Source organism: Hirundo rustica, chromosome 14, assembly GCF_015227805.2.
Source record: "Hirundo rustica isolate bHirRus1 chromosome 14, bHirRus1.pri.v3, whole genome shotgun sequence".
Lineage (NCBI taxonomy): Eukaryota > Metazoa > Chordata > Aves > Passeriformes > Hirundinidae > Hirundo > Hirundo rustica.
Genome location: NC_053463.1, coordinates 1,890,300 through 2,454,390, shown reverse-complemented (window position 1 = coordinate 2,454,390; position 564,091 = coordinate 1,890,300). Strand labels below are relative to the sequence as shown.

Sequence of the window (564,091 nt, the reverse complement as noted above, 5' to 3'; positions counted from 1 at the left end):
GCTTTAATAAATAAATCTTCCCTTTGCCTCGCAATGAAAGCTGTCTTGGGTCATGGGACCGGGCTCTGCGCAATGGAAAAGCTCATCCAGCTAATTAATTACTGCTCCTGCCTCCCTCAGCATCAGAGCACGGAGCCTTTGGCTCCAGCTACACGGACTAACAGGACGGCATTTTTAATTACAGCCGGGCACCGCATCCTCCCTTCGCAATCCCCGCGTCCACGGAGGGGAATTTTCCCTCTCGGAGCTCGTGGGAAATCCATGGGAGCCACAAGCGTGGGCCAGGCTGTGGGAAAGCTGGATCCCACCTGGGCTCCGCATCTTGCCCAGGGTGCTGAACGCACGGCCCTGCTGCCAGCCGAGCCTGCCTAAGCCCGGCTCGGATCCTGCCTGCTGCTGCGGGTTTTTTTGGTTTTTTTTTTAATTTTTATTTGCTTGGGAATAGAGAAGGGGGGAAAGGGGTGAGGGAGGTGCTGAGGGTGGCAGCAGGATTACCACATCTGCTCGTTAGAATCATTAAGCCCGGCGCACGAAATGAATCATTAGGCATCCCAGCAGATCCGCACACGCTCTGCCTCTCGAAGCTCCCCGGCTCCAGCCCCTGCTCTCTGTACAAATGCCCGGCGATTGTTTCAAGCAGCCCGTTCCCAATGTTACTGCTGAGGCTCCTTCCAAAAAAATAATTTAAAAAAAAAAAAAAAAAAAAAAAAATTGCTAAACAGATGAAGCTCTGCTGAAGGAACAGATCTGTTTATGGAACATACTTTTCTTTCACCAGACCAAATATATTCAGCCCTCTCAAGTAAATATGTACATTAAAAAAAAAAAAAAAAAACAACAAAAAACTCCCTAACCGGCTAAATGAAAAGAAAGAAATAGCAAATGGGAAATTATGTAACAAGGAGCGACTGCAATGAGAAGGTGCATTTTAAAATGATTTGTGGCATGTTCTTTTGAGGCTAAATCTGAGAGCAAATTTTTAAAAATTCAAATATCGAAGGCTGAATAAATGGTTCCACAAGAAGCTGAACAAATATGCGAAGGAAAGGGATTATTATATTTTAAAAAAAATAAATAACCCCTCAGCCTGTATTATTGCAACCTAAATGTTGTCTTAGCCTGGAATATAAGAATCTGAAAACAGATCCAACTAGGCAAATAAAGCAATACTGACTTGTTTGTTTTTATTACCCAAGCCTTTTTTTTTTTTTTTAATAATAATATAAATCATATATTTTTTTCCGAATTCTATTGTTCTTATTACTCAAGCAGCTATTTCCACAGTCATATGCTTGCAAGAGTACCTGGCAGCAGTTTCAATAAGTTATCTGAGTATTTCAAAACAGCTTTACAACAGCAGACAAAACCGCTCCATTGAAGGCTCCTGCACTGATCCCCTCTTGGCTCCCCTTCCACCCCAGCCCTCCCCATATCACAAGGCTGCTGAGATCACGCCAGCCGAATCAAAACCCCAGGAAATCACAATGGGATTAAAAAATCCTGAGGACACAAGCCAGCCAGCAGGTTTTTTTTGGGTTTTTTTGGTTTTTTTTTTTAATAAAAGCAGGAGAAGCACGCCGCTAAAATCTCCCAACGTTTCCTCAGGTGTGCAGGGCTGGGCTGCGGCTTCGCTTGTGTTTGCACACACTCGGCAGGCTGAGAGCAGCAAGGAATTCTGCAAGTCACAGTTGGCTGCTTTGATTCAGCTCTGTTGCAGGAGCAGGCTCAGGATTATTTATCTTATTTTTCCAACCCCTTGGGTTTATTCTGATTTAAAGGAGTGAAGGTGGGCAACATCCATCAGCAGAGCCCTGAGCGCACAGGTGAGCCAAAAATAATCCCCACAGCTCTGTCAGTGAAGATAATATCGAACCTATCAGCTGCCTGCAGTTCATGGGAGCTGCTTATCTCAAGGAGCTGTTAGATCTGATTTGAGTTCAGCCCGTTGTTTGGTCTTGTTTTCTTCTGCCTCCAATGGCAGCTCCGCAAATTGTGCTTTTCATTCCGCACAGAAATGCATCAGGGCCTTGAATTTTATCCCTGATGCAATATGGTCTCAGCAACAATGAGAACAGTGAGCAAGTCATAAAAATAATAAACCATGCTAGGTCTGGAGGCTATGAAATCAGTTCAAACCTACTGCAGGGAGCTGTGCTGCCTGCACAGAGCCACATGGCTTTCCATGGGCACCAGCCCATTTATGAGTCATGAAACATAATAGAGTATTGTTGAAAGCTTTGGGACCATGAGAAATTATCTACTGCCCGGCATGGGGAATGGTATAAACTGGCAAGGAGCTGGAGTTACATTCTTTTACAGAAATGAAATCAGACAGCCTTGGCCTGCTTGCCAGTATACAAAACCACAAATCATGAGGACAACTCCTTAATTAGGACTAATTTTTTTTTTTTTTCACCTCTATTTTTTTTTTTTTTTTTTTTTTTTTTTTTTTTTTAAGAGTTGCCACTGCACTAAGCAGCCAGGGAAGCCAACATTTGCTCTGTCCCTCGCTGAGTTATAATAAGGCAGAAAAGGTGGGTGAGACAAAAAGGAGGGGTGGGTGAGACAAAGTCTCAGCACGAGCTCCCAGGTGACATCCCCTGGTGCCAAGGACTGGGGACACGTGTCCAAGGGGAACAAAAGCCATTCGGTAAATATTCTGGTGTGATAACACCAGGGTGCCATAGGTGTGCTTTTCTCCGTGTAGAGGAGAGGGGGAAGCAGCATCCTGCAGGGGAGAGCACAGGGCTGGAGATCATCTCTAATCCAAATGCCATATTCCTCCTGGTTCCTGTGCCCAGAGGGGAAATGCTAAACGGCCCTCTGACTGAGGGAGCAAAAATCCTATTTTTAAATGAACAGCGAAGGCTTCAGGAAATTGCATAACTGCAGGAATACAGCTTAGTGGAGAAATACCTGACAGGGAGAGAAAAGAAGACAAAGTCAGGATCTTCCCAGTGTTATCCAGGGAATGCACAAGGGGCAATGGACACAGTGAAATACAGGAAACTTCATTTAAACACAAGAAAAAAACATGCTTTATTCCGAGGGAGGTTTGAAAAAGAGAACAAGTGGAGTCTCAGTCCTCAGATGGAAGATCCCTGTTAACTTTGAGAATGCTACACACTCATCCAGTCAAGGAAAAAACAACAACATTATGTGTATTCTTTAACAAGTTTCAGTTGATTTATATTATTTGGATATTGAGTTTTTATTATGCATTAGTGAGCCCAGAAAGGTCAGTAAAATCCCAAAGATCAACCTCCCTTAGCAAACCAGTTGCTACCCTGGAATTAAAATATGCTGAAGGAAGTTATGGCCTCTGTACCAGTGATGAATGAGCAGGAAAGGCCAAATCTGAATGGAAATTCAGCTCGGAACCATTCAGTCTACAAATGCAACCACATTTTCTATTGTGCAGCAGTTGCATCATGTTACACCCAGCCAATAACAATAAATCAGGAGCTCACTTCCCTCCTTCTGCCATGGATTATCTGAGATGGGACCACTTTCTTCCCTTCCCCAAGGAAAACTCAAATTGATCGAAGCACGAACGCTGCTGGAAGCACGTGATTGCGTTTGACAGCGATGAGATATTTATCCAAGCTCAAGAATGGATTGATAGATAGACACAGTTATTCTGAGGCCACGATTTGGCTTCAAATTTACTTCAAAATAGAGGGGACCAGGCAGGTGCAACCCTGGAAGCTGAGGACAGGCATCACTCCCAAAGGTGACCCTCCTTAATAAGACCAGAAACAAATGGATGCGTCTCACCAGGGTTCCAGCTACAGCTTCAGCAGAATGTTGGTGTTCTGGGAGCTCCTCTAGAAGAGAGAAGCAGCAGCAGGCTGCGAATTTCAGTGGGATTCAAGGAGCAGGGACTCGATTCCCAGCTGAACCCCCAGCTGCCTGCGAGTCTCTGGGAAGCTGTTCCAGCCAGCAAAGCAGAGGCTGCAGGCTCCGGGCCAAAAAATACCAGGACCATACGCCTGAAATAGAGAGAGAGGCACTCAGAGGTCACAGTCCCAGGCAAGCAGGGCAGGAGGGGAGAGGTGATCACGTGCAGCACCTGAAATCCGTCTGAGGAAAGACGGATGAGGAGCTCTCACAAGAGTCTTCAGCCTGATGCTGATCTGAATCAAGAAAAAAACTCCTTTCCCTGAGGACAGGTACAGCCCTTAGGGAAGGGAGAACACGTTCTCCATGCAAATATTGCAAATATATTTGGCCACCAAACAGCTGCCAGTGCTGTCACAGCTCTGCTGCTACAGGGACACAACCACACCTTCAGCTGGACGTACCCTGGGGACAGAATAAATGCTGAAGACCTGGGAATCAGGCAGCTCTGGGGAACAAAGGAGGAGAGTGTGAGTTTGGGGAGGCCTCAGGCAAAGGCTTTGGATGGGTGGATGTCTGAGTTTCACGCCAAGAGTGAGATATCTTTCGTTATATTGGAAACCATCACTTCATAAAATTTTATACTCTCCCCACACACGTAGAACTGAGAGCTCTTGCATGTTACTGTTGTTCCTGGACAACCAAAATGTCACCTTCGTAGCTCCTTGTGGGCTCCTTGTTCCACCTCAGACTCTCTGAAAGGGTAGCTGGTTCATTTAAAAAAAAAAAAAAAAAAAAAAAAAATATATATATATATATATATATATAAAATGAAACCCTCAATGTTTGTGACAATCACATCGCCTTTAATGTCTTCCAGGTTCTTGGCTGGGATGACACATCTCAATAAAACAGCAAAAGAAAATGTCCTCTTTCATACAAACTAGACTTTTGTTTTCCACAAAGCTTTTCCAAGTCCTGGACACACGGTCATAGCAAATTCAACCTTCCTGACTTTACCTCTCTGCTCCAGCAATAACTGGGAGAGGAGATTGAACCAGAGCTTAAAACCACGTCACCACCAAGCATCTTTGGAGAAAGACAGAGAGAGGATCCAGAAGGGATTTGATCTCTAACCTACCAAGTAGGGTTACGGAAATAAAATCTGAAGTCCTAGAACTTTGTGAATTTGAATAAGTGGTGAGTCCTGGCCAAGGAAAGCAACGAAGGTGAAAGCTGGACTTCAAAACAAATATTTTCCTGCATTCCTAAAAGGCCTTTAGTTTAAAAAAAGCATTTGTAATAAAACCTAAAACAAGTTTTAAAAACTTCAGAAGCCAAGGGCACAAACAAGTCCCAAGGCAGTGAGAAGAGCTGTATCATTGCATAAACTGTGGGGAGAAAAAAGCCATTACCTTGAGGACATTGGTCATAAAGTAAAGCATGAAATCAGAGTGGGGTTTGTTTGTTTATTTGCTTTTAAAAGGGCCCACACCTTCTAAAAAGGGTTTTGGTTGGGGGCCTCTCTTTTTAATGTCTGCCTTTTCCTCCAGCTACTTTGTGCCACTGATTATTCTGGAAGAAATTCTCACCTCCCTGAACTACAGCACTCTTCTAAAGTTATGCAACATAGGAAGCAAAAGCTCGGTAATTGTGAATATTAAAGGGTGTCCCTTGCATCAGCCAGTCCATCTGTGAAGTTTTGTTCATTATGTAGATTACACCACTGACATATGGGAGAGATATTTCTGTGGAAGCCTAAATGAAAGAAGTTAGAAATGTTTTATTCCTCAATTAAAAATATCATATGGAGAACTTCACGATTTTACAGGGGCTCCTAATGTGTTTTGCCTTTATCCTTTTGTGTACCCTTCTTTTATTTTATTTTTTTTTTTTCCCCTCAATATGTAGACTAATTACAGTGATAAAACAACTCATATAAGATGTGACTCACACAGCCCTTAAGAGAACAATACAGCACTACCCTCAGACAGGGAAACAGCCCAGCTCTCAGCAGGCAATAACTCCAGGCCTGGGGATCATTCCCACGGATGCTTAGATATCGAGCTTAATTGAAGGTTAGGTAAGTCTAATTTTAGACTCATTTCGTGCCCACACATCCAGGTCCAAACCCTTGTTCTGGGAAACTGCAGATTAAAATGGATTGCTTTGTGTTTTCAATTTGCATGCAGAGCATTGCGGGGGGGGAAAACCAACCCCTGGTGTTTTCGAGCAAATTCTGGCCCTGGGTGTGGCTGCCCAATGCCTTCTGCGTGGAATTTGCCCAGAGATATCAGGCAGGATGCAGCTCATTCGGCTCTTAGGAGAGCACCACGAACCACAAGTGCATGGCATGGACTGAGACTGATGCATTAAGTTTCAGCTTTCACGTTTTCCAGATTCTGTGCTGCCTAGGTGCGTAGTTCTGAGCCTCATATTCAGTGTTAGTGACCTCTCTGCACACAGCAGAGACACAAAACAAATCCTGTTCCTGCTGCACACCAAGGACAACTTTCAGCCCCAAAAGCACAAACAAGGGTGGCTGGAGGGAGGAACAAGGATGGGACCTCACAGCCTGGAGCTGGAATTGGGCAATTAAACCCCAATGTGCAAATGGACCGAAACTTGTAAAAGTGTGAGACAACATGACTGTTTGTCCATTTTGTGACCATTTTGGGTCCACCTTGGGTGTAGCCCTGCCCAGGCTCTTGTCCTGCCCAAGGTGTGTCCTAGAGGCCTTTTAATAAATACCTACTTTATTCTCCAGCTCTGTCCAGTCTCTGTTCCAGCTCTGCCTTCCCAGGGCACAGCATCAAGACACAGCAGCTTGGCCGTGTTGAAATGAGGATCAAAACAGGCACTTAATAAGGAATAAAACCCAACTCAAAGCTCTCACAGCAGTGCTAAGAAGGTTTCCAGTCTTATCCAAGCCAAGTCCCTGTCCTGTCACAGCTGTTCCAGTGCACTGGGCCATCTCCCACCTCAGGAGCAGCTGGATCACCCAGTCCCAAGGGCTTGTGATCATTCCCGTGGTGGCAGAGGGAGGGAGAGCCCAGGCACCTCAGACCCTGAGGGTCTCCTTGGGTGTGGAACCAGCCACAGCTTCTGGCTGCTCCTCCAGCACTGCCACTGCAGCCCACTCACTTGAGTGAGGTGCCAGTGCACCTGCTGGTTGCTTTTGCTCCTGAGAAATCCTTAGGGAAGTCTCTTGGTGCGCGATTGTGGAAGGACGAGCGTAAAATTGGACTGGGGAGTAGAAGATGAAGAAAAGCAAGAGATGGAGTTGAGAAAGCTGGGGCTGGTTCACCCTGGAGAAGGTTGTGTTGAGGCCTCACAGCCCCTTCCAGTGCCTGAAGGGGCTACAAGGAAGCGGGAGTGGGAACTTCATCAGGAACTGGCATGACAGGACAAGGGGAATGGGTTCACACCGACAGAGGGGAACAACAGGTTAAATATTAGTAAAAAACTGTTCCCTGTGAGGGTGAACACGTTGCCTGAAAATGTTCAAGGCCAGGCTGGACAGGGCTTGGAGCACCCTGCTCTAGTGGAAGGTGTCCCTGCCCATGGGAGGGGGTGGAACTGGGTGAAATTCAAGGTCCCTTCCAACACAAACCACCCTATAGCTCTGTGCTATTAATACAGCAAAAAGGCAACCAGAATTACGGACAGTATTCCAAAGCCTGTCCCGTGCCCTTTGCTACAGCCATGGGATGCCAGCTCCCTGCCATTCCCCTGGATTCCCATCCCAGCTGTTGGACCCCCCACTTGCTGTCCTTATCTTCTGTGGCACGCAGAGCACATGCCAAAGGCCCCACATCACAAAAGCCTTCAACCTACGCCTGGCCTGCTCAGCTGTCACAGCCGCAGCTCATTGTGAGGCAAACTCTGGATTTCTTTCCAGAAATGTTGTGTTTCACACAGTCTCCACAAGGCCATTCATCACCCTCGCAGGAAGAAGCAACTGTGTTGAGACGACAAACCCAACTTCTCTGCACATGTGTTTACCCAGCTAATGAGAAATGAGGAATGTCTGGCTGTATGCAAAGTCAAATTCCTCCAGAGATCAAGCATGCTTAGATCTGGCCACGAGAGCAACTAATAATATGCAAGTGTTAGGAACTACTTACAGGCTTAACCCCACTGCAGTGAAGTCAATGGTTTAACTCTCCCTGCCTTCAAAGGGAGAGGGATCTGGCCTTGGCACATGCTTGGGGCACAGCTCCCTGCCAGGCTGGCTCTTCTCCCTGCCACCACTTCAGGAGCTGTAGCCCGAACAGGAGAAATCCCCAAATTACACCTTTTGATTCCCCCTCTCTAAATGCCGGGGTTTCAAACAGAGGTGCTAAATTCTGTAACCAGACACACGTGTGCACCTCAGGAGGAGCAGAAGCACTGAAAACAGCGAATCCTTCCTGGACCAACAGGTGGAGGTTGTGTCTCTATCCCTTTTTTGACCAGGCAGAGGTCAGGCTGCGGCATCCCGCGAGCTCCTGCTCTCCAGACCCCGCTGCAAAGAGCAGCACGGAACACCCCTGCAGCTCTGCTCCCTGAGAAGATGCAATTAAGATGCCTTTCCACCTCTACAACAGGCTCACCAGCACGAGCTCTTTCTGCACAAGAGCGGATTTAATTTGGCAGTGGGAGCACAGGAATGGCATCCAGAGCTGCTGAGCCTTGCCAGCCATTTGTCCCATTTGTTCAACCATCTTGCACAAGCCGCTTAATCCAATTTTACTTCTTTTTTTTTTTTCCTTCTTCTTCTTTTTTTTTTTCAAGCTGGTTACCTGAAATAGGGCCTGATCCAATCCCCAGAAAGGCAAATGGGAAGTTTCCAGTCCACTTCAATGGTACCCATGGGCTCCTAGGCCTCCATGGCTATATTTAGGCACTTAAATATAGTAGTCTGGGCTTCAGACATTATTGAGTGCCCACAGCTGCCACTGATCTCAGAGGGAAAAAGAGGAACAAATCTCTGGTTCAAAAAGTTCCTCAGCTGCAGACTGGGAAGGCACGGTCAAGGGAAATATCCCTGTATTCTTGCTGTGACATGGATTTCTCCTCACACGGGTGCTGCGACCCAGATCAGACCCGAGCTGCAGGAATTCTGCTGGGATGACACAGCACAGCTCTGTCTGTGTTCCTTTCCTTCCCACGGACTCGAGCACTAAAGATTGCAGTTCCCTGCAAAAACTCAGCTTGAATTCTCCAAGCCGTGGTCGCTGTGAGGGTTTAGGAAACTTCACGCAGGCAAACCGAGCAAACTGTTGGAGAAACCGAGGAAACTCCTTTCTCCAGAAACCACCGTGACCAGTTCTGCCCAGTTCCACTGGTGGTGCGGACAATGTCCTCGTTTTGAGAAAGCTGTCGGAACCCATTAAACTGATATTCCCCAGCAGCCAAATCCTCAGCACCAGGATCTTAAATAGGCAGAGTTAGCAGGAAAAGTGATGGGCACGTGGCTGGAATTGCTCCATCGCCACGAGGACCAGCACAGCAGAAAAGCAGGCAGAGGTAAGGAAAGAGACAGGGCTCAAACTAATTTAATTTGTCCAGATGTTTAAAGCAGGAGTAATGTGCATCCTTTGTCCATGTTTTCACTCATCCTTCCATTTCTGACATTGGGAAATACACAGTAAATGGTTTTAATTATGGAAATCTAAGTTTAATTATGGAAACCTTAGCTTCCATATGAACTGCTTTTGCTACATTTTGGGGACTTGTCAGAAGCATAATTCACCCAATATTTGTGCCTTGAGTAGGCCCTAAACATTAAAAAAATAAATCTGAGAAAAACTTTTGTTGCTTATTATCTTCCTGTGAAGTTTCCATTTGGGTTCAGGGGTGAAAAGGTGCTGGAATGAGTCTACAAAACCAGGATCCAAATTATTCCTGTGCTTATCCTTCACCTGCAAGCCTCAAGTTCAAAGGACACCCCAATTTATGACACCAACATAGAAAACAAATCAGCTGAATTCCGTCTCAGATGGGAATAAACTGCATTTTGCAAGTGATACATGGAGTACAAATATAGTGTGGTGGTAATAATTTTGTCAGTTTTGAAGCTGTCTGTGCAGTGCAATTCTACAGATAACTGTGTCTATTACCTGGTTATGTCACTCCTCAAGAGGATTCTGGACACAACAGATTCTCTTTCCAACTGTGAAATATAAAATGTTCCAATCCTGGCATTTAAGGTAAAAGGGGAAGACGACAAAAATCTGTTCAGGAATAAATAGTAACACATTCCCTCCTGAAATGACATTTGGAAGTTGATGGACATTAGGCCAAAGTGAGAGCCTGATTTTTCATTTACAAATAATAACTAATTTTAATATATATCAAGATCATTTAGCACTTTTTCTGTGCATCTCTCTCCCCTAAAAACCAGGCCAGGGAGAGACACACATAAACGAAATCCTGAGAAAGAACCCCAGCAGCTCTCAAGGGCAGAGTGAAAGTCTGGACTTGTAAAAATGCTTGGGCACGAGTCCAAGCAAAAGGCCCAGTCTTTAGAACAGCTAAACAAAGGAGAGCAGGATCTCATCCCACACCAGCCTTTAGGGGACAGGGAGAATCTGCAGAACCTGGTCCCAAGGTGTTTCACATCAGCAGGTGTGAAGATCAGCCTCCTCTGAGGAATGTGGGAATGCTGCCCAGGAGCCCACTGCCAGCTCAGTGGAGGTGGAAAGACAAAGGTAACCCAGACACAGAGCAGTGAAAGTCAAATTATTTTTAAACCTGCTCTGCAATAACCGGGAGCTGAGGAGCAGCAGGCGGGACTGGGTGGCACTGGGGCTGGTGTCACTTGGCTGTGCTTTGCTTCATCCCCTCACACCAGATAAAAGACTATTTATGACTTCTATTTTTTTTTTTACTATTTTACAGCTTTGAAACAAACGGATCAGCTGTTTGCCATTTCTAAAGGAAGAAGCCAAAACTGCATTTAACAGTAAGGTCAGAACTTTGCTGCACTGCTCAGGAGAAATGAGGGGTGAGCTGTGCTGGCAGGAGCCAGCTGAAATGCTGAAAAAAATGCTGAAATCAAGGCAGGAACCATCAGCACAGCCCACCAAACCCAGCTTCACTCGGGGGAGGGACAAAGGCACGTTGTTCCACCCCACAACCCCACCTGGCCATGAGTGATAGGTGTTCTACACCCTGAGCTGCACAGCAGAGCAAAGGGCCACACACAGCCAGGCCCGGGAGATGCTCATTTGCTGGTAACCCCTGTGCTCAAAATACCCAGCCACTCACTTCCTTGGGAGTTTATTTTTTCCCTCAGGAGAACTATCTGATTTCTGTGAATCCTCTTCATTTTCCATTCGGGTTCCCAGATTGTGCAACTTCCCTGCTGCACCTCCTTTTATAAACCAGAGAGGACCAAAATTACCAGCAGTGGTGCAGACCCTGCTTTCCTCAGCTGCCCCTTGGAAGCCATGGCTGATGCCCTCACGAGGGATGGGATCGATGCTCTTGGCTGGGTGTTTGGTACAACACATCTGGACACATCTGTCCGATGTCCCTAGGCGGGGCAGGAGCGCCAGAGCCGCGGGAGCGGGAGAGGACACGAGGCGATGTCTGTGCTCAGCCACCGCCTCGAGTCCTCCCTCCCTTGTCCACCTCCCCTCGCAGCCCTCTGGCAGCGCCAGGGGCTCCGTGCCCGCTCCAGAGGGCACATCCAGCTCAGCCCCAAAAGCAGCTGGCGCTCTGGGAGCACGGGCAGCGCTCATTTCCTCTGCACCACCGTCCTGGCCGCTCTCCAGGTTTTTCCCCACGCTCCAGCCCCAGGAAAGGATGCTCAGGAATCTTCCCTGTCCGAGCCTGTACCCCTCAAAAGGTACGGAGAGCGGAGCTTCCTTTGCAGTGAGCCTAACACCAGTTGGAGAGTCCTGGGAATGTCATTTCCCCACACTCTGAGCTCCACCCAAGCCACTGGCATCACCTGTCCCAACAAAAGCAAAAGAAACAATAAAAAAACCCCCATTTTTCCAAGGAACAGGTTTTGGGTTTGGTTGTTTTGTTGGTTTTTTTTGTGAGCAGAGGGTCTCCATGAGGCGAGTGGAAAGTTACTGGGAGTTTTTCTGTCCCAGTGTTACGCCACAGAGCAGGACTGCAATGTCCCAAGAAGATTTAGATCTACACTGGTGCCACTGATGTCAGAACTGGGCTGGCATGTACAAATAAATATGAAGTATTTCGGTGCTGTGTCACAATGGCAGCAGTCTCTTTCCCGTATTTATGCCTGCAAAACGTTGCCCTGCAGTATCAGAGAGGACTTCTGTGAAATCCAGGAACTGGTGACAGGACTCCTTTAATTGCACTCAGAAATATATTTTTAGGAATAAAACCGAGAAGCCAAGGCAGCTTCTTTCTTGTTAAAAACTAAAAATGTCTGATGGGCTGGGAGCGAAGAAAAATGAAAGTATTGATCAGCTCAACAGCTGGAAAAGTGATTACTAGTACAAATAAAAACTTTAAAACCCTGTTAGTATTTTAAAAATTGTGTGTCTGGGAAAGAAAAAAAAAAAAGGTCAGGTTTTTGTTTGTTTGTTTGTTACTGTTAGGAACTTACAGCTACTGGAGAATCAGGCTTCCATTAAAAACCTATCTACTGTTTAATGCCACTAAAAGCCTGGAAAATCAACTTTTTAGATATTTAATGTTTTACTCACTAGAAACCTGACAAACCTGTAAAGGAGATGTGACAGCTACAGTGGGGATTTCATTAATTTCAGCTTCAAGGGGGATATGGGGAACATTTTAAAGAGAAATCCACTCTTGTCCTTGACCCCAGAGAACCTTTTGTTCCTCCCACCCACCAACAGGGAAGAGCAGGCTCCAAGAAAAAAAAATGAGACCTGGGAATTTGGGTTATTTCAGCTCTGAGGGCCCCCATAACACGAGCAAGTGTGTCAGGCAGGTGCTGAAATGTTTCTTCTCATCCTGAATGTCCAACCTAAGGGACAAAGCAGGTCTGGTTTCCACAGATAATCACATTTCTTATCCAGCTAAAGCCAAGGAAAGCTGCAGATGCTCCCAAGCTCAGCTCAAGGACTTGAGATCAAGCGTTTCAAAGGGCAGCTTCACAAAAATCAGAGGCTGCTTCTGAAAAGGGCTTCTATTTCTCTGCAGCTCACACGGCAGCACATGAAATTTCCAGAGCATTTGTTTTTAGACTTTTAAGTCACCTTAAGCGAAGCTAAATGTCAGTTTTAATAGATGACAAAGCCTCCCCTCAATTCCAGCGCCAGCAGTCAGAAAAACTGTGAAGCAGAACTGCTCCTGCCAGCACAGCTCACCCCTCATTTCTCCTGAGCAGTGCAGCAAAGTTCTAACTTCACTGTTAAATTCAGTGTTGGCTTCTTCCTTCAGAAATGGCAAACAGCTGATGCATTAGTTTTGAAGTTGGTAATAGTAAAAGAAAAAAAATTAAAAGCCGTAAACGCAGCCTAGTTATGTTGAATTCCCACTTTCTTCATTTCTTAAAGGAATCAGAGAGAATTCCTACAGAAAAATCACACTTTCTCCAAGACCTTGACCTGCAGTTAAGTGCTAACTGCTACTTTTTTTTCCAGCTAAAATTCCAGTCCAGTCATAAAATCCAAGCAGAAGAGTCATCAGAAAACAAGAGACGCTTTACTCCACATCATCTATGATTTATATTGATGATGATCATGCTAAAGCAAGGAAACAAAACAGATTCATTTTCATAAATGCCAGTGTTGCAACCATTGCCTGAAAGTCGCTTTTCCTCACTTTTGGACAGGGCAATTTTACTCTTTTAATGGGGTCCATATCACAAAAAAATGAATGAAAAAAAGATGTAAGACTGATGCCAACCTCCCGTGGATCATTTCCAGATTCCAGCCTCCGTTTCACATTCTTCTCTCTTTGATCCTCACACGAGTCCAAAAGTATTTGTCTACATCAAGGTCATTCCAGCTGACTCAATAATTTAGCAAGACAAAATGTTTGAGAGAAAACAAGTGGCTGAAGAAATTACTGAGGGCTTTGTTATCTGTTTGTGTCATGCCATAAAGCGGAAAATTAAATAAACCTTAGATATTGAGGGAAAAGACACGCATGAGAGATAAAGCCCAGGCAGCCACCAGCACTGGGGTTCTGGATAACAATTTACAGCAGCAAATAATCTTGTGCTGTTTAACTTCTGCATGGTTTCAGAGCAGGAGAAAGTCTACCTCTGCAGCAGGCAGGCTTTAACCCTAAAAAGACCTGTGCAAAACCATGAGGCTCTTTCATCCTCCTTCGCTTGATTAATTTTTGTTCCTTTAGCTCTTTCTAATTTTTGTTCCTTTAGCTCTTTCCTGTGTGAATGATGAAAAGTTTGTGGGTTGCTTTTCCCACTCCCCTTCCCATGAACTTGCAGGCTCTCTCACGGGCAGAGACCTTCCAGTTCAGCTGGAAAATGAGCTAACAGGTAAAAATGACAAATGTCCTGCAGCAGCTTCCTTTGCACTGGGTTATCCCCCTGCATAAACCAGAACAGACACAAGCAACTTGTGCCCTGCTCCCGCTGAGGTTTTTGACTTGGAGGCAGCATTAATCCTATCAAGGAACAGCGACTTTCCAATCTGTATTTAGGAGCAGTGCTTCTCAGCATCCCCTGCACGACAGCAAGGACGGGAGAGCAAGAGCAGGAGTCATTCAGTGCACGCTGTGATCTGCATTTATCCGGAATTCAAGGAATTTCACGGCTCTGGGGGCTAAAGGGATGAGCTCCCTCCTGTAGCACTGATCACCTGGTGGGACCTGACTCTGATTTCAGGGAAGTGCAGCTCTGTGTTTGCTGGTCTTGTGCCAGGGTGGCACCTGTGTGCACCCATGCGCTTCCCCATTGTGGTGAGAGGAAAAAAGAAAAAAGAAAAAAAAAAATACAAACCCCCTCTGTTCTAAATCTGATCAGATTTCCCGAGGCTAGGGGAAGGGAAAATAGAGTGCAGCTTTGAGAGCTGAAAAACAATTCAGGGATTCATCAGAAATGACAGAAGTGCCACAAGAAAGGAGTTTTTTTGTTGGAATGACTGTTTTGCCAAAACTCTGGCTATGTACACAAAAACCCTCCAGTGTCAGGTTTAACCCAGGATTATCAATCCTCTGTGCAGACTAAACTCTTATCCTCCAAGCCATATTCCTTCCACAATCCCCATCTCTTCACTGGTTTAACATTTCCCTAAAGCCAGGTTTACCCCCATGCCCCATTCCTGAACCCAGTCCCAAAAGTCTCCCCAGTGCAGTGGATGACTGGGAATGCTCTGAACTGAACCTTGTTCCTCCCACAGCCCCTGCCCAGCCCAGCTTTAACCCCTAGGGATCACCGTGCAGGTGTCCTCCCTTTTTCACCACACCACTGAAAGAATCCCTCCTGCCTTCAGAGCTTTCTAGAACTGATCAAAAAAACCTCATTAACTGCATCAAGCTCCTAATAATAAATTGCCATTTTGTGTAGTGCTTGAATAAATGGGGAACCAGCACCTACAACTACCAAAACTTTTTTTTGCATCAACTCTTAAAATCTGCTGAGAAAATGAACATCATATCCTAATCCAGTAGGAAACCTCCTTTAGGTCACACTAAATCACGTTTGACCACCTGCTTTACCCTCAGTCCCCCATGCTGATATCCTTCCCTCTGTTTGAGGGACAGGCTCCATCAATAGAAGTTGTGAATTTTATTAAGCCCATTGCCCAGCACACTCCTCTGGACAGGAATTCAGCTCCTCAAGTGCCTTTGCAGGTCAGACTCTGGCGGCCACAGGAAAGCTCAGGTGGAGAGCAGCGAGTGCTGGAACGTGTGAGATGTGGCAGGAGAGCAGCCTGCAAAGAGTGTGGCCACCCTGGCAGCACCTACAGAAACTCCTGTGAGGTGGGGATTTAAACTCAGCCAGGTCTTGTGTCATCATCCATCCGTCTTCTTGGCTTTCCCTCTCCAGGAGCAAATGATGAATGTGACCTTCTTTGTTTGAGTTCTTGCAATGAGGCACTGTTTGCATAAGGCTCTTTTTTATTTATTTTTTTCCTGCGGCTTGTTGACTTTTATAAGACATTCATAAATTTGTTCTGAGTGCCAGTGAGATGCTTAATGGTGCTAAAGGGAAGGTATTAAGGATAGTCGACTCATGTCAGAACAAGCCACTTGAAAGTAGCTATAAATATTTGTCTGGATTTCATTTTGCTAACAAACAGCTTCTTTTCTTCTCCTCCTCCCATCGCCCCCCTTAAAGGGTTGATCTCATAAACAACAGAAGAATTTTCTCATTAATAAAAAAGCACATGTCTGGATTTGGGTTTTTTAATAGAAACTTTCCTACTGGGGACATTTGAGTCCTTGTGCTCTGTCTGCATGGAGTCGGCTCCCTTTTCAGGAAAACCTTGGCAGCTTAAGACCTCCAGGGTGAGCTCATGTTCTTTTGCACTCCCTCAAACTCATCCCTGCTCTTTCATTGCTCTGGCAATGACTTTAGGCTAGACTTAGGGACTGCAGTGTCCTAGTAGCAAGCCAGTAGCTACACATTCCTCCTCATTTTGCTCATGAGCACACTGGAGGGTTTTGGATCCACGGTTTGGGGACTCCACCCTGCAGTCCCATTGCTCCGAGGTCACATTGAGACGGACACACAGAACATCCTGCTCTTATTGTCCTCGGGACCAGAGCCCCTCTCGCTGGGGACTGGGACTGGCAACTGGGGCTGCCACAAGTGCAGCCCCCTCCAGATCCCTGCCAGCCCCAGGGCAGCAGAGACAGCTTTTCACACAAGAACAGTCCAGAGCTGCTTCTTGGAATCAGCAGGGATGGATGCTGAGGGCTTGTCCCAGCCTCTGCCTTTGGGCAGGCAGAGCCCTTTCCTTCCCAGAATAGTCTCTGCTTGTGCTTTCAGCACTGGAAGACCAAAGTTGGGTTGGGATGCAACCACCGCTGGAGGTCTGAGAAGCTCGGAACAGCTCCTGCTGGTTCAGATGAGCAGATAGCTCAGCACTCAGCCAGCAGGAGAGCCAAGGAAAAGGGGGTGCCCGGAGGAGTCAGATGGCAAGGAGAGGAAGCTTCCCTCTTTGCAAAGCAATTAGGAGACCAACAAGAGTGGGAAAACAAAGTTTGGGAGGGTCTTTTTATTTGGTTGGTTTAACTCCATGGGAAGAATGAGTTGTCAATGCAACTTTTTATTCGTTTTCTTGGTGTTCTCACAGACCAGAGCTCATTACAGCAGTCTAGAAAGTACCAGCCAGGAAATCTTCAACACTGTCACCTGAGACATGTCCCAAAAGAGCCAGGGTGGGTTTTACCTCGGGAGGAAGGACTCTGTCAGCTTCGGTATGAGCCAGCAAACCAACTTTGATTTGCAGCTTGAAAAAATACTTCTAAAAACACTCAAATCCCCCAGAGAACTACCCCAGACAGCAAGGAAAGCATAAGAGAAAATAAACTTTCTAATGCAGAGCTCTAAACTGTCTCCAGTGTTTTTTCTGGACCCTTTCAGATTTTCTGGATATGCGCACGGCGCTCTCCGTTATAAGGCATCATCATGGAACAAACAAACCCTGCCTCCAGCACAGGGATGGAAAAGACCTGGCAGATGGTCCAGATCAGCAGAGATAAGAGCAAACTACCACACAGGTGAGGCACCTGCCCGGGGGAAGGCCGCAGTTCCCTGCCAACATTCAGCTCCCTGCTTCTCTTGTTCTCCCCCCCCCTTTTTTTCTTTTTTTTTTTTTAAATTTTTTTTTTTTTTTTTTTTTTTTTTAACTCGTGTATATCACTCAAGCAGCTTTCCCAGTGCCTGCAAATGCTAATTGCCATGGTTTGTAACATTCTGTACCCCACTAGAGTTAGATGGCAGCCCGGCAGCCCTGATGATATCGTGGTGAATGATTTATCCGCCGCGCACCGCATTCCTGCGCTGTGCTGAAGCGATAATCCTGGGGAGAGCTCGGGGTGATTAGTTTGCCTCTGGTGTGGGCTACAATCAAAGGTTAATGGCCTTAAGCACCCAAGAAGTTCAATTAATGCCTTGAAATGGCCTGGCTGGAAGGCCTTTATTAAATGGACCATTAACACAAGGAACACTATTTCATGCCTTTGTAAACATGAGTAAAATGCTCCTCACATCCAAGGCGCTCTGGCCATGTGCTAAATTAGCCAGCACCTGAAGAACTCTTTGTTCAGAGACGGGCCCCAACTGCATTATGGACACACGTTCCCACCATCACCACACGTCCGAGCTCTCTAGAAGGTCGAAAGTCTTGGAAAAAACCTGTGGTTTCTGGCGCTATCAGGAAGCAGCAGCTTGATACCAGCTCGTCTCCCTCCTTTGGGAGTACCGAAATTCCCAAAAGCCTGAAATGGGCACAGTGGAGAGGAGTGTCCTTCAGAGCCCTCTGGGGAAGGAAAAGGAGTGCTGAAAGTCACTGAAGGAGTTTTGCTAACGGCTGTGGGGACAGACCCATTCCACACACCATAAAAACCTTGTCTGTCTGCTCTGCTCATCCTTGCCACTGAGTGTGAGGGGGAAAATGTGGACGGCAGTAGCCAAGAGCTGCTTCAGCAGCTGGTTTATCAAAACGTAGAAAGGCTTTTCTATCAATCCACCCAAGCAGTCCATCAGCACTTCCAGCTGATGCCACCAACAGCCACATACCTCCACCCCTCCGAGGAGGGCAGGGAGAAGCAGCCAGACCGTTCAGGGACCTCAGGGTAACTCTTAGAGATGGTTCTAGCAAGAGTGGAGCCGGGAAGAAACCTCCAAGGCCAGCGACTTGCACAGGAATCAGTCACTCCCTCAGTGCCCTTGAAGTCACACGTTGCACTGATTTTAGTTGCCCAGTCCCAGCTTCTTCCTCTGCTGGAGACTGATGCAGGGTCCTTCCTCCACAGGCCATCCATGGGTTTTTAGTTCCTAAACCTTTACCCACAGCACCTTCTTGGCCAGGACCAAGCCAGCTGTGACACAAGAAGGCAGAGAATGTCACCGTGCCGCCAGCACAGGTTCCCAGTCTGAGGCTGCCCATCCTATGAAAGTCCCAGCCAAGGAGAATTGGATTAAGCTCAGATCAGATTATGTGGGAGCTGGGCTGTGGGGACTTTTCACTCTGGCTTTTCTTCAGCAAAAAGAGCTCCAGAGGCTCAGCGTGACAACAAGAGAGGGAAAAAGGGAGAGAGCCTGAAGCCATGAAGAGAGAGCTGCGCTCCCGGGGAGAGGAGAACAAAGGGAGATAAGATGCAAGGTAAATAAAAAGGCACAAGAGCTCAGTTGTGCCTTCAGAGGGAGAAAGTGTGGGGCAAGAGGTCAAACTTTACACTAATTAACCTTGTATCAGCAAACCCTGAAAGCCTGAACCGCCCCAGGGGCTGCAGCGCTGGAGTCAACCTGGGCCATCTTCATCTTCGAGACCAAGGATGAAACGGGTGACAAGAAAGGGACAGCTCCACCTTGAGACCCCAGGCAGTTTGCAACGCTACAGGTGCCACCTGAAAATGGGAATTTGCTCTGGAATCTCCCCGCAACATTGTTTAAATTAAAAAAAAAAAAAAAAAAAACAACCCAAAAATGAAAGAGCATTGTGAAATTGTGCACCTGATCCACCAAAGCAGGGATCTGTGAGCTCACTTTTAAACACAGGACACTGCTAACCCAGACAGTCTGAAATCATTAAATATTTGCTTAAATACTCTTCTGGATCAATCAAAGCATTTCCATGAGTGTCCTCAGTTAATTGGAGCAACACCTGGTTCTGTCAAAGCTATGGACACAACAGTAAAAATCAGCCAGCAACTCACACAGAGACAGAAATTATGAAGACTAATGAATAAAATACATTGAAAATCCATGTCTTGGACAGGATATATATAGGATCTAGAAAAAGGGTAATTATATCTCTCTTCTCAGTGGCTAATAGGAAAATAGTAAGCCTGGTTTGGGTGTTCTGGCTAGAGGAAAGAGCATAATTGCCATTTAATGCCTTTACTTGTTGGCTTGGAAAGAGAGTTCGAATTCTTGGTGTATTAACACTGAAAAAGCATCAGAGGAAAAGGTGCTTTATTCAAACACTCAATGCCCAGCTTTATTCTGATAAAGAAAGCCAACCTCCATAGCATCTTCCTGGTTTCCCTCCATTGGCGCAGGGGATCCCCAAAACCGCCGGGGGATCCACTCAGAGCTTCTGCCACAAAATGGAGAATTTTTTATAATCCTTATGCGTGGAGTCCTGAACTACAATCACAATCACCTGGAGCTGCTGCAGGACAGATTAACCCTGCTAGAGGGTCACCAGGAGGATCAACCCCACAAACACCACTGAGGGGATTTCTCTTTATCAAGCTTCTGTCTGGAAACTCTGCACACCTCTGTCCCCCTGGCACAGAATAAAAATGTCAATTTTTCAGGGCTTGGGGAATGTGGTGCCAGCTCTGCCTGGCCCCCAGCACACACCAAACTAACTAATGATCCCAGCAGAGGGAAGAACAAAGCTGCACTCCCGTTCTCTCGGTGCGAGGGACCAGTGACTGAGAGCTCCTGAAACGCCCCTTCTGCTTCCCAATCCAGTTTGTATTTGTTGGAGGCCAAGGCAGACAAACACGAGAGGAGCCCCCTGGAATCCACAACCACCCCGATGCTTCTGGGTAGCAAACCATCTCCACTGCCATCTGTTTTCAGTCACTTCCAAACGAGTTCTGAAGAGTCAATTGTTTTCTTCTAGGAAAAATAAACATGCAAGCTGCTATTCACCCGATTTCCAGCAATATTCTGCTGTGGGTAGATGTAGCTTCAGATTTTAGGACGAAGTCTCATTCTCATCCAAAGAATTTTGCAATATAATTACCTCATTTTTACTGACTTGGATAACTGTTGCCCTTTGAAAAAAAAAAGAAAAAAAAAAGTGGGGGGGGGAGTATAAAGTCTACAAGACCAATTCCTCCTCCTGCCCCTTTGTTATAAAATCTTGGAACAATTGGCAGTGATTAATCTCACTTGATATTTCTTTGGTTCTCTATTTGTTGATTCAAAGGCATTTTATGACGGATTGTTTTCAGTTGCCTGGACAGCTGTCAGATCTGCACTGTGGTTTGATTTGGCTTTCGGGGAGAAAAATTATTATTTTTCTTATTTTTACAGCTCCAAAACATAGTGGCTGACGGAGGTGGCCCGTCAGAAACAATCCATGTGAAACCAAAACTACCTCCAGATTGAGAGAAGAAGGCTCAGACATTCTGCAGGCAGATTACACAAGCAAGACGTGGAAGGCAGTATTATTATTATTATTATTCATTTTATTACTTGTTTTTAAAATGTCCAGCTTGCACAGAGTCTCAAATACAGTGGCAAAATCCATCCCTAAGTGTAACATCAGTAGTTTTGTAGGAATAACTTTGGCCCTTGGAGCAGCACTGGTGGAGCTGGTGTGGAGCTGCATTTTCTGCTTGTTTCAGGCTTGGAGTGCTGCAATCCAAGTAATTCCCATCCCTGCTTGCCTGAGAAAGGCTGTTCTCAGTGAAAAGAGTGTGAAAAAGGGTCTGAGAGTCTGAACCATGAAAAAAATAACATAAAAGGGTGAGGAGAGCTCGAGAGAGGGAGGTGTTAACACCAAACAGCTCAGTATCCATCGCCTTCAACCTCCTGCCTCTAACAGTGACTATAACCTTTGACTTTAAACCTTACCCTCAATTTTAGCCTCTTTTCATCTCTGCATCTCCCTTTTGCCTCCATCTCACCCCTGTGCCCGCCTCTCTGCCCTCGTGGCTCTTCACTTCTCTCATGGTGCATCTTCAGACCAGTCTAACACCGCTTGAGCATCATCCCTGGCTCATCCTCCTGTCCCTTTTTCGGGTTCCAAGCTAAAACCTCACCAGCTTGTATCTCAGACAAGGCTGGGCGAGGCTTGGAGCAAAGTGGAGTAGTGGAAGGTTCCCCTGCCCATGGCAGGGAAGTGGAACTGAGTTTTCTTAAATGCCCCTTCCAGCCCAAACCACTCTGGGATTCTCTGATTCAAAATTTACATGTGAGCTCAAGCCTGTGGGGAGAGCAGCTGCTATTGACTCCAGTTTGCTAAAATTTAAGCACAAAAGAATCAGTGCTCTTGCAGCCTGGTGTTTTCCTGGATAGATGATGGGATCTGCTCCCACATCTTCGTGATTATCCCTGTCCAGCTAGACAAGATTAGGAGAGGACAGCTCCAAGGCAAGCACTTGATGGTGGCACCTCAGGGGCAGTCACACTCTGAATTCCTCACTCCTTTTGAAATCTGTGGCTCCCACCACGCAACGTTTGCAGCACACAGAACAGCCAGAACAAGTGCATGAACACAGTGAAATGAGGGGTTATTATTGTTTTGCAGACCTTCACTGCTTGCAAAGGAAGTTCTCTCCATCACCTGAGCCACTCTCCCCTTTCACTGCCCACATCACTTCCCAGGCTGACCCCTCTGGTATTCCTAGTTGGAATTAGGATTACTACCAGCTCTCTTAAAAATAAAAATAACCTGCACAGTTGTTTTTTGGGTTGTTTTTTTTAATTACCAGATTATTATTCCCTCTTTCTGCCCATCCTGAAGCATCTTACATTATTCAGATGCACTACCCCTGCTTTTCCCATTGAGGGCCCGTGGCCCTGCTACTCTTTTCAAACTTCACACTTATATTTTCATGGAGTTTTACTTTTCCTCTTTCCTCCTCCACAACACATTGCAGGCAGTGGAAGCGAGCCCCACGTTATGCCCTGAGAGCCTGTGTGTAACAATAGACTTGAGCTTGGTCGTACTAAATCACTCATGCCAACATCTTCTCTCCCTTGCTTTCTAAACCATGGCCATAAATCGTTGGGGAAACAGCAGATATATGCAAAATATCTTTGCATCCACACCCTCATCCGCTCTTCTAACACCCTGCAAATATGGGCCACCACATCCACCAGGCCACATTTCATCGTACACAACACACCGGTGAAGCTTCCCCCACCCTCGCTCACATACAGAACTTCCAACCCGGCTGGAACATCTGGGAATTCTTTTCCCAGCTCCACAAATCCCACAGTGTTCCTTTCCCTTCCATTCCTGAGCGTCTTCTCAGGGCAGCACCTTCTCAGGATGCACATCCCTCCTTCCCAGCCACCTGGACACAGGACAGATTGGGACCATCCTGGAACAAATGAATCCCAGTGGTTTTCCCATCTCCTCTGCTTTCCACCACTCTGGTCTCATTTCTGTCATCTGATTCCTCTTTATCCACATCGCCTGTTCTCAGACCCATTCACGTCACACATTTAAGAAGGTGGCAAAGAATGTCAAATGTCTTTATAATCCCACTAAGCCACATTTGCCGCTTCAACCACCAGCTTGGTTCACTGTGCTCCTTCTAAACAAACACAAACAACCCCAGAAGATGTAACAACAACAGAAACAGGCGGGCAGCAGAGCAGGACATGCTGAAACTCAGCGTGGTCCCCCATTAGGGGGAAAAATCCGAGTGTTTTAATCATGACAACAGCACCACAATGAATCAGTGGCTCTGACGGGTCAGCCTCTCGGCTGGTGCAGCGCCAGCAGCTTCCACAGGGGTTCATCAGGCAGGAATTGGCCCCATATGTGAAAACCCTCCGCAATTTGTCCAGTTTCTCCCATCCCTGCGGAGCGGAGCCTCCATCTGTGGGATCCCACAGAGCTGTCAGCCAACGTCACATTTCAATAATAACAGCAAAAAAAAAAAAGAAAAAAAAACAAACCGGCAGAACAAATCCCATTGCTCATCGGCTGGCAAGTGACCCCGGCTGGCAGCGCTTCTGCCCATCACAGCCCTTGCTGTGGAACAGAACGCGGGAGCCATCGCGCCGGAGCAGCGATCCATCCTCCCCCTGCCCGCCGTCCCCAGCAGAGGCCAACGCTGACGTTGGAACGGGGGACTGGGGATGGATCCGCGACGCCTGCGAGGCACCTGGGCTGCTTGTGCAGCACTTCGCCCTCCACAAAGCAGGGCAAAGCTCTCCCGTTCCATGCAAGAGTGCAATATCTCATCCCGGAGAGGAAGGGCTCTCTGGGCCGTCATAAAGGAGCATATGTGCAACTCAGGCGCATGTCCGTTCTTCTTCTGCCTTTATTTTAGCTTGGTTGGTGTAACCGAATATCCTCTCCTTAAGATCAAGTCTTTGACTTCACAATTTAATTGAGTTTTGTGTCAAAAATATTGTTCTTACCTAAATTAATGTCTTTTCTCACAGAAGTAGATGCATAGGATTTTTTTTTTTTTCACCTTATCCTTTTTGTCAGGGTTTTTATCCCTTTCCTTGCCTATTCAACACCAAATTAATGTTGGTCCTTTCTGCTTCTTTGTAGATAAATTCTCTTCCTCCAGACTTTATAAATTTTTCTTCTTTTCCACCTTTATTCCATCTTGTCTTGGACATGATTTATATAGTTCAGCTACAACATTATTTGGCTCAGTCCTGAACAGAGATTGCATTCTCAGTTCCCTCAAGGCAAATAAATAGCTCAGGTGAAAAAATTAAAAAACCTGAAGTAATATCTTGTACTTGAAGTAGGGTTCAGGGAAGTTGATGAGATGATGCTGATGGCTATACAATGAATCATTCTCTTTCTAAACTGAAATTTGTTATATAGTTTTCAATTCAAAGGTGGAGGTGGTGATCAGATGACTGTTTCATTTGTACATCTTTTCGTCACAAAACTGCTGATTTTGCAAATACTAAACCCAAAGAAAATATGATCTGAACTATTTCTTTTTTTTTTTTTTTTCCATCTCTGAAAGAAGTGCTTTTGACATGCTGTGCCTGGTAGAACATGCTACCATGAAAAACTCTCAAATTAATTCAGAGACGAAGTATAGACATTTTTGGTTTAAGCTACGAAAAAAAAAAAAGTTGGCTCTCTCAATTGATATATTATTAATACTCAGAGCATCTCCTGATTCCGGAGACCGAAGCAGAGAGGGGAAACTCCTGCAACCATCCCCAAGCCAAACATTTTGTGAGGTACCAACTGCCAGTCCTGGCAGCCCCGCCGCCCTCGTTAGGTGATAAATTAATGCTTCGCTCCCGCTGTGCCCTTGCCAAGCGGGCAGAGCTCCAGCCCGAGCCTGCCTTGTCCAACCGGCACCCACCCTCTAGTGGGATGAGGGAAAAGTGCTGCTCCAGCTGCTCCCGGGCGGGATCCATCCATCCATCCATCCATCCATCCATCCATCCATCCATCCATCCATCCATCCATCCATCCATCCCTCCATCCATCCATCCATCCGTCCATCCATCCATCCATCCATCCATCCATCCATCCATCCTGCGGCACGGGGAGGATGCTCCTTCAGGATGGGCACGGAGAGATCTTCCCTCCTCTGCTCCTCTCTGCCCTCCACGCCTCTGCTGGACCAGGAGGTGTTTTAGCTCTGAGATGATTTCAGGACGAGCTCCAGCAGGGAATCCCTGGGATAATCTTTTCTGTCAGGCTCTGCTTTGTGCACGGCAGAGTCAAGGCCATTTTCGCTGCATTTTTGTAGGTGGCCAAGAAGTGATAACCCGGGGAATGAGTGGCTGTAAGAATCATTCTGTGCCGAAAATAGCGTGGCAGCAGGAGCAGGGCAGTGACTGTCCCCTGTGCTGGCACTGCTGAGGCTCCTCAAGGGCTGGAACGGTTCTGGGACCTCCAGTTCAGGAAGGACATGGAGGGGCTGGAGTGTGTCCAGGGCAGGGAATGGAGCCCCAGGAGAGGCTGAGGGAGCTGGGAAAGGGCTGAGCCTGGAGAAAAGGAGGCTCAGGAGGAACCCTGTGGCTCTGCACAAGTCCCTGACAGGAGGGGACAGCCGGGGGGGGGTCAGGCTGTGCTCCCAGGGAACAGGGACAGGAGGAGAGGGAACGGCCTCAGCCTGGGCCAGGGGAGGCTCAGCTCGGACAGCAGCAGGAATTTCCCCATGGAAAGGGAGCTCAGGCACTGGAAGTGCCCAGGGAGGTTTGGATCCCCATCCCTGGAGTGTCCCAGGAAGGGCTGGAGGTGGCACTCAGAGCTCTGGGCTGGGGACAAGGTGGGGATGGAGGCTGGACGCAATATCAGAGTTCTTTTCCAATCTTAATGATTCCATGTTTGTCCCTTTCTGTTGTGATAAGGAAAAGACCAAACACACAATCAAACAAAGTTGCTTAGGGAAGTAAAAATCCAGCCCATTTTCCTCTCCACATTAGATAGACAAATATTATTGGAAAGTGATTAGAAAGTGGAACATTTTTGTTGAACAATGAACACTGCAGTCGCGGCACAACATGTGGAAGAGCAGCAGAGCTGGAAACAGGTCTCAAACATTAGTACAAAACACAAGAAGATGAGCAGTCTTTAGGGAAAACACTCTTGGAAGGGTTTGCAGCAACTGAGGGCCAGACCCTGCCTCTCTCAAGCCCTGAAATGTGCTTTGCAAGGGACAGACGAGCAGCCCCAAGGATGAGAGCAGGGCAGCATCACCAGCTGGAGAGACACAGCCCCGGTGCCTGGGCAGGGGGTCAGCAGGTCCAGTGGCCACAGCTGTGGTCAGCCACACTCCAGAGACCCAGAGAAACCCAAATCAAGCCCAAAGGTGCAAAGCTTTGCACAACAGCCCCACATCCCCAAGGGTTGGGCTTAAGTGCGGCTCAGGACCTGCCAGCGCAGGTGGGTGCCCAGATGGAGCCACCCAGGGAAGTCAGAGCCTGCTGAGGTCTGGCAAACCTCTATTTAAACCCAGAGTAACGGTCCCCAGCGGATTCAGATGAATCAAATTAGGTCCTGAAGTTATAAATGAAGATTTACAATGACAGTGCGAAATGAAAAACCGCTAAGAAATATATTCTGTTCTCAAGCATGACACAGTGAAGGGCAGAAATAAAGCAGCCAAGGCCATTAAAAGCAAGATGGGACCTGGAACAATTGAACAGGGCTGAGGAGAGCATGATCCTTTCCTCGACATGATGCAATCAGCAGCCTCCAGCAGGTCTAGAATGGAAACAGCGTGAAGTGAGGGGGGGGAGGAATGAAAATAAAGCCATCTTTCATGGATCACATGGTCCCATCAGGAAATATGGAAACCTCTGACTTGTCTGGCTCTCTGTCTCTCCCTCCCTACGGGTCTTGTGCAGAAAGCACAGCCTGTGTGCCCGGGAGGTGATGAAATCCCTAATGCTGTATGGCACATGGGGAATTCGGGGGATTGCAAAACAGGATGTTTCTTGGAGGAAATACAGTCTCAGCAAGCAAAAGGTTCAAGTACGGTACATCTCACAATGATGTAAGAGCTCGATTATGCATCTCCCTTAAAGCCCAGCTTAGGGTTTCAGTTCTAGTAGAACTAATGGGCAACACCTGCTGCGATGAAAACAATTTCCGTCCCTGAACTCGAGCAGAAGTGTTTATCTTTTGAGTCAGAAAATGTTCCTCTAATGTCTGAACAAGGCTCCAGGGACGGGAACATATGCCCAGAACTGACGTTTCCGCGCATTAGATCGCCTATAAAAATGGGAATTAGAAAAACCTGGTATCATCAGATGTCTCGTCCAATAAAGTCATTAAATGGAAAGTACAGGAAGGTTCCTCTAACGTTCCCTCTCCCTGCCACTGTAGTCCCAGTTGCTCTTTGGAGAGCAGAAACTGAGGCTACTGAAAAATGTTGCTGGGGTAAATTGTGAGTTCAAAATTCAGGGCTTTTCCAGACTTGTCCCTGGCAAAAATACCATTGGCTTCAGTGGAAACTTTACCCAAATATGGGCCTCAGGACTTGGGCCTCTTGGTTTTAGTTACTAATTTTATTATTAAAGGTTAAACAGAGCTGTTGACAGTACAAACTATTTTCTTACGTAAGCAGTGAAAGGGAGAGTGTCAGATATACAAGATAAAACAATACTGCCAAGTCAAGGCAATATAGGTTATGGGTGAATGTCCTTTCACAGAACATCCTGCTCCGAATCCCAAGGATCACCCTTTTCCTCAAGCAAAACTCCCACCTAAATCCACTGGAGCTCGGTGTGATGAGGAGGCAGGGTCAAGAAAAGACGTGGGGTTCAGCCATGGTTGCTACAAGGGTTTTTAGGGAGTGTAGCTGTTGAAAACACAGAGATTCTACTTTTATCTAATATTCATTAAATATTACAATGCAAATTAAATGTTTAAGCCACCCTGTTACACACACACAACCCTTAACAACAAAGCCCTGGATGACAGGAGTGTCAGAGAGGATATGCTGGGCTTTCCTCCCTTAGTTCCTGCTGCAATGTTCTTTATCTAAAGCTTGGACCCAAACCAGGGACTTGTTTTTAATTCCTGACCGAAAATAATAACAGCAAATTATGTGGCACTTAAAAATAATAACCATCCAGTCAAAGGCAAGATGTTCTCCATTCAGTCAAACAACCCTGCACTGGTTCGGTGATTAAGTGACAATCCAAAATTTAACTCCCTGGAAAATCTTCTGTTGTTATAATGCAATTGTACCGTCAGGGCCACAGATAGTTCTGTCTTTAATAACAATGCAACAGACACCGAGAGAAATTCCTGTGGCCGTCTGTCCTCCTCAGATACAGTTATCATCCCATAGATCATCAGCTGCACAATAGGCAAGGGTGTCACAGAGTTTTTGACACAGTTAACACATTAACACATCAGACAAATGCAGGACTTCAGCCAGTTCTCACCAAAGCCAGTGGAAAACTCCAGCAGAGCCGTGCTGGGCACAGGGATGGTGTCACAGGGATTGTCAATCACATAGCAAACAAGACAATCCCAGCAGCTTTCTGACATCAGCGTCTGCCTCCACTTGAGGCTTTGGCAGAGCCTCAGGAAGGACTGGCTCCCCGTCTCCTGCTCTTTTAAACAGCCTGAGAATCGCAGGGGTTTGTTGTTCTGGCGCAGGGTGCTCAAAAGGACACTGTCGAGCTGCACAGAACCAAAATCTGAATAACTTTTGTCTGTTCTTCCTAAGTTTCACATATTTTTAAGCTCGGTTTTATTTTTACCTCTGTGCTTTACCCAATTTTTTTTTTAAAAAACCAAGCAGCAAGAAGCCTTTGCTCTACATCAACCCCACAACCCTAAATCCCAGGTCAGCTCTGAGTGTGCTGTTGAAGTGTGGTCATGTCAGCCAGTGTATCTAACCACAGAATGTATTTTCTGAGCAAATGTTTAGTAAAACTCCCATAATTTTGCTGAGCAAGAGTTCACTGGGATTGATCTGCTCAGGGAGGGAACATCACGAATGAAAACATGCTGTTCCTTTACAGTCACAATACCAACACAGCAATAAACATTATCTCTCCTGGAAAACGAAGCCTAAAACAACAAAATCCTTGTGCAAATGGTGCACAGGAACACCAGAACTCCCAGCTTAAAATAAAAAGCAAAAAAAAAGAAACAAGAGAGAGGGAAATATTTTATATTAATCCTTAGAGCACCGATTGTTGCTGGGTTGAAGATCAAATTAATGAGTGGCCAAGAGAATCTGATTCTGGAAATAAGCTCAAAGAAACAAAAGCAGGAGTCTGAATCCAAGGTAATTCTCCATTTTTGTTCGATCAGGGCCAGAAGAGCAGAAGCAAACCCTCACATTTTCCTATTCATATGGAAAAATATCACCCCAAGGCTGGAGAGGCAGAGACAGAACACAAAATAGGTGTCACAGAGAACTGAATGGAGCCGTTCTCTCTCTTCCTCTTTCTTCCTCCCTGTAGGAGACAGAAAGACAGAGACTTCCACAGATACTGAAGGGTTTGATCTGCAGCCTTGGGAGACGCTTAGATTGAGGTGATGATAAAAGTACACAGACATGGGGCAGAAAAATCATAAGTTTATGTTCCTGCGGCTGTAAGAGTGAGTTTTAAATGAGTGGGAAGCTGTGTTGGGTAAAAGAGTGAAGGGTTTTAGGGTGCAGTGGTGTGATTTTATGGAGTAAGTTAGAGGTCTAGATGTTATAACAGAAGCATATGTGTGTACATGAGACAGAAAACTGTGGGGTAAAAGTAGAGCAAAGGTGATAAGTTAGAAAAACCAAATAAATTCTGTGGCAACTTTCCTTTGGATCAGAATGTTATATATTGCTTTGTAAGAAAGAAACGAGGTTCACCGCTTCTCGCCGTGGCTGACTTCTCACTCCTCCGAAAATTCGCCGCCTCTGAAGCCGATGTTTATCTGAGTAATAATTCCTCTAATAACTCCGGCGGTTACCTCCCTCGGTTTCAAGGCGTCGGGAACACCTCCCCATCCCTAACGCCCCCCAAACCTGCCGTTCGCCGTGATTTCACGGCTTAGCACACCCGCAGGAGCCGCAGGGCCGGGGCTGCCGCCGCCGCTCTCCATCGCGCCCGGCAGCGCCGGGAGCCGCGCCGCTGGAGCCGCGGCTGGGCAGCTCCCTTCGCCCTTCCCGGCGCTCTGCTGCTCCCTCGGATGTGCTCCAGAGCCCGCCCGGCACCCGGGGAGGCTGTGGCACGTCCTGCCCTGCTCTGGCGGGGTTGGAGGGACGCGCTCTGCTCGGCAGATGGTGGCTGCGCCGCAGCTGTTCCTGCCCGAGCTCCGCATCTGGGAGTGATGCCGCTCCCGGCGGCACTTGGGCAGTCTGCTGTGAGGAAAGGATGGCAGGGTTGGGGAGGTGCAGCCGGAAAAAGAAAGGCTTTGGGGTCGTCTGAAGGTGAAGGAAAGATGGAGGGACTCTTCACAAGGGATGGAGGGGCAGGACAAGAGGGTTGTCCTGACCAAACTGACCAAAAGTAGGGTTGGATGGGGTATTAGGAAGAAATTCTTCCCTGTGAGGGTGGGGAGGCCCTGGCACAGATACCCAGAGAAGCTGTGGCTGCCCCTGGATCCCTGGAATGTCCAAGGTCAGGCTGGAGGAGCCTGGGGCAGTGGGAGGTGTCATGCCCATGGCAGGGTGGCACTGGATGGGGTTTAAGGTTCCTCCCAACCCAACCCATTCTGTGATTCGGAGTTGCCCTGGGATTACAAGCACAGCCTGTGCAAGCACTACCCAAAGGAGGCTGCCAGCGTCCTGCCTCAGAGCCTTCAAAGGAAAATGTTTGAAAAACATGATAAGCAGGTCAATGGCTACCCTGGGGTGATGATCCGTCAAAATCGGGGGAATGACACCAGCATTCATTACCAAACTTTGCCTGACATCGTACACTCAACCCCAAATTTTAATCCACTACAAAAGTACTCTCTTTAAATAAAGTAGAAATATGTTGTAAGCAACTTCTTTTTATTTCACTACAAAGAATACAATCTTTTTTTTTTTTTTTTTTTTTTTTAGTTGCAATCCATAGAAGACCACCTGGTTTACATGGGAAACTGGGGAATGAGCATTCCCTGCAATGAGTCTGCGGAGGGAAAGAAATGACTTCTCAGAAAGGGCCAAGTTCAGGATTTCAGCCTGCACTTTAAGCAGGGGCTAAGAGTAAAGTCCTGCCTGCTGGAATTGTGAAATCTCTGTAAGCAAGTTTATAAGCAAGTATTAGCACAGCTGGCAAAGGCTTTCAGCTAGGAAAAAGTTATTCCACTGGTGAAGACGTGCAGGAGGGAGCAGATGAACTGAGGTCTGAAAAAGCACAGCAGATGGGGGCTGTGTGGACTGGTGGCCTGTGGAGAAGCCACTGCAATATTCATAAATGTCTTTAGGCCTTTAGACCAAAATGTCCCAGCAATAGCTATTAGTAAAATATTTTTTTCCTGTATTTTCTTTTTCCTGTTGCCTGCACAGACTGGAGTTTTGCAGACAGCTACAATGAAAACTGCTGGAAATGCCAGACAGAGGGAGGAGATGGACCTGGCACAAGACGTGCAGTGAGGAGACACCTTTGGGATGTCCTGGTGGAGCACTTCAGCCCAGCAATGGATTTGGGAAACAGCTTGCACTGAGCAGAATGCAAAACTCATAATAGGAAAAGGTGCCTGTTCATACCAGAGCTCCACCAAAACAGCTTCTGTGAAAAGTCAGGTCACAAAAAACTAATGAAAGGAACTCCAAAATCTACATGGGGGAAGAAGAGGAAGGTAGGGAAGGAACGTAAGCTGGCCAGGGGAGCAGAAAGAGAGGTCTTGTTAAAGCACCAGCTGTCAGCTCCCATCTGTGTGCAATTTCCACTCCTACCCTCTCCGTGGGATAAAACCCTTCCAAAAAGGATTGTGAGCGAGCTGACTGAAAGCTGGAGGAGGCCCAAGTGCAAGCCTGTGGTGGGTGTCCCACAGCTCGGAGAGGACCTTGTGTTTCCCGCAGGGGTTTGGGGCCGGATCCCATCTCCAGGCAGTGCGAAGGTCACCAGCGACAGGATTGCCCAAGTGTAGGGAAACCACACGGGGAAACCAGAAGCTGCTGAAGCAGCAGAGTCCCCATCCCCAACTGTCCCCAAGGCCCTGGTGAAACCCCGGCCACCCAGCTGCCATCAGAGGTAGGACGGTGACAGCCTGGCACCACGCTGCGGGTCAGAAATAACTCTGCCCCGCGGAAAACGTGCACGGCTCGGGTACGTGGAACTGCAAGAGCTGAATAAACTATAATTATCAGCCTCAGCAGGAGAAATCCGGCTCTTAGTCGAGTTCATGGCTGTATAATAATAAATTATAGATATGTCAGTAAAATGATCACTGTCTGCAGGGCCGTGGGGCTCTCAGTGCCCTGTGGTTCAGCTACCTGCTGTGTTGCCATGGTGGGCTGCAGTTAAATTAACTGAGAAAGGTGCTGCTTTGGAGGGGTTCATCTCTCTGTTCACTGGGCTGAGCTTTCCCCTGGACATTTCCAGTGGGTGGGAATAAGAACAATTGCTGACTCTGGGGGCAACTCATGGTTCCCTCACCCTCCCTCCAGGGTGACAGAGATGAATTTCTCCTCACGTGGACTTGGGGTAAAACTGTGGTGAAACCTGTTCACAAAACCCATTCATGATCCCCCCAGGTGTTTGTGCCATTTATACAGACTGCTGGGAATCAGCTGCTCCTGCTGGACCACTCCATGCTGGTCCAAAGCCCATATTCTGCAGAAAAATGACATAATCAGGTAGTGTCTGGTGGAAAGTCACGTCACAGGGACAGAGGTCAGCGTACCCGGTGTCACAAGAGAAGAGGCTGGCGCTGAAACAGCTCAGTGAGGCTGGCAGATGCAGCAGCAGAAAGGAGAGAAAGGTGCAATGTGGCTCTCAGGAAAGGCCAGTCCCTTCTCCAGAACTGAAGAATTTGGGAGCCAGCCCTCATCCAAGATGAGGCTGCACTAAAACCAGAGCGAGCCCTCCAGAAGCTCTGTCATCATCGCACTGGAGAGATGGCAAGGAGAGAGAAAATCTGACCCTGGAGCACAGCCAGAGGCAACTCTGAACTCCTGAACTGCCCTCAGCAGACCCAGCTGCAGCAGAACAAGATGCCAAGAGATGTTTGGGCACAAGGATTGTCTGCTGAAGCCTTCATTCACAAATCAATCCACTTTTACCCCGGAGCAGATGTCCAGGATAGGACACCGAGGGAAATAAGTTCATAGTTTAGATATGGTGCCATCAGGCCAAAACAGCACCCAAATATCGAAGTAAAACAATGATAACCTGCTCTACTGAAGGTCATTCAAAGCCATAAATGCTCAAGAGATACGTCAGAGAATGACACACAGTCTGACCCGAGATTTGAGAAACGAAAACATCCTCACTTGGGTTATGCTGTTTCTGTCCTTAAAACACAGACTGAACTTTTGGTAGGAGAATAATAGACTCCAAATCATTTTAATGAGACAAGAGATGAAATTTGCGGGGACTAGACATCAATTTGAGAGAAATCATATCCTCCTGGCAGGAGATTTAATCATCTGATTATTTCAGGAGACACATTTTGGCATAGGAGCTATTTGTAGGCGCCAAAAAACTGTACAGGTTTGTTCAAAACTTCACAGAAGAGGCACAGAAATATTATGTCAGCCAATTAATAGAGACTTTTGACTGGAAAAGAGAACATTCAATCAAACATGCCTAAACCAATGTTTTCTCATGTATCTGAATGCGAAGTGCTTCAAAACCGAGCTGATCTCAAGTCACCAGCCCATATCCTGCTCTCTTCTTTTGGGTATCTATGGCTGCTCTGGGGTGATGAACCATCAAGGCCAGCTGAATAACACCAGCACCTATTATCAAACTTCACCCAACATAATGCACTTAATCCCAAAACGCAAATCACCACAAAAAATACTCTCCTTAAATAGGGGGGAAATGAGTTGTGAGAAACTTTTTTTTTTTTTTTTTTAACTGCAAAAACACAATCAACTATATTTCTTTTTTAGCTGCGATTCATAGAAGACTGCAGAACATTACCCTGACTTGTTCTTGTGACTCACTGTCACAAGGCCACTTTGAACCTCTGCTCAGTGCTCTTTAGCCAGCTGAGGACATCTGTGCCGAGCTCTGCTTTCCAGGCACACGGGGAGGAATGTGTACACAGAGGTGCATCCGCACATCTCCGAGGGTTCCCTGCGTCAGGAGGGCTCTGGAAGGGGCGTCCCAAGGTTTCCATCACCCGACAAATCCTACCCAGCAATGAGAAATTGAACAGCTTTATAGAAAATACAAACCCAAAGATTTGCTCAGTGCCTCGAGCCCACCAGAGACGTTCTCTGAAAGAGAGGCAAACGCCGAGGGAACTCCATAACCCTCCTAGACAGATTAAAAAAAAAAAAAAGAAAAGAAAAGAAATTGGAAATACCCCAGCGTGTTCCAGCAGCCTATAATGGGAGACTGGCTGTGGAAGAAGAATTGCTGGTATGATCTCAGGACTCAAGCCACTGTAGTCAGCCAGTCTGCCCACAACGATGGGCCAGCCAAGACAATACCAGCTCTATGCTCACTGATAATCCAGGCCCAAGCACAAACTGCATCCCCCATGACTGACCGTGCCACAGAAGCGGGCAGGAGGACGTGGAAACCCTCAGGAAGATAGCAGGCTACCTGCTCTCCTAGGTTCAACAGCAGGGAAATTTCTTTTGCTGCTTGCAAAAACTCCTAATGGGGTCAGCTGAAATGATGGATGTAAACAGCTCCTCCAGCCACAGGCAGTGCCGGATATTCCTACAAGTACTAAGCTCCTGTGGGTATTACACAACTGCCTCTATTCAGGAGGCTAAAAAGGAGTTCAGTCCTGCTTGTATATGCTGGAATCATTACATACAGTGTTCCCATAAATCATATAAATGAGTATTACTGTGCCACTGGTTCGGACAGCTGCTGTTATTATTGAAAACCCTCCTGGCAACGCGAGCCCGGTGCCATTCAAGCTGAGGTTGGCCTCGGTACAGTGTGTGCTGGGCTCAAGTCTGTGCCCTGCAAAGTTTCCCCCAAAGATTTCGGCGGAGTTGAGGCTGCCGTGCCCGCTCTCCATCACCCAAGGGTGGCACGCGTTGACACGGAGCCCTGTCACCAGCCACTCCTCACAGGGAGCTCTGTCCCCCTCCAGGCTGCTCTGACCCCTTGGAGCAGGGGCTGCCCCACTCCCGAGCCTGTTTGGCACTTGGGGTGGATCCCCTCGTGTGACACGGGCCACAGGGCAGAGCCACCCCAGCCCTGCTGCTGGGACATCACCGACACACGTGAACCTCAGCAGAGGCTCTCAGGGCAAAGCTGCCGGCGACAGAAGACACAGAAGCACAGGCAGCTGTTAACTGCAGCCAAAGAGCCACCAGTTATCAGGAGAGACACTTGACTAAACACAGGGACTGGAAAAGGCAGAGAGGAGTCCCAGGAGGCAGCAGAAGGCCACGGACACCCCGCCCGTGGTCTCGCTGTGCACATTCCACCCTCGAGTCAGCTCTGTCTGAACCTCTCACCCACACACTAATTTATTCCTGTGGGTTTTCAAGAAATAGGAATTCTGAAACAAGATGTACAGAAAGTTTAGTACATGGTGTTAAAGCTAGCAACCATCATACCAGCTCTCCCTCTCCAATGAATTCATTCTGCTTGTTATTATCATCTGTCTATATTCATAAACAATACCCTTATGATTTTTTCCATGCCTATTTATTTCCTCAGTCACCGACTTGGTTTCCCAAGGCTATCAGAAAATTACATATAAATATTTATATAAACAGATCCCTGGTTTGAAACGGTCCCCAGCTACTTCTGAATGCAGCATGACATCAACCCAAAATCAAGGCATGCTTGGCACATGGAACCCACTACTGACTGGGAAAATGGGTGCAGCTGAAATAGCCCCAGGAAAGGGCCCACCAAACTCATATCCAGAACACATTTCAGTAAATGTGGGGCCCAGGGTTGGTGCATGGATGTGCAAAACTCTTGGGGAGGCGGGAGAACAATTTCATGAGGGGCCACTCGTGCACCAGCCAGATGCAGTGTTAGAGATGTACTGAAGCACCACAGCTGATGAAGGGGGTGAAAGGATTGAGTTGCACTCCTGGACACAGTTCCAGATTAAAACCTGATTACACCAGGACAGAGAAGACAACAAGTATTATCTCTGAGGGTTTTTCGTCCAGAAAACAGCATCCAGCAGTTCTTCCATTTGGGGTTATAAAGTAATTTGGAGTGAGGAGAGAAAAAAAAAACCCTTCTGAAATAATCCCTTTGCAGACATGAGAAGCTGCCATGGACGGTGCCATGCTGATGAGCCCAGCTATAATCCAGTCTTTGCTTTCTGCTGACTGGCTGAGCTCCGGTGGTTTATGATGTCAGAGGAACCCCTCAAAAGAATTATAGCCTTTTAGTCAGCTCTGAACCACGTATTATTATGAATACTAAACTGGTTCAAGTGCTCTTTTGGTCTTGCTCTAGCATTAGACAAAGTCTCAGGCAATTACCTATCTCGTCAAGGAATGTGTTTTCCTTGGCGTGGGATCCTGCTGGAAGCAGGAGGGAACATTTGTGGATACAACTTCCCCAGAGCCAGCACACGGCAAGGTACAAACACAGGACAGGGCTCCCGTCAAACACCACAGCCCCACAAAATAAAAGGCTTCCACCACAACCAAATCTTAACTATTGACTGTAGAAACACGTTAAATAAACACAGAGAGGGGCGATGCAGGCAAGAGGCACACCGTGGTGGCAAAGTTACGGCAAGTTACACTGTGGTGGAGAAAAAGTACATTAATTTGAGAACAGATGCCAGCATTAGCCCTGCACAAAGAGGGGTTCAGGCAGGTTCCTGCGCCCAAGTGGCCCCAGGAAGTTCCATGACAGCAGCAGGACCTTCATTTGTATTTTAAAAGTTGACTGTTCCAGTATTGGCGGCTGGAGCAGGACCACAGCGCAGTGACTCTGCTCGCTACACTGATCCCCGGTTTTTCGAAGCCTGGCTCGTAACTGCTGAGATTTGGGGAATCTTTTTAGCCTCAACTGACTATCAGCTACTTACTTAAAAGCATGTGTTTTTTGTTTTTTTTTTTTTTTTTTAATGTGAATTTCAGCTCACAGTACTCATTATTCCACAGGAAGAACAAAAACCTGTAAATTGCGTCGTGTGGGTCACGGATGCAATACCTCTAAGCCAACATTGTCAACAGGCTGTGTGCTGTGTGCCAGAGCATCTGCCCAGATCCCCCAGGAGTGAAAAGAGAGGTCCTGCCAGCCCCTAGGAGCACTTGCACCCATGTGTTAATTATTGTCTGATCCAACTGAGAAGTCCCAAAGCAGTGGGAAGATCATCTCCACGTAAAAAGTGAAATGTGGCTATGGAAGGCCAGGGAGAGCCCAAGATCAGAGATGATTTTCCCTCTCACTGCTCTTACCAGCCCTGCAGGACTGAGCTGAATTTCTTGGGCTCAACACGAAAACAGAAACCAAGCCTTAATTTCATCACCAGCTGTTGGCTCCTGCGCGACCGTTCCCCGGAGCAGCAGATGCTCTGCGGATCCCAGGTCAGCCCAGCTGAGAGCAGCCAGGGCAGCTCCAGAGCATTGTATTGTTTGGACTCTGATTGTGGAATCGCTGCTCTGTGCAGTCTGTGGGCGGTGGCTCGGGTGCTATAATTACCACTCTAATTACATTGGCACGTTTCCTTCTTGGCGAGCCCCATGGAATTACAGTCCCGTTACCTGACCTGGGTTTCTGATAGTCCTGCCACAACGGGCTGGAGCGTTTGGCTTTTGGTCTGGCCACAAGCTGGTAGGATTAGTGTGAATTGGATGGCCAGGCATGCCAAGGTAGGCTTGGGTTTTTTGGTGGGTTTTTTTTTTTTCCAGAGCAAAAAAATATTGTTGTCAACATCTGCTTTGACTGCAAGTATTACTTGTGGCTCCTTCACGAGGTGAGGAGGAGGAGGAGGAATGGAGGAACCAGAACACTGGAAGGGTCTGGCACTTCAAAGGAGAAGGGACTAGCAAATCTTGCCCATCTTTAACTTCTGCCTCACGTAACTGCATCATAAACACACAAAAAACCTGGGTGTGTCTGATAAATATGCCAGCTGGGACACTCGATTAAATTATTTGGATTGGGCTTTGGCATTAATGCCATGATGATTATTCTCATCCCTCCTGTAGATACTGCTTCAGGATTTGGTGGGTTCAAAAACTCAAAGCCAGCCTGTGTTGCAGGTGGAAACCAGCTCACCCCTGCATCTGATGCTGCCCATAAGCGAGCCCGTGTTAACCTTGAATCACACAAAACAAAGAGGATGCTTTATGCACCATGTGGTCTTCAGCTGGCGGACACAGAAAGCTCTTTTTTGCTCTCTTCTTTCCCGAAATCAAAGAGGGTTTCTGCAGAAGAGCTGCGAGGAGTTTCCGTGCTCCTCCAAGCTGGATCCCACACTGCAGCCCTGGGCTGGAGCCGGAGCTGTGTCCCAGCAGGCCGTGGTCTGGATGAAACCAGAGACTCCACCACAAATCTTTTGCAGATCCTTCTTTCCTTTATAGCACTCAGGGGGATTCGGTTTTGGTGACTTTGCTGAACAATTCTCTGAATCAAAGCTGCTTCTTGAAACACTCCAGTCTTTGGGAGTTTTTTTCTGATGGCTTTTTCTCCCTGCTGATTCGGAGCCCACCTGGGAATAGGGGTGTTGCAGGATGTTCAGCACTTCTCTGTGTCAGGCTGCAGCTGCCTGAGGTAGCCACTTCACTCGAGGCAATTATTTGAGGTTTTCTGAGAGCCTCTTGACAGCAGGTAAAGATTGTTTCAGCTCGTGGGAGTGCCAGCTAGGAGCCTCCATAACCTGAATGACAGGCAGTGCCATAGAAACTCCTGCTAAAACTCACTCTGTCCCTGCCGGGTGCTGATCCTGACCTCAGGGTCAGTCATTTCAACCAGCACTGGGCAGCCCTTCTGGATAAGAAATGGCAAGCTGGAGATGGCCTCCAAGTATCTCCTAGCAGGAGACCCTTCCATGGATTATTTCAGCTAAGAATGCAACTCTCCACATCTTGCAGATCTCTTCCTTGTTCTCTCGGGGGGAGAAGGGGGAAAAAATGTACTACTGTGAGAAAAAGAGAGAAATGGCTGATTTTTGGCCAAAGCTCTCCTGTGGTGACTAAGCAGACTGCAGTCTGATATGTCTCAATCTGAACAGCCCCGTTTTGATGACCCTGTCACACGTAATTACCAACAGAACTTCCAGTTTTCCTTTAGCTCGTGCAGTAGTCCCAGAAACCCTGACTGTTGGGCATTATCTGCCTTATATGAGTTGTAATCGCATCACATTTTTGTTTATACCCACCAGTAATAGAAAACATGCATATCCTCAGTTTGACTTTAAGAATAAAGTAAGTACGTACTTCTGGCAAATTGTGTGGAATTATAGTTTAACAGCATCTGGTTCAGATATTCTGTAGTAAATTGTTGGCACAGGCATTGCCACATTTCTTTATTATTATTATTATTATTTGAACCAAAATGTTCTCAGAAACATGTGTTTTTCGTCCAACTTCCATGTAATCCATTTTATGACGGCCACAAAGCTGACAAAGTTTGAAACCTAAACTACCTGGGCAGAAGGGATTGTTTCTGGACACTCATTACACAGCTGATTAACAGAGGAATAAGCAATTCTGGCATGTAACCCGGCGTGTCAGTTGTTTTGGCTTTTTGTCTCAAGGAGTCGTCTTTCTTGAAATACCTCCCCAGGTACAATGTGTACATTCCACCCTGTTTTGCTCACAAATTACATACCTGTCTTTTATGTCAAGTCCAATAGAGCAGCACCAGGTTTCCTTATTCCACATTAAAAGTAACCAATTACTTGAGTAAATACCTGTTTTAAAAATATCTCAGAGTGGTTTCCTGCTGCTCTAAATACTGAAATATTTGGCAGCATTTCTGACTCTTATAAATCTTTCCAATGGCTCATATTTTATCAAAGAAGCCACATCAGCTTTAAACCTGGTGCATAACTCGTTGAGAACCTTTCTCAAATGCAGGGTTTTTACACAAGCAATCAGGAAGAGAATGTATGTCTGTATCATTTTTAATGTAATTAGCTTTGGCTTTCCATGCATTTCATTTTCTGTGACTTTCTTGTCAATTTCTGCTCGTTCCTCGTAAAAACCGGTTACCAGAAATTCAAAATCGATGATGAGAGGGGAAAAGTGGCTTAAAATACAACCCTTTGAAGCCTCCCAACAGACCTACATTTACTGAGCCTAGCAGGTTCTCCAGTGTCGAATCCCATTTCAGTCACTGTCAGCAGCTTTATTCGCACCATCCGAGAACCAACTTGTGGGAATTAAATCAACATGTTCCCAGAGCAGGTCCCACACCAGGAGGAACCCAGTCCAAGAGGCAGCTTCCCCCGATCTCCTGACCACTTTCCCAGCAGGGCTTTGCAGCTCTGGGCTGGCCTGGTAATGATGTGTCATTTGCAAGTCAGCACCTTGCACTAAGCCCCGAGGTGGGAAAATTACCCAGGAGAGGAGGCAACACTGAATTCCCCTGCCTGGCTTATTTTCTCAAGTCTGATGAAATCCCACTGCGCTGCCGGGGCTGCGCAGCGCAGCTCGCTCTAACTCTGCTGTGAAATGTGTTTAGTCACAGATAGAAAGCCCAGAATGCAGAGCTTGGCACACCTTCCCCACAGCATCCTCTTCCCTTTTGAAGTCATCGGCCTCTCCGTCCTTCAGAACTGGGTGTGCTCGCTCTCTCCCCGTGCGCTGGAGCCTCCTGCACAGCATTCCTCAGCCTTCACCTGCCTGCAACGGCCTTGCAGGGACACAGCCCTCTTAATAGTCATGAGGGCAGCTCACCTCCCGAAAGACGCCAAACAATTAAACGCTTCCCATTTCAAGGCAGTTGCAAAACGCCCGTGCCACTGCTTGATCATACGAAGCCTTAATCGAATTATGAAACACTCCTAAAGAGAAAAGCCTGTCTATGTTAACCAAAGGGAGCTCAGAGCGTATTCCTGAAAGCCAACAGGTTTTCAGAACTTCTGGAAGGGGGTGTGATCCTCTCCGAAGTGTCGCTGCTCAAAGGTGTCCTCAAACACCTCGCAGCAGGACACCATCCCGCGGTCAGGCTCCTGTGTCCACCAAGCTCCCAGCGCTGGAGCAAAGCTGCAGGCTCGGTGCCGTTGGGATTCAGGCATCCTAAGCCTCCTGGAAACCAGCCCCTAAATCAGTGGAACTTGGTAACTATTCCATAAAATCACCTGGCAGTCCATCGTGCTGCCAGGGAGCGAGTTACACCACGCTTCGGGAGACGCCAGATTTGCTGGAGCGTGACCTGCGGATCACGCGCGCTTCTCTCTCGCAGCACTCACCTCCAAAGCGCAGCCACAGCTCCCCGACTCCCTGAGGAAGGGCTGGATGGCACCAGGTCCTCTAACCCCAGGAGCACCCTGAGCAGTGACCGAGAGAGAAAGGGAGAGAAAAGCAGGGGAAAATGCCGCAGCTCCGAGTGCCACCCGCTGCCCAGCTCTGCGCGCTGAGCGGGAGGAGATGGGAAACGCTCAACGTGCTGACAGCCGGCAGATTTCTTCCCCAAAGTGACACTTTGAGGAGGGGCTATTTTAGGCACGGTTTTGGTAAGGAAAAGATGTTAAAATAACCTTGGTCGAAGCGATTAATACAATATGGGCTGAAAGGGAGGAGAGGCGCGCTACGGCAGCCGGGGCTGCGGGGTTCGGAGGACACGCTCCGAGAACTCAGGAGACCTGACTAGGGAAATCAAGCAGAGGGAGGAACATGGGGTCTGGAGGATGGAGAATGCACAGAATTCAAAAGTCAGAAGGGTAAAACACGTCCAAAAAATTGCAACTTTACAAAGAGGCGGAAAGATCGATGAGGAATGGCTGCAGGAGGATATCAGGCTGAAAGCAGCAGGGAAAGAGCGTTACGAGAAAGCATCATTTGCGAGGCACCAGGAAAAAAAATGTGCTTTATATAGATATAATACAAACTTGCTGGTTAGGAGGCTGTTACCTCCTGCAACAGAGAAAAACTGCCATCCCTTAAATTCTCCTGCCCGAGTTCAACTCGTTCAGCCCCTGGTCTTGGAACACTCGAGCTAAGTTAGACCCAGCAAAGGCAATTAAATAGCAAAACTCTTCAGCAGTATAAATAGTAAGGGAACAAGGACAAAAGAAGGGCCAGGCACTCCGGGTGAGGTACAAATGAAGAAGAAAAGCCTATTCCTTTAATAGTCCTGCTGTCAGAAAGGGCAGAGCCCATCGCAGGGGCACGGGGGCTTTGCAGACATCTGCGCTGGCACAGCCAGCTCCTCCTCAGAGGAAAGCTGCAAGTTGCAGTTCCGAAGGCAGCAGCATGTTGATAAAAGGGAATTTCCACACGAGCTTGGCACCACCGTTAAGAATTTCAACCTTAAAAAAAAAAAAAAAAAGAAAAAGAAAGAAAGAAAAAAAAAGAAAAGAAAAAGACGTTGCGATGTCAAACCCTCCGGAAGGATTAAAAAAAAAAAATTAAAATAAAACTTCGCAGGGCTCAGCCCCAGCACACAAAACCCCGTGGGCCTGAGACAAGCCCAGGGAAGGCTGGGGCTTCCAGGGGGGGTCAGGACGTGCCTGCTGGTGCGTAGCCGTGGAGCCATGGTCCTGCGGCGCGGTGTCACGTCCCGCCGAGGAGACCCTTGCTCGGGGAGGTGTGAGTGGATTTCCTCAAGTGCATTTTGACAGCTGTGAGGAAGCGGGCGGCAGCAGCAGCTGGAGACATTCCTGGCTGCGATCCCCCCCCCCCCCCCCCCCCTCCCTCGGCGGGACCCCCGCCCCCGGCACGGCACAGCGCTCCCGGGCACTGCCGGGGGGCTGCAGGGGATGGGGAGGGGGGGACAGCACGGCATGGGGCCGGCGGGGTCTGATGAAACATCTGATGTGCATTACGGCAGGGCAAGGGGAGACACGCTCGCCCCTCCCCAGCCAGCGCGGCACTTCTCATCACCTGCTACGGATTTTCCTACGTGGTCCTGTGGTGTCTGTGTGTCCCCCCCGCACCCCGCTCCGGCTACCGGACAAAAGGCAGCAGCCAGAGCTGCCTGGGGAGGGTCGTAAGGGTGATGCTCTCCCCACCGCGCTGCTGGCCGTCTAAGGGAGGTTTTCCCCCCGAGGAAAGCAGCGCCCGTCCCTGTTCGCCCATCCGGGTCTGCACCCAGGGTACCACTTCCCCCCACTCAAGTGATGTGTTGGGCCCAAATCCCCTCGGAGCAAGCAGGGTACAAAATCCCAGGCTAGGGGGCAAAGAAAAACGGAGGGAGTGGAGGGTTTCCAAGAAAGTCATTGCAATAGCTGCTTCGGAAAGGGAATTTTTTTTTTTTTTTTTTTTTTTTTTTCTTTGAAATCAAGTCTTGCCATGAGGCGGCAGTGCCGCAGGACGGCCGGCGCTGGCAGCCTGCTCCGGGCACGGGCACCCCGCTGCTCCTCCCGCATGGCCAGCGGCGGCTGGAGCGCCCCGAAGTTGCCCGCGGAGGGGAGGTGGGAGGGGGGGAAATCACTGCCTGCCGCCTCCCTCGGAAGCGTGTCAAAATCCCGCTTTTTCACCTTTTCTTTCCTTAACATATATATTAATTTTTATCTATATATATAATTTTTTTTTCTTTCTCTCCCTCCCCCCTCACCCCCATCCCCCGGCGCGGCGCGGGTGGGGCGGGGGGCGGGCGGCTGCAACCTGCCGGCCGGGGCAGGGCCGGCCCCCGGCGGGCGGGCGGAGCGGGGCGGCGGCTGCCATTGGCCGCGGCGCGGAGCGACACCTGCTCGGCTCCCTCATGCGAGTGACACCGGGGCTCGGCGGGGATATTTGAGGCTCCCTCCGGCGCCGCCGCCGCCACTCCGCGCTCGCCGCCGCGCCGGGCACATGCGGTTCGCGGGGCCGCGGCGAGCAGCGCGCTGGGCCCGGGTGCGGCACCCCGCGGGGGAGGACGCGGCGGCGGGGGGAAGGCGCGACCATGTGCGCGGAGCTCGGCGGAAAGCTGCCGGCCCCGGCGCTGCTGCTGCTGCTGCTGCTGGCCCTGGCCGCGCTGCTGGCCGGAGCCCGGGCTGCCGCGGGCGCTGAGGCCACGCACCCGCCGGAGGGGCCGCAGGACAGGACCCCGCAGCAGAAGGGTCGGCTGTCCCTGCAGAACACAGGTACGGCCGGGGGGGGACCACCGCGCCGGCCTCCGCCGCCTCCCCCCCATCCCCTCGCCGCTGCGAGCCGCGTCGAGTTGTGACAGGCGTTTTTATTTCGGCGTCCGGCCGTCAGGCGTAAATCATCGCGGGAAATCGGAGCTCGCTCCTAATTACCTTCGGAGCCCGGCTCTGCCAAGCACGTGTTGCCCGTGCGCGGCCGCGGCCGGAGCCCCGCCGAGATGCTGCGAGCCCGGGGAGGAGAAAGTTTTCTCGGCGCGGCGTTCGGAAGCGGGCGGAGGGCCGGGGGGCAGCCGGGAGGGCCGGGGGATGACCGGGGCTCTGCCTCCTCCGGAGGGAGCCGGGCAATGATGCAACGGGCAGGGGGTTTCTCTCCTCCTCTCCCGCCCCCCGCGCTCCCTCCCCCGGGCATTATCTGCCTAGGAGGAGAGAGCTGGGGCGTGCACTTGGCTGGATCGCTTCCCAGCCGTGCAAAGAGAGAGCGCGGGATCCAGACGCTTCCCTTCCCTCCCCCTCCTTCATCCCTCCCCCCCTCTTTTCTCCCTTTTCCCCCCTTTTTTTTTTTCTTTTTTTTTTTCCTTTTTTTTTTTTTAACACTCTCCGTGCTGCGAGACGTGTTTAAACACACACGAGCAGGAATGCACGAATGCCCATTAGGGACTGCCACATGTGAATCACGGCACTGTGCAGTTCTCAGCACGCTGGAGCCAGGACATGTGATCCCGGCGAAGGGTTTGCATCCGGATGCCAACACAAGCACCACAAGCCGCTCTCCCGGCCCCGAGAGCGCCCGGCTCCGCGCTGCGCAGCGCTCCACAAAGGGCTCCAGTGCCCCTTCCCCCCGCCCCGGTGCGGCTGTGTTTGCGCAGCTTTTCCCTCCGTGCCTCGCACAATCCTTCGGATCCCACCCCGGGGCTCCCCCGTGCCACCCCCCAGATGAGCTTCAGGGCAGGTAGAAAGGGGAAAAAAAAAAAAAAAAGTAATAATAAAAAGGTGGGAAGACAAAATAAAATGTGCGGCTGCAGCGATTTGGGTTTGAGCTGGTGGAGGGTGGGGGGAGGTCGTGAGAACTCCGGCGAGGCTCCGCATTTCCATCCGCGGCTCCTCTCTCTGCCTCTGCCTTGCAGCGGGTGGAAATTAGACCGAAAGTTGCTGTAAAGACTTGCAAATGGACCGCATGGCTGAGGGGGAGGCTGGGGATGGCTGAAACACGCTGCGGTTCCAGGGGGATTAGGCTGGCTCCCAAGGGCGAACTTTAATTAAAGGTACCACAGGGCACGGAGTACAGGAATTCTTAGCATCCTCAGTTCTGGTCTAAAAGCTGCCCCTGTTTAACTTTATCCCCAGGCTTTTTCAGCAACCGCTTTCCCTCTGGCAGTACTACTACATCCATTTTTTTTAAAGGACCAGATGCCGTCGTGTTAAGAATTAGATTTTTTGGGGGTTGCTGGCGTTGGGTTTTTTGTGTTTTTGGTTTGGGGTTTTTTTTGGTTTTTTGGGGTTTTTTTGAAAGTGAGTATTAGACAGCATTTTTTGCAGTATTACATAACATCTGAAAGGACAGAATACACACATATGTAACTGCTAGCTCCACTACATCTATTTTATGTACTACGTATATAAATATAAATCTTTCCTATTGTTTTCTGCACAGCTGAGCACACAGTTGCATCTTTATGCAACTCTTGATGCAAAGGACTTTACATATGGGTGGGACTTTTGCCATTAACTCGACAGACATCCTGACAGGCAAAACCCAGTGGTCTGTAAAAAAAACGTTGTGCTAAATGGCCAGAAACTTGCTCGAAGTACCAAAACTGAAAAAAAATTTGGCTGGGTGGGTTCTGGGCTTCTCCCTTTGGCACTTAAGTTTGCTGGGGAGAGGGCTTTGCACCAGCCAGAGAGCAAAAAATCATGCCTGTCCTTTGCTCCTGAGGAATTCAGGAGCATGAGACAGTTCTCAAGTGAAATAGCTTGACGTAAGCACAGTGGATTTGGCATTTACTTCTTGGATATCACTTTCATAACGTAATACACCCAAGTTTTGGCCTAATTCCTGCGAGAAACGGGCACGCTGCGGGTCCGATTAACCCCTGTCACGCATTGTTCTCTCAAACTGATGTTGGTAGCAAAACAACTCCGTCTCCCCTACCCACCAGCAGTTCCTGTGAGGAGTTCTTCCAATTAACTCTAACCAATGCTCATTTTAGCTGAAATCCAGCACTGCCTGGTCAATGCTGGCGATGTGGGATGCGGAGTGTTCGAATGCTTTGAGAACAATTCTTGCGAGATCCGCGGCTTACACGAGATCTGCATGACGTTCCTGCACAACGCTGGAAAGTTCGATGCCCAGGTAACGAGGGGAGGTGTCCCACCTGCCTGCTCGCTTCTAACACACGCTCGCCACGTACTGCAGCTCCTTAACACAGCTTTGCACCAAAAAATTCCCAGGGCCAGCCTGCTTTTGCCGTGATCTGCTAACTCGCCGGGAGTTTTTCTGTTGACAGCTGCAGAATCAGGACCTCAGGACAGTAATAAAGCAGCGGTGTGCAGCCTGTCCTAGGAGACAGGCTGGCTGTAGCTGCAGCTCCCTGTGGATCCCTTCCACCTATACTGTGCCCGGGGTAACTCCAGCAGATCCCTTCGTGGAACCAAGCATGGTTTCAAGAAACACTGCATGGCTTAAGCCTCTACACCGTGTTTGTTCAAAGCCATCTCCGAGAAGCAGCTTGGGCTCCCAGTTCATGTAGAATTATCTCAGTGTTTCCCAAGGGGCTGTTGCCAAAGTTGGCCCTCAAGACTCGCACACAACCGGCCCAGGCAACCTCCTAAAGCTGCTGTACCCAAGCAAGCCTTGGGTTCGAGCGCAGACATTAAAATACGTTACTTCCATGGTATGTGGTATTAAGCTTGTCTCCTTCATTTTCTCCCCAGACCATTTATGCATCATTGAGACATCCTGTTATTATGTCTTGTAAACCTCCTCTCCCGTTTCAGTGTGGAGGGAAGGGAACATTCCGACGGGCCAGCGGCATTTGGCCTCGCCAGGCAGTTTACAGAACAGCTTGACTAAAAGCACCCAGCTGCAGTGGTGCTGCTATAAAAGCGTGGCACAGAGCTGTCCTCAGGATCCTTGTCCCGTGAGGGGTGGTGGGAACACCCAGCAGGGAGCACTTCCTTGAGGTGCTGGAGCTTTAGGTTCAAATGCTCAAGGATGTACGAAGGGCCTGGCTGCTCCTTAAAACGGGAATTGCTGCTTTTGTGGCTATCTGAAAACCTTCAGCTTGGTTTCCAAGTGGCTTCCAGAAAACGCTCGTTTCTTTTTGCCCAATGTTTCTGTCAGTGAACGGAGCTGACCAAAGGAGTGGGGAAGGAAAGTTGGGAAGGCAGGGAATGGTGCCTGTGGAGGCTGAGAGTAGCCACTGGTGCCAGATCCCCAGATACTGCTCATCAGACACAGCCTGTTTCACATCCAGGCTGTCTCCAGTGCAGAGCAGGAGATTTAAACCCCTGGAGCTTTATTTAACATGAAGGTGACTTTAGCCTCTGCTGTGACATGGCTTTTCACAGCTCCTCTCTGTATCATCCCCAGTTATTTCAAGCTGCATTTAATGACAGGACCAACACTGGCCATTTTCTGCTCTCTGCTCTGAAACCTGAGAATTGATGTCAGTTTGGGTTTATATAAGAATTCTCTTTTTCATCCCTATTTGCCTACTGTGCTGTTCCTGAGGGGAAGGGCAATGCCTTTGGTGTGGGAAGCACAAAGGGATGGAGCAGCTCTTTGATGGGCGAGAAACATTTCTGGCTTGAAACAATTTGGGGACAACATCTGCTTGCAGGTCTGGGGGAATCTTATTTAGCTTCAGTGGAGCTGGGCCAGTGCACTCTTGGGATAAAGGGGAGCAAGGATTTGGTCTTCATGGAGCACCTGCAGGAAAGGATCTGAGGGTGGTGAAGAGGTGGAGGCAGTTCAGGAGGCTTCCCTGGGACTGTGGCTCAGCAAAGAGCAGAGCAGAGCTGCAGGGGCCAATAAAAGAGGAGAGGAAGGGACAGGTTTAGCGCCCACCAAGCAACTGAGTGAAGGAATCAGAGTGGTTAAAGAGGTGCTGCTAAAGCAGCTTTCCTCCACCTTGTTTTTTAGCTTCTTGGTGTGATTTTATTAATCTCACTTAGAATTTCTTGCAATAGAGATGAAGACACTGCAGGATTATGATGATGGTGATGATAATTAGTGCTGATTTGAGTAGCTCTCTGAGGAAGAGAGTACTGATAGCTGGGGAACAGGGCAGGTGCATATAGATCGTGCATACATGTCTCTGGGTTTGTAAACTAATTTTAAAATGGAAAAACGAAACCCTGCAGTTACTGGATGAGTATCTGCTTGTGGTCCTGAGGAGCTCAACCATGCCCTCTCCTTTGTGTGAGCCTGTTCTTCTGCCTCCCTGGAAGTTAAGCCAGGAACTCCAGCACTGGATTACTTCAAGGTGCTTTTGCTCTTTCCCTCGTCAGGGCAGAGGAAACCTCAGAGCAGCAGAGAGGAAGCCCTGGGTGTTTCAGGTCCGCTGGGATAGCAAAGCTGGGCAACTTGGCAGGGTCTTTAAAGGCAGAGAAACAGAGAAGAAGAAGGGGAAAGCCATTAAGGGATATCCTTAGCACTGTAATAACCCTTGACATTGTCCTGCAGAGAAGCAGCTGGCTGGGCATAAATCAGCTGCTGTGCTTAATGGACAAAAATACAGACCTACTCCATTTCTTTCCTTCTCAGGGAAAATCCTTCATTAAAGACGCTCTGAAGTGTAAGGCTCATGCCTTGAGGCATAAATTCAGCTGCATCAGCCGTAAGTGCCCTGCCATTAAAGAGATGGTGTTCCAGTTACAGCGGGAGTGCTACCTGAAGCATGACCTCTGCTCTGCTGCCAAGGAGAACGTCCAGGTCATTGTGGAGATGATTCACTTCAAAGACCTGCTGCAGCATGAGTAAGTGCCTCCGTGCTGGTGCAGTCAGAGCGTGGGAGCTCCTTCCAGGAGTGCCACTGGGCTGTGCATCTGCCCAAGAGCTGTTTCACCTCCTCCTGGCCTTAAGCACCTCTTGTTTTCCCATGCAGAGCGCCGGGGTAAAGCTCTCTTTGCGGGGCCCCTTGAAAGTTTGTGCACCAGGGGTGAGGTGAGTGGGAGCTGGATCTGCCAGTCCCCTTGGTGCTCTGGCAAATGCACCGTCAGTGTCTGCCATTTCCACAGGCATCTCACAGTGGGGTGTTTTTTTCTGTTGTTTTCTGAGCTCAAAGGCATCAGTTTGACCCCTGTATCCTGTTAGAGGTGACAGCTAGGGAAGGGGGAAGAAGGTTTATGCAAAGTTGTCAGCAAGATGATGATTTCTTCTTTAAATACGCACTTTGAAATGTCTTGTAGTTAATTGTCCCTGAAAGAGGTGCAGTCCCCCAGGTAATCTCCCATTCATCTTATTCTTTATTAATCTCAGATGCTTTTTAATAAAACATGGGGTTGTACAAAATGAAGGCACAAGTCAGATTTTTGAGGACTTCATTCCTCTGACTGGGAGCACAGCTGTCCTCCAAGGAATGGCAGGCACAAATCCTACTTGGAACTGATCAAAGCTGCTACATGACAGCAACAAACCAAGCACAAGCTGTTTGCACTGGCTCTTTGTGCACAGATGCAGAAATCAGAGCCTGTTTTTCTTGCAGGTGAACGTCTCACTCCTGAAACAAGAAGGCTGAGCCACAGCCTGGCATCAGGCTTAACCTTAGAGCATCTTCCTCCCACACCTCTGTGCCTTGATATTAGCACAGAAACTCCAAATCCCAGCAGTCAAATGACAGACAGTTTTTTGGGTTTTTTTCACTGAATCACTTCTTTGGGAATTTCAGCCTTGCCTTTTTATTTTCCTCACTACCCAGAGGAGCAGTGCTCCGATTCCCTCAGTGCTGAAAACCACCCCCCAACTAATATTTCAGCTGCAGTTGCAGGGAGACGCTTCGAGGCCAATTTACTCACATAAATCCTGTGCTGTGGTTTGTTCCAGCTGGACATGGTGGCCTGAAAGCAAGGCCCTTTTCCCTGGACATTCCTGAGGCTGGGATCAAAGGCGTGGCTGGGGGCAGAGCTGCTGTGCCCAGGGCCACGGGCAGAGGGAGAAGGGCAGCAGGGCTCCATCCTGCCCAGCAGCACCTCTCTGGGCACTGCCTGGGCTGTGTCAGCAGCTATAAATCGGGTACTTGGCACCAATTAATCCCCCCCCCCATCATTTGGGGATGAAAAGAGCTGTGCGAGCCAAAAGCCTGTCTGAGGAGGAGTGAGTTATCCTTCTTTTATGAACAGGCTCAAAGCAGGAATGCTCAGAGGCAGCTGCTTATTTCTGGGGAGCCGAACTGGGGGGTTGTTGGTTGCAGAAGAGAGGGTCATTCAGCTGAACACCTATAATTTGCATGATCTCATTTAGCGCTTCCTACGCTCCAGCATCTCCCGGAGCGGGAGCTCGGCTCTCCCAAGCGGGACTCCCCAAATAGAACCAGCCAGCCTCCTCCCCTCCCCTAAATTTAGAGGCCATCTCTGAAGCTCTTGAACTAAGGAACTTGTTCGAGATCAATAGGCAAGTGTGGCAGGGCTGGAAATAAAATCACGTCTGCTGACTTGCAGCCTTGTGCTCAGTTCAGGTACTCTGGTCAGGCCGGCTGAAATGCAGAAAGTAAAACAGGCAAGGAGAAATGGGCCAGTATTAATCCGCAGGGCTCTGGCAGGCTCTGAATACCTGAAATATTTGGCAGCTGAGCCGCTTTTTAGTCATACCAGCGACCTTTTTTCTTACGAAGATTTCTGCAAAGGTTATGCCCAATTTCGAGAACCCATTTCTCGGCCGGCAGGGAGGTTTATATCCTTTTGCTGGGTCACTTTGTATGCAACGTGCTCAGCTCCCTCTTATCTCCCACTTTACATTTAAAACAAAAAAAACACCCTAAGAGCAGAGGAGCAAGTGGCAGCTCTCAGGCTCGATCTCTGTTTTGTTCTGACCGTTCTCTCCCGATGAGTGTTGGGAACACAGCGAAGCCTCCTCCTGAGTCAGCTGTGGGGGTCAGGCTGATTTGCTATGGTGGAAGTGGTGACAGGCCTTGGCACGTTGGTCCCTGCTGCATTCCAAGTAACTTTCTTTTTTTGTTGGTTTTTTTTTTTTTTTTTTTGGAGCAGCAGGAACAATCCAACCATGGGAAATATTTTGAGATAGGGGAATAGGTGGCTCTCTGAGATTAGCGACTCCGAGTGAGTTTAAGCGGTTGGTGTGAGTTAGACGCTGATCATAATCCGTTGGTTTTCCTCATCTCTTCTGCCTTAAGTTAATGAGAAGAGGTTTAGGCTTGTTCACAGCCACCAGGGCTGGTGGATGGGGGTGCCCTCGAGCTGCACCCCCACCCCACACAGCCACGACTTCTGACCCCGGGCGGCTTTCCACTTGTGCTGTGGATGGTTCCTGCCGTGGAAGATTTTTAAGCACGTCCTTCTGGGCCTGCGAGCAGCTGAGCAGTTGTGTCAATAGACAACATCAATATTGACCCACAAAACTTGTGACCACAACTATTTTAAAATCGCTGCACTCGGTGACCTGTGGCTGAGGAGCCCGAGTGCCTGTGCTCGAGCTGCTGCTGCCTTGGGGACGCTCAGGGGTGGGTGGGAGGCACAGAGGGGATGGAGCCAGGACACGTCTCGAGGCCTCGTTTGGCTGGGAAAAGGTGGATACTGAATGCTCTGTAGGGAAATGAAGAAATAAAACTTGGTGTGGGAAGGAAAAGTGCCATCAAAGTGGATTCCGTTTGTCTGAGCTCTGTTCAGGCAGATCCCGGGTCCGGATGGGATCTGTGATGGAGATCAGCACCCAGAGATGATGAGGAAAGCCCGAGGATCTGTAGCTGAGTATTTGTTGCTTTCAGAGAGGTGAGAAAAGGCCTCCCTCTTGCAGACTGGTGAATGCTCTGTACCTGCCATTCACCCAGAGCCTGCTCCGTGAAGCTGGTGGCTCTGGACAAGGAGCAAGTGTCCTTTGCCTCGTGTCCTGAGGAATAAAGATGGGAGGCTACGGAAAGAGATGGAGGCAGAAAGTGTGAGGCAGTTCTTCCCCTTGCCAAGCAGGACCACATCTGTTCCTCTGGTGAACATTCCAGTTCCCCCAGAGTATCTCCAGGGGGAGAGCAAGCAGGATCAATCCAGAGAGGCTTTGAGAGGTCGCCGCCGTGCATTTCCCGCAGCAACACGGCTGATTAGAATACGGGATTTTCCATAATTAACGTGGGCAGAAGCGCTGCTGAGTCGGGGGCTCACACCGCTGCCTTTGCCGTGCCCGGGGAGGGCGAGGCAGGTTCTTCCCCGATCCCCTGGGATGCCTTTTGACTTCTCCTCTCCCCGCTCCCTTCGCCTCCAGGCCTTACGTTGACCTGGTGAACATCTTGCTGACCTGCGGCGAGGAGGTGAAGAAGGCAATAACGAGGAGCGTCCAGGCCCAGTGCGAACAGAACTGGGGAAGCCTCTGCTCCATCCTGAGCTTCTGCACCTCGGCCGCGCACGGAGACGCCGTCCCGGGAGCCGAGAGGAAGGTGGGGGAAGGCAGCAGGGCCGGTGCTGGCCGCGGGGACATGGTGGCCCACGCCGACCCCGAGCACAGGGAGAGCTCGCGGGCAGCCAAGGGGGAGAGAGGTGCCAAGGGCCACTCCAACGCCCGGGCCAAAGCCGGGGGCCACGGGCCCAAGGGGGCCCACGGGATCCTGGAGCGGGCGGAGGAACTGTCCGACTTCTCCGACATCCGGAGGTGAAAGGAGGCGCCGGCTCCCCCTTCCCCCCCCGCAAACCTCCTCCGTTGAGTTCCATCCTCCCCCGTCTATGGACATTCCAAAGCATTTCCCATTCAGAGGTCGAGCACAGGGCATTGCGAGATATCTCTCTGGACCTCTCGGCATCAGTGTGTGTGTATATAGTAGCAAAGGGAGAGCAGTGGCAGTGGGTTATCGATCCGGCAAACTCGGCGCTCGGGTGGCAAAAATGCCTCCGGCTAAATTCTTTTCCCCCGGTTTTATTTTATTTTGGTTTGGTTTTTTTTTATGCAACGGACATCATCTGAAATTTCAGGATCTTGTTTGGGGGTTGTTGGGTTGGGGTTTGGGGTTTGGTTTTAGGGTTGGGTTTTGGTTTTTTTTTTTTATTTTGGGTTGGGTTTTGTTGGGTTTTTTTTCCCTTTGGTCTCCTTGGCAGGGGAGAAGGTTCCAAGCGGGCTCTGCCAGGCTGCATGCGGCTGCTTGTGGCTTAGCACCTCCGAAGGTTTAGGGCACAGCCTTACAGCAGATGGCTGAATTCCAGGGGGATTTGGTTTCTGCCTGTGGCTGGGAACGCCAGAGCTCAGGGCTCTCAACGTGAAGCTCTCTAATGAAGGAGCTGTCCCGTCTCTGGCACAGGAACCGTGTGGTCTGGAGCTCCACCGCTTTCCCTGAAGTAACTTCTGAGCCATTGTTCCCACCTGGATGACGCTGCCTGGTTTTAAGTGCCCCCCGTTAGTTTTTACAAACAAGTGCATAACTTGACGCTTGCTGATCACAGAACCATACCCAGTCACTTCCAAGGCAGGTAATCAGCTTCCAGACAAGGCAATGTGACTGTTACAGACTTGCACAGGGTGGAGGATCCCCCAAAAGCATTCTCATGGACCTCTGACAGCCCTGTGCATATTCTCTGCTTCCATCTGCCCTCTCAGTGATGCAGGTCTTCCACCCTCCCAGCCCAAGCCTCAAGGGGCAGGTGTGGGCTCAGACCCTATAAATCCCCATGTATTTCGTTCCTATTAGGGCTGCACTGCAGGCCCATCAGGAGCCTGCCTCTCCTTTGCAGTGTGGTGTGGTTTGCTGGGATGTGGAGCCCCACTCTAACCTGCCTACAGCTTGGTTTTATCCAAATGCCAAAGACAAGGAGAGGGGATTGACTTGGGTTTGTTGTTTGTTTTTTTTTTTTTTAAATTCTTGTGCAGGTAAACGATGACCAATCTCCACAGAATGGGTTAATAAAGGTGAAGAGTGTCAAGAGCTTATTGTCTTTAAGCAGTTTCAGGTGTGAATGAGGTGTTTGGCCATATCTCTCCTACCCCCTATGCAATTGTTACTCTCAGGTTGCAGCTCTGCAATCCTATATTCCCAGATATCGTACTGGAGGTGGAGGCTGCAGCACCCACAGGGACAGGAGGGTGAGCTCTCAGCTTCCTCTAGAGAAAAATGGGAGGTTTTTCTTAGAAAGTGGGAATCACACCGGGGATTGGAGCCCTCTCATTTAGAAAGTTGGGGAGGAAAGCTGTGGGGGCAGGAAGGCAGTTCAGCAGAGACAGAACGTACCCAGTGAGCCAAGGTACGTCTTGCTGCATGGTGGGAAGGAGCTGCATAAACAGGAGAGGAGGGTGTTGGAATTTGGCTACAATTTCCAACTCAGATTTCAGTTCCTGCTAAGTGAGCACAGCTCCTAATAGCTACATTCAGGGTTTAATGCAGGGATCCACCCGCAGAACTTGGAGGCACTGCTTTAAATAGCAGCCACGTAGGAGGCAGGAGGGGACAGTTGAGTTGAAAAGGTGTCTCTGTGATCGCCAGGTCTTCGCTTGAGGACGTGGCCTTGATCCCACCCGATTTTAGCAAAGTTCTGTGGTGGAATTTTCGTTTGGTTTCAGTGGGAAGAGCTGGGATCAGGCCAGCAAAGACCGTGGTGACGGTGCAGTGAGTGTGGCATCTGCCCCGCTGGTGGGGCTGGTGACAGCTCAGCCACCCCTGGGGCACCCAGGCTGCCCCACAGAGCAGCTTGGCTTGGGCATCACTCTCCTGGGCACCTCCTCTGCTCCAAAAACCTGCTGCTGGTACCCTAAGAAGGTTTCTCTGTGCCTCCGTGGGTTCCCTGCAAGTGTCCTCTCCCTTTTGGTGGCACAAAACCACCACAAAGAACAAGCTCAAACCAAAAAGACAATCCAAGCATTTTAGCACAAAATATATATATATATATATATATATATACAATTAAAAAAAAAAAAAAAAAAGCTAACACAAACCAGAAACAACAGCTTGCTACCAATGTTCTTGCATTGAACTAAAATAAGATCCCTCTGTCGTCAGAGGTCTCGATTCATCAATGGGAACCAAACAGAGATCTACATCTTTGAATGTCTCAGTCAACATATCACCTCAGCATGCATACAGTTTTATTTGTATTCGTTGGTTCTGTGGGGAAAATTGTGCATTCCCCTTGTTTAGTCAATGAAAATCGGGGATGGGGAGGGTGGGAGGGATTTTTGTATAAGGCATCTTTTTTTTTTTTTTTTTTTTTTTTTAAATTCCTCTGCGTGTGAAGATTTTATGTGTTCATCTACTGATTCCACATATGCTATTATTGTAAATATTTAACATTTCTATTTATTATAGTGTCCCCATTTAAAAAAAGAACACTGCTGGCTATGATAATTTAAACGTATGTCATGACCTGTGTTGTATATATTCATGCCACTAGTATGGTTTCTTTTTTTTTTCTTTTTTATGTTTAAAGCTGCGTAAATATAGTTTTATACAGTTCCATAATGTTATTGACAGCATAAATCATTTATTTATTGTTAAACCTTTCTTTCATATCTAACAGATAGGGTGCGTTTTACCTGAGATTATTTTATTGTGACATCTACATAGCCTTAATTCTTTAGGGAAAAAAAAAAAAAAAAAAGGAGGAAAAAAAAGAAGTCCATTTAGATACTGTATGATGCTTTAATTAATATTCCTTATGAACTTGCTGTTCGTGAAGGAGGTTTAGCTTAAAAGCCAAGGTATGAATGTTTCCTTTATGCTTTGCATCTGGAATGAGCCTTGTTCTGGAATGAAAATACTGCGAGAGAAGCAAAACGCCTACAGGAGAAAAGATAGCAGTAAACCCTGGAAAATGCTGTCCTAACTTACAGTGCTGAACTAAAAGGAGAGGAAAAAAAAAAAAAGAAATAAAATAAAATAAATAAACAAAGACGAACTGTCCTTAATTCCAAATCTCTGGGAGAAAAAAAAAAAATCAAAAAACAACATACTAGTTTTATCTCGTGTAGAGTTTGCAGCCAAATAAGCTTGTAAATAAAGAAAATGCATATGGCTTTAGACAAAGCTCTGTACCTTTCACACACTATTATTTTCCTTAAACACTAATAAATGTTTTGAATAAGTCTGTGGCTGGGGTTTTGTTGAGCTGGAATTTCGGCTGCTGCGAGATAAGGGGGCAGGAGAAGCCCCCTGGAGCTGCAGCCAAGGGGGCAGAGGTGGTTTGGCTGCTTTGTCCCCACAGGCTGGCAGGGACAGAGGGACACGGGCACAGAGCCACCCCTCCAGAGCAGGGCACGGACCTCGTCCCTCCTGTGTCACTCCCCAGGAGATGCAGACCTGGCTGCCCTTGCTGCGGCACCTGGAAGCTTGGGTCGAGGCAGGAAGGGAGATGCGGGATCAGCTCAAGGGGTGAGGTTCCTGCACTTCTCAAGCTCAGGCAAAGCCCCTCCAGGAGGTTTGCCCATGGGCTGGGGTCGCTGCAGCTTGTCAGAGCCACCTCACGGCTTCGAATCAGCGGGTGCAGGTGGGGAAGGAGCAGGGGCTGCAGCTGCTGGGGGTTTCTCCTCTCTGCCCCGATGATCCCGGATTCCCGAAGCCCCTCGGGGGCTGGCTCGGCCGGGCTGGCTTTAGGCACAGCCCAGCCTCCAGCAGTGCATCCCGGGGGAGCCAGGGAGCGGAGCTGTGGCTGACCGCAGCACCTGCCTGTGGCCGAGGTGTTGGCAGCCCCCAAAGCCCCAGGAGCTGGATTCCAGCCAGAGCCATTAACAAATACAGCAGCAACCCTTTCTGCAAGCTGCAGGAGCTGATAAGATTCGTCCTGCGCGCATGGGAGACTCGGTTCTTGTCACACAGCAAGTTACCCCTTCAAGGTTTTGCCCTAAAACCAGAGGACATCCATTTTCGCTGCCCACTGGCAGCTGATAATAACCTCTCAGTAAGCACCAGGCAGTGGCTCTGTGCAGGGATGTCACAGGAGCTGGAATTCTCTCTTAAATCAGATATCGAAATCTTAGATGCTTACTGGAGTTTCAGCAAAAGAGAAGAGTGAAACCCTGAGGTTTACAAAAAGCAAGCTGCAGAAACAGTCCTTTGTGTTGTCTCCAAAGTCATTTTAATCAGTGTCGGGGTGTAGCCAGCAAAGGGATGGGGAAATTATGAGAAAGCACCTCAGAACATAAAGCACTGTGGGTTGTTTTTTTTTTTTTTTTTTAAAGCTGCTTGCATGAAAAAGCACATTTTTAACACTCCTTCTGTGGGGTTTAAAAATAACTAATCCAGCCTTTGGATGAGATGGGCTTCACAAGCCTAAATGTGATTTGCAGCAATGTAGGACCTGTAGCGTTTCTCTGCCTGTAGGTGCAGCAGCTCTTTATAATCCTGTCACGGGCTGTCAAACACCAACGGGAGAGTGCATCCTGCCAGCAGAGCTGTCACAGAGTTTGGTGGGATGTCAGCTCAGACCAGCCTGCACTCAGGCCACAGCCAAGGAATAACTTGTGCTGGACCCTCCGCTGGCATTCGCCATCCCAGAGGAATTTTTTTAAACCTTTTTTTTTTTTTTTTTTTTTTTTTGCAGGAGCTGCTCCTCACCACCACGGCTGCGATGCAGCTGAGGTGGCTGCATTCTGCCTCTACCACCCTCCCCACAATTTCAACCAAAAAAAAGTTATTTTTCATCTCCTAACGTGCAAAACGGCGAGCCTGCACCCTGCTCCCAAAAGTGGCAAAGGTTAGCGATGGAGAAACGACCCCCAGCTGCCCTTAGGGCATCGCGTCTCACAAAATAGCACAGTCAGTCACAGAGCGCTGACATTAAAAAGTGCAGAAGCACAGGGAGAAAAGGAAACACTAAAACAGACTGCAGAGCAAGGATTCTGCATTGCACAACCCACTAAAATATGTTTAATACCAGCTACAAGTCTGCTTCGAGGCTGGAGTGATCTCCCTTCAATTTGCTCCGAGCCGCTTTACAAGCGAGGTGAGGAAAACCAAACCCAGAAAATTCAAACTGCGAATGCACATCCACACACAGGTCTCAGCCAGCTGAGCAAACCCCACCAGGAGTCACGCTTGCGATCCATTTGGTCTTATCCCTCTTTACGGGCTCCCTGTCTTGCCTCCCAAAAGAACAAAAATTAATTCCAGATATTGGCTCGCTCCGGCATACCAAAACATTTACAAATGTATATGGCAATTTACATATGTCAGCCCACACGGTGAGCTGAGTCAGAGCCGCTGCCAGCGCTGCTGCCTGCTCTTCCCAGGTTCCCAGGTCCTGCCCTTCCCTCTCCTCCTTTGCCTGGAGATGCCAGGAGAGCCCAGGCAGCTCCAGAGCAGCTCCGTGCTGCGTCACGCCCGAGGAATTCATCGCAGCGATCTTCCCAGGTGAGGGAACGGTTAAAAAGCTTGCTGGGAAGCCTCTCAGCAGAGCATTTTCTAAAGCTATTTCCTGACATCTCACCAGAAACACAGATCCCACTCAGTTTTCACTGCTAGTTCTGTTCGTGTTTCCACGCTCCCCTCGGAGACTCTCGCAGGAAAGGCTTCTCTCGCACCTGCTCCAGGCACAGATTTGGCTGCCTGCTCCCCCAGGGATGAGTTCAGCACGTCTCCAGCCTGGAGCAAAGCCTGAGCCCTCCCTGTGGCCAGCCAGGAGTGAATTGTGGAGAGGGGATGCCAGGGGGTGCAGCTGGACCCCCGCAGGAGCTGGAGTTCCACTGGTGCCTCCCAAAACCTTTCCCAGGTCTTTCCTGCAGCACCGGCACCAACAGGTCCTGGCACGGGGCTGGGGCTGAGCATAACCTCGTAATTAATGAAATCCTCACCGTTTTTGTTCCTGGACGTTTTCTACAGGAACCTCCCAGCCGGTGGAGCATTGGGTTTTGAAATGAAAACCTGGTGTCTTCCTTCACATTCCTGGGAATGTGAAATGGGGACTCGAGGGTTAGAAACATGTCAAATTACGGGCAGCTGCAGGGCCTGAGAATTCCTGTCTCCGAGAATACTGCCTGTGACAGCCTTAACCTTTCCTGCAAATACCATCCTTCCCTATAAAAACGTGGCTCGGAGTTTATTTAGAAATTCTTTTCAAGTAAGGAGCCGTTCTTTGGAGAGCCTGCCGTGAGGTTCTCCGCGTGGATGGGGGCTTTTTTTAAGGAATTCTGCTGGAAGGAGGCGCCCCAGGGGCGGTGCTGGGTACGCTGGCACGCACCTCGGTGACTCTGGTGACACCACGGGCACCGGCCCTGGCGTGGTTCTGCAAGGGGAACCTCAGCGGGGTTTGGAACCAGGGCAGGAACAGAGTGCCCCCGTGGCGCAGGCAGCACCCTTGGGAACAGCAGCTCACGGGAAAGCTAAACCCAGGCTGCTTTTTAACCCAGCGCAGGATCAGCCCTCTGCTGTCGGAGCCACGATGGCACCAAATCCCTGCTAGAAGCCCCGCTTCCATTTCTCCTATCTTCTGGAGTTTGTAGCTGCTTTTCTGTATCCCACAGTCACACCGGGCTACATTTGTCACCCATGAATAATCCCACTTACATTGCAGAGTCTCTTCCTACCCTGGAGAAAAATGCAGTGGGAGGTGTGGGGAAGCTCAGTGAAAGCTGACAGCCAGGAGAGACTGGGAAAGGCCTACAGAGCTCCTTATTTAGATGTCCTATTTTAAGATAAAATGAAGAGGAACTGTGCACATTCAGCATTTTGCTAAACTGACATGAAACCAAGTCACTACAAAATCGGTTTGCAGAGGGATGCAGTGCACATGCTTGGAGCCTTCTGTAAAAATATTATTATTATTTATGATTGCAGTAGCTCCTGGCTGTCAGCAAGCCCCAGCCTTGGGGCTGCTGATCCGTGTATCACCGGAGAGAACCCCGGCCAAAAAAAGATTCCATTGGTAGAAGGAAACATTGCCCTTTGCCTCGCCATGCAGAAAATGAAGTAGTGCCTGCCTGGGCATTCAGCATTAACAGGAATTACGTGGTTTTCTCCCACCTACACTTGCTGACCCAAACGCTGCCACTAACTGATGATGAGTCTGCAGAAGCTCGTTAAAAGCGTTTCAGCCTGTACAGAGCGAGGGATTTAAAGCGGCCAGGATGGTTTGGAGGGGGCAGAGGACGCCCAGGGAGGCTGGAAGTGCTCTGCAGCAGGACAGGGCTCCCCAGGGTCCCGGCAGCCCACGGCAGCGGCAGCTGACTCTGCAGACTCCTGGGAAAGGAGCTGCGGCTCTGTGTGGGCCATGGGCTGGGGAAAGCTGGCCACAGCCACCAGCCCAGGGCTGGGGAATGAGTCCGGGACAATAATTAAAGGCCCAAACTTGGGTTCGTCAAAAGCTCTGCTAAAACAACCCCATTGATGATAATAGCAGGACATTAGGGTTAGGCTTTTGCCTAATCACCGAAGCTTTCCTGACTCTGTAGGCTTATCAGGGATATTCTTGTCTAAACCAGAATAGAGATGAGGCTGAAAATAATCTGTCCTCAAACTTCCCACGTTCAGAAATGCCTGATCTGAGGCACGGGGCTTTCATGCAGCGCTCCCTAAGCACAGAGCGTTTGCAAACCATGGAAAAGCAGGAAATCCATAGTGCCTTTCCACAGGATCCAGAATCGTACCACGCTTCAAGTATGACAAAGATAAGGCTTTCAAAAATCTGCAATAAAGTTCACCAAGGTTTATGGCATTATAAAGCTATTGCTTGAATTCTGGTCATCCTTCTGCTGGTCACTTATCACAGCTTTAGCCCAGCCTGGAAAAAAGATCAGGCCCTCTCTCCAAAGGAGAAAAGACAGCTGTACCTCCCCAAGGAAAATGGTAGCGGGATGATACCACTTCGAGGGCGGAAATATAGTAATTATTCTGAGCAATAGCACAGAAATCAAAAACCTGAAAGGGTGGAGTGAGAAAGGAGCAGAGGCAGTAGTGAGAACATGTGATGGTGCCAGTTCAGCGCATAAACTCGTTTAGGAGCGTGCTTGGAACAAGCTGTTCTTAGGGCAGTGCCAGACTGACCAGAGACGAGAGCAGATTTCAGTCCAGTTGACCAACAAGCCGGTCAAACCCTCTCTCGTGCCACTGCCAGCCAGCCCTGTAAACACTGGAGGTCAGATAAACATCCAAATGTTGCAATTTATTGGATTCACATTCCTCTGGCGATTCACCTATGTTTTCTTCTGTCGGGACAAAGGGTTGTGGGCAGCTCACGGGAGGATCATGTTCTCCACCAGCACGAGGCACGGGCAGGACACGGAGGGCAGAGGCTGAAATGAGAGGCCCCGACTTTACAGGAAAAACAAATCCCCAGTGCAGCACCCATCCTTATCTTCGAATGAAAAACGCCAGCGTTCTCCTCTCTGAGCAATTCTCTACAGGACGAGAAGATGAACCAACACAAAACCTTTCAGGGCTCACAAAAGCAGGTGCTGCCTCCAAAGGTTGGCTTTGGAGGCACATCAGCAGGGAAAAGAGGGCTTTTCCAGGGCTTTTCCAGGGCTTCTCCAGGGCTTCTCCAGGGCTTTTCCAGGGCTTCTCCAGGGCTTTTCCAGGGCTTCTCCAGGGCTTCTCCAGGGCTTTTCCAGGGCTTCTCCAGGGTTTCTCCAGGGCTTCTCCAGGGCTTCTCCAGGGCTTCTCCAGGGCTTCTCCAGGGCTTTTCCAGGGCTTTTCCGGGGCTTCTCCAGGGCTTTTCCAGGGCTTCTCCAGGGCTTCTCCAGGGCTTCTCCAGGGCTTTTCCAGGGCTTTTCCAGGGCTTCTCCAGGGCTTCTCCAGGGTTTCTCCAGGGCTTCTCCAGGGCTTCTCCAGGGCTTCTCCAGGGCTCCTCCAGGGCTTCTCCAGGGCTTCTCCAAGGTTTCTCTAGGGCTTTTCCAGGGCTTCTCCAGGGCTTTTCTAGGGCTTTTCCAGGGCTTTTCCAGGGTTTTTCCACAGTTTTTCCATGGCTTTTCCAAGGCTTTTCAGGGCTTTTCCAAGGCTTTCCAGGGCTTTTCTAGAGTTTTTCCAGGGCTTTTCCAGGGCTTCTCCAGGGCAGTGGCTCTCTGCAGCAGGCACGGCGTGTGCTGAAGCAGCGGCAGCAGCGCAGTGATGCTCTGGGGGCTGCAGGGACGGCGCAGGAAAGGCAGGGTCAGCTCAGTGCAGGAGATGCCCCAGCCCTGCACGGGGCCCTGGCTGCCACGGCGGTGCCGCAGGTGCAGCCGCAGCCGTAGTAAATCTTGCACAACCCCTGCTCTCGTCCGCTCGAGGTCACACACCCCCAACACCCTCCGTTCACTCCTCAGGCAGAAAAACAGCGGGGCCAGAGCCAGGGAGCCTCCTGTGGCGCTCGCTGATGGCACAAAGCTGCCTCCAGTGTGTCGTTGGGACGAACCAAAAATTATTCTGATTGGCGTCTTACAAAGCAACGGCACGAAAGCGAGGAGTTGGCGCTGGTTTCTCTTTATCAGACAGGTGAAACCGGCGCCAAAATGCAGGCCAGGAAGGACAGCCCCGCTGTCTACAGGCTTTAGAAACAGATGCTAAAGCCCAGCCAGGGTGGGGGAAAAATCTGTGGGAGTATTTGGCAATATCTCCGTATCCCTAGTGAGGAACCGCAGAATCAGGCAGGAGCAGGGTGGGATTGGATCAGCCCCACAGGAACAACCCCAGCTGCCTCTGCCTCGTGCCCTTCAACAGTTCCCAAAGACAGGCCAACCATTCGCCAGGAAGAGGCCCCGGAGCGCTGATGTGTTGTTTTATTTCTGGCTTTGAACTCCGGGACCTTACCGGGTTGCTGGATGTGGTGTCGCTCACACCAGGTGGATTTTCCCGGGGTCTCTGTTGCGGCCCTGGGAAGCTCTGCTTTCCATCTGACAGCAGCACAGCTGAACCAGAGGGATGCAGAACTAATCGTGGGGAGGAGAAGGGAGCCAGAAAGGGATTCCAGCAGCACGGAAAACCGGAGGGGAATGCCGGAGCCGCGCTATCTGCGATCGGTATCTGTGAGCCTTCATTTTCCAAGAAGTAGCGATGATAAGGCAGCTCTGCCCAGGTGAAAGATAGCAGCAGGGCTAATTGTAGCTGAGCAGGCTGATTCTCATGGCAGTGCTGTTATCTCCCCGGATTCCAGCTCCCAGCGGCTGCTGTCACTGCTCAGAATATCCAGCAGCACAGAGAGAGAGGAAGGGAAGGGGGTAGAAAGGAGAGGGGAACGGATGAGGAAGAAAGGAAGAGAGAGGCAAGGAACAAGCGGAAAGGAAAGTGTGAGAACAGACAAGACAGGCAGGGGGGGAACGGAGAAGGTAGGGAAGGATGAGAAGGCGAATGGGGACTCTGGGCTGCTCCACAATTCCCTCTAACAGGGGTTCCAAGCGGGTGGAGGAGAAATCGCTCGCTGTGGGTGTATTTCAAGATCCAAACTCAGCTCGACCCTTCCCTGAGGACACCCATCCTCTGCACGCAGGGGCTGGGCTTGTCTGGAAGGCGCAGGGAGTGCAGAAATTACTCCGGAGACATCACCTCTCATCACTGACTGCTAATGAGCTGCTAATGAGGCTCAGCACAGCGCGGAGGGGAGCCTGCTCCGCTCCCCAAAAACTGCCCCGGGAGCCAAGGGATGGATGCGCCTGTCCGGAGGGAAGGGAAAGCCAGGACACAGAACTTCGTACGCGCTGCCACCACATCCCGCCATCCCCGCATCCATCCACCAATTCTCCGCTCCCCTCCTCCTGCCCGGTTCCCAAATTTTGGGCATCCCCAGCTGCGGGCGCCGGCCAGGAGGGAACGCGCTGTGCCCGTGCTGGGCCAGCTGGACCTGTCAGACCTGCTGCAGGTGGCCCTGGTGGTTATTACCCTGCTGACAGCCAGGTGAATAAATACACGGTGCCAGAGTGTCACCCGGGAGGTGACGCTGCCGCAGCCAAGGATGAAAGGAGCGCCGGGAAGGGACCTGCCCAAAACCACGTAGCACAACAGCAGCGCCTAGCAGAGGACAGAAGGGGTTTGTTGCCCACAAACACAGGTGGTCAGGAGCCAGCTGATACGGGTTCTGTTTTCCAAGAAGTCCACCTGGCGCTGCAGGTATGGCCCGGGACCTCCTGCACGCTGCTGGTGGCTTCCTGCAGAACAAGAACCACTCCTGGAATTGCAAAATGAACCCGGAGCCGTGCTGGGTGCCCCAGGTCTCCTCACGCCAGGCTGCGGCTCTGGGAAAACATCTCCGTCAGGGTTTGGAATCAAAATCCTTTAGGTTCAGATGGAAAAAGTCCAAACCCCTGGCAACAACTCCTAGAGCTGTGTGCTTCAGGAATAAACCTAGGGGAGGGTGAGGGTAGAAAATAAGAAATCCTCCCCGGTCAAGATCAACGCCAGCCTGAAAACACCTGCTGGGTTATCCACAGGCAGCCCCTGGGGGCTCTTGGTGGAGATCAAATTATTAATTTTTTAAAAAAATTTTTATTTCTCCTACTTGCATTTAAAATGACGTCAGAAATAGAATCAAAATTACGCCATCATCTCTTGAAGTCCTCTGCACTGCAGAGAAGAACTGCACAAATTATGCACGATGACAAGGTTTTAAAGGAAAGCCAGACTGCTGAAATGGTGGAAGCTGCACACCGTGACCTGGACATGGCAAAAAAAACCTCAGCAAATTTGGAGGGAAATAACTTTTACTGCAAATACAGAAAAAATGATCAGAATTGTTCATTCCGATTTATTCAATCAGTTTGAGTGGGGTGCTTTATCATTCAGGTGTTAATTAATGAATTGGAAAGCAAGAAAGTTTATTTTCCATTTCCAGCCATGAAGAAGTCCAAAATATATTCCATTACTAAAACTGCGAAGACCTTGACCACCAAAAATACTTCATTTCACTCCCTACCTAAAAATTCCCTCAACAAATCAGCTTTATACAGGGAACCGGCCTTCATACTCTTTATTTTTCATCTGTAGTTGACACATTAGATAGTTAATATAGATAATAATTCCTCCTCATGACTTCTTTTCTGAATTCCTGTTTCCATCCCGATAAATTTCATAAATCATGAAAGAAAACCGAGTCTTGCCAAAAAAAAAAAACAAACCAACCAACCACATAATTTTCTTATGGAATAAATCGCCCTCCTAAAAATCTGAATAAATAAATAAACACTTGATAAATGGAACAAAGCAAATGCATGCAGGTATGGCAAATTCAGAACAAAGGTGGTGCAGTTATTTAGGGCTCTGACTGACATCCCCTGGCCAACCACAGCAGCCCAGTTTAGGATCCCCACTCCTGGAGCAAACCCTGCCCCACGGCACCCTCGCCTCCATCTCGGGAGGGGTTTGCTACATCAGCTGGAGCCATTGGCAAAGGTCACGCTGTCCCCCACAATAAAAACCAAAATCAAACAAGTTTTGAGACTGGAGGGCTGCAAATGCAGCTCGTCCTGTCCCCGGGGGGGGAAGTGGGGCAGTAACATCCTGAATTGCTGCCGTGAGATTCCCCAGAGCGCATCAGCCGGGAAATCCGACTGCAAAGAAAAACAAAAAGTTATTTCCTGCAAGGAAATAACCGCATCCCACATCAGCCTGGGATTCGAAAATCTTGATTTAAAGCACGACCATGTCAGTGAATCCCTTGGCTCCGGAGCAGCCCCATGCTCAAACTTTCCGTCCTGGGAAGGAAGGAAGGAAGGAAGGAAGGAAGGAAGGAAGGAAGGAAGGAAGGAAGGAAGGAAGGAAGGAAGGAAGGAAGGAAGGAAGGAAGGAAGGAAGGAAGGAAGGAAGGAAGGAAGGAAGGAAGGAAGGAAGGAAGGAAGGAAGGAAGGAAGGAAGGAAGGAAGGAAGGAAGGAAGGAAGGAAGGAAGGAAGGAGGAAGGAAGGAAGGAAGGAAGGAAGGAAGGAAGGAAGGAAGGAAGGAAGGAAGGAAGGAGGGAAGGAGGGAAGGAGGGAAGGAGGGAAGGAGGGAAGGAGGGAAGGAAGGAAGGATCCCCCAGAGGCACAGGGACAGGTTTGGCAGAGCAGGTCCTGTCCCCCAGAGCAATGCCCACCCACACTCGCTCCCAGAGCCACAATTCCCTATTCTGCAGCACCATCTTCAGCAAGAGGGAGGAAAGCACCTTCCACAGGCGGCAGCAGGCAGGGGTGCACCCGAAGGACCTGTAACCAAACCCAAATCTGAACCAAAACAACGGCAAATGGGAGGTTTGGATCAGGGATGAGGAATGACAGCATCCACAATCCCAGAAAAAAACTCAGCACAGCCCAAACTCAGGAATAATTTGTGGGATTCGGTATTTTGTTGTTGGATCTCCTCTGCCCTCGCTGCCCTTTTTCTGCCTACAGGAAAGCAGCACTGGGCTGTTTTGCACCCAGCTAAAACCAAGTTATCTGCCAAATTCTCTTCCTGAGTTTGCTCCCAGCAGAGCCCTGCAGCAGCCGCCAGCCTGCCCTGCACAGCCACGTCCACGCCAGGAAGGGAATGTGAAACAAATGGGGTTTGCCCGGAGCCTAAAAACTCAAATATGGCCCCACAACCTCTAACGTGCTGTTCCCCAGCCCCAGAACTCCCACACCCACTCCCATGTGGATTTAGAGCCTCAGGAAGGACAAAAAGCCCTCTGCACTCTTCCACCTCCCAGCTGCTCAAGCCACGAGCATGGGGAGAGGGCACAGAGCAGCTGGAGGTGTTTGCTGCGGGTTTTCCATCTGTTTGATGAAATTCCCAGTCAAATCTCCTCATTTCTGGAGAGGAGCTCAGCTCTCTCCTGTCAGCATCCAGATTTCTCATGTAACTCTGAGGGTAACAGCAGAGGAGGTGGAAGCGCTTAAAATAGGAATAATATTAATTTAGAACCTCCAAAAAGATGGGCAATGGGTTCTGAAGCAGCGGAAACTTGATATTAACTATAAATAAACTTTGAGATATTACTTCAAGAGTTATTTTAGTAAAAGAAAATAAAATTTAAGAAGGCTGTTTTCAGGAAAGTTACACTCAGACCACGTGTGTCATTAGTTCTGAAGTTATTGCGGGTTTTTTTTAGGAGAAAAATAATTCAAACGGACCAAAATTACCGGTCACTAAGACATGAGATTTTTTTAATCTCCATTGAAAGAAAAGCAGAACAGTGAGCTGCTGGGAGGGAGAGCAAAGCTCCTCCTTTTGCACGCTCAGGGAGGATCTGTCCCTCTGTGTCAGGCAGAGTGGGTGGGAAAAACAAAACAAAACAAACTTATTTCTACTGAAGAAAAACCAGAGGAGGGTGAGAACAGCCCCCGTGTCGAAGCGTTGACTCTCGAAGCCGAAGCTTTGACTCCCTTTGGCAGCACCAACTTTTCCCACACAGCCACAGCTCAACCTTTGTGCAGCAGTGGGAAAGGAGCAGAAATCCTCTGAATTCAGAGAGCCGTGCAAGCCACAGATTCTGGGTCGGGACGACCAAAATCTCGGGCGTTCTGTCAAATTTCCGGGGTGGGAGTTTCTTCCCGTGCATTTTCTTATTCATAAATCCTCTTTTCCTCTGAGCTCCAGAGCTGCAGCTGGGAGCGCGGCTCCCGCAGCCCTCATCCCTCATCCCTCATCCCTCCCTCCCTGCAGTTCCTTCCTGCTTTCACTTGAAGGCAACCTTGCTCTGCTCACGGGCGGGGAGAGGAGCCGGGGGAGCGGCGGGGCTGCCGCAGCCGCGGGGATCCCAAAATCCCGGGATGGCTCCGGCTGGTGGGGGCACAGAGGGTCCCTGGTGCCACCTCCCTGCTCCAGCAGAGCACAGGGCACAGCAGCGTGTGCACACACCTCTGGAGCATCCCCAGGGAGGAGGCTCCATCCCTGGGACGTGCTCAGGGCTCGTTCAGTGCGCAGGAAAAGGTTTTCCTGGGATCGGTTCCTGCCCGTTCCTCTTGTCCCGTTGCTGGGTCCCGCGGAGCTGAGCTGCTCGGAGCCCTCCCTGACAGGTGTGACAGGGCTCAGACACAGAAAAACAGCTTCATTCGCTTTATAAAATCCCATAAATCGATCTTTGAACGTGGCTGGGTTTCCACGTAACTCCTGTGAAGGGGATTTAACCCCTCTCTGCCCACAGCCTGCGAGGAGCAGGGAAGAGGATCAGGAGAGCAGGGAAGAGGATCAGGAGAGCAGGGAGGAGGATCAGGAGGAGCAGGGAGGAGGATCAGGAGAGCAGGGAGGAGGATCAGGAGGAGCAGGGAAGAGGATCAGGAGAGCAGGGAAGAGGATCAGGAGGAGCAGGGAAGAGGATCAGGAGGAGCAGGGAAGAGGATCAGGAGAGCAGGGAAGAGGATCAGGAGGAGCAGGGAAGAGGATCAGGAGGAGCAGGGAAGAGGATCAGGAGAGCAGGGAAGAGGATCAGGAGAGCAGGGAGGAGGATCAGGAGGAGCAGGGAAGAGGATCAGGAGAGCAGGGAGGTGGATCAGGAGAGCAGGAAAGAGGATCAGGAGGAGCAGGGAAGAGGATCAGGAGGAGCAGGGAAGAGGATCAGGAGAGCAGGGAGGAGGATCAGGAGAGCAGGGAAGAGGATCAGGAGGAGCAGGGAAGAGGATCAGGAGAGCAGGGAGGAGGATCAGGAGGAGCAGGGAGGAGGATCAGGAGGAGCAGGGAAGAGGATCAGGAGAGCAGGGAGGAGGATCAGGAGGAGCAGGGAAGAGGATCAGGAGAGCAGGGAAGAGGATCAGGAGAGCAGGGAAGAGGATCAGGAGAGCAGGGAGGAGGATCAGAAGGAGCAGGGAAGAGGATCAGGAGAGCAGGGAGGAGGATCAGGAGAGCAGGGAAGAGGATCAGGAGAGCAGGGAGGAGGATCAGGAGGAGCAGGGAGGAGGATCAGGAGGAGCAGGGAGGAGGATCAGGAGAGCAGGGAGGAGGATCAGGAGAGCAGGGAAGAGGATCAGGAGAGCAGGGAGGAGGATCAGAAGGAGCAGGGAAGAGGATCAGGAGAGCAGGGAGGAGGATCAGGAGAGCAGGGAAGAGGATCAGGAGAGCAGGGAGGAGGATCAGGAGGAGCAGGGAAGAGGATCAGGAGGAGCAGGGAGGAGGATCAGGAGAGCAGGGAAGAGGATCAGGAGGAGCAGGGAGGAGGATCAGGAGAGCAGGGAGGAGGATCAGGAGAGCAGGGAGGAGGATCAGCAGCTGCAGGGGAACAAACGCAGGGGAACAAAACCCCCCCTGCCTTGGCTCCTCTCCTCACCTAAAGCATCGACAGCCGCCACGACAGCAGGGACAGCTCAGTTCTGAGTGGGGCCAGAACCAGCTGGAAAGTGGGACATTTCCTAATCAGCTGTCCCCGAGGAATTTTATCCTCGGATCCTCACGGAGCTGGTTATCTCGGCCATTAGTGAACTTGTGAGGGACAGGTGAGATACAGCAGGCAGGCAGAGGGCAGAGGCACTGGCTGTCCTCAAAAGCAGGGGATGAGAGCAAGCAGGCAATTACAGACTTGTCTGTGATGCCAGGGAAAAGCACCGGGAGAAATAAATACCTGGAGGGAAAAAAAAAAAACAACCTAAAATGAACAGCAGGGCCTGAGAAATGGTCAGCGGTGAGTGGTGCGTGGTAATGGGGTTTGTGCAGAGGAAAAGGATAAAAGGAGGTGAAATATAGAAGGATTTAAGGATCCAAGGTTTTAAATTCATCTTTTCCATGAATTTCAGGGGACAGACACATTGATAAATTACACATATCCACTTCTCGACACTGCTTTGGAAGGAGCAGCCAGCAGTTACTACATTACTGCGCATGAAGCTGCATTTCTGAAGCCACTCTCCAAAGCAGAGCAGTATTTAACATTTTCTTCTTTTCCTTCTGCTCAAAAGGACCATCTGGCAACAGATTTCTGGAAGGAAGCCTTTTCTCTGGTTTCTGTTTGGGGCCAAACCTGTGCCAGCTTCCAGCAGTTCATGTGATTCAGGGATGCAGAATATAGTTCTCTTCTGAAACGTGCGTGGGCTTGGAGTCAAATTCAGGCAGTGAAAAGATCTGGTGTGAAGCAAGCTGTGGGCTGCAGCAGAGTTTTCTCTCTGTGCATGCTATGTGCCAAACTAGAGAGGTTTGCATCCCTTCCCCTGCAGTCTCAGGCCAAATGCTGAATTCTGGATATTATTTATCCCCAGTTATTTTACCCGCCCTAAGCACATCAAACCTGCCTGAAGTCTCGTTTAAAACTCCAAGGAACTTTCATTTGGAACTGTGAGATGCAAGATCCTCCTCAGATTCAGCAGGGGCAATTACAGTCAATTAAATTTTCTTTAAAAATAGAATAAAATCTCTCTGCAAGAAGCCAAGAGGTCTCAGGGGCAAAACTTCCCATTTCAGGAGGGTGTGGGAGTGTAGAAAGCCTGTCCTAAAGGAGAAACAATTCTCTCTGTGCTCATTTCCGTGGAGACATCTGCAACTTTTAAGAATTAAACCGTAGTGCCTGAGCCATTGGTGCACACAGAGAGCCCTGGAGACACAGGCAGGGGGGAAAAAAGGCTCCAGTAATGATCTGTACTGCCCCTGATACCACCCAGCCCCAGTTCCATCCAGTCTGGGGGCAAAAAAAAAAAAGAAAAAACAAAATAAAAAAGAGGAAATGAAACCTAATTCCCCGCTTGGAAACTTCAGGGCAGATTTCTGATCTTTTTTCCAAACGTGTCGCACGTGACAGAGCTCTGAAACCTGGCCGTGTCCGTCTGGGATGGGCAAGGAGCTGCACAGGCAGGGCCCGGGAGAGCATCAGCAGGGGGGGGAGCTGGGCTCTCCAGGCTCAGGGTCACCGGAGCATCAGGCTGAGGGCAGCCACATGGATCCCTAGGGAATGCCACCAGACTCGCCCTGCTCCTCAGAAAAGTCTCCAGGAAACCCTCACTGAATGAAACTTTTTCTTTTTTTTTTTTTTTTTTCTCAAAGGTTTTGTCTTTCTGTGTCTAAACTTCGGGTGGCTGGTCTTGGAGTGTGTTATCGATGGATTAAAAATGACTTGGATTTTGTTGCTCGGAGATGAAATGGTATTTCCAAGGAAAAGAGGGTTGTGTCTGAGTAGGGGTAAAGGAGGAGGGAGCCTCTCTGCCTCTGTGAACACAATGAAATGCAAAAATAAACATCAAAACCTGGGGAAAAAAATGAATTACTTGATTAAAAAATCCTTTCAGCTGTAACAGTGCCCAGTTTTGCTGTCATTTATGGCATCTACATCCCCCAGCTGCGCAGCCTAGGGATGTTATTTGCCAGGAAACCTCGAGACACAGCTTTCACTGCTCCCAAGGGAGCCACGGCTCCAGCCCAGCAGTGGCTGCTGTGTTTGGAGGAGCACAGCATTGCAGGGAGCTCCTGTGGATAACACTCACAGCTGGTTTTAACACCCACAAAATTCAAACAGTCGAGGTAAGCGACTCCATCAAGGCATTCCTAGCGAACAGGCAGGGGAAACGCAGTGAATGCATTCCTCCAGCCGACAAGAAAGGAGCCAAGGAGTTCTCCCTTGGTGGGAGAAGCTGGCCTGGCTGTATTTCACCTGACTGGAACAGAGGAAGCCTCAGCTGCCCGTCTGTGGGCACAGATAACAGGGAGCATTACCTGCTGAAGGCAGACAGGAGCAGGAGATGCCGCCGTGCCCTGACAGAAGCCTGAGTTTGCTCCCCACACAGCTGTCAGCTCCTGGGACGCACCAGCTGTGCCTTGGCTGCCCCCACACCACAATCTGCTGCCCGTGTCAAATGTCCCCTTCCCCCAAGTGTGCAGGGCTCAGAAAACACAGCATCCAGACAGGGCTTTATCTCGGCGACAACTTTTGCTGAAATCAGCCGGGGGAAAAAACGCGTCCAGCTATTGCCAAAAAAGATCTCCCACAGCCATTGGCACCGTCAGCCCTCGGGTACGTGGCTTCCCAAGTGGCACAAGGGATGACAGATTCACATTAATTCCAGTCAGCAAATGGATTATAAATACTCCCCCAGCCAGTTGCCACCTGATAGGACTGTCCTTGAGTCCTCCAATTGTGGAAGGGACTTGTCAACTCTAAATTTACCCACCGGCACGTATTGTATAAAACATAATACTCTGTGATGCTCGGTAGACACTTGTGCTGCAGCCCCAGCAGGGATTAGACCAGAAACCGCTGGTTCCCAGCAGCCAGACAGACATCTCACTGCTGCTTATCTCCAGCCCTGGATGGCACGAGGGAGAAAGGGGTGGGTTGGACAGGATGAGCTGCTGCTCCCGTCGTGGAGCTGCCGCAGCAGCGCTCACATGGGGTCTGAGTTTGAGTGATCAAAAGCCAGGCCCACCTCACACCTTCCTGAGGAGGTAACAGCTTCTGTTCCTAAGGCAGGCCTTTCCCAGCAGAAAAATGTCCCACCACCACTGATAAAAGCGCAGCCACTCGAGGATGGGGCGTCCCAAAGCAGACAGAGCTGACACCCAGCAGGCTGAGACAGCATCTCCTGTAAAAAGCAGGATGCTGCAGGTTTGTACAAATGTTCACTTGGAGAGCCGCAAGTAGATGGATTTAAACTTACGGAATGGAAAGCAAACAAAAAGCAATTCCACTTTTTTCCTAGCTTTAGAGCGGTCCAAGCGCCTGCAGGTGGAGCAGATGCAGGTGTTGGTGGCACCTGTCTGCAGCAGATTTTCTCATCCCAAAAAATGGGGCTGCCTGAATGGGAACATGATTTTTAAATTATCAGTTCAGGCCATTTACCCAAGGCAAGCTCTTTTTTTTTTATTATTATTATTTTCCCTGTTCCTTGTTCATGCACAAAAGCTTTCCGTGCTGGCCAGGTGGAGAAGCCTCTCATCCCTGGCTCTCCACCTAATGGAAACTCGACTGATATCTCCATTGGTTTCACTTGCTGAACACCTTTTAGCAGCTGAGCCAAGAGGTACCTGCCTCTTTTTGGAACCTGTACCTACCTGCTTGATTTGGAAAACCTCAGGGCGGAGCAAGGCTGGAAAACAACGCATCAGAAAAATCCCGAGGATTTTTGCTTTGAGTGACTGTAACACATCTGAGCATTTAGGAAAATATTTCCACTTTGCACCGGGACCAGGAATTTTTGTTATCTACATGAGAATCACCTCAACATAACCAAGTCGCCCCCCATTAAATAGCAATTTCTCCAGGCTTTCTCCATGCCTGGAATGCTGTAGCACCATCTAACATCCAAAATTATTTTCAGTCACGCTGCTACAATCTTGCATGGAGTACCCCAAATCCATGGACGCTTTTAACCTCAAACTCTGCACCTAAAATCCAGGACTAAAACTCCTGGGTTATTTCCTCTCCACACATGGGATAGGCAAAGGCAGAACCTCTCGTACCTTCAGAGCACTTGGACACCCCTGAAATGAAAGAGGAAAGGAAAAACTCTGAGGTTTAGGATCTTGCTAAAAGGAACAAAGCTGGGAGCTCAACAACAAGGATAAAACTAAATACTGAATTATCACTTTGCTACACAAACCCGGCGCTTTGGGAGACACAGGATTTAGGGGTGGAAAAGGCAGAGCTGAAATAAACCCCGAAGCCTGACAGGAACGTGCACAGCCGAGTCACATCCTGGGTGCTGAGGGCCTGGCTCTGCAGTGTCCCTCTCCCCTCACTTTTGTTCATGTGTGATCCATTTAAAAAGGAGCTCAGAGTGCCTCCAGTCACACAAGGGGCTTTTTCAAAATGAAGATTTTTCTCCGGGGCCAGTGGAGCTTACAATAAAAATGTACACAGAGACAACAGCGTTTACTGCCCTCAAAGCACGGAGCAGAAATCCCTGTTGCAGGGCGTTTTATCCTACTGGGACTTTAATCCAGCTAATGCTAACAAGTCGTTCAGAATAAATGTGGTGGGAATGGGAACAGGAATCTCTTTCCATTAGATCTCCACCATGCAGTTACCCCACTCCACTGCCTCCTCCACCAACCCAAATCCTCTGCACAGCCGAGGCTCAGCCCAGCAGAGTTTTCACATTCCTGATGAAATTCAAGTCCCAAGGACAGGAGATGCGTTGGGATTTTCCGCTCTGTTTCGCAGCGGTTTCCATCACCTTAAGTGCAGAGCGTTGCCTGAATGTGAACTACTGGATCAGGTTCATATTTTGTAAATATTATTGTTCTTCCATGAACTTTGGCATCAATGAGAGAGAAGCTGGAGAGGCTGGAATACGACACAAGGCTTTGGAGCTTGGCGCTGTTATTTGTCCATTATTTAAAAAGTGGGGAGGGACAAGGAAAAGGATAGTTTAGAATTGTGGTTAAACACGTGGGGGTTTTTTTCTCTCTCTCGAGACATTGAGGATTTTGGCTTTGCTTTGTTTATTCTTCCTTGGGACTAAGTAAAGTCATATTTTTAAACATAGGGCATCGCCCCCTTTCCTTTTATATGCTGAAATCCTGAGAGTTGCTCTAGACAGGGCTCAGGCTGCTCTGCCTACTTGGAGCCAAATGCATCTTTCAGAGTGCTTTCTTGTGGCCTAAGAAGGTATTTATTTTTTCAGGCATTCCACGTGGGTGTACCTTTGTTCACTTTCCAGGGGCGGTTCAGTTTCGTGACTTTCTTTCTTTTAAATCACAATACGTCAATAAAGTTTCTAATTTTTCACCTCAGTTCCGTTATGAAGGTTCAAGCGCACGAGAGATCCTTGCAGCTCAGACTTTTAAAATGTGATCAGCACTTCAGGATCTTATTGAATCGGAGCTTCAATATTTCCTTATTTCTCTTTGGGGAGTTCATTATCTCTTTTTTTTTTTTTTTTTTTAATAGTGGATGCCTGATCTAACTCTGACACACAAAATTAAGGGCACACTGTCACCAAAGCGTATTTTGACAGTGAAGATCGGTGCCCTGGCTGAAAGCACGGATTTATCCCCTCATTCCAGGATGGAAGCCATGGAGCAGCTAATCCTGAATTACACGTACAGACCCAGTGGTGGAAACAACTTCTGTTGGACACAGTGAAGGGAAAAAACCTCATAAAATAACTCAGGGTCGAGATTTCCACCTCCCTGGGCTGGTTGTGCCTAAAATCCAAACGCAGGGAATGAAGATCCTGGAGGAGTCAGTCCCTCTGTGTGGACAGTGTCGAGTATCCCCGAGCTGGAGGTCGGGAATTCCTCGGGCACGGAGGGGCTGGAGTGGGGAAAGCATCTGGGAAGAGGCAGAGCAGAGCCTGACAGCTCGGAGAGGGCCAGATGTTTTCATCATTATGGAAAAAATCTGGTGGTGCCTCTTTGCCCGGAGAAACACTGGAGGAGGAAATGTCCTCTTGAGCTCTGATCAAGGCTCAACATTAAAACTGCGCCGGGCCGGGGTCAGGAAAACAACAGAAACGAGAGGAAAGGGATCTTTTCTGACTCGGGCTCTGACCTTAGATGCGAAGGTGCCCCAAAAAGCTGCAGTGCCTCCGCAGGGACTTATTCCCAAAGCAGAGAGCCGTGGGGACAGGGCCCGGAGATGGGGCCCGAGGGGTGTTTCTGCAGCTCCATGGTGCCCGTGCTCTGCCCTCCCTCCGCTGGCAGCAGGTGCTGCCCCGGGGATGTGCGCTCCTGCGGACACGCAGCCCCGGCAGCTGCAGAGCTCCGGGGATGCTCAGCCGGGCTTTGCCAGGACGCTGAGAGCAGCGGTAAGGCAGCCAGGGGCTGGAGATCCCTGTCCTGGCTTTCGAAATCAGCTCTGGAGGAGCCCCGCTGTCCCCCTGCGTGACAAAGCCCCGCATCCCAAATCCGCCCCAAAGCCCTTCTCCCGGGCAGCAGCTCGGGATTGATTCCTTCCCTCAGATTCCTCCTGCCCCAAAAGCAGCGCGGCCCCCGCCGGCCCCTCTCGCTAATTTTAGCTTCCAGGCACGGCAGATAGGCTGTAATTAAAAACCAAAAGTAACTGCAAAGGACCGCCCGGGAGAAAGAGCGGACAAAAGTGTAAGAAAGTGGCAGCAGCCAACCCCAAATCCCTTCGATTCTAGAACAAATGAACCCTGCCCGCGAAATTAAAGCGCGATTTTGTGCGTTTCACTTGGAATTTATTATTTTTTATTAATAATATATTTTTTTTAATTTAATTGACAAATGTGGTGGCGGCTGGGCGTGATCCGGGCAGGGATCGCGCAGAGCTGGGAGGGAGGAAAGCACCGAGGCACCCGGGCACTTCTCCCTCTTTTCCTCCAGTTTTTTTGGTGTGTTTTTTTTTTGTTTTTTTCCTTTTTTTTCTTTTTTTATTTGGTTGATTTTGTTTGTTTTGTTGGTTTGTTTTGTTTGGGTTGGTTGGTTGGTTGGTTGGGGTTTTTTGTTGGATTTCTGGGGCTCCAAGGGAAAAAAAAAAAAAAAATAAAGGCTGCCGTATAAAAGGTGCTTCCTTCTCTACCGCTGAAAATTGGGCTGATAAATTAAAGCAAAATTTAGATCTGGTTTTATTTATGCGACATTCATTTGAAGAAAATAATAATAGTAACAAGAGTAGTAATAGTAATAGTAATAGTAATAGTAATAGTAATAGTAATAAAAATAATAATAACAACAACTCACGAAGTTATCCGAAACTTGAAAATTTTACTCAGAATAGGGAAAAAAAAAAAAAGGTGAAAATTTAGAAGAACTTTTACAAGATTTTCGTTTCTTTCCACCCTTTTCTTCTTGCCATGCAGTTGAAATATCTGTGTTTTATGTACGGTAACTCATACATTCATCATGCTGACTAAAACTCTTGTGCGTGTATTTACCGCTTTCTCTTTCTTATATATTTTAATTTTGCAGGGATTTTTTTTTTCCCCAAAACATTTGCTTTCTATAAAAGAAGCCTCGGGTGCACCCGGAGTTTTTGCTCTCCGGAGAGGATGAGAAAATGGAACAATTCGGAGAAACTGATCCATTCCCCATCAGACCATTACGAAACCCAACAATGGATTATTTCCCCACTTCCCCCCCAAAAAAAACCGGCTCAAAGTCCTGATCCAGCTCCAGCAGGGTTGAGCTTTTCCCGGTGCCTCCGTTTGTGGGATTCAGGAGTGGGAAAAGAGGAACCGGCTCTGCCAAACGCATCTCAGGGCTAAAACAACCGCGGGTCCGAGAGCTCCGCGGGAGCGGGGGTATTCCTTTCTTCCTTTTTATTATTATTATTATTATTATTATTTTATTTTGGTAGTAGTTGGTTTGTTGAATTTGGAGGGGATGTTGGGTTTTGAGGAGAGGTTGTCGTGGGGTTTTTTTTGAAATTCTTTATTATTTACCTGAAAGAGGCGCGGCTCTCCCAGCAGCAGCGTCGCTCTGGGGAGCGGAGGAGGATTTCCCAGGACCGCGGGGAGGATCCCTCGGGGCAGCCCAGCGCCGAGTGCGGCAAAAGAAACGGGGCCGAAGCGAGAATTGGCTTTTCTGGAGCGAGGGGACAAAGCAGCAAAGGCAGAGCGGCCAATCCCAGCAGGGCCCTCGGGAGCGGCGGGGACAGGGACAGGGACAGGGACAGGGACAGGGACAGGGGATGAGGATGGGGACGAGGACAGGGACAGGGACTGGGGATGGTGATGGGGATGGGGACAGGGGACAGGGGACAGGGGACAGGGACTGGGGATGAGGATGGGGACAGGGACAGGGACAGGGAACTGGGACTGGGACTGGGACAGGGACAAGGATAGGGACAGGGACAGGGACGAGGACATGGACAGGGACGGGGATGGGGACAGGGACAGGGACAGGGACGAAGACAAGGACAGGGATGGGGACAGGGACAGGGACAGAGACAGGGACAGGGACAGGGACAGGGACAGGGACAGGGACACAGGGATAGGGACAGGGATGGGGACAGGGACAGAGACAGGGACAGGGACAGGGACAGGGACAGGGACAGGGATGGGGACAGGGACAGGGACAGGGACAGGGACAGGGACAGGGACGGGGACAGGGACAGGGACCCCTCCCGCCCGCGGTTTGCTCCAGAACAGCCGATTTCGAGTCTCTCCGGTCGTGGGTCACAGGCTGGGAGCAAAGGGGACGCGGCCGGGAGACGCCGGAGAGGAGCCGAGGGTCAGGGCTCTGTAATTCAAGTCGCCCGGGTTCATCCTCCCGTCCGTCTCGGCGGAGCTGATCCCTCAAGAAGGGATTTTTCCAGAGGGTAGATGATGGATCCTGCTGCGGGAGGAACGCGCGGTACCCGGGCAGGGCGATGCCGGGGTCGCGGCCGGTCCCTCAGCTCTGCGGGTGTGTGTGGGCGAGGACAGGACACTTTTAAGACCAATAAAAGCCCAAACACCCTCTCGTGTTAAACGTGACCCCCTGAGCTGGCCCGGCCCGGCCCGGCCCCCCCCCCGGCTCCCCAGGAGCGCCAAGCGCGCACGGTGACATCGCAAGACGGATCGGATTTTACACGGCCAGCAGGAAGTACCCGAGAAGTCAGACCTTTATCTCCTCCGGAAAACATCGTGCGGACAGACAAGCCGCAAACAGCCTGAAATCTTGCGGCAGGGCAGTTTCGGGCTTCCCGGCCGAGCGCCGCTCCCGTTCCCACCGGAGCCGGAGGGAGCTCTGTGCCCGAGGGAGGGGAATGGCGACAAAACCCCGCCGTCTTTAGAGCTTTGTCCTCCCGAGCAGCCCAGACCGGAAGGTATTTCGGGTTTGAAAGTGTTTTCCTGCCCATCACCGGACACCGCTGCGCCCCGGCCGCGGGACGCGTGTGACAAAGCGCTGTCACATCAAAGTCTCTTCGCTCGTTTTAATTCCCCGTCCCTAAAAATCACCGCATGGCTCTTGCCCTGAGTGCGTTCCCCATGGAAGCGTTACGAGAAAGCGCTTTGGGGATTACCTGGACGCGTAAAAAAGAAAAAAACCAAACTTTTTCTGGAGCGCAGAAAACCGGCGGGTCCGGAAGGAGCGCAAACAACGCGGCCGCTGCCCGGGGACGGGGAGAGGGCGATGGGAAGGACGGAGAACTCCCTCATCGCTCTCTCTTCACCAGCCAGCTCGGCACAGTTACAAGCAGGAAAAAAAAGCATGTTTCAGGCAGGGTAAAATTAAAGCTTTTCATTTATCTGCCCAGCTCCCAGCTTTCGCTTCATCCCGGGGCGAAAAACACTTCCAGCACCCGAGGTGCAAGAAGCAGCTGAATTGTCAGATTCCAGGCACGGAGCCCAGGGCAGGAGGGGAAACTCCAGGGAGGCATTTGCTCTCCATAATCCTCCTGCCCGAGCCACCCCACCCGAGTCACCGGCGGAGGCGGAAAGAGGCGACCCGGAGCGGGGCTGGGCTGCCCCAAGCGAGCCGGGGCAGTTCACCCGGGGCTCGGCACCGACGCTCCTGTAAGGAAGGGAGAGCTCTGTGCTGCTGTGCCCCGACACCCGGCTGCACCCGCGCCCTCCCTGCGAATATTCCCTGAGTACCGGGCGGGGTGAGCTGCGGGCCGGCAGCGCTGGGGAGGGTGGAGGCAGGGACGGTGGCAGGATGGTGACAGGGAAGGCAGCAGGGATGGTGACGGGGATGGTGGCAGGATGGTGGCAGGGATGGTGGCAGGGATAGTGCCAGGGATGGTGGCAGGATGGTGGCAGGATGGTGACGGGGATGATGGCAGGATGGTGGCAGGGATGATGGCAGGGGTGGTGGCAGGGATGGTGGCAGGGTGGTGGCAGGGGCAGTGCCAGGGATGGTGGCAGGATGCTGGCAGCGGCGGCCCGGTTCCGGCCCTGCCGCCCGGTGCCGGGGATGTCCCGGAGGAAGCCCCGGGCTCGCAGCGCAGCGGTCCCGAGCGCCCGCCAGAGCAGAGGCCCCTCTCCAAGGCCGGGGCTTCACGTCAAGGTCAAAACTCTTTTTTTGACGGCCGGAAACAGCGAGCTTCGTTGGAGCTGGAAAGGACCGTGGGGAAAGAAGAGAATAAAAAACCATTTAAAAAAAAAAAAAAATTGAGGAAATGAAGGGTGAGGGGGGGAAGGAGGAAGAAAAGGAGGTTTTCGCTACGGCGAAGTGACATGCCTGGACAGCTCCAAAGCTTTTTCCCTGTGCAGAATTCCAGAGGACTGAAAAAAAAAACCTTCCCCGGCGCCCCAGCCGCCCCCGCGAACCCCCAAACGCCCTCTTGGACCCTCGGAGGTCGGGATTTATTCCTCCAGGGCTCTCAGCAGCCCTTCCCAACGGCTTGAAAAGAATTACTGCCCGAAAGGCTCTGGGGAGCCGCAGGGATGGCGGGGTCCCGGCGCCTCGGTGGGAAGCGGGAGATTGGCACCGCTTCTCGCAAGGAAACCCTAATAGGCTATTTCTGGACTACTGGCTCTTAACAAATCTATAGCACCTGAAGTGTTAGCACTCAATTAGTGACAAGGTTTCAAACCCCAGCGTTTACCGGCGAGGTATAAACAGAGTCCTCGGGAGATAGCCGGGAATTAGGACGGGAGGGGGCCCTGGACATCTTAACCGGCTGGGATTAAGAGGAAAACTTTTTTAAAAGGTACCATCTCTCTCTCTCTAAACAGTCCGAGGTGTCGAAAGCTCGGAGGGAGAGAGGATGTGCCCTCTGGAGCTAATTGCGGGGTTGGGAATTTTTTTCTTTTTGTTTGGTTGGTTTCAGCGAGAAAAGTTTTTGGTCTCTCTGTCTCTCTCTCTCTCTTTTTTTTTTTTTTTTTTTTTTTTTTTTTTTTTTTTTTTTTTTAATACAAAGCACAAAAAAAAAAAAATTACAAAACCACACTAAAGCCAACACTAATCACATTTAACAATTCCGGAGAGAAGCAACGAGAGGGGGTGGACGACTGCGAGAGGCCAGGGCAGGCTCAGTCCCGAGGGGACAGCGAGAGCAACCTGCAGACAGCGTGAAGGCAGCGGGGGACAGAACACGACACCCCCACTTTCCCCCGACAGCCAGACAAAAATAGCAGCGGGTTTTTCGCCCCATCTTCCCCACTTACATCTCTGGGGCCTGACTCTGCAGAGAATGTTTCAGGGCGCTCCTCGGGGTCCTGCCTCTCCTTACTCCTTTTTTAAAATTTATTTATTTTCATGTCATTTAAACGCGTTCAAAACCGAGTCCGAAAAAGTTGAAAGTGATGTGAGAGAGCTGGAGGGAAGCTGTCGCCTTTGTCCCTTGCTCTGGACAGCCGGATCCCGGCTTCAGCGGGCTGCTGGGGAGCCCCGGGAAAGGCGGAGAGGGGGTGGGAGAGGGGGAAGGAATGGGTGCTGAGCCCCGACCCGGAAAGTCCGTGAGCTGCTGTGTGTCAGTAACTTATTCATCAATCAGCCGGACACAGAGCAGACCTGGCCTCTCTTTGCGGAGTGTTTGCTTTTTCACCAATTATTGCGGCCCTGCAGCTCTTTTTGTTGATACAGTAGTTCTAAAAAGTGCTAATGTTCATTTATCAGGGGGCCGAGCCCGGGACTCCCACTAGTTGTGATTCTTCCGAAAATATAAACACGAAGAGAAGGGCTAAGGCTAAAGCCCCCATTTGTTTCTAAACTGCGGTATTAAAAGTGATGCATTGTTGAAGATAAAGCGGAGATAACGCTGTCTGTCTCCAATGAATGTCTCCCCGACGCATTAATGACATTCCAAATGATAGCTCCGGCTTATCGTTCAATTAATCACTTCCACCCTCTGCAGCCGGGCCCACATCGATGGGCAGCAGCGTGTGACCGGGGGGCTGGAGGGAGGGAGCCCGGCAATCCTCGGTGGATCCCGGATTCTCGGCCGGGATGCGCTCCGGGCCCAGCTGGGAGCCCGGGCACGGGGAAACCTCCGGGGCAGGAATTGCCGTGCGAGCTCCAGGCCTGACCCGGGAAGGGCTTTTTGGGCAGGGATAAAAGGAAGGGAGCGCTGGGAGCCGTTTCTGCCATCCCTTAGGGTGGGGTTGTGGCCCAAAGCAAGCCCGCGGCTCTGGGTTTGGGGAGGATCGGGATCACTGCGTTGTTTTAGCCTGTATCTAAGCTATCCCTATAAGATTGTAATAAAAGAGAGGCAACGAGGTTAAGAAAGCCCGGGGAGGGTCAGGGGTGCCGCAAACACTCTGCGAAGCCCCCCCTCAGGCCCCTCTTCCCAGGCTGCCTCCGCATTCCCCGGGCACCTCACCCTTTCCCCTGCAGCAGAGGAGCATCCATCGCCCGCAGTCAATTCCCAGGGAAGTCTGCAGGAAACGCAGCCGCGAAGATGGAGCTGGCGGCTTGGCCCGGCCCTCCCCTCGTTAAACGGCAGTATTTCAGTCCTCCCCGTTCGCAGGCATCGCTCCGACTGTCATCGCCGGCTCCGGGGCTGGATCTCCCAAAAAACCGCTCCAGCGCGGCCGCGGGCGGCCGCGGGCACGGGCTGGGGATGCTGCGGCTCCGGGCAGCATCGCCCGCAAAAACATCCGCAATTCAACTCCCCGCAAGAGAGCCCAGGGCGACGGGACACAAAAGCTCGGGTCGGTCCTGCTGGGCGTGGGCAGGTGCTCGCCTTTCCACCCGCCCCGTGGGTCCCTTCCTGCGGGAGGAGAAGGGATTGGCACGCTGTGACCCCGCCGCTTCCGAGAGCGGGGCTCAGCCCGGGGCCCCCAAACTCACCGCATCCCTTGGGGCTTTCTCTGCTCTGCTCCCACCGAGCCTCTCTCAGCCGGGCGCTGGAGGGCTGAAGAAAATTCCTTATTTATTTCTATTTTTTTTTTTTTTCTCGTCCCGCTAACCCCCAGAGCCCCGAACCGCCCCTCCACAACCTGCGACTTTGCAGCTAAGGTTTATTTTAGCGGCTCCATGCGAGTTAAAGGAACGAGCCCCACCTCTGCCGCACGAACCCCGGGCCATGTCCCCACCCGAGCCCCGCGGCCCCTCGCTTTTCTGTCTCCTCTCTTACCCCTGTATGTCCTGCAACACCTTCACCCGCGTTTGTACCGGTTGATTTTTATTTTTTTTTCTCCCCAGACAGTGCTGGTTTTTTTGTTTGAAAGCTTTACAAACAAACGAGAAGAAAACCCAATGGGCATTTCCCTCTCCAAAGCCGGGCAGGGGCTGCTCAGGGTCTCTCTCCTATCGTCCGGACTTTGCAATCCCCGTGCTGCTTCAGAACCTCTGTATAAACCCTGAGCGCGGATTTCCCCTTGAGCGCGCTTCACACAGCAGTGAACTCCCGTTTTTTTAGTTCCTGCCATCGGATATTGCAGAACACTAAAAACGAAACCTCCGTTCTCTCGCTTAAAAAAAAAAAAAAAAAAAAAAAAATTAAATCAGCACATATTTGGTTGATGGTTTCCTCCCGGCCTGTTTATTTAATCTGACCGTATGATAGATAGCGGCAGACAGTGACTTTGTAAGCATTAGGCCATTCTTTTTTGATTTTATTTTATTTTTGTTGTTTGTTTCAAACGGATGGGCAAACCCGCCGCTGCAGAGCTGGATAAATGCAGTGCCGCCCCTTTAAAAGAGCGGAGCTGTTTTTGAGATGTATTACTATATTAGGTGACATGGAACTTTGCATCCCTCATACCATCACCGCAATGTTGGCCAATAGAAAGCTAAAGTCACCCAAAAACTGCCTAGTCCCTCCTTCCCTCGCCTTATGGTCCGCTCCTACCTGCCCGCCGTGCACAAGTCAGGGCTACTCTCGGGAATGCTATGTGCCCCCTCCGGGAGCCCACGCTCCACCACCGCGCCACCTCGCCTGCTCCCCACCTCCTTTTCCATGACCCTGGGCTGCGGCCGCTGCCCCGCTGCCCTCCGCAATGTTTCCTAGCCCTGTGACAACGACGCCCTTCTCGGTGAAGGATATTCTGAACCTGGAGCAGCAGCAGCAGCAGCAGCAGCAGCAGCAGGGCGGCCTGGGCTCCATGGAGCTGGCCTCGCTGGCCTCCCCGTCCTGCATGCTGGCCACCTTCAAGCAGGAGGCGTTCAGCGCCGAGCCCCCGGCCCTGCCCGACCTGCGGGAGGAGCTGCCCGAGCCTCCCCCCGGGAAAACCACGGCCGCTTTCCCCGGCTCCTACTACGTGAAAAGCTACGTGGAGATGGACTCGGCCAAGGAGGCCAAGGCGGACAAGAAAGGTAAAGCCAAGCGGGGCTCGGGGAGAAAGCGAGTGCACGGCCATGGTGATGCCCTGGCGGGGTTGGGGGCTCGGCCGGGGGTCCCCGGGGCTGCGGGGAGCAGGGGACAGCGCGGGGCTCTGCTCGGGCTCGGGGGTCGCCGAGCGGCAGCATCTTCATCCCCTCCCGGGCCCTGCGCGGCAGGAGCGGGGCTGAGCCCACCGCGGGCAGGGTCCCGCTGCCCCCGGCACCGAGACCCCCGGGCGGGGCCGGAGCCGTGCCCCTGCCCCACGGGACGGGCAGGGCTGCAGGGTGAGTTTGGACAGAAACAAGGCGAAAAATCCGATTGCTGACTCGCTCCGGGGTCGGGGTGGGTTTCGGCACAAAGCTGGGCGGAGACCGACATCAGCGCGAGGGGCACGGTTGTTTTCAAACAAAAAAGACGGAAAATTTGCTGAAAAGGTACCAAAAGAGCGGGGCAGGGCCGGTCCCGTGCCTGCAGGAGCCAGAGCGGCCTGCGAGGCCGAGGAAGAGCCAGGGCTCGCTCACGTTGTACCCTCTTTATTAAACACCAATTTATAATATTTTTGCACCTTTTTTTCCACCTCCCCCCCCTCCTTTTTTTTTTCCCTTCCCCCGTTTATTTTGCTGCAGAGCTGTGTTCCCTACACAAGAGCCTGGAGCAGGAGAAAAGGGACCTGGAAGATCCCGAGCGCCCCAGACAGAGGAAAAGGAGGAAACCTCGCGTCCTCTTTTCTCAAGCCCAAGTGTACGAACTGGAGAGAAGGTTCAAGCAGCAGAAATACCTCTCTGCCCCCGAGAGGGACCACCTAGCCAACGTCCTAAAGCTCACCTCCACCCAGGTGAAAATCTGGTTCCAGAACCGAAGGTACAAATGCAAAAGGCAGAGACAGGACCAGACGCTGGAGATGGTGGGGATCCCTCCCCCGCGGCGGATCGCCGTGCCGGTGCTGGTGCGCGACGGGAAGCCCTGCCTGGGGGAATCTTCCCCCTACAGCTCGCCCTACAATGTCAGCATTAACCCCTACAGCTACAACGCCTACCCCGCGTACACCAACTACAACAGCCCCGCCTGCAACGCCAACTACAGCTGCAGCTACCCCTCCGTGCAGCCCATGCAGCCCTCGGCGCCCGCCAACAACTTCATGAACTTCGGCGTGGGGGACTTGAATTCGGTGCAAACGCCCATCCCGCAGGGCAACGCGGGCATCTCCACCTTGCACGGGATCCGAGCCTGGTAGAGCCGCCCCGAGGCAGCCGCTGCCCCCGCGGGGATGGACGGGCTGCGCCTCGGCGCGTTTTCCAGGCTGCGGGGGTTCAGGACGGTTCAGCGGAGCATCCCGGAGGATCTCACGGGTGTGGTGGCCGCGGACCGGGCGGGTTTTCGGGTGTTTCGTGCTGGGCCAGGCGGGCACAGGGGATGGCCGAATTTCCCGGCCCATCTCGCTCCCTATCAGGGTCTTCACCCTGATAATTCCCCTCCTTCCTTCCTACAAACCAGCCGGTAATTCGGCGTGACTCGTTCCCGACAACACCCAGCCAAGTCCTGCAACTCTCTATTTTTTTTTTTTTTTTAACTTTTACTCTATACTAATTATTATTGACGTCCACATTTAATTTTTGCACTTCCCGTACGGTCCCCGCTGCTCGGTCAGTTCAGCATCTCGTCACCCTCAGGCTTCTCTTGCGAGGCTGCCACTGCCGGCCCGGGCAGGGATGAGGACAGACAGACTGCCACCCTGGCCCGGGCAGGGATGAGGACAGACAGACTGCCACTGCCGGCCCGGGCAGGGATGAGGACAGACAGACTGCCACCCTGGCCCGGGCAGGGATGAGGACAGACAGACTGCCACTGCCGGCCCGGGCAGGGATGAGGACAGACAGACAGCCACTGCCGGCCCGGGCAGGGATGAGGACAGACAGACTGCCAGCCCGGCCCGGGCAGGGATGAGGACAGACAGACTGCCACTGCCGGCCCGGGCAGGGATGAGGACAGACAGACTGCCACCCCAGCCCGGCCCGGGCAGGGATGAGGACAGACAGACTGCCACCCTGGCCCGGGCAGGGATGAGGACAGACAAACTGCCACCCTGGCCCGGGCAGGGATGAGGACAGACAGACTGCCACCCTGGCCCGGGCAGGGATGAGGACAGACAGACTGCCAGCCCGGCCCGGGCAGGGATGAGGACAGACAGACTGCCAGCCCGGCCCGGGCAGGGATGAGGACAGACAGACTGCCACCCCAGCCCGGCCCGGGCAGGGATAAGGACAGACAGACTGCCAGCCCGGCCCGGCCGAGGGACACAGACACTCCGGCCCGCCAGGTCCCGTAGGGTTCTGCACTAAAACGTGAGTTAGTATGGAAATGCACTGCCCGCCCCCTCGTACGAGTCGCCCTTTGCTGTACAAGCTGACGGAGATCAGCGAGTTGTCATTAAAGAGAGTGGCTGAACCTCGGCGTCCCTGGCGTTCTTGCACATCCCGGGATGGGGCGGTGGGTGCGGACCCGCCCGTGCCGGGGCTCTCCCGGAGCTTTTCCCTGCCCGTCCCCCCAGCGTTTGTATGGCCCTCCCTTACAGCATTCCTGGGGGGTTTTTTTGGCCGCCTGCAAACGGTGTTCGTGTTTTAAGGAGTTTTTAACAATAATTTTAAAGCCTCTTTTCGAGCTCCCAGCCTGGCAGAACCGTGTCCCCGGGCTGGGATCGGGATCGGGACCGACCCCGTCATTCCCAGTCTCCGGGAGTGTGGGGCTGATTTATTCCCTGCACAGAAATGACTGCGAGGTGCGGGACCGACACCCCAAGTCATAACCCAAAGCCCCCGAAGTGCCCCCAGCCCCTCCACATGCGTGTCCCCGAAGTGCCCAGGGACAGCGAGCGGGGCTCCCCAGCGCCCGGCTCCTGCCTCTCCTCCGCCTCGGCCCCAGCCCCTCGGCCGCTTTTACGGTAGTCGCTATCAAATGTCAATTATTGGGAGTGAGAAACAACAAACATTGTAATTCAGCGCAGTCACAACATCCTCTGGGAGTGTCTGAGGCTGTCCTGCCGGTGACAGGGCGATTAAGGGGACCTGCAACCCCTCCTGCCTCGGCCCTATCGGCCCCATCAGTAAACAGGGATGGAGACAGGGTGGCTGTGGCGCTGGGACCGGGGATGAAAGGCTGCCGGGGAATGGAAGGTGCCTGCAGCCTCTCCGCCTCCCTCCCAAGCCCGCACACCGCCCGGGGAAGGATGGCACAGATAAGGAGCTCCCACCTCCTCCCAATCGCTGCGAACGCGAGAGGAGCGCTGGGCGCTGCTCACAGAGCCCCTGCAGGAGCGCGGACCCCGGGCTGGGGCTCAGGGCTGGGCAAAGAGGGACCCTCGGCCTCATCCCAAGGGGAGTCTGCCTCGGGGAAGCCACCCCGGGGAGCCCCGGGACACGGGCTCGGTGACAAAGGGGGACAGGGCACCTGGGCAGGACAGAGAGCGGCCAGGGCCACTTCCCCTCATGTGAAACCATCCCCAAGGCTCCATGAGGACACAGGATCCAGCGGAGAGAAGCAGCAGAAGAACCAGAAAATTCCCTGCCCGAAGAGAGCCAAGGGCGTCCCAAGAACTCCAGGAAAGGAGAATGGAGTGGGGCAGGAGAAAAGCTGGGTTTAAACTGCCGGGTGGTGAGGGGCAGTCACGGCTTGGGGCCAGAGCTGGCTGAGCCCGCAGCTGGTGGCAGCGGTGGCGTGCCGCCCCTGCTGTCACCGCTGCAGAGGGTCACAGCGCACAGGGAGCCCTCGGGAGGACAAGCCCTGAGTTAACACCAGGCATTAAGATCGAGCTAAAACTTGAACTTTGAGAAACTGGCCCTGAGCTGGGCCCTTCATTCAGGGGGCAAACAAGGTAGACAGCAGGGAAACTTCAGGAGAAGCCACAGGAAAACTCCCCACATCAACACAGAACCCTTCTCACATACTCCCAACATCCTTCCCTTTCCTCAGACCCCGTTATATTCTTCAAACGCGTTTATTTTCCTCCCACAACGGCTCAGAGCCGCAGCTATCAAGGAATCTGACAGTCCGGTGGGATTTTCCCTGCAGCGGCTGCTCTGGGCACCAGCTTTGGGTCCGATTTCCAGGACCGTGCTCGTTCTCAGCAGTGATGGATGTCCCACAGCTCCTGCTCACACGCTCCCCTCCTCCCCAGGCTTCCCTGCTCCTGCGGGAATTGCAGATGCAGGGCGGGATAAGAGAATCGCCAACAAATCCAAGCTGGGGCTTGGAGCAGCAGCCGGAGCCTTGGAGCGGGTTCAGATTTGGGCAGAGGACAGGAGCAGAGCTGGCTGAGGCCAGGCGGGCAGCGCTGGCAGGGGCACCAGCAGCAGCTACAGACCTTCCATGAGCTGGATTAGTGGGAGGTGCAAGCAGACACAGGAGGGATGAGCCCCCAGCACGCTGGTACCGGCCGAGGGGGGCTCCCTGTGCTCGCAGACCCCACTGCTCCCATTCCCGCTCTCCAGCTCAGCCTCAACTCCAGCTGCAGCTCCACAGCAGCTCAGCCCACAGGGTCAGCCTGGGGCGAAAGGTCCCTCCAGGACTTCCAAAAGCACCGGGGCTGTGCTTCTCCGAGCCCAGCCCTCCGAAAGGCTCAGAAAATCCGCACCTTTCAAACCAGACCTGGTCCTGGCTGAGCCTGAGGTGTTTCCCATCTCTGGAGAAGCACGAAAAGCCCGTGCTCAGGAAAGGATGTTCCAGAGGGAAGCGCAGGGTCCTGGAGTTTCCCCAGGGAACCTGAAATCACGGATCCTCCCAGCGCCCCGGGGCATGCCAAGGGGTGTAGGGGAAAAAAAAATTTGCAATAAGATTCGCACTTGGATTTGATCTCTTTTTTTCCCTCAGTTTTTTTTCTGAGGGGGGGGATTACTCAGCCTGGCACTGGCATTCACAGCTCTGTTCAAACCCAGCTTTTTTTGGAGAATTCAGTGCCCCAGCTCCACCCGAAGGTGACAGGGGGAGAGAAGCTCGGCGTCCTCGAGACCAACTGCACGTGGCAAGTTTATCCAAACCCTTTGGAATTCACACAATTTGTACAGGAACAAGTTGTCAGCTGTAGGGGACTGATACCAAATCCCTCGCCTTTAGCAGCTCTGTAGGAACTGAAGTAATTGTTTTTCCCAAAAAAAAAAACCCACACAGCCGTGCAGTTCCTAAAGTGCCAGAATTTTATTCCTTAAGTTCAAGGAGTTTTCACGTCCTAAATTTTTCTCTGGAGCCCGAAAACAAGATAGGGTCCTGGCAGGAATTAAGTGTTTCAATGTTCCTGAGCAGCTCGGCAGGAAAACAACAGATCAACAACCCTCTCCTCGCAGCCCCTAATTCATCTCCCTGACATCAGTTTAGATCAGTATCAGCAGTAAGTGATTTCTTGTTAATGGGGATTATTAAGAAGAATCAACACCTTTAAAAAGCCACAGAGCCAAAAAGGGACGGGCTTTCAGGCTGGAGCCCGATTTTTGGTTCCCGGCTGGGTTGTTATTGCCTAAACCACGAAATTAACGCTGAGTTTTGGCGCAGAGAAGGGAAGCGGAGATTTCCCCGGGAGATCTGATAACGCATTCGTGAAAGTTCATCAATCACGGTTTAGCGAAGTGACACAGAGTACATTAATTGAAGACCTCTACCTGTCTCCCGCAGTCATTTTAAACCCTGCCACTCCAGCCTTCCAGGCAGCAAGAAAATCCCATTTAGGGACAAGATTACGCCGAGCAGCCCATCAGCCGCATTTCCTATTGTTGTCCTGCGCTGACTGGCCCCAGAGCGGTGCCGGAGCTGCTGGGGTGAGGGAAAACAGGTGAGTTCCTCTGCCTTTGCATGAAGGAGCGGCTGGAACTTCAAATGAAATATAAATTATTTCCACGGAGCCTGGATGGACATGCTGAGACAGAAAATAAACTCTTTCCCAGAAACTGAGTGCCCAGGGAGAGAAATTCACATTCAATAAAGCATTTTAAAACCTGCTCGGTGTGTGAGCAGCTGGAGCACTGATCCCACCGAGGCTGTAGCACATTTCTTAAGTCATCCCCGCTCAAAATAAAACTTTTTTTTGTTTGTTTCAACAAAGAACGGAGGTCAAATGGCTAAGCCACAGGTCTGAGCTTGGCATTTTCCCAGCCCCGGTAGAGAGGAGCATCGTGTTTGCAGCAGGTTCGGCTCAGTCCTGCCCACTGCGAGCAGTCCAGGCGTTCTCCCACAAAACTTGCAGAGTTCCCCCACAACCCGCTCCGTTTGGAGGGCTGGAAAAATAAATTACCCATTAAAAACCAACAAACACCCTTGTAAATGGGAATAAATCTCTTAGCGGTCAAAATAATTATTTCTTAGGGCTGGTTAAGATGGGTTGGTCTCGGGGAGACATCCTGGAGCTAAATTATTGCTCGTGGAGATGGGTAAGCTGAAGGCAAGGATGATTGCTGAGGAGTGGGCAAGGTCTGGAGTTAACGGCCTCAAATGGGGTGGGGAAAAAAAGCAGATTTGTTGAGGATTTCAAATCCTGTGAACTGCTCCTGAAACCAGTTAGCGAGAAACAAACGGAATTTAGAAAGGCGTCTTAGAGTTTTAGCCCTAGAACCAACAAATCCGGTTGTTGAACAAGTTTTTGTCTCCCACAGTTCAAAGCACCTGCTCCCAAACATTTCCCAGGCGTTCTGTGCATTTGGAGCAGGGTTTGGTGCTCTCTGCTGCCACGAGAACACAGCAGAGTTTATTTTGGCACAGCAGACATTTCCTAAAAGGATTGCATTGTCCTCCAGCATAAGCTTGGAATAAATCACAGTATTGACTCCTAGAAGTTGTCCCCAGATCCCGCCTTGCTGGCCCAGGAGGTTTTTCGTACTTTTTATTATCTGTGCAGAAGAAACGCTGCAGTGAGAGCAGCGGAGGAGCAGCACACAGACAGGGGCAGCGCTGGCTGCCAGAACCAGAGGAGCCGTTCAAAAACAGGCCAACAACAACAACAACAAAATCATACTCATTTCAGTCAAATGAACAAGTTTCTCACACTTTTAAGCACCAAAAATTTAGGATGAAATGCCTCGACTCCAGCAAACCTGAAGGTATTAAGGAGATGCTTTATGCTGTTTCACAGGAGGAAAATTTAAATCAAAATTTAAATTTAAAAAAAAAATAAATTAGAAAAAAAAATTTTTAAATTAAAAAAAAAAAAAAAAAAAATTGACTCCAGGCAGGTCCCGTGTGCTGCTTTCAGCGTTGTGCGGCATCAGCTGCTGCTCCCCCCTCAGAGGCAGGTGCGGGTCCCCCCTGCAGCTCCACACTTCACGTTACGGACGAGCCGAATCCCACGGGAGATTCCGCAGGGACAGGGCTCGGGGGAAGCGGCGGCGCCGCTGACACCCTGCCCGCTTCTGGCACCCTCCCATTTATTGCTGGTCCGGAGGGTTACAGGCGTTTTCCTGCTCGTTCTGGGTTTTATTTGGGTTTAGTTTGGGTTACGCCAGCCAATTCCATGGCCAGGAAATGATCCATAGCCATGGGGATTGCAGCAGTCCCCACCCTGGAGCCACAGCCCTGCTCAGAATGAGGGCTCCTCGCTGCTGCCTTTAGGAGCAGCCCCTTCCAAGCAATGCCAAAAAAAAAAAAAAAAAAAAAAGAATTGCTTTATTTACCTGTAATTCTGAAGAAATGAAAGCATAATTGAAGCCTAATTGCTGCCATGAAAAGAGATGCTCAACCCTATCCACCATCCAACACTCGCAGTCATCCAGCGTGTCCATCTGGGGTCAAAAATTCCGCTTTAGATGCACATCAATTAAATTAATTTTAAAAATAATCAAGTAATTAAAACCATAAATAATACATTAAATAATAAGTAATAAATAATAAGTAATAAATATAATAATAAATAATACACAATAATAAACATAACAATAAAAATTAAAATAAATAATAAATAAATGTATTAAAAAAAAAAAAATCCCAAACAGTGAGAGCTGCTGATGATTAGCTTCTCTGAGAGCCAGGCCAGAGGTGACCATTTGCCTGGTTATACACCAATTTAGAGCCCACCAATATTTCACCTTGAGAACAGAAACTTAAATAGCTTCTCGTACAAGGAGGTATTCAAAAATCAACTGGAAATCAACTTTTCCACCCCAGCCCTCAGCAGCAGCATTTCATTTTGGTACACACGAAGTTTATTTCCCGTGTAACAAGCTGAACATAAATACTCTGCGTTTTTTCCCTACCAAAAACCCCAAAAGAGCACACGAGAGAATCCCCCCGCGCAGCACATGGAACGGGGGCGGTTGTAGGTTAATTTCTAAACATCCCCTTCCATTTTCTCCCTTTCCTGACCGCGTTTCCAGCCCTGTCGGCCTCGATATTCCGGCCGTGAAAAGGCTGTGCCCCTTTGATCCGCTTCCGCGGAGCCCTTTCATGTCCCGCTCTCATTAGCTGCCGCTCTAATTGCCGGCCCCGCCGGGGCTGGCCGGCGCTGCGAGGTCACCGCGACGATGGAGGGCTCCGGGCAGTGCCCGCGCCCGGGACAGGCACCGCAACCCCGCCCGTGGGCTGGGGATCGGCGGGGCTCCGGCAGCGCCCGCAGCTGCAGCGGCCCCGCACCTGCCCCGGCCTCTCTCAGCGGTTATTTCCTAAGCGCGCTTCCTCCGGGCTGGGGTTTCTGAGCCACACACACACACAGAGTTATTTATCTGAGCATCACCATCCCTGCGAGCTCCTGGCATCTCACACCCCAGGGAAATGGAACACCCAGAGACAGGAGCTGAACTCGCGTGAAAGGCAGGAGTGAGGCTCAGGCTGCCTGGGAACGCAGAGGACCTTTAGGGAATTCATTCCCATTTACACCGTCTTGTTATTAAGATCACAAATTTTGCAGATTTTGGTGTGCGCCTTCATAATTCCCTAGCCCGATGCTTCCAAAATGTCTTCTTCGAGATCATTCCTGTTTTATCAACCAAGAGAACAACATCCTATTCACTTCTGTGGGGAAGGAAAGTAGAGGAGGTTCAAAATCAGTTGAGAGAGACAGTGTGGGCTTCAGGTCTCCATTCTGTATTTTTAATTTTTTCCTTAAATACAGAATCGATGACTGGATTTTATTTTTCTTTTCTTTGAGTCACTGACATTTTGTGGAAAACTTCTTGGGGGAAAAGACCTTAAATAGAAATCAGTCTAGGAAAATCCAGCTCTGCAGAGTGCTTGTCATTGCTGCAGCACCCACTGCTTCTTGCTTTACTTTTTTGGGGGGTAAACTCAAGAGTTTTGAGGTCTGGAAATTGACAAGCCAATTTTAATCGTAGCTCTGGCTTTTGTGGAACATTTAGATGATTGTTTCACCTCGTGCATGGCGTTAGAGAGGCAGAGTTCGAGCGAGGAACAAGGATCCTCCAGCACCTGCAGGCTGCACTGACAGACAGAAATCCCTGCTCTGGAGTGCTTGGATGGAAAACATGGATGTGGTGAGGAAGGGAAAGCCTTTACACGGAGAGGAACCGACTTTTCAAAAGAGAGAAGGCTTTTGCTGCCCTGAGCTAAAGATAGGATGAGCACAAGCAGCAGCTTTTTAAAGCAGCAGGTCGCTCCTTATCGCAGCGCCCGAGGAGGGAGCAGCACTTCCACAGAACGTGGAGTTCCACAGAGCTTCTCCTCCACTCCAGCATCACCCACAGGCTGAATTCCCCAGCGGGGACCCGGCAGAACCTTCACTGAGCTTCCCCCTGGTCATTCCCCTGATTTCCTGCCTGGGTACCAGGGGCTTGGCCTCCCTTTATCGCTTTGACTTCTGACCTGGGTTCGGAGGCGCTCTGCTGTGCCACCAGCGCCGCTTCCTCCCCAAACCCCTCCCAGCCCGGGGATGCCCCCCGGGAAGGGCACAGTGCTGACGGATCTGGCAAGACCAAGGGTCAAGTTTATGTTGATCTACAGGTGTCAGGAGCGTCCTGATCCTCTGAGGAGAGGTCACCATAAATCCTCGGGGGGATGAAAACCCCACATAATTGGCTTGCAGATGTTGCAGAAGGAGCCAGATAAAGGAAAGCAACCGCCCAGCAAGTGTTAACAGACACCCTCAGAGCAGCAGGTGAGGCCACAGTGTTATTTTGCTCTAAGCCAGGGTGGCCAAACCTATAAAAAAAAGGTGAAAACATCAAGCAACTCAGGCCTCTGTCAGGGCAAAAGAAGCTCTTTTGTTTTAGCTTGAGCTGGGGTGGTTTGGGCTGGAGACAGCCTGGTACAGACACTTTGCCCTCTTTGGTCAGCACTCTCCAGTGATTTCCCTGACAGTGGGGAACTGCACCCACCTCCAAAAGTGCTTTTCTGCACAATCACAGAGTGGTTTGGGTTGGAAGGGACCTGAAAGATTATCTCATTGAATCCCCTGCCATGGCCAGGGACAACTTCCACTGTCCCAGGCTGCTCCAAACCCCATCCAGCCTGGCCTTGGACACTGCCAGGGATCCAGGGGCAGCCACAGCTGCTCTGGCACCCTGTGCCAGGGCCTGCCCACCCTCACAGGGAAGGATTCCTTCCCTATACCTGACCTACATTTCTCCTCTTTCAACTGAACCCATTCCTCCTTGTCCTGACACTCCAGGTGTCCTGCAGCTCCCTCTCCCTCTTCCCCTCAGACTCTGGGACGTGCTGTGGGGTCTCCACACGCCCTTCTCCTCTCCAGGCTGAACATTCCCAGCTCTCCCAGCCTGTCCCCAAAGGGAAGGTGCTCCAGTCCCCTTATCAACCTCGTGCCCTCCTCTGGACTCGCTCCAACAATTCCACGTCCTTCTAGAATAATTTTAGCACGGGCTAACTCTGTTGGAAGGGACCTACAAAGACCATCTCGTCCAATTCCTTGATTTTGCAGATAGAAAACCCCTTGGAGCAGGCACAGCTGTGGCAGACACATAAGAAGAACCCCCTCCTCTGAATTTCCAGCTCCTCAGGCAGCACTGAAGCTCCCCAAAGCATTTGACGGTGACCAACAGAGCCCCTGTGACCCCTGGAGCCGGGGAGCAGGCAGATCTTTCCAGCAGCAGCAGCTCAGGCTTCCTGTAACTGGATGATTTAAGCCCAGCAGCTCTGGCAGAGCGTGATGCTCAATCCCTTTATCATGTCTCCTCTCCCTCCAGCAGCCAAAGCCAGGGCTAATTTTAAAAAGCAGCGATATGGGGCTGCTGCAGGGACACACGTTGCAGTTGGCTGCTGGGAATTGAAACAGAAATGGGCACAGAGTGCTCTGCAGCTTGGATGTTGTGCACTGACTCTGTGGGGATGAGTTGAAATGCAGAAGGATGACCTGGCAAGAGCTTGCAGAAGCCCAAAAGTTACAAAATAAACCTGACAAGTTACCTTATTTGAGTAATTTTGGGGGATTAATAAACCAAAAACCAAGCAAAGTTGTTCCGATGAAAACAAGTTCATGATCAAAAGCCAAATTTTTACCTGACTCTATTATTTTGGAAAAATAACCTTTTAGCTGATTAAATCAAGATCAGTGCCTTGCATTTCCTCTCTGGTGAGCAGTGCCAGGACCCAAGGGAATGTCTGGAGCTGTGTCAGGGGAGGGTTAGGCTGGATTTTAGGAAAAGGTTCTTCCCCAGAGGGTGATCAGACCCTGAGAGTAAAGACCCTTCTCCTGAAATGCAGTCTGAACCTCCCCTGCCAGCTTCATTTCCCCCGCACCTGACTGTGAACCCAAGACTGGAGAAAGTTTTAAGCCGAGTTTTATTCCATGTTGAGCCCAGCCACGCTGGAGTTGGCAGGTCTTTGTTCGGGGAAGCAGAACACGGCGCTGAACTTTATTTCACAGTGCTACCTAGTGGTTTCTGCAATAAATGATCAGCTCCTCGGAACGCTTCTCCAGACAGAACCTCCGTGTGCAGTAAGTACAGATGACAACAAAATCTAAACACCCACCGCCGCCTGAAATGAGTTAAATTGCAGGGGGGGAAAAGATAAAAAAGGAAAACACGCTTGTAAACTAAACCCAAGGGTTTCTGTCTGCACATCAGCAACTCCATCCCAACCTCCCACAGCTCCAGCAGAAGCCAGGAAAGGCATCACATTTATGCAACGACCAGGATTTTTCCTCTCTCACCACTGGCAGGGATTGGCACCGGAACGTGGAGCAAGTGGCACTCACGGCTCTTCAGAGCCTGTCCCTGCCCCTCTCCTCCTCTCCCACAGCTAATCCAGCTCCGTGCTCAGATTTTCTGCCAGCATGGGCACACTCAGAGTGACAAACCCTCCTCCCCTCCGAAAACCCTTCCACGCTCCTCTCAGACCTCCCTTTGCCCCGTAACCGGGGCTGCTGCACCGATTCCTGCTCTGCCCAGCATCTCCTCCTCCCTGCTGCCACTTCAGATCCATTCCCACTTCGGTCCAGAACATTTTCCACACCGCAGGGGCCTTGGCAAAGGAGCGGCTCTGCTGCCCTGTGGTTGCCCACACCAGACAAGGCACGAGAGCACACATTAATGAAGCCCTGTTAAAATCGGACAGGGTCCAGTGGAAGATGTTAAAGCCGAGCCTGAGGCACTTGACAGTTTCCCGGTGTTTAGAAGGGGGAGAGCAGCCCTTGCTTCCCTGGGATCACCAGATGAAAGGAATCATGTAAGTACTAAGTAGTATTAATAGTCCCGGGCACAATATATATATATATGAGAATAATATGGCCAAACAATACTTAACAGTTATTTCCAATAGCGGCATTTGTATAATGCCATCGACACTCAACTGCTGATAAGCTGGACACACTTAAGGAATTTTAATAAGCCTTTGAAAAGCTTTAACTGATGTGAATTAAGCCCTGAGATAATTCAGACGCAGGGCTATCATTCTTCAGTTAAAAATAATTGATCTTGGATGTAAACGTCACGTCTTGCGCCCCGGAGTACAAAGGCACAGAAAATGTCATTTGTCACCAGCGGTGCCTGGGGCTGATGGACACGTTCCGAGGGACCCGGGGCTCTGCTGACCCACTGGAACTTCTCCCGTGGGGTCAGGGAGCAGGAACCTCGCAGGAATGAGGCTGAGATACGCGAATTAACAACACACGGGTGCTCATTGCTGCAAAGTCTCTGGACAGTGCCCCGGGCCAGGGCAGAAAGAGCTGCTGCTACCTTCTGGCTTTGATCCACCGAAATAGCTCTGCTGCCATTCCCCTCTCGCAGGGGCAGAAGCGAAGTTTTCCTCTGCGGTTTAGTACTGAACATAAAAGGTTTTTCTCCTCCCGTATTTACTGTTTGTTGTTGCAGGAGTGAGGCTTTCTCCGCTGGCATTTCCTCGCTATCTTTTCTGGGATCCTCTGACAGACACATTTTTTTCTGACAAGGTGATAAGAGCAGGAAGCTCTTGTTGAGATCTGCAAAACCTAAATATAAACCCACATCTTCACAAAAATTAAATAACTTTCAGAAATGAGAGTGTAAATTCCCATTTGCTGTCTCTCAGCGCGAACATTACCTTATTCATGGCCTGCTGAGTTATTTACCATCAAGTCTGTGAAAGATCAGGAACAAAGTTTGGGTCAAAGGCTGTGATTACCAAAGACAGAACTATTTTAAACAAATCTGCAGATAAAGAGAAGGTTTGTTTTGGTTTTCTTTTTCTTATTTTTTTTTTTAAATTTGATTTCTTATTGGTTGGTTTTGGATAAGCAGGTTACTGGCACAGGCCAGTAAGTGAAAGCCAGGAGCCACCGGCATTAAACTGTTTTCATTTTTGCTGTAGCTGCTTTCAAACATCACCTCTGACATTTAAACAAACCGGAATAATATGATGAAGAAATCGCAAATGCTGCTAGGAATACCCAAAGGAGAAGCAGCAAAAGCAGCATCTTTTAAGAACAAGGCTGAGAAAGGAATCCTTCATTGTTTAATCCAAAATAAATATATTTTATACTTAAGCAGTATATATATACAAAATATACTGCATATATATATAATGTGTTATATGTATATCAACATTCAGAACAGGGGAAGCCTTGCTTATATTTGAAACAGCGAGTTATCATTTTTTTTTAAATAAATACATTCACTATATTTCTATGAATACACTGGGCGAGGGGAGACTTGTTTGCCTTGGAAACATCAAGTTATCATCAGACACGGGACAGGAGGCCGACCGGATCAATAGACTTACTCAATATAGAAAAATCTTATCTCCCTTTCGGGCTGGCTGGCCGTAATGTCAGCACCCAGATGCCTCTGACGGAGTTATCTCCCATCAGCAGCGGCAAAAACAGCCCAGTGCTTGGGCGACACCTACGAAAAGCCAATAACCCGAACGGGAAAGTTTTGTCCCGCTGTCCATTTTGAAGATAAAGGGACACCGAGGCCGCTCTTTGAGGCTTTATCGGGGCGACAGAAGATCTCTTCGCAGCGCGGGTGGGTTCGGGGTTCACATCTCCATCCCCTCGGGCCGACGCGAGCTGAAGAACTCGCGGGGACAGCGAGCCCAGACCCCGGCGGGGTCAGGTCCCAAAGCGCCCCTGGATGTGACACTCAGCCGTGCCGCTGTTGAAAAGGAGAAAGCGAGAGGCTTTCATGTGCTTCTATATATACGCGGTTCTATCTATAGGGCCGGGTGTGCGCTGATGCCCGCCGAGCCGCTCTCCCCGCCTGCCCTCGGCGCGCTTATCGCGGGCCCCGGGGGACACACGCGGCCTTATCGCCGGGCCGGGCTGGCAGCAGCCGAGTGGCATTTTCCTTTCATGCCGCCCCCGACACCCGCCGAGCCTCCCCAGCGCCCCGGCACAGCCCCCGGCCCCGCCCGATAACGGGGGACGTCGCGGCTGGGGACAGAGGTCGGGAGAGATCGCATCAGATCAGCCCCGTGGAGAGGGTGAAAACGAAAGGAAGGCCAAGTGGAAGCGGTGGAAGGCACGGCGAGGTGTCACGGCAGCCTGGGCACTGATGGGAGCAGGGGTCACTGTCCCCCAGGGTCACCGTCCCCCAGGGTCACCGTCCCCCAGGGTCACCGCAGCAGCCACAGCCAGGGCAGAGCCCGAGCAGGGCTGGACAGATCTTGGGCCAGTGCCGGGATGTCCCTCACCAGATCTGCCTCTCAGCTGGGAGTCACAGAGTGTTCCACGAGGACCAGCAAGTCCAACTCCTGAGGAAATGCCCGGTCATCAGCACCAGGCTCTGAGCAGCTGAGCCAACCAACTCCAGCCCAGTTATTTTTAACGGCTCTGCAAAGCTGCAGGAGCCTCACGATCCACTCCACATTTCAGTGCCCAAGGCAACACCTGGAGGTGCTAACCCGAGTGGGGATCTCAGGGAACACACGAAGGGCCAAGGTCTAAACCCAATTAAGTTAATAAAGGTCCCAGTCCCTTCCTCAGGCTGCAGCTCTCTTTATGTGGGAGAGGATCAAAATGCCAAGGCACAGGCACAGTGAGCCAGCACCTCTCAATCCATCACCCAAAGAAACTGGCACAGACTCCTCATCACGGGTTCCTGTGAGAAAATCACACCTCAGCTCAGCAGAAATGTCATTGCCTTTGTGGCGCAGAGTTTGTACCATTTTATATTAGCTAGCAGATAACAAGAAAGTTGTGTTTATTAAACAGCCTCAGCCTGAACAAGTCCACAATCGGCTTTCGATAGCAGCAGGATGATTTAAGAGCCTGGATGTGGCATTTGGTGGTGGTACAAAGCACCTGCAGCCTGCTTGGAGAACAATTCTCTCCTTTGTGGGAAGGAAACAACAAGCACTCCCCCAGCGACAGAGAGGGCTTTGCAGCAACGTACAATCACCAAGACACCGCACCTGGGGAAAAAAATTGCTTCAGATTCTCTTCTGTGAGAATCTCACCGTTACAAAATGGCAAAGCAATATTCGAGCTGATTTCCATCCCTTTCCAAAGTAGAGCCCCACGTATTTGCAGACAAGTATGCACATGTCCCCTGGATATTCTCAGCCCCCAAAGATTCCAGCCTGACTTGCCTGGCTTGCTCTGGGCCACTTGGCATGTGATAGCAGCCACGCACATTTGGCAGAGACATTTTTAGAAACCTCCAGGCTATGAATTCACCTTTCCATTTTTAAAGTCAGTTATGTGGAAAGCGTTTCAAAAGCACAACTTCAAATAAAAACTTCCTATCTCCCTCGATTTTTGGAGGGAAGGAGGGAATAAATATTTTCCTCTTCATTTGCGTTCCCAGAGTTATCCTGCAATGTTGCTCTATTTGATAACACCACAATCAATAGTAAAATAATTATGAGTCAAATCAAGTCAGTCTCTCTCAGGACATTGACAGTGGATGTCAGATTTCCAGTTCTCCTCAGGTCCACGTTTATTGCAACCACTAAAAAGCAACTTTCCAAGGGAACACAGACCTAACTGAAGGCTCTGGCAGTGACCCTCACGCTGCAGATTCCAGGGATGTAATGGACAGTGGTGCTTCACTGACCGTGTCCTGCCGGCTCTGAAGGGACTGTGGGTGTTTGGCCGTGCAGCTGGAGCCACTCAGGGATGAGGATGGAGCAGCTCTGATGCCTCAACACCTCTGGAGGTTTAGAACTTGGAGGTTTGTGGTGAAAGTAAGGTCCTGCTGTGGAGTCCAACCGACTGAGAGCGATTTGCTTTGAGCACCTGTGGAAAAAGGGAAAAATGCCTGGAAGTTGGAGTGTCAGGAGCTGGGCAGTGCTGTTGGATATTCATGGGTGCAACCCTGGGCTCCATCCCCACGTGGCCATGGTGGGAAGCCCGTGGGCAGGAGCAGGAAATAATTCAAGTACCAAGTGCTGCAGAGCAACCTGCTGCATCCTGGAATTTCTACTCCTCTCCTCTCTCAAAAAACTCAGCAGTGCCTGCTATTTTTTCCCCGTTTCCTTTGTCTCTAATTATCTCCCTGTAAACCGAGAGTTTATGCAGGTAGGTTTATTCACAAAGATTAGATTTTTGAAGCTGAGTAATTTCTCTTATTCAAACCCTGGAAGTGCACATCGTCAATTTATTTAGTTCTTGATGCAATCCTGTATCTCAGGAAAGGCTGTGAGGAAGAACTGCCCTGAAACACAAGGAATGAACAACATGGAAAAACCACATCCCCTCTGTCCAGTCTGTTTCAGGGCCACAAAACAGGAGTAAAACCCTCCAGCTTCCAAGTGCACATCTTGGCAGCAATTTTGCAAAGATAGAGCATGAAGGGAAATTATATCAAGGAGGGGAAAGGCTTTTAATTTTAACAGATTGCCAGCCTAATTCTCTTATCTATTGTGTGAATTCACAGTAACAAACGGAGTTCCCATTTTTGCTTTGCTCAGAGCCCTCCCAAGGTGAGAGGGACAGAGCCAGGCTGTGTTATGCTCCCAGAAAAACAATCCACAAGCAACTACTGCTGCTAAAGAGAAAGCAGAATTTTTACACTGGAAGGCTCTTTCAAGCCATCAGACTTAGTTTTTAAATAAAACTCTGTTGACATGAATGCAATAAATATTTTATTAATGGAATGTGTGAGTTTTTCTCTTCCAGCCCTATTCTTGCTCCCAGCACCTTACACACAGACATCAGAGCAGCTTCCAGTCCCAGCCAAGGACAAAACTTAATTTCGAAGCGAAAATCAGTGAGAGGTTGAAAGTTCAGACTGGCACCTTTGAGTGCCCAGTCCTTAGAGTGTTTGATTCCCCAAACCCACAGGCAAATTGGCAATTCTCCTTTCCACAGCACGATCCATTAATCTCTTCTGAGGCAGCTCACAGCCTCCGTGGGGACAGCAGCAATTCCTGCCCACTCGAACGCTCCTCCAGCTACTGCAAAATCCCTTTATTATGTCATTTAAAAGCCCCACCGTTACCAACCACTTCCTTCCGATCATTATTTTTTAATAGTTCAGCGATTGCTGGGATTTTACAAAAATGGGAAGAGTCTCTTTTTGAGGATGTAGAGCACTGTGGCCAGGAAGAGGGCGAGGGCCAGGAAGATGAGCAGCTTGTCCGTCAGCTCCCGGCGGTTGTACTTGGTGATCAGCTTCCTCCCCAGCTGGATGGTCCCAGACATGGACTTGAATTCCTCGTTTGCTTCCAGGATGGTTCGGGAAGAATTGGCTAAAATTAAAGGGGAAGAGAAGAAAAAAAAAATTAAATCAGCAGTTTGTGCTTCAAAAACACACAGTGAAGTGTGTGAGGATGAGATATTTGGGAACACAGACAGTGCCTGAGGGATCCTTCTGGGTCAGGCTGAGACAGACACAGAGTTCTCACAGCTCAGGGGTGCTGATGTGCTGAGGGAAAGTGCAAAGCAAAACAGGATCACTGAAAAGCACTGAGGTTCCTGAATTTTGAATTTTGGGGTTAGCAGGTCGAATCTAGTTCAGGTTTTTCAGTCAGCACTGCTGGAAGCAAACTGAAATAGGAATGGTACTGAAGAGAGAAATCACCAGCAGCAGCAGGACAGGGCAATATTTGAATATATTAACTGCACCACTGAAAGTGCTCTCCCAAGCCCCAGCAGTAAATCAGTGTGATTCAAACGGGCTTGCAGAATTATTTCAGCTCAAACTGTTTTTAATAGTCATTTTTGACACAGCTTTTTTTTTTTTTTTTTTTTTTTTTTTGCCTAATGAAAATGAGAAGGGTCAACTAGAAGTGTGTGAGAAAACAAACACATGCCCCAAACTTCTCATCTTTGCTCCTTTCAAATTGCTAAATGAAAGCAAAAGCCCTGGAATCCCCCTTACTCTGCCTTACAGAAGGCACAGCCTGTAGGACAGTGCATCACCCTACACTGCCCTGGGTGCTCACAGAAAGGTCAAATCCAGCATTGTCTGGTTCACAAGAACAGAGCAGAAAGAGGTCTGCAATATTTTGCAGGACACTTTACCCCATCGCATTTCAAGAGGCATTTTGATCCAAGTGGAAACAGAAAACTTCTTTCCCAAAGTTAATGACAAAGCAGAGCTTCCCTACTCCACAGCCTCAAAACGCTCACTGCATCCTAGGGAACGCTCAGGACACAGGAATTCCCACCACGAACTCCGAATTTGCAGCTGGGTTTTGTAAACGACCTATGGTAGTTTTTCCCTTGATGAATTCCAAGTGCTGCTCATTCAGGAACAGGGTGAAAAAGTGCCTGCCAAACTGTCCTTTTAATGGGAGAAGGAACATGCTACTCCTGCAGCAGCAAACTGCCCAGCTGCCACCCTCAGATGGGGCAGAAAGCAAGGAGAGCAAACTTGTGCTATTTATCCTCATCGTTTAAAGTTGCCTCCTGCCCAAAAGCACAGCTAGGAAGAGGCCCAGGCAGCAACTTGTAAATGCTCCATGAATCACCAGTTCTGACAGGTCCCTTGATTTATTGTTTTAGGGGCCGAAGCCAAGGAACTGGGTGAAATCTTGGTTTCACAGTCCCTGATGCACTGCTGACAGAGCAAGTGACCTCGGGTTCAAGGCACTTGATCTCAGTGTCTCAGCCATCCCAGCTGGAGCCTGGCTGGAAGCAGCTTTCCAGACACTCCTGCACTCTGTGCAGGGACTTGCACCCAAGCTTTTGTTCCCTCTGCTGTTCCAAATCCAGGACAGTGGCACAGAGCAACACCAAACACGCTCCGGGCACTGTGTGAGCTCACCTTGCTTTTACAAGAAAAAAAACTTTGTCCCGACCCTTTTTCCTTCTCGTGATCGTCAAACAGAAACCCCAACAAACAGAAACCCCACACAGAGTACACTGAGATTTCCTGTTTATGTCCAGCTGTCAGAGCAGTTCTGCTGGCCACTCCTTTAATCACCACTGTAGCACATTCTCCTGCTCTGCTCCTGTCCCCAGGCTGACAGAGATGCCCAAGGGTGCTTCCATCACCCCATCCATGCCCAAATTCCAGCTGTACCTAAGGTCTGCACGGTCTCCTCGCTCTGCTGCACCTGCTGGGACATCATCCTGCTGATGCCCATCAGACTCTCTGTGATGTTGCTTGCACTCTCTGCCAGACTTTCCTTTGTGGTCTTCCTGAAAAGGGATAAAAAGCAAAGCAGGAAGGGGTAAAATTATTTTTTTTGGATACTCTGGGAAAAAATGCTGCTGATAGGGAGATTAGAACAGTACTTGGCATTCACAGTGTATAAGACACAACTGGTTTTCACTGCATGAGAAATTCAGATTATTTTCACTAAATAATAAAAAAAAATACTCATAAAATATGAAAGTCATGAACCCAAACAACAGCTCAGAATCTCACAGGGGCCTGTATTTCACCACTTGTTCACCCAGGACTGTGTAATTCCATGAGCTGCTATGGGAGCACCAACACAAACTCATTTTACTATCCTGAGCATCCCAGCTGTTGCTTTCAATACACAGCCTGCACACACTCACATCCAGTTCTGTATGTGAAAACAGCTTGGATAATGATCCAGTTCTTGTTTAGAACCTATTTGCAATTAATGTAAAAGACAATCTGCAAAGCTATGAAGGTTAATTTCTCCCCTTTTCTGCTTAGACACGCCAATGCCAGGAAAACCTGAATTCATCACAATCCTTAAACAGCCCAAATCTCCACAAAAGGGAAATAAACTCATAAAAGAAAAACTACACTTGATATAACTAAATAACTTAAAAATATGATGCCAGTTCCATTTAAAATGAGTGAATACAGGAGACACTGCTTAAATCCCACAGTACAGTGGGACAGTCCAATACCTTTGTCTTAAGACGTCTCTTCCCTGCAGCAGCTGATCTTTCTCAGAGTTGTCAATAGCAATTTTGCAGGCCAGATTTGCTTTTCTCCAGGCTGCCTGGTTGCTGAAATCACAAGAGCAGAGTGTTGTCAAGTGACGGTAACACCTTGCAGGCACAGAAAATTCTCACAAAGCAACCACCACTGTAACTGGGCACCCCTGATCCATGCAAGGACCCTCAGAATCCAAGAAATATTTGGGCTGGAAAATACTTCCAAGATCATCGAGTCCAAGCTGTGCCCCATCCCCACCCTGTCCCCAGCCCAGAGCACTGAGTGCCACCTCCAGCCCTTCCTGGGACACTCCAGGGATGGGGATCCAAACCTCCCTGGGCACTTCCAGTGCCTGAGCTCCCTTTCCATGGGGAAATTCCTGCTGCTGTCCGAGCTGAGCCTCCCCTGGCCCAGGCTGAGGCCGTTCCCTCTCCTCCTGTCCCTGTTCCCTGGGAGCACAGCCCGACCCCCCCGGCTGTCCCCTCCTGTCAGGAGTTGTGCAGAGCCACAAGGTTCCCCCTGAGCCTCCTTTTCTCCAGGCTCAGCCCCTTCCCAGCTCCCTTAGCCCCTCACTTTCTCTGTATTCCTACACACAACGTTCTATGCTGACATTCCCGCTCCTCAGTGTTTATGAAGCAAGGGGAAGAAGAAAACTGCCAGCTGTCAAACAACAGACTCCTGAGCCACCTTCTTTGAGCTCAAGTGCTCGAAGGGACAGACCAGAGTTAGGAAGTCAGGACAGGAGAAGGGGTTGTACCATTTCTGTCCCTGACCTCTTGGGCTGGGGCAAAACACGTGTCAGTGTCTGCACTTCCAAACCGGTCAGCCAATCTCGGGTTACAGCGGATCTGGGAACAGCACCAGCTGCCAGACCCACCTGAGCATTTGCTTCTTGTGGTTCTCCACCTCTCGCAGCAAGGCTTGTTTCTCCGATTCCTTGTCCTGCTCTTTCGCCATCTGCTCCAGGTCCTTCGGCGGAGAGCACAAACAGCAGAACCTCACCAACCACCCGCAACTCGCACAGCCCAGCGCCGGCCGGGGAGCGGATTCGGAGCGGATTTATCTGATAAACCCCCGATCCAGGGCTGCGACTCACCGAATCACAGCCGGGACCCCCCAAACCCACGGCCGGGATCCCCTAAAACACGCGCAGAACACCCCAAACCCCGGCAGGAACCCACGGCCGGGATCCTCCAGCCCCGGGCCGGCAAAGCACAGCCGGGAGCCCTAAAGCGCTGCCGGCGGGCCCGGAGCACAGCTCGGCGCCCTCAGCCGGGCCCCTCACCTGGATGCGGCCGCGGAGGTGCCGGAACTTCTCCTTCACGGCGGCATTGAGCTCCGTGAGGGCGCTGAGCGGCCCCGGGCAGTCCCGGATGTCCTGGAACACAACGGCGCGGTCAGCGCAGGCCCGGCCCGGCTCGCTGCGAGGCCGTGCCGGGGTGTCCCGGGGCTGGCGGCGGTACCTGCACGGCCGCCTTGATCTCCAGGTCGAACTTGACGATCTCCTGGTGGCAGACGCGCAGCGGAACCGCCGCGGCCGCCGCCGCCGCCATCTTGGCCGGGCCGGGCCGGGCCGGGCCGGGGCCCGCGGGCGCCCCCTGCGGGGCCGGGAGGGGCCGGGCGGGCCTGAGGGGACGTGGCGGGGCCGGGGCCGATCCGCGGGGAATGCGCTATTCCAGAGGGACCGAGCGACAGAATTCCCGGATCACCGAGGATAAAAAAACACCTCCGAAACCCACCGAGTCCAAGCTGTGCCCCATCCCCACCTTGTCCCCAGCCCAGAGCACCGAGTGCCACCTCCAGCCCTTCCTGGGACACTCCAGGGATGGGGATCCAAACCTCCCTGGGCACTTCCAGTGCCTGAGCTCCCTTTCCATGGGGAAATTCCTGCTGCTGTCCGAGCTGAGCCTCCCCTGGGCCAGGTTGAGGCCGTTCCCTCTCCTCCTGTCCCTGTTCCCTGGAAGCAGAGCCCCATTCCGGCTGTCCCCTCCTGTCAGGAGTTGTGCAGAGCCACAGGGTTCCCCTGGAGAAGTTCCAGGTTTACATCCAAGGAGCCTCCTCAGAATTCTGGACAGGCCAGGCTGACACTGGTCGTGGGCAGGGCGGAGGAACACAAGGTCGCTCCTGTACCCCCCAAATGAGAAGCAGGGCGATGTGCTTTGCTTTCCGCACAGACTCTCCCCGGTGCTGTGTCCCTTCCCTGCTGCCCTGGGACCCTTTGGACAAAGGAGCTGGAGACCATTCCCACAGGACCGCGGGCAGCCAGTTTCTCCAGGCACTAATCCAGGTTCTCCAGATGGTCCCACACCGACCCAGCAGTGCGAGGCCGCTCCGAGAATGAGGAAGGGAAAAGACCCAGATATTTCCTTCCCTAGCTGTCATCCCTTCCAAAGGAAAGTTCCTGGAAATACCAGGAGACCGGGGACTCAGTTCAAGGCAGCAGATGCCGTTCGCTATCATTCCACACACACGCAGTGATTCAAGACAATATTTCCTCCACAATTTTTATTTTAAATTACAAAGGATGTTGCATACATTGATGAATTTGTATCTGAATAGAAGTGCTAGGGATCAAGGGTGACAGAGTAAACAAAGTCAATAGTTTCATTGTGCCTCTTTTCAAAAAAATAAAGCTGCACAACTATTAACCAACATTTAACATTGCAACTCGTAACAGATCATGCTTTGAACAAGGTAAATTTATTTTCTAACAGAGACAAGACTTTCAGTAAGTTTTTCTGAGCTCCAGTTGGAAGTTGATTATAGAATATCAAGGACAGCATTACAATCATGACCCCAAGCATAGGCGGAACAGGATGCCATGTTTTGTTTAAAATGCCTTTTTGTTGTTGTTGCTTGCATCTGCATGTGCCATCAGCCTTAAGAGTTCACCCAACCACAAATACTGAGCAGTAAGTTTTCCATGGATACACAATATTCCGGGAAGATAGATGATTCCAATCAGAGTGTATGAATAGCCATCATTATAAGAGAGATTAAAATTAAGTTTTCTTACTAGGTTCTGTTTCCTAATCAGAAGATTTTGATAGGGTGGGATGTGCTTTTTCCAATACCAAATCCAATCCAGAAGTTTTCCTTACAGGAGCTAGTTAAGTCACTCAAATTTGACTTTAAAAGATACCCAACTACAAAACAGTTTAAACTCCAGAAAAACTCTGAACAAAGACAGTATCTGACAAGTTTGGAGTTTTAATTATTTTTATGGGGGAAACAAAAAAATGCACCCGTGGCTTAAAAGAGCTCTGGTTCCACTTTTAGCTCCACAGCTCACCAGAAAGACAATAAATGCAGAGTCAGTATTTGCTCCCGTGGAAGTTCATGGATGTCTAAGAGGCTGAGGATTATATTCAGAGTGCAAAGACACCTTTTAGAAGCACTGGAGGGAAAAACATGGCATATTGTGAAATGCAAGTTGTAGAAAGACAGATTTTTGTTTGCTGCAAAGAAGATACAGCCCGAAAGTGCCATCTTTGATTAATGACACCAAAGAATCCCAATTTACATTGGGAGATATTCAAGAGTGGTGTTTTCTCAACAGACTAATGCCCTTAATACAGTTACAAGAAGGATCAGTCACTGAGGCAGCAACTGTTTGAAATGTACTTCACACGATCCCTGGGGTAAACAAAATAAACCTCAGCTGTGTGCAAGGCTGTGTCAACAAGCCAAGACCACATCTAGCAGCACACTCCACTAGGTGATTCTGACCGAAGCCTCCAAGTTCAGAAGAAAATCAAATCATGCTTAGATGCACTCTTGAAACTCGGGTCTCAAGGCCAAATACAGATCCTGACATTCACGGTCCAGAACTGGGTTGTGCCTCAGCAGAATTTCAGGAAGACGAGCAAGCACGTTTGAGGAACAGAACTGCATTTGCTATTTCTGCTGGAGGCAGCTTGGATATAACCCTTGGAAATTCTCCTGATAAAACCTTTTAGAGCTTTAAATAACAATAACAATAATAATAATAATAATAATAAAAGCTATGTTTAAATGATTTATGGAAAAGCACATCCAGTCATTATAGTTGTGAATAAGCTGTTTCATTAATGAAGGCAAATATTAGATAAATATTGGGGGGTGGGGGGGTGGGGGTGTCTTTTAAAAATAAATTTTACACTGACACCTCTATATTTCCAAAGTGTCTGTTTGCCTTTAGGTTAGTCAAAAGACCCATCATCCACTTTAGGTTGGTTTTTTGTTTGTTTGTTTGTTTTTAAAAACCCCAAACTTTTCCCTGGCCCTCTTAGTATGGAAAAAAAGTCAATCCATGAATTAGGAACTGAACACAGCTGAGCCTGACTCTCACATCAGCTTTTCAGCAATGCAACTTTATTAAATCACAATCATTTCAACTGGTACGATAAGAAAAATCCAGCCCATCCACACGTAAACATAGCTTTAGTAGTAAGTCTCTCTCATCCCAAAAAAACAAAAAGTACTCAACCAAGTATCAGTAAATGTGTTCAACAAACCACAAAGGGACGCGTTAGCAAAAGGGGTTTTGGGTATAAAAACACCCTTCAGGAGCACCCCCACGTTTTGCAAGGCCATTCAAAAACTGGTCTTCCACAGAGACACAAAAGGACTGCTGAGAGACTGAAATCAGCCCTATCCACACTCGCTCCAGCACGCTTCCATCAGCTCTACTCCACCTCAGAAGCTTCGAGGAGTTCAGAGGGAATGACACACATTTAGTTCTAGATGTACAAGTAAGGCACAATATAAAGCCACATCATCATCTGTCATGAAGGCAGGGGGAAGGACGAGGGTCATACATGGTACAGCAGAACAAGCAGCCCATCGATTCCAAGTGTGGCACCTACGGTCAGACTGACGAGATCTCGACAAGAGCAGTTATGACAGCATGCTTTTAATATGGAAACAAATCCTAGAGAATCCAGTGTATCAGAAAAAGGAAGAGCTTCTGGTTGTATTAAATCAAAAAAATAGATCATTGTTTTTGGATATAGGATTAAAAGTGAATATTCACAATGCCTACACTCAAAAACAAACCAAAAAAAAACCCCCCAGGACTTTAAGATCCACATACTATGTATGAACACAGAAAATCTTTAGAAAATGGTCTTCTCTAAAGATCACCCCAAAACGCATGCCACAATTGCCAAAAAACAGAACATGTACATTTGTTGGTTTTTATACCCTTATAAGATTTTTGTTTGTGATAAGTATACACTAAATGTATATATTTTAATGACACTAGAGGAAGCAGATTGTTACTGGCATTAAAGTACAACCATTTCTAGACGGTTTAAATGCCACAGAGTCCCCTGGTTAAAATGTAAAGCTGCACAGCTTGCCTATGTCACCTTTATGATAAAGTTAAACCAGCAAAAGGTCTTATCTTTACTCTACATTTTACTGCCAGGTTTTATTTATCTCAAGTATCGCTGCAGCATTCTGACCAGCCCAGAGTTAGCAGCAAGTGGCAGGAATCATATAAAACGCAGTTTCTTTTTTTTTTTTTTTTTTCATCTTTTTTTTTTTTTTTAAACAAAGTGCTTTTCTAAGATATACATACATATAAATAGTTACAAAATAAAGTGTCAACATTAAAAAGCTCAACTATTTCAAAGCTTTAACTTAAAATAATACATAGGAAACACTGAAATGCGAGGGTATGGAACTCACTAAAGATTCAAAGTCTACTTTGAAATGCGAGACCAAAATCATAGTCTGGTTTTCAGACAAAAATAAAAAGCTGTAAAGTTGTGTGCTGCCCAGGATTCCCAGGCAGTTAAAAAAAAAAAAAAAAAAAAAAAGGGGAGGGGGGCTTTTTAAATACCTTGTCAGTTGAATTTGTCCCAGAAGTTTTTACCTGATTTCCAACTGCTCTCTCTCAATGTTCAGGGTTCGGTTGGAGCACAGGGACGAGCTCTGTGTGCCAGCCCTGCTCAGGCACAGCCTGCACCTCACAGGACACACTCTCTCTCGGGGTTTTGGGGGTCCTGGGCAGTTCCATAAGAACAAAAAGAATACACCAGAGCCACGGTGGAAAGCAGCAGCCAACTCTCACCTCACCCGAACAAGGACAACACCAAGCCTCAAAGGAAAACGCCCACATTCCACTCCGATTTTGCAAGCCGTAAGTGGATTTACAAAGTTTTGCCTAAATTGCCCTGGGTATTTGTTCAGTCTCTTGTAGCAAAGACTTTCTGTACAGCTCAGTAGTGGTATTTTGGCCTCCTCCTCCCTTTTTTTGAGTCTTCCAAAATAGTTAGGTACAAAGGAAGCTGTGAGTGCAGCAGGGCCACCACTTTGACCGGCCACTGTTACCGATTCAGGCTTTTTTCTCTTAGAGTACAAGCTCGGATATAAAAATAATCTACTTATAAACAAAAAGGAATCACAGTACAAACAAACTTAGACAAACTAGAAACGAAGTGGAGAAATTCCCCAAAGGGAGTGGGGAGAAAGCCTTCATGGACTTTTGCATTTTTTTTTTTTTTTTTTCAGCAGCTACATTTGAAAATATTTGGTATTTCTATTTTCAGTAAACAGTGTTTTGTCATCTTTAAATAGGGAGAGAAAGAACAGGGAGGAAAAGGAGGGAGGGAGGTCCATGAAACCAGAGAATGATCTTGCCTTGAGATAAAGGACTTTCTCATCAAAGGCTAAAGCTTTTAATCTGTACGTTAACACTGACTACAAAGCCAACTCTTATTAGCAGAAGAGCAAATAAGAACTTTGTGTTAATATTCCTCAATCATAGAAACTACTGAATTAACAAGAATAAGTCACATATAAGTCTGAAGAAGCTAGTTTCGAAATACCTGTACAAAAATATAAAAGTCTATAAATTTTTGTTTTGTTTTGTTTGAAGCCTGTGTTGATCCTTGGAAACATCACATGCATAATAATACATCAACTGGAAAAGTGGCAACTAAGGAATTAGATATTTGTAGCTCTTTTTTTTTTTCCTCTTTACATATATACACGTTACAATAAAAATAATTTTATTTTGGTTGTTTGGTGGAAGTATACTACAACAAGCTAAATACTTTTTTTGTTTTAAATTCTCAAAGTCGAAAACTATTTTACCAATAGCTTACTAAAATCCAAATATATTAAAATCTCCTACAGTAAGTGCAGAGAAAAAAGATGTAAAGACTCCAAGACGGCCACCAACTTATCTACCATGGAAGCGAACTACAAGAACAGCAAAATAATATTGTTATGTATGAATGCTCCTTCTGTAGATAATTGGACCCAAACAAAAAAATTCACAGTTCAGTAAGATCCCTAACCCTGACCTTTAATTTTTTTTCTTTTTTTTCTTTTGTTTTTACATTCAGTACAGTATCATATAAGCTGTGCAAAACTTTACTTAGACTGGCAGTTCGCCATATCAGTTGCATTTGTCTTTGGTACAAAAATAAACAATCGCATTAATGTGCAAGTATTTGTTTTCTTCCGGCCAAAGTACCGAAATTGAGTTTTCTAGAGCCATCTTTTATACAATACATAGACTCTGTGGCATATATCTACATTTTCAACATATTCCTATATACATTCAAAAATTTTTAAGAGCTGGAACAAATACATTAAAACCTAAAATCTCACCACCTATACAGCTCCGTTTTGCCCCTCAGGGTCTTCTTCATACAAAACTTTACCAGCTTATACTGATAGCTCTCCCCACAAAATACAAGGCACAAAGAATATACTTTTTTTTTCTCTTGCTTGCACAGACATTTAAATACTCTATTAAGCTCAGAAAATTAAAGTCTTATATGGCACACTAGCTCTAATGCTGCGTGTGCTATGTACAAGTTAATGGTCGCAAAGAAAGCTTACTGGGTTTTTTTTTAAGAACAAGAAAAGAAAGTACAATTATTTTAAAATAAAAGAAAAGAACAAAAGAACTGCCTACATTGACAGCTTCACCAAAAAAATGCTTCCTCTTACTTCACTTGGACCATAAACCTGTCACAATGTCTTGCAAACACTAAAAATTTTCACTAGCAAACCCACGTTTTTTGCTTCTAAAACAGAAGTGATACATTCTGGTCCTAGATCATTTGAAAGAGAACTCTCATTTCTGCCCTTGAGCTTAAAGCAGCTTCGAAACTATCTGGTTTATGGTCCAAAAATGCTCGGCAGCATTTTCTACCACGCCGTGATTTGTTTTCCTACCCTGTTACTTGAAAGCGGTGGAACCTAGAGGTGAGTGTTTGCAGAGCGCCAAGCTGACATGCAGAGCACAGCGCCATTTACAGCCAGGAGCTCGACCTGGCGGAACCCCAGCCCTGCCCTAAACCTTGGCCAGCGGGATCCGCAGCCCCACCAGGCCGCCCGTGGGGTCTCCCTCTGCTGTCTTCTCCAGGACCTGGTTCACAAACTCCGACGTCTGTCCAGCTACGGGAAGTCCTGAAAGGGAGGGAAGAGAAGCCGCTCTCAGGTCACGGCTTGTGGCACGTTCCTACGGGTGACACAGAGCCTGGGGACACCTCGGTTGGGACGGCTGCTATCAGGAAAGGGTTCATTGCTCCCTCTGCTCCAGAAATGGTTTGGAATCGAGTGTGGTGAGATCAGAGGGATGGAGCAGCTCTGCTGGGAGAGCTGGGATTGTTCATCTGGAGAGGAGAAGCTTTGGGGTGACCTCATTGTGCCCTTCCAAAGCCTGAAGGAGCCAACAAGATGGAGAGAGACTTTTTACAAGGGACGGAGGGACAGGACACAGGGAATGGCTTCACACTGCCAGAGAGCAGGGCTGGAAGGGATATTGGGAAGGAATTGTTCCCTGTGAGGGTGGGCAGGCCCTGGCACAGGGTGTCCCGAGAAGCTGTGGCTGCCCCTGGATCCCTGGCAGTGTCCAAGGCCAGGCTGGACAGGGCTTGGAGCCACCTGGGATAGTGGAAGGTGTTTCTGGTGGAATGGGATGAGCTTTGGGGTTCTTTCCAACTCAGAGAATTTATGATTCAATTTCTTCATATCCAGGTAAAAACACAAAGTTCACTGCTTACCGAGAGTGTCTTTAATAAGTATGTTCAGCTTTTGTTCCATGTTGATTCCTCTGTCATCTTTAGGTACCTGCACCCGATTAACTATTTCTTGTTTAATGGAGTTGATGACAAAGAGCAAATTATCTGCAAAGAAAAAAAAAGGATTAGCTTTACATCACATTGCCCTTGAAGGGATTCACAGTTATCCACACACAGCTTTCTGAGTCAAAAGGTGTCACATCACACTTACTGTAAAACTAAAGGTAATAGTTTACATCAAATATTACCAATATTTTCAATAATGTTTACAGCACATGCATACATTTACATAATTTACATCTGCAAAGTAGCTCAACATTGCAGGCAACACAATTTACATTCACTTTATTCAATGGGCTGGGTTTGTACCAATGCTTTTCTCTGTGAGAAAAATTTACATCACGGTGCAAAACACAGACTTGCCCAAACAAAAGAAAAATTAAGATGTGAAGAGTTGTATTTACCATATTCCGTGTTGAGACCCCAGAGTTTTACTTTATTGGCTTCATACTGGGCTTTCTTTTTTAGTCTACAAGCCCTATGGCAAGAAGAGGAGAAGAATTAGAACACTACCAGAAATTCCAGAGTATAAAGAGCCACGTGAACTCATCAACCAACCCTCCCAGAGCTGTGATGCACAAACTCATCCATCCTCACCCTCACTGAAAACACTCTGCTACCTGCACTTGCTCTTATTTGACACTTGTGGAATTTGCCACTGTCTCATCTGTCTGCCCCACAGCTAAGGGAGCCAATTCCAGTGGAAACACATCCTTATCTAGGAAACAGGCAAACCACAGCTCCCAAGGTACCAACTGTCCTGCTTTTTGATAAATTGGCAATTCCCATTTGATAAACTGGTAATTCCCATTAGATAAACTGCAGCTCCCATTGTGGGAGCTACCACATGAAGCAAAATTTCTTCAGGCAAAAAAAATGATTTCGATCTTTATGATTCACTTGTAGCAATCCAGATTTTCTCACCCCTGCGGCTTTACCCAGCACATACCTGGAAGCCAACTTGTTCTTTTCTTTCCTTGACCTGGGTCTGGCAGTTAAGGGAAGTTCACTGACCGGTGTCAGGTCACTGATCACCTTATTCAGCTTCCTCAGCTCGTTACCAATCTGCAGGAGTTTTCTGGGGTTGGGAGTCAGGTCTTCTACATCAGTCCTCCGTGACTTCTTTGCTGCGTATTTTCCTGTTTAAAATATGCAGAAAAATGGGTAAGGAAGTGACACAATACGTACACAATCCTGTGAGAAAATACTCTAAGATAGGCGTTTTTTGGGTGCAGTTTAAGTTCCTTTGTTCATTGCAGGAGAATGGGCCAGAATCAGGTGATCCCTGTGGCCTCTCACAATAGAAAGAGCATTTTCAGACAAAGAGCTTTGTACAATTCATATTCTATCCAGATCAGATAAGAGCAAATACTGCTGGCCAGGCCACTGGATGTGACAGAGAGCATACACACAACTCTGCTGAAAAATGTATGTCACAAGTTCAAACCCTGTTGTTTTGCTCCAGCTGTAAACTTGTTAACTCCTATGCAGCCAAAATATCCTCCTGCACGCTCCAGTGGATTAAATCCCTAAATAATCTTATTGCTAAAGTTCCATACTAAGAAAGAGTGCTGAGGCCTGGTGCTGAAACAATCTTGAGATGAAATGATCCACATAAAGGCCAGTTAACCCCTTTTATTATATGTATTTGAATCTCTTTAAGGCCTGGTTTTGCACTTGACTTAAAGGTCAAGTGTCCAAGTGCCTGGTGGGTTTGAGTCCTCAGAGCGTGTTTGGTTATTTGGTGTTGGATGACAAATATAAAATAATGTAATCACAGAATGGTTTGGGTTGGAAGGGAACTTAAACCCATCTTTTTCTCCCCCTTGCCATGGGCAGGGACAGCTTCCACTAGATCAGGTTGCTCAGAGGTCCATCATGAGAAAAAGCAGTGATTGTGACTTTAGGTACTGCTGTTTCCCTACAGGATAAAGCTTTTAAAAACTAAGGAGATTTCAAGAAAAAAATGCTTTCTTCCCTGAATAAATATACAGGTAAGAACAACAAGAAAACATCTTTAGATTTAAGAGAAGGCCAATTGCCTTTTTAAAAGCAGTAATTTTCAACTCTAAGGGAACATTAACCTTACAACCAGGGAAGCTGGTTTAATTCGCTCCTTCAAAGCCAAAATCAAACGGAGCAGCCTAAAAGAGGTGCTGTGACAAGAAAACAAAAATACCCCTAAGAGCGGTTTGTTTTGGGGGGTGTTAATCATGTTTGTGGGGCAGTAATTGCTCACTGGGAATAAATCACAGTTATTAGAGCAACTGGTTTAAGTTTCTAAGAGGGCATCTTAAGGAAATAGTTTATTCCCAGAGGAGTAACTGCTTCACTGTGCTGCATTCACGGGGGGAAAACAAGGAGGGAGGAGCAGAGAGAGTTGTGCCTCAGTGCTTGTCCTCAGTTCATACCACAGTGCCCCTGAACCTGGCAGCCCAGAGCCCTCCCAGCCTCCTGCTAACACAGGCAGCACTGACAGCAACAGCCACGAGCCACCCATCCAGTATTTACAGCATTGCACTGAGAAAGCTTTGAACTCTCGGGGTTTGGGAGCCCTTGGAAGTCACAATTCTCAATTCATCCACACTCCTCTGGAAGAAAGCAGGCTGAAAGTCCCCACTGTGTGTTCACCGTGCCTCCCCCGGGCACTGCAGAGCCCAGGGAACTGAGTAACAGGTTTACAGTGCTTGACTTTTCATGGCCAAAACACAACTTCTCAGCAGCGGCAAGGAGGGGAATTTGCCTGCTGAAGGTGTCACAAGGAGAAGACGGACATTTGTGACCGGGATGAGGACTTCTTACCATGATGGAGCCCGTTCTTCTGGTACATGTTGCTGGGCAGGGTGTCCCGGTTCCACTCGGATGGCCTCAGCATCCTCTCCTGCTGGGACGGCGTCAGCTGCTCGCTGTACTCCCAGAAGTATCTCCGCTTGCCTCTTTTCCGAGAGGATATTGCAGTCATTTCTTTTAAATCCTCCACACAATCGTTTTCATACCCTAAAAGGATGCAGGGGGCTGTTTATATGCTGGTGACAGAATTGTTTGTAGCCCTTTAGCAGCGGACTGAGGATTCAAGTTAAGAGCAAAACCACAGACAGATCTGTTTTGCATTTTCTAACACATTTGGTTTCCAGCATCAGCTGCTCCTGGGGTACTTGCCTTACATCCAGGGACAGACACTGAGCCACTGATGGGGCCTCATTAGTTGAAAAAAACAAAATTATTTATGCATTTAAAGTCCCTTTGTGTTCTCTGACCCCCTAAGCTGTAGCCTCCCACAATCCCAGCAGTGCCAAGTACAGACAGCAGATGTTGGACCACGTTCTCCCATCCTGACAATTTTCTCCATGAACTGGCAGGAACACAATCCTAACTCACCTCCACATTTGACAAAAGGCATGGAAAGAGAAGCAGATAACAAAGATGGATTAGCAAAATACAGCAAAGAAAAGATTATTCAATTATAGAACATTCTGAGTTGGAAGAGGCCCACAGGATCGAGTCCAACTCCTGCTGCTCCTTGAGCCCAAAGACCTGCAGGAATCAATCCAAGCACTGATCCCTCCTCGGCTGGAGAAAGGGGCTCTGCTAGCAGGACAGTGACCAAAGGACCATCTAAGCTGAAGGGGTCTGGACCCACTGTTCAGCCTCTTCCTCCTCTTTAGTGGGATGAGAAGAAATGATCCTCAGTAAAGCCGTACAATATTTTAGAGGTGAATTATGATGCACTTGATATCATGAACTGCTCATGAAGGACATGGAAATTGTAATGCCACTGTCCACATCACAGGAATATTTTACCATAACTATGTAAACACAAACCACAGGTTTTCAAACCCCAGATATGCTCTAGAAAATGAAGATAAGCTATACTAAGGTTAAAAAACAAATCTCAAACCACTGCATGGCCTTTTGTGCTAAAATGCTAAATAATAGTTTACATTTACTTAAAATTAGGAGCATTTCTAAACATCACATACTCTGATGGAGCTAAAGGAAAAGCCACCATGGACTGCAGGCTTAGCAAGCCTTGACCCCATATGCTTCAGCTCTGCTTCATCTTCCAGCAGCACAAAGAACACTTTCTTCTTTTTAAAACAGTCCATTCAACTGGTCTGTTTGCACTTGAACAACCAGTTGAAAGAGGAAAAACAAACTTTCTTGCTTTGGTCTGACTCTCACGTCATAACCCAGAGCACGAATAGAAGTCAGGTATGCAGAAGGATGAATTCCATCCTGAAGTTCTGTTTCTCATCATTTCATCAATTTACTCATCTACTTGGGATTCTCTGGTTTATTGGAAAGGCAGCATTTTAAAGGCAAACCAAACAACGAAACATGCTTTATAAAACATTTTTGTTGTATAGCCAAAATTATTGACAATTTACATTAAATACAGTTTCAAATACCATAAATATTTGTAACTGTAGCTCCATTTTACTCAAATGCTGTTTGACAAATGTATCAAAATATACTCAAAAAGCCCACTGACTTTGCACCTAAAAAAAAAAGCTGTGTAACTCATTATACCGCAATATATATCAATATATAAATTGAGCCCATCTTCATGATAACACAGAATTAATCCAACCAACGAAAACAAATCTCTGTAAGAGCTGAAGTGTACAAATGTACAACAAGGTTAAAATCAGGACTTCCTGCTTGCTTATTCAAACTGTAATTAAGTTAGCAACTTCAATTACATTGACTTAATACATCCTGCCTTGCAAGCCCAACTCTGACCTGGCACCACTATAAAGTTACATAAAAGAATCCAGTGCAGTGTCCTAACCTAAAATACAGCCTTGTTCAGCTGCTCTGCGCTGTACTCATTCCTCCTCTTAGCAAAGCTCACACAGCAGGGCAGGCTTCGAAGAAATCTGAAAGGGTTCTTGGATTTAACCCCGGAGGCCTTCACAAACCCCTCCTCAAAGCCTTTCTTCACATCCCTCCCTGTGGTTTCAGGTTTAAACTCACCAGGGTTAAATGAAGCAGAACAGAGAACAGTGTGCACGTGACTTCTGCATCTCACCAGGTGAAACCCAAAAATAGCCCCACTGAAACAAACCCAGAGAACTCCTCCTCCTCACCACTCCACCACACAGCTTCTGGAAAATCATGTCCAGCGGTTTTCCCTCAGCTGATGGTCCAGGAGCTCAGACTGATCTAATGCAGCTTCTTCAAACAATCTCTGTGTCTCTGCCAGCACTTTTTCACTCATTTCTTCTCCAGTGCTACCGACAACTGAATAAATTGCTGTATTTCCCATTTCTGGGATCTCCTGACTACTTGATGGCAGGAACAGTAACTTAAAAGACTTTTTACTAAATGAGATAGGAAAAATATGCTCAGTAATAACAAAACCACTACGTTTAAATGCTAGAAAAGGCCTGGGCTGGTAATTTCCATAATGAACTACCTTTGCAGAGGACCAAAATTGCTAAATCTGTGTCATGGTGATAATAAAAACACTGCTGTCCAAACTTGCCTGAGAGCCAGTCACATTTTTAGCTATTTCTCCTTCACTATATCTAAATATTTCCTCAGATAACACTTGAAGAAAGCATTTCATTCACTCTAAAAGCATATGTGAAGAATAACCAAAAGCAAATTATGTGTAAAAAAAACATTAGAGGGCCAGCAACAACTAGTAGATTTTTGTCCCATCAGTAAATTACATCCTCACTCAAAATACCACTGATTTTGCTTTCAGAGCTGTGGAAGGTTTAATTTCCCTGTGCTGTGCTTATTTTTAGATACTTTACCCATAGTATTTACCTTTAGAGGTAAAAAAGCAACACAAAGTACAAGAGTGACGTGATTAGAATACCTGGAGATGTTATTTTCTAAAACAGACAAAACATATGATAACATTTTTAATATCACATTTGAGGTGAATGGTTTTAGGCTTCATTCGTGGAAGGGTTTGGCGAGCTTGGATAAGCCCAGATCCTCAGCTACCGTTGCAGAATGCGGATTGTTGGTCAGTAAAAAGTTAATTAAGCTAATTAATTCCACCCACAGCATTTAACACAGCCTCTCTTTTTCATGGATCCCAGGCTCCCAGTGCAACACATCTCCCATGGGCTGCAGAGCTGGAACGGCTGCTCAGGGCCCCAGAAAGAAGAGGGAGTTCACTCCAGAAGGGAGGAAGAGGCTTCAAAATGTTAATAGAAATGTGTTGTGTGCATGTGAAAGTAGCATAAAGGGCAGAATGCTTAACGAGCTTAATGCCAACGCAGGAAATCTAATTAGAAAATAATTTCATCTGAGAGTTCATTATGACAAACACTGACAAGCTTTAGGGAAGCTGCTGTTCTCAACAAGGAAAAATTTCAGCTGCTTTATCCCCTCAAAGTTACATATTGCCAAATGTTTGAATACTTTAATTCTCATACTCTACTACAGAGCATTTATAAGATGTGAATATTGTAATACATTTTGAAATGAAATTAATACTTGGTTACAATCCTGTCGCTTTTCCTGCACATTTTATTTGTATACAGTGTTACTGTTTTGTTACCTTGTAGGTGAAGGTTAGTTCTTATTCCTGCTGTTAGAACTCCATTTCTACAGGCAGGAGAGAGGAATTCAGTATCCTCTGAAGCCCCACTAATTGTAACTGCTGAAAACAGTTACTGCTGAAACCCAGAAATGATTCTATTAATTTCAGTCATTCTTTGGATTCTGTGGAAAAACTGTACCTGGAAGTAGGACTTCAGTAATTACGAAATCATTTCATTCAGGATGTGATTTCATCCAGACAGATCAAACTCTGGATAAATTCACAGCTACAAGAAGTGCTAGAAAGCTCTGCACTACCAGAGAGCTACAAAAAAAAGGCCACACTTGAAGGCAGCTGCTCTAACCTCAGGCTACAGCTGGGCTTCCTGTATTCTCTATTATTATTTCTGTTGCACAACCACAGTTCGTGCAGTTTTTCACCAAACAGGGCAACAGAGACCTTGTCTACTTTGAATTAATTGCATTTTGCAAAGCACTCAGAAAATGTGGGAGGAGAGTTCACAGTTTAACATCAGTGCTGCTCATCTGTCACTACCAGGAGTTCAAAAGCTTTCCTTCCCACTCAGAGGACAAATCCATCAACCTCCACGCTAGCAAAGCCCAACAATGCTGGTACCTGGCTCTGAGAAGGTATCGCTGATGTCATCGTCCTTATCGTCCTCGTAATCTTCCTCCTCATCATCGTTCTCGGACAGCTCGTGCTCACTGCCAAACCCTTCGTCGTGGTCCTCATCCTCGATATCATCCTCATCCTCCTCCTCTTCCTCGGGGTCTGCTTTGGCTGACTGTTCACCCAAAGCGTCTGTTACAAAAAGAGAATAATTGTGCTCTTCTTTCTTCTGCGAGGAGTCCGACACGGACGTGCCGGCGGAAAGGCTGCTCTCCCCCACGGCCAGCGCTGGGCTCTCCTGGGGAGGGCTGAGCAGCAGCTCTTGAGTCTCTTTAAAAGGCAAACCAGGAGTTGTACTGTGACCATGGGGGGACTCCAGTCCTTTCCTCTCCTGTCTCTTCGCTACAGCCCCGCAGTAGCAGGTGTTCTCCTTGGCCGCGTCGGCGTGCGCCTGGCTCAGCACGGGCCTGCTCTGCGGCAAGGGGTTGATCTTTACTTTCGCCTTTTTCACGTAGTCTTTACATTCGACGTGAGCGTTCACCTTTTCGCTGCTGTACACGTGGGTTTTGGCCATGATCTGTGTGCTGGAAGCAGGCTGGCTGCCAGGCTTGCTGGCCTTCTGGGCACAGTCCGACAGCGCGGCCTCGGCCTGCACGTTCTTGGAGGAGCAGACCGGCGCCGCTGCTCTGCTCGCCATTTTTTTGCCGGGTAACAAAGGATTTAAAGGGTTTTGTTTTACACTGAAGAGCAAATCAGGGTAATAGAGTGAATCTGAGACAGGCTGGGAGTCCTCGCTGTTCAGCTGAGCCAGTGTGGGTGTTTTGCTTATCACCTCTTCGTCCTGGTACGGGCTTGAAAAGTCATCCAGGCCCAGGTAATCCACCTCTTTCGTTCCCCAGATGTCACAGCTGGTTAATTTAGTGTATTTAGTTAGGTCTTCACAGTAGGTATCCCACTGCTCCCACTTGGAGGTGAAAGCAGCTTCTTTGTCCAGGATGTCCGTAAAAGACTCCAAGTTCTCAAGGTCTTTGCAGTCCTCCATCAAAAGCAAGTTGTCCCTGGAGCTTTGCTGATAGTCCATTTCTCTGTCCTGCGCACAATAAGGTAAGTTAAAAGTTAACACCGAAAAAGGATCCATCATCTCTTTCCTGTACTTAATCTGGTAAGGAGAGCTACTCAATCCCAGTGAAGTATGAGAGAGTGGTGACATAGGAAGGGACCTCAGCCTTCAACTAAAAGCTTCTGTCCAAGGTCAGAATGAAGTTCAGCTCCTGTACTTCGGCAACAGATCTTTCTGAGGACACTGCTCTTCCTATAAGGCTGTATTTTCCTGCTATTGCAAATCCATCTGCTCATCAGGAACAAAACCAGTACCAATATCCGTGTATTTAAAATATGAAAGACATTACGGGCATCTCTACAACCTAGGTCAATCTCTGCTGTCTGCTTAACAGAATAGGCTTGAGTTTACCAGCTCCTGGAAAACCTCATTCTAACATGATCAATTAATGACCACGAAGTGACCTTTCTCCTTTGATGCAGGGAGAAAATGAAAAAGGAAATGCTCATATAAATAACTTGTGAGTCAACTTTTATTTTCCTTCCTCTGCATTCACAGCTTGGGTGAAGTACAACATAGCAGGGGAAATCCTTATCTCTGAGGGTGGGGAGGCCCTGGCACAGGGTGCCCAGAGAAGCTGTGACTGCCCCCTGGATCCCTGGAAGTGTCCAAGGTCAGGCTGGACAGGGCTTGGAGCCACCTGGGACAGTGGAAGGTGGATTTGAGCCTGTCCCAATGGCCAGTTTGAAGCAGTGCCTGCTGAGGAAGCATCACAGTCTCTGGACAAGCAGTCCAGCTCCTCCCTGACCAGCAGCCAGCAATAATGAATAATTTCCCAGCATTCTTGAGCCAACACCCCTTTATTCCTACAGGAACTGGTGTCAGTCAAGGAGATGGAATTCTGGGCACACACAGGTGACCTACCAGTTCATACATGAAGTCTGGATCCGAGCTGCTCGCCAGGAGATCCGTGCTCATCAGAGTCTGCTCTGAAAACAGGTGGCTCCGAAAGGCATCCCCAAAAGGAGGGTCCATTCCACTCACACTGGGCTACAACACAACGGACAGACATTTCAAACACGATATAAAAAGGCACACTTACATCTTCAACAAACAGAAAGAGGATCACCATTTCCTCCTAGTCTCCAAAGGTTTTTGTCATCACAGATAAGCACATCATTCCCCAGACACAGAGAATGCTTCAAGAGCAGCTGACAACAAGCAGGAGCAATCAAAGGACACATTTCTATCCACCACAGAGCTGCAAGAGCATTCACTGCTCCTTCATTCTCCCCTGTTGGTTTGAAAACCTTACGTTTGCCAAGTTTTGGGATATGTTGGCATTTGTAGAGGATGAGGGCCAGTCCTGGCAAGATTTGGGAGGCCCTCTAGTACAAATCATTTTGTACTAAAGCAGTGTTGATTGTGCTTAGAGCCATTAGAACTCATAAAACTTCCACATGAAACTGTAAAGAAAACAAAATTCATGACGACTCAATCAAGGCTGTTACCTCTCTCTCAAGAACTAAGTGAAATTTGGCAAAAAAAGCATTATGCAGGATGACTGGGCATGCAGGGAATGGGCAGCAAGGCCTTCTGCTGCATTTAATTCCAGACCTCTTCTAGACACTCTCACCCTGAGGGCTGGGAAGGGAGAAACACTGTGCTGCTGAAAGTCATTCAGTGTGCTGAGTGTGAATCACTGCAGTAATAAAAGGCTGTTCTGCTCTCCAGGCATCCTCCCTCACCAAGAGACAACGAGGCTGAAGCTTGAACAAACACAGGACCAAGAGCAGCACCACAGCCTCTACCACAGACACTACAAGGACCTGATAAAATATACATCCTTTAATCTCTCACACATCTTCCTCCGCAGTGCTGGTCAAATTTGTCCTTAAACAGAGGCAGAATTATTTACAGAAGCAAATAAAATCCTAGCAGACTTACCTGAGGCATTTCCAAGCCCAGATTCCCCAAATCCAATTCCAAACTTGTTGTTTTATTCACTCGTAGATTCCTTTCCAGCTTTACTTCAGTCTCAGGGAGTTTACACTATCCATGCAATGATTTTTTTTTTCCTTAGGATAACTTCAGTTCACCCTGATGGAGCTTTTTTATTTGTCGACTTCTGTACAGAATAAACACAGCAAACCCCCAAGGAGGTGAGTAATCCTTCACCAACAAGGTGAAAGCTTAAAAAACAGCCAAAGGCAAGAACTTCCCCTGAAAACCGATCTTTCCCTCATGCTGGAACATACAGAAATTTTCTTCCCCTGCCATCTTTCATTGAATGAAAAGCTATACATGCTACAGAACCGAGCTGCTGCAAAAACATTTTTTGGCCAAGTTACATTTTGTTGCCTTTTCTCCTCTCTGCTGAGACCAGCAGCTCTACAGACACACCTGAAGAGAAAACCCTGCCAAATTGGGAACAATAATCAGCACACTGCTGGGTATCCAAGAGAGAGAAAACCTTTATGACTAATGTAACAGAGCCAATAAACTCTAAAAATGTCTCAGGCAAAAGTCTCAAAATACAAATTTCAGAATAGGCAGAAATGCTGTTTCGGTGGTATCTCCTCCTTTTCTTCAGGGATGAATCCATCCAGCATCAGATAAGATCACATCAATCACTCACATAGCAACATCTAGTGGTAGAGGATCACAGAAACCATCCAGCAGCAGAGTGGAAGAGACAGATTTCCCCAAGAGAACAAATTAAAACCTGCCAAAATCACAGTTGTCTAATAAATTATCTTCTCTATTAATTCAAGTTAGGCATACTGTTGAAATTGGACCAATTTATCTACCGGTAGTTTTACCAGTTCAGGAGTTTTTACAGACCTGGTCTACTTCAGATGTTAGTCTATTGACTCTTCTGAGCACTTTGAACAGCGTAAGGAAAACCCTCACTCAGCACTGCTCCTAAATCAGACTTTGGTGCAGTCTGCTCAGGCTGTGCTAATTTACCTCTCTTGAAAAACAAATAGTAAACTCTAAGTGTTCTCCCACAGCTCGGAACCCTCCCCCAGCAGCACATGACAGCCTCCCCGTGATTATTCCTACTTTCAGATGGTATCTCAGCTAGTTTGTCCTCTTTAGCATATGGACCATCAGACTGTGGTAAAAACAGACACTATGCAAAGAAGTCTTTACTTATCAAAGCAGCCTGCTTTGCAAAGAGCAGCTGGAATATAAAGAACAGTTACAGGTCCAGTCACCCAGGAGTTCTCAGCTGAACCTTGCTACCCCTGCCAGAGTGGCCATTCCTCACAGGGCCCTGTGCTGAACGAGCCAGCTCCTTGGGAGAAAAGCTCCTTTCTGCTCCAAAACCTCCAGGGAACCCTTCACTTACTTAAAAGCGACCCTTCACTTATTTAAAGTGAAGTGCCTCAACAAGCCCTATGTCCCTTCACCCAGCAAAGGCCACAGCACAGCAGGACTGGTCCTTCCCCGGCGGGGACGTGGCAGGAATGACTGAGTCACTTCTCAGCCTCACCTGGGCTGGGAGAAAGGGCCTGCTCCTTCCAACAAACACAGGATGTTCTCAGACAAAAAGGCAAGGTTATCATCCTAAATACCTGAACACTTTCTTTCTATGCAGATTGGTGCCTTCTCCACCAGCACATCAGATTAATACTTTGACATCACCACCAGACTGCACTCACAAGAAGAATGACAGAATTCTCCATGATGCAAAGGGGAAAGAAAGGAAACATTTGCTGCTTTTCACTGGTTATTCTTTGTTGTGTTTTTTGTTAGAACACGGGCCTCAAGCTGTTCCACACACAGCCAGCAAAGGGGAGTGAAATTTCTACTGACACTGATTTCAGTAACAACCAACCAACGCTTCCAGGTGTCAGCTTTTGGATCACTTCCAAATCCTCAAAACAAACATTAAAGGCTCCAAATACTTTCATCATCTCCAAGACTGGAGTGATAAACTTCTTGCACTATTTAAGAATGCCAGTGCATTTAAGAATGCCACGTCCTCTCAGGTCAAAGCAGTGTATCAGCTAACCCGATTATTCCCGTAATTCTCTTTATATTTAATTCTTGACATTTTATAATATTAATATTTAAATGTGACTTGAGTCTCAGTAGGATCTGTTGAACTATTCCACAACGCAGGATTTTTCTTAGTAGCTCTGTGGAGGGGGAAAACACAGTGAGGCCATGAAAAGAAAAACATTGCCTCAGGGAGCTGCACAATCCAGATACCCTTCATGCTCCCAACAAAGCAGCCCTACTTCCAACTGCTTTCCAAATTTCCCAGAAAGATCAAGGTCATCATTAAAAGCCTCCTGCTGTTTATACTTAACTACCAGTGTTTCTTCATGAACCGGTAAATAAAGATGTATGGCACAAGTCAATGGCGCATGTGGAAGCACAGGTGTAAAATCAGAACTCGCTGTGATGGAAAGTAATTTGTAGACTGCAGTTAAAGTCCCATTTTTACAGAATTTATCATTACTGGCACTTTCAGCCCAAGACTGAGTTAGAAAAGAATAGTCCAGCTGTTGTGTTATCTATAATGAATGCAGCTCTGAATGGAATAAAAGAGCTGTGGCAGAGCTCAAGTGCAGCAGCACTAAGAATTACAGAAGATAAATATAGCAGGAATTTCTACTTCAGGACAATTTCCATTAATGCCCTCCCAAATGCAGAGACACAGGTGGAATACAGAGCCCGGAGCAGCGGGCAGGGTGCCGGCTCCTCTGGCAACAGCCTGCAGGGAAATCAGATTAAGGTGATTAAGGAGCCAGGCCCGGAGCTGGTTCTGTGTTTGCAGGTCTGGAGTCACATCAGTGCCCAGCTCTGCTCCTGCGAGGAGCCTCCTTCTTTCTCTGGGCTTGAGGAAGGGCAGGACAGCTGAGAGGAGCTACAACACACATGGAGAGGGACTCTTTACAAGTGTTGGAGTGACAGGACACCAGGAATGGCTTCAAACTGACAGAGTTGGGTTAGATGGGATATTGGGAAGGAATTCCTCCCTGTGAGGGTGGGGAGGCCTGGGCACAGGGTGCCCAGAGAAGCTGTGGCTGCCCTATCCCTGAAAGTATTCCAGGCTGGCTTGGAGCAACCTGGAATAGTGGAAGGTGTCCCTGCCCATGGCAGGGGATTAAAATGAAATAAACTTTAAGGCCCTGTCCAGTCCAAACCATTCCATGATTCTGTGATCTCAGGAACAGCTATGTCCATCCAACATTTAAGAATTTGGGCTACTGATGGAGGCATGCACATGTGCATTGGTTAAAATCCCCTCAGTCATCAACAAGGAACTAAAGCCTGCTCTGTGCAGTTAACACCTAATCAATCTAATGACAACTCCAAATTAAAAATTATTCTGTGCATTTAATATCTACTTTCTGAAGAGGAACAGTTGTTCCAAGATGCCCAGGAAGACTGAATTTCACACAGGGGAGCAGCAGGTGCATTACCTGGGATTATTAGGCTAACCCAGCCCACAGCAGGAGCTAAACTCCAAATATGCAGCATTTAGGACACACAGTGCAGCTCCTGTGCACGTGCTGCTTCTTGGGCCACTAAAACACCCTCCTACCCCAACACAGCACCTGCAAAGAAACCCCTAGAAGAGAAAACCCAAAAATTCAGCTTTTAGCTTAGCACCTCTGGAAGCCTTTCTCGGTCACCTGCGTGAATCATCTGTACCGTGGCTGTAATGAAAGTTGCTATTTCTGGCCCAGTTCAGCTGTGTATTTTGTATCACTGGAGAGGCACATGCAGCGTGGCTGTGCTGTTTTGTTGGCTGCACAGTGCTTATTATCCCAGCAGCTAAATGCCTGCTCTAAGTGCACTGCAGGAACAATTACACTTTCATGATGGTGACTGCATCACACAGCACAGCTTGTCAAAGTCACAATTTTGATGCAGGTATAAAAAAATAGCTCAGGAGAGCCTGCCAGTACTAAACCTAAAAGCTCAGGCTTTTAGGCCAGCTCTGAATTTCAGAGGAAGCACAAAAACTACACCATGTGCTTGGAAAGAACCACTATGTACCATGCATGGTCTGCTGTATCCGGACATTTTATGAAATACCGGAGTTAGAGATGCAAGAAGTTCTCCTGCACGTCTCTTAAATTTCCTTCCATGGTTTGTGCCAACTTGTTTTCTGTTACAGAACACCCTCTGCTCAGGGCAGTCTTCAAGCTGGGAACGTGCAGACTGCCCGGGCTGGAGCCAATCCCTGGAGGTGTCCAGGGAGCATCTGGAACATCTGGACACGGCACTCCAGGCTCTGGTCTGGTTGAGAAGGTGGGAATCACTCACAGGCTGGACTCAACGGCTTTGGAGGACTCTTCCCACTTCAATGAATGTGCATGTTTCTTACTTTTGTTCCTGAATAACGTTCCTTTTTTTTTTTCCTTTCTACATGATTCTTCAGTGATTATCCAGACTTTAAAAAAATCTTTTTAACTTTTCTCCCCCACCACAAAGACACTAAGTTTATGAGTAGCATTATTATTATTTCATTGCAATGAGCAAAGACACTCTTTTAAAACGTCTTCCTGTATTTCCACCCACCACAGTCTCATTCCTGGACTCACAAAAGCAGCCAAGTCCCTCTTGTTGACGAAGGATTGTTGGTGAAGGATTTCTATTAAAATGCCAGCATAAGCATCTAAGGCATCATGCTCTTTGCTTTTTCTGTCCTGGAGAGAAAACAGCACCTGCTTAAAACACCCAGACCCTGAGCGTGATGGAGCATTGAAAGAACTAAAGATACGCAGACTGTTTCACTTCTTCTAAGCCTCTTTCCTTCAGGAGAGGGAAACTACTACTTCACTCTCTGTTCCCGTTCCTCCACTGACCATCCCTTCCCCCTGCAGTGTTATTTTTCCAATCCTACTTGCCCACAGCAGACAGACTTCAAGACCTGGAAGTGATACCTCTAAAGAGAAGCTCTGGTCTGCAATCACAGACACACCACCTCAGGCAGCAGAGACCGTGAGCCCCCAGAAGAACACAGAACTCATGGAACCCCCATTCCAAGGGTAATTCCCAGCTCTGGGGGGGCTCCAGCTGGGTCAGCGAACAAGCAGAACCCAGAAACCGATGGAATCACAGTCACACAATGGTTTGGGCTGGAAGGGAGCTTAAAGATCATCTGGTTCCACTCGCCTGCCATGAGCAGGGACACCTTCCACTGTCCCAGGGTGATCCAAACCCCGTCCAACCTGGCCTGGAACACTTCCAGGGATCCAGGGGCAGCCACAGCTCCTCTGGGCACCTGTGCCAGGGCTGCCCACCCTCACAGAGAATTTCCTCTTAATATCCCATCTAACCCTGCTCTGTCAGTGTGAACCCATTCCCCCTTGTCCTGTCACTTGGAAATTGCCTCTCTCCATCTGTCCTGTAGATTCCCTTCAGACACAATTGTGTCACCCCAAAGGTTCTGCTCTGCAGGTGAACAATCCCAGCTCTCCCAGCAGAGCTGCTCCATCCTCTGCTCATCCCAGAGCCTCCTCCGGGCTCTGTGCACAGCTCCAGCTCCTGGCTGTGCTGGGCCCCAGCAGCTCTGCAGCTGGGCTCTCACCTGAGCACAGGGGCACAATCCCAACCCCGTTCCTGCTGCCCACTGGGGATCAGCCCAGGGCATGGGGGGCTCCTGGGGGCCAAGGCAGGTCCAGCTCTTGGCCACCAGCAGCCCCAGATCCTTCTCCCAGGGCTGCTCCATCTGTGCATCCCCAGCCTGCATTGATACTGACCATGATGCAAGAGGCAGAAGCAAAAAAAAAAAAAAAAAAGAAAGTGATTACTTTAAAAACTAACAAACATTCTGCATCGACACATTTTGTAACAACTATGCCCAGATTAATACATTCCTACTAGAAGCATTTTTTTCTGTATGTTCTGGAACAAAGATTGAGATTTTATTCTTATTTTAGTGCTAAGAGTGGGATGTGCAGCATGTTAAACTTATTAGAACTATATGAACAGACTTAAATTTAATTTTAAAAAACGGTTGAATTTAAAATATTCATAGCATAAACCTTTATTAAAATAACACTGCGGAGTCAGGAGAGCTGTTTGCACATGAGAATTAGTAGTAAAACTACCATTTAAAATTTTTTTGAGCTGTAGATTTCCCCTGAAGCAGAGTGGAGTGAAAGCAAAAGCAAAAAACAAAAGCAAAACTAAACAACAATTCAGCTTCCAATCTCCAGCAATATTCTACATCCTGACAGGATGGCTGTTCCTCTATTTTTTTCGGAGAGAGTCTTTCGGAGTAAGAGAAAAATAAAATCAGCAGTTTCCAGGAAAAAAACAAAAAGTAACACAAGTCTTAAGGAGAAGGGAACAGTACAGCCTGGTCTACTCTTCATACTGTGAAATTACAATTGTTATACTCTTGTTAGAAATGGGACGTCTGTACCAAAAACTTCAAAGCCAGCAGCAAATTTGAAAAATGCATCAGTTAAAATAGTCCAAAAAGTAAAAAGAATCCCCATAGTTTAAGACTTTTAAACCAGAAGGATTAAAAAAAAAAAAAAAAAAATCAGGGAAAATATGATCGCAAGGTTTAAACCTTAAATTTACAATTTTCACAAAACTCTTGGTTTAACTTTCACGCAGGTGCCGACTCTCCAGCACTTCTTCTGCGGTGCCAAATCTCCTTATCAAGGTTTGATGTCAAAACATTCAGTCAAACTTCCCAAATCACAAGAGCGTGGACATGCAGGCCATGGCAATCTAAACCTGTGGCTTCCCTTATTTATCCCACACTATCAGTCCATTAGCGGGACAAAAGCTTTTGCTTGTTCCCAGTTAATTCCTGCTAATGCTGACTTCAATCTCTGTCCTTCACTGGCTGTTTGCTTCTCTCACTATTTAAAAACCACCTGGGGAGGATGCTTGGGGGCCTGATGCCTCTGCTGCAGATTGCTCTTATCAGGGAATACTTCCATCAAACACAATAATTCCTTCTTGGCTCAGGTGAGCTACTGGCTATGGACATGTTTGAGGTCTCTGAGCAACTGCTTTTTATGCATTTAAAAAGGAATCTCTCCGAGATTATTTTAGCAGGAAAGGTTTCTTGCAGAACTATCACAACCAGAGAAGCTGTGGCTTCCCCTGGAACCCTGGAATTGTCGAAAGCCAGGTTGGACGGGTCTTGGAGCAACCTGGGATAGTGGAGAGCATCCCCTGCCCATGGCAGGGGATTGAAATTAAATAATCTTTCAGTCCCTTCCAACATAAACCATTCTGAGATTCTACGATTTATTTTCTATAGAAACTCTGACTTCTCGTTTAAGCAACCAACAATAAAAATCGACCACATTTCTACAGCACCTGCATCTGCCCCTCTGTAGTTTTTACTAAGAAAACACATTTAATAATAATCATAATCAACCTCCCCCACAAGGATGCTCGGAAGCGACCTTAGAGGCCTCTTAAACATCATCTTTGAAACATTTAGAAGCGTTTAAAAGACAGCACGAGAATCTGATTCTGTTCTGCCTGTTACGTGGAGCATGATTTCCGCAAGTTACCCCTCGAGTGGCAGCAACAGAAAGATCGGGATCACTTTAAGCGAGAATCGCACATTTCGGCTGGCAGCGCTGAGTGCTCCAAGCCGTTCAGCCTGTTGCATGGGGAAGGCTGAACAAACACCGTGCGTCTTATACCGAGTGTGACAGCGGAATTATCGCGGACACCGGATCCCTTCCAGCAGCCGATGCCCGGAGAAATGCCGTGGGCTGGCAGTGACGAGGGGAGGGCACGGCAGCGATGCCGCGGGTGGGGAATAACGCCCAGGGTGGGGATAAAATAATAAAGATCGGGTTTGAGTCCTCGGTGACACACGAGAGGCTTTAATCAAGGTGTCCCCGGCTAGAAACCTGCGTAAGCTTAGACCAGACACGGAGAGGGGTTTGACACCCGTGTGGGGACACGCTGAGAGCCGCGGGCAGCTCCTGAGGCGGCCCGGGGAGCACACGGATGTCTCATAACCCAAATCTGCGGGGACGGGCTGGGAACAGCAGACGGGACCGCGGCCCGTCCTCCCCTCAAGCACGGGGAACGGGACCCCCCGTGCGCGGGCACCGCCCCGGGCCGGTCCCGACGCCGAGGCGGGACAGCCGCCCTGAGGCAAAGCGCTGCGGAGGGACGGGCAGGGCGGGCGGCCCCCTCAGCCACGGCCCCGCGCGGTGCCCGCGTCCCCCCGGCGCCCCCCGGCCCGGCCCTGACCCACTAACACACCTCCGGCCAACATGGCCGCCCCGCCGCCCAGCGCAGCCTACCCCGGCCGCCGCCGCCCCGCCCTCCGCGCCCGCTCATTGGCTGGCTGCTCCGCCGCGAGCGCTCCTATTGGCCAAAGCGCCCGCCGCTCACCCGCCCAGCGGCCCTTTCAAGCTAGGGTGAGGCGACATGTAAACAAACCCCCTCCCGCCGCCCCGGCCGCGGCCCCGCGACCCCCGCGCCGCGCCCGCCGCTCCGGGCACCCGCCCGGCCGCCCCCGGCCCCGCCGCGCCGGCCGCACCGCCCGGCGACCCGTGCCCAGCGAGGGGCGGCCCCCGCCCGGAGACCCCCGCCCGAGCTGCGGGCAGCCCGAGCGCACCCGCGCTGCCCGAGAGAAGCCTCGTCCCGGGGCCGCGGCTCGCAGCGAACAGCCGTCCACCCGCTCTGTCATTATGTAAACGCCGCGCCGGAGCGGGGACGGCCCCGTCCTGCCCTGCCCCGCACTCGCAGAGCGGTGATCCCTCTCCGCAACCTCTGCTCCGCAGCCTTCGGAGCGGAGCCGCCCGTGTGACACCGACACGCCCGAGCACAGAGACTCCGCACGCCCACGGGTCACCCCCGGCCATCCCGGGCATTCAAACAGGTCGCAAACGGAGGAGGCGACTACGAGCCCGAAAGGCAGAGGAGTGCAGGACCTGCCGAACCCTTCCCTCCCTTCCCGGGCAGCCCCCTCCGCCCGCACACCCAGAGCGGCCAGGCTCCCCCGGCAGGACGGAGCTTTCCCCTGCCCAGAGCTCGCTGCGAGACTCCCTTTCCTTGTAAAGGCACGGGCCACTCCTGCCGGGCGGAGGCTGGAGGGAACAACGCCGACAACTCTCCGCTCAGCCCGCACTCCGTCCCTGCAGCCCCTTCTCATCGCCCCCACCGCGGCCCCGGGCCCCAGAGCCCCGCTCCGGGACCGGACACCCCCCGCGCTCCGCTGCTCTCCCGCGGCCCCGGCAGCCACACCCCCCCGGCGGGCGAGCGGAGCGGAGCGGAGGGGCGGCGGGCACCATCCCCGCCCCGCTGCCCTCGGCAGCCGGGCAGACACCTCTGTCCGGCTCTCCCTCCCTCCCTGCAGCCCCCTGCCCGGGGACACCGCCTCCTCCCGCCGGACCGCCCCGGCCCCCCGACCCCCGGCCCCCTGGGTGCCCCGCCGCCCCCCGGAGCCCCGCCGCCCCCCCGAGCCCCTCACTCACGGCGCTCAGCGGGGGCCGCAGCCCCGCGCGGCCCGGCCCGGCCCCTCCATGCGGCCCCGGGTTTGTTTGTTTATGTCCCTTCCTGACGGGTTCCCGGAAATCGCGTGACTCGACCCTCACGTGGCCCGAGGGGGCGGGCGCGCGCGGCGGGCGGAGGGAAGGGGGATGCGCCAGCCTATGGCGGAGGGGCGCCGCTGTCACGTGACGGCGGAGCGGCGCGCGGGGGGTATTTAAGGCGGGGAGGCGGGTGCCCGCGGGCAGAGCGCGCTGAGGCGGCAGCGCGGCCGTGGTTCCTGTGGCCGTCATGGGCCGGCGTCCCGATACCTCGGTCCTGCTGCTCTGTGCCCCCGCTCACGCACTTACCCTCTTCATCCGTCCATCTTCTACCTGCAGCTCTGTATTTTTCCTACTGTCTTCGGCTACCACCTTTCACAGTGACAGGTGGCTGACCTGGACTACTTCGGACACAACTGGAGAAATTTTTACTAATAAGCAAAATAAAAAATAGACCCAGTCTTTCTTATCTTGCTATTTGTAAACATTGCCCTCTGTTCTTTAAAGAACTTTCTGCATTTCACCCCATTTCTTCTGTTTTTGCTCCAGAGAGTCCATGACATTTAATTCTGGAAACAAGGGAGTAGCCACCCTCCTCTGATAACTCAGCCCTTCACAGGAGAAAAACGCTTCCATGATTTCCACTAGAGGAAAAGTAAACTTCTATAAAGTCTCCAGAACAATTTCTTGTGAGGGGCGGAGATGCAGATATTTGCATTTCCTAAACAATATGAATAAAGGCAGTTACAAGCATTTTGAAATGACCCTCACCTGAAATCTCACTCTACACATTGCCAGAGTTTATGACTTAAAAGTCTTCACAACTTGATTACGGAGTCGGTTTCCTTCACCTTCCTCATTTTTTATCCAAATATCTGTCAATACGGGCACAGATTTTTCATTTCAAGCACAAATTTCTTTCTTTTATACTTGAACATTCTGCATTCTCTTCTGCTGTCAGAAAACAGAGGGATGCGTGAAAAACGCTCTGGTACCTGCCTTGTTTGTTAAACACCAGTGGCTGAATCTCTCTGTTCTCACTTCCTGCAGTCATGCAAAAAAAAATAAATTATCCCAAGCAGTGTTAGTTCCTGGCACGCATGGAGCACACCATTCCCCAACCACCATGCAACATTCAGCAGAACACACACAATACATTTTTCTTTTCAGCTTCCTCAGTCGTGCTACCACCTGGCATTCTGCTTCAGAGGAAGTATTAACCACTCTGGAAAAGGGGAATGTCTTCCCGGGAAGCATCTAGGTGAAAATCGCTCTATGGCTTCTTTGTCCTGGCTTGGAATAGCTCTTTCCGTTAAATTCAGCACCACGGAGACACCCCATGGGAATTGTTTTACTTCTCTCTTCTAGAGCAAGCGAGAGCTTAGAACCTAAAATAGAAAGCTTGTTAAAGACAGTGGTAACACAATAAACAGCACTGTTTGTCACTGAGTGTTTTCTTTTGGGATATTTCACTTCAGGCTAAATATGACAAGCAGATCAATGGACCTTAAAATCTCAAACCAGTCAACGATATCTCGAAGTATTTCTCTCCTTCTCCTCATACAATGTCAACAAATTTTATTCTCCACACACTTCAAAAATCAAACAACTTTAAGGTTTTATATGATCAGTCGGTTTCAATTTTCCTAGGAATTATTTGATACAGACTGTGTAACATGATGGTGTACAACATCTTGCACGGTAAAAATACAACTCTTAGAAGTTAATGTGACAAAAAAAAAAATTGTGATTCCAGTCCCAACAGCTGCTATGCTTATTTGTAATAATGGCACGTTCTTCCTTCTTTTGCAATTCACACTGTCCAGTTTTGGATCACTGCAAGTTACATGTCAGGATCTTGGAATTTCCTGTGTAGTAATGAGTGCTGTCCCACTGAATAAGTTAATGGTGGTATCCAAGAGGGAAAAAGCAAATAAAATATTAACCATTCCATTACGTCCTTGTGCATGGCAATAAAGGGAATAATTGTAATTTATCTGGATATGAGGTAAGGAAGCATTCAGGAAGCAGCATTTATATCCTTTGAAGCTGCTCCTCAGCAAACAACTGGACAGATCCATCCCCAGTCCCACGGACTCAGCTGACACTGAGGAGCTTCAGGAACCTCTTGCCCGCGTTGCATGTGCATTCCCAGGTCTGCAATTCCACATGCAAGACAAAGGGCAGTACAAAACAACTGGAATGTTTGTTCAATTCAAGCCATTTGCTCCTGTAAATATCCTTCAAATGTGCCAGGGATTAAATCAGCCTCCTGTCAAAATCACTGTGAAGGCTTTGTCCAAATTTAGCACGTTCATTACCTTTGCTACTCTGAGTCCCCCTCATGGGGGAAGTTCCTGGAAAAGAGGCTCTCAAGCCAAGTATTCACTTATTCCTGCACCTTTCAGTAGTTCTAGATTGCAAACTTAATCCTATCACAGATCTACTCCAGAGGTCTTGATACAGGCAACAATCCCCCATCTATTCCTACTATTGAATTCATTACCATCTATCCACATCATCTAAATATCCTCAGCTCAACTCCAAGTATCCAATTAAACCCAGAGAAAAGTAACAGTTAAACATGGCACGAGAACATTTTGTATCAAGCAAGAGGATTAGTTTTATTTCTAGGCATGAGAAATTTAAGGCCAGATTTCTCAAGAATACAATTCATTTGAAAAAAAACAAAAATTAATTGCCATCAGCACATGGTACCACTGTTTCTCCTCTCCTCACAGAATTTATTGCACACATTTTTGTCCAGTGCAAACAGAACAGGGGTGGAACAGCACAACAACAGACAAGCTAAGACCTGCAAATATAAAGTTATTACAGATAAAATGAACAGGAAATGTGATTCCATGACCCGTAAAAGTAGAAATTTTCATCACATCTGGAGTTAACAGTCAAAAATTGACAGTACCAAAGAGGAGTATAAATTGCATTAGGCACTCAGTTAAACGGAATAGTAGGAAAAAGCACAAGACTTTGAAGAAGCCACTTGAAGGACATTAGAAAGGTTAAGGCATTACTGCAGGCTTCATATCCAACCAGCTACGGAAAGGGCACCTTTGGGTCACTGGAGCTTTTCATCTCTTCTGCACCTGCAAAGCAAGAGGCAACTTCATTACTCCCTTCCATGGAGACAGTTTGCTAATTGAAGGCTTGGCTGTTAACCACAGCTATTTCCATTCCACAAACGCACTGAGCAATGGTCAAGAACTGGAGATAATTCATCTGTGTGGATGTTTTCTTGGCAGTTTCATTTCTGAAGCGACTGCAAGTACTTTTAGTTACATTATAAGCTGGTAGAACAACTCTTTCCCTCCAATGTTTTCACTGCTGTAACAGCACCCAGTGAGCTGGATGACAGCCCTTCTCCACATGCACAAAGCCAGTTCCTGCTCTGAGAGCACAGGCTGTGGATTCACCAAGCTAAGGAGAAAAGGCAGTGCTGGATCACAGTTTGGAAGAGTCCAGAGCCCGGATTTACCACGGCTACAGAGCTCTGTGTGCTCTCACACGCTGCCATCCAAGCCATTAACCTGGTGATGTATCAACTGAATTGCTATAAATTCATTCCTTGGATGGGAGGGAGACTGCCTGAAAACACAGAGCAAACTTGTGGAATTTGGCACAGCTCAATCAAGCCAGCATATGCAGAGTTCCTCAGCAGAAGATGAGGAGCTCACTGGAGCATTTTCAGGCTGCTGAGTTGGTAAAGTAAAATAGGTCTGCTTTAATCATCCTTATTTTTAAGGATCTTTCCACTTTGGGAATTAGCACTTCATTCTCTTTGCATTTTCCGTACTAATCCACCCAAATCTCAACTGAAAGGAACAGGAGGCAGAAATAAGTATAGTACAAGTCCCCTGAATGCTGGAAAAGCACATCTCAAAATCCAGAAATAACTGGTTGCTACACTGATGGGAATCCATGCAGCGTCAGAGAGATACCCCAGCTCTTATCAGGTGGAATCTCACCCACAGCTCCTGTCTAGGCACAAACTCCACAGGAGCAAGGACAGGACGTGGAGCACCTCAGCCCTGCAATGGCACTCAAACAACACTGTAGTAGTGTGACCTGTGACAGCACATTTCAGGCAACAAAGAACAGATATTTGAGGATTATTATATGTTTTTACTTTTCTAAACCTTTCTTTTTCAGAGACAGCCACCTTAATTTTATTCCAAAATCAAGCCAATAAAATCGAATGAAAGGTTAAAACAAATTCCTCCATGTAACACAACAGTATGTGCTACGCATGGCTGGAATGCTCCATTAGTAAGTTTAAAAATGACAGCTCCTCAGAAACTCTGAAGTCATCTTCAAACACACAAGTGCCCTCTCTTCCTTGGCACAAATTTAACTCCAGTTCTCTGGAAAATCCTTCACTGAAATGGAGGGGAAAAGCCTGAATCTGTTAGCAGGAGTCCAGAGGTTGTGTCTCACCTCCTGCCTGTCCTTGCTGGTTTCACAGACCGTGAAGCCCAAATTTTATGTCCAGATAACTCCAATTTCAGATCCCAGGCAACTGAATCATCCTATGGGATTCAGGGATCTTTGTGCCCATTACCAAAACACAGTGTTCTCTGTTTTAGCTAACTAATTATATGTTAGCACCCAAGCAGTGAAAATGCTCCTAGGAAATTCTGCTTGACTGACTTAGCTAATTACAGGCCTGGAGTTGAAGCAGGGCCAAGTCTACCTTTAGCTTCTGCTTGGTGCTTAAAAGGAGCTGCAGACACACACACAGGCCCAGTCTGACAACATCCCAGTTCACAGGAAGCCTTCTCTGAAACTGGGGAGCAAATGTCCAGGACACTTCACAGAAAACATTTAACAGAGCTATAACATCAACTGTCACTGCCTGCTGCACTGAACTGAGACTGTGTTGTACAAGGACAAAAAAAAAAGTGTTTAATTATTCAGTTACCAGCTTAAAAACTATAATCATGGCTGCTTGTTCCCACATTTCCTCCATTTGAACCTGCAATTCCAAATGCTGCCCTCCTGGACAAGGCCAACAGTATTAAAGTACTTTTAATACAACACTTTATTTTTGCTGGCCGTGTCAAAAAGCCCAGGAACTGCAAGAGCCACATTCCAGCAGCACTGCCCAGATAGCAACCACCAGGCTCACCTGGGATTAAAGCTGCACACAGGCTGTCATTAAAAACAAAATAAAACATCAAGCTGTGAGCTCAGGAGATAAAGAACATTCTAACGGCAGCTCCCAGTCCAACTTCCCAGACGAATGAGGGCAACGCTGTGTTGCCTTGGAAATCAGGACAGGCCTTAGATGAAATGGTAGCAGGCTTGAGGAGAGGGTTAACAACTGGTAAAGATTAGGAAATCCACTTATGTTAGCTATTAAAAAACACCCCAGTCGAATTATAAATTTTTTTTGAAAGTAATGTTTTGTTCTCATTACAAACCCCCGAACACAGCACCGCACAACAGGATAGAAAGAAAAATAACTTCCATAATTCAGTTCAAGCTTTTCACGTATCCAATCAAGACTAAGATCCAAAATGTTTTGTTGCAATCTACAGAGAGATTTCTCCCGCAGAAGAGCTACAGCCGTTTGAGCACACTGCTCACATTACTGTTCAATATCTCCTGAAGCTTTAACACAGCAAATATATCAATAAATCTGATCATACTCACCTGCCGATGGACTGCAGCACAGCACAGACATCCTTAAGGCCAGTGAAATCTAAGATACCAAATTGTTTCATTGCTTAACTGCGGCCCAAAGAGAGGGTTGAGTTGAGCCAGAATTGCAATCAGCCAACTGCAAGACAACCCCCCAACCCAACAGAGACAAATCAGCCAAATGACAGCTTGTGACAATGGAAAGGTTGTCCAAACATGAGGACTATCAGAGAAGAAAAGGCTATTTTAGGAAGGTGTAGGTTCAAATAAAAATTCTACTCAAGCTCATACACAAGGACCAGACAGCAGCAGTGAATTACGGCACCAAATCACTCTGCAACTGAAATAGATTGTCCCGTTCAACTGAAAGCAACACAAAACCACCTGACAGCATTGCCCTCACACCTCTCTTTTGACAGGAAAGTGTTTTGAGACACATGAAACTCAGGTATTTGGGGGCTCAGAAGATGGAAACATAAAAGAGACAGACCTTTTTTCAGTGCCTTTGAAGCATCCTTTAAACAACCTCCGAGTAACATCCTCTCTCTCATTTATTTCTCAGTGCATGACAACCTGCCCTTGCACACATGGTGTATTTTCAGAGACTTAACAAAAGTGACTTTAAGCCTTGTGCAGAGGTCAAAAAACAGGGACTTGAAGCAAAAGGATAAAAAAAGACCAAAAAAAAGACCAAACACCAACCCCAAAATGACACAAATCCCAGATCACCAGCAAGCAGTCTTGTCACTGGAGCAGAGCACAAACTAAAACTGCAGAAGCCATGGCCAGAACTGAGAACAAGAGGAATGTAGCTCGTGGAAAATATCCAGGAAAGCTAAACAGAAATAAATATTGCACTGTTAAAAGATATATTTGCTTTTTAAACGTTACAAGAGTCAGAAGAAGCAATGGATGCTTCCACAGATCTAAATCTATGTTAAATACTAACTATATAAACACATTTAGTGCACACACTGGCTCATCTGTCTGCTATTTCTAGAATGCTTTGTAAGGAGGAGAAAAAGCAGAGCAGCTTTGTAATGGGAGCTGCCACAAATGTATCAGAGTGCTTAGGCAGTCATGGAAAATTCCACACAAACCTTGATGCTCTGACCAGCAAACCAAGCGCAGGTCGGCTGCGAAACGCCCGCAACAGCCACGGGCAAAAGACGTGGGTGACACTTAAAGAAAACACATCAATCCTCTTCAAATTTACCAATATTTCTTTGCAATGCCCCTTTCAGATTTGCACGGGGTAGAGCTCAGGCTAAAACAAGGAGCTGAGCCTGCAGCAGTCCATCAGTCACACAAGCCTTGGAACACGTAGCAGGCTCCACAAAGGAATTAAAACATCAGCAAGACACCACTGAGAGCAGCCAGAAACCTTTAGGTTGACACGTTTCTACTTTGCTGGCCAAAGCAGCGGCAACAATGTATTTTGAGACCATGGCGTTAAATCTACTTAGGGGAAAAGCAAACCAGCTCCTAAAATGATCACGGGAATTTCTTTTGCGAGGGTTAATTTTTCAGATCCAACAGACAGATCCAAAGAGCACTGTGCCATCTGCCTCCAGCATCCTGAAGTAACACAAGTGGGAGGAGGGTAGAACACTAGAAGCCTGTTAAAGCACATTATTCCTTTTGTCACTGCAGAGCAGGAAGGAACTCCACGCACGAATCTCTCACCTCTCGCTGCTTCCCCAGCTCAGGCCCAGCACGGCTGTGAATTAAACGAGCTGGGAGCACATTCAGAGCCTCCACCTGTGTGAGCAGGCTTTGGGAAAAGCAGCGTGGAGGTTTCTAAAGGCATCTGTTGGAGCCGTGCTGGGTAGCCGAGCTCTGAGCCAGGGTGGCATTAGGGCAGCAGCACACTCCTCCTCCCTGCTCCGCCAGGGCTGAGGAATTTAAAGCAGTTGTTAGGCTGCAACTGCTTTGCATCCAAGGTAAGTCATGAAAAGGCTTTTTCTGTGTTTTGCTTAAGTGATGCTGCTTTACACAATGACAACAAACAACAAAATCCAGCACTCGGAGTAAAACAAACCTCTGTATCCAAGATGCAATGTTCCAGAGCTGCTAAAAGCAGGTATGGCATTCGAGCCACCCACAGGTCCTTAAATTCTAACAGATCCCACTTGGAACAGTTACTGTTAATTATCCAGCTCAGACAAGGAAATTAAAGTCCCTTCTGCTGTACCAGCGAGATTTTTTAAAAGGTCTTCCCACCACAACTGCCATCTGTCTGTGCTCGTGTTACAAATTAAGGTCCTGCTATCTCTGTTTAAATGTCAATTTGGGCATCCATATTTTAATCCCGTTAGAATCAGTAGCAGATAATATGATTTTCCAAGCACCCTGTCCTCTGTTAGGACATGATGACACAGTTCAGGAACTGCTTTGTGCACAGCAAAATAGATTTAGACTCTGACAGTACCTCACAATCTGGTGTAACCTCTAATTTCTGCAGCAGTAACTCCTTAGACTTTACCTTAGATTTTATGAGGTTCCTGGGAATGGTTTGTTCTTCAAAAGGCTGCTGGGTGCAGGATCTGTGCACAAATTGGATGCAAATATCTTCCACAGAACATCCAAATGAATCCCATGTAATCAATATGGTTATTCAAAATTATCGCTGTTAAATCTAAATACAGATGAAACAGCTTTAAGTTGAAATGTGATTGACTTCAAATTCAGTTCAGTGAAAATCAATTTGTCAGTCAAGTGGTGTTTAAGGAAGACAGGAAATTGGTTTTTTCCCCTATTTTCAACTGGAAAGGTAACTCCAAGATGAAAACAGATCTAGCAGAGACTAAACAGCTCCACAGCACCAGTCACCTGCTAAGGACACACAAATACCTGGGGCAGCAGAAATTATTTTAATCCTAACATATCCAATGAAGAACTTTCAGGAAGAATTCTTTGGGCTTCCTTCAAGACTGGTATGAAAAAATAATCTCTTTCTTTAATCACCCAAAATTAAGGTCTGAAATGTTTTCAGTGCCTCCTCTCCCAAAAGGAAAAGGATACAGGAACAATAAACTTCCATATGTTTGAACAAAACAGAGGGGGAAATGTTGGACCAGATCTCTTGAGGTCCTTTCCAACCAGGGCTGTTCTACAACTTTATACAGAATAAAGAGCAAATAAAAAAAGGAAAGACTGTGTGATGAGGCAAGCTCTGTCTTGGAACATGAGGAGAAAAATCTGCTTTTTGTTGCATTCTGGCAAGCAGACACTACAAATGCAATTTATGTGGTTGGGTACAACTACCGACGGTTGAAAACATCCTAAAATTTTGCCTTTTTGGTTTTCTCCAAAGTATAACTGGAGACGGCCAAAGGAAATCCAGAAAACAAGTTAGAGCCCACAAAATTACCAAGGAACCCCTGGACATGCAAGAGCAATTATAAAAACACCTTAATGACAGCAGCCTTTATAATGGGTCTGCTTAGAAAAAACAATCAACCAAACCTACAAGTCAAATACCAATGTACATCTGAAGAGTTCACAGAATTCAGCCAGAAGTTAAGAAATTCTACAGCAAATACATTTCACATCACATTTCAGAGGATGCTGCAGATGCCACATGGCCTCTACTCCAAAGAAAACCCTCCTTCAAACAATAAAGACAACAAACCCTAAGCATCAAGGGTTTTAGAAGAGTGGGACATTATTTCTCTAGGAAAAAAAAAAAAAAATGAGAACTTTAAATTTAAACAAAACCAAAACAAAGCTCAACCCTCCTCCTAATTAAAACCCAACCAACTTACTGTAACATAAATGCAGCAACCCAGCAAAAATCACCAAAAGAGTTGCCCTTTCTTAGCCAAACATTTGGGACCTGTTATGAGACTGGGCTGCTACAAACTCCATGTGCAGGGCAAGGAGACCTTCCTAGCACTGAGATTCCCAAATTTCAATCCCAATTTCAAGCTGCCTGCACAAATCCCCAAATTTCTACATCCACTCAGCAAAATTAAAATCTAAAAACTTCGGTGGATACAAAACAGACCCAAGTTTGCTGGATTTTTGCAGTTAAGCAAGAATGAATTCTCAGGAATTCACACATCAAATACTCCAAATACAAATAAATTTTCTGGCGTATAAACTGATATTAACCCTGAATATCACACTGTTAACCTAAACCAAAGCTGTAGAAGTTGTACCACAGCCTAACCCAACAGGCCTCTCCTGGAACATGCCAAAACTGAGATGCATTTCTCTAAATATTTGTATTAAATTCCTTTGAATAGCATAAATAATGCCCAAATAGTATAAGAAAGTACAAATACTACTCAGGTTCGAATGGAACTCTAAATAATAATTTTTATAACAAGTGAACCCTTAAGATCAAACCAGATTTTACCACTTTACTCTCCATAACAAACTCTTTCAAAGTTATTTCTGCAGAGCAGGTTTGTTTTTTTTACAAGATCAGTCTCTACAGTCTTGAAAGAGAGAGAGACAAACACAAGCAAGCTTTGTCTCGCAGCCTCCAGCTACAGCTGGCTTAAATCCTGATTTAAAAAAACATTATATGAAGAGCTCTCAACAACTCACTTTTGTTATTGCTACTAAATCTCCTACAGAAAGGAGGCAGCCTCAAAATACAGTGTGCATTTAAACAGGAATGGTCTTAATATATCAAAGTCTCACTAAAAAAACCACCATGCAGCAGCACTACCACCCACCACTCAAGCAGATTTTGAGAGTATATTCAAGCAATCGAAACGCAAAATGCTTCAGTGGGTTTATTACCTCGAAATTAAATATAAAGTGGGAAGGAAAAAGGCAAAAAAAAAAAAAAAAAAAAGCCTAAGAATCAGGAAAACCTTAGAATTAACCAAGTATCATAACACTTGTGAGCAAATGAGGCAGTGAACTGGAGAGGAGGAATAGCAAGCCCATGCAGAGGACAGTTCACAGGTATGTGTCAGAGGACAACAAGAATAATTCAGGTTCCTTTTACACTATTTTTCAATGGGAAAGTCTCTTCAGCACACTGAAGGTCTTTTAGAACTCAGGATTCCAAGCGCTGTCAAAGAATGCGTCTAAACCTCCGTGACACATTCAAAAAGCTTCTAACTGTTCTGAGGCTATAAAAAAGGAACTCGTGATTCCAGCAGGAGTGGCCCTTGCTTAAGAGGCAGGATGTTATTTGTACTTACAACAGGTAGCAGCAAACAGCACAGGTCACCAGCATGGTGTTGATAACTCTGCCAAGAGGAAGGAGAAATGTGATCAGGTGTGGTGTTGTGACTGACCACAAGAGCCACAGAGAAAAAACCCACAGCGAACAAGGACGAGCTTAACTTTGATCATATGAAAGATGACTCAACATGAATGTTCTGGCTTCTTCCAGCTGAGTAAACTGCAGAGGCTCAGATCTGCAAGACTGACACAGCTCTGCCAAACAGTTTACAGCTGGATTTAACCAAATCTCTGTGAACAGCAGCAAAATCTGACGCAGTGTCCCTCACATTAGTGAACCACTGAGGCTGGATGCACACAACAAACGCTTTCTCCGTTTGCAGAATTCTACTTAAAGAAAATGTCAGTGCCAAATTGTCACTTTTAATTTTACATAATGAACGAGGGGTTTACAAACAGAATACAAAATAAAACCTCCAAAGCTGCAGTGTGACATTTTCCTCTCTTGGTGAAACACAAGCTGTGTCAGAAACAACAGGAAAGCTGAAAAGAAGGAAGAACCAAGGTCTTGAAATTGAAAATGGTAAAACTGCAGCTACACACACAAAAATGGGTTTGAAATAGGAGGAGAGGAAATGAGATTTTCTATCAGTGATCCCATACAGCCCATGGAACTCAGTGGCAAAGTGGAGTGCTTCTTTTCTTTTTAAATTATAAAAAGGCATTTCAATACATGTATTTCCTCCCCTAACTGAATAACAAAACCTCATGGCATGTCAGTAACTTCTGTTGATGAGACACAGAATTCCCACACTTCCATGCCTGGAAGCCATTTTTCCAAGGTATTTGTGAGGACAGGCACGTTTCCAAGCATAAGACACACATCAGGTTTGAAAGTGAGGCAGGAAATATCAGAGTTGGAGGAATATTGAGGGTTTAGATAAAGAACTGAGAGAAAAGACAGTTGGTACCTGTGGAGTAGAAGGAGTGTCAGAGAGAGGGAGAGAGATTAAGAAGCCATTATCTCCTAGAGAAAAGAGAAAGACAAAAACTTGTCTGTTTTTTAATCCGAGCAGCCACAACCACTGCAGGAAAAACCTCAGCTCAAAAGCCCTGCTGTTGTCCTCAGCTACAAGGGCACCAGCACAAATTTAACCCAAAACTGAAATCCACTACTGCAGCCTTTCCAGTCTCACCCAGTGTGAAACCAGAGGACGGTTGAGTAAATTAGGAAAGGTCAAGTAAGGAAAGAAAGAGGAAGCTGTTGCTCAAATACCGCCTGACAATGAACCACCTTGACACAGGACGTTCTGTCTACAGAGGTCTCACAGAATGGTTTGGGTTGGAAAAGACCTTAAACCTCAACTCGTTCCATCCCCTGCCACGAGCAGGGACACCTTCCACTGTCCCAGGCTGCTCCATGCCCCAATGTCCAGCCTGGCCTTGGACACTCCCAGCGATCTAGGGGCAGCCACAGCTTCTCTGGGCACCCTGTGCCAAGGCCTCAGGGGAAACCCAAACCCGTCAGGGGCTCCGGGGGCACCGCCCGGCTCTGGCAGCCCCAGGGGCGGCTGCTCCGCCGCACCTCGGCCCAGCCCAGGCCCTTCCGCGCTGCGCCAGCGCCGCTCCGGGAGCCCGCGGGGCTGCGGCGGCCCCGGGCCCGGGCAACCTCGGGGCGCCTGAGGGCTCCGGGACCGCCTCCGCCGGGGCCTCTCCCCACACCCGCGGGGGACGGAAGGGAAGGTGCCGGGCGCCCGCCGCCCCCCGGTCACTCACCCGCGGTTCGGCCCCTTGGGTACGAGCCAGGGCAGGACGCCGCCGACCACCCCCCAGAACACGCTCATGACGATGATGGGCACCGCGAGGCCGCCGTACGCCATGGCCGCGCGCTGAGGGGCGCGGGGGCGGAGCCTCCCGCCACGCCCCGCCCGGCGCCCGCCAATCAGCGCCCGCCACGTCACAGGGGCCGGCGGGAGCGCGCGGGGCGGGAGCCGCGGGAGCGCGCGCAATGGGATCGGGATGGGAACGGGGATGGAATGGGGCTGCCATGGGATCTCCGGCCCGGCTCCCATCCCCATCCCTAACACGCTGCCGGCTAGAGTACACGAAGCTTCTGCCCGGTAAGGGCTGGCTCTGAGCCCTTCAGGGAACTGGGGATCCCACAGAGCAGCTCCGCACAGCCTGACACCTGGAAAGGTCCCGGTAATGAACAAACCTCACCAATTCCTCAAACACCCACTCAAGGGGAAATATTTCGCATTAAGCGGCAGAAACTGGAGAGACAAAACCTCTGAGCCTTCATGAGGGAAACCCACTCAGTCCTCCACACACAGCTTCAGTCAGCTATGAATGGCTTCTGAAATGCAATTTTCCTTGACTGCCAGCATCCTTTTTAGATTCTATTGTTCAGGCAGATGAATTTCTTTCCCTCCGTAGCAGCAATTAGAGGGCCATTCACCGAGCCAGTAAATTCACTTAACTGCAGGGCTGTTTTCAACACGCTGCAGCAGCTCTCAATTACGGAGGCACAAAGTGCCAGGAAAAGATCTCCTCTCACAGAAAATTCATCTAGAATAGCTGAGACTGCTTCACACCACCCCTTCCCAAAGCAGTCAGCTCTGCCTCGTGAGCACTTGTCATAAACCCCTTTGTCCTCAAGCTCTGCCATTAATTAGATTAATTATTTAATTAATAAGACCTGACTTAATTATACAGTGCACAGAATTAACATATCAATATTTAAGAAACCATGGACACATCTAAAAAGAGACAGAAATACAGTGACTGTTAAGATGGACGTTTCAGGACTGCACTTCTTTCAGGCTGGTTGAAACTTTTCCTTACAGGGAAAAAACCTGTTATTTCTTAACAGTAAAACCAGGTACAAAGACCTTTTCAGCGTACTTTTTACAAAGTCAAAATACGAGAAGGAATATTTAAATGCTGAGCAGGACACATCAATTCTGAAAGAAGACACACAACAGGTTGAGTTTTCGCAGTTTTTAATGGTGTCAATGAGGAAACCATCTATTCTTGCATCTTCTCGATTGTCTCCTCCTTGTACTTGCCCTTCTCCTTGCCAACCTGGCGGGACTTGGCTTTACGCTCCAGGATCTTCTTGCGGTCCTTGTCCAGCTTTAGCCTGGTGATCACCACCTGCAGAGAGCACAAGGAATTCAGGATCCCTGTGCAGAGGGAAGGGCAGCAACCAACACCAAATCCACCTGAGCCACAGCACGGAGCGGATCCCACCACAAAGGCAGCAGTCAAAGCCGGCCTTGGACACCTGCAGGGATGGTGCAGCCACAGCTTCTCCAGGCACCCTTTGCCTCACCACCCTCCCAGGGAAGAATTTATCCAACAATTCCTGTTCCTGCCTCCTCAAACCGGCAAAGAAATGGATGTGTTGGTGTTACTGAAAGCACTGCATGAAAAACAGAAAAGGCAAATCCTAGAAATCCCATATAGGCACACTTTCTCCTTAATTCCTTGTGCATTTAGGTCTCTTTTAATTATAATTTCCACCTCTTTGCCCAGGAGAGGTACAAACTGTTCACACAGCCCACTGCAAGTCTGTAACAAAACATTCCTCTGCTCTCTTTGCATTAATAACCAGAATCTTTATGCAAAGTTTTACTGAGGTCTAGTTCCCAATTAACAGAAATTTTCACAGAACCAGCAGAAAATTCTGTTTTCCTCACTGCTATTCATCACACAGATACACGCACTGGCCCCACCACAATGTCACCTTGTCAGTCAGGTGTTGCTGCTGCACACAAGTTGTGATGTTTTGGAATAATTCTGCCCTCCCTCTGCTGAACACACCAACCACTCACACCAGAAAACCTGTTACAACTGGATTTTTTCCACCAACACTTCCATCTTTGTGCCCACATGGCAAGGCTGAAGCAGACTGAATTCATCTGCTTCAAACCAGGTTTTGGCAAGTTCTTGTGTTTAGTTTGAAATGTTTCCTGTTACGATCTGAACAGGCTTTGCCTGGTTTCCACCAGCTCTAAATAACCTCAGGCTAAACCCAAATTCAGAAGTATTCAGTTCACAACTGCTTTCAAGTACAATCACAATTCTGAGCATCTATTTAAGCCTCCCCAACACCTCCTCATCCAGTGCAAGTGTCACACAGCAAGGATGAAGGTTTAAGTGATCCATTTTGTGCTTTGAAAACATCACTCTCTTCAAAGAAATATTTCAGCAAGATTCCAAAGTCTCTAGCAGCTTTCTACTCCTAGAAATAGCAAGGAGTTCTTGCTTTTAACTCACACCTCTGCTCATGACACCCCAACATTTCCTTGAGGCAGCATCTCTGCTCTTTATTCACAGAATGGTTTGTGTTGGAGGAAACCTAAAGATCTTGTTCAGGGCAGGGACACCTTGCACTGTCCCAGGGTGATCCAAGCCCCATCCAGCCCGGCCTGGAACACTTCCAAGGATCCAGGGACAGCCACAGCTCCTCTGGGCACCTTGACCTGGCCTCCCCACCCTTACAGAGAATCTCCTCTTAATATCCCATCCAACTCTGTTCTGTTAATGTGAACCCATTCCCCCTTGTCCTGTCACTCCAGGCTCTTGTAAAGTCTCTCTCCATCTTGTTGGCTCCTTCAGGCACTGTGAGGCCACAACTGTGTCACCCCAAAGGTTCTGCTCTGCAGGTGAACAATCCCAGCACTCCCAGCAGAGCTGCTCCATCCTCTGCTCATCCCAGAGCCGCCTCCGGGCTCTGTGCACAGCTCCAGCTCCTGGCTGTGCTGGGCCCCAGCAGCTCTGCAGCTGGGCTCTCACCTGAGCACAGGGGCACAATCCCAACCCCGTTCCTGCTGCCCACTGGGGATCAGCCCAGGGCATGGGGGGCTCCTGGGGGCCAAGGCAGGTCCAGCTCTTGGCCACCAGCAGCCCCAGATCCTTCTCCCAGGGCTGCTCCATCTGCTGATCCCACGGGCTGCCCTGAACCAGGTGCATTCCCAGCACTTGGTAACAAGTTCTACCCAATCCCAGAATGCCCACGTGTCCCTGCTGGCAGGTGCCAGCCCCCAGGTGCCCCCATACCTTGCTGGGGTGGATGCCCACGTGCACGGTGGTGCCGTTGGCCTTCTCCCGCTGCACACGCTCGATGTAGATCACGTACTTCTTCCTGTACACCTGCACCACCTTCCCGATCTGCTGCCCCTTGTAGTGTCCTCGGACCACCTGCACACAGCAAACACACTGAGCCACGCTGCAAGAGCAGCCCTGGCACAGCCAGCCCACCTCACAGACCCTCACTGAACCACCGGAGCTGCACAGGAGGAAACCCCAGCTCTGCTCCTCGCACACACAAGCCCCAAAGACGCGAGTGACTCGACAATTTCAGCTTTACTAACATGGAACATATAATGGATCAGGACTGTGCTTCTCCCCCATTTTCCCTGCAGTAAACCCTAATGAGGGAACTCTGTAGCTTTGCAGGTTTCCATTTTTAACAGTTTAACCCTAATTTTTCACCTATCATTGTGTTTTATATTAAAAAAACTGCTCAGCTTGGACTCATTTCTAATCCAAATTCAAATATCACAGGTACCAAATAGTCTATAAAAAAAAACCAATTCTTTGCTTCATGCTTTATTGCTGGAAGTTTTCAGTTCAGCACAATGATCAATTCCTGTAGCTGAAGTGCAGCAGAACTGCCAGCACACTTGTGTTCCTGGTATCATCCCTGTCACTGAAGTGGATTTAAGGAACACTTGACAGCCCAAGTCATGGCTTGATTAACTGAGATTATTTCTGCCAGGCTGAGGGCAAAGCTCCAGCACCAATATGAGTTTGTCTTGCTCTTCCCTGCTGCACATGAAAACAGAATCCCAGAATGAGCTGACTTGGGAAACACTTCCGAGATCACCAAATCCAAATTATAACCAATCCCCACCTTGTCCCCAGCCCAGAGCTCTGAGTGCCACATCCATCCCTTCCCTGCACACCTCCACGGGTGGGCACTGCAAACCTCCCTGGGCAGTCCCAGGGCCTGAGCACCCTTTCCATGGAGAAATTCCTGCTGAAAACTCCACAGGGAGAAGCTGAGGAGTGACAAAGCAGCCAGAGCAGGGCAGTACCTGGACCTCGTCGTCCTTGCGGATGGGCATGGAGCGCACGTTGTACTTCTGCCGCAGCTCCTTCGACAGGGGCGAGGACATGATTTTCCTGCGGATGTGGGAGGGGGCATTGAAATGCCTTTTGCGGTTCTTGCTACGGTCCGAGGTCACAAAGGGGTTGAACTTCATTTTGGCTGCACCAAAAACAAAAACCACAAAACCCCAACAGTTGGAGAGGCGCTCACAGCACACACGCTACACTCCATCACCCACAGTCTGCCGCGGCATAAAAAAAGCAATTTTAACTGTTTTTGATCCCATCACTGATCGACAAACCCTGATATCCCGGACTCCCAACAAGGCAGAAGCCTCTTCCGTGAGTGACAGTGACCCCGTGAGTGACACACGTGCACATCAGAGCATTCCACCAACCCAAAGCTGCCCGTTCTCAGCACTCAGGACACACCTGGATCCCGCCCTGCAGTCACACCACTCTCATTTATAGCAATTTATAAAAACGTATATTCGGGGCTTGCAGAGAGAAGTCACACTGCTCCAGCACCTCCGCTAACGCTCCTCACCAGAGCGTACAGGTAACACATCTGCAAATCCAAGATACTTCTGGCCTTTCCTGCATTTTAACAACTGCGCTGTAGGATTGCCTGTCAGGGCACCATTGACCCTGACAGCAAAGGATAAATCAAATCAAGGATAAATTAAATTAAGGGTTGTTTTTGCTCAACTCCTCAGGTTTTAAGCGCCCACACTGGCACCTCCCATGCGGGCTGGGTTAACTCAATAATGCATTCGGAAAGCTCAGACTGAAGGAGGCCGAGCTCCCTCCGGAGCCCGAGCTCCCTCCGGAGCCCGAGCTCTCCCCGTCCCGCAGCTCCGGGCCGGCCCCCGGCCACCCGAGCCCCTTCCCGCTCCCTGCCGCTGCCCCGTGGAAGCCCCGCCGGCCGGAGATGGCCCCGGATGGCGCCGATGGCCCCGGATGGCGGCTCCCGGTGCCTCACCCGCTGCCGCCGCCGCGCCGCCCGCCCGGAAGAGGAGCCAGGAGCGCTTCCGCTTCCGGGACTGCGGCACAGCGCGCCCCCTGGCGGCCGGAGGACACCGCTGCAGCGGGGACAGAGCCGGGAGAGAGCCAGGGATAGAGCGGGGATAGACCCGGGATAGAGCGGGGATAGAGCCGGGATAGAGCGGGGATAGAGCGGGGATAGAGCGGGGATAGAGCGGGGATAGAGCGGGGATAGAGCCGGGATAGAGCGGGGATAGAGCGGGGATAGAGCGGGGATAGAGCGGGGATAGAGCGGGGATAGAGCGGGGATAGAGCCGGGATAGAGCGGGGATAGAGCGGGGATAGAGCGGGGATAGACCCGGGATAGAGCGGGGATAGAGCGGGGATAGAGCCGGGATAGAGCGGGGATAGACCCGGGATAAACCCGGGATAGAGCGAGGATAGACCCGGGATAGACCCGGGATAGAGCCGGGAGAGAGCGGGGATAGAGCGGGGATAGAGCGGGGATAGAGCCGGGATAGAGCGGGGATAGAGCGGGGATAGAGCCGGGATAGAGCCGGGATAGAGCCGGGATAGAGCCGGGAGAGAGCGGGGATAGAGCGGGGACAGACCCGGGATAGAGCCGGGATAGAGCGGGGATAGAGCGGGGATGGAGCCGGGATAGAGCCGGGATAGAGCCGGGATAGAGCCGGGATAGAGCGGGGATAGAGCCAGGATAGACCCGGGGATAGAGCTGGGATAGACCCGGGATAGAGCCGGGATAGACCCGCCGCCCATCTGGGCATCATCCCTGGTGCCCACCCGAGCATCACGCCCCGGTACCGACCTGGCGCCATCTCCTGCTGCCACCCGGGCATTGTCCCCAGTGCCCACATGGGCATCTCCCCCTTCAGCCAGTCCTCCCCTGCCATCCACCAGCAGTTCCTCCTCTCCGTGAATGAGGCTGAAAACTGCTTCCTCCTGCCCAGCCCATGTCCCTCAGCCCCAGGGGACACCAGTGACACCGGTTCTGTGTCCCTTATCCCAAAAGGACACCATTGACACCGGTCCCATGTCCCTCAGCCCAAAAGGACACCAGTGACACCGGTCCCATGTCCCTCAGCCCCAGGGGACACCAGTGACACCGGTTCTGTGTCCCTTATCCCAAAAGGACACCAGTGACACTGGTCCCATGTCCCTTATCCCAAAAGGACACCAGTGACACCGGTCCCATGTCCCCTCAGCCCCAAGGGACACCAGTGACACCGGTCCTGTGTCCCTGAGCCCCAAGGGACACCAGTGACACCGGCCCCATGTCCCTGATCCCAAAGGGTCACCAATTCCCCGAGGTTCTGCCACGTTCAAGTTCCCTGCCCAGCCCCTGCTCCTGTGTCACTGTCACCGGCATCCCCGGCCCCGTAAAGCAGCTCATCTGCACAAGCCACTTCCCTTTCAGGTAGATGTGGCCCTGGTACACATTTTCAGGACTCAGATGAAATGTATTTCTTCTCAATGAAAATTAGTAGAAATTAACCAAGCGAGATGCAATTTGGTTGGGTTTTTTATAAAGATAGGCTGGAAAAATTCGGGACTGAGATGCAGCAGGCTGGGATTTGGACAAACACCTTCCCCAGAGCCTTTCTTTATCATTTCTAGAGTAAGGGACTTTCAGCACCAGCCCATCACTTGTGGAAATGTGAGTTCCAAGCACTGGAACAGGCAGGATCTCTTCCTTCGCAAAGATCTTGTACGGCCCACATCGAAATAAAAGGAATTGATTTCTTAAGATGGTGCAGATATCTTGAGCCCAACCTCACTGTGTTGTAACCCTTTAGCGTTTAATTTTTAATTATTGCCTCAGCCACTTATTTCTAAACAGCTATGAAGCAAGGATAAGTGGACTTTAAAGGAGGGGGGGACAAAAATTGGGTTATTTCCTATACCAAGGAGCACAGTGACTAAAGCCAAACCCAGCAAGTCCCAAGCACAGTCCACTCACCTTTCCTTAAAAAAAGGGAGGTTGGGACACTTGGTACTGTACAAAACCGAGCACAGAATGTCCAGACATGACTCAGGGCTGATTACAAAAGAGCCTCATGCTAACTTTCACCACAGTGACCTGGCTCCCAGCGATTTCACTGTGTGATAACGCTCAGCTCTCTGAAATCATAATTAAAAACGAAAGGGGGGAAAAAAAAAAAAAAAAAAAAGCCCCTTTAGATTGATTTTGCAACAGGAGTGCAACAAGAAGCCAATCAAAACACGTAAGAGTTTTATTATTTTTAATTATGGAACTAAAAAGGCTAATCGTTTATTAACATAAGGTTGCAAATCAAAAGGACAAACGCCAGAACTCCTTAACAGTCTCCACTGTGGAAATGTAAAAGACTTGTGCTTTAAACATTGCTGTACCAGACACGCCAGGGCTGCTCCTCCTCCCTGCCCCTCTCTCCCAGTCTGAGGAGAAACCCCTCACTGACATCCCAAAACTGCAAATTGCAACAACTCTTCCCAAGCAGAGACTCACCACAGCCATTCCCAGCCCCAAGAGCCCGCGTGTCACACAGAGAAAGAACTTTAAATCTGAAATACCCGGAGCTGGTGGCAGCCAGGGCCACCCACACTGCAGGTCTCGTTTTTCACAGCGCACATAAATGCAAGTGTTTGAGAGATCAGATCAAACATTCACAGACGCATCTCTCTCCGATTTTTGTACCCCATTTCCATTTTATTCTCTTTTAAAAACCCTCTTCAGCAGTCCAGATACTGCCTAGAATACACCCACTAACTTTCCCTAGAGCTGAAGTTTTTAACTCCACCATCGCAAAGCATCCTATGCCTCAAGTTCTCACCATAGGGTGGAGAATGGAGTTACAGGGAATAATTTAAAATGGAAGTTTCAAATATTTGCTACAGAGATGTCTTTCTTTGAAAGCCAAATACTTCTATCAGAACACCGACTTGAAAGGGCAAAGTCAGAAAAGGACAGCTGAGGGTTTCCTTCTGCTCTGACTCGGAATTCTTTTGTTTGCAAGGGCGTTTAAAAGCACGACTAAGCTCGTTGTCTCCTCAGAAAATTAAGAATAAAAGTGAAATCTGATGGGTGCAGAGGCAGTGACTGCCTTGCTTTCACATCTGGAGAGAAGAGGAGCAGATTCTCCTGCAAACCCGGGCTGCAGTATCACGGTGTGACCCCACTGAGGGACGAGCTCACCACAACCTCCAACAGCCCCAAAGATGCTGCCCTTGGCTTGGCAGCGCTCAGAGGCTTAGGCCTGGTTTAGAGAACCAAAGTGCAGACTGCTTCTCCTGCCAGAACTTGAGTACAATTTGGTTTCCACATCTCATTAAAAAAAAAAAAAAGTGATTTATCACCTTATTGCAGGGGATGTTTTGGCAGAGAGAGCAGGCACGCTCAAGTGTTATTTCCAAAAAAAAATAAAAAAATAAAAAACCAAAACAAAAAAAAAAAAAAAACCAAACAAACCCATTTCACTGGTCTGGTTTAGAGAACTGGCCTGGACTGCACAGGAGGCAGTTTAATACAGACAGGGAATGGGGAGGAGGATGGGAATAACACACCAAGGGACACAAGGAATCTGCAACCACCTTTGTTTGTGTTAAAGAAATTGTTCCAGAGGAGAAATTTGAGAAAATGAACTGTACTGCAAAGATCTCCCCTTGCCCAGCTCAGGAGAAGGATGCACTAAATAAATCTCGGCGTAAGGAAGAAGCTAAAATATTAAAAATCTCATCGCTGTAATCCACTGTTCCCAAGCTGTCAGCAAAGACTCGCCAAATCCAAAAGGAAAAATTAGGAGGTTTTAGCTGTGAGTTTCAGCTGGTCACAGTGGGTTAGAGGAAATCCTTCAGCCAGCAGGAGAGGCAATTGCCATGGAAAATCCCACATCCAGAGGGTTCCACTCGCAGGCACACGGACACACACCCCAAATGAACACAAGCACCTCATTTTCAAGTTCATGTTTGTAAATGGGGGAAAAAAAAAAGTAAAAAAAAAAATCATCTATCCATACATGTCCAGGAAGTTACACAATCCAGTTTACAGCTGAAGTAAGAGCAATCAGTCCAGAGTAAGAGCAGGGAAAAATTCCAACGCTGTCTGAAGTCACTACAGGGCAGAGCATGGCAGGGGGAGAGGAGCTGGCTGCTCCTTTTTGGTGGGTGGATAACACTGGCTGCACCTTCCCCGCTTCCAAAGCAATGAGACAATTCCAACAGAGCATCAGGAATTCCTTTGAAATGCATCTGACTCTAACAATAACACTGAATATTCAACGATTCGTATCATCACAGCATCAAGTCTGGATATTTTGCCTCCAGGAAAAGGCAATGGATATCCTCCAAGAGAAACCCTGCACCCATCTTAAAATTTACAGCACTGAGATCAAGATTTTTTATTTTATGATTTAAAAAAAAAAAAAATCCATCCTGAAAGACTTAAAATTTGTGTATCCTCAGCTCAGACATTCACAAGGCATGAGGAGACTGTCACTACTCAAGGAACACGGATTGGATGAGGCTCTGGAAAACGCACTGGTGGGCACCTGGTCTCACTTTTGTGACCTCATGCCCACCACGACATGCAAGATGCCCCTGGCAGGAGTTTTCCCCCTCACAGCTCCGTTTTTCGGAGGCTCCAGGAGACAAGGCTTGAAGGAATGGACAGGGAAGCTCAGGTACCATTTCAAGGGATCCAACCAAAATTCCCAGCAAGGGTCAGCCTGTGGGAATGCCGCCCTGTGTACCTGTGGGAGAACAGTGTCAGCCCAGGGCTCAGAAAAGATGCCTGACTGAGTTTGAAAGGAAAAGGGAGGCACCTCAAATCCTGAAAAGTCAGAATTGCTGTGTTTGACAGGTGCAGTGAATACACACACACACGAAGCAAGAGAGGAAGCTGTGCTCATCCACTCAAGAAGGCTGCACCATTTTTCTGAGCACAGAGAATAAAAAACCTTTTTTCAAAAAAAACCAAAAAACCCAACAGCAACAATAATAAAGCAGAAGTGCAGAATCCAGACTTTTGGGCGGTCTGTGTTTAGAAACAGAAGAAATAAAAGCTAATGCTGTAAAGACAACTATTCCCTTTCAAAGCAAAGGCCACATAAAACTGTGTTGCTCAGTTTGGTTTTTACTTCATGCCACCTGTAAACACAAGACTGGATATTCAGTCAGTGGGAAGAAATGAAACCACTTTTTTTACATCCAGAGTAAAAGAAATGCCCTCCACTGCTAGGATCACCAGGAAAAGGTAGCTGGGGAAGGCTTCCTCTTCTCCTTTTCTCACTTTGTTAGAAAGGTTGTATCTGAACAACTGAGCTTCCAATAACAAAACATTTCTTGGTTTGTTATTTCTGCCCTCTGTCTCTTAGGTTTGCTGTGTGGGACTAACACTTTCCATTCCTCACCAACAGATACATCACCTTTTTGGCACCACGGGTGGAATTTCTTCCTCATGTGTAACTTTGCCCTATACAAAAGGTCGATTGTCTGATCACGCAAACCCAACAGAACCCCAGAAAGTGCCACAGGACAGTTCAGCCCTTTGCCACCCTCGTGTGTACACTGCCATAGGAAGCTCCCAGAGGACAGGCTGCCATCCTTACTTAGACCTGATGTGGCATTTCAACCTCTCTTTCTGGGGGGAGGGAATCGAAATCCACACCCTGATTGCACTGATTTTTCCCTCTCAGAGCTCTGAAATGCATGGAGATTTCTTTGATTTGTTGAAGATGTCTTCACTGAACAGCCTGATTAGAGAAAAAAAACATACTGATTGAATCAAATAGAAAATAAAGACAAAAAACAGGTAGTGGTAGATTTCTCAATCTTTGCTCCTGTCCTTGGAGTCGAGGGTAGAGTTTCACTGCTACTGCATTTTGCCCAGCTGGATCTTCTTCCAGGCCTCTGATGCTGTGAAAATGCAGGAGTCGAGGATCCCAGCTACAGTAAATGTTCCTCCAATGATGGCACATATCTGGAATTACAGAGAGAGGAAACACGTTTGTCAGCGACGAGCGAAACCTTTACACAGCTTGAACTGGAGGAGGGATCCTGCTGCTGGGGTATTTTCTGGAAGCACAGTTAAGAACTGGGTAACAGCACTGGGGATGGAATTACACCAGAATCATTCCCAAAAGCCATTCCCTGCGGTGGAATAAATTAGTGCTGGACTCCTCACAGCCTGAGCCCACCACAAATCCCAGCTCCCAGAGCACGAACACTGTTCCTTTCTGGGCTAAACTCCACCTAACTCAGCTCTCCAGAAGCTCTGTGTTGTTCACATCTTCCTGCTACCCTTTTCTGTTACAAACACCACAGCCTCGTAGTCTTTTCCCTACTTCACAAGATAATAATTTACAGACAGGCAGAAGACACTGAAAGAGCACGTGAAGGGCAGAGACTGACAGAGAAACCCAGCTCCCAGTGACACCACAGCTCTGCCCAACACTTTCCATGACAAGGGCTGCTGAGAGCAGCCAATGTAACCCTTTGTGGGACAGTTTTCCACACAAGATGTGGTTCTTGGGTCAAATTAAAACATGTAATTACTTCCAAGAACAGGGTTAGGGGAAAAAAAAAAATTATCAATTATCTCCTGATTAGCATTAACAGCCTACTTCCCTTCTCAAGTGCTACAAAAACACAGAAATATTCTGGGTATTCTGTCAAACCAGAGTCCTTGTGGAAACAGAATCACAGAATGGTTTGGGCTGGAGAAGACCAGCAATACAAAATATTTCCCTGTGATAACGGTGGTTTGGGATCACTCCTAGCTCATAACAAATCCCCTTTTTCAAAGGCAAGCCTTTGTCAAGAGATAAGCTCCATATCTTGTTCCCCTTCTCACAACTCGGTGTTATCTTAGAACTGCCTCATCCTACACAACGTAAAAGACCAAATTAAAAGAGCATCACAGTTATGAAGTAAAAAATGTGGGAGCTGGGAAACGGGAACTGTGTAATTAGAACATGGCTGGTCACATTTTTAGGTTAGGTTGTGGTGTATCACACTTTCTGTGTGAACGCTGCCTGGTGGCACCCGGGACTTTCTTCCCCTCCTGTGGTGTTCGACTTCTGCCTCTCCACCAGGTGCTTTGTATGAACCCAGCCTTGAGCATAACCCAGACGGTTTTGTATCAAAAACAGAGCAGGAGCAGGGCAGTGACTGTCCCCTGTGCTGGCACTGCTGAGCTCACACCGTGAGCGCTGGGAACGGTTCTGGGACCCTCGTGGGGAGAGACACCGAGGGGCTGGAGCGTGCCCAGGGCAGGGAATGGAGCCCCAGGAGAGGCTGAGGGAGCTGGGAAGGGCTGAGCCTGGAGAAAAGGAGGTTCAGGAGGAACCCTGTGGCTCTGCACAAGTCCCTGACAGGAGGGGACAGCCGGGGGGTCGGGCTGTGCTCCCAGGGAACAGGGACAGGAGGAGAGGGAACGGCCTCAGGCTGGGCCAGGGGAGGCTCAGCTCGGACAGCAGCAGGAATTTCCCCATGGAAAGGGAGCTCAGGCACTGGAAGTGCCCAGGGAGGTTTGGATCCCCATCCCCGGAGTGTCCCAGGAAGGGCTGGAGGTGGCACTCAGTGCTCTGGGCTGGGGACAGGGTGGGGATGGGGCACAGCTCGGACTCCATGGCCTTGCAGGCCTTTTCCAACCTAAATAATTCCATGATAAACGTTGCAAAACTGCAAAAAACAGCTGGGCCAGAAGGGAACTGGTGCCACACTACACGCGCCCTGCCACGTCTCTTCTCCCACACAACACCCCACGGGCAAAGTCACAGACAAAAAAACATCGTAAGAGCAGCAGCAGCGGCGCTGAGGGGAAGGAACAAACAGCTCATAAACGGTGAGCGAAGGCAGTGAGAACTACAGCTCCTTTCCATGTGTATTTATAACCAAAACACGAACATTAGTGAGCTCAGTGAAACAGGGAGATGCAGGAAATGAGCCTTTTGCAGGACACTCAGCACTCCAGCAGATCACGGCTGCTAAAAGCAGAGCACCAGCCTGAGGCAAAGTTAAGATTTTTAGGGGACAAGTCCAGCTCCAGCCCCTGTGTCCCCCTCAGGGTGTGACACAGGGTGACTTCCCAGGGGAAATGGCCACCACGGAGCTGGGTTATTTCAGTTCAGAGCAGCTCAGCTGACGGCAGATGTCACACCACAAACACAAACCCCGTCCAACACCCAGATCCTGCATCACACGGCAGGAAAATCTGACTCCAGCGCAGCAGCACAAGGGGCTGGGGAATAGGAAAAAAAAAAAAGGAAAAAAATCTGAATTCATCTGCAGAGCCCTGTCGAGCTGAGTGGGGATGAGTCACACACACCTGGCACTGCCTCCTGCACACACAGCTTTGAGTCCTGGTGACGAAAAAAGGGTTTGGGGTCCTTGTGGCCAGTGCTGGGCTCTGGCTCAGCACAGGAGCTGCACCACAGCGTCTCTTTATCACCACAGCTCTAAGATGTATGGCATCAGGCACTTTAGATTTAATGGAATCAATTATTGGGAATGATCTGAGCTTAGCTCCATGAGGTCTGCTTGACTCAGGCCCAGCCATTCAAGGATGAAGGGAAAGAGAAGTGGAATAAGCCCACAGAAGTGGAATAATCCCAGCAGTGAGAGCCCTCTGGACACGAGGAATGCACCTTGCACAGGTGACCACAGGAGAGAGGGATGCAGGAAAACACGAGTGGATGCACAGGAGGAGGCAAGGTGGCAGAAAGACAAGTGTCAGATACAAGACAGTGCTCCTCTGGGATGTCCTCAACTCTGAGAATTACTTCTAAAGCCAGAGGGGACCAGTGGGACCCTCAGGTATTTCCTAAGAAGTTAAGCTGCAGAATCCCACCCAGAGATTTTCAGCACACCTTGCAGAACAGCGCCTTGGCCTTAAAAATGCCACAGGACTGAATCTGTGACACCTGGCAGCAGCGGTTCCCATGGCTGAAATTATTCTGCCCACTCTGCTCCAGCTCCATTATTTCCAGTTTAATTTTTTTTCACACCTAGAGGCCAGTTGAGTCCTCTCATACCAGGGAAAAGAAATTTCTTTGGATTTTGAATGCTTCAGCGGAACTTTGGCTGCTTTTCTGCCTGCCTTCCCCTCCCAGCCCCTACAGTGATCTCATGATAAAACCTTCTTTCAGTTTGGCCACTTACAGGAACTCATGAATTTTCAGCAGTGAGACTTTTCCCCTTGCTCCATAACCTCAACCAGGAGGTCTTGAATGGCTTCTCTTTATGAGGGATGAGTTGATTTTAAGCAGTGCAGTTTGACAGGGAAAAAAATAAAAAAACCCTGTGTTTAACACACTGCCAAATGTCTGTGGTTAACTCCAGGATCCCTGGCAAACTCATGGAACAGTGACAGTGGCAGCAGTGACCCACAAGTAACATAAAATCTTATTTAGTAATGAACTATTTCTTTGAGCACGACATGGAAAGTACAAAAAAACAAACAAACAAACAAACAGAAAAACCAAACAAAAACTTAAGCTAAAGCAAAGCCTTTGCACAGGAAACGCCTCTCACTTGATACAGAAAATCAGGATAATTCTTCCCACCACAAAAATCTAAGGAGCAGGCATGAGTTAGAAAGGGGGACAGAGAGGATGTGGGAATGCTGCTGCAGATAATGCAATGTGTAATAATACAGATAATGCTCTTTGCAGTTCTGGAGAGCAAAGTCATGAGTGACAAAGAGCATCAGAGAACCTCACCAGCGGCACAGGAGATGCCTTTGGCTCTGCTGAGCCCCTCTCCCACGGGATCACCCCTCAGCAGTGTGTCCTTCCCTCCAACACTGACCCCCCTAAAGCCTCTCTGGGGTCCCCAGGACTAATTTAAATTTCCTGAAAGCCACAGGGGAGCCCAAACAAACAGTGAAGGAGCCCCTATCCCAGAGCCTGCCTCGTGGTTTTTAAACTGAGCAGCTGCTGCTCACAACAAGCTGACGCCTTCCACGGCCAGGCAGTGACTCCACGAGCCCCAGCCCAAGCCCTGCTGGCCCTCAGCCCAGTGCTGGTCATCACTAACTGCTCTCCAGAGCAACTGTGATGCAAAAGGGCCACGCTGGAGAGGCAGGAAGGGGCTGGAGAACAGATCATCTCATCCCAACAGGGCGGGGCCGGAGGTGTTCTGATGCTCTGCAGTGCTGCTCCCCGTCCCAAGCTGCTCACTGCCCCCTGGAAGGCCGTGAAGCTGTGAATGCAGAGCCCTGCTGCCCTCCTGGACAGCAACCCTGGCCCCAGACCAGAGTCAGCCCCCGGAAGGAGGCTGTGCCTCCACACCAGGAGCGTCTGTCACGCCTGCGTCACACCTGTGTGACGTCCTGACACAGCCACTGCCAGCACCAGCATCATCCTCATCCTCCAGAGTGAGGACCCTCAACTGGAACAGCCCCCAGTGAGCTGCCTGACACCACAGCCACGGGCAAGACCGAAGAGAGCAGCCAAAAATCAGCTGCAAAACTCTCCTTAAGCAGCCAGAAAGTGCCTGGCTACCTTTAAAAGACAGAAGAGGGCAAAATTCATCCTGGAGCCAGTGATTCAACACTCAGTCCAGTGAGGAATATGGTGTGTGGACAGGACTGTTATTTTGGGGAAGAGGAGAAACTGAAATTCTTATTTAATGAAAATTAATCAACCTTTAAATCTTTTCGGAAATAGAAGCGGAACCGCTGTTCCATTTTTGGATTCTCAGTAGGAAACACGCATTTCAGTTTTTGGGATACAAATTCAAATGAGATACAAGCCCAAAATGTCACTGTGGCAACCAGGGAGGAAATTCTCTCCTGTGGCCCCTCATGTCAACTCATCGACTCAAAAAAGATGCTTTTTGTAGGCAGATAATGGCAGAGCAGCAGTGAATCAATGCTGATAATAAAATTAAAGAATAATCCCAGCCATCAAATCGTTTCCCGTGAAAACACCTCCAGACCTTCACCCCCAACAAGATGTGTAAGAAACCTCTGGGAGCATCATTTCAGGGAAAGAAGCAGAGGCAGAATGAGATGCCAAGACATGAAATGCTGATGTTTGACCTTTTTTAGGATTATGTTCTGGAGCCAAGCAGGTGTGCTAAGAAGAGTAAGTCTTTCACCACGACATTTAGGTTTTACTTCAAGCCCCCCTTAACCACAGATCTGGTTATTTGTGTATTCTAGAGGTCACTGTCTAAAGTTCAGTGAAGGGAACTTGCTGTTCATCAGAAGCTGCAAAATTAAAATCTTGAAGTGTGACTTCGCCACGCTGTTTACGTGAATTCCAATTAAAACAGTCAAACAGTTTAAAAATCAGAATTTGAGGTCTTCACTCCAGCCAATTTATCAACATTCCACCATGCCTCACTGGCACAGCTCACTGCAGCTTCAATTTTAAGCCAAGTCCCTGAAGGCAGGTTTTTTTAAAAGTTCTGGAAGATCTTTAAATAGCTCTTTGCCTAATGAGCAGTTTGGCCAGCACAGCTTTGTTCTGGATGCTGAGATCAGGACTGCAGGATGCTCTCTGGACAGATCCAAACGTAACTCGTCAGGAAAACACCTCTGGAGTTTGATAATGCAGCTCCTCTCCACTTCCACACAGGAGTAAATGCCTGTAACTGCCATTCCCATATTAAGCCAAGCAGCAGCACTGAGTAAAACTCAGTGTAAAAAAGAAAATCAGTGTCTTGTAGGAGAGGAGAGAAGTGGCTGCTGGTAAAATCTCCACTGCCAGTTCTCTTCCTATTTACTGTAAAAATCACCCAAATACCAGCAGATAGCAAGGACAGGCAGCTCTGTGTGATCTAACAGTTCTCCTTCCCTCACCTGAACAAAGGAAAAGCCTCCAGGTGAGGACAGCATGACTTTGGGGTGGAAAAGGGTGGGCAGCCCTGGCACAGGTGCCCAGAGGAGCTGTGGCTGCCCCTGGATCCCTGGCAGTGCCCAATGCCAGGCTGGAGCAGCCTGGGACAGTGGAAGGTGTCCCTGGCCATGGCAGGGAGTGGGATGGGATGAAGTTCAAGGTTCTTTCCAATCCAAACCATTCCAGATTCTCTGCACATTTGATCTCATTGTTACTGAGCAGTTTATTGCAGTTTTCCTGCTAACCACATCAGCTTCACTTCCAAGCTCCTGACATGCTGCAGTAGAGCCCATCCTGCCTAGACACAGCCTGGCACTTCTGGAATAGGCTAATTTCCTTTCTTTCTGTGCCCAGCTATTAAATCAAGCTGTCAGAGCACTGGACTCACCTCACACCTCAGCACCACCCCAGGGGTGTGCTGCTTTACCTCCACCCTGTCACAGCGCTCTGAGGCAGGAGCTGAATCCCTCTGAACAAGAAAGGCTCAGGAGAGACACGAAAGGCAGGCAGAGGAAGGGGGGAGGAGAGGCTGAGGGGAACTCACCGATGTGATAAACCTGTACAGGGGCTGTCTCCTCTCTGTGTATTTCACTGTGATGGGGCTCAGGTCGTACCGGAACCAGATGGCCGGGATGATGCGGCCCGTGTGGCTGTAGGCGACGTATTCCTGGGGGAAAAAAGGGGGAAACGGCACAAAATGTGAGCAACCTCATCCCAGAGAGCGTCTGCCATAGAGCTGCCTCTGTGGGTTTGGCCCTCACCCTGCTGTTTTGTACCAGGGACCAGATGGAAAGAAGCAAACAGTGAATTCCTGTGTGACCGCTCACCTCCCACCCTTATCAAACAGGAGAACAATCTCTTTACAGATTGGTAAACCTGGGGACAGAGTGATGGTGACCACTCTCACCTTCATACAGAGCTGCAGGACTAAACAGAAAGGCTGTCACTGATCCTCCACCCTAGATCTGCTCTACTTAAATACAAACAGCTTGGCTGCAGGTGAACTTTTGGTTCTGCAAATCACATGTGTCTCTACATTTTGTATAAAAATCATTCACCAAACAAATGGAATTCAGTTTGTAAGAGCCTGAACATCCCTCCTTGTCCTTGCATTCCTCTGTCAGGCCTCCTCCCCACGGGGACCAGCAGTGGGAATGCTTTGGCCTCTTCGGACGAATCATCTGGAACCACGTTCAAACCACGTTTAGAACTCCTGCTGAAAGCCAGGATGAAACCACACACAGAAAAATATCGGCAAAGGTTCAAAAAATATCCCAGGCTGGTTTGGGAGAGCCATCTTTCAGATTTCCAGTGACAATCTCCCTTAATCCATTTGTCTCCTAACAGGCCCAGCGCCAGCCACGGCCGCAGGACGGCACCAAGCAGGACACGCTGCCCAGTACCAACATCAGCTTAGCAACTCAAATCACATCTTCCTCAGATAACATTTTGTCTGCGCTCTCAGTGGAGACAGATATCAGCTTCCAAGGATCAGGACATTCACAGGGTGCAGAGAAATCCAAGGAAAGCAGGCTGGGGACCCAGCAGCCCAAGGAGAGCCCAGCGTGGCACAGGCTGCCTGTCCAGCCAGCTGCTCCTCCCTTCCTCAGCCCTGTGACAAGCTGCCAGCTCAGATCTCCTCTCCTGGTTCAACTCTCCTTCACAAAGAGGCAAAGACGGCCTCAAACGCTCCAGAAAGATGAGAAAAGAGCAAGCAACAGGACGCTCATGAGCATGACACAAAAAAAAAAAAATTATTTTTGCTGCGTGGTAGTGAAACAGCATTTATCTTCCATCATCTTACAGAAATCTCAAATTTCCCTATTTTCAGGCGGTTCATCCCATGATGACAAGAGAAGCAGAAGTCCCCAGTCGTGTCATTTTCAGGGCTTTTACAGGAGTCCTGCAGCTCACTTGGGGACAGTGCTTATGTGGGAAGAGAGGAAACAGAGGAGCTGAGAGAGGAGACAGAGTTCACCCTACAGCCTCTCCTCACATCAGCCACTCTGTGCCAGACTATTCCAGTGGCTTCCATTTCCCTTTCCCACTGCTCAGTGTGGGAGTAAAGAATGAAGCACCACGAGAAGAAAGCACAGAGGCAGCAGAGCTCCTCAGCACCTCTGTTTTGACAGAACTGACCTCATTTTTTCCTCCCTCTCCCCTTCTCCCCACCAGCAATCCTGCCCTAATGAGTCAGACTTGGCTGAACGCCCCAATTTGCAGCCAAGCTCACAGAAGTGTCAAAAGCTCCTGCTGTCTATTTTCCAAATTACTTTCAGAGCTCCTGTCACAGGAGTCTTATCAGAACAGCAGTTGTGACATTAAGCAGAACAAATACACTGTAATCTGAACAGAGGGGCATGTCCAAATCCCTGAGACACAGCATATAGGCAAGCCCAAAAGTCACAGTCAGGAACATTAATCTGAGAACTGGTCCAGGAGAGTGTGTGCTTCATTATCAGTTAGGGCAAACTAGAAGTAATTAGATACTACAAACAGATTTTGGACTTTCATTTAGCACCTGAATGGTGAATCATTTTCAACTGGAAGATGCTTTCTACCTTAAAAAGCAAACAGGGTCTTTTATTTTTCCTTTAAAAAATTCAATACATTGAATTATTAAAATTCTAGATGCGGCACTCAGTGCTCTGGGCTGGGAATTGGTCACTTGGTAGGATTTGGTGACCTTGGATCTTTTCCAAACTAATGGATTCTGTGATAATTCACTACCATAAGGCAGGGACTGTGAAACACTCAACCAGCACGTATTTGCTGCTACAGTTCAGTGGGCCTAATGTCTGAAATCAACATTTGTAAAAAGCCAAAAACTCTGCTGGTTTTTTTTGTCTCGTACATCCACCACAACTGGGAGTGCTCCGTTACTGAAGCCGGGTGTAAGCGATGTTTTGTGTGCTCAGCTGGACTGCAGCCTCCATTCAGATGCATCTCCACAGGGACAACAGGAGTCCCTGCAAACACCTCCCAGAAATCCACATCAGCTAGACCGACAGGCGACAGCGGCAGCAGGAAGAACACCCTCCTCAGGAACGAAAGCAACACCACCAGCTGCTTTGCCAAGCCCTCACAATCCCAAAGCCAGCACCAGGAGATGCCCCACTCCCAAGAGCTTCAGTTCCTCCTTCTCCCAGCAGAGGCTACTGCTCACCTACAGACTCTGTAGGGAGAGGAGCAGGAGGGGAAGGAACGCTGGCCGAACATCCCCCGGGATGCAGAGAGGAGCCCCCTGGAGAAGCAGCTGCTCCTTTACCTTATTTGCCACCGTGTACTGGTAGGAGTAGCGCTGCTTGCCGCTCATGTCCTCGTACACCGTGGGCACGATCTTCAGGATGTAGTCGTGGGAGGCAAGGGCTGTGCTCAGGGGAGGGAAGGGAAGGACACTGTTAGCGTGAGAGGAGCTCCCGGCCCACAGGACAACCCAAAGTGGAGCAAGTCACCAAAAAAAGGCTGTCCCCCTCCTCCTTATCTCAGTGACAAAGCATCACGTCCCACGTTTCTGCCCTTTGTTCAGGACTCAGCCAGGGACTCGGTGACTCCAGAAGCCGCCCATCACTTCTGCAGCACCACAGCCCACCCGAGGCTGGGCTTACTCAAACCCTCCTAACCGCTTGCAGCTATAAATGGTAACGTTTTTATCATCGCCACAGACAGCCTGGTCAAATCAGGAACTGGCTGAGGTTAGGGCTGCAGATAATTTTGACAAAAAACCCCTGAGGTGTCACGACCTGGGTACTTCCATTTCTCTCTTACTTTCTCACCTTCCTTCTCCTACAGCTGCTTAACTCTTTTCTTATTTTCATGATTTAAATGGCTCATTCTGGTTTTTGTGTCTGCTAGAACAGTTCTAAGACAGAATTCTAAATGACATCTCTGCAGGATCCTCTAGCCAAGTGTAACACAATGACCTTTGGCTCCTGGATGTTTAAAAAAAAAACCAAAAAAAACCCCAAACCCAAACCACAACTTATAGCTTCAGGAACAGCCACAGAATTTTTTTTCCAAGGAATGGACAGGACTGATGTCCTGGAGGAGCCTGAACATTTGAGAGACAACTCTGCACTGAATTGTAGCACACACTGAGTTTTCCTTTTAGAGCTGGTCGTAAAGAAGGGCCATGAAAATGTCCCTCTTGCCATCCACAGGGTAAAAATTTAAAGGTAATTTGCAACACAAGTACAAGGAAAAGCGCTGATGTAAGTAACAGCAGCAAAGGGACACTACAGGAACAGGATATGGATAAAAAATTCCATAAGGACTGCAAAGGGCCTTTTGGGCTAAGCCTTTTCTGTAGCACTGGAGGAAATGGAAATGTCAGCCAGCAGTGTCTGGATCGCTTTGGCTAAGGAGGCAAATGAGAGACTTGTGGATACACCAGTGTTGCACGACTGGCCCTGCTTTCCCTCCTGCAGAGGGTGGCTGAGAGCTGCAATCCCCAGGAATACCCACGGTTTGAGCTGAGCTTGTCTGCTCCCTCCAAGGCATTGAAGGCTCCGTGAACGTTATGGACCTGGAAAGCAAAAAGGAGGATGAAGAAACTCTGCTCTGACTTGATACTCTTGACCTTTGCTTCCCTACCCTGTAACCAGGGAGCAGCCTGATTCAGCCTTTCCAAAAAACAAAGCCTCAACCCAGTAAAAGATGACCCCAAATATCTTTCAGTGACCATCATCACAGTGGTTGGTTCCAAGTGAAAAAGCTGATTTCACAACATCTTATGAGATGAAACTCCAAAACCACTCCAAAGCTGAAGGAATTGCAGTTGGAAGAGGCCAGTTGTGAAATTTTCACCGTGAGGTATTTCCTAAGAGCTCTGCAGAGTTAACTGTGAAATTAATTTATCAGGCTGAAAGGGAAATAAATGGGAGTGACACTGGGGTTAAAACTCAGGAGTTCTCCTCTAAAGGTGCTCATGTCAGAGCAGCTGGGTCTGTACAACCCACCAGCCTTGGAGATGGGAAGGACACATCCCAACACTGACATCCCTTCAGCTGATTTCAGACCTGTGAGTGTCTGTTTGCCCAGAATATCAGGATTTCCACGCCTTGAACATGCTGTGATCTGGAGTCTGATCTCCACCAACAGAATAATCCATGTGTCAACCCTCCAGACAGGGAAAAGCCCATGGCAGCAGCTGTAGGTCAGAGGTTGTGCTGCTCACAAGGTACAAAGAAAGCACAAAGAACTCCACAACCCAGAAATTCCTGACCTTAAGTCAGACAACAGGGAAGAAGAGTTTGGAAGGAGGATTTGGCCATGGGTGTGACAGTTTCACCTCCCCAACAGGGCAATGCCAGCTCCTGCCCAGACCCTCTCCACAACTGACAGCACGTGGATGTCTCTGCCTCATCCTAATGGACATTTCCCTGCTCCCAACACTACAGAGTGGATGATGGAGGAAGCTGCAAGTGACCCAGTTTGGCTCAGCAGAAAGGAAAATATGGAGAGACAAAATCATCAGCGAGCTCAGCTGGAAGGTGCTGGGAACAGCAGTGGAGCAAAAGCAGCAGCTGATCCTGCTGCAGGGCCTTTTGCCCTGCTGGGATTTCACACGGCCACGACCATTCCCCAACGACACCTGCAGGCTGTGCTCGTTCTGCACTCACTGTAAAAGGCATAATCAGGGAAAGAAGCCCCTGGAATGGGCTACAGTGTTATGTTCCATTCCTGATATAGATAAGAAGTCTCTCACAGAACATCTGGGACAGAGGCTTTAAGGTCCATTTCAAACTTTACGTAGATCTTCCCCTCGTGTAGACAAGACCAAAATTCAATGAGTTCCTACCTCCAGCTGCCAGGTAACCCAGTAAAAGAGAGATGTGGAGATAGGAGATGTTGCCTTTTTAATCATAATTTCTACTGAGTTCTACACTGTGGCGTTGAATAATCCTGGTTTTAACCTTGTCGGGAGAGCCGTCTGCCCCTGACAGTAAAAAGGCATCATCTCCTGCTTTCCTCATCTCTCTCCCTACTGGGTTACCTGACATGCAGGAGCTCACTGCATGAATTTTGATTCCACAGGTTTTAATTCTGATCTCATCTAAACGAGGGAAGAACCTCCAGGAAGTCTGCCACTGTTGTGCACGGAGCACTGATGAAGACTCCAAGCTCATTCAGTGCCAGATGATATTTAAATCTCTGCTTCAAAGAGACTGGTTTTTCTGGAGAACACAGCCTGTCCCTCAGCAGATCACTGTGGCAGAGTCAGTAACAACCCACAGAGAACAAACTCCCAGCACATGACACAAGTGAACGAGGAGCTCCTCGCCCTCTTTAAGGAATATAAGCTTTTATTACATCAAAGCCAAGTGGAGAGAACCTGAAATATTCAAAGGTGCACCCAGGCAGATTTAAAGCTCTCCACACTTGCTGAGTCGTGGTAGCACCTGTTCGGTGAACATATCCTTCTTTAATTTGTGCTGCTGAGCTGCTTTACTGATCCTTCTTTAATCTGTGCTGCTGAGCTGCAGTTTGCCTGCAGCACCAGCAGCACCTCTGTGCTCCCTCCCTGAGCACTCAGACGATGAGCAGCTACCCTGAGCTCTGAAAATACTCATCTGAGCTCGTCCCAGTCAGGAGCCAACTCCACCTTTGCTAGGCAGCTTTCTCACCACAACAACTGGAGCCACTTGCTGCTGGTCTCTGCAGGCTCCTCCTTCGCGCTGATTCACACTCCGGCTGCCTCACTCCATGATAAAACAATGGGATTGCTCCCTCAGAGCGCCCATTTCCCACGCAGGCTGCACAAACTCCCTGTTAGCACTCACCCAGTATTTTTCATAATCTCGGTGCGCTTTACAGACATTAAGCCAAGCTTATTTATACGCTAATATTTCCTCGTTCCCACACAAGGTATTTCCTAAAAGAAGCCGGGAGCAGAATCAGAGGACTACAAAGCAACGCTTAGGCTTGTTAGCATGAAAAAGGGTTTTGGAAGTGGGTGTACAAGGAGCAGACTAATGAGACGTCTGTGCTGAGGAAAGAAGATTACAGAGAGGCTATGGGTAAGTAATGTTTAGGGTGAGTCTCAAAGCTGGGCGTGCACACGTGGAACTCCCACCTGTGAGGCCAGCTCCTTGGAAGCAGGCAAGAGAAGCGCTGTAATGTGTCTTTATTGAGAAATCAGGTAATGTTACATAACTTGCAGCACCTGGTGAAACTCTATCCACCGGGCAAGTGCACGCTTTCAGCCTCTTCCCAGCAGGGAATTGGCAGTGCTAAGTCTAACTTGTGTTTCACAGAACAAATTTGACTAATAGGCGTCTGCTATACGAGTACAGTGAAGGGAATTAAGAAGAGCTTGACTGCTGCTGCGGTGAACACAGTAGCGAGCACGCATCTTCCCTGAGAGCATCGCCTCTCCTCCGCAGAGCAGAAAGGTTTGCTTGCTGTGTTCATGCTAAAAACAGGGTTTTGCTGAGCCACAAGCCCTCATTTCTAACCCCTTGCCATGGAGTTTTCCAAAAGCACTTTGAGTTTCAGAAGGAAACAGCACAGCTGCTCCGTGACTGGACACTGCTCCTGCCCCAAGTGCTGTGAACCCTTCCAGACTCGAGCTTACACCGCAGGGACACACAGGCCTTCCATAAAACCAAAGTGTCTAATTTTAAACCACTCTCACTGCATTCCCCTACAGCCAGGGAGTTTGGAGGACTCACCTGTAACTTGTCCCCAAATGAGAGCTTGTGGATGACGTGAGTCATGTCGGGGTTCTGGGGCTGCGCCGTCGCGCTGTGCGTCGACACGTGGAAGTTGCCAGGGACCTAAAATTAGCCAAGACAGGGAAGACAGGATTTCACATTTTGTCCCTCGAGGCATTGCTAGGCTCTGTGATGTGACATGGGAATGCCTGGATGCATGCAGGAAGATGGAAGAACCTGTGATACCTTCCTGCACCACGCTCAGGTCCTGCAGCCCCGGAGCCTGGCACCCCCACACTGCCGATGTTCCCAAGCAGGAGAGGATGAGTGGGTCACTCCCAGCTCCTGGGATTCCCAGCACTCTAGGCTATGTCTTTCATCCCTACTAAAATAAAATTCCCATCTCTCTTGCTCAATGTCTTACTCCCACATCTGGCATTTGCAAGCGGGCCCACTGCTGCAGAGCAGCCCAGGAAGCTGGGGACACATTTCTGTCCTGGTACCAGTCATGAGCAACTTTGCCTTTGAGACTGTGTGCAAGAATGAGTTTTATATAAAGAGAAAATCCACCACCAAACCCACGTGAAAACTAACCTAGATCTTCCCTTTCTCCACCCGGCAGGAGCCAGCAGGAGCCCTTCCTTTTAATTTTTCTTAATGGAGGGAAATACAAAGAACTGAAAACCACAAGTTTCACCTAAAGGCTCAGTTCCGAGACAGAAAATGAGCCCTGGTGTCTCTCTGATGGCACCACTCTGCACGCACACACTTTTCAGGTCGCTGGCCCTGAACTCTTTCAGCAGATACAGCTCAATCACGGTGGGTGCAAGAATATTTTCCTATTGAGAAAAGGTTGCGAAATGAAGCAACACTGAGGAGCAAGCTGGCACTGCCCAGGGCAGGAGTGGGAGGTTGGTTATACAACAGGCGCCCAGTGCGCACAGACACCACACCAGCAGGGCCACGGGAGGCCACATGCCCGTTCCATGTGCTTTCAGGAAAGCTGATTTAATGACCTGAGGAGCAGCAGCGCACTCCTGGCAACACTTCCAGGTGTGGGCACCAGCTGTGCCATAAACAAGCCGAGCCAGCGGGGCGCCGGGCGCCGCAGCAGCAGCGCACGGCGCCGTCGCGCTGTCACCTCGTCCTCCCTCGGCAGCTGCCACACCAACACTCAAGTGCAAGCCTTGGTCAAGCTCCCAAGCCTTGGCCAGGGGTCCCACTCCAGCTCCCAGCTCAGCCTGTCCAGTTCTTGCCAAGGGGCTGCAGACTTTCAGGTCACACACAGGAGATTTGGGTTTCCAGAGCCAGAAGTCCTGGCTCAGCTCCCCTCCCTGTGCCAGCCGTCCCAGCCACTAAATGGGACACAAATTAGCAGGAAGCTCCTCAGTGCCACATTCTGCATTCCTTTTTGGAGCTGTTTTGGTGAGCAGGACACATCACAAGCAGCAGATAACCCCCCAGGTATCTCAGCTCTGTGCTCGGGGGATTCTCTGGACGATTGTTCCCTTCCCAGTTTTGTGGATTTTCAGCTGCCAGCGATCCTGGCTGCTTGGAGATGAGGAGAAAGTCCTCTTTTTAAATCCCTACTCCTTTCCACACCACAGAACCAGCAAGAGGTCCTGTCTGGCATTTTTAGATGTGCTTTACCACGACCTGGGAGGAAAAGAAGGAAGTAGGATTTTGTAGCCTGTGGTACACGAAGAGGAGTGAATAAAGGGTGTGCCCTTCTTGGGACATCAGCGGCTCCCACCAGTGCCTCCCCCACCCCAGCAAGGCATCTCCAGCATTACACAGCAAGATTATTCAACCCTGAACACACCCAGCCCAAAGAGGAGCCTCCTCCAGGCCTGGATTTTCATTCCTTGAGACAGAAGCAGAGCGTCCCCACCAAGCATGCGCGGGGCCTCGTGCCGTGTTCCAAACATCCCAGCACGGAGCCCTGGCACCCTCCAGCAGGGAACATTCCTGTCATTCTGCAGCTCCTTCTGCAGCCCTCAGAACAAAGGAGAGCCGGGATGCAGCCACTGCCAAAGACCTCTCCACAGTGAGTCACGTTCTGGAGGTGCAAAAGTCGTGAGGAGTAAACACAGGAGCTCTTTGGCATCTGTAGGGTTCTCACACATCCCTCGAACACGGGGCTGCTGCACAGAGCTGCTCTCTCCCTTCAGCAGTTCTGTCTCCATGACCTGCTTTGGAGAGTGAAGAAAAGCCCTGATCTAACACATTCCCCGTGGCTCTGGCCATGCAGCCTCCTCTCCCCACACTGATTCCAATTTCTGTCTGATCAGGGTCATAAACACACACAGGGCGGGAGAGACACTGATTTTCAAATTCTCATTTTTACAGGCGGATCCTGCCAGCATTTCCCCAGCCAGCACACCCTCACCCCCTGCCACCGCCCCTCACCTTGTTGATGCTGAAATGGCCCTCAAACCTGCAGCCATCCCCGTTATTGAGAGGGATCTTCATCGAGTTGTCAATGTGACCCACTTCGTGCCTTCCCATTTCATCCTGGATGTCCAGTCCAACCACTGCAAGGGTGGGAGGGAGGAGACAAAAAAAAAAAACAAACAAACAAAAACAAAATAAGTAACAGGAAGGTTGCACAGGAAAAGCATGTACTGCTTTTACTTGAAAGAAATCCACACCTTTTTCCTGACATTTGACTAGACTGAGTTAATAATGTACTTTGTCAAAAATTGTAACGCCAGAAAAACTCTGTAACCAAACTTTTCACGCTGCCTATTTGACACAAATCCGCCTCCCATGTCCTGCGAGCTGCCTGCAATCCCCGTCACAAACAGAAAACTCGAGGGTGACAAGGCAGGTGAGTTGGGAAGAGCCAACAACCAGCTGCATTCAGAGTTCCCAATGGAACTGGAGGAGGTTTCTTGCTCCCAGACACAAAAAGGTTGCTATGAAAACAAAAAAAAAAAAAAAGAAAAAGAAAAAGAAAAAAAAAAAAAGGAAATAAGATTAAAAAGAATCCAGTGAAGGAGATCAGCCACAAGAAAACAGGTGCCCAGGCCTGGAAAAGAAAGCAGTGGAACACTGGCAGAGGCTGCAGCTACTCGATTTCCACTCTGTTACAGAAGAAGGGCCACTGTACCGGCCTGGGCCCATTTCAAGTGTTACTTAAAGCACAAAGAGAAGCTGCTAAGTGAAAGGGGTACTCACATTCACAGTGCAGGTTTGGCAAACTGATGTTCAGGTTCACTTCTATTTTCCCTCCGCTGTCTTTGTCTGGATCATCCACGTAGAGCTCGTTCACTCTGGAGGGCAAAGACACAGGTGGGTTCAGGCACAGGGCTGCTTCCCACAGGGAAAACACAAAATCTTGCCTGGGGAGGGGGAAAAGGAGACTGGAGAGAGGAGGTTTGATTGTGTGTTGGCTACAACAGAGGCACAGGGAGCAGGGGGAAGCTCTCCAGGATGGAATGGGGGCAAATCACGGCTTAATTTGACTTCTTGCTTAGCAAGAGCAAGAGGCTTTGCACAAGTCCTGCACCAGCAGAAAACAAAACTTCTGCTCTGTGCTTCCTGCACCCTTCTCTACGGCGAGTTCCCAGAGGCGCTACAAACCAAGGCTGTGATGCTGAAGAGGCGCCAGGTTATTGATCCAACCCTGCCCTCCCCAGGGCTGCTGCTCCTTTTAGGCAGGAGGGAAGCATGTGTTTTTCCATTTGTTCCATAAATAGTTCTAGAGAAAGGCTGCTCTCAGCTACCCCCCAGGAAAGCTCATTTGTGTCACTAATTGCCTTTTGTTATTGCCAGCCAGCTGACAGAGAAGCAAGGCAGCACGACATATTCGCATCCTTTCTCCTTAATATCACATTTCAGTATGTGAATGGTAACCAAAAGTGGTGACTAAAATTGAGGAGAAGAGGATTTGAGCCAGGAACAGATGGGAAGAAACATCCTGGACAGCAGGATCTCACACGCTCTGCAGCAGCCTGTAATGTTGTCTCACAGCACCCACAGTGCTGGCACGCATCTCACGGGAGACAAAACACAGATAGAGAGGCAGAGGAATGCAAGAGGATAAATATTTATTGTTGGCACATACAATCCATCCCACACGTAAAAAATAAACCAAAACAACCCCAGTGCTGAATTTGCTGAACGGTCCTGGAGAATCCATGTGGGGAGACTCAACCTGAGAGATCACCTAGAAGCTCTTTTTCTCCCTGTTCAACAAATAACAATTTGACAGTCTCTCTTCCAGCTGGACAGGTTATAAAGCCACGGGAACCTCGATTCAGGCAAATTACAAAAAATAAAACTAGCAAGTGCTCTGCAGCATTTTTATTTCACACTCAAAGTGCACTAAACTCTTAGAACAACCCCCACTGGAGAGCCCACATGCTAACAGTCAAACCAGGCTAAGGCAGCCACAAGACAAATCCAGAGTGATTTTGCTCTGGTGATGCATCTCTGGGCCACGGTGAACTGTTTGCCCTGTGGATTCAGAAGAAACAAACCTTCACACTGAAGAAACACACACGCTGCCAGGTTTTTTGGAGGCAATTACTCACAGGTCAGTGGGGTTTACAGACACTCATTTAAAACCAGCACAGCATTTGTCTTCGGCTTCGCAGCCCTACCTTTCTCTGTTTTTAATTGGCTTGACAAGTTGCTTGCAATCATTACTCAACCTATTTTTCAAGTGATTAATAAAAATGACACAGAGGGAGGGGGAAGATTGCTCATCGGTGACCTAGTTAGTAGCTTTTTGGCTGAGCCCTCTCCTCCCGGAATGCATTCTCTCCTCTACGTGTTCATTACTGACGGATTGGGCAGCGATGGATTAAGTCATATATCCAAATAGGGCTGGGAGGAGCAGCTCCAGCCAGGATGGGCATTAATCCCCCAGAGCAAGGCACCTCTCAGTGCTCCCTGAGTGCTCCCATCCATATTTCATAACCCCTGGCTCCTTCCCAGCGCAGTGCCGCGAGCAGCTCGGCGTTCCCGGCGAAAGGAGCACCCACAGTCAGGTCCGGCAGCTCAGCTGAACATCCCAGCTCTCTGGAGAAAAGCCCCAGCACGGTCAGTGATTGTATTTGCTGATTTCTAACCCTGAACCTGTCAGAAATCCAGCAGCGAAGGCGCAGGAGCCTTTCGGTGACGAGCGAGCGAGATCGAAATTTCTGATTTCCCCGGCAGAAATGGGGGGATGAACTGTGCACAGGGAAGCCCTGACAGAGGAAGGCAAGTGCTGAGGTCACTTGGCTGCTTGCTGGATCACTGAGGCACGGAGAAGTAGGGCAGCTTGTGCAGGTCACACAGCCCATTAGCTGCAGATAAAGGAAACTGGCTTCCTGTCCCGCAGTCCGGTCACTGGACCAGTGCTCCCAACCTGGCCCTTGGGCGAGGCTCGTGGCTCATGGCCACTTCCTCCTCCTTACCCAGTAGCCCCCTGCCCCTCTCCTACTCATGTTCCAAATTTCATAACCCAATCCATCACTCCACAGGCAGCAGATCCCTCCTTTCCTTCCCCTCATCTCAACCCTCAGCGTCACCCTTCGTGGAGCACCCCTCCAGCCAGATCCGGCTTCTCCCTCCCAGCCCCAGCTGCCTCCTCATGGCACGATCAGCTCTTGCTGAGGGCCCAAGCTGACAAATCCAGCTCCAAAGTGCATCCTTTGTGTGTCACTGATATTCCCTCTTACTGCGGGGAACCAAGGGTACAATGACAACACACCTCACGCCGCACTTGTTGGGGCAGACCTCAGAAGAAATGTTGTTTTCAACACAGTGGACGTTTCTCTCCTCAAATATTTGGAGTACTAGATTATTGGAAACCTCACAGGTAATGCAAATTTCCAGGTTCAAGGCTATTCCTTCCACTGGCAGCCAGGTTTGGGTGGAGAAGGGCTGCCACTCCCGTGTCCCTTGCTATCCTCCTCTGTCCTCCTCCCCAGGGCCATGAAGCCAAATTGAACACAGCCTTCCTACTCTTCAATCACTCTCCTGGGACACCAGGAAAAGCACTATTCCCCCTCTAGACACCCTCCCTGAGGGAATGATGTCTCTGGTGGACGAAAAACAGTTGACTCTAATTTATAGCTGTCTGTGCTGGAATACAAAGTGTCCCAGGAGTAACAGTGCTCTAACAGTAAATCTGGGATGCACACAAGGGAAATAAAGCCTGAGGCCAGGCAGAGAGAGAGGCAGTGGCACTGGTGACACTGTGACTCCAAAGGCACGGTGTACCTTCTCCAAACACGTAGGAGCTGGCGTTTTCCTGGCTGCCACCAAGGAATCCTCGAATAAAAGCAGCACAATAAAGGAGGGTGAGGGTGCAGAGCTCTGAAAGCACAAGGAGTCCAACACGACAGCTGAGAGCTGGAGCCTCCCCCCACTGACCCGAGGAACGGGAGGGAAGTTTCTCCGTGATCCACACATCAGGAATCTGCCTCACTTCTAGAAAGAGCCACTTGGAAATACCTCACATTCCTGAGTGATGCTGCTGGGCCGCTCTCCCCGCTGGCTTCCAAACCTCCAGCGCTCCACGCAAGAAGCTGGAGGGACCCTGCGGCCGGATCATGCCAACGGCACGTGAGAGCGAAGGAACGGGGGCCACAGCAGCCAGAGGGCACGGCACGGCTCCGGGGTTTTGTCCAAAGAAAGTCAGACCTGCTCCCCGTGCCTTAGGTCGCAGATTTATGACACAACAGCTTCGTTTCCCCAGAAACAAAACTTCCCCAGTAATTTATTCCTACCCAGCAGCTCTGGCCACTGCATTCAGTACTTCAGCAGCTGCAGAGCCTGCAGCCCTTTGGATGCGAGGGTGGGCACTGCATCCACCTTCCAGAGCTGCTCACACTGCGTGGGTGCTCTCTAAACACATCTGCCTTGTCCTCTGTCCTCCTTGTCCTAAGTCCCTGCTTTAGCTTTGAGCCTTTTTTCTCCCTCTTTCACAGCAAACAATCAGCCGGCCTCCTCCTTGGTCATCAGCCACAGAGAAAATACAGCCACCTACTCCAGAGAGCTGCGCTTCAGCCCGTCCTGCAGCTCCCAGGAGGCACCCTCTGATCTCCAGGACCCCATGCCTAAGAAGAAAAATAATTATTCTTTCTTGAGGAAGCCCAAAGCATCTCAAGAGACTTTCTCAGGTGAGCCCTCCTGGCTCCACTTGCCCTTTCAGCTGTGACCCACCACCTTTCAGAAACACAGCCCTGCAATGCTGAGATTCCTGCACCATCCCATTTCCAGTGCTACCAGAGCAGAAAACATTAGACAAATCTTCTTTTCAGTCTGTGGGTAGAAACAACAAGCAGGTCAGCAAACTCTCTACGGCACCACGTGTGTGCAGCTCTGAGATTTGTCATCTCCTGCATCCCAAATCAGCTGCTCGGCGTGAAGGTCCTTGTCCCAGATCAGCTGCCCTACAAAGGAAGGAATTACACCTCTCCAGGAGACAGGAAGAAGGAGAAGGGTTCCAAGGACGTCAGCGTAGACTCGAGTCAGGAATTGCAGATGACATCACGACACGACCTTCCGCTTCCTGCAAGCCCACACAGGGCACAGCAACCCCCACAAATGTCCAGCACCTCGTGTTAGGTAATCCCCACGTCGCTACCCAAACATTCATTAAGCTTCTTACCTGCCTGCCTCTCTCAGGGCTGCTCAGGATTACATCCTTCTGCAGAGAAGCGTCTGTCTCAAGGTCAGCCCGTGGCAGCAGTGGGATCACAGCTCCCGTTCCCCTTTGCCTACAAAGCTGTGCTGCCCGTGCTGGGCTGGCTGGCTCCAGCATTCCATCTGCCTCAACTGGAGGAGCCAGCAGGGCTGGAGGGGCATCTCCAGCTTAGTGTCAGGACACAGGAATTGGGACTTGTGGCCTCTCTTGGCTTCTGCTCGCAGATTACGGTTTGCAGCAGAAGAAACCCCTGCTGCAGGAGGATCACACTCTGCTGCTCAGTACCATTTCCATGGGCTGAGAGCCACCAAACACACCCCACACGCTCTGGAGAGCTCTGGGACAAAAAAGCCTCTGAAGACAGGTCTGGTGACAATCCTGCTGCCGTGCAGGACCAGTCCTGGGCATGCAAATGAATCCAGCGTGGACAGGGAACACTGCTCCCTGAAACTGCTGGAGTTTTGCTTCCTCCCACACTCCTGACAGCCTTCTTGGGGCTCTCCTGTTTCAGGCCAGGAACTGGCCTTTGAGCATGCCAGTGGGTCCCTTCCAGCTGAGGATATTCCGTGATCCCATGATTCATGGTTTATCCTTCCATGAAAAGGCAGTAATTTTACTGCAGATATTCTGCCGAAGTAATTAATTGCCTTGCAGGGGGGCTCAGCTTTCCAATTAGCAGACTCGTCAGTTCAGACAGGTTTTTGTCTGCTATTACATTAAAAAAAAAACAAAACAGAAAGAAAAAGCAAACACTGCCAGGAACAGTCTGTTTGTTCCTCCAGTGTGCTGTGGCAGATGAATTAGTGTTGAGCAGCAACATTCATACCACCAGCACCACATTGAAACCCTCCTACCCCTTCCCCCGGCTGCCAGCGCCAAGGCAGACTAGATTAGTTAATTACATCTTTAATCCTTAATGATGGAATACTTGGAAAACTATTATTGATCTTACAGGACATAATTCATGACCTAATTACGGTGATAAAACTGCGAGATTATCATCTTGCCAGCCATTAACGTCTAGCGCCGATCGGAGTTAATTAGAAGAGAGCTGGGTGATTTCTATGCTCCCGATTTGCAACACAGCAGCAGAGGAATGAGGAGGCTGCTAAAGGTAGGACAAGGCATTTCGAGCCCTCAGACTACTCTCAGCTCAACCAGCTTTTGATCCTGCCCAGGAAAAACCAGACACGTTTAACCCTTTAGCTTGATTTCTTCAGCCATTTGAGTCATTGGCTCAGTGGGACAGGAGTGTCTGATGCTGTTTCATCTTTCAGAGGTTCAAAAATGTGGAGCACAGACCTCCTCTGCTTTATCTTTTACAGAATTGAGGAGATTCATCAAGGTTCTTGGTTGGAAAAGACCACCAAGATCATTGAGTCCAGCCTGTGACCCATCCCCACCTCGTCACCCAGCCCAGAGCACTGAGTGCCACAGGTGCTCCTTGGACACCTCCAGGGACGGGGACACTCCAATGCCTCAAGTTTGGATTAAGTCTTCAGTCACTCTCAGTCTGGACTGAAAAAAAAAACCTAAAACTCAGGCGGATCCTTGACTTCCAGAGCTAAACTCTCCCTCCCCTTAATGCCAACGATGGGCTGTGACTGAGAAAAGAAAAAAAGCTCTTTTCCCCTCACCAGCCCTTCACTGTGCTTTTCCTGGGAAGGATGCAGCCCCACCTAAGTGCCAAGCTTGGATTTCCTTCATGGCTGCTCACAGGCCTGTTAGGGAAGATGAGCAACTCGGGAATGTTCTACCCTCCTCAGGGCTGGTCTCCCCAGGAAAGCCGTCAGCAGCAGAAGTAGGATGTGCCTTCAGAGTGCGTTACCCTTCCACGAGCTTCCTGCGGTGCCTTGGTTTGCTCCCTGCCTGGAGTCAGCTGCAGTGCACAGGCACAGCCCCGCTGCCCATCAGAGGTGCCCACACCAGCTATGACACCAGCTATGACACAGCTGCTGCCCTCCCCACACAGGTGATGTTTGGGTTTAGGGCTGTGACTGTGATCCTGGAGACGAGGGTGTCATTTCTTGGCTCTCTGCCACCCAGACAAGCCTTCAGCAGCTGAGCCTGTAAATGCTACCAACAACGGGCTGGTCAAGGAAAAACAGCTTTGGAGTTGGGCAAGAGCGGCCAAACCGAGATTTCGAGTAACACCGGGCGCTGAGGGTGCTGCTCTCATGTGAACGCGGAGGAAAAGTCCAGCAGCGGGCAGGAGCCAGTGAGCATCTGGGCTCAGTGGGGTGCAGAGCAGAGCCCCTGCTCTCACGTTCTGCTCGGTGTGACAGCGCTCTGAGGGAAGCAGGAGCGCTCAGCAGGAACCTGATGGGAAACACGGGGCCGGGCGCTCACCCTGTCACCAAAACCGCGCAGCTCTCCCCACCCAGCGGGGCTCTGCCCGGCGCTTTAAGGGAAATAGTGACACAAAAGGAGAAGGAGGGATGCAGCCTCACGGCACAGCTGGCAGTGACAAAGCAGGAAAGTTCATCCCGTGTGTAACTGCACAGCTGTAATCATTCCTGGCCTGGCTGGCATTGGGAAACTTCAGGCTGGGTGAGGTTTCTGTTGGAGGAGACTCTTAATACTAAAAAAAAAAAACCAAAAACCTTGAAGCTTGCAATAAAAGCTGACGAGAACTGAACAGTTTGCACATATGGAATCTTCCACACATTTCTAAGTATTTGGATCACGGGCAAACAAGGCTCAAGAAACCTTTTAGAGACAGTGTTTCCCCTGTTATTTCCTATTACCCAGCTGAATGGCAGCACAGAGTTCTCCCAGTTCTCCTTCCCAGTGACGAGGCTCTGCTGCCTCACAACGCACTGCCAGTAATACCTGACTGAGAGGGAACCACAGGAGGCTCACAACAACTTGCACTGGGTTTCTCAGAAGAGAAACCGATGAGTAAGAAATGGAAAAAAGAAAAGTTTGCTCCTGCTTTCGAAGTCGCTGAAGTGGGAAGGACTTGAGGTGACTTTCTGAAGTGTTTCCGCTCTTCTGGGAGAGCCTTTTCACAAGTGCTGGGGGTGAATGTTCCCAGCAAGAGTCTGGTGACTTGTAACTCATCAGGAGGAGGTTTTCCTACTCTTTTGTGCGAGCTTTTGTGTTGGACAGTCCATGACGAATCCAGGTTCCTGCAGTCATTTGTCCCAGACCCTCGCATGACATGCTCTCTCAAATTTTACTGCTTTATGGCCTGCAAACACCTCCTCCTCACAGAGCTCCTGCTGGGAAAGGCACTCAGCATCTCTCCGAGCTTTTAATGAGGAACTCGCCAGCTGAGCATGCTTACAGCACCTCCCAATATTTCTGTGGAAAATGCATCTTCTTCTTAAGGAAAAAGCAGGAAGAGGCCTCAGAGAATTATGCAATTGTGCTGTTCAGAAAGGAATTTCTAGTCAGGAAACTGCCACTACATAAAGACAAGTGCACTCCAATAACTGGGTCAAAACTAGGTAAATATTACTAATTCCTCCTGTAAAGCATTGACTGAAAGGAAAAAGAAAGCCAGGCAAGAGAATGAGATCTAAGAGCAGAGCAAGAAAAAGCAGTGTTTTGCTTGAAGCAGTCTATCTAGCTTTTCTCTGTTTTTTCAAAACAAGAAACCCAAGGAAACTCAGCTCTGTGAAGTGGCTGATAAAGCGACCCCGGATTTCACAAGCAGACACACGGAACTGAAGTCAAAGAAACAGTGAGCAAGCAAGAAATCTGAGATAGGATCTCCGGAGCAAACGTGCAACAGGCACAAAAAATGATCTGGAGCTTGATTACACTCCTGCCTTCAGTTAAACATTAGTCAACATTAACATCTTTCCTGAAATTATATTCTTGATCCAAGACCGAGCTGCACAAAAACAATGAAAGAGCCTCTCGGTTATCAAAATGCTCAATCTAACCAAGGTTTCTGAGCCTTTTTTTTTTTTTTTTTTTGCTCAGCAATGACATCTGTTGCTCTCAGGACCATCATGTGAGCCTGACAGAAGTTCCACCCTTCCCAGCTATCCAGGAACTGTGCCTGACGCTCAGTGAGCTCACTGCCACATCAGCAGGGTGAGGGAGAAGGTTTCCTAGAGCCCAAAACAAAGGTAGATGTGTTAAGAGTTACCAGAAGTTTACTTCGAGGAAGGAAGAACATGACAACAGGGGGGAAAAAAATAAAAATCTGATTAACTCGCTGTTAATAAGCGCTTCGTGCTCGTTCTATGAGCAATTTTTAAAAGTAGAAATGATTTCCATTTTTCTGAAAGCTGTCACCACCTGGGGCAACTTGTCCTCAGGCATAAAACCTGTGAAGAAGGTTTCCTAGTAAGGCTCAAAAGAAGAAGAAAAAAATTCACATGTTAATGAAGCATGAATCAGAGATTCAGCTCTGACATTACAAAAAAAAAAGAAAAAAAGCAATTACTGATATTAAACTAATAGTTCTTATTTTGTGCAATCCATTTCTCCATGCTGCTAATTATGCAATCCAGCATGGAGCTAATAAAGGATCAAGCAATCCTGGGACGGCTTCCTCTATCAAAAAATAGTTCAGAACCAAGTTTGCCTATTAATTTTAACAAATTAAAAAGCTGAATGGATGTCTGAGAATTTGGACTCAACCTAAAGGAATCCCAAACCCATTAGGCAACTAAGTGACCTAGTGAAATTACAGGAATATTTCTCTCAGATAACAGTAAAAAGCTGTAAACATTCACATCCACACAAACAAGGGGAAAACATGACTTTTACTTACATTTCAGTGGCTATGAATCCGGTGAGCTCAGACAGGAAGAGAAACAATATGAAGAGACAGCAGCAGACAGAGACTGGAACAGAGGGAAGGAGAGGAAAAGGTTAGTTTTGGATGTCCAACCAAGACATAAACTGGTTTTGCACAGCCACGTGATTCCCCCCATGGATATACCGACCACACATAATTGAGAATTAACAATCTTCAGAGTGCATGACCCAGAGGAGCCCACCAGAGCAGTGGCTTCAACGCCATGCCAACACCCAACCATCCTGAGGGGTATTTTCCATTTTTGGGCCGCTGTTTCTGTCATGATTTCCATCTCCCCACAGCTCCTGCATTCTCCACCTTCGGCACACAATGCTGGTTTGCCAGCACTCTCTCTTCTTGACACAGCTGCTTGACAACATGACTTCTCTGGAGCCTTGGCTCCCAATTTTATCATTATTAAAACCCCAAGAAGGCAAAAAGAACCAGCACCTCCTGGCTTTGAAAGCACGCAGTGCCCTAATGTGGCATTTCGGGGGTGACACTTTGGTTTTTCTCAGGTTCCAAAGCTCTGTGTAAGGCACCAGCCTGCACTCCCAGAGCTGGGACAGCAGAGACATGGCAACACTGGAATTGTGCAGCCACTGCCTGCCTTCTCTGATTTCTCCATTTGCTGACATACTGACTCTGCAGAGAGGGAGAATCCCCACTGAAGGAACTGTGAGGTTCCCAGACAACAAGTCCCACGTCCTCCCTAAGGATTCCAACCTGGAACTGCATGGAGGGAACCCAAAGTGACTGGAATGTTGCTGTTTACTCCTCACCAGGAAATTATTCATGCCACTGACCAGGGACACTCAGGCAGCAGTGACAGTCACCCACACAGGAGGGGCTGGAAGGAAGCACAGACGGGAATCCGATGGATCAGGGATGATTGGAGCAGACAAGGATGTGCCAGCTCAAGGAGACAGGGCTGCAGCGTGTCTCTGCGTTAAGTCCAGTCCCCAAATTCACCATGAATCACTCACAGAAGGGCAAAGCAGGAGCTGACAGGCTCTTCCAGGGCTGTGACAGCCAGAGCACAGTCCCAGCACAACCCCTCCAGCCCAGCACAGCTCTCTGTGAAATGACCACTTGACCAGAGCCACTAATTAGGGTTGAGAAATACATTTAAAAAACCCCAAAGTCCTGTTCCTCACCTTTATTCCACATGACCTGTACAGCCTGACTGCCCAATCCTTCGGGAAGCTCAAGTAACAACAGGCTGGGAACAATTTTCTCACACAACAACGGTCCAAACTCCCTGGGTGAAGAATGTGAGAGGCAAGGGAAGGAAAGAGGCGCTGGGGGGAAGTACTGAGACAGACCCTTGAGTGACCTAAAGCCTTGTGCCTCATTCCTCCAGTTCTCAGGAAGGACAAATGCGTTGTTTCTCCTTCCTCAGAATAATTTCAACTGTGGATTCATTTACTGACCCTCTCTAAAGCGCAAGGGTTTAACAGACATGCCAAAAAATCCACTAGCTCGGATGAGGAAAGAAGGGGGGGAAAAACCTGAAGACCAGTAGGAAAACAGGAGGCAAGAAGGGGTAGTAATTCCTAAATTAATAAAGAGAAACCTCAGATGGCCACACAGGTGCTCCCAAGTCTTGGCTGTCAGGACACAGAAGGTCAGCAGGGCTGTGACCCTGGCACGGGGCAGCAGGGGCTGGGGGAGGACAAAGGTCTGCTTAAAGCACAGCAGCAAGTTCTTGTGAGATCATCCACACCTACATGAGAGCCCAAAAAAAGCAACCAGGGCAGGACATGAGTAGATCCAGTGTTTGTACTGCTGATCGCTGACAGAGAGACACGAGGTCTCTGAGCTCTGCCAGTTGCAGGCGAGAGTGTTTGACGTAAAAAACCCCCCTTTTTTCTTTAGTTGCTTCCCATATTCCTTGCTGCTTGTTATGATCCCATAAAAGCTTTCCACAGCATCAGCCAGACCTCTCCGCTCCCAAGCACTTCTAGGAAAGCCTGCTACTACTAACTCTTAAAACTAAATTCTCTCCCAGAGCTTCCTCTCTCTTCTTTCCTTCTCTGCCACTTCTATCATCAAAGTATCTTCTTCTCCAGTACTTGCTCCCTCAAGTCCATCTCCAGTTCAGCTCTTGCAGTGAAGGTTTGTGACAATACTTACCAAACACAGCACAGTAAAATTCCCTTAACCTGTATCTAACAAACCCTGCAAGAATGCCCCAAAGTGCCCGGCAGGGGCTGACTTTCAAAGCTCCTCAATGCTTTTCCCAGTCTTCAAACCACAGAGACAGTTTTGAAGCTGTAAAAGAGATTACTGAGGGTGGACATGAGAAGGGGATATAAAATCACAAAGCAGCCTGAAGGAGGTGAATGGGGAACAACCACTCACTGTCTCTTCCAGTACAGGAACAACAGGGAAAGGAGAGGTTAAAAACAAGAGAAGGTTTTCCTTCACACAACTAAATCCTGGGATTCTTGGCTATGGATGCTGCGGATGCTTAAGAAATGAAACCTGCTAGATTACAGAAAGGAATCATACATGCCCTGAGGAAGAAATCCATTGAGGGATACTAAACACAAAGGAACCAGCTCCAGCTTAGGAAGCTCAGGAGCTTCCAACAGAGCAAAGCCTGGGGAATGTTTAACCTGCCCCTCCTGCTCCTTCTCAGGCATCTGCTGAGACACTCTGGGAAAGAGGACACTGGACACTTGCACTGACTTAAACTCTTCCTACACACACACACATTTCCAGGGCAGGGGGAGCTTTTGGCATGAGACTCATGTGACAGCAGTATCAGGTACTCTCTCCAGAGGCAGCATTTCCTCAGCTGCAGAACAGGAGCTGCTCTCTCGGCGTGGAGCTGCAGGCACAGACGACGTTCCCAGCACAGGAATTTATGCACGGGGTGCTTCAGCTGCTTCTTTCACAGTGAAGGCTTTTACTTGCTTCCATGCAAATGTGCAGTCCCTACCACCCACATTTGACGAGTGTATTATATTTGGAAAAGCAGATTAAAGGCTGGGATCAGACAGAATCAAACAATTCATACATAAAGCTTCGCTTAACTGCAAGAGCACGGCGACGTTCCCACAGAGCTCCAGCAACATCTGAGACAGGTTTTTTAGGGCTCTAACATGATAACATGATCAATATATCAAAGGTTGCTGCTGTAGACACACTGCTGTTGGCTAACCTGCAATCCCAAAAGGATGGGAAACTCCGCCAAGGTTTTTATTCCTGCACTAACCTTTTTGTACTTATCCCTTCTACTACAAACCCCGTCTACGTACATTCCCGGCTCTGCCTCGCCACGCCACGAGAAATGAGAGAAAGGCAAAGTGTTTAACACATCACACAGACTGAGAACGTGGAGCCATGCCTATATTAAGGCATAAAATTAATAGCATTTATTATTCAATGGAGCAACCGAAGCGCAAGCAACGGGTCCTGTTACAGGCGCCGTGTGAATCATGACTTGGATATTTCCTGACGTGTATTTAAAACTCCAGCCCCCAAAACCAGCACCGAGCATTTCTGGCGGACATCTCCACGCGTGCATCCAACACGTGCACGCAAACCGTGCGCCCGCGCCGACGGCTGGAGAGCGGCAGGGTGGCGGCAGCTGCCCGGGCTGCAGGCTCCTCCGCAGAGCCCCACTGCTGCTGCCCGGCCAGATGGCAGCTGCCAGCCGGCCAGGAGCGCTGCTGCTGCTGCCCCTGCGCCCAAACACGGCGGGGCTGTCACCACAGCGGCACCACGGACACGCTGCGCGCGTGGGAGGACCCGCGAAAAACCGGGGGAAGAGGGACGGCAGCAGGACGGGGATGCTGCCTGAAAAAAAAGGACTTTTTGTTGAGGAAAAGGAATGAGTAACTTCTACACACTTGCCAGAGAAGTCCACAGCAGTGGCTTGTGTTGTTCTGGACGAAGCTCACTCCAAGTAAACGGCAGTGGGTTGTTCTTGGTTCCTTCATTGCTAAAAAACCCCTGTCTGCAGCTGAGTGGGTGCCACGCAGATCTGAAGTGTCTCGAAGGCAGCATTCATGGAATATTTGGGAATTGAAAAGCCATACCTAATAAAGCCTCAACAACACTCCAGTTGGTTTCTGAACTTGCTCATGTTCGAGATCATCCCCTCTTCTCCCTCAAAATTCCCCAACACTCTCCCTTAGCTGCTGCTTCCCTTGGCCCCTTCAGCCCTGGTGTCAGGAGCAGGGCTGCCCTTTTCCATCTCTCTTCTTCTGTAATCTGATCTGTGCCCTCTTTCCTAATAAACCTCAACATTTTTTTGAAAGCAGACCTTTTTACAATCCAAACCCCACTGCTGAAACCCTGCAGGATTCCTATTCCAGAAAGCCTTCAGCACCAAAAGTGATACCGAACTAAGGTTTCAGCAGAAATCATATGCAAAAGGCCTCAGTTAATAGCTGGATATCATGGACTATTTTATATCTGCTCTGTAAAACCTGGAGGACTTAAAGAAAGCCAAAATAAAGTTGCAGTCATAGTAATTCCATAATTACTAAAGCCTAAGATATTTTTGAGAGGCAGAACCTTCCCCTGCACTCAAGCCCCCAGTGTTAATAACACAAGCCGACTTCCCTAAAGCATTTTATCACCAGGTCATGCAACTTTCCCAGGCTTCCAACTGGCCTGGCAATGGGCTGGTCTCATCCACGGCCTCCCACAACACCTAAGATTAGTGGCTTCCAAATTACAAGCCACGGGCTTGGTCAGACAGAAGAGCCCATTAGAAAAGCTCCTCACAGGCAAAGCCACCAGTTTGTGGTTCAGAAGCTTCTATCAGGCTGCTAAAAACGCTCTGAGAAAAAGAAGGAGAACCAGTCAGAGAAGAAAATCAAAGCCTGAGAAGCTGCAAATAACAATAGAGAGAAATAAGTCAGCTAATAATTGTAAGTAAGAGTCACAACCTTCAAGCCTTCCCACAAACAGACTTATCACTTGAGCTGTTTACTGCAGATCTGAAAGCCTAAACTCCGTGGCCTTTGATGGGTTTTTTTTGCTTCTAAAACACTCTTTTGCAGGTGATTCATAACAAGACAAATTCTCAAAGGGAGCCCAGTGGCAGTGTGGGAACTCTTCGTTTCCAAAACAGAAGAGAAGGCAGGATCACTCACAAGTTCAAAGTGTTCTTTCCAAACACCAAATCTCATCCGCCCCTGAATTCCCAAGCAGTTTGAGTCAAGCTCTTTGTTCACAACTTCAGCAAACCCAAAGGGGAGCTGAGACACAAGTAATTCAGAGCCCAGGAGAACTCAGGGGACGAGGACTCAGAGTAAATATTTAGGGAAATGTGTTATCTTCCCAGAAGCACAGGACAGTTGAAGCTGGCAGGGGCCTCTCTGGAGACGATCCCATCCAACTCCCCTGCTCTGAGCAGGTTGACTGGAGCATCCCCATGGACAGAGACTGCTGCAGCTCTGGAGGTTGCAAATTTCAGGCCTTGGCAGAGAGAAAAAAGAACCCAGAACCATCACAAGAGACTCCCCACCAGCCCGGGCAGCCTGTTGTTGGACGGTGCTCAGGGCGAGGAGTTTCTCCAGCTCACAGAGGGCTTTCCTTTGTGTCCTGATTCACTGGCACTGACTCAGTCCTGCGTGCTGTCACCAAGGGATGTGACATCACTCACGTCAGCAATGACATACAGGACTACTGACCCATCTAGCAGCAGGGCTGAGTGGGGCACAGCTCCCTGATCAAAGGAAGTCCCTGCCAGGAGAGCTGCACGGGGAGGGGAGCGACAGGCCTGGCAGGATCAGCCTGATCCGCGCTCACCCAGCCCTCTGCCCGGCCAGCTCGCTGCACATCCTCGTGTGGAACGGCATTACTCAGCCTCCAGCCTCCCTCAGGAGCAGGGAGGAAGGAAAACGGGCCCAAGGCAAGAGATCTGTATCAGCCAAAGTCTGTGTACTGATACACGGGAGTGAGAGTGGATCTCTATCGGTGGTTGGGACTGGAGGCTCCTCAGGGCCCCCTCCGACCCAAACCCTTCTGTGACGCTGCAATTCTGAACTCACACGAGCTATTCCACTGGTTGATGGGCAGGACAAGCTGTCTCAGCAACAAAGGGAACCCTTTCCAACGCTCAACACCCCTTGAAAAAAACTCCCTGCAGACAGAGAGGCCAAACAATCTTTAATTTTAGACCAGGGCTATGCAAGGACATCAAAAAGAAGTTACTTACTAATGGCCCCCGTGTAGGTTGGCTGCGTAAGGTCTTTTGGCACCTTCCTGTAGATGTCAAACCTGAAAGAGGAAAAGCACCAGCCATAAAACAGGTGGAACATTTCAATACGTTTCATGCCCCCACAGGGATGAACGACGCTGAAGATTTTTCCATCCTGCTTTCCAGCAACATTTTTTCAGTAGGCAGGAGGATATGGGAAGGAAAAACAAAGCAAATAAAAAAAACACCCCACCAAAACTCCCTTCCTTTTGTACAATTATGTAACTGTGCTCTATCTTGGCTCCCATTTCCAAAGCACTTCCCTCCACCTCCCTGTTGTGGATCTGTGCAATCTGAACCGTGAGAGCAGCCAGGCAAGAAGTCATGCTGGACAAGTTCATAGATCACTTTAAAAAGAAAAAGATACTCTACAGACTCCTGGATAAAGATGTCTGACAAAAACAACACCCAGTGAAACACAACCTATATCGCCCCTTGTAATTTGTATCCTGCAAAGCCAAAAATAGACAACCCCTAAGTCAGTAATCCAGGTGTTGGGATAAAAAAAAACATCCCTTGGACATTGGATACAACAACAGAAATTAACCCAACAGGTTTGTTCCTCCCCCAGCAAAACCCAGCTTAATATTAGATCGTTGTTTTGATTCAGTCATAGCTTTTAATATCCACAGGGCTCAGCTTTGCTATTTTAAACTCCCCATGGTTAAAGTCTCCCTTGCCCTCATGTGTTAGCTGTATTATTTCCTACCACCTTGTGTTCCTGCACGCCCAACCGCAATGCAGCTCTGACATCAGTTTTTCCATCACTCAATAAAAATTAATTAATGCATTAAAAACACCCACCCAGCCACCCTAAAGAAGGAAGTGACCGGTTCTCCCTCAAAATAGACCTTTTTGGATATGCCACAAGCGGGTGAGAGCTGATGCTTTTTCCAGCCCTGGAGAGGGCTTCCAAATTCCCAATCTACACCGCACCAAGATGAAACGCCCCTGTGTTCATTCAGCAGCTCCTACTATATCCAATCTTTTACTGGGAGTTTTAAAGCTAGATCACTGTTCTTTTCTTTAGAAAAGATAACCCTGAGGAACTGCACGAGATCAGATGGATCCCGTGCCTCACTCAGGAGCTGAAGCTGGAGGAGGGCAGGGAAGAGAGGGAACGGAGAGAAGGTAGGAAGATATTCCAGCTGCCCAGCTCCAGCCCTGAACACGCTGTGCCACCACTTAACACCCCAACTAGCCTCTGTGAGACACCTGACAGCACTGCTGCACACGAGCTGCCTCCTCACAACCCCTCTCACTGCTGCCTCCTGAAGAGACCAGCAAGATTCCCCAGCCAAACAATCCATCTATGGTTTTCCAGCTGCCCCGAGAACATCTGGAAAGCGCCGCTCGCATTCTTTCCACGTCCACCGAAGCATCAGGACGGTGAAAGAACCCAAAGCAGCTGATGAGATCATGGTCTCACAGGCAGAGGAAGCTGCTGCTCTCCCAAGCCCATTAAATGCTGCAAGCTGGCGTCGTCTGGCCAGAGTCACAATAATAGATCAACAAGGCTAAAAAAGCTGCAAGAGGAGCGGAGGGAGGCAGAGCACGTGAACACCGGGAGCTGCTGAGGGTGAGCGAACACTCAGAAATAGGAAACTGCTCCGGGCTGGATTCAGTAAAAACGGCAGCGTGGGGATACTATAAAAGGAAGTTTGTTCTCACCATCAGAAATATTTACTGGTATTGAAATGATGGCCCATCGCAGCACTAAAGGGGAAAAAAAAAAAATCCTGCTTTTTAAACAACTCACTGGAAAGCTGATGTCATATGAGGCAGAGTTCTCTCCTCTGAGATTGTCATTTACCCGAGTAACACCCAACACCATAAATTAACTTTTCCCTGGCCGAAGTAAGCTTGGATTAGGCAGAGACACTACCAAAAGCGCTCGATTACGGTTTTATGGGTGAAAGCAGAAGCTTGAAGGACGACATCCAGAACCTGACCCAAGCAGAAGGGAAGGGAAGGAGGGAAGCTGCGTCAAAGCTTGTAACAAAGATGCTGAAATGACTGTAACAATCCAAAGGACAAGTTTGGGATAAGAGGCAAACACTGGCTGGATTTTGCTCACTGATGTGTGATGCCAGAAAATCCAAATGATCACCAGCCCAAAAGAAAAAGGACTGGCTGTGTGCAAGTCTCCTGGCAGAAAGAACAATCAACTGCTTGGAAAAGACACTATCTGAGCTAGGAGGGCTCACAGCCTGGCAAAGGAACAGCAATCCTCAGGGTTCCAGGCAGCTTCTCATCAGGCATCTGATACTGGCCACAGCTGATAGAATCTCCTCAGTCTGAGCCCTCTTAGGGAAAACAGCAGTGGGGTTTATGCACTCAGAGAAGGGCAAGGGGGAAGCCCAAACGACACCAAAGTTTGGGAGTGATGGAGATGGCATGGCCAGGACAAAGAGCCACCTTCTTCACTCTATTTAACCTCCAAGTTACATGAAGATATGAAGTGTAAAGGATTCAGTGACAGCTGGAAAAGCGTGTTTGTGAGACACCAGAGAGATCAAATGCTAGCAATGAGGATGGAACCCCCAAAGAAGGCTTCATTAATTACATGTAATTATAAAAATAAGCAAATCATGCAAACATCTCAACCAAATTTGTGCACTTGACAAGAGTTATTGTACCAGGAGACCCTAAGCCCCAAGAAATAAGGATTTGTGGCAGCTCCTATCAGACCTAAGGGTTAAAAAAATCTGCCTCCACCAGAAAAACCTTTCTCCTTTTGCATCTGGCTCCTTGCCTACCTGCCAGAACTGAAAGCAATCCCAGGAGAGCACTTACACTGTCCTGGGAAGAGAAAAGAACAGGAATAGGCACCAGAGATGATTTGTAATGCACGAGGGAGGAGGCAGCGGAGCTGTGTGCACAGCAAAGGGGAACAGGTTTTACCTGCCCTCAGGTCAGACGTTCCTGCGAGCACCTGCAGGAAAAATTCCAACAAGCCTCCAGGTTCCTGAGGCATTGGTCACTCGGAGGAGTTATTTGTACCCCGGGAACAGAGAGGAACCTCGTGCTCTGTTGCAAGAGCTGCCTCCCAGCTCCCTGCTGCACCCAAAGCAGTGGAAGGTGTTAGCAACGCTGCAGGATGCGCAGAGGGGCTGCAGCTGCCAGCTGCCAGGGCAGAGACACCCTGGGCATCCCCTGGCAGAGGCTGGGAGTCATCTTGAGCGACCAGGAGAAACCTGGGCGGAGATTTACAGCTCCTCAGTGAACTCCCTTAACCCGCAGCTCATTCTGCTTTAGGAAGGGAGACATCACTTCACACCCCCAGAGCGGGCACATGTGCACTTCCCACTGCACCTTGTTTATATTCAGATTTCGGCAAGTTTCTTCCTCCCCTCAGAAAGGCAAGACTTGTAAGGAGAAGTTCTATCTTTGAGCCGATCAATTAGCATCGTTTCAGAGTGGAAACAACAAACTCGCTGCTAGGAAAGTTCTTCCTCCAGGTCATACGTGTTCTCATAAAGGGAAGGCTGGGCCTTGCAATTCCAGAATATGAGGCTAAAGATAGAATTAGGCTGTCATCAGTGCAACAAAGGAATTTCCTGACACATCTGTAGTGTCTTTTCTTTCAATGGAGAGCAGGGCTGCAAACAAAGAAATAAAAAAAGCCCATGTGGCAATGTCAGGGGTTCACAGGAACCAACACCCATAACTAACATGAGAGGATGCCACGGTACTTTTTTATCAATGCAAGGCTCGAAAGGACACGGGCAAAAAAAAAATAAAAAAATCTCACTTTCCTGGTGGGAATGTCAACAGACTGGTAAAACAGCATCACAGAGATGAGCAGGGGTCATTCCTAGCTAGGTTCAAAGAGAGAATTCACCAATCTTTGTGTGATTAGGGGAGGTCTGGGGCACAACTCCAGCCCTCTGATGGACAGGATTGCAAGTGCCAGTATGTGTCAGGAGGATTTCAAATGCTGTGCCTACACTAATATGTGCTGCTGCTACTCAGATTTTTTCTTCAGAGAGAGTATATCATAGAATCACACACAGAAATATATCATAGAATCACACAAAGAAATATATCATAGAATCACACAATGGTTTGGGTGGGGAGAGACCTTAAAGAGCATCTCATTCCAAAGCCAGCCATGGGCAGGGACACTTTGCACTGTCCCAGGCTGCTCCAAGCCCCGATGGCCACCTGGCCTTGGACACTGCCAGGGATCCAGGAGCAGCCACAGCTTCTCTGTGCCAGGTCCTGCCCACCCTCCCAGGGAAGGATTTTTTCCTATTATCCAATCTGACTCTGCTCTCTGTCAGTGTGAACCCATTCCCCCTTGTCCTGTCACTTGGAAATTGCCTCTCTCCATCTGTCCTGTAGATTCCCTTCAGACACAATTGTGTCACCCCAAAGCTTCTCCTCTGCAGGTGAACAATCCCAGCTCTCCCAGCAGAGCTGCTCCATCCTCTGCTCATCCCAGAGCCTCCTCTGGGCTCTGTGCACAGCTCCAGCTCCTGGCTGTGCTGGGCCCCAGCAGCTCTGCAGCTGGGCTCTCACCTGAGCTCTGACCCTGCTGCACGAGCGGCAGCGAGGGCACAGGAGCCAAACACCGCAGGTTTTTTCTAGAGCTGATGCCTCCCCTGCCTCCCCCTGAGCAGAGGATGAGCTCACTCCCGGCAGCAGGAGCTGCCGCAGGCGGGGCTGCCTGCCAGGGCTTTACGTACACCTGAGCAGCTTCACGTTTGGACCCGAAATGTTTCAGGAAATGAAGTAATAAATACATTATTTCACTGAAGATTTCCACCCCTCCAAACAGAAGAATCCTCTCTGACGTCTCTGGAATCTGAAAAGAGCTTTTTTAACGACTCTGTAAGGCGCCGTTAAAGTTTTTCACGAACAAGAAGCAAAGAATGTGAGGCAATTAAACAAAAAAAAAAAACAAGAACTTTTAAGCAGAACTAACTAGACAATGGTTAAATTTGAATGTCCTGTAGCAAAGGGATACTCTGACAGCCAAAGGAGCTCATATCAGAGAAGGAAAAACACGAATTGCTCCTTCAGTTTCCAGCACAAAGACAGGAGGGATGCACTGGCCATGGCACCCAGGGCTGACCTGCTCCCAAAATTCCCGATGCCCTGTGTGGGGTCCCTGCAAAGACACAGCAGAAGCTCTGGAGTGAGCAGCAGTGGAGTGTTCTCATGTGCCATTCTGCAAAGTCTGGTTTTACCTGAAGGGCCAGGCAAAGGCTCTTCTGGAGCCCTTGGATTGTATTTTGGATTCCAGTTAATCAAGCAGAACTGTAACACATTCTCGTGTGGCACTTGGTCACAGAACAGAATTCGGGCACTGTAAATCAGCAGCAAAAAAGATTAATTTTTGTCCCTTTCCAGAAATTAATGCTCACAGACTGGGGAAAAATGGTTTTGTCCTTCAGGCAGATTACGTTTTTCCCCAGGAGAACCAAATGTTGAAACATCAGTATTCTTTTTGAAGCATACTGGCTCTATTGTAGGTACTTCAGCACGTCCTGAAAGTTAGAGGCCGTGAGCATTCATTACAACAAATTACATTTCTGATGTCAAAAGACGATTTAAATATATATATATATATATATATATATATATATATAAATATATATATATATATAAAAACCCAACCAGTATCATGGCTGACATTCCACTTTTAGCAGGTCAGTGGTGGTGTAAATCCACCATTGTCATCTTGGCTCAGCAGAAAGGGTCCGTGGCTGTGATTCACCCAGAAGAATGTGGGTGTCGAAACAACACTTGGTTCTCCACCTCCCTGTTCACCAGCTCGGAGAAGTGGCATCTGTTTTTCAGCAGATACCACATTTGGAGCTGAGGTCACTGATTCCTGGTGACATTACTCACTCCCAGCAACGAGCCCAGTGTGGAATGAACAACTACCTTAATTCCACCACACATCAGTAGCTTTGAGAGCTCTTGGAATGAACGAGCCTGGTGGTGCTGCACCAATTTGTTTCACTGACAAAAAACTTGAAGCGACTTGCAGGGACAACGCGTTTTCCAGCAGAAACAGAACTTCACCGTGAAGTTAAAACACCTGGCAATTCTACGGCAGAAGTGACTGAACTACACAAAGGGGGAAATATCAAATACAGAGAGAAAAAGGTCAACTTTGAGGGAGTCTCCCTTGCTGGGGATATTCCAGAACTGTCTGGATGCAAAAGGTTGGACCAGTGTGGTGCTTTCCAACCTGACCCGTTCCTGCGACTCTGTGATCCTGAAAAAGGAGATTTAGGGTCAGTAGAAATGCCACCCCTGATTGCTTCCTTCTTGGTAAGAAACATGACTTCCCTGGGAAAGAGATGGGCTGCAGCTTGAAAAAGAGAAAGGCAAGACAACCATGACACACAGACATGGGGTGGAAAAAAAGAATAATACACCTTTCCAGGCTGGGATGGCTTCCTGGATCAACAAAAACCCTCACTCAAGGGCTCCAGCGGGAAAGACAGCACAAAGAAACGAAGAAACAACAACCCCTCTCTCCAGCCCTTCAGTGGGAGGCTGATTTGGGAGGTACCGCCCAGATTTCCGTGGAGATCCCTCTTCTCACACAGAATTGATCTCTCTGCAGCACAGTTAATTCACTCCCAAGGCAGCCAGAAGGCAGGAATAAGTCTGTCTTTTCAGAGCCCCTTTGAAAACACGGCTGTCACACCAAAACCACTCTCCTTTGTTCGCTCTAAACCTTGCCCAGCAGATAACACTGCATTTTTAGGCAGTGTTAAGTTTTACGTCCGCTCTCTAAACCAAAAGAAGACAAAGTTGGCCTTTGAGGAACTATTTCACGCCAGAACTGTTTCCTTGCCACTGCACAGGGAACAGAAGCGGCTTAAAGCAGTCACCAAACCCTGTTTACCCCTCTGCCCGTTAGCTGCTATCTCCCCTCGCCATTTATCAGCAAGGAGCTGCAAACTGGAGATAAATTCTAGTGACACATCGCCGCTGGTTCCCCCCATCCATCAATTCCTCCTCGCAAAAGGGGGTCAGAGCGTGGCTGCAAACCCCAAAGAAGCCGAGAAGGCATGAGGTCACTGTTTCTCCACACACACACCCCCCAGCTCCTGGCTAGACAAGGAGCTTGCCTGTTCTTCACAAAGTCCACTCATGACACGCTCACCAGTAAACCCAGTTACAGCGTGGAAGGAGAATTTCTACCGTTACACGCTGCACCTGTCACTCAGGAAATGACACACGGGCAGCCCATGTGGGTATTCAGTCTTTAAAAACTCAGTCCTGAAAAAAAAAAAGGCGCTTTTTGTCAAAAGAAGATTAAGTACCCTGTCTGTTACACTGGTTTTCTCCTTCAGGTGGAGAGAAAAACTGCTGCACTGTGCATTTCTGGGCACGTCCATTCAAAACAACAATCCCAGATGGCTTTTGATGAAAGCAACATCAAAAAGAAACACCTGTGGAAGATACACAGACAGCAAGGCAGGTGCCAAACACAGCCCTGGACAGTGGAGCCTATGCCAGCATCCATTTGGTTTTTGGTAAGAGTCCCTTTGAGGCAGGACTGTCTGATAACAGGCTTGAAAACATCCACTGCCTTTTCTTTGAGAGCGTCTGTCATTTAGACATCCTAAACAAATTCATTTTTAGGCCACATCCCTCGGAGTTACACAAGCCTCTCTAATTACTTCATGCAGATATGAGTGAATCCAGCCCAATACAATTTCTATTTAAGTGCCTTTACAGAGACAAATCATCCCCACGCCTGAGGATTAGTTTTCCCTGGAGACAAGGACATAACCTTGGGATTTGTCACTTCTGTTCTTCCTCGCACCATTTCCTATCTGCCCCCTTGAACCTTTCTGCTGTTTTCCTGCGTGCCAGGGAGCAGAGATGGTCGGTTCCATCCCCTTTATTTGGGCCCCCCACAGACCCGGTGCAGAGACAACCAGCTCTCCCCACGAGCTTTGTCTAACTGGCTCTGTTTTGAGGTTTGATTTCACGACAGGAGGAGCTGCAGTAGCGATTCAGGAAACCAAGGCAGGTGTGAAGCAAGAGGAGAATGAGCAGCCTCAGCCCCACTTCAGGAAATGTCTGAGTGCAGGAGAAATGAGCTGGAACGACGGCTCCGAAGAGTCTCCCCCCAGCCCAGCACACAGCTCTGTTTCCTCACATTCCCGCTGCCCCCACCTCTGGAGGACCCTTTCCTAGAGACAGCAGAAGAGTTTATGGACTATGATTCATTCAGTAGCTGCTACTATTAAGGCTCTTAGCAGAGATACCAATTACAGCCGAGAATCCACTCTGCATAAAACACTTCATCATTTTTAAGGAGAACATGGGAAGCAGAGAGAAACTTAGTCACGGTAAATATAACTTGGATTAAGTCCATCTGACATTCAAAGATGACTGTGCACAAAGAGACTCCCTTCCCTCTCTCCAGGAACACTTCAGAGGAGGCTGGTGTTACAAAGGGGAGAGCAGACTCTAAGCACCCTGTCTCCAAGCTTCCCTTCTCCCTGGTCCCCAAATCAGTGAAGCCTGGAGGCAGAAGGGGAAGGAAAAACCCAGGCCACATTGGTTATTTTCCATGTGAATTCGTGGTATCAAGAGGAAGCTCTGCCTGCTGTCAGGGCAGGATCATTCAGGCTGGAGGCACAAATGGGAACGCCCTGCCTTTAATCCCCAGCGGTATTTCTAGAGAAACCTTCCCACCAGAGGCATGCTGCTTAGTGACAAGGAGCATTTCTGTGTGCTCTGCTGACTTCTCGGGCAGCTTCTCTGGTCATCTCAGCAAAGCTTGAGAATTACAAGTGCCCAAGAGAAAAACCTGGCGCTCCCTCCAGCTCCGGCACGGTGGGGTCTGTGATCAGGCACTGGAACACCCAGGGATGCCATTCCCCACCTGTGCCCAGCACCCAAAACATAAATATGAAGTAAACCAGATACTCGGGCTGTAGCTTCTAGATCAGGAATGGAGACCTGGAGCTCCTGGAGCAGATCCAGCAGTGGCTCTGGAGCTGAGGAAGGGCCCGGAGCATCTCCATGCCCAGGGGAGGCTGAGGGAGCTGGGGCTGCTCAGCCTGGAGAGGAGCTCAGCTGAGAGGGGCTGGGGGTGCTGTCAGCCCCGGGTGTCCCTGGGTGTGCTGTCAGCCCTGTATGTCCCTGGGTGTCCCCGTGTGTCCCCGTGTGTCCCTGGGTGTCCCCGTGTGTCCCTGGGTGTCCCCGTGTGTCCCCGTGTGTCCCTGGGTGTCCCCGTGTGTCCCCGTGTGTCCCTGGGTGTCCCTGGGTGTCCCCGTGTGTCCCTGGGTGTCCCCGTGTGTCCCCGTGTGTCTCTGGGTGTCCCCGTGTGTCCCTGTGTCCCCGTGTGTCCCTGTGTCCCCGTGTGTCCCTGGGTGTCCCCATGTGTCCCCGTGTGTCCCCGTGTGTCCCCAGGTGTCCCCGTGTGTCCCCGTGTGTCCCCGTGTGTCCCTGGGTGTCCCCGAGTGTCCCTGGGTGTCCCCGAGTGTCCCCGTGTGTCCCTGGGTGTCCCCATGTGTCCCCGTGTGTCCCCGAGTGTCCCCATGTGTCCCCGTGTGTCCCCGGGTGTCCCCGTGTGTCCCCGGGTGTCCCTGGGTGTCCCCGTGTGTCCCTGGGTGTCCCTGGGTGTCCCCGTGTGTCCCTGGGTGTCCCCGTGTGTCCCCGGGTGTCCCTGGGTGTCCCCGTGTGTCCCTGGTGTCCCCGTGTGTCCCCGTGTGTCCCTGGGTGTCCCCGTGTGTCCCTGGGTGTCCCTGGGTGTCCCCGTGTGTCCCCGTGTGTCCCCGTGTGTCCCTGGGTGTCCCTGGGTGTCCCCGTGTGTCCCCGTGTGTCCCCGTGTGTCCCCGTGTGTCCCCATGTGTCCCCGTGTGTCCCTGGGTGCAGGGAGGGGCAGAGCAGGGCCCAGGCTCTGCCCCAGCCCCAGCAATGGCACCAGAGGCACGGGCAGGGACCGAGCCCAGCAATTCCCCGCACAACTCCTGCCCCGAGCCCTGAGCAGAGAGCAGCAGGCTGTGGAGTCTCACTGCAGGGGTGTCTGCACACACTGCTGTGCCCCGTGCTCTGGGGTGGCCCTGCTGGAGCACGGAGGTGGCACCAGGGACCCTCTGTGCTCCCACCCAGCCTGAGCCATCCTGTGGAACTGCTGCCCCCAGGCTTGATGTCTTGAGACAGACCAAAAAGAGAAAGAGATGGGGCAAGAAAAAAATAAGAGAAATTAAGATGGCACAGAGAATACCCCAGGGTTACTGAAAAAAAAAAATAGATTTTAAATAAAAAATCCAATCACTTAGCTAAGAGCTTCCAAGTTGTTTAACAGGCGGCAACTGCTCCTCTGTTTCCTCGGGTCACTGCTCCCAAACAATGACTCTGGGACAATTCATCCCAGCTTTGTCAACAGAGCTGCTGGGCACCACGAGCCCAAGACACCAGCTGAGGAGCACAGGCCATCAGGTGGCTTTTAACTTCTCCAGCGGCCATTTAGCTGTAAATAAAACCAAGCAGGCTCAGACACAGACTCCCTCCTCCAAAGGCAGGCAGGGACTTCCATCAGAACACATTTTCCTGGCTTCATTCCCTCCTACAAAGCACATCAGACACTCGTGGTAAGATCTTGAAAAGCAAAGCTGTTCCTTCTGTAGAATGGATGAATGTAAAGCCAACAATTTAGCCTTCAGTGTGACAGCTCAAGCTGAGGGAAATACAGAGGTAGAACAAACAGCACAGCTGTGTCAGGTTTGCACACACGGCGCCCTTTTGATTAGCAAAATACCATTTACTTAAAAAATAAAATCCCAGACGCCTGTCTGAAGTAGTTGGGGGAGTTTTACTGCTCACAATCGTTGAAACCATCCCCAGAACACCAGAGATAAAAGGATTAACCTCTTTACTTGTTAAATTGAACTTATTCAGCAGTGAAACAGCAGAGATGGCCTGAAAGATCCCATTCCGTGTGCCTAAGGACGGAATATGTGAAGTAAAAGAGTAAAGATGGCCCTGGAGAGCAGCTGGGATCTGGGACACAGAAAAGGCAGGAGCAGGACACAACTCCCCTCTGCTCAGTGACCCTGAGAGGGGCTGGGCATCACCGGACTGCTGCTGAGGAGGGGATTAAAAGAACCCTGGGCAAGGCACACAGACTGCTCAGCAGTGCCCTGGGCTGGATTATGTGCCCCAGCTGCCTGAGAGCTGCTACAGGAAAAAAAGTCAGACCTGCACTTTGGAGCAAGCCTGTGAACCAGGAAAGGATGGGCTTTAATTGGGAGGCATCAAGAAAAGCCTGTCCTTCTAAAGCAAAGCCTCTCTTACTTGACACTGAAAGTGGTTGAGTTCCAATGTCCTCTGCATTTTCCATTCCTGTGGTCCTTGCTGTACCTGTGCTGGGCAAAAAATCTCCAATTTTGCTCTGCAAACCTAGCAAATAAAGAAGAATCTATACACATAATATATTCGTTCTAAAACAGGTGAGGAAGTAGAGCTGCCTTATTCTCTACACCTCACTCTACATGTGTATAGAAAGCATTAATTTTTCCCTTTTCATTGAGAAATACTAGTTCAAGATTTATTTAATTCTGAAATCCTTTCTTGGGTTGTTTTTCTTCCCCACCCAATGTTCTGACAACTCTGCAAGAACACTTAGCTCCTACAACCTAGCACAGGTTGAAATCAATGACGATAAAATCAATCACTCTCCTCCCAGTCCAACCAAGTAGGTGAAATCCCTTTAGATGAACGGGAAAACAACGGTAGGAAGTCAGCAGCAGGGGCAGAAAATAGGAACTACTGACTTCTGAGCTCTTCATTCTGCTAATTCTTTGCCGAGACGACATTTCTGCGTTTCCTGTCTGCTGGCAGAGGAGAACATGACACGCAGAGAGCAGCTCGGGACAGCTGTGGCAGGGCCAGGCTGTGATCCTGCCCCCGGGCTGAGCAGTGGGAGCCAGCAGAGCCCAGTTTGTTCTGCTCCCAGAGCTGACCCACCGCGTCGTTCCTGCTCCGCTCAATCCAACGTTCCCTCTTCAGCTCCTTCATTTCGCACAGCAGCACCCGGCAACATCTGCCCACCTCTCCTGCAGCACGTGGGAATCTGCAGATGGGAAAACTGCAGGTATCTGAAGTTAAACCAGCAAAGCTCCAGGTTCTGCCTGAAGGAATGGCTGGGGTTGTGCTGGGGGGATTTTAGGTCGGATATCAGGAAAAGTTCTTTCCCCAGAGGGTCGTGGGGCACTGACCAAGGCTCCAGGAGAGCTTGGAGAACACTCCCAGGGGTGCCCAGGCTGGGATTGTTGGGGGGTCTGTGCAGGGCCAGGAGCTGGGTCACTGACCCTTGGGGGTCCCTTCCAGCTCAGAACATTTTGTGATTCTCTGATCCTTTGAAGGTCTGTTCAAGGAAAGCGGCAGGAAGGTGGCTTTAGGAAAACAAACCGGACGTGCTCCACAAGAGCCCAGCTCGGTTCAGCACCAGGAGAGCCGTCTGCGAACAGTCTCGATGGTTTTTGTGAATTGGGACACAAACTTGGAGGCATGTGCAAAGTCAGATAAGTGCTCCTGCTAATCGCAGTTTCACACAGAAAATAAACACTGAGCACACAAACACCAAAGCCTGGCCCCGAGTGTGAGCTGGAGGTGCAGATACAGATTCAAAGCCGGAGCAATAAGCCGATACTTGTAAACACCAGGCAGTCATTAACACATTTTATAAGATGAGCACCCGCGGATAATGCACACATCATGAAGCAATCAGCCAGTCCTCATTTACACACAATGGGACACGAGCACACGCTGCAGAACCTCAGCTATGCGGGACAAACTCTCGAGGCTTCCGAATTACATGGGAAACTCTTTAATCCTCAATTACTTTGAGCGAGCTCTGATATGAGAAGGGCCAGGCAGGGGAGGTGGAGGGGCTGATGGAGTTCTAAACCAGTTTGTCTGGACTGCAAGCAGGTGAAGACTGCAATTTTTCAAATGCTGCATGACTGACTTCTCACTCACAACATCACACCAGTTTTCAAAGCAAACAGGATTTTTTTTTTTATTTCTGACCTGCTGACTCTCCACACTTACAAAGCCAGGAGTGAAATGCAGGAATAGGTTTCCTTGCCAGCCAGCTCCTCCCTCTTAATCCTAGCTCCAAGAACATAATGAAACTAACAGAGGAAGTGTCTGAAACAAGGAGGAGTACTGAGAACAAGAAAACAAGGTTAGGCCAGGAGGGCTGTCATTAATTATATAATCCAGCCTTTGGGTAAGTGGACATTTAGGGAAAGGGGCTGAGAGAACCTTGGAGGCACCAGCCTGAGCCCATTATGTCACCTGGCCTGCTGGTTACTTAGCAGGTACAGGATCTGCATAGGGACAGAAAAACAAACCCATTTATTTCTAGGACAAAACACTTTCAATCCTCACAGCAGCTGCTGAAAAAAAAAAAGGCACGAAAATTCATACACTCTGCTCCCACTTAAACTGATTCCTTTCCAAGGATCCAGTTCTCATTTTTCCCTCCCTTCTGCCCTCTCTGCGGTTCTGCTGTGCTGTCCTGCAGAACACCTTTTTGTCAACCACGAGCCAAATTTTGTGGTTTTATTCTTCCAGGGCATATCAAGCTCATTCTCTCGGGAATATACACAGCAATTGTACTGCTGCAATATGCCAAAAGTGCAGCTACTTTTTTTAGGTGACACTGAAGGATGGAAGACAGGAAGCGGTACATCACTTTTCTTCTTCCTTCAAAATAAAATGTTAGGCTCAAACACATTCCAAAGGCAATTAGGAGAAGGGGGAAAGCATAATCACAAATACTCAAAGGTGGAGTCTTGCCAGCAAGCATTTTATTTCCTTTTAGGCAGTGAAGCAGGTGTCAAAATGAAGGATGGAAGAGAAATGTATTTTTAATAAAGTGAGCAAATTACACTCCGCTTCTTCATCAAAACAGGAGAAAAGTGTCATGAAGAAAAAATGTTCAAGTAAGGGGACTGGTATTTGCAGGGATCCAGCCCTTTGCTGGACTCTAAGAGCCATTGTACTCCTGAGTGGGAGCAGCATTTTCTGGAGAACAGGGAGAATGGGGAAGAGCATTAAACATACATGGCTGCTCCCCAAACGAAGCAGATTGTTCAGATACCTGAATGCCAGAAGCCGACTGTAACCCTTCCTGGCCAGAGCCTTCAACTCCAAGATCCTTGTTCCTGCAGCTCCCCAGCACATCCCAGCCCTTCCACCCTTCGTGATCCCCTTGTTCCTGCACATTTCTCCTTTTCCCCACGAGACACCTGCCAGCTCAGGGCTCTCGACCTCCTGCCTCATTCCCACCCCACAAACAAACCAAAGTCCTGATCTGCAGCAGACACTGAGCAAAATTCAAAGCTGGACTGCGATTTCTAAGAATTTACCTACACACAACCAGAGAGCTAAGGGAAAAAAGAGCTGTACTGTAGTCCTGCCCCCAGCTTCCAGGAATCACAAAACACTGAGGCTCTGCTGCTGCCTTGCACTGCTGAACACCTTGAAACAAGATCTGGGAAGAGCTATTTTGGCATCAGAAACGTGCAGGTTTTATTTGGGGAAGCCGCTTTCTGGTTCAAGTCCCAGCTGCATTTGCTCAGCACAAAAATCAGAGATTGGCAGGAAAGAGCATGAACCAATACAACATGTGGGGAATCAAAAAAAAAAAGGGGGGGGAAAGAGGAATATGTGGAAAAAACCAGCTCCATATTCATAAGGCTTCTCTGAAAAGCACACAGGCCAATCCATACCTACTGCAGAGCGAGATTTCTCCATATTAGTAAAAGAAACTCTTACCCCATACAAGGAATTAAAATATAAATACTTTTCCAGACTATCAGCAACTCCTCAGTGAGCAGCTCAGGTTCTGCTATTTAAATTCCAATCCAAGAAGACAAGAATTTCTGTACAAGCTTCTACAACTCGGCCCTGATTTTTATTTGCACGTCATTGTGTTACCTACAAGCCAAGTACAACTCTTCTGCATCACCCAGCTTCCAAGTCAAGTTCCTGGTTTGACACAATTTCCAAAAAACATCTGTATGGATACCCACTAAAAAACCATAACTGATACAGACTGAAGAGCTGCAACTTGCATGTTTACCACTGGTTTTTGGTCCAGATACAACCTGTTCTAATGCAGCAGCCACGTTCAGATTTCAGTGCAGCTGGGCCACCTTTCATTTTGGAGTGACACAGAATCCAAGCAGCGCCTGAAGGCTTCACCTTTATCAGAAAACAAAGCCACATTTACATCACTGATGTTTTAGGGGGCACACAGTGGTCTACAGAGAGGGACAATTTGGAAGCCAAGTGATCTGCTTGAAGACAGAATTGTTCAATAAACACTAAGGAATGATGACCTCCTGAAATCCTGTCAGCAGTAACACAGCTGTTCAAAGCATTTTGAAGGCTCTTCCATTACATGCCAATCTTTCTGGCTTCTCTGAATTAAACTAAATACATCTCATTTGGAAACATCCTTCAAAAATACCAAACAGAAAAGCAAAGATCCAAACACACACAGTTCAGTGAGCTGCACTGGCCAACCTGTGAGTGCGTCTGCCATGATTATGACTGAAATACTCAGACACTTCAGTATAAAGATTTACTACTAAAATACTCAGGCATTTCAGCATAAGGAAGGTTTTGTACATTGTGGCAAGGCTGTGGTTAATTTTTTGGCAGTCCAAGTTTTCCATTTCGAGAGCAGCTGGCTCTGTACAGGAATACCTAGACATCACTTCAGGGCTTGTGCTTGGATGGGAGACAAGAAAAACAGATGATTCTCCACTTCTTCGTTCATTGCAAGACTATTCTTTCCTCACCACCTCCACCATTTGAACCGCGTGCCTAAAAAACACACCAGCACACTTCAGAATACCAGCTCAACAACGTCCCCAGCTCGCGGCGCAGGCCGGTGGCACCGCCTCAGCTCTGTTTACAGGGTGATTCAGTCATTCTCACAGCAATGAACTATGATGGCATGAAGGAAGCATCTGTGTCACCAAGGACCGAACAAAGGAGGACAGTTAAAGCTCAGAAGGAACAATGCAAAACTTTCCTACAAAGCCAGATCCTAATATTCCCCTACTTAACTCAGGACAAAAATCTCCACTCCGATGACATTTTGAGAGAAATGATGCACTAAGGGAGACTCAGGAAGGAACATTTACACGCGTGCACGCCGTGTATAATCGGTTATTTGTGGCACAAACATCGACAGACTCTGTCTGTGGAGCTCCGCTCGCCCATCTGACCGCTGTGACTGCAGAATTAATTTCTCAGGTGCCCTCAAAGGGCTGCTGTGGGGCCAAAGTAAAGTCACGGCACCGCCTGGCACCCAGCTCCACGTCGGTCGTTACGTAAGGTGGCAGCAATACCACTTGGAAGGGTTGTTTACTGCGGCATTGCACAACGGGAACGGGAAGGGGCTCGGCAGACGCGGCTGCAGGTGGGGATGGAAACGCAGTTACTGCTGCAGCGAGCTCAGTCCGGCAGAGCACGCGGCTGACAGCGCCAAGGCTGTGGGGCTGGACTCCACCATCCTTCCAGCTGAGAATATTCCGTGATTCTGTACATCTGTAACCACCCAAACCTGCGCTACGGCTCCTAGTCATTAATTTAGGAAGGGACAGCTACCAGCTCAATCGCGTACAGGAATTAATACCTTGGACAAAATCGTTGTCACTTTACTGCTCTTAGCAAAGGGAGTACGTTTGGGTTTAAATTAGACCTGAGCTGTGATGGGAATAGACAGACTGCTGCTCACACTTGCGACCTGGCACAGTTGTGAAATCGATTCCTGACCAGATTAATGAGCACAAACCAGATTTTAGGTGATTTTGAGTCTACAGAGAAAAAGCTTTTCCAAACTAAGCACCCCTCAGACACCTCATTCACTTGTGAGCTTAAGGCAAATAACTTGATTTTAGCCTTTAGGCTTCAGAAAAGAAGAAACAAAACTGTCTTTCATGGTTCCCACCCCCCCATTTTTCTTTCGGTCAGGAATTGATTTCACAAATGTGCCATGTCACAGGTGTGAGCATCAGTTTGTCCATTCACCATCAAAACCCCTAGGTCTCATTTAAAACCAAACATACTCCCTTTGCTAAGAGCAGGAAGGCTGGAGTGTGTCAGCTTTGGTTAAGACTGAAAAATTTGATTTTAAAAAAACCCTTCAGGAACTAAAGCGAAGACCTGCCGGTGTCCCAAAACAATAAAAATGATCCATGGGTCTGAATCAGCACACCCACACTAAAATATCATTTATCACAGACATGCCAAAGAACAGCTGACAGTGGGGGCCTGTCATACTGTGCAGATGGAATAAGAGTTTTTTGCCTTCGACTTTAGCATCAGCATTTAAATCTAAATCCTTTCTAAGCCTGGCTCCTTTCCCATGACCTTCAAAATCCGGGTACAGCACATTGTTACTTCATACAGGTTATCACACTGTGAAAACAAAAAACCAACCAAACCCCAAAACCAAACAAGGAACAATAAAAAAAAAAAAAAAAACAACCCTAATGAAAACATCACAATGATTAACAGCGGGAAATAAATTCTGAATTTCTCAGTTACACGTAAAAATAAGGATTCACAGATATTTGCCACTCTGTGCCAAACACCTGGCCAGGGCACAACTGTGAATCAGCCAGAATTAGCACAAAAACTTGATTTCAGAGTGGTCTATTTTAGTTTTTCTCAGTGTAACCAACTACAGTGACCAAGATGGTTCAGGAGTTTTAGTATCTTACAAACCCATCAGGAACTCTTCCATGCAAATAGGCAGGTGCAGAGAAAAGCCACCAGAGTCAAGAGAACTCGCAGCGATGCTTCTCTCCACCACGTCCACCTCCACTGCAAGGGAGTCACCCCATTTTTACAGCTGTAATTCTCATTTTTCCTTGTGTCATTCTCATCTCCTGAGCAGTCTGAGGTCCCAGCACCAGCTCAGCCTCCTGCTCACGGGATCACAGCACATGTGGGAACCCTTCTGCCTGGCTCACCACACCACTCAACACGACCCAGGCTTAGAGCTTAATCTAATTATGACTTAAAACCATCCTCAGAGGCTGCAGGAGTGCGGGTGACACCGGATCTTAGAGGCTCCAAGGGGAAATACCCTTTCAGCTCCAGTGGGAGAACTCAAAATCCCCAATCAAACACGTACAAAGCTGCTGTGTCGACTGGAGTTCTAAAAACAAGGAGATGGGCAAAGAAAGGAAAAACCTGTCTCTCTCTTTCAGCCAAATGGGTGTTAAAAAAGAAAGAACCAGGCCTTCTGGAAATACAAACTGATTTAGTAGTTCTGTAGGAGGGCTGGTGTCTTGTGACGTGCTCTGAACAGACCTGTACTGAAGGCTCCAAGCTGGAAGCTGAAAACTTGGTTCTGTACCAACATCACAGCAGGACTGGAGGGATTAGTCTGAACAAGATGCTTTGAAAAATGAAAAGTATTAGGTAAACACTGAGTATTATTAAAACCCTAAAGATACTTGAGACAGAATAATTATTATTCATGTGAGATTGCTGTGAAAATATTGATTTATTTATGAATTAAACGCAGTTTGAATTAGGAAAGGGAACCACTGATAAGCCAAGAAAACAGAAATCCTATAGAAAAAGAAAGTTGTACCAGAAAGCACAGGTAACAAACCAAGTTACTTCCATATCAGACTGACTGATGGAGACAACTTCCAAGGAAGATTTTTAAGCAATTTTGGTTCTTCAATCTAGCTAAGTTTAAGACAGAGCAAAGAGATTTAGTCTCATGGAAGTAAATTATTCCTTTGACTTTTAGCTGGTGAAGAACAGGGGACATTTTTGGTCCTGAGCTGTTTTAATTACTTGTCATTTGTGTCTCCAACATCTCCAGATGAGGTCTGGATTCCTCTTTGAGCTGCTTTGTGTGGAAACAGAGCTCAAAGCCTAACCTTCCAGCTGGTCTGCAATGCTCCTCTCTACACCTGGTGCCAGCTGTCAGCATCCTGCCACCCTAAAATACCAAAAATAAAGCTCTAAGAAAGGGGAGGATACAAAAACAAAACCTTGCCTCCCCAAATGTCCTTGGCAGAGCAGCTAAGGACAGAATTCCTTCAGATGAGACGTGAAGTGCGTGGCCTCCAGAAGAACACAACACCTTTCCACACGGAATTTTGGACTCTAGAAGACACGCAGGGAGCATTTCTAAAAGATTCTTAACAACCCACACCTCTGCTCACACACAGGCATGTAAAAGACAGGGTACCAAAGTGCACCTGCCAAAGGGAACATCCAGCTGAATGCTCTGAGAGAAAAACCTCGTAACTTTCGTGGCGACAATGTCATTTCTTCATTCAGAAACCTACTCAAGGCGGTGACCTTACTTCTCCAAGAGCCTTGTATTGTATGTTCTAGAGTCGTCAGGAGGTACCTGTGCATTTTTTTTAACATGTGCATCACACTTTACCTACAAGTGTAAAATTTTCCAGCCTCAGCAGATTTCGTTCTGCTGCCTGCACTATGAACAAAACCCACAACAGCTAAAAAGGGATCTAACCTTTGCAAACCTTTTGGTCCTGAACTCTGCTCATGCTTCTAAAACAGGAAAGTGGTTTGCTGCACGTGACAATAGCTGCTCTGTACTTTAGATATGAAATTCCTGTTATCAATGGCAGCTCTTGAAAAATTCATCCTTGCAGAAAAGCTGAAGTTCAGTGAGCTTACGTTATTTGAGAAAGAGCTTTGAAGTGTCTACTCCTAATCCTCCACTCTGAATGACAAAGAGGTTGTTTGTAATTGTGAATCTTTAAAATGCAGATCTGAACCGATGTCTCTGTTTTTATAACTCATTAACACAAACCCTGCAATTCAGCTCTTACTGAACATCTTTGTTCCATTCCAAAGTGAAGCACTAGTGCTGTCTCTTAAGATGATTATGCTGTTGGTGAGCCAGTGTTTCCACACACATATTCTGAGACCCAACAGAAATCGCATTTTCAAAGACAAGAGAAATAACATTTTCTTTATCTGCTAGTACAAAGTGACAGCCACAGCCCAGGATCTCTCATCGTTCATGTATTTTACAAGTCTGAAAATGGATGGCAATAGGACTCGCAGCTGGCAGAGTGTCTCCAAGGAAGAATTTTTCTATCAAATTTTACACAAAAGCAGAAACGAGGCTCTGGGCCCCGGATCCCACATGATCCAGCAGATGCTGTTTCCAGCTTCAGCGAGTTTTCATTCAGAAGCAACTGCCTCCATGTTCAACAATGCCCCGTGGATCACACAGGACCCTGTTAGCCTGCATAAATGAGAGGCCTGGTTTAGAATGACAGTAAAAATATAATGCACAACTTTGTGTTTGGGAGAACTAAAACACTGCACTCTCACCGCTTCCCATCTCAAGGGGGTGCACATGGAGGGGTCATGGTGATCCCACGTGGAAAGGACTGCAGTTAACTGCATATTCCCCAAAATGTGTGTATTTTTTTATTGTAATGTTTATGTTGTAGTAAAATCTGTATGAGAAAAGTCATCTGTGCGTCTTGCCCTTGGCACCTCTGAACTCGGGAAGGTGAGAACTGCTGGCTCAAGAACAGCTCAAAAAAGAAAATGAACCCACAGCTGCTATTTTGGCTGCAGTGAGGTCAGAGGGGTTTTCTCACTTCTGCTTTGGTACCTGACACGGCCCAGGGGATGAAGGAGCAGCACAGAAAGGCCAAACCCTACAGTTCGCACCTGCTCAAAATGGCAAAACCAAAGGTGGAGGCGTGGACGTCGCTCCCCAGCCATCAGACACGTGGCACAGCTTTGGCACAACCTGGGAGCCCTGCTGCAAAGAGTGACGCCTTCAAGATGCCCTGGGAGCTCCATCCTAAGTAGTGACCCCCTAAAACCACCGCGGGAGCCCCACTGTGATCTCCTAAAGCTACTGCGGGAACCCCACTGTAAGAAATGACCCTCTAAAGCTGCCGTGGGAACCCCACTGCAAGGAATGATGCCCTAAGGCTGCAATGGGAGCCGCACCACGACCTTCTAAAGATGCTGCAGGAGCCCCACCACAAAAAGAGACCCCTCTCACCAAAAAAGAGAGACCCCAGACACCTGCGGGAGGAGCAGCAGCCCGGCACCTCCACCCCAGCACCCGCATCCACCACCCCGAAGGTGCCGCTGCTCCCGGGCAAACCCAAACCGCAACACATGCCCTTGGGCTCGATGGAAGCGCACTATGGAGCTGGGCACCGCCTGAGTGCACTCCATCCATCCATCCCTCCATCCATCCATCCATCCATCCATCCATCCATCATCCATCCCTCCATCCATCCATCCATCCATCCATCCATCCCTCCATCCCTTCATCGCTCCATCCCTCCCTCCATCCATCCCTCCATCCATCACCCAATCATCCCTCCCTCCATCCATCATCCATCCATCCACCCCTCCATCCCTCCACCATCCCTCCACCCCTCCATCCCTCCCTTCATCGCTCCATCCATCCATCCATCCATCCATCCATCCATCCATCCATCCATCCATCCATCCATCCCTCCCTCCATCCCTCCCTCCCTCCCTCCATCCCACGCGCACCCGTGGGCGCGGGCAGCGGCGCGGGGCGGTGTGGCGGCCGGTCCCCGCGGGGCGGGCGGGCTCTGTCGCGACTCTCGGCGACACTCACCTCCTGAAGTCAAAGGGCATGGTGGTGGCGGTGGTGGTGGCGGGCGGGCTGCGGGCGCCGCCGCCCCCGGCCCCGGCTGTGGCCTCGCTGCCGGCGGCTGCAGGGCCAGGAAGTGACGGGCCCGGCCCCGGCCCCGGCGCCGCGCAGCCCCAGCCCATTGGGCGGCCGGGCCGGCCGGGGCTTCCGCCGCCGGGTTACGGGAGCGGCGGCAGCGCGCCGGGGATGCGGCGTGCGGGGCGAGGGGTGCGGGGCGAGGGGTGCGGGGTGCGGGGTGAGGGGTGAGGGATGCGGGATGCGGGGTGAGGGGTGCCGGGTGCGGGCGGCCCCAGGGCCCGCGGGGCTCCCGCAGTTTGCGGGCTCCGCTCGGTGCTCGCTCAGCCCCGCAGGGCGCTGGCAGCACGGAATCGAGGAATTGCTTCTGTTGGAAAACAGTTCTGGGATCATCGAGTCCCACCTGTGCCCATCCCCACCTTGTCCCCAGCCCAGAGCACTGAGTGCCACCTCCAGCCCTTCCTGGGACACTCCAGGGATGGGGATCCAAACCTCCCTGGGCACTTCCAGTGCCTGAGCTCCCTTTCCATGGGGAAATTCCTGCAGCTGTCCGAGCTGAGCCTCCCCTGGCCCAGGCTGAGGCCGTTCCCTCTCCTCCTGTCCCTGTTCCCTGGGAGCACAGCCCGACCCCCCCCGGCTGTCCCCTCCTGTCAGGGACTTGTGCAGAGCCACAAGGTTCCTCCTGAGCCTCCTTTTCTCCAGGCTCAGCCCTTTCCCAGCTCCCTCAGCCTCTCCTGGGGCTCCAGACCGGAGCGTGGAGGTGTTTCAGGCTTTGTCCGGCATCTTTTGCTCTCTCAGCATCACAGTAACACCAGAGAGTGTCGGTGGCTGCACCGCGGGCTGTGTCTGGAGACAGAGCCAAGCCGCGGTGACAGACAGGGAAAAGTCTCACACCTCCAAGTGCCCCCAAAGGAAGGAAGAGCACCCATCCCTCCATCCTTGTGCACCCTTTAAGTTTAGAGATTAGGAAGAAATTGTTCTGTGTCAGGGTGGGCAGCCCTGGCACAGGGTGCCCAGAGCAGCTGTGGCTGCCCCTGGATCCCTGGCAGTGCCCAAGGCTGGGAGCAGCCTGGGACAGGGGAAGGCACTGGATAACCTTTAAGGTCTCTTCCAACCCAAACCATTCCGTTATTCTATGATAAGCTCCTTTAGGGCCAGCACAGCTTTTTACCTGCTCTTGAAATTTTTTTTTTTTTTTTGCAATTTTACTGGAGATAAGGGATTAAAGTTAGAAAAAGCTCCCCGTTTGTTAGATGAGGCATTTCCCCAAGCTTTCCCTTTTGCCTTCACCCTTTTTCCTGGCATTTCCTTTTTCTGGCTGCATCCCTGTCAGGTTCAGTGCCATGCATGAGGCTAATCCTGTACTGCTCCAAGCACCATCCCCGTTCCTTGCCATAATTCTGTCACCAGCATCCGTCAGGATGTTCTGCTGCAGCTGGTGTGACTGCTGCTGTGTTCAGAGTCGCTGTCACTCACATGCAGTGCAGGTTAGACTGCACTGCAGGAACAAAATGCAACTATTCCTGCCTTTTAAGTCTAAAATCAGGGCAAGAGAAAGAGCGAAATGACAGCAATCTGAATATGCAATATACTGCATTCCTAATTGATTCTCCACCTTCCTCCTCTTCCTGCTGTCATAATTTCCTTACTTAGAGATGCACATCTTTCCATTTTTTTTTTTCCTTTCACACAGAAACTAGGCCCATACCTGGTTAAAAAGGAAATTCAGATTGAAGCAAGCAGGGGGAAACTACTGAAGAGTCAGAGCTATTGATCAATACCATTTTCATTCAAAGAAAGAGACAATAATTCATGCTGGGAATATGAAAAGCTAAACTGGAAGAATCCCAAGTATGAGATAACACAGCATTATTCCCCAGAAGACCCCAGGGAATAGATAAAAATACCTAATAGGTTTTTTGTTTGTTTTTTTTAAATATTTATATCAGACCTAAATTATCCGACCACATCGCGCGAGCACATTCAGCAGATTGCTGACAGATCTGCCACAGAAATCCTGCTGCACTTTGCACTGTGCTCCAAAACTGAGCAACCCAGTGAAATTAATGAGACAATTCTCATCCCTCCTGAGGTCAAGCGATTGCACAGGCATGGCCAGGGGGGAGGATCGTAGTGGAAAAAACCAAAACAAACAGTGCCCGTCGAGGTGGTTACACAAGCAGTGCTCCTGGCAAGGCCCCCACATCATTAGCTGTTATTAACTGTCTTGTGCAGAGCCATCAGCTCTCTCAGGAGTGCTGAGGCGGTCACAGAAGCTCTTCACTTGTACAGTAGATAAATCTGGAGGTGGCCTTGAAGAGTTCTCCTCCTGCAGGCTCGAGTCTCAAGAACGCAGCGCCGCGAGGGCTCAGCTTGTGGGGATTTTATTTTCCATTGAAAGGTCAAATTGGAGAAAGCAGTGGGCTCAGAGCAGCTTTGCACTTGGGTCCAGCTCGCTCACATCCTTGCCAAGGGAAGAAGTTAATGCCCTGAGATAAGACCCTCGTCACAATGTTGTTTAATTGCATTAGGCTTCTATGGAGCCGCAGATAAGAGCAGGAATTTGTCCCCAGTCCAGCTGGGTGTGGCGGCTGAGCTCATGGTGTGTGTTAGAATGGGAACCAGAAGCAAAGGGTTTTATCTCAGGGGGTTGTCCCCGCATTAGAAGTGGAATGAGCGAACCGATATTGATAACTGATGGAAAAGTTAACTTTATTTCTCATGGGAGCAATAAACAAACAACTTCTGACAACAGTAGACATTAAACTATCATTTCTCTTCAAATTGCATTGGGAGCGTTCATTGAGCCAAGCTGCTACTCGGAAACCTGTACACCAGTATTTTCAGAGCTCTTTAACAACCAAGAAACCAAAGCATGAGGATGAATTGAATCACCCAAGACTACAGAGTAAGATCAGCTTCAGTTCTAAATTAGCAAACAAATCCCTTCAGTTGATGTTCACAATTCTTGCAAAAAAGGACATTTTCCTCATTCCAGATCACTTTCTTACAGATAAATCAGATCATGGATGAGTCTATCTGAATTCCTGACTAATGCCTCACAACAACAAAACTGGTACCTCCTTCCTATAAAAAAAATAGTGGCCAAAAACCTGCTTTATTTGAATCATCATCTTGGTTATTTATTTATTTAATGAATTTGTTTATGCAGGTAAAATTATTCATGTCCAGGTTTCTGGGATGTTCTTCCTCTCCAGTTGATAGGCTATTTTTACTTTTTGACTTCGCATTAATAAAGTTAATTTATAGAGTTTATATTAATCTTTGGTAATTCAGCCTTGAGGAGACTGAGGGGAGCTCTGCTGGAACGTCCTCCTGAGGGGCAGCTCCAATCTCTGCTCCCTGGGACAGGGACAGGACCCAGGGCAGGGCTGGAGCTGTGCCAGGGCAGGTTTGGGTTGGATTTTGGGAAAGGTTCTTCCCCCAGGGGGTGCTGGCACTGCCCAGGCTCCCCAGGGAATGGGCACGGCCCCAGAGCTCCAGGAGAGCTTGGACAGCGCTCTAGGGATGCTCAGGTGGGATTTTGGGGCTGTGCAAGACCAGGAGCTTGGAACATCCCTTCCAACTCATCATATTCCAGAATTCTATGAATTTTACTTGTCTCAGTTTTGTCATCTCAAAGTTTTCTCTCTCCCAGATAAGTGTAACCTCAACCCTCACCTGTTCAGCGGGGTGACCTAACGTCCTGTACAACACTCATTGATACGATTTCCTCTTTTGTTTGGGGTTCCTTACACACGGCTGAGTTCCGTTTTAGCCTCTGGGCTCCTGCCACAGCCCTTGCACTGGGAGCTCACGGTCGGTGCTGTGACTGTGTCATGAGCAGCGTTGTTTGCCCAAGGTAAAGCCGGGTGCACACACTCATCCTTGGGTCAGCCGTGCTTCCTTCATCCGCGGGGAATGCGCCCTGACTCTTGGGAACGCGCAGCGCTTATTCACTCGTGCCCCTTCTGCTACAGAGCTGTGTGAAAAGCAGAACCAAAAGCTGACCCGTGGCTCTTGTTTGGGATGCTGTGTGGCAGCGCCCACCCCAGCCCATTTCCCCCCGGGGTTTTTATTCACGGTTTGCAGCGGGGTGGGCTGGGGATGGGAGGGAGCGCATTGCTCCGCAGGGCGTGTGCCCCCCGCTCGGGTGTTGTGTTCTGCAGGGTGTGTCCCGGAGCCCTGAACACCGCTGCCGTTCAGGAAAAGGAAAAAACATTGCAGAGAATGAAGAGGGGGGGAAAAAAAAAATATAATGTTATAAAGCGTTTTCAAAATATAAATAACAGCGTGTGAGGAAATCTTGCTGGAGGAACAGGATGCGCGTGGAGGTGAAGAATTCAAGTACAAGTGCTGTGCTAAGTATAATCAGTAATGAAAGTTCAGCCCTTCCTCTTAGGATTTGGGTAAGCTATGTGTTGGCAGTACTTCCCAAATTCCAGGGAACAAAAAGCAACCTTTAAATGTTGTCTTAAAGTCCCGTTGCAGTGTGGTTTGTTTATCATTACCACATATGTAATGCTGTCCGTCTATTTTCGCGAGATTGGACTTAAAATACACAGTAGAATAAACAAGTATCTACTGAATTTACTGCGTGAGTTCCTTCTTTATTAAATAGCTAAGTTTTTTCCTTAACATAACAACCACCTCTCTTCTTCCTGCTCAATGGGCAGAAGAAATAATCTGATGATTTTTCGGTCACAGGGATGGGTCCAGCTGCTGTGTGTGAGTGTGGAGAAGGGGGTTCTGTGCAGCCACACGGCCTCCCCCTTGTCCTGTGACAAAAAAGTGGGCAAAATGCTAAGGGGAATCTCAAAGCCCCTAGAAAATTTACCCTGCTTTTTATACAAACTGCCTGTTTCCAAGCCCGTTTCCTGGCACGCTTTGGGTGTCAGGAATTTGCTATGGGGAAAGTCACAGCGAGCAGAACCTTTTTCGTGTTTTATTTCTTTTTCCACTGTGGAAATGAATGCCGCAAGGAAGTTGCAGCCCCTGTCCCAGGCTTACGTCATGCTTTATACAGCACCCCTGTGGAGGTGAGTGTTCAGTGTGGTTCAGGAGACTGCAAACACCTGACCAAAGGTCATGGCCAAAGGGAGATGCAAGTTAACAGTTAACTAGGGTGAAATCCTGGATCGGGGACTTTGAACTCTGAGAGGGCCGGATCTCAAGGAGATTTGGGATTAACAGCAGAGGAGGGTTGAGGATTAGAACCTGATTCTCAAAGGCGCAATGCTCTCTAGTGAGTTAAATGCCTTAAATTCCCTTTACACTGGAGAGGAATAGTTCAGGACCAGGACTTGAAGGACTCGAGTGCACTTAGCCTGTACACTGATGATGAGATTCCTACATCAGCCAGTGGGAAATACTCAGGAGAAAGGGACCTCTGAATGCCTCACTGTGAAACTCAGACTGGGCCACAAAGTGTTTGCTTCTGGCCTTAGGTAACACATTTGACATCAACATCTAAATTAGTCTTGTCAGCGAAAATATACCTGGGAGATGAGCCACCCCTCTGCTTTAAATACTCACCGGGTGCCGAGAGCCCTTCCCTGGAAGATGGCTCTGGACCTTTGGACACAGAGTGCTCTGAGAAACTTGAGGCCATGAAGGGCAGGGAGAAAAACATGCTCTGCCCAGCCTCTGAAGGCTGATCCAGTGTGTAACCAGAAGTGCAGAATTCCTGGTGCTGAACTGAGGTTTTTACCTTGGGAACAGTGACTGTGCCTGGGTACTGGACAAGGGGTCCCTGACTCGCTGATGGTAAATACCTACAAGCACTTCTGAGAGTTCCCTTCTGCTGGCTACATCATGCCTGGGAAACTGGGTCTTGAAGGTCTTCCTGACAAAAGCCCCACCTGATTTCTGGACAAGGAGGCAAGGAGCAGCTGAGGGAATTGAGCCACCCAGGGCACTGGGGCACGAAAAGGCGCCAGACCTCGCGGCGCCTCAGGAAGCGTTCCCCAGGAGCTGCAGGCACTTAGAGCATCTGACGTAGCTGAGGAGGGCAGGCAGAGCTTTCCTGGGTTGCTCTCAGGAGCACAGGCGCCAGCAGTCTGCAGAAGTTGCACTTTGGAGCCTGAGTGCTGTTTTGGATCTCTCCCAGAGCCGCTGCACGGGCAGGCTCTCAGCGGGCACTCACGCTCAGCAGGGATGGGGATGCTGTGCCTGGCTCACTCATCCACAATGACCTCTCTGGATGGGTGGCTTCTGCCCAGGTGTGAGCTGTGGGAGCCAGCTCAGGCACCCAAGCGCAAGGTCAGGTCTCTGTCGAGCTCTCCTGTGGGCAGCAATACCTGGGAACCAGCTTTGTACAGCAATACATGGAAAAGAGCTTTTTACAGCAATACCTGGGAACCAGCTTTGTACAACAGAACGAGCATAGGAGGATCCAGTAGCTCTAGGCCACCGTAAAGGCCCTCAGGCTGTGAGCAAGTGAACCCAAACAACAACTTGACAAGGAGGAATTTCTCAAACAAGGCTCTGGAAGTTTCCTTGGAAGACTTGCCAGCTCCTGCTACTGCAGCTTAGCGGGTTCTCTCCCATCCTTTGACCCTCTGGAGCCAGCCCTGTGCGTGAGATGTTGAATTGCACTTCCCTGGCTTGCTTTTGGCATGTCCCCTGTGCTGCCTTATCAGCATTCTCAGTGATTTCCTCTAGATATTGTGTAGCTGAGTAAGCCCAATGGGACATTACAGACAAGAAATACATACCTTTTTTTTTTTTTCATCTTTTTCATAGTAAGGATATGGATTTTTAATTGCTGCCTCTGCTGCAAAGGAGACTTGTGTTTTCCTTGTTCTCACTCAGTCTCTTGGCACTGCTGTGCTGCTCAGTGGATTGGGGAGGTTTTGTCAGTGCTAAAGAATCTGTTGCAGAAATCAGGGTGTGGCCAAAGAAAACTATTTTATAAAGATGTTTTATTAACCCTCTAACAAATCAAGGCAGAAATCATGGTCCAACCTGCCCTTGGACACTTCCAGGGATCCAGGGGCAGCCACAGCTTCTCTGGACACCCTGTGCCAGGGCCTGCCCACCCTCCCAGGGAACAATTCCTTCCCAATATCCCATCTAAACCTGCTCTTGTTCAGTCTGAAGCCATTCCCCGTGTCCTGTCACTACACACCCTTGTGATCAGCATCTGGCCTCAGATTTGGAGTGGGGTTGGTTTTGGTGGTCATTTCCAGGTGCCTTGTGATCCAATCCAGCATCCATCCTCTGTGCCAGCTCCCGAAATCACCTCCTGGCCAAACAGAGACCCCAGACTGCTGGAGAAGGGAATTCCCAGCAGAAGGGAACTGGGAACAAACAGACCACACGTGTAGGCAGGAGCTTGGAGGTGAGGGTGAATTTAGCTTGAGGCAGAAGCTAAAAGGAGATGTGTTTGGGGGAGCTGAATGCTCGGAGATGAAGTGAAAGGCTCCTTTCAAAGGACGGCGTGCAAAATCAGAAATCACTAAACCAAAGCAACAAACAAACCCTTCCAGAAAACTCCTCCAGCCTTTAGAGGAAGGCAGGCCCAGCAATCTCCAGACTTCTCCCTCGCCAACTCCTTTCACCCTGTCTCTGCTGAGGCCACTTCACGGTTTCTTGCTCAAGCTTCTCTCAGGAGAAAGAACAAAATCCTGTCCTCCTCACACTGTGATGATAAGCCTGTGGTGGAGTTAGCCAGGATTTATTTTAATTGGACTTTTTCACTTTTTTCCTGGCACTTTAAAGTTTATGAACGGAAAGGATCAGTCTGACTCAGAGACTGGGCTACTTCCAAACATTAATCTTCGCTGCCATATGCTAATGCAGCTTGGCTCTGGTGCATCCTATGGTGTAAATACGTCTGTACCTTTCATCTCTGGTGGCAGAGGCCACTAAAGGGAGCAGGTCAGACTTTTGGGCAGATTTTCATTGCCTGGCATGCAATCCTCAGGCACTGGATGAGGTTCTGGGAGGAAAAAGGTCTAGAAAACATCCATATGGTGTTCTCTTGAAGTTCCTGTTTTATCATTCTGCAATATTGGTTGCCAAAGTTACGATGCCCGGGGAAATTCTTTGGCCTGTGCTGTCTCTGAAATGTGTACGCAGATTTTGGTTATCCCAGTTCTGAGCTCTAGGCAATAAACCTTGGAATATTGGCTTGGGTTCAGTGGTACAATATTTAGCCCCTTCTGTTTTGGTTGGCTTCATATTATGGGTAATAACAAATACGTAAAAATGACTGTCCTGCTCATCATGACTTTTCCAGCACTGAAACATGAGTCTCTCATCCTTTGTGTTTCACTTTCTTCCATTCTTCATCCCAAATGTTTCCATTCTACCGATTTCAAATTTCATTCACTGTTTGAGGGCGTACACTGAAAGCGTTTGGTATTTCCCTGCCCCTTCCTCATCTTCTTACTCACTCACTCACTCATTCACTCTCTTCCCTGAAATCATTGTGGGAACAATCCTATTACCAAAAAAAAAAAACCCAAAAAATCCAAAACCAAAACAAAACACCCCCCCAAAAAAAAACAAAAACAAAAACAAAAAACCAAAAAAACACCAAACAAAAAACCCAACCAAAAACAAAGCAAAAAACCTCTTTCCAATTCTACTTAGTTCAATGGAATTTCCCTGATGTCCTTTTTCCATATCAGCGGATGTTTTTTGCTGGTGACAGTGGTGTGAACAGCGTCAGGAAGAAGAAAACTTCATTACAGAGGCAGTCACTGAGGCTAACATTAACCTAATAAAACTGATATTCCTAGATTCCCTCTCAAGCCTACGTGCAGGAAAAGGTCTCCTCCAGAGGGAATTCAGAGCAGTAAGCTCATTCCATGGAGGACAGAGGCTGTCCACAGACGTTAACTCCTTAAACCTGAAACTTAAAAGCGTAAAGGGATTGAAATCCACTCTTGTTCAGGGGATTCACAGCAGACAGACACCCAATCCCAGTGTTGTAGACTCGTTGCTGACATGGAGAAGGATGTCCTCAGCTGAGTAACCACTGGTTTATGGGGCAGGACAACATCCCTCAGCCCTCTTCCAATTTTCTAAGCAGCCCTGAGCAGGGAGCCCTCTGACCTTGGTTGATGGATGGGAAATGATGTGAACCATGGTGTAAATTCACAAAGGACCTTTCTCCAGGAGGACAGAGGTTTGATGGACACCTGGTGGGCACCAAGCTACAGCCAGCAAAGCCTTGCAGATGAGGTGTAGGAGAAGCTCAGCTTTCCCACGCTGCAGGGAAATTTCCTGGGCAAAAAAAAATTTACATTTTGCTATTTCCCCACTCACAGGCTCTGCAAGAGCCTGGACGCTGGGGACATCGGGGTGACGGAGGACACAGAGCGTCCCCTCGCCGTCAGGAGCCTCGTCACAGTGACAAGGCAGAGATGAGTCATGGCTGGAGCTGCTTCATGTAAATGAGGAACCTCTGGTGTTGCTCTGGTGCCCTTGGGGCCACGTAAAATTCACGTAAGTGAGGCTGTGTTGCCGTGCCCCCGCTGAGGCAGGGCAGGGAAATGGGGCAAGGTGGCTGCGGTTACCCCAGAGAGGGCAATAATCGCTCAAAGCCGGTGGCGAAACTGAAAGTGAGCCCCTGGAAGGGAAGGTTCCTTCCCAGCAGCAGTGCCTGGAGAAAATTCTTCTGTTGCCTCTCGCTGTTAGTTGCAAAAGTGATCGAGCCACTGATGGTAAATGCTGGGGGTGGGAGCCAGAGAAGGGGGAAGTAAAGAATTTCAGCAGGGAGTTCTCTGGCTGCGAAATCAGTCAGCTTTGGTGAGATTTACGGGGCATCTGTGACACAGCTGAGAAACTCATTTAGGAATAAAGGAGGGAAGGCCCTGCTGCTGGGTGGCACGATGCTGCAGTCCCTGTCCTGATGGCCTTGAGTGGGCAGCACCGAGGGGGAGCGGTGGGAGCGTGAAAAAGCAGCGCAGCGCGATGGTGTCTGCCCAAAAGGGACGATAGTATTATTTCAGGTGGAGGGCCAAACTCTCTGACTCACCCCCCCAAAAAAAAGCACGCTGAAGTTCGCTGAAGACAATGGAATTAATCTGGAGCAGAACTCATCCTGGGGAGAATGGCAGGCTGTGGAAGGCTGGCCTCCCTGGCCAGGCGGTTCCGAGGGTGCTGTGATTCATGTGGACGCAGCACCCGTGACACCGGGCAGCCAAGAGGCGTGAAAAAGCTGACGAGCTCGAAAGGCTTTCTCTCGCATTAGTTACGTAGTTTCAAATCAGAAGGAAGATTTGATTGACTCCAGCGGGAGTTTTGCTGGAGTAAGGACTTAGGAGCTGAAGTGAGAGATGAAAAATAAAATGTACCTTGCTAGTGCGGTGCTCACAGAAGTGAACTCCCTTCCTTTATTTCATTTACTCTAAGAGAGATGCAAGAAACTTCCTTTAAATCATTTCAGAACCCGTATCACGGTTTTTGTCAGTATTCAACACGTTTCCTCCTATACATGATTGTTTCTTTACATGTAGATGTTATCTGTCGCACTCTGCAAAACTTTTCTCATCCCTTACAGTCACCCAATTTGATAATGCTCAGTGAATTTAATTACCTTTTTTTTTTTCATTTATCTCCCTTAATTGATTCAGACACCTACCTGTTTTAACCCTACCCTTGTTAGCATTGCACCCAGGTGTGCTTCGACTTCCAGAGAGGTCTGCAGTGAATTTCCCAGGCAGGTGATGGATTGATGCAACTCTCATTTCTCACTGAATTTAAAGGTCACTCTTATAACGCCGAGAGGTCCTCCATGAGCTGAGTCCTTCATGTGTTTTTGCTCTCTTCATCACCTGTTCCCCACTCTGTCCCAGGGTGTAACGGCCGATAATTGAGCTCTTTGCAATGGTGTGGCTCCTGCTCCGTTGAAGGCAGGAGTTTTTTCTCAGCAGAAAGCTGACTCACAAGGATGCTGCCTTCTATCCTTAGGAAAAGTGAGTCACTAATGGATTTTTCATTATACATTCAAGTACCACGGACTGAAATTTTGTTCCACCAGTCTCGTCTTGAGGTGGTGTTTGGAAGCCTTTTAGATTTGGTGTTTTAGTTACGTCTCAGCGAGGCTCTTGAGATACAAAAGGTGCTGTGTGAGGAGCTGGTTTGTATTTTATGTTGTGAGTATTCCCATTAACCTCAGCAGTGCCATGGTTTCACTCTGTGTGCTGTGTCCTTCCCTGGCTAAAATCCCATAAAACCCTTTTACACCTGCATCAACAAGTTCAGCATCTGTTTTCAACAGACTTAAAGAGCTGAGGGTTGGTTTTCGAAGCTGTACAAAAGCTGAGAGAGCTGAGGCACAGCTGAAATAATTTGAATCCCATTGCCTCTATTGCATTAATAGAAACAGTCCATTAATTCAGGCAGCAATAATTTGGTTTTCCTTCAGGCAAGCAGTGAAGATTCACCACTTCACAATGGCCTGTGACAAAAAATTAATTATTATTGTTTCTATTTTCTAAATAAAGTAATTAAATTTAGGGGAGATCGAGTTGTGATAGGGAGCCAATGGGATTATTGTGGATGGAACCCAGGAGTCCTATGTGGGTTTTTTCCCCCAATGTAACAATATTTTGTGTCAAAGGTTTCACTGCCTTTGCAGTCACTGCTGTTTAGCTCTGGGTGATGTCCATGTGAAGCAGATCCGGGAGAACCTGTGTAGATTTGCTGTTCACCAGCTTTTGCCTGTCCACGTTGCATTTGGTTAAACCCCCTTTGGGGAGGGTTTTATGGGGGAAGTCTGAATCTCCCTGCTGCTGACTGCAGCTGTTATTTAAAGCTGTGTGATGAGGGTGCAAAAGGGATGCTGTTGGGTGGTTGCTTTGTTCTTCGCGGCACAGAAGCGGCTGTGCTGCAGTGACAACTTTGTAAATCGCAGGTAGTTCCGTTCTCACACCACCCAATAACCTCACAATCTCTCTGTCAACTTCCTGAGGGCCTTGGGAAGCTATGACCTGCGATAAAAATGGGAGTTGGAATGTTACGTGTGTATCAAAGCTGAAAACTTGGGGCTGGCTGACCTTTTCATTCTGAGCAAATGCACTCATTTCCTTTGCGTTGCTTCGCTGTTTCCTCCCGAAGCTCGGCATAATAGGAAATCCTCCAGGATTGTTCTCCTTAATCAGTGGCTCCACTGTGCCGGCTGCTGCTCCTTTCGGGAGAAGTTTTCCTCCTGGAGCATCACTTTCTGTGCTCTCAGGCATCAGTGCCCCAAAAACTCAGGCGAATTTCAGCCCACCATGGGCAGCGGGTGCTAGGTTCAGTGAGCTGTCAGAGTAAAGAAACAGCCCCCTGATTTTCAGTTCTGGGGGGGGAAAAAACCCTCACTGGATTTTACAGTGACATTTCCCAGTGCCTGTGATTGGGCTTAGATGAATAATGAAAATGAGTGGTTCGTAAATTTAGATTTCGTTTCATTTCCATACGTGGGGGGATGTCATTTGTTGTCATGTCACTGCTAATATTTGCATAGTCATCCGGCAATTTTAAAGCAGGCGTATGAATCTTTAGGACAAATAACTTCTCCAGAAATATATTCTGGAATGCCTGGCAATTATGACTAGCGCATCATTTTTCATTTTCTTTTTTATTCCTCTTTGTCATCCAGTCAAGAATTTCCACACTGTGGCTGTGCAGCCCAAACCGCAGATGGTGCAGCACTTGTATGCACACATCTTTCTCAAAATTAGGCAAGTATTTAGAAATAAAAGATGCACTGGCAATCACCTAAAACTGTTTGGAAAATTAAAGTAAAGCCTGAAGTTGCCAAAAAAGATTCTTGGCGTTGGTAACCTCGGCTTTGTGAAGCACAACATAAACAAAAACAGTGGCAGGACAGTTCTCAGGAACTTCACCAAGTCTTATCTTCTGTTTCCTGTTGCAGCACGGAGGTGTTGACATCATGTTCCTGCACATGCAACATGCAAAAAAAAAAAACAAAAAAACAACAAAACCAAAAAAACCTCCGGGTTCATCATTCTGTTTTGGCACAAATAAATCAGCTTTTGCTCGTTGCTACCGATTCTCTGCTCCTCCACTGTAGTGTGTGCCTGGGGGCAGGCAGGCAGCCTCTGCAGGTTCCACAGCACACCCCGTGTTCTGCTCTCTTAGGGCTTTGGAGTGCAGCTTGCAATAAATCCCAGCAGCGCTCGGGGGGCTTTGGGCAGCGTGTGCCCCCTTCCTCAGGCACAAGGTTCCACGGGAAGGGCTCGTGTGGCAGCGCGGTTGACAAAAACACGTAAACCCCAGGAGAGCCCTTCGTGCGCTTCCACGGGAGTCAGATCTCCAGGGAAATGAGGTTAGGGGTGGTGACGATGATGATAATGGCAAATGAGGCAGGCTCCCCTCGGATCCTGGCTGCCTGTCAAGACAGACTTCCTGATGAGGAGATGCATCTGTCTGTCTCCAGTCCCTCCAAGGTATCAAGGCACCGTTTTTTGCAATTACAAAGGGTTGGAGATGAGAACATGCCCCGTAAGAAGCAATCCAGCAGCATCTGTCCCAGACTTCTGTCTCTCATTTCCGTAATCGTTCTCATCTCAGCTCCTCAGACATTAGCAAGCCAAATCTCAGAGCAGCTCTGTCAAGCGCTGGCGCTGGTGGCAGTGGCACCTCCAGGTTTTCGGTTTTGCTGCTCGTGCTGTGCCCTGTTTGAGTGGGGAAGAGACAAGGGGGGCACAGTGTCGGAACCCCGGGCACTGGGAATTCCAGAGTTTCTGTGCTGGCACGCACTGACCCCCAAAAGAACACTGAGGCCATGGAGAAAGCTTCCAAAATGGAGTGACAGCACTGGGATTGTGGCTGTGGGGTTTGGATAGAAGTGTGTGACAGCACAGAGTGGAAAACTCAGAGTTTAAGGGTTTAGAATACAGGAATAGAGATAATGCAGGATGGAGGATTTGAGGCAGAGGCTGAGTCCTTCTTTTTCACCTTCTTCTCCATGGTCTGGGTGGGATTTTGTAATTGAGTAGAAAAATCCACATTGTGGGCCAGGGGTGGTTGGTTATTGGGTCAAAAGCAAAAATAATTCAGGCGTCATTTCTTAATTGGACAGTTTATCCTTAAAAGACCTTGTAGAGAAAGAAATAGGGGCCATTTTTACTTTGTTAGCTGGAAGTGCTGTAGAACTCATGGTTTGTAAGACTATAATATAGACAAAAAATTAATAAACCTCTGAGTCTGAACAAAAAATGCCATCTCACACATTTAATCCCCACCCTAGGAAAAAAAAAAAAAAAAAAAGCAAACACAGCGGTGAGATGGGGTCGGTGAGTGGATCTGTTTGCTTCCAGCGGGGTCTGGGGCTCTGCCAGAGCACTCTGCCAAGGGCTTCCTTGTGGAGTTTGCAGAAATCTCCTGTCCCAGCCGTGCACCTCTGGGAAGGGGCTCTGTGCCACTGCTGCACGGGACAGAAGCAGATCCACGGTGACGTTGGTGGCTTTCCTGTTGCTGGCAGAGAAGAGGAAGGGCAGCCCCGTGGGGAGCACTGGACTGGTTGCAAAAGGTCTGGGCTCACCCCAGAACCTGTCCAGCCCTTCAGCTTCCACTGGTTCTGCTCCTCCCAGAAATATGGGACCAGCTGTCCTCCCCTTCCTCAGGGTGCTGTACAGGCGATTCTGCTTTCTGAGAGAACTAACCCCATCCCAGTTCTTTTCTGAGAGAACTAACCCCATCCCAGTTCTTTTCTGAGAGAACTAACCCCATCCCAGTTCTTTTCTGAGAGAACTAACCCCATCCCAGTTCTTCTCTGAGAGAACTAACCCCATCCCAGTTCTTTTCTGAGAGAACTAACCCCATTCCAGTTCTTTTCTGAGAGAACTAACCCCATTCCAGTTCCTTTCTGAGAGAACAAACCCCATCCCAGTTCCTTTCTGAGAGAACTAACCCCATTCCAGTCCTTTTCCAAGAGAACAAACCCCATCCCTGTTCTTTTCTAACAAAACAGAACCCATCCCAGTTCTTTTCTGAGAGAACTAACCCCATCCCAGTTCCCTTTTAAGAGAACAAACCCCATCCCAGTTCTTTTCCAAGAGAACAAACCCCATCCCAGTTCCTTTCTAAGAAAACAGAACCCATCCCCGTTCCTTTCTAACAAAACAGAACCCATCCCAGTTCCCTTCTAAGAAAACTAACCCCATCCCAGTTCCTTTCTGAGAGAACAAACCCCATCCCTGGTCTTTTCCGAGAGAACAAGCCCCATCCCAGTGCCCTGGCTGTCCACAGGAGCCCCTCCTTTGCCACGGCAGGCAGCACCAAATTGAATTCCAGTCAATGATTAAGCAAGATAAGCAGGCTTTGGCAGTAGCAGGACAGTCCTGCCCCCAAACACGTGGAATTTGTGTGAGAGCAAAGTCCAGCGCCTCGCAGGGCACACGGGGAGCGCTCAAAAACATCTCCTCTGCTAAAGTCCAAAAGGAAGTTGGCGTTTGCCACGATCTGGGATCACGATCTGCACACTCCTCTCTAATCCTGCGCTCGCCCAAGGTTGGGCCAAATGTTTGTTTGGGTTATTCTTGACATGTGTGATAAGGAGGAACCAAAGGCCCATCCTCTCGCTCTTGGCCTGGTTTGTTGTTGCTGATTCTCATCATTTTATCCTCGGTCTCGTGACGCGCAGCCGCTCGGGTTTAGTCACCTCCACCATCCTACATGACCTATTTAAGTGATGTACAAGGGAAAATAACCTTTGTTCAAGGTGTTTGCTCTTGAGCCTCTCTTCGTGAGCCACCGATTATCAGTGTTGTAAAAATGGGATGATTTTTCCATGTCGTTATTGCTAGACAGTGACTCTAGATTCATTCTCATGAGTTTCTTTGTCCCAGATTCACTAAGAAATGAGCGGGATTTGTCCCTCTGGGCTCTTCTAGAAAGGTTTCTCAAGCGCACAGAGCACAAGCAGAGCAGCAAGCATGCAGCCTGCAGATCACTCTCAAACGAAACTTGAAATTTCAGAGGAGCTTTGGTACCTGTCTCCTGTTGCTAGCCCCTGAAAAGCTGGATGATCTCGTCCCAGGGCTGCGCTGAGCTGTCAGAGAGAAGCAGAAGTCATCTCCTAGGAGGTCACAGTGAGAGTGGCCGCTTCCCAAGCCCAGGAGATGCTCAGGGCTGCGAGTGTGGGGGCTGCTCGGGTGGTCCTCGTTGTGCCTTCAGGATATTTGAGAGAGGAAGGGGGAAGGGATGATCCTGGCACCCCCAAGGGAGCCCCACTGGGAAATTTCCTGGCAGACAGAGCAGCTTTAGGGCTCCATGGGGTACATCTGTCACTTCACCTCCCTTCCAGAGCATGGACAGCTCCAGAGCTGGAATTACCACGTAAACTCTCAGACATCATTCATGCCAGAGGATTTTCCCTGTCAGCCTTTGAAAACAAAGTTAAATATAATCATGCTTCTCCTGCAGAGAGAGAAACTGAGGCACGGAGGACCTGAATGAATCCCCAGAACTCACTATCTCCTGTAATAAAGCTTAGCTCAGAGTATTATTCTGAAATGTAATTAATATGCAAAGTGCTTTGATCCCCTTTAATGAAAGATCTCGTGAAATTTGCTACCATATTTTAAATTAATACCTCTAACTGTTCTGCAGCAGTAAAACTAAATACGGATAATTTGTTTGATATTTTGGGGGGAAAGGACAGAGTCTTTTACTCTGAACCTGAAATTTCAGGTTACAGTCATTTTCAAGAGGAGGGCTGTGAGGTTGCTGCTGCTGTTGAAACACTTTAAAAAAGTGAGGATTAATAAACATACAGTGTGTTCTGGGATCCTGGCTCTGGAGGGGTGAGTTCCCCCCTCCGAGGATGACTAACAGCAGGATGTGGGACATAATTTGCATGTTCTCTGCCTCTGCTGCAATCATCTGTGTATTGGATACTTGAATTATACATTACACAGAAGGTCGCCCACTTGCCAAGCTGACAGCCCTGCTGAGCAGAGCACAGCCCTGGACAGGGGGCTGATGTTATTTCGAGAAATGCTCAGTGCTGGGCTCAAAAAAAAAAAAAAAGAAAGAAAAAAGGAAAAAAAAAAAGTAAAAAAATAAAGGAAAAAAAAAAATCAGTTCTGTGTATGAGAGTGGAATTTGTCACTGAATACTTTGGGGATTGTTTACTCATTCTGACCATGCTCCTGCTAGCTCTGACTTTCGGGTTGTTTGTTTGTTTGTTTGTTTGTTTGTTTGTTTGCATCTGCTTCTGTTCTTTTGCTGAGGTGAGTTTGATGCTGCTGGGAGGTGACAGAAGACGTCCCTGCACACCCCAGCGCTCCCTCTCCCAGGAGAGATTCCCCCTGCTCTGCCTGAGGCTGCTTCTGGTGCTTCACAGAAATCCCAGGCTGGAAGGGACCACGGTGGGTCACTGGTGCCACCTCCCTGCTCCAGCAGGGCCATCCCAGGGCACAGGATTGCATCCAGAAAATTCTGGAATATCCCCTATGAGGGAGACTCCATCCCCTCTCTGCTCTCTGTTCAGGAAAAAAAAAAGTTCTTCCTCATGTTCAGTTGTATCTGTTTCTATCTGTGGCTTTTTGTCCCTGTTTTCCATCGAAAAACAGGGACAGTTCATCCTTGAACTGCTCTTCACAAACAGAAAGGCGCCAGGGTGCTTTTTTCTACTGCCCTGCTCAGAAAAAAAATCCCCAAACCCCAAAAACTCTAATAAAAGCCCGCAAAGTAATTTTCATAGATCTCCTGTCCAGGAGGACAGACCTCACAGCACCTCTCACTGCAGCCCCTCCGAGAAATCATCCTTCACAAACCGAAATCCCACCAGAGATGAAGTGATCACACTTTTCCCCTTCAAAATATTAAATTTTTTTTCTGGCAGTACTGACCTCAGGAAAAAAAAAATGAAAAAAAGGAAGTGATTCAAAGCTGAGTGACAGAATGCACTCATCTATCATCTGATCAGCTTTCTGCTGGTGGTCACATTACCTTGCTGTACCCAGGCTTAAAACTTGAGGTCTGTGTCCTCCCAAATTCTGTTTTCCAAGCAAAAATGTTGGATTTAGTGACAGGTTCCAGTAGGCCCTGTGCCTTTCTTCTGCTTTGGATTGGTCACGACTGGACAGCCCATGGCAGTGGGAACCATTTTATTAAATGCATTCTTCCAAAACCTGGTTTTTCAATTTGGATCCATCAGGAAGATGTGAAGAATTCTCTCTGGTATTTCCACCGAGAGCTCAAATCTTTCAGTTAAGAATTGTTCATCAGACCACATCCACATTTCCCCTTCCCTTTCTTTTCCTTTCTCTTCCCTTCCACTAAACCCATGGTTCCAGAAATGTGAATGGAACCTGCAAAAGCCCATGGAGGACCTCAGCACCGTTCCCTGTGGGATGACATTCCCCTCTCCCCGTGCTCTGCTGGCTGACACCCGGAGCTTTCAACACAAAATGTGTTCTGACGGGGAATGCAAGAGCTGTGGTCTTACTGGAGCCCCCAGTGCCTCCAGGGCAGGCGGATTGCTGGGGAGGTGGCCCCACAAACCACATCAGCAGAAATCACAACCTCTCATCTCCCCTTGGAGTTACAGCTCCCTGCTCTCGTTCTCCCTCAGCCAGGCTCCTGCCTGATGTCACTCAGCGTTTTCCCATCGATTCCAGCCGACTCTTTCCAAACAGATTCCCAAGAAAACCAACTTGAGCGCTCCCAACCTGCCCCAGGTGCAGGGCTTGGCACGGCATGTGACTCCATCCCATATTCCAGTGGATTCCAGGGAAGCTGCACACATATACTCCAGGCAAGACCCCGGCCCCAGAGCAGAAATTCAGATATTTTGTCACTTTATAAACAAAAGTCGTCGTTTTTCAGCATAATGTGCCATCCTCCTGTTTCTAAGTAAAAAATAAATACATCACCAAAGCCTCAGGGGGGAAGAGCTGTGTGAGTAACAGCAATGGCACAGAGTCTGCATCCCAACCAGCGTGCCAAACAATATTCCAAGAAAATACTTCTAAGTTACAGGAGTTGCGTAAGGGTGATTATTATTTTTGAAGCACAGAAGACCAAGTCCAGTTTCTAAAAAAGCAAACACATATTTTTAGCCTTGCTGGTTCTCTTGATCTCAGACTAATGAGAACCATCTGCACTGGGCCTGGCTGACGTTCCTGGTAAATAACATTTCACTGCAACATTCCAGATGTTTCAGAGGCTTCTCTGAGGAGCAGCGTTTGTCTCCCTGCCTGTCAGTCTCCCTTTCTGCCTTTCCTGTCCATGTTTACTTCAGGAATATACATTCCTTTAGTAAAAAGGTTTTTTGTTAAGAATAGCCGCTCGGGATTTTTTGGCTGATCTTCGTCTGGGTTCTTGACGAACGCTTTTGTTCCTTAGCGCCAGCGTTGAAAGATAAAATTGGAGATTTGAGAAAGAAGCTACAAGATTTAGACTGAAACAACGAACCAGAAATCAGTTGGAGATGGATTTCAACCTCATCTGGATCCCTCTGAGGATTCCAGCTATTGAATAGACATGTTTCTTTTGGTACTGAGAAATTTAAATGCGACGGTCTTGCATGGAATACACAAATGTACTTTTCCCTGAACAAGGTATCTCACTAGAAAACCTTTGCAACTCATTATGTGAAGGAGTCCTGTGGTTTGCTTTGCTGCCTCTGCTGTGATATATCCTGCACAGAAAACACCCCCAGACACAGGGGTCTGTTACCAGGGTAACAGGGGTCACTTTTTGTCCCAGCCAAGCTAAGCTGAGCCAGACTGGGGGAAGGAAAATAAAGGGATTTAAAACCATCCTTTGACCTTTGTGTTCTCTCCACCTGCAGCCTGCCTGAAACCTGATGTGTTACAGCATCGCTAATGCTGTAACTTGGGCTGGGGCTCAATTAGATAAGAAAAGCTCTGGTGTCAAAGCTCCTGCTGGGCTCTGGAGCTGCTGTCTGTACCATCCACTCACGGGGTGCTGCTCAGGAGTGATGAACCCCTCCTCAGGGGTAATTACCCTGGACAATGCACTCCCTGCATGGGCAATGCCTTTATCTTAAAAACTTTGTGTCACTGCCCCGGTGTAAAAGCTCTGGAAGGTACAGGAGAGTCTGCCTGGTTTGTTCTGAAGGGTTCGTGGCTGTGAGTGCTGTCAGTGCTCTGCTTTACGTGGGGCACTGTGATGGCAATTGCAGCAAACTCCGATTTTCCGGGGTTCTGTGGGCTGGGACACGCGGCAGAAGCAAGCGCGGGGCTTTAGCAAGCGCTCCTTTGTTCTTTTGTTGCCTGTTATCAAATTTGTTTCATAACAAAGGTTTCCTGAGCTGGGGGGTTTTGTGTGTGTTAATACTGGTAATATGATTTAAATATTCTGATGATTCATTTTCACTCCAGAGAGCTGAATCAGCCATGTAGAACATAACTTGCTTCTCCCAAACCGTTACCTTTTCCATCCTTCCTCGTCATTTCTATAAGGGGATGATTCATGCTCCTCTTGTATTTACCATTTGAGAATGTGCCCCAGTCCTTTAGTTATTTTCACTTCTTGTTCCTCTTTTTCAAGAAAAAAAGAAAAAAAAAAGAAAAAATAAGAACAAAAGTGACTGTTGACTGATGAGGCACATCCCACTGGTGAACCTGGCATGTGAGCTAAACCTGAACTGGACAGACAGGAAAAAAAAAACAGGAAAAAACTGCCTTGAATTATTAAATTGATCAGAGGCCAAATTGAGAAGTTCAGCCCCTGGCTCACTTCTCACACATTTTTGAAATGCTGTGTGTTCAAGTCAGGGGCTGTGCTCAAATAAATGTGCTCAAACATATCCAGTATAACGATTTGTGCTTTTTGTGAATTTAACAGAAATCCCTTATTTTATTCAGTTATTCAATTCAAATTTGTTTTTTCTCCAGCCTGGTTAAGGTCGTCACTGGCTCAGCCCATTAACTGGGGGATGGCAGTGTTAATATTGATTGACCTGATTACACCAGAGTATTTTCAGAGATGGCTGCAAGATACATGAAAACACAAGGAAATAACTGTGTCAGGCCTAGGGAAAACACTCGGACTCTTGTCCTGAATTTCCACGTGAGACGCTGTGCTTCTCAGAGGTGAGATCAGTTTTAAACTCAGAGAGATTCTCTGCCTTCCGTCTCTCACTGCCAGCCTCACCAGCCCCAGGGTCCCCCTCCAGCTGAGGCTGGGACCACCCAGGTGAGGTTAGGACCATCCAGGTAAGGCTGGGATGATCCAGGTAAGGCTGGGACCATCCAGGTGAGGTTAGGACCATCCAGGTGAGGCTGGGATGATCCAGGTAAGGCTGGGACCATCCAGGTGAGGTTAGGACCATCCAGGTAAGGCTGGGACCATCCAGGTAAGGCTGGGACCATCCAGGTGAGGTTAGGACCATCCAGGTGAGGCTGGGACCATCCAGGTGAGGTTAGGACCATCCAGGTGAGGCTGGGATGATCCAGGTGAGGTTAGGACCATCCAGGTAAGGCTGGGACCATCCAGGTGAGGTTAGGACCATCCAGGTAAGGCTGGGACCATCCAGGTGATGTTAGGACCATCCAGGTGAGGCTGGGATGATCCAGGTGAGGTTAGGACCATCCAGGTAAGGCTGGGACCATCCAGGTGAGGTTAGGACCATCCAGGTGAGGCTGGGATGATCCAGGTAAGGCTGGGACCATCATGAGGCTCTCTGGCTGCTCGTGCCCTCCAGGAGATACCACACTCAAAGGAAAGTCTCCCCCAGTTTTCAACTATTTCCATTTTAGGGCTCCTCTCATCCTTTTATGGCAGTGTTTTGGGGGGATTTTAATGGGGCTGGAGTTCTTTACAGAACAGCAGCTGTAAGAAACACCCTGTCAGAAGCGTGTTCATGCGAGCCTCCCTCGGGCTGGGCCTCTCTCTAAACAGAGCTCTGGATTTTGAGCAGCAGCCGAGGTGAAATCACAGCTGGAAGCAGGCTCCAAGGAGCACAGGGCATCTGTCCACACATGTGGCCACCCCTCAGGAGAAACGTCCCATGTTTGGGAAAATTCATTCGAGCCAAAGCTGCTGCGTGACCTCACTCCTCATCCATCTCCACCAAGAAACACTTTGTCCAACACTTCAGAGGACAGCACGGAACTGGACTCACCTGGAGGCTTCAGAGGAAAGCCATGACATCAGCTCAGCCCTGGGTTTTATCAAGTGGCCCATGAGCAACGTGGGAGGGTCAGGAGTGGCCGTGACAAAGCGTTTCAGGGACAAAGAAATGCATGGGCACATCCCTCTCCTGGATCTCGCCCCCTGTCCCCCTCGAGTGGCACAGAGGCGACTCACCCCGCCCCGTGTGCGCTCTGTGCTCCTGGAAACAACACCCTGGGCCAAAGTTGGGCTTTTTCCACAGCCTAAAGGGCTTTCATGTCCCAAAGAGTCGAGTGTTCTTCTCCCCTATGAGTAATGCTGTGTTTTCACTGACCGCTATTACACACACATCACCTCCCTCCATCACATGAGGGAATCGTGTCATTTTGCAAACATTGTCACAAACTGCAGGGCACAGAATGAATAAGCAGTTCTGTATTTACCCACACAGGGGAAATTTTTTTCTTTTTAGCAGTTATGGTCTAAGCACCTCGGGGGCTCAGACACAGAAAATGGTACAAGAGTGACAAAGGGACTCAGCTGGAGCATGTGCAGTGTAATATCCACTGGAATTTCTTTCTGCCTTGCTTTCCTCACGAGTTTCTTTACTTTTTGTCATGCTCTCCTGAAGGTTCGCTCTTGGGTCCCCACACTGAGTTACTCCATAGTCCAGGAATGCAGGAATTGTGGGTTTTGATAACAGAAACCTCACTTTATTTCGGACAGTTTCCAGTTTTAACTTTTGCTGTTGCATCCTCCCTTTCCGTCCCCTCAGCCAATAACCCCTTTTGACACCATTAGGTGTGGGACGAATTTAAGACCTGGAGGATGGCAGAAGAGGCCCAGGTGAGCAGTGGAAGTACAGCAGGAGGATTTCCCTGGATTCCTGCACTGAGCACAGGACTTCAGGAGGAGACAGAAACGCCTTTCCATCAGCTTTCAGCCCTAAAAGTCCTGAATTATCCCAGGCTGGCTTTATCCACCCTGAGTTATCTGCGAGCTGGGAGAAGCTGGTGTGTGTAAACACGAAATTCTTTCTCACAGCAGCTGGTCACCCTGGCTTTGCAGACCCTTCCCTGGCGGGAAGAGATGGAGCCACCAGGAGAGGAGAACAGGTTCGTGGTGGCTCCAGGACAGGGAAAAGATGCCAAACTCCAGCTCTACCCCTTCCAGTTCTGTCCCGTCCTAATGGGCAGAGCAATCCCAGGCTCAGCTTTTCCTTGCGCCACGTGTGTTTATGAAGCCTTCACCTGGCCGGGGAGATAAGAAGAACAGAAGAACGAGCTGCGAATGGCAGTGCCTCAGCAGCTCTTATCGCAATCTCTGTGAGAAGGGATGTTCTGGGAACCCGAAGCTCTTACAGAGTCACTGCGCCCACAAAACGCTGACATCACCTGACATGCAGTAAACCCGAGGCTCATGTTCGTGGGGAGGAAAACACGCCTCTCCCCGCTCCTCGGTGCGAGTACGTCATTTGTTTTCTATTCAAATTCAGCCTCCTCCCACGGAAGCCTGGCCTTGCCCTAGCAGCCATCGGGAGATGTTAGGGAGAAAATACCCCGCCCCGGCAATAGGAAGAATAATTTCCCATAAGTGTATTTTATTGTGTAGCTAATGCCTTTCATCTTGAAGTATGAGAACTTTAGGAATACAGCGATTTTGTTGAATAAATACCCTTATGCCTAGTGCGAGGCATGATTCACAGCAGATTAATAGAGGCAATTAAATGTAAGATTAAATTGCCTAAACCATTCGCCCTACTAAGCCGATCCCAGAGCTGTGAAGTGCATCAGTGCCACTAATTCCCGGAGATTTCCCTTCGCAGGCAGGTGTTTAACGATTTTGAATATCAAATCCGAGGTATCCCAGGCTGGCTCTGTAATCATGTTAAAATACAGCGCTAAAGCAACTTGCCCGAGGCAGCTCTGTGAGTCACTGCAGGAGAAAGCAGAACTTCAGGAGCTGCTCAGGCCGAGGGGAGCTGGCACAACTGGGACGGGGGACTGTCCTCACGGCAAATTCGGGCTTTCAGGCCGTGACAAGCATTTGGTGGGCGCAGCGACCGTGACACGGTGCTGGCTGCTGGCGGAGATGGGGGCAAACCCCAGCTGCAGCTCCTGGAGCCTCGCGTTTTGGGGAGTTTTGGGGCGCTGCCCGCAGCGTCAGGAGGGGATGGGAGCTCACAGCAGCTCGTGGTGAGGAGCCCAAAGCCCAGGCAGTGCCCACTGTGTCCCGCTGTGTGCAGGAGTGGCACCCACTGCTGCCAGCCCCAGCTGTGCCAGCCCCTGGAGCAGCCAGTGGAGCAGCTGGAGCGGGCAGGGGAGCGCTGAGCTGGGATTTCCTCAGGCAGGGCTGGGAGAAAGGGATTTTCCACATTCCCGACGTCCATCAGCATCCAGATGTGTCCCCGGTTGAAATATCCAAGCTCCGACGCCGACGCTTTTCAGTCGTGGCCCACAGAAATAAAAGTCCCGGGTTTTCCAGCCGGTCTCCGGGAGTGAGAACCTCAGCCCAGAGCTGGTTTTCATGCTGCTAGGACTTACCCTCCTGCTGCCCCAGTCCCCCTTCTCATCAGCTCTGAGAAGAAGGATTTGAGGCAGTCTGAGCTTGGCCAAACCCTGGCCAAAGGGTTGAATCTTGAGATTTAAATGCATAAAAATAATGTTTTCATTGTAGCATGAGTCATCAGTAATTCTATATTGTTTGTGTTCTGTTTATTGCGACCTTTAATCTCTGAATCCTTTTTTTGTTTCCCTTTCTCTTCCCCTTTCTTTCGCTCCGTCTTTCCTTCCCTCCTTTCTTGCTTGCTTCCTTCTTTTTATTTCTCCCTCTCCCTATGTATCTTTCCTTTCTTTTTCCTTCTCTTTCTTATGAATCGGTGCCTCCCTGAAATCTGTCCAAATATTTACAAAAGGAAACGCTGGGTTGTGAAACTGAATTCAGAGAAAATGTTACACACGCTGAAGAAATGCATCCAGCACCATTTCCAAATGTTCCCACATGCATTTTTGTCCCGTGGCTCAAGTGTTGGGGCTTGACACTTCATCTCTTTATTCAGGCAAAACTTGCACTGAAAAGGCAGCGAGATCCAGGCTGGGGTCTGTTCCAGTGGTGCCGTAATTCTGGAGTGGTTCCATTTGATTTTGGCCATGGGTGACTGGTTAAAAAGCCTGAATAACCAGTGTGGCTGGGTAACTGGTTTGTGCAATGGGCCCGTTCCAGGCCAGGGGTTATCGTCACTTGTCACCAAGCTGGGACAAACTGCCATGGCTCTCAAAGCTCTCTGCAGCTCTGTCATCCCCAAAAAACATCAGCCAGGCTGCACTGGGAGACCCCTGGTCCCTGGAGGAGGCAGGACAGGTCTCAGGTCCTGCTGAGACCGAAAAACCCCCACACTCAGCTGTGCCATGAAGTCATTTTCCCAAGAAGTGCTTAATGCTCTCGCTCATGTCCTCATGTCCTCAGACATGTTTTGGCAGAGGAGCAGGGAGCCGTTTAAGCCCCGGGGATAAAGGGAGTCGGCAGTGGGTCCCATCTGCTCCCAGAAAAGCATCACCTCCCGCCCCCGGACTCCGCGCTCATGTTTCTATTCTTACCGGCACAAAGAGGTTGTTTGGGAGGAAGGGGTTAATTTTGTATTTCCTGGCTTTTGTTAGGGCAGGAAAACGGGCCCTTTATCCAGTTATTCAAGTCGGTATGGGCTTCTAAAAGCCACTTCAGGCCTGTTTTCTATTCTGCTGTCTTGCATTCTTACGGCAGGTTTATTTAAGAAAAGAAAACAAAAATAAAGTGAGGAAATAGCCAGCCCAGGATCGTGAGTGATTAAGTACACACTGCCACATGGGATGGATTTTTTTTTTCTTCCTGATTTACACCGGGTATAAACAAGACCAGAATCAGTTACATAAGCGCATCGAAAAGCAATTATCGTTGTTGTGGCGGTAAATTCCCTGTGTGCACAGGCCTCCGTGGGGTGTCAGAGCAGCCCAGGTACCCAGCCCAAGCGCCTGGCTCGAATTCAAGATTTATGTGGTGCTGGTTAACATCACGATGAGAAACATGGGTGTCGTTGAGAGCACATTGTCCCTCGGCTGGGCAGGTGGCAGGCCTGGAAATTTCTTTAAACTCGGGAAGAATTGAAGATGCTGGAGTTGGGGGGGAAAAAATATCTCTGTCTTTTAGATTTGTGGGACACCGAGAGGGGTTTAGGACAAGGAGAGAAAATGCTGTCAGTGGCACAGGGATACCTGGGAGCCACAGGGGGTGGAATAGATGCTCTTTATTCCCTTCCAGCCCAAACCATCCTGTGATTTCGTTATTCTAAGGATGTCCCCTGTTCCTAATCCCACAGGGGTTCTCCGCTGTGGCTGGACAGACTCTGTCTCTCCCGTGCTCCTGCCAGGAGATGCCTTAAATCTCTCCCACACCACACTCCAAAGGAGTGAAGCGATTCCTGGGTACGGACCCACAGAAAGCTCCGTGTCTGAGGTCCATTTCCTCCAGGAAAAACGATGAGCACAGCCCTGTCTCGTGGCCATCTGCCGCGCTGCCTTGTGCCGCCAGAAGTTGGCGAGGAATCCATCACGGAGAACTCCTGCTGTCCATCTCCTTAGAGCAATCTGGGCAGGCTGGCGTTGGACAGACAACATGCAAGGTCACTGGAGCTTGGTGTCACAGCGGAAGCACATCTTCAGAGGTGCTGGCTTGGGAGCACATCCAAGGGGGACAGCCGGGGCTGCTGCCACCCGGGGTGAGGTCCCTGTGGTGGCACACGTGCCACCTGCCCAGCTGGTGGGTCCTGCGGGGTCTCTCTGCCAGCGGGTGCTGCTGTGATGGAGAGGAGTCATTTGCCAAGCACCCAAGTGTGCGAGCGTCCCACAATCTGCTTCCAGCCCACCGCTGAAAGGACAACAATAAATAAACGGAATGAAAAGTTCAGTCCTGTGTTTATTTTAAAGGAACGTGTTGAAATAACAGATTCACTTCGAGGCTGCTGTTCTGGCAGAAAAACCCGCTGCTCAGCAGAGCAGAGACAATCCTGCGGGTGAGCCAGAGCTGGCACTCGCCCACCCCTGCCCTCGCCCGTGCCCGTCCCCCTGGAGCCTCTTGGGAACCTGGAAAACCCTGGAGACCTCAGTCACACACAGAGCCCGGCTGGTCTGAGGTGCTCAGAGCCTGGGGGACACAAAACGTGAGGAGTGATGGGTGGGAGCCCGGTGGGGCAGGAGCGGGGAGAGGAGCCCCGGAGTGAGGGCTGGGAGGGTGCAGAGGTCTCCTCCAAAGGGAGCAGCTGGAGGGGAGAAGTGAAGACACAAAACTGAAGAATGGGGCGAGGGAGGAGCAGCAGGGCAGTGCCGGGGGGGAAGGAGGAATTGCTGGGGTGGGATGGGGTGGGAGGAGGTGCTGGGCAGCGAGCGGCCAGGAGGGCTGGGGACACAGAAGGGACACAGTGGGGACACAGAGGGGACACAGAGAGGGAACACACAGAGCAGAGCAGGGGAAGTGGCAGCAGCGCTGACTGGAAGCCCTGAGTAAGAAACACCCTGTGGAAGCCAGTCATCCACGGGAGAAAAAAAAAAAAAAAAAAGAAAACTTTTGGGAAGTGCTGATGCACCAAAGAGGGGAAAAAAAAAAATAGAGACCTCCCACCAGTGCCCTGCCAGTTACTGGGCAGCCCCGACCCCTGGGGGAGCTCTCAGTGGGGAAAAGTGAACTTTACATGGGTCTGCTACATTCTTTTTCCGTCTCCACGAAACATGATTGGAACGACTCTCAGATATGTGATTTCATTATAAATATATACACAAATATATGTGTACACATCTATATTTATGTGTGGGTTTGTCTGTGCATGTAGATATGCCTGTGCCTGAATACAAATGTATGTATGTGTATGCTCGTTCCTTTATACATATATTTTAGGAGGATAATCACACCCTCATCCAAAGCTCGACATCCCCACACTGCTGCTGCTTGAATTCTGTGGGAAAGGAGCGAGCAGCCGGTGCTGGGGGGTGGGAGGATGAAGCCAGCCCGGAGATGTGGGGCAGGGGACAAGGACAGCTGGCAGGGAGCGGGCACAGCGTGGGGGAGCGTGAATGGGTGGGCGCATGAGAGCGTGTGGAAACACAGAATCACCCAGCTCGGAAAACACCCCTAAGATAATCGAGTACAACAGTTAAACGCCGCGTTTTGAGCACCACTAAACTCCGTGGCTCCATGTACCACACACAGAGTACGTGTGTGTATCTGGGATATTTATATGGGATATTTATATGGGATATTTATATGGGATATTTCAGAGAGTCACAGGCTGGCTCGGGTTGGAATGAACCTTAAAGATCCTCTTGTTCCACCCCTCAGCTGAGCGGGGCAGAGGGGCAGAATCCTCCCCTCCCCTGCTGCCCGTGTGGGGGGATCAGCCCAGGGCATGGGGGATTTCTTATGTTGAGTTTTTCATCAACCTCATATATATGTATAAATATATATATCCCCCCATACAGATATATAAATACACATATACTCGCACACACACATATATATATATTTATATTTATATACAGAGATATATAGCTATACACAGAGATATATAGGCATATTTATAAATATATAGACACATGTACACATAGATACATAGACATAGGCACATATACATACACATCCCTATATATATATATATATAAAAATATATGTGTACATTTGTATATGTATGCATGCATTATATATGCGTATAATATGTAACATTTATTATGTATAGTTTATTTTTATTATTTTAATATATCTTAATATATTGATATATTGAGGTATATTTATACTTTTATGCAGGTATACGTTTTAAAATACTTTATACATCTTTATATATTGATATGTATTTACAGGTATATTTAGCCATATATATATATTTATAAATCTATTTAGGTATATATTTAGGTATATATTTAGGTATATATTTAGGTATATATTTAGAAATCTATTTATATCGGGGGATTGTGTGTAGTAGGGCCGTGTCCGCACACGCCTGCGGGTGTACCCATGTGCACACGCGTGTGTAGGCGCGCACAGGTGTGTACAGGTGTGTATAGGTGCACACGGGTGTGTGTAAGTGTGTGGAGGAGCGCACAGGTGTGCAAATGCGCGCGCACTCACGCTCCCACACTGGTGCGCGCCCCCGCTGGCTCGCGCGCGCTCCCCGGGCCGCCCCGCGGCCGATGACGTCACGCCCGGCGGGGCCGGGCGCGCCCTCGCTGGCGCGCGGCCAGGGTGACGTCACCCCCCCGCCCCCCCTTTCCCGTCGCACCACGTGACGCGGCCCCATTGAGAAAACGCCGTCCCGCCGCCGCGGCCCCGATATAAGGGCGGGAGCGGCCGAGCGCGGCCGGGACACCGGGACACTCGGGGACAGCGGCAGCTCCGCGCACACCGCCCTGCCCTTCCCTTCCCTGCCATCCCTTCTTCGCCATGGTCAACCTGCGGGTGTGCGCGCTGGAGTGCGAGGCGCTGCGGGGGCTGCTGCAGGAGCGCGGCGCGCAGTGCCTGGTCCTCGACTGCCGCTCCTTCTTCTCCTTCAACGCCGCGCACATCCGCGGCTCCTGCAACGTCCGCCTGAGCACCATCGTGCGGCGCCGCGCCAAGGGCGCCCTGGCTCTGGAGCACGTCGTGCCCAACGAGGAGCTCCGCGCCCGCCTGCGCCAGGGGCTCTTCCACACCGTGGTGCTGCTGGACGAGCGCAGCGCCGACCTGGAAATGCCCAAGCGCGACAGCACCATGCTGCTGGCGCTCGGCACCCTCTGCAGGGAGGCCCGAGGCGCCCGCATCTGCTTCCTCAAGGGTGAGTGTCGCCGCGGGCACCGGGGGGGCCGGGCCGGGCAGCCCCGCTCTCTTCCCGGCCGCACGGCGCTCACCCCGCGCCCCTCTCTCCGCTCTGCCCCTCCCGCAGGAGGTTACGAAGCCTTCGCCTCCGCCTGCTCCGAGCTCTGCACCAAGCCGGCCGCGCCCGCCGGGCTCAGCCTGCCCCTGAGCGCCAGCCCCGCTCCCGGCAGCGCCGACTCGGGCTGCAGCTCCTGCGGGACCCCGCTCTACGACCAGGTGAGCGCCGGGGGGGAGCGGGGAGCGGAGCGGGCGCTGCCGCCCAGCACCGGGCCGGGGGTGACCGGTGCCGTTCGTCTCTGTTTGTAGGGCGGGCCCGTGGAAATCCTGCCGTTCCTGTACTTGGGGAGCGCCTATCACGCGTCCCGCAAGGACATGCTGGACGCTTTGGGGATCACGGCGCTGATCAACGTCTCGGCCAACTGCCCCAACCACTTCGAAGGGCACTACCAGTACAAGAGCATCCCCGTGGAGGACAACCACAAGGCAGACATCAGCTCCTGGTTCAACGAGGCGATCGATTTCATCGGTAAATGGGCTCTCTTTGCTAGCAGTGCATTTTCTGGGTTAACGCCCCCTGGGAAGTGGTTTTTGGCACGGTGTTTCCCCCTGGTAAATCCTCCACTTGAGGCTGGGGAATGACATTCCACTGGGAAGGTGCGCTCGGGGAGCACTTCCATTAGTTTAATTCTACTCACAGGCATAATCTTAGCTCTGTAAAGCTGCTTGAGATCTTGATTCAAGAGGCACTGATCTCGCAGAAAAGTGTGAATTTAAGCGGATCAGTATTAAAGTAATCTTGCAAGACTGCTAAAGTGACCTGGAGGAGCTATTAGTATAATTGGAATGGGAGCCCTGAGTGAAAATAGCTGCTTTCCTCAGGACAAAGACTCCCTTTGTCTCAAAAGCTCTGGGTGCACCTATTAGGCTAAGGAAGGGATGGATTAAAGAAATGTAAAACAGCAGTCTGTGCTTTTTCCCACCTCTGGAAGCAGCGAGACTTGTTTGCTAACCGTGTGCTTTGATTCTTTCAGACTCCGTGAAGAGCCAGGGAGGAAGGGTCTTTGTGCACTGCCAGGCTGGCATTTCCCGCTCAGCCACCATCTGCCTTGCTTATCTCATGAGGACCAACAGAGTCAAACTGGACGAAGCCTTCGAGTTTGTCAAGCAGAGGAGAAGCATCATCTCCCCAAATTTCAGCTTCATGGGGCAGCTGCTGCAGTTTGAGTCGCAGGTCCTTGCCCCCAACTGCTCAGCAGAGGCCGGGAGCCCTGCCATGGCAGTGTTGGACAGAGGGGCATCGACCACCACCGTCTTCAACTTCCCCGTCTCCATCCCGGTTCACACCGCGTCCAGCGCTTTAAACTACCTTCAGAGCCCCATCACTACTTCCCCCAGCTGCTGAAAAAGCAGGTGAAAGCCGTGGCCAGGACTCAGACTTGCTGTCTCAGAAGTGCAATAACTACGGGGACAGTGTCACTTGTGTTTCGTGGGGAGTCATTCGCGTGTCGCAAATGGAGAGGAGCTCACCCAATGCCGGAGAAACCAGGTGTTTCTGACTTCTCAACAAATGTCTGGATGTCTACGCCGAGATCAAAGGACACTGGCTCTTCCTGAGCTGTCCCTCCTTGTCTTCTGTCTGTCCTAAGCCTGCTCCATGTTTAGTAGCATGCTCACCAGTATTCCCATTCCTGGACACTTTGAGCAGCACTGATGCTGTCCCCTTTTATATGACAGTCCTATTTATTTATTTTTTACATTAGTGCATTGTTGTTGGGGTTTTTTTTGTTCCTTTTTGGTTGTTTTTCTTTTTTGCCATCACAAACGTAAAGTTTCATTTCTAGAGAAACCAAATACCTCAGTATTTTTTGGTACTATAATCCTGTGTGTGTATATCTGTCAGCTCTTCTTGTTTCCCAAGCACTGACATGAAAGCACCAGGCGAGTGCTTTTTTTTTTTTTGAGTTGTCAAGGGTTGTATGTTTGCTGATTTATTTATGATGTGAAATAATATATTTCTTCTTATGAAGACATAGTTTTGTTACATGATTATAACTTTTTTTATACAAATGGAATAAATTATGGTATTTCTATTCATCTGGGTTACATGTTCTTTAAAATGCTGCACTTCACAGTCCCAGAACTCATGTGGAAGCTCCGGGGTGAAGAGCTGTAATTTTCAGCTCTTCTGGCCTCGGGTCTTGACTGAGAAGAATGGGTTTAAACAACATAATTGACTAGAAACTACTGCAGGTTCTTAACCTGAGCTTTTCTTTGTCCCCATGTAATTGTGTGCAGTGGCAGGGAGCCAAGGCTGGCTTCTCAGCTGGGAGTGGATTTAGCTGCCCTGATGGCTGTAACAGTTTGAACCAGCTGAGACTTGGGCACTGGGCTACAGTGAATTTAAAATAGTCCTTCTCCTAAGAAGGAGGAATAAGCTTTCTTATTCCGTGTTTACTTTTAATGCTTGAAAGGTTAAGTCTAAAAATTAACCTGTTAGTAACAGATCTCCAAGGCTTGGCACAAACTCCCAGAGTGTTTTTCTTTTTCTGTCCCACCTCAAATCCTTTTTTGCAGCTCAGACTGCCTCTGATGCCTGGAGTTGAGGTATTTGGCTGGCTGGGCCATCCCTGTAAACAAATAGGGCATGACGAGGGATCAGGTACCCAGCAACTCACTGATTTTCTTACCCAGACCCAAATAAATTCTTTCCTGCTGGAGAGATTATCACTAGAGTGACTTGGATCTGGTGTTTCTGTTGAGGCAGTGAGGAGAGCTGATGTGGCACAGCCGAAGCCAGGCAGGGGAGCTCCAACAGCAGCTCTGTGTGCAGGAGCAGGGCGATGAGCAGCGAAGGGAGCGGGGTTAATGCTGGGTCCTGGGACAGGACTGCACCTCTCATGGGCTCTGTGGGGCAGCACAGCATCCCTGCTGTGACATCCCCTTCCCGGGGGAGCTGATGGGTGTGGGATGCAGCTGGAAGCTTGATTTCCTAGGCAGGGTAGGGCTGGTAACAGGGAGAGGGATGCTGAGGGAGCAGCAGGACTCTGGGCTTGCCGTACTCACTCCAGAAAGGAGCCATCAGTTCTCGCACGTCTGATGGTCAAAGAGTCAGATCTGACTTTTGCCCCATCAAAAGTGGTTTTGCTGGGGCACACGCACCAGGTTCTGACTGCAAAATCAAGGAATTTAAGCAGTTGTGATCTTTGGTGGACAGGAGAAGTTTTTTGTGAGCACAAAGCAGCCGTGCTCTCGGCACGCAGCAAGATGAGCAAAGCACCACAAACTCCTGCCGCGGTCCTGCAAGTTACCTGGGGGATTAATGGTGCTAAAATCCAGGGCTCTTCTCCTGGGAGAAGGTGCCCTTGAAGGACGGGATGATGCACTGCTGCCTCTGAAGTTCTTCCACGTGAGCTGCCCCTCGGAAGCAGCTCTGTCGTCAGCGCCGCGCGTCAGCCCGCACCGACTTTCAACCTGACACCAAGGGAGGAAAAAAATGGAGCAGCTAAAAGAGGAGAGATCCCTGGGCACTGGGAAGCGAAGTTAGAAACTCCCATTTTCCTGAACCTCAAAGTGAATATCCTCCCCAAAACCTGTCCCGTGCTGTAAATCCTGCAAAACCCCTTTGTCCATGGAAAATCCCTTGGCATGTCGAACCTGTCCTGATTAAATATGCAAGACTGTCTCTGAATACGTGAGCCTTTTTACACCTGCAGCAAAGGGTGGAACAAACTTTCACCGTCAAAGCAAAGCAGAGCTTGTTCAGTGGAAAAATACAACCTTGGCAGCCCTGGCCATGCAACTGATAAAAAAAAAAATAAAAAAATCCTGCCAGTTAATCACAATTCAAACAGAAATCCGCTCCCTGACAGCCGCGGGAGCTTGTTTATGTGTTTCTTGGAACAATAGAACTCATTACCTGGCAGCAGATCAGCTTTTATAACCTAAGCAGGCACCTGACAGAGAGGTGCGAAAGAGAGCTGCTTCAGCACAAAGCCGGCCGTGAGCAGCCCGCGGGGCTGCGCTCGCTGCCAGCCGCTGCCAGCTCTGACATCCCGTGCCCTTCTCCGGGTCTTTATCGGGATCCTGCTGCTGCTCCCTGTAATCCGACTCTGACGCTGCCCAGTCTCGGGCACTCCTTTCGTGGATGGGATCGCGCCCAGATCCCAAAGTGCTCCCGGTGGAAAGGGGAGGATTGGGGCCCGGGGGGGAGATCAGAGTGGGACTGCCAAATGCCACCTCAGGAGGACAGTTTTGGGAGATGGATGGGGTCATCTGGGAGCAGGATGGCTGGCAAGGTGAGGGCCAGAGGAGGAGGATGCCTTGGTGGCACAGGCAGGATGAACTTTGTGGAAGAATCTTTACTTCCCACCCCTTACTTATTCTCCCAGCTCCGCTGCTTTGTTTGATTGGAATATTAAAGCGCAACAGTTCACCCCGGTTTAGGGCTTTAAATTCCCATTTCTCTGGCTCCAGCATGAGCTGGCTGTCCCCCCGTGCTGGCAGGACTCTGCTGAGACCATCCCGTGGTATCCAATCCCCAGAATCCTGGCTCTCAGCAGGCGTGTGTGGGGCTTTCAGTTCGTATAAATCTGTAGCTCTCCAGTTGCATACATCCCCATGGAAACCACGAGGAGTTTCCCCTCTGTGAGGACGGCAGAAACATCACTTCCTGCTGCTGACAAACCAATTTGTCATGAAGTGATAAAAAGGAATGTTTTGTGTTTGCAGGAACTGGCTCCGGGCTTTGTTCCTCCCAAGCCAGAGGCTGCTCACCCGCCCCGAAGGCAAACAATGGCCATTGTGTGCCCTGCAGAGCAGCCATGGGGACACACAGATGAGCCCTCCAGCCCCCAAAGTGCCACCAAAACACCCCAAATGGAACACAAGTCATGGCAGCGCTTAGCACAGCACCCACAGATGTGTCCCCACAGCCCTGGGGTGTCCCTGGCCAGCCCACACGGGGACACAGCACAGGAGCCCTGTGTGACCCCCCCAGCAAGATGCAGCGCTCAGGGGACACAGCCTACCCGGTTATGACACGGCAAACAGCCCCAGAGCTCCAGATTAGATGTGTCTTGGGTAATCCCCTTGTCTCAAAGCTTTTGCCTGTTGTAATCAGCCCTGGAGAGGTGCAGGGTGTACTCAGGCTTAGGGACTATCCTGAATTAGTCACCCCAGGATCAGACTCGCAGGGCCACAAGGATGTGTGATGCCATTGCGTTGAAAAAGAGAACACTACGTCCAGATCACACTCTGGCAAATCTTGTTGGCCTGGTTACCACCTGGGTTTTTTTCCTCTGCCCGGCTCCAGGGTAGCAGAAAGGGCACTGGGGGTTGTTTGGAGGTGATGTTTAAGTGCAGCCCATTCCCCAGCTCCACAGTCACAGTGGGACGGGGAAGGAGAAAAGGTCGTGGTGTGTGACTGTCGCAGTGTGGTTAGAAATCACGACGCCTCAAACCCATCTAAACCTCTTTCTTATCCTTTTTCTGGTCCAGCAGCAGTGTCTGTGACAGACTCCGTGCAGCCAGGGAGACTGCCCAGGGCTTTGGCTTCCCCAGATCTGCTCCCATCCGAGGCCGGAGGGAGCTTGGGAAAACAAAACACGGGCTGAAATCCACTCTGTGCTGAAAGAACAAACGAGCTCTGAGGTTTGTGCTGTGTGTGGTTCCTCACAACGCTGTTTACCACAGGCATGGGGGGTGGCATCCAAGCGGGTCCTGTTAGCACCCATCAAGGGTGTGAAAGGTTCAGTGGGGCCAAGGCATTAAAGGAGAGATGGGGGAGAGGCAGAACTTTCTGGCATTGCTCTGAGGGCTTTGAACTGCCCGAGGCTGTGGCGCTGGGACTCTGAGCACAACCTCTGAGAGATGAGCCCAGGTACCCGGGTTTGTCTCGGAATTGCTCTCCTGCTGGGCTAGGTGAAGGATTCCTGCTTTTGAGAGCTGTTTCCCACTCTGAAAGTGCAGTTGTACAAACCCGTGCCTGCCTGGAGAGCGGTGCCGAGGTCCTACCTGGACCTGACACTGTTAATCTGGCACAGAGCGAGTCGGCTCCGTTATTGCAACAAAAACAGCCAAAACCAGGGCAGAAAGCAGCTTCGTTTTTTTGTCTTTATATGGTGTGGGCAGCCTGTCCTCCAGGTGTGGGCTTGATTTTTTTTGTTCCCTCCCCGTGGGAGTTTTAATTCCCAGCATTTTGTAGCTGTCCTGTGTGGCTGCTCTCCCCGCTGGCAATGCCAGGCTGGCTGTGCCGAGCCACGAGAAGGGGCTGGGGGTGGCTGAGGGCTGGGGAGGTTGGGCCGGGGGTGCTGAAGACCCGGGGAGGTTGGGTTGAGGGTGGCTGAGGGCTGGGGAGGTTGGGCCGGGGGTTTCCTGAGCGGGGTTCTCAAGCTGCGGCATTTGCATGCGTTTCCTGGTGACTCGCCCTGGGCTTCCCCTCGCAGCCCTGGCACGAAGGGGAAGGGGTGAGCTCAGACACCGTGGGCAGCTCCCAGCTCCCCTCCTGGCGCCGGCGGCGAGCTCCAGGTGGGCGCTGGAGGTCGGAGGCGTTCTGGGAGCCAGCACAGAGGATGCTCTTGGATGTGCCGGGCGTAAGGGACGGGGCTGAAGCACGGTGGGCATCAGGAACCCCGTTAGGTCTCACCCAGGTTTTGGATGGGGCTCAGACCGGGTGAGTCAGGGCTGTGGGAACAGGAATTTCATCAGCCAGTTCATTCCAGTCTCCTTATTGTCCGCACCGTGTCGGGGCTGTCACGGAGGCCACGGAAAATGTTTTATTTCTCATCGAAGGGTTCTATATGACACCAGCCCCTCTCATATCAATACATTTTCATCCCTAAACTGCGGGCCACGCTTAAAAATAAGCTCCCAGAGGATTCTGATATGATGTAGTTACCTTCTAACTCAGTGACCAGTTGGCTACAAATTAACAAGTTCTTACTACACAATGTATTTTTTTTGAATTACAGTCTGTCTCAGAGCCAAACCTAACTCCCACCTGTACTCAAATAATAAACTACAGTGTCATTTTTAGACTTCTAATTTCTGAGATAATTTAATTTTATTTGAAAGGAGGTTTTTGGGGTTTTTTTTTGTTCTCCAGTGGTTGTGGTAGAGATGGCTAATGATGGCTGGTTTTTTTCAGCTCTTTAATACACTGGGAAGAAGTGTTTTATTTTCAGCATATTGTCGAAATTCTTGTCAAACTGTGATCTGTGTAAAATTTTCACACATCAGTATCTTGTTCTTCTTTCAAGGTTTTGTTAATTGGCAGCTGGGTCGTGGCACTGTGTGGCTTTAATGGAAGGTTTTCTAATTTAGGGAGGATATAAACTGCAGATGTGCATTAGCTCTAACAGTCTTTCCTGATACTCTGTAATACTTACAAAGCAAATAGTAACTTCTGTCCTGTCTTGTCTTCTGCAATGAAATCTCGATGATTGCAGAGATGTATTTCAGGGACTTTTGGGGTGATAACTTAAAAATTACATCAATTGTTTGCTGTGCCAAAAGCGTGTCCTGTCTTCTCTCTGAGACAGGGGCAGCACCCAGGGCAGGGCTGGAGCTGTGCCAGGGCAGGTTTGGGTTGGGTTTTGGGAAAGGTTCTTCCCCCAGAGGGTGCTGGCACTGCCCAGGCTCCCCAGGGAATGGGCACAGCCCCAGAGCTCCAGGAGAGCTTGGACAGCGCTCCAGGGATGCCCAGGGTGGGATTTTGGGGCTGTGCAGGGCCAGGAGCTGGGCTGGATCATCCCTGTGAATCCCTCCCAGCTCAGGACATTCAGTGATTGTAAGGATCCATGCTGCATACAAAATCCAGGACAGAAAGACGGGATCTCTGCAGCTGTTCGGCGATTCCAAGCGCCCAGCGCTCATTCCCGTTTGCCAGAGACACTGCTGATACAAACAAGTGCCATAAACTCCGTGGCTGCTGCTGCCCCTTTCTATTTTAATCACCTGGGTGCCGGTTTCAGTGTTACAATACAGGATGTTTTCTTGGTTTTGTTGTTAAAACAAAGCCTTGGGTCCTCCACGTGTCGGCTGTGATAGCATCGGCCGTGAACTCGGGCTGTGTCTGGGCACAGGTGGCGTTTCCCCCGTGTCACCGGGCTTTGCTGGGGGAGCAGGGCTCCTGGCTGATGGTCTGGGTGCCAGCCTGGAGGGGAAATTTAGCGCAGTTACACAGAGAGAATTGTTTCCTGGGAGGGCAGTGGGGCCCTGGCTGCCCCTGGATCCCCGGCAGTGCCCAAGGCCAGGCTGGGTGCAGCTCTGAGCACCCTGGGACAGTGGAAGGTGTCCCTGCCGTGGCAGGAGGTGGAATGAGATGATTTTTAAGGTTGCTCCCAACCCAGGCCATTCTATGTCCCTGTAACCACGTCTGTGTGATGGTCGCTTCTCCCACTCCCACCTCTGGGTGGGTCACACCTGGCCCCTCAGGGCAGGAGATGACGGCTAGAAACACCTTTAGATGACCTTTGGAAACACCTTCAGTCCTCGCTGGTGGCTGAGAATGAGGAACCCAAGCACTCAGGGCTTTCCGAGGTGCAGAAATGCATCTGCAGCACCCACTGAGATCAGCCCAGGGTGAGTGGAACAGTCGAACCGGTCAAAGTCGAAGCTCTCTTGGCTGCTGTAGCTTGGCTGGAGCCTCTGTTGCGTCACCGGGACGCTTTGAAGGATTTCTGGCTGCCCGGGGAGCGAGGAGCCAGCTGAACAGCGGGATCGAACAATAGCTCCCACCCTTTCCTACTGACGGGGAGGAACAGAAAGGAACAAAGCTGTTCGCAAGGAGAGAAAATAATAATAATAATAATAATTTAAAAAAAAATCCTCTCGGTCTGTCTTTCACTCTTCCGACTCCATTAGGAGCTTTTCCTCCCTCGGGGAGCCAGCAGACTGAGCAGCCCCCAGATTTCAGCACCTTTCCCTGGTTTCTCTCGATCCTTTAAACGCCTTCCTGCGGGCGCCAGCGGGGATGGGTGTTTATAACTCCCTTTGTTCCTCTGTTTACAGCTTCCCTTCCAGGCTCTCGGGGACGGCTGACGTCAGGATGCTCCATTTGGGCTCCTCCGTACTTTTTATCTGGTGTTAATGCCTTCCATGAGCCGCAGGAATGCGGAGCGTGGGGAGAGGGGTCCCGGCGAGGGCAGGAGGGCTCTGCCCACCCTGCTGCCCCTGCCAGGCGCCAATTGGCTCGCTGGGCAGCACCATGGTCATTTATGGCCTTGCGAGGGCAGGACCTGCCCCCTGGCACCCCGTCTGTCTGTCCTGGCAGCTGGCACAGCCCCGCCTGGCACCGCCAGCTGCTATTTTTAAGGCGCCCGGGCTGCATCCCAAGTATAGCGCGCTCTATTTCTGGTGCAAAATGATCTTCCTGGGTGGAGGGCGCGGGGATGTTTTTTGTGTGATGGAACTCATGGGTTTGGAGGCAGGGAGAGAGAGGGGAACAGTTGGGCACATCTGGAAGAGAGGCAGGAGAAGAAGCAGGGGGAGCTGGTGGCCGTGGAGGTCTCGTCCAGGGGGAGAGCTCTGCTCTCCAGGGCTCCTTGCCAATGGTTTGCTCATGGATCAGGACTCAGAAAGGCCGGGGCTTGGTTTACAGCTGGGGTTTGTTGAGGTCGCTGGAGGGCTTTGCATTTGTTTGGAATGCTCTGCTGGGCAAGTTTGAGATTCCAAAACATTTAACGAGGCGGCGAGGGGTGAAGAGGGATGCTAAATGCAGAGCCCTAAACTCGCTGGTTGCTTTCGCCGATTTCGGAGGCGTTTCTCACTCCACATCGACCAGGTCTCAGGAGGAGCAAAATGCCATTTGTCCACCAGGGCTTAAAGAAATCCCTGAAAAGAATCAAAAGGAGTTGCTGGTTTACTGCACACCCTGTAGCGATACCAAAAGGCCCTGAGTAGCACTGCAGACTGCTTTAGAGAGGGGACGTGACATTCCTGGAGCAGCTCTGCTCCTGCCTCCAGGCTCTGGAGCAGATGGAGCAGGCTCTGCCAGGCTGTTCACTGCAGAAACCTCTTCCCCAGGCAGAAAGGGATGTGCAGGGCCATGGATTGGACTCCTCGTGGCTGTGGCTTCTGTGGGTTCTGCCAGTGCAACGTCTGAAACTGGAGGTCTGAGGCGTTTCCTCTTGTGACACACAGGTGGGCTGGCGGTGACACAAAGGCTTCTGAGAAGATAGAAAAGGATGTAAAAGGGTTTTCTTTAAGGCTGAAGAAGAATTTTCCATTCTTAACTTTTTCAGTGCTTTCTAAGGACCCAAAGCTGCAAAGACAAGTGGCACAAAAAATGTGACACTGATCGTGGTGCTAATCCAAGTCCTGAAACCTGCTGTTCTCTTACCTCCAGCCACCAGGAAGGGCTTTTCTTCAGCCTTGAATTCAAAGTGGAAACAGCTGGCATTTCCAAAGCTGGCAGCTTTCTCTTTGTGATGTTCATTTGGAGGAGTATTTAGTGGTTTTGAGACTGGATGAAATGTTTCTGACTTGTGTTCTCACCTAGGGCCAGGCACTTCAGGGAGAGAGTCCTCTGTTTCTAAGGGCTGTTTTCTGGGAGGTCTCCATCCCCAACAAACTGGTCCGTGCTGAGCTGTGCAGTGCTGCAGGTGGATTTCTCCTCTCTCACAGCACCCTGGGACACTTCCCTTCCACGGGCAGGTGCTGCACACGGTGCCACGGCACTTCCAGCTTTCGAGGCTTGGTTCCTTATGGAAGGGGGAGGCCCAGGAATGCAGAGGGGAGGAGCAGCTGGGTGCAGGTGAAGCTGCAGAGCCGTGTGTTTGATGTCGGTGGGTGAAGGATCCAGGCACTGGAGAGCCTGAAATCTCTCACAGTGCTTGCCCAGGCCTCACCAGCTTGGTTTGTTGCTGCATTTCCCCCTTCCCCTGCACGAGGCAGTCTCCATCCAGGACCACAGTTTAACCCTTGGTGAAGAGGCACTAATTCCCCACTGTTTGGCCCTTCCCACCATGACATAAGTGGAGATAAAATATCACTGCATCAGAAGCGGCACCAGCTGCTCCTCTTTCAGCCTGGCTTTCTACCAAATCACCAGCCCTGGAGATCTCGATTTCCTCACCCTCCTCCGCCTCTCCTCCAGCCAGGGTGTCTGAAGGGTAGCTGAAGACATGAGAAATGGCTTTGCAATGAGCGTGGTGGCAGCTGAGCTGCCGCTCCTCATGGCCAAAGGCGCGGGGCGGTGTTTGCAGAGGGGCTGCGCCGTCTGTCCCGTTGCCTGGTGGCTGTTGTGATCTGTTTGTCCTCTTCCTGAGCTGCAGGAGCTGCTGTTCCCTCGTGCTGCAGGGTTCAGGAGAGCTCTGGTTATAGGAAGCCGTGGCCCAGCTGCTGTGCTGGGCATCTGCGGGAGCAGCTTGGCACCCGGGGGTGCAGAGCCTGTGTGGGGAGCGTGGGTGCCACAGGGGCAGCTCTGCAGATGAGCAGGTGGTGGCAGTGCCAGCAGCCTTCAGGGAGGCTCAGGGTGTCCTTATCCCTCCCAGGTGACAGGAGAGTGCAGCCAGGTGGGAGTCAGGCTCCTCTGCCAGGCAACAGTGACACGGGACAATAGGAAACAGCCTGAAGTTGTGCCAGGGGAGGCTCAGCTCAGACAGCAGCAGGAATTTCCCCATGGAAAGGGAGCTCAGGCACTGGAAGTGCCCAGGGAGGTTTGGATCCCCATCCCTGGAGTGTCCCAGGAAGGGCTGGAGGTGGCACTCAGTGCTCTGGGCTGGGACGAGGTTGGGGCACAGCCTGGGTTTGCTCTTCAGTGGTTCTGGGCTCGCTGCCTGCCCAGGAGCTGGCTGCTGGCTCATTGCTCCTGTTGCCCACCTAGACAAAGTGTCAGACCAGCTCCCACCCAGCCCCTCTGCAGCAGCTGGGAGAGGAACCAGCTGGGTGTGTTGGATTTCTCCTCTCACAGAGAGGTGAGATGCTCACCAACAGCCAGGGACACCCTTGGAGGTGTTGGCTGCCCCAAGAACCCCTGCCATGACCCATGGGGGCTTCACAAGACCTTTGGCCACATCTCTGGGAGCGGCACGAGCTCCCCTGGCCTCTCCTTTGCTCGCCATCAGCAGCGGGGAGCAGCTGGGTGCCTGGCTCCGTGCGTTTCCTTTTCCTCCCCCGTTTCCCCCTGGAGAAGGGGCCGCGTTTGTGGGGCTGAGCACACAGGATCCCCGCAGCAGAGGGGCTGCGGGAGCCCGGCTGCCCGGCGGTGACGTCGGTGCTGCAGCAAGGAACAGCGAGTTCCTGAGGGGACATTCCTGCCATAGCTCTGCGGGGCCCTGTCCCCTCCCCGCTCCCCATCTCCAGAGGCTGTGTTTGAAAACCATTTCCATGGCACCTTTCCAGGCCCCTATTCCTTTTCACACGCCAGGGGTAGAAGCGAACCCCCCCTCCCTGCCCCGGAGCCTGCATCCAGAGCCTTCTCCCGGCGGCTGTACTTTTCCAGAATGTGCAGGACGGAGCCTCACAGCTTCCTTGAGGGCTCCTGGAAAGCAGGAGGGTGGCACAGGCTGGTGCGGGTTCCCCACAAGTAAAAGCATCCCTGCCCTTGTGCCTTCACCCCTCTTGCTGCTCTTTAATTGCTGATTAAGGTCTGATGAATGTCCAGAGAGTGCTTTTATAGAAATTACTTAAAAATCTGTTGCTCAGTCTTCAAATATTCTCCTTTTTTGCAGCAATTTTCCCAAGACCGCAAATGACTTTTTTTTTTTTTTAATTTTTTTTTTGGCCAGCAGCGCTTCAGCAGCTGTAGGAAAGTCAGAGAGGGGACAGTGTGCTCGTCCCTGCCCCATCTGCCTCGGGGGGCCAGGTCTGGCGCTGCCAGCTCAGGGGTGAGGAGGCAGGTCTCTGCATCTGAGTCTTTCTGCCCTAGATAGCCACAGCCCTGAGCTGTCTGAGGGAATTTTACCCGCACAACACACACCAGGGCCCTCTGAAATGCAGTGCTTGAGGCTGAAACTGAAAGTTCGGAGAGAATTAGTCACTGCTGTACCCTGGAAACGCTGGCAAAAACCAGCCTCAAACACGAAGGCGAGGGTTTTGCAATCCCAGCAGCAGCAGCAGCCCTGAGCCTCTCCTGACACACGGGGAGCTGCTGGGGGAGCACCCCAGCCCCTTCCCGGGCATCCCACAGCGGTGGTGAGGGTCTGGGGAGCCCAGCACCTTCCTCTGCATTGGTCCCAGCCAGTTTGGGGGTTTGTGTCGTGTGTCTGCCTTGTGGAACAGCAAATGCAGCTCTGAGAGCTCTGGGTGACAGGGTCTGGTTTGGTACAGGACCCATGGGAACACTCTCCACCCACAGTGCTGCCAGGCTCAGAGAATTCCAGAATAATTCAGGTTGGAAAAGAGCTCCAAGTCCAGGCTGTGCCCCGTCCCCACCCTGTCCCCAGCCCAGAGCACTGAGTGCCACCTCCAGCCCTTCCTGGGACACTCCAGGGATGGGGATCCAAACCTCCCTGGGCACTTCCAGTGCCTGAGCTCCCTTTCCATGGGGAAATTCCTGCTGCTGTCCGAGCTGAGCCTCCCCTGGGCCAGGCTGAGGCTGTTCCCTGTTACCCTGGTTTTTCTGAGTTTCTTTATTGGCCTTTTGATTTTCATAAATGGAGTCAGATCTTTTAGTTACTGTACAATATTAGAGCAGTTTTCTACCTTTCTCACAGATGTAATATAAACAAATCCTTTGTTTTTCATTCTCTGTCCTTTGTTTGCATATTTCTAACCTGAAAACAACTGTAACTGACAATTGGTCAGGCCACTGAGGCTGAGGGGTGGAAACCCCAAAAAGCCAATCTTCTGCTAGACCCACAAATGTATAAAAAGTAAAAATAAACAAAGGGGCTCTCTCGGCTGTGAGCTGGGATCGGAAGGACCTCTGCCTTGCGAAATCTCTTGTCTGCGTGTGACCGCTTTGTGTGTCTCGGTGACAGTTCCCACTCCTCCTGTCCCTGTTCCCCGGGAGCACAGCCTGATCCCCACCTTGCTGCCCCCACCTTACCCCAGCCTCAGCTCGGAGGTTTCAAAAAATTCACTTGGGGAGTTTTTGAGCTGAGCTCCAGCCGCTTCGGCGGCCACAGCCTCCCCTGAAAAGTTTGACTCCCTTGGATTTGCGGAGCTGCTGCTTCGTTTCTCCCCCGCCGGGCTCCGAGCGGGGTGTGAGGAGGGGGCTGTGGGGCAGGGCTGGCCCCACGCTGTCCCCCGCAGGGCTCCGGGGCTGCTTTGACTCGTTCCAGACCTTCAGGCTTCACGTCAGCGCTGGCAGCGGGAGCCGCGCTGCGCTTAACCACCGCAAAACATAGCAACGGCACAGCAGCGCCGGCAGCGCGCACGGGGGGAGAATCACACAGATCAACACGAAACGAAAACAAACGGGGTTTTCAGGCTTGCAGGAGGGAAAGGAAAAAAAAGAGAGAAAAAGGCAAAGCTTCCAGGAAATGGATGAAGGGATTATTATGGATGTGATGAAAAAAAAAAATCCCACCCCTCTCGTCAGGGAGGGTTTGAGGCAGCGCTGCTCCGCTCTGGGCTGTCGGGGAAGCTCGCTGGCCCTGCTGCGCCCTGGAACCGGCTGTGCAGGCAGGGCAGGAGCCTCGGTGCTGCCCGTCCTGCTCTGCCTCCTCCCCTGCCAGCTCGGACCTGTTCAGGGCGCTCGGGCACGGCTCCGAGCCTCTGGGCACAGATCTGCTGTGCCCCCCAGTCCTTCCCAGGAGCAGGGGGTGCGTTACTGCCCCAGGAAGGGCACAGAATGGTTTGGGGTGGAAAGGATCTCAAAGAGCACCTCGTTCCAACCCCACTGCCACAGGCAGGGACACCTTCGCTAGACCAGGTGGCTCAGAGCTCCAGCCAACCTGGCCTTGAAGGGGTTTAAATCTTGGAATCCACTTCAGAAGAAAGGGAAGAGCTGTGGGGAGCTCCAGGGAAATGGAACCCTCATCTGTGTCACATCTGTCTCTGTAGTGGGCCTGAGCTAATGTCTGTGCCTGGGATCCTGATCCAATCCTGATCAAACCCTGATCCAATCCTGATCAAACCCTGATCCAATCCTGATCCAATCCTGATCCAATCCTGATCCAATCCTGATCCAATCCTGATCAAACCCTGATCCAATCCTGATCCAATCCTGATCCAATCCTGATCCAATCCTGATCAAACCCTGATCCAAACCTGATCCAATCCTGATCCAAACCTGACCAGAGGGAGCTCAGGAGGGGACTCTGCCCCACATCTGTAAGAGAAGGACAAATCCTTGTGTGATCCCAAGGCCCTCCCTGGGCAGGACATTGCCCTGCCCCTCCTGCCAGCCCCGTGGTCCCAGTGCTCCTTCCAGAGCAAGGAAACCGGGACCAGAACTGCAGGACAGGACCCTGGCCACCTGCAGGCTTGGCACAGGGCGGCTGCTCATCCTCTGTACAACCTTCTGGGAGAAGCTTGAACAGTTCTGGGCGGCAGAGAGCACTGGGGGATGGAGAGGGGCCGCAGGTGGGACAGGGAGGGCAGCCCTCCCTCTGCATCCTCTGCTCAGAGCAGGCTCCTGCCTCTGCTCCGGGTGGCCAGGGAGGGAGGGAGGTAAAGGCAGCGCTGAGCAGTGCAGCTGACAGCTCCAGGGCTGACCATGCAGCAGGAGCTGAGGTAAATGCTCTCATAATTACTAATAGAAAAAAAAAACCCAAAAAAACAACCCAGACAGTCCTTTAAGAACTTGCTCGCACAAGTGAGCTCTCCTGACCCTCCTGGCCATACTTTCTGAGGCTTGCTAAGTGCTGCAGGCACAGCTGAGTCCTGGCGGTGCTCCCGGGGCTCGCTGGACGTTCAGAGCCTCCCCCTGTGACTGCTCTCGTATTTTGAAGCCGTGCAAAGGAGGAGGATGGATCAGCTTTCCCCCCGTGCCTCCTCCCACGCACCTCGCTCATGCTACCTCCAGCACTTCCCACACCGGCTGAGCCCTGGGCAGGTTGTGCAGCCCACAGTGCTAATTTTACTCGCTGCTTGATCTTTTTTTCTGGACTTTTCTGGCATTTGCTGGGTAAAGCGAGGCCCTTTGCGAGGCCCTAGGGGAGCTGTGCTGTTTCTGTGTCACTTTTGTCACTGAAGAGCTCTTGGAGCTGTGCGTTCCCAGGACTCTGGGGAAACAGCTTGGACAACTCAAGGCTTTCACAGTGAAATCCTGGATGCAGAGAGAAGCTGGGAGGAGAAAACCAGGTTGTGACTCACTGACCTGCACCTCCAGAGTGTGACGGGACCTTGAGCGGCCATCTGGAGCCTGTTAGGAAGGGAAAGAAAACCAGCCCAGGTGGCTCTTTTCCACCAAAACTGTCACCTGAGGGGACCCCGGTGGGAAGGGGTGTCTGGGAGTCCCGGGAAGGTGGCACTGGGTGGCCAGGGCAGTGCCTGGCGTGTCAGTGAACACGATGTCACTCGGGTGTCACTCAGCGAGACGTTGCGTCAGCGGCGGCCACCGCAGAGGTGCCGGTGAGCTCAGGCTTATTCACACCAAAGTCACATCTGCTGCAGAACCTGCTGTGCCTTATCAAGGAGCTGAGTCTCCAGCACCGCTGCACAAAAGACAGAGAGGATTGAGTCATGGGGCAACCTGTTAAAAATCACCCAGGAATCAATGAAGGAGAGAGAGGGATGGGAGGAAGTCAGCCTCAGGTTGTTTGAGTAACCCTGCCAGGCCCCAGGCACCAAATGTCAGTGCTTTTATCAGCTCTACACTGGCTCTGAAATATTCCTTAGCACATTTTCCACCGTTTGTTTCCATATGAAATGAGAGTCCACTAAATCCTGTGACTTACTGGAGTGAGGGAGTGACTCATGCTGAGCCAAAGCAGAAGCTGCCCTCAGACACCTCACACATCTGGACTTCCAGCCCCACTTCAAGCTGACTCTTAGCCCTGAAACCTGCAGCACCACCCACTCTTCCATGGCACTGAGGGATGTCTCTTGTGTAATAAACAGCATATTTTCTAGCTACGATGAAAAAATGGCACACCTGGATTTTCAGTCTGGTAGCAAAGCGCTCGAGAACCTCCCCAAGTGTGATTTAACTCGTGGTAACCAGAGTCACAGTCAGAGAGATTCATCTCATCCAGCTTTGCTGTCACATTAGCCAGAAGTTTTTTGGTTTTTTTTTTTTTTTAAGTTTCCATCTCATATGACGACGTCTAAAATAGCTGTGGCAAAACGTGTAAATAAATAGCTGCCAGCAGTTTAAATAAGGCTGCCTTGCTCACTGTGGAAGGATCTGTTTTCCTGCACAGAAATCGTTCTCCAGGTTGAATTTTTAAGGCACTGGGACACTCATCTGTGAATTCCTGGATATTGTGAGGCCACGGTAGTGGGGCTGTGGATGGGTTTTCTGAGGATGAGGGAATGGGATGAATGGGTCCAAGGAGGGTCTCTTGCTGTGGCCAGGCTGCAGGGAGTGCACAGAGCCCTCAGGGCAGTGCCTGCATCCACTCAGCGCGAAATCCCCAGGCCAGAAATGGGCACGTCCAGCCTCGAACGAGCTCTAGGGTGAAAAGGGACGCAGAAACATCACCCCGCGGTGCTCAGCCCGGTAAATCCCGGAGCTGTGCTCGGGAGGTGTCGGGTACCACTTGACAGCGAGCCCTGGGTGTCCGTGCCCTCTGCTGGGCTGCGGTGGCTTCGGAACGCTCCGGGGGACAAATCTGGGCTCGGGGTGGGGAACTGCCGGTCATCTCATTCCCTGGCCCCTCGCAGACACGAGGCTTTGCTTTTTCTTTTGGCTCCCCGTGCCCTTCTCGGATGAGGCTTAGGTGCGTGCGGAGCTGCCAGCGCTGTCTCTCAGGTCCGCAGTGGCCTCAGCAGGGACCTTGGTGCCCTCTCTGCCCTCTCCTGTGGCCGGGAAGGTTGTTCACAGGAGGCAGCAGGTGATGGATGCCCGCATCCCCTCCCTCCTGCAGGGTCGGTGGTGACTCCAGAGGGTTCTCCAGTATCGGAACCTCCCCCGGGGTTTTCGGCATCTTACAGAACGCTCTAATGGACGGGAGCGTTCGGCTTTGCCTGGGAAGGACCCTGGACAAGCTCCCCGGGAGGATGTCACCCCTTTTCGGCTGCTGCTGGCTGCCGTGCCGGCGTTTTTGAGCAGCCGGAGCATCGTGATTCCCCTGCAGAGATGATGGGAGGCACCAGCAGGGTTGAGCGTGTGCGTGGTGCCGGCAGAACTCGCCACAAGCCCCTTCCCGCCTGCCAGACCGAGAGAAAAACTCCTCCTCTTGTCTGACAGCGCTCGCCAGGACCATTTCTAGTGAAATCCAAGCCTCGTAAATCGCCGTCCCAGCGGAGCCCGGGATGCGCCGCTCCTGGCGCTGCGGCTCGGGCTGTTCGTGGGGAGAAGCTCCCCTCTAGCGGGGAATCCCTGCAGAGGCTCCCGGAGGGGAGAGAGGCTGGAAAACCCTGCGGGAAAGAACCTGGGGGTGCTGCTGACAGCGGCTGAACGTGAGCCAGCAGCCGGGAGGTCGGGATCTGCATCCAGGGAACAGGGACAGGAGGAGAGGGAACGGCCTCAGCCCGGCCCAGGGGAGGCTCAGCTCGGACAGCAGCAGGAATTTCCCCATGGAAAGGGAGCTCAGGCACTGGAAGTGCCCAGGGAGGTTTGGATCCCCATCCCTGGAGTGTCCCAGGAAGGGCTGGAGGTGGCACTCAGCGCTCTGGGCTGGGGATCAGGCACAACTGGACTCGATGATCTTGGAGTCTATTCCAACCTCAATAATTCTGTGTAAAGTTCAAAGCAGAGGCATGGATTGGGTCCCTGCAGACCCAGCACGAGGGGGTCCATAATTGATTGTATTGTCTGTAATGAGAACGGTGATGATGCCGTTGAGTTGCCCAGTCCTTACAACGGTGTTAATTTTCTTGACAATATTTACCTGTTTAACTCCCTCAGCATCCTGAGGGGAGAATTCAGTGTTGCTGTTACCTGCTTTTTACAGAGAGAAAACGCTGGAAAAGCAGGGGAAGAACATTGCCTGGCAAAGTCACCCAAGGTCAGGATTCAAGTGGTGCTGGAGGGGGCCTCACTGGAATCAGCTCTGCTGATCTGTCACATCACTCAGTCGTTCTTCACAGAAAGAACGAAGCTTTGTTATTTTGCAAACGGCCCTTAACGGAGTTGTGCACTGAAAAATGTGGAGTGACTAAAATGTAACTCTTTGCTCTCCAGTAGCATCGGCAGAGTGCAGGGGGAGGCACTCAGAGCATCCAAATTTAGGGTGAGATCATGGAATCATGGGGTGGTTTGGGTCGGAATGGGCTTTGGGAACCATCTAGTTCCAGGCCCTTGCCCTGGGCAGGGACATACCCGAAAGGTGCGGGATACAAACCCAGTCTGAGCACTGGGAATTGTGGGGAGGTGTATCAGGACAGCCTCTAAGCCACTGTGAGGAAAACATTTTTCCTCCTCTTCCCTGGGGATTGGGCTCTCTCCAGTTTGGGGAGACTGAGGTTTATAAAATGCTTTGAGATCTGCTGATAAAACTGCAAAAGCAGCTGATTGTTATTGTTCTTACTGCATTCATCAGAGTTTTGGGAAAGAAAATACAGGGTTTTGGGTGGTTTTGGGTTTTTTTTGTTGTTTGTTTGTTTGGTTTTGGTTTTTGTTTTTGGTTTTTTTTTGAGGATCAGACTGACAGAGCCAGAACTATCACTGTGTTATCAAGGCTTTGATCCTTGCAGCTACACACTGCTCCATGCAGGGTATCTCCTGCACTTTTCCCAAGCATCTCTCCGGCAGCACAAGGGGACAGGGAATTTTGAGGGCATCTCCATAAGCCCCTGCCAGTGCACGGGCACCTGCTGAGCTCAGGTGTGTCCTGGGCAACATCTCCAGTGCTCTGCCTCTGCAGGGGCTGCTCTCATTTCTGTGTGTTCCATGCACTGGGTTATTCTTCCAGGGCCTGCAGAGTGAGGGGAGAGGAGAGGAATTCAAACCAGCATCTTCCTCCCCGTTTCTTCTGGGACAGAAGGAATTCAAACCAGAATCTTCCTCCCCGTTTCTTCTGGGAAAGAAGGAATTCAGACCAGCATCTTCCTCCCCATTTCTTCTGGGAAAGAAGGAATTCAAACCAGCATCTTCCTCCCCATTTCTTCTGCCCCATGCAGCTGTGCCAGCCACCTCACAGTGCAAATCCTCCATCCCCAGAGCTGAGGGGGAAGAGTTTAAGGGAGTTAAACCTCTCTTTGCTGAAGGGTTTTGGTTCCAGGCCAGGAGCACATGTTGAGGGTTAGTCCTGCCTGACTGATTCTTGGTGGTCTTGGCATGGAGTGAGGGGGTGAAGCTCGGCTCGGTTCTCAGCAGAGACAGATGTTTGTGATTTAAAAAAAAACCTAAAAAATCATTACTATGGTCATTGCCAGCCAGATTGCCTGGAATAAAAAAGCCTTTCTTCAGGTCGGGATCGATGCATTTTGGCTCCAAAATCTCCTTGGGAAATCTGTGTTCTCAGTTATATTTCAGCTGTGGAAAAAAAATTATGAAAATTTAACCTAATTGGGCTTTTGTCCAGAGCATGATCCTGACACAGGAAGAGTCCAGGATAATGCAGGGGCTATCTGGGGGGCTGTGGTGCTTGATAACCCTTTCCCTGCTCAAGATACAAACAATTCAGAGTCAAACAATTCAGGCCAGTTTGAAATACCAACCACCCAACCCTCCCTGAGTGGTGTTATCCCTCTTTTATGGGGGAAGATGCAGGGAGGGATTAAAGGGATTTGCCAACAGCTGCCCAAGAAAACTCTGCCAGAACATCGACTTCTGAATGTCTGTGCTGTGCCAGCAGCTGGGGCAGTGCCTCCCTGAGAGCTCTGTCCCAGAGGGAATTCAATGGGAAGGTGCCACGCAACTCCCCTGGGTTTTATCGCTGTGGCTGAGTGACGTGACATGTCGTGACATGATGTGACACGATGTGACATGATGTCACCTGCCTGGGGCTCCTCCTCCTCCTCCTCCTGGGGACAGCCTGGTGGCTGCTGGAGCAGGGCTGGGAGAGGATGGAGATAAAAGGAGCCTGGGTTTGCACAGGGCTTGTAGGGGGTTTGTGCAGGGTTTATGTGGGGTTTGTGCAGGGTTTGTGCAGGGTCTGTGCAGGGTCTGTACAGGGCTTTTGCAGGGTTTGCACAGGGTTTTTGCAGGGTTTGTGCAGCGTTTGTGCTGCTCCTGCCCCGGGGCCCTGCCATGGCAGCAGCAGCAGCTCTGCAGGTGCTGCCCCTGCACTCAGGTTCCCAGTGCACCTGCTCAGGTGGAAGCAGCTTCTGTGTTATGAGAGGGCTGGGAAAGCTGCTCCGTGTGCTACTCGCCCTCCTCAGGAATGTGAGTGTGTCTGAGTTTCCTGGGAGCAAACAGAGCGAGGTGCCTCCTCCCTCTGCCTTTCCGAAAGGCACCGATTTCTCTGACTTTTTGTGGCACCGGCTGCAGGCCCCATCTCCCACCAGTCCCAACGTGCTCAGGATCCACTGGGAACACTCAGCACTTCAGCAGCCTTGTGCTGCTGTTGTTATCCATGGGTTCATGGAATATCCTCAACTGGGAAGGATCCACAGGGATGATCCCGTGCAGCTCCTGGCCCTGCACAGCCCCAAAATTCCACCCTGAGCATCCCTGGAGCGCTGTCCAAGCTCTCCTGGAGCTCTGGGGCCGTGCCCATTCCCTGGGGAGCCTGGGCAGTGCCAGCACCCTCTGAGGGAAGAACCTTTCCCAAAATCCAACCCAAACCTGCCCTGGCACAGCTCCAGCCCTTCCCTAGGTCCTGTCGCTGCTCACGGGGATTGGAGCCCCTGCTGAGGTCTCCTGTCCGTCTCCTCCAGGCTGCACTGGATTGGGATTGTTGTTTCAGGGTTATTATCAGAAACCCGAGCCGCACTAAGGCCCCTAACCCGGCGGTGAGGGACAATAAATCGCCGTGTGTGAGGACAGCACTGTCAGCTCAGGAGGCGGCTCCGAAGCTCTGAGGCTTTGTCACAGCGCTCACACCCGAGGGAGGAGATAAGCAGTGCATTAGCAGATAAGGAGCATCCTCGTGTCATTGTCACCCCCTGCCCGCACTCGAGCGGGACATCCCTTCCTCAGCCGGGCTCCCCGGCGTGCGCTGTGGGCACGGGGAAGGCAGCAGAGCTCCTGCAAAAGCGTCGTGGCTCCTTTTTTTGGCTGGACTCAGCCCTTTCCCAGGCTCCGAGCGGGAGCGCTCTCGTCTGCACATCATGTTCCCATTATTTCGTCCATGGTTTTCAGGGCAGGACGTGTCTTCGTCTCTATTTCAGCAATTCACATACTCAGTATCGATGTTCTGGATGCAGCTGTGGAGGAGGAAAGCGGCACAGGGACAGACGGTGGCCTCCCCACCGTCATTTTCCTTCCGTCTCTTATTCCCAGGGATGGCTGGGCTGCCGCGACAGTAGAAACACTCTGAAATTCCAGCCCTTCTAATTTGCTCTTTTACTTCCTTCGAAGTCCACATCAGTCCCGTGCCAAAGAGAAGAGTAAATGAGATAATGGGGAACAGAAGGCAGCAGGGCTCATCCCGGCTGGAAATCTCCCAGCTCTGTGGCACGAGAGGACCCCGGGACGCTGCTCGGGATTGGGAAGAAATCCTCACCCCGTTCCGTGACATTGGCTCCTGACCTTTCCCAGGCACAGCCAGGGGTCTTCTGTGCTGCGGGGCCGCGTTTTGGGAAAGGAGGAGGAGAGACCCCTGGGATCATTCCCACTGGGAACATCCCACTGTTCCCGCACTGCTGCGGGCACAGGGATGGGAATCTTTGGGCGGGATGACAGCGGGCTGGGCGGGCTGGGGCCGTCGGAGCCGATCCTCCTGCGGCTGGGCGGGCTGGGGCTGTCGGAGCCGATCCGGTGCCGCTCCGCTCCGCTCCGCCCGTGTCCCGCCCGCCGCCGCGGTTGGCGGTGCCGGAGCGGGGCGGGGCGGGGCGGCAGCTTCGAATCACTGCGAGAGCTGTGCCCGAACGCGTCCTGCCACCCGCACAGCCCCGCACTGACCCTCCCGGCCCTTCCCGGCCCCGCTCCGTCCGCCCATGGGTAACGCAGAGTCCGTCCCCCGCGGCACCGCCGACCCCGGTAAGTGCGGCCCCGTGGGCTCCGTGGGGCTCCGCTCGGTCCCGGGGTTCCCCCAGCGCTCCCCCAGCGCTGAACGCAAAACCAGGGTGGGGACGCCCCCCGCGTCCCTCGGGTGGGGAGGATGCGACAGCGGCGTCGGTGACGCGGAGGGAGGTGGCAGGTGACATGTCAGCGCTCGCACCGCGCTCAGCGCAGCTGCCGCGGGTCTGAGCCCCCTGCTCACCCGCGCTGGGATCGCCCCAGATACCTCCGAGAAGGTTTTGGGGGCTTTTTCTCCCCCTGCCAAACCAGAGCTGAGGCCGCGAACGCGCTTTCATCCCTCGCAGCTGCTGCCCGCGCAGCGTCCCTGCCAAATCCGCCCGCCGTAATTCAAAGTCCTGCGCTCCAAAATCTCCTGCCAATCCCGGCTCCGGGGCTGGGAGAACAGAGCCGGGAAAACAAACGGCTTGGCGCTGGCCAGGCCGCCGGGTGTCAGGTTCTTGGTGCCTTTTATGAGTCTTATTTTTTTTTTTTTTTTCGTGTCCACGAAGTCCAACAGCCGCCAGCCTGGTTGGCTGGATTTGAAGGGAGCTGATAACCGAGCTCAGCCAACCGGCACGAGATGCCAGCGCTCTGGAATACAAATAATCCTGGGTGGGAATAAGAAAAGCATTGAGTAACGTGCGGGCTAACGCGGAGCAGCGTCGCGGTTGCTGGTGCTGCTGGGGAGCAGCGAGGCTCTGCAAGCCTCAGCTTGTTTCTTGTTAACCTCTCCTTGGCCTGGGGCCTTCGGGACTTGCAAGAGCTGCAGAACAGTTGTATTTTTATTTATTTTTAAATGTGCGTGACCTGCTGCAGTTTCAGCTCTCAATAAAGCGTCGTCGTCCTTCCCACCTGGTTCTTAACGGAATGGGATCTTTGGGTTTTTTTTTTTAGGCATTTACAGCGTGGTCTGGTTTCATGACTTTCTTTCACAAACTCCTCGGTTTTGTTTTCTCTTCCTCTGGGGGAACCCAAAATATTTTGCTGCTGGCAGGACGAGGGTGTTGTCATTGACTCAGTGCGTGATGTGCAGAGGGGTGAAGCTGCACTGCTGGATGCTCCTGCCTGAGCCTCCCTGCAGGTGTGTGCGGTATAGAGGGGAGGGAAAAGTCCCTCTGGAGCTGGGCCAGGAACCTTTGGAGCAGGAGATTGCGTTGCCCTGAGTGGCAGGTTCATCTGGCACAAATCCAGAGCGGGATCCCAGCGATGCTACAGCGGCACAAAAAGGAATGTGGGTCAATGCAAAGGTGTCTGCGCCTGTAGCAAATGCTTCTCCACGGGGGAATTGGGCAGAAAATAGAGAGAAAAAACCCCTCAAACCCAAAAGAACAAACCAAACCCATTAATTCCTGATCCTTATTGGTACTGGGTGCTGCTCTCGGGTGTGTGGAGCATCACTGGGGTCAGAGCTGTGTGTACCTCGAGGGAGGGTCCCTGCTGTGCTGTGGGGCGCTGCTAAACCCCCAGGGGATGAAGAGCTGGCTGTTCCTAACAAATGAGTGCTTAAACCCTGCTGGAGTGGGTTATTCTCTCATTCCTTGTATTTCTCTTTCCCCGGAGCTGCTTCTGCTGTGTTTGGTTTCGGGGTGGTCAGCCCCCATCACATTTACATGCTTGCCATGTCATGCAAGATTATTTCTAACTGACTAATAACTCTGCTCCCTGATGTTGGTTTTTGTTTTGAAATCCAAACATCCAGTCTTTGATTATAAAACCAGCTCTGCCAAACAGAGTTGGAGAAAACATTCTGGAAGTTAATGGACTGTTAGGTAAGTCAGACCTCAATAATACATTTGTGTCAACAGCTGCTGCTGCTCCCGTTTGCTTAACACTGAAGGTAAATAAATGCATTTGATGATACTTCTAATATTGGACAGGAAAATTTGAACCAAGATGGAATTAATTGTGAAGGGCTAAAAGAAAGATCATCAGTGTTTGGGTAGAAAGCAGGAATGTGGATTGTAAAATCGGTAAATCCTTAAAGCTGGAGTTGTCGCTGAGGCACGAGGGTTCTTAATTTAGAAATATTGATCTGTACGTCTGTCATAAGTGAGGTTCTGCAGCCTGGTGAGCTGGGCAGGTCCCATGTCCCCTGGGCTCCGGGGTGGACACTGTCACTGGAGGGCAGCTGAGGATAAAAAGTCAGCACTGCTACTCTAACTCACAGCAAAATTAAAATAAAAAAGGCCGAATAAATGCCAGGGAAAGGACACTGTGAAGCTGGTTGCTTAAGGGATCAAAAGAAAAGCAAATAACCATGCAGCAGCTGGTCCCAGGAGAGCAAAGCTCTGAGGGGGACACAGCTGAGGGTGACTTCTCACTCCAGGAGCACCGTGCATCCTTCTGAACCATCAGGAACTCTCTCCGTGGGGGAGAAACTCTGAATTATTTGCACTTTGTGCAGGTGAAAAGTCGCTGAAAGGTTTCTTTGCATGATGCAAGTGGATTTATGCCTGTATTAGATAACCATTGCCTGAGTGAACTCTGTTAATGGCCTTGGAGTGTAAAAGCAAATTGCAGTGCTGGGATGTTCCAAGGCAGCCCAGAGCACACAGACGGCTCTGCTGCGTTACCTTCCGGTGGATCTGACCTTATTCAGGGCTTGGGTTTCTCCCAAAGTGTCATTCCCGGGCTTCTCTCGGCTCTTAGCTCCCAGATTTCTCCTTCTGTAGGAATTTTTCCGACAGCCCCTGTGCCGGAGAAGCGAGAGGAGTTTGTTCCCGCAGGGTTTTGTTCTCCCTCCGCTCTGAAGGGCAGCGGGAAGGATGAAAGATCCCAGCTCTGGGTTTAGATGGCGCCAGAGCCTCAGGAAAGGATCTCGCAGGGCTCCGAGCCCGGCACCACTCAACCCTGCTCACCTGAGCACAGCGCGGAGCCCGATGGAGTGGGAGCTGCCCTTGGGCGTTGAAACCTCGGGTTTGCTGGGGAATCTCGATTCCTGCAGCTGGGAAATACTCAACTCACGCTTTGCCTTCGCTGCCGTGCTTCTCACCCCGAGTCCCTGTCCGCAGCTGCCAAAATACTCCGATTCCCGCAGGGAGCGCGCCGGCGCTGCCCGTCCTGCGTGCGTTCGCAGCCGCGGGCTGAGCTGCTGGCACCGGGCTCCAGGCGGGCTGGGGCAGCTGTGGGCAAAGCAGCACGCTCCCCTCTCGCTTCGCTCGGGCACGCTTGGGTTTCACAGCAGCCTGTTCTCTCATTGACTGATTGCCGCTGCTGGCCGCGGGTGCGCGCCCCCCGGAGCGCTGGGGCTGTGCCAAGCTCGGCTCACCTGGGCACTCAGGTGATTGTCTCCGCTGGATTGTTTTTTGTTGAGGAATGAACGGCGTTTATGTGGATTCATCACGAAGGTGTTAAGGGAGTGCAAGTTGTGTTTCCTTCTCAATGCACGGTGTGAAATCATCCCAGAAGTTTGGCTGGGGGGGATTCTCTCGTGGAATCCCAGAATGGGATTGGAGGGACCTTAAAGCTCATCCTGTTCCAGCTGCCCTGCCATGGACAGGGAGAACCTCCAGGGTGCTCAGAGCTCCAATGTGGTGCTCAGGAAAAGTCGATGCTTAGTAGTGATGTCTCTTTTTTTACAGATCTGGATGAATTTTGGGTGGCTGGAGGCACCTCTGCATTGCTCTGGGACAAACACAAAGTGTTCAGTGTTCACTCTGATACAAACCTCCCCAGGGCAGGGGGCTGTCCTGAGCAGAGGGATACAGGGATTACAGCCCTGAGGGGAGATGGGAATGTCTTGTGGGTGTGTGTTCCCATCAGGTCACCCCTAACACCCCCTCTTCACCAGGGCCAAGCATTTTATTATCTCTGAGGCTGCTGCACACACCTAAAAAGGAGCATCCATAGGGCCTGACCAGAAAGGACTCCAGTTTTCATGCCTGGCACTCAAACCACGCAGTTATAAATCACTGCTCCTGCCTTGAACTGCAACATAAATGTTTATAACTCCTGTTGCTCTCCTGACAGCTTCCCCATTAATTTAGTGTCGAGACACCTTTTAATTTCTGACCTCAGCTGGGTACCAGCCCGGAGCCTGCTGACGTTGCTGACTTTTTCCCCATCAAGGACAGAAGCTTTGCTTTTAGAGCTCTGCCCTCAATTTGCAGAGGTGAGGCTTCTCACGCACGTCCCACCTTCTCAGGGCACCTCTTCCCTCCCTGGCTGGGATCACTCCCGTGGGTCTGAGAACCCCTCTGGGAATGGTTCCTGGGATACAGCTACAATTCCTGCAGCAGAGGGCGAGGGTAGAAAGGAATGAGAAACTTTAGATCGTAAAACGATCCAAAAATTCACCCAGCCCTCCATTGTCTCTATTTCTGGGTGCCTGATAAAACTAAAACTCAGGTTCTAAATAATGTGCAGCACTTCAGCAAGGAAAAGCGAGACAAAGGGGCTATTTAAAGCCACCTTCTTTGCAGGGCTTGGCCGGCGGGCTCTGCCTCTCCTGTGTCATTGTGTCCGTGCAAAACACAGACGAGAGAGAGGCCAGGAAATACAATGTGCACTCCAATTTAGAGCACATGCAAAGGTCAGCCCTGGTGCACGCCTGGCTTGGGGCTGAGCAGGTTAACTTGGATTTCTGTGAAGCAATGAGGGGTGTCACAGGCAGGCTGTGGATGCAGTTAGAGAGCAGAATAACCTGTCTGCCCCATGCCTGGCTGCTCTTTTTGCTCTGAAATTGAGGCATTATCTTCCCTTTCGTGGCTCTGTTCTGTCTTGCTGCTTGAATCCCGGATCTTTTACCCTTCAGTGTCCTTGGGTGGATAAGGAGGCCAGGAGTATGTGTGTGAAACCTTTGGAGAGCCATAAATATAAATGTGAGGCGTCACAACGGGTGGCCAGCTCGACAGCAGCTGCAAAACCCTCAGAGGCTGCTAACCTGAGCCGTGTTCTGGCAAGGGATAACACAATCAACACAATAAAACGCAATAAAAGCAGTTGCTAAACCGAAGGGAGCAGCTCGCTGCAGGTTGTTTGTGAGGACAGGGCGTGGGAGGGAGGCTGGAGATGGCCCAGGAGGAAAGGAGAGCACAGAGGGATGTGCTGGAGGCAACATCCAGCAGGGCTGTGCTGCGCTGGTGGGAGATGAGGAGCCTGCTGAGGTTCTGGACCTGCACAAGCTGGGGAGGGTCTGCTGCAGCCTGAAAGCTGAGCAGGGTTTTGGGATCCTCAGGGAGTCCATACAAAGAAAAATCTGTAGGGATTTCACTGAGGAGATGAGGCAGGTTAGTTTGTTGTTGTTGCTCTTTATTTGAAGGGGGACACTTGCACACTTTCCAAAGGCTAAAGTGCGTGTGTGTTTTTAAGAAGTTTCAAGACAATCTCAATGCTTTGAACAGCGGCTCTGATGTGCCCCTCCAGGATGAAATCTTGGACCAGCAGAGCACAAGGGAAGGTTATGAAGTTTTTTGGGGTCTGGGTGTAGGGCTGTGGGCTCTGTTCCCAGCTCAGGAAAGCTGCTGGGACAGCAATGATGTCCCCTACACCCAGACTGCTGTGCCTGCTTTAAATGCTGCATTTTCAGGGCACAGCACTCGCCCAAATATCAGACTGCACAGCATGGCATGGCCTTGAGAGGAGCCCCAGCTGTGGGGCTGTCCTCTCTTGGCTGTGTGAAGGGGAAACTGAGGCCCGAGGTGACACAGCTCATCTGTATCTTATCTGTGCCTTATCTGGAGTTTGCACCACCTGCCGTGGATGGGGCTTTTCTCTCCTGGTGGCAGCAATCCCCCGAATCTCGAGGCAGTTCAGGAGTCCTGGCTAAGATCCCTGCTGTCATCTCTGAACTGCGCTGCCTTCTCAGTGCCTGGGGGTATAAAACATCACATCCATTTGAGAGCTTTATCTGTGCCTCCTTTCTGCAGCGTCCTGATGGATTTTTGGCCTCGTTAAAGCAATCTTCTGCGAGGATTTATCTATTTTTCGTGTGTCAGAGAAAATTCTTTCTTTTTTTTTTTTTTTTTTTTTTTTTTTTTAGAGCTTCTTCATGCTGAATTAATTTGCTCTCTGTCAAACCTGTTTTGTTTCTCGCTCGAGTGGGAGAACCCAGCTCCCAGAAACGTGCGTGCATCTCCTCTCCTGCGTGTGGCACTCCCGTGCCAATAAATCCAGACCTTCAAACCCTCTGAAGGAACAGAGCCCTCAGCTGCAGCCAGGGATGGCTCTGGGTCCCAGCTCAGGCATTCCAGCCAGCGTCGCTCCCCTTTGGACTCATCAACCAAGCCATTCCTTTCATTTGGCCAGGAAAAAAACCCTTGAATTTGGGGAGATATGGAGCCTTCTCCTCCTCTTCCTCTCCTCGCCACTTGTGCCTTGCAGACAGGAGCTAGAGCTGGTGGGATGCTGCAGGGACAGGTGTTTTCCTCTCTTTATCCAAGCTGGGATAAGGTGGTTTGTTTTGGAAACTGGGAAAACAGGTTACTCAGCTGCTGGGAGCTGCTACTAATTCATGCTTTTTTTCCCCCTCTATCTTTAATTTGCCGAAGGTTAATGGGGCTGAGACAAACAAACCTCTCAAATGCCACAGGGTAACAATAACCCCAGCATTTCCTGCTGTGACCAGGGGAGCTGCCTGCTCCCTGTCCCTTGGGAATGGCCTGGATTGTCCCAGCCTTGAGACAGCTTGGGGCTGAGCTGCATCTCTGTCATGGCCAGAGCATTCAAGGGTGATTTTAGGATGCTTCAGGGCTCCTGCTGAGAGCAGGGATGATAAATCCAGGTTTACTTGATATCCAAACCTGCAGGTGCACAGGGCAGGGCTTGGGTCAGGACTGGAGCAGGGTTTGGGGCAGGACTGGAGCAGGGCTTGGGGCAGGATCAGAGCTGGGTTTGGGGCAGGACCGGAGCAGGGTTTGGGGCAGGACCGGAGCAGGGTTTGGGGCAGGACCGGAGCAGGGTTTGGGGCAGGACCGGAGCAGGGCTTGGGGCAGGATCAGAGCTGGGTTTGGGGCAGGACTGGAGCTGGGTTTGGGGCAGGACCGGAGCAGGGTTTGGGGCAGGACCGGAGCAGGGCTTGCGTCAGGACCGGAGCACGGCTTGGGTCAGGACCGGAGCACGGCTTGGGTCAGGACCGGAGCAGGGCTTGGGGCAGGATCAGAGCAGGGCTTGGGTCAGGACCGGAGCAGGGCTTGGGGCAGGACCGGAGCAGGGTTTGGGGCAGGACCGGAGCAGGGCTTGGGTCAGGACCGGAGCAGGGCTTGGGGCAGGACCGGAGCAGGGCTTGGGGCAGGATCAGAGCTGGGTTTGGGGCAGGACCGGAGCAGGGTTTGGGGCAGGACCGGAGCAGGGTTTGGGGCAGGACCGGAGCAGGGTTTGGGGCAGGACCGGAGCAGGGCTTGGAGCAGGACCGGAGCAGGGTTTGGGGCAGGACCGGAGCAGGGTTTGGGGCAGGACCGGAGCAGGGCTTGGGGCAGGACCAGAGCAGGGTTTGGGGCAGGACCGGAGCAGGGTTTGGGGCAGGACCGGAGCAGGGTTTGGGGCAGGATCAGAGCAGGGTTTGGGGCAGGACCGGAGCAGGGTTTGGGGCAGGATCAGAGCTGGGTTTGGGGCAGGATCAGAGCTGGGTTTGGGGCAGGACCGGAGCAGGGTTTGGGGCAGGATTGGAGCAGGGCTTGGGTCAGGACCGGAGCACGGCTTGGGGCAGGACCGGAGCAGGGCTTGGGGCAGGATCAGAGCTGGGTTTGGGGCAGGACTGGAGCTGGGTTTGGGGCAGGACCGGAGCAGGGTTTGGGGCAGGACCGGAGCAGGGTTTGGGGCAGGACCGGAGCAGGGCTTGGAGCAGGACCGGAGCAGGGTTTGGGGCAGGATCAGAGCTGAGTTTGGGGCAGGATCAGAGCTGGGTTTGGAGCAGGACTGGAGCAGGGTTTGGGGCAGGATCAGAGCAGGGTTTGGGGCAGGATCAGAGCAGGGTTTGGGGCAGGATCAGAGCAGGGTTTGGGGCAGGATTGGAGCAGGGTTTGGGGCAGGACCAGGGCAGGGTTTGGGGCAGGGTTTGGGGCAGGACCGGAGCTGGGTTTGGGGCAGGGTTTGGGTCAGGACCGGAGCAGGGTTTGGGTCAGGACCGGAGCAGGACTTGTGCCATGTGGCTGCTGAAGTTTTTTGGTGTCAGGAGGAACAGCTGGGGGCTGGAGAAGGCTGGAGAGGCTGAGCAGGAGGGAGGATCTCCCACTTCTCTCTTTCCCCTCCTGCTGATGTGGAGGAACAAACCCAAACCGAGCTGCCCCGGCTGGGACAAGTCCCCTGGGGGGCTCTGCCCCTCCCCAGCTGAGTGTTTTTGGAGGTTCTGGGTGCTCCTTGCTCTGCTGGGCACTGGGTGAGGGGGAGCTGGGGCTGAGCAGGGTCTGGGAGAGGCCGAGCAGAATAAGAAAAACAAGAAGCAGTTGTTTGTTAAGCTGCTTTGTTCTCTCTATTTCTGCAGCTAACCTTTTGCTTCTCGAAGCAATAAAATACAAAACAAAACAACCCTCTTCAAAAAAATATTTCAGGGTGTTTCTTTGTGTGCTTTGACTAAGCTGTTCCTCATAAACCGGCGGCTTTTGCGTAAACACAGGCACGGCAGGCAGAATTATCTGCCTTTTTATTATTATTATTATTTTGCAGCTGTCAAGTACCTTTGCTACCCCAGAAATGTGTAAATGTGGGCAGTGAGAGGCAGAGCAGACAGAACCTGGGGTGCCCTCGTTTGCCAGGACAGCCCTGCCTGCTCCTGCTCTGCCCTGACCCCGAGCCGCTTTGTCCCTGATGCCACCAGGTCTGAGCAGGGCTCTGCTCCAGGGAGTCCCAGGCTGGACATTAAACCAGCCCAGGGCTTCAGAGCACGAGGTAGGGACTGAAAACCAACCCTGGGCTGCATCTCTGGGCAAGGGCCATCCTCAGGGCTGTCAGTGTGCCTCTGGAGATGGGCTTTGATGTGAACTTTTAATTGCTTGCCAGTGCCCGAGTCCCAGCAGAGCTGGAGGTGGCAGCAGCAGCTGTTTGGTTGCTAATTGCTGTGTCTGCTCCCTCGTGGCCTCCAGTCAAAGCTGGCATGGTAAATCCAGGATCTGCTGGAGAGCAGAGAGCTCTCCCTTCCACCCCTTTGGGCTTCAATGATTTCTTCCTCTTTTTTTTTTTTTTTTTTTTTTTTTACCCCCCCCAGATAAAAATGAACAAAAATTCTGCGTCCCGTGATGGCTCTGATAAGCTGGAGGCTCCAGACATGCCCCAGCACAGACTGCCCATTACAGCCTTTGTTTATCTAAAAATAAAAAGCCCAACCTCATTATCTTGATGATGGGAAAAAAAAAAGAAAAAAAATTCCATAAACGTGCCAGAGGCGTAATTGGTGCCAGTGGAAACCAAAACTGACCCTTTGCCTTCCCCTCCGCCCACCTTTTTCACAGTCAAGTGGTTTGGGAGGGAGCTTTTCTTAGGGCCTGGTGGTGCTGCAGGAATCCTTTCCCATGGACCCAAAGCGGCCTCAAATGATCCAGGGGACGGTGGAAGAATCCCTGTGCTAAAATTCCAGGTGGGATCACGTATCCCTGCCTCTCGAGCCGCGATCAGATCCTTTTGGGACCAGCCTGAGGGCAGCAGCAAAGTGCCCCGGGAGTGCTCGTGGCAATCTCGTCACCAGCGCCTTTCCCAACGCGGGATCATCCCGTCACTGGGATAATTGGGCACTCTGTTCCCTGCCTGGCTGCTGGCCAGGGGCAGCGGCTCCAGGGTAGCACCTTCTCCTGGTTCTTCACCCCCGCTGTGCCTGAGGGTCCCTGCGAGCCTTCCCTGCCCTTTTCGGGGCGCTGGCATTCCGGGCTCGGCTGCTGGGGCGCGCCAGGGCAGGAGTCACCTCCCCGATGAAGGTGTCACCTCAGCTGGGGCCGCTCAGGATTTCCTGTCACTCTCTGGGCTCAGCTGCTGGCAGGGGACCCGTGCTAAGCCGGGTGTCCCCTCAGTGCCACCAAACTCACCAGGCAGGGCCGAGCCTCTGAGGATCCCGTGGGAGCAGTGGCGGCTCAGCGAGGGATGGATTTCACAGGAGGATTATCGCCGCACAATGTGCTTTTTGTGCAGTTACGTGGTGTCTTTGAAATCATTTCCTCCAACGAGTCTGTCCGCACCCAAACCAAAATAAACATTCTGAAAGGCTGCGAAGATGGACGCGCAGTGCTTGCCCTCGAATGCAGCTTTTTCTCCCGCTCCTCACAGGCACCTGCTCCGTGTCCTGGGAAGGAGGAGCATCCAGGAATGCCGAGTTAGGATTGCCCAACGCAAACCTGGACCTTCCAAAGCTTCATTTCAGACCGTCAATATCCCTTGGAGTCAGTAACTTTCTCAGAAAAAGGAGCAAGTGAAACCTGGGGCGCTGTCGCCTCCTTGCTCTGCCTTTTTTAAGGTCAATGATTTCTTTTCATCACTCTGAGGCCCTGCCCCGTTCCCAGTGCTGGCTCCCAAGCCTCCTTCCACACCTCTGAGCTGATTCCCCGTTTGCTCTCACCCATTTTTGGGCTCACACAGAGCGTGGGTGCTGCCCATGCTGGGGGTGAAACGAGGCGTCACCTCAGCAGCAGCCACCACCCCCCACAGCTGCTCCTCTGAACTTTTCTCGGCTTTTTCCTTCGGGAATAATTTGTTTTAAAGGAGGAATTTCAACCCCTGCCCCCTCAGCCTATTTTCTGGGTTGATAAACTGTGATCTCCCTGGGGAGCTGGTGTTTTGGGGTGAGGGAACTGTCCTGATGAACCTCGTCCAGCCATCCCCTGTCCCCAGTGAGACCTGCTCAGGCCAAACCCAGTCTCTGCTGGCAGCCCCAGACGGGAAAGTGCTCTGGTTTTAATTAGCATCTTCATTAGTTTATCAGGCATTGGCACCACTGCCATTCCTGGCTGCACTTTTCAGCAGAGCTCTTGTTCTTGCTATCCTTCAGTGCTTAATTTTTTCAGTTATCATCAACTATCATTTTCCTGGTTCAGGGAGATATTCCTCTGAAATTCAGCGTTTGTTAGCTGAGCTGGGTAATACATCTTCTTTTTTTTTTTTTTTTTTCCTCCCCAATAACCAAATCACTTCAGTTTTTCTTCTTCTGCCCAGCTCCAGATAGTGCCTGATCATTAATCCCAGAAATGTGCTGAGATAGGAAAGGTGTATCCTTCTGACAGATAAGCTTGACTGACATAAATAATTTAGTTCCTCTGCAACCTTTTTTTTTTCCCTTCTGTAGCTGCTGGAGATCGAGGTGACCCACAGAGCCATCTGAAATTCTCCTGCCAGTGATTTCCAGCTTTGATTTTGTTTTCAGCTATTTGGCAGCTGTAATTTATACTCATGCTCCAGTGGCTTCAGGAAGATTACATTCTTTATTTTCATTTCATTTTTCTGCTACAGCAAGTGAAGAAAAAATGCGGGCATTTCGTCTATTTCCTTCTTTGGTGTGGTCGGAGCTCTGGGTTTTCCTTCATCCCTCTCCCTGCTGATTTTTGTCTTCCCGGAATCATCTTTATCCATCCCATGATGGACTCCCTGTGCTGCCCCAGTTTTCTGCCTTTTGGCTGGGAAATTTGGTTCCAGTTGTTGCCATTGGCTCACTCTTGGCTTGGCCAGGCTTTTCCCTCTCTTTGGTGGCAGAGGCTCTCCTGGGGACGGTTCAGCAGAGGTGGAACTGCAGTGGGGTCAGTGGCTCTGCCTTTCCCCGTCCCCACAGCCTTGGGGACACAAATTAAGTGACCACGGGAGGGGGCTGGGGCAGCCCACAGGCAAAATTTGCTTTTTGCCAGTGAGCAGAGCCTGTGTGGCCGTGACAGGGACTGCCACTGGTTGGACTGGGAGCTTGGGGGCTCTTGGCTCTGGCACTGAGCCTGCTCAGGGTCCCTTCTGTCCGCCTGCTGCTTCTCCTAGGGGCATGAACCCCCTCGAGGATGTCCTTTCTTCTCTTCCCGGAGTTTCTCCCTGGCAGCTTGGCACCAGGGGAGCGCAAACCCGGGTTAGAATCTGGCTGAGAGCCTGGTTAGACCCACAGCTGTGTCAAAGGGAAGGGAAGGTGCTGAGGGAGTTCCAAGGAGCCAATTTTTGGTGCAGTTTGCTCCTCATCTGTCCCTTTGTGACAGAAAAATCCTCCTGCGTTGTTTGGGCCCACGTTTCTCCCTCAGGGCAGCTCACCCACCTTAAAAATCTGAGTCTGTGTGATGGTTTTAGTTCACTTCCTTCCCAAACTACCACACCAACCCTGCTCAGCAGCTCTCTGAGCTCAGGACAGAGCACCAGGAGTAATTCCCACCCCAGTACCAGGAGTAATTCCCACCCCAGCCCTTCGGAAGGTGCCATGTGTCAGTGTGGCATTCAGGGATTCCTGGCAGAGCTTTGGGAGTCTGAGGGGTGCTGAAATGACAGCCTGTGGGAATCCAACTCTGCTGCACAGGCTTTGAACACTGAGAGGGGAAAAAATGAAACCAAACCCAAAGCTCGATTGGCTTTTTGGTTGTGATTTCACTGGCAAGGCAGGGAGTTTGCAGCTGATGGGAGAAAATCTTGGCTGCTGAGCCTGGGGTGGGATGGAGGGATTTGAGTTGAGCTTTCTCATTTCATCTTTGTGGTAGTGACTCACTTGACACTTGACTTTATTCTGTAATTGCAATCCTTTAACCTGAAGCTTTGCAGCTGGAGAGCTGACAGGTCGCTCTGCTCAGCGGGTGTGAGAAGAGCTGTCCCAGGTTTGATGGTCCTCTGCCCTGTCAGGGTTCTGTGCCAGCCCCTTTCCAGCTCCAGAGCTGCTCCCAGCGAGAGCAGTGGAAATGTTGTCTCATCAGAGGCCGTTCCTGGCTATTGGGGTCTCTCCTGGGGCTGGTGTCCCTGCACAGGGAAAATCCCACAGCTGGAGCTGTTGTGGAATTTGGCTGTGCTCGGGGCAATGCCCAGAGTGTTCCCTCACCAGGAGGAGCAGGGAGTGACAGAGAGGATGCAGTGTCCTCCCCAGAGCAGGGAGGAGAGCTCTTCACCTTCAGCAAGGTCGTGCACTTGTGTTTCTCCACCTTTTCCAGCTGTTCGTGGGGATGCCGTGACGCTGTCAGTGTCTCAAGAGCATTGGAGGTGCTCTGAGATGTGCTGGGACTCACTGTGTGCTGCTGTATTTATGGTTCAGAGGGGTTGACCCACTCACCCAGCCCAAACTTTCACACAGCTCTTCCCGTCCGGTGTCCGTGCTTTGCAGCATCTCTCCTTGGCTCTGAGTTTTGGTAAGGAAAGAGGTGTCTGTGCAGTGAGCAGGATGCCCCTGACATCCTCCAAGGTCTGTCTGAGAGGTTGTAGGGTAGACAAAAATGTGGCGCTGCAAAACTCTCACTGGGCCTTCTGTGCATTTAAATAGCTTTAAAAACGATTTCTGTAGGCACGGAATCCTCACTGCCATCGCCAAACCCAAAGTGCAGGACCGGGCTCCACATCTGATTCAACTCCTGATGAATCATTATTTCCACTACTCGTCGCTCATAATTGCTTTTGCTAATCCTCGGCTGCATTTGCATTTTCTCAGTGCTCGCCTTCATCCCCTTCATCCCTTCCTGGGTGCAAGTCTGGAGGTGCCAACATGCAGCTTTTGTCCCTGGTGGTGTCCAGGGGAGATGTAACTGCAGGAGAAGGTGATCTTTGGCCGGTATAAATTACCAAAGCCGTGCTGAGGGGATCTGAAGCACTCAGCTGCAGGAATTCCCAGGGGATATTTCATTCCTGCTGGCTGGAACAGCAGAAAGCTGCTGGGGGAAATGGCCTTGTTCAAACATACCTGATGTGAGCACGACTCACAGCTGAGCAATTCCCTGCTCCTTTGTTTTGGCCTGTTAAGCTTTAGCAAAATAAAATCAATCTATTGGCCTTTTCTGCTGGCTCCTGTGTGGAGTCAGGTGTTTTACAAGCTCTCCACATCCTCTTGGCCACACAGCAGCCTGTTAAACTGGAACCCCAAGGCAGAGGCTCCCTGGCAGCTCACAGGAAAAGGATTGCCAGGTTAAATATGGTTTAGTTGCTTAAAGGGTGAAAAGTTCTCCTGCAGATAACCAGAGTTCAGATCTGTAATTCTGACTTATTCCAGCACTGATTGCACTTGGGTTCCTTGCTGTTGGTTAAGGGATGGGAAGGCGGAGGGTTTGTATGGATTCTGCTGCATTAACCCCGTGGTCAGGACTGTAAATGGTTCGGGGAGAAAAAGGCACCTGAGCCAAGCCTGGTTGTCACAATGAAAGGAAATTGTCCCTTTTCAGCTTCAGCTGAATTTGCAAAACGTCCTGACCCCACTGTGTGCTCACCCAAACCCCTCAAAACAGGGTCAGTAATAAACAACTTTACTTCATTCAGATCTCCTGGAACAGGAGGAGAAGGGGGGCCAGGAAAACTTATTGAATGGAAAAGGATGGGATCCTTTTAAAAAGAAAAAAAAAAAAAAAATAGGAAGAAACGGCTCCTTCCCGCTTTTCAGAAAGAATTGCAAACAATGGAGGTAAAACCTGGGACACAAACCCATCCCCTGTGTAGGCTGGGAGCTCCAGAGCCATCCAGCTGGCTCCAGCCAGCTCCAGGCACATCATTTCCCCTCCAGAGAATCACGGAGTGGTTCAGGCTGGAAAAGACCTTCTCTGTTCGTGTTTCTCCCCCTCTTTCTCCCATTCAGGAGCAGTGTTGCCAGTGGGCAAATGCTAATCCATCCTGACAGCTCTGCCCATCTTCCTGCTTTGGTCTGGCAACCAGCAAACAGCTTGATTAAGGTCCCTGGGGCTTTATTAGTGCAGCTTGTTGCCTGTAAATTAATCAACAGGTTTCTCATGTTTAACTCTTGCTGGGAATGTTCTGCATTGCTGTGGGTGGTGAATCGAGCCTTTAAAGCTGGCTTTTTTTAAAAAAAAAGGCATAGCAAAAATAGCTTCAAAGGTTTTACAGTCCTGGGTTCTTGGGGCAGGAGGCGAAGAAATCTCGTGGGCTCTGCAGGTGCTGCTTGTCCCATCTCTAAGAGCAATTTCAGGCTTTTGCTTTATTTCCCTTGGCTGTTGGCCCCCTGTAAAATATCCATTATCCATGCAGAGGGCAGCCAGATGGAACCTGCACTTTGCTGAGGTGTCCATAAGAAATCAGATGTGCTCTGGTTCCTCAGATCAGAACGCACGGGGGAACGGGACCTCCTTGCTGCCCTGAGGTTCGTTCTGGAGCCGTGGGCAGAAGTTGCCAGGATGTTTTCTTTGGCAGTGCTGTCTTTCAGGCTTTGGGCTTGTCCTTTAACTGTTTGGCCTCACCACAGAGGGGTTGGGAAAAATGACTTTGTAGCTGCCGTGGTTTGCACAGAAGAGCGGGGCTTGGATAACGAGCAGAAGGTCTGGGGAGCGCACCCCGAGTTTTCAGGTGACTGCAGACACCACGATGGAGATGACTGATGTTGTAGGATATAAAGGGCTGGACATTCTCTCATTATTTCAAAGCTCACAGGATTTCCAGCTTCTCACACGGGGGACACCCAGTTCCTTACCTCTCTTTCCCACTGCTGTGCCTGTTCCACTCTCTGGAGGCTCCACCAGTGCATTCCCTCTGTGTCCTGCCTTCAGCCCTGAGGGACAGCACGGCCCCTGCCTGTGCTCCCACACACCAGCAGCACCCTGCACATGGAATCTCATTCGATCTGCTCTGGACTTCACCCCCGGTGAGCAGCACTGAGCCACGCCGCTCCTATCCGTTATTTTTAGCAACAGTCAAAGACAGAAGAAGCAGAATGTGCCTGTTGTCTCCTGCCCCAGTGGGAGGGGAGCAGCTGGCAGAGGAGGGCTGCCCTGCTTTGGGCACATTCCCCCAGGAAGGATGTGTTCCTGAAGCTGGCTCCAGTCGGATCAGAGCGGGGTGAGGTGTGGAATTTGCCTTCAGAATCTGGCCAGCATCTGTCTTCTGGATGTACAATTCTCCTCTTCTGGCAGTACAAATTCTCACCTTTGATCACACTTTTCATGCCTATTTTACTAGAAGGCTTTAAAGCATCTTAGTGCTCAACTGGAGTTGTTGCATCCAGGTGTGAGCAACGCTTCCTGCCCCAAAGGAACTTGGAGAGTGAGGCTCCAGCTTTGGATCCTTGGCATCTGTGGGTGAAGCAGCTTGTAGATACCTGCACCACCAGGGAGAGCTCCCTGGCAGGAGCTGAAACACCTGCAGGAGCCAAGTGTGGGAGCTGGAATTCCCGGTGATGCTGCCTATGGGACTCCCCAGGTGACAGCAGAAAATCGTGTGCACAGGAAGTGCTTTCTCTGCCATTTAAAATGTCCTAGCAGTTAATCTGCTCTTGTCAGGAGGTTCTTTGTGAGGACAGAGGGAAGAGTGGTGTTTCTGAAGGGTGATGTTTAAGACAAATGTGTTCTGGCCACTGTAGCCTTGAGGATTAAGGGAATCTTGGAAAAGACCTCAGAGAGCAGGTACCAGCAGGGCTGAAAAAAGTTGCCTCATGTGGAGTTCATGGAAGTATGGAATCTTCTGAGTTGGAAGAGACCCACAAGGATCCAGCCCCTGCACAGACCCCCCAGATTCCACCCTGAGCCTCCCTGCAGTGCTGTCCAAGCTCTCCTGGAGCTCTGGCAGCCTCGGGGCTGCGCCCATTCCCTGGGGAGCCTGGGCAGCGCCAGCACCCTCTGGGGGAAGAACCTTTCCCAAAATCCAACCCGACCATCCCCTGGCACAGCTCCAGCTCCTTGGCACAGTTCAGACAATCCTGAGCGTGGCCACTGCCCCAGAGGCACAGCTGCTGATTCCCATTTCCCACCAGTGAAGACTTTCCCTGTGGGAATTTCCCATTTGGGATATCCTCCTTTCCCTGCTGATGAGGGCACACAGGCTCCATCCCTTGAGCCCACACTTTTTTTTTGGTTTTGGATCTTGTACCCCAGAGGGGTCTCTGCCAGCGGGGAGTGGCAGAAGGATGACTGCAAGGTTTGGGAGGGGGAGAGGGCATCAGCTCTGTGCCACGCATGCTGCTGGGCACAGCTGGCTGGCACACGTGGCTCTGTGACAGGTCTGTCACCTCCCTGGTGCTGGCCTTTGCGCCGTGCCGTGCCAGCGTGGTGGCAGCCGTGACGCATCCATCCGCCGTGCCTGCTGCTCCCCGTTGCCAGGCACGGAGCAGTGACCTTTTCGGAGAGGAGGAGAGGGTGGGTGGGAGGCAGTGGCAGCCCTGGCTGGGGGGTTTTGGATTCATGGAGCAAAGCTGCCGATCCCTCCTGCCTTGCTGGGTGCGGGAAGCTCCATCCCCTCCTGCCTGCTGGGATCGAGGCAGAGCTTTCCCTGCTGGGCCCTGCCATCTCCGTGGGAAGCCGTGCCTGGATTACGGCAGGAAGGATCAGGATGATGCTTGGAAAAATGCTGTTTGTGGGCTGCTGCAGACCTGGCTGTGTCAGCCTGGCTCTAGGAAATTTGGATGTCCCTGCACCCTTCTCACCCTGGAAAAGCAGCCAGCAGCAGAAGGATTTTGGATCTCGTGCCCTGCACAGTGACTTGTCCATGAAATTGTCACCTTTTCTGTGCTGAAGGGGTTTTTCTGTGACTCCAGCACCTGGACAGTGCTCTGCTCTGTGTGTGCCTGTTCTGAAGTGAAACCGGGGCTGGCTTCTCTAGAACAGAAAATATTTTCCAGGTATTTGAGGTCAGCATGACTCGGGAAATAATTCCGAGCCTCTCAGGGTCGGTTGGTACAAACGGCACCGTCAGTGCAGGGAGATGCAGCTCTGTGTGAAGGGGTGAGGTGGAACAGTACCAGACATAACCTGAAATGACTTAACAAGCTGCTCAAGTTTTTTAAATGCATGTGTCTTTTTTTTTTTTTTTTTCCTTTAATTTAAATTTCCTCTGACATTTCATAGGCTTCATCACTCACCGTGAAGCCAAGATCCATGTGAGTGTGTGCGGTAGGATTGTTTTTAAATTTTATTTTAAATACAGATGTCTGGAATAACTTTTTTGCACACACTGTAGGAGTGTAAAGGTTTCTAAGCAACATCATTTCATGCTGTTTGCATTCGAGAATGTAAAACAGGGCTCCTTTTTTTAAAAGTCTCTGCAGTGCAGGCATAATTACAGGATCCCATTATGCAGCATTGTGTCTACGGTGAAGCCTGCCCTAATGGAATATTCTGCCTTCTGCTGAAGCCTTACCTGCTTTTTACCAAGACACTTAAGGACTTAATTAGCGTCATTATAGACTGCCACCCCCTTCCTCAGCCCCGTGCATGAAGGGATAATGATCTGTCCAAGCTAGCGGCGTGTTCACTTCCCATGGTTATCAGCACGGCATGGAGGGAGCTCTCTTGAATTGAACGTGGAGGAGGAGGGGGGGAAATGAAAGCATTTCCTAGGAGCAATAAATGCACTCTGTGCTTGCTTGGCCTGGTTCCTGCCATTGAGCTGGGAGGGTGTTTGTCACCGGGAGATCTCCGTGGATCTGCTCCGTGCGATGCCTCAGCCTGCAGCAGCCCTGCAGGGCACCCGTGGGCACTCCAGCCTTCATCAGGGTGCCTGGAGATCTGTGGGGGCAGAAAACCTGGCCCTGATGTCTCTGTGGATGTGTCACGTGTGGGCAGCATCTTCCACTGACCTGTCCATCCATCCATCCATCCATCCATCCATCCATCCATCCATCCATCCCTCCATCCATCCATCATCCATCCATCCATCATCCATCCATCCATCCATCCATCCATCCATCCATCATCCATCCATCCATCCATCCATCATCCATCCATTCCATCATCCATCCATCATCCATCCATCCATCATCCATCCGTCATCCATCCATCATCCATCCATCATCCATCCATCATCCTCCATCCATCCATCCATCCATCATCCATCCATCCATCATCCATCCATCCATCATCCATCCATCCATCCATCCATTATCCATCCATCCATCCATCCATCCATCCATCCATCCATCCATTATCCATCATACATCCCTCCATCCATCTCTCCATCCATCTCTCCATCCATCCATCCACATCCATCCATCCATCCATCCATCCATCCATCATCCATCCATCCATCAATCCATCCATCATCCATCCATCATCCGTCCATCATCCATCCATCATCCATCCATCCATCCATCCATTATCCATCATACATCCCTCCATCCATCTCTCCATCCATCTCTCCATCCATCCATCCATCCATCCATCCATCCATCCATCATCCATTCATCCATCCATCCATTCCATCATCCATCCATCATCCATCCATCCATCCATTCCATCATCCATCCATCATCCATCCATCCATCCATCCATCCATCCATCCATCCATTATCCATCATACATCCCTCCATCCATCTCTCCATCCATCTCTCCATCCATCCATCCATCCATCCATCCATCCATCCATCATCCATTCATCCATCCATCCATTCCATCATCCATCCATCCATCCATTATCCATCCATCTATCCATCCATCCATCATCCATCCACCCGTGCATCCATCCGTCTTTGTAATTAGAGTGGATGGATGCTTCTCTGGGCACACCTTCCCTCACAGGGAAGGATTCCTTCCCAATATCCATCTAAACCAGATCTAAACTGCTTCTTGCTGGGCAGCAGGTGTTGCACTGGAAGCAGCTGTGGTCAGAGGGTTGGAGCGACAAGAGGTGGTGGCTTGGGGACACAGCTCTGATGCTGAGGGACGCTGGGGAGCATCACCCTGCTGCCACAAGACAGCAAAGCTCCTGTCAGCTGGATGGTCAGGCCTGATCCCCAGTGGTAAACAACATTTGCACTGAGCTGCCCAACAGACTTCTGTAAACATCTGGGGGCTTTTTTTTGTATTTTATGAGATGAGTGTTGACTTTTGTACCAGAGACGGGGCCAGAGGAGGTTTTATTGCTGGTTAGGTAACTTCTCTGGCATGTTGTGTTGGGAGCCCCAGCCGTAATTAATGAGGTGTGGGAGTGCTGTGGTGCATGTGCTGTTTTGTGTGATGGCTGTTGCTGCTGCACCCCGTGCCAAGACGTGGCCATGACGTTTTCCTTACAGATGGACAACCCTCAGCCCCCTCCACCTCCTGTGTCCATCCTGTGGTGGTATTTCTGCCCTACCTGCTCCCGCTTTTTGTTACCCCAGCCAGTTTTCTCTGGAACTCTGCTGATGTCTTGCAGGGAAATTCACCCCAAACCTCTGCTCTTTGTGCTTGTTAGTTCAGGTGGGAAGGGGCACTCTGAGGGTGTCAGGGATTTGGGAGCAGGTCCTTGTGGCACTGCCACAGATGGATTCAGGGCTGCTGTTTAAAGGCTTGTGGCTCATCTCTTGTGAGAGGCAAAGACTGGAAAGAAGAATCTGTGATGCCGGTGTATTTCCTGTTTTCCTAGACTCACCTGGAGTCCTGAGCATCACCTGCTTGCTCCCTCACCTCAAATGTGTGTGTGTGTCCTGGGGTGGTGCAGGGAATCACCCACGCTGGGAGCAACCTGCAAAGCCCGGAGCAGCTCCAGGCCCTCACCTCCCTGGCTTGTGAGAAGTGTCCCTGCCACTGCAGGGGGTGGGAATTGGATGCGCTTTAAGGTCCCTTCCAACCCAAACCATTCTAGGATTCCACAATCTCCTGCTCTGCTTTGCTCATCCAGGCTGCCTCCCCTTCCCTGTCCATTTTTATGCAGGATTGGCTGCAGTGATGCAGTACCTGCTATATTTATTTTTCCCCCCCCCCAAAATCCACTCGGCTCTTCTCTGGCTTTTCCAACCCCTGCCCTCAAGGAGCTGTGTGTGATCCCTGCTCAGAGAACATCCCCTCAGCCCCACGCAGGCACGGGAAGGTGCAGGCAGTGCTGGCCCCCAGCACAGAGCCCATCCAAGCTGCAGCTCCCTCGGGTTTTCCAGGGAAGTGGCCGGAGGTCTCCAGCAGTACACATTGCCTTTGGCTTCATAAGCACTGAAAAATGGTGCCAGATGGATGGAGCTTTACAGGATCTGCCCTGTGCTCCATGTGTTTTAAACAAACCTGGGAGGGGGTTTGGGCTGGATCCTTGTTTGTTCTTGAAGGGATTGACGAGGGCTTCAGAGTCCTGGTCCATCCATCTTCCATATGGAGATAAAAAGTTTTGGCTGAACGCTGCTAAATGTGCCGTCATCTATCACAGCGGAGGCGGGATTGTGTCAAGGAAAAATAATCCACCATCAGGCTCAAAAGGAGAAAAAAAGGAAAAGAAAAAAAAAAAGGAAAGAAATAAGATTTCCAGTAAAACGCATCGCTTTTAAAAATCCAATTCACTCTTTGCCAAGTCATTGTTTGGTTTTAGACTTGTTTCACATGAAAGCAACCTTTAAAGGTTACTTTTATCCCTCTTTAATGAGCTATAGAAATGAGGCTGGCCTGCTGCAGGGCAGAGGGCAGGGATGGGGCTGTGTGTGGAGCTGATGCTCCCCTTTGGAGCAGCTCTGGGAGCTGTACCACAGCTCCTGGCTGCCAGATTCTGCAGCCAGCAGCTTTCAGCAAGAGGAACGAAAGAGGATCCTTGATGTATATCTCTCCCCTTGCTGTGGTGGAAATGATACGTGCTGCAGTGTGTGTGGGAGAGAGAATAGACGGGGCCGGCTGTGTTTTTCTGGAGTGTTCTGCTGGGCTTTGCACCCCGGGGGCCAGGTTTGCTGACACCCCTGCTGTGCTGAGTGCTCTTTGGAGGTGTGACCCCCCTGCACTCAGTGACACCTGCCCTCCACCCTCCCCAGTGGTGAGGGGACACCGAGCCGCCTCCCCAGGACAGCCTTGTGCTGCCCCTCCTTCCCTCTGTGCTGCCTGGGGGTGTTCAGGTGACAACGAGGGCGTCCCAGGCCAGCAGGACACTCATGAATGTCCCCCTGTGCTGTAGGGCAGTGAGGGAGCGGTGGGCGAGGTGGGCCTGGGGTCCAGCTGCCCGTGGTGGAGCTCCACAGCGAGGTGGCTGCATGAGCTCAGCAGGGCTGGCAAACGCAGCAGCAGGGTCTCCAAACAAGGCTCAGCAACTCATGGGCTCTTCCTTCTGCTACCAGATGATTTTTTCTGCCCAGGCACTGTGCAGGAGCGGATCCAGAGTCCCCTAGCCCAGCTGGGAGCCCTCCCAGTCCGAGGGCTGCCGTGTTTTCTCACTCTGCTCCCAATGGCTGTGCTGCTCCAACACCTCCCTCATTCCTCTCCCATTCACTTCACGTCGCCTGAAGATTTTAGGGGAGCTCTGGCTGATGCAGAAGGAGCGGCGGTGGGGAGTAAAGGAGTGCAGAAAACCCAATGTGTTCGTGCTCCCCGGTGCTGCCGTGGATGTGGGACACGAGCCTTGCCTGGGCCACATCTGCTCCAGGGCTGAAGGCAGCTGGGGAGAGCTTGGTGACAACGCTGTCAGCGTTCCTGGAGGGGAGATTTTCACATCCCCGCCGCTGGGATGCCAGCAGAAGGCTGCAGTTGGCGTGGAGCTCCAGCCCTGCCTCTTGCCACCCTCCGGAGAGGTGTTTTCCCCGAATCCTCTTTCCCAGCAGAAATCATCTCCGTCACGGAGCCCGCTGGTGTGAGGAAGGGGTTTTGCACCAGAGGACGGTGGTGCTTTGGCTGTCTTTGCTGCTGTGGTGTGAAGGTTCCCCCCGCAGCAGGAGCAGGCACCCCGGGATGCTCCGTGTGAGCAGGATGTGGTGGCCCGGAGAGGAGGAGCTGTCTGCTGGGGAGCTGCCAGCGTGGAGAAATTCCCTCTGAGGCAGAGCTGAGGAGGATGCTGCTTTCTGTGGAAGTGTCAGGAGGCCGCTGGAGGCAGAGAGCAACTTTCCTATGGGAAAGTAAAGTCTTGTTCCATTTTTAACCCTTGGTAATTGAGTCCAGGGTGAAATGTGACCCCAGGTTACATAGCTGTAATGCCTTCCCTGTGTGCTGGGCTCCGGGCCCTCAGGAGGGGGAAGGAGCAAGGCCTTTGCTGCTCTTGGCCCAGCTCCACGAAGAAGCGAATTTTTCAGTGCCTTAAATAATGAAAATTGGGCGGCAGGAAGTGGACGTCTCCAGAAGTGACATCAGAGCCGGCAGCCCTGCGTGGCTTTGGGGACACTCGCCCTGCCAGCGTGGGCGGCCCGGGCCGAGGAGAGTCTGGCAGAGAGGCAGGGGAGTCTGGGGCCCCTGGGGGGCTGGGAGCTGGGAGAGTGTCCGTGTGGGAATCTGTGTCCTGGTGGTGCCTTCAGAGGCTGCCTGGAACAGAGGCTGGACAGGATTAAAGGAATAAAACAGAAACTTATGAACAGCCCTTCAAAGGAGGCACCTTGGGCAGTGCAGGAGCCTCGTCAGGGCTGCGCCCAAGATGGGCCAGGACGGACCCTGAGTCAGGAGTTCTCACACTTTGATCAGTTTTGGTCCATTTGCACACTGGGGTTCATGGTCCAGTTACAGCTTCAGGTGATGCAGTCCCACACTCCCAGTTTGCTCTCCTCAGTTCCCTGCTGTTTGCATTTTTGGGGCCCGAAGCTGCAGCGGTGTCCTTGGTTCTGGGGCTGGAGAAGGATTGTTCTGTGTGACTGAGCTGTGAGGGAACTCGCTCACGCTTTGCATGAAGTTCAGAGTCACACACTAGTAGTACAAATAAATACGAAAGCTAAAACTCAAGGCATCACTGGGAATCCTGTGAACTGGGCCTGGCCCACCAGCAGGAAGGAAAAGAACCCAGACAGGCCATGGGTTTTGGCAGGGGTCTCTCCCAGGGTTAATGACCTTTCCCTGCTCAGCTTTGTGCTCCCTGCTCATGGATGGAGCTGGGGAGCCACACAAACCCCGTGTGGTCAGCAGGGGCCACCACAAACCATCCCCGCGGGGAATTTGGGAGCCCTGCAGGCACTGCCGGGGTTCGGAAACCACACCCAGCAGGGACATCCCTCATGCCTGGGTGACACCTTATCCTGGGCGGCTGGGATCTCCTCCAGCCCCCTCCTGCCTCTGTCTGCAGGAGGCTTTGCAATCTGCTGATTGCACTGAGACAACGCTGATAAAAAATTTATTTGAGCCTTGTCATTAAAAATAGATGGCTGTAGCCTGAAGGTGACTCGTTGGGTGACTTGTTTGCTCTTCTGTTTTGTTATGAAGCCTGAAAATTAGCGTGTTTTTTAAAGTGGTGTTGCTTGTTTATTTCACGCTTCTTTCCAGCCTTACAAATATTCAATGTGCCATGTCAGGTTGGTTTCATTGCAGTCTCTTAGGAAGAGCTGCCCACTGGGAACTTTCTCTGCCCCGAGGATGTCAACAGATCATCTATCCACCACGAGGAAAACAACTGTTGACTGTAAAATGAGACGTTAGAAGTGAAAAAAAAAATGAACTAGAGAGTTAGCAACAGTCAGCAGTTACAGTCAGCAGGACTTGTTACTTCAAATATCCTTGTTGTAAATTCCCTGGATAAAAGGTAGGGTACACAAGAGCTGAGTTTTTGGTGTTAAATACTTCCAGATCTCCTCAGGCCAGCTGTTGCTCCAGATGTTGCCTTGGGGAAAGGATCACCCATGAGAGCTGGAATGCTGCAAGCTCTCTTGGATGCCTTCCCCTTCTGGTGGTGTGAGGCAGCCTTTACGAGTCTCATCCCCAAAAACGGCATCAGATCCATCTCTGGGGATACTTGGGAACGTGGGGTGGGGAAGAAGAAGTGGCAGGAGGCCAGTGGAAATCCCAGAGGATTCTCCAGACTCTGGAGATGTCACGGGCAGGCGAGGATGGGACAAGTGTGTGAGTTCTACTGCTACCCCCAATGTCCCTCTTTGGATGTGGAGCAAGGAATTCTGTTAACCCTCCTCCCCAGTAAACAGAAGATGCTGAGCAACCCAGGCACTCTCCCACCTCTTGGAAATCCTGGGAAAATAAATGTGTCGGTGTTTGTACAAAGGAGTTAGAAAGGGAGGTTGGTGTTTTCCTGCTGGATGTGCCTTTTCCCACCTCCTGGATTAATCCTGGCTGCAGATGCTCATCGTTGGCTGTGCAGCTCAGGATCTGTGTGCCAGGCCAGGGCCTGACCTGCATCTCGTACCAACAAAAGCAGATGAAGCATCTGCTCGAGGCGGGAAGAAAACCCCGTGGTGTTTGCTGCCAGCGTGGCTGGGAGAGGGGAAGGGACAGGAGAGTGCAGAGGGCACCAACAAGAGAATGTTCAGGGTGGAAAAATGCGATCTGGCTTCTCCATAACAAACTTGTCTCCCCCGGGCTCTCTGGGACAGCCTGAGCAGGGTTTTTGCAATGACTGGAAGGTCCAAAGCTCCCTGAGGCTGGCGAGGGGCAGAGAGGCACGGCTGGGTGGGAACGTCCTCCTCTGGGGAGGTGCTGGTGAGGGTTCGGAGCTGATGGGGCTGGGATGGGACACAAAGGCCATCGGCCAGGCGGGTGTGTGACACCGTGCCGCGCTGGCGACGTTAATTCCCAATGAACTGTGAGTGCTGAAAGGCTGCATTGTTCCTCAGGGAGCGACAGATGAGGATCAAAGCCACCCTCGTTATTCCAGCTGGCTGGCACTGGGGACAGGGCCAGGGGTGCTGGTGCTGCTCACGGCAGCGGCAGCCCCGTGCTGAGGTCACCTGCGGTGTCACCAGGCACAGAGCAGCCAGCAGGGCTCCCTCAGGCTGCTGTTGGGCTGGGAAGGGCATCAGGGTGATGCAGGATACCTGGAAGGAACCCACGGGAAGGATGGAGAGGGACTCTTGACAAGAGTGACAGGACAAGGGGGAATGGCTTCAAACTGAGTGGGTTTATATTGGATATTGGGAAAAAAAATAAAATCCCTCCCTGTGAGGGTGGGGAGGCCCTGGCACAGGGTGCCCAGAGAAGCTGTGGCTGCCCCTGGACCCCAGGAATGTCCAAATCCAGGCTGGACAGGGCTTGGAGCAGCCTGGGACAGTGGGAGGTGTCCCTGCCTGTGGCACTGGGTGAGCTTTAAGGTCCCTCCCCACCCAAACCATTCTGTGTTTCTGTGTGGTTTTTCAGGCAGCATCTGGGCACGGGGGAGTTAAAAGGACCAATCCTAATGTCCCATAGGAGAAAGGGACACTAATAAATGAGTGAGTAGGAGCCCTGGGGACTAATGAAGCATTGTGGACACCAGTGGATGTGTTTTGGATATTTCAGCGGGGACAGATATCCCAGGAGTGACAGCAGACAGGGAGGGGTGGGAGGATGGCGTATTCAGGCTTGGGAAAAACTGCTCCAAAAGTGGAGTTTGCTTTGTCCAGAAGTTGGGTTTTAGACTGTGCCTTGTGGAGCCTGTGGCTTTGCTGGACAGGAAGGAACGGTTTCTGTAGGAACCTTTTCCAACGAGGAGCGTGGCCGGCACTGCAGGGTGGGTGCAATATTAGACCATCTCCAGGACTTGCCAAATCACCTTGCAAAACGTGGAGTGAGCTGCTATTTGCAGAAATGTTTTGTGGAAAAGGCACTTAACCCAGAGGAAGAGGTCTGGCTTCCAGAGCAGCCAGCCTGGCGCTGTGTCCAGCTTCTTGTGCAAAGTGAAGCTTTTCTCAGCGGTAAACATTACTTTAAGGCAGGATAAACCTAGCCCAGAGCAGGCTCTTCCACAACCACAAATTAATTGGTGTGGAGCTCTAAAAAGGGCAATTCCTGGCAGGCAGCTCCGTGCAGGGCTCCCTCAAGGGTCCCCCCAGGGTTCCCCTGCCCGGGCTGAGCTGGGGAGAGATGAAAGAGCAGCAAAGATTCGGCTGCTGAAAGTTTCCTTCCCGCTGCTGGGAAGGACGAGCGGCTCTTCCTCGGGGTGAATCAGCTAATCCTGCTGCCTGTGCTGGCCCCTGATAAGCTCTCCGGCCAACTCTGATGATTTTCCAGCATCTTTATTAGAAAAATAACATCAGAAGCGCTCGGGAGTCAATTATGTTCCATGTGACTGATGTTAATTATTATTACTTTTGTTAGTTCACCTAATCCACCGGGATTCTCCCATTAATAGATGTCACTAATTTGTTCCCAGAGGGCACTGTCTCCCACCGGTGGATTTTGGAGCATTTCCCTGAACTGCCCTCTATTTTTTATTTAATGTAGCTTAAAATTTGATTGGAAGTTAATTATTGCGAGCTGGAAGTTTCCACAGGCTCCTGTAAACATCAACTAAGCTTTGCAGTCTGGGCTATTTTTACGACGTGTCGGGCAAAGAAACCCAGGGTAACAGTTTGGGAACGCTGGGAGACATCTGATTGAAAATGGAAATTGGCAGATAAGTGATGTGGAGGAGCACATGCCTGCCTGTGCAGGAGGTAAGGAGAGTGATGGACGTGGATGGAGCAAAAAGAGGGTTGAGATAACCTGAATTAATGCCCACAGGCAGAGAGTGAAATCTGACTTCTCTCTGGGCTCTGGAGCACAAGGAGTTTCTGCACGGATGCAAAACAACTTAGGGATCATTAAGACAGTAGGCTGTATATGGAAGAAAATCCTGGGATAAAAGCTTTTTTGTAAAATTTATTTTATTTTATTTTATTCACCCTTCTTTCTCTAATTTCCGCCCCCCTCCACGAGGCACCAAGGAAATCCAAGAAACCTTCTTGTGCCTTTTTGGATGTGGATGCCCTTGGAACAGCTGCTGGCTGGCAAGTGGTGCCCATTCCCTGTCCTGTGCTGCTGGGGGGGGGAATGTTTTGAATGCAGCCCACGGAGAAACTTCTTCAAAAAGAAAGTTCCAGACAATCTCTGTGACTCCAGCGTGTGTCCAAACCCCCTGCATGGTTCAGCACTTCGAGCTGTGCTAACAAAGCTCCTTGCCAGGCAGTGAAGTGTTTGTTTGGAGATGGCACTGTGAGCCCTGGAAAGCTTGGCAAGGATTATTTTCATTCCTAGCAAAACAACAAACCACACCAGCATGGAATTTATCATATAGGAGCGACAGGAGGAGGTCAGGGGCTGTCCGAGGGCTCTGCTTGTTGTGTTTGGCTTGGAGAGAGAATTCCCAGTGGGGTTTTTGGGGCAGCAATCAATCCCTGTCTGCTTTTCTTTCTTTGAGGGAGTGACAATCCAAGTCTGAGCTGCCAGGTGGGGCCTGGTGCAGGATGGCACTGGGGGCTTTGGGTTGGGAGGGACCTTAAAGATCACCTGGGACACATTCCACTGTCCCAGGCTGCTCCGAGCCTCATCCAGCCTGGCCTTGGACACTTCCAGGGATCCAGGGACAGCCACAGCTTCTCTGGGAAACCTCCCCACCCTCGTGGTAAAGATGTGGGGAAGGCACAGGAGGGGCCCACCTTCTCCAGAACTTGTTGAGGCACCCGATAGCCAGTAATTTATTTTTTTAAAAGCACAATTTTATCACTGGGTGTTTTTTTTTTTTTTTTTAATCAGGACGCTGCTCAGTTTTGTGAAGGCTTTTAGGACACCCTTTGTCTTGTGACTGACAGACTGCGTGTCCATGCTGGGGCCACTCAGCTTCCTGCTCTGCCTCACAGATTGGCACAGTGGTGCTCATTTCCCACTTTCAGTTTGGAGTGCAGCCCCAATGGAATTGTTAATTTACAGCAACTTCTTCCCAGTGTATGATCTAGGGGAAAAAGCTCTCGAGTTTTCCATGTGGTTATCAGATTGTGACTGGCTGTAAAACCCCAGCCCTCTCCTGGAGCTGGCAAAGGTCCTGACAATGGTTAGTGAAAGCAGACGTGCCCTGCAGTCAGCTCATGTCCCATGGTGTTATTTATGGGCAGCTTTCTCGAGGAGTATCATGAACTTTGTGATTAATTACTGGGAGAAAGCTGCAGTTGGTAACACTGGGGTTTCTCTGCCTGCAGCAGCTGCTGCACAAGAGTCGCTCTTGCAAAGTAACAAAGCAAAATCCTGGTTTATTTATTTGTCTTCTTGTTCTTAACAGCCTGCTGAGGCTGGGGAGCTGAAGGGAAGCTCTTGCAGTTCAGGAATCAGAGTGTGGCACTGAGCAAACCCTGGGGCAGGTTTTCAGGCAGGGCTGCTGGGACTGGAGGAGCGGTTCAGGTGCATCTCTCACACTGTCCTCGCAGTTCTCACTGCTTTGGAAAGCTGTTCACCTGCTGCACTGCCTGGGGCCACAGGAAGCATGCCCTGATCTGGGGCTGGTCCTTTTCTGCCTCCTGCTTCCAGCGTGGGCATAGGTGGATCTCTTCTTCCCGCTCTGCTTTGCTTTCCCATCTCAAAAATGAGAATAAAGCAGTTTTCTCTTTTTTTTTTCTCTTCAGTTCAGAGATCAGTCCCATTGTCTTGGACAAGGTGTGAGTGAAATGAGGTCTCTCTTACCCTGCATCCATCTGGCTCCTTGTGAGTGGCCAGTCCAGAGCGTGGAGCTGAGGTTTTTTGGGAGGTGGGATGAGAACCAGGAGCTGGTTATCCTGGAGAGGGCAGCCCAGCAGGCTGGCTCCTGGCTGTGCCCTCCGCACAGCCCCGTGTGAGCAGCACGGCAGCACAGGCCACCTCAGCCTTGCCTTTTTTCCTCGAGGAGCAGGAGGAGACTTTGCTGGAGGGTGCTGCGTTGGGTGCAGATGTTTCGTGTCTCTCATCCCTCGAGGTCAGCTGGAGTTCTGCCAGCGCCAGTGACGTGTGTTGTGCAGAGGAGGCCAAACCCTCCCTCAGAGAGTGCTGTGGGACTGCTCTGTGCTCTCTGGAGGCTTTTTTGGCCTCCCAGCACAAGCAGGGGCTGAGCTGGTGGCGCTGGTGCCAGATCACCCAGAGAAGGTGTCCTGTAGCACCGCTGTGCCCGTGCCAGGCTGGTGTCTGTGGCAAGCTGGAGATAACCCATTTCCCTCCTGAATTCCTGTCCTTCCTCCCCTTGGGCACCTCGCTGCCAGCACTGGTTTCCCAACCGCCTGCACGCTGCTCTGTGCTGGCTCTGTTTATAGGGACCTTAATAAGATATCAATTAAAGAAATGAAAACAAACCGAAGACGTCTGTCAGCCCAAAGAGCTGCGGCGAGGTTGTCGGTGGTAGCAGTTGTGTCAAATCTCGTCAGCTCCTTTTAAAGGCGATGCCCGTTGTCCTGGGACAGCTGTGTCCCAGCAGGTGGTGGCAGCCACCCTGTCCCTTGTGCTGCCAGCTCCTGCCTCCCCTGCTCGTTAAAAAAGGGAGAGATGCTAATGAGAGAAGCGGGCTTGAGGGAGTCCCTCGTTGTGCTAATTAGCTCTCCTGATTTACCGTTTTCCTGTTTGGGGGGATACGGGATTTATGATCCTGTGGGGAGGATGTGAGCTGGCATGGTGAGAGGAGATTTCTGCTCCTTCAGGGCTTTATGATTCCTCCTTCCTCTTGAAAATTCCAGCTGCGGGGAGAGACCAGGAAATTGGAGATTTGTTTCTGACTGAGTGAATTAGTGTCTGTCTCTGTAAAATCTGTTTCCCTGAGTTTTGCTGCACCCTAAGTATCCTTTTGGCTGGCTGCCTCGCACCTCTGCGGTGTCAGCACGGGGAGAGCCTCCTGCTGCAGTCAGAGGCCATCCCAAACAGTCTCCAGGTCTGTCTGGGATCTCTGGAACGTTCATTTGTTCCACGGTTTGGAGAGGGTGGGGGTGAACAGGCAGCAATCCTCCAGCCACGCTCCCTCCAGGCTCAGAGCTCCCCTCCTCACCCTGTGCTTGTCCCCAAGGGTGTGCCAGCACTACCCTCAGGCTCTCAGAGTCCCTGTCCCCCTTTTCCAAAGCTACCTGGAACAGATTAATTCTCTTAAAAAGCCGGAGCTGCTCTTTATTCCTGTGTACTCTGAATTCTGCATTACTTTGTAAGAGTAGTGACAGGACACCAGGAATGGCTCTAAACTGACAGAAAGTGGGTTTAGATGGGATATTGGGCAGGAATTCCTCCCTGGCACAGGTGCCCAGAGCAGCTGTGGCTGCCCCTGGATCCCTGGAATGTCCAAGGCCGGGTTGGAGCAGCCTGGGACGATGGAAGGTGTCTGTGGCCATGGCAGGGATGCCACTGGGTGAGCTTTGAGGTCCCTCCCAACCCAACCAAACCACTTCCATGATTCTCAGCCTGGTGATGTTTTATCCCTTGCCTGGCTCTCTCCCTGGGGAGGTTGTGATGAGCAAAGCCAGGACTTTGCCCAGATGAAATCCAAGTCCCACTGGTCCCTGCTGTCACTGTCACCTCTTTCTAGTGCTTTCTGCTCCTGCTGCTTCATCCACCAGCTCCTGCCGTGGCCACCTCTGCTGCAGCTGCCTCTTATTTGTCAGGTACTTCCTCTCTGCTCCAATTCACTTCCCCAAAATTCCACACAGAACCTCCGGCCTTATTAAAAACATGAGGAAAACGTATCTGCACAGCTCCTGGGCTCCATTTGATATTGTTTGATCAACTGAGAGCAAGAGGAAGGAAAATGCTGAGTTGGGGGAATTCAGTAGGAGCTGTTAAAAAAAAAAAAAAAAAAAAGAAAGACATGTCCAAAAGCACAAGCATGATCTCATGCAACGCAGACATTGTGATCTGGGAAGTACAGAGGGCTGAGCCTTTGTGTCTGGGCAAACAAAGGGACAGAAATAGCAACCCAGAAATGTTAATTCATTGTCAAAGTGATCCCCACTCCCCGGCCATATGATTTATATGGAGCAGAAACCAGGGCAGCTCCGCTTGGCTTCTTTATGTAAGGGAAGAAAAATGAAAAAAGTGAAAACTCCCGAGCTGGGCTCAGCTCTGGGGGCTTCTGCCGTGGTCTCTGAGACACTGGAGTGGCTCCTTCCTGCCTCTGTTAGAAAATCAGCCCTCAAGTCGTGCTGTGGCTGAAGTGCATTTGGGGCCACGGCTGCTGCTAATTCGGGAATTTCACTTGGAGGTTATCAAACAAGCAATACTTTGATCCTGCCTTGGCATTTGGGCACCCAGCAGCGTCCTGGGGGCTGGGTCTGGCTGTCCTTCCTGCCAGCTGTCTGCCACTGCCATTTCTGTCCAGGAAAACCAGCCCAAGACCATCCAAGGAAAAGAGCCGTGAAGGAGAGCGAGGACGGACATGGTTCACAAAAGCCCCTTGGGGACAGGGAGCTGGAGGGGCAGGAAATGTTTCAGAGATTGGTCTTAATTTGGTTTATTTTCTATTTATGCTGTCCCAATTTATCCCAGCCCGTGTGTGTCCTCTGGTCCAGTCACTGCTTTGGGCCAGCTCTGTAATGGGCCCCGGAAAGCCAAGGATGTAAAGGATGAGGATCTGTTAAAAATGGGAGGTTAAAATAACAGAGCTGGCACTGAGTGCTTGTGTGTCAGCGTGAGACCCTGCTCCAATGAACCATCTTATTTTCCTCTTGTCATTTTCTGTGAAATAACTTTTTCCCCCTCAGGATCCCTTCTTTAAAAAAAAAATAAAAAATTATTTGGCCGCCTGTGTCTGCGCAGATCAAACAACAGACTCCCATCATTACAAGGCAGTGAGTCACAAGGGCCGTAATGACTGTGCCTTAAAAATAACCCCAAAGCCCCCTCACAACTGCTCTGCGGGCTGGGATGAGTTCCTGCATTCCCCAGGGAAAGGCAGAGGCTGACTGGGGAAGGGACCCAGGCCGCTGCCGTGAAAAGGCTTTGATGACTTTTCCTATCTGCTTTTCGTCCTCTTTGCAGCTCGGCTTTGTGCTCTGATGTGAGCCCTGTGAAATGGATGTTTCCTTTCCACCCTCTTCCTCCTCCACTCCTTTCGTCTTTGTCTCCTTTTCTTCCCTCATCTCCTTTTGGGTTTGCCGGTTTGTTGGTTTGTTGTTTTTTTTCCCAGGGGTGGGGAGGGGTGGTTTAGAAAGTTCTCATCTGTTAATGAACCCTGCTCCAGCCACTTAACATCAGCCTGCAAGGAATGATGTTCCAAATGAGGCGGTGGAAGGGGAGAAGCTGGGTTATTTCCCCAGGATGCTCTGTTGCAATGAGTTTTGCATCCAGCTTTGATCCATCGACAAAGGGGCGAATTCCAGCTTTGCGCGCTTGGGGAAAGGCGCAGCTCGGTCTCGAGGTGATGCCCTCAAATTCTTGTCTCGTTGCTCTCTGTCTGTGAAATGTGGGATAATGCCTCTCCCTCCCTCCTCTTCCCCTAGGAGTTGCTCAGTTTTGTAGTTCTTTGGGATGTCGGGACGCGTGGCACCCCCAGATCTTCAAACGAAAGAGGCTCCAGCGCAGCAGGAGTTGTTCCAGAGGTGTTTTTTTCTTGAGGGAGGACAATGCAGCACATTTCCGTTTATCCCCAGGCCGGGAAGGGATAACAGTGCGGTGCCACGTGCTGTTTTATTTGGAGTCAGCTCCCATCAGGGCTGGCAGGGTTTTGTCATCGATTCAAAGGGGAGCTGGAGCACCCAGCTGTTTTCCCTACCTGCAGTGCAGCCTCTCACGGGACCTAATCCATCACCATATCCATGATTTGGGTTGAGTTGCTGCATATCCAAGTTACAGCTCTGCCTCCAGCCTTTACCTGTCTGCGAGATCCACACCCCTTAATTCCTGGGGTGATTCTTCCAAGTCTTATCCTTAGCATTTAGAAAAGAAAATTTCATCCATAAAAGGTGCACTGAAAAGGAGGAGACCTCACCAAGACGAGTGCAGTTTCCCCCTCAATTAAATACTGTTCTCAACTAAGATACTGTACTCAACTAAGTACCCATCCTGTTTAAAACTAAGGAGGAATGGGTTCAGACTGAAAGAAGGGAAATTTAGGTTGTATATTGGGAAGAAATCTTTCCTCTGTGAGGGTGGGAAAGAAATCCTTCACTGTGAAGATCTTTAAGATCCTTTCTGATCCATTCCATTCTATATTTCTATAAATAATTGCTGAAAAAAATGTGATTTTTCGCCTAGATCTCCATGACAGCGTGTTTTGTCCAGTAGTAGCTTTGGCCAGTTGTGTTTCTCAAAATTAATGCTCCTAAAGCTACAGGAGTTGGGTATTTTCATAATTTTTTTTAATATATTTTATTTTTTGCATGCCAGTGCTAGGCGTGTGAGGTCTCCTAAGTTTCTCTGAGCAGTTATAAATTATTAGCAACTGCAGCTAATTAATCTCAAGGGTTTCATGGTAGTGTCCAGCACACATGAGAGAAATGAATACTTTTATTTTACTTGGCCATTTTTTAGTTTGCTATCTGGATCCGCTCCTTCCTTGGGATGTGAATTTGGGCGACGTGTGTCCCTTGCAACCGAATTTCTCCTCAAGGCTTTTGTGGAGCACTTGGAAGCTGTGTGAGATGAAAAACATAAATAAGCTACTAACTAGCCTTGGCATAACTCCCTGAGCAGTGCATCTATTGATATGGAGGCTGGCTACAGATAAAAGCATCCTCCTGTCTTGATAGTGATATTATTTGGACGAGGTTTTAGTCCAAGACTGTGAGGCCAGAAGAGACTTTTTCAAAAGAGCATCTTCCCTTGGATCCTTCGCTGACTTTGGAACTCTTAGAAGTCATTTTATGGCACAGCTTTTATTTATTTCTTTACCTGGTGGATAAGTGTTAATAGGCACCAGAACACTTCTCTCCAAAGCACCTTAGGATCCTAAATCTTGAAAATAGACTGGGTTAAAGTAGCTAAACTACTTAAATGACGGTTTGTTTTGTTTTGTTTTGGTTTTGTTTGTTTGATTGTTTTGAGGTTGTGGGGTTTTTTGTTTGTTTGTTTGTTTTTGTTTGTTTGGGTTTTTTTAGGGTGGTGCTACAATTTTAATCAAGCTTTGTGCTGTGTACTAGCAGGAGAATGAGAGCCAGCCATGCTCCCTGCTCCCCCTGCATGTGCTGAACGTGCAGAGACCATGGCAGAGATCATGTCTTCACCTGTGGCTGGTGCTCTGGACAGAGCCCTGCCTCTCAGACAGCTCTGATGGGTTTCACTCTGCCCCAGCAGCGGTGCTTTGCCCTTGGAAAGTGGAAAGCCTTTCTAGATAAAGCGTTCCAGGCTGTCCAGAGCCATGGTGTGCTTCAGAGGCTGATGGAAACCCCACGTTCTGCTCCCAGCTCCAACGCGCTAAGGAGCAGGCAGCGCTGGCAGCTTGCTGGGCAGGAGTGGGGATTTAGGAGCCCTGATCTGCAGAGTGAGTGTGTGTCTGTGCGTCTGTCTGTGTGTCTGTGTGTCTGTGTGTCTGTGTGTCTGTGTGTCTGTGTCTGTGTGTCTGTGTCTGTGTGTTTGTGTGTCCATGTGTCTGTGTATCTGTGTGTCTGTGTGTCTGTGTCTGTCTGTGTGTGTCTGTGTGTGTCTGTGTCTGTCTGTGTGTGTCTGTGTGTGTCTGTGTGTCTGTGTGTCTGTCTGAGCAGCCCCTGTCAGAGCACTTGCCATCAGTTACAGATTGCTGTGAAATTCGGGATTGCTGCCTCAATCCCACGGAGGAAAGCAGCGCAGGGGTGACAGGGTGGGAGCAAGGAAATCAGGAATTCGGGTGAGGGTGAAAAGCCTCGTTGGGCAGGTGGAGGGAGAGGGGAGGGAGGCTTTGGAACGGTGTGAAATGGTGGGATTAGAGCAGAAAATCACATGAATTCCCTTTTTTCCTTAATTTGGTGGATTTGCCACACTTTAGCTGTGACATCTCTAATTCCTGCTGTGGGAATAAGCGCTGGAGAACAGTGGGGAGCGCTTGGTGGGGTTTCTAGCAGGGGTTTTATGGGGGTGCTGGAGTGCCCTTGGCATCCAGAACCACTTCTTCCAGCCTGAAGAGCTGCTCTGAGGAGCAAAACCTCTGAGGTTGCAGCCCAGGCAGCCCAGTCATTAATTATGATGCTCATTCTGGGGGACACGCAGCCTTTCTCCCGCTCGGAGCTGATTTCTGCAGGATGGTCATTCATCAAAGTGCAGGACTGAGCAGCAAAGAGCTGCCGCTGTCTGGGGCTTTGCTGACCTGCTGAAATCAATACCAATCTCTGAGCAAAACAGCAGCAGCAGCAGCACTTGCTCCCAGACAAGGATATGAGAATGCTCACAGTGTTTCTGGAACATTGCAGCCACCTCTGGATAAGGGTTTTATTTTAAATTGTCATTATTATTATTATTATTTGGGATTTTTTTAAATGTGCTTGTTGCTCTCCCTTTTTAGTTTCTTTGCCTTGCTGCTCCTCTGCCTGGTACATATGTCTGTGTTAATTGGAGTTAAAAAAAAAAAAAAGAGTTCTGCTTTTAAGTGTCTTAATTAAGATTTTTCTTAGCACCCCCCCCAACATTTTCTCGGACCTTTTTTTCACCGACATCTAAAACTGTTCATAAAAGCTGGTATCAAAATAATGCTGTGCTTAACAGTTGATGTTTAGATACCTTCCCAAACACACAATCCTTGGGTAATTTACCTTCACAGCACCTCTGAGACCTTGCTGTGAGCAGCAGTGAGGTGAACTGTCTCAGGTCAGAGGGAACTGGGATTGGGTCTGGGGTTGGATCCAGTCCTCCTGAGGCTGTCTGAAGTCTGGTTCTTGAGGAATGTCTCTAAGTACAGCTGAAAAGTTGGTTTGTGTTTGAAAAGTGAAAAATACTGTTACTCACGGCGCGGTCATGGCAGAAAGAGCATTTATTTGTTCAGTGTCAGGGGTAAGAAGTTTCTTAATGGCCTGATGGAAAAGCTGCAGGGAATTCTGCTTGCAGCTGAAATCCTCTGGTGGGTATTGCAAAGCTCTCCTCTGTGCTGGGTCTGTGTTTGTGCTGGGAAATGGAATTAAAGCTTCTTATTCCCAGACAGCTCCAATGAGACTTGGGTGACTTCAACCCAAGCCCCTTGGGGTAACTGTGAGATGTGTCTGCAACCCCTGGTCCCCAAAGCTACCAAAAGCTCCTCCTTGGCCTCCTGGCCAAGGGTGGATGCTGCCAGTATGAAATTTTGGGTCCAGTATGAAATTTTGGTTCCAGAATAAAATTTTAGTGTCCAGTATGAAATTTTGGGATCCTTACAGCTTTGGGAGGAAAAACACCGTACTGAGGAAACCTTCCTTTCCAGGGCCACTGTGTCACACCTTCCCTACCTCTGGAAAACCTCTGCATCTCCTGTTCCCTGCTGATCCCGAGCTGGCAGAGTGTGGGGATGGATTCTCGCCTGTGGTGTGGATTAAAGCAGATTCATCCCAGAACTGCTCCTGCTTTCTGACCTGTGCCAAGCCCTTGGCGTCCCCTGAGCAGGGTCATGGGGGTTGATGATAATTCCCTGGCTCTGTGGGATTTTGGGAATTGGTGACAGCTGCTTGTAGAAAAAAGGTGCCTCTGTTTCCCTGCTCGTAAAATGGAAGTTCTGCTTCTCCAAACCTCGCTGTGCTCGCCAAATGTTTTCAGACAAATGGATGAAAAGTTGCTCAGAGGAGGGGCCTCAAGGGTCTGAATTAGCCATCAGCAGACCTTCAACTGGAGGTAATGAGATGGAGAATGAATAACCCCATGGGTGGGTCAAGCTACACTAGCCCTGGACCTGTGTGCATAATTGATGATGCCCACGTGCAGAGATCAGCTCAGCAGTGCCCTGGCTCGGGTTCTGCACCCTCAGCCACCTGGCACAGCTGAAATCAATCCCTCTGTGCCCATCTGGCAGCCAGGGCCCGCAGCTCTGTCAGGGATTTGATGTCATTCCTGCTCCTGGGGTTGGGTTCCCCAGCCCGGCACCGAGATGGGAAGGCAGGAGCATTCCCTGCTCAGCCCCTGGGAAAGTGCTTCAGTGTCCCAGAGCCGAAACCAGAGCCAGGAACTGCTCCCTGAGTCTGAGTTTCTCCTTGGAGAGTGGAATTGGGTGTGCTGGGGGACTTCTTGGCTTCAGTGATAGCAGCTGAGGAAAGATCTGGGCATGTACGGCACGATGTCACTGAGGAAGGAAGCACAGAGGGGGAAGTGCAGCACCTTGCAAGGTAGGAATGTCCAACCTGCCCCAAACTTCTGTCATCAGCTCATCCAGGGGTCTGGGGTTACGTGCAATCCCTGCTAGAAGGTACAGAACAGTCAGACAAGTGCAGAGCAGCTCTTCAAACTCCCGACATCTTTTCCCAAGGCAGCTGTAAGGCCTTGGTGTTCTGGGCAAATTTTAGGGACCTTTTCTTGATTCTGGAGAGAAAAGAAATGAAAACTGTGTGGTTTCTGCCACTTTTGCAGCTCTCTCCATTTGCAGTGGATGTGTGTGCTGCTGAAGCAGCTGATGCCTTCTCCTCTGGTGGCAGCTGTGGGGTAGCACAGAGCGCTGGGCGCTGGAAGGAGCCAGCCAACCTTCCAGCGCAGGTCACCGTGTGTGTTCCCGACGGGACAGGCTGCTCCCAGAGCCCAGTGACGGGTCTGAACTCAATCCTCCTGCCAGGCTGATGCACCTCAAGTGGCTGAGCTGGGCTTGCACCACCTGGCAACAGTTGGTTTGGGCTGCTTCATTTCTCGGTCTTCCTTTGGAAGTGTTATCGCTCCTCGGGGCAAAAACTCCACTTTCCCCCACTGGCTGGGCTGCTTGAGGTTGGAGAATTTGATTTTTGGCTCCTGCAGAAAGCCTGGGCTGCTTCCCCTGCTCGGGGTTCTGGCCAGGCTGAAAGTTGAGGAAAGGTCTGGCTCAAGCAGATGTTTCCTGATCCAAAGCCATCTCCTTAAGCTGAGTGTGCTTCCTCGGAAATGAGATGGATTTTGTCAGTGGCCTCTGGGCCCAGCTACTTGATCTTCAATTTCTCTCTCAACCGGGCCCTGGCAAGAAAATTGCTGTTGTTTAGGCCTTGTCTTTGTGAGCAGAGTTTAAACAAACCAAGGCCAGCTTTCCTTCGCCATGTGCCAGTAAATTCATGTTTTATTGGGACCAGGAGAGGTTTCCTGTGGCGCATCCTGCCAGGATCAGATGAACAGAAGAGGCCACTCCTGGCCCTTTTCTTTGCTCCGTCATCTCCAGGTTCCCTTTAATGCATTTGTGCGCATTTGGCTTCTTTTTCTCTCTGCCAAGGTCGGGATTAATACACGGGAAACGTGAGTTTGTGTTTGGACACAGATGTTTATTATTTATCTATTTACAGTCTCACAGGCTGTGAGCTCTAAGTAGCAAGTTAGAGGAATGAGGTGAAGTGGAGGACCTCTAACTCTTTCCAAGATTATTTAAGCACCAATCACCCAATAACGAGGTGGCACCTCCATTATTTATATTTCTGACCCAATAATGACCACCCAAGGCCTGCAGTGCAGATCTTTGTCACCCAATTACAGAAAACCACCCAAACCCATGAAGAAGAAAGAAGGAGAATGTTGGATAAGAAGGATTTAGACAACGCCACAAACCCTGCATCTTGACTCACACGTATTACTATACACTAAAATCTTAAATCTGAGTTCTCCACCCTGTGGTATCACACACTTCTATTCAAACCACACACCCACAACCCCAGTGCCATCACTCAGTCTCGGGAGCCTCAGGTCAAACGTGGTCCTTGCTTGAGGACAGACACCTTTTAGCTCAGAAAGCTGAAATTTCCATCCTCCAGGGTTCCAACAAGGGGGCACACCCCCTTAACCTCCGAGCGTTCGGAGGCAGAACCGGCCCTGGGATTTTTGGCCGTGTGCTGGCAAACGCGGCTCTGGGAGGCTGCAGGGACACGCTGGGAGGCGGGTCTGGCTTTTGGAGAGAGGTTCAAGGTTCACTCTTCTCTCTGCCCTCCTCCCACGGGCGCGCCCAGAGCCTGCAGGCACCTGCTCCGAGCATCCTCCTCCTGGTAGCGGGGCTGGGCTTGGGCAGCAGCACAGCTCCTGTTCCTGCCAGAGGGAGACGAGCACGGGAGGCCACGTGTGTCTCATTTATTCGTTCTGTCATCTCCCTGGCTTCTCTTTATCCTCCTGTTCAGTTGGAGGCCGTTTGGAGACGCTCGGGGAGGAGGCAGCAGCGGCACAGAACGCGCCGTGCGCTCGGTGATGGGCAGGGCTGCAGGATAAACACAATATCTGCAGCTCCCTTCATTTCTCTGGGGGCATTTTGTTATCTGGTCACAGCCAGGCTCAGGGCAGCGAAATGCAACCTGCAGTGACACGGGGTAGGCTGTGAATTTAAAGCCTTGGCTTGCCCACCCAGGCACATTTTTAAATTTTTTTTCCCCCTCTTTTCTTTGTGTGTTCTCTGCTCCCCAGAATAGTAATCAGCTGGAGATCTGTGTTTTCTACCCACTCCTTTTCTCGCAGGAGTTGTGCTGGTGGAGTGGATGCTGCCTGTGATAACCTCTCCTTCGCAACACGGGGTTTTTAAAATAGTCGCTTTCGTGGTTTCCCCCTTCCTTTCATTTCCCTTCCCAGTGTTTATTCAGGATGAAAGTGAGGTGTGGGTGAGCCCCAAAGGCGCCTCTGCCCTGAGGTAAAGTGAACTGGAGGGGATGAGGCAGGAGCTGCGGAGAGCCACCGGGGTCTCCAGCCGCGCATTTTCCTGCATCATTCCTTATTCCCTGGGCTTGAACTTCTCCCAGGAGAGATGTCCGGGTGTCTGTGCCTGCCACAGGCTCCGGGTGTGCTCTGTCCCTGCTCCTGCACGCCCAGAGCTGCTGCTGGCACACGCAGCATCCCTCAGCCCTGCCCAGGGGGTTTTGCTCAGCGGTGCCTGCGGGAATTCCCTCCCCACTTTGAAGGTTTGAACTGGCTTTCTGTTGTTGTTTTGTTTCCCCCCTCCACTGATAATTTCTGACCTTTTCCGACAGAAGCCAGGGTTAACATGGAGAGAAGGATTAAGCCACCAACTGAACACAGCATGGGAAAAATCTGGCGGAATCAGAGGTTTTGTTTTGTTTTTTTCATTCAGTTCAAAAACTCTGTAAGGAATAAGTAGGAAAACATGATATTCCCTGCTGTAATTTCATTATAGGAAGCAGCCTGGGCCCCATGTGTGGGGAAATGCTGTGGGGGATGAGTTTTCTGGGGGCTGTTGAGCACCAAAGGGATTTGGGATGCAGGAGGAGGACGTGTCCCTCTCACAGGATGCTCACCCCAGCAGTCAACACAGCCTCCTGAGGCCCATGCACCTTTCCCAACCTTCTCCTCCAGAAATCACTTGGGTTTAGGTGTTTTCCCCCTAGTTCTGGTTCAGAGAGGGTGAAATCTCTATTAACCTGCCAACCACAAGCACGGGTGGAGGATCTCTCAGCCTGTCTCTGCTCAGGCCTCAACTCTGAGGCTGCAGCCCAGCCCGAGCTTTGGAGAACTTTGCATTTACAATTTAGGATTTCAGAACAACCAGGAAACACGAGCCTCCTTCCCAGCCCCACACACAGGCACGGACACAAACACACACGGAGCAACGCTTAATTCTTGTCATCCCCGGGCCTGGGGGCTGTTTATATCCAGCACTGCATGTTTATATGTGGAGTTCATCTCCTCAAGTGAAGACAGATTAAGCAGCGGGGTGAACAGACCAGTTATGTGAACTATGGGATTTCCAGCCTAGAAATTCTGCCAAGACCAAGCCAGACAAATTGGTAGCGCAGCAGTGTTTCTCATTAACGTACATGGAAAGTTGTGCCTTGCTGATAATGCACAACAGCATCCTGTTGGGAGGTTTGGGAACCCGTCTGGGAGCAGCTATCAGAGCTGTGTTCCAGGCTGGATTGAGCTGTCTCGCTTTCCTCTGTGTTTTCTCCTCTGACAAGGAAAAAAAAAAAAAAAAATGCAGCTCCCTTGCACTGACATCCTGAAATATGTGGGAATATCTGCGAGTGGTGTGGTTGGCTGAGGAGGAATAAGATTATTATACCCTCCCTTCCCTCCCTGCAGCCGTCCCTTGCTGTTTGTGGTTTGCTGGGTAAGTGGTTGTGGTGCCCATCTTCCATCCCAGGACAAATTATTTCCAACTCGAAAATAAGATTACCTGCCATAATTGCGTGTGGTGGTTTCCTCCGCTGCTGCCAAGTGTGGATGCTGATGCTCGGATTTGTGGGTTGGCTGCTTTTGTATTCTGCTTGGAGAATATTCCCCAGCGCCGTTAACGCTTCCAGGGACGGCAGAAAAGAGCCACAGCCTCGTGACCTGGGCATGGGTGGCTCATTCTGCTGGGAATTCAGGGAAAACCCCGCACAAAATAAAGGAACCACGTCTCTCTGTTCCCGTCCCTAACTAATTTTTTGTCCTGTTTTTTCCCTTCCCCTCCCCGTCCTGGAAAAAGGCATTTTAGTTCCAAATCCTTGTTTATGGCAGACTCTGGAGCAGAGGGTGTGTCTCTGGTGTCTGGCACAAAAGGTTACAGTCACCATCATCCAAATAACGAGAGGCCACTCGGCCTCGTTGTTGGGGCACCAAGACCCCGAACAATCCCGGGTGGACTGGACTGGGAGGTGCCCAAATTCCCTGGGAATCCCAGTCTCCAGGTTTTCTCTTGGGCTTGAGGCTTGCTGCCTGTTGCTGCTGGTGATGTGCATCCCCAGGATGAGATTCCCAAAGTTTGCCCTGATTTAAAGCACGGCTGCTATTTCTGGCTTCTCCCGTACTGGGGAAAACCCCTGATAAGGGTCACAATTGTGCCCAGAGGGGCTTTGTCTGCCAGCCTGGCTCCTTCCAGCCTTTGCCTCCTTGCCTCCCTTTGTGTTGGAGGAGGAAGCTGGCAAAGAGCTCGGATTGTTCAGGGCTGGACAACAACCCCTGCCTTGGGTGGAGCCGGGCTCGGGGCCTTTGAGCCGCTCAGCCAGGGTGGATTGATCGGAATATAAAGGGTTAAAGAGCTTGGACTGTCCTGGAGGATGGTTAGAAACCAGCAAACCTCTGCTTCCAGCCGTGGGTTAAACACCTCTGCATCAGTGCAGCCTGGAGCACCTCCCCACTGCCCGCAGAAGCATCACTTATACATTGATTATACCAAAACTTTCTGCCTGTTTTGAGTGGTTTTTCATCCCGTGAACGCCTTTTCTCACTGCCCATCGCAGCCATCCAGTCAGACTGTCACTGGCATCGGCGTGGGGATGCTTCTTGAAGAGCTATAAAGCTGAAGCTGGAATTATTTCCTCTTTTTCTGATAATTTTTCTTGAGTGGGGGGAGTTAGGTTGTTTCAAGATGTGAAAAACAGGGGTCAGGCAGTCCCCAGATCAGCCTGAATTCCTTCTGGCAAGTGTCACGTCTCCAGTTGTGCCTGACTGCTGAGAGGACAGAGGAGATAGCTCTGATTCATGGCAGGGAGGGAGAAAAGTGATTGAAGAGCTTGGACTCGGTTTAGAGATCCCACAGAAAAGCCCAGGAATGAGTAAATACGGTTTTGACCTGGGAATGACAGTGATGAGCACGGAAACACCTTGTCCTGCAGGGCAGCCTGAATTCGGAGCAGTGTCTGGAGAGCTGGCCACTGAGCTGGAGTAAACCTGGGGGAATATTTATGGGCCAGTGTGTGCTTCTCAAGTATTTGGAGAGTTTATCTTCATCTCTCACTGTCCATGCTTTTCTTTTTTTTTTTTTTTTTTTTCCCCCCTTATATTTTTCTCCCCTTATTTTCCTCTTTCTTTTAATTTTTTATTTTCTTTTTTTTCTATTTTCTTTATTTTTTATATTTTCTTTAATTTTTTAAAATTTTCTTTAATTTTTTAATATTTTCTTTACTTTTTAAATTTTTTAAAAATTTTTTGTTTGTTTGTTTTTTGTTTTTTTAATCCCTCTCATCTCTTCCAGATCCTGCTGAGTTACCTCTGATTCTCAGCAGCAGCTGCCTGTGAGTCTCCGGCTGATGGAGAGCGAGCAGTGAGGGCTGCCCTGGGGTTGCAGAGTGTTCCAATTTGGCAAGAAACTCCTCTTGGCCTTTTAGGTTTTTTTTTGGGTTTTTTTTTTTTTTTTTTTCCTTTAGAAAAGCACAGTTCTTATCTTATGAAAATATAGATATTTTCTCCAGAAAGACAGAATTTTCCTAGTTAAACATCCTGGCTCGTCTGCTCTATCAAGCATCATCCCTTTGTTATTTGGGTTTATTTGCCAGATTTTTATAATTATTAAATAGGAACAGTGAAAATAATACTTTGTGGGACTGGCTCAGCTTTTTAAAGACCTTAATTCTGCGAAAGCACCTTTCTCACCTGCTGTCCTCTCCCAGGAGTTGCATAACAACCACCTGCCCTCTCAGGTCCTGCCTTGAACTGAGGATTATTTTTTGTGGAGAGGCTGAACTTGACTTAAAAATAGATATATTTTGCCTCGATGAGTCATTTTTCCACGGGAAAAAATATGCAGTTGGAGTATGGCTAAACTAAACTTCACAAATTCGATCTCCAGTGGACGTTTCTTGACATTTCTCAAATGTTTTTGGGGGCTGGGACAGCTGAATTGGAGCGGAGGGTTGGGCTGAGTGATGTCCAGCTCCCATCCAGAGGGTGCAGGAGATGCCCACAGCACGGAAGGGCAGTTTCCTCTGGAAGGGGATCCTGTAGAGGCCCAGCCTGGGGATGTTCCCTCTCCTCCTGTCCCTGTGGTTTTGACTCTCCCAAGGCAGCTCAGCCATGGTTTTTATTTTAGCCTCTCTCCGTCTCCCTTGCAGCAAGCTGTAAATGCCTGCTCCTAGCGGGACCTTCACGTCGTGCAAATATGTTTAGATCTCGTCATGTCTGTTTTCCCTCATGGGATTTCTCTGTGAAATCTATTTGCTAAATGAGGCTTTCATCCCCTAAGGCCCTGCAAGTTTCTTGTGCAACCTCTGTCTTTGTGGTTTGCATTATGCCTGCATTTTTTTTTTTTTTTTAGGTTAAGCAGATAACCTCGAAGCCCGGCGTGATTTTCTTTCCCTGTTAGTCCCTTTACAAGACCACGGGGCTCTGTGAAATATGGATTCTTGGGTGGTTATGAAGAAAAAATAAAAATTCCGAGTTTCCCTGAGGAGGGGAAATAAAGGCAGCAGCAGGGTTTTGTTAACATTTAGGCAGAACCAGCCAGGAGAGTGACACTGTCCAGATGGAAAGAGCCACTTCCTGGCTGTAAAGATAACTCACTAAAGGAAACATAAGCTGTGGCTGCGCTGGCGAGGAGAAACACAACCAGTGCCAAGAATTCACCCCAAGCCCGGTGGGAGCTGCCTCTTGCTTTCCCCCGTGCTGAGGGTTCAAGTTCACTTAGTTGGGAAATATGCCCAGCATTTCCTGAGGAGATGGGGTGGCCCTGGAGACACAGGGCTCGTGTGCACCCTCAGGAGCTGGGCTGGTTTCTTGCTGTGCAAGAATCACAGAGAATTCCGAGCTGGAAGGGACCCACAGGATCATCCAAGCCCAACAATCCCACCCTGGGCATCCCTGGAGCAGTGTCCCAGCTCTCCTGGAGCTCTGGCAGCCTCGGGGCTGTGCCAGCTCCCAAAATCCAAGCCAACCTTCCCCTGGCACAGCTTCACCCCATTCCCTGGGGCAGAGGATGAGCTCTGGGATCTCCTCTCAGCGATGCCCCAAAGTGCAGGTGTCAGTTCAGAGCCTGTCTCTGCAGCAGGGATTTCACCCTCCCTCAGGAGGAGGCTGTTTGGCAAAAGGGTGTGAAGGAAAAGCTCACATTTTCAGGGCTGGTTGTGGGGTTATGTCCAGCAGGGTGTTTTCCTGGCTAACACTCTCCGAGCTCACTTCCCAGTGGGAAGAGCTGAGCTGGGCTGTGCCAGGGATCTGGGAAGATCACGTTTGCCCGTGTAATTTTTTCTCTCCAAGGTATCCCACAGCCCTTTAAATCCCCAAAATGAACTGAGCAAATTGAGCACCAGGCCACAGATCGAGGGCTGTTGGCCTCTGATTTGAGGTGGAGGTGAACACAGGATGGATCACGGCGTGCATTGAACTCCCCAAATTTAGAGCCCCTCACTGTGCCATTAATTCTGTCGCTCAGAAGGAGTGGATTCATCCCAGGGGCTTGGTCCCATCCAGTGGGTGTGCCTCAGACTGGAGGTGTTTCACAGCTCTCCCTTTGTTGCTGTGGCAGGGATAAATACTTCAAAGCACTCGGATTTGGATGCTGGAGGTTTCTCTGGATGTTAAACGGAGCCTAATGGCAGGACAGATGGAACCTGATACGTAGGGTAAATTTCAGACCTGTGAGTCTGGTGGGTTTTGGTGACGTTTGGTGCTCTGTTTCACCTGGGAACCTCCCTTTCTTAACTCTGTTATCTCTGCCTGAATATTGCAAGTTAAACCTTAAAAATATCCTCTGTGGGGGATCTATTCTGGTTTGGATTTTTATAGAAGTTTATGAATTTTATTTTCTTTCTCTCGCGCGGATCCGGATTCAAATTCTTCTTGATCATCTTGGCTTTGCAGGCAAAGTGATGTAAAAAGTGGCACTGAGCAAAAAGTGAGCACAGCTTCTCTGGGAAAACCAAGAGCCTGTCTGCAGGGAATGAGGAGGGAGATCACCTTTTCTTTAGGAGGAGGTTTTGCAGAGGTTTGCCTGTTCCTCTGTGTTACAAAAACAATACAAAAATCAGCTTCTGGTCAGAACCACGTGTCTGAAATGGGATTCCCAACCATCCTGCTCACCAGAGAGGATTCCAAGCAGATGTTCCGCCCAAGCTTTGGCTTTTCCAGCCCTGGCTGAGGCTGGAGCTGTATCAGGGCTGTCTTCTTCTGTCAGCTCCTTTCAAAGCTTCTCCTTAATCCAGACTTCCTCTCTCTTTTGGCTCAAAACCTTCTTGTCACTTTTTCACCCATTGAAGGCAGCCCAGCAATTCTGCTCTTCTATGTATGGATTTTTTTCCTATTGTCCTGTCAGAGCTGCTTAGGATCTGCCGTGTCCCAAGTCCACCATTGTCTTCTGGTCCCCTCGTTAAGGGCACAATTTGTCAAGCTGAGCTCTGGAACGGGTCTGGAACGGGTCCATGTTGCTGGTGCTTGGTCACCCTCAAGCACAGTGGGAAGAGCCAGAACAGGGAAGAGTGGCTGTGCTGTGGGCTGGGAACGTTTTTTGTCACTTAAATATAAAGTTTTTGCTCATCTGTGAGCTTTATTTTTTCCCCACCTGACATGCTGGAGAGGTTGTGTAAGTAACTCATAAAGCTGATATCACCCAGGAGGAACCTGGGCTCCCGTCAGTTTTGAGATCACGGGGGAAAAACAGCATTTGTTTCTGGGAAAGGATTCTGTGCCCGACAGAAATAACCTGCGCTCTGCAATGTGGGTCAGTGTGACAGGACTGGCAGCTCCTCCAGCAGGGATAAAACCAAAAAATGTTACCCTGAGGTGTTTTGTCCAAGAGCCAGGAAAAGGGAGCAGGGGAAAAGCAGAGAATGATGCAGAGGAGAGCTGGGAGAGATGAGAGCTGCTGCAGGGAGAGCACGGAGAGCTGGTGGCTCCTGGCAGAGGGGATCTGGTGGTGATGCCTTGGGAAGGCAGAGCTGGAACAGAGACTGGACAGAGCTGGAGAATAAAGTAGAGATTTATTGAAAGGCCTCCAGGATACACCTTGAGCAGGACAAGAGCCTGGGCAGGGACACACCCAAGGTGGTCACAAAATGGACAAAAATGGACACAAAATGTATGACCAGCCGTGAATTTTCACACTTTTATAAGTTTTGGTCCATTTGCACATTGGGGTTTAATTGTCCCATTCCAGCTCCAGGCTGTGAGGTCCCATCCTTCTTGCTCCTCCCTCCAGCCACCCTTGTTTGTGCTTTTGGGGCTGAAAGTTGTCCTTGGTGTGCAGCAGGAACAGGATTTGTTCTGTGACCCTGCTGTGTGCAGAGAACTGAGTGACCCTGAGTGTGAGCTCAGAGCTGCACCTGGGCAGTGCAGAATCTGGAATGTAAGGTCTCATAACCATTTGTCCATTTTGTGTCCATTTTGTGTCCATTTTGTGTCCATTCTGTGACCATTTTGTGTCCATTTTGTGGCTATTTGGGGTCCATTTTGTGTCCATTTTGTGTCCATTCTGTGACCATCTTGGGTCCATCTTGGGTGCAGCCCAGCCGAGGCTCTTGTCCTGCCCAAGCTGTATCCTAGAGGCCTTTCAATGAATTTCTGCTTCATTCTCCAGCTCTGTCCAGTCTCTGTTTCAGCTCAGCCTTCCCAGGGCACCACAAATCTCCCTTTCCATCCTGTGCCAAAGGCTTCCAGTGCCATCACCTGAGGTGTTCCTGGGATATCTGGGAGTGCTCTGGGTGGGAGTGCAGAGGGCACACACCCTGCCAGTGCCCCGGGGCTGGAGCTCACAGAGCTGCCCATGAAATGTTTGTTTGCTCCATGGGGCTGGGTTTGGAGGGCTGGAGAGCAGAGCTGGGAGCTGCTCTGGAGGGGGTCAGTGTTTTATTGTGCCTGTGAGGGGTGGGAGAGGGTTGGACACTGCAAGAGGAAGGGCAGCGGGATGGAAGGAAGGAGAAAATTGGAGGCTGGGGTGGGGGAGAGGGCAGAGGAAGCTGAGAGGATGTCCTGGCTGACCCCTGGCTCTGGCTGTGGGCACATCAATCTGCCACCAGGTCACTTGTCCCTTGTCCTTGGCTGCTCCAGCAGACGCAGCCCACGCCACGCGTCCTCATCCCCTCCTTCATCCCACTGGAACCATGGCACTGGGACTCTCTAGGAGTGAGGGAGGGCTCCTGAGAGTTTCCTGAGCCTGTGCCCATGTGGCATCAAGCCAGGCTTCCCTGAGACAGCCTGGGAGCCCCCAGCCCTGGCACTTCTCTCTTTTTCCCAAAAATCTGCCCAGCGAAAGGCAGGAGGGGGTTCCTTGACAAAAGGGGAAATGGCAGAGTTTGCTGGGACCTTGGAGCCACCTCTGCTGAGCTTTGGGGAGAAGCAGGGCTCTGCTGTGCTCCCCTCGGGGCTCTGCTGCAGCAGCTCCGTTCTCCAGGAGGCTCCAGCTGGATCCAAGGGAGCTCCCCTGGTATCCTGGTCTGCACTGGCAGAGCTGCACTCGTGGCTTTTGGGGCTGAGCTGGTTCCAGTTGGCACCTCCCGGCTCCAAACTGCTTTATTTGCTGCAGATGGTGTGTGTGAGCTGCCGTGCCCTCAGCCAGCCCCTCGCTCAGCCCTTGCTCCTGGTGTTTCAAACACAACCATTCAGTCTCCCACGGAACGTGAGAGATGGAGATCCTTCTCTGAACTCTGTAAAATCTGCGTTTCTGCCCACCTCGGGCTTCAGTCGCTCCCCACAGAACGTGTCAAGGGCAGAACAGAAGAGAGGTGGCTGCCCCAAAGCGTTTGCAGCTGAAAGGGTGGAGGCTGCAAGGATTAATGGCGAAGTGTCAGTGATCCCAAGTTCAGATTGAAGCACCCTGGATTTGTTTAGACTTCGTTTTTCTGCTTCCCTCTGCGTGTTTTCCTAATGCCTTCTGAAGCGGGGGAAAAAATATTTGTGAGGAATGTTTGCAGTAAATTGCTGGGAGAAGTTGGGAAAACAACGTGCAATGTCAGGGAAGGGATGGAGAACCATGGCCTGGGATGGAAGGAGCTGGTGGATGAGGCCAGGGAAAGAAGCTCAGAGGTGAAAACCCTTTGAGGATGGGAATTTGGTTACTCCCTGTCGTGCCTCTGCTTCTGCAACATCCAGCCTCTGTGAGCTTCATGTGCTGTCTTTATTCTCTTCTGTCCATCTGCCACCTGCTCCCTGGGAGGGAATAGAGAGGGAATTAATAAACTCTTAAAGTCAAGGCTGTTGTTGCAGCAGAGAAACAATGAACTGGTGAATGCTTGGCTTGTGGTGGGATCCCACTGGGCCTGAGCAGAGCACAAGGGAGATGGGTGATGGAATTTGGATGCAGAAAATCAGGGTGAGCTGTTGGCAGGGAGGAGGGCATGGAGTCATTAGTTACTCAGAGTCAAACCCAGCCTCGTCTCCATGCCTGGATGTGAGGGTGACTCTAGAAACACTGCGTGTTTCTGGACATGAGTGCTCTTGGATATTTAGGTTCTCCAGTCTTCCCGTGCTGGCAAGGAAAATGGGAGCACGGAGCGCACAAAACGTCTCAGGGAGCAAAGTGACCCCGTAGTGTCCCAGCAGCGCATCTCTCACACAGCAGTGCACAGACCGGTGTTTCCCCTGGGCTTGGAGACACCAGCCCTTCCTGCAGATGGTGGTTTGGCGGCCGTGGAGCAGCCAGAGGGTGCAGGTTTCACCTGCAGGTCCCTCGGAGGAGCCCCTCGGGCTGTGGGTGATGAGCTGCCTTTCTCTCCTGGCTTTCATGCGCTGACAAGCTCGGCGTAATCCAGGGATGAAGACACACAGTCTATTTCTGGTCTCAGCAGAGATCTTCCCGTGCCTGAGAGGCAATCTGCCTGACTTAGCATTCCCAGGGCGCTGCCAAGCACAGCCAAGCACGGGGGCAGCGGCTCCTGCCTGCACGAACACAGGGGCAGCAGGGAGGGGAGCCAGGCTGGAGCCCCGTGAGCCGCCTCCGTGCCCGGCCCCTGCTTGTGTTTGGCCTGGGAGCAATGCCACAGCCCCATAAATGGGTCACTTTTCCTCCTGGACCCCACTGCCCGCTGCCTGCCTCACGCTGAAGGTGAACTGTGGAGAGAATAGACGTGATGACCCTGGTGCCCTTCTTCTCAGCACATAAAGGCAGTCTGGAAACGGGGCAGGTTCTTAAAAGCTTTTCTTCCCTCTTTGCTTCTCCTGGGTAGAGAAGGCAAACAGATCTGGTTGTACTCCTGATTATTTGTGCCCTGACCAGGGGGTAACCCAGAATAACTTTATTGGAAAGGGCAAAGAAGAGATGGAATATGAAACCTCTTCAGCCTGACTCTCTTGACGTTTAAAAAGTGAAGAAAGTGTCCTCTGCTCTCATCTGCCTCCTGTGTGCGTTTGTGTGTGCTAAAGGTGCTCTCTCCTCCCTTTTTCCAAGTCTCCCGTTATTTATCTCATCCCTCTTGTTTCTTTATGGGCCTCCAAGATATTTTCTGGCAATGCTGAGATGAGAAATGCCAGCCCAAGGGAAAGTCCCCGTGCTGAAAGTCTCTGGTGCTGATGTCCTGCACGGGTGAGAGGGTGTCAGTGCTGTGACCTCCTCCTCCTTCCATCTCCTCCTTCCTCAGCTCATGTTCCAGGGATGTGAACTCGCAGCCACACATGAGATTTTCAGCCACACACAGGAGATTTTCAGCCCCACATGAGATTTTCAGCCACACACATGAGATTTTTAGCCACACACATGAGATTTGCAGCCACACACATGAGACTTGCAGCCACACACATGAGATTTGCAGGAACACATGAGATTTGCAGGAACACACAGGATTTGCAGCCACACACAGGATTTGCAGCCACACACAAGGTTTTCAGCTGCACACAAATCTCTGGGGGGAAAATAGAGTGGGTGGATTTTTGAAAAGGGCCAGGATTAATCTGACAACCTCTGCAGCTATAGATGGAGAGATGTCTGCTAGATCTGCTTCCTGGAGGGCGTGCACAGAGGATTTTCACCCCCAGGGTGTCATAAAAGATGCAGTAAAGGTCCTGGTGCTGCTGAAGGACTCTCCCTCCAGTGGGGAGCACGTGTTCATTAGTGTGTGAGGAATTCAGTGTGTGCTGGGCTGGGCAGGCACAGCCAGAGCTGTGATGAAAATGATTTCTTGCATCCTCAGGAGGGATTTCCTGCTCACCTCAGCCTCACCTGCTTTCTCCAGCCCTGCTCCTGCTCCATCTGCATTCAGACGGTGCCCGCAGCACATCTGTGAGGAGCTGACCTTCTGCAAGGCTCCTTCTCATCAAATCCTTGATTTTATATTTTCTGGTCGTTTCAGCCATCTCCTTCCCCTGCTGGAATTCTTCTCCTGGTTGAAACAACACAGCTCAAGGGCTAAATTTCTCCCCCAGTCTTTCACTCCTGGAGCCTGTGGAGGAGAGGGATTTATGCCCATGATGTTCGGGCATCTCCAGGGGTGTGAGTGGCCTGCACTGGGTCAGCTTTGAAAAGGGGGACGGGATATTTTAAATAGCTTGATCTAAAACTGATCCCAGTCTGTCTCTTTATGGCAGCAGGGTGAAATAATAATATTCCCAGGCAGGTGAGGGGAGCTGCCTGATGTGGGATTTGAGTGTGATCATGACTGACATGGGTTTTGGGACTGTTCCAAGGAGAAGACACGTATGAAAGTAAATCCTCTGGCAGCTCAGCAGCAGAGTGGCTTAGAGCCTGGATGGCAAGAGGGGACATCTCAGGAATAATAAAGCTCCAGAAAGACTCCTTCGCAGGGAGGTGCATCGGTGGAATGTGTCAGTGCCCTGAGCAGCGAGCCCCAACATTGAAAAGCACCCCAAAACAAGCGCTGCAAACCATCCCAGCAGCTCCCTGGTGCTGCCCGTGCCCCCCCAGACAGGAGGGACACCCTGGCCACACGCTGCACTCAGAAGTGGCAGCATCCCTGGGAAGAGGAGGAGGAGGATGCCCAGGAGGGATGGTCCCTTTTGGAAGCGTGCCACGGCGCCTGTGGCCTCCCCTGCTTTTTAGCCAAAAACGATTCAAAAATCTGCACTGGTAAATGGGGAGGCACCTGACTCCCATGGCTGCTTGTCTTTTTCCGAGTGGTTTTGTTTCTGCGCCGGTAGCTTTACAGTCTAAGCAGAATGTAAAGAGGAAATTACTGTCAAACAGACCTTTCTAAATTGCTGTCAGTGAGTGGCAGGAGATGAGCCAAAGAGATCCTGTTCTCGTCAGCCTCGCTGGAGTAGCGTGCTGTCCTCATTCAAGGAGAGCCCTCGTCTTTTTTAGCTGCGTGTGGGATGAAGCAAATAGTAAGTGATGTAAATGATTGATTTGCTTTGCTGCGGATGATTGAAATGTGGCGAAGTGGCAGGAAAAAGGAGCATGCAGAGCTTGGGATGGATGAATAATGAATGGGGAAGCAGTTTGCTGGTGAATCGTGGCGCACAGCTGAGCCTTCCAGGGCTCCGTCGCACGGTGACACACGCGGGGAGAGGAGCGTGGCCGCGAGGGGCAGCGCCAGTGACACTGACCGTGTCCTGCTGGCTGCTGCCTCACCTCTCTGGACCTGCCTTCGCTGCACATCTGCACGTGCACGGCTGCAGCCGTGCTGGGGGTGAGCAGCCTTGCAGCAGGGACACCTGCATGGGCAGCACGGGCAGGAGGCTGTGATTAGCAAAGCGTGAGTTAACCAGGTTTCAGCCTGGATTTTCTCCCACTCCACTTTTTTGGCGTCATTTTCCCGGTGCTGATGGTCCCCCTTTCCTTTTTCCCCTCCCTCAAAATGCTGCTCTCACCTCTGCAATGGTTGCTCAGTCCAATATGAGGAGCAAAACCCACCCTGGATACTCAGGATTGGGAAAGACTGGAGCACTGGGGCTCCCATGCAAGCCAGGACCACAACCAAGGGCGAGGTCTCTTCACTGAGAGCACTGGCCCATTTTCAGATGCCCTAATTTCCACCTTTGTCTCCGTCTGATGTCTGCTGTTGGCAGATGCTGCTGAAAGCTCTGGGTCTTCCCACGGACCACGGGCTTGCAAATGAGGCAGAATTTAGGTCAGCTGAACCTGGGCCAAATGGTGTTGGAGTGTTCCTTTGGTACAGCTCATCCCTTTGAGGGTGCATCCTCCTGCCTGACAATGTGGCAGCTGCTTCCTGCTGGGGGTAGGAGGAAAGGAGCTTCTTGGCCACCAGATTTTCTCTGGCTGGATGGAAAAACAGTCCCTGTCCTGCCTAGGGGACACAAATGTGGAGCAGTGAGCTGAGTTATGTGATGGACACAAAGGGAATTAGGGGAGAGGATGTATCAGCAGCCATCTCTCCTTATTCCCAAGTGACAATCTCAGAGTCTTTCCTGCCTTCAGCTTTTTCACTGGTAATTTTTTCAGAAAAAATCCTCGGATGTTGTCTCCCACTTTCGTTTGGGGAGTGTGAGATGATTTTTGGAGGTGGGATCATCATCATCATCTCGAATTTGCGGGTGGCCTTCAACTCTTGCTGTTCACCTGATGTGCCGCAGACCCTGTTCCCACAGGGATGGTTTTTGTACCCTTGTCCAGGTACATCCACAGTTCACCTTCCCGGGCTGCAAACAGTTAAACTGCCACGCTTCTGAGGAGAAAAAGGCACGCCAGAGGTCTGTAAACCTCATTGGAAAAAGTTGGGTTTAATTTTAGCACAATGTGCTGAAGGCAGGTCCTGAGGTTATGGTCCAGGATTTCCAGGGATTAAGTAAAGTAGGGCACAAATTATCTGGGTCAGGGAAGGTCACCGGCTGCTGTACACTTGTTTCACAGCCCTCTGGGCTCTGCTCCCGTGGGAGCTGGTGCCCTGGAGCTGCGGGAACATCGGACATTGCATCACCCATCGCACGGGACAGAAACTCATTCCCCCAGAATAGTTGGGAAGAGTGAAAAAAAAAAAAAAGGCTGATTTTCATTGAAATGAAAGTAAAATGAAGTGAGAGTGGAGGGGGAGTTTGGGAAGGACATCCATTGTGGTGCTGGCTTCTGGTTGGAGCTTCTGTATCTAACCTGTCTGCTGAGAAGGCCGAGCAGCTTCAGGAATCATGGAATAGTTTGGGTTGGAAGTTCATCCAGTCCCACACCCTAGAAAGAGCGGGGACATCTTCAACTTGACCAGGCTGCTCAAAGCCCTGTCCAGGCTGGCCCTGAACATTTTCGGGGATGGGGCACCTGCTACCTCTGTGGGCAACCTGTTCAGTGCCTCACCACCCACATCAGGTAAATCCAGTCTGGAATTCTGCAGCCCCTTCCAGTGCCTGAGCTCCCTTTCCATGGGGAAATTCCTGCTGCTGTCCGAGCTGAGCCTCCCCTGGGCCAGGCTGAGGCCGTTCCCTCTGCTCCTGTCCCTATTCCCTGGGAGCACAGCCCGACCCCCCCGGCTGTCCCCTCCTGTCAGGGACTTGTGCAGAGCCACAAGGTTCCTCCTGAGCCTCCTTTTCTCCAGGCTCAGCCCCTTCCCAGCTCCCTCAGCCTCTCCTGGGGCTCCATTCCCTGCCCTGGGCACGCTCCAGCCCCTCGGTGTCTCTCCCCACGAGGGTCCCAGAACCGTTCCCAGCGCTCACGGTGTGAGCTCAGCAGTGCCAGCACAGGGGACAGTCACTGCCCTGCTCCTGCTGCCACACTGCAGCTGAGACACTGGTGTGCCACCGGCCTCTGGCCCTCCTGGGCACGCCTGGGCTCATGTTCAGCTGCTGTTGACCAAAACCCCCAGTTCCTTTTCCCCCAGGAGCTCTCCAGCCTCTCGGCCCCACCTGGAGCTGCAGGAGGTGTTGTGACCCAGGGGCAGCACACGGCGCCTGGCCTTGTTGGACCTCCCACCCTTCCCTCGGCCCATCAATCCAACAATTCATCATCTTGGCGAGATCCTCGGGCTGCAGCCTGCCCTTCCCAGTGCCCTCCTCAGGCCGGGCACGGCGGGCTCGGGAGCTGCAGACGTGCAGCGGGGTGACGGCGCTGCTGCGTGGCTGCGCGTGTGGGATGCGCTGGGAGGGAGCTCACGGACATGAAACAAATGGAGACATCATTAGGGCAGAGCAGGAAGGGAGCAGGACAGGCCAGCTGGAGTGTGTGAAGGCAAACAGGAGGGGAGAGAGGCCTGGAAGGTGCCTGCGTTTGTCTAGACAGTGTCTGTAATGATTTCTTTTTTTGTTATTATTATTTGTTTTATTTTTATAACTGCTCTCTCTGGACAGTCCATTGCAGCCTGGTCCTGGCAGGAGTGGCAGCCCCTCCTGGGACTGGACTGGGCACCTCAGAGCTGGTACACGCCAGAGACAGCAGCTCTGTGGGTAGGGTGCTCTTTGTTGTCAGGATAAAAATAATGATGCAGCTTTCCTGGGATGTGGAATGTTTTTCACTCCGTCTGCCTCGCTGAGCTGACACTGGGCTGTGTTGGCTTGACAGCTGTCACTCAGAGTGGTTGGATGTGCCAATTAGCCAGGCTCATCAGGGGCTTTGGGATTTGTTGGGAGGGCTGTGTTGGCAAGAGCAACCCTGCGAGGTTGCCCAAAACCCAACCTCCTCCTGTCCATGGCAGATTGGAAGGAGCTGGGGCAGCACCTCCACGCCCAGTCCCTGAAATCCCTGTGAGAGCTTTTGCTTGGCCTGTCATTCCAGTCTGCATAATCATTTCTCGTTCTTCTGCTGCCTTTAACACTTCCAGAGAGCACAATTCAGTGTTTCCCATGAGGGAAAAAAAAAAAAAAAAAATCCCCTTTTGGAGCCGTGCTGTTTCTTGACCCCCCCAGTCAGCAAAAACCTCTCCAGGATTGTCCAAATCCTTGCTGTACACTTGTCTTGGACGGATTTTAACTCCACAAGAGAGCATTCCTCATAATTGAATCACTTTAATGCTTAATTAGAAAAATTCTATGTTTCCTTGGGGAAGAGTGAAGAATACAGTAAGTGAGGGCAGGCAAGGCACTGCTGTGCTCCTTCAGCCCAGCACAGCATCCCTGTGGGAATGCAGGGGGAGAGCAGAGCTCTCCAAAAGTGCAGCTTGTTACTCGCCTTTTTCGTCCTTTCTTCTCCCAGGACAGGAGGCTGGGGGGAGCTTGTGCTGAATCTGGATTTCTGTGAGGTTCTGGCTGGAGAAAATGCTGATTTCTTCCTCTGCACAGTGCTGGAAACCTGGGGAAATCAAGGAAAAGAGGTTGTAGAGAGGAGGGGATGGGGCTCTGCTTCCAGGGAACAGGGACAGGAGCAGAGGGAACAGCCTCAGCCTGGGCCAGGGGAGGCTCAGCTCGGACAGCAGCAGGAATTTCCCCATGGAAAGGGAGCTCAGGCACTGGAAATGCCCAGGGAGGTTTGGATCCCCATCCCTGGAGTGTCCCAGGAAGGGCTGGAGGTGGCACTCAGTGCTCTGGGCTGGGACAAGGTGGGGATCAGGTAATCCCAGTAATCCTGGGATTCTGTGAACACCTGGAGGCCTGGCCTTTATCCAGTGGTTTCCAGGCAGAGCTTTCAGTGCAAGCTCAGATGAGGTCTGGTCTGAGATCAGCAGCAGAGCCATGACGAGGAATGACACCCAACAGGAGTGATCCCCGTGCCCCAGAGCAGGAGTGTCCTGAAATTCTCAGCTCAAATGTGGTGCTTGCTTGAGGGTTGGTGCCTTCTAGCACAGAAAGCCTAAAATCCTCATCCTGCAGGGTTCCAGCGACCCGGGGCTGTCACAGCCCCCTGGCAGGTGGCCACCAGGCTTTTTTCTGTCTCTCCCAGGTGACACAGCTCCCTTGTGGCAGTGACAGCCCAGTTATCCCAGCTTTTCCCATCTTCCCTGCCCCCCTGGGCTTGGCCTGTTCCAAATTGTTCATGGGGAAGGATCAGGGTGGTTCAGCAGATGGATGAAGGCTGAAGAGACAATTGTTTTAACCAACACCCCCTTTTTTTTCTGAGGACACCACGTTCTGACTGAAGTGGTAAAGCAGCGTCTGTCATTTCCCGAGGCAGCAGCCTCGACTCTCAGGAGCTTCTGGGGCTTTTTGGATGCCTTTTTGGGGAATCTTTCTGGATGCCTTTTTGAGGAATCAACCTGCAAATCAGCCTGGCCTTTCCCCAGGGGCACTTGTGCTCGCTGCCAGTTCCAGGATATTCGAGGAATCCACAGATTTTATAAACCAGTGGGTAAAAAAGGATCAGCTTTCTCCAGTCCCTCTGGGCATCGTGCTCCTCTGGAGAAGGTGCCAGGGACCGTCGGGTGCTTTAGTGATATCGGGAAAAACGAGAGGTGGTCCCTCTCTAGTTGGATGTTGATGGTGTGGCGAGTGTTGTGTTCAGTGGGGAAAATAAAGGTGAAAATCTTGTTTTCCTACTCCTGGAAATGGCTGCTGTGGCCATTTCCAGGACTTTCCCTGCTCTTCCAAGCAGGACTCCACAGCGGATTTCATTTGGAGCGAGCAGAAATGAATCTTCGCCAGATGAGGATGGACAGGGGTTGCTTTCCACGGATGTGATCAGAATCTGGCTCATTTGATGGGTGTCTAAAACCTGGTTTAACCTGTGGGGGATAAACCCCACAGAAAGGTGCTTGAAGTTGAGTGTTCACAGGAATTGTGTGGCACCCATGGCTCTCCTTTGTGCCAAAGGAGCCGAAAGCGAGGGAAATCGTTAATTATCGCAGCGCACATTTCCATGGCTAACGATTTGGGCTGCTCTGAGTGGCAACAGGAACCGTCTGTGGGTGCGTGGGTGGAGAACAGATTCCTAGGAGATGCTATAATTTGTATTCCTGCTTTTGCTTGGCCGGCTCTGTCACGCGCCCGCTCTGCTCTGCCGCCTGTGCCGGGGTTTGTAGGACACGGAATTCCGAGGAGCTCGTCACCTGCTCGCAGGAAGTGACAGGAGTTCATCACCCGGCGCTGTGGAAGGGGTTTGCACATTTGTAGGGCCGGAGAGCTGCGTCAGTTTGGATGATGTGCAGCATCAAAGATCTCGGCTGTGAGCTGGATCCCACCGTGCCCCTTTTCCCAGGCAGCTCTGCAGGGCTGGGGGCATGTATTTATTTTTTTATTTTTTATTTGTATTTTTATTTATTTTTTAGTTTTTAGTTTTTATTTATTTTTTAGTTTTTAGCTTTTTTTAATTTTTATTTTTATTTTTTAGTTTTATTTTTAAAATTTTTTTTTTTTTATTTATTTTTTTATTTAATTTTTTTTATTTTTTAGTTTTAGTTTTTAGATTTAGTTTTTAGGGTTTTTATTTTTTATTTTTTATTATTTTTTATTTTTTTATTTTTTATTTTTATTTTTTTATTATTATTTTTTCTTTTTTAATTCAGTTTTTGGAAGATTCTCTGCACCTTTCCTTTCATTCTGCACCCTCCTGCGTCTCCTGCCACAAATTCCTGCCGCCCGTGTCCCCCTGAGCACGGCACACCTGTGACAGCCACCCTTGGCTGCTAAACCAGAACAAAACGAGACACGGGGCTGCTCCCTGCTCTCCCTGGTGTTTACAGAACCCACCTGGGCTGGAAAAATCTCCAAAACCACCTTGGAAATCCCCTCCGAGGGCTGGGTGGCCCCGCTGCCACTGGGGACAACAGCCTTTGTCCCTCTGGACCGGAGGGACATCAACAAAGGAGGGGGAAAAAAAGAAAAAAAAAGGAAAAAAAAAGAGCTTTTCTGCCCAACACCTTCCAGATTTATTTCCAGGCACGGCTGGTTTGTGCATAAGCACTTGAGCAGTTGTCAGGGTGGGTTTCTGCAGCCCCAGGAGAGCGGCTGGAGGAAGGAAAAAGCCTTGGGGAGGGTGAAAGGCACCCTCCACCCCAGCTCCATGTTGGGTTGCTACTGTTAAAATGTGACTAATGCTAAAAATAATCCCGGTGTTGCTATAGAAACTTGCAGGGTTGCTACGTGTGAACCTGGAGAGAATCGTACCCTCCTCAGAACATTGTTTTTCCCTTCCCCTCAGCCCTGCTCACCCCAGGCAGGACGAGCGCAGCCTTGCTGGGTTGCCACAGCTTGTTTTTATGCTGTGCCAGAGGACGGGAGGTCATCGTTTTACCCGCCCCTGCCCATCCTCTTCTGCCCCTTCCAGCTCTGAGATAGATTTTGGGGTCCATGTGCGCATCCCATCTCCCGCTCCTTCCTTAGGTTTGCTGAGGAGCAGCTCCTCCACCTCCTCAGCCCTCTGCCAGGTTTTCCCTGCTTCCCATCTGTAGTGGAGGAGAAGGATCTGCTGTGAACTTCCTTCAGGTCTGGAGATGAAAAGTGCTTTTGTGTTCATCAACTTCATAGCAGTGCCCCAATCTGCCATCCCCACCTTCCTGTCCCTCCCAGCGCTGGTAGCTCCTGTGCAGGAAGATGAGGTTTTCCAAGCTTTTTAGAAAAAAAAAACCCAAAATCAATCAGGGGGATTCACTTCATGTTTTTCCAGGCTGGAATGACAAATGCTGGAAACTTCCCCTGAGTTTGGAAAAGGAGCTGGGATTAGCCCGGTGGCTGAATGGCCACAGCCCCTGAAGCACAGCCTGGCTCCCACACAAATTATCCTCCGAGGCAGAGAGAAGTTTCCCCCTCAGTGCTGCCACGGCTTTCCCTCAGCTTCCATGAGTGCTGTGCCTGGGAATTGGGGGAAAGACCTCCTGTCTGTGCTCCAGATTTACAGCTTGTCCCTAACGTGAGGTGGAGCTGAGTCCTTGGGGTCAAATCCGCTGTCATGGCATTGTCTCACTGCAGTGACCCGCGGGCAAGGCAGGGGAAAGCAGACACAGGAGAATATTAGTTTCCCGGAAAGAAAAAAAAAAAAAAAAAATCTTCTTTTGAAATAATTTTCAAGACTGTTGCTTTGAAAGCCTCTTTCTGGTCCTGGGCATTCTGAGAAGGATTTTAGGATTTTTTTTTTTACCTCACACCTGAGGGTTTGCGTTGATGCCGGTCCGGTCCTGGAGGTGATTCACAGCAGCAGAGGGCCTGCAGACCTTCCAGTCCCACCTCTGCTCAAAAGCAGTCGTTCCCTGGTGACATCCACAATTTATTTCTTCATAAGCCAGGCTTTTGGGACTGGTTCATCCTGGAAAAAGCATTTCAACCTTTACCTTTCTGATGCTGGAGAAGCAAAAAGGGCCTGCTCTCAGCCATGCTAGCAAGGGCTGGCTTTTTCTGCATCATTTTTCAGCTCTTCCACCAGCACCCAGACTTGAGAGTGTGCCAGAGAAGGGTTAAGAATAGAAAGACAGATGAGGCAGGCTTCTGGGAACTTCCCCTTGCACGGAGGCACAGGAACATGTGTTATTCCCTGCCCCTTTGGCAAACACGGCCGGCATGACTCTCCCCACCTACACGCGTTTGCCAGCTGGTCTCCTCTCCGTCTGTCTTTCAGCATCTCGAGCTGGTTCCACCTGCCCTGCAGCCTCTCCACCAAACCCCGCTCCTGGCCGCCCGCCACCTCCCTCCCCACCTTTCTGGAGGGGTCAGGGTCCTTCCCTCCCTCCCTCCCTCCTCAGGGGGAGATCCCACGCGTGCCACAGGGACAGGTTGTGTCCCGTCCCGTCCCTGTGTCACGTCACCCCTTTTGTTCAGAGCCTGGCAGCCCAGCGCTGCTCGCGCTCAGAGGGGTTTTGCTGTGGAACCGCCGGAGAGCTGGGTTAAATAGCAAGCTGTGATTGTTGAGGCTGGACGGCCTCTTGTTTGGGATGGGGCAGGTGAAGCAGAGCCCGAAGATCTAAGGTGTTTTGTGGGGTTTTTTTTTAATGTGATTTTGGGACTTGAGCTTCCTTCTTGTGGAGCGATTGAAAATAGGATCCGTGCTTAGGTCAGGCAGGTTTGGATAAAGAAGGAATCAGCCCAGACGTATGAACTGGCCTTAAACTGAATTTCTTGAGAAATCTGAATAAAAAAAGCCCAACAAGCAACATTGGCTTTTCTTGAAGTTGTTTCCATTTCCATACCCAAGTGCAGTTTCTGATGTCAGGCTCCTGACAGACACTGTCCTTTGGGAGCTCCAGTCTGGCTAAATCACAAGGAATTTATTCACAAGATTTATGGCCAGTGGTACGGATGCCAAGGATTTCATTGCAGGGGTATCTGACACTTCTGTGCCTTGCTCTCCATATGCACAGTAATTAATACACCAACAGGAGTCAATTAGGGGCTAAAGAGTCAAGGCTGTCTCTGAACTCCTTTCCTTGGCTGGAGTTACGATACCCAGGTCCTGACTTAGTCTTTGAACCTGGACATTTTCATCCGGGTGGAATATTGGGAACTGGAGCTGTAACTTGAGCTCTCCCTGTTCCTCCTGTGGATTTCTGGAGGAAACACAGAAGGTACAGAGCTGGAGCTCCTTCAAAGGCCTCTGGACCAGAGTGTCCTAAAAGCAGGATGAAAACTCCATGAGAACCAGCTCTCAATGTTTGGGATTGTCACCCTGTGTAAATATAAATAAGCTCTTCCAGAAATCTTGATTCATGTTCCATTCCAACAGTGGCCCCAGGCCAATGTTTCTTTGGGACAAATCCCGCTAAAACCCCGGCAGCTTTAGTACTCACCAGCTCCCAGAGCGTCAATCCCGGGCTCTGCAGCGCAGGTAATGAGTTTGGCCAGGGGGACCTTGCTGCTGTGTCACCCCAGCAGAGAGTTTTGAAGGGAGGAAGGAGAGCTTTGATCTGCAGGAGCGGCGCTGCCCTTCCCACAGAACCTGCTGCTCTCTCCCTGTTTCCTGTGGGTAATTGATGTGCTCTCCCTGCCTCCATTTTCCATCGGTAGTTTGGATGTACTCACACACTGCTTCTATCATGCCTCATCAGCCTCCTTTAATTAGGTGCTAAGATCATCAGGGGAAGAACATTTAGCACATAAGGCAGCTCCAGTACATTTAATGAATAATAACAAATGCGCTTTCTCAATTATTATTTATTTTTTTTTCATTCTCTTGCAAAATAGCATGTTGGTGGCTTAATCAGCAACCTGCCTCTTGCTCTGCCCCAGAGGTGGGGGTCCTGAAGGGGCTCAGATCCTGCACTTTGTGAGCAGGCTTGGGATAGACTCTCTGGCAGGATGGGAATGCTCGTGTGGGCTGACACCACTTCTCTGCGGGCATGAAGAGAATCAGAACGGGTTGGGCTGCAAGGAACCTTAAAAAAAATTCATTCCAGCTAATTGCCATGGTCAGGAACACCTTCCACTAGACCAGGCTGCCCTGTTCAGCCTGGCCTTGGACACTTCCAGGGATGGGAACAACTTTGGGCATTCTGTGCCAGGACCTCAGCTCCCTCACAGTAATGAATTTCTTCCTAATATCCAATTTATACCTACTCTCTGTCAGAGTGAAGCCATTCCCCCTTGTCCTGTCACTCCAGGCTCTGTAAAAAATCCTCTCTCTGGTTTCTTGTAGGTTCCCTTCAGTTCCCATCCCTTGGAGATGACAATTAGGTCTCCCCAAAGCTTCTCTTCTCCAGGCTGAACATTACAAATCCTTTTAGCTTTTCCTCACAGAAGAAGTGTTCAATAAACATCTCCTTTATGCTCTAGCTCTGTCCAGTCTCTGTTTCAGGTCAGCCTTTGCCAAGGCATCACCTCCCTGTAATCATCCTGGTGGAATCCAACAGCTCCATGTCCCTCCTGTGCTGGGGAAAAGGGGATTTCTTCTCACAGAGAGATGTTCTTGTGAGCTGTGGGCAGCTTGATGTGACCGCCGCAAGTCCAGGCTGGGATACCCCAAACTGGGTTTCTTTCGTCTCCTGGCACTGGGTTGTTCATTCAGCTTGTGCTGCCCTGTTTCCTCTTATCTCAGTCATCATCCAGAATTAAAGGCAGCTCAGGATTGCTCAGCTCCTTCTGCAGAACTCTTTGAGCCCCGTGGAAGAAAGCTGTCATGTCTTAGGAAGTAGTCACATTCAAGTGGTAATTCTGGGCGTTTAAACAGGATCTGATGACAGATGGGATTAAATGCAAAGCAGCTTGTTATGAGGTTTTAATAACTGTGACAGACCTGGGGAAAGTGGTGTGGGGGGTGGGAGTGATCCAGGGAAGGCAGAAGCACATGATGCAGGATGACAGCTGATGGCATTGCCCGGGAGGGAGGGAGGATTATGCTGCAAGAAATTTGTGTGTTTTGGGGAGAAGGGAAGAGGGAGGGAAAAAAAAAATAACCCAAACAGAGGAAAACTCCACGTTCCTGCTGCTCTGCCGTGTAACGGGGCTGCTCGTGACAGCACAGCACTGAGTGCCAGGTAATGTGCCCACCAAATATAGGGGCAAAATATGTCAGTGTTAGTGCCAGCTTGGGAGCTGAGGGAAAAATAGACTCAGCTTCCTGTCAGAGCTGGGGAACCGCAGAATTTGCAGGTTGTAAACCAAAGAGGACGTTGTCTCCTTTGTGCGTCTTCACTCGTGCCCACTCTGTCTTGCAGTGTCTCCCTGAGGGTGAGGACAGGATGTCCCTGGGAGCTGAAAATCCAGCTTCTGTGTTCTGTGGGAGCAGTGGTGGGGCTGTGCCCTCGCAAAGGCTCTGTCCTGCACTAGAGAGGGACGTGGAGGAGGCGCCTGCCTGGTTTTGCTGAGGGAGAGTCTCCTGGGGGTGAAGGTGATGCTTTGCTGGCTTGGAGAGTTCCCCCCTGAGCTCTGGGATATCTGATCAGAGAGAGAGAGATCACAACACCCTTCAGAGAATTCCAGAATCCCAGAATAATTCAGGCTGAAAAAGACCTTCCCAGACCATCGAGCCCATCCTGTGCCCCATCCCCACCTTGTCCCCAGCCCAGAGCTCTGAGTGCCACCTCCAGCCCTTCCTGGGACACGCCAGGGATGGGGATCCAAACCTCCCTGGGCACTTCCAGTGTCTGAGCTCCCTTTCCATGGGGAAATTCCTGCTGCTGTCCGAGCTGAGCCTCCCCTGGCCCAGCCTGAGGTAATTTCCTCTTTTCCTGTCAAACTAAATCTCGTGGTGAGGAACTCAATGTCATCAGTAATCCTTGTTTGGACCCAGTGCCATTAATAACCATGGAAAAACTCGATGTAGTTTTCCACTGGGCTTGTGCATATCACAATTTCGTCTCAAATCACAACAGTTTGTGCTTTAAGGAGCTGGGACTTGCAGTGGCCCAGCAGTGAAAATGAGTCTGTGACTGGGTGTGCTTTGATCTATTAATGTTTTTGGCCTTCTGCAGCTGCCTCAAGCCGCAGCCTGATGCTTGGAACTGGTCTGAGCTAGGGACACCCCAAACCCACCTGAGGAACTTTGCAGGGCTCACAGGTTCCTCCTGTGACGCAGAGCAGAAAACAGCAGCTTTTAATTCTGAGTTTCACCCAAGCAACATCTCCCATCCTGCAGCCTGCATCCTTTCCGTGGGAACATCCGAGACGGGCCCCGTGGTTCCCAGGAGCTGCTCCCGTGTGCCAGGAGAAGAGGCGGCTCCTCAGCTGGGTCCCACTTGCATTCTGCTGCTCCAGGAAAGGGGATCCAGTTCAAATGGAGACCTGGAGCCGCCCAATTTTAGCAATTCTGGAGTCCTGAGAGCTGGGGAGCTTCCATGACTGAGCACAGCAGGAAGGGGGTTGGCTCCAAGCCTGCAAGGCTGCGGGGATCTGTCCTTACATATAGGCTCCCTCTCTGGAAATATCTCTGGGTGTATCTATATTTTATGTGCATATATCCTTATAGCTCTTTTTAGGTCATTCGAGATCCTTCCTCGTCTGTGGCAATCCCTAAAAAGAAGTTTTACAGCCTTCAGCCTGCTGTTAAGGAGCAGATGATGTTCTGATGATGGTTCCCTTTCCCAGCCAGCTTCCTTTCATCTTCTGGATTTCTTTCATGGGGAATTTTCCCCCTTCTCATGCTGTATTCTGCTGAAGGCAGCTACATGGAGCTGGAGGCTCAGTTGATCTTTTTGCTCGTTTCCACCCACAGAAGTCTGTCTTTTTTAACATCCTAAATACCTTGGTAACAGGATCATGGGTCTTGATTTGGAATCAGTCTTTAAAAGATCTTTCTTCTCCCCTTTCCTTTCCCAGATCTGAACACCATCACGGGGGTAAAGACATGCACCTTCCCACAAAAGCCTGAGAGGGTTTCAGCACCCAGATTTGCTTTGGGCCCTTTCCTAACAGGGAACTTAATCCAGGTTTCTTCTTCCCCTGGGAAAACCTCTGGTAATTCAAAGCATTGGAGTGGAGGAGAAGACTCGGTTTTTGCTGTCACTCAAAGCACAGGGTCAGCAGTGCAAAGGCTGGCATCACCTTCCTGGGATGCCGAAATCACAGAATCACAGAATGGTTTGGGTTGGAAGAGACCTCAGAGATCATCCAGTCCCCACCCCTGCCAAGGGGGTTTGCAGAGATCACTGATCCATGGCAGGGCAGGCTTTATCCCACTCTGGGCTCTGAGAGCACCTGGTGTGTCCCCAAATTCCACCTCTCAGCCCAAAACCTTCCCCACAGGCAGAGCTTTACCCCTGCAGTCAGAACGGGGGCCAGCACAACCTCAGTGCTTTGTGCCACGCTGGAGCTTCTGACCATCCTCCAGTCTCCACAGCAACACTCCCTGAAGGCCTGGCAGGGAATTTGGGATAAATATGTGTAGGGAAGGGTATTCTTTTGATGGATGAAGGGCTCTCTTATCAGAAAACAAGTAAAAATAACACGGAGAATAGTCTGCAAGCTGCTCTCTGGATGGAGGTCTGGGTTTTTAGACTCTCAGCAGAGGGTCTAAAGTTGTGTCAGGTTTGCATGCCTGGGATGAGATGAGATGAGCTTTAAGGTCCCTTCCAACCTAAACTATTCTGTGATTCTGGTGAATGTGCAGGTGTTTGTAGGGCTGAAATCTGGGTATCACTGCTCCAGGCCCTTGATGGATGGCGATACTGTCAGGTGGCCGATGTAATCTCAGAGTTTCAATTGAATCTTTCCAAGTGCTTTGTACAGATCCAGATGAACTGAAGCAAGAATTCTTGTGAACAGTTCTTGTAATTAAAATGACACTGGCACTGGAAGGTGGGGTCAGCAGCTCCCAGGGCTGCACAGCCACTCAAACATCCTGTGCAGAGGGTGAGTCAGGGATATCAGAAACATCACACAAAGATTTGTTTCAGTGGAGACAGTTGGGAATGGCCTGAGGTCATCCAGCACAGCTCTGGCTGCCTTGTAAAATCCTCTGGCTCTTGAGCACAGTCAGATGTGATTCAGGCCCCAAGGTGATTCCTATCTCTGCCTGCTGTTCCCCAGGTCACCCCGTGTTTTTGGAAATTGTCAGCGAGTTCTGACTTAACGAGCACAAAGTCCTTCTGGATGAGGGTGTGGGGGGAACATTTCTTGCCTTTCCAGATTCTTCCATCTCTGTCACAACAGCTGGGAGCTTTCTTTGCCTCAGTGCTTAATCACTGTGCTATCAGACCAAGGAAGGTCTGCTCTGCTGCTGCCAGTGGAGCTCCCAGAGATCCAAATGGGAAATTGGACCCCAAACCCAGCCAGTTTTGTAAATTGGACCCCAGACCCAGCCAGTTTTGTAAATTGGACCCCAAACCCAGCCAGTTTTGTAAATTGGACCCCAAACCCAGCCAGTTTTGTAAATTGGACCCCAGACCCAGCCAGTTTTGTAAATCAGACCTTCCCTTCCCAGCTGACCCCGCAGACTGCCTTTGGGATTGACGTGGTGTTCTTGAATCCCACGTGCATGGATTAACCTCTAACAGCATCCAGGGAAAGAGTGGAAATTCGCTGACATTGGTCCCACTTTCCATTTTTCATTCTGTTACCAAAACAAAAGGTAATTGCAATGAGCAGAGCAGCCCTCGGGGCTAATCCTGCAGGAATGGGAGCAGGATGTGGGCTCCAGCTGGTTTTAGGCTCTGTCCTCAGGGGCTGTGAGGTTTTGGCAGTGGAAACTTTGGCCTTTCCATCTTTGTTCAATTGGCATCCTCATCTCCCAAAGACTTTGCGTAACAGGGAGATTTTTAACATTTTCAGCACTCGTGGCCACGAGGCAAACAAACTCTAGTGAAGGAGAAAAGCCGTAGAGGTAGACGGTTATTTTCAATATTCCTTGGAATATTTGCCAGGCCTTTTCCCTGTCCATCCATATTTCCAGCCAGATGCACGGTCTGGGCAGGGACCTGGAACCAATGGGACAATTAATTTTGATTAATGTGAAGCTAATTTCTCTTCTGGGGAAGAATGTTTCCACAGGATAGCTCGTGTTGGGACAAACCCCTCACAGTTCAGGGCTCTTCACTGTTTCCCCCTAGAAAGCTGAAAGTAAATAAAACGCATTTTCAGTTCAGGAAACAGAATGGACATTTTTCCTGAGAATTCCAAGTGCAATAAAAGAAGGGGCACCCGAGAAAAGAATGAGTGACCTCACCTGGAGAAGGTGGGGCCCCAGGGACAGGTACAGCTCACACACAGAGAACGTGGATTCACCTGAGGGACTTGAGGAGAAAATGAGAAAGGGAAAGTGAAGCTCTCTCCTGAAATACATCTCCCAAATGAGGATTTTCTGTGGTCTGTACGTCCAGACTGTTCTGCCACCCCCAAAACTGTCAGAGTTTGTCCCAGGAGCAGCATCACAGCTGTGGGAACTAAAACACCTCTCCAAGAACTGGTGCCTGTGGCCATCAGGCACTTAGACAGTGGTGGCCGTGTCCCCTGGGGTGGGATGAGGACACTGAGCAGACAAGGAGGTGACAAGGGTGGCACCATGGCCCCTGCTCCCTTTTCTCCAACAGTTACACCCCAGTCCCCATTTTCTGCCCAGTGGGGCTGTGCTGGTGAGGGGTGGGTGACACCCCACAAACCAGAGTGCAAAACCCACCAGAGACCCCAGGCACCACTGTGAAAGTACAGGATCACAAAACAAGTGTGCCCATAAAGGTAAGGGAGGAAGAAATTCCTTTTCTGAAGGCGTCTAGGAAGGAGAGAGAAAGAGGCAGGAAAGGGTTCCCACGTGGGTATTTGTGTGAGACAGAGCGGCCAGGGAGCAGCAATCACCTGGAGCTGAGGAATAAAGAGCCTGCAGGAAACTGCACATGGGAGATGTGGCTGCTGTTAAAATGATGCTAAAAACGACTTCTCTGTTACCCCAAACGACTCCTTTGCTCTTGGGTTTGGGTTTGGCTTGACACAGTGTGCGTGTTTACCAAATGATCAGAAATTGTCAGCTGATTCCAGCTCGCTCTGTGCCTCCACAGCAGCTGCATCCCAATCACTGGCTCCCTACTCCAGGGGAAGGTCCAAGAGCAAGGACAAAAATGCAACTGGGTGTTTCCAGCAGTTTACAGGACCTGCAGGACCGGCAAGGAGAGCATCCAGAGTTGGTGAGCTCTCTGCTGATCACCCCAGAGCGCAAAAAGGAGTCCCTGGGACCCCCTGGGACTCGTGTTCTCCTCCCTGAGCAGAGCAGAGCGTGCCTTGCTGATTTAGAGGTCGTGTTTCCAGGATGGGAAGTGCTGATGCTGATCTTGGAGAGGGAGATGAACAAGGCAGAGCTGTTCTGGCACGTGGCCCCTGGGAAGGAGAGGAAGTCGCTCAAGCTGGTATTTTTCAAGAGGGAAGGGATGAAATCAATGGGGAAAAGAGTAATTGCTCCTAGTTCAGGAGAGCATGTTCCAGATGGTGGGGAGGAAAACCCATTTCCCCCAAGGAGTGTGGCTGGGCATTCTTCAGCTGAAGGATCCTGAGAGAAGACAGAATTGATTATGCCCACTTGGAGGTGAAACCTAAGATAACTGAAAAAAATGATGACGATGTAGAGGCTTTTTCTACTCCCAATGTTTGTTTTTTTCTCCCTTATCTGATCTCCACCTGCAGCTGGGAGTTGGCTTGGGTTTTTAATTGTGTTGAAAGATCTGGTTTGCTTGAGATCCTTCCTCTAACACTTGCAGCAAGGTTTCCTTCCAGACTGTTGTCATTAATTCTCAGATACAGCTGGATCTGGGTGGAAATTCAGCTCCCTGCCACAGACATTCTGAGCGACCAGAATGCAGCATTGCTGGGAATTTCTAGGGACGGGACAAAGTAAAGCAGATTTTTCCCGGTCAGGAGGGTGGATATGCCCTAGTGCAGGCTTTGGAGAGGATATCAAAGACCATTTATACCCCCCAGCCAGGACAGAAACTCCCAAATCCTTAGATATTATTGAAAAGGAAGATGCAGAGAATGCTGCTCAGATTTAATTCGGGGCCAGCCCAAAGGGATACCCAGGAGAGTGGCAGGGAGCAGGAAATGTCAAAGCAGAGCTTTCCAGCACTGCTGATTCCTTTGCATTTCGTGGATGATGGTTAAGAGAACATTTTTCCTTTCATGGTACATCAGCCATGCGCTTTGTGCCCACAGACAAACCTTAAATGCCATGTCCTTGCCCAAAGGAGTCTCAAATTGAACGGAGCCCTTTTATTTCATAGAGACACGCATCTGGAGAGAAACAAATTGCACTTAGGTTTTTCTTCCCTCTCACACCAGAAATTGTTGTGCACGAGATGAAATTGGGCCAGTTGCTTGCATGGTCAGGTTCTCAGATTTTTCCATCTCCGCAGATGCTGCCCACAGGGGCACAGCTGAGCATCTCCTTGGAAATGTTAACAGCAGGATCCAGGAGGGGAGGAGCTCTTCCTCCTTCCACTGCTGGGGGTGGGTTTGGATCTCAGCACCCATGGGACCACAACGGGTGAGCTCTGGCTATCGGTGATGGGATTTAAATTCAACGTTCAGAATGTAGCCACAGGGAAATCTGAGCAAAATCCGTGTGCCCAGTCTTTATCCTAAAAGCTCCAATATCCCGATGTGAGGGAGGTCTTGGAGATAGGAAAATAAACAAGACACCAGGTTCAACAGCACCTGCAGGGATGCAAACTCACGTGCTTGCTTTTAGCATGGAACACATTTGAGCCAAAATTCCTCATGACATAATAGCTTCAATATCTGCTTCAGGCAACCTTCTCTTTTTTTCCCAGCCTCTGAAGCAATCATGGAAACTTTGCTTTTTTGATATGAGGGCTGTGCTGTGGAAAGGTGGCTGCACACCTGGTGTGGGAGAGTCACTGCTCTCCGTTGCCATTTGTTTGGGTTTTTTTCCCTGCCAAGCACAAGATTTTGTGACCATTTAAGGCTGAGAGATTTGGTTTCCTGGTCATTATTTCTCCCGGCACTTGTTCTACCATGCCTGGCGTTTCTGTTGGCTTCCTGCTAGTTAAGTTGTATATTTTCTATATCCAAACTGACAGAGAGTAGGTTTAGGTTAGGGATTAGTGAGAAATTGTTCCCTGTGAGGGTGGTGAGGCCCTGGCACAGAGAAATTGTGGTTCCCCCATCCCTGGCAGTGTCCAAGGCCAGGCTGGATGAGCTTGGAGCAACCTGTGATAGTGGAAGGCGTCCCTGCCCATGGCAGAGAGTAGAACTGAATGATATTTCCAACACAAACCATTCCACGATTCCGTGATCTTTCTCGATCAAACACACTTTTCAGTGCTGGCTGTTTGGGACTACCTTTTAACTGTGTGTTTATCTTTATTCCTGCGCCCCCTCTGTGTGCTGGGAACAGCCCCTGCAGTGTTTGCAGGCAGCAGGACCCCAAGCTCTGGGCTCCTCCTGGAGGTTTGGGGCACAGGTGGTTTTGTGCAGCTGCACGTCGAGGTTCGCACAAGGAGAGCAATGAATGTCAGGCTCTCGTGTCAGTTAATGGCGCAGTTTGGGCTGGGATTATGTCCCAGCCTCAACAACTGTTTGTTAATAGTTAAGAAGGGCTTGGCAGAGTCTTAACTGGTTAATAAATGAGTCAGGGGAGAGAAGGGTTCTTTTCTAAATTACAGGTTAGTTCGCTTTATTTTAATGATGTTCCTTGCGTGTGCCTTGTAAAATTTCTCGAGAGCAGAAGTGAGTGACAGGCCAGTGGCGCTGAAATCTCCTGTGCTCTTCTTCCTGTGTTCAGCCAAGGCAACTCCATTTTAGTCTCTCCCATCCGATGGAATATGGTATAGGACTGAATATGCTGCCATAAATAAAGCTGGGAAAGGCCTGGGCAGCTTGGCCCCAGAGCCTGTCCTCTGGCAAAAGCCAGGATTATGAATTCCAGGTGATGTCATCCCAGGTATGAAATCCTTCCAGCCAGCAGGGATCGGGTTATTTTCCTCGTAGCATTCCTGAGAACTGCTGCCTGTGACTCTGGGATCCTGCGATGGATTTTGTTCGTCCATCTGTTGGAACAGCCCTGGCAGAGAGTGCTCAGCCTCCCATCCCCCTGGATTATTTGGTGAATGTTTCTTTCATCTGAGATCACAGACAGACAAGCATCAGCTCACGAGGTGTCATGTACCAGCTACTGAATTTAGAGCTGCAAGAAGCAGAAAACACAGGCTCTGCTTCTTTAATTAGTTCCTGCATCTGCTTTGTTAGCTGATCAGAAGTCCAAGAGCAGAAGGAGTATTTGGCCCAGGACGGTGATAACCATGCAGTGAGATCATCAACAACCCTTTCCAGAAGGGAAGGTTAAGGAGTCCTCCTTCGAGGTCCCAAAATAGATTTCCTGTTGAAAACCCAGATAGTTTCACTATTTCAGTATCACAGGAGCACTTCTGGCCATTATGTGGAGGGTTGTGGACCTCGCTGGAGTTCCTACCCTCAAGCACGTGGTTTCCAGTAAAACCCTCAGGCTGGGCTGGAGGGATCTCTGGTCTCACAGCTGTGTCCTTCCTGAGCTGCTGCTCCCTGTCCTGACAGATCTCCCAAAGGACAAACACGACCAAAGCATCCAGAGGTTTTGTTTGCTGGTCGATGCAAAGCCTTGGATAATGTAGGGAGGGGGCGAGATCAAAGCTTCTTGTTTCAGATTTTAGTTTGGGGAAGGCGCTTTGGGGTTTGTCAGCAGGGGCACGTAGAAAATTCTCCTTCTGTGAGAAGGAAAAGCAACAGGAAACAAAGATTGTGTGGTAGGGGATTTTTTGGAGGGAGTTTGTGGCTCTTCTCTGCAGGACTAAAACTCATCAGGCAGCAAGGGGGGGTTTGTGAGGAACCACAGGGGACACAGACCTGTCTCATGCAGGTGAGAGTGATGCAGTTTTCTGGGAAATACCTGATTTTCCAGAAGCTAGATTCTCCAGAACCTAGAACCTGGATTCTCTAGAAGCACCACTTTCTGCTGCCCCTGTGGGTCTGTTTGTAGGACAGGGTTACATCCACATTTACTGCTCAGAATCAGAGAGCAGCCAGCCTGCTCCGCAGCTGAGTATTGAGTTAGGCACAGAACAATTACCTGTGTTTAGTTCTCCATGTGATAAAATGAAGGTCTGGCAGGGTTGCTGGCCTTGTTTTAACTCTAACATCATGCACAGACTCCAGTTTAGTTCTGAGGACCAATTCTAAGCTGCATGAATGTCCCAGGTTAGGAACAGGACTGATGATTGTGGTGTTTGTCCACATCCTGCCCACCACAGGATATGTTTAGGGCTCCCTTTTCCAAGTACATCCTTTCTCTCTTTGGGCTTTGGGTTGGGAATGTCTCTCTCCTGACCTGCCCAGGGTCTGCAGGATTTTATTTCAGCATGATTTCTGGGCTCAGGGTCTCGCTGGCACCGGGAGCACCCGACTGAGTCCCCAGTGCAGCCAGGCTCAGGCACCGTGAGCTGTCCTGCAGATGGATTTAAAGCACAGATTTATGTCATGAACCCATTGCTGGAAGCCTCACACTATTTCTGTGCTGTGCCACAGCTTCACTGTGAGCTAGAGCAGAAGTTTCTTTCTGCAGCTGGACCCGTTTGTGTCCCTGGTTCACAGGACTCCCAGGGTCATTTTACTGATTCAGGTAAGGAGGGCTATGAGCAATTATAGTGCGAATAAATATAAAGATATACATTGATGTAAATGATATATTGCATCATTTTGGCAGGACACAGGGGTGAGAAGGAGCAGCAGGGGCACAGGGGGGTGAGGGCAGGGGACAGAGGCTGGATGATGCCTCCCACCAGCACTGCCCCGTGTCTCCAGGCCCGGCATCCTTACCCCAAAAAATGGCAAACTGCAGCAAAGCTAAGCCAGGCCTGGAATGCAGGGGTGCCACACGTGCAGACACCAGCGCAGCGCTGCGACTGCCAGGCACAGAGATGTGGAGATATCCCGGGCACGTTTTCCCTGCGGCGCTCAGTCACGCAAGGAAAACTGTCCCAGGTGAGCTCTTTTAACTCTCTCCAACTTTCCCTGATGCTGGGAGGAGGCCAGCGGAGCTGAGGGCCCCACCTTGTAATTAAATGAGCGTGGAAGACGATAGCTCCTGACGAGCAGCTGCAGTGCCAGCTCGGTTCTCCTTCTCGGGGACGAGGTGAGGGGAAGGGACAGCGCGGTGTGCAGCTCTGTCTGTCTGTCCCCGTGAGGAGGGACAGCAGCCGCTCTCAGCCCGTTAATTCCAGGGGTGTGGAGGGCACGGCGGGCACACAGCAAACCAGCAGGTGTCAAACCCCGTGCCCTACCCTGGAGCCGGGAGCAGAGGCTCGGGAGCGTCTTCGTGCTCTTGACGACACACAGACATTCTGGCTGCTGCGCTGCTTCTCCCCTCGCCCCTCCCCTGCCCTGACTTCATTCTGGGAGAACAAGGGGGCTATTCTTGGAGCCCATCCTCATCCTAGAAATCACAGCCCTGGCAGCTGTCCTGGCCCTCCTCCTTGGACGTGGCCCTATCTGCAGCGCTCGTGGCACATCAAAGGCGCCAACGCGTGCTCCCGAGGGGTCTGCTCTCTGCTGGGGACACGAGTGGCCTGTCCTCGCTTACCAGCCTGCTCACAGGGTCTGCTCTCTGCGTTTCACTGCAGCCCCAGGGCCAAAAGCGTCTCTGAAAGGAAATATTTGAAAAATAACCTCAGGCCGGGATAAATCGCATCAGCACGCGAACGATACGGATGGGAGAAGCAGGGAATTCTGAGGGTGGGATTGGAAAAGCTCTCACAGCCCGGAGTTCCGGCTGTATAAAATGACAGCTGTGTGTGGTATTAATTTTTTTTGTTTTGTTTATAGTTTTAGGAGTCTTTTTGGTTCACTCCCCCCCCCCCATTAGCATTTCCTTAATAGGGATTCTTTCTCCCCACCAGCCCTCTTAGGGATGAAGGATGAGACAGATCCAGAGAAGGCTGGGTGGGCTGGAGGAGCTGCAGGCTGTGGCCACCTGGGCACAGGGAATAGCCACGGCCTGGCCACACAGCGGAGGTGCTGTCACTTCAGGCCATCGCTTTGGGTCCAGCTGGGGACACTCTTGGGGAATTTGTGCTCTTTGGAGAAAAAACAAATCTGTTAATTTTTAAAAATAATATAATTTATTTCAGCCCATCCCAAACCGTGCTGGGAGCGATCCCACAGCAGCGTGGTGAGAGCAGTGACTTTTCACTCCCCACACTGCCCGTGTCCAGCAGCTGGTGGGAAGGCAGGGCAAGCACACAGCGCAGAGCCTCAGAGCTGCTCGGATTTCCAGCATGGAGCTGCTGAAAATCCCGGTTGGTGCGGCATGGCTCTCATTAACATAATTAACTCTGCTCTGAGTCAACTGGGACATCAACAAGGTGACCGTTTTCGAGGCAGAAGTGATTTTACAACAGTGAAATTGTTATCAGAGCATGTGAAATGCTGAGGAGGAGCCTTTCCTTTACTCAATGATTCAGACTTTTTCACCGAAATCTTTGTTATTTTTGTGGAATAGATTTTTTCCCTTGGAGTTGAATGTTTGGACAGAAAACCCACCTCATTGTCGTGATTTTTTTGGCAGCACTGTCTCAGTGAGGAGCAGAGAGCAGGGCTGGGTGAAGGAGCACGACCAGCTCCAGCAGAGAAAAGGCAAAATGCGCAGGGAGCAAGTGGCTCTTTGCTCCGGTGCTTTAGCAAATTCTCTGTAAGCCGAGGCTGCTCCTGAGGTTTTATTTCACTCCAGTCCCTTTAATTCCACACTGACCCCGGGCACAGAATCCACTTGAGCGAGGAGTTCAGTGTGGGCCAGATTTGGCCCCCAGCGTTGCTCAGTGAGGAGCTTTGGTTCCTGGGGTTGATTTCATTCCAGTGGGAGCCTCTGAAGGGTTGTGGATCCAGAGCCCCTGAGCAGCAGATAATGGGATTGTGGGGAATTTTTGGGGTGGTGGAGCTTGGAGGATGGGCAGTTTGAGCTTGGGACTGGGAAAATCTGCCGAGCAAAGGGTGGGAGCTCTGTTCCTTTGCACATTCTCCTCCTGCAGCTGGGTTTTGGGCGATGAGGATCTGCGAGGTGCTGTCAGGCTCCAGAGATAGGAGAGCTGTGCTTGGCTCAGTCACCCAGGGAATCAATTCCAGGATCCTTTCCTGTTTTTCCCTACCCTCCTGCAGCCCTCCGCAGCCTCTGTGTCCCTGGGAACAGCTTTTGGCTGGAGCTGCTGGGCAGGGATGAGGGGGCCACTGCCCCCCACCCACGGAGGAGCTGCTGGGGGTGGTCACTGTGGGAATGACGGATGTCCACAGCACAGGAATGACCCACCAGCAGCTCCACCCTGACAGGCACCGCCAGCACGGAGGCCAGGGAAGCTCAGGGAGCCATCCCTGCAAGGATGCCTTGAGTCCTCTCTTCCTGGAGGTGTTGGAGAGGGAGATGCCCCCACACAACCCTTGGAGCACGACCCCGACCGGGACCTCGCTGTCCCGACCCACCCCTGGCTCCAATGAGCACAGCACCGGTGTAAAACCATAATGTTCCCCCTCCAAAGCAAAAAAAAAAAAAAAATAAATGTCCTGGAAACATCTCCAGGTAGGGTGGGAGGGCCCGTGCCAGGGCAGGGGGAAGGATTCCTCCTGGGGGTGTTTGGCACGGTGCACTGGGGTGATAAAGCACTCTGAGTCACTTCTCAAACACAGAACAGCCCAAACCGGTGCTCGGGGATCTCAGTTAGCCTGGCTCGCTGAAGGAGGGAGGATGACGGATGTTTCACAAGGGAACGCCGGTGCAGCCGTGTGCTCCTGGCCGCTGTGGGACACGGCCACGGCCCCTCTGGGGAAGCAAAGAGGAGCTTTGGATGGCCTGGCACCAGTTCAGTTCTGCTGCAGCACTGCTGCCTGAGCTGTTCTGCTGATGGCGTCCCTGCAGCTCTCATCACCTGCTTCCACTTCAGCAAAGCAGTTCCTCCCTCTGCTGAACGAACATTTGAACGAGGACTGGTGGGAATGGGGAAATCCCGGGAGATCCACTTGGCTGGAATCACAGAATGGGGTTGGGAGGGACCCGGGGAGGACACCCAGCCCAAGCCCCAGCTCCGGCAGGTTCCCCCAGAGCAGCTGTGCCCTGTCGGAGCTCGGGGAGCTCTGCGCTGGCCCCGGGCAGCCCAGAGAGTCTCTGTGCTGTCCCTGCTGCTGGAATTCTGGCTCGGGCAAAGGTGTGAGGAGAGCACTCTGCACACCCCGTTGTTGTTGTCGTTCAGGTCGGGGCACATTCCTGGGAGCAGCTCTGGCCCTTCCACGGCTCCTGCCTCAGCTGTGCTCGGCCCAGGGTTTGACTTCCCCAGAGCGAACCTTTCCTGTGGTTGACTGTGATTATCTGGGTTTAAAAGTGACAAAACAACGGGGCCTGAGTCGGGACAAGAGGAAAGCAGAGGCAGGTGTGGCACTCTGGGCTGGGGACAAGATGGGGACAGGCACAGCTTGGTCTTGGGGGGCTTTTCCAAACGATTCTCTGGCTCTCTGGGGGTGCCTCACTCCCCACCAAGAAGGTTTGAGACACCTCTGTTCTTCCTAGGTGAGGGAAAAACATATGGCCGAAACAGGAGGGATTTCACTGGTCCTTGTGGGGGTCTAAAAAGCTTCCTCCATGAAAAAAGAGGCCCCTGAGTTCAGATTTGCAGCAATCTGAGCATTTATCCAGCTGTATTTAACAGCTGCAGCTGCCAAGGAGCCTCAACCCATGCCTGCTGTCTTTTCTGACAGTCCCAGGTGTGTTGGGCTGGTTTATATCCTCCTTTCAATTTTGGTTTTTAAACCAGCACCTCCCAGCTTGGACAGCAGTCCCTCAGACTTCTGGATAAAAGCAGCAAGTGCTGCCGGGCATGTCCTGAGAGGAGAGCGGGCTCGGCGGTGCCCGGGCCAGTCCCGCATGTGCGGGATCCCCACTCGTAGCTGGTTTTGCCTCTGGAGAGCTGGAGATGCTTCACACCTGAGGATGCTGGGGCAGCTGAGCTGGGCAAAACTGCAGAGGGAATCGGTGCTGGAGAGGAGCAGGGAGAGGAACAGGGAGAGGAGCAGGGAGAGGAACAGGGAGAGGAGCAGGGAGAGGAACAGGGAGAGGAACAGAGAGAGGAACAGAGAGAGGAACAGGGAGAGGAGCAGAGAGAGGAGCAGGGAGAGGAACAAGGAGAGGAGCAGAGAGGAGCAGGGAGAGGAACAGGGAGAGGAACAGGGAGAGGAGCAGGGTGAGGAACAGGGAGAGGAACAGGGAGAGGAGCAGGGAGAGGAGCAGGGAGAGGAACAAGGAGAGGAGAAAGGAGAGGAGCAGAGAGCAGCAAGATGAGGAGCAGGGTGAGGATCAGGGTGAGGAACAGGATGAGGAGCAGGGAGAGGAGCAGGGAGAGCAGAAGGATGAGGGGCAGGGAGAGGAGCAGGGAAGGCAGCAGGATGAGGAACAGTGTGAGGAGCACGGAGAGCATCAGGGTGAGGTTGTGTCCAGCTCCCAGACCAGCAACAATCCCATCCCCTCGGGCCGTGTCTGAGGAGGCTGTGCTCTGCTCTGAGCCCCTGGAAGGTGCTGCCTGGGCTGTGTTTACCCTCCCAGACCCTCCTGGTGGCTTTCTGTGCTGTGCTGTCGTTCCCTGCTGCAGCTCTGTGAGGTCTGAGCACCTCATACTCCTCCCCCGGTGGAGTGAGCAGCCACTTCCCAGCCAAAATTAACTCTCCAACTCACAGAAAGGGAGGGAGATGGAGCCACGAGCATCCCTCTGCCCTGTGACACCACTGCAGGGCTGCAGAGCTTGACCTGAGTCCCCAGCAGTGCCAGGAGGGACCAATTCCTCCCAGGGGACAAGTCCTGAACTTCCATTTTAAGCCCATTTGTAAAAGGAGGGCTCTTTTCAATCCCCCCCGCCCCCTTTCTTCTTTTAATGCCAGTCTCTATTGTTTGAGGAATCTCGTGCTAGGAAACTGGGGCTGGGGAAAAGGAAGCTCAAAGACAGAGCAGCCAAACCCTGCGCAGGAATCTGCTCTCTTCTGAAGGTTAAAGCCTGTCATCTTTCTGATTTGCTGGAAATGATTGGTGTTTCCTTTGTTCTGCTTTGTGGTGGCTGCTCTGATATGCCCCGAGGGATACTTTCCTTGGACAGATCTGGAACTTTAACAGAAAAAAAAAAAAAAAAAAAAAAAAAAAAAAAAAAAAAAAAAAAAAAAAAAAAAGGAAAGTAAACCCATGTCCTGTTTTCCCCTATTCCATTTTTTATCATAATTTTTATTTTAAATCAGGGATTTTGCTTGTTTCAGGGGAGGACTCAGGACTCTATATCTGTAATTTTGGGGGGATTTTAAAAGGCTGCAGACCCTGAAGCTGCATGCACCCCAGGCTGCTGAGATGGGAGGGTTCTGAATGCCCTGTGTGGTCTGACCTTTGGTTTTTGGAGCATGGCTTCTGGGGCTGACACAGCTCAGAGATGGAGAGGTTTTGGAGCCTGATGTGAAGTTTGCTGGGAGCCCAGAGCCCTTTCCAGACAGAGTTCAACCCTGAGACCTTTCCAGGACCAGGCAGCTGGGCTGTGTGTGAGCAGGACTGTGTGTGGCCCAGAAATGCAGAGATGCTGCGGGTCAAACCCCACTGATAAAGCAATAAATCCCGCTGATTTTAGGAATAAACACCTTCTCCCAGGCTGGGCGAGGATGGTGAGCGGAGAGGGGACTTGGCCAGCCGTGGTGCAGAAGTTGTGCCACATGAAGTGGTGCTGCTGTCCCTCAGCCCTGGTCTGTCCTAAGGTGGAGTCCTCCCACACCCTGGGAGCTGCTCAAGGGCTGTGCAACAGCAAACCCGGATTGTCTGTGCCAGGGGCTCCCCTCTCCAGGGGCTCACCTGTGCCAGAGGTTCACCTGTGCCAGGGGCTCACCTGTGCCAGGGGCTCACCTGTGCCATGTCCTCACCTGGGCCAGGAGCTTCCCCGCCTGGGGAAGGCTGATGGCCTTAACCCACATTCCCTCTGGAGCAGCAGGAGATTTCCCCAGTGCCTTCAGCAGGTTGCAGCCACCTCTATGCCACTCTGTGCCGCCCTGTGCCACCCTGTGCCACTCTGTGCCACTCTGTGCCGCCCTGTGCCACTCTGTGCCACTCTGTGCCGCCCTGTGCCACTCTGTGCCATTCTGTGCCACTCTGTGCCACTCTGTGCCACTCTGTGCCGCCCTGTGCCACTCTGTGCCATTCTGTGCCACTCTGTGCCGCCCTGTGCCACTCTGTGCCACCCTGTGCCACTCTGTGCCACTCTGTGCTGCTCTGTGCCACTCTGTGCCGCCCTGTGCCACTCTGTGCCGTGGTGTCCCCCTGCAGCCCGCTCCCCGGAGTGCCCTGGGGCAGTTTGGATTTCCTGGAGCCCCGGGATGTGTGGGAATTCCGTGTCAGGAACGTCCCCCCCGAGCGGACAGAGCCTGGGCTCTCGTGGCGGTGCTGAGCTGCAGGACAAGCCTGGAGGGTGGTGGCACCTGCTGTGGGCAGCTTTGCTTGGGGAGAGGAAGAAGGAGAGGATGCTCTCTTGCTGTCTGGGGAGAGCCTCGACCAAAATGTGAGGTGTCCAGTCCTCCTCCTGCCCTTAGAGGCCTCCTCCTGGCCCTGGGGAGGGGTTTTGTGATGTGGGGCAGCACGAGGAGCCAGCAGCTGGGCTTGGTGCCACCCTCGTGCCTTCTCTGTCACAGTTTGGGGCAAATTTGGGAGAAAACTCCTGGATGGGGTTCCTAATGGGAAGCAAACCCGAACGGCCTCACCCCCAACTGGTCCAGGAAAGAATTTCCTTGGAGAAAAGTGGAACAAGCTGTTTATTTAACAAACAAAGTGCCCACAAGCATAAAGAATGAAAGACATGGAGCAATAAAACCTCTCGCTGTTCTGAAGAGAGATGGAAAATTCGAGAGAGTCCTTGCTGTGGGTAGCTCAGGTCCCCCAGTCTCTCATCGGTCCCTCCACACTGGAAAATCCCATCCTGGGACCCAGTGCACCCCAGGTGTGAGCTCTGGGTGTTCTTCTGGGTTTTCAGTTCAGAGCAGGTTTAAACAGTTCCAAGAAAAAAGAGAAAACAGTCCAGGGAACTTCTCTGCCTCAGCTAGCTAAAGTAACTAAAAGCACAGGAGATCTCTGTCCCGCTGTCTGTCCGTGCTGCAGACAGCACAGTCCAGGAGCAGAATGTGGAGGAGCGAGAGCAGCTTCTGCAGACAAACCCCGCGCTGCTTCTTTCCCTCCCTTCGCTCTCAGAACCCGTCTGAAAGGTGTAGAACAGACAACCGGGGGTAAAAGCATCACAAAGCCCCCCCAGGACGTTCTCCCCCCAGCAGCCGAGCTGCGGGGCGATGGCAGTGCCCCCAAAGCGCTCCTGGTGACCCAGAAATCCGCCCCGGTTGACTTCGTTTGGTGTCCTCCAGCTGGCACACGGCCGGTGGGAGCAGCTGGGAGGAGACCCCCGGCAGCACGGGTTCGTGAGAGCCCAGAGCGAGGACTGAAACACCTGCTGGCACCCGGAGAAACGTTTGCTGTGGGACGCTGGAAATGCCCTGCGGTGCCCGGGGCTGCTGGCACGAGCCGTTTGCTCGTCATTGCCAGATAAAAAGGCAGGTGGTGGATGGGCTGGTGGAAGCCAGGAGCAGAGGGAAGGCAGCGAGGCTCAGCCCTTGCCAGGCAGTGGAGGTGATGTCTTGCCAAGTGCCCTGTTAGGTTTTATCTTCTTTTTTGCCAGGGTTGGGTTTAAATTCTCCAGACGGCGTTTTGTGTTCGGACTCAGATGTTAATTAATTCTTATCTGTATTGTAGTATCACAAACGGTGAGTTCTACAGCACTTCCAGCTAACAAACTAAAAATGGAGCCCCCTCTATCTCTCTACAAGGCCTTTTAAGGATAAACTGTCCAATTACAAAATGACACCTGAATTATTTTTACTTTTAACCCAATAGCTCAACCACCCAAGGCCCACAGTGCGGATTTTTCTGTGCAATTACAAAATCCCACCCAGACCATGGAGAAGAAGGTGAAAAAGAAGGACTCAGCCTCTGCCTCAAAACCTCCATCCTGCTTTATCTCTATTCCTGTATTCTAAACCCTTAAACTCTGAGTTTTGCACCCTGTGCTGTCACACACTTCTATCCAAACCCCACACCCCCAATCCCAGCGCTGTCACTCCATTTTGGGAGCTGTTCCACGTCCTCAGGTCAGTGCAGTGTTTGCTGGGGGGTCAGTGCCTGCCAGCACAGAAACTCTGGAATTCCCAGTGCCCGGGGTTCCAGCAGTGTCCTTAATACCAAGAGGTATCACAAGTATCGTGAGATGTCTCCTCCTTTTCACTGCACACAGTTCTATAAAAGATTCTGCTTTCTCTTTTTTAAATAAAACACTTCATTGACAAGGTGCTCTGCAGAAGCGGGGCCTTTCCTTCAGGACAGAAGGAGGTTGGATGGGGCTTTTCAAAGGGAAAGGTTGAATGTCATCCCAAAATTTCAGTTCTTCCGGCACCACAGAAGAAAGGCTTTAAAGTCCTCCTAAGTTTTGTAACATTATCATCATCTGAGAGGTCTTTGAGCCCAAACCCAGCCTGGGGGTGTAATGTGTTCAGCCTTCTCCCTCTATTAGACAGCTCTGGTTTCTGAGGCTCTGTAAACATCCCCAAATCCACGTGGTGCAGGAGTAGCTGCCTTTCAGCTGCCTCTCTCCAAGTGCCTCTCAAAGAAGGAGACAAATCCTGCATCCCCCTCCAAGTCACCGGGAAAAACACCAAGATTCAGACCTCAGCCTTGTATTTGGGGAAAAAAAAAAAAAGTCCAGTGCAGGTATAAGAAGATTTTGTAACTGCAGAGATTTCCCTGCCCATGGCAGAGGGGTTGGAACAAAATGATCTTTAAGGTTCCTTCCAGCCCAAGCCATTCCTTGATTTATTGGAGTCTCTTTAAAACCGCGTTGCGTGACTCAAGGGTTGTTATCTCCAGTCTGAACTGTTGAGTCTCAAGGGGGTGCTTTGTTTTTTTTTTTTTTTAATAAAAATATCCTGTCTTTATTTTATAGCTGAGATAGAAGGTTCAAGCCAGCATCTCTTGGGAAGACTCTAAAATTGGCAGCTAAAAAAGAAATCCCAGTGGATTTGAAGAATTACTGATGCTTTATAGGAGAATTGCTGATATTTATAGAACGTGGATGTACATTTAATTTGGAGACAATTGTGCAGATGTAGCACGTTGTCTCCACTTTCGTGGCAACTGTTTTATTTTGCTAATAGGGGCGCACAGGGACAGCAGCGTCATTCATTAGGATTTTCTGCTCTGTTCCTTCTCCCTGTGTGGTGTCCTCGCTCAGATCTCCACCTGCCTGTTCCTGCAACGCCCCCGTGCTCACTCAGGGCTCCACTCCAGGCCTTCTCCAGTGGTTTGGGAACACTGCTTACACTGGTTTGGGATCACTGGAACAGTGGTTTGGGATCCCTGGTTACAGTGGTTTAGGATCCCTGGTTACACTGGTTTAGGATCCCTGGTTACAGTGGTTTGGGATCCCTGGTTACACTGGTTTAGGATCCCTGGTTACAGTGGTTTAGGATCCCTGGTTACAGTGGTTAAGATCCCTGGTTACGGTGGTTTGGGATCACTGGTTACGGTGGTTTGGGATCCCTGGTTACACTGGTTTAGGATCCCTGGTTACAGTGGTTTAGGATCCCTGGTTACAGTGGTTTGGGATCCCTGGTTACACTGGTTTGGGATCACTGGTTACAGTGGTTTGGGATCCCTGGTTACAGTGGTTTAGGATCACTGGTTACACTGGTTTAGGATCCCTGGTTACAGTGGTTTGGGATCCCTGGTTACAGTGGTTTAGGATCACTGGTTACAGTGGTTAAGATCCCTGGTTACGGTGGTTTGGGATCACTGGTTACACTGGTTTGGGATCCCTGGTTACACTGGTTTGGGATCCCTGGTTATACTGGTTTGGGATCCCTGGTTACAGTGGTTTAGGATCCCTGGTTATACTGGTTTGGGATCCCTGGTTACGGTGATTTGGGATCCCTGGTTACAGTGGTTTGGGATCCCTGGTTACAGTGGTTTGGGATCCCTGGTTACAGTGGTTTAGGATCCCTGGTTACACTGGTTTGGGATCCCTGGTTACAGTGGTTTAGGATCCCTGGTTACACTGGTTTAGGATCACTGGTTACAGTGGAACCACCCTTGTGCTTTCTGGTGTTCCCACCCAAGCCCTTTTCCCCACAAAGGGGACGCAGAGGAAAGACCTGGTGCAGAGTTGCTGGGTGGCATCAGAGGGCAAGGACGGACTGACAACTGCCCCATTTCTGCCCTCCTGCAGCCCCGCAGGACAGCAGTGACAAAAGGATCCCCTCCGACTCAACAGCTTTGCTCCTGCTGCCATCCCAGGGAGCTCCATCTGCTTTTCCAGCCCTCCTGAGAGCTGAACCCACGGTTCATCCAAAGGGGTTTTTTATTTTTCCCATGGTTCTTGGTGGGCACAAAGCCCTGGAGTGGGAAAATCCCTGCTGAGTTTGGTGCTGGGCTGCAGAGAACCCAACAGACCCTGCCCCAGAGACCTGCCTGTCTTTGGCTGGCTGTCAAGGGAAAATTTGTTCTTCATTACACACGAGCACTTCCACAACTTCCTCAACCCAGCCTTTTGGTCAAAAGGTCTAACCCAAAGCCTCTTGCAGGATTTTTTTTTTTTTTATTTTTTTTTTTTTTTTTTTTTTTTTTTTTTTAATTAAAGCAGCTACTCTGATTTGGTTTTTTTCATGGCAGAAATGCCAGCAAATCCCTTGGCTACCTGCTAGAGAAGAAAAACCAGGCACCATATGCAATGCAGCTCTTGCTCTAGCTCAGAAATGCTGAACTCTGGGAGAGAATTCATCCCACCAAACGCCCACTAAGCACATTTTTTAAATCTGGTTTCTCAGCCTTTCAGGAAAAAGGAGAAGCAAAATCTTCTTGCCTGCTGGAACTGGGCCCCGTTTCATGAAATTAAATGGCTAAGGAGGGGGAAAAAAAAAATATATCCAAGGCAAAGATGCTATTCTCAACAAAGGAAACAGTATATGCAACAGCTTCTGCAGCATTCCTGCAACATGATGTCTTTCCCTGCAGAGTCTCAGTCAGGAATTGATTGTCTAAGCAGAGAATTGCTCGATTCAGAGAGGCTTAAGGCACACTTCATGAAGTGTTTGCTGAAAGGATGAATAGATGGGCATGTGTGTATATAAATCTATAAGCCATGTCTTGTTCTGCCCCGGAGAGGAGAGCTGAGATCGGGCTCTCTGTCCCTTGGTTTCGTGTGCTGGGGATAAAGGCAGCAGTGTCCCACTCAGGGGTCAGGATTCGGCGCCACAGCCCAGGAGGGACAAGGGGAGGTGGCATTGATGTGAGAGCTGCAGCTCACCCAGGGGTACCAGCACTCCTGCTGCTCTGCTGGGCTCTCGGGTAGGGGAAGTCTGGTGAGTGTCTCTTATTTGGCTTCTCTTTTATCCCAGGTTTTTCTCCCAAGCCATGCGTGGGCTGTGATTTGAGCTCTGGGGTGTTTGGTGGCACCACGGCTGCGAGCTGGCACTGCCCAGCCCAGCCCTCGCACTGCCGTGCCCATTGCTGCCCTTCTGCTCAGGGCTGCTCCGCTGTTTGGGCCGATTTGGGGGAATTTTGTCCCTCTGTGGGGTTCTGGAGGAGGGGAGGGAGGTGGCACTGACCTCAGAGCTGCGAGAGGCGCTGCAGAAGGGCCCTGCCAGGACCTGTGCTGTGACCAGGGGTCCTCTGGGAGGTGCTGAGCAGGGAAGGGAGGGCTCAGGGGCCAGGTGAGCTGGGGAGCTGCCACACGTGTCCCCAGAGAGCCCTGCTGCTCCCCGGGCAGTGGCCTTTGGGCAGGAGGGGGGTGATGCTCTGTCCCCCTCCCTGCAGCAAGCCAGAGGAGCCCACAGCAGGGACAAACCTGAACCCCTCAGCCAAAAGCCGTGTCCTGTCAGCTGAGGCTGTGCCAGGAGGGAATCTCTTCTAGGAAAACCCCCTCAGAGAAAAGCTGTGAGACCACACAGCAATCCCTGCAGCGCCCGTGGCAGCAAATGTGACCCCACAGCCAAGGCTGAGGGACATCCTGCGCACCCCGTGCCCGTTTGGGTCCTCCCCATAAATCCTGTGGGTGTCCCAGGCAGGTGTCACAGCGGCTCTGTGTCCCTGGCTCACCCCAGGGACATTTTCCCTCAGAGGTGACGTGTTGGGGACAGTCCCTGCGTGGCCCTGGGAGGGCAGGTCCAGCAGGGCAGAGCTGCCGGGCTTTGGGGCTGTGCTCTGCCCCTGGACCACGGAAAGCTGTCCCACAGCCCACCAGGCAATGGCTTTGTGCCTGGCACAGGAGCACGGGCATCCCCCGGGGAACACAGCTTCTCGCTTATAAATTAACCACAAGCCACCAAGGGTCAGCTCCTTTTTGCTCTATTGTGCATGAAAAGTTCAGGAAGGTCGGGCAAGAAGTGAGAGATGTTTTTTTCCTTGATGGTTTTCCGCCTGTCCAGTAGCCCAGTGCCCTGTCTCAGCGCTTCATTTCAAGAGAATAACTCCTAAGTAGAGGCTTGAGAGGCTGGTCCCATTTTCAGAAGGTGACAGAGGCAGTAAATGCAGGATTTGTCTTGGTTTGGTTTGGTTTTCCCATGAGCTCCTAAAATGTAAAATATTATCAACTGCTGCATTTAAAGTGGCCTTTCAGTCATTGCCCTGCCTGGGGAAATCAGTAACAGGTGAAAGAGCTGGAGGCAGGGGCAGACGAGCTCCTCTGTTTGTGTTTCTCGCTTGTCATCTGCTCCCCCAAAGAGCTCCCAGAGGTCAAACACTGCTGCCTGCTTTGTCTGGTGCTGAGAGTGTCTGGTGCTGGGTGCTTTCCTGGGAAAAGCTGGCTTTAGGCAGCCCTGGGAACGGCCGGGTTTCACCCCCAGCTGCCTCCCAGTTCTGACAGATTCACCTCGGCTGCATTTCACAGAGCTCAGCAGAAACCCTCCTGCCAGCAAATGTAGGGTGGGTTTGGGTTTGGGTGTTTTTGGTGTGGTGTGGGGTTTTTTGTTTTGTTTTGTTTTGTTTTTTGGGGTTTTTTTTGTTTGTTTGTTTGTGGTTTTTTTTTTTTTTTTTTTTTTTTTTTTTTTTATTTCTTCCACAGAATTTTCCTCTTCCATCTGGGGAGGATTTCTCGGTCTCCCAAAATTCGTCATGTGGCGTTTGTGTCTCGTGAAATGCATCCTCCTTGCTTATGGAAATGCTGCTCCCTGTGAATCCCAGACCAGGGGCTGTGGGAATGGTGCAAAGGCAGAGGTCAGGGATTCAGGGATTCAGGGATTCAGGGGAGGGATGGATTTGGGAATGGTGCTAAGGCAGAGGTCAGGGATTCAGGGATTCAGGAATGGGATGGATTTAGGAATGGAGCAAAGGCAGATATGAAGGATTCAGGGATGGATTTGGGAATGGTACAAAGGCAGATGTCAGGAATTCAGGGGTGGGATGTGTTTAGGAAGGGTGCAAAGGAAAATGTCAGGGATTCAGGGATTCAGGGATTCAGGGATTCAGGGATGGGATGGATTTGGGAATAGTGCAAAGGAAAATGTCAGGGATTCAGGGATTCAGGGATTCAGGGATCCAGGGATTCAGGGATGGGATGGATTTGGGAATGGGCAGCTGCTCTCCTGCCTGCCCAGCGACCCTTGGCTAAAATGGGTCAGTTTATATTTCCCAGAATCACGGGGAATGGAAAGCCTGGGGGGTCAGGAGTAGCCCTGGCAGATGTTGCACTCTGGGTTTGTTTGTTTGGATCTCTGGAGCACGCTCTGATCCCAAACTTTCCCGCTCTGGATAAACTGATTCCGGAATTTCAGCCCAGCCTGAAGTGGACGAGCGTCCCCAGCTCCTGATTCACACGCACTTCCCCTTCCCCCGTGGAGGCTGCTCCTCACCACGTGGACACCAGGAGCCTCCCCAGGGAGAAGGGAAAGGGGAGAGGAGTTTCCCCAAGGGTTTTATTTTTTTATTTTATCAATATTTGTCAGAAATGATTCTCACTTTCCAAAGAGTCCCGGTCTGCAAATCTCCAGGTTTCCTGTTAGGAATTCCCATTCACCACCTGAAAATCCTTGTCCCCAGCTATCTTGGGATTTACATTCGCCACCCAGAGATGGGATCCAGTCCTTCCCGAGATCAGCCTGTTGCGCTGGAAAGTCCTTCTGCTTTCCTTCCCTTGCTGAAAGAATAATTTGCTTTTACATAACGTTCTTAAAACCTCCCGGGTGAGCATTAGCTGACCCTGCGGGAGACACAGGCGTGTCCCTGCTCTGCAGAGGAAGGAAGGAGGGCACCAAATTTGTGAAGGTCACACAGCAAAGCAGGAGCAGAGCTCGGACTGCAATTCCCTCCTGCTCCTTCCCTCCCGCTCCAGGCACCGGCACACAGCACCGAGAGTCCAAATTAAGAGATTATAATGCATAATCCACACTGGCGTGCCCAGAATTCTCTAAATCATATTACACTGTCACATAAAGTGATGACTCATTTGGTAACACAGCCCACAGCCAGTTCCTTTATGTTAAAATTACGTGGACAAGACTGGATTTAAAAAGGAAAAGGGGAGCTTGTTGTGTGTGTAGTGAATGCTGAGTTATAGATGCCTTCATGGATGTTATTTTGGCTGATGCTGAAGGAGCATTTGTGAGCCTGCTTGTTGACAGCGGTGCTGGGGACCAGCCATGCTGGCATCCCACTGACAATAATAGGAACTGCCTCTGTTTGTTTCTAAATTGGAAATTCTTCCTTCCACGGGCCCGGCCCACCCTCCGCCCCCACGGGAGGAAAGGGCACTCGTCTGGGGCTGGCAGGAGAGCATCTCCCGGCAGGGCTGGAGCTTCTGGGCTGCAGGGATGTCCCTTGGGTGGCCGGGAGCCCCTCTCCTCCCCACACCCACGGCAAGGGGCAGAGAAAGCCCCTTTGTTTGTCTAAAGCATGAATAACGTGGAATTAGCCCAGCTCCTTTCCCAGGAAACGACGCTGTCGCCAAGTCTCCCTCCTGCTGCCGCTGCTCTCCTCGCTCCTCCCTGCATCATCGTCCTCGCTGCCACCCCAGCTCCTGCCCTTGCTGGCAGCCTGTGCTGCTGTTTGGGGACTGTCATTGTCCTTCCCAGAGCCACTTGGGGCTGCCGGTGACATCCAGCTGTGTTTTGCTGTGGTTTCACCGTTTCCTTTTCCTCTCCCTGCCTGGGCTTTAATTCCCGCAGCTGAGGAATCCGTGGCAAAAATCTCTGTGTGCCAGGAGTTCCCACACGTTCCTCAGCTCAGAGCTGCTCTGGCACCTCGTCAGAGATGGCTTCTCCATCCCCTGCGTGGCTGGCACACGTCACAGCCGCTCTGCACCCTGAGCAGAGAACTCTGGCGGGGCAGGCGCTCACTGCTCCTTTGGAGCTTTGACCACAAAATCCATCCATCCATCCATCCATCATCCATCCATCCATCCCTCCATCCATCCATCCATCCCTCCATCCATCCATCCATCATCCATCATCCATCCATCCCTCCATCCATCCATCCATCATCCATCATCCATCCATCCATCCATCCATCCATCCATCCATCCATCCATCCATCATCCATCCATCCATCATCCATCCATCCATCCATCCATCCATCATCCATCCATCCATCCATCCATCATCCATCCATCCATCCATCCATCCATCATCCATCCATCCATCATCCATCCATCCATCCATCCATCCATCCATCCATCCATCATCCATCCATCCATCCATCTACCATCCATCCATCCATCCATCCATCTACCATCCATCCATCATCCATCATCCATCCATCCATCCATCCATCCCATCATCCATCCCTCCCTCCCTCCATCCATCATCCATCCATCCATCCATCCATCCCTCCATCCATCATCCATCCATCATCCATCCATCCATCATCCATCCATCCATCATCCGTCCTTCCCTCCATCCATCCATCCATCCATCATCCATCCATCATCCATCCATCCATCCATCCATCCATCCGTCCATCCATCCATCATCCATCCATCCATCCATCCATCATCCATCCATCCATCATCCATCCATCCATCCATCCATCCATCATCCATCCATCCATCCGTCCATCCATCCATCATCCATCCATCCATCCATCATCCATCCATTCATCCATCCATCCGTCCATCCATCCATCATCCATCCATCCATCCATCCATCCATCCATCCATCCATCCATCATCCATCCATCCATCCCTGCAGGTTTCCCTTCCCTGTCTGCACCACATCCTGTGGGGCAGCTCTGGCCCAGCACCACTCTGCCCTATATTCCGGTGTGGTTTAATTTCCCAGTTTGTGGTAAATAAGCCAAATCTCCAGCAGGCACTCAGGGCAAGGATCAGGAAACAGCTTCGGTCGCTGCGTAGTCAAGGCCAGCTCAAGAAGCTCTTTGCAAGATTTTCCTACTGGTGTGCTGGAAGCTCCTGCTTCCCTTCATTTCTTAGAGGGGAAAAAAAGGAAAAATGAAGTCAGAACTAATTTGTGAGTGTGACCTGTGGAGACCCTGAGCATCCTGTGCTGGGAGCAGGGGAGGGAAGGAACTGCTTTCAGCAGTTGGGAGGCGTGGGTGGAGGAGGGCTCTGTGTGGTGCTGGAGGATGCTGTGTACATGCATCCCTCCCAAACAAATACCTCCTTAAATGTGTGTGATGGGAGTTCAGGGAACGGCTTTTTTTTTTTTTTTTTTCCCTTTTTTTTTTTTTCCACTCGTCTCCAAGTAGGAGAGAGGCTTATTAGTACTCTCCTTCCATAGGCAAGATGCGGAGGCTGGGAAGTTGTGAGACGAGTTACATTTGCTTTTATCAGGCAAATCTGCTCTCTCCTGGACACTCCCTCCAGCCAGGAGGAGAAGGAAAGAAAGCACAAGGTGCTGGCAGGAGCTGTAGGGGGAAGATCACGAAACCACCCAGCGCAGCCACGGAAATGAACTCCGTGTCAGGAGGAAGGAATTATTTCCATGCTGCTGCTTCCACGCTGGATAAGCACCTGTTGAAGAAAATGTGTTGAATGCTGTTGATGTGCGTCCGGAGGAGCTGCACTCTCTTGGACAGGGCGGTGTTTGCAAGCTGGAAGGGCATTTTAGGCTGGGACACTCACCTCACGTCTTTTTCCAGGGCATTTTCCATCCTCAGCCTCTGAGAATTCCCCCTTTTTTCCAGGGCATTTTCCATCCTCAGCCTCTGAGAATTCCCGGGGAGCTCCTGCTGAGCAGGGGAGGGGAAGGGAGGTTTCCAGGTGAGGTGTGATGGAAAGGAAAGCGGCTTGGGCATCCTCAGAGCTCCAGGCAGATGGAGCTGGAAGAGAGATCTGAGCATCTCCTCAGATTCAGTCGCAGAGAAAGGGAAAAAGCAGAGCTGAGGGCGCAGGGTGTGAAACGGGAGTGGGAGCTGGCAGTGCCCGGGCTGTGGAGCAGGGCTGGGCACAGCTCTCCCAGCCGCAATCTGGTCCTTGGGAAAGAACATAACTCTGGGAGGTCCCCGGGATTTCAGCGGAGCTGGGAACGAGCCCGACCCGGCCGGTTTGAGCGGAGGAGCAGAACCGGTGTGTGCTGGGCGGCAGGCGGGGCTCTGCTGGCCGGGGAAGGTGATCCCACCCTGAGCTGGGATCTGGGATCCGGGATCTGGGATCTGGGATCCGGGATGTGGGAGCCCTGCCCCACGGACAGACGCCTTTCTCAGGGTTTCATCTCGCTGTTGCTGCAGGAGTGGAGTCTGTCATTATTTCCTGCCATCTGTTAGAGACACGAATGGCAGCTGCTCCCGGTGATACCTTAGAGCTCACAGCGGCTTGCAGCCCCCAAAACCCGAGCCCCCGGGGGATTTACCGAGACAATGCAGCCCATTTGATGCCGTAGGAAGAGTTCCTGGTCGGGCTGGTAGCAATCAGTGGGAATTTAGCTGCTCCTTGTGAGCCGTTTGCATCTCTGGGAACATTACATTTATACAAACGTGTTTATATCACTGCTAATATTTCCCTCTCCTGAGAGGCCTGGCCTGTGTGGGTGCTTAGAGGAGGGTTTGTGTCAGATCCCCGTCTGTGACAAACCTCAAATGGAATTCTTCACATTTTTGATTCAGAAATAAATTTGTCTCAATTTTCCTTTTTTTTTTTTTTTTTTTTTTTTGGTCCATATTTGAAAGGCCTGGGTACACACCCCTGCACAGTGAGATTTAGAAGCGATTACAGCGAGCTGGGAAGCAGCTGTCTGACATCAGTGGGATACAGAAAGCCTCCCAAAGACTTTTTTTTTTTCCTTTGCATAATACTACCCTGATCATTCTCCACTGATCCCACTAAGATGGATTCGTTATGGGGAGAAAAAGCAGAGGGAGAAGCAACCAAAATGTGTGCAGCTGAAAATGTCCAGCCCTGCAAGCTGGATCCAACTCCAGAGCCCTGCTCCCGAGTTTGCCAATGGCCGGCCTGTGACCTTGTGCAAATCTCCCGGGTCCTTCGGGGCTTGGTTCCATCCCTGATGAAGTAAGGATAATGTCACTCACCTCGTCAGCAAAACGCTTTGAGCTCTAGTGGGGAAAAATTGCTAGGAAGGAGCTTAGGTGAGATTATTATTTGATATTTATGGCAGTGCAGATAGCAAAGCAGATGAGAGCCGTGAGTGCGGGTCAGGCTGTCCCTTGGTCAGAGCCGGGGGAGAGGGAAGGGGATTTCTTCAGAGGAGCAGCCGTGTGCCAGGCATGCAGAGGAAATCGCGTTATGGAGAGTTATCAAGGCTCGCTGGAGCAGAAAGGATCTTGAAATGCTAATGAGCTTGCTTTCACGTGTGGAGCCCCGGCTGGGCCGGTTCCTGCTTTTCTCCAGGCTGACTTTGCAGCGCCGTTCAGTCCCTGCTCGGTGTCCGGTCCTGCCTCTCCTTTACTCTCTCTGTCTGGGGAGGGTGAGGATCCTCCTGGCTGAACCACCCCCCAGGAGCGTTGTTTTGCACTGTGAGAGGAAGGTTATTTTAACAAACTCCCCATTTTTACCGTGGCAGGAGCAGGAGCGTTGGTCGCGTTCCTGCAGGCAGCCTCGGTGTCCCAGGGATGTGCATTTCCATTTTATCGTCTTCTATTTTTACCTCGTTTTGGGGAGGAGGAAGGGCTGGGACACCCTTGGGACGGGCAGTCCGTGGGCTGGCATGGCCGGGGTGTGGCAGCAGGGACAGGGACAGGGCCAGGGCCAGGGCCAGGCCCGGGAGGTGGCAGCCAGCCCGCGCATGGCACGCACATGAGCAGCCCCCGGCTGTGCAGAACCGGCGGCTGCCGCCGGCTTTTGGAGGCGAATTTAAGCCCTAAAATAACAACTGCCACTCCCTGCTGAGGGAAAGCAGCCGCGATCAGCGAGGGCTCCCGTTCCCCGCTGCCTGGTGACACAAGGACTTTCCCCTCCGTGTCGGGAGGGTGACATTGCTGCCCTCCCCCTGTCCCCAAGAGGAGCACCGGGCTCCTGACTCCCGAGGGAGTGGGAGATGCGCTAACCTAAGGAGACAGCAGATGGGTGCAGGCGCTTTTAGGAACAGCTGCTGGTGTCTCACTCAATAATCCCATTTTTAACAAATCCGTATGACAGAGGAAAAAAATGCTGGAAATTAGGTTTTTTCTGTCCCCTCTCGTCTCTCGAGCCACACTTGACCTGTTCAGCATGATCTGGGGATTAAAGGCTTGTTATTTTAGCTTCTCTGTAATGGATCAGAGGCTGAACTCTCTCAGGCTATTGAGCTACTATTCCTCATCTCCCTCCCTCTTCCCACTTTTCCTTTTGTGTCCCGGGGTATGTGACAGCCCAGAGGTGTGACTCCTGCTAAGGGACACGGTGGCTTTTCCCCAGCACCGTCTCATGAGCCCAAGGTGTTGCTTGCACAACGTTTTGTAGCTCCGAGGCTCCCAATTCCAAAGTCTTAAAACTGTGGAAGCTGCCTCGGGGAAGGAGGGAGGGAGGGAAGGAGGGAAGGAGGGAAGGAAGGCAGGAAGGCAGGAAGGAAGGAAGGCAGGAAGGAAGGCAGGAAGGCAGGAAGGCAGGAAGGCAGGAAGGCAGGAAGGAAGGAAGGAAGGAAGGAAGGAAGGAAGGAAGGAAGGAAGGAAGGAAGGAAGAAGGAAGGTGGGCTCCCTCACTTCTCAGCATCGTCACCCCTCGGGCAGCAGAAGCGTGGCCAGGAGCAGGGAGGGAGCCAGGGAGACTCGCTCCTCTCCTAGTGGGGCTCCAAAGGTGTTTTCGTGTCTTAGATCCGAAGGAGGGAACTCGTGGAGCCGCTGCTGTCGATGCTGAGCTGTGGGCTGAGGTGTCCTTCGTCGCCGTGGTACCGCCGTGCTTCAAACTAATTACGCCTTTGCCGACACAACACTGCCGCTAATTCCCTCGGTTCCCAGGTGGGGAGGCCGTGTCACCGAGATGCAAGGTGGCTTATCCGAGGTCACCCGCAAGGAAACGGCACGGAGAGGGAAGGAGCTCGCGTTTATCGGCTCCCAGTGTTCCCCAGTGCAGCCGGTGCCCCTCGGGAAGGTGCTGCTGATGGACAGGTGTGGCTGTGTACGGGAGAAAGAGGATTGGGTTTGTTTTCCTAGGAGGGAGAAGGGAAAGGCCTGTCGGGGTTCTCTGGGAGCTCCGGGGGGAGCCGGGCCCGTGCCTGCCCGAAGCCCCGGCTGGCAGCTCCTCCGACAGGTGCCGGGGGCTGCTCCCTGGAGTGGCACAGCCCGGAGGGACACCGGGACAGGGACAGGGAACAGGGAACAGGGACAGAGAACAGAGCGGCACAGCCCGGAGAGGGAACCGGGACAGGGACAGAGATTAGAGCAGCACATCCCAGAGAGACGCCGGGACAGGGACAGGGACAGGGAATAGAGCGGCACATCCCGGAGAGGGAACCGGGACGAGGATGGGGATTACAGACGCACATCCTGGAGGAACACCGGGACAAGGATGGGGATTTCAGAGGCACATCCCGGAGAGAGAATCGGGACAGAGAACAGAGAGGCACATCCCGGAGAGGCTCGGGACCGGGGCAGGGACGGGGGCAGAGCAGCGGCACCCGCGGCTCGGGCGGGGCGGCTCCGCGGGGCGGGGCGGGGGCGGGCGCGGAGCGGAGCGGAGCGGCGGAGGGAGGCGGGTGCTGTCCATGGCCCTGCGGAGCTCCGGGCGGCCCCGGGCTCCGCCGCGCCGCCGAGCGAGCGAGCGATGGGCAACACGGTGCACAAGACGCTGGCAGGTACCGGCGGGGGCGCGGGGCTGCGGGCGGGGGGCGCGTCCTGCCCCGAGGATGCTGCGGGCGAGCGGCGGCGGCTGCGCCGCTCCCCCCGGTTCCGAGGCTCCCCGGGAGAAGCCGAGCGTGTCAGCGACGCCGGGAGAAGCCGAGCGTGTCAGGAATCCCCGGAGAAGCCGGGGCGTTTCAGGAATTCGTGAAATCCGCTGCTTGCCGGCGATCCGCGGCGGGCGGGGATGCTGAGAGCGGGGCGAAGCGGGGCTGATCCCGCAGCTGGAGCGGCGCTCCCCAGCCCTCGCACCGAGCCCTTGGAGGGGATTTCTGACCCCGTTTCCCCTTCTCGTTGTATATATTTTAATACAACTTTTTAATGGGGAGAGACCTTAGCTGTCCGGAGTCGCCGGGAGAAAACTGCAGCGGGGTCTGAGATGTCCGGGGGGCTGCCCTGGCTTTAGCACTGCCTTTTTGGCCAATTCCGCACTTACACAAGAGACGCACAGATTCTTTTCCTTTGCAAGTTCGTCACTGTGGGGTTTTCTCCCCCCCTTCGGAGAATCTGTGCATAATAAGAGCGGTTGGTCTCTATAGAATCAACAGTGTTGAATTACTGAGCCCTTGCCAGGCTCTATCTTCAGCTACTTCGCTTTTCCTCTCTTTTTTTTCTCCTCTGCTCTTGCAGAGCTCCTGCATTGCATCCTTTGTACTTCGGGCTCCCATAAATAAAAGGGGTATTATTAAACTTATTTAAAGAAGCAGGAGGACCCATTGAACACATACACGTCTGCCTGTAATCAGCCAGGGAGCTGAATATAGAAATAAAGAGAGGAATAGATTTGCATTTGGATGTGCCGTATATTGTCTTTGCGAAGAGAGGGTGCCTGGGACCTTCAGGGCACAAAAGAGAGCTGCTAAACTCGTGGTTTAGCTATGAAGCAGCGATTAGATTTCTAGCTGCATCTCCTCTCGTTCTCTAGTACATTTAAATGGGGCATTAGCTCCTCTCACAATAAGGAAGTTTCCTTTTTTTTTTAATACTTCACCAACTGGCAAATAAAGACGTCGTGAGGAGAGCATGACCTTGGAGAGAATTTATTTTGCGGGTTGGCTTTTCAGCTGGGGGCACATGCAAAAAAAATGGGTGAAAAAAACCCGCAAAAAACCAAGGAAATGTCTTTGGGTCAGCAGAGGTTACTCGGACAGGCTGGAACTTCCCGAAGGAAAAATATCTGTACCTGCTGGGCTGTGGGATCTCGCTGAGAGCTCTCTTCCAGAAGGCTGGGAGTTGTATCAGCCCTGCTGCCTGGTGCTAGAACAGTCTCTCCTGAGCAGCCTCCACATGCTCAGCCTTCCACACGTGAATTTAAAAAAAGGGATGACATCAGCCGCACCGCAGCTCCGTGATTCAGGACTTCCTCGCGGTGCTTTCAAAAGCAGTTGTTAAAAGAGGAAAAGTTTGATGGAGGGGGAAAAAAAAAATTAAAAAAAAATGAAGGCTTGATTTATGGAGACCTCCCAGCTCAGACGTTTGTTCTGGTGGCCTAGAAAGATCTCAGTGTCCCTCCAGGTGGAGGCTGTCTGGGAGGAGTGCACCGCTGGGGATGGTCCATTTGCAAACATTTGTCAAATTGCGCAAGGCAGAGCTATGCGGGACACTCGAACGCCTTTGCTGAGGGCTGGATGATGCTGGAAATGTGTCTTTCCCCCAAATTCAGTTTGCTTTTTACAAGAGTAATGACAGCCCGAGGGAGCTGTTAACCTGTGGCTGCAGAGGAGCTTTTGGATGTTTGCAGTTTGGAAGTTTACGAACGCCTTTTGTCGGGTTGGACCCCACTCAGCAATTTTTCATACGAAATTGAATTTCGGATGGATTGTTTGTCTTTCATTATCCAAATGGCATGGCGGAGGGAAGCAGGTTTAGAACTGTTCTTGGAACAGTCCTGGTGAAAATTAGAAAGTTTTTCCGGAAGGCTGAATGATTGGACGGAGTCCTATTTATAAATGTGAGGGCTGTTTAGAATTACTCCAGGATAATCAGTCAGAATTAAGTCTTTCCTTTTCTCGGTCCAAAATGCACCTCTGTCTTCACCCCGCAGACTGAGCAAGGCACTTTCACTCTCGTTTTGACAAACAGAGGAATTGCTCTCTGCCCCGTGGACTGAAGAAACTTCTTAATAAAACCCAAACAACCAAACACAGCGTCTCCAAGCGGAAATCTGCTTGCTTGTGTTAAATGATTTGCTGCAGAGTTCCTTTGGTCATGAATTTGGTCACCGTGAATAGCTTAAGGTAGAAAAAGCCTTTTCAATGAAATCAGATGTAGAGGGAACGTGGAGGGACCTGGATCCTGGAAAAGCCAAATAAGTTCAGGTTTTATGTAGAAATGGCAACGCCCATCTCAAACAGCAGAATTCACTTTTAAATCTTTTAGAAGGCAACTCATTTTTCTACCTGACTTTGTCCAAATGTGCTTGAACAAACCGTTCCTCTTGCGTCTTTAAATCCTCGCCCAGCCTCATCCGTTTCTCTCCACGTTTCCTTGGAATGATGATACAAGAGCACACGCTGTCGGTGCCGGAGGAATTTGTGCCAGGAGCTTGGGAAACTGGTGTTTGCCAAGTATCCGATGGTGAGCGCACAATGGGGCCGAGGCTTTGTCAAATTAACAGCGAGGTTCCAGGCGGAGCGGCACCCAAATGAGTAATGAGGCTGTGGCTAATGAGAGGCAGCTCCCGAGCAGGCATTTGAAGGGAAAAAGAGCTGGGATGTGTCAGACACGCTCAGCAACAGGCCTGAGGTGCTGCTGGAAGCCGCTCTTATCTGGGTGATAACTAAACACACACGGATGCTGCCTCCAGGCTGCCCCGGGATGCTCGGGGAGCGGGGCCGGGCATCTCCCGGAGGAGCATCTCCCGCTGCATCCCCAGCACAGGCTGGGAATTGACGCTTGGATGTCGCTGTTTCCCTGCCCGCGGTGATTTGCGGGCAGCGGGGTGAGGCAGGAGGGAATTGTCGGTGTTTCTTCCCTCTGGCCCGGCGCGCAGAGCGGGCTGGGAGGCTGAGGGCTGCTGGTTCCGTGGGGTTTATGGCTCTGTGCCTGCTTTTGATGGTTCCTTGGGAAGGCTGAGCTGGAACAGAGGTTGGACAGAGCTGGAGTATACAGTAGATATTGATTGAAAGTCCTCCAGGATACACCTGGGGCAGGACAAGAACCTGGCCAGGGCTGCACCCAAAATGGACTAAGAATGGTCACAAAAAAATGACTGACTGGTAATGAGATTTTACATTTTTATAAGTTTTGGTCCGTTTGCATATTGGGGTTTAATTGTCCAATTCCAGCTCCAGGCTGTGAGGTCCCATCCTTCTTGTTCCTCTCTCAGCCACCCTTGTTTGTGCTTTGGGACCAAAAGTTGTCCCTGGTGTGCAGCAGGAGAAGGATTTGTTTCGTGTCCCTGCTGTGTGCAGAGAGCTGAGTGACCCTGAGTGTGAGCTCAGAGCTGCACCCTGGGCAGCACAGAACCTGAAACACATGGAAGATAAAACCGAAGGCATCGCTTTCCTGCGGGGCTCTGCAGGGAATCGCTCTCGGGTTGGGGTGAGAGGGGCAGGAAGCAGCACAAACCACCCTGGTGTCACGGATGGGGCTCCTTTCTCCACGGGGCTCCTTCCTCCAGGATGATTGGCACGCACAGGACTCAGAAAAGGGTCAATAACCAGTGGGAGCCGGGAGACGCCGGCACCTCGGCAGGGCAGGCTTGGCAGAGGGGAAAATCCCTGTGATCCAGGGAAACCCTTCTGAGGAGCAGCGTCTGGGTGGGGCTGTGACAGCAGCGGCGTCCCCGTGGTGACACGGGGAAGGTGGACAGCTGCTGGGACACGGGGGGCACTCACCGCCCAGGGCACAAGTGAAGGACTTTCCAGTCGGGATCCAGTTGTTGGTCCTGACCCAAATAGGGGCAATGGTATTTAACAAAGGAGCCAAATTCCCTTTTTAGAATCTGGCTGGGATCTGATTGCCGTGCTTCTCCCACAGCCTTCCTCACAACTGCGAGGAATACCAAGTATGAGTGGCATTTGTGTCTGGTAAACACGAGGGAGAATGGGGCTTGTTCTGGCAGAAGTGACTTCGCTGCAAGAAATTATTTTGTATTCTTAAGGAAAAGGCTTCCTATCATTAACCCACTCTCAACAAGGCAGAAATCCCAAGTTTAGGCCTTCACCAGGCAAAACAGGAGTGGTCAGAGGGTCCTGGCTACGGCAGAGCAGCAGGAATTTACAGCTTGTGGGTAAAAAAAGACATTTCTGTGTCTTCCTCTTCAAAATACTGGTTCAGTTCTCCTCTAAGAAATGAGGAGCAAAGTCCACACAGCAAGAAAAGATCTCCCTGCCTTTTCCAGGGGGTAAAATCTCGCTTCACGGAGCACTTTTGTTTAGATTTGTTTTCTGGTCCCTCCTCCTTCAGCTGCTGGTGATGCACTGTGGGAGGAGTTCTTGTTCTTGTCAGGAGTTCAGTAAATTGTTTGATTTGGCTCCAGTCTGACTTCAAGAAAACGACAAAATACCACTTCAGGTTGTTCTGGTTTGAGTGAGAAAGGTACCTGTTCTGACCAGTTTTTGGTTTGGGTTTGGTTCAACGCTGATCAACGCTGGCCGCAGGTGTTAATCCAGCCCTATTTTGCCTGTTTTTCTGCATCTTTTAGGCTGGGAGTTGAGGTTCTGAGAGCCTGTCACTGATTTTCATGACTCCCTGCGTGACCTTTGAGCAAGTGGCTTTATCACAGGATTGCTTTGAATGTAAGGAAGGCAGCAAAGCCCAGCTCACACGGGGTTACAAGAGTTAATTAATTATGAAGCATCTCCTGGAAGAAGGTCAGAGAAGTGAAAAAAAAAAGAAAAAGGAAAAAAAATTAATTCACTGCTTTCTTAGCAACCTTCTGCTTTCCCACTCCTCAAAAGGAAACCCGTGAAGCAGCTCAGCCTTCTGCGGGATTTGGAGCCGGAGCAGGTTGATTGTGTCCCGAGGACTGTCTTTAAGCACTGTGCATGCCCCAAAGTGCGCTGCAGCCAGCTGGCACGGTTAATTCAGCCCTTGGCACCTCGGCTCTGGAGGCTGCAGCGACAACCGCGCTCCAAGCCGGGCAGGCATCGCCTCCCGGGCCGGTGTTAAATGGAGATGTGCCGTGGCCCACGGGCTGTCACACACCCAGCACAGTGCCAAGTGTGTCATTAAAGCTGGGTAGTGCTGGGCAGGTGCCCTCTCTCTTTTTAATTTTTTTTTTTTTTTCCTATTGTTTATGCTCCAGAGAGGAATCGCTTTGCTCCGAGGTCTGGCAAACAGCGCTTTCCCCTCTTTTATTTCTTTTTTTAATTTCTTCGGATAATCGCCGCAGGCCAGGAGGAGCTGCGTGCCGCCGCCTCGCCCTCCTGCAGACGCTGAAAAATCCCACGGCGGGGTCTGTGTGTGCAGGAGAACCCTCGCAGAGCCCTCCCCGCAGGCGGAGGAGATCGCTGCTCCCCCAGCACGCTGTCATTTGATGTTCGAGGTGTCGCTGTGCGGGCATTAATGGGTTTTTTTGTCAGGAGGAGGACGAGTCGCCGCCAGCCTTGTGCCGGGTTTCTCTGCCGGTCCTCGCCAGGATCCTCCTCGCACATCGCATCCCCCCGGCTTCCCAATCCGGGATGCAAAGCCGCTCCTCCGCGCCCCCGGGAGCTCCGGCGGGTTCCTCCTCCGAGCTCCTCGAGTCCCGGAGCTGCCCTTTGGGGCACTCGGTGTCCCGCAGCAGGGTTTGCCTTGAAAGGAAACATTTCCCTTCCCCTCAGCATCCCGGTGTTTACAGAGCCCATCTGCGCGGCTTGGCAGCCGCACGGGGAGCGCGCTGGCTGCGATGAGGGGAGCGGGGAGGAAGATGGGCACAGCCAGGCGCAGGGAGAGCACAGGGGCTGCTGCTGGGGTGGCTTCGTGTGCCCGGGACGGGACCGGGCTGGATGAGATTCCCTGGAACACGCGTCGGGTCCCGCCTGGATTTCCCTGCGGGGATGGCGTGTGCGGTCTCCTCCGTCTCTTTTAGTGTTCCCACGTGTCTTATCTCCCTTCCCCTGCCCGCGGCAGGTTTGGGGAGCAGTTTGGAGTCCTGTGCCCTGCACGGCAGCCAAACCGCGACGCTGACTCCCGGCCTGCGCCTTCCCCGCTCCTCAGGAGCTCCCGGGCCGCGTTTGGGGCTCCCTGGCACCCGAATTTTGGCAGATTCATCCAGGGGGCAGGGGTGTGCTGAGCTGCCAAGGAGGGAGGAGGGAGCCTGGAGGGCTGTGGGGAAGGGCCTGGCTCCGTGTCGCACCTTGGGGAAGTTTTTCTGGCCGGCAGCTGGAGGAAGTTCTGCTGGAGGAGGATTTCCATACTTTGTTCTGTCCCCTCATTCAGGCAGCTCCTTCACCCTTGCCCTCGGTGTCACCGATCTGCTGCGTCCTGGAGGGGACAGATCCTTGGCCAGAGGCTTTTTGGTGCCTTTAGCGAGGTTCCACCACTTTCCTGCGTTCCTCCCCATCCCACCTCTTTCCCCCTGAGGCATCATCAGGGGCTAAACCCTTCCAAGGCTCCCTTAGATAAAATTTGTGCCCACGGGAGGATTCTTGGTGGGAAGGAGGTGCTGTTCACTCTGAGTTGTTGCCTCTCTCGGTGATGGTTGTGTTTGTTCTCCCTGTGCATGATAAAAAAGAATGAATCTCTGGCACTGAGGCGTCTGCTCGAGAGCTTTATTTCAGCTTACCTGTGCCAGCTTTGCCCTTCTGACCCGGATGCCCTGGTGTCTCAATTACCGAGTGCTGGAACATGAATTCCTGGTGTCTGAGCACTTGAAGTGGGGCTTCTGGGGAGGAGGGAGGGAGGAGAAAGCGATTTCTTGCTTGTTAATTTGTTTTCCCCTCTGTGTCCAGGGAGATCTCCTCCTCTGCTTTGTGTAAGCAGGGCTTGTTTTCCACCCAGGAGGGGTTTTTTTGTTTGTTTTTTTCACCCTGGGTTCTTTCAGTCCTCTGGCAACGGAGCAGCTCAAAAATCTGCCGAGAGGATCTGACCCCAATCCTTCCCCTTTTCCAAGTAAACCATGTCCCTTTTTCCTTTCTGCACCCTTCTGCCGGAAGGAAACCAAATCAGAAGATTAAAAAAAATGATTTCTTGCTTCAATTGCACAGGAAGATTCCTTAAAGACAAAACCATCCAACTGTACTTCAAAGCTTTCCCAGTGCAGCTGGGAAATCACATTTAGGAATTTTTTAAAGAGCTGCTGATGCTTTGAGGGGAGAAAGATGGATGGAGTTGTGTTTGTTGTTGGCTGCATAGTTGCATGTAACAGGTTTTGAAGTTTGCTGGTTTGACTGTGGATTTGTTCATAATAATGGTAATTCTGTACTTTAGGAATTCTTCTATTTTAACCATTTTCCTGTGATTGCACTCCTGATAGTATAGTGTCTAACTGTTATGTGGGAGAAATAAATAGACACATGAAAGTAAAGCTCTGATTTTTGCTGCTTGTGTGGCAACACAGGGAAAACAGCCAGCCAAGAAAGAATTTCCTTGAGCAAAAGTGTTCCATCAGGTTTCCAAATGCCAGGGAATAAAGATTTCTGATTTCTGCCCTCCTCCATAACTCAAACATTAAATCCTCCAGGCCCTGCCTGGAGAAGCCAAAGATAAAAGTTGGAATATCCCATTTGGAAGCGCAAATGAAATAATTTCATTCAAGTTTATCTTGCTCTGCTCGGAGATAACTGGCGCTGTGGCAGCAGCTTTCCTGAGCCTGTTATCTCCTTTGGTCTCATCGGGACACCGCCTGCTCAGCTTGAAGTCTTCTGGAATTTATGGAGTGCGGTTCAAAAGTTATCTCCTCAGCTTGAAAGTGTAATTCCTAATGAGGGAAAATTGCTGTTTCTTGGGGTCTTAAACTTGACAAGGTTGGATGGAGCTTTTTTTTTTTTCCCCTGGGAACGCAAAACGCTGCTCGAGATCTGCCTTGTGTATTATTGTCCTGGGGGTGGCTAAAATTCCATGAAGAGGAGCAGCTGAGAGACTGCAGAGAATTTTGGGGAGAAGACAGGACCAGGAATTTTGAGCATGGGCTCTCCAGAATGCAGCCAGGCAGGTGAACACCCACGCAAAGCCTTGGTGGAATACAATCAATAAGAACAGTTCTATCTTTGGAGATCCTAAAGACCTTAAAGTTATTCTTGTTCGTTGTTCATCAGGAACGGAATGAGTAGAACTGGACCACCAGGGCTAAAGGTGGGTTTGATAATCCCTGTGTCCCCTTGTGACCTCTTTAGGGTCTCTTCTGTCCTTTCCTCAGGACACCAGCAAAAACTCTGGATTATTTTGTCCTGCTATGCAAAAGGCTTTCCAAGAACGAGAACTGAAATAATTCTCTAAGTAGCTGTTGCTTGTAGAGACAAAGAGCATCCTGCCCTCGCAGGTATTTCAGAATTGCAGGCATTTTGGTGGCTCTCTCCTGGATGGGAGATGTCCTCTGCAGGGTGCGGGGCAGATCTCCACCCTGGCCCCTGATCTGGGAGGTTTAAGCTGCAATTACCAACTACCGGGTGATTTGGCAGCAGCAGAGCAGCGCAAGATCAAAGGCGGAGGGTGAGGAGGACAGAAGCTTCACAAGGCACGATTTCAAGGCAATCCGTCTCGGGTAATGTTTATACAAAGTGATCGCAGCCCCTCTAGTGCGGCTTTAAATACCCCAGCCTGGAGCAGGGTTTGTGCCAGCTGACGCCCGGGGATCGGTGTTATCCAGGGATTCTGGAAGGGATGGGAAGAGACACGCACAGCACTGTGCACAACCGCAGACAGGACAAACCCAGCCCCAAAATCAACCTCCCGAGCCCCAGTGCTGCTTCAGAGGGTGTCAGAGGGCTCGGGGCGGGCTCTGGCTGACTCCAGGGTGCTTTGCCCATCCCTGTGCTGGGCTGGGCGCCTCGGATGGATGCAGGAAAACTTCTCCCTGCTTTCGTCAGAGGTTGGACTCAGCAGTCTGAAGAGATCTTCTCCAGCCTAAACTCTGCCTCGTGCCTTCAGACATCTGACAAGCGCTTTATGTAAGACCTTCCAGATCCGTGGAATTGTGCAGGAAGGGTTTTATATGGTTTTGGTTTTTTTTTCCCCTCTGAAATAAGAATTGCCTTCTTCCAAATTAGCTTAGTCTGTGCTGCCGTCACCCTCCGTGCCAAGGGCTGTGAACGTGCCAAATTCCAGAGTCTGCTCCGAGATGTGGCAATCACGGATCTGCTGGCCCTGGGCACCCTGCCTGCTGCCAGGACTTCCATGTCTAGACAAAGGATGCAGCTCACCTGCAGGGCTCAGCCATCCCCTCTGTTTGTTTTGCTAGTGCACGGTCATTAAGAGACGGATTTATATTAAAGGCTTCCAAGGAATGCCTCTGCAACCCCAATGTTTATGTAAGAGAGAGCGAGAAATTCATAATTTATTGAATTTGTGTGTGTTCTGCTTGGGATTGTTCATTGGAGGAACGTACTAAGTGATTTTTTTGTATCCTAGTAACAAACTGCTGTTGCTTTTCCATGAATAATCCTTGTAGTTTAACTTGACCAGTCAAATCTAGAAGGGAAAACTCAAATTAAATTTCTCAAGGCTCAGGCAGCTTTTGCAGGTGAGAGAGAACACATTTTATTTCTCCCTCGTTTAACCACATAATGATCAGATTGACAGACGCTGTCTGGAGAGCCGGATTTTCCCGAGCAGAACAATAGTGGAAGTTTGACTCGTTACGAACTAAGCTTCAAAGCTTGATTTGTTTAATATCCATAATTAATGAATTGTTTAAAATAGTCCTTTCCTCCCTCAATCTGATGGTTGCCAGGGCAGATTTTTAATATCAGCGCAGATGATTTCCCTTTTGTGGGGAGCCCAGGGTGGGGCGTCACCCATCAGCCCACGAGGACGCTCTGATGGTTAATTAATAAAATTATTTGTGAGTTATTTCTCCCTGCCGTGCCAGCCCTGTGCGGAACAGCTGGAGTTTATCACTTAGTAGGAGTGCGTTCACATTTTTCTTCTCCAAAATTTATTTTGACTCAAAAGGAGCCCCTATTCAAAGTTATGTGCTTCTTTCAAAATGCCTCTTGCTCTTAGAAATATTTAAAAGCCACTTTAAGAAACAAAACAAAACCAAGAATTTCCTTCCCAGCTCCCTGGGCGAGCTCCCTGTTTCTCCCACCCTCGTGGAGCACTCAGCTGACCATCCTCCAAAGCAGAGGGACATTCCTCCCGGAGAGGTCAACACCACTTCTCATCTTAAACCAAACTCTTTTTCAAAGCCTCCTTTTTGTGTGCATTCCTATTTAGTCAATGTTTACAGCCCCGTGCAAATTAACTGCGCTCCTGTAAATACCAAAGTCTGTGGGCACGCTGGAGGAATCCTCTCCAAACCACGTCAAGCAGCCCTTAACCACTGGCTCAGATTTTCCTTTGAGATGAGATTAATGGTGTGAGCTCGTTACACAGTCCCAGAAGGAGGGAGAAGCTTTTCCTGTGTGCCTCTGGATTTTGGACCGTATTTCCCCCCCATCCCTGCCTCCTTCTCTTGGACACGTGGAATCCTGCTTTCCCCGCCCGCAGGGGGCTGAAGGTGATGGGCAGAAATGCTGGGTGGGGCGGTGCTGAGGATGTTTCTGTGCTGTGTTCCTGCATTTCCCCTTCCCGTGCCCATTCCTGCATCCCTCTGGAGCGGTTGTTGGGCATCTCCAGCTGTCACTCATCACCACACACTCGACATCTCAGATCTCTGCCCTACCCGGACAAGGCTCTTCCCAAGCTCTCCCCATCCTTTGGATAATCCTGGGGTTGACTCTGGGACGAGGAGCACTGTTAAGAATTCTGGAGAGGAAAATGCTGCTTGAACCTGAATCACCAGCAGAAGTGTGTCCTTCTGACTGGGAACAAACCCCTGCACCCAGCTCCTCATAAATCTCTTTTAAAGTCCCTTGAGGAGCAGCTGAGGGAGCTGGGGAAGGGTCTGGAGCCCCAGGAGGGGCTGAGGGAGCTGGGAAGGGGCTGATCCTGGAGAAAAGGAGGCTCAGGAGGAACCTTGTGGCTCTGCACAAGTCCCTGACAGGAGGGGACAGCCGGGGGGGGTCGGGCTGTGCTCCCAGGGAACAGGGACAGGAGGAGAGGGAACGGCCTCAGCCTGGGCCAGGGGAGGCTCAGCTCGGACAGCAGCAGGAATTTCCCCATGGAAAGGGAGCTCAGGCACTGGAAGTGCCCAGGGAGGTTTGGATCCCCATCCTTGGAGTGTCCCAGGAAGGGCTGGAGGTGGCACTGAGTGCTCTGAGCTGGGGACAAGGTGGGGATGGGGCACAGCCTGGACTCCATGGGCTGGGAGCTTTTCCAACCAAAACGATTCTGGGATTCTTTGCTGGTTTTCCTGCAGTTCTGATTTGGCATTTCAAAATGCTCCATGAGCAGTGAAACCTGGAACAGGCAGTGTCTGATGGATTTGGGACCAGGGAAACCCCTGCTGTGGCTCTGTTTCGGTAACTTCAGGCTGCCTGTACACCTGGAATCCCTTTTCCAGCTCAGAGTCCCAGGAAGATGATGCAAATGGGAGCTTCTGGGTGTCCTGAGTTTCGAAGAACTGGTGGGACAGTGTGGAGTTGTGTTTTACTGTGGCCAGAACCACAGAGGCTCGGAGCTGTCAACACATAATTGCGTGTTTTGTGTTTGGTAGTAAAAATTTGTTCTACCAAAAAGAAAGAACAAAAAGAACTGCCCAAAGAGGAACAAATTCTTTCTCTCTTCGCAGCTTTTCAGATGTGATTTATAGGTGTGTTTTTCCAAGTCAGTCCAAACAAGACCAGTGAAGGGCTCTGAATTAGTTTGATTCCGTTAATTGAAACAAGAGCCATCTGGGTGGAAATGGGAGGGTTTAGGCAGCTGCTTTTGTTGTTTCATGTGGGATTTCTAATATTCCCAGTTCCACAACTACCAAGGAGTGCTGTTGGGCCATGCTCTGGGGTTTAGAGGAGGAAATGGTCAAAAAAAAAAATGCAAAAAACCCCACAAAACCCAAAATACAGTTATAATAATAACAACAACGTGCAGCTCTGCAGTGAACTGTTTGGAAAGTATTGACCAATGGAGTTCTGCTGAGCAACAGACCAGGCTCCACCTCAAAAACGTGAGAAAACAGGATGTAAATTAGGGCTTGGTACTGCTGGGCCTGGCGTTGCAGAGCTGTTTGATCTATAATTCACACCTTTACCCCAAGGATTCTTTCCTATAGGGCAGGGAGCAAAAAGAAAAAAAAAAATGTTTTGGTCATTTTCTGGCTCTTCAACAATGCAAGGAATTGTGTCTCATCTCCAGATTGTTTTTGGTTCACCTGCCTCTAACATATTTTGGCTGTGATACCACGAAGACAGAAAGAGTAAAGGGAGAAAAATGTTGACGTTGATTTAGGTGTGCTGGGTTCAAACCCCACGGGAATTAAGGTTGACACAGAGGCTTAAAAATAAACCTCTCTTGCTCAAATCCTTCTTGTGTTGAAATAATTGAAGCCATTTGAGATGAAGGAAGAGGGCTTGAGGTCATGGTGTGTCCAGTAATGGTATGACTGTATTCTTTTTTTTTTTTTTCCTTTGGTTTGGACAGTTTAATGTCTCAAAGTGGGTCTTGTTTCCTCTTATTAATTCCTGCAAATATCACGGAAGAGGATCTCAGAGCCGAGCCGTGCAGCAGCCAAGTGTTGCACAACCACCTGCCTCTCAGACTGCCTTCACAGCTTAGCAGTGAAATCTGCATTTTTAAAAACCTCAGCTAAGGAAAAGAAGGATGTATCTTTTTTTAGTGGGATGTTGTCCTGCGTTTCTGGACCAGAATGCCTCTCTTTATTTTTCTTGCTTTTTTTTTTTTTTTTCTTTTCCCCTATAAAATTTGCTTTGGATTTGTTTCTGAAGTATTAAAAAAAAGAAAAAGAAAAAAAAAAAAGCCCCAGCTTCTTTGTCTGGATATTTACTAAAACAGCCAGCAAAATATGTGATGTTATTGTACAGGTTGGACCGTGCACGAGTTGAGTGAGGTCATCAGCTCTTCAGATCCCTTGGAAAGAGAGTTTGGCCAGCATTAAATTCATTTGAAATCTCCCTGCTGGGGCGGCGCTGGCTTGGGGCAGCAGCCCACCAGTGAGAGCTCCCAGTGCCACCAGTGCCACCAGTGCCACTGTCCCCAGCGGGGAAAGGAGCCTGGCAGAGGAGCAGAGCTGTGCTGTGCCCCTGATTTAATTATAACCAGTTACTGCCGTTGCTTTGCCCTGTTTTGGATTCTTTACATATTGTTTTGGAAAAGCTTAGCGGAATCGCAGCCTTTGTATATATAAAATATAGGATGATTGAAGACCTGGCCACTGCTTTATTTAGCTCCCTCAGCCATGCGTTCCTCCCTGAGCATTTTCCCCTCCTGCTGCCAGATCACTGTTTGAATTGTGTGTAAATAGAAAAAGAGCTGTGGACACGGTTAAAAAATGCTGGAAGTGAGGTTTATTGGGAAGAGCACCTTCCTAGAGGCCTTTCCCCCCCTTTTCCTGGGGTTTTTGGCTCTGTTAGGGCAGATCTAAAGCCCTGTGTGGGTGCCACTGTTAAATCTGATGGCTCTCTGGTTATCCATCCCTGTTTGGACTGGAATAGCTCCACTGTTTTATTTTCTTTTCAACTGAATTCTTTGGAGTGTAGAGAAGTTGTAATTAAGAGGAAAAAGAAAAAAAAAAAGAAAAGGTACCCTTAGAACCACTGTGAAGAGAGATAAAGACAAAAGAGGCTTCTGTAAAAGTGAGGGAGCAAGGAAAAATAGCAGATTTGCTCCTTTTATCTTGAGGATTTTTTTTTTGGGGGGGGGGAAAGTTGAAGGAGGAATGAATGGCCAAGCTCTCCTTTCTGCACCTGCAGCGTCGCTCCAAGTGCTGCTCTCACCCTTCAGGGAATCCCGGAATGGTTTGGGTTGGAAGAGACTCAAAGATCATCTCATCCCACCCCCCTGCCGTGGAAGGGATGCCTTCACTAGCCCAGGTGCTCATCATCTGCAGCTGTTCTCCCTCCCCAGCCCTGGAGCTGGAAGATCCCCGTGCTCAGGGAGAGGTTTTTTGGTGTTTTCAGTGAGTGTGGAAATCGCTCCCCTGCCTGGAGCCGCACCCGCCCCACCTGAGTCACCCACGGAGCTGGGAGGGCTGTGACAGCGCAGCTCGTGTCCTGGCCCAGCTCCAAACATGCTTTTGGGAGGTGGGAAAGGCCTCTGGATTGTGTACAGCCCAAATCCAGAGGGATGAAGTAAGGTAAACACAGCTTTTCGGGGCTTTTCGGAGAACAATGCGTGGAAAGCGAAGCCCAGTTGCCACTACCGCTCTTCAAATATTCATATTTTTTATAATTTTTCCCTGTGTCACAAGCTGCCCTCGTGGTGCAGCGCCTGTCTGTAGGGGATGGGTGGGTTTCCTGCATCGGGGAGACAACAAAATGCTTTCCCTCTTTGTGTTCCTGTCCCTGCTGGAGGCAGCGCACGGACGGGCTGTGGGAAGGACGTGCCAAGTCCCAGCGCCGTTTCCATGAGCGCTGCGTTGAAACCATGGCACGGAATGGAGCTGCAGCTCCCAGGATATGAGAAGGGAATGCGTGCCACCCTTCAATTTCATTAAAAGCCATTAACATTGGAATGACACGGTCACTATTTATAAGTCCCCGGTGCAGCTGGCCTGGAGAGAAGGCTCAATGGAAAGAGGGAGTTTATTTGCATTAATGGTCCTGACGTGCTGCTCTGGCAGCAGGAGGAGGCTGAGGGCACGGACCGTTTCAATGTCAGTGGTTATGGCAGGCACAAGTTCTTGTAGCTCTTCCACAAATCCCAGTCCTGGCTGGAAAGGGGAAACGCCGGAATGATGCTTTTGAACCAAGGCGCTGCTCTGAAAACCTGAGCTCTTCATCCTCTCTGTGGGGCAGAAGTTGTCCTGGGAGTGAGGAATGAATGGGAGGAGTTGTGTGCAAAGAGCCCAAGCCGGGTTTTTTAATCTGTGAGGAAGACTCCGGGATCTTTGCTGTGCAGAGGGATCAGTCAGGAGCAGGGGATGGGTGTCACACAGGGAGAGCCACGGCCTCCAGGGGCCAGCAGCACTCACTGCCAGCAGCGTTTTGGGGTCTCCTGGGTTGCTCTTAGGCCGTGTCTGTAGTCTCACCTCAGACCCTATTTCTGTATGAATTCAGTGAATCTAAGCAGAGCCCAGCCTCCCCAGAGAACATGAGGTTTTGTTCACATCTCTGCTCCTCTCTTCCCATCCTGGGGTCTCCAGCTGTGTTCATTCCTCCCAGACCAGTCTTTCCAGCCTCAGCTGTTGCATATTTCAGTGCTCTCTCTGCTTTCTGGTGCACATCGCCTGCTTCCAGAAAACAATAAATCACAGAAATAAATATTTTAATCCCTGACTGACAACCACCGAGCATTTAGATTCGGAAAATCTTCAGTCTTCCAACCTAGTGGTGATCATTCCCAACCTAGCATTCCTCAGAAACCATTTGTGGAGTTGCTCGAAGAGCCGTCAGCCGCTCCCTTCTCGCTGCTTTTGGTCACCTCCCAGAACTCCGTGATGGACTCCGAGAAGATAAAGTGAGCTGAGCAACCTCTGCTCTCCCCGAGCCGAGCTTCACTTTCTAAAGAAGGTAACAACGGTGCAGAAGCACAAATACATCAAGCCAGGGGCGGGGGTTTGCTCTGCTGGTGTACGGCCTGGTGTGCGCTGCACGTGCAGCTGATTAGTGAGAGCACAGCCCAAAAACCCCCGCTCAGAGCCCAGAGAGTGGCTGACTGATCGTTTCTGACAAGACTTTTTTTTTTATCTTTAGCTGGTAGCCAAAAGTTCCGACGAGATTCGCTCGACGGCTTTCAAGTCCATGACATCTCTCGGCCACGCTCTGGCTCGGGAGCGCGGCTTTGGGAGCGACACGAGCCAGGACTTGGGTGTCGAGCCCGTGGAACAGCTCAGAAGGAGCTGTGCCATTTCCAGGGCTCCTCATCCATCATGCAGCTGCTTTCATCGCTTGCACTGAAGGACTTAAGCGGGGATTATGGCATGAACGCTGCCTTTCCTCCATCCCGCTCGCTCTGTCTCTCATTAACCAGCTCTAAGAATTTGTTACTCGAGTTGCAGACTCATTGACCCAGATTCCCTAATAATACAGAGAAGATTTTTTATTTTTTTTTTTTCCGTGCTTAATCGCTGGCTTCTGTGTATACTTAGTGCTATTTATACGCAGGAGGACTAAAAGCCTGTAATAAAGATGGGACAGAGTTTGCAGCAAAATTCCTGCGTGCCCAGAGCGAGAGGCGCAACAGGAGAGAGGCAGAGGTGAGTGTGGGTGGATGTGCCCACCCTTGCAGACCCAGCAGCAGGTTTTTTTGGGGGGAGCAGCCCTTGCTTTTACATCCTGATCCACGATTACTGGTTTATCTCAGGGCTCCCCACTTTGCTCTGGAAGTGCCTCTCCATCGAAGTCATGCACTGGCTTTCTTTGTGGCACATTTGATTTCTTCTACCACCAGACGCAAAGCCAAGCAGAAAGTCTGGAAGAATGTCCCTGCCTGGTTTTCCTCAGCCTTTGGGGCTCTTCTAGGTCGTGGAGGATTTGCCATCCGCACTTTCCATCCTGAGAGCAGAGCTTCTGTCGTGGTTTATTTTCAGCTGGTGGCTCCTGGGAGGGACTCGTCGGAGTTTCAGCTGCACTCCCCATCTTTTGGCTTCAGTGCTGCTGCCATGAGGAGATGCTTGGGATAACCAGGAGAGCCAAGGCTTGGTCTTGGCTTTCCTTTCAGGGCACCCCTTCTTTTGCGGGATGTGGCTGAGCTTTGGTGTGGGCTCCTCACTGCAAGAAAAGGGTTTAAGCTGAAAGGAGCAGCAATGCAGGAGATCTTTTCCTGAGGGCACGTTGGGAGACAGGAGGTGGGGCAGGGCTGGAAAATGCAGTGGGAAATGGGAGGTGGAACAACCTGGAAATTACTGAAAGCTCCTGCTGGAGCTGCCTTTGCTGGTTTGAGAAAAAGGATCAGAGCTAAAGGATTTTGCCTAATGCTGTTGGCAAACACCTCTCTGTTTTCATGGAGGAACACCTGCAAGTCCAGAATAAATATGTCATTAGCCCCTGCCGGTAAAGAAAATGGATTTTAGCATTTTTTTTAAGAAGTCCCCCATAAAATGTCCGATTTCAAGCGTTTATGGGTTTTCTTGTGGAGACAGGCACAACTTGATTTTGTGAGCTGAAGTCAATCCTTGTTCTCTGCCAGGGATTTTTCTGAACTGTTCTGCAATGAGAGAAATGATGTATGTCCATGAGATATTTGCATCGAGAGTTACCTCAGCGCCACAACACTGCATCTTTTAATGAAAAAGCGACTCTGGTCTGTCTTTTCTCCTCCTCCTCTTCACAAGCCTTTCTTCAAAAATTTCACGTTTCCGTAATTCATCACAGGCTCTTCAGTGTCCCCTTAACACCTCAATTTCTGTGTCACTCTCTTGCAAATGAACCTTTTCTGAATTCCCTGGAAGTTTGTTTCAGGTTAAAAGACCAGGTAAAGAGACATTACATCAGAACTGGTGGTGCAAACCGTACCAATTCACACAGGGGGGATTTTATGAATTGAATTTTCCAGTGTTTGAGCCAGCAGGACATTCAGAAATGAGGCAGATTTTTAATTTTTTATTGGATTTGTTAGCCCAGCTTTCCAAATCCACAGCATTGAGCATGGAATAGGCCACCCCAGTGCTTCCCACAGAGCTCCCTGACACATTTTCTGGATTTACAAAAAAAAGAAAGAAAGAAAGAGATGTCTAGACAGCACACTGAACTTACGTGTGAGCAGACTTCTATCTCTTGTCCTCAGAAGATAAGATCGTGTCGGAGCAGAACCCTGTTTTGTGTTGCTGGGGATGTTTGGTTGTCTGCAGTAACAGCCTCCCCTGCCTCTTCCAGCCTCCCAGTGGCTCCAGCAGCGGCCATGCCGTGGGATGATGGTTCTGAGGATCTGCTTTGGCTGGATCATACTGGGATCCACTGGGATTGGGCTGTTTCCACCAGCTCGCTGTCACGCCGTGGGCTCGCCCTTCTTGTACCCACCCGCTGGGGTTTTCCTGTCATGAAGCAAAAGCCACCCTGACTGCAGACACCTCGTTCAGTGTCCTGCAGCAGCAGCAGCCACCCGAGCATCTGCTGGGATGGGGAGAGGTTCCAGTGCTGCAGACAAAGCAGAGCCCATAAAGATAAGCCGTGGGTGTGTTCGGTGGATTCCCTTTCCCCGGGCACGAGGCTCGAGGGATGGATTTCGGGCTGCTGCATCTCAGCCTCTCCCCTGAGCTTTTCAGCCTCTCCTCTGAACCTTTCAGCCTCTCCTCTGAACCTTTCAGCCTCTCCTCTGAACCTTTCAGCCTCTCCCCTGAGCTTTTCAGCCTCTCCTCTGAACCTTTCAGCCTCTCCTCTGAGCCCTCCAGCCTGTCTCTGGCCAAGGGCAGCCCATGCTCCCGCAGCAGGGCCATGTGTGCTGCGAGCTGTGGATGGTCCCAGTGATTTTCCCTCTCTGTATCCACTGCACCGCCCTGTCAGGCACCAAACTGCCCCTTGCGATCCTGTGGGCCTTTTTGTCCTGGATTTACTTGGGAAAGGCCCTGAGGAAAAAGCTGAGGGACCCAGGGATTGCGTTTGGTGCAGACCATGGATTTGCCGGTGACGCACGAGGACGGCAGCGCTCTCCTCCTCCTCCTCCTCCTCCTGTCAGGCTGCTCTCGCTGTAGCTCTGGTCTCTTTCAGCATTATTCCCTTCTCCCTCATTTTAGGGGTATTATTCCTGCCTGGCTTGTCAGGGCAAGTGAAGGCAGGATCGATCTGGCTCGAGGTCACTCCCCAGCTGAGCAGCCTCCTCCATCCCGCGCCCCTGGGCGAGCAGCAGCCTCAGACCGGGCTCTGGAGCTGAATTTTGTCTGCTGCTGTCAGTGGGATTACAGTGCCACTGCAAACCCAGGCCTGTGAGCAAATGGGTGAAAAAAAAATAATAAAAAAAGAAGTTTATTTTTAGAACTGGAACCATGATAAATATGTGGAATTTGTCCAGGGTCTGCCTGCTGTACCTTTTTGCAATGCAAAGTGCACGTCTGTTAAAATGCCTCCCCAAAGGTCAGCGTAACCTCGGGAATGAGCGTGCTGGCCTTTTGGAAAGCAGGTGAAGCTTCAGGTGAGAGCAGGAGCCCCCATAACCCAAATCTGCCTCGGTGACATCTGACACCACAAGGACGTGGATGGAAACGCCGCCCTGCCAAAAGGGTTTCTCCTTCAGGTGCCAGCGAGGAGCCTCACACCATTCCTCACCCTCCACTTCAGCTTTTCCTTCCATTTTCCTGCCTTTTATATTTGCTCGTGCACTTGAGGGATGAGCTGTGAGCGTCATGTTTGAAACTGGTGAGAGTGGGGATGAAAAATGGAGAAACTCTGGAATAAGAAGAGGGGTGGAACCCCGAGGCATTCCTCAGTGTGTTCATGTCCCCCGTGATGATGCAGCCAGGCTCACAGGGCTCGGGGATTGAAGTGTTTGAGACCCTCACGTTCTTTCAATCCCTTTAGCCTCCCGTGAGGTGGAGGAGCAGTGTTACTCTCTTTTAGACAGGGAAGAGAGGCAGAAAGAGAAGAAATTACTTGCTCCCAAGTGTTGTAGGAATCTCACAGCTGAAAAAAAAAGAAAAAAGGAGTTGGCGTAGCTCTTCGCTGCCTGTCAGGCACCTGGGGGGTAAGGTGGCACTTGTGCCACGAGCTTGGCTGTCTCATTCCCGATTTTTGGGTGGGGATGCACAGCCGGGAGAGGATTTGGAGCAATAACAGAGGGACCGGAGCGGGATCCAAGCTGTGGAAGCCGAGCTGCAAATTAGGGCAATTCAAAGGCACAATTGAAAGGCACAAACATCCTGTGGAGATTCCCAGTCCCCGTCAGCACCTAACGAGTAAAGCACATGGCCCAGCTCGACCCCAGGCGTGTTTCAGTGGGAAAGCTCTGCCTCCATGCCTCGGGTTAGGGCAGGCTTCATTCCACCGGCAGGTGCTCATGTGAAGGGGGGAACAGCGTTATAAATAAATTATCCATTCATTTCCGTCGGGAGCTTTTCCTATTGTTTAGCCACAATATGCTTTCCTGGTTTTTTGTTTTCAAATCCAAACAAACAAAACAAAAAGGGCCAGACCACGACCCCGGTGGACCCAAAGCTGTGTTTGAAGCAGGTGCCAGTGTCCTTGTCCTGTCACTCGTGCTGGTGGCACTGGCACTGCCACCTTGTGCCTTCTGAGAGGGGCAGGAGAAGAACCTGGGTGTGGTGCCAGGGGCATCACATCCCGGGCAGGAGCCTTTCCTCCATCAGGGGGCTGTGGGAGGAAGGCTGGTGCTGCACTGGGGTTGGGAAAGGGGATTTTGGGGATAGCAGAGAGAACAAAACCTGTGTTCCCTGCTTCGTCCTCCTGGCCAGTGTGGGGACGTTGAGGCCATGGCACTTGCAACCTCAGAAGGTTGTTTTTAACAGTTTTAGAAACAAAAAGCGGCTCAGTGGGTTATAAAACGAGGGTTTCTCTGCCTGGGGAGGCTGCTGCCCAGCCAGGCAGGGTGTGAGGTGACACTGAACCCACCCACAGGAGCCCCTGGGATCCGTCCCAGCTCTGCTGGACCAGGTTCCACCTGAAGGGCACAAAACCTGTGTGAACCCACATGGAAAAAGGGGCTGCTGTGTGTGGAGGCGAGGCCAGGAGGGGCTGCACCCTGCTGCCTGGCCCTGCCCAATCCAGGCTCCCTTTGCAGCAGCACCGTTTTTCGGGAGCGCTGGCAGGCACACACGTGGAGCAGCACCCACACGAGCCACGGGTGGGCTGTGCTGGCAGCAGCCATTTCTGCACTTCAGCTCTTCAGCAGGCAAGGAATGAGGTTTCTCCTGGAAATACAGACGGAAATGGCCCTTCCTGGGAACCCTCCTGTGCTGGGGCCCGGGGGATGCCTGCCCTGCTGTGCTGGGCAGGGGGATTGAACACCTGGGGAGGATTTTCCCTTCCCCATCTGCTCCAGGGCTCTTTTCCACAGCCCTGCCATGGAACTGGCACCTTCCTCTCACTGGCTGAGAGCAAGGATGCATTCATTTCCACTGGTGTTTGACAGGATTAACCATTGCACAGCGACTGTCACGTGCAGGGCAAACCTAGAGACAAAACACCTTTTGTATTTTATTATTTATATCCTGCTGCAAACAGGAGCTTTTTGCCTTCATAGCCCTTTGGCTCCTGTTACAGATGCCTGATTCGAAGGGCTAATCCTGTGCTCAGACCTTGCTGCAGCCGCTCTTCCCTTTGCTCAGTGCCTTAGTGCAGGTCCCAGCCTCTCGCTGCCCTGCCTGCTCTGGTTTTGCTCGCAAAAATAAAAAAAAGCTGCCACCACTGCAGCCCTCCTGCCAGCTCCCAGGATATTCTGGTGGGTTTTTTCCAGTGGAGGAAAAGGACAAAATCCTTCCCTTGTCACAAAGCAAAGCCTGGGGTGACACGCAGGGAGGAAGCAGCTTGAAGGAAGGGCCTGGCAGGCGGCTGCTGGAGCTTCAAACGTGGCACAAGAGTTCAGGATGGATGTGAGCAAGTGATGGGGTTTGATATTTAACAGGATGGCTTTGGGCATTCAGGACGTGTTCCATTTCTTGCTTTAAAAATCTACAAAGCCAGGTGCGGAGACAGGAGGAGAGGTGGAGTGGGAGGGGAATGGGGAGACCAAGTTCCCTGGAACACCATGGTGGTGTTGGGAGCCCGGGAGCGAGTCCCCATGTGCTCAGGGATATGCAAAAGACATTGTCTGCACCTCAGGGAGCTTCTAGCTGAGGCTTAAGATTCAAAACTGAGCTTTTTTCATTTCTGCTTCATGCCCGTGTGAATGTCACTGCAGGCCCCAAATCTGCTTCTCTCGAAGTCGGTCTCAGAATTGCTATTGACTTCAAATGCTGCAAGATCTCACCCACCAATTCTCCTTCTCCCATCTGCAGAACGAGGATGGCAGGGTTTCTGTGCCATCTGCGGCGCTGTGAAGCTGAAAACAATCATCATTTATAAAGTGCTTTTAGCTCAGATGGGAGGTTCTGGGTAAAGGCAAGGCGGTGCAGGATGAAACGTTCCTGAATGTGCCAGTTGCACCTGATATCTGAGCCAGGGGCTGGGATGAAGGTTTAGGGAGAATGGTCTGGTGTTGCAGAGGTGCTCCAGCTGCTGAATGTCTTGGATTATTTGTGTCGGTCCAAAGTTCCTGTTCATCATCACAAAATCAGGGCACAGAGGAGCTGGTGGCTGCGTGTCCCACAAAAATCTCCTAAAATCCATGCTCACCTCGAGCACCTGTGATTTTTGACAGCCACAATCCTCAGAGCTCCTGTCTCTGGCCACCGTGTGAGTTAGCAGCACATGCCCTGCAAGGAGGAACCTCGGAACCGCAGGTGCTGGGCTTTTCCAAAGGAAATAGGAACCATCTGATGGGAACAGAGGTTGTTCCTTCCTACCCAGCTTTGTGGAGAAGCTGCCCAAACTTTGCTCGACACGTTTTTGCAGAAAGCTGGGACAGGAAAGAGCAGGAAGGACGTTGAGTGCGTCCAGAGGAGGGCAAAAAGGCTGGTGAGGGGCTTGGAACACAAACCCTGTGAGGAAGGGCTGAGGGAGCCGGGGTTTTTCAGCCTGGAGAAAAGGGGACTCAGGGGTGACCTCATCACTCTCCACAACCTCCTGAGGGGTGGCTGTGCTCAGGTGGGGTCAGTCTCTGACTCCAGCAGCACTGACAGAAGGAGAGGACACAGCCTCAGGCTGCACCAAGGGAAATACAGGTTGGACATTAGGAAAAGGTTTTTCACAGAAGGAGTGATGAAGTCCTGGAATGGTCTGCCGGGGGAGGTGGTGGGGTCACCACCCCTGGATTGTTCAAACAAAGATTGGATGTGGCACTCAGTGCCATGGTTTGGTTAAGGTGGACTCGATGATCTTGAAGGTCTCTTCCAACCCAGGCATTCTGTGAATTCTGGGAATTCTGGGAATTCTGTGAGGTTGTGGCTGAGCGTGCTCTTTTAAGGCGAAATATTTCACATCTCAGCAGAGCAGTGCAGAATCACACCCGGCTGAGCCGAGACCCCTCTGGTTCCGTGCCCCGCTGACAGACGCGCTTTGTCCTTTTGCAGACACGAGCCACCAGGCCCGCTCGGTGTCCAGCCGTCCCTACTACAGCCTGCCCAACAGCAGCCATGAGAGACGCTCGGTGCTGGCCGTGGCGGAGCCGCCGCGCTTCCACTCGCAGGCCAAGGGCAAGAACGTGCGGCTGGACGCGCACTCGCGCAAGGCCACGCGCAGGAACAGCTTCTGCAACGGCGTCACCTTCACCAACAGGCCCATCCACCTGTACGAGAAGGTGCGCCTCAAGCTGGTGGCCGTGCACCACGGCTGGAGCGGGGCCCTGCGCTTCGGCTTCACCATCCACGACCCCTCGCAGATGAGCTCCGAGGAGATACCAAAGTACGCCTGCCCCGACCTCGTCACGCGCCCCGGCTACTGGGCCAAGGCTCTGCCGGAGAGGTTTGCGGTCAGGGACAATATCTTGGCCTTCTGGGTGGACCGGCACGGCAGAGTCTTCTACAGTATTAACGACGAGGAGCCCATCTTGTTTCACTGTGGTATTAAAGTTTCCGGGCCGCTTTGGGCCCTCATAGACGTCTATGGAATTACCCACGAAGTGCAAATTCTAGGTAAGCGCGTCTTCGGGCCTGTGGGCTGCTCTTTCTTGATCCTGTAGGAAAAGTTGCATGATCTGTGTGATTCTTTCCATGGGACACTTAAGGAAGTGAAATTGCTGTTGGTTTTGTACCCCCAGTTAGTAGTTTTTTTCTTCTGCCAGCAGTAGGGATGCAGGAAGCAATCTGTTCCAAAGATGGCAGTGATGGAAAGTCCTAAGGCCGCATATCATGGGAAGGGATAAATGGAAATCTTTACCTGTAACTCCACTCAGCTTTGTCTGAGCTGGATGTGCTGCTTTGGCATGGAAAAACATGGAGCAAGGTCCCAGGGACTGAGGAGACAAAAAGGACCAGTTGCGGCTTTGTCTATTCTTTCACGGTTACTGCCAGTCCATTGGAAAACTATCAGTAATCGCCCAAGAGTTCCCTGGAGCCCTTCCCCAGCCCCTCTCTCTGCTCTTGGCCATGGTCCCAGCCAGGCTGGCAGTTTGAGGGGCCGTGTTGGCATTGTGACCCTTCCCTGGCACAGGGACACCACTCAGACCCCCAGAATCAGGTGGAGTCTGGCTGATTTGCAGCCTCAGCCTTGGGGAGGGCTGCAAGAGGGGCTGAATCTGTTCCCAGTAGCAAGCCCAGCTGATGGCCACGGAATGATTGTCCTTCCGTGGATTTTACAGCATTGAAATTTCTAATGAATTCAGCGTCAGATGGAGTGTTTGGACTGGGCTGCACCACAGGGAACACTTTAAAAATCCGAGAGAGTTGCTCTTTCCCGGAGGCTCCTCGGAGCTGATGGAGTTTTAACAGCCAAAGCCAGCTGCACCTGCCCCAGGGGAAGGTGCTGCCAGCCTGGCATGGAGCAGGCACCGGGGATGAACAGTGGAATGGTGAGTCCAGAGGGCAGGCAGCTCCATCACACATCCTTCTGAACGGTGCCAATTATTTTACAGGCAAGAAGGCCACACATAAACAACCCTTTTCCCTGTCTGCTGTGCCTCAAATGTGTAATTAAAGCTCAGCAGCAGCTTGTCCTGTAATTGCAGTTGCGACGCCCTCCAGCCTCTGGTGCTCGTCACAGAGGAGAAGGAGTGTTTGCTGTATTGGCCAAGGCAGCTGCTTCGCCAGAGCTCTCCCTTCTCCTCATTAAATTGGAGTTTGAAAAATAAAATGTAGCTCCTTGCTGCTCCCCACCTCCAGTCCTGCCGGCAGCATCCAAGAGTTCCCAGTGAAAGGCTCAGGCTGAGCGCACCTGTACTCTGATGGGAGGGTTTTTAATTAAAATACCAAACCCCACAAGCTGTCCCAGGAATCAGGGCCGTGCTCAGCCATCTGGGCCACCAGGGGACCTGAAATCCTGGCTTGAGGATGTGCTTGTCTCTGCCTCGTCCTCCTAAAATATTGCGAGTTGAGAAAGTAATGAAATACAGCTCCAGTTCTGAGGCACAAAATGCATTTTTCAGCATCATGAATCACAGAATGGTTTGGGCTGGAAGGGATCTTAGAGATCATCACATTCCAACGCCCTGCCATGGGCATGGACACCTTCCACTGTCCCAGGTTGTTCCAAGCCCCATCCAACCTGGCCTTGGACACTTCCAGGGATGGCAGATCCATCATGAAGCTTGGATGTGTCTGATTCCTCTGTCGAGCTTTTCTCACCACACGAGCTGTGCTGGCTGAGAAGGAGCTGCTCCAGCCACCAGCCCACCCCAGTGGCCTCTCCTGCCTGGGCTTCTGAGTGAGGCAGGCTCTGCTTTGCAGCTGCTTGGGTGGATTTGGGTGTTTTTCCTTCTTTTCCAAAAGCCTGGAGGTTCTCTCCTCCAAGGAGCAGGCAGTGTTGGTGCTGGGCTGCTTCACCCCTCTCCATCTCTGGGAAGACCAGGAGTCATTCACACAGACTCTCAAATTCCACGTGCTTTGACTTTGTTCAGTGCACTCAGCCTCTCAGAGTGAGGTGTCCAGGCTGCCCCAGGCAGGGCTGGAGGTAGGAGGGAGAACACTCCCAAACTTTCCCACACATTTACATCACCCAGCCTGGCACGGCTCAAGTGAAAACCTGGGAAATTAATTAAGGATTAACATCCTGACTTTCCCTTTGCTTTGAAAAGGGAAAACAACCTTGTGCTGTAGAAGCTTTTAACACCTGCAGGAAGTAGCTTTTGTGACAAGCTCTCCATTCAAAACCTCTGCAGGGCTGTGAACACCCCTGAGGCATGAGGCTTGAAATGACCTCTCTTGGACACCCCTGTGCCTGGACACAGGTGTAAGGCAATGACAGGGAGTGTGGAAAGAATTTCCATCCATCCTTGAGTTCCTTCACACAGCATTTGTGGATTTGTCTCGCACAAAACCTCGGGACAACAAAATATTGAGGTTTTTTTTTTTTTAAATAGTGTAACCTCAAAGCTATCAGCTCCTTCTCCTCAGAAAGCTGTGGGCCCACACTGGTTTACAGCTTTTCCCAGTTTCCCAGAGCAGGGAACTCCCAGATCACAAGAGTACTTTGGAACACTTGTTTTTCCTTGGCTGGTGCCAAGATGCAGCCGCTCCCCTGCCTGCTCCACGCGTGACTCTGCACCAGGAGCTGCTCATTAGTGTCTGACCTGTGGCTGATTTTCCATTTCGGAGTCTGTAGGCTGCAATAGTAACTGTGAGCATAAAAGCAGGCAGTTTTCTCTTGGCTAACGCCTCTGTGCCTGCGTTTCTCTCACAGACAGCATGTTTGCAGAGACCATGACCACCGCCCGGCTCAGCACCGCCCGGCTCAGCACCTGCCTTCCCCAGAGCAACCACGACTCGGCCAACTTCAACAACAACGAGCTCGAGAACAACCAAGTGGTGGCCAAAATCGCAAACCTAAACCTAAGCCGGGTACCAGGGCTGGGGACCGACAACCACATCATCCCCTGCTGCCCCAGCCGGCGGCAGCACGCCCAGGGAATGCCGGCGTTCCTGGACACCGACCTGCGGTTCCACCCCACCCGCGGCCCCGACATCACCTTTTCCCAGGACAGGATGGTGGCCTGCACCAACTGGCAGGAGAGCAATAGGACTTTGGTGTTTTCCGACCGGCCTTTGCACATCGGGGAGAGCCTCTTTGTGGAAGTGGGACACCTGGGGCTGCCCTACTACGGGGCGCTCTCGTTCGGCATCACCTCTTGTGATCCGAGCACGTTGCGGACAAACGAGCTCCCGGCTGATCCGGACTTTCTCCTGGACCGCAAGGAGTACTGGGTGGTTTACCGGGCGTTCCCGGTGCTCAACAGCGGCGACATCCTCAGCTTCATGGTCCTGCCCAACGGAGAGGTGCACCACGGGGTCAACGGGGCCAGCCGGGGCATGCTCATGTGCGTGGACACCTCGCAGTCCCTCTGGGTGTTTTTTACGATCCACGGCGTGATCAACCAGCTCAAAATCCTGGGTAAGTGCAGCCATCAGAGCGCCTGGCTGGGGGGAGTTTCCTGGGCCAGAAGCAGAGCTCTGGGTTTGCACTCACACAAGCGTTTGCTGATGTGAGGATGCGGCTCCTTGCGTTTGCAAACAGGAGTGACAAAACATGGAACCTGTCACGGAGATGTGTGCAGCCTCTGTCATTCCCCCAGGGAAGGGTGAGAATTGAGAGATAAAACCAGCAGCAGGCAGGGATGGCTGTGGGGGGCAGCTGTTTTTCGGAGGGTTTGGGTTTAGAAGGGATTCTTTATGAACTCCCTACTCCAGCCAATAGGTATTAAACGTCTGCCTTGGTACAGATGATGATTTTTGTGAGCGCAGCTCTGGTTTAAGCATGGACAGTGATTGCTTCAGAAGCACTGCCACAGCGTGGGGATCAGCTGGCACTTCTGATCCATTGCTGGTGATCAGTTCCAGCCTTTTTGTTTTCCTCCTGTTGAGGATTCCATCGGAAAAGCAGATGTAAAGGACTTTGTAAAGCAGGTTTTCTTCATCCAAAGCAGTGGCCTTTCCCAGCCGACAGTGTGACAGCCACAGCTGGAGCTCACTGCTGCTGGGGAGAGTGGGGCAAGTGGAAGGCAAATATTGGATAACCTGGTGCTTGCTTCACTGAAGCTGAACAGGAGCCATACAGAGGCGTAACAAGGTCCAGACCCTGGGGTCACATCCAAAATCTTGACCTGTGTCGTTACCAAGGGGCAGCGCTAACTCAGCAGCTGGACTTGCCCTGAGGCCGCTGTGCAGGTGGGGTGGCAGCAGCTCAGCATGCTGAGGGGCTTTGGGGTGTCCCTGCGTGGGCTCAGCTCTCTCCTGTGTCCCCAGGCACGGTGCAGTCCAGCCCAGTGACGGTGTCTCCCTCAGGATCCCCCGGTGGCTCCCAGTACGACAGCGACTCGGACATGGCCTTCAGCGTCAACCGCTCCTCGTCAGCCTCCGAGTCCTCGCTGGGTAAGGACAGCCACCCTCAGCTCCCGGGGCAGGGTCACCTCTCCTGCCAGGCCAGCAGGAGGAATGGGGGGAAAACACAGCTCTGGAAAGGTTTCCATGGCCTGAAGGAGGGCTGGTTGTATCAGCACCAGCGTGGCCAGCAGTGACTGGTCCCTGTGCTGGGCACTGCTGAGGCTGCACCTCGAATCTTGTGTCCAGTGCTGGGCCACTCATGACCAGAAAGACACAGAGGGGCTGGAGCGTGTCCAGGGCCGGGAATGGAGCTGGAGAAAGGGCTGGAGCCCCAGGAGAGGCTGAGGGAGGCGGGAAAGGGCTGAGCCTGGAGAAAAGGAGGCTCAGGGGGAACCTTGTGGCTCTGCACAACTCCTGACAGGAGGGGACAGCCAGGGGGTCAGGCTCTGCTCCCAGGGAACAGGGACAGGATGGGAGGAAACAGCATCTAGTTGCACCAGGAGGGGTTTAATTTAAATATAGGGAATAATCTCTTTATGGAAAGGGTGGTCAGCTGTCAAACAACCTGCCCCAGGGAAGCGGCGGAATCACCATCCCTATAAGTGTTCAAAAACGTGCAGACATGGCACCTGCCCCATGTGTAGAAAAGGGATAACACTGTCCCAGAGAAGGGACAACAGGCTCTGCCCAGAGCTGTGACTGCTGCTGGTCGGAATCCACTGGGATTCGTTTGGCCAAAGACCCAAGCAACGATTAAGGAAGGGAGAGCCTTAGAAACTGACTTAAGTGTGTTACACAGCGTCAGCTCTGCCCCAAACAACCTCGTTCCCCCCTCCTCTTTTGCAGTGACTGCCCCCAGCTCCCCTCTGAGCCCCCCCATCTCTCCTGCCTTCTCCCCTCCGGAGCCATCGGGCAGCAAGAACGGGGAGTGCACCGTGTGCTTTGACAGCGAGGTGGACACGGTGATCTACACCTGCGGACACATGTGCCTCTGCAACACCTGCGGTCTTAAGCTGAAGAAGCAGCTCAACGCCTGCTGCCCCATCTGCCGACGGGTCATCAAAGACGTGATTAAAATCTACCGCCCGTAGCGCCCGGCACGGGCTGCAGCAAGGGGGAACGCCGCTAGCAAACCACGCCTTTCCGTCCCTGCTTATGGGTTATCGTGCTGGTCAGTCGTTATCAAGTGGCTCGTTATCTGTGTTTCCTTATTTGACTGGTAGGGCGCAATTCAGGGAGCGAAGCTGAGCATCGCGCGGGGCCCGCAGGCACGGCTGCTCCCGGCCCACCGCCGGCACCCGAGCCAGCTGCCAAGGAGAAATTTCCCGTGCAAAAGCTCTTTTTTTTTCCCTTCCTCCCACTGCGGGGGGAGGTTCGGGATGGGGAGGTTGCCACTCGGGCAGTGCCAGGTGACACTGAGCTTCCCGACCCTAAAACCCCACAGCTAGGGGCTGCTGCCAGGGGCTTGGGCTGTGGTGGAGCAGAACTGGGATGAGGCCCAGCAGGAGGGTTCAAAGTGGACAGAACCGACCTGGAAACGTCCTGCAAGGAGAACTAGCTCAGGCCAAAGAGTGGCACAGCCGGGTTGTCTCTTATCGGGGTTCCGTGCCCATGATCAGGCTCGTGGGGACGTGGAGGAGCTGGTCTGGGCTTAGACAAAGCAGATTTTCCTTTCTGTGGCAGAACAGGGATTTCTGGCCGTGGGGGCTGAGAGCCAGGGAGCTGCCCTGGGGTAGCAGAGAGCAGCGTGAGCCCTGGCAGAGCCCAGGCAGCCCCTGCAGGGACGGAGCTGCAGGGAGTGCGAGGGGCAGCTCAGGCACTGCCCCGCTGCCGTCTGAAGCCATAAACTGCAGCCTGCGGGCCACAAGGGTGCTGGGACGGGCACACTGCAGCCCTGCCTTGGGATAATACCGCAGTGACGGGGTTTGTCACCTCCAGGCACGCCCCCCTGCCCTTTGCTGTGCCCTCCTGGCAGGTGGCACAGCTGCCGTGTCACCCTGTCCTGTCACCCATTCCAGACCTTCCCCTGCAGCCAGTGCCACAGCAGGGCTTGGCCCTCCTCCTGCCCCATCACGGGGATTTTTTGGAGGCTCTGGCGAGAAATTAATTTCTGACCCAGTCCCATCAGGTTCACCTTTATTTCTGGGGGCTGGATATGCTGATTTTACCTGTTCTTTCTCCAGCCTTTGCAGGTTTCCCAGCACAGCTCCCAGCTGCCTGCAGGCTGGGTCTCAGCTATAGGTGAGACCTAGTCGAGAAAAACAGGGACTATCTCACTTGGCTTTACTCAGGAGGGAACAAAAAGGCTCTGAGGCTGACTTAGATGGTGGGAATTGAAAGATAAACGGGGTTTGGGTGTAATGTCAGCTACGGACAGCACCTGATTGTGCAGCACCAGGGCTGGTGTGAGGAGCTCAGCATCCTCCTCCCTGCTGCTCCAGGAGGAGCTGCCCACCACTCTCCATCCTCTGCCCATTGCACGGCCCCTGTCCCGTCCTTCAGCCCGAGCCTGGCCAGTTTCCAGCTGGTCCAGGCTCATAAAGAGGGGAAAAAAGATGGAAGTGGGAGGATGAGAGGAGCTGTGTCACTGCAGCTCGGTGACCGTGTGCTACCAAGTGCGTAAGAACAGCTTTTCAGAAGGGTGCAATTACCACATTTCAGTCTGGGGAAAGGGAAGTATAGAATAAAACTCCTGTACATTTCAGGGCTTCTGGGCACCAAGGGAGCCCGGGGGCTGTCTGGCTATTCCCTCTCTCCTCCAAGGCTGTGGGTGTGAGGTGCTGCTGCCCAGGTGGTGGCTTGGCTGTGCCAGGAGAGCTGGGTTTGGGTGCTGGCCCGTGCCAGCCCCGTGCCAGCGCTGTGCCAGCCCTGTGCCACGCTGCCATTGGGGAGAGCACACCCAGGGAGCCGCTCATCCTCCTCCTGCAGCGGGCTGTGCTCAGAGGACACCCAGACACCTCTTGTTTTTTACCTTGGAGAGCTGATGAACGTTTTAATTGAGTGTTTCCATGAGAGGCTGCAGTGGAGCGAGACCTCTGAGCCATGGCCCTGCACGAGGGCCCAAAAGCTTTGCAGAGCCCTTTTTGGAGACCTGGCTGATGCCACTGGCTGTGCCACCACCCTCAGCAGGAGCCACTACGCCTTTCACTGCCACCTTTCCCTGAGGAGGAGCCGGGACACATCCCCTGCATCTGGAGCTTTTTCTGGACCTCCCAGCCGTCCCCGACCCCGGGCACCACAGGCTTTGCATTCCCAGGGATCTCCCAGCCCCATCTGGCAGATCCAGGTCTGCCTGTGGGCACAGCACCATGGGCACAGCGGTGCCAGGGTGTGTCAGCGCCTGCCTGGGCACTGCCAGCCGTGGTGGGAAGCCTTTCCACGGGGAGGAAATCAAGGAAAGCTGTCGGAATGCCCAGCCTGGATCAGGTGTGGGTCATCCCCAGGGTCGCTGTCCCAGTTTCAGAGGTGCCCTTTGGTCACTGGCAGAACCCCCTGGTTTGGTGCCACGCCAGCAGGGTGGGTGCAGCCGGGGTGGTTTTTTTTTTTTGGTGTAGCTCTGTTTTGTATTTTTAAGTCAGCAAGGAGAAACACCGAATCCACCCTGGGAGCTGCTCAGGGCGAGTTGCAGAAGCTGAATTTTTGCTGTAGCAGCCAAAACCAGTTTGCGAGAAGGGGCAGCACCCAGTGAGGCCAGCAAGGGAACCGAGTGGGATGGGAGAGCAGTGGACCAGCAGCCCTGCCTATCCAAGAGCAACAGGAATTTTCCAAAATAGGCCTCAAAAAAAAAAAAAAAAAAAAAAAAAAAAAAAAAAAAAGAGAGAATATATATATTAAGAAAAAAAAAAATACTCCAGGAAAAGGTAGCCTCTTACAGATTTCATTGTTAGTATTCGTATTGCTATTTTTTTTAAACAGTCCAATGATATTTGATTTGTACAGAAGATCTGTTTGTGCCTTATAAGGGTGTCTGTGCACTTTTTATCCTTTTTAAAGCAACTTTTAAAAAGAAAAAAAAAAAAGAAAAAAACAAACAAACAAACAAAAAAATATGGGGGGAGAAAACCAACACAGATCAATGGTAGTTTTATAGAATTTTGTGTTCACTGAGAATCCTGCTTTACATGTATCTATAGACATCTACAGGTAGATATCTATAGATATATGAGTGACAAAGTGTTTCTTTCCATGGATTTTCCCCTCCTCTCCTCCTTAACCTTTGTTTGAAAATTGAAGAAAAAAAGGAAGGAAGGAAAGAGATGGGGGAACTCTTTGACCTCTCCCCCTTTCTGAGGCAGTTCCTCTCTTGTCGTTACCTTTATGATTCAATACTGTGACCTGTATTATCTTGTTGAAGCTGAATCAGATCTTGGACCTCTGTATTAGGCTTTTCAAGCAAATTTTTTGGGGGGCCTGGGGAGGGAGGGCATCGCACGAGGGAGGGAGCTGCACCTCTACATGTCAGTGCTCTATAGTGTTCAGTGCTGTGTGTTTTCCTTTTGTCCATTTACCTGTTTTCCATGAATATAATTTGACTTGTTTATGAAACAAATAAACCTTTGGCTTGTACAGAGTGCTCTGGAGTGCTTCAAAGAGTTTGAGCTGGGGGCGGTCAGACAGCCTTGATTTGATCCAGAGGGACAGGGGCTTACAAAATTAAAAAAAGACACTTTACAAACCTTTCCTGAGCTTTGCTCTGCTCCTGGGAGACACTGCTCACTCCCTCCGTGGGCTTGGAAGTTTGGGGGACAAGGCTGTTTCAGGGCTTCAGAGGCGAAAGGCTTTGGTGGCCCTCACAAAGAGCCCCAAATTTCTTATCCAATCTCAGGCAAGGCAGCTTCAGCCTGGGCCCCTCCTGTGCCCAGCCAGGGGTGATGCAGACACAACACGAGGGCTGATTTTATTTTCTTTTCTTTCCTTTTCTTTTTCTCCTTTTTCCTTTTCCATTTCCTGCTTCCATCCCCTTTTCCTTTTTCCTCTTCCCCTTCCCTTTTCCCTTTTTTCTTTCCTTTTTCCTTTTCCTGTTTCCTTTTCTTCTTTCCTTTTCCTTTTGCTCTTTCCCTTTCCCCTTTCCTCTTTCCTTTTCCCTTTCCTCTTTCCTTTTCCCTTTGCCCCTCACGTGGAGTGGAAAAATTCATTCACAACTCCGCCCTGCCAGAGCTGAGTGTTCACACAAACCCCTCGCTCACTCCAGGCGCTGAAGGAGCCTGACAATTTATGCCAAAACGATTTTTTAGACACTGCTGCCTCACTTTGTCCCCAGAGCTGATCCCTGGCCACCCAATGCCTCCTTTTCTCTCTGCACTTCCCCAGAATCACCGAACTCCGCTGGTTTGAGCTCACAGTACAAACTCCCACGCTCCCATTTGTTGGGATATAAAGTTTGGGCACCAAGGAAGACGCAAGGAGCTGTCAGGGTCCCCATGAGCCTCCCTTCCACAGACAGACAGACCCCAAACCAGCCCTGGACACAAGAGCAGCACCCCAGAATTCCACCAGCCATACACATGGGTTCACCAGGGTGCTTGAAACCAGTCAAGCAGTTTCTTTTTATTTCTTTAAAAAAAAAAAAAAAAAAAAAAAAAAAAAAAAAAAATGAAAGAAAAAAACCAACCCAACAAATTAAAAAATAAAAAAAAATCCATCCCTTAAAGGTGAAGGTATAAACAGGGCATGGACACAGCTACATCTACCTTCTGCTGCCCCCCACCCACCCCCAGTAATGGAGATTTATACACATTACAGAATATAGAGACACATGGAGAAAGGAATGGGCTTTGGGAGCCTGGCAGCAGCTGGGCACGGCAGGGCTGATGCCTGCCCAGGATGTGCCCAGCCCGGCCTGTCCCCACATCCCAGCTCCTGGGCACCCCTCGCCACAAGCCCTGATCTCAGGGCTGCTCTGGGAGGCTGGGCTGTGGCTGCTGGGGCGCTAGCCCCGAGTCTGGGGGGCTTTTGGCCACCCTCCTCCTCCTCACGAGGTAGGCAGGGAGGTGCAGGGAGGAGAGGCAGCACGGGTGGCACGGATCAGGTGCGGGACAAAGCCCTGGCAGCCCAGTGGCTCCCGGCATCTTCCCCACGGGAGCTTGGCCAGCCCAGGGCCCCTTGGCAGACGGGAGAGTGGGAAAAAGGGGTAAGGCTGCAGGTGTGGGCACCCCCCGAGGGTGATCCCAGCGGGGCACTCCCTCCTGGAAGCTCTTTGGGAAGGAGGGAGCGATCCTGTCACAGGCTCAGCGAGCCAGATACAGTACTCGTGTCAGGAGAACGGAGCAGCTCCGAGGCTCAGGCTGGGAGGGGAGAGGGAACAGCCCTCGTTTAGAAGCGAGGCCACACAAATAGCGCAGCCCTCTCTGAGGAGAGCCGGGCACAGAGGTCTCTGAGACAGAGCTGAGGTGAAAAGGCCATTCAGCAAAGGCAGAGCAAGGACACGGTGCCCGGGACAAGGGCACATAGCCCTCGCACCCTGTGTCAGGGATGCAGGTCCAGCCCCTTCCCAGATCCCGTGGGAGCTGGGTTTGGCTGTGGGGCAGCTCTGGCTTAGCTCAGCCTGTCCCCACTCCCTTCTGAAGCAGAAGGGATTGACTGGAGCGAGGCAGAGCTGTCTCAACCCACCCTGCAGCTCCCCTGGGAGCACATCAACACCTCCCGGTGTGCCATGCAAGGAGCTCTGTTATTGCACAGGGTTGCAAATGCGATGCTTATTGCCAGCTCAGGTGAGTCAGCCGAATCAGGGGCTGATGTGCCCTGAGGAAACCGCAGGTGGGAGGGACAGGAACCATTCCCACGGCTAAAAATGGATTTAGGGGCTTCTGGATATGAGGATGGTCAGGACTGCTGGGATGAAACTGCCCCACCGCCCTCCCGGAATGATCCTGGCCAGAGGCACCACAGTTTTCTTCTGTATGCAGACAGAAGGATCTCCAACGCCACACTCCCTGGGTTGAAAATAGGGGACAGAGAAGGAAGTGAGCATGTGGGGGAGTGGAGAATGCTCCCGCAATTCAGCCAGCCTCAAATTAGAGGGAAAACTGTCATTATTTTCAGCAGCAAAACAATGCGGCTGCATTGCTCACACCTGCAATTAGACCAGAGAGGGCAGCAGGGCTTGGTCAACGCCAAACCTGACCCTGCCTTGGCAGGGGGGACTGGACTGGACGACCTCCAGAGGTCCATTTCCAGCCCCAATAATTCTGTGACTGTGTGGAACCCACAGACATCCAGGTTTAAAGCTCTTCTGGGGAGAAATGCGGCTCTGAAGCTGCAAACAGCCAAGGACAGAAAGGAAGAAAGCAGCACTGGGGAACAACAGCTCATCCACGCTCATCCTCCTGCTGGGATAAGCAGCACTGAGGGCAAGGCAGGAATGGCAGCATGGAAAAACCCCAGGCTCTGCTTGCCCAGAAGCTCCTCCAAGCCAGCCTGGCCCATGGGGGTGAAATGGAAGCACCTGGAGGACGGGCAGGTGGGGTGGCAAACAAGGCAGGCAGCCCCTGAGCACCAGGCACGCCTCAGAACCGGCGGTGATGAGGAGCTCAGCTCCCACATTGTGGATTGCACTTGATCCTATCAGCACCGAGGGAAGGACCCGGCTCCCGGGGAGCTCAGTGGGTCCTGGAAGGGGTGGTCCCCTCCTAGTCCAACAGGCAGGGCAGTCTGTGTGGGGAGGAGAGCAAAGCATCCCTTTTCCAGGGGTTTTTTTTTTGGGGTCGTTCCGGTCCTCTGTGCCTTGCATAGAATTCCTCAGCTCCGGCAGCAAAACCCCTCTGACGTTTGGTTGCAGTACTGCAGGGGAGAAGCTTGAGAGCCGTCCCGGCCAGCACAGACAGGACCTGTTAAATGAGGGTGTGTTTTCCCCTTTTTTTTTTTTTTTTTTTTTTTTCCCACCAGGAGGATGTTGAAGTTAACACTTGTCATCGTAGAGCAGGGAAGGAGCAAGGGATGATCCCCGTGCAGGGGGAGGACAGCACAGCTCTCAGCCAGAGGCAGAGCTGCAGCAACCTGTTCTCAGCAATCATTCCTCCTTTTTTGCCACATTCCCCGTGGCTCTGCTACACCCCTGGACTAAACACCCTGAGCTTCAGGGAAAGGCAAATCCTTCTGTGATTTCCTTCACTGGTCCCATTCCAGCTGGTGGCTGCTGGATTTCTCTCCAATTCTCCACGGAGGTGGCAAAATGTCCCTCAAGGTCCATGTCCCCAGCACAGAGAACCAGGGGAGGCAATTCCTTTGGGGAAGGTGAGGAGGAGGATGGGTGGGCAAGGGGAGGCCGAGCCGCTTCCTCCAGCAGCTGCCAAGGGCCTCTGGCTGGGGAGGCGCGGGATCTCAATTATTATCTTCTCTTCCAAAGCCAGCCTTACAGAAAACCATAAATTAATCTGCTCATTAAATACTCAGGTGAGAGACCGGGGGAGCCTGGGGCCGTGCGGGCCGAGGAGCGGCTACAGCTTCCTCCGCAGGTAATTGGAAGGGATCCAGCCCTCCCAGCACGGCCCCCCCGCCAGCACCTTGCAGAACCACCAGCCGCTGCTGTTCTTCTCACGAACTTCGAACAGAGTCCCCTCTCTGAAGCTGTTGGTCTCCTCGTCACCTTCGAAATCCGCCACCGCCACGTAGAGAGCTTCCCTGGAGAGGTCCGGGCCGGAGGCGGGCGCTGAGGGCCTCTCCTTGGCCTCCCCTGCTCTCTCCACGGGCTTGGAGACGACCTTTGGGTTTACGCCGCTCCTGGCTTTGGCTTCGTCTTGCACGGAGGCAGAGAGGAAGGGCTTGGCTTTGGGAGGGACCAGCATGGGCCTCCCTGGCACCGCCGAGGGCCTGACCTCGGGAGCTTCCCGTGCCGGGCCCCGGGGCTCGGCGGGGACGGGGACGGGAGCCCCCATCTTCTTGGGAGGGGGCGGCCTGCGAGGTGGCACCACGGGGCGCTGCGGAGGGGCGGCGTCCCTGGCACAGGGCGGGTTTGCTGGGCCCAGGGGAGATTTGGGCAGTGCCTCCTTGGGGGCACCGTCCAGCTTGGGCAGGGCTCTGCTCTCCAGGCCCGGCCGCTCCGGAAACCTCCCGCAGGCCTCCGAAGAGATGGCGGCGCCGCTGAAGGAGCTCTCCCCGGCGGCGGGGTCCTGCTCCGAGGGTTTCTCTGGGCACTTGGCAGGTCTCAGCTTGCTCCGCAGGCTGCAAATGTCCAGTCTGTCATCGGCTGGGGGCGGCTCGGTCCGGGGGGACGCGGCGGGTTTGGGCCTGATCTGAGGTCTCGATTTCAAGAATGGGTTCTGAGTGATGGGCTCGGGTTTGTCCTCCGCAGGCTCAGCTTTTGGCTTGGCTGGCTTGACAATGGGCCGGAGGTTCGGCTTCTTCACCTCCTTGGCCGACACCTTGTGCCCGCATTCCAGTCCCATCTCGTTTTTCAGCTGGAAGAGTTTGCCCTTCTCCGCTTTCAGCTCCGGCTTCTTGCTGTCCTTCGGGGCTGCCGACTGCTTGGGTGGGATCATGGGCAAAATCATGCCTGGGGGCTTGGGGGGAGGCCTCTGCCTCTCTAGTAACTCCCCTTCTGATTTAATGATGGACTCCTTCCTGGGCGGGAGGCTGGGCTTCTCCTCCGCGTCGCGGTCCGAGATCTCCTCGTAGCCCCCGGCGAAGGACAGGTCCCCGCTGTCAGGAGCCTCCTTCCCCTTCCAGTCCTTTCCCCACCTCCCAGCGCAGTCCATGCCGTTGGGAGGAGCCTCTGGCAGAGGTCGGCAGGGCCCTGTCACCTCCTCGCCGGCACCGCCGTCCGTGTCGCCCAGCCGCAGCTGGGCCAGCTCGTGGGGAAGGGGAGCCAGGAAATTGGGCCTGGAGGCGTTGCTGGTCTTCTTGTACTTATCAATGAAGGTGGCAGGGGCCCAGCCCTCCTTCTCCTCGATCTGGATGTACCACCAGCCGCTCAGGTTCTTCTCGATAACCTGCCAGGGGGGAAAGGAGACCTCAGACAGCCGCTCTGCGCTCAAGGGTCTCGGAGATCAGTGATGGCAGGGCGACACACCCAGCCTCGTGCTGCTCCAGCCAAAAGCCGTGGGATCCCAGGATTGGTGTCCTAAGGGGAAGGGGCACCTGGTGCTGGCTGCCAGGGAGGGAACAGGGCTGAGGGAGAGCTGCTGAGCTGTGTCTGCCCCTCCCGGAGCTCCCGGAGCTGGCGGTGGCCACAGCGTGGCACTGTTGGAGCAATCAGCCAGCAGCGATCCCGGGCGGATCCCACAGTGCCCAGCCTCTCTGCAGCTCCAGGAGCCGGGCTGGGGCCGGGCTGGGGCAGCCCTGAAGAAAAAATCCTCCTGGAGAGGCGTACATCACATCCGAACGCTGGGAAAGCAAAATCCCTCCTGCAGGAGGGGCTCTGCCAGCGAAGAGGGTGTGCCAGGAATTTCGGAAGGGCTTTTAACTTTACACCTGGCTTAACTAGGAGGAAAAGCTCCCATCTCTAACCCCATTCAAGGCATGTTTTGTGGTGTAAACCCATTCAGGTTTATTTTCCATTTGCTCAAACAGAGCACTCACACTTTGGGGGACAGGAGGCCACCAAGAACGGTGTGGGGCCAAAGTCTCTTGAGCTCCTACAGGTTTTTATCTCCCTCTCAGAGTCTGGAATGTTAACAGACACAAAACCACGCCTGGTGTGCACCCGGAGCACCACGGGGAGCAGATCTCCCTGGCCTGGAAGGGGAGCTCCTGCCTGAAACAGCTCCCAGGGCAATGGGAGGCAGGAGCACTGCCCTGAATGAAGATGTGTGAAGGGAAGGCGACAGTCTCACCTCTACTTTCATTCCTGCCTGGAAGCTGATGCCGTCAGGGATGGTGGTCTGGAAGTCAGCAATGGTGTAATATTCCTCTTCCACTTGAGGGGGGACGGGAGGCTTGGGCAGGTTCAAACCACGGGGCTGTGACAGGAAAACACAAACCCCATCAGTGTGTTTGTACAGCAGGCGTGACACCACGTCCAGGCACGGGGACGAGATGCCAACCAGCGACCAGAGCTCCTTGCAGGGCTCCCCTCCCACCCCCTGTGCTCTCCCACACCAGCTGGCACTTACTATGGTGAGGTCTCGGCGGGGAGGTGGCCTCTGCCTCATCTTTGGCGACTCTGTGGAGGAAGAATTCCAGATGCTGTTGAGTTTCTGGCTTTTGAGCAGGCCCCTCAGGAGCCCCAGCTCTGGGTCAGAAGAAGGGTTTTTCCAGCACTTACTGCGTCGGATGTCGGCGCTGGGCAGAGCTCGGCTCTCCAGCCTCCCGTCCCTCTGTGCCCCCAGCCCGTCCTTGTCCCTGCTGGCCACCACCTGCTGCCGGGAGAGCCCATCCAGGTCCAGGGCACTGGAGGGAGCCGAGGAGCCCGAGCCCAGCTTGGGTGGGAACACATCTCCATTGCCCTTCCTGAGGTAGGAGGCGGGGGCCCAGCCCTCCTGGCCCTGGTACCTGTGGGGACAAGGACAGCAGCGTCACCGCACGGAGCCCCTGGGACACGCCGGGGACGTGAGCCCGGAGCTCAGCACGCACCTTGGCTGAAGGCACCGCCGGCTCCGGGCAAGAGGAGCTTGCCAGGCTCCCCATGGCGCCAGGAGAGCTCCCTCGGGACTTAATGCTCCCACACGAGCTGGCCCCAGCTAGGGCCAAGGGCCGGGCTCTGAAGCCCGGAGTTCACCCCAGCAATGGCACCAGTTCAGGAATGAAGGGCTCTGGCAGGGAAAGCAGAGGGAAAATCCAGAGGGCTGCTGCTGGGATCGGTGCACCTGGTCTTTGGAGGGAGCACAAGCCTCTCCCTACTGGCAGCCTGGATCCCTTCCCTGCTCTCAATCTGCTTAGGAGAGAAACCAGCCCTGTGACCTGACTGAAAAACCACATCCACAGTGCCCCTGCCATGCCAGAGACTCCCCGCTGCCACCTCTTTCAGAGGGCACCAGCTACTGAGCTTGTAATCGCTCTTTGAGCCCCTGAGGCAGCTCTCCTCTGCTCCAAACGCCAGTGGATGTGTGTTCTGGGGCTGTGCTGCTGCCAGGAGTACAGGTTCAGAGTGAGGTTAAGAAAATTGCAGAGTGTGCTCCCACCCTGAGCAAGCCCGGCCATTTGCTCGACCACAGAGAAGAGAAAACAGCAGAAAACAACCCTCAGCTCGGGATGGGATGGAGCCTTTGGCTCAGCACTCCCTGCGCTCAGCAGAGCTGGCCCAGACCTGGCCATGCCCTGCAGGAGCCTCCAGCCAGAGCCTGCCCTGGGACATTTGTGGGATTTCCCATCGGCAGGATGTGACACCCCGCTAAAGCTCTCGCGCCCTGGCACTGCTGGAGGACACAGCCACCTCCCAGCAGAGGAAATCAGGGCATTTCGAAGATTTTCAACCTAAGCTGTGCTTGAACATCAAATCCGTCAGGATGGAGAGAAATGGGTTCTGCTGCTCTGCCCTCCCCAGCTCACAGACTTGCCTTGGGAATGGACAAATCCCACAGCCCCAGCTGCAGGGTCTGGGACACTGCTGGAACCCTGGGCACTGGGAATTCCAGAGTTTCTGTGCTGGCAGGCTCTGACCCCCCAGCAAACACTGCATTGACCTGAGGCCATGGAACAGCTCCCAAAATGGAGTGACAGCACTGGGATTGTGGCTGTGGGGTTTGGATAGAAGTGTGTGATAGCACAGGGTGAAAAACTCAGAGTTTAAGGGTTTAGAATACAGGAATAGCGATAAAGCAGGATGGAGGATTTGAGGCAGAGGCTGAGTCCTTCTTTTTCACTTTCTTCTCCATGGTCTGGGTGGGATTTTGTAATTGCACAGAAAAATCCGCACTGTGGACCTTGGGTGGTTGGTTATTGGGTTAAAAGCAAAAATAATTCAGGTGTCATTTTGTAACTGGACAGTTTATCCTTAAAAGGCCTTGTAGAGAGATAGAGGGGGCTCCATTTTTAGGTTGTTAGCTGGAAGTGCTGTAGAACTCACCGTTTGTGATACTACAATACAGATAAGAATTAATTAACATCTGAGTCCGAACACAAAACAACGTCTGCAGAATTTAATCCCAACCCTGGCAAAAAGAAGATCAAACACAACATGGGACAGTACCTGATTTTCCACCAGCCCTCCAGGTTCTTCTGGATCACCACCACCACGGCCCCTTTGTCCAGGTTCATTTCGTCCTGGTCCCTGGCAGTGTAGGGGTAAATAACCGTGTACTTCTCCTCTGTTGGAAGAAGGGACTGTCTGAGCCATGAAGTGCTTCACACAAGTGATAACTCTTCGTAATTTAGGTGCAAACACATAGAGATACACGACCATTCAAAGGGAAATGACGGTGAAATGTGTTTGGAAATGTAAACTTTGGCGAGCTGCTCTGGCCCAAGAAGTTCTCTAAAACAGTTTCTCCTCTCCTTTAGGACTAATGACTTCACAGCTCATCACAGAAGCTCTTCCAGGCATCCATTTCAGCTCGAATTTCATTCTCAGAGTCTCTAAAGAGGAACTGTCCTCTGTGAGGGGAGAGAAGTCCCACAGGCATGAGGGGGCAGCCCCATGCACACAGAGGTGCCCTCAAACTGCTCTAGAGCAGCAGAACTTCACCATTTAACCCCCAGGACGTTGGCCAAAGCCATGTGGGGAGCCTGGAGAAGAACCTGATGTCGTGTCCACCAGGACAGGGGATGTTAAGCAGGGATGTGGATGTTCTTCCCTTCAGGAGGAAGGAGAACATCCTAAAGCCATGCAGACATGTCAGACAAAGGGGTCCAGCCACCCTCCGCTCTCCCTCAGCTTCCTCTCTGGGAGAAACACAGGGAAACAACTGCCTGTGCTTCACAACAGGGTGAAGGCCATTTGGGGAGAAATCTGCCCCCAAAATCCACCCCTTGGACACCCCTGTACCCCCTGGTTTCCTGGATTTGTGTTCTGGGAGTGGCTCTGGAAGGGTCTGACTTCCCACCCCCTTCATGCAGAGGATACCAAGCAGAGAATGTCAATCCAGCAAGACCAAGGTGGCTCTTCTGCTCCTGACCCCACCTTGAGGCACAAACCCCAGGGCTCGTGGTTTCTCCAGGAACCCAGGCAGCAGTTGCAAGAATTCTGCACGCGTGTGTGCACTGGGGAAGAGCAGGAACTGCAGTTTCTGAGCCCAAAACGGAACACGAGAAGGAGCAGCTGAGAGAGGAGAGGGATGTGCACACGAGGGGCCTCAGGGAAGGCTGAGGAGCAGGGGCAGCACGCTCTGAGGGCTGACACATGCACAGCAAGCCAACATGCACGCAAGGCTGCAAGCACAACACAGGGGCAGCCAAGAAAGTCTCTGTGTGGTCCACCTTGACCCCATCCAGTGGTGTACAAGTCCCCAAGAGTCCGGCGGCGGCCAAGGTGCCTGGGCAGAGACCAGTATCTCCACGGCACTGGGAACAGCATGGTGGGGAAGCAGGAGAAGGACAAGAGAGGACGTAAGGAGGTGGCACTTCAGGTCCAGGAGGAGACGGGGCTGACGCAGAGGCTCTGCTCACCTGGAGCCCTCCCCAGGCTGAGCCCCCCTCCACCTCCAGCTGCCCAGCCGAGGGGCTGAGCCAGCTGCTGCTCTGCTTTGGAGTCACTGGGAAGGATGTGTGATCCAGGGGCACTTTGGATTTGCTCCAGGGACGGGCTGGAACCTTGCTATTCCCGCTGGAACCGTGCTATTCCCACACCGTGTGCTCTCTGTTCTGCACGTGTTGAGGTCACACGCATTGTCCAAAGATTCGGGCTTTGCTCCTCCTCCAGGGCAGGTGAAACAGCTCCCTGGGCCAACTGGAGGCACTGGGGGTAGCATTCCCTGGAGGTGGCACCTCTGTGGAGCAGCAGAAAGGCCCCTGGATACACCAGCAGGGTGTAGCTGCAGCATGGGGCAGGCAGGAGCATTCCTGAGGTTTCCTTCCTTTTCCCAGGTTTTGTTCCTGGGTTTTTCCTCCCCCAGGCTCACACCCTGCCCCACTCAGGGAGGGTGATGCGGTGCTTCCAGTAGAGGAAGCTGGGGCAGATGCCTCCAGCAGCTTCTTACCCTCATCAGGTTGCATTGAGAACTCATCCTGGACTCCATCCTGGGCCTCCAGGCAGGTGGCTGGCACCCAGCCTTGCTCCTCCAGCGTGCTCACAAACCACCAGCCTGAGGGGAAAAACAGCAGGAGGCTCAGCCAAGGGCTCACACCGGCCAAAACCTCCTTCCCTCCCTCCAAACCACGTGTCTGGGGGGGCTGTGACCCCTTTCTTGCATCTCCACAGGAAGCTGGGGTGACCCCAAAGCAACAGAGCCAAGCACAGGAGAACTGCAGCTGAGTGACATCTGAAAGTACAATTCCCTCCCCAGGAAAGCCGGGAGAGGCTCCGAGAGCCGAATGGCTCCAGCCACTGCATTTGCTTTCGGTTTTTTCTGCCCCTTCATGGTTCATTTTCCCTCAGTGTGGGTCAGCAAGCCTGGGCTAATTAGCGGAGATGAACACGCTGTGCGTGAATCGATAGCCGAGTCCTGCTGCGCTCGCCTTCTTTACTTTTGCGGAAACAGCAGAACTGAAAAGCCACCAGCAAACGCAGGATTTAAAACATCATCTCTCCCAGTGGAAGCCCAGCCAGCTCCAGAGGGGCCACAAGCAATTCTGGGCCCCCCCTGTGTGTCCAATCAAAACCAACGCTTGCTGCTCGTTATTAAAAGCACAATTTGTGTCTTTAGGGGGAAAAATAAAGACTGAGCATTGCCCTCAGAACCCCCCCAGTGAGTCATTTAGAAAGATAACTAGATTGTCGGGGAGGGAATCAGCTACCTGCATGGGAGGGAAAAGCAGGGCTGACCTTTGATAAATAAACGATTTTCCACAGCTTTTGAGCTGGCTGTGCTAATCGTTTCATTTGCTTCAGGGTTGCTTTTATTTCTCTGGCTCTCAAACAGAGCTGCTGGTGCAACTGATCCTCTGCGGAGCAGCTCTCCAGAAAGTTAAAATCTATTTTCAGGGTTTCACTCCCCCCAAAACAAGCCACTTCTGTAAGCTTCAGGGAATAAATTCTCCACAAGCTCCAGAAGCTGTGTCCACGACGTGGCTCAGTCCCTTTGCAGAGGTTAAGTGCAAGTTGAAGTTTTGAAGCAAGCAAAGAGCTCGGCTGCTGCCCACAGGAATTGTGAATTCCCACAGGAGAGAAGGCTTTCACGGCCACCACGAGAGCGTCCCCCTCTGCCACTAAAACCAGCCTGCCAGGCCCAGGGGTGGCTTTTGTCCTTCAGGACACGTCAGCCAAGCTTCCCAGCACGAAGAGGCACAAAGTGGAGACTGACCAATGTGGACGGCGCTCGGCCGGGCGCTCGGCACCAGGGGAAATCAGCCCCGAAGCCTCGTCCACGCTCACGGACCAAAGCTGCTCCCTCCACAGCCCACCTCAGCTCACCTGGGGGCTGTTTTGCTTAAGGAGGACGCCGACAGCACGGCACTGCTCCTGCGCAGCCCCCGGACCCCTGCACCGAGCCCGGCTCCCTGTACCTGATTCGTTCTTCTCAATGATATCCACCACCTGGCCCACGCACAGGCTGATCTCCGAGCTCTCCTGCTTCTGGTAGTCGGCCACCACGACATACTGCTCCAGCACCAGGGGCTCGGCCGAGGCACCGTCAGCTCCTGCACAGGGGGGGGACAAGAACCGACCCGTGTGCCAGGTCAGCGCCGTCCCCAGGGCACCGAGCAGCTCCAGGACACCCCGGGGAGCCCCGGCGTGAGAGGGGTGAGCCAGAGGTTCGGGCAGGGTGAGGGGGAGAGAGGGATCAAACCAGCAGCCGGGTGAGACCTCTGCCAGCCAGCAGCGGCACAGGAGCTGCCGGCAGCCCGGGGTGTCGGGGACCCTCCTGCGCACATCGCTGCCCCAAAACGCGGAGCCTGCGGCGGGCTCAGCCGGGCCGAAGAGCCGCGGAGCCCCGGCCGGAGGTGTGTGTAGGACGGGGCAGCATCCCCCGCTGGATTCATCCCCCGCTGGATTCATCCCCCGCTGGATTCATCCCCCACTGAATTCACCCCCCTCTACATTCATCCCCCTCTGCGTTCATCCCCCGCTGCATTCATCCCCCTCTGCCTTCATCCCCCTGCTCTGCTCCGCTCCCTGCCCAGCTCCTCCTGCGCACGGCCCGGGGCCCTGGCAGGAAAAACGGGAAAAATACCCCGGGGAGGGGCAGGGGAGGCGGAGCGCAGCGGGAACACAGCGTTCGTGCGGCCGGGAAAAGGAGAGCCGGGAGCTGCGGGATCGCCCGGGAACGGAGCTGGACCGGCGGCAGGTGGCACTGCGGGATAACCGGGAGAACGGCGGGATAACCGGCAAAAACGTGGAATAACCAGGATAACCATGGGATAACCGAGAGAACCGCGGGATAACCGGGATAACCGGGAAAACTGCGGGATAACCGGGAAAAACGTGGAATAACCAGGATAACCATGGGATAACCGAGAGAACCGCGGGATAACCGGGATAACCGGGAAAACTGCGGGATAACCGGGATAACCGGGAAAACTGGGATAACTGGGAAAAACATGGAATAACCAGGATAACCATGGGATAACCAAGAAAACTGTGGGATAACCGGGAAAAACATGGAATAACCAGGATAACCATGGGATAACCAAGAAAACTGTGGGATAACCGGGAAAAACATGGAATAACCAGGATAACCATGGGATAACCGAGAAAACTGTGGGATAACCGGGATAACCGGGAAAACTGCGGGATAACCGGGAAAAACATGGAATAACCAGGATAACCATGGGATAACCGAGAGAACCGTGGGATAACCGGGAGAACCGCGGGATAACCGGGACAGTAGGATAACCGGGATAACGGCGGGATAACCGGGAGAACTGTGGGATAACCGGGAAAACTGCGGGATAACCGGGAAAACCATAGGATAACCGGGATAACCACAGGATAACCACAGGATAACCGGGATAACCTCGGGATAACCGGGATAACCACAGGATAACCACAGGATAACCGGGATAACCTCGGGATAACCAGGACACCGGGAAAACTGCGGGATAACCGGGAAAACCATGGGATAACCGGGACACCGGGAGAATGGCAGGATACGGTCGGGATATCAGAACTGCAGGAAAACTGGGATACTGGGGAGCACTGTAGGACACTGGGAGCAGGACAGGATAACCGGGACACCGGGAGCCCTGCAGGATAACCGGGACACCGGGAACAGGGCAGGATACAGCAGGACAGGGGAGAACAGCCGGGATCCCAGGAGCACTACAGGATAATCGGGACACACGGGGACACTGCCAGCCCCGGGTGTCACTGGAGGGCAGCGAGCCCAGCCTGGTGCCCGGTTTGTGCTCTGCAGCACGTTTTCCTTTGGGACAGAGCTCTGGATATGGATTGCCCCGGCCTGGCACTGCCCGCTGCGGCGGCAGAACTCGCCACCAACATCCGTCACCACGCCACGGACACGAGTGTCCCCTGCACGGAGCACAGCTCCCCTTTCCCCACATGCCAGGGAGCGCCAGGGCACTGCCAGGGCCCCGTGTCCAGCTGGGCATTCCCTGGTTACATCCCCCATGAACCAGGACTGGGGCACTCAGGTACCCAGAGCCCCACTGCACTTCCCCGTCTGCCCCCAAAAACCTCCGAGAAGCACAAAAATCTCGAGAAACCCCTCGTCCGGGATTCCTCCCCACCATGATGAAAGCTGATTTTACAATCGGTTTGGCGGGTGAAGGGATGGGTGTTCACAGCTTCGAAAAGGGTTCTAATGTCTCCGTGGTGGACACGGGAACTTTATGGATTTTCTGCCAAAGGGGGACCAACTGTTCACATGTTCTTTTGCCAAGTGGGAAAGATGGGCAGGTGCATTTTGTTAACCCACTGCTGGTGAATGTGTGTGAGGTCACTGGAGTCCTGGTAGGGGTCATTTTAGTTCATTTGGGGTTACTGGTGGTCATTTGAGTCCTGCTAGGGGTGACTTGAGGTCATTTGGAGGTTACTAGAGGTCGTTGGTGTCTCTGTAGGGGTTACTTGAGGTCATTTGAGATTTGTTTCTGGAGGTCATTGGAGTCCCTGAGAGGGGTTATTTTAGTTCATTTGTTGTTTCTGGAGGTCATTGGAGTCCCTGAGAGGGGTTATTTTAGTTCATTTGTTGTTTCTGGAGGTCATTGGAGTCCCTGAGAGGGGTTATTTTAGTTCATTTGTGGTTTCTGGAGGTCACTGGAATCCTGGTCAGGATTACCTGAGGGTATTAGGGGCTACCTGAGGTCATTGGAGTATTTTTTAATTGATCCAGGGGTTACTTGAGGTCATTTGAGGCCCTGACTGGGGTTACTTGAGGTCATTTGGGTTTATTTGAGGTCATTTGAAGCCCTGACTGGGGTTACTTGAGGTCATTCAGGTTACCTGAGGTCATTGGTGTCTTTTTCAGTCGATCGAGGCGTTACTTGAGGTCACTGGAATCGTTTTAAATTGATCTTTTAAACTGATCTCTAACGCCCCAGAGATCTGGGACTTCCCAGCTGGAAGAAAAGGATGGGAGACCTCTGTGGCTATCAGCAGCCACGGATCACCTACAAGGATTACTGGGCTAACGTGGACTGTCACTGTCCGGTTATTCTCTGAATTTACCTGCCACAGCTGGTGCAGAGGACACGGAGAAGTCAGCAGGGGGTTTGAAAAACGTTTGAAACATTCCAGGTTGTTACAAACCAGGGTTTGCAAAGACAATTTGAGAGGAAAGATGTGTCCTGATGTCTTTACAAACAATTTGGTGCCTGAAGGGATGGGCGTTCACGTCTTTGAGATGAGGCTTTAATGTCTCTACTGACTTTGGGCAGCAGGTTTGTTGCAGAGCCCAGAGAGTCTGGCTCCTGAAACAGAAGGGTCTGCACGAGGCTGAGCTTCTGAACTTTGGGGTAAAACGCCAGGTTCAAGGGGGGATATGTGGAAGGCAGTTTGGGAAGGCTGCACCTTCTGGTACCTCAGCAAAGGGGAAAGGAAGAGGACAGCATGTGGCTGGGAGTTTAAAAAGGAAAGAAAGCACGTGGCTGGGAGTTTAAAAAGGAAGCTACATCTCAAAAACCTCGAGGGGGAAAAACCCCCGGGCATGTGCCCCAGTGGATTCTCTGCCTTCATTCAAAAAAAGTTCCACTGTCTCCTTTTTGGACATAAAGCTCTGGTGTTTGTGGATTTTCCCGAGCTCTGGCTTCCAACCCAGCACTCTGCCTTGCAGCTTCCCCACCCATCAAGGAAGGCACTGCTGTATTATTCCGGTCTCCCCTGGTGTGGTAAGGTTTAATTGACACTTGAGAAGCGCTTTGGAAAGAGGAGAGTGCTCAGCACAAGTGACACAAAAGAATCACACACCTGAGTGCAGGTGTTGAGTTTGCAGGGCCAGTGCTTTATCTGAGTCTCAAATTTTGGCAGGGCAGAAATCCCACCTGGGCCAGGCAGGGCAGAAATACAGGACAATCCCCTCCCAGGCTCCAAGGGGTGTGAAACTCCACAGAGAGAGGGGGTTCCTTGGGACAGCTGGGGGAAATGCAGCACAGGAATTCAGCCTCGTACCAGGAACGGGTTTCCATGGCAAACACACCTGCACCAGCTGCTCCCAAATCACATCAGAGGTTCTCAGCAGATCTTTCCTATGGGAGAACCTGTTCCAGGGCATGGGAAACCTCAGGTGCCACCCTCACCCCGAAGGACAAGCTCTAGCAGGTCCTCAGGGTTCCCAGGATGTCCTGCTGCCTCCTGGAGAAGTTCTGTTCAGGAGGTCACAGCCTCTGCCAGCTGGTTGTGAGAATGCCAGACCACGGCCAAGATTTAAAGGAACCACGTGTCTGCGGGACAGTGTTATTTAAAGGAAAAGGAAGGAAATTGTCTGTGTCCACCTGCTATAAACAGCACTCTGCAGAGCTCCAGGTGAGCTGGCCCAGTGCAGAGGATCTGTTCCTGCTCATGGAAGCCTCCTCCACACCAAAACCCAGATGTGGGGCAGCAGGGAGAGTTAAAAATAGCCCCCCAAAGTGAATGGTGGGTGCTGGGACTATCCGTTCTAGGAGCTCGATTAAAGGTTTGTGCTCCAAGAGGATCTACCCAGCCCCTGAGAGAAGAATAACAACTGTAGCAAGAGCTAAGTGCTCCCCTTTCTGCCTCCCCGGCTGTAATTACACCCAGGCCTCTGAGGGTATTTGTAGTTCCGGCAGCCAATTCTGGATGCTCCAACGTGCCCATTAAACCAGCAAGAGAAGCGGTAAACTGAGCTTGGAGGAAGAGGTGGGCGTTCATTTTTGGAGCACCTTCACCTGAGCCAAATCGTCCTCCACCGCAAAAACACAGCCTGGAGCCAGCAACAGCGCCCTGGGCACGGCCAGACTCGGGCTGCTCCCAACAGCAAGGGTGTAAAGCTTGCCAGGGAGGTGGGAGACAGCACCAAAGCTCTGCAGCTGGGAGGGGAGCGGGAATCTATCCCACAGGAGAGCGGGATTGCAGACAGCTCAGGCAGGAGCGCGCACTGCGCACCCTCAGCTGTGACAGCGGCGCTAATGTGGCCTGGGAAAGGGGAATCCATGGAGCCGAGGGACCACCGAGGTCCCCGGGCTGGGCCCGCAGGGCTGATGCTCAGCCTGGATGCAGGAGAGGCACTCAGCACATCCCAGAGCACCGACCTCGCTCTCAGCCAGCCCAAAAATCCTTGCAAGGTTTTGTTTGGCCAGAACCGTGGCCTTTCACCCGAGGGCTGAGATGCTCAAACCCAGCAGGAAATCTCACAGATAATGGGGTTGCCTGTGATGTTTCCAGCCTTCCCAGACTCCGGCTTTGCAAGTGCCAAAAGCGAGGAATTTCTGGCAGAGCTTGGACATCGGTGCTCCCAGAGGGAAACAAAGAGCTCAGCACTCAGTTAGGGGCACAGGTATCTGGGTTTGAAGCCTTTTGTTCACTCCAGCCTTTGCCTAGAGCCTCTCCCAAAAATGAAGGGATAAAGTCCCTTCCTCCTCTGCCTGTGCGGATCAGATCCAGAGCTCCCAGGACAGCCCCTCTTCCCCCAGACCTGAGGAGTTTGGGATGATCAGCTCTGCTCTCACGTGAAATGGGCACTGAACGCTGGGCTGAGTTCTTTGCAAACCCTCTCATCTCTCCAGGGATTCCTCCAGAATCTGGAAAGCAATCCCATGGAAATTCACCAGGGGAGTTTCAGAGTTCCCCTAGGGCTGCTGTGTTCTCAGTGCCTCTCCTCAGAACAAACACCGAGGGGTTTGGGGTGTCTCTGCCACCGCAGGGACATTCCACAGCACGGCAAAAGGGACATGGGCACACAGGAAAGCAGCTTGTGATGTCTCCAGCCTTCCCAGCCTCTGGCTTTGCAAGTGCCAAAAGTGAGGAACTTCTGGCAGAGCCTGGAAGTTGGTGCTCCCAGAGGGAAACAAAGAGCTCAGCACTCAATTAGGGGCACAGGTATCTGGGTTTGAAGCCTGTTGTTCACTCCAGCCTTTGCCTAATGCCTTAAAAAATTTGGTTTTAACCAAACTGGCAAAGGGGCATTTGAGGTCTCTGCCAGCCTCCTCGGGCAGCTCCACCCAAATATAAACCCTGGAGGCAGTTGCAGGTTCTCCTGCACGAACCCGTGGCTCTCCATCTGTGCTTTCTGTGGAGCTGAGAGAGGCAGAGAGAACAGAAACGCTCAGAACAGCCTCAGGGACCGAAGGGAATGGCTGCTTTTAGACATCCCCAAATCGGTGGCCAAGGCAGAGCCCCAAAATCTGGGGAACAACCCACCCCCTGCAAGCTGTGCAGAGCCCACGCCGCAGGCTCAGGCAGGTGGGGTTACAAATGCTGGTAAAAAAAGCTAAGCAAAGAAAGCAGATTTTATTTCCAGTGCTCACAACCCGCCAGGCCCTCCTCGAAACTCCAAATACCATCTGAGTCTCGTGGTGACCAGGGGAGCAGCACTTTGACCCACTCTGCGCCCCAGTGTTTGCTCAAATCCCATTTCCAAACCCGGCTTGCTGCTGCCAGGACCTCGGAGCTCTTTCCAACGCTGCTCAAGAGCAGTTCAGCCCCTCTCTGGCAATTGGGAAATCACTTCTTGGAAAATCCTCGTGATTTCTGCTCGTTAGCAGCTGTTGGATGACCCCTCCTCAGGGACATCCTGGAGTAGAGGGGGATTTTTTTGTGCCTTGCTGCAGATTTGCTACCTCGAAGCAGGGCTGGCTGGATGACACAGTGAACCATCAGGGATCTCCTCAAGCTATAGAAGGAGTTGGGGTGACAGCAGCGGAACCAAATCCTGATTCTGCTGCCAGCAAACGCAAGGCAGCGAGATGAATCCCTGAACGCGTCTGGCACGAGGCATCAACCCTGCGCAGCGTTACTGAGAGCAAAAACCTTTCCCTGGAGGCTGCTGCCAGGGGCAGAACAGCACATCCTGCCCTGCCAGAGCAGGCTCTGCCCTGGATGTTATCCAAACTCTTCCTTCTCAGCAGAGAACTCCTGCCTCTCTAACAGGCAGCGTCCTTAAATTGGATTCTGCCCTCACTGGACTGAGTTATGCAGCAGGAATTTTCTTCCTCTTTTTCTCAGCCCTTCCCTTCAGAACAGAGCCAGGCTGCGCTTGCAGCTCGTGGGAGATTTAAAATGACGGTCCCAATGTGCTGCTTGGGCGCAGAGCATCCAGAGGCTGAGCAGAAAAGGCTTTTAACCAATCCCAGTAAAACCCAGTGAATCCCACGGGAGAGCACTCAGCCCATGAGAACAGATCCAAACCAGGAGCCCCCACCACCAGCAGAGCTTCCCATCTGCGTCCCAGCAGCAGTCCCAGTGAAACACAGGGGCACCATCAGCTCCTGGAGGAGGGATGGACCCGCAGCTCCACTGGAAAGTGCAATCAGGCCTCTGATTCCTCCTGCGCCTCTCTCCTCTCTCCTGCAAGAGGACCCCGCTCACCAACAAGCGAGTTTGCTCACACGGGTGGCGGCAGTGCCAGTTCTCTGGCCAAAATCCTTCCCAGCACCGATCTCAGCAGAGCCTCCGCGCAGCCAGCGCTCATTCCTTCCTTCCCAAAGAGCCTCACTCCGTTTTTACACCACCTGCAGCTCCAGGAGCTGAAAGACGCCTCCTTGACCCACGGACCTGAGGCTCTTCCACTCCTCTCTCCTGCTCTTTTTGGGAAGCTCAAACAACCCTAAACCAACAGGGGGGTGTTTCAGAGGCTCTTGAGGAGCAAGGGCTGCGCACCCCAGACCCAACCACCCTCCCCAAGGCTCCTGGCCGGTGCCATGGTGAAGGGAGCCAGGGTCCTGCTGCACCGGCAGATTTTCAGCCCCACCCTGCCCCCAGGCAGCTCAGACTTCCCTCTGCACTCCTGAACCTTCTCATCCCCAGCCCTGCAGACCCTCAGCACGACCCGGGGCACGCGGAGCTGCGCCCAGAGCCAAGTGCCAGCCCCCTGTGCCACCAGGCGCCGCAGAAAGCCACAGGGGAGGTGACAGCGGCTGGCAGGGGTGAGAAGCTGCCTGCCCCCCCAGCGGAGCAGTGTCCCCCCAGGGAAAGGCAGAGCAGAGCCAGGGCGGAGCAGCTGTTAGTACCTCTCTGCAGGAAAGAGGACATTCTCTGGATTATCCCTGATGAGGAACAAAAGGACGGGAGACAAGGCATGAGGCAGGGAGGGGACGGGATGGGATGGGATGGGATCCATGGGACGGGATGGGATGGGATGGGATGGGATGGGATGGGATGGGGTGGGATGGGATGGGATGGGATCCATGGGATGGGGTGGGACGGGATGGGATGGGATGGGATGGGGTGGGATGGGACGGGATGGGATGGGATGGGATCCATGGGATGGGATGGGATGGGATGGGATGGGATGGGATGGGATGGGATGGGATGGGATGGGATGGGATGGGATGGGATGGGATGGGATGGGATGGGATGGGATCCATGGGATGGGATGGGACGGGATGGGATGGGACGGGATGGGATGGCATGGGATGGGATGGGATGGAGTGGGATGTGGTGGGGTGGGATGGGATCCATGAGATGGGATCCCTGGGATGGGATGGGACTGGGATGGGGTGGGATGTGGTGGGGTGGGATGGGATCCATGAGATGGGATCCCTGGGATGGGATGGGATGGGATGGGATGGGATAGGGGGTCCAGCAGCAGTCACAACACCTCCAGGAGTGGAAGGGGGCGGCCAGGGCACTGCTGAGAGCTGTGGGCACCTGCCCCACCTTGGGGAGCACCACAGAGGCTCAGGGGGTAAGGGCTGGGGGCCTGGAGGCTGCAGTGAAATCCCGGTGGGTGGAGGGGGTCCCTGTGCTGGGAGGGAGCAGGGCTGTGGGTGCAAGGAGGAGCCGGTGCAAGCAGCAGAGAGAAAAGCAGTCCTTACCAGACCTCTTCTTTCCAATGGGCTCCCTGAAAAAGAGAAGGAAGAGCGTCAGCAGAGCGAGGGGACAGCTGGGGTGTTGGCCGAGTGACAAACCCCCTCAGGAGTGCACAGCAGGGCTGGCTCCGGGGGCCACTGACCTCCCTCATGTCCCCATGGGCATCACAACCCTGCAAACAGCCCCTGCCCCGCTCCTTTCATTCAGAAATTCCCTGTTTTGTCCTTCCCTCGGCGGGCTCAGGTCCTGGCCTGGCCTTACAACTTCCACCTGGCACCACGCCAGGCACTCATCCATGGAAGGACCAACAAAAGGAAACAAAATGCAGCCAGGATGGAGTGGAAGCAAACTGGACATTGTCACAGGAACTGGGGCCTGTTGAGTTCAGAGAGCTCAGAGTGTGCAAAGAGCTGAACACCACGTCCAGGAGCAGAGACCAACCGAGGAATCCACGGGACAGAGCACTGCAAAGATTTCTCCATGGAGGAAGCGTTGCAGAGCTAAACCAGAGTTAATCAAGAAGCCTCATTAAAATTCCCCCGGTTCAGAGGCGTGACAGGGAAGGGAGGCAAAGCAAGGCTGGAGATGGGAACGGCACCCTGGAGCTGATGGCAATCACTGGTGTCACTGCTAAACCCATCACTGTAACTCATCCCCTGCTGCCTTTCCCCGCCCGCTCCCCCGGAGTGAGGGGGCAAGGAAGGAGCTGCGATTTCACTTTGCTGCTGGGACGTTTCCTGGCAGGGACACAAAGAGCTGCAGGTCTGAAGAGCAGCCCAAGCACCTCAGAGGGAACAGGGGCTCAGACAGGACGGGAAACAGAAATAAACTCCCGGCAGCATCTTCTCCTCCTCCTTCCACTGTAAATCCCATTTATCTCCAGCCCCCCCAGCAGCCACGGCACAGGTACAGGGCAGCGATGCCCAGCGGCGACAGGGGGACACCAGCCAGCCCCACGGGGGTGGGAAAAGCCAGGAATGCTTCTCCAGCTGCTCAGGAAAAGCCAGGAATGCTTCTCCAGACCTGCTGTGTGACTGGAGCCCCACTTAGAGCTCTGAGCCAGCACCACGGGCTCAGGGAGCTCAGCTCAGTCCCTCACCATCCCCTGAAAGGAAACTTTGACAACATGGAGAAACTCTCAGCACATTCAACAATCCCCATGCCACGTTTTTGGGGTTTTTTTAGGAAAAGAGTCAGGCTCCTCAAGCATCCCTGTGGATCCAGGGGTGGGAAGGAGTGAGATGGGGAGCACAGGGGTTCAGCAAAGTGAGCAGGCTGGGGGGTAAATCAAAACCAACCTGTAAGACAACTCACTGCAGGATACTGGGCACACTGAAACTCTTCATGGACTCACAGGGTGATAATTCAGGCCAGGAATGTTGATTAGAAGTCATTAATTATAAACCCAGGTCTAAAGAAGAGTTGTTACCAGCTGGCTTGAGTTTATAAACTCTTTCCTGAGGCACATTTGGTGGCTGCTGGGCCAGGCAGGTCCCAGAGCTGCAGGGAGGTTGTCACACAGAAAAAAAACCCTTGCAGTGGGACTCACAGGAGAAAAGTGCCCCCAAATGTGGCTTTGGGGACCTCAGCACTGGCCCTGCTGCCCTTCCAGCTCATGGGATAGGTGAAGGACAGGAGCGCCAACACAAGAACAACCCCAGCTGCTGCAAACCCACACTGGAGCCACATCAAACGGGACGGATCTGAGGTCAGCGTCCCAAGAAAACATCTCCTTCATATATAAAAAACACCCAAACTTCCCTTGCAAAAGGAAAAATCCTGCTGTAATCCAGTAATGCCGCCAAAATAGCTGTCAGGAGGGGGCTCATCCCCCAGGCATTCCGCAAGCGTGGAGATGTTTGCGGAATCGATGGAGGCGGGGAACAAGAGAGCCCTTGTCTGGGAGAGGGGATGGTGAGCAAATGCTCCAGCAGCACTGAAAGGAGCCCCTGTCCCCACACCCCAGGGCCACTGCAGAGTCAGCCAAGCTGAGCCTCAGGCTCAGAGCCTGCCCTGGTAGCTCAGAGAAGCCAGGGCTCTGTCCAGGGACCTGGCACAAAGCAGGGATTTGGTGTTTCTGCCTGCTGTCATCCAGGAAAGCCAGTCCTCAGCAGAAGGGGAAGGAGGAGGCTGTTTTGGAGCTGGGATCCCGCCTGAACTCCTGGTGAATGTGCATGTGGGCATCAGGAGAAATGCAGAACAGCTTTGTGTACAAGCTGGGATCTGTCTGGAGAGCAGGACACCACCCCAGAGCTACAAACCAGCAAGAATCCTTATCCAAACCAACATCCACCAAAAGCTCCTGGAGTGGCTTCCTGCAGCCGCTCCATCCCCGAGCAGGGACTGAGTTCAAAGCAACAACTTTTGTGTTTTACACATGATGGGCTGCTCAGCTCCCCGAAAAACCCGGTGGAAGATGCTCTGAATTGAAGAGGTTTCTCCTGGCCAGGGGTGCATCCCATCCCCAGCCTCTGGAGCAGCTCCACGATGGCCCCTTCCCCACCACAGCCCACTTGTAACTGTGGAAAATGAATAAATAACTGCTTGGTAATATTAATAACTTGTTAGTCATTAATATTAATCACTTATGGATAACGATTGCTTGTCTACAGAGTTAACCTGGGCTCCCTGATGTGCCACAGCTGGAATTCAGCTGGAGGAGAGAGCAGCTGAATGCCTTGACTCAGCAGTGGCTCCGTGCCCAGCCCTTCAGGCTTCCCCAGCCTCACTGCAGCTCCTCTGCTGTGGTTAAAAACAGCTCTGAGCTGCTAAAGGGGGGCTGGGAGGTGAGGGGGGTGCACGCAGCACCCTCCCACCTCAGCAGCCCAGCATCCTGTGCTGGTCAGACACGGGGAGCAGGAATTTGATGACTTCTCTTCTTTGAAGCTGCGGGGCTTCCATCCAACACGGAGGAGAAGAATCCCACATCCCCCAGGCTGCTAACTTTCCAGAGATCTCTTTTCCCATAATCATTTCTCTTCTCCTTCTTCCCTCTCTGCCCTTCACGAATTCCTCTGGATTCAGCCTCACCCTGACCCACGCTGGGCAGCGCCGTTGGAAGCAGTGGAGAAATTCCAGTCCAGAGCTGCTGGACAGGGATCCACATCACAGAAGCCACCAGCTGTCACTGCCAGTAGGAACCCTGCCACCTCCCTCTGCCCTCCTGTTTGATGTGGCCTTTCCAGGCTGGAGGACACAGGAAACTCAGGGATGAGGAAAGAGGGGATGGAGCGAGGGCTTCACCTCCCTCTTCCACCCACCACCAAATGCTGGAGGCTCCTGCCTCACTCCACTGCTGGCTGTGACGCCCTGCCCAGCTGGGAGCAGTGGTGCAAGGAGGAGGAATAAAGTCAGAATCTGAGCCTTTTCCTCTCCTCGGGACAGGCTGGGGCTTGGAGAGCAGGTGGGAGGTTGGGAAGGGCTGAGGGACTGAGCTGAGAGCCAGCAGTGAGCAGTTTGTGTGGCTCAGCACTGCAGGAAAAGCAGGAGAGCCCCAGCTCAGCCCAGGGAGAGCTCCAGCTCTAGGGAAAACAACACCACAGAGGCCTGGAGAGAAATGCTTGGGCTGTCCAACCTCCTCTTTCCATTCCCAAACACTGCCAGAACCAGGGACCGAATTCCACAAACTACAGTTAAACCAGGGCTCCATGAACTGCAGTTAAATAGGAAATCCATGGACTGGAGTTAAACCAGAATTCCATGAACTGCAGTTAAGCAGGAATTCCAAGGACTGCAGTTAAACCAGAGCTCCACAAACTGCAGTTAAACCAGAATTCCTTGAACTGCAGTTAAACCAGAGCTCCAAGAACTACAGTTAAACCAGAATTCCATGGACTGCAGTTAAACCAGAGCTCCACAGACTGCAGTTAAACCAGAATTCCACGGACTGCAGTTAAAGCAGAGCTCCACAGACTGCAGCTAAAGCACAATTCCACGGACTGCGGTCAAAGCGGAGCTCCAAGGACTGCAGCCGGCTGTGGCCCCTGGCAGGGTTTGACACCCTGGGGTGCTGTGAGCCGTGTGGAGCCTCACCTGCAGCCCAGCAGAACGGGCACAGGGTGGATCCAGCAGCACTCACGGGCACGTCCCCTTCCCTGCCACCAGCTGCCACCCTCGTGGGCAGGCGGTGACCAGAGGTGTCAGCCAGGGAAGGGGCAGGGAGCAGGAAGGCTCCTGTGAGAGTGACCAGTCCTTTCCCCCCTCCCTCGCTCCCACCTTTCAGACACCCAACATTAAAAAATCTGTCTTTCCCTTTTCTTGTTTTTTACCCTTTTTATTTCCTTTCTCCCACTCCGTTCTTGGCCTGGCTCCCCTTCAAATTCCCGGAGCAGAGTATTTATCAGCTGGATGAAGGATGACATCCGGCCCCAGCCCAGCCACGCCACCGGCTCCCATCCAGCCCGGCCGTCTATCACAGCTCCCATCTCGTTATTGCTGAGCTGGCAGCATTCCAGGCTTCGGGAATGGGCTCCCAATCCCTCCAGAGGAGACAGTCAAGGACTTGTATCAATTAGCATTTGGAATTGTAGCTAATAAATACCCTCCTGGCATTCGGAATGGGACGGGGGATGTCCTTGAGACGCCGTGGGGTTTGGCTGCTGCAGGCAAAGGGACAAGGGGCCCCCACTGAGCCCCTCTGGGCGCTGCAAGCCTGAATCTCCTCCCTGGAGAGGGGCAGGCAGGGAAGCAGGACTTGGAGAGGAGGAGGAGAAAGGGAAGCAGCACATTCTCCATGGAGAGAAGGAGAAAGAAACAGCACGACCACCCCTGGATTCAGCGTCACCCGCTCACCCACCCAGCCCTGCAATGGCCAAAACCTCACAAACACACTGAATTTTGCACCCAGGACCCTGTGGATGGACCCACCACAGGAACATGTTCGGGGTCGGGCTCCAGCCAGTCCCTTGGCTCCCAGGCCCAAAGCAGGGAGGTGACAGGGGACTGGCGCTGGTGGCTGCAAGGACAGAGGGCTGGGAGCTCCAGCTCAGCACCCAAAGGTCTCCCCTCACACCCGCACGCCCTGGCCACAGTGCCCACCCTGCCTCGTCTCTGGCTCAGCCTAAAAGACAAAATAAGCTGAGGAGAGCAGGTGTGAGACTGAAGCTGCCCGTCCATCCCCCATGGCTGAAGGTCCCTCAGCTGCAGGCGGGTCCAAGACCCGACTCCTGCTGCAGAGCAGCTCCTCCCCTCATGCAGGGCTCAAAGATCCACCACAGGCAGTGCCCCACATCCCAAAACAGCCCCACCCTCTGCTGTCCCTGCATGCTCATGGTGTCCCTCGCTTGCCCCTGAGCTGAGCCTTCCCTGAGGAATGACCTTCCCTGAAGGATGAGTTTCCCTGAGGAATGACCTTCCTTCCCTGAGGGATGACCTTCCCTGAGGAATGACCTTCCTTCCCTGAGGGATGACCTTCCCTGAGGAATGACCTTCCCCGAGGAATGACCTTCCTTCCCTGAGGAATGACCTTCCTTCCCTGAGGGATGACCTTCCCTGAGGAATGACCTTCCTTCCCTGAGGGATGACCCACAGGGCAGCGGGTTCAGTGGCGAGCAATAGCTGGGCAGCACAGATGAGAGCATCAGCGACAGCCAGCAATTAGTTAATGGGCTCTGGGGCTCTCAGACCAATCTCGTCAGTGGCCAGGAGCTGCAGGAGAAACGATGACAGGCCAAGGCAACAGAGACAGGAGCCAAAGGAGGAAAGCAGGGATGGGGGAAGGGGGAATTCAGAGAGGGAATGAAAAGAATCAAACAACCCAGGGAGATGAAGCAGTCCACCCAAGCACGATACTGAGCTGGAGAACCTGACCGGCTCAGCGGCTGCTCAGGGGAGGAAACCAAAATCCCTTTATCTGCCTCCACACCCTTCCAATAGAGAACGGTGTCAAATCAATTCATGGCCCTTCCCCTGACAATCCATCAAGCCTCCTCCAGTGCTCAGGCTCTGCTGGAGCCGTGTCACACGCGGCGGGGAAAGGGAGAGCAGCAGAGCAGGGCTCGGAGGCGGCCGCTCACATTTGTGCTGCTCGTGATTAGTAAGAGATGGGTGGCTCCTGGCCAGAGCAGCTCACAGTCACAAGACTCAGAACCACACGGAGTTGCGTAAGGCACGCGAGATTCCCTGCAAACCTTCCTGGGCTTGCATGGAGAGGCTCTGCAGGGTTGTTACGGATGGGGCTCGTGGATACGGCTGAGGGAAAGCGCCTTCACAGCGGGCAGAGGTTGTTGCAAATGTGTGAAGTGAGGCTTTTCGGGCTGATCGTGCTCCTGGGACCGCTGTTTGCAGAGGCTCAGAAAGAGACCAGCACTTCATGGGGTCCCGGAGAAGTGTTTCCACTTCCCCACTGGAGAAAGAGGTGTCCACACTGAGCTGCACAGCCTCTCCATGGGAGCCTCCAAACCCCAAATCTGGGACTCAAGAGGGGATTGCTGATGAACACCAGAGTCGTGGATATCAGCAAGTCCAAGGCAGTGTGTCATCACCATCCGTTTATCTCACCACGATCCCAGTTCGTGTCTCACCACCACCCCAGTTTGTGTCTCACCACCATCCCAGTTTATCTCACCACCACCCCAGTTCGTGTCTCACCACCATCCCAGTTTGTGTCTCACCACCATCCCAGTTTATCTCACCACCATCCCAGTTTGTGTCTCACCACACTCCCAGTTTGTGTCACCACCACCCCAGCTCATGCCCCACCACACTCCCAGCTGTGGCAGCCTCCCGCCCAACTCACTCTTTGGGGGGGGTCAGGTCGTCGGGCCGTGTCTCGAAGAACTGCAGCACCTCCTCGCACTGGGAGATGTAGGGAGGCAGCTGGATCAGAGCCTGGGGAGCAAACAGACACACCGGTGATGGGAACCATCCAAAATCTCTGCAAGGAGCCCAGGGAGGACTCCTGCGAGTGCAGGGCCCTGGGATGAGAGTGGCACCCAAGGGGTTCCCAGCACAGAGAGAGAACCCCAGCAAACCCAGAGAGCCCACTTGCACCCCCCACCCCTCCCTGCTGCAGTAAGGACTAAAGCAGAGACTGCCCAGGCCCTGCTTAGCCAGCTGCAGCCTTTTGGGCAGATGTTGTGCCAGAGGGTGAGAGCCCCAGGGGTGTCCGTGCAGCCTCTCAGCTCAGTTTCCCAGCACGGAGCAGTCATCCTTGGATTGGCAAAGGCTGGGCAGTTTACACATGGCAGACCCTCTGTGCCATCGTAAAAGCGCTGCCCTGGGCAATGGCAGCTTGGGAAGGGGCAGGGAGAGAAGCAAGGGAGGCAAAAGCACAGACACCAGGGCTGGGAGGCTGCTCTGCTGCGGCGGAATGGCAGGAGATGGAAAATTCCCTCTGCTTCTTTCCCATCAAGAAATCGTAAAAAAAGCTTCAGCAGTGGGAGCTGCAGGGTGAGAGTGCCTGGCTGGGGGGGGGCAATGGAAAAAGGGAGCATTTCAAATCAGGGAGCAGAGCTGCAGCCTGACCTGGAGCAGATTTATCACCAGTTTTCTGTGTGATTGATTCCCCCTCCCCTCTGTTTGCTGTCCCAGCAGCCTCGTGATGGCAGCGTGGGCAAAGCAAACCTCATTTCTCTCCTGGAGACAAAGCCACGGCTGCAGAGCTCAGGGTGACCACAGAGATCAGATGTGGCTCCTCCTCACCCCAAGTGCTGGCCCCCAAAGCCCTTCCAGCCACTGAGCAGCCAGTCCCAGAGCCAGCACAGCAGACTGTCAGACCACTAATCACGGGCCAGACGTGAGCAGGATCATGTGAGGCACAGCAGAGAGAAAACCGCTCCCTCCATGGCTTCTGGGCCCAGGGAAGGGCTATTCCAACGTCAGGTTTTGCATGGATGCCGTTCCCATCTGGTACCACTCCCCAGCTCCAGCATCCCATGACCTAAGCGATTTCCCCCTGCCAAAATCACTGGGATTTTGTGGGCTGGAGAAGGCTCTGAGAGCAGGGGACAACCCCAGAGAACAAGGAGAAGAGAGACAAGGCCCACAGCTCATTTCCCAGGGCGTTTTGAAGGAAGCCCACCTAGGGCTGACTCTGCTGAGCCAAGCAGGCCACCCTGCTGTCCTGCTGGCCACAGCAGCTGTGGCCACCCCATCAGAAACAGTGGCACAAGCAGCCTGATGTCTGTCCCACCTCTGGCCCTGCCTCCCAGAGCGGTGACCTGGGCAGGGACATCAGGACACAGCTTTGGCCCGTGGTGTTGGAGCCACAGCAACGTCAGCTGTCCCATCCTGCTGCCTGCAGGCCTGAGGAGAAAGGACCAAGGACAGAGGATCCTTGCTGGATTAAAATCCATTTTGCAGGCAGCGAGAAAGGATGTTTTGGGTTGCAATGCAAGATGTATTCTATTGCCATCTGTTAAAACCAGTTGGGAAGGTGTTTTCCTAATCCCTTCCAGGACCCCTCCTCCCTGCAGGGATCTCTGCTGCTCCTGGGCCATCCAGGCTCACTGCAGGGCTGAGACAATTCCGTCATCCACAGGGAGATGCTGCACCCAGGGGAGGAGCCTGGATCAAACCTGGGACTGGGAACAGCAGCACAGCCTGTGTGCACTGGATTGCCAGAGGGGACACGGAGCCATCTCAGCACCACGGGACCTTCTACAGGATCATCTCTGCTCCACCAGAACCACACCTGGCACTGCACAGGACTGGACTGCACTGCTCCCAACACTCTGACCAACAGGGGTCAGGTCCTGTTCTGACTCTGTCTGTGCTTTCTTTTTTTGTTTGTTTGCTTTTTTGTCCTACCACGTTTTTAATTTTCCTAGTAAAGAATTGTTATTCCTATTCCCATATCTTTGCCTGAGAGCCCCTTAATTTCAAAATGCTAATAATTCAGAGGGAAGGGGTTTACATTCTTTGTTCCAAGGGAAGCTCCCGCTTTTCCCTGGCAGGCACATGTCTTTCCAAACCAGGACAAAGGATTATTCTGGAATAATAAAGGATTATTCTCCAGCAGCAGTATTTTCAGCAGGCCAGTCTCTTTGGGGTAGAGCATCACTACTCCTTCATCAACCCCCCTCTAACACTTTCCCAAAATCCCTTAGACAGGGCAAGACAGATCCCACACCACGAGAAAAATGTGGAACACAGAGGGAACAAACTGCAGAAATGGGAAGGCGTTTCAGGCCTCTGCTCCCTCTCCTTGCCAATCCCGTGGCTCTTTGAATTCTCATTTAGCAACTCATTGCTCTTACCAGTTGCTCTGATTCCTTCACTGCTTTTCCTGCACTTTATCTTAAATTGCCACGTTTTTCAGTACGACAGGAGCTGGAAAAGAGCCCTTCAGCAGGAACATTGCCCTGTGAAAGCAGCGGCTCCTCCCCTTGCTCCTCTTCCCTGCTTCCACCCCAAATCTCACCCATCCTCTCTGCAGGGCTCTCCCAGAGAGCAAAGACGCCCAGCTTCCCACAGAGGAGAGGAAATAAAGCAGAAACTTCCTTACACAGCTTTCTCCCGCTAGCTCCTTGCTCCTCTCACATCTCTGCAGCCCCTGCTCAGTCCCACACCCACCTCAGCTCAGCTGCTTTCCGGGCAAGCAGCAGCAGCAGCTCAAGGCCAGGCAGGGCGAGCTCGGACTCCCTGGGTGATGCATTAACGGGAGGAGGAGAGCACAGCTCCCTAAGTGGGTCATACAACATCAGCCATTACGTTCCAGTTGTTAAGTCAAATGGGTTCATTATATTTTATGCCACTAATGGCATCGCTCTGGAAGAGGCAGCTGCAGCATTCTATCACTGAGGGAAGGTTTTCTTCCCCAAAATTGAATTTACGGCCGCGCCTGTCGGTGTAGCTGACACAGTTCAGTGGCTCGGGAGACAAGGGGCCAAGCACCACCAGCCTCCCCCACGACAGCTCAGGGAGCACCTTGCACCACATCTCCATCACGCTGCCCTCATCTGCTGTCCTGGCCCGCAGTGATTCTCATCTGCAGCCCCTCTGCAGTGCTGTCAGGATGCATTTCCCAGCTCATCTCCACCCCTGGAGTTGTTATTCCAGGCACGGCGTCCCTGCCAAGGGCCTGGCTGAGGCCCAAACCCCACAGCCTCCCCCACCACGCCGAGGCACTGCCACACCTCCCTCACCTAAGGGATGGGATGGATATTTTACCATTTCCCCACCTTCTCCCGTGGGTTTTACAGTCTTTGCTTATATTTCCAACAGCTTTCAGACTGGATTTTGGAGGCACCAGTCCTACCATGGCTGCTGCAAATACTAATGCACATCTTTGACATGACGAGATGTGACACACGTGATTGGTGAGAAAATAATTTGTCGTGGACTTCAGTATTTTGTTTCCCCTGCCAAAAAAAATCTGCCCTAAAATCATAATTTCCCTTACACTTCAACCTTGTTTTATATCCTTCGAGAGTATGGAGCAAATTGTCTCAGCCTTCTCACTGTTCCAATAACTTTTTGAGGTACAGGTCATCTCACCCTGTTTTTTGTAACCAGTAACCGGAGTTTGCATCCCAGTTTGGAACCTCCCCACCATCCTACAGCCTCAAGTGACGTCTGCTACATAAAACAGGAGGCTTTTTCCCAATAGATGGGAAAGGAAAGCCTCCCTGAGGAGCTGAGTCCTTCAAACCGGGTTGGGCACGCAGCCATTTCACTCCAAACCTGTGGTGAGGGACACAGCCAGGTCCGTTCCAGCCCTTCCAGAGCTGGTTCTGCCTTGCAGCTGGAGGAGGAATGCAAAGCCCAGCAGCGGGGTGCAAACTGCAGTGGGGCCGGGCACCTCTGCCCCTGCCATGAATCACCAGGAGAGAAAAGCCAAACCACGGGCAGGTTTTAACAAAAACTAACCCACCCTCCCCGTGCTCTCGGCACTGGCACACGGCGGGGTGCTGCCAGAACGTCAGGACTGAGCTGGATCAGGCTGGGATGGTCCCTGGCGGGTGCTCGAAGCCCCCCTTACCTTGCAGTACTCGTCAATGGGGATCAGGCGCTTGACCGCGACGTCGCGGATGTGGCTCCGGCGGAAGAGGATCTTCCCTGAAACACCAGAGGAGGGGAGACAAGGGCAGGTTGAGGAGAGAAGGCAAAGGGCTCTGCACGATTCAATGTGAATCTAGCAAAAACCGTTCATTGTGCTTCTAAACATTGTTTGTATTTACTTCTTATCTCGGTTTCCGGCATCACGCATTATTTGACTGGGAGCGTGGCTTTGCCCACGCATCCCTTGATTGGTGGCTCTGCCTTGTCCACGAGGTAAGCACGGATCTTTTCCTTAATCTAACTCGTTGATACTGTGTCTTGGGTTCAATGCATGATATATTCTATTCCCACCTCTTGAAACTGGTTGGGGAGGTGGTTATTTTTTTTTTCTTTATCTCTTTCTATGACTTATTTCTCATGGCTCCCGGGGTGAGGGGGCAGGTGCCTTCTGTTCATGGTGCAGCTGTTAAACCAGCTGGGGCAGTGTTCTTTATCCCTTCCAGGCCCATCCTCCCTGCAGGGATCTCTGCTACTCCTGGGCCATCCAGGCTCACTGCAGGGCTGAGACAATTCCATCATCCACAGGGAGATGCTGCACCCAGGGGAGGAGCCTGGATCAAACCTGGGATTGGGAGCAGCAGCACAGCCTGTGTGCACTGGATTGCCAGAGGGGACACGGAGCCATCTCAGCACCACAGGACCTTCTACAGGATCATCTCTGCTCCACCAGAACCACACCTGGCACTGCAGAGGACTGGACTGCACTGCTCCCAACACCCGACCAACAGGGGTCAGGTCCTGTTCTGACTGTCAGTGTTTTCTTTTTTGTTCGTTTGCTTTTTTTGTCCTACTACATTTTTAATATCCCCAGTAAAGCATTGTTATTCCTATTGCCATATCTTTGCCTGAGAGCCCCTTAATTTCAAAATTATAGTAACAGAGGAAGGGGGTTTACATTCTCCATTCCAAGGGAAGCTCCCGCTTTTCCCTGGCAGACACCTGTCTTTCCAATCTAAGACATACTGCAAGCGTCATTTTACTCGGGTTGACACCCCTGCCTCTGTCAGCAACTTTTCTGATTCTTCCTTCTTGCAACATCAGCCTTTTAATTCACAAAGACGACCTCGTTCTTTAGTTGCAGAAGGTTAGGCTGGTTCATTTAGTACGTGTCCATTTTCCTGTAAATATGGCCCTCCAGCAGCTCAGCACAACACTCTTTGGAATCACTCTGTCAGGACCTTCTCCCTGCACACCCCCTCCTTGCCAAAAGCACCACACCCCAAAAAAGCACCCATTTCCTCACACAGGTTAAATATCTCATCAGAATCAGGCACTGTCCAAGTGGCAAAGCCATTCCAGGAGAGAGGAAACAGCTCCCAGCAAACTGCATCCCCTTGGTCTCTCACCAGCGCGGCAACGATGAGGAGCAGCCCCCACCAAAGCACGTGCCTGACACCTCTCTGTTCTCTGGGGTGGACAAAATCCCTGGAAAACGCTGGCAGGACATCCCTCATCCCATTGTCCGGGGTGTCCAGGTCTAGCGTGGGCAGCAGCCAAGCCAGAGGGTTTTTCCCTGTGCAGCTCCAGGTCCTGGAAGCCACGGTGTCGGGACTGCAGCTCTGAGTCAGACCTATAGAATTTTCCTTCCTGTCTGGGGTTTATTTTTGCTCTCCATTAATGGGATCCTCTTGCCACTCCGTTTCCTCCCCTCTGGCTTGTGGTACAGGCCTCCTTCCTTTGAAGCCTAATGAGTCCTAAATGCTTCAAGCTGCTCTCTCAGAGAACAGCCTCTCCGGCTTTAAACGAGACAAAAGCCATTAGCAGACAGCGAAACAGATACGTGATCAAAAGGGTTGGTGCGTGGCAGGATTCCAGACCACTTCCCAAAGCTCCAGGAACTGACACTGCTCTGCAACACAATCACCTGGAAAACCGTGGTTTGGGTGGGTGGGTGGTGATGAAGTTCCTCCTGGCATCTCCAATGCCACAGGAATGTCTTTTTTTTTCTTGTGCCTGCTTGGGTTTCCAATCCCATCCTTGAACCCAAGGAGAGAAATAATCCCCTCATTTATCAAAGGGGTCACCAAGAGGCAACCCAAACTCCCCTCACTCCTTGCAAACCACACGAGAGCAGGGAAAAGGCACTTGGAGAGTCACAGCACGGCTTTGTCCCTGCTGTGGGTCTTCTCAGGAGCCCTGCAATTCCTGAATCCAGGGGCTGGATGCTACTAAGAACAGGGCACAGGAAAATGGTCACATGATTATGACAATTCAAAATCCAGGGCTGAGTCATTGATCGGAATTTTAAATCCAGGGCTGGGTGATTTATCCCAGTTTTAAACCCAGGGCTGGGTCAACCCTCTGTGCTTCTCCGTGACTTGGCCAGGAGCTGGATCACGGGTGACTTGAGCAAGCTGCCAATGCATTTCTGAAGCAGAGATGAATTAGAGCCAAGCTTCAGCTTGCAGAGAGCACGAGCAAGAACCTTCTGGAGGAGCCAAATCTCCCACCAGGCTCAGTTAAAGCTCTGAAACAGGAGCACGCAGCGAATCCCCTCAGAGCCAGCTCCATCCTTGCCCTGCAGTGAGAGGGATGGGCTGAGGCCAGCTCAGCCCAGGACTGCTCCTCATCCTCATTTGGCAGCAGGGCTGGGACACTGGTGGTGGGAAATGCTCTGCTCTGCAGTGCATCCCTTCTCAAAGCAGGCCAAGAAGGGCCAAACTGGGAGAAATGGGTTTGTGAGGATTCTCAGAGCCCGGCTGGGAGCTCACACGGTTTTGTACATCTGTGTGCAAACTCTGAATTTATCTGAGTGTGCTGCCTGAGAAAGGCCATGGGACAGGACAGACATTGCTGAGAGAGAAATGGGACTGGGAACAAGTTTCAAATGATGGCCCTGCAAAAAACCCAGATATTTAGGAGAAATAGAACTGTGAAAGATGCATTGTGGCAAGACCACGGGGGGTAAAATAATCCGTGATTGGTGTTAGAAGTGTTAGCAGCATTGTGTGGCAAAAGCTGATAGGCTGAAGCATTTACAAGGGATTACAACAAAGAAATATTTTGGCTTCTGACAGAATGGCGCTCAGTTTTACATCTCCTGTGTCTCACCCTTCTACGAGATTGATAATGGAATAAAATCTTTAAAACGCCTCTCGGTTGCCCCGTCTCTGTAGAGCTGGGTTTTTAGATTATGAAACTTTCAGATTAGGAGACTGACTGATCTTTTTTTTCCAACGCCATATCTGGCAGCCTTTGTGACAGAGTGAGGACAAAATCCCCCTCTAGTCATCCTTTTTGAGGGTGAATAGCCTGGGAGCAGGGAATTTGTCTGGGAAGACTGGGAACAGCACCCAGGCCGGAGCTCCATTCCTTGCCCTGAGCAATTATTTTCCACCTGACAAGAAAATGATCAAAGTTTTCCCTTTGCATCAGCAACCCCAGCGTGTTCGCTGCCAAGGATTCCCTTTGAATGGTGACTGCTAAAAAGATGAATGGATCACACCAGTACATTGGCACCGGTGAGGAGTGGCTGTTTTGGTTCCAGGGCTGCCAAAATGAAATGGCTGATGGGTGGGTAGGTTATAAACGGCTGAAATAATAACCTCTGGGTGTGGGGATATTGAAATGTTTAACAAACATATGCTAGTGAGTAATAACGAAAAGAATACAGTTTGGGGGAATAAAATTCATCACAAGCGATCTTAAATTACCCCAGGCACGGAGCATATGAAGCAGCAGGAAATCCAGCTCCTCCCTCCGTTTGCTCTAGAGCTGGTATTTTTCAACAGGGAAGTTTATTTTCGAACGAAAAGCTGACTTTAGTCAAAATGCCTAATTAACATAATTGCAGCCCCTTCAGCGCTGCCAAATCCAGCAATAGAAACCCTCGACTTTGAGAGGCAGGAGAGAGCAGGACACCACTTCCCCCCTGGAAGGGAAAGGTGGGCAGCTGCAGGCTCAGGGAGACGCAGCTTTTCCCTGGGCACGTTTTCCTTGGCCCAGCCCTAAACCTGGGAAGGGCAGAGCTGCCCAGTGGGGCTTTTCCCACGGCCAGAGACAGCGAAACACGGGGGGAACACGGGAGACTGAGGGGTGCAGGGGGCACACGAACAACGCTGCAGCTCCAGGGGACGGATCCCATTCCCAGCACTCCCTCCCTGATGCTTTTTTGGCCGCTTCCAGAACTCGTCAGGATCCTCAGCCAGGTTCTGGAATTGTCCAAGGCCAGGCTGGACACTGGGGCTTGGAGCACCCTGGGGTGGTGGAAGGTGCCCTGCCCACGGCAGGGGTGGGATGAGGTGACCTTTAAGGTCCCTTCCAACCCAAACCATCCCATGGCTCCACGATTCTAAACTCATTTTTCCCCTCCCAGCCCCGCTCCTGCCTCAGGATGAGGAACACCAAGGACATGACCGGTGAAGGGAGGCAGCTCTGCTGAGAACGGGGTTTTTCCATCAGCTGCAAAGGTCAGTGCTGCTGCAGGCTCCATTTGCCCAGCTCCTCTCCCTCCTCACAATCCCAGGACTCAGAAATAATTAGATTTTCTTATTTACATAGATAACGTTATGCATGAGCAATGGGAGCAGCGAGGCTCCATCCCTGCTGGCACCAGGAATTCCCAGCAGCAGGAAGCGGGCTAAAATACACCGTCCTTTACACAAACGAAGCCGAGAGAGGACTGAACATTTATCACCCAGGAATGTGTCAAACAAGTTGATTTTGGAGAAAAGACGGCTGAGATAAGGCACTGAAACACAATGGCTGCCCTGGCTGAGCAAGCACCCACGCTCCAGGACGTGCTGCCTGCTTTTTCTGGACTTTAAAAACCTGATAATCCCTACAAAGGAAAAGAGAAGCTCTACTGAAGGTGTTCTGTCTGGCCATGAAAATTCCTCTGGTGCCAGAAAGGATCTGTTCTCCCACGAGTGGAAGAACCAAACTCCTCTGTGGGTAATCAAGGCTGATTTATCTGATTGATCCAGAGCAAAAAAATTGATGGAGCAGCTCCCAAAGAGAAAAATGCAGCCTGGCCCCAGCTGCCTCAATCCTTCATTGGGCCCAAAAAGTGTCAGGAAACCTTGGGGAAAGGGCTGGTGAGGAATTTTGGGTCTCCAGCAGTGTGAGACAGAGCAGGCAGGCCACAGGAGGGGTTAGTCTCTCCAAACAAACAGAAACAGGGAAACAGGGCTCTGCAAAGTGTTCCCTCCTGTGGGAATTCTCCAGGCAGAGCTGGAGCTGTACTGGGAGCAAAGAGCTGGGAAAAAAAACAAACCCCCGAAAAAAAACCCCAAACAGACAGAGGGTCCTCAAGCAGCAAAATGTGGAGCCAAAGGCTGGATCTCCAGCACGCTGAGAACCCCAAACACATCCCCCAGGTATTCCAAGAGTGGAAAAGCAGCTGTGCCTCCTGCTGGACCCTGAAGGACTCCCCCCACTCTGCCCCACAGCCTCGGAAAGAATTCACTTCTCTGCACCTTTCAAATCACATCCAGATTTTCCCTGGCACGGGTTCCAAACTCGCTTCAGAAAAAAAGGCAGCCCTGAATGTACACGTAATTAATCCCAGCCCCTGGAGCAGCCAGCTAATTCCTGGGATGGGGGATCAGCCATGGGAGACGGTGTTTCCAGGAGCCCTGCACTTGGCGTCTGCTCTGTGTGGGGGTTCAGGACGGCCTGGGACTGCCCTCCCAACCTGCTACAGCACAGATCCCATCTGATCAGAGCAGAAAATAACAGTCAGGGCCCTTGCCCCATCTCCAGCTCAGAGGAAGATGTAACAGGACTGAGCAAATCAGGTGCCGGAGCTGGAAAATGGATGAGTTTTCCCCCACTGCCTCCACAGAGGTTTTGTGGGGAGCTAAAACACCCTTCACAGCTGTTGTGGGAGAAAAACCCCGAGTTTGTGGGTGGCACTGATGCCCACTCCCAGGAGGCTGGTGGGCTGGGAAGGGAGCAGAAAGGAGGCCAAATTCTGCTTTTAAAAACGCCCTCCCCAAACCCCCCTTTCTTTCTCCTGCTCCCTCCTTGGGACTTCACTCCTGTCCGCAGCTAAATCTTCCTAAAAAGCAATTTTACAGCCAAAGTGAGCTCAGCCTCAGGCAACCCCTCCTCGCCGAGGCTCACGTTTCCAGCGAGGCAGGGAAAGTGGCCAGGATCTGCTCCAGGCCACTGGGGCTGCACGGAGCTTGGAAAGCTCCACGTTCCTTCTAGAAGCCGTTTCCTGAAGGATCTGGCACAGCCCTCCCCGGCTGAGCTCATCTGTTTGCTCAGCTCCTTCTTTCCTGGGGTCTCCACGCCGGCCAGCCAGGGTGGAACCCCGGGGTGGATGTTCCAGCTGGGCACCAGCAGGGCTCCGCTCCTCTCCAGCCGCTCCAGAGCCGTGCCAGGGGCACAGCTGGCGCCGGGCACGGGCTGGGTGCTGCCACAGCTGCTCCAGGAGCTGCCCCGGAGCCCCCAAAAGCTCTGCCAGGGGCTCCAGGCCGGCTAAGAGAGCTCAAAGAGCTCCTCAAACTCCCCTCCGTGGCAGCAGAGCTCTTCAGGCGCAGAGCAGGAGCGCTGCCAGGAAAATCCGAAGCTCTGGTGTGGGATGAGCGTGGTGACAACACCCAGAGAGGGACAAACCCCGGCCCCAGAGCTCAAGTGCAGCTGCTCTGCTTTGGAGGAGTGTGCACCTGACATTTCTGAGTCTGAAGGGATTTTAGCCTGCTAGCAGTGCTGACTGCTTCCCAAGGGAAAAGTTCTCGAGAAAGCCTCTCTCAAAACAATCTTGGCAAAACAACTCTCCTTCCCCAAAACCATCTTTTTCCAGGTGGTGTTTCGCTGTATCTCCAGTTTCACCAACGGGATCAGAGAGGTGTTGTTCCTAGTCACCAATCATGTCCAGTCTAGATCAGAACACCTTATAAAGGTGGTAAGAATTAGACAATAAAGCTTTTTCTACAATCTTTTCCTTCTGAAATATTTGGAGTCTCTCGTCTTTCTTTCGTGTCCAAGAGCGACAGAGGAGCCGGCTCTGCGAGTCCACAAGAGCTGAGGGCTCACAGCTCCTTCTGACAGCATCAAAGACCTGCTGCAAGAGCCCCAACGTCTCCAGAAATTTCCCGTAAGAGGTGGAACCCTCCAAGGCGGCGCTCACGAAACAAGGCAGCGCAAAGCCAGCAGAGCTCCTCGGGCAGGGGGGTGTAAGGTGGGGCAATCCTGGAACTCTGTCCCATTCCCGGGAGCCAGCCTGACAGACAGACCTTGCCAGGCCGCGGTGGTGGCCCTGAGCTCGGGACACTTCGGGGTTTGCTAAAGGCAGAGCTGCAGGAGGCATTTCTGAGAGCTGCCTGGTGCTGCTCCGCAAGGGCCTTCCCAGAAAGCAGAGGACTGGCAGGAAACCACTGCAGCCAAATCTCCCCTGGTAATGAGATGCAGATGCTCGAAACGGGATTGGGAACGAACTCCAGTGTTCCCAGAAGCTGAACACAATCAAAACCCCAGCAAGTCGAGGGAGACAGAACCGGGTTTTTGCAGGAATACAGCCCCGGGCTGCTTGGTTGAGCTCACCTGGATGGCACCCCGGGGCTGAGAGAGACAAAGCTGGGCTTCAGCTGAGACTAAACTTGGTGTCAACCCAAAATTAGAGGGCAAAGAACTGCTCCAGAAAGGAGCCAGGCTCCAGTACAGCCAATATTAAAAGAGCCAGGTGAAATCCTCTCCCCTTACCCCCAAGTGAAATCCTCTTTCAGAAGCAGAGCTCTGCCCACGCTCTCACCAGGGAGGTTCTGGCTCACGGACCTGCTCCAGGAGGCTGCAGGGCAAAGGCACCACGATTCCCACCCCCAGGAACACAACTTCCCCGAAGCACAGCACTCCTGAAGCTGGCCCAGCCTTCATTTTCCAGCAATTTCCACCCCCTTTTCCCCACAGTGGAAATCCCAGTGACATCTCTCTGAGCGAAGGGAAAATATTTCAACACCAAGGAGAAACAAATGTTGGTGAGCGCGAGCAGCAGAGCTCTGACCAGGCTTCCCTTCCAAAAATAGCAGCCTTTTGGTGGGAATTTTCTGCAAGTGCAGCACGGCCAAAGCACAAATCCAGTTTTTCCAAGTGATGCCCTTTGCCAGTTTGGCTTCCATCTCTCCCTGCTGGCAGGAGCACTTGTGCAGCGACGGCTTCTCTGCGGTAACATCGGGTGAGCTTTGCTTTTGCTGATGTTACAATGCCAGGACAAGCCAGCATCACAAACCCAGACCAGATTCTCTCGCTCGGAAAGGGGTGGAAACGATTTTTTTTTCTTTTTTTTTTTTTTTTGCACATCACTCAGAGAACAGCAAAGCCCACAAAGGCCTTTATGTTTCTGGAAGAGCCAGGAGGCAGAGCACAGCACAAAGGGCTGCACTAAACAGACCTGACAGCCACTGGAAGTGATTATGGTGCCGTGACATTCCTAAATATCCTCATTAGCTACTCGGGGCTGGGGGTAAAGACAACTCTGTGGTCAAAGACACTCCCTGCAGCCTGATTTTTTTTTTTTTTTTCCCAAGGCATATTAAGGCTCTTTTTTCCCCCCACAGCACAAAGTGCCACGGGTTATCACATCTGTTCTTTGGGCATTAAACCACTGGTGCTGGACACACAGAATTCCTGCCTTGGAGCAGCGATTCCGGAACACCACGGGAGGAAATGGAGGCTGCCAATCAGCTCCGATTCATCCCATTGTTCTTTCCTTCTCTCTGGATGTGCCCTGGAGCTGCCCGGGGCACGGGAAGCAGCCTCGCACCACCCTCAGCCCCGTGCTGGTTCTCGCCCTTCCACTCCAGAGTTCTGGAGGGACAGAGAAATCCGGAGGGGTTTGGAACTCGCTGGGCACAGTGCTGACAATTCCAGGGGTTTTAAAGGACACGCTGCAGCCCAAGAACCGGTTGCTGCTCAGATGGTTCAGCAGGTGACAGCTGAAATACCTCTGTGCTCCCACCCAGCCTGGGGAAAAGCTCCTGCCGTGCCAAAAGCAGCAGGGATTTTGCTGGAACCCCGGTCCTACCTGGCAGAAAGGGGATGATCCTTTGCTTGGGGTCCTTCTGGCCTCCTTCCATCGGGAACTTGTCCAGCATCTGCATCTGGAAAGGGAAATGCAAGAGGTGAGGAGAGCCAGGGATTCACCGGCAGGACACCAGACAGAAGACATCCAAGCGCTCCCTGCTTCGGGGGGCACAGGAGGGAGGTGCAAACTCTCCTTTGCTTTCCCTAGGGCACGGATCTGAAGCGTCTCCCAGGATTTCTGCAGCTCCCTGGTCCCCAGGGTATTGAAATGGGTCCGGCTGTCTCTGTTGGAGCTCTCTGCATAAATAATTCGGCATTTCTGGAAGCGCTGCAGACAACCTGCCCACCTCCGTGTCCTCAGCCCTCTGCAGCCCTGCACATGCAGCGGTTGCACTTTCTTCCCTTGGATCTCAAGCTCTGGGATGAATTGCTGAGGTTTGGTGCAGAGGGGACAGACGGGAGGAGGTGTTTACCCCTGCGTTTTGGGAAGAAATTAAAAACTCCCCCCAGGACTCCCAAAGACCACAGGAAAAGCAGAAAGAGCTCTCAGAGTGGAAACACGAGGAGTCAGAGCCAGGGTGGCACCGAGCACAACCGGGCTGTGCTCACAGCTGCTTCTCCAAACAGGAGAACGTCCCCAGAGCTGGCACCAGCCAGGGGCTGTGGTGTCATTACAGCAGCCCCAGGGGGGACTCGGCTGCCCCAGGCAGGCCAAGATCCCCTCCCTGGATCCCTGAGAATCCAGGCTGCCAGCACATCCCTGTCACATTCCTGCAGGGAAGAGCTCGGGAAAGCTTGGGGCTGGAGAAGGGTGAGGAAAGCAAGGCACAAACGCTGCCCATCTGATTGTGGTTAAACAATGCAGCTCTGGAGGCACTGGGAACGGCACTGGGGGCACTGGGAGCAGCACTGGGGCACTGGGAACAGCCCTGGGGGCACTGGAAGCTGTCTTGGAGGCACTGGGAACAGCCCCGGGGGCACTGGAAGCTGTCCTGGAGGCACTGGGAACAGCCCTGGGGGCACTGGGAACGGCACTGGGGGCACTGGAAGCTGTCCTGGAGGCACCGGGAGCAGCACTGGGGGCACTGGAAGCTGCTCTGGGGGCACTGGAAGTCATCCTGGGGGCACTGGAAGCTTTCCCTGCCTCGGGGCAGCCCCAGCTGAGGATCCCTCTCTCCCAGAGCTCCGTGAGCCTCCAAGGCACGAAGGGCAGAGGCTGTGCTCTCCCACCAGCACTGCCCGAGCTGTGCCTCTGGCCAGATCCCTTCCCAGCCATGTGATCCCACCAAATCCATCCAGAACTCCAGCCCAGCCCATCCCCAGCTCCTCCTGCCGCACTGCAAAGCTGCTGCCCAGCGTGGGGACCCTTCTGTGCCCCAGCCCAGCGCCACCAGACCCGCCTGGGCTGGCACCATCCAGCCGGGGAGGAACAAACTGCTCTTTTTTCTCACTGGAAGGAGGCTGCAGAGCGCCTGGAGCACCCTCAGGCATTCACAGGAAGAGGAGAAGGTGGGGAAGGAGAGGGCAGGGGGGTTGATGCCGCGGATCCCGCCCAGCCTGGCTGCCACATCGCACAGCTCTGGAGGAGGCAGCAGCAAACACCAACTGCTGGAATCCTCACTCCAAGGAAAACAAGCCCAGAGCTGGCTGTAAGCACGGGAGGCAGCTTGGGATAACAGATCCAGGAGGAACAGGGCCACAGAAACCCAGCCTGGGGCTGAGGGTTCCTCCAGAGCACCCCACACGCACCAGAGAGTGGCAAAGACCGGCTCCAGACCCAAGGGATGCCACCAGAGACAAGGCAGAGCCAGCTGGCAGAGCTCCAGGTTCTGAGGCTCCCTGCGCCCTCCCTGCTCCTGCTGGCTTTGCAGGATGGGGACACAGCACCGCTGTCACCCTGCTCGTGCCGAGGAAAGCCGAGGAAAGCGGCTCGGGAAAAGGGATGGGGAAAGGGTAAAAGTGCAGCAGCCCTGCAAACCCCGAGGGAGGGACACAGGGACAGGCACCGGGAGACGGTCTGCAGATCCCAGTGCCAAATTCTCACGGTAGAGCATCCCTCACCCCAGCCAGGCAGGGAGGAGGTTGGCACTAACCCCGTGTGCACAAACCCTGTGTGCAGCAAAGGCTCCGGTCTGAGCTGCAAACGGGACATCACATCCCATCAATCCCATCAATCCCATCACATCCCATCAATCCCATCAATCCCATCAATCCCATCAATCCCATCAATCCCATCAATCCTATCAATCCCATCAATCCCATCACATCCCATCACATCCCATCAATCCCATCACATCCCATCAATCCCATCACAGCCCCAGGACACATCCCCATCCAGGACCCTGGGACACGGGCAGAGGGCAGGAGAGATGCAGACGGACACAAACCATGGCAGAGCACGCAGGGGCCAACTCTCGCTCCCAGCAAGGCACTCAGCCAGCTCAGGGAGAAAAATGAAGGGGAAAGAAAAAAAAACCCCAGCAACAATTCATCTATTGTTTGTCCAAGATTATTTTGAAGTATTTGTGACAGAGAAGGAAGAAAGGAAAAGGTTGGAGTGGATGCAGTTGGAGGAACTTTGGTGTCTTCTGTGGCGTGGGAAGCTGTTGTATCCCACTTTTCACTGAGCCCTGTGCAGCAGGGAGAGGGATCACAGCTTCCCAGGCCCCGGAGCCAGGACTGGGGCACGGAAACACAAGCAGGGGATCCAGCCCAGCCTTCCCACACCAGCCACATTTATCTCCACCACCAGCTTATCTTATCAGTGAGCTGTTTTCCTTACCCAGGAATGTCTGGGCAGTGAGTCTGGAGCGAGGCAGAGTGTGAGAACGCCCCGTCCCCACCCCGAGCTGTCCATTAACAGGAAAAATAAACCAGGAGAACACCCCCAGGGATGGGCATCCTTTGGAAAGCAGCTGTGGACCAACAGCTGGCAGTGAGCTGCTTCATTAACAGGAAACTCGTAAGGCGATATCCTAATTAGACCGATGAAGAGCGCCGCAGGGATCCCAGGGAGAGGGGAATGTCCCTGCTCAGCAGGATTCCTGGGGGGCAGGGGGCTGTGCCCAAAAAGGAGCTGATGGTGCAGGGCCAGAGGGTTTTACACCCTGCAGACGGGGTGACCCCACAGGTCTGGCTGCTGCAGGAGAGGTGCCCAGGTGTCACAGCCTGCAGGCAGGACATGTCACTTCCCAGCTGGAAAAAAGCCTGGAGAAATCGCTGCCAAAGACCCACAGCCTCAAGCCAAGTGGCAGCAGGCAATAAGGTGTGCCGTGCTTCGCTTCTCCTCTGGTCTCCACAGCGCAGGGGAAGAGTTTTCCCTCTTTTCAAGATGATTTTTTGAGTGAGACAAGAGAAATGGGCAGGGGGTGATGCTCAGAAAGTCCCACCTGAACATAGGGAAGGAAGAACTTCTTCCCTGGGCAGTGCCCAGCCCTGGGCAGATCCCAGGGATGGGAATATTGCCGAGGTGTGTGCACACACTGCTGTGCCCTGTGCTCTGGGATGGCCCTGCTGGAGCAGGGAGGTGGCACCAGGGACCCTCTGTGCTCCCACCCAGCCTGAGCCATCCCGGGATTCTGGGATTTGCTCTGCTTGACTGGCAGAGGTTCAGCCTAAAAGCACACTGCTCCTTTGTGGCCCGGCAAAGGACCTGCCCTAACCCCTGCCTGCAGCACACAGGCCTGTCACCCAGAGCCAGCCTTCCACACCGCTCGAAGGGAAAAGGGGGGGGAAAAAAAACCCAAAAAAAGGAGTTCAACAAAAAGGCTTCCCAGTCTGGCCGAGCCACAAGAGGCTCTTTGTGAGAGCAGCAGCAGCAGCCTGCCCTGGAGGAGGGATGAGCCCCGGGAGCAGGGAATGGCACAGGCACAGCCCCCGTGTCCCCAGGGGGGCTGCAGAGGGGACAGACCCTGCACTGCTCCCAGCACCAGCCAGCAGAGTCCTGCCCCAAACTGGAGCCACCAGTGACCCCCAGCGAGGTGGGAAAGGGACACAGGTCCCTGCCAGGGGGGGAGCACCGGGGGGACACGAGGGACACAGCTCCAGGCTGTGTGTAACCGGGCTAAACTTCATTTAATGACATCCAAGTGAAACCCTGAGCGTTCAAAGGCAGCGTTAAAACTATAAATTCATTTTCCCTCCCTTCATTACACCTCCAAGGTCTGATTTCCACGCTGGCAGGTGAAGACAGCCACAGAGCTCGTTCCCAATCCGCTGCTCAGCGTGGTCCCAGCGGGGCTGGGGGCGGTGGAATTGTCCCTGCAGATCAAAGCACTGGGATCAGCTTGGTTTGGGCAAACCTCTGCCAAGCAAAGTTTGGGAACGACACATCTGGCCGCAGCTCCTGATGTTCAGTCTCTCTGAGATCCTTCAAGAGGAACCTTCCCTGCATCCTCAAGGGCTGGCTGAACAAGCAGGGGTTGAAAAAACAACCCCAGAGCAGCGCAGAGGACAGGAGGGTTAGCAAGGAGCCAGCTCAGACCCCAGATGCGGGATGCCGGCCCTGGGGAGGGGCTCCAGGGGTGCCACAGCAGCCCCACGCTCCCAGCAGCGGGAGCTGGCAGCGCTGAGCGGCGTGAGGAGCTCCGGAGCCCTTCGCACATCACCAGCAGAGGCATCCCGACCTCCCCAGCACCGGGAAACGGCATCACAGAGGCTGGGCTGTGAAAAAACCTCCTGGAAAACTTGAAGCACTGCACAGCGGCCGACAAAAAAAGAAAGAACTGAGGTCGGAGATGGGGGGGGCAAAATAATAAAAAAAAAAGGGGCCACACAACTCGTCAGCAGCAGGAGACTTTTCCTGTGGATTCCCAGGGAGCATCAGGCACACGCTGGTGCCTGTGAACAGCTCCTGGCACGGGGGGCAGTGGGGTGGGCAGGACACACCCTGCACCCGTGGGGACCCCAGGACTGAGCCACCGCCGGCTCTGTGTCACCCCAAAAACCACGGGGAGCAAAGCCAGGGGGCTGCGTGGGCACCTGGGGGCTCTGAGGACGGGGCAGCTTCACACCTCCAGGTCTGGGCTGAGTACAGCTGAGCCCAAAACCAGCAAAAGGCTCCTGCTGCCCAGGGCAGGAGATCTCTCCTGTTCCACAGAACCCCAGACTGGGCTGGGTTGGGTGGGAAGGACCTTAAATCCCAGCCAGTGCCACCCCTGCCACGGCAGGGACACCTTCCGCTGTCCCAGGCTGCTCCAGCCCGGCCTTGGGCACTGCCAGGGATCCAGGGACAGCCACAGCTGCTCTGGACACCCTGTGCCAGGGCTGCCCACCCTCCCAGGGAAGGATTCCTTCCCGAAATCCCATCTAAACCTGCTCCCTGTCAGTTTGATGCCATCCCGTTCAATCCATCGGTGCCGAGTCCTGCAAGTCACCTTTCCCACTCCACTGCTTTCCCAATCCGTTTTCCACGTCATTCCTGGTAGCAGCAGCCTCTCTGGCATGGGGCTGGCAGTGCCAGGCTGCGGGATGAGCGCAGGAGGGAGCAGAGCACCAACACCTGGAGCAGCAGCCCTGCATCCACAGCCGTGGGAACGACTCCCAGCCGTGCACCCATGGGTGCTGCTGGTCTGAGGCACCTCCTCCCCCTCACCCCAGCCACGGGAAGGTGCCTGCAGCACAGCTGGGGCTGTGTCACACGGGATGTGTCCCCTGCACACAGCCCCGGCAAGGGCTGGGGCCGAAATCCACACAGCCACCACCAGAGCCGTGGCCGTGACTGCGCGGGAGAGTGCTGGTCACCCACTCTCCCCTCTCCAGCACCCCAAAACATCTCCAAACAGCACCTTCACAAGTGCTGGGAAGTCTGGGGATGCACAAGGTCTTTCTTTGTGTGGCGGAAGGGAAAACAGCGCGGAGGAACGGCAACAGATCTGCCCAGCTTCATGTGGGGCCAGGCTGTGCTCACACCTCCAAAAAAAACCCCTCAAAACTCACGGATGGAGTTTCACACTCTGCTTCACACCCACAGCCAGCCCCCCTGAAGCGTTCCAGGGTCACAGGGAGGCTCCAAAAGCTCAGCATGACCTGTGCCCAGCTCCTCCCACAGGCAGCTCCTGGTCTGATCTCTCCTCCACCCTTCCCTTTCCCTCCCCAAACCCTCCCCTCCCCAGCATGAGGAGCAGCAGAGCCCTGTGCATTCCTCCCCTGAATTTAATCCCCAGTTCTCAGCCTGTGGCAGGCCCAAACACGATGAGACAGAGGAGGAGGAGGAGGAGGCAGTGTCGGAGCTGAGCAGAAGCTCAGCTGAGGAGCAGCAGCCTCATGCTCTCTTCTTACATCACACTTCTTGCAAACCGACAATTTCCCCTATTTGAGACCCAAGAAGGGTCTCAAATCCTCTTTTTAACACCCTAACTGCTCGCTGAGGGAGGTATTCCTCAAAATCTGCTGCGACAACGCATCTCCCTCCTCCCCAGAAACGCCACGTACCAGCCCATGGTTGGTGGTAAAGCCAAGCGAGGAGCGAGGAATTCTCCACGCGTTGCACAACAGCACTGGAAAATACCTGCTCTGGCTGATTCCACGTGGTGAAAAACGACATCCAAGAGAAACCCTGAGCGTTCAGCCAAAGGCAGCGTTAAAACAACAAACTCACCTCCCTTCACTACACCTCCAGGATGTGATTTCCGCGCCGGCAGGTGAAGGCAGCCACAGAGCTCATTCCCAATTCCCCACTCCCCGGCTCACCCCTCCTGCATGGTGCCAGCAGGGCAGAAAGGCTCGGGGAGGTGCAATTGTGACAGGGGAGCTGCCCGGTGTCCTCACGCCACCAGAGAACAATTTAAATGTTGGTCATTGCTCACTTTGCAATGGCAGAAAGGACCAGAACGTGGTGCAGAGCAGCACCCTGGGGCTGGGAAGAGCCAGAGCAGAAGGGAAACCCCGGAGTCAGCATGGCACCGCAGAGCCCTGCAGCGTCCACACGCTTGGCACCAGCTCACGTTTTCCCCTCTCCCTTTTCTGGCTGCCCACAGCTGGAAGCCGTGAGTCACAGGGGAAGGGCAGATCCCGAGCTCCTTCCTGCCCCACCAGGGATCCCCTGAGCCAGCTGAGGGATCCAGCCTTCCTCGCACCCAGGAAAGGTCTGTGCTGCGTCCCAGTGACGGCAAGGAGGAGACAGGCAAGCCTCAGGGCATGCTGGACAACGGGAAAGACATGCAAGGTGAGGATTCATTACAATTATTTAATGTTTCAATGTGAACTGCTGAAATTAAAAGGCTTTTTTGTTTTGTTTTGTTTTGTTCTGTTTCTTCTTTGCTCCAAGAAGGAGCAGCGCTTCTGGCATGGAGCAAAACAAGAGGTTAAATTGTTCCCATGCCCAGGCCCTGCAGAGGTTCACAGCCTTTTGCCAGGGGACCCCCAAACTGCCAGAAATCCCTCGCCAAAAGCACGGGAGCAGTGATTTACAGCAGCCTGGCAGCCCTGTGAGAGCCTGATGTCCCCCCGACAGGGATGGGACCAGGAGCGTGGGGAAACATCTCACCCCTTCAGCTTCATCACCCTGGGCAGGGCAAGCCCAGCTCTTATTTCTGCCTCCCACTCCCCACCCAAGTGCACAGATCCACTTTTTGGCTGCCCAGGGTGTGTGGGTGGTGCCGAGAGCAGCCTGTGCTGCACCAGAGGGGTTTAACAACAGAAACAGGTCCTGGCCACTTCACTCAAAATCCCCCACTCGCACACAGCGCTCCTTCTCGCTGATTTACTGCTCCCCGTCCCCAGCCTCTCCCCAGGCAGCATCCATCAGCTCCAAAGTGGCTCATTGTGGATCCAGGGCTGCTGCCACACGATATAAATTGCAGGTCTTTCCGCGGGCAAAGCGGCTGTGTTAGGTTGATTAGAAGCACACGGAGATGCTGGGAGAGCACAAAGCCTCCTGAAAACCCCCAGGGCACGGGCAGGCACCTCCCCAGGGACACAGCCCACGGCAGGGGCAGGAGAGGGGCCACCAGGGCCCGGCCAGGAGGGAGGAGATGAATTTCCAGAGCTTTTCCAATAGCAATTAGCTGGGGAGTGGAAGGGCATCAGCTCAGCCCGGGCTCAGGGAGACGGGAGAACCTTTAACCTTTAACTATTGCGTTATCCAGAGACTCCCCCCAAAAATCCACGCTGCATTGTCAGCACAAGAGCTCAGCTCCACACCCCAGGGATGGCACTTTTATCGCTCCCATCTTTTTTGGCTCCAGGGGTTTCCCTCAGGCTCCCTCCCGGATCAGACCCTGCCATGGATGTGCTTCCCCAGGGCTGGGAGTGCTCCTGCAGCTGCCCTGCCACGTTCCCAGAGGGAAGGAGAGGGATGGATGGACAGAGAACAGGCCCAGGAGCCCTCCCTTGCCTTGGGAACCAGGGACCATCCCAAGGGAACAGGCAGGGATGGACTCACAGAGCAGCAAAGGGAGAGAGACGGGCTTGGAATGAACCAAGAGCCACGGAGAGCTGATCCCAGCCTGGAATGAACCATGGAGAGCTGATCCCAGCCTGGAATGAACCATGGAGAGCTGATCCCAGCCTGGAATGAACCATGGAGAGCTGATCCCAGCCTGGAATGAACCATGGAGAGCTGATCCCAGCCTGGAATGAACCATGGAGAGCTGATCCCAGCCTGGAATGAACCATGGAATGCTGTTCCCAACCTGGAATGAACCATGGAGAGCCATTCCCAGTCTGAAATAAGCCATGGAATGCTGTTCCCAACCTGGAATAAGCCATGGAATGCTGTTCCCAACCAGGAATAAGCCATGGAATGCTGTTCCCAACCTGGAATAAGCCATGGAATGCTGTTCCCAACCTGGAATAAGCCATGCAGAGCCATTCCCAGCACTGCTCACGGCAGGTTGTATCTCTGGGACCTGAAGGCGAGCTCTCCCAGCACTGCTGCGTGTCCCGGGTGCGTGCTGGCCCGGGAACGCTCATCCAGCACCACTCCAGGGAATCCAGGCTGCAGATTCCCAGGGGCAGGCACAGCTCTGTGTGCCAGGCACAGGAGGGGTGCCAGCTCCAGCCCGTGCTAAGTCCCTGCCCTGCCCCGGCACGGCTGCCAAGGGCTGGAGCGCTGTAAATGGGAGACATTTGGAGAGGGAAAACAATCAGGGAGCCAACTTTTAACTAGGCTGAAGTGCACTGGACTGAGCAGAGGGAGAGGGGAGGAGAGTGATGGAGGGCTTTGATGCACTGCTGGAAAAATCCCTCCTGCAAACAGACGGAGCCCTCATTTAATGGAAAGCATTTCTCCTCCTCCTGGGCTCCAGGGTGGGAATTCACTGTTCCTGCTCCTGTGCACGTGGTGGTTGAGGCCCTGGCTCTGGGGCAGCCGGGGCACAGAGGACAAAGCAGCTGCTGGTGCTCTGGCTGGAGGAAGCTGTGGCTTTTCCCTGTCCTCGGTCACGCAGGGCCTGCCTCTCCCGAGCCGACTGCCTGAGAGCGAGACCCCGCTGATTTATTTTTGTGGGAGGCTGAAACCACGCAGTTCATTGCGCACACAACTGCTCAGAATTTTGCTGAACTCCATAAACCCTGGAGACAGAAAAAAAAAAAAAAAAAAAAAAAAAAAAAAAAAAAAATCCCCGAAGTGTTGAAATAAGATTCCTGTTACGAAAGAGCTATTGAGAGAGCCCTGTTTACCATCCCTGGACACACAAAACCCTGCAGCTCCTGCAGCCACAGCCTGGCTGAGCTGCCTCAGGGCTTTGCCACCAAAGAGGCTGCCCAGACCAGGAGAGGGGGGAATCCAGGCTGGCATTCCCACCTGGCAGGAGCCCCGTGCTGCTGGGGGCACGCTCCTCAGCACGGCTGCTCTTTGCTCTCGGGATCAGAAGGATTAAGATAACACACACTTCGCCTCTGAGGACTCCTGCCAGGAGCCTGGGTTAAATAATGGAGGAGGAGGAGGAGGAAAAAAAAAGTGGAGGAGCAAGGGAAGGAGAGAGAGGAAGGCAAGCACGGAGCTCGCAGTAATGGAAGCAAGAGGCTCATTTTAATTTTTCAAGCCTCCAACTGCCTGAAACAAGCTGATGAGAACAATTCCTCTTTGTGTGCCAGCTCCGGTCTTCGGAGCCCATTAAACGTGGTGGATTATTTCAAAGCTCTCCGGGTCCCTGGGACACAGACGTTCCCCTCTCCCTGCCTCTGCCTGGCGCCTGTGAGCACACGACAGGTGAGGAACCCCCTCCAGGAGGAGCAGGCTCTGCTCCACACGGACATGGCAGGCACACACCAACTGCCTGCTGCCAATTTTCTCATGGAAGCAGGCACCACTTCAAGAGACTGATTTATTTTTCGGTGTTGCACACAAAGCCATTGGCCCCGGGGCTGCAGGACTCTCTCCAAGATGACACAGCTCCAGGTGGGTCAGAGCTGAGAGTTTCCAGCTGAGAACCTGAAGGAGCTGTTGAACACATGGACAAGCAGGAGAACTGGGAAACACGCTGGATGCACAGACAGACAAGAATGGGAGGGAGAGCCGGAGCCAATTTTGAAGTTGCTTCAAATTCGCAGTTTCTGTGTCCCTGAATTGTGCAGTGAGCACGTTTAGCCCGGCCTGTGTCGTGTCTCCAGCCCTGGCCTCGGAATTAAAGCTCTGTGCAGAGAAGCAGGCACAGAACATCACCCTCTGCTGCAGCTCCAGTGGGGACAAGGACTGAGGGAAAGGGTTTGGACTGCAAGGGGAAAAGCCTGGCACAAAGAGGGGCACCCCTGAAACGTGCCAGGGGACACCAAGGGGAACTGGAGGAGAGGGAACGGCCTCAGCCTGGGCCAGGGGAGGCTCAGCTCGGACAGCAGCAGGAATTTCCCCATGGAAAGGGAGCTCAGGCACTGGAAGTGCCCAGGGAGGTTTGGATCCCCATCCCTGGAGTGTCCCAGGAAGGGCTGGAGGTGGCACTCAGTGCTCTGGGCTGGGGACAAGGTGGGGATGAGCACAGCTTGGATTTGATGGTCTCAGAGATTTTTTCCAGCCTCAATAATTCTGGGATTCTGGGAATGTGGCTGCAGCCAAAAGGCAGGAGATGCTGAGGACGTGGAGTGGGGCTCCATGGGGACAGCACAGCGGGATGGAAAGGTGTAAAAGGGTTGGGTTTGGGATGTTTCAGACAACAGCAGCTCTCGGTCACATGAAGACCTGAAGCGACTGCCAGCCGTGCCTGATGAACTCAGAATGACAAAGGGGGGAAAAAATGTTCCTTTTTGGGGGTTTCCACCAGAAACCACAAGAGAGCAGCCAGAATCTGTTCCCTACCCAGCAGTGCCACTCCTTGCAGCCAGTGGTTTCGAGAGGATCCTTCCAAGGAACTCGTCAGGCTCCTCCCTCGTGGGGCACACCAGGGAGCGCTGGGAGCACAGCTTCTCCCCTCCTGGCAGGGCTGGAAGCATCTCCCAGGCAGGATCACACCTGATCCTCTCTCTCTGCCCACCACAGAAGGCACTCCCGTGCCTGATGGTCGCTGCCCATGCCAGCAGACATGGCCAGCACCCCTGCAAGCATCGATCCCCCTCCCTTGATTTCTTAGGAACAGCATCCAGCTGCTCCCAGCAGCTCACATCTGGAATAGTGAGTGTTGTTAAAGAGCCTCAGTCCTAGCTGAAGGAAATGATTCCTCCAGCTAAGGGATTTATGCAGAACCGAGTTCGGCGCTTGGAGTTACGAATTCACTACAAATCCTCCAGTCACCCCGCGTTTCAAACTTCAGAACGAGAGTTTCTATCTTCCTTCACTCCCAAAACGCTGCCCTCATGCAAACTGCCATGGAGAAAACGAGGAGAGGCAGAGGCTGTGCAGAGCAAAACCCCTCCTGAGCCCTGCCCTGCTCACTGAGCTCCTGCAAAGAGCAGCTCATCCTCGGCTTAGGAATTCTCAGCCTGACTTCAGCACCTGGAATGGAGAGCCCAGAGCAGGACAGGGCACGGCCTGAGCACCTCCCAAGGGGTGAGGGGCACCACAGCCTCTGCTTCAGCTGCTGGGCACAGGGGGAAGCAGCCAGGGCAGAGCACTGGTCAGCAGCCCTCAGAGAGAAGGGGACAGCCTCCTGTGACACCTCCTGTGACACCTCCTGTGACACCTCCTGTGACACCGAGCAGCCCCTGGGGTGGCACAAGGGGTGGAAACAAAAGGAAGAGGTCTCCTGCCACGCTTGGGAGAGAAAGGCAGGGAGGTGCTTGGAGAGGCTGCTGCAGCCGTGAGCTGGAAACCCGGAATTGTGCAGGACAGGGCCAAGCTTGGGTGGTACCAAGGAGAAGAAAAGGAAGAGCTCTGCAGGGCCACGGTACTCAGGGGTAGCTCCAAATGCTCCTGGCTGGAAGCTGTGGCATCGCTGTGACCAGCAAGGCGGCTTTTGACACTCCTCACTCCAGCACGGGGAACACAGCTGCTCTGATGGCTCCAAGGCAAAGGAATTTCTCCATGGAAAAGGTGCTCAGGCCTTGGAACCGCCCAGGGAGGTCTGGAGTGCCCATCCCTGGAGGTGGCACTCAGTGCTCTGGGGACAAGCTGAGGATGGAGCAGAACTCGGACTCTGATCTCGGAGCTCTTCTCCAGCCTCAAGGATTCTGTGGAGTCAGACTGCAGCAGGGTCCAGGCTTCACTCCCGGTTCAGTTTGTGTTTGGAGTGTCCTTGCTGCCCTCCTGGGGAGGGGAGGACACTTGGCCCCGTGGCTCTGCTGTCAGCGCTCATCGTGCTCGTGTTTTCCTTGGCCCCGCTCCTGAAGCAATTGTTCAGCCACAAGGGAAGGTGACAAATGATTCAGCTGTGGAACGTCAGGAGAAACTCCCCAGCCACTCACAGGGAGCTGCAGCATCTCCTCAGCCCCACCGAGCTCCTCTCTCCCGCTCGGATCCAGAATCTCCCACGTCCCTGCCAAGGAGCAGCCAAGGAGGGTGCACCAACCTTCACTGTGTTCAGGAAAACAACCCCTGCTCAGGCTCTGACAGGAGCGTGGAAAGTGCAGCCAGAGCCACTGGGAACACTGATACCAAAGGAACAAACATCCCGACCCAAAGATGCACGTACTGGGATCGCTCAAGGCCGTGGGGATGAATAAATCTGGATGGATTCTCCCCAGAGCATCGAAGACAGATTCTTGACACAGAGACCACCTGCGACTCAAATTTCCCGTTCTTCCTCCAGCACGTCAAAAAAAAAAGATCACCAGAACTGGACCTAGGGAAAATATTTTCCCCTCTGGCTGTTTTCAGAAGCAGCTGAACCATTTCAGCCCCGCACTCATTTTGTGGGGGGGGCTGTGTGGGATTTTTCTTATTTCTTTAAAACAACCAGAGGCATGAATAATTCCCAGCATGGAAAATTTCTGCCTGAAGAGCTAAAATTGGCTTCGAATCATCCAAGAGTCACGCGAGAAAGGCCTCCAGCAGTGGCAGCACTCAGTGCTACCAAGCCTACCTAGAGCATTTTTTTCCACTGTGCTCAGAGGATCTGCCTCACTCCTCGCCTCTCGATCCAATTTCCACTGTCCTGCGCCACAAGTTTAAAATAAGGACACCAGGAAGCGTGTGTGATAAGGGGGAAGGAAGGGAAAAACCACAGATTCTTTCATTATTTCAACAGAGTCAAAAAGGAGCGGTTGGGATAAGTTTTGGGGTTGGTTTTTTTTTTTTTGGTTTGTTTTTCAAGAGAAAGCTGCAGGGAACAGCGAAGGGGGAGATGTTTGCTTTAAACTTTCCCACCTGCACCGTGAGATAGATCTACGTGTATTTATAAAGTACCTCTGCCTCTAAAGACGTTTTGCAGAGTGCCTGGCTCCAGTGAGGACGTTTTCCAACCCCAGCAGCGTGCACAGCTCCAGGCAGGATGGAGGGCAGGGAGAGAGGGAGCACAGCCACGATCCCCCACATTCCTTCCCCATCCCAGGGAAGCAGCACAGCTGGAGGCACCAAACCCCTCCCCAGAACTGTGCCCCCCTGGCAGCAGACAGCGGAATGAGCCTGGCCACCACCTCGGAGCACCACGGCGAGATGAGATGAGATGCTGCGGAGAAGGAAGCACGAGTTCCATTTCCTCCCAGCCCTGGCCGCTGCCCAACAGCTGTTCCTTGTTTATTTACTTTGAGATTCCCTTGGTTACACCAGCTCCCAGCTTAACCCCAGCCTGCCCGGGCCCGTGTGACAGCCGGGCAGGGACAGCCAGCTGTCCCCTCAGCACGGTCACAGCTCCCTGCCGCTGTGCTGCCGGGCAGGGGACGGGCACCACCGCCGTCAGCAGCATCTGCCCCGTCCCAGCCTCCGCAGGAGCCGGCCGGGGCTGGGAAAGCCATCTGCGTTCCCAGGGGCTCGCTCCGCCGGGCAGGCTGGAATTTCAGCCTGGAGGTCTCGCTCAAGGCTCTGTCCTTCCCCTCCGGAGCACGGCCCGCAGCGATGCTCAGCCCCAGCTCCGAGGGTGCCCAGCTCCTGCCCTGGTGCCACGGGCAGCCCGGGAAGGGCATTCCAGCGGCAGACGCTGCCAGCACAGAGATCCCCGCGTGCATTTTCCCTTCTCCTCCGCACACAGCCTGTTCCAGCAGCTCGGTTTCTGTTTCGGCTCATAAAGCCCAGCCAGACCCCTTGGCTCACCTCCACCACGGAGGAGGTGGAAAACACCCTTTGCCTGCTCACCCGGAGCACGGCTCTGCGTTTTCTGCAGCCCAGCCTGTCCCAGTTCCCTTTCCAGCCTCCTCCCTCCCACTTCCATTTCCCCCCTGGCTCCCTCCTGCACTGGGAGGGAATTAAATCAGAGTCATGGCTGGCTTGGAAGGGACCTCACAGATCATTAGTGGGCATGGGCAGGGACATCCTCTATCACACCAGCCCGCACAGAGCTCCATCCAACCTCTTGGGCACTGCCAGGGATCCAGGGGCAGCCACAGCTTCTCTGGGCATCCTGTGCCAGGGCCTGCCCACCCTCCCAGGGAGGAATTTTCCCCTGATATCTGACCTTCACCCACTCTCTCAGTTTGAAGCCGTTCCCCCTTGTCCCATCACTTCACGCTTTTGTAAAAAATCCCTCTCCACATTTCCCTCCAGGAGCCAAAGCAGCTGCTGCCCTCCGGGCTGGCAGAGGGAGCGGGCACTTCCCCAGGCCCCGCTCCAGGGAGTCAAGGGTTTTCCAGCGGCAGCAGCTGGGACAGCCACAGGGAATGGAATTTGGACCTAACTCCAACAAAATCCTCCCCCAAAGCAAACACCCCCCCCCCCCCCCCCCCCCCCCCCGATAAACCCCCAGCAATTGCACAGATAAAGCAGAGCCCAGGAGCTGGGGTGACCTCAGCCCTTCACCGCCCCCAGGCAGAGGCAGAGCTGGAGGATTCCCCACCTGCAGGTCGAAGAACTTGCTGTACCGCCGGTAAATGACCTCCGTGGCTCCATTGGACCAGCTGACCTTGATGATGTACACCTGCAGGGAACAGAGGCAGAAATCAGAGCAGGGGACCCCCGAAAAAACCCCCAGCACCCCCCAAGGAGCTGCCAGCGCAGCCCCCGCCATCCCAACAGCCGGGGGAACGCTTCGGACCGCGTCAGCAAAGAAAAGCCAAAATCAGCGAGCCCCAGCGCCGCAGCCCAACCAAATGTTCATTTCTCGTGGGGAACTGAGCTCTGTGGCCATGAGGAGGGGCACTCATCGAACGTGAAGTGACCCCTCTGTGCAAAAACACAGCACAAATCCCTCCAGGCACGGGAGTTAACAACCAAACCTCGGCCAGCCCCGTTTACAGCTTGTGAAAAACGCCAATCACTTGTTTTTAAAATTTTGAAAGTTTATTAGCAAATAAGATGGTTATAAAAATAGAATTAGAGTAAAAAATTGAACAGTTAGGGTTAGGACAATACGAGACAATAAAAACAAAGTTACAGACGTCTGGGTGCCTCCCCGAGCAAAGAGCTCCGAAGAAGGATCCCCGTTAACAAAGGATTATCTCTTAAAAGCAATAGCCTGTTGAATATTCACACATTTCATACATGATGCATAAATTCCATTCAAACAGAGAATTCTCTCTGGTTAGTGCCACTTTTTTTCCTTTAATCTCTATGGCGTCCACAGGGCTGAGCGAGGCAGGAGAAGTTGGTCTCTTCTGATAAGGAAGTAGTAATTTTTTTTTTTTCCTCTGAAAGATTTACGTTTTCCTGTGGTTGGTACAAAAAAACTACATTTTAACTACAAAACTACCTTTACCATACTATCAAAATATTAACACAACATTAACAATCAATACAACATAATACATATAGTAAATATCTTGCGTAGAGCCATATAATATGCACTTTTCACACAGCTGCAGCACCGAATTCCATGTTAAGATCCAAGGGCAGCACCTGCACCAGCCTGGCTGCTGGAACGGCAACAGCTCAAGGCCTGAAACTCCACGGGTTTGGGTTTCTTACACTTGAGGGGATGGAAATCAGCGTCCTGATCCTCAGAACACCCCAGGACCAACCCCGGCCACTGCAGGTTATTCAGAGACCCCACGACCAGGCTTTAACTGGTGATGAACGCAAAACAAAACACCGAACCCAGCCCATTTCATCCTCAATTCTTCTGCGAAGGACAACAAGCAAATCACAGAATGAGGCAATTACTGATCCTCCCTTGTTTTTCACAGAAAGCAGAGATAACCCTTGACGAGGTGCCAGTGTAACACCCAAGCGACACAAATCTCAGATCGACTGAACAGAACCAAGGGTGTTTGGTTGTTTTTTTTTTCCTCCTAATTCAAGTCCTTATTTCCACCAGAAATTCAAGTATCAGTTCCTTGAAGAAGGACCAAAACGTTCAGATGCCCAGGTGAAGGGACCTGCTGGAACTTCTGCTAGCAAAATCAAGCACGAAGGCTCCTAAAAGCTGAAGTTTTGGTGTTTGAAACAGAATCCCGCAGGAGTTTCACAAGGTTTTTTCCCACTGAGATGCCCATTTCTCCAGATTCTGGAGTGCGACCAACATCCTGAACCAGTATCCAAACTCAAACACCATCGTGCAACACTCAGTGATTTGAGCTCATCACACCTGCCCAAATCCTGAACTGAAAATCTACCTCACTCTCACTCTGCTGACACAGCCTGGGCCACCAAGCTGAGCTGTGACACTCCTGAGGGCTGACAGACTCTTCCCAGTGGAATCACTTCCAAACTAAGACAGAAAACCAGGCAGCAGGAAGTTCTTAAGTTCTCCTTCAAGTCCTTATTGCTGAAATAAAGAACTTCCCTACTTTCAAACCAGTAATTCGAGGTCCACTTCTGTTGAACTTGGGTCGGGAGGGACCCTAAATCTCATCCAGTGGCACCCCCTGCCATGGTCAGGGACACCTCCCACCATCCCAGGGTGATCAAACACCCGGCTTTGGACACTTCCAGGGCTCCAGGGACAGCCACAGCTCCTCTCCACCTCACGGGGGGGGAATCCCTTCCCAAAATCCCATCTAAACCTGCTCTCTCCATTCCCTGCCCCGCTTTCATCCACAACCTGTTATTTTGTGATGAAGGACCTGCACTTTGTATGAACACAAGGCACACAGACGTACTCTCCATGACGTCTGCTCCGGCTGGGGAGGCTCCAAGGGTGAGGCAGCAAACCAAGGGTTAACCCGACGTTAACACACGTTCAGACTCCTTCACCCTCTCCCCAGGACTCGCTGCTGGGCCAGCGCTGAGCTCATGTGGGCTGGAAGCTCAGCTGAAATCCCGGTTTTCTTAGCAGTCCCCAGCGCCGCTCGGGGTTATTTCAGCGCTGGCTGCCTGCCTGCAGAGAGCCTTCCACTGGGGCAGCGCGAGGAGCCAACTCCTCCTCATTGTTTATTCCTACCCTGCCTTTATTTGGAGTCAACAGCTTATTAGACTGGGATTTCAATCAGGATGTGGATATACTCGAGCCAAAGCAATTCAGAGCTCTTCAGGGCAATCGAGCCACGAGGTCTGAGGGCACACCAGGCTTGCCTGCGTCCTCTGCAGCTGGGGAAGGAGCGTTTCTGCTCAGTGGTGAGCTCACTGCTGTTCTGCTGAGATGCAGATCTCCCAGGGGTCAGGAGAAGAGCTTCCTGAGCATCCCTTTCCAAGAGCAGAAAGGTCTCCAGGGCTGTCTCCTCAAGCTGCTTCTGGAAAGCAGAGAAGATGGGGAAACCCACAGGAACGGCAGCTCCTCAGCTTCTGCAAAACCTGGGGAAAGCCAGCTCCCTGTCTCCTTGTGGATATTCCTCGTCCTTCCAACGGCCCCATCCCACCTGGGGTCAGAACCATCACACATCTTGGTGTCTCCCAATATCTGATCCAGCCCCTGCTGTCCCAGAAATCAGAAAAAACAACAAAACAACACCAGAAAGCACAACCCTGGTGTGCTCCCCTCACCGAACGCCAAGAGCAGGTTTGGGGAGGTTTGAGCAGTGCGCTCGTCACGCAGTGAGCGTTTCCAGAGGACTGCACATGGGGCACTAAGCTCCCACAGAGCCATAAATCCCTTCCTCAGGTGCTTCTGGAAGACACTTCCCATGACCAACAGAGCTTTAAAACCACTGCACTCGCTCTGAATCCTCCCCTCCTGGCCTGGCACTGCACCATGTCCTGCCAGGAGCAGCCACCACGAGGCAGTGACCCAAACAACCCGAATTTTGTCCCAGGAAGAGGCACCCCATCAGCTGCCCCCTCAGCCCTTCAGAGCAGCTCAGAGAAGAGGCTTTTCCCCAGCCCACGTGTGGGTGAGGACATGTGGAAGCAGTTATTCCATGGGTCTGTCCAGATCCCAAAAAATCCAGATATCCGCAGCCCTTCCTGTGCTGCTGTGGGGTCTGCACCAGGGGAGGGGAGGAGCTGATGAAACCCAGGAGCGGTGGCTGCCCTTCCTCCCTCCCCCTGGAAAGGACACCCTGCCCTTCTCCCAGCCCTGAGAGCCTCCAGCCTGGGAGGAACAGAGGCCACGGGGACGATTTTGGAGGTGCAGGTGGCTCCTGTTTAATGCCAGGTCAGAGGAGCATTTCTCATGAACACCAAGCCCCCTCCATGCTCCCGTCCCTCGGAGGACAGGAATGGAACAGATCCTCCACAGAAAATGGAAACCTGCAGATGGAAAAGGCTGAGTACGACAGACTCCACTGGAGCCGGGCTCCCAGATTCCTTGGGATCCCCACATCACAAGGAATCGGTCACAGACCAACTGCTTCAAAGTTCCCAGCTGAGCGGGGCGACATCAGGAGCACCAGCCACTGCCCAAGGTTCTCCTGGGTCACACGAAATGCCCTAAATGCAACTATAACACAGAAAAAGGATCCTGCAGCCTCCCCAGAGGCAGCGTGGGCTCGGTCCCCTCCATCACCACCCAGCATCTGTCACTGCTGTCCCCTCCCCAGCACCTCTCTCAGAGGGAGAACGGCTGGAAAATGGGGCCGAAAACCTCGGGAAGGGAAACTGTCAGAAGAACGTCAGTTTGCTGCAAGAAATGCAAAGGGCACCCGGCCAAGCGTGCCAGAGCTGTCAGAGGGAGCTGCGAGGGCTCCACGGCCCGGGGAACGCTCCTGACAGGAGAGAGGCAGAGGGAGATCCAGGACAGCCCTGCTGGGCAGGGAGAGCTCCTGGGAGGCTGCAGGAGCCAGCTCAGACACATCCAGAGCCACGGGAGTCACGGGGACAGAGGGGAGGAGAAGCCAGTGCGAAGCTGAAAAGGGCAGCCAAGGATTTCTCATTTTTTTATTTTTATTTTTCCTTTCTTTTCCTCTTGAAGAAATGGAGCAGCGAGCCCTGGGAGCGGTCAGACACCAGAAGCGTTTCTGCAGGGACCGCTGGACATCCCTGGTGCTGCAGACAGCAGTGGCTCCTGGTGACTCCTCAGAGGGACAGAGGGACCAGAGCCTTTCCCAAACCCTCGGTCCTGCCCTTCCCAAAGAGGCACAAAGTCCCCCACAACAGCACGGGGAGAGAGAGGAGCTGAGTCAAACTGCTGACTCGAGGCAAGGAAATTAGGAACAGACACTGAAAAAAAAAATAAAAAAATAAATAAAATGGAATAACAGAACCAGTTTCCCGTTCTTAAACACGAGGCCGTGTGACCTCGCAGGAGAATCACTTCTGGACTCCTTGCATAAACACACCAGGACAAGCTGGGAAGCAGCCTGGACTGCTCAGATGTGAGCAGGAAAAAGGCAGAGGGAAGGTGAGGGAAACCTAGAGCTGCACTTTCGGCTTCTGTCCTCCTACAGGAGCTCTCCGAAGCTTTTCATGGAGATTCGCACGGGATCCTGGCTGGGGGGACACACGTGAATCCCACAGGAAGGGATGTGGGAGAGGGCAGAGCCTGGGAACTCTGCCTAGCACCCAGCTGACCCAGGCAGCAAGCCCAGCCCAAGCCCAGCACCATCCAGGTGGAGCCCAGGAGCCGCTCAGCCACGCCAACATCAGCTCCCCTGGCATGGCACAACCTTCCCTGGGCGGCTCTGCAGGAACCCAGAGCTCCCCTGGCATCCCTGTGCCCAGAGCTCCTGTCACAGACATGGGCAGGGTGGAGAGCAGCACCACGGCCACCTGGAAAGACACCTCCAGGGCAATGCAGGGACACCAGAGAAGGTCCCCAGCCTCCAGAGGAGCTCCTGCAGCAGCTCCAGACATAACAGCCTCCAGCAGGGGTAGAGCTGCCTGCAGAGCTCTTTCCAAAGGCTTGGAGCCTGTGTGGTCTCGGGTCCAGGGAGACTCTGCACAATAAACCTCTGTGGAAAACTGCACATATTTAAAGCATCTTTCGGCAGCGAAGAGGAAAAGCATCAGTCAGAAGCATCAGGCTTTTGATTTCACCCACGCTATCCTGATCCTGAAACGAGGGGAGACGCGAGAGCCTCGCCCTCCCCTCGGCCACCGCACGAGAAACCCAAGGAGCTGAGCGACCCAGCCAAGCCAGAGTGGGTTTAATATAGAAAAGGGAGTGGGAAATTGTGAGAGGAAAAGAAAAAATAAAATTTAAAAAAAAAAAAAAAAAAAAAAAGGGAGGGAGGTGGCTGGAAACAAAGAAAGTTCTTGGCACCAAGCTGCTGTGCTTGGCCCCTCTCCATCAGCCCTGGCTGCCGCAGGCGTGCGGGGCTGGGGGGGACACGGGGGCTCTTGTGCCACGGGATGCCAAAGCCTGGAGCAGGAGAGGGAGAGCCCAGCCCCAGCTCAGCCAGCAGACAGCTTGTGACCCCCTCACTCCTGCTGTGCGGCCGGGGAACTGGGGGAAAGGCGATGCTGGCACGGAGGAGGGATTCCAGCAGGACACCGGGGATGTGCCCTGGGCTCTGCTGGCAGAGGGCAGGCAGAAGCAGCAAGGCCGAGCTGCAGGGAGCTGGGTAACAGGGATGGAGCAGCAGCAGGGCAGGCAGATCCTCAGCACCACCCAGGCCAGCCTGAGCACACACCCAGCCCTGCAGGGCAGCCACCTCCCCTGGCCCCAGCTCAGCTCATCCCTCTGGTGTGCGCTCCCTTCCCAGCCCGGCAGGGCACGGCACAGCACTGCCGGCACGGCAAGGGCACGCACAGGGTCGTGCCAGAGGCAGGGACCCCCAAGGCAAAGCCTGCTCTGAGCCCTCGGGCACGCGACACGCGCCCCCAGTCTGTCCCAGCCGTGCTGAAGGTCACGCGTATGGATTCTCCCGCTTCCCATTTCCCGCAGCACACGGCCGGAAAGCAGAGACACCCTCCGAAGCAAAGCTCTGGGGGATCGAGGTCAGAGAGCTCAGAGGCCAGGGACGGCCCCAGAGCTGCAGCTCACTGCTGGAATCCAGTGTGAGCATCAGCTTCCCACACGGAGCTGCTCCTGCCCCGGCGGCCAAGGGCCAGGCAGGGTTCGGCCCTTCCACGTTCCAACAGCCTTGGGAAAAGTGACTGGGGAAAAAAACAACAAAGGAGAGGCTGAGCCTGAGCGCTGGTTTTCATCCACAAAGCTGAGAGTGCTCCATTAAACCCCAGCTCTGCTGGGAGGTGAGGAGGAAGGACTGGTGAGCTCTGCGGGGCAGCATCAGGCACGAGGAGAGGGCAAAATTCCCACCAAGCTCCTGCTGTTGGGACAGCATCATGCAGCTGACAGGAAATGGGATGAGACAAGGCACAACCACAGGATGCAGCAGCCAAACACCGCTGAGGATGCTGAGAAAGCCCTCAGACCTTCAGGGGCCACCAGGAGTCAGACTGCAGCTTCCCCTGGCTCGCTCTCATTCCTTGTTTGGTTATCTGGGGACACCACACCGCACGGATTTCGCACCACCCCTGCCAACCCCCTCCTTCCCCTCTCAGCTCCTCCGGCTGCCCACAGGACATTCCCACCATTCCAAGGGCATGGCCACCCTTCCCAGGGAGACAGCACGGGGAGAAGTCATCCCCTGACACGGGGAGAAGTCATGTCCTGACACCCTTCCGAAGCCAAACAACCAGAATGATTCACAGGGGCAGAAATAACACCGGCAATCCACGGGAACAGCTCAGCTCCACAAGGTGACACCGTGCCAGGTGCCCACCGAGCTCTGCTCCAGCTGGGCAACCAGGGCACCACAGAACACGGCCCATGGGGCACGCGTTCCTCAGGAACACCTCCAGCTCTATGAATACAAGGCACTGAAGAGCCACTGAAGCTGCAGATCCGCAGCTCTGTCCTCTTCTCATCCCAGCACTCCGTGATCTGTCCCAGAGAAGCGGCGGGGTTGGGCTACACAAACAGGGAAACCACAAACGGCCTCACCACGACAAGGGACGGAGAGGACACCTACACCAGCACGTCACAAATCCCACATCCAACACACAGCACCTCCACTCCCAGAACGTGGTTCTCCTCGGATTTGTTTCAAAATGCCTCTAGATCCCATTAGCCAGATTCCACCAGGCGCTGTTAATTACTCTCACAACCTAGCTGCCGCTAATGAGGTCCTACACCGTGTTTAGAGTTTTGCCAGTCTCGTTCACCGGGCTTGCAAAAGAAATGGACGCTGTGCATTTTGTTTAAATTTCCCATTTTCAGGGATACACGGAGGCTGGGAATGGAAGCCCTGCAAGAACATAATCCAGCTTTCCCAAAAATCTAACCCACCCAAACAGTGTGCTGTTGAATGTGTGTATATATATATATATATATATATATATATATACATATATATATGTGTGTGTGTGTGTGTGTGTGTGTGTGTGTGTGTATATATATATAAAATTTTGGATGGTGCTCCAGAACAACCATTTAAAGCTATATAACTATGGGAATGTTCCTGGCAGGCAGAAATGGAGATGGGATTCAAGGGCATTGCTATTGACACACAGAAAACACACACATTGCAGCTGTGACAAAATGAAACATCCCGAAGCTTGCCCAAGGGAAAGGAAACCAAATCTGGATTTGGTAGGAAAAAAGCTTTATTTTAGGGCTTCTACTCGAGAATAACAAACACAACACTACAAAAGGGTCCCGCGTGGAGTCCTTTAAAGGAAAATCCAGCCTGTTGCATCTGTGGCTTTGTTTTGGGTCTTTTCTGAATAAACATTCATTTATCAGAGACTTGGCCAGACCAGAGAAATGACAGTCTGTTGCTCTGTCTCTCACCATGATTACTTTCAAACTTTACTCGCTGCCTTCTCGGATTTGCAGGATGGCCCCGGAGCCCTCGCTGGCAGCACCCCTGAGCTGTGATCACTTCACACGGGGCTGTGTGGGAAATGCTGCTGAAGATGTAACCCAAATGTCACCTCAGCCACTGCCTGGAGGATGGAATCCTTGGATAATGGGCTGCCACGAGCCAGAGCGCCCTGCAACAAACCCCTGGATCGTTCCTCACTGCCCCTGCCGGGTTATGCCCACGAAAAAAAAGCTTAAAAACACAAGTGGAGTTCGAGGGCGCAGGGCTGTGTGAGCTGAACCCCAACGCTCAGCACCGTACCCAGCCACCCAAACCCTGCCCAGCGCCTTGCTAGCTCCTTGCCCTGCAATTTGAGGAAATACTCTGCCTCCTGCTCCATAGCAGAGCTGCAAAACATGCAAGTTTCTGTCTCAGACCGCGCAGGTCTCGTTGTATCAATTACCCAGGTGAGAGGCGAAGCAGAGCAGCCTGAACAGAGCCAGCCCTCCCCAGTGCAGGTGTAACAAGGACTTTGAAACCCTGGCTCCATCTCACTTTCCTGGGAAAGTGCAATTCATAACTTTGTGCTGCGGCCTCCCGCATCATGAGCGACACAATGGCAGCTTTGTCCAGCAAAGAGAAGCCTCTGGCTGAGGCAGAGGAGCCCGAGCAGGGCCGGTCATCACAGAGGCAACAGGAGGAAAAAGCCAGCGTGGCTCTCCGGCCTCCCCAGGGACAGGAGCGCTGCCTCAGGGATGGAGCAGAGCACGTCTGTGTGATGGGAGAAGGCGGAGGGTGAATGTTTCACACGGACACTTCGTGGTCACCCCGGATCCACGCTGCGCCAGCAGCCGCTGCCTACAAATGATTCAGCCATGATTTTGCTGCCTCTCCCTCTCTTTGCAGGGGGAGGAAGGGGAGGGAAAAAAAAAAAAAAAAAGCTTTGGTTTCATATAATTAACTGGCTTTGTGGATCTGCCTGGTGCTATCGATTCCTCCAGCGAGGCGAGCGCTCCCATTCACTCCAGCGCTGCTCGGGGGAGGCAAACTGCCGGCCCCTCCCTGGGCTCAGCCCTCTGCGAGCCACGCTGGCTCCCGCTGCTGGATCCCGGTCCAAGACCAGCCCAGGGAAAGGCTGGAGGCAGAGGGATCCGCCGAGGAGGCTGAACGGCCGGGCTTGCACATCTGTCACCGCGCGGAGCCGCCGCCTCTCCCACCGCTCCCGGAGCTCCTGCTCCGCCGTCCCCACCCTCCAGCTGCCTCCTCCAAACACCGCCGTCCCGGCTCTGCGGGCTCTCGGGGGTGAATTGCGCTGTGCCCAGCTCCGCCCGGCTCTCCCCTCCCCGCGGGGCGAGCGGGGACAGCGCGGATCGTGCGCGGCCTCCCTGCCCTGGGGACAGCGCGGGGACAGCACGGGAGCTCCCGAGGCGATCCCGGGACACGGAGGGGAAGCCCCGGATCCGCCAAGACAAACAGCGGAGCACAAAGCTGCCCCGGAGCGGGGCCGCGATGAGCGAGGCTCGATGGACACGGCAGGAAAAGGGACAGACACATCTGGAGCCGGCTGCTAAAGCTCCAGGCAGGGCAGCAGGAAGAAGGGGAGATCAGGGGGTGAGCACGGGGTGGGTGGCAGCAGCCACGCCACGTCCCCGATGCGAGGAGAGACCCCTCTGCCCGCCCCTCCCGGAGCTGCCTGCCCTCGGCTCTCCTCCAGTTGCTGCTCAGCGCCACGAACCAGCCGTGGGGACCTGGAGAAGCCCTGGATCTCCCCCAAGAGCTCTGAAAGCCCGGCTCCTGTGACAACTGGCTCCAGACAGAGCAAACACCAACCGCATCTGCACGACCCAGATGTGCAGTGTGTCACTGGGTCACACTGGCAAAGCGGGAGGGGAGAACATTTCGGTCTTTGTTTTACGGCTGTTGCCAAGATTCACCCACAAGCTCTCCAGGGGTGCCTGGAAATACACCAAAGTTTAAATCATTTAAAAAAAAAAAAAAAGAGAGAGAACGCCTTCAAAAATAGACAACCCCGCAGCAGATGCCCCGGAGCACGCAGGGAGTCTGGGCAGGATGCGGGGCACACGAGGGACCCCTTCCCGGGCACCGAGCGCAATCCAGGGAGCGGAAAGCAGCAGCCGGGTGGTCCCTTTGCCCCGGGACTCTGCGACCAACAGGTCCCACGTTCCCGGCGCCGAGCCGCTGCCAGCTTCACCGCCGCGCCCGCGGCCGCTGCCCCCGGGGGTGCGCGCAACCCCCGCCCGCATCCCCCGGGCATCCCCCGCGGGGCCGGGAACGCGGCGGGACCCCCTCGGGACACCCGTGACAGGCACCCCCGGCAGCGCTGCTTCCCTCCTCCTCCTCCTCCTTCTCCTCCTCCTCCTCCTCCTCCGTCCTCCCTTCCCGGAGCTCCGCGCGGGAGCGGGGCCGGCAGCGCCCGGCCTTTGTTCGCCCGGGGCCGGGCCGGGGCACTCACGTAGTGCTTGTTGGGGATGCGGCGTTTCTGCACGTCCAGCACCTTCACCTCGGCGATGCTCCGCCTGGGCATCGCCGCTGCCGTGCCCCTCGGGGAGCGGGGACGCTTGTGGCGCCGGGCGCCGGTACCGGAGGCTGCAGCGCGGCCGAGCCTCCCCGCACCGCCCGCTCCGGGGGCGGGAGGCGGCCCCGGCCCGGCCCGGCCTATCCCGGCCTGCGGGGCGGCCCCTCCGCCGCTTAAAGGAGCGGCCGGCGCCGAGCCTGCCCCGCCGGCCCCGCTGCGTGTGCGAGCCCGGCGCTGCCGGGAGGGGATGGCTCAGCGGGCGCGGCGTCCCTCCCGGAGAGGGGTCTGGGTTTGGGTCACCCCCTCCCGTTACCTGTGCTCTTGTCCCGCCGCGACAGACCCCGTGGGTTGGCGGGCGAGTTCCCAAAGGAGGCAGGGGATGAGCAGGGAGAGGTCTGTGCCGGGTCAGCAGAGCTGCCTCGCCCGGGACAAGCCTGCGGGGAGACATCGTGTACAAAGGCGTGTAGCGACAGGACGAGGGGGAATGGCTCCAAACGGAGAGAGGGTTAAGATTAGATATCGGGAAGGAATTCTTCACCGTGAGCGTGGTGAGGCGCTGGCACAGGCTGTGCAGGGAAATTCTATCCCTGGAGGCATCCAAGGCTGGACAGGGCTGGGAGCATCCTGGGCTAGTGGAAGGTGTCCCTGCCCATGGAATGATCTCTGAGGTCCCTTCCAACCCGAGCCATTCCGTGCCTCTATCCCTGCGAGCCGGGAGCTGACCCACTGCCCCCAGCTCTCCTCCTGGCAGCCCCCCAGCCGTGTCCTTGTGCCAGCAGAGCGGCCAGGGCAGTGCCCGGGCGCTCCTGGGCACCAGCACTCAGCCGTGGCCTCCGTCTTCCCAGCAGCTCCTCAGCACGTGGCATAACCACAGCTCTCTTCCCCCGTTGGGCTTTTAATTACATTATAAAGTTACTCAAGGCTTACACTGGCAGGTCATTAGTTTTCATATGAGTTTAATTTAATCATAAACAACTCATCTCACTCCTTAGCGGCTCCTTAAATGTGGCTCTTTTTAATACTATTAACTTTGCTGCAGCCACCCCAGAGGATTAATGGAGGTGCAGGCAGCTTGCCAGGGCTTTATTGCCCCTCCCCAAGGGCTCGTCTTCGTCCTCCTCCCCCTCAGACCACAGTGGCCCTGCAGAGGTGGCTGCAGGAGAGTTGCTGGGCTGCGTGGAGGGGACATCAGGCCACTGGTGACCTCCCAGGTGCCTGCTGGGGTGCAGACACAGCGCTGGGTCACGCCTGGACCACCTGCACGTCACCCCAGCCACCAGCTCCTCAGCCAGATGTGCTTTGAAGGCAGCAGGACGTGGAGGTGAGCTGCGGAATGCTCCCTTCTGTCATTGTCACGTTCCTGTGGGACACTGGGGCTGGACCTGGAAGTGCTCTTGAGGAGCCTGGGATAGCACCAACATCTGGAATTGCAGCTCCTGGTGTTGTGTGGAGTGTCCAAGCTGGAGCAGAGGAAGTTTTGCTAGTTTAAAAGCCCTGAAAGATGCACCAATCCTCCAGAGGATGGTGAGGAAAACACCCAAAGCAGCTGGTAAGAGAGGGAGCGTACACTGAGATGCGGAGCAACGGAGAAAGCTGATTAAAGAGAGGAATGAAACAATTCCTGGTCTTCACATGCTGAAAAGAAGAATTAGGGTAGAGAAGCGCTTTATCATCAGCATTGTCTCCCCCCTTGACCTGCTGAAGGGATTCCATCGCTCCTGGGCGCCGGCAGCGCCAGGCAGTTGAGCACCCAGGAACAGCGGGGCTTGGAGAGCATCACAGCCCAGGCTGCAAAATGGCTCCTGGGTTTAATTAACAAGTCTGATGAGGGCTGCTGAGAGGAGTGGAGAGTGGCTTCGCATGCTGACCAGATCACCTCCCTGGGGAGAAACGCTGGGAAGCGACTGCGGAGAGGCAGAGCCTGCTGTGCCTCGGTCATTTATCAAGGAATCTGTCCAGGATTTGTAAGGGAGCCCAAGTGAGGGGTGTGGGGGTGACCTGGGGCTCCTGTGCTCGCCCACACCTCCGGGGATGCTGCTGCAGGACAGCAGAGGTGTGGCAGCAGCACGTCCCACCGAAAGGTTGGGTGGTGCTGAGGGGAGTTTCAGGATCAGCGTTCATCCCCTGCTGCCCTAACCAGCGGCTAAAGCGTCACGAAGCCAAATAAAATAAAATAACTACGATAAAATAACTACACGGGAAAGGTCAGGACCTACATGAGAGCCAGGCTTGTGCTCTCTCCCTTCTGTCTGCCAGGATCAGCTGAGCAATTTAAAACAAGAGGGCAAACGACTTCTGAAAGGCCATCCCTCAGCTCGGGTGGGCAAAGGGGTTTCTGCAGGGCCGTCAGTGGATTCCAGCTGTTTGGGCACAGCTGGGCAGTCCCTGAGGCGTGCCTGGTGTCAGGGAGGGAATGGAATGAGGAGGCAGTGTCCCCCCTGTCAGCCCTGAGTGCAGAGGGAGCGCTGCCTGCACTCATCCTGGCGTGGAGAGCCCGCTGCTGCTGCTCACTTTTCAGTGCTGGAATTGGTAGATCCTGCCAGGTCACCGAACGTCCCGGTCCCTCCTGTGTCAGAACAAAGGCAGCCGCCCTCCCTGAGCCACCTCACAGAAACCAGGCGAAAACCATGCTCCTACCCCCGCAGAGGAGAAATCCCTGCAGCTGCAGCCCAGCCCAGCAGAGATTTCCCGTTTCACCAGGGCTGGGTCTCTCCGATTCTGTCACCAGGGACGATTTTCCACTGCTGTGACCCCTGAACTGCAGGGTTTGGGTGCCACCCATCAGAGCCAGGCTGCCCAGGAGAACAGAACCCACGCAGGGAACGCTCAGCCCTCAAATGGGGGAGCCCCGGGAAACTCCTGAGGACCGAGACCCCGAGGGGAGGCAGAGATCTGATGGAAGAGGCGCCACAGAGAGTGCCAAAGCCAGCGAAAAGAGCCGGAGAGCCCCTCGGCAGCTCCAGCGTTGTGCCATCTAGCGAGCGACGGGAAGAGCGGCGAACATCCCGCTCCTGCCAGCCTGGAAACCGCATCCAGGGCACTCCAGGATGGGCCGCCAGCGAGAAGTGTCCCCAAAAGCCACCCCCGTCCCAGCCAGGAGAAGGAGCAGCAGCAAACACCAGCAGCAAACACCTCCGGAGAGGCGCGGATTGCTCGAACCGGGGGGGGAGTTTGGAGAACAAACCCGCGGATGCTGCAGCAGCAGCACGCAGCAGCATCTGGCTTCAGAGGGTGCTGCTGACCCTCAAGGACTCCCGCAGAGGCAAAGGGAGCGCAGCTGCAGCCGTGGAACGGAGGCACAAACCCCAAGGCTCTCCCTGCCTGTCCTGCTTTTCTTCCCCCAGAGAATCCCAGCATCGGCATCTGCAAAAGCCCTTGGGCAGCCCGGAGGAGCTCGGAGCCCAGATGTGACAGGGCTGAACCCACAGGGAATGCTGCAGCTGCTGCAGCGCCAGGAGCTTCTCGGGGCTCTCAGCTCTGTTTTTAGAAATTAAGGAGTATTTTTACTTTGGCTCTGGTTTTCAGCGTAGCGCCGGGACGAGGTGGTGGTTAACAGTTATTTCTGGAATATACAGTACTTATAAATATGTGCTGAATGCTCATGGTTGAAGCTCCCCTCAGGCACTGCCAAGGACATGAAGATGAAGTTAAATATTCCCAGGAGATCTCCTGCTTCCCGGGGATACACCGAGTGAGAGCAGTGTGTCCCAGGAGACGCTGCAGTGCTGCTATACATAAACAAAATGATTAATTATGTGTCCTCAGCTACTCCATTCCTTACTATCTCATGGAGAAAGGAGACAGAAACCCTCAGGCTCTGCTCATCCTTCTCTCCCTGCTCATTTAAATCCTCACCAGCAACACCTTTCACCCTCAATTCCATCTCCCTTTCAGCACCTCACCTGAAGTCACGTCCCGCATTTTTACCTGGGGTGGACGCTGCCAGCAAAGTCATTTCCTGCACGAAACCCAAGGTTAAATTGGCAGCTTCCAAAGCTGAGGGTAAACCATGTCAAAGCTGCCCTAATTTAATGTGGTGTGTCCTTGAGAGAAACCGATGACAGCGGCAGGTGAAAAGTTCCGAGCAGGGAGCAAAGGGCATTCGGGTTCTGTGGTGGGAGCTTTTCTGAGCAGCCCAGGGGAGGAGGCAGGGATTTCCCCCTGCACCCACGGGGCAAAACAGGATTTTTTTATCCTCCTGAGAAGAGGAGAACACGGGAAGAGACAGGGAATCATCCCTAGGTCCTCCTTGTCCCACCAAATCGAGGGAACTGAAGCCTTTGTCTGAGCTTTCTGCTAAAGCCAGGCCAGCTAAATTAAATCAAAAAGGAGGAAGGGTCCGTGCAGAGATGCTCTGCTCAGGGTGCAATACTCGCTCCTCACCAAGCAGGGTCAGCGCAGCACCGTGTGAACGCGCACTGAAGTCATCCAGGGGACGGCTGCTTGGCTTCAGCTCCGCCGGAACTTCAGCCTGCTGGCAAAGAAGTCCCTGTCCCTGAGCGTCAGGAGAGGCTCCAGCTCGGCTTTAAACAGCTGGAGGGTCAGCCTGGAGAAGTCCAAAGGCCAGAAGTTTTTCTAAGTCAGTAAAACCCCGAGCAGAAGCAGAGCTGATCTGAGGTCACAGCTGGCAACCAGGCACAAAATCGGACCCATGCCCAGGTTTCTCAGGCTGTTACTTTATTAGAGAGGTCTTTACATCATAGCGGTGGCCCCGCTGAAGATATTTTACAAAATATTTTTTTAAAAAACCCCATTTTTTATTCGAAGCCACATTTTATAAAATCGTGTCCCATCCCCGCCCTGAAAAGCAAGCTGGGTTCAATTGTGGTTCCTTCTGGACTGAGAACGACAAATAAATCCTCTTTTGGAAGGAGGGAAGATGATAACCAGGCTGTAAACATGACAGTCAGACGATGTGCCCCCCTTCTAGGCGAGGGACACGGTACTGGGGCCTGGCACGAGCACAGAACACAAAGATGAGTGCGCAGAACCATTCCTACCTCTGTCAGCAAGGCTGTGTGCCTCTCCCCACGCTGGGAATCAGCTGCACTGGAGGCAGGGATCAGGGATTTACCACGGGGGCTCTGCACCCCCTTTGGGAGCCCCCAGAAACGGTTTTTCCTGGTGGCTGCAGGATGTCCAGAGAGGGATGGTGCTCCCTGGGCTGGTGGAGAGGCAGCGGTGCCCTTCAGCTGGGGGAGGTGACAGCTTCTGCAGGGCCCTCCAAGGATGGGCACCGGGCTCTGATTCCTGACACAACCCCTGCACACGACAGCTCCAGCCTGACCCCAGCAGGACCAGGGCCAGGACCAGGACCACCGGGGCTGCTGCAACGCCATCCTAGCGTGATTAAAACCTCCCATCAACCCCCTTGTCCAGTTCAGGAACATCCCCTTGCATTCATTAACCCTACATCGGTTCCCAGCCTGGTGTTTTCACGTCTGAGAGGCACACTCCACGCTTCTGGAGATGGGGCAGGAACCCTTTCTGTGTTTATTAACACAGACATCGTGGCTGTGAAACCAGAGGTAACCCGGGATGGCACAAAGAGAGAGTCTTGCTAGCTGGCAGGAAGCTTATAAATATGGATTAGGAGCGCTGAAAGGGCAGAAAATGCACTCTCCAGACAGAGTTAAATAACTAAACACCTAGAAGTGAGGCACATCACATACCACCTTTCCCTGAAATGTCAGTAAATCAACAGAGGGGACTTGAAAATAACAACTTTTTTCTTATATTTTCTTTTCTTTTCTTTTTTTAAGCAGAAATATATATATATATATATGTATTTTTTTTTTTTCTTGCTAAAGAAACAGGTGTTAAACAAACAACGCTGTCCAGGGGAAAACTTAAGTGCTGCCTTACACCTCTGGGCTGTGTAAAGAAGGTGGTGCTGCCGGTGAGGTCCCTGACCCCCTCCCCAGCTCGGTGCTCCCAGTCCCAGCCAAGGGGGCAGAAAGGACAGAGGACCTGCTCTGCCACTCTGCCCGCGACTCCCAGCCAGGAGAACCATCCAAAAAGCTGTGGAACATCGCAAGGAGCTGAGACATCAGAGGACAAGGAGCTGCTGGGAGCAGCGAGTCCCCTTTGCGCCTCCCCTGCCCTTGTTCCACCGCTCCTTTGTTCCTCCTCCCTGCAGCCACAACCCGCTGGCCAGGCTGGCTGACCCCACACAGAAAGGACTTAAAAAGCAGCCTCAAGTGCCTGTGTGATGCTGAGAGCTCTGGCAGTAACACCCCTCACCCCAAAGGCACGTCACGGTGACAGACACGTCACCGTGTCACCGCAGGACACGGCGCTGTCCCCAGCCTCCCCCTCTGTACCTGCACCTGAACATCCTCAAGAATCAAACCTGCAGCCAGCTGAATCAGCCCTGATGATAACGGGGTTAGCTCAGTGCCACAGGGGCTGTGGTGCCAGTGGTCACAGCAAAGGAAGGGCAGAAGCATCTTTGGGAGGACTTCCAGCTCCTTTCTGCACAGTCTGTGTGGGGAGGAGGAGGAAGAGAAAACCCAGCCCTCCCTAGGGCAAAATAAAAACCCAAATCTCTGTCTCTCTGTGGCCAAAAATAAAAGGGCCACGGGGCAGAGGAATAAGTCTAAGGCCAAGGTGAGTTTAAGACAGTGCCAAAGGTGCTCTGCCCCAGGCCAGGCCTTACAAAGGACCGGGACAGGAGCAGCCACGGTGGAGAGGGAGGTGACAGCCCTGCTTCTCCTGCTCAGAGCGGCCACTGCTCCAGCCTGAGCTGACAAAGCCAGTGAGCACCAGGCTCACCCAGGACGCATCCAGCCAACAGTGCAAGTACAATCCAGACAGGGTCCTGCCCCAATTCCCAGCCTGGAGCTCCTGGGAAAGCCACCCCAAGTTCCAGCCAGCACCCCTCAGCGCAGAGGCCACGTTTATCCCGGGCAGAGCGCGGGGACGGGAGGGTGCTGTGGGAAGAAGGGGCTGCTCAGAGGGTCTTCCAAGTCCAAGCCCTCTCCTGCAGCCCAGGAGGACATGGCCAGTAGCAGCTGCTGGCCTGCCAGGTGTTACAAGCTCTCTGAGGAGCTGAAGGGGACAAACTTGGCGTGTTTGGTCGGGGACACTGGCATCTGTCCATCGGCCTCCTCGCTCAGCCTGAAGAACATCTCCTGCTCACGCTTCTTCTGGTTCAGCTCATCCTCCAGGGCCTTGAGCAGAGAGAACAGCACAAGAGCCGTGTTGGAGAATGTTCTGGAGCTGCGGGAAGTGCCCTGCAGCCAGGACACCCTGCTCACACCCACCTTCTTCCGTGGTCTCAGCTTGTCCCGCCACTCCTTCATGTGCTGGTTGTGGTTCTCATCCAGCGACTTCAGCTTCTGGGTCTCGTGCTCGATCAGCAGGTGACACTTCTCATTCTGAAAACACATCAACCAGGCACAACAGCCGTCAAGCAGCTGGAAGGGTACATCCAGTGGTGAAGCAGGATTTGAGCAGAGGCATCCAGAGCTCTGAGCCCCAGGTTTAGACACAAAAAAGCTCTTGAGGCAAGAGCAAGGGGACATCGACTCCCGACAGTCCTCTGCAGCCACTTCTGCAGAGACTGAGACCTGCACAGGCACCAAGCCATGAGGGACGAGTACCTGGAGATGCTGGAGCTCGTTGGTGTTGCTCTCACACTGGGCTTGCATGTCCTTCATCTGCGACTCATGCTTCTGCTGCTGGTGCAGCCGCTCTGCTTTCTGCCTCTTCTCCTCCTGCAGAGCAAACTGGCAGAGAGAAAAGCAGGAGCCCGTGTGGGCAGCGTTGTCCTGGTCTCTGGGGCTGCCTGAGGGACCAGCCCAGCTTCCAATTTTACACAGGAAAGAAGGAAAAGCCCCGAGGACGCTTCCCAATACAAGCCACGGCGGAGCCAGCGCTGAACACCGCAGGTGATGCCACAAACCAGAGCCCTCCCACCCAGCAGCAAGATAAAATCCTGAAACAGCCACGCTTCCCTGTGGGCCTGATATTTCTGGGCCTGAAGGGACTTCAGCCTGCTAGCAGTGTTAACTTCTCCCTTGGGAATAGTTCTTAAGAAAGCTTCTTTTCAAAACAATCTTGGCAAACAACTCTCCCTTCCCAAAACAATCCTTCTCCAGGTGGTGTTTTGCTGTTTCTCCAGTTTCATTAATGGGATTAGAGAGGTATCATTCCTATCCACCAATCATGTTGGGTCAGTACGGGAACACCTTATAAAAGGTGGTAAGAATTAGACAATAAAGATTTTCTATGCTCTTTGCCATCTGAAATATTTGGAGTCTCTCATCTTCCTTTCGTGCCTTACAGCGACGCTTCCCCAAATTCCCTTCTCCCCCGCCAGCCAAGCCGAGCCTCAACTCCTGGAGCCTTTTCAGGCCCTGACCTGTTTGATCTTCTCCCTCTGCTCGGAGGCGCTGCCGCTGGAGTGGATGTGGAGGCTCTTCTTGTACATGGCCATGCGCGTCTTGCCCTCGCTGCGCTGGATCTTGGGCAGCCGGGCCCTCTCCTGCTGCTGCCGCAGCCTCAGCTGCTCCAGCATGCGCTGGTTGTAGCGCTGCATCTGCTCCCTCTCCTGCAGACACACGGGGCTCAGCGGGGCAGGGACGCCTCCCTCCCCACAGAGACCAGGAGAAGGGAGACGGACGGAGGGCAGGTCTGGGAGTAGCGTGGAAGCGGTTGGTTGTGGGGAGTGTTAAAGGCAACAAGGTTTTCAGAAAGCTGTGGAAGCGGGGCCCCAGAAAGAGGAAGAGCTGAAGAATTTAGGATTAGCTGCAACCGCAAAGATTAAAAATAGGAGAAGCTACAGTAGTACAGCAGGCAAGGATGTGAAACAATAGTCTGGGCCTTAGGTTTGGATAGGATAGATCTTAAGACTGCAGAAAAATATGCTTGGCAAGATAGTAAAAAAGTTTTAAGCTTAATGAAAGAATACAATTTATTGTTAATAGAAAGCATACGAGCATTGTTTGAAGCAGGTGTTCGTGTGCTTTCAGTGATTAGCTACAACAATTATCTCTAAGCTGTCTTTAGCAACATGCTATTGGCTGGAAAGCTTTTAAAATGCTCCATAACAAGGAGATCTTTGGCTGCTGCTGGGAGACGTGACCTGTTACCGTCCTTTAATTCTGTAAAACCCTGTTAATGAGGCTGCTCCCCCAATAAAAGTTCGAGGAACATCTAACTGTAGTCCCATCCCACTCGTTCCTGAAGCACCAACACAATTGGTGATGCTCCAAAGGGACGAGAGGGGCAGCAAGGATTGAACATGCTGGGAAGGCAGAGGAGAAGGGGCTGGAAGTGCCAGTCTTCACTCCCTGCTCTGGGAATCAACCACGTCAAATCCTGGGCAGTGGCAGATTTCCAGAAAAGCCCCCCAAAATTCCCAGCTCCCTGCACACTGAACGCACACAACACAGAGCACGCGACCCAGGCAAGAAGGCTTTATTGCCTTCTCAGCACCAGCTTTATTCTGGTCCTATTTCACTAAAAACGACCGAGCTCTTTAACTCCCAACCCTCCCTTAGAACTGCAGATTTCACAGAACCAGAGGATATTCCGAGAATATCAGAAGGGACCCACAAGGATCATTGAGTCTGACTCTTAAGTGAACTGAACACACAACCTTGGTGATTTCCCCCTTTCAGCCGGGAAGGGAAAGACCCAGGGACACTTTGCTGACCCACACCAGCGTGGGAAGGTGCAAAGCCTTCACCTTCTCGTGCTTCCGGAGCAGCTCGTGCCTCTGGAGGAAATACTGGTCCTTCAGCTGCTGCTTGACCAGCTGGTGTTTCTCCTGCTGCTGACGCTCCTCCAGATCCCAGATGCAAGCTTCCCGGTCTGTGGGGAGGAGAAGGAGCGGGAGATCAGCCACCCTGGCCTCTCATCCTGCTCACACAAAGTGTCCCAAGCTCAGGAGAGCCCTGTGCACGCCAGCAGTGCAGCAGATGTTGGGGGTGATCATCCACCTCCTGTTTTCCGAGAGAAATCGGTCACAAACCATATTGGAGCCTGATTTCTCGCAATTATGAAGCCTAATTTGTTCATATTTGTAAAGCACTTTGAAGATTAAAGCACTAAGTATTATTATTGTTAAACATTTAGACAGGACCTGGCAAGGCTGTTTTTTTCCACATCCCATCCTGCCAGCTTACAGCTCTGTCACAGCATCTGCTGCGTGGGAAGAGCCAGGGCTGGATAAACCCATGGTTACAGCACTCCCTCCCCTCCCTCGCAGCCTCTGCCACCCACCTCTCATCAGCTGCTGCTTCTTGTTGAGGCACTCACGCTCCTTGTCGCAGATCTCTCTTTTGTTCTGGGCAGTGATGTTCTTCATGGCCTGCTCCAGGTCCTCCTTCTGCTTGGCCAAAAAGTCCTGTTCCTGTTAAAAAAATAAAAACAGCAGTGCCACCATGAGCTCTCCTTCTGCTGCAGCTTGGAAAGCAGCTGCTGGTGTCTCAGAACCTGCCAGTCCCTCCAGCAGGAAGGATGCTTTATCCTACTGCACGCTTCCCAATCTTGGAATTGGGGGGGATCCTCCTCGAGTCTCACCATGGTTTGTTTCTTCTGGGTGAAGTCGTCCATCTTCGTCTTCAGGTTCCCTTTGCGCTGTTGCCGTGGCAGCTTCTCAACCTCGTTCTTGACCTGTGGGGAGGAAATTAAATTTCCCTGTGGGTCGCTTTAGGCCAGGAACAACTCCAGCTCGAGCCACTGAACATCTCAGGAATCACCAAAAAGTCCTCAGGAATCACCAAAAAGGCCCTCAGGAATCACCAAAAAGGTCCTCAGGAATTACCCAAAAAGACCTTCAGGAATCACCCAAAACCACCTCAGGATTTACCAAAAACGGTTCAGGAAACATCCAAAAGGCCCTCAGGAATCACCAAAGAGGCCCTCAGGAATCACCCAAAAGCACTTCAGGAAACACCCCCAAACACCTCAGGATTTACCAAAAATGCTGCAGGAATCACCCAAAAAGGGTCTCAGGAATCACCCAAAAAGGGTCTCAGGAATCACCCAGAAACACCTCAGAAAACACCCAGAAAGGACCTCAGGAATCACCCAAGAGCAACCTCAGGAATCACCAAAAGGGCCTCAGGAATCACTCAAAAGGTCCTCAAGAATTACCCCAAAAGATCTCAGGATTTACCAGGAACACTTCAGGATTCACCCAAAAGGCCATCAGGAATCACCCTCAAACACCTCAGGGATCACCCAAAACACCTCGGGAATCGCCCCAAAACACCTCAGGACTCACCCAAAACACCTCAGGGATCACCCAAAACACCTCAGGAATCACCCCAAAACACTTCAGGACTCATCCAAAACACCTCAGGAATCATCCAAAACACCTCAGGAATCACCCCAAAACACTTCAGGACTCACCCAAAACACCTCAGGAATCATCCAAAACACTTCAGGACTCATCCAAAACACCTCAGGAATCACCCCCAAACACCTTAGGACTCACCCCAAAACACCTCAGGAATCACCCCAAAACACTTCAGGAGTCACCCAAAACACCTCAGGAATCATCCAAAACACCTCAGGAATCATCCAAAACACCTCAGGACTCACCCAAAACACCTCAGAGATCACCCAAAACACCTCAGGAATCATCCCAAACCACCTCAGGACTCACCCAAAACCACCTCAGGAATCACGCAAAAGCAAGACTTTCCTCACAAAACGCCAACCGCTCTCCTCTCCAGTTCCGCCACCGGAAGCGCTGAAGCTTCCCGGGGGACGCAGCAGCTTTCCCTCCCCGCCGTGGCCCCTTTTTTTACCTCCTTCTTCATCTGCTTGAGCTGCTCCAGGAAGCGCGCGTGGTCGCGCTCCTGCTCCAGGCGGATGCGCTTGGCCTCCTCGCGCCGGCGCAGGGAGTGGTCCTGCTCCATCCTCTCGATCTGCTGCTTCTGCTGCCGCTCCAGGTTCTCCAGCTCCGTGTCGTAGAACTTCTTCTTTGCCTGCCCGGGAGAGGGACCGAGGAAAGGGGTCAGCCTCGGCCTCCTCTCCGCTGCGCTGCCTTGAGGAAGTTTAAAGAGAAAAGTGAAAAGAGGGAGGAGGACAAAAGAAAAAAAAAGGGGCAGGGGGTTGTTCCTGCTTGGATTGAGGTTCTTTATGGAGGGGAACTTCCAGCCAATGCCTCATGTGATGGTTCCAGCTTCTTTTTCGGCCAAGGTCGGGATTAATGCACGGGAGTTATAGTTTCGTGTTCGGACTCGGTGTTTATTATTTATCTGTATTACAGTCTCACGAGCCCTGAGCTCTGAATAGCAAGTTTGAAAACGAAGGTGAAATGGAGCACGTCTAACTCTTTCCAAGGTTATTTAAGCACCAATCACCCAATAACGAGGTGACACCTCCATTATTTATATTTCTGACCCAATAATGACCACCCAAGGCCTGCAATGCGGACTTTTGTCACCCAGTTACAGAAAACCACCCAAACCCACAAAGAAGAAGGAAGGAGAAGGTGAAGAGGAAGGGCTTAGGCAACACCCCAAATCCTCCATATATTATTATATACTAAAACCTTAAATCTAAGTTTTCAGAACTCCAACAACCTCACACGCTTTGAAGCTCTGTTCCAGCAGTGCCCTCGTGCCATGCAAGGAGAGGATCTTCAAAGTCCTTCCAACCCAAACCATTCCGTGATTAACTACAATATTATTTTACTTCAACAGAAGGGAGCAAGCGTGCGAGCCCAGTTTATTCAATTTACACTCAAAGCCTTGCCAGATTTCCTGCTGTCACACTCAGGCCGTGCTGCTTTCTTATTTAAAGATTTTTTTTTTTTTTCTGTGAATTACAACAGCACTAGAAACTGTTTCTCACAGTGGCCACAAAACAGACATAAAAGAAAAGATCATTAAAGAGAGAAAGTCCAGAACATCCCTTTCCCTTTGCCAGGCAGAGGCTGCCAGTGCTTCCCAAGCTGCTGAGTGCTTAATGCCCAAAAACCTCCATCCTCCATCCATGTTTCAAATCCCAAAGGAGTCCCTGTGAGGCCCAAGGCTGCTGCAACCCGGAGAGCATCCCCGTGTGGGGCACCTGCATCGGAGCTGGATTCCCAGCTGATTCCCAGGGGTTTTCCCGGCCCTCCTACCGTCATTTCCTGCTCGAAGCGCCGCAGCATCTGCTCCAGCTGCAGCTGGTGTTTGCTGTTCAGCTGGGCCTGGTTCCTGTGCTCCTCCTTCTGCAGGAGGCGCAGCTCCCGCAGCTCCTGGCGCCTGCAGAGGGGCAGGGTGCGGCAGAGAAATGGGCTCAGGAGGGGTCAGAGGGATGGGATGGGCAGAAATGGTCACATCTACGTCCACATCCACATCCACGTCCACATCCACGTCCACATCCACATCCACGTCCACATCCACGTCCACATCCACGTCCACGTCCACATCCACGTCCACATCCACATCCACATCCACATCCACATCCACGTCCACATCCACATCCACATCCACGTCCACATCCACATCCACGTCCACATCCACGTCCACATCCACATCCACATCCACATCCACGTCCACATCCACATCCACGTCCACATCCACATCCATGTCCACATCCACATCCACGTCCACATCCACACCCACGTCCACGTCCACACCCACGTCCATGTCCACATCCACATCCACATCCACGTCCACATCCACATCCACATCCACATCCATGTCCACATCCACATCCACATCCACGTCCACATCCACATCCACATCCACATCCACATCCACATCCACATCCACATCCACATCCACATCCACATCCACGTCCACATCCACATCCACGTCCACATCCACATCCACATCCACATCCACGTCCACGTCCACATCCACATCCACATCCACATCCACATCCACGTCCACATCCACATCCACGTCCACATCCACATCCACATCCACATCCACGTCCACATCCACACCCACGTCCATGTCCACATCCACATCCACATCCACGTCCACATCCACATCCATGTCCACATCCACATCCACATCCACGTCCACATCCACGTCCACATCCACATCCATGTCCACATCCACATCCACATCCATGTCCACATCCACGTCCACATCCACGTCCACATCCACATCCATGTCCACATCCACATCCACATCCATGTCCACATCCACATCCACATCCACGTCCACACCCACATCCACATCCACGTCCACGTCCACACCCACACCCACAAGCAGAGCATCTCAGCAGGCAGGGGAAGCTGCACCTGCCTCCCGCAGCACCCTGCCCTGGCGTTGGGCACGGGCAGAACGGAGATCCCGGCTGCCTGGCGTGCTCCAGGCGCTGTGGGACACCGCAGGGACGTTGTGGGAACTGCTGGAAAACCATCAGCTTCCCACAGGTAAGGCCGGCTGGCATTCACAGCTTCTCGAACAAGCCCTGGCAAGGCTCCTGAGGTGATTCTGCAGGCGCTGGTGTCCCCAGCAGCCCAAATGCCCATTGTGCCAGCTGGGTCAGTGCTCTGTGGTCCTCAGATCCCAAGCTGGGCTGCTCCAGCCTGGCCTCTAAGTTCTGTATCCATTCTTATTCACACCAGGGTGGCAAAAAGTGCAGTTTGCCCAAATATCTGTGATATTGCATCCCTCCCCTCATCCAGCTCAGCAGCAAATGAGCTCTGCTAATGAGCTTTTACATAAATCTGATATTGGGGCTGAGGAAGAAGGCAGCCACAGGGACACAAAGTGTTTTGGACAAATTATCCTCTCAGGGAGTCCCCGAGAGCAGCACGAGGGAGCCCGGAATCGGGCATCAAATGAAACAATTTGTATTTTAATTATTTTAAGGGCCTTTTAATTTCAGGGCTAGAAACAGCAGCAGCTCCTCTGTCTGAGAATAAGTCAGGGAGGTTTGAAAGCTGTAAGATCTGCAAAGGAGTCACCAAGGGGGGAGGATCCACCCATGAATATTAAATAATGCTCCAGGAGTTTACAACTCCCTTGGCCTTTCTGTTAATGAAGTCTGAGGAGATTCGAGAACAAAAGGGAGAGGAACATCTCGAGATTTCTGAGCTAATTTCCGCTGAGCCAGGCAACTGCAGCCCTGGGGACACGTTCATCCATCCCCAGAGGACAGCCAGACACAGCAAAGCTCCCCTTGTCACAGTCTTGCTGTGCCTTGAGCTGAACCCCTCCTTCCCCTGTCCGAGTGGGACCAAGACAGACAAGAAGAGGGCTTTAGGTGGCCCTGGAATAGCTCACCGAGAGGAAAACCCTGCCCTCCCTCCAGCCCAGTGCCCCACTTGCCTGAGAAACCTCATCTCCTCATCCTTCTTCTCGTCCTCGCTGATGATCTTGGAGGTGGTGACGCTCACCTCCACCCCGTCCACCACGAACTTGCGGGTGCGCTTCAGGGTCTTCTTGTGCATCCTGGAGTCCTGGGGTGGGCAGGGGGGAGAGGAGGGGCCCGTCAAGCACCTCCCCAGGGCTGCGCTGGAGCCCTCAGAGCGATTTTAGTGCTGCGGTCCACGGAGAACATGCACAAGGAATCCCCATGGACCACAAACCATCGGTGGATTTGGAGATCCAGCCTGGCTACCAAACCACGGAGCAGCACGACTTCCACCCTGAAGAAACCCGACCCAGCTCCCAAAGACTCTTCCTCACCATGGTTTGCCCCCTGAAAAACCAAAAAACTCCTTTCCCCTTCTAAAGGAGCAACTCAGAGAGCAAATCTACGCGTGGCATTGCATTCCTCCTCCTCAAGGAGCCCGGGTGTCCTGGGAAAGGTCGTGAGGAGGGGGAAATTCCCGTGCAAGAGCATCACATTTCCAATCATTAGGGATTGCGGGCTCCTCTGGGGGATGTTGGCTCTCCAGCACCCAGCAGGAGGTGGAGAAAATTTTGGCCAAGAAAGGTTTTTGGGCACGTTTCTGTGCCGGGAAGTTCTCACTCACGCAGGCGGCGTGAGAAAGATCTTGTGCAACACATCCCTCTGCCCCCTCATTTCTTCTCCTGGAGCTCAGCAAATACCATTCCAGTTATTTTGCCTCTTCCTCTAAGCCCTGCTGACCTAGGCAGCTCCAGGTCAAGCATTCCCAGCCTCCAGGAAGCTTTAGCAAAAGCCAAGAAGCCTGGGAGGTCTTTGTGCAGTCAGTGCTGACACAAACCAGGCCAGATGTGGGGCAAACTGAGAGCCACAAGCCCAGATGAGCTTTTTCCTGGGATCGGGTGTCCTAGGGAAGAGCAGCAGTGGGACAAACAATGGATAAAATTTAGGAAGTCCCATTTGGGTTTTCACACTTGAGCAAGGACAAGCCAGGCTCGTGGCATGGTCGCTTCACACAAAATTGACACAAGACAACAGAGTTCCCCCAGATTTCAGTGGCCTGGCACAGAGGAGGACACAGGAACCTTCAGCAGCTCCACCAAGAGCTTCTCCTTCACCTGAGGACATGCCACGTTCCCCTGGCACAGCTCAGCCCAGCTGGGACAGGCAACATGGCAAACCATCCCTGGAAAGCTTTCCCTAGGGAAGGGTTCCTCCCTCCTCCACGTTCTCCAGCAGCCTCTGGGCACCGCTCTCACCTTGAGGGAGATGGAGCCACTCTCCCTGTTGAGGGACAGGTCAGCAGACAAGGAGATGGTGAGGTCCATGCTCTCGGAGGCCGAAGTGCTGCCGGAATCCGAGTCCCCTTTGGAGCGGCTGCCGGGGAACGGCCCCAGGGGCTCCACCAGGCTTCCATTGGCCAGCTTCTCCTCGCCCAAGTTCTCCAGGAGAACACTCTCTGGTCGCTCCACCATGCTCTTCCTCTCCCCAAGGCTCCTCCTCTCCTCCCTGCCCAGCCTGGGCTCCCTGTTCCCCTCCGCTGGGTTTCCCAAATGTCCCGGCTGCAGGATGATGTCCGGCTTGTCCTGGGAGGCCGAGCTGGGTTTTGTGGGGTGCGTGCTGTCCAGCTGGTCACCGTCACTGCTCATCCCTTTATCCGAGCCTTTGATGCCCTGGCCCTCTGCGGTGTCCTTGCCAGTGCCCACGGAGCCGTTGGCGGCTTTGGGCAAGGAGGAGTCCGGAGGTTTCTCCCCGTCCGAGCTCAGCTGGCTCGCCTCGGAGGGGTCCCGCTTGTGCTTCCCGGGGGGCTGCAAAGGCAGGGGAGGGCAGGTGTTGGGTTTGGCACCACCGCTCAGCACAGCTGCAAGGGCTGCAGGCCGCTCCTCAGAGCAGAGGCACCCTGAACTCGAGATTTATGGGGAGGAAATTTCCCTTTTAGGGCATCTGCCCTGGCATGCTTCCATCCTTCCCCGGAGTTGTGGCCCCAAGGACCATGAATCCTGGGTGGAGGAAAGGGGAACAACGGGAAAACCCCAGAGCCTGCACGTCCTCCAGAGGCAGATGAGGGCTTTGCACACCAAACTCCTTTTCCCATGGCTAACTCCACTGTGGATGAACCACTTCCCTGTGTGACAGAGCAGGGAGGTCGAGACACGTCCCCAGGCAGCTCTGAGATGTCTCCTGCAAAGAGCCAGGCCCAGGGGCAGATCTGCCCAGCTCCCTCCAGGGGCTGGTGCTCCCTCCACATGCTGCTGGCTTTGCTCCCACTCCACCTTCTCCAGCCTGCATCAGGGCTTATTTCCCTTTTTTTTTGCCCATTTCCTTTTGTTTCTTAACCATGAGCCTCTCCTGTGAGTGGGCACTGGGCACCCCCCCGCACCATTGTTCCTCCATGCCCTTGGCAGCCACCAAAATCCAGCCCCTCCTTGGCCAAGCAACCCCTTCCCCTCCATTCGACGTGGCCCACGAGAGTTTCTGGAGGCTGGAAAAGTTGCCAGGTTCTTCCCCCCAGCACAGCCAGGGTGGTGAAGCTGCTCACCGAGGCAGACTCCGAGGAATCGTCCTCCTCTGCTTCATCCCGACTCTCCTCGATCTCCTCCATCACCTCAGCCTTGGCCTCGGCCACCAGCTCCCGCAGGGCCCTGTTGCTGGTGACCTTGCTGACGAAGGGATGCTGCAAACCGAGCACAGCCAGAACGTCAGGGGGCCAAAAACCACGCCTCGTGAGCTCGAGGACAAAAAACCCCACACCTCGTGAGCTCAAGGACAAAAAAAGCACACTTTGTGAACACAAGGACAAAAACTACCACACCTCATGAGCTCAAGGACAAAAACAACACCTTTTGAGCTCAAGGATGAAAAAACCCCGCACCTTGTGAGCTCAAGGATAAAAAACCACACCTCGTGAGCTCGAGGACAAAAAACCCCACACCTCGTGAGCTCAAGGACAAAAAAAGCACACTTTGTGAGCCCAATGACAAAAAACCCCCACACTTTGTGAGCTCAAGGATAAAAACCCCACACCTTGTGAGCTCAAGGACAAAAAGTACCACACTTTGTGAGCTCAAGGACAAAAAACCACACCTTGCGAGCTCAAGGACAAAAAATACCACATTTTGTGAGCTCAAGGACGAAAAAATCCACACCTTGTGAGCTCGAGGACGAAAAATACCACACCTCGTGAGCTCGAGGATGAAAAATACCACACCTCGTGAGCTCAAGGACAACAACAACACCTTATGAGCTCAAGGACTAAAAAAACACACCTCGTGAGCTCAAGGACAGAAAAAGCACACTTTGTGAGCAAGGACAAAAAACCCACACCTTGTGAGTTAGAGGATAAAAAACCCACACCTTGTGAGTTCGAGGATAAAAAACCCACACCTTGTGAGCTCAAGGACAAAAAAAACACACTTTGTGAGCTCAAGGACAAAACCACATGTCGTGAACTCAAGGACAAAACAACCCACACCTTGTGAGCTCAAGGACTCGAGCTTCTGGCTTTCAAAGGCCTGAGGGTGTGGCTCTTTCCAGTGCCACTGGGATTTCACGGGAGGAAATCACGGGGCTGATGTTCAGGGCATGCTCTGCACACGGATGCTCCCCAAAATTGCTTTGTGGCAGCAGCCCATCCCCAAAAAAACCCCAAAAAGCAGGAGCAGCATTTAAACAAGGGGACATCTGCCCACAGGATGTCACCGGGAGCAGGGCAGGAGCAGTCTGGGAGCGAGCAGAGCCTGGGGGAAGGTTTAATTGGAACGGGGCTGGAATCACTCAGGGCTCACGGCGCGCTGTTGGTGCTGAGCTGCAGCAAAAGGCTGGGGAGCCCCTGGGCTCTGCACCAGCACACAGAGAGGGAGCTGCAGCAGCAGGGAGCAGCAGCTTCCAGGTTTTTGCTGTGATTTTGGGAGGGGACATGAGGAAAGGAATTGAATTTCGATCAGGGCTAAGCAGGTACAGCCCAAGCTGGCTGCCACATGGGCGTTTTCAGGCAGCAGGAGCTGCTCCTCTGCCAGATGGGGTCCGCAGGTTGCCCCAAAGGGGAAAAAAAAACATTGCTGATCCTTTTTGGAGCATTCCAGTGGCTGAAAAGCGCTGTGAATTTTCTAAACAAGACAGAAATAATCTGAAACCATCCTGGGGTCACCGGTCTGGTCCCCACCTCCAGCAGCTGGGCAGCGCTTGGCCGAGTCTCCGGGTTCTTGTCCAGCGCCTTCTTCAGGAAATCTCTGAACTCCAGGGACCTGCAAACACAGCTGGGGATGAGAAATTCAGCAGAGGAAAAGCCTCAAACAGCAGAGGGACCAGCTTGATCCCTCACCAGGTTCGGTCCCAGCTTGATCCCTCAGCAGGTTCGGTCCCAGCTTGCAACCGGCCACAACCAGCATTTTGCTCCCTGTGCTCAGTAATTCTGATTATTCGTACGAGGAGCAGCGACAGGGCCAGGTCAGGGACCGGGTTTTGCCTTTCTCCGTGCTGGCAGCAGCGGTGGGGATGCAGCCCCAGGGCCAAGGCAGAGGCAGGGCAGGACACAGCAGCTGTCCCCCGCCGCAGGAGCTGCTTGGGGACCAGGAGCCGTCCCCAGAGCCCCGGTGGGAAAGGGTGGCTGTGAAGGAGCAGGAGCCCCATCGGAGGGCACCCTCCGCCTGCAAAGCGCGGCTCTGAGCCGCAGAGCGGGGCCCTGATGTCACTTCTGGCTCCTGAGCATCTCCGGAGGCAGCGTTCCCACCCCGCCGGTGACAATGACTGCGACTGCCGTGACAGCGCTGCCGCTCCAGGGCTCTGCCAGCAGTGTGCTGCTGGCTGACCTGCAGCAGCTTTTATGATTCATAAATTAACGTTATGATTTGTAAGATAACGAAACAAACCGGCAGAGAACTAAATAAATGAAAATGTAACCGGCTGGCTTTCTTTTACGTGCAGAAGTGGCTTTCCAGACTTCGGGGAAAGCAGTTCTGGGGCTCTCGGCCATCTCCAGCTTTCGAGAAAAATCTGCCTTTCATGCACACGGGTTGTTTTGAGGACAGCCAAGGGGTGACCCCTGGTTTTGGGGGGTCTGTGGGTGAGGAGCAGCTCTCCCCGTGCTGCCTGGCCAGTGTGAGCAATCAGCAGAGCCCCAGCCCCTTGCACAGAGCTGGACCCGGGACACAGCTGAAGCCCTGCTCCAGTTAAAGAGAACTGCTCGAAAGGACCGGCTTTTCCTGCGTGTGTGAGCTCCCTGCGCTGCCCCTCACCATTTGGAAGGGCAGCTGAGCGTGGGCGGCTCGGACTTGGCGATCTTCAGCAGGACCCTCATGGGGTTGAGCTCATGGTGGGGCGGCTCGATCTGGGCCATCTCGATCAGGGTGATCCCCAGGGACCAGATGTCGGCCTTGTAGTCGTAGGGAGTGTCCTTCATGGTCTCGCACATCACCACCTCCGGGGCCATCCTGCCGAGGGCAGAGCGGTGACGCCGCTGCAGCAGCGATTAAACCTTTCAAATAACCCACGGCGCTGCAGGAAATGCAGCCTGGCCTCCCCCAGCTCCGGGTTTCGGTAGCAGCAGCATCTTTTCCACGGGGTGCAGCCCCCTCCCCGCTCGGCAGAGCCAGCCCCCCGCGAACCCCCGGGCCGTTGACATCTGGCGCGGATGTTGCTGCAGAGCATCAATTAATCCCCTCCTTCAGCAAGTCGGGTGATTTAGAGGTTGTGCTCCCGGGGCAGGGACTCGTTCCCATGTGCTTGGAGTGGCTTCAAAGCCCATCCCAGCCCCGGGGTTGGGGGAGCAGGGAGAGCACTGGTGTGTGTCCCTCGCTCCGAGCCTGGAGCACTGTGACCCCTCTGCAGCGAGCTCCCACACCACTGAGGCTGCTCACAGCCCTGGTCAGGCAAGGAGAACCCTTGAACGGGCAGAAAACGGCCAAGAACCCTCGATAAAATCCACCCACCGTGGTCCAGCACACCCCAAAGCCGTCAGACCCAGCTCCAGAGCAAACCTGATTTTCGGGAGCGATGCCCTCCGTGAGCACAGGATTTCTCAGCAAGCAGGGACTCACCAGTAAGGGGTCCCGATGAAGGAATCTCGCTTCTGCAAGGTTTTCACGTTCTTGGCAGACACTCCAAAGTCGGCTGCAAAGAGCAGTAACGTTAGAGGCCGGAGGAAAACTGAAAAACCCTTTCTGAGCTAGCACACTTGGCTGGGGCACAGACTGGAAAGCAAACGACGCACACTGGAGGCAAGAACGTGACACCACGGGCCGCGTCCTCGGAGCCGAGCATCGGGAATTGAACTTGGTTTGGGGTAGGTGACCCCCGGGATTTTCCTCCCCCATGTTCTATAAAACACGCACAGCAACCCCCTCCAGCCAAACCTTACACGTCTAGGAGGAAATGGAGCTCTTTTCTGCAAACAAAAGCAGCTCCGTGGCAGATTTCAGGACTGATTTCCTTGCAAAAAACCTGATTTTACAGCAGAAAAACCCAAAGTGCTGTTACATTCCTCCGTGGCAGATTTCAGGACTGATTTCCTAGCAAAAAACCTGATTTTAGAGCAGAAAAACCCAAAGTGCTGTTACATTCCTCCATGGCAGATTTCAGGACTGATTTCCTAGCAAAAAGCCTGATTTTAGAGCAGAAAAACCCAAAGTGCTGTTACATTCCTCCGTGGCAGATTTCAGGACTGATTTCCTAGCAAAAAGCCTGATTTTGAAGCAGAAAAACCCAAGTGCTGCTCCTTTCCTTCTCTCCCCTCCAGCCACTGCAAGGTGCCTCTCCCTGATTCCCTTCTGAGCTGAAGCCAACCCAGATTAAATCGCTCAGAGCTGCAGAGGGCACCGAGCCCACGCCAGGTGTGTTTGCTCTCCAGGACAGCCCTGGTGGCAGCTGCAGGAGCTGTCCGAGCTCGGGGTGTCCCTGCCTGGGGCTCACCCCCTGACCAGCTCCTGCAGATCCCTGCGCCCTCTCCTCCCCCAGCAGGCGCTTTTGGTGCCAGTTTGACTCCAAAGCCGAGCGAGCTGGCGGAGGAACGCTTTGGCAGCCCTCCCCCTGTCACCACCAAACCTGCCGTGCAGATGAGAGGAATTCCTCCAGCTCCCGGCCCTGCCAACTGGCACCCCACACAGGATGCTCAGCAGGCCAAGAGGAACAGAAATCGGGTTCAGAGGAGGGATTAAACAAACTCAGGGGAGAAAAATCCGTCGGGGGCCCGAGCGCGGCTCCATTCGCCTTCCCGTGGAGCAAAACCTTCCCCTCCTCGTCCTGCTGCTCCTCTCGGGCAGCAGAGGAGCATCCCTCAATCCCACCACAGCCAAACCCTACGCTCCAGCTGTCCTCGGTGCCGGGGACTCACCGAGCTTGATGTCCCCGTCCTGAGTGAGGAGCACGTTCCCAGCCTTCAGGTCCCTGTGGATGATCCTTTTGCTGTGCAGGTAGTGGAGAGCCTCCAACATCTGGCGGCAAATCACCTGGATCTGAGGCTCAGTCAGGCCCCTGTCCAGCTCTGCGGGGATGGGAAATGGGACAGGGATAAAGGGATGCTCACCTGAGCAGCAGGAAGGCCCAGGTTACCCAGCAGAGCGTGGCAAAGGCACTGTCCCCGCGTCAGAGCAGCGGGAGACGATGGAAATCAGCTCTTTAAGGGGATTTAGTCCCTAAGCCAGCACTTGCAGCAGAATTTCCACCTCTTGGAGCTGCTGGCTCATAGCTCCCTCCTGGGATGCTCGGCTGAGGCCCTGGAGCTGTGGATGAGGGGGACGAGGAGGGGGAGCCAGAAGTGCTTGGGATGGGGTCTGAACTGCAAATTCCCTGACAATTTGGGAGAACAGAGCTGGGTGTCACTGCTGTGGGAGGAGGGAGCTGAATCGGGCTGCAGGACAGCAGGGTCAGACCCAGGCATGGGCATCAGCAGCCCTCATTCCTCAGGAATTAGGGAATTCTCCCTGCTGGGGGGATGCAGCGGAGCACCCTAACATCACGAGGGACACAGCACTCCCCAAAGGAGCCAGATTTAAATGCTCGGCAGGGTTATCCCTACCCACTGCTCTGAGCTGCATTTTGGGTAGGGATGGGGGCTTTGGCACCAGCCCCAGAGTTCCAGCAGCGCTTGGACACTCCCAGAAACGTGATGGGATTCTTGAAGCTGTCCCGTGCAGGGTCAGGAGCTGGATTTTGTGCGTCCCCCCCAGCTCAGGATGTTTTGTGGCTCTGTGGCTCGCGGGGACAGGCGGGCACTGGCGTCGCCTCCCTGCTGAGCCCCTCCAAGCCCCAGAGCATCACCCCTCCAGATGGACAGCGTCTCCTGAGCTGTCCTCCCTCCCTCGGCAGCGCAGATCCCTCCTCCAGCAGAGCAGAGCAGGGCTCAGACAGCGCCAGATGGGGCTGATGGAGCGACCCCAGCAGCTGGGACAGATGTTTGTTCAGAGCAAGGATCTCAGGCACAGCCCGGGGGTGCTGGCTCAGGCTCTTTGCTCCTCCTTTCCTCACCAATATCTCCCCTGCTCTGGGGAAAGCTGGTGATTTTCACTCTCCCTGGAGCATCTGGCAAAAGGTTTTGTACACAAGATTTTGAAGGGCAAGCCCCAGCTGCCGGTGGGGATGGGGAGGTGGGACGGGCAGCATTCAGCATTTCTGGAATTCTGGGATTTAGTGATTCTGAATTTTGGGAGCATTCCCGAGCTCCAGCTCCTCCTCAGCCTCCCTCAGGGCTCACAGAGCTGCAGCCAGGCCACTCTCTCATGGTTTTCTGTGCAGCCCCTGCCAGGTCCTCCAGAGAGGAGCCAGGAATGCTCAGGGGCATTTTTGCATCCCAAGAGATGGGTAAAACCCCTCCCTGTCCAGGTTTTCTCGGGGGAGGCATCATTCCCTCCAGCACTTCAGGAAAGGCGTTTTTCCACGCCGTGCTTTGGGGCGGCTTTAGAGAAGTTCCCTAAAGGAGGGACGAGCTTTAAGGGCTGAGTTAGAGATGATAAATTCGGTTCCTGGAAATAAAAAGAAAGCGAGGGCTTTGCAGAGATGAAGGGGCTGACGAGGAGTGACCCCCAGGGAGATGTGGCTCTGTCCCAGGGCTGCGGGCAAGGCGATGTCACATCTGCTGTGCAGAGGGGATGTCACCCCCAGGGTCACCCCCAGAGGGGCTGCGGCACCAGCCAGGGCTCTTTTGGGGTACAGCCACCCTTCCCCGCTCCCAGCAGCTCTCTCTGCGCGGGAGGGAGGAGTTTAAAAAGGGGAAATTGCTGGGATTGCTGCGAACTGCAGTTTGTCAGAGCTCTGCTGCCTCACACAAGTGATTGATAACGTACGGAGAAGTCAGAGGAAAGATCTGGGGAGATTCATCCTGGCAGGCACCCAGCTCCAACATCCCGGCCCTGCTGGGAGCGGTGGGAGCGCGGATCCCAGGCAGGCGGTGCCCCCAGCAGATAAATGTTTAAATTCAGCTTCCCCCTGCAGCCAGGCTCTCCCTTCTCCCCACGCCTCGCGATCCGCTGATCCCGGCGGCGTTCAAATCACAGAAGGACATTAAAGCAGCCCAAAAACTCCCCCAGGGCTGTCACACCTTCTGCTCGGGGGATGGAAATGGGCAAACTCCGGGCAGTTTCTGGCACCCGTGTGTCCGAGGGCTGCTCCCGGGGGCTGGCAGTGCCCAGCGGGCATCGGCGCACGGCTGCACTCACCCAGCATCGCGGCATCCACGGCCCCGCCGGGGCAGAACTCGATCATGATCTGCGGGAACAAAGGGAGAATGAAAGCCAGGCCGTGTCTCACCGGGCAAAGGAGAGGGGAGAGAAAAGCTGCGTTCGATTCCCGGCGAGGCAATTCCCACCCGGGCCGGGGGAGCTCCGCGGGACTCGTCCCTTGGGCGCTGCAAGCGTCTCCGAGCCCCGGGGTCAGACCCCGCTCTCTGCCAGCTGCCGGGGACCCTGCCGAGGCTGTGCCACCCCCAGCAGCCCCTCTGACTCCCACCCCGGCAGCGGCTGCGGGATTTGGAGTCTCCGTCCTCTGGGAGCAGCCCTGGCAGCAGGATGGGATCGCTGTCATAGCTGCGAGCTGACGTGGCCGCACACACCAGGCAGGGCTTTCCCTGCCAAATGAGGCATGGGGAGGGCTCTCGTGTCTTTAGGGTAAGGTTTTTTTTCTTTTCTTTTCTTTTTTTTTCTTTTTTTTTTCATTTTTTAAACCATTTCCATTTCCCCACATTGCTCCGTAGTTCGTTGCTCCCTTGCTCTGAGCAGTTTGAGGGGGAGCTGCGCCAATAAAGAGAGGGTGAGCACATCCCCCGGGGTTTGCCCTTTTTCTCCAGGGGTTTGCAGAGCCCTGCCGGCCCCACACATCAGCTCGCCATCCCTCCCGGGTGTCCCCAGCACCGCGGGGACGCGGATCCTCTCCCCTCGCCTCTGCGCGGGCTCAGCCTGCCTCCGCTCCCCGTGCCGGCCCCAGCTGCCCGCTCCCCTCCGGGGCCGCTCGGATAAACTGATTACAACTTCAGGCAGCCGGGGATTACAAGAGATGCTTCACCTCTCCAGAAAGCTCTTCTCCTTGCCCAGGAGGTGACGCGGGGCAGCATTCCGGAGTGGGGAAATGCCGGAGGTGACTCCGGGGACAGCTCCCGAGCCGTGTTTACCAGCTCAGCCCTCCAAAGCCATCGAGAGCTGCTCACGTCGCTCAGAGCAGCTCCAAGCGCTGGCCCAGCAGCCGAGGGGAGAAGGTCCGAGCCCCCTGTTTCTCGTGGTTTGACCCTGCAGCTCCAGGAAAGCCACATCGCACCCTCCAGCTCCTCTGCTGGGGCGAGGGGAACGCGGCTCCCGCCTGGAGGGAGAGGCTGCTCTGTTCTGGAGAACAGGGGGGCAGGAGCGGGACCTGGGGGCAGCAGAGCTGGAATTGCTCCGTGGGAATCGGCCCAGGTCAGAGGAGGGCTCAGAGAGGGGACAGAGGGGACAAACACGGGCAGGGGCAGCATTTGGAAGGGGCAGGTGGAGAGAAGCAATTGGGAAGACGATTCCACGGTTCCCAACCCAGGAGAGGCAATGCCTGCCTGGCACAGCTCCAGGTGGGATTCTGGCGGGAGGGACGGGGCCAGCAGAGCATCAATGGAGCAAAACAACACTTTTTGTTGTTGTTTGATGCCTTGAACCAGAGCGTCAGCAGCTCCCTGAGCCAATGGAAGGGCAGGAATTGTCTCCTGCCACATTCCCCCCAGGCAAAGAACTGCCCTGTGCCCCAGTGCCACCCCAAACCGCTCCACGAGTGCCGTTCCAAGCCATTATTTTTGTGGTGTTCCTCATCACATTCATCAGAGCAGATTAAAACCAGCAGCGGCCACCAGCCCTTCCTGGGCTCCTGAGGGCAAACCTCACAAAATTCCGGTCAGGTTTGCAGCCCGGCAGTGAGAAAACGGGGAGAACCAGTCCCCTTGTGTGTTCATCCATCCATCCACGGCAGGCTGGGCACTGGGGACACCACGAGGAGACTCGGAAAACTTCAAACGGTGCGTTTGCAACAGGGGCAGAGGGGCCAGAGAATAAATCTGGGTGCGGCCAGATGGTCGGAGCAGCTAAAAAAATAACGAGCTGGTTCCAGCCCCAAGAAATGCTATTTAAACAAACACAGCTGGCAGTGTCCCAGATCATCCTGCAAGCACACTTCCTCCCAGGAGCAGGGCCAGCCTGGGAAGCGTTTTGCCGTGGAGGCAGTAGGAGGGCAGGCCTGGGGACATCAGCATGGGTGTGTGTGAGCTGGGAGCACCCACACCTCCTCATCCTCCTGCTGCTCGGGGTCCTGTGGGCTCTGCAGGGAGCGGGGCTGCAGCAAACAGCCCGTTTCTAACCATTTCCTCTGCACGAGAAATCCAGGGATTTCCTCACCCGAGGCAGCCGGGGGGACGCAGGGCTCCTGCGCCGCATCAAAGCTCCTACAAATCCGCTATCAACGTCTCCAGCCCCTTACAGCCACCCCAACATTCACAGGTAGCTCCACTTCTGTTCTGAGCAGCACAAAGGAGTGACAGCCACAGCCAGAGCCCCCAGCCCCAAATCACACCGCAGCCCCCAGCCAAGGAACTCACAACGCCCTGGGCTCGCTCCCAGCTCCCAGGGATGCTCTGGCTGCACACACAGGAGCAGATTTGGGCAGCTGGGTTGGAAGAGAAAGGAACCTGCTCTCACTACCTCTGAAAGCCTTCGTGACAGTTTAGATAAAAGGGCCCTTTTCTCCTGCGTGTTTAACAAAACAAAAAATGCAGAGGTCTGCGTGTGGACGCCACAACGCGTTTCCTTCTCGAGGAAACCTTTGCAACGGGCACGATTAAATTTAAATTTGAAAGTGAAAGTCCGCTCAGGTTCAAGGTCTTTGCTGGTCACCTCCATTTTTTCCGTGGCTCATCTGAATCCTGCGTTAACCACGGCAGGATCCGGAAGCATTTAGGGTCTGACAAAGCAGGACCAGCCTCACCTGCCCAGGTACCGAGGTGCCCCCAGGGTGGCACCTTGGAGACCCAGCTCGCTCCTCCCAGCCTGGGCAGGGACAGCTCCCGCCTCCTGGGTGTGTCTGAACGCCTGGAACTTTCTACATCGCTACAACAACAACAACAACAAAAAAACCACCAAAAAACAAACCCACACACAAGAAGCTTATCTGGAAAGATAATTCCACCAAACGCTGCCCAGTGGCCAAGGGTGGGACGGCTGATGGCTCTGGGCAGGGTTTGGCTCTTACTCACCCTCCTGGCACTCAGAGGGCAGTGCCCACAAACCCTTCCCCGGTGGCCAGAAAGGGCCAGGGAGGTGGGAAACAAAATCCATCAGCTGGGAGAGCTGGGAGCAGCTCCTGCCAGGGGTGTCCCTGCGTGCCAGGCGCTTCCCACGGGCACCAGAGGCCACCAGGTCCCTTCAGGACGGAGCAGCCTGGAGGCTGCCAAGGCGCTGGAAGTGAGGGCTGCCCGCAGCCTTTTCCTGGGATTCTGCTGCTCCTGGAGGAGTTTGGGGTCGCTGAGAGACCGGCAACCCGCAGCGGGAGCAGCGCTGTGCCCTCAGATCCACCCTGCCTGGCCCTGCAGCGGAGCAGAAACACCTCAGCGCTTCCCTCCCCTCTTCTGCAGCAGAGGGGCTCACGTTGTTTGTGTGAGCAGCTGCTGGAAGCCGCAGCATCCTGCAGCCCACGCGCGGCCCCCGGGGCTCTGCTGCGCTGCTGGGGCAGCTCTGAGGTGTCCTTGTCAGCCACAGAGGAGAGCGCTCCCCAGCACAGCCTGAGATAAGAAAAACAAACTCGATAGAGGAAACGGCGCTGCGCTTGCAGAGAGAGCTGGGGAAGGAAACGCTCTCAGGTTCCCCCCTTGCCACCTTCTCTCTGTCCAGAGCGTGGAGTTGGCACGAAGTTCCTGGGGGTTTGCTGCCGCTGGCAGCAGTAATTGGTTTCCACCCGGGTGTTTCCCAGATTGGAGCAGGGCATGGGAGAGGTGTGTCAGAGCTGTCCCCAGCCGTGCCCAGCAGCAGAGGGTTCAGTCCTGCTCCCCGTGGAGCTGGGGGAACCTCAGTGGTCTCCTTGTTACAGCCCCAGCTCCCACCCAAGTCCGAGGATTGAGGTTGCGTTAGGGAGCAGAGGGAGGAGGTGGCTGATGTTCCTACACCCGCTCGCCTGGGCACCTTCCCCACCAGCCCCCTGCCCAGCGCTCACACCCCACACACGCCAAAGGGCTGGGGGAAACGATCCCAAAGGGCTGGGGGAGAACAATCCCAAAGGGCTGGGGGAAAGGATCTCAAAGGGCTGGGGGAAATAATCCCAAAGGGCTGGGGGAAACGATCCCAAAGGGCTGGGGGAAACGAACCCAAAGGGCTGGGGGAGAATGATCCCAAAGGGCTGGGGGATACGATCCCAAAGGGCTGGGGGAAATGATCCCAAAGGGCTGGGGGAGAATGATCCCAGAGGGCTGGGGGAGAATGATCCCAAAGGGCTGGGGGATAACGATCCCAAAGGGCTGGGGGAGAACGATCCCAAAGGGCTGGGGGAAAGGATCCCAAAGGGCTGGGGGAGAACAATCCCAAAGGGCTGGGGGATAACGATCCCAAAGGGCTGGGGGAGAATGATCCCCAAGGGCTGGGGGAGAACGATCCCAAAGGGCTGGGGGAAATGATCCCAAAGGGCTGGGGGAAAGGATCCCAAAGGGCTGGGGGAAAGGATCCCAAAGGGCTGGGGGATAACGATCCCAAAGGGCTGGGGGAGAACGATCCCAAAGGGCTGGGGGAAATAATCCCAAAGGGCTGGGGGAAATGATCCCAAAGGGCTGGGGGAGAATGATCCCAAAGGACTGGGGGAGAACGATCCCAAAGGGCTGGGGAAAATGATCCCAAAGGGCTGGGCGAGAACGAGGAGCAGATTCCACCAGTGTTGCTCATAAACCACGATGGGCTCAGCCAGAGCAAGGCTCTTTGCCCTTTGCTGGGAGCTGAACTCAAGGCAAGGCACAAAATCCCTCCTGACCTCATTCCTAAAGCCCCACAAGGTCAGGGCACCGCCAAGACAAAAGGGGACGACACCCAGAGCCGCAAATCCACCAGCTCCAGCTGGCCCTCAGCAGCCACCAGAGAGGGCACAAAACAACCCGAAAGCCACCAAAAGCCTCTTGGCTGCCCCAGAGCAGCACAAATGTCAAAAGCCGGCCTGACATGGCAAGCATGCTGTAGGTGGAAGTGGAATAATTCGCTCTCTGTAAGAGAAGGCTCCGAGCTTGCCAATTTTCCCTCAAGGACAAGGGCGCCATTCAGAGACTTTAAATATAATAAACCTTTTCTGCCCCCTTTTTCTGGACAAAGTAACCTACAGAGAGAAAATATTTGAAATCAGAAATGCAAAAAGAAAAAGGAAAAAAAAAAAAAAAAAAAAGGCATCCCCATAAGGGGTGGGGGTGTGGGAAGGAGATGCAGGGCAGGAAACAAGGAACACAAAGTTTAGGGAGTTTGAGAGCAGGAAAACTTTATAGAGAACAAAGTGAATACTCCTGGCGAAGTACAGAGCTCCCTGCTGATTTTAAGGAAACTCAGGGACAAGTTGTCCACATTTAAAGCACTGCAAGATGACAAAATATTTCCTTGGACTGCCCCCCCACAGTTGGCAGAAATATTCCCATCCCTACTGCAGTTTTGGCAGAACAAATTAAAACTCCTTTGAGGTCAACCAAATGGTTTGGATGTTGCAAAAAGCATATTTTGCCCCTCGCAAGGCTGTGAGTGGGATGGATCCCTTTTCTCACCGAGTTATCAGCATTTAGAGGCCACTGAGTTCACTTGGTTACGGGATGGGAAGCAAAACTCCAAGAATCATTTCAAACAGAAATAGCAAAAAAAAAGGGAAGAAGTTGCCGCTTCAGTGGGAAGATTCGCTAACCCCAAGTGCCCCGAGTCTGTGTCAGCACCCAAAAGAGATGATGCATCTCAGGAGGGCAAAGCTCACAGTGAGAGCTGGACTTTGACCCGGGACGAGTTTCCTGAGGGCTTTTATGAAGTCAGCAGTTCCAGCACAGCCCCAAAGCCTGGCCTGGCCATGAGAACAATTCACTGGAGGGGTGGCAAAGGCCTTGATAACTTTTCCACTCCTGCCTGGCCTGGATCCATCACACAGCCCGAGTGCTGCTGTTGAACAGCTCCAGCGAGGGTTTTGAAGTCAGCGCATCACTCCAGGCCACGAGGTCTGCAGGAGCACGTCCCTCCCTCCCTCCAAATGACAACTTTCAGGCCATATCTGAAACAGAAGGAAGTTTAAACCTGCAAGCTATCCCTCACTGCAGGGTTTAGGCTGAAGCTGGGTTTCGAGGCGCTCTCTCCCATCCGTGCGGAGTTCATAAATATTCCTTTCTATGCAAACACTGCTCCTTAGCATTCCCTTGGAGACCCAGCCAAGTGGGAACGTGGCTAATTGCAATTCAGTCCTAAACAAAGTTTTCCAGTGCTTTGAAAACTGATTTGCCTACCAGGCTCCTTGTCTGCTCTGCTTTCCTTTCCATGAGACTCCGGCCTCGTGTTATAACCCCGCACTGGGACTCAGCACCCAGGACTTATTCCCAAGTGCCGTTTACCTCCCCCTGGGGAAACTTTAGGCAAATCCCTGTCTGTGCCTTCACTCTCAGAGCCAGGATAATGGCACCAGCTCCTTTAGAGAGCGTTCCAGGGTGTTCAGATGACAAGGCTGTGCAATCACACGGAATTATTACGGCCTCAATAACCCCTTCACGCCACGTTCTCCCGTGCGAAGGGTGGCAGACAAAGGTTTCTGTTCTCCTTCGGGTTGTCGTGTTGGCACCTGTAGGAGCACTCTTGAACTCGGCTGGGCTGTGGCAGTTTGCCTGATACATAAATCATTTCTGGGCACTGCTAGAAATAATTTGTTTTCCCTCTGTTTTAAGGGAAAACCCCGCCAGTTTTACCCAGAAACGGGATTCAGAGTGCCTTGCCAGGAGGCTGAATGCTGAAGCTCACGTTCACAGCACGGAGGGGGCTCGTGGAACCTGCTGCCCGGATTTCCAGCAGAAGATCCAGGGATTTTGGAAACACGGAAGCAAATCCCCCTCACCCAGCATAGCACAGCTTTGAAAATGGACTTTATAAAGTTATTTGTGGCTTAGGAGCGGGACTGAAATGGGGCTCGCTTGCTTCGAACAGAATTTTCACTGGTAATTATTGCAGCAGGGCGTCAACTCCAGGAGTTTGGGGATGGCCAGGAGGAGAGAAGGGAAGGAGGAGGGCACCCAGATATCTGAGCCACAGCATCCCAGCTGGCACAGAAGTGACCACACACGTCAATCAATGCTGCTCTGAACAGCAAACCGCTGACCCTGGAAACGCAGGGAAGTGCCAACAAACCTCCGGGCCTCATCACTTTTCCCACTTTGCAGCTCCGGCCGGGATGAGGAGCTGCGCCTCAGGACAGGGAGAGGACCCCGGGCTGTCCCTGCCGCGTCCGCAGCTCCCAGCAATGCCCTGTCGCCGTGCCTGCTGCTATCTGCCCACACCCGCTCCTCTCCTACCCACCCTGCTGAAGTTCCTGGGGGTGTTTTGCAGTTCTGCCCAAGTTCTGGACTGGTAGGAATTTGGAAACCGGTCCAGCGAACCCCACCCCCGCGCCGGTTTTCCCAGCGGGGCTGAGCCCGCAGCCCTGCGTGTCCCAGGGAGCTGCCAGAGCTGGGAGGGATTGGGATTTACGTTCCTGCAGCCGGGGCAAGGAGGAAGGGGAAGGATTGCTGCTCCTCCAGGACGCTGGCGAGCCGTTGAGCGAAGTTTGGGATCGCTTTGTTTTCCTGGGTTCTCCCTTGGCCGCGTTGGGCGAGCTGCAAACAACGAAGCTGGAGAACTTCTGGGGGGAGTTTGGTACAAAGCTCCGGGAGCGGGAGGCCAAGGAGGAAGGGCTGGAGCTCTGGTGCCAAGAGGAGTTTTAAAGGGACACAAAGCCACGGGATTCCTCGGGGACTGCGGGCTGAGCAGCCTGGAGAGCCCGCTGCGCTCCAGCCTTCACACAAACACATCCCCGCGGGCGCCCGGCCAAGCTCGGGCTGCTCACCCTGCGAGACATCCCCGCGAGTTGTGATAACCTCCCTCTGCCAAGGGAAAGCGGGGAATCTGATCCTGCTACCGGCTCCCTGCTCCGCCGGCTTTAGAGAAAAGGTTTTGCCAGCCCCAGAGAACCAAAGGGCGCAGATGCTTCGCATAGCCCAGCAGTGGAGTGCGCGGGGCAATGAACCTTTCTTTATGCTACAGGATTTTCAAGAATGCCCAAATCTCCCCGTCAACATCCATATCAAAGGGGGAGGCGATCCCAAAAGTGCCTGGCTGAACAGGTCAGGGCCTGCCCACAGAAAATGCAAAGGGGTTGATTTTTTTTTTTTTTTTTTTTTTTAAGGTGAGAACAAAGAGCGAGCGCAGAGCTGGAGGAGTCTGTACCCGCACAGGAGAGCCCCTGAGCCGGTTAAAGGAACCATTCCCGGGCAGGCAGGGTTACCTGCACGGTACTGCCGGCCCCGCTTTCAGCTCCAGGAAACGGCTCTTCGCTCACAAACCCCTTTTGCCATGGACAGCGTGGGGCAGGGAAGGGGAGGGAAGGGGACACAATCCCCCAGGGCTAACCTGGAAAAGCTGCCAGCACAGGGGTTCAACACCTGGCCCCAAAGGGTATTTTAATTAATTTCTAGAGGCTCCTGCAGGCTCGGTGCTGGAGCAGGCTGCTGGGGTTCCTGCCACGCTGCTGGGCTGCCCGGGCACAGCCAGCAAACCCTGGGAGCAGAGGTTCCCTGCAGGAAAGCTCAGGTTCTTCACAGCAGACAGAGCTCTCACCTTATCGCTGCTCCGGCTGCGGGGGGAGAGCCTCGGGAACAGCAGAGGGATTCAGCAGCAGCAGATCAAAAGTTCCTCCCCTCCTCTGAGGTCTCAGCCTTTTTGTTGTTGTTGTTGTTGTTGCTGTTTTGTAGGGGGGAGTAAAACCCTCCCAAGCACTCAGCCCTTGAGAGGGACACGAAACACAAGAGCTGTTGTTTTTCTTTCCCATGTTGCAACAATTATCAGTGAAAATTCTGTTCGAAGCAAGCAAGCCCCATTTCAGCCCCGCTCCTAAGCCACAAATAACTTTAAAAAGTCCATTTTAAAAGCTGTGTTACATTGGGTGAGGGGGATTTGCTTCTGTGTGTCCGAGTCCTGCATCACACTGCAGGAAAAGAGACTTTAAAATGCGTCCCAGCCACAAGGACTCAAACCAAACTCTGGGGGAAAAAAAAAAAAAAAAAAAGGATGAGAATCTCAGCTTTCATTTGGTGCCCCCATTTCCAGCAGCCAGGATTTATGCAAAAGAACACAAAATGCCACGGGGCTTGTAATAAAACATAAAATCAAATCCTGAAAGCTCCCACCAGGGCAGTTTTGCAGCTTCCCTGGGCTGTTTTCAACCAGCACAAGCCTCCTTGGCCTCTGCCACGAGCGAAGAAAAGGAGATGGAGGGGGATGGAACGAGGTGGGAGCTGCTGGCAGGGCACAGCCTCTGTGCAGAGGATTCCAGTGCCAGGAAAGTTCCTGCTGGACGCCGTTATCCCACCAGTTTTACTCCTGGGAACTCGCTGGGGTTCTCCAAACCCTTGCTCACAGCGATCCCGCACAAGAACTGGGGTTTGCCTCCTTTCATGCTCGACGCCAGTCAGGTACAAAACCCAGAGGGATCCTCTGGTTTGTGCTTTCCTTTCCGCGCCGTGGATGTCCCAGCAGCTGCTGCAGGATGAGCCCTTTCCCCTTGCACAGACCACTCTTTTGCTCCATGAATATCCCACCTCACCTCCCTGCTGCTGGGGCACAGAGCCTGGCAGAGGAGCCACGGGGACCTGACGCAGCTCAGGGGCGCCAGGAGGGCCAGGGCTCCGTGTTTATTCAAGGAAAGAACAGCCAGGCTGGTTTAGGAGCCCCTCTCGGGCCCAGCCTGCTCGTGGCACTCAGCTGGGAATTACCCAAGAGCCAAAGAGCTGCTGCCATCCAGGAGCTCGGGCACATCTGGACCTGCTCGCTTGGAATTTTCTCTTCCCATGCTGGGCTGTGGGGAGCAAGGAAACCACAGCGGGTTCCTGACCAGACAGGAACCCCCAGAAACTTTATCCAGAGCCACCCTGAGAATCCAGGCACCCAGCATGCAAAGGATCCAGGAAAACGCTGCTTCAAACAAGTGCACAGGCAGAAATGAGGATGGGATGTGGGCAGAACAATAAAAGCTGGTGTTTAGATTTGGATGCAGATTTTCCCCAGCGGCGATGGTCACCAAGAAGAGGAAGGTTTTGGCTCTGGGGAAAACCTGGTAGGGACTAAAAGCCTTGCAGAAGTAAAACAGCCTGGCTCAGTGACTCCCCTCCAAGCCAGGAAAACACTGGAGCAATTAATGAAACCAGCCTGAGCAATGAAATGCAAATGCTACTCCAGTAATTAAACAAAGAGAAGGATCCTGCTCCCAGAACAATGGCTGGGGCCGCAGCGTGGAGGATTTGACAGAATCCCAGATCCTGCCCTCGTGGGAGAGCCCCAGACAGGAGGCTCTTGTTGCACTGCTTGATTTTCTTTTTTTTTTTTTTTTTAGCAGACTGGGAGCACTTGACATCACAAAGAATTCCCTGACAAAGGCAGAGCCCAGGAACTCTGCAATCCCTTTTTCCCTCCAGGAAGGAAGGAGGGAAGGAAGGAAGGCAAAGCTTCCTAGGGCAGGGAGGAGGTGGGAAGAGGGAAGGGGAGGGGGCTGGCATTTCAGAGAGGGAGCAAAGCCCACCTGGAGGATGCAGGCAGGGCAGGGAGGTGAAGCCAGGAGAACAGGGGCCAGATAAAGCAGCCTCACTTCTCACCCTGGCTCAGGGGGTGTTTGCCTTTTCACTTCAGCCCAGAATAATCCTGCTGCAGTTCAATCCACCCAGATCCCCCCGCCCCTCCTCGGAGGGGCGCTTGTCCTTCCCCTCCTTGGCAGAGCACATATTTACTTTGTTCTTTAACATTCCCAGGGCTCAGAATCCACCCAAAACACTAGCTCAGCTCCCTCGAGATCAGAAGCCAGAGCAGAAACACGCCAGCTCTCCAAGCTGGGTGTCCCAGAGGACTCAGGGGCTTTATCCACGGATTTTTAAACAAGAAGACACGTGCTGACGTTGCAAAAGGTGCCTGCTGCATCAGCCCAGTGAAACATCCCTGTCCTGCCCTGCTCAGCCCAGGAAGGAGCCAGGCTGGGGTCGTGTGACCCCAGCTCAGCCTCGGCACCACAGGCAGGGACTGGCAGCCCCAACAGCTCAGCTCACACGTGCGAGTCCCAGAAGAGGAGGTCTCCTCTTTAACTCTGTCAAATTTACCCAGGGAGGCCACAAAGGCATCTGAGACCTTAAAAACAGGAAGGAAAAAGCACCAGGGCTGCTGAAGGCGCTCTTTGCCACTCTCCCGACTTCCTGCAGTCGAAGGAGGAGCCGGCTGAGGAGATGGGTTTGGAAATCCTCCCGTTCTCCTGATTTCCAAGGTCCTGACACAGGCCCAGGGTTATCTGAGTCTCCAAGGGTCCATTCCCTCGGCCTCCCATCACTGGAAGGTGCCTTTCACGCTCAGCTTCCTCTGCTGCCAGGCTCTCAGAGAGAACAGCAGGCAGGGGAAATAAAAAATAACATATAAACCTGCCGGGCTAGGGGAGAGAGCTGCAGGAACCCGCTGGCCCAGCCCTTGCACCAACCCACTCGGCTGCATTTTATGTCCCTGCACCTCCACAGGCACGAGAAACGCAGCTCTGGCTCTCAGGTGTCTCTGCAAGTGCTGAGCCACAAATCCCGAAAATCATTGGGGGGAGTTATCCTTCCAGCTGGAGTCTTACGAGAGGGCCCTTAGGAGAGAGGGCAACTTACCGGTGCTGCTTTTTCTACCTTTACAAACCCTTAATGGTGGAAAAAACACAACTCTGACTCCCTTCCCTTGGGGAAGAATCCCAAAGATCCTTCACAGGATCTTCCCCTGTGAGGACCCCTTGGCCTGCCCTTGGGTTTTTACCAGCAGCTTCAGTGAGAGGAGAGTTTGGTGCTGAAGACAGCGGGGAAAACCCGAGCACAGGGTGAGCAGGGCACAGCTCCTGACTCATTTCTGAGGTTCAGGCAGCTCCAGGGGTCTTGCCCAGCCCCTTCCTGCGAGCAGAGCCAGAATGTCCCGGCGCCAGCCCTCACCCAGAGTTTGCCATCCCAGTAGAAGGCTCCCAGCAGTCTGACGATGTGCGGGTGCTCGCAGGTGGCCAGGATCTCAATCTCCACCATGTAATCCTCCAGCTCGTCCTCGCTCTTGGTCTCGATGACCTTGGCAGCTGCCAGAGCTCCAGTCTCCTTGTTCTTGGCCTGGAAGGGAAAACCGGGGTGAGTCCAGAGAAAGAGGGGAGCGTGGAATTCCTGCTGCTCCAATTCCTGCTCGGTTTGTCTGCCCCCAGCCATCACACACACACACCAGGGGGGAAATTGCATTTCTGCTTCCTAAAGCTGCCCACAGCTTCGCAAGGTGGCTGGATCCTCCTTCCTCCCTCCAGGCTCCAAAGCCCAAACCACTTCCCATCACAGGGAGATGGAGGTTTTTAGGAAAGGAGATGTATCCTGCTGTTCGTAGCACAGGGGAAAAAAAAAAGGAAGCAAGGAAACCTCAAAGTGTAGAAGCTCTCTGATGATAGCACAGGTGAATTACTAGAAATCCTGAGTATGCAGATAATCCGACCAAGACCTGTCTGAGAGTGCAGCCAGGTATGGATGGGCTGTGCTCCCAGGGAACAGGGACAGGAGGAGAGGGAACGGCCTCAGCCTGGGCCAGGGGAGGCTCAGCTCGGACAGCAGCAGGAATTTCCCCATGGAAAGGGAGCTCAGGCACTGGAAGTGCCCAGGGAGGTTTGGATCCCCATCCCTGGCGTGTCCCAGGAAGGGCTGGAGGTGGCACTCAGTGCTCTGGGCTGGGGACAAGGTGGGGATGGGGCACAGCTTGGATTTGATGATGTTGAAAGTCCTTTCCAGCCTCAGTGATTTTGTAACTGGGTAAAATTCACAGCCCAGCTGCACCAGGAGATGTGTCACACGAGGGAGAGGGGGTGAGACAGGAGCTGCTGACTCGGGAGCATCCCAAAACTCCCAGAAGTTCATTGAGTCAGCAGATCACCACGGCACAGAATTCCCTGCAGCTCACCCACCGCTCCCCACCGACACAACTCCAGCTCCCTCCCCATTTTTCCCTTCCATGTCTCCCAGGGAAACAATTCCCACTGCGGATGGAATCCCCAGAGGAGCCGGCCAGGCTCTGCTTGTGACCTTTCTTCCAGTTTGCGTCTCTGTGTTTGGAAAGCCCTCGGGGGCGCTCACAGGAGGATTAATTCCTGCTGTAAACACCACGAGCCCCTCTGAGCACACAACCCGAGGGACGGGCCGGGGAGGGGAGGAGGGAATACTGGAGAATCACGCAGCAGAGGGTGGAAAACGAGCGATCTCTGCCGTGCTTTGAAGTCTTGCTGCATTCCAGGAGCTGGCAGGGACAGCCACGTCCTTAGCACGGGGGACAAATCCATCTCCATCGGGGCTCGCTGCCCAAAGGCAGGACAGGCAGGAGAAATGAGGGGGGTTCATTAGCTCAGGTTGGGGGGGTTCTCACCAGCTCAGCTCCAGATGCTCCCACGCAGGGAGCAGGGCAAGGGGGAACGTGGAAGGAGCAGGGGAAAGAGCTCAGCCCTTCCAAACGGGAGCAAAAAGTGCCCCGGTGTGTTTGCTCTGCACTTAGGGAGCTGGGAGAGCGCCGAGCAGGGGAAGTAAATATTGTGAGAAGAGGTGGGGCTTCCCCCGGAGGTTTGCTTCCCACCGGCGGGGGCCCCGCCAGCTCAGCCCCTGCAGGATGCTGGGGCCCAGCCGGCACCTGGGAGAGCCCAGGAGCAGCGCACGGAGCTGGGCTGCGGGTCCGGGTTTGCAAACCAGGCTGCAGGATGTGGTGGGGGAGCGAGCACCGCCCAGCCTGTTCCCTGCTGTCCCACATCCCGGGGGTGACCAGCACGGGCTGAGCCGGGAGCTCAGCTGCCCCTGCCTGGTGCTCATTTCTGCCCCGAGCTGAGCTGTCCTGAACAAGTGCTCACCACCCTTCCCCATTCCCGTGGCCCTCAGCTCCTCAGGGAATCCCTGAGCTCCAAAGGCAGCGCTTCCCAGGTCCCCCAGCTGGCACGGGGAGCTCACAGCTCGGGCACCCCAGGGGAAATGAGAGCAGCATCTCCCAGGGATCGCCAAGCTCGGGGCATCGCAAACCTGGCGCGGGCAGGGGTGGCTCAGGGGTGGCGTGAGCGTGACCCTGTCAAAATGTCACTGCTGCCACCCAGAAGGGACCAAAGCGACCCCGGGGATGGCAGAAGAAGCTGAAGTAGGAAGGAGGGCTGAGATCACGGGGTGAGCAGGGGGTTGGAAAGTTCCCTCCCCTGCGGTGCAGAGAAGACACTGCTTAACCACACAGAGCAGCTCCGGGACAGGCTGGGCTGCTCCTCCCTTCCTGAGGTGCCCATGGCCCCTCTGAGCCCCAATCCAGCTGTCCTGATCCTGCCACACAAGCCAGAGGGAGACGCCCAGTGCTCCCACAGGCAGTCCTGAGCTGAGCCCGGCAAGTGACAGCACGAAAGCTTGGAAATTCCAAGGATCTTCTGCCCCTTCCTCTCCATCCCCAGAGCTACAGCCACATCCCAGACTGCAAGATCCCAAGAAACTCTTGGATGGATGGATTGGATGGATGCCCCTTCCATCTTTTAACTCCTCCACTCCTGGACATTTCAATCCCACGGATAACTTGTCCTTGGGGTGCTAATTAGCCCCAAAAACCCCCAAAATTCGAGCAGAGAGCTGCCAGCGTGGTGCCCAGGAGGTGCCGCTGAACTCCAGGGGGGGTTCATTACAATCGTGTCAACTCCCCAAAAAAACCCCTTTTTTTGGCCACCGCCAGCCCCTGAGCGAAGTCACCGGTGACAGATCCGTGCGGGAGCAGGGCTGGAATGCGCATTCCACAAACGTCACGCCAAAGTTACTCAGTAAACCGCTGGCGGAGAGCCACGCCAGGAGCCGAGCAGGAAACGGGGCGCAGGGTCCTGGTGGGGAGCCCTGGAGCAGAGTGGGCACCGGCTCTGCCACTGCCAAACACCCCGGGAGTGCCCGGGGATGGGCGTGAGCGGGATCGCAGCTCCTGGGAGGCAGAGGGGAAAATCACCGCTGGGATTTTTTTCTGGATCCGAGGGCTGAGAGGCGCCTGCCCAGGTGACACCAGTGCCCGGTTGGCCTCTGCCTGTGAGTCAGCCCGCGGCTATTGTGAAATCCCGAGCGTGACAAACACAGGAGCTATTTTAAGCCCTGAAAGAACGCGTTACAGGAAGGCTGGATGGTTCAGGACGGCCAGTTTCTAGGTGAGGCAGAGGAAAGCCCTGCCTGAACTCTGGCCGGCACAAAAAGGAGAACCGAGAGCTCCCCGAGCGCTTCGTCTCGGCTCCTTCACTCCCGGGACGTCTCCAAGCACGGGATCGCCTTCCACAGCCTGCGGTGCCACCGGGTTCCTGGTGTGAGCCCCTCTTCCCCTCCTTGCCGGCCTTGTCCCCGTGCCAGGAGAGCTGACGTTTCAGACATCACCAAATTAGAGCCCCAGCCAGAGCCTGCAGGTCCCAGGGATGCTGAATTTGGGGGGTGAGAGCTGAGCCTGCCCCAGCCCTGCTCCGTGTGACCCTGCTCCCTCACGTGTGCCCTGGGATTCCTCAGTGATTAATTGGCTCCTGATGAACCTGGCCCGAGCTCCGTGCATCGATAAACAAACACGGAGCAGCCAGGCTTGGCTCGGAGCCCGTGGTGGGAGCTGGGATGGAGGCACCAGCCCTACAGGCTGAGGGAGTTGGGCTGTCCAACCTGGAGAGGTGACGCTTTGGGGTGACCTCATTGTGACCCCCCAGTGCCTGAAGGGCAGCAAAAAAATAGCCAGCTAAAAAATGGAGAGGGATTGTTCCTCAGGAGTGGGATCGACAGGACACAGGGAATGGCTTCACGCGGATAGAGCAGGTCTGGACGGGATTTTGGGATGGAATTGTTCCCTGGGAGGGTGGGGAGGCCCTGGCACAGGGTGTCCAGAGGAGCTGTGGGTGCCCCTGGATCCCTGGCAGTGCCCAAGGCCAGGCTGGAGCAGCCTGGGACAGGGGAAGGTGTCCCTGCCATGGCAGGGGTGGAATGAGGTGACCTTTAAGGTCCCTTCCATCCCAAACCACCCCATGACTTCCAAGCCCCCTAGAACCACTCCAGTTGGTCACCCTAAATGAATCCTGCTCGGGGTTTGTGTTTGAAACGCTGGGTTGGGGCCCTGGTGCCACCAAAGAGAGCAGCTGGTGGCACGTGGGCAGGGGACAGCAGCTCCCACTGCCCCCAGCACCGCTGCTCTGGCAGCTGTGGCAACATTTCAGCAAGAGGGAAGGGGAAGTGGCTTGTGAAACACCCCCCTAAAAACCGTTAAAAAACACAAAACCCCGAAGCAACCCAAAAGCTGAAAAAAGCAGAAATGCCTTCCTTTGGTTTTACCAGCTAAGGGCAGGGGCAGCAGCCCCAGCACAGAGCTCGGCTGCAGGCACGGCCTGGGTTTCTGGTCCAACAGAAACGGGACCAAGGCACAGCACAAACTCCTCTCCTGGCCCTGAGAGCTGAGCGGTGTCCCAGCAAAGCGGGGCAGAGATGAGAGGGGCCCCGAGCAGCACAGCTCCACATCCACGTGATGTTTCAGACCGCGCACCCAAAGAGCCGCGGAGGCACAGCGAGAGGGTTTGGGGTCACAGCCACCCACGGGAACCAGGCAGAGCTCCTGGGCTCACTGAGACACCTGCAAATAAACAGGCAGGGCTTGAGGAGGGGGAGTTCCAGCGTCTTCAGCCTCAAAATTGAAAGCAGCGAGCATCTTTCAAGTCACCGGTGCCCGGAAGAGCACGGTGCTCCAAGCGAGCGTTCCTGGGCTGCTCTCCACTCAGACAACGCCACAACATTGGAAAAATAATTAAAAAAAATATATAGAGAGAGGGGGAAAAAAGCCAGCCACCCAGTTCGGAGTTTCCTAGCAACTTCCTGCAACAAGTTTGGTCCGGGGAGGGCTGTGGGAGCAGGGGCTGAAGGGCTGCAACACCCAGGAGCCGAGGAATGGGTTTAGGCTGGCAGTGGCGGCTCTGGCTGGCCGGCAGCCCTCTCTCACTGGGCTGGAAAGCATCAGCTCAGCAAGGCCCTGGGAGGGGAATAAAGCACCCGGCTCTTCCCCGTCCCCAGGGCTGCTGGCTCTTCCCAGAAGGAAAACGGGGCAGGAGCAGCAGATCCAAGGGATGAGGAGAACCAACACCAGCTGGATCTGCTGGGCACAGCCTCCTCCTCCTCCTCCTCCTCTCCCACCTCCCAAACACCGCACAGATTCTGGCTGGGCAAATAAAGACAGGAGCCCCGAGGACACGAGCACAGGGAGGTGAGGAACGTGGAGATCAGGAAGGTTTCCGTGTGCTGCCTGCAAAGAGCCGTTTGGGAAGTGGCTCCCAGGTTCTCCCCAGCCAGGAGAAGCAGGAGTCAGAGAAGGCAGCTCCAGCAGGAACAGAGCCAGGGCTCCGCTCTGTGCCAGGGACACGCTGCCCCTTCCAGCCCCGGTGCTGGGGGTGGCACATCCAGACACCGCTGTCCCCTCCCTTCCCCGTGGCAGCAAAGGGTGGAAATCCCTTCTCTCTCCTGCCTGAATCTCTCTCCCTTCCCTGGATTCAGGCCGAGGCAGGCTGGCAGTGCCAGTGCACAGGGACACAGCACAGCCACCCCCTGGGGACACCCAGCCACGGGGGGCTTGCCCTGGGACCCGCGAGAACCCCACGCTCACAGCCAGCAGCACCCCACGGACAAGGAAAAGGACATTTTCTCCAAGGAAACTGAGTTCTCGGGAGACAAAAAACATTTTAAAAAACCACGGGATGTGGAGGGAGGAGGTTTTTTTTTCTGAGCAGCAACAATTGCCACGTGCTCGTGGGTGAAGGGCTGAGCTCTCCTGCAGGCAGCTGCCCACGGCTCCCAGTGCCAGCAGCACTGCCAAGAGCTGGGCTGTGCCACTGAAGTCATTGTCAAAATATTTAGGCCATGGAGAGCTGTCCCTGTCACCCTGAGAGCGCAGGACTGCGGCGGGGACGGAGCACCCCACCTTTCATCAGGCCAAAGTGAAAATCGAGTTTAAAGTTCAGCCACGTTTAGCACTGTTAAACCTTCCCGTTCCTCCTTCCCAAGCCAAAAGGTTCCAAGGAAACCCTTCAGCTGTTCTAAAGGACAAGCCCACGGTTCGATCCTGCGTTTTTTTGTGGCCAAGGAGCTCAAGCTTCCCCTGCTTTTGTTTCCCTTCCCTTTTCTTTTCCAAAGTTAACTCGGGCAGATAAACATCTCTCCGTGACACCCTTTCCAGGAATTGCAGGTTAAGTTGTAGGATCACGGAACGATTTGGGCTGGAAGAGACCTTAAACCTCATTTTGTTGCCATGGGCAGGGACATTTTAACTATCTCAGATGGCTCCAGGCCCCATCCAGCCTGGCCTTGGGCGCTGCCAGGGATCCAGGGGCACCCACAGCTCCTCTGGGCACCCTGTGCCAGGGCCTCAACACCCTCCCAGGGAACAAATCCTTCCCCAAACCCCACCCAACCCTGCTCCCCGACGGATCGAGAGCGGAGCCTGGATCACCCGAGTGCCGCAGGCTGTGCGATGAGCAGGGAGCCCTGCGAGTGCCAGGGACACCCTGGTGCCCCAGAGCGGCCCCGCTGCTGCCGGGCAGCTGCCATCCAACAATCAGCTTTTCATCGGCGCAGCTCCAGAGGCGCCGATAGCAGCACAGCACATCCCGCAACCCAAAATTCGCCTTTTTTTTTTTTTTTTTTTTTTTAACCGCGGCTCGGAGAGGAGAAGGGGACGAGGGCACAAAGGACCGCGCTGGTGACTCGCTGCGGCCCCGGGGCTCGGTGCGATGGAGCTGCGTGAGGCCGATTGGGAGCGGATAAAGGCAACAACCCCCTGTCCCAGCCCGTCCCCACCCTGCCGGGGGGAGCCTTATCGGGGAGCCAATGTCCCCATCAGCGCGGGCAGGCGCTGGGCAGGGCTGATAGCACCAGAGGCGCGGGAGCAGCGCGACAATCCCCCAGAAAAGGCAGCCAGGGGTAGCACATCCAGACACCCCTGTCCCCTCCCTTCCCCGTGGCAGCAAAGGGTGGAAATCCCTTCGCTCTCCTGCCTGAATCTCTCTCCCTTCCCTGGACTCAGGCCGAGGCAGGCTGGCAGTGCCAGTGCACGGGGACACAGCACAGCCACCCCCTGGGGACACCCAGCCACGGGGGGCTTGCCCTGGGACCCGCGAGAACCCCACGCTCACAGCCAGCAGCACCCCACGGACGAGCAAAAGGACATTTTCTCCAAGGAAACTGAGTTCTCAGGAGACAAAAAACATTTTAAAAAACTCGGGATGTGGAGGGAGGAGGTTTTTTTCCGGAGTCCTCCATCAGGCAGAGGAGCCCCTGCCAGCGGGGCGGCTCTCCATGGCCACAGGAGAGCTCGGGCATCCCTCCCTGCTGGCATCAGGGAGCTCCCCGCGAGGCTGAAGCCGTCAGTGCTGGGTTTGGCAGCGCTCAGGGGTGATGCAGGGGCTCCAGCACTGCTGGTTGCACCCTGAGCGTCTTCCCTGAGGGGCTGCCACTGCTCTCGTCCCTCCCAAAGGATGCCAGCCCTGAAGTGCCAGCACAGATGGGCTTATTTATTATTATCTGGGTTTATGAGTGGTATCTCAGGTGGGTTTGTTTTTTCCCCAGCAAAAGAACTCTGCTTTTTTCCTAAGGCAGTTTGGGAAGGGTCTGAGTGAGGAACTTTTACAGGCTGGCACCCAGTGACCACAGCTCCCGACTGCTGGATTTAGGATCGTCCATTTGGCGAGCTTTGGACAAGGGGGTGACAAAGCTTGGTCACCTCTGGGCTGCCACCACGTCCTCGCCCCACTGCCGGCCTTGCCAAACCCATGGCGTTCACAGAGTGAGAGCTGGAAAGAAACCATTTCCTCCCCACCCCCTCCTGCTTTTCAGCTTCATTACCCTCTGTTCCGCTGGTTCCTCATGCAGGCAGAACCTCTTGTGCTGCAGGAAGATTTCCACAAAACCAGGGAAACCCCGGGCGTTTCTGCCGGCCGAGGGTTTTTTAGGTCTGCTCTGTGCCGACCGGGCTCCACTGTAAATTTCATTCCTTTTAATTAATAGGCATTTAAATGAAGCCTGTCCTACTTTTGGAAACACTGTGTGGAGCCAGCTCAGCTTTGCCCAGCCCGGGACGCAGCTCCAGAGAGGATTCCACGGGGCAGGAATACCCCAAATCCCCGAGCCCTCCTTCCTCCTCCTCACACCCGGCCTCAGAAAACCAAATCCTTCTAAACCCAGCCCATTTTTCCATCTTTCCACACCTCAATTTCTCCCAGGTCTGGCTGCCCAGAGTCCAAAGCCCTGCTCGGGGCTGCCAGACCTTTCCAAGGGGACACAACATATGGCACACGGGGCAGGATGCAGGCACAGGATTCCGTCATCTCCCCGCGCTTCCGGGCGTGGAAAAGGGGCGGAAAACGGGCAGGAACTTCCCTCAAACATCCTGAAAACCTCAGGGCCCTGCAAACACTCAGCCTTGCTCCCAGCAAGGCCTTTAGTGAGAGGATCAAACCGACCTCAGGGTCAAGAGAACGATGCAAATTGCTCGCTGAATTTTTGGGCACCTCCTGGAGCACAGGTGGGTTATTCAGCTGCTTTTCTGGTGGGTCATTCTGCAGTGTTTTGATGGGTCATTCTGCAATTTTTTGGTGGGTCATTCTGCAATTTTTTTGGCAGCTGAGCAGCACAAGAGGGCAAACCCTTTCTTTCACATCCCACCTTCCCCTCATCCCCACCCCAGATATAAAAAAATCCTAAGGAAGACAACACAAAAAAACCCCTTAGGAAAAGGGAAAATGTGTCTCTGGTTGTTACCCAAAATAAGGATTTATAGCACAGGATCCCCAAATAATTTGGGATTCTTAAATGAAAAACAAACCAACCCTTGGATGAGAATTCACAATCCGGCCGTGACCGTTTGCCAGATGGAGCGGAGAACAGGTGGAGAAGAGATCAAAGCAACGGAAAAGGGAAATGTCGCTAAAGACAATAAAATAACCCTCTGATTTGTGGCACGATGCTAAACCTCACCCTGCCTTAACGGGGGTTAAAACTCCACAAAAGCCAAAATTTGCCTGAATGCTCAAGTTCTAGAAGGAGCTGAAGAAGAGGAGCTTCTGGGTGTCGATGCATGGTGTCCACTGGGACATTTTTATTCTCGTTTGGGTGGAAATGGGGATGAAAGGAGCTGCAGATGAGATGCTGTTGCCTGACAGGCTGACATCCTTCACCCACTGTAATAAAGTTACTCTGACAACGCTTTTCTTGGTGTGAGGCTGGGGTTGAGGCGTTCAGACACGACAACAGGCTAAAAACCAAACCAGCCACCTCTAAAGGAGCTTCACTCCCCAAGTCACCTACTTTGGGTACATTATACGCGTTTAAAATAGAAAGCATTTAAATGATTATTTACATTTTCCTTTCTCTCAGAGGCCAGTGAAGTTGTTTTGCAGTGGTTACCTGGCTCCTGTCACCGCTCGAGAAACTTGAGCAAATAAAAGCAAAGAATTAATCCAGGAGCGAGTGTTGCTACCCACAGATGTGTTCCCGCTGCACCTCACGGAGCAGAACGGCAACAGAATTTCTGCTGATGCTGTTTCCAGAAGGATAAACAGGGATGGGATTTAAATATGATTTTTAGGAACTGTGTTTTATTAGAAAGTAGGATCCTTCACTAAAACGCTTCCCTCAGCGGGTATTTAGCGCTCAGTTTTTTAGAGTTTCTGTCGGATAACATGACAGAGATGAGAAATAAACACCAAATCCCTCTGTCCTGACCTGCAGTCACCTGCCGCCCTTCCCGGCCTGTTTATTTCTGATTTTTTTTTTCACGGGCAATACCTCCTCAAATGATCTAAGGAGGCCATCAAACCCCAGCTGCCCCACGGGCAATTCCCAGCCCCATTCCAGACCGCGCCTGTCACACAGGTGTGCCCCGGAGCCTCGGGGTCCCGGGGTGCTCCTGCACCCCGAGCCCCCCTGCACGGCACACGGGACCTTTCGGAGCGGCCACGGCAGCAACGCCGCCGCTCTGGAGTGCAAAGTCCGGGGAATCTTCGCTCCTCGAAACCCCCGTCCCTAAAGCCCGAGGTTAAACATTCACTGCTCCTCTCGGCCCTCCCGAGTTTCCTGCCGGCAACCCCCGCGGGGAGAGAAATCCCGTGTCAGCCCCGGAGAGGGAAAAACTCGGGAGACAGCCCTGGGAGCGCCGATTATCCAAGAAACCTCTCTCCATTCATTGCTCCGGCGGGCTTGGCAGGGAGCGCCCGGGTCTCCTCACAAAAGCATCGCTCTGAAAGCAGGGCGGCCAAAAGAAAAAAAAAAAAAAAAAAAAAAAAAAAAAGGAAGCTTTTCTCCCCGCTCTCCCCTTCCCGGAGCGCTGCGCTCCCAAGCCCGGCTAACGGGACGCGGAGCCGGCCCCGGGGTGTCCGGGCAGCGGAGCCGCTCCGAGCCCGGGCTGCGGCACCGCCGCTGCTCCCCGGCCCCCACCCAGCACCCACCTTGTAGACTTTTCCGAAGGCTCCATCGCCCAGCTCGCCCACCACCTCCCACACCTCGCCGGGGTCCAGGTCGCGCCGGACGTGCTCGTACTCCTTGGAGCGGCGCTTCTCGAAGGCGGAGAGGCGCAGGATGCGGCGGAAATTGGCGAAAGCCATCCCGGAGCGCAGCCCCGGGAGCTGCGGAGCCGCCGCAGCCGCTCCGGCCCCGGGAGGACGGAGCCGCTGCGAGCCCGGGGAGCGGCGAGGCGGGACCGGCACCGGAGCCGCCTCCGGACGAGCACATGGAGCCGGAGCCCGCTCCACCTGCTGGGCTGGGCTGTGCTGGCCGCGACAGAGCCATTGGCCGCCCGCATCCTCCGCCCGCCCGGCCGGCACCGCCCCGCACGGCTGGGCTCGGTCTGGGATGGCACAGCGCAGACAGGGCACGGTCCGGGCACGGCACCGCCCCGCACGGCTCGGCTCGGTCTGGGACGGCACAGCGCAGACAGGGCACGGTCCGGGCACGGCACCGCCCCGCACGGCTCGGCTCGGTCTGGGACGGCACAGACAGCGCACGGCACCGCCCGGGCTGTTCCAGCTCATCCCGGGCACGGTTCAGCCCGGGCACGGCTCTGCCCTGGCACGGCGCGGTTCGGTCTGGGTGCGCCCCGGCACTGCCCGGCAGGGTCAAGGTCCGCCCTGACCGCCTCAGCCCGCTCTGCCCCTTCGTCTTGGCACGGTTCAGCCTGGGGAGGGCCCGGCTCGGCCCGGCTCAGCCGGGGCACAGCCCGGCCGGGAGAGCCCAATCCCGAAGCCAAGGATGCGAATCCCGGTGCAGCCGGGCGGGGAAGGAGCGATGCCCCCGCTCCGGCCCTGCCTCAGCATCCCCGGGGCAGCGTCGGATCCCCGCACGGAAAACCCGGATCGCGCCGTGCCCCGGCGGCGCAGCCGCGTTCCTGCTGCCCCCGATCCTCCTCTCGGGAGAACAGAGGGACGCGGCCGATTTCCAGCTCCCCGCGGCGGGATTTCGGGGCTCCGCACCGCCACGCGTGTTCCGGAGAAGCTGCGACCCGGCCGGCGCCGCTGGAAGTTCGCGTCCTCCCCGCGGCGGCGGAGCGCGCCCGCCGGGAACGGGGCTGGCGATCCCCGATGGAATGGGGACATCTAGGGGACACCCCGGCGGTGCAGCCCGCGGGGAGCCGGCTGTCCCCGCACACCGCGGGGACCCCGCGCCGCCAGCGCCCGGCCCCAAAGCCGGGCACGGGGACGGAGCCGGGGACCTGGCACCATGATCCATCCTGGAGGAGAATTCCAGCAAAACTCAGCCCGGCCTCCCTCTTCCATCTGATCCCAGCGGTGCCTTACGGCGTCCCTCACGAATTCCCTGACAGGAAATTCCCTAAAACATCGTGCTGACTGTCGTCTTTCCCCGTCCTCGCTGTTAAAAATAATGCTGGCAGAGTTATTTCCGGCTCCTGGGTGTTGGTGGGAAGAATCACCTGAGCAGCAAGCGCTCCTAAAAACGAGATTGGCACCGAGGCTCTGAAATGCTCTGTGTGACGTTTTGGGAAGGGACACGCAGGACCCTGCGCCACCTGGGGTTTAAATCCAGGGATCAGTGACGTTACGAATATTGCACTTCAGATGTTCCAACAGCAGCAGCAGCACTCTGATTAATCTGTGATCACCCTGTGATATTAATTAGCCAGCAGCTTGGTTAATGCAGGGGTTGGCACTCCCCCAGAAAGCTTTCAGGCAGAGTTCTGTGTCCTGCTGCTGCCCTGGGAGGTGACAATGGCCTGGCCTGGCTGCTCCTGGGGGCTGTGAGGCTCAGGGGACCTGGCAGAGCCACCAAGATCCGTTCCAGCTCCTCCTGAAGCTCCTTCTCCCCCCTTGATGGCCTTCTCCCCTGTTTGTGGGACAGACAAAGCTCCAAGAGCCTCCAGCCCCGATGGAATTCGTGCCATTCCCATCCCCTGTGTCCCAGCAGAGCGTGAAGCCCCCAAGCCAGGCTGTCCAAACACGATAACCAGATCCTGGCACAAGGAGCACAAAATCCACGCAGGAAAACGCCCAGGAGATCCTTCCAGCTGTGCCAGACGCAGGGGCACGGGGCAGGAGGGGATTTCTGGCTCGCTGGAGCTAATTCCCGAGCGCTGCGCGTGTCATCCCTTCCCAAACCCAGCCGTGCTCCGTGTGAAGCAGCACTTTTTTGGTTTTGTTGCCATTAGTCCTCCACACGAGGCTTTTCGCATCCCCTCACCCCCTGGCTCAGCACTGCCCCGCCTCACGCTGCAGTTCAGTAAATCTGAGGATGTTCTCAGGATGTTTTTGCGAGCCCCTCATGGAGCTCCAGGTTTCCCCCACTGACAGAGATTTAAGGGTGACAGAATCAACCCAAACTGCAGATTTCCATTTTTAGCAGGGGCAGTTTATCCTCTGTGTTCGCAGTTTGGGGGAGTTTGACAGAAATTCTGGAGCTGGTTCTGCTGCACTGGAGGAGATTAAAAAGGACTGAAAATAATTGTTAGAAGTGACACCTTCAAAAGAAAAAACGTGAGGTTTTCCTAGTGTTTCTGGTTTGTTGGAAAAGGTTTGTGGGGTTTTTTTTTTTTTTTTTTTTTCCTGCGGTGGTGGGGCGGGAAAGAAGACGGGAGAAGGAGACAGGAAGAGAAGACAGGCAGACAGCAACGAGCACCTTCACATTTTCCCTGGGCTGAAATCACACGTGGCTCTCTCATAAATCACCTTATTAACGCTGTCCGTGAATTCTGAGCAGCGTCCCGTGCCTGCTCCGGGCTGTTAACTGTCTGTGCAGTCTGACTGGGAGCGGTGGGCATTTCAAATGAAATAAATCCTGCTAATTATTGCTCTCAGCTTCGTGCAGGCGATGCCCGAGAGCTCCCTGCTCTCCTCAGGGGGAGTTGTACGGCTTTCTCCGGATCAGGATCAGATCCCGCTGCTCTTCCACCCACCGGGCTGGAATGCTGTGGGGAGGGAGAGGGGTGAAAAGCCAGGATTAACCCTAAAGCTCAGCTTGGATGTCGGGCATGATCTGCAGCTCTGCTCTGGAGCAGGAGCCCGGCCCAGGATCGGCGCTGGGGGTGTCCCCCGCGGGATTTGGGGAGAAACGGGAGAATCCAGCCACGGGCATGGGAGGGGTGGGAAAGGAACTCTCAAAGGAGGAGCTGGAGCTGTGCACAGAGCCCAGAGGAGGCTCCGGGATGAGCAGAGGATGGAGCAGCTCTGCTGGGAGAGCTGGGATTGTTCACCTGCAGAGGAGAACCTCTGGGGTGACACAATTGTGTCTGAAGGGAACCTACAGGAGAGATGGAGAGAGACAATTTCCAAGGGGTGGAGTGACAGGATACTGGGAATGGCTTCCCACTGCCAGAATGTAGATTTAATTGGATATTGGGCAGGAATTCTTCCCTGTCAGGGTGGGCAGCCCTGGCACAGGTCCCCAGAGCCGCTGTGGTTGCCCCTGGATCCCTGGAAGTGCCCAAGGCCAGGCTGGACAGGGCTTGGAGCAGCCTGGGACAGTGGGAGGTGTCCCTGCACATGGCTGGGGTTTGGAATGAGATAAGCTTTACGGTCGTCTCCATCCCAAACCATCCCGTGACTCTCTGGCAGCAGCTTTGGAGCCCGGCTGGTGCCGGTGCCTCTCCCGGCACATCCCAAGCCCAGCAGCGGCAGCAGCTGCGCGGCTCCAGGGCAGGAAGCAGCAGGATTCTGGCATTTCCTGCGGGTGGGACGAGCGGGAGGTGCCCTTCATTGTCTGCACGTCGCCGCTCCACGGCTCTCTCCAGGCAGGAAATCGGCGCTCACGGTCTGGCCCTGAACCCGAGCAGAGCATCTCCACCTGCTCCAGGGCCACGAGGAGCCGCGGGGCATCACCTCACCGGCTCCTGCTCCGTGCTGCCGGCTCCCCGGCAATGATCCAGCTCCTGTTTTTAAGGATAATTCTCCTCTTTGACCCACCAGGGTCTCACTTCAGTGCTTTGTTGGGGGTGGTTTGCAGCCCCTGCCCCGCGTGGCTCGGCAGCACACGGAGGCACCGACACCCCCTCACCCCAATCCTCCGGACAGCTCTAAATCCCCGCCAGGATTCCCCGAAATGCGGCTTTTCAGGCCCAAATCGTGTTTCAGGGCTGCCCGGTTAAAAGGCCGCTTTGGGCAGGGGCTCCTCCCGCTCGCCCGATCCAGATGTTGCGGATCGGAGCGACATCTGCCGCTGATCCCGCCGGGCAGAGCCGCAGCGCCGCGCCAGGGAGACCTCCGGGAGCCGGGAAGGCGCTCGGGAGGAGCCCCAGGCAATCAGCTGGAAATGATTTCTCCCGAGTCAGGAAACTCTTCTGGAGGAGGGGGATGGAGCCTGGATTTGGGGTCTGCCTCTGGAATAACTCCCGGTGGGCAGGGCGATTTTGTGGGGCGGGATCTGCCTCCTCTCCGAAATTAAATTAAATCCGAGATGTTTGCAGTCCCCTGCTTGGACCAAAAAAAACCCAACAAGATGCTCTCTGAGGTCCCTCCAACCCAAAGTGATTTCATGGAAAGGCTGCATGACAAGGCTTTGCACCCTGTATTTTATATCAGTGTCTATTAAAAAGGGGGATATGGATAAATTAAAGGCACTGTATGTACACGCTCCTATATAAAAATAAAAATTACGTGTTTTTACATCCGTAAAGGGAAAAACTGCCAGGAAAAATCGCACCCTCGTTTGTTTGCAACTCGCATCCCAAATTCTACAGTGAAACTGCCCCTAATTTCTTGAATTTTATTTAAGATACTGGAAATATTTAGCTGCGGCCTACAAAGAATTATTCCTGTTCCTCTGATACCTCTGGTAGTTAATCAAGGCTATAAAAGCGCTGACCTGAATTAAGACAAAGTGTCAGGGAATGTAATTACAGGACAATTACCCAGATCCATTATTTTTGTTCAGCGAGGAGCTGTTCCCCAGAGCCAGGCACATCTCCAGGCCCTGCGCTCTCCACGGATTTCACACCTTGTCTGCAAGGTAAAACATTGCCACACACCCAAATTCACATTAAAACGTGTCCCTCAGGGGCGTCAGAGCTAATGGAGACATCAGAGAATTCCAGCTCCCAGCCAAAAGCCCCACTGGAGAAATTTAAGGAGGAAAAAGAACGCTGAGTGTATTTGTTAAGGCGTGGCATGGCCAGGATTTTTTTTTTTTTTTTTTTTTTAATTTTATTTATTTATTTTTTTTTTTTTAATGCAGAGGGGAAAAAAGTTAAATTTTTTTGTTTGTTTTGTTATAAACACAGGAAATTTGCACATCGTTTCCACTGGGAATTCAGGTTTGCTCTCAGCAGTAAAAGATCCTCAGTAGGATAAGAAATAATTCTGGAGACAACCTGTGAGGTGTTTAAATAAAGTACCAGACAAAAACCCCACGAAGCAGTTTGGAAGTTACCTGGTGCTCAAAGCAGGATAAAATTGGAATTCTGGAATTCTTCCCTGAGCAGGGAGAGGGGAGAAATATTTTAAAAAGCCCGTTTGACAGCAATATTTGATTTTAGAAGTGGTCCTAAGAGTTAGAAGGGAAAGAAACAGCCCCACCCCGGGTGTCCCCTGGGGCAACCCCAAACCCGGACCCCAAGGAACGGGAACGCCAATCCCACAGCACACACCAGGGCACAGCGGGAGATTTACCATAAAAATGAAGGTATTTATTCAAGAAGTACAAATTTGATGGTACCAGCCATCTTTGAAAGCCATTCCCGTGAGGCAGAGAGGACACAGAGCCGAGGCCCCTGCCCGGAGCACACGGGAGCAGAGTGCCACCGAGCGCCACCGAGTGCCACCGAGCGCCACCGAGTGCCACCGAGTGCCACCGAGCGCCACCGAGCGCCACCGAGTGCCACCGAGTGCCACCGAGCGCCACCGAGCGCCACCGGGTGCCACCGAGCGCCACCGAGCGCCACCGAGTGCCACCGAGTGCCACCGAGCGCCACCGAGCGCCACCGGGTGCCACCGAGTGCCACCGAGTGCCACCGGGTGCCACCGAGTGCCACCGAGCGCCACCGGGTGCCACCAGGTGCCACCGAGTGCCACCAGGTGTCACCGCCGCAGTCCTGGCCAGCGTTGCTCAAATCCACCTCTTTTGAAACATTCCCCGGACTTGAGAGGCACAAATAAGGGTTTTAAGCCAAGACCAGTTCGTTGTTTTAATTAAAGCCACCAGCTCCTGTTTCTTTTGTTTTTCCACTGCCTTTAAATTGTCTCCAGCCTTCGGGGCGGATTCCGATTTCCTAAGGGAAAAGGAGAAAAAAGAAAGGGATCTGGGAATGAGCAGGTGCAGGATCTTCTGGAGCTCGAGATGAACGGGAGGTTTTAAGGCAGGAGTCAGGATTTGAAGCTCTCTGTGCCCCATGGCTCTGGCGGAGTGGTCTTCACGTGGAAAATGCACAAATCCAGAGTTCCTCTGGACCTGGCCCTGCTCGGAGGGTCGGGACAAATTTTCCATGGAAAAAAATCCAGCAGACACGTTGGTTTAAAAGTCTCAAAAGTCCACTTGAAGGAGCCTTTTGGTTCCAATATCTCATTTTCCAGCTGCCCGCCTGGCGTAGGCTCAGTGAAGCGTCTCCCTCGGGAAGCAGAGCTCCGGCTCCATCCCCACGGAGGATCCACGCCGATGGAACCCGGGAGAGGAGAGGAACCCGCAGGAAGGACGCAGCAAAAAATCCCGAACAGCTCCCGGGAAGGGAGAGCTTGGAGCAGATTTGTGCATCCAAACCACGAGAGCTGGTGGCTGCAGAGGGAACAGCAGGACATGGGTCACTCGGGGAGGAAACACGAACGTGGGCGCTGGGAAATCCAACCCCGAGGGAATCCCCTCCCAGGGAATCTGCCACGACATCCAGGGCGTTTGGAGCAGGATTTGCTGTTTTCCAAGGAAGCTGCAGCGTGGACAAAGCTCATCCCCACGGCCAAGGCAGGTTTGTGTTTGTTGGGGTTTTTTTTTTTTTTAAACACCTTTCTCAAGCACCTCTAATCCCACTCCAGAAGAGTCCAAGCTGTCCCAGAGATTCCAGCCACAATCCAGGAGGGATTTGATTCCAGGGGAAGGGCAAAAAAAAAAAAAACCAACAACAAAAAAGAGAGAGCCCCTTTTTCTAACAGAGACTGCTTCCATTTCAAAGTAACAGGATCTGAGCAGCACAGGGTAAAAAGGAAAAAAAAAAAAAAAAAAAAAAAGAAAAATTCCTTTTTTTTTTTTTTTAAATGTAAACATTCTCTGCATAAGGTGCAGGGTCTCGGATGTCTGTACAGGAACATGGAAAAGTTTGGAAAAGAGAGCTCCAGAGCCAGAAATGCAGCTGCCCCTTCCGTTTCTGAAGCATCACAGACATGGAGAAACGTTCAGCATTCACTTTGTCAACACCTACACGGCAAAAATGCTTCCCAGAACTCCAGGGCTAAAAGCATCCCACCATTGTAACAAAGAGCATTTCTGCATTTTTAATACTTAAAAAAAAAAAAAAAAAAGATTTTACATTATTTACTAGCAATGGATATATATGCAGAAGCACATCACACTACAGCAATATTTTATCAAGTTATCATTGACCTTCACCAAACATTATGCACAGTTGCTCCAAAGATTCCCTCTTTCCTCTCCTCCCCAAACTTTCCGTGGAAGGCAAAGAAAAGCTGGGCTTGGTTGGGTTGCTCCTGGGCTGAGGTTTTTTGGGGGTTATTTTTGGTGTTGTTACACCCCAAATTTAAGGGTGCCTATTAAAAACCCAACTTATTACACCAGCGGTTCTTTTTCCAAAATATTCCCCAGCTCCAGAGAAGCAAAGGCTTTCAGAGAATGGATCCCAAGCCGTGGTTTGGGATGAGGACCCCAAAAACTGCCGTGCACCAAGGCAGGCAGGGACATCTGGGGGGCTCTGCCACTGCGGTGGGGAAGAAGACCCTGAGCATCCTTCTGCAGTGCCCCAAATGGACCTGCAGCACGCCTGGGGCGTTTCTGGGGCTCCCTGGCCCTGGCAGGCTCGGAGTTTGTGCCTCTCTGCCCTTCAAGCTGTGCAGGAGTGAGACTTTCGTCGGGTCGTCACTTCTGGCTCGGGCAGAAGTGATGAGAGAGAGAGAGAGAGTAGAAAAACCCGAGCAGTGTCACACAGAGCTGTCACTGACAGGGTAAAAAAGGTTCTCCTGGCATCAGTGCCCAGCCAGAGCTGAGCAGGAGTGGCACAGAGGGCTGAGGGGGGAGCTGAAAAAGCCCAAACTGACTCCTCCCCGCTGGTGTGGTGTGCGTTAGAATCCTGTGACAACATTCACACCCCGGGGTCTGAGGGTGGGGACAGCACCCCAAGGGCCAAAACCCAGCCAGGACACGCTGCCAGCACCCTGCTGCTGCAATCCTGGGGTTCCCATCCTCTCCTGGGGTTCTCCATTCTCTTCAGGGGTTCTCCATCCTCTCCTGGGGATCCCCATCCTCTCCAGGGTTCCCCATCCTCTCCTGGGGTTCTCCATCCTCTCCTGAGGTTCTCCATCCTCTCCTGCGTTCCCCATCCTCTCCAGGGGTTCTCCATCCTCTCCTGGGGTTCCCATCCTCTCCTGGGGTTCCCCATCCTCTCTAGGGGTTCTCCATCCTCTCCTGAGGTTCCCCATCCTCTCCAGGGGTTCTCCATCCTCTCCTGGGTTCCCCATCCTCTCCAGGGTTTTCCATCCTCTCCAGGGTTTTCCATCCTCTCCTGGATTCCCCATCCTCTCCAGGGGTTCTCCATCCTCTCCAGGGTTCCCCATCCTCTCCAGGGTTCCCCATCCTCTCCAGGGGTTCCCCATCCTCTCCAGGGTTCCCCATCCTCTCCTGGCACCCACCAGGCCCCACAGGGGAGCTCCTGATTAGTTCCACTCTCAGCCAAGCCCTGCACACAAATGAATTTCACCCGCTCTGTCCCCGAACTCATCCCACACTCCCAGCCTTCTGCCCTGCACTGGAATCTGCACCAAACCCCAACTTTGAGGGCAAACTCAATCATTTGGGGCAGGAATGTTCTCTCCTCTGTCACAACTTCCAGTTCGATGCGTGGCCCCGTCAGCCACGTGCCTTTACAGCTTGTTACTGGGATTTTTTTTAACAGGTATTTTGAGATCTAAAGTTCTCTCCTGATAGAAATCTTGTAAAATCGTGTTTCTGCAGAGTGTGTGCTCAGCACCGCTGTCACTTTATACACAGAGGGTCAAAGTCTTCACTGTCACCTCTGAAAGCGTTTTGCCATTGAAGTCTTTCAGGTTTTTAAATGTGATTAAGGAGGGGGAGGCTGTTGAAGAGAATCTTCATGAACAAAGTCTCTGTTCTACTCAGAACCCACTCACAACACGGCCTTCAGAGCATCACCTTTTCTCCCTGCCATAAAAGCAATTAATATAAGACATGATCATCTGGAACAGAGTCAGAAAACTGAGCCTTTTCCAGCTCACAGCAGGGAGAGGGAAAGAAGGAGCAATCCCAGCCCCTACACCTCAAAACCAGCACCTGGTGACAAATCGCCTGAATGAAAATAGAAAAAAAAAAAATTAATTAAAAAAAAAAAAAAAAAGGATCCTACAAAAATAATAATTTAAAAAAAAAAAGAAAAAAAAAGAAAAAAAAAAAAGTGGTGTTTTAGTGTTCACAGCTCCAGGTTTGCTCCTCCTTAATCCACCAGAATTTCCCCCCTTTCCAGGAGGGACTGCAGGGAAATGACACCATGAAAAGCATTTATCCAGACATATAAATTGTGCCTTATAAGACAAGTAGTGTCCTCCTGGCATGAACCCGTCCTTTGCCCAGAGAAAACCCAAGAGGGATTTTTGACTTGTTTATGTAGCAAGTAATTCCCCCTTGCCTGGAATGCAAAGATTTGGCTGCAAAAAAAAAAACAAAAAACCTCAAGTACAGTAAATCAAATTATCTTTAAAAAAATCCTCCATGATAGAAAACTTGTTCTAGGTTAGTATTGATCAGCTCACTTTCACCTTTAAAAATAAAGGGAAAAAAAAAATAAAAAGAAGAAAAAAGAAAAGCAGAGCAAGTCACTTTGGTGATTATGAGAACAGGGAACTCATTTTCCTTTCTACAGCTCTGAATGCCCCTGCATTTCGGGCATCCTGTACCAAGAGGGGCCAGGGGAGCTGTCAGAAACCCCCAGGTTTGAGACAAAATGAGGGCAAAAAAAAAAATACTGTAGTGGGTTGGGGTGGGAAATGCAAACAAAACGTGGCTCTGCTTCCCAACCATCAGTGAAATTCTGCTTCCACCTGCTGGGATGTCCCTGATCATCCTGACTCTGGTGCAAGGACTCCCTCAGGGTTTCTGAGCGCCAGAATTTTGATTTCTATGGAATTACTGAAGGAGCAGAAGTTTAAAATCGTCAAGGGAATCCCCCAGGTTTCACTTAATTCACAGAGGGAAGACAGAAACCAGGAAAAAAAAAAATTAAAAATCTGCTATTCCCACATTAAGGGCACATTTGACTTTTGGAAGAAGTGACCTCAATGATGGCTGGGAGCCCAAGCAAACAGAAATGATGATTAAAAGAGCAGGGCCTCGATCTCCACCAAAGGCAGGGGGTGCAGAGCAGCCACAAGGACACAGCAGCTCCAGCTGGGGGAACAAACCGGGGATCCCCCAGCCCCAGTACGATCCCTGGGACTGCAAAAGGATTTGTCACCTGCTGAAAGGGGCAGGGAAAGCAGGAGAAAGGGAGAGCCCAGGGCTGCTGAGGACACCTCCAGCTGTCCTGGAGAGTCACCACAGCTCCAAGGCTTCCCCAAAAGTGACACCCCAAAAGCTGCCAACTGTGTGCTGCTGCATCCTCACCAACTTCCATGCCCTGTGCCCTCCAGGGAGCATGGGGAGCTGCAATCCATGCCCTGTGCCCTGCAGGGGAGCATGGGGAGCTGCAATCCATGCCCTGTGCCCTCCAGGGCTGCATGGGGAGCTGCAATCCATGCTCTGTGCCCTCCAGGGATGCATGGGGAGCTGCAATCCATGCTCTGTGCCCTCCAGGGATGCATGGGGAGCTGCAATCCATGCTCTGTGCCCTGCAGGGATGCATGGGGAGCTGCAATCCCTGCAGGCAGGAGGAGCTGCAGTTGGGGCTGCACAGGAGCCGCACAGGGGCCGCAGCTCACGGCGCTGCCTCACCCCAGCGCAGCGTCCCCGTGGTCTGAGGGACAGCAGCTCAGCAGGACAGGCTCAGGGCCCAGGAGGCAGCAGCTGGGGCTGAGCCAGTGCTGGGGCAGGGAAATGACAGTACAGTACAGTGCAGAGCATCGGGGCTGAGTTACTGCCTGAGGCTCGGAGCGCTGCCACCTCGGAATGTACAACTGCTCGGCCTGAGCATCACCAGGAGCTGCCAGAGAGCAAAGGCCAGCCCAGCTCCGCTGCCCAGGGCTGGCTGTGCCCCATCAGGGCCCGGGCACGCCCGGAGGGATCCCTGTGAGCGGCTCCTTCCCACGGGAGCTGCGTGTGCTGCTGATACGGAACGGGGTACAGCGATTGCGTTCAAAGTCGGTTCTTTAAATAAAAGTGCTCTCTGCTGCTCCGGCCTCAGGGGTCAGGACACCGCTGGCAGTTTCAGGATCATTTCATATCTGTATTGAGAGAACAGTCTCCTCCTTCCCTCTCTCCCCTTCCCTTCCTTTGCCCTTGCCCCGTTCCTCTTGCTGTTCAATACGAGATCAGGCAAACCCCAGAGGCCGGGGTCACATTTTCAGGTTTTTGCAGATCTCCATCACAGATGGAATTTTTTGCTGGTCACTCCTCTCAACCCATCCACGAGCAGGACAAACCACCCCACCCATCCCCCCCCAAAAAATTAAAAAAAAAAAAAAAAAAAAAAAAAAAAGAAGAGGGCAGTGAAAACAAACCCCACAACAGCGACGCGGCGGAGAAGAACCGACAAAACGAGCAGAAATCAGTTTTCCACCGGGGTGGGATTTGCTAAGGGCTGGCTGACGATGACTTGCACCACGTAGTCCTTTGGGATTTTCAGCTCCTCCAGTTTCATTTTGTCGGCCAGGGGCCTCCCAGAGAAGAACCAGCGCTGGCTGCCCGGCTCCACTCCCTCCACGGCGTGCAGCCGCCGCTTCATGTGGTACACGGTGTCCATGCTGCGCACCAGCAGCTTCAGGTCTTTGCCCGTGGACAGGCGCAGGCGCAGCTGGCACTCGTGGCCCGAGTTGGGAGGGGGCTCAGGGATATCCAGAGTCTCCAGGTCACCCTTCTCCTCGATCATGTTGATGGGTGGGGCAAGGCAGTAGACGGGGAGCTGGTAGCGGTTGCCCAGCTCGTCGTAACACTCTGTGAGAGCACCTTGGGGAGAGAAGAGAGGGGAGGTCAGAGGGAATTCCTGGAGGGTTGCACGCTGGAGTTGTCACTCCAGGAGGGTTTTTTTACCCTGTTGTTCAAGCACCCAAGAGGTGAGGTGGGAATTCGGGCTTTAAAGCGTGAGGAACGGGAATGTTTGGAAGTGAATTGCTTTGCTGGCCACAAAAAAATTCGTTTTATGAAGATTTATGAGGATATTGCGCTGGATTGGGAAGGGAAAATGCTAAAAAGGACTGGTTAAAATACTGCTTCCATCCCTAAGCTGTTCAGAGTTTGGACTTACTTATGCTCCTGCAGGACCAGCAGTTTAAGAGATCTCAGTGACAGGAATGTCAACTTTTGCAGGAGTTATTCAGTCAAGTAAATACGGCCACACTCACCTGGAAACACGGAAAGTTTAAAGGACCAGACAAAAATCATCAACACCCCACCTTGTCTGCATACTGAAACTCCAAGTTGAGACAAAAGCCCTCCCTAAAAGCCAAACACCTGCAGATAAACCAGGACAAACTCCCAAAGCAGGCAGGAGGATGAGGATGCGCTCTCGTGTCATTCCAAGGAGGAATCTCCCAGCAGCAGCATGGCCAAGGCTCAGGACACTTGGGACCAATTCCCGCTGCCCCCCGAGCTGTGAAAACGCGGGAGAGCGCCGTGAAGGGAGGATTTTGTGACTTCTCAAACATCCCCAGGATTGCTGAGATGTTTTAGGCCTCGTGTTTGAGTGAGCGCTGCCAGGACAAACAAACACGGCCACCCAAGCGTGGGGCTCCATCGCGCCGCAGCAGCAACGCCCAGCACGGGTTCTGCACCTGCACGTCTTGTGGAGCGCATCCTGTATTTCCACTGTATCTTCTGTATTTCCCTGACCCCCACGTTCAAAGCCCTGGAGTGTCAGGAGGGATTTTTATTTCCCTGAGCTCCCCAGGATAACCTGGGTGCTCAATTCCACCACACGCTGAAGCATCAAACGCAGGCTGAGTTTTTCCGCAGTGTAACTTTATAAAAGAGGTTTTTACTTCATAAAATAGTTTTCAAGTACTACCCTGGAAGAGCAGCAGCGCGTTTTCCGTGCTGTTTTACGAATTCAAGGCAGAGAAAGCTGGAAGCTGGGAAACTGAGGAAGCTGCATCCCAAATCCCAGCAGGAATCCCTTCTCAGCGTGGATAAAACCCCTGGCCCCATGTCTGAATTCACCTGTAGAACCAATTTCCACATTTCTGCCCCTGGAGGGGCACAGTCACTTCCCAAATTCCCCATCCTTGTGGACCTGGGAATGTTTGAAGAGGAGCCAAGTCCTTGAGCTGCAGAATATTAAAAACCTCCCTGACTCTGTTCTGCACACAACAGCCAAGTGCTCCTTGGTTTGGTTTTTTTTTTATTTGGAGTTTTTTAAATCATGCTGACACTGAGTTGTCTTAAACTTTGCTGTTTGATCAGCAAAATGAACACAGTATAAAATTATAACTCAGGGATATGTGGTGTCACCCAACCCAGTGTAACAGCAAGGAGAGAAATCCTCTTTTTTTTAAGGATAATTTGTGTTTGCGAAAACACACAGAGGAAATCAATGAAGAGATCAACGTTTTAGGCTTTCTCTTTGTACAGGTAGCACCAAGACATCTGTGCCCTGAGATTTATGAGAGAACCAAACAAAAAAATTAATAAAATTATATAATTACATCAACTCATTACAGCATTTTACCATTAATGAATTTCAGAGCAAACCAGCTTTTATCAAAGCTGTTTTGGACCCAAACCCTTTTATGGTTCTTTGTCATTTACAGACCCAGGCCTGAAGTTCTCACACTTCAGTTTTGTTTTACAGCGTTCATTTCACTCCTCATCTACTTGCTAAATGTCCCGGGACTAAATTCCAGACATAGAAACAAGTCTGCTGCTGAAAACGAGCCCAAATCCAAACCTCAACAGCCTTTCAATGCAGCTAAAGCAGCTAAAAGTTCTCCAAAAGCCGTTTCTCTTGAAAAGAATGCATCAGCTTTAGAAGAGCACCTCCAAGAGTTAATTTTAAATAACACGTGGGGAGCTTGTCGAGGAATTTCTTCATCATTTATCTGGTTGCCCAGCTGAACTAACATGGAGGTCAAAGCTGGTGCTATAAACACTGGATTCCTTAATCATCATCAGATAAGCAATATTAAAGCAAATCCTCTCAAACAGCAGCTAACTCGGAGGTCTGCAGCTAAAAAAAATCCTAAATAAATAGAAAAAGACACAGCAGCAGAAAGCTCTTTGTCAACAAAACCCCACAGTCCCAGCCCAGACTGAGAAATGGTTTCTAACAAACTGTTAATGTAAGAACCAGTTATGGCAAACCTCAGCAGTAATCCCAGTCTTCATTCATCCTGGTGAAATGTCCCCAAACATCCCAGCTAGGGAACACCTCCTAACATCGCTGTTCCAACTGAAAATCCCAGGAAATCAAACATCCCAACCAGAGAACACCTCCTAACATCGCTGTTCTAACTGAAAATCCCAGGAAATCAAACATCCCAACCAGAGAACACCTCCTAACATTGCTGTTCCAACTGAAAATCCCAGGAAATCAAACATCATCCCAGGAAATCAAACATCCCAACTGGAGAACACTTCCTAACATGGCTGTTCTAACTGAAAATCCCAGGAAATCAAACATCCCAACCAGAGAACACCTCCTAACATTGCTGTTCCAACTGAAAATCCCAGGAAATCAAACATCATCCCAGGAAATCAAACATCCCAACTGGAGAACACTTCCTAACATCGCTGTTCCAACTGAAAATCCCATTTCTGATCCTGCCTGCAGGACACAGCAGCTTGCACCACATTTAGCTGGAAGGGGCACCAAATGAGTATCAACTTTTTACGAGAAAGTGGAAAACGAGAGAGGAAGAACTTTTCAGAACTTTTTTATTTTTAGGTTTTTCTGTTCCTTAGGCAAGCAGGAAGGACGCAGCCTCTTTAAACCAGAGGAGGAGAGGGCAGCACAGAGGTGCTCAGAGCTGCAGGAAAAACCATCCCACATCCCACCTGAGGCAGATTTCCCATCCCTGCTCCCCTTTCCCTCCTCAAACCAGAGCAGCTCCAGGTGCCAAAGCCTCAGGACTGGAGTTTCCACAGCTGGATCATCCAAAGAAAGCCCTGGAAGGGGCAGATTCCGGGAGGAAAGCGGCAGGAAGGAAGGGTGGCAGACGAGAAGATACAATGCAAAAAAAAACAACAGCAGATGGGATTATTTTAATATTTCAGAACTAACACCGGCTTGGAGAGTGAGGAAATTCTGGAAGGAGCTTCTTGTTGGTTGTTATCCAGGTAGGAGACAGCTTGAGAATTTCAGAGGGAGAAATAAGCAGATGTGATCATCGAGCATAAGGAACAGGAACATTTTGAAGTGGATTTCTTTGCCAGCCACAAAAAAAATTTTGTTTTATGAAGATTATGAGGGTATTTCACGGAATTGAGAAGGGAAAACGCTAAAAAGGACTGGTTAAAATACTGCTTCCACCCCCAAGCAGTTCAGGGTTGGGGCTTATCCTCCTGCAGGACCAACAATTTAAGAGATCTCAATGCCAGGAAGGTCAACTTTTGCAGGAGCTATTCAGTCAAGAAAATACGGCCACACTGGAAACACAAAAAGTTTTAATGCATTTGAAATGGCATTTTGGCATTCCCTCCAGCTGCACACCATTCTCTTCAGGAAAAGCAGGAAAATTCTTGTTTTGTGTTAATAAAGTGCCTTCATGTTTATAGAGCAATTTCGAGGAGCATTGCTCAGAAACACCCAAAACTTAAAGAACTGAGCAGATTTTAGTCTTTTTTTTCTTTTTTTTTTTTTTTTTTTCCCCTCAGACAGATTTGCTGCAGGAAGAGAAATTAAGACAACACAACGCAAAATGCAGCAGTGCAGTGAGACTCAGCTAATTTAAGGAGACTGTCTGTGTGTAACACATTTGCCCAAGGAACAGCTGGTTCAATTGTTTTTCTGACTGAAAATCTCCACTCCAAAGCCAAGCTGAGCCTGGATTGCTGAATAAATTTGGGATAGCAGAGCTCTCACCTGTGGAGTATTGATTTGGACACAATATAAATCACTAATGCCTGAAATTCAGTAGGAAAACAAAGGGGTCTCTGGGTCCTACAGCAGAGCAGTTCCTAGAGAGCAAAGATGAGGCAGAAAAGCTGGATTATTTCTTTATTAGCTGCTGATTCCAGGTCTGAGCTGGGAAATACAAGATTTTACAAGGGAAAAACCTCCCTGTGCTGGCATCAGGAGCACGTGGGAGAGGTGGAGGGAGCAGGGCTGGGACAAGAGCAAACACGCCGTGCTCTGCTCCACTCACCTCCAGACAGCCCAGACTGGGAGGAATTCACACCAAAACTCACTCTTCCTGACTCAATCCCAACAGAATTCATCCCTGCCGGTGTCCAAGGCTCCTGTTCCCAGCGTGGCATTCCCGTTTTCCAGAGGGAAACGTGTGGTGCTCTGCACCGTGTGCAGAGAACAATCAATCAGCGACAGGAATTAATGATGTGGGGGAAACCCTTGAAAATAAACCACCCATATAAACCCCCTCCTGTGCTTCCTGCATACGGGATTTTCATGGATCTGAACTGCCAGGGAGCTCCTGGACAAAGGGGCAGTTTGGATCCTAGGGCAGCTCTGCTCTCCTCCCTCTGTCACTGCAGCTCCTTCAAGAACGGGGTTTGCAGATAACGAGCACGAAGCATTTAATAATTCTCATTTCAAATCCACGGAGAAACAGCTCTTCCATTATGGGAACATTATCGGTCTGGCTCCGTTCCACGCTGGAAAACAACTCCCAGAGCCAGCAGGAGATCCCAGGAGCTCCAGGAGCTCTTGGTGAGCAGCACCAGCTCATTGTGTCTCATTGCCACTTGGGGCAACTGGCACGAGTTGAAATCGAAAAGAGAGGGAAATGAGGAGACTCTGACATCCTTCCCAACCTCAAGGGTCCTACCCAGCCGCTTTTCCTGCAATCACAGAATGGAAGGGACCTCTGGAGATCACCCAGGCAGGGTCACCTGGAGCAGGGATACATCCAGGTGGGTTTGGGATATCTCCAGAAAGGGAATTCCACAACCTCCCTGGGCAGCTGTTCCAGGCCTCTGCCACTCTCCAGAGAAAGAAGGTTTTCCTCACGCTCTAATACCAAAATAATACTTTTGAAAGAGCAGATCCCAGTTGGAGAATCCAACCAAAGACCCCTCGGGTGTATCCAAGGCATCCTGCCTCCAACCAAGCAGAACTCACCCTAACACACAGGGCAGGTTCCTAACTGAACAGGTCGTCCAGAGAAATTGTGGCTATCTCATCCCTGGAATTGTCCAGGGCCAGGTTGGAAAAAGCTAGGATAGTGCAAGGTGTCCCTGGCCACTGCAGGGGGTGGGACTGGATGAGCTTTAAGGTCCCTTCCAACCCAAATTTTGGGAAAAGCCAGCTGCACGTGTGCCGTGTGCATGGCTGGGCTCGCCGATCCTCTCCCTTCGTCACAGCAGAGCACCGGCATCGCTTCGTTCGTTAGCACAAATTAACTAGGCTGAAGGTGGAAGGTAATTAACACAGCCTTCCGAAACGGGGGCATTTCTGCACTAGCTAAATGAGGCACTGCTGTTGAGATTTTAGCCCCAGCTCCCGGGTGTGCACCCCTGATTGTGCCCGATGTGCTGGAGCGGGGAGAGCAGAGGGATCGGCACAGGGAACGGGGATGGGACACCTTGGACAGGGCTGCTCAGGGCTCTGAACCAAATCCCTCAAAATTCCTCTTAAAAATCACACTAATGCCAACAGCAGCAGTGGCAATCCTGTCAGAGGAGCTGGAATCTGTCACCCCACCTCGCTCACCTGAGGGAAAATGGGAGAGCAGGGAAGGGACCTACAGGAGAAAGCTCCGAATTCCACAGCAGTGTAACTTCCACAAATCCTTCCTTCCCTAAAACAGCTTCACCAGAGCTCGAATTCATCCCTTCTGTGCAGTTCATTGGCTTTCCATCACCGGCTTTGATAAATAAAGCAATTATGCATTAATGCTCGGTAGTTGTCGTGTTAACAACACCATATGTACTGCCACTTCCCTGTAAAACTTGGATCTAATATTGCATGGAGGGAACAGCTTCCAAGAGATATTCCATCAGGGTTCAAAGATGACAAGTCATTTTCCTAATGAAGTATTCATCTACTACTCTGCTTTGCATGTCATGAAAATAGATGCCTGTCTAGACAGGCTTCTTAGATAAAAATTTAAAAATAAAATGGTTGGTAAAAGAGCTTCTCTGTGTACCCTCTTCATTTACATTTGCTGTTCTGCATGATCTAGCTTCTTCAAGGGGCTGGAGGGTTTTGGAGGAGAAAAGGAAAGCAGAGTATCATCATCACCTGAGGCTGCATTGCATCCCTCCCAGCACAGCTACCCTGGCAGGGTTGAAAGCGCCCAGGTCACCTGTTCAGGGTGAGGCTGAACCCAGATTTACAGAAGTTCTCACTGCCTTGGATACCATTGATTTTTTCAGCCTGCTGCTCCCGTAAATGCAGAGTGAACACCTGGCACTCAGCGCCCCAAACCCCATAAATGACACAGTTCAAATGCAAAACCATGTGACAGAGATTTCCTTTTCCTCGCCAACCACAGACACAGACAGATTTCTGTCCCTGGGAGTCTACAGAGTGCCACATCCAGGAATTCCTGGGACACTCCAGGGATGGGGATCCAAACCTCCCTGGGCACTTCCAGTGCCTGAGCTCCCTTTCCATGGGGAAATTCCTGCAGCTGTCCGAGCTGAGCCTCCCCTGGCCCAGGCTGAGGCCGTTCCCTCTCCTCCTGTCCCTGTTCCTGGGAGCAGAGTGCAATCCTCCCCTGGCTCCAAGCTCATTCCAGGGAATTGCAGAGAGGGAGGAGGCAATTCCGCAGCCTGACCACGACTCCTTGGGACGTTCAATTAGCAACTGGTGACCACAGAACTGAGCACGGCAGGCAGGGAGCTCAGCCTCCAAACGACCCCCTGCCCACCAGTGCCTGCTCAAAATGAGATTTCAGGGAGTTTAATCTGAGCTCCAAGTGGATCTGGAAGGAAATTTGGGCTGACACAGCACTTGTAGCTCCAGGTAAAGCAGCAGCAGCGATGACCCCTAAAACACCAAACCGAAGTTGGCTTTGATGGAGTGTGGTGACGTCTCCCAGCTGCCCCCAAGGAGAAAAACTGAAAAACCTCCCCACCAGCACCCACCTGTGTGCAGCAGGGGAGAAAAGGCAAGCACAGAGCGACCCGGACAGAGGATCTCCCTGCACCTTTGTTCCGCCCCAACTCCCCGGATCCCCGTGCTGACATTCCGAGACCTGCTAATGAGCCTGGAAATCAACCCATTCACGTGCTCAGTCTCCAAGGATCGCCAGCAAAATAATGTGAAAGGCTCCAGGGAGGTCAAGCAGCCCGACAGGATCCCGCACGAGCGCCCACATCCGAAAATAAAACTGCGGCACAAGGCTGGCTCAGAGCTGTGGGGGCGGAGGGGATTAAAGGAGGTCACAGGAAGATCTGAGGCTGCAGCGTGGCTTTATTTGCTCCTCACCTCCAGGGTGCTGTTCCTTCAGAGTGCCTTTATTTAAAATTAAAAAAAAAAAAAAAAAAAAAGGAGAAAGGATTGATTAAGCAAAAAGGTGGAAGATCGAATGTTGGTGCTGCTTCATGCCCCAAATGTGCACTGAGCAGATGGTGAGAGCACAGAAAGGTTAAAAATTCAAGGCCTTGCTGTAGCTGTGACCTTTTATTGAAAAAAAAAAAAAACCAACCTTCCTTGATCACTCAGGAATTATTAAAAGCACCTTGGAGGTTTCACTGTTCCCGTGCAGTTTTCAAGGGAGTCAGAACACGGATGGAAACACAAGAGTTCATTTTGCTGCAGGTTTTCTTTATTTCTGCAATACAGCTACAAACCAAGCATTGCTTGCTCTGGGCTGGGCTCACACATGGCTCCGCAGAAAAAAAGAAAGCTTTTTTCTCAGGGATAACTTTCTCGGTGATAACTGTCAGCAAAAAGCAGCTCCCAGCTCGAGGTGCAAGAACATCCTTCGAAATTAGGATTTTTCCGGAGGTCACGCTGTAACACACCCAGCGAAAGACTGGAAGTTATCAGCCTGAGCATTTATTGGAGGAGGTTGTGAAATATTGAAAAATACTGGAACACCTCATGAGTGCTGCTCACATTGTCTGTGACACCTCAGGTAGGATTTCCTCAGCATTACCTGCCCTGAAGTGGTTAAAGGGAGAAGCTTTCTGGAGCTCAGACCCTTCTGGCCATAACACCTATTTTGCCTTGCTTTTGGAGAAAATTATTATTTCTTTTTTTATTCTTATTTAAATTCCTGAAGCCAAACCAGCAGAAGATGCCAAATGTTTTGGCCACAACCAGCTGGAGACAATGGAAGAGGAGTGGGATGAGGCAGAAGCAGGTGAGACACCCAAGGGCCGGCTGAGCCCCTCATTTACACCAATCCCTCCAGGAACACCACATTTCCTGCAAAACACAATTCCAGAAGCCAGCAATCCACCCCTGGAGGCCACCAGGGAAGGCTCAGGGGGCTCTCACTGGAATCCTCAGGGAGAGAACACATTTTAAACTCCATTTCCCACTTAGACTTTAAAGAGCCCATATTTCTTTTTCTCATTTCCCAGGCAGCCAGCCCGGCAGATGAAGCCGGTACTCGGCTCCTCCACTGTAAACAGCCAATAATGGAGTGAATGTCCACTCCTGGGGAATATTTAATAAAGCAGACGTCATGTCCTGACCACCATCAGATACCACAGCACTATTATTCACCTAAAGCAGACACACGCCTGTCTGGAACATCTGCAACGCCCAGATCAACAAGCAGCTTCCGACGTGAGGAATTTGAGATGCTCTTTTGTCACAAATCTGGGGTTATTTTGAGCATCTCGTGGCCAGCTTGGGTTTGTTGCTTTGGGTTTTTTGTTTCTTTGTTTTGGTTTTGTTTGGGTTTTTTTTTGTTTGTTTTGTTTTGGTTTTGTTTGTTCGTTTTTGTTGGTTTGGTTTGTTGTTTTCTTTTTCCTTAAAGGAATTAGCTGCAATTTTTCTGGTCACACATTAATGGTTAAAAAACACCCCCTAAAACAGCATTTCTGAAAAGCGTTCATCCTCCCCACACCAGAAAAGACAAACTGAAACCAAAGACAGGAAACAGACAGGCAAGAGCTACAGGGGAAGAGACTTGAGAGGAGCCCAAGCAATTGTGTTGACAAAGCTCCTCGAAATACCTTTCAAAACACAAGAGCAGAAGTTGAAGATATTTAAGGAAAACAACTGTGGGATGGAGCCGTAAGTGGGGTTTTTATTTGAAGGGTTGAGAGTTTCTAACCTGCACTTAGATATATAAATATTCCAGCCAGCCATAATTGCTGCACATCCTGGGGCTTTGATTCGTTTTCCTTCCACTTGAAGAAAACACTGGGAATTCAGCATCCCTCAGAAAGGATGTTGTGATCTGTTTTAAAAAATATTAACGGCAGCAGGAATGATGGAGAGCAGCATCTTGATTGGAGGAGGCTGTTGAAGAAAGTGATTCTTCTTCAAGGTTAGGAGGAATTTGGAGGCACAACAACAAAGCACCTCCTCTGCTAGAACCATGGCCATTCCCAAAGGGAATAAACCATTTTTCCAGGTGTGCTGGACACAGAAAAGGCCAGGAATCACCAAAGTAAGAGAGAGCAGAGGAGGAGGAGCTGCCGCTGTGCCCCGAGCAGGCTGTGGGAAGCTGGAGCAGGGTAATTCCATAATTCTACATCCAGGCAGGGAGCACTCAGCCTGGAGGTGAGGATCCCTCATTGAGATGGAAAAGCAATTCCTGTGCCTTTGGGAGACTTCTCCTCAGCAGGAGGCGCTTTGTGAGGAGCAGGGCAGCCAGAGCTGCTCCAGAAAGTTTGGGGTGAACTGGGCTTCTGTGCTCTGGGAAATGGATTTTGGGCTGAGCTGGGCTCCCACACTCCGGGAAATGGATTTAGGGATGAGCTGGGCTCCCACACTCCGGGAAATGGATTTAGGGATGAGCTGGGTTCCCACACTCCAGGAAATGGATTTAGAGATGAGATGGGCTCCCACACTCCAGGAAATAGATTTAGGGATGAGCTGGGCTCCCACACTCCAGGAAATGGATTTTGGGCTGAGCTGGGCTCCCACACTCTGGGAAATGGATTTAGGGATGAGCTGGGCTTCCACACTCTGGGAAATGGATTTAGGGATGAGCTGGGCTCCCATACTCCAGGAAATGGATTTAGGGATGAGCTGGGCTCCCACACTCCGGGAAATGGATTTTGGGATGAGCTGGGCTCCCACACTCCGGGAAATGGATTTTGGGCTGAGCTGGGCTCCCACACTCCAGGAAATGGATTTTGGGATGAGCTGGGCTCCCACACTCCAGGAAATGGATTTAGGGATGAGCTGGGCTCCCACACTCTGGGAAATGGATTTAGGGATGAGCTGGGCTCCCACACTCCGGGAAATGGATTTTGGGCTGAGCTGGGCTCCCACACTCCGGGAAATGGATTTTGGGCTGATCCGGGCTGTCCCAGTGCTTCCAGGAGCCCAGGGGAGCAGGAGCACAGGCAGCAGCGCCACGGCCCCATCTCTGCTCAACCCTCGCCGCAGAGCGAGCCCGTGGCCAGGCTGGAACACCCAAACTGGCCAGAACCGAGGTGCCAAGCAGCAAAATCGGGATGCAGCTCCCAGCCCTTTTCCAGAGCACCCCTGGGTGCTGGGAGGAATGACAGCAGCCCTTTTATGAAATACTCCATGCATTCACTCCCCGTTTCAGCCAAGCTCAGCCTACGGAGGGGACTTGACGTCAAGAACCCTTAAAAATAGACGTGGATGTGCAGAAGGAAAAGCAAAATAAAAGCGCTCTCCTAATGCACACAGGGCCTCAGTGCCAGCAGCAGCTTTGTCTGCTTCCTCACAAGACAGCAGCAATTTTGGGTTTTAATCCCTGCCTTTTGGGTTTGTTTGGTTGGTTTTTTTTTAACTGAAGTAAAAACAAACCAGAAAAACCTCCCCTCGAACTAATAATTGCTGTCTCCTGAGAAGAGTTTAGTCCAAAATACCCCTGGAGCAGCAAAGCAGGAGGCTCAGCTATAAATTTTATGATATTTACTACAGATTTTAGAGTTTCCTTAACTTTCATGGCCTGCATTTTCCTCTCAGTACTACTGCTGATCACATTGACAGACAGGCTTTGATAGTCAGACCTCCCAAAGCTTTCATAACTCTGCTGGAATCTAAAATTAGACAGCCCCAGTCACCAAAATACCATTTAGTCCCCTTTTAAAGGGGCATTAGAGAAACCTGAGAGAGTATTCGGTATCCTCACAGAAAAACATGTCAGCCAACAATGTTGTACACGTGGGTAGAGAATGGACTCCACCAAAAATGTGATTTTTGATGATGATTAAAAAGCCTCTCTTCAGACAAGCTAGCGATTCCTACAGCTTTAATTCCCAGCAACGGATACAACAACTTTCAGGGACAAGAGGAAGAAAAAAACCACAAGGACCTCGTGGCTTTAAGGGCAGCAATTCACAGGGGATTCAATCTAAATGCTAAAGATGCCCCTGCAAAATTCACTGTACGGATTCAGTCCATCACCAACCCATCAACACAACAGGGAAGCCCAATATTGCAAGCACACAAAAAGCACTGCAAAACGAGAGAGTTCCACTTCTGGAGCTGTTTAATTTACAGGAACCATCCCCGGAACGCTCAGTGTTAAAAACCTCCTGCATTTTATTGCATTTTGTGGCAGATATTTCTGAATTACTGCGCGAATTTCAATACTAATGCTTGGCCGTGAGCACACACTGACAGCTCAGCTTTCCATCAACATAAAATAAAATAAATGGACTCAATAAACGGAGGTTTTTCATCAACACAAATAAAAAAGGGAGTTTTCAACATAGCGAAGGGCAACTTTTTAAAGTGACAACAACTGATAAAAACACTCGCAACCCAAAGCTGCTGGTGGAGTGCCCATCCCTGGAGGTGTCCAGGGAACAGATCCCACAGAGTTGTGCGCTTCTCCTGGAAATCAGGCAGCTCCAGAGATGGAATCCTGCCTTTAACTTCATTTCTGTGTGAAGGCAATATTGGACTTACCTGTGGTACTGATGAGACTGAGGGATCTGGAGGTGGCACTCAGTGACAAGGTGGGACTGGCCACGAGTGGGACTCGACCTTGGAAATCTCTTCCAACCTGAATAATTTCTGGGACTGTGAGTGATTTCATTGGTGGAGTTGTGCTGGAATTGGGAATTTGTGGGAAACACGCCGTGCCTTCCCCACACTGCTGCTCTTGGCTCTGAAGGGTTTTCTTGTTGTCATTTAGGACTTTTTTTTAGGCTTTTCTAATTAATATTTCACCCAACGGAGAAGAAAACGCTCTATTCAGGGTGGGAATATTTCAGTGAGGTCCTTGACTTCTCCTCAGCATTCCAGGGAAATATTCCCATCCCCATTTTTGGGGAGCTCAGCAAGAGCTGCTCCCTGGAAAAGCCAGCTGGAGCCACAGGAGCTGGGTTTGAGGGACCAGGAAAGCTGAAAACCCAGCAGAGAAACCCTTTTATCACTCAGACAGCAGGGAAGGAGCTAAAGCCCCAAATCCCGAGAAGCCTGCAGCACGTGAAGTGTCCATCCTGGAATTTATTGCCTACAACTGATAAGGGTTAAAAACACCCCTGACCCAAAGCTGATGGGGGAATGGAATTGAGGGTAAAGGTAACCTGGATTTTATTACAACTTCCCCCTGTGTAAATTGAGGTTTTTCTGCCATCTCCAATTTATATTTTAGCAACAAAGCAAAATAATTGAAGGGTTGCAAATATGCAAACCCCAATATCCTGCAGCACATGAAGTGCCCATCCTGGAATTTAAAAACTCCACTTAACCCCAGCCAGACTGCAATTAATATTAACGACTTGCAGGCCAAGTTCAGCTCAACATTAACATTTTTATAAAATACTACACGCTCCAAGATTTCCTGTTTGATAGCTGAGAAGTATGGAAAACTCTTCTTCGTTTAAATTTAAATTGACTCATTAATAAAATATACAGGATGTGCTACTTTAAGACAGGAGGAGGGGGGAAAAGGAAAAAAAAAAAAAGTATAAATCGGTGATAACGTTATTTCTATTTTTAAATCCATCCCACAGAGTCACCCAAGATAGATGAGAAGTGCTAAGCCCATCCCACTAGCTCATTTATTTATTTAATACTTCTTACATGCTATTTTTAACAGCAGAAGCCAGCAAAAGGCATCCATTAGAAAAATTACACTGGTGAGAGTCTCCCTCACACCAGACAAGTGACAGATCTGGCTGAAAGCAGCCTCAGAAGAGATTTTTTTTTTTTTTTTTTCCCCCTCCCTTTCCTGTAGGATTCTGGAATAAAAAAAAGCAAATTTTCTTTTTGCAGCATCAGCTAAGGCCGAGTCTCTGTGTGCAGAATCTGTACCTGTCAGTCCTCACTCAGTCCCCAGCCCCTTCCTCTCGCTCCTCCACTCCCTGCAAGGTTTCATTTTCTCAGGAATCCACGGCCTGAACACAGGGACACTCAGACGTGCAGGTAGGGCTTGGGTTGGGTTGTGGTTTTTTCAGCTTCTTGTCGTAAACACAGCAAATAAATGAAAGGAAACACCACAGCCTGTGGTATTGCATCATTGTGCAGAAGAAAAAATGAGTGAAAAATCTTTTTTTTTTTTTTTCAAATTTTTGGTTTGGTTGTTTTTTTGGTTTTTTTTTTCCTCCATAGATTTAAAGGAATTTTTCCAACCAATGTTGGGTTTTCCTGGGAAAATATTTAGATTCTCACCACAAGGACAGAGCACTGAGTGCCCCATCCAGGAATTCCTGGGACGCTCCAGGGATGGGGATCCAAACCTCCCTGGGCACTTCCAGTGCCTGAGCTCCCTTTCCATGGGGAAATTCCTGCTGCTGTCCGAGCTGAGCCTCCCCTGGCCCGGGCTGAGGCTTCATTTTCATCCAAACTCTTCTACGGAAGACAGAGCCTGGGTCAGGTACATGAGAAACAGATTTGTAGAGGGTTCTCAGAGCCCGGCTGGGAGCTCACACGGTTTTGTACATCTGTGTGCAAACTCTGAATTTATCTGAGTGTGCTGCCTGAGAAAGGCCATGGGACAGGACAGACATTGCTGAGAGAGAAATGGGACTGGGAACAAGTTTCAAATGATGGCTCTGCAAATAGACTGGATATTCTGGAGAAATAGAACTGTGAAAGATGCATTGTAGCAAGATACATGTGGGGTATTTTAATAATGATTGGCTTTAAGGCGCTCACAGCCTTGTGTGGCAAAAGCTGATGGGCCAAGAAACGCTGATAATGGATTGTGATTAGGAAATAGTTTGGCTCCTGATTGTGATGGGGTGAATTGGAACATCTGCACCGTCTCACCCTTCTCACGGGACTGAAAATGGAATAAAATCTTTAAAAGGCCCCTCAGGAGCCCCAACTCTGGGTCAGAAAAAGGATTTTTCCAACAAGGTAAAGAGCTCCAGACCAAAAAAAAAGAAAAAGGATAAAAGATGACTTTCAGAAGCGCCAGTTGCCACACTCTGGGTGCCCATGCAGAGCCCAGGGCCCACAGCAGCTTCGTGGGGAATCCTGAGGGAACACCTGCTGCACACACCAAAGCTGGATTTCTTCACAGCTACCTTCCCTTCTTTCCAAATTTTTCCCAAAATGAGCTTTTTGGCAACAAAACCCCCGAGGTTGTCTGGTGTCACTCGGAGCAGGGAGAGTTTGCTTGTTCTCCCTGCCTGGAGAAAATCTCAGTTTGTGTCCCTGGGTCCCTAAATGAAGGATTTGGTTCAGGATCTCTTCATCCATGGCACTAACCATGCCTGGTGAGTCAGGAATATTTGGATTCCTAGAAGCAGCAGCTTTCTCCGGAGTGGGAAGGTCACAGTGCACGGAGAACTTTGCCAACAGCTGATGCCCAAAAGTGTCACCAGAATTATTTATTTTTACTCAGCAGAAAGCTGAATTAATAAAAAAAAAAAAAAACGCAATTCTGTGGGCAGAAAAATCCCCAGTGAACTCCACATCCTGGATAAAAATTCTAAATATTCTCTCTGTCTGGAATTCAGCCTCAAGCCAGGCCTGGCTTGGGCAGCAGAGCCTCTGATCCAGCTTCGATTTCGGAGTTATTCCTCAGATACTCTGAATATTCTGCATGTGGGCCTTAGAAAGCAGATTATAACCTGTCAACAGCAGGCAGGACTCGAAGCAAACTGCTGCAAAAACAAATTTAATTTTATCATAGTATTTTATTAATTTAAAAGAAATCCTATTTTTAGAATAATTATTATTAATATAACAGTTATATTAATAATCTATCTTTATTATTTTATACTAATTGTAATAAAGACAATTTTATATTTTCCAATATTAATATTTTATTATAATATTTTAGTATTTTATAATCATTTTTATAATAACAATTATAAAGATAATTTTTTACCAGGCTCTTGTATGGTCAAAACCAGTCTCAGACCCTCACAGAGAGGAACTTTCCCACATTAAAGACAACTTTTGAGGGCTGCAGCCTTATGTGAGCTAGGCACCACAGAGAAAGGTAACCTGTATTTTATTCCACCTTCCCCAGATATAAATCGAGTTTTCCTGGTATCAACAATTTATATTTTAGCAACTAAAAACAACGCAGTGACTCCCTTAGGTCTGCAAAAATGCAATTTCTGAGTTATTAATTATTTCCATTTATCTGAATGGTGACTTAAAATGATCAGTAACCTCCAGCCAGCCCCCTCTCGCTGTATTTCTAATAAGAATATAGAATTATATTCTGTTCTATATAGAATTTCATTCTAGAATTCTATATGGAATTCTATTCTAGAATTCCATATAGAATTCTAGAATTAATTCTATTCGAAGATCAATTTCTATTAGAATATAGAATTAATTTCAGAGTTCTGGAGTGAGGGGAATATAGCTTGGGGTAAAAAAAAACAAACCTCACCCAGCAGCATTCAGAATAACAAAACAAAGGGGAAAGTACCCAAAATAAGAGTTTGCAGTTTATCTCGCACAGGATCTGACAGCAGATTGCCAACAACAGATTTTTGGGAATTTTTTTTCCAGACTCTTCAGAAGAGAAAGTTTAAAAAAAAAACCCAACAGTTCAAGTTCCAGAGAAACCCATAAAACCAGGAGGGAAAAATGCTCTGCTTCCTTACATAAAGAAGCTGGAAAAGAAGTTATGAACACGGTGCCTTGGAGCACCCAGGTGTCCCAAGAGGTTACAGAAAATCCCAAGTGCTGCCTGCAAAGCTCAGACCCAAACCGAGAATTCCCATGGAGCACACCATCCATTCCAACTGCAGGAACCATTAAAAAAAAAAAAAAAAGCAGATTTTCTTGGTCCCTCTATAAATTAACACCATTTTGCTCGGAAACTCCTAACAGGAGCACATCCCCACCGAAACACGGGTAACTTAAACCATTCCAGCCACTGATTTTTTGGGATGCAAACGTCATTATTTCCACCCGTCCCCCTTCCGAGAGGCCGCGTCCTCGCGAGCTGCACCTACCATGGGGTAGTGTTATGCTTGCACCGTCGATGATTGCTTGTGCCAGTTCGTGGTCGTTGCTCTCAAAGGCGTGGGCAGCAGCTTTGAGGGCATCCCAAATCTCCTTCCTGCCCTCGAAGGCCGGGGCTGTGTCCCAAAATTCATCCCTCTTACTGCGGAGCTGCCCGTCCGTCATGGGGTAATCGCTCTTCCATTTGGGTTTCTCTTTCTTCAGGGGTTGGTTCCGACCCAGAGCCACTGTGGGGGACAAAGGAGGGAAAAAAAGGAATTAATCGAAACAAATGAAATTCCCTTTGGGTTGCTCTGGGTAGGATTCGCAGAGATCAATTTGGAACCCTCGTCCTTTTTGTTCCCAAAGTGATGCAGCAAGAGGGGTGTTACTCATATAACGCTCATGGTTCAGACTTCCATTTATTGAGGGAATTACGGTTTTTTTACCACTCTTGTATGGTCAAAACCAGACTCAGAGTCTCCTCAATTTTCCCAAGAGGTCAAACCACCGTGGAGCTTAGGAGAAGGGAGGTGATATAGATGTGGGCCGTGCAATTGTCATTTCTACTTCTAATTGGCATCTGACTTTGTTTCTGTGCAAATCCCTCCTCCTGCTTGCTGATTTCCCCTGGAAATCCAGGAATCCATCAAGATTTAAAGAGCATTTTCCTCCTTCTCAATAAACACAAACCCATTTGTTTCCCTTTAACTACAGCTATTTTTGTGTAATAGCCACTTTGAGGTTATCACGCAGGTATAAAAGTTGACAGATTAAAACTCCCTGCTCGCTTCCCAGCCAGTGCCTGGTGTTGCAGCAAAGCGATTCCAAGCTCACAGAGGTTTTAGGGATTCCAAAACCCCACGGGAGGTTAAGCCACACACCCTTATTCAATCTGACCCCACAGGACCGAAGAATGCTCAGCTCCCTTTGATAACTCGGGATGACAGACACGTTTATGAACCTGAAGTGGAAGCCATGGAAAAGAGGAGTGGAAAAGGATTCCTGCTAGTGGGGTGACACTGCCAACTACGCAGAGGAATGAGCTTTCTTTGGATTAAAAAAACATGGGAGAAGGGGTTGGGTTGGAAGGAACCTTAGAGCTCACCCTGTCCCAGCCCCTGCCATGGCAGGGACACCTCCCACTGTCCCAGGGTGCTCCAAGCCCATCCCACCTGGCCTTGGGCACTGCCAAGAATTTTTTTCCTAATATCCAATCTAAACCTATTCCCTGTCAGTTTGAAGCCACTCCCTGTGTCCTGTCACTCCATCCCTTGGAAATCCTCTCTCTCCATCTTTCCCCTTCTCTCCATCTGCAGCTCCTTCAGGCCCAGCAAGGCCACAACTGTGTCAGCCCAAAGCTTCTCCTCTCCGGGCTGAACAACCCCAGCCCTCCCAGCCTTTCCTCCCTCCATCCCTCCAATCCTGGTGGCCTCCTCCTCTGGAGGATGCATTTGCCCAGAAACAAAGCCAGCTCCTAATTAAAAGTAGCAAATGATAATTGCACGGCCCACATCCACCGACTCCAGCTGCTCCTCCACGTCCTGCGCGGAGCCCAACAATCGGAAACTTCTGAATCCTTTCAAGTGACCACAAACATTTGTTGCTTTTTGTTTCCACGGGATTGCTTCCAGGGGACTGCTTCCATTCGCTTTTCAAAGGAGCGCTGACCATTTAGCAGACTGCAGAGCAGCAAACCCCAGTGTTTACAAAACACCGAGTTTTCCTGGCAGAGCCCAGCCTTTCCCAGTCCAAGGCTCAGCTGAGCACAAACAGCCTGGAAGATGATGCTGGGGCAGCCCCAAACAATGGGGATATGCATTAAACCCCGCACATCCAAAAATTCTAAATAAAACCATTACGTGGGAACACACTCGGACAAGGAATTGTTTCCTTATTAAGGCTCAGCAGCCAGAGCACGACATTTGCAGCCAGACAGAACAGGATACTGCAAGAAATTTGGGTCAGTGGATGTCTTTTTTTTTTTTTTTCCATTCCACTTTAGCTCACATCTGTCTGCACGGCCACTCAGTGGATGCTGATTTCTCCCACAGGGCGCTCTCCTTGTCCCCAAACATCAATTATGGAAGCAGGTTAAAGGCATTCCCCGCAGCCCCGCTGCAAATCCTGCAGCCCACTCCTCTCCCTGCTCCTCTCCTTCCCTGCCCCAGACAGCACCCAGATTGATTGCTCCTCACTCCAGCAGAGCCTCAGATCCTCACAGCCTCCCATAACTCCTCCCTGGAGATCCCATCCTTCCTACGCAGACAGCAGTGATGATAAACCCAGTGATAAATTCTCTTTTTTTTCCCTGGGCTGGAAGGAAAGGTGGTGGAAGAAAGTGACTCTCCAAACAGCTCAAAAGCCGAATCCACTCTAACAAGCCATCCATCCCCGCACTAAGCCTTTAAACACAACTTGGCTTCAGCACAAGCCAGTATTTAAAGAGATCTTTGGCGTGTTTATCATTTACTAGAAGTGCTTCAAGGGTCCCCCAAAAGCTTTATGCCTTCCCGGAAGAAATATTCACTATTTAGCTCTGTGGATAGATGGTGCAGAAAGGGTGTGAGAAACTTACGCCGTGTAAAAAACTAATGTGTAAAAAGGCCCAAATATTTCTCTTTCCAGCCCGTGTTTTAGTCACTAAAGCAAAACACTCGAATTTCTACAAGCAAACTTTTGGACCACATCAAAGGACTTTCCCTTTTCTGTTAACAAGGCTGATAAAGAAACAAACATCGACAGTCTGAACCACTTGGAAGTATTTACAGTGTCAGTTTTCTATTCCTCACTTCGGAAGGAAATTAGAGCTCCAAAGGAAACGCTGGCTTCATTTAAGACCATACACATCACAGGCACCACCAGCTCGCACGGTGCAGAAGAGAGAGCAGCATCCACATTAATTTTTCATCTTACATCACTTCAACATGAGTAAGAAATTATTAATACCCGGCCCGAAAGCAGGAATTGTTTTCTAAATGCCAAGAAGGCACGCTCTCTCTGAAGCAATTCCCAAAGTCACCATCCCAGCAGAGGCCGGTGGTCAGTATTTTTTGGCAAGGGATTTATTTAGAAGGGAATACAGAAATCAGCACCCATCTGCTTTTCAAGAAGTGAAATAGCAGCAGTGACACTCCAAAATAAGTTCGGCTGTTCTTGTTCCAACAGCTCAGGTGTGCAGGTGTGCATCCCAAAGAGGGCAAGAAACCCACAGAATTTAGGGTGGAAAAGCGCTCCAAGGCCATCGAGTCCAACCCGTGCCCCACCCCCACCTTGTCCCAGAGCACTGAGTGCCGCAGCCAGGAATTCCTTGGACACTGCGGGGATGGGGATCTTGGACACTGCAGGCCTGCTGGAAAAGGTGGTGATGGATCAAAGACTGGACACAAACTCTGGGAGTTCCTTCCCCATCCTAATGATTCTGTTTAATGCCTCCAAGTGCCCCCAGACCAGTGGCACACGAGCCACGGGCTGTTCCCGTAGGATTTAGCAGCATAACCTGTTTTCCCTTCACAGAGATCCCTGGCATCCTCGAGGCAGCTGCTCCTGTCTGCCCCACTGAACTCCTGGCTGACTACAAAGTCTTATTTTTAAAAGGAAAAAAAAAAAAAAGTATTTCTCCAATCCTCGCTGAGCACTTTATAACCTGAATTGTAAATTTATTTCCCCTTCCCTGCAGCTTCCCATCAAAGCAATGAATCTGTGAGGTTATCTCCGCTCCTTCTGAGCGAGCTTATGCAGATAAACCCAGATATTTAAATCAGTTTCTTAACAGAATGTCAAGCACTGTCTCTGTGGAAGTTCTTTGGAACAGCTGGTGTGTTTGTTATGTCGCTATCACCGTGGATATCACTGTGGATATCACTGGTGCCTCTTTGGAGGGGGACCAGATGAGCAGGAGCAGCTGCTACCACAAGATTCTCGTATTAAAAGCCAATACCCAGCCACACAATCCCCAATTCCTAACAGATACCCCCCTGAATTACAGCGCTCCACCATCAAATCGGGAATATTGCAGCCTTCGTGACTCGGTGCCAAACCCAACACGGCAAAGCTGAGCCACGGGACAGCTCAGAGCTCTGGAGAAGGACAGGATCTCTGCTTCAGCCACGACCTGGATCTGCTCCTCCCCAGTTTCTCACCTGCCAGGTAACCCTGGACGAGACCCCACACCTGGCACAGCCCTGAAGCAGCCGAGCTCAAATCTTTGTGGCGACACCTCTGCTGTCATCGGCCTTACGTGAGTTTTCCCTCCCACCCCGTTCCTTCAAACATCTTCCATCTCCTTCCAAAAATAAAGTTAGGACGCAAATCTGGCTGCTCCATCCCTGCAAGTTCTCCACAGTGAAATTTCTTCCTTCCCTTTGGAAACACAGGCATATGTTGCTTGCAGCATTAGTCTTTTACAGCTTTTGTAAAAAGCGGGGTAACGGGCCCAATCTGGTGGAGAAGTTTCCAGGCACACAGAACCCACCCAGGGCGTGGAAAACCCAGAAGGAGCCCCATGGATCGGACGTGCTCCACTCCAGGCTGTTGATCTCCACGGATCCGTCAGCAGCTGCATCCTGGAATTACAAGAGCAGGGCCTGGCTGTGCTTCCCAACCCCTGCAGATCTGTGGGAAGATGGACACACACCCAGGAAGCACCAGGGAGGGACAGCTCATCAGTGGAACACGAGTTAAGAGCAAATATTCCAAGATCCAAACGGTGAAATGTTGTAACAGGAGAATCTGGCAAGATCTGATAATATTTTCTTTTTTTTTTTTTTTTCCCCTCCCTTTTGTCTTGATTAAGAGAACATCCAAGAGATGAAGCCAACTGCTTAAGTGGTGAGAGATGAAAAAGGTTTGGAGTGACCTGCGAGGAAAGGAGCAGGAACACCCAAGAGAAGGATAAAAGGTCACCACAAGTCTCTCTGAACAGGAATGACACGTTCAGGGGCTGCTGTGAGTGGAAAAGATGGGATTTGAGGGCTGTCCATAGGAAGGGGACAGGAGTGATGAACTGCGGAGGGAAGAGCACAGAGCCAGAGCTGCAGAGGCCAGCGAGGAGAGCAGCCAGCCTTGGTTAGAGGCTGCAAACACCCCTAGCTCCAGCAGCAGCAGGGATGTCCACCCACAGCTGGAGAAACCTCGGGAATGACTTGAAGCCAGCCAGGAGAAGCCAAGGAAATGTTTTACAAACTGAACCAATGATCAAAACTATTTTCCTTAGCAGATTGCTTCCCCGTTGAGGCTCAGCTGCTAACAAAGTATTTTTCTATCACAAATGAAATGCAAATAATGGTTTACTACCCAGAAAGTTTCTGTCAGTAATAGTCCCAAGGGCTCCCCTCCCCACTTCTCTACTTGATCAAATGAGTCCCATTTTAAACCCATTTTGCTCCAATTTCCTCATAAGGTACCTTGTAATTTGGTATCAATAGCACACAGTTCATCTCAAACGTTTCCTTTGCGTCGCTCTCCGGTGTAATCCTGAATTACAACGGTGCTTGGGAGAGCCAGCACAAAGGAAAAGTGCAAAAACCCAGGGAAAACAGGGAGGGAGGAAGGGAAAATTCATTGCATTTAAGCAGCAGACAATTTGAATTACATTAAGCAACACAGGCTTACTCAATTTAAGTTACATTAAATAGCACAGGCGTACCCAGCAACAGGGAGATGGCAGAATTTTATCTGTTTATTGCTAATTTTCAGCAATTTTCTTCTAAAGGTAGTTACATTTTTCCAAGGCAAGAAGAGGAATGTGGAACAGAAGTGGCACCGGCCAGTGGCAAAGACTTAAAAGTGAAACATTAGGACAATTAGGCTTTCCTAACAAGGAAATGAATTAACATTTCTAGGGAGCCTGCGTGAACTTTCCAAATAAATACAGATAGACAGACAGAAAGATAATGCTTGAAACCAAGTTAAGTTTTATGGGTTTTTTATGAGGGTAAAATGAACACTGCTTCCCTGGTAGAAATTCAAGTTATATCTCGAAACAGTTGTGTACTAAAACACCAGGCTGCAGACTCAAAGCAATATTATAAAAGCGGAGGCAAAGGTATTAATTTTGAGCCAAGTAACAAACTGTGAAGCTTTTCAGAGCAGCAAACCCAGCAGAGACACAAGAAATAAACCCCCCAGCAAATTCCCTTTTCTCCCACCTGAGAGGAGGCGAAGAAAAGAAGGAAATAAACAAACAAACAAAAAAACCAGATGGAGAGGGGAAGAAGCAGCAGGACCACGAGGCTGAGCAGCACCACTTAAAGCCAGGCTGGAGCTGAATGATGGATGTGGTGCCTCTGGGGACAAGGGGGACAATCAGCCACTGCTGCCACCCCAGTCTGGGCAGGGAATCCTTCAGCTCTGCCTCAGCTCTTACCCAACACCAAAAATTGCCCAGAAGAGTAAAATGCAAGTTCCTCTGGTAATTCCAGGCAGCTCTGGACAAGTCCTCCATGCACAATTTATCCCTGTCTCTGCCTACACATGAAGCCTTTCCCTGACTCAATCCAGAGGCTTCTCAGCATGGGAGAGAAAATGTGAGAGAATGAGGGTGTATGAATGAGCTGGACAAAGAGAAAAACTGGCTCTAATCACCAGCTACCCCACTGTATTTTCCATTTCTCCCCTCATTTTCAGCAGAAACTGCAGAAGAAATCAGGAGATTTCCGGGCAGCTCACCACTCATCGCCCCTCAAAGGAGCCAGCGCTGTTGCAGCAAGAATTAAAAGCTTCAGCTTTTGAAATCTGCTCCCTCGGCGGCATTTCAGATCCAGAGACCCCACCTCATCCCAGCACAGGCAGGAATGTGTATCCCAGGACATCCCAGATCTGCTCAGATGACCCCAGCCCAGGGATAACCTGAAAACACAGGAACTGAAAGCTGGTCAGGGCATTCTGTCTGACGTGGGGCTGCATTCCCAGCCCAGAGCCAGCTGGCAAGGGGGGAATTTAGATTGGATATTAGGAATAAATCCTTCCCTGTGAGGATGCTGAGGCTCTGACACAGTTACCCAGAGAAGCTGTGGCTGCCCCTGGATCGCTGGCAGTGCCCAAGGCCAGCCTGGGCACGGCTTGGAGCAGCCTGGGACAGTGGAAGGTGTCCCTGCCATGAACAAGATGATTTTTAAGGTCCTTTCCACCTCAAATCATTCTTTGTTTCTACGATTATTATCTCCAAAAGCTCTGTGGGTTCTCCTGAGTCCTGCCTGCCCACTCAGCCTCCTGCTGGAAGCACAAGCAGAGGATTTTCAATCACCCTGATTAAGCTCATGATACACCAGCTCCTCTGGACAGAGAAAAATGTCTCGGGGAGGGAATACCTTTGTGGAGTCACCACATCCTCAGTGCCTCGGTCAGGGGGTGAGCAGGGGTGAGGAAGGAACACTGCCAGGCAGGGCACAGGCCAGGGGATGCCCATCTGTCTCTGTTATTTGCCAGCACAGGAACCCTGGAGCCCCAAAATCAGCTTTGCCCAGGCAGCAGGTCCTGTAAAACCCTGCTCAGGGTCAGCCCCGGCCTCCAGGGAAGTTCATCTGCGGTGGAACAGCTCCAGGGGACAGACACTATCAACACAATTACCTGTCAGCACTGTTTACACTGGAATTTAAACCGCTCCTATCTCCGGCAGATGAATGTTCTCAGCTGGATGCAGCACAGAATAAAGATTTACCCGTTCCCAGCTCACCCCGTGCGAGCACCAAGACCTTCAATCCGCACCCTCTACAGCTGGGCTCCCTTTTTCAAAAGCTACGACAAGAACCATTAAGGAAGCTGTCAGCGACATGAAGAATATTCTGTCTGAGGAAGGCTGCACAGAGCACACGTCTGTTGTGACTTCTGCAGCGTGTGGCTTAAGCTCCAGCTCAATTGCAGCCGAGGGCTCGGCCCCAGCGCAGCCCCAAGCTGGACAGGAGCAGCACAGAGCAGGCAGAGCTGTGGGGATGCAGTGGGAAGCTGCACAGAGCTTATCTGCAAGGGGAAAAAAAAAAAAAAAACCAACACAAAAAAACCCACCCCAGCGCTTTCTGTATCTCAGCAGGAGGAAGAATGCAACTCAGCAAGTTCACTTTTAAAGCACTAAAAGCCTTTCTGTGTCTTGCCGTCCGTTGGGCTTGCAGGGAAACTTTAGACGCATCAGATAAAAGTGCAAAGGGTGAATTCCTGACTGGACAGCCTGTGCTGGTGCACTGCTGGGACAGGGCACTGCCCACTGCTCCAGGCCATCAACAGCATGGATTTCACACCAGGAAACATCCAGTTCCAGCTGCAAGCCAACAGCTCAGGCTCACCAATTCCCTTCCTCCTTGAGAAAGTTCTCTGCATAGCAGGCAGCTGCATGAACTGCTAAAAAAAAAGTGATTTAAAGTTCACTGGGGGCTGACATCACAGAATCACTGAGGTTGGAAAAGCCCTCCAAGATCACCAAGCTGTGCCCAACCTTGTCCCCTACCCAGAGCCCTGAGTGCCACCTCCAGCCCTTCCTGGGACACCTCCAGGGACAAGGAGCATCATCAGAACTCTCCCAGTTCCAAGGTGTCCCCCACGCACTGACAGCAGAGCTCTGTGTGCTTTCAGCAGAGCCAAAGCAGGGTTTGGCTCAGCGGGTTTTAAACCAAAGCCTGGCTTTTCTCTTGGCCTGACCACGGGAGCGGTGTGGCCAGCGCTGGCCTCTGTCACGCAGCCACATGAGGCCACCACAAGTTCCGAGCTGGGGAGGGGACACAGGACCATCTGTTGGACATCTGGGCTGTGCTCAACACACCACGAGCGCTTCCAGCGCTGGCTGAGTTTTCAGGGGAAAAAAAAATAAATATATATATAATCAAAGGCAGCCTCATCTTTCACCCTGCCAGAACGACAAAAAATATTCGGCAGTTGATTTTCTTCAAACCCTGATGAGGTGTGATGATGCTGAAAGGCAGCCAGGACACCCTGCTCAGCAGGCCCTGAGGGTGTTTAAATGTGAGGCTGAACCTTCTGCAGACCTTCTGGATGACGCCACCAGGGAATTTCTTTTATTACAAGTAAACCCGGACTTCATAAAGTCATCGAAAGGTTTGGGTTTGAAGGGATCTTAAAATTCATCCAGTCCCAGCCTTTGTTGGGCAAGGACAATTTCCACCATCCCAGGCTGCTCCAAGCCTCAACCTTGGACATTTCCAAGGATGGGGCAGCCACAGCTTCCCTGGGAAATCCATTCCAGGGCCTCCCCACCCTGACAGGGAAGAATTCCTTCCCAATATCCCATCCAACCCTGCTCTCTGTCAGTGTGAACCCACTCCCCTCGTCCTGTCACTCCAGGCTCTTGTAAAATTCCCTCTCCACCTTTCTCAGGTTCTTCCCTCAGGTACAACTGCTCAGGAACCAGCAGAGCGTTCAGAGCCCACCCCAGCACAGCGTTCATTTGGCTCTGCTGCACTGAACCCTTCCAGCAAACCCTGGCATCTGCGTAATTCAAGGTGTAATGCTCAGGACAGATGGCCAGCTCCGTGTTCCCGAGGATTTTTTGGCCATGTCACTGCTGCCAGCACAGCAGTCACAATTTCCAGGAGGGAACAACCCAAAAAAAAAAAAAGAAAAAAAAAAAAGAAAATCCTCCAAGTTGGTGGCTGTTTTTACAATGACCAGTGATTAAATTAGCTTAGTTAAAGGATCTAACACCATGTCTTGAATTTATTCCAGTGTCACAGTTATTGGCAGGGATAAAGTTTCACATGAGCCAATTAACTAAATGCACTATTACTGTATCTCAGCTGCTTAAGCTCATCAGTTAATTAAGAGCTCAGTGTAAGCTGAAAATAGGAATCTTACCTGACACACATCCCAAACATACATTACCTTAATGATTTAATTTTACACTTCCATATTACGTTCCTCAGGTGCCAGAGGAAAACTGGAGATTTCTTGGTTGAAAGAGATGTGAAAGTCACATAAACATTTACAGATTTCATCTAAGAAATTGGATTTCTCAGAATGATACCTGCTGCTTTATTCAGCCCCGTTTTACAGGGCAGTTTTTTCACAGTAAAGTTAATATTTCACATTCAATTTTGAATTGAAATAAACAAACAAAAATAAAGCAAAGTGAAAGTGAAAGTCATAAACATTTACAGATTTGATCTAAGAAACTGGATTTCTCAGAATGATACCTGCTGCTTTATTCAGCCCTATTTTACAGGGCAGTTTTTCATAGTAAAGTTAATAATCCACATTCAATTTTGAAACTCAACTGCTCTCTGTTCTCTTGGATAGTCATCCCCCAGGAAACTCCAGCACCCACACTGGAAAAAGCTCAACAGCTGGAATTTAGTGTAGAACACACAACCAACCTCCTGGCCATAAGGCATTCCTACCCTCCAAGGACACACTTTGTTAAGAAATCCACATTTATCCCCGAGTTAGAGAGAAGTAATAACAGATAAGGATATCAGTGGATTGCTCAGATAATTAGAAAGCAATCTAAGCTAAAATGAAAAATGTGCAAGCCTTTGTTGCAACTTGTATAAATACCTGGATGTCTTGTACATCCAGGTGGAAAAAAAAACCCCAGACCAACCCAGTCCTGTAAATGGGAGCACGTGAACAAAGCAGCCTCCAAACTCCATCCTTTCAAGGCCTTTTTATCTCCCTGTGGATGTACCCGGGGAAAAAATAGCCCTGTGACAGCCTGAAGGATTACTGATGCAATCAGAGAACGGTTTGGGTTGGAAGGGACCTTGAGGGACATCCAGTGCCACCCCCTGCCACGAGCAAGGCCACTGCCACTGTCCCAGGTGGCTCCAAGCCCCGTCCAACCTGGCCTTGGACACTCCAGGGATGCAGGGGCAGCGAATCCAACCCTAAGCATTTAAAATCCCCCAAATTAGGAACTTAATTGAAGTGCCCTCCCGGAGCACAGGCAGCAACTTCTGCCGCTCCCCGTGAAGGAGCTTGGAGGAGGCACAGGAAACTGCCCTCTTCATTTAAATTGCTGAGATGGAGCGAGATTAAAGCAGGCAGAGCCTTTCCACCTTTAGCAAATTAATCTGATCTCTTCCAGGAGTCCCCGAGCACACCAGGCTTTAGCTCTATTAATGGCCTGAGTGATGCTTGCTCGGTGCTTCCAAAGGACACAGCAGCCCTTAAGTAACTTCCCTTCAAAGGCAGGGATCACAGGGTTGGATTGAAAACGCTTTTAATTCTCCACAGCTCGGGGCAGGCTCGGGACTGGCAGCACAGGGGCGGTGTTGGCAGTGCTCTCAGCTGTTACACACCCAGCAAGAGCTGAAGCAGGGCTTGGCCGTGGGCTGCGCTTGTCTTTTCTAAAAAGGTCCTCACCATAACGCTCAAGGAGCTTATTCCTCCTGTGGCACCCGCTCCAAAGCAAGAGCAGAGCTCTTTGTCAGGACAGATGCACTTTTCCCAGCTTTTTCCCATTGCTTAAGACATAATTGATGCAATAATAGATTAAATAAACGTGTGAAGATGCTGGGCTTTAAAGCGCCTGCAAGAAAAGTTCTGAGTTCAGCAGAACTCTGCACTGTTAGAGAGAGCCTCTTCTCACCCCTGCTTCCCCTTTCAAGGGGAAATAGTTTCAAACTGAAGGATGAGGAGTTTGACTGGTAATGAGGATGCATTATTAAAAAGAGAGTCTTATTTCAGCCATCTGAAAACAAGAGCTCACCCTCCCCATGGCTCTTCAGGGCAGGTGTCATTATTTGGTTTAGGTGAAGGAACTCCTGAAAGCGTTGGGGAAATCAAACCCCAACATCCAAACCTGCTGATTTAACTGCAGCAGTTAAAAAGATTCACAAGAATGGCTGGATGCAAGGCCATGGCAAATGCACTAATTACTGTGCTCTAATGAGCAGACCATGCCCAGGAAGTGCTGATTCCACAGCTCTGAACAAAGGCAACTCAAAGCCCAGAGCAGCAGAACTGGGGCCACTCTCAGACCTGTGGAAAAGCTGAGGATGAGCAGGAGAAAAATTCATTAAAAAATGTTACCATCTGAGCAGCATCCACACAGCTCCCCCCTTCAGGGGGGCCCATTATTAGCATCAAAACTCCCTTTTTAACACACAATAATCTCTGAAATATCTTGATAGGAAAAACGTTCTGTGAGAAAAAGGGCTCCTAATTTATTAACCTTCAACGGAAGTCGGAAAAACACAGAGAAAAGCAACGGGTGCTGATCCCTAAACCTGAATTGCAGGGCGAGAGTCCCCTCAGCCGGAAAAAAATCCCCTGATGAATTTATAATAGTGAAATGAGACATGTGAAAGAAGGAAGGGTGAATGCAGTGAGCAGAGAGAAATGCACTTCATCAATGGGAGATGAATCCAGCCTGGAAATTTGGCAGGCAGAGCAATCAGATAGCGACAGAATCCTGGAGCAGGCAAACCTGGAAAGAGTTTCAAGACAAGATTAGATCAGCTGGTAGAATTTCTAAGACAGAATATTCTGCTTGACACAGCACTGAAGCAGAGATACAGAAGCCTTTGCCATCCTGGACTCTGCAGAACTTCGTTTGAAGCTGAATTGTCACTGCTTAATGAAATGGGTTTTTAACAGGCTCGATTATCAGATGAGCACTCAGCATCCCTCTGGACAGAGCTGCCAGGAGATGTTAAAGCTGGCAGCAACCAAAATGCTTCTTCCCCAAGCCCTAAAGAGCTACAATATTTTCCTAACTAATGTGAGCTCAATGCAAATGATTAACTCTTGGTAATATAAGTTTCCCAGCTCAAGAAGATAAAATGCTAATGCGGTTCCTTCCCCGGTCCTGCAGCACACCAATCATCTGTAAAAAGCATGATCAGAGTAAGAAAGAACTGCAGTTGTGTTCCCAAGATAAAACATCTTTGGGATGGATAAAGCAGAAAAAAATATTTTCATAAAGGAACCTGATGATTTCCCAAAGCAGTATTGTGAAGAGGTTGTGGTAAGCAGCAATTTTAATAAATTTAACTTAACTCTTGAGGAAATTTGCTCCCTGAGAACTGATCGTGACTGATCCTGGGATGGACGAAGGCTGGGATGGAGGAGTGTTTGGAGCCCACCCATGCCTGTCATGTGAAAGATAAAAAAAGAGAAATTTGGGCTCCTGTTTAAGTGGGTGACTCTGTTTTCCCCACTGCTGAGCACCAACACTCCAAAACCCAGCGGATTATTTCAATTTTCAAGCTAAAATTTCAATTTCCAAGCTGCCAGAGTGATAAATCAATCAAAAGCCACGACTTCTCCTCCTCAACTTAAACCTGATTCCTACAACACCAATATTTAGGAGAACTACAAAGGGCACAAAACTTCCCAGGGAGACAGAGCACACACAGCCCTTGAGATTCACCTCTACCAACAGCTGAGAAGAACTTGTTATGTTTTCTAAAGGTTTGTTATTTAGGAGGATAAAAACCCCAAATACAGTCCAAGTGTTTTTAGAGATTTTTTTATTATTAATATTATTCTTTTCAGAAAATAATCTCTGCCTACCCTCGACTAGAAAGTCTCTCTTACGAGGCAGAGCTCAAGAACTAAAAGCTGATTTACAACTAAAGGATTTTTGTTCTTGTAACACCAAACCACAACAGCCACGCTCGCTTGTTCTGACAATGCTGCTGCTCCTTTTTTATTCCCAGCTGCCAGACTGAAATCTTGTATTCCCTGTTCTGTTTTGCAGCAGTTTCAGATAAAGCCAAACCCGTGCCTGTAGTATTTTTGGAGCTATTTTAGTGCTGTATTATAAGGAGAGCTCTGGATAGACACAAGGAATGTGATTTGCTGGGATGCACGAAGGCAGCAAAAAATGGGATTTTGCTGGGGCCATCCAATCTGTGACTGACTGGAAGTGTGTGACTTCAGTCAAGCAACAATCATGTGGTTTTCTGTTGAAATTCGAGCTTTTTTTGGCACCAGGACTACTTTTAGATCTGGATAAACACACAATGGAGATCTATGGATGTGAAAAACACACAAAAGAGTGAGAACTCATCTCAAATGAGCATTTAAACCTGTCTCAGGATAATATCCAATATTGATCAGCACTTCACAGAAGGTATTTCTGTTCTAAAAGCACTCGTAATTATAGCAACCCATGTGCTTTTCACGAACTTATGTGGGCACAGAGCAAAAAAAAAAATATCACAAAATAAAAAATCAGTCTGCTACGTGTTTCACCGAGCCAAGCCATCAACATGCAACTCACGAGTGAAATCTAACTCCACAAAAAAATAAAATTTAAATAGCTCTGTGACAGGTCTCCTCTTCTTCAGCCCCTCCTGAAGAAGGAGCTGTGATTTCCCGTTTTGAGCGCAGGTTTGGTCATTTCAGGCACCGGGAGGACGGAAATGCCCAGGGGAAGGGAGACATTGGCAAATCTGGGAATGCTGCTGCTTGCAAGCTTCAGCTGAGCATGTTTGACTCTGCTGCCACCAAATATATCCCACTTGGGAACGCATCCAGCCCGGGAAACTGCATCCAACCTTTGGATAACCACGGTGCTTTCCAAACTCCGCTTCCCAAAATCGCCTCCCAACTGCTCCTTCCCTGAGTCTTCCCACCCTGGGGAGTGCTAACGGGCTGGAAGCAGCCACAGCTATGCTAGGCAGGAATGGGATTTGTACCTGTACTGAAAAAAAATAAAATATCTGAAATACGTCTGCGCGTTCGAAGATTTGAGCATCCCCTTCCCACTGGGAGCACAGGGATGGGAGGGACAGGGACGCAGTGCAACGGCTCAGGAGCGTTGGAAAGCTCAATATTCTGCACTAAGGACACTCTTTTGACATACCCAGCTCCTGTGTGCTCCTGAGATGAGGAAAAGCAAAGCCAAAGCTACTGGGAAGGCACGAAGCCAGCAGGGCTTGGTGACAGCTTTTCCAGGAAAGGCTTAAAAATTTAAGCAATTTTTCCTTAAATTCTCCAGCCAGCCATTACCCTGTGCTTGCTGATGCTCCCACAGCAGCGTGGGGCCAAGAAAAACCCAACAGGCAGAGGGGAGAAAATGGCATTTGGCAGGTGCAGGTACCCTCTGCTCTTTCGTAGGTGCTCTTTTTCCAAAGAGTCTGTATTTACACACACGGGCAGGAAATCACAGGAGATGAGAGTTCTGCGGCAGGGAAATAAAGCAACAAAGTAAATGCCACGGAGAGATTCTTCTGCTGAATCCACAGCGCCCTTCATCACAGCATGGGAGCAGAGATGGAGCTTCATGACTGAATTTTAAAAATAGAAAGGTAACGAGCTTCCAATCCCAAAGTGCTGTGCTCTGCTTCCGATGCCATTTCAGGCCCTGGGAGTGCTCCCAAAGAGCACACAGCTCCTCTGGGAAAAGGTGAAAAATGCCTCCCTCCGGAATCTGTTGTCTGAACCAAGAGAATTATTTATAGTTGCCACATTTATTATACACCATTATAAACTGGAAGCCATTACGAGCTGTAAAATGTTTATCATTTCAGGGGATGAAAAGTCATTTGTTTATAGAAAGGTGGTGGCAACGCTAGACTGAACATATATGTTTTAAGAGTAAACTTTCCCCGTTTAACATGTGCAATCCACAGCTCTGTGTGACACATTTTCCCATTTTAGCCTCTAATCTTTTCCCCCTGGGCACTACCTGTTCTTGCTGCAAACTACTGAAGCATTTTTCACTACCATTCGTGAAGCGCCTCCGCTTTCATGGTCGAGAATGTGGGGGAAAAAAAAAACAACCCACATGACAGATCATGCAGAAACTCCCCAAATCCCCTCCCTTCCACCTAATCTGCAGCACAAGGATGTCTTTATACACACACACATATATATAGATAGATAGACAGGCACAGAGAAAATCCTCCAGCACATCTGAGATTCTCCAGAAGCGAAAAATCAGCGCTTCAGAGCTGTGCCCATCTCCTCCCACAAATGGCTTTCAAGTAGGGCTTTGAATTTTCCTTTTTAAATCCTGCTCGCTGAGGAGAGGGGGAAGATGGGCAGGGAAAAGGACACTGAGAAGAGGCTGAAGGGAGGAGCTGCTGAAACTGCTCTAATCCACAATCCCAGCAGCGTTTCTGCTTTGGGAAGGACAATTTCCAAATGTTTTCCATCAGGCCTGAGAGGTCAACTGGATGTGGGGCAGCTCCTGCGAATTGATAGCATCCAGTAATTGCTCCTGCATTTATTACCTGCAGAACCTGCAGTGCCCTTACATTTCCCAGTGCTGGGAAGCCTCAGGATGAGACTGATGGCATTTAAAATATTTAAGGTAGTCTAAGAAACTTCAGCCTCATTCAGCACTTAAGACAGTTTTTAATTTACTCCTGAAATGGGGAAGAGAACGAAAGTACTTCCTGCAGTTTGCTGTGCCCCGTCTTTTGTCCAGCTCCCATTTGCCTTAATCCGAGTGTGCCAGGGCCAGCACAAGGCAGAAAAAGCAAAATTCAGGTTCCAGCTGAACCTTAAGAGCCCACAAGAGGCATTTTCCCTGCACACAGGTCAGCCAGAGCAGCATCAGCTGCCATCCTGAGCTGGAGGTGCTCTCCACATCCAGGGCCAGGAGCATCCCTGCTGCTTTGGGATGCAGCCCTGCAGGACGCTTTGGATCCATCACCTCTTCTGCTACTGATAACTCAGTCTGAAAGCACCGAATTCCACCTCAAACACGGTCCCCACGTCAGGGGGAACCTTTTTGTTTTCTTAAAAACCAAGAAAACAAACCAACCGAAAAGAAAACCAAAAAAAATCCCTAACAGAACTGACACTTCATTTACTCCCTAAGTAGTGCAACACTTCTGTTTTGTCAACGCTCAATTGCCGGACAACACAGAAGCAGCAGATGAAACTGTAACTGAAAACCTCAGGGTGCAAGAAAAGAGTTTTATTCTGCAGTCAGGAACCGGGGTGCTGATTGCAGCTTTTTTGATTCCTCCACAGAGCAGCCTTTCCCTCCTGATTTTGGGTGTCTGAACCTCAGCACCCTCATAACGAGCCTTGCAAAAGAAGGAAGAGTCCTCCAGAGCTTCCACAAAAACCCCACAAACCTCCCCAGCTCCACCCAAAGCAGCTGCAGGTAGGAAAGGTGAGGGAGAACCAAAGGATGCTCCCTGCCTGGGCACTCCAAACCCAGGAGATTCCCCTTGGATACCTCCCTGCTCCATCCTGGCTGCTGGGGTCAGAATTTCCCAGCCCCAAAAAAATCCTACACTTTGTTGTAGGAGCCATCAATGATCCGGGGAAAAAACAAAAAACTCCCCGAATTTTATTTAAAAAATAAGGATTAAGAGATAAAACCCAACAGAAATATTTGCAGCAAAGGAGGCTGAATTTTAAGGCAGTGAAAGCCAAGGTGGGAAATTGAAAAGAATTCATTAAAAAATGTATCAGACATTTATACACTCTAAATTACAAGGAGAAGTTATATTCCCTTCTCAATCACTGTCATTTGGTCATGAACTTTCCAGAGAGTTATATTTTTATTTTTTTGGAGATAACCAAAGCAATTAAGGCCAACTTGACCCTTCTTTGTACCTGCAAGAAGACTCCCAGGAATTTGCAACTTAACTGCAAGGCAAATCTGTATTTCAGGCTTCAACTCTATTATAATTTGTGACTCATAAATTATATTATTCAACATTCACATGAAAAATAATAGCTATCACATTACTTGCTGCAATGAGAGTGGATGGCTGCTCTGTAGAGCTTATTTAAACTGGCGACTAATAATATTTTCCATTTATCAAAAATCTCCAAAGCACAATGACTGTTCAATTTATTGTGTTTAACATTCAGCGAAGGAGGATGTTGTCGTTTTCAACACTGCAATCCCAAACAGAGAAATTAAAATAAATCACTTCATCTAGAAGCCAAACAAACAATTACGTGGAGGAACAAGCCAAAAAGGAAACCAAACAGCTTCGTTTGCCAGCCCTTATTAACAGCAAAAATAACACCTTATTTCAGTTTATGAGAGCTCCTTGTTATCACCTGGAAAACAAAACCAAGTCTCGTAGCTCACAAATGAAAAGTGTCACAGCAGCAGAGTGACGTGCCAGGAGATGAATACTTGGGACTCAGTTAGCAGGGGTTGTCAGCACCAATTCCCCCATCCGAATAACCTCCAGGAGGCCGTGGGTGCCCAGCCCTCAGGAAATAAGAGCTATTTATCCCAAAGCCCTGATAAAACCCACGTATAACTCTTGTGGAAAGCACAGACTCGTTTAGATCGGAAAAGACCTTTAGGCTCATCGTTAACCCAGAGCTGCCACCTCCAAACCCTGTCCCCAAGTGCTCCATCTACACATCCATCCTTTAAATACACCCAGGCGTGGAGCAGGAAGGATTTGGAGTAAATTTCAGAGCTGCGCTAAGCCTTTTTGATTATTCCATTAAAAAACCCCAACGAAACCAACACAAACCACACTAAACACCCCATAGTAGGACCTAACAGCAGAAGCCAGCTCTGATTTATTAACATTTTTGCCAGCCCTGCATTCCAGACCAGCAAGAACTACCTGAAATCCAGAGGTGCCTCTTTCAGATGGCAGTGGAAGCCCAGCCGGGTGCTGTGTGCAGCAAAAAACCATCACAGCCTGCACCCAACAGCTCCAACCCACTGAAAAAAATCCCTCTGGGGGACTCTTTGTGTGCTCCAGCACAAAAAGGAGGCACCAAATGCTCTTAAGTGCTCAGTCATGAGCTGCTGGTTTAACCCCCCTGTGCCAGCCTAGCAGAGCCCGGCTGCATTAGCGCAATTGTGAGCAACAAATCTCGCTGCTTAATATGCAAATTCCCCTGGTCAGTCTTGCAGAGAAGCACCATGAAAGCAGTTATTGTGACTTCCAATGAGCCATGTGATAGGCAGCCCCGCACAGCACTCAAGGAAAATATTTAAGAAAGTGTTGTCCAGTTGCTGAGAGCAGAGGTGGAGCACAATATTTGCTTTTCTCCGGGTTAATGAAGCTCCAGCACCACTCCAACTCCACGGGAGGAACTGATGGTTTGAATAATCTCCCATTCTGCCTGTTCTCACTGCTGGGTGACGGGGGCAGCAGGAAAGAAGACAAATTTCAAACACTATCAGCGTCTTTGCTCCCAAGGAAGGGCGATAAGAACCGCAGAAGGCAGGCCAGCATCGTGTCAAGGAGAGCTCAGTGGCAATCAGACAGCTGCAGGCAAAAGCCTTAATCTGGGATGACTCGTGCTTCCAGCCACTGCATTCCCTGCTTTTCCCTCGCTCCACACACCTCAGTGTCTCACTGAACTTCACCAGGTCAGGCAAAGTAACGTGCAGCTCCTGAGAGGGGTGAGAGTTTGCCACATGAACAGGTTCCTCCTTTTCCTTCTCTCTGCTCCCCTCGGGAAAGGGAGAAGAAATTGAGGAGCCCTCCAGGAAGCGCGTGGGGATGGCAGCTGGCCCAGCTCTCCTGGTTCTGTCCAACTGAACACACCTGATGTACAGGCACAAGGGCAGAGTTTTCCAGCAGTGAATTCCAAGCCCAAAGCTCTTCCAAAACCACAAGTGAGGAGGTCACACAGCCTAGGAAGTGGCTGGGGAAGAGCTCTTTCTCCCCTGGTCTCACCATCCTGCAGGAGCTCGGTCACCTTTGACAGGGCACAGCTGGAAGAGGTGCAGCGCTCCTGAAACCTTGGGCTATTAGGTGGGAGACGGCTGAGCTAAAGCGATGAAGTGGGGAAAACTTCTATAAACCAGTTAATGATGCCCTTTGACGACTCCCCAATAAACCCACCCAGGACACCCATCGCAATCTGGGCTGGGAACACACCGAGCACCGAGACAGGAACTTTTCCTGTCTATGGCAAACAATGTCCTGGTGAAATGAAAATGCGCTAAAAAGAGCAGCGCTAATGAAACAGCTGGTACCAATCTGCAAAGCCCATTTCATTTCCAGCCCGATGGGCAGAGCAGCATCTGTTAAATTCTTGGTGAGGAACGGCCTCCTCCCGCTCCGGTCACCGCAAACACAACTGTGCAATAAGCTGGGCTGTTGATTAGCTCCATCTCACACGTGCAGACACACCTGAGGATCCACAGCAGCTCTCCTGACACACACAGGCATCCTGACCTTGAACAATGCCCAGAGTAAGAGACAAAGGAAGCACACGTGGCCAGGACATGCCGTCAGCTCTGCCAAGCTGCACACGAGTAACGGGAAGTGCCGGCCGCGGACAAAAACACTGAGGAGAATACAGGGATGTGACGAATCCTCCTCTCAACTCCAGTAACACAATTGAGCACGATTTTGCCTCTCCCCACTGCCCTGGAATAAATTGAAACTGGGATGAATCAGACTTGAGAGCTGGCTCCCACTTTCAGCCAGCATCGCACACGGCCACTGCTGTCTAATCAAGCTCTCGAGCGCTCGCAAACCTCCAGGAAACTTTTCCGTTCTGGGGAAAAGACAAAGCCTCTCCAAAATAAGCCCATCACTGGCGAGTTGGAATCATCATGTTCCAAAACACCTTCCTAGGATTTCGAAATCTTCTGGCCCTGCTCATCGACAGCAATCTGAAAGTGAATGTAGCGGGCTGGGTCACAACCCCGGAGCCGGAGGAAGTGAGCCTCACTTGGGCAACAGGACAAAACCATCTCCCTGCACAGGTCTAAACTCCAAATTGTGTTCACTCCTGCTTCAGCTGGTTCATTAGCTGATGCCTCCAGACAGAAGCTCCCTTGAGACACCAAGTCAGGTTTCAGACTTGCTGAGGGCACGTTGGCAGAATCTGCAAAGCTCCCAATCGGCGCAGGCTGGACTTTGACACGTGGGGAGTCACGTTCAGAGAAGACACTCAGAGCTTCTTCCAGCTTAACCTACCCCCCCTTTCCTCCTTGTGGAGAGGCAGGAACAGATCTGTAGCATTACAAAACAGGCTATTGCACACTGGAGCTGATTGTTTAAGACAGTCCTAAGAAGCTCATAATTCAACAGAAATTTCAGCGCTTCTCACTTCAGCGAGACAACCTTAAGGAACATTACCCTGAGAGCATGAATCAACACGAGCCAGCTGACACGAATTTCACATCTCTTACATCTCCAAAGCCCAGCTGCTGCTGCAATGAGCCAGGCACAATGGGTTATTTAACCCCAGAGCAGCAGAGTGCAGTGCCCTGGGAGCACCAGGCAGGGACACACAGACCCTGCCTGGAGCCTGCCCACCTCACGTGCTGCTCTGGGGCGTGGAAGCTCTTTGACAATACCACCCAAACCCTGGTCGTGTTCTTCTCCTATCTCATTCATTCAATATCACAGGCGAGATAAGAGCAAGGAAATTAAACCGAGTCTATTTCTGTGACACGATCTCACCTCGTAACACTAAAGCACATCTCAGGACAAGCACCAGTGGAGCTTTTAATGTTATTTTTTGGTCAAGATTTTGGGGTATTGGGTGATTCCTGCCTTTTTTTTTTTTTTTAATTTGACAGGTCCATTCTGCTCAGCACTCCTGCAGGTTTTTACTGGTTGGTAAATCTGCTTAGTCCAGATGCATTTTAGGCAACCCATTTCTTCCCTTTTTACTAATAGTGTAAGGAAGGCTCCTACTACTCAAAGCTATAAAAATCCTTTCAATGGCACCAATGTGACCAAATCCACAGGAGGTTGTGGAGTTTCCATCTCTGGAGACATTCCAAAGCCACCTGGATGTGTCCCTGTGTCACCTGCTCTGGATGACCCTGCCTTAGCGGGGGCTTGGACTGGATCATGTCCAGAGGTCATTCCCAGCCCCAACTATTCTGGGATTCTGTGCAACCCCACATAGTTCTTAGCAGCTGGAACTCTGGTATTTCCATGAACTCTGTATCTGGCATTAATCAGCAGATGGTCGGTGCAGCTACAGCTCCAAGTGCTGCATATTTTCACATTATGGAATGACAGCAAAGTCGCTGATGGAAAGAACACCCATCAGCTGGGACATCCGAAATAAAGCCAGACTGATAAATAAGACACAGGGGAAAACGCAGACCTAGATCAGCAATTCTGAAATCTACGGACCCTGAGGACTGCTTATAAGTCAAGCATCCTGTCGGTAGGCTGACTTTCAATGACTACAAAACACACACAGCTCAGCTGGAGAACATCAGGGGTCCGCAAACCTGAGAGCGTTGAAAAAGCAATCATTCAGGCGTTTAGCCGGAGAAAAACACGACTGAAAGGCTGCTGCCACTGCAGCAGCGTCTGCACACCGGCTTCGCTCCCCAAGTCGAGGACACGAGCGACAGAGACCACGCTGCTCCAGCATCTCCGGGGATCGCTCCCTCCGCACGGGCGGCCGGGGCCGGAGCGAAGCCCCTCTCCCGGCTGGAAAAACACACCCCGGCCCCGCAGCAGCGCCAGGATCCGAGCCAGCCGAGCAACCTTTTCCCGCACACCGCAAGGAGCGGAGCCCCGAGGAAAACAAACTTCGGGAGCCCCGGGCAGGCCCTTTCCGCAGCCCGGCTTTATTTCAGCGAGGGGCCGCGTCGCCGAGCCCCGCAGCACTGCGCGGCCGGCCGGAGCCGACGCCGCTGCCCGGCGAAGGAATCCCCTCACGGAGCCGCGGGCACGGCGCCCCGCACGCCGGGGCCGGGGCCGTGCCCCCGGGGCAGCGCCCGCCGAGCGCCGCCCGGCCCCGCCGCGCCGGCAAACTTCGGGGGAACGCGGCGGAGAAGCCGGGGGACGATGCGGGGAGAAGCCGGGGCAGCGGCCGGACGCGGCTCCCCCCCGCCCGCCGCAGGCCCCGGCCCGCGGCGCCCGCCCCGGGGTCCCCCCGCGGCGCCCCCGGCCCGGCCCCGGCGCTCACCTCCGGTGCCGTCCGAGTTCTCGTTGAGGCTGCCCGAGGAGTCGTGGTGGGAGCCCACACACCCGCCCATGGGGCCCGCAGACCCGCCGCCGAGCCGCCCCCCGCCCCCCTCCCCTGCACCGAGCTCCGCCGCCGGCCGGGCAGGCGCGATGGCTCCGGAGCCGCCTCCCCGCTCCGCAACACCGCCCCCGGGGCGCGGCCTCCGCGGGACCGCCCCGGTACCGCACCGAGACCGGCACCGGGACCGGGACCGGCACCGCCTCCGCCCGCGGGACCGCCCCGGTACCGCACCGGCACCGAGACAGAGACCGGGACCGGCACCGCCTCCGCCCGCGGGACCGCCCCGGTACCGCACCGAGACCGGCACCGGGACCGGCACCGGCACCGCCTCCGCCCGCGGGACCGCCCCGGTACCGCACCGAGACCGGCACCGGGACCGGCACCGGCACCGCCTCCGCCCGCCGCCCGCGGGACCGCCCCGGTACCGCACCGAGACAGAGACCGGGACCGGCACCGCCTCCGCCCGCGGGACCGCCCCGGTACCGCACCGAGATCGGCACCGGGACCGGGACCGGCACCGCCTCCGCCCGCGGGACCTCCCCGGTACCGCACCGGCACCGAGACAGAGACCGGGACCGGCACCGCCTCCGGCCCGCGGGATCGCCCCGGTACCGCACCGGCACCGAGACTGGGACGGGCACCGCCTCCGCCCGCCGCCCGCGGGACCACAGCGAGACCGGGACCGGCATCGCCTCCGGCCCACGGGACCGCCCCGGTACCGCAGCGAGACAGAGACTGGCACCGGGACCGTCACCGCCTCTGGCCCGCGGGATCGCCCCGGTACCGCACCAGTACCGGCACCAGCACCGACACAAACACCCGGACCAGGACCGGACTCCCCTGGCACAGGGACGGGCGCCGATACTGGCATCGGGACCGGAACCGCCCCGAAATCGACACTGACGCCAGGATCACCCCGGCACTGACACCGACACCTGGCCCACCTGCGGCCTGCGAGACCATCCCGGCACAGGGACCGGCCCAGGGACCGGCGCCGATACTGGCACACGGACCGGCACCGGGACTGCCTCTGGCCAGTGGGATCGCCCCCGCACCAACACCAACACTGGCACCCAGGACCGGGACCGCCCCGGTATCAACACCACATCAGGACTGCCCTGACACCGGCACCAACACTGGCAATCAGGACCGGGACCACCCCGACACGGCCACTGGGACCACCCCAGCACCGGCACCGGGATGCGGGGCCATCCCCGCACCCCCAGTCCGGGAGGGTCCCCGCTGCCGTGGGTGCTGGGCTGTGTTTATTGTGTTTATTCTCCACTCCCCTGCGGCTCCCCCGTGCTCTGCCCCATCCCCGAAGTGTTCAAGGATGCAGCTCTGAGCATCCCGGCCTAGTGAAAAGTGTCCCTGCCCAAGAGCAAGAGGATCCATACGGTCCCTTCCAACCCAAACCGTGGTTCCATGATTTTTCTCTGCACGCGAAGGGAAAATCCACCCTCAGATAAATCCCTGCCCCATTACCCAGCCACCCACCCCTGTGTTATCAGGCTGCCAGTTTGAAATAAAAACTAAGCAAACTTGGTGCTTTTTGGTCAATCTGACCAAGCAGGCTTCAGTTCCCTGAGAAGAAATGTTCGACTTTTGTGCGCGAGTTATCTCATTTCGGCAGCAATCCTGCCCTGGGATCGGGGAGTTACAGTTCCTGCACTATCAGATGCACTGGAGCGCCTTGGAATAATCAGCAAGAAGTCAGAACTCTGAAAAATGGGAGCAGACAGTGCAAAAAATAAAGCCTGGTAACAGCCTGTGCTCTGGGTTCCCCACACTGCTATACATGGCAGCGTCGCGTTCTTGTACACAGAGCGGCGCAAAGCAAAACCCAAGCCGAGCATATTTTCCCCCCATAAAGATGACATTGCAAATGTGTTTTTTGGAATTAAAACAGCATAGCTGTTTGTAGAGTTTCCAGTCGCCACAGTGAAAAGAATTGATGGACAAAGGCGTTTTTCTGCCATTAATTTCCCTACATAATCTTCATACCAAAAGCCTGGACAGCCTTTGGGAAGGCTGTTGTGTTGATAATTAAAATCCCAAACGTATGAGATAAGCTGAGTGCCAAACGCCGAGCACTTTGTCATCTGAGAACAAAAAGGCACAGAGCTCATCTGCTTTATTGGGTCCAAATGGGAAGGTCAGGCCTGGTAAGAAAGCCTAAAGAACAATTATTAAAGGCTGAGCACGTGCCCGCTAATTACAACAAAAGCAGACATTCCTTGTCTGTGCACACATTTAAACCAGATCAAGGAACCACACAGAGCTCGGTGGTTTTCTTTTCAGATTTTATCTGAGGGCCACGTTGGAGTTTGCCCATATGTACACTGTGTAATCAAAGGTATTGTAGAGTCACAAAATCGGGTTGGAAAAGAGCTCCAAGACCACGGAGTGCCACCTGTGCCCGATGCCCACCTTGTCCCCAGCCCAGAGCACTGAGTGCCACATCCATCCAGGGATGGGCAATCCAAACCTCCCTGAGCATCCCATTCCAGTGCCTGAGCTGTGTCACGCTGGGGTGGAGAAGGATCAGATATTATTTGTTCAAAACCGTAAGAAACTTGGAAGACAGTCACAAATTTTCCTAGTAGTAGGTGTTGATGTGAGTACTTTATCATCAGAGTACATAACTCTGCAGGGAAGTCGTGGATGTGGGGAGGCACTCGTGGGATTCACACCAGGAGGTTTTCTTTGGATATCTGCTGCCCAGTCAGATCCCAAAAGTGGTGGAAATGCAATGTGACCCTGCTCCATCACAGGGTGGCTGCAGGACTGTGGGCTGGCGTGGGAAAGTCTGTCCCCACCAGCCAGCAGTCTGCTCGTGGGGCCTTGGAAAAACACACCAGAGCTTGTTATTCTGCCTCTTTGGGACTGAGCTCTTTCACTGGATACCTCACTGCTCTCTCACACAGAGTATGGAGCACATAAATGCGTGTTTGTGTGCACATAAACACTCAGGGCGGGCCAAAGCGAACATTTACAGCTTGACCCCTCTGATCTGGACGTACTTGCAATGTACTAATAAAATCTTGAAAAAAGAAAAACCAAAAAACAAGCCTTTTTCTACGTGGGTTATTTATTTTGAAGGTTATTCCTCCTCAAAATAAGTTTCCCTGAGCTTTGCAATTGGGGTTCCTGCACCTCAGTCTCAGGTCTGCTCCAGCACCCACCGTGGCCTTGGACAAGTCAGTAACCTTGGCTGCTGCCTTCCTATCAGTAGATCAGGGTTTGTCTGCACATTTCTCAGGGGGATGGCCAGGATTAATTAATCCTTGCTCTTTATGACTCGCTGGCTGCCTGCAAGGTGCGGGATGTAAAACACTGAACACCAAAAGAGACTTTTCACCATCAAAGGGTGTCATGGATTGACTGGAGGTGGAGGTGCCACTGCCCTACGTGGTTGGGATTATTTGGGGGTCACAAAGCCTACAGTGCCAGCAGCTGGAGGATTTTGTTGTGGCACAAATCCTGCTGGACTGTGTTGTCCTGGGAGCACCTGAGGGATGGGGTTGGTGGCGTGTAAAATCCCTGAGGAGATCTCCACGGGCACTGTGTTGGAGTGACTCCGGAGGAGGCTCCAGGATGAGCAGAGGATGGAGCAGCTCTGCCGAGAGAGCTGGGATTGTTCACCTGCAGAGGAGAACCTTTGGGGTGGCACAGTTGTGCCCTTCCAGGGCCTGAAGGAGCTGCAGGAAAGATGGAGAGAGAACGTTTCCAGTGGATGGAGTTGCAGGATGAGGGGCAATGGATTCAAACTGACAGAGAGTAGGGTTAGATGGGATGTTGGAAAGAAATTTTTCCCTGTGAGGGTGGGCAGGCCCTGGCACAGAGAAGCTGTGGCTGCCCCTGGATCCCTGGAAGAGTTCAAGGCCAGGTTGGATGGGACTTGGAGCAGCCCGGGATGGTGGAAGGTGTCCCTGCCCACAGAAAAGGGATCAGAACTGGATGATCTTTAACGTCCCTTCCAACCCAGGCCATTCCATGGCTCTGTGATTGTCAGGTTATTTCCTATATAATCCTATCAAATAAAACATTTTCTGCATTTCACCAGTTTCTCTCTCCAGCTGGGCTCTCTCTGTTTGCTCGCAGTCAGTGGTGGTGGGTTTTGCCATCACATGATGATCCAGAGTGATAAATCCCTGTTCTCTGATGATTCAGCTCTGTGTGGGAACAAGGATGAGATGCTGACAAATTGCATCAGCACTGAAACTTCTCTCTCAGGCATCCACATTCTGATTTTTAGCAACGCTGCCCAGGACAGCGCTATCAAAGTCTTCACGTTGTAAGTGAGAGTCTTCCCAGATTTCTGCCATCCTGCTTTTGACAGCTGGGAAAGGGAGACACAGCTGAGGAGGTTATCAGCCAAAGGTCCCACAGGAAGCAGGAGCAGGAAAGGACTGCGGAGTCCTGCTTGTTTTCCTCCTCGGAGAGTCTGAGGAGATTCAGCACGTTGCTATTTTCAGATTTGCCTCCCCGTGGCTCTTCCTGAAAGCTGCTGAGGCTGTAGCCTCATTTTCACAGGCGGGAGGTTTCCCTGCACAGCACTTCTGTTTAGATGTGGTTTTCAGGAATGCTGGCTCCCATTCCCAACTTTCCACCAGCAGCTTTTAGGCTGATCCCAATCCCATATAATCCATCCCTTCCCAAAGTGGCTGGTAGCAATCTCCACCCCCCAGAGGCAGCAGAGCTGAGGCAAAATGATGCGAAACCAGGCAGGGTTTGTTTTCCTGGAATGAACAAGGAAGGGAAAAACGCACAGAGGAATTCCTGTGGCTGAGGAACCCCTCCAGACACCAGGACACCCCGAGCTGGCCAGCAGTGAACAGAGTGAGGGCTGTGTGTGTCCTCCAGCACCTCTCCAGGAGCACAAACCCCACTCCCACACACCTCTGCTGCAGGAAATGCCGGGATGGGGAGCTGGAGCTGCTGAGGGAATTCCCATCCTTGGATCATTGCTGTGAAGTGCAATGTTGTGTTTCTCTCCTGATCTCTGCTTGGGGCTGCTTGGGGTTCCTCATCTCTCTCTGTTAATAACAGAAGGAAAAGCCGTGATTCCACTTGATTTCAATGTTTCTGCAAAGCTCTGAAGTTTTGATTTCAGTTGCTGGAGAAAAGGGGTCACTGAAAAGGTTAAAAATCACTTTTTAATGTCTAGCATCAGCAATGATGATAGAAATCTCTGGAAGCGGTGGATTGCACCGTAAGAACCAAGCTGGATGGGGCTTGGAGCAACCTGGGCTGGTGGAAGGGGATGGAATGAGATGATTTTTAAGGTCCCTTCCAACCCAAGCCATTCCATGGTTCTATCATTTATTGCTTTGTCTCATCAGGCAGGTTTTGCTAATCAAAATACACATTAAAAAATAAAATAAAATAAAATAACATGAACCTTGACTGCTAAAGCAGCAAAAGTGAAACACTGCTTCCCTCCTGTGGCGACCTCCCCGACTGCACAGCGAGACGCTGCAATAATGACGCTTCTAACGTGATTTGGTAAAAATTACTATCATTACTCTGATGCACTTGCAGCCAGGCAGTGTTTCGCACCCCGCTGTCATGCTCACAGCCCAGGGCAGAACACCGAGGCCGGCTGCTGCTGCTCAGCCAGGCTGGAGCCCTGAGAACTTTATCCCCTCCCAGGCTGCTCTTTGTGGCCGGGTTCTCCTCTTTCAGCTGTCTCGGGTGGATTCTCTGCCCGCCTGGCTGCGGGAGGGTTCGGTGTCACTGAATAATGGAGGGGCCGAGTGGCAGCGCGACAAAGGGAGCACACGAGGATGGAGCTCCCAACCCTTGGCATATTCCCGGAGCAGCAGGAGCTGCTTTGGAGCTGGGCTACGGAGCCGGCGCAGGGAACATCCACACGTGGGCTGAGGTGATGCCGCTTCTGTGTTTCCTGATGTCATTAAATGCATTTTTGTGTTGTGTAAATATTTTATTGGTATCTGGAGGCTCATCCTGGAGATGACATCTCCACCTGAAGTGTCGGAGGCCAGGCTGGGTGGAGCTCTGGGATGGTGGAAGGTGTTCCTGCCCACGGCAGGGGGCTGGAATTGGATGATCTTTAAGGTCCCTTCCATCCCAAACCTTTCCATGGCACTGAAGTTTGGATTTAGTTTGTGGTTTTCTGCAGAAAAGGAACATAGCAGGGACATCATAAAAATATCTGTGGTCACAAACAAGCGAGAAGAAATGAGGCAAGAGACTGGGAATTCCTTTTTTTTCCCCTTATGAAGCGATACACAATCTGTGGTGACAGGAGAAGTCAGACATGATTAAAGAACAGTATTTTTCATTCTCTGAGACAACCAA

The 564,091-nt window shown here is 51.5% G+C and overlaps 13 protein-coding genes across 17 annotated transcripts; 5 read left to right on the top strand and 8 right to left on the bottom strand.

Annotated features, from left to right (window-relative positions):
• The first annotated feature begins 44,158 nt into the window (after window positions 1–44,158).
• Window positions 44,159–55,630, top strand: STC2 (stanniocalcin 2). The gene is made up of 4 exons (XM_040077860.2): window positions 44,159–44,339; window positions 46,550–46,692; window positions 49,108–49,319; window positions 52,771–55,630. Exons 1-4 carry the CDS (start codon window positions 44,159–44,161, stop codon window positions 53,156–53,158), a joined length of 924 nt encoding a protein of 307 aa, XP_039933794.1. The 3' UTR covers window positions 53,159–55,630.
• Window positions 55,631–83,846: 28,216 nt separating this feature from the next.
• On the top strand, window positions 83,847–85,627 carry NKX2-5 (NK2 homeobox 5). Its single transcript, XM_040078330.2, has 2 exons — window positions 83,847–84,329; window positions 84,963–85,627. The coding sequence occupies exons 1-2, from the start codon at window positions 84,014–84,016 to the stop codon at window positions 85,568–85,570; spliced, it is 924 nt and encodes a 307-aa protein (XP_039934264.1). The 5' UTR covers window positions 83,847–84,013; the 3' UTR covers window positions 85,571–85,627.
• A 16,087-nt stretch (window positions 85,628–101,714) lies between these two features.
• On the bottom strand, window positions 101,715–106,575 carry BNIP1 (BCL2 interacting protein 1). The gene is made up of 6 exons (XM_040078224.1): window positions 106,466–106,575; window positions 106,288–106,380; window positions 105,880–105,971; window positions 104,972–105,073; window positions 104,163–104,281; window positions 101,715–102,384 (listed from the first exon to the last, which is right to left on the bottom strand). Exons 1-6 carry the CDS (start codon window positions 106,553–106,555, stop codon window positions 102,188–102,190), a joined length of 693 nt encoding a protein of 230 aa, XP_039934158.1. The 5' UTR covers window positions 106,556–106,575; the 3' UTR covers window positions 101,715–102,187.
• A 905-nt stretch (window positions 106,576–107,480) lies between these two features.
• Window positions 107,481–133,845, bottom strand: CREBRF (CREB3 regulatory factor). Its single transcript, XM_040078136.2, has 9 exons — window positions 133,725–133,845; window positions 124,231–124,411; window positions 123,208–123,333; window positions 121,230–122,313; window positions 116,891–117,085; window positions 115,038–115,227; window positions 114,493–114,566; window positions 114,011–114,133; window positions 107,481–113,414 (listed from the first exon to the last, which is right to left on the bottom strand). The coding sequence occupies exons 2-9, from the start codon at window positions 124,237–124,239 to the stop codon at window positions 113,299–113,301; spliced, it is 1,917 nt and encodes a 638-aa protein (XP_039934070.1). The 5' UTR covers window positions 124,240–124,411; window positions 133,725–133,845; the 3' UTR covers window positions 107,481–113,298.
• Window positions 133,846–136,376: 2,531 nt separating this feature from the next.
• Window positions 136,377–146,498, bottom strand: ATP6V0E1 (ATPase H+ transporting V0 subunit e1). The gene is made up of 4 exons (XM_040078375.1): window positions 146,364–146,498; window positions 144,605–144,652; window positions 139,452–139,578; window positions 136,377–136,885 (listed from the first exon to the last, which is right to left on the bottom strand). Exons 1-3 carry the CDS (start codon window positions 146,465–146,467, stop codon window positions 139,485–139,487), a joined length of 246 nt encoding a protein of 81 aa, XP_039934309.1. The 5' UTR covers window positions 146,468–146,498; the 3' UTR covers window positions 136,377–136,885; window positions 139,452–139,484.
• A 1,074-nt stretch (window positions 146,499–147,572) lies between these two features.
• Window positions 147,573–151,734, bottom strand: RPL26L1 (ribosomal protein L26 like 1). Of its 2 annotated transcripts, none has more exons than XM_040078273.2 (4): window positions 151,687–151,734; window positions 150,692–150,864; window positions 149,652–149,792; window positions 147,573–147,743 (listed from the first exon to the last, which is right to left on the bottom strand). In XM_040078273.2, exons 2-4 carry the CDS (start codon window positions 150,857–150,859, stop codon window positions 147,615–147,617), a joined length of 438 nt encoding a protein of 145 aa, XP_039934207.1. In that variant the 5' UTR covers window positions 150,860–150,864; window positions 151,687–151,734; the 3' UTR covers window positions 147,573–147,614. The 2 variants fall into 2 exon arrangements, with proteins under 2 accessions (XP_039934207.1, XP_039934208.1); XM_040078274.2 differs by lacking the exon at window positions 151,687–151,734 and adding an exon at window positions 151,137–151,158.
• A 5,064-nt stretch (window positions 151,735–156,798) lies between these two features.
• On the bottom strand, window positions 156,799–211,558 carry ERGIC1 (endoplasmic reticulum-golgi intermediate compartment 1). Its single transcript, XM_040078319.2, has 10 exons — window positions 211,454–211,558; window positions 189,769–189,830; window positions 183,561–183,633; window positions 174,364–174,458; window positions 173,593–173,717; window positions 171,202–171,306; window positions 167,993–168,053; window positions 166,797–166,897; window positions 164,073–164,195; window positions 156,799–157,662 (listed from the first exon to the last, which is right to left on the bottom strand). Exons 1-10 carry the CDS (start codon window positions 211,471–211,473, stop codon window positions 157,555–157,557), a joined length of 873 nt encoding a protein of 290 aa, XP_039934253.1. The 5' UTR covers window positions 211,474–211,558; the 3' UTR covers window positions 156,799–157,554.
• A 29,388-nt stretch (window positions 211,559–240,946) lies between these two features.
• DUSP1 (dual specificity phosphatase 1) lies at window positions 240,947–243,520 on the top strand. 2 transcript variants are annotated; one of them, XM_040078613.2, is made up of 4 exons: window positions 240,947–241,385; window positions 241,494–241,642; window positions 241,733–241,952; window positions 242,458–243,520. In XM_040078613.2, exons 1-4 carry the CDS (start codon window positions 241,016–241,018, stop codon window positions 242,826–242,828), a joined length of 1,110 nt encoding a protein of 369 aa, XP_039934547.1. In that variant the 5' UTR covers window positions 240,947–241,015; the 3' UTR covers window positions 242,829–243,520. The 2 variants fall into 2 exon arrangements, with proteins under 2 accessions (XP_039934547.1, XP_039934546.1); XM_040078612.2 differs by having other exon boundaries at window positions 240,947–241,642.
• A 20,888-nt stretch (window positions 243,521–264,408) lies between these two features.
• Window positions 264,409–391,730, top strand: NEURL1B (neuralized E3 ubiquitin protein ligase 1B). Of its 2 annotated transcripts, none has more exons than XM_040078614.2 (5): window positions 264,409–264,506; window positions 382,291–382,851; window positions 385,553–386,260; window positions 387,112–387,237; window positions 388,036–391,730. In XM_040078614.2, exons 1-5 carry the CDS (start codon window positions 264,464–264,466, stop codon window positions 388,278–388,280), a joined length of 1,683 nt encoding a protein of 560 aa, XP_039934548.1. In that variant the 5' UTR covers window positions 264,409–264,463; the 3' UTR covers window positions 388,281–391,730. The 2 variants fall into 2 exon arrangements, with proteins under 2 accessions (XP_039934548.1, XP_039934550.1); XM_040078616.2 differs by lacking the exon at window positions 264,409–264,506 and adding an exon at window positions 358,935–359,047 and having other exon boundaries at window positions 388,036–391,729.
• Window positions 391,731–392,807: 1,077 nt separating this feature from the next.
• Window positions 392,808–458,626, bottom strand: SH3PXD2B (SH3 and PX domains 2B). 2 transcript variants are annotated; one of them, XM_040078587.2, is made up of 14 exons: window positions 458,502–458,626; window positions 447,805–447,885; window positions 432,510–432,585; window positions 423,462–423,538; window positions 419,277–419,368; window positions 412,546–412,571; window positions 403,663–403,797; window positions 402,198–402,302; window positions 401,479–401,562; window positions 400,253–400,370; window positions 398,390–398,616; window positions 398,238–398,287; window positions 397,959–398,084; window positions 392,808–397,115 (listed from the first exon to the last, which is right to left on the bottom strand). In XM_040078587.2, exons 1-14 carry the CDS (start codon window positions 458,571–458,573, stop codon window positions 395,625–395,627), a joined length of 2,760 nt encoding a protein of 919 aa, XP_039934521.1. In that variant the 5' UTR covers window positions 458,574–458,626; the 3' UTR covers window positions 392,808–395,624. The 2 variants fall into 2 exon arrangements, with proteins under 2 accessions (XP_039934521.1, XP_039934522.1); XM_040078588.2 differs by lacking the exon at window positions 401,479–401,562.
• Window positions 458,627–463,220: 4,594 nt separating this feature from the next.
• On the bottom strand, window positions 463,221–506,236 carry STK10 (serine/threonine kinase 10). The gene is made up of 19 exons (XM_040078156.2): window positions 506,007–506,236; window positions 495,484–495,648; window positions 483,473–483,521; window positions 481,153–481,302; window positions 479,861–479,933; window positions 479,060–479,254; window positions 477,988–478,069; window positions 476,365–476,499; window positions 475,085–475,633; window positions 473,804–473,934; window positions 471,652–471,775; window positions 470,330–470,509; window positions 469,095–469,187; window positions 468,795–468,924; window positions 468,259–468,383; window positions 466,930–467,118; window positions 466,169–466,294; window positions 465,830–465,943; window positions 463,221–465,736 (listed from the first exon to the last, which is right to left on the bottom strand). Exons 1-19 carry the CDS (start codon window positions 506,160–506,162, stop codon window positions 465,596–465,598), a joined length of 2,907 nt encoding a protein of 968 aa, XP_039934090.1. The 5' UTR covers window positions 506,163–506,236; the 3' UTR covers window positions 463,221–465,595.
• Window positions 506,237–517,887: 11,651 nt separating this feature from the next.
• On the bottom strand, window positions 517,888–557,792 carry UBTD2 (ubiquitin domain containing 2). The gene is made up of 3 exons (XM_040078638.2): window positions 557,708–557,792; window positions 534,979–535,215; window positions 517,888–518,325 (listed from the first exon to the last, which is right to left on the bottom strand). Exons 1-3 carry the CDS (start codon window positions 557,775–557,777, stop codon window positions 517,928–517,930), a joined length of 705 nt encoding a protein of 234 aa, XP_039934572.1. The 5' UTR covers window positions 557,778–557,792; the 3' UTR covers window positions 517,888–517,927.
• A 64-nt stretch (window positions 557,793–557,856) lies between these two features.
• On the top strand, window positions 557,857–558,693 carry LOC120759354 (proline-rich protein 2-like). Its single transcript, XM_040078535.1, has one exon. It carries the CDS (start codon window positions 557,857–557,859, stop codon window positions 558,691–558,693), a length of 837 nt encoding a protein of 278 aa, XP_039934469.1.
• The last annotated feature ends 5,398 nt before the right edge of the window (window positions 558,694–564,091 follow it).

Coding starts and splice junctions, on each gene's coding strand:
- ERGIC1 (XM_040078319.2), bottom strand. CDS start 211,473: ATGCCCTTTGACTTCAGGAG. Junction 171,307..173,592: donor GCCATTTCAGCATCAACAAG/GTGAGGGGCGGT, acceptor GGCTAATTTTAG/GTCCCTGGCAACTTCCACGT. Junction 166,898..167,992: donor AGACAAGCTCAGCTCAAACC/GTGGGTATTCCT, acceptor CCCTGAGCACAG/CCCTTGCCTCCCACGACTAC.
- NKX2-5 (XM_040078330.2), top strand. CDS start 84,014: ATGTTTCCTAGCCCTGTGACAACGACGCCCTTCTCGGTGAAGGATATT. Junction 84,330..84,962: donor GGCCAAGGCGGACAAGAAAG/GTAAAGCCAAGC, acceptor ATTTTGCTGCAG/AGCTGTGTTCCCTACACAAG.
- STK10 (XM_040078156.2), bottom strand. CDS start 506,162: ATGGCTTTCGCCAATTTCCGCCGCATCCTGCGCCTCTCCGCCTTCGAG. Junction 476,500..477,987: donor GCGCTGCCCAGCTGCTGGAG/GTGGGGACCAGA, acceptor CTCGGTTTGCAG/CATCCCTTCGTCAGCAAGGT. Junction 466,295..466,929: donor AGAGGGAGAAGATCAAACAG/GTCAGGGCCTGA, acceptor TCTCTCTGCCAG/TTTGCTCTGCAGGAGGAGAA.
- RPL26L1 (XM_040078273.2), bottom strand. CDS start 150,859: ATGAAGTTCAACCCCTTTGTGACCTCGGACCGTAGCAAGAACCGCAAA. Junction 149,793..150,691: donor GCAAGGACGACGAGGTCCAG/GTACTGCCCTGC, acceptor TGCTGTGTGCAG/GTGGTCCGAGGACACTACAA. Junction 147,744..149,651: donor TGGGCATCCACCCCAGCAAG/GTATGGGGGCAC, acceptor TGCTCTCTGCAG/GTGGTGATCACCAGGCTAAA.
- STC2 (XM_040077860.2), top strand. CDS start 44,159: ATGTGCGCGGAGCTCGGCGGAAAGCTGCCGGCCCCGGCGCTGCTGCTG. Junction 46,693..49,107: donor CTGGAAAGTTCGATGCCCAG/GTAACGAGGGGA, acceptor TTTCCTTCTCAG/GGAAAATCCTTCATTAAAGA. Junction 49,320..52,770: donor AAAGACCTGCTGCAGCATGA/GTAAGTGCCTCC, acceptor CTTCGCCTCCAG/GCCTTACGTTGACCTGGTGA.
- ATP6V0E1 (XM_040078375.1), bottom strand. CDS start 146,467: ATGGCGTACGGCGGCCTCGCGGTGCCCATCATCGTCATGAGCGTGTTC. Junction 144,653..146,363: donor CCCAAGGGGCCGAACCGCGG/GTGAGTGACCGG, acceptor TCCTCTTGGCAG/AGTTATCAACACCATGCTGG. Junction 139,579..144,604: donor GCTGTTTGCTGCTACCTGTT/GTAAGTACAAAT, acceptor GTTGTCTTGCAG/TTGGCTGATTGCAATTCTGG.
- SH3PXD2B (XM_040078587.2), bottom strand. CDS start 458,573: ATGCCCAGGCGGAGCATCGCCGAGGTGAAGGTGCTGGACGTGCAGAAA. Junction 447,886..458,501: donor GCATCCCCAACAAGCACTAC/GTGAGTGCCCCG, acceptor TGTTCCCTGCAG/GTGTACATCATCAAGGTCAG. Junction 402,303..403,662: donor CATTGAGAAGAACGAATCAG/GTACAGGGAGCC, acceptor TTTTCCCCTCAG/GCTGGTGGTTTGTGAGCACG.
- BNIP1 (XM_040078224.1), bottom strand. CDS start 106,555: ATGGCGGCGGCGGCGGCCGCGGCGGTTCCGCTGCGCGTCTGCCACCAG. Junction 106,381..106,465: donor AGATCAAGGCGGCCGTGCAG/GTACCGCCGCCA, acceptor GTTGTGTTCCAG/GACATCCGGGACTGCCCGGG. Junction 102,385..104,162: donor GGAGACCGTGCAGACCTTAG/GTACAGCTGGAA, acceptor CTTTAATTTTAG/CCAATTCTTCCCGAACCATC.
- UBTD2 (XM_040078638.2), bottom strand. CDS start 557,777: ATGGGCGGGTGTGTGGGCTCCCACCACGACTCCTCGGGCAGCCTCAAC. Junction 535,216..557,707: donor GAACTCGGACGGCACCGGAG/GTGAGCGCCGGG, acceptor TGTCCCCCACAG/TGGCTCTGGGTCGGAACCAA. Junction 518,326..534,978: donor AAGCATAACACTACCCCATG/GTAGGTGCAGCT, acceptor TCTCTCCCCAAG/GTGCTCTCACAGAGTGTTAC.
- LOC120759354 (XM_040078535.1), top strand. CDS start 557,857: ATGGCTCCGGAGCCGCCTCCCCGCTCCGCAACACCGCCCCCGGGGCGC.
- CREBRF (XM_040078136.2), bottom strand. Junction 117,086..121,229: donor CGATACCTTCTCAGAGCCAG/GTACCAGCATTG, acceptor GCATCCTTTTAG/GGTATGAAAACGATTGTGTG. Junction 115,228..116,890: donor GAAGAACGGGCTCCATCATG/GTAAGAAGTCCT, acceptor TATTTTAAACAG/GAAAATACGCAGCAAAGAAG.
- DUSP1 (XM_040078612.2), top strand. CDS start 241,016: ATGGTCAACCTGCGGGTGTGCGCGCTGGAGTGCGAGGCGCTGCGGGGG. Junction 241,643..241,732: donor GGACCCCGCTCTACGACCAG/GTGAGCGCCGGG, acceptor CTCTGTTTGTAG/GGCGGGCCCGTGGAAATCCT. Junction 241,953..242,457: donor CGAGGCGATCGATTTCATCG/GTAAATGGGCTC, acceptor TGATTCTTTCAG/ACTCCGTGAAGAGCCAGGGA.
- NEURL1B (XM_040078614.2), top strand. CDS start 264,464: ATGGGTAACGCAGAGTCCGTCCCCCGCGGCACCGCCGACCCCG. Junction 382,852..385,552: donor CCACGAAGTGCAAATTCTAG/GTAAGCGCGTCT, acceptor TTTCTCTCACAG/ACAGCATGTTTGCAGAGACC. Junction 386,261..387,111: donor CAACCAGCTCAAAATCCTGG/GTAAGTGCAGCC, acceptor CTGTGTCCCCAG/GCACGGTGCAGTCCAGCCCA.